We start from the raw sequence: 544118 nt of genomic DNA, 5'->3' as shown, positions 1-544118 counted from the left end.
GGACCGCAGGGTGCAGTCGGTGGTGTCAAGGCCCTGCAAGGCATTGAGATACTGGTGCCACCGGCCCCGATACCGGTGCCCAAGCCTCCGCCTTCGATGCTGGCACCCTTGCTAGAGTGTCTGGATGTCCTTCTTGGTGCTCTACCAATGCAACCAGTGCCCGAGGGGCTATTGATGCCCTCCACCGGAGTGATCCTGGGTCCTCCAAGGAAGATGAAGCCTCTAGGACTGGGCACCCTTGCCTGTGGTTCCGGGAGCCACTGCCGGGTCCTTCCAGCTTACCACAGCTGATGACTCCCTCGCTGCTGGGGGATCCATTGGTGCCATCAGTATCCCTGCACCCCTCAGAGCACAGGGTCGATGGCCCTCGTGTGCGGCATCCTGGCCCAAGTGAGGAACAGGGTCAAAAAGGAAATGGTGGCTTATACCCCATCCTCAGGGTGTTGAACAAGTTTCTCGTAAGAGAAAAATTCCAGATGGTCTCCCTGGCCATGCTGCTCCCCCTATTACGAAAAGGGGCCTGGCTCTGCTCCCTCGAGATGGAGTCATACACACATTTCGATCAGCCCTAACTGCAGCAATTACCTCCGTTTCGTGGTGGGGAATGCACATTTCTAGTACAGAGTGCTGCCCTTTGGGCTGGTATCACCCGCCGCATTTTCACCAAATGCTTGGCGGTGGTGGCTGCCCACCTCAGGCATCGTTTGGTCCATATGATCCCATACCTGGATGACTGGCTGATCAGGAGCTACTCCCGTGCCGGAGCCTTGCAAGCTCTGGCCCTGACCATTCAGACCATATAGACTTTGGGGGTTTGTGATCAACTTCTTGAAGTTGCACCTCTGCCTGTCCCTGCAGCTGGACTTCATAGGCACCAGGTTGGACACGGCCCAAGTGAAAGCTTTCTTGTTCATGGAGTGGGCAGTTACTCTCTCCTTGCTGGCCCCCTCATCCACAACATTGGAAAGGTGTTAGCCTGCCTCCTACTCTGCCTGCTGGGCCACATGGTGGCCTTCTTCCATATGACACCCTTAGCCTGCCTCTGTATGCGGACCCTTCAGTGAGCCTTGCGATCTCAGTGGCAGCAAGCATCCCAGAATCTAAAGGCTATGATCTCGGTCACGGACCCTCAAAATATCCTTGGCCTGGTGGGAAACCCTTCCCAACCTAGAACAAGGACTTCCCTTCCAGCCTGTGCCACGCCACCCCACGTGACCTTTACCACCGATGCTTCTCAGGGGTGGGGAGCCCACATAAACGATCTACACAAGACCTTTGGACCACCGATGAAACACTCTGGCAGATAAACTTTCTAGAGCTTCGGGCAATATGGTACAACCTGAGGGTATTTCGGGATCAGTTGTCATCCAAGGAAGTCCTGATCAGGATGGACAACCAGGTCGCGCTGTGGTACATCAACAAACAAGGCGGCATGGGCTTGTTCCTCCTCTGCCAGGAGCCAGTTCAGGTTTTGAACTGGGTGGTAGCTCCTAATATGGAACCGAACCGTGTAACTATAGCAAGGGTTATTTTTCATTATATACAACACCTTGCACTTGTCCACATTTAAATTCCATCTGCCATTTGGATGCCTGATCTTTGTCTTGCAAGGTCCTCCTGTAATGTATCCCAATCCACTTGTGAGTTAACTATGAATAATTTTGTATCATCCACAAATTTGATAACCTCACTCGTATTCCTTTCCTGATCATTTATAAAGTACAGAGCCCGGAGGCACTCCACTGTTTATCCTTTTCCACTGAGAAAATTGACCATTTAATCCTACTCTGTTTCCTGTCTTTTAACTAGTTTATAATCTACGAAAGGACATCACTCCCTATCCCATGACTTTTTAGTTTTCATAGAAGCCTCTCAGGAGGGACTTTGTCAAAAGCCTTCTGAAAATCCAAATACACTACATCTACCGGTTCACCTTTATCCACATGTTTATTAACCCCTTCAAAAAAATGAAGATTTGTTAGGCAAGACTTACTAAATGGGTAAATTCATGTTGACTATGTTCCATTAAACCATGTCTTTCTATTTGCTCTATGATTTTGATCTTTAGAATAGTTTCCACTATTTTTCCTGGCACTGAAGTCAGGCTCACTGGTCTATAGTTACCCGGATCGCCCCTGGAGCCGTTTTTAAATATTGGGGTTACATTGGCCACCCGCCAGTCTTAGGTACAATGGATGATTTTAATGATAGGTTACAAATTTAACTAATAGATCAGACATTTCATTTTTTAGTTGCTTCAGTACCCTAGGATGCATACCTTCTGATCCAGTTGATTTGCTACTCTTTAGTTTGTCATTCTGGCCTACTACATCTTCCAGGTTCACAGTGATTTGGTTTAGTTCGTCTGACTCATCACCCTTGAAAACCATCTCTGGAACTGATATCTCCGCAACATCTTCTTTAGTAAAAACAGAAGCAAAGAATTCAGTTAGGGGTAGATTTTAAAAGGAGCGCGCACATGTACACCCAATTTATCAAATATATCAAATCTGGGGTCAGTGCGCACAAGGGGGTGCACAATTGTGTACGCCGAGCCGTTCTGCTTCCCCCGCTTCCTCCTAGGCTGCTCTGAAATCAGAGTGGCCTGAGAGGGAACTTCCCTTCCCCCTAGCCTGACCTTCCCATCCCTTCCCCCCCAGCCCTACTCTAACCCCCCCTGACCTTTATTTTACCTTTTGAGCACCGCCACAGCAGGAAATATGGCTGCTGAAGAGCTAAGCTTCCTGCACGGGTATATGTAGGCTGGCATCAGCGTTGAAATCTGAATCAGTCTCCCATCTGCTATCAGGAGTACACTATATCCATTGGTCCTGAGTCCATCTGCTACATGCTAGGAAAGGAGTATTCTTACTAATCAAAATGACTTTGCTTCCCTGTAAAGGAAGGTAATAACAATAATCCCTCTCACTTATATTCAAGTATCATCTTCCTTTGTATTGGAGAATATAAACCATTAATATTCGAAGTACATATTGTCATCTTAGCCATAATATAACAAAAATAAGAATTCAGTTTGAAAGATAAAATTATAATCATAGAAGAGATCTCCCAACCTGGATATCCCCCAAATTCTATCACTTCACATAAAAAATAACAAATATGCAATGAATTCCAAATTGTCATGTATATCGCACATATTTCCCTGTTATCTACTCTCATTTCACTCTTACAAACCCTCCCATCATTCACTCTTCTGCCTTACCTCCCACTCCCCCCAGAAAATCAACATAACTTGTATCCTTCAGAACCAAAGCTTTCTCTTTTTCTTTTTTCTCCCATGTTTGAGCCAGCAGATATGAACAAAATTTGTCTCCAAAAAATATAAACTATTCAAAGATAACCAGAGGTAGTAACCCTGTCTGCCACATTGGATAAAAGTTCTTTTAATTGCTCAGTAAACCAATCTTTATGGATACCTCCAAATAAAAATCAGGCTTTCCTTTTTCATTTAAATTAGTAAGTCTTGTAACATAATAGCATTTTCAGTGCTATTCAGGTGTAATTAAAAATGAGTTCTTTCAAACATCATTCTTCCATTAAGGGCCTTATTTACCAAGGCTATCGCAGGCTTGTGCTAACAGCGCAAGCCTGCGATATCCTGCGAAAGTAGCGCACGCCTGCGCTACCTAAATCGGGGCGGAGTTGGCCCCAGAAGAGGAGGAGTCGGGGCCTCACCAGGGCAGACTCCGCGGATGGCGAAAAGGTCTTTTCGCGTCCTACTTCGAGCCCAATAGCTACACCTTCTATGGTGGCGCTATTGGGTGCGAAACAGGCATGATCGCACCATAGCGGTGCGATCGCTGCCGGCTAGCACAGGACCACCCCCCCACTTCGACCCCGCCCCCCATTAGCGCAGTTTTCTAAAGTATCGCAGGCCTGCAATCACGTAGTACACTATTCTTTAACCAGCGATTCCATGTTGACAGATTGTGACGTCAGGATTCCACCTTATGCGATGTTTTCACATTGGCTATGAGCCTTTTAAAAATGGTGCATGTGCGGTCCCTCCGGTGAAAGAAACGCATTACCGGATGGCCGATGAACAGACGCCGAAACAAGTTACATGTTAGTACCCTCATATATGTGCCTTACAAAATGTCTTTATTGAAATATTTACAATATGTTGGGATAATTGTTCTCGTAGATATATGGCCCCATGAGCTAACATCTCTGTACACATTGGGGCTATAGTGTTTCTTCGATTAAGCTAAGTAGCTTGAAAAATTATTGAAATTATTGCATGAAGATAAAAAGAAAAATGTCACAATAAGCAAAATTTGTCACGATAAGCAGAAGAAAATTTTTTTGATGACTAATTAAAATACCTTGGCAAAAGCAACCAACTATGCTATTTTGTTCATAGAGGCAAACGACTGTGCTATCCCACACATTTGAGCCCGGTTTGAGGTCATTCAAATACAAAAGATTTTTGTTTTTGGGAAAGTATTGACAGTGAATGATTAGAGGTATTTGAGTCCTTTTATGTCAGCACTGTATTTTGAAAATTACCTCACCAAAATCAATTGAGAGAGTAATATAACCTGTAGCTTTACTAAAACTCTCCTGTTGTAAATTACACACGGCACATTCAGATGTGGTCTAACGTGTTTAGTTACATGGAACAGCATGTGGCACAAGCCCTTCAGGGCACTTTGTTGTTACATGATCCGGATTCTACTGATAACAACACTTGGAATTCCCTACTGGATGCATACAAACGATTCATCAGATCTTCACATATCCACATTACTACAATATATCAAGACAGAAATGATACCATGGGGTTTACAAATTAATCTTGAACCCTCCGATTTATGCAGAGGATCAGGGATTGGTGAACAAATGGATTGCAATCCTCAATAAATGTTCCCAGTGGGAGCATTGAGAGGACAGGATCACCTTGCTGATGGCTGAAAGGAATTAGTAAGTTTTTGCTTGGGACATTGTCCTTTTTTAAAAGTATTGGGGCAAAGTTAACTATTTGGGAATAGTATTTGTATTTTTAAATAGTAAGGCAGCTAGTAAATAGTAGTTAGTGTGTTTATTTTTTAAAGTCTGTAAGGTAGCTAGTAAGCAGAAATTAGAGTGTTTGTATATTAAAAAAAAAATAGCCATAAGCTAGGAGTAGTGAGTAAAAAGTTTGAAAAGTTCAGTTTAGTTACTCACCTTGGAAAGGTGTTGAGGTAGTGTGATTTGGTTTGATTAGGTACCAACATTTGTTAATCAAGAGAGCAGTGAGTCACTCTGGCTGACTAACTGAAGTTAGACTGTTTGTATTTCCCAACCCACCCACCCTTAGCTCATCCTTTAATTTATAGGCAGGTGCCACTTACCAAAAAAAAAACCCCCCACATTATTGAGAGTTTGATCATTCCCCTGTAGGCCACTACTAGACATATAGTGAATTCAGTAATACATTTAAAAGAACATTAGACACATTCCTACTCCTATAGCAACCTAAAACTTAAGTAGGAACTGAACAAATTTGAGATGAAGGAAGCAGTCCAGCAGCTAGAGGGGGGCTTCCCAGTCTTTTGCATCGAGTGTCACACACATGATTTTTTACCCGGCGGTGAGAAATTGTACATGTGCATGCGATCCAAAGAGCTCCTGGCTCTCAGAGAATGAGTCCGATCTCTGGAGGCTAGAGTGGCAGACCTGGAGGAGCTGAGGCAGACAGAGGTATATAGATGAGACCTTCAGGGACATAGTAGCCAAGTCCTAACTTCATACTGGCAGCCCTGGTGTTGCCTTGGAGGAAGAAGGTCTCATGATCGGAAAGCATCAACCTGATACAGCAGGAAAGGATCCTGTAGCAAGGACCTGCTCTCCAGGTGATGCATTGTCCTTTCGCACTGAGGATATCTCCCCAAGGCCTACTGCCCAGGAGGGAAGGGTTAGGTTGGCCATCATAGTTGGTGATTCGATTATTAGGAATGTAGACTGCTGGGTGGCTGGTGGGCATGAGGATCACCTGGTAACATGCCTACCTGGTGCGAAGATGGCGGACCTCACGCATCACCTATATAGGATTTTAGACAGTACTGGGGAGGAGCCAGCTGCCATACATGTGGACACCAACGACAGGAAAATATGGGAGGGAGGTTCTGGAAGCCAAATTTAGGCTCTTAGGTAGAAAGCTTAAATCCAGAACCTCCAGGGTAGCATTCTCTGAAATGCTCCCTGTTCCACGTGCAGGTCACCAGAGGCAGGCAGAGCTCCAGAGTCTCAATGTGTGGATGAGATGATGGTGCAAGGAAGAGGGATTCAGTTTTGTTAGGAACTGGGTGGGGTACTTTTGGGGAAGGGGGAGTCTCTTCCGAAGGGATGGGGTTTCACCTTAAGCAAGGTGGAACCAAACTGCTGGCGCTAACCTTTAAAAAGGAGATTGTTCTAGTTTAAAAGCTGCTCTAAGTGGAAAGCTGACAATCGCTCAGCAGCACATGGTGCAGAGAGAGTTATCTTCAAAGGAAACTAATCTTGCATTAGAATTAGGGCATCCCGAAGGTGAGGTTCCAATAATTATAAAAGTAGTCCAAGTGCCTGTAACTAAAAACTCACCTGAGCTAAAAAATTCTAACATCCCTATCAATTAAAAAGCAGAATGAAAATATAAACAAAAAACAAACTTTGAAATGTTTGTATGCTAATGCCAGAAGTCTAAGAAGTAAGATGCGAGAATTAGAATGTATAGCAGTGAATGATGACATACTTAATTGGCATCACAGAGACATTATTTTATTAATTTTTTTTAATATACCGACATTCGATCGAGATATCACATCGGTTTACATTCAGGTACTGTAGGTATTTCTCTATCCCCAGAGGGCTTACAATCTAAGTTTTTGTACCTGAGGCAATGGACATGGTGGAAGGAGGACAAATGGGGTACAAATTATATCACAATGACAGAGAGCAGCAACCGGGAGGCGGTGTGGCGCTTTATGTCCGGGATCGAATAGAGTCCAAAGGATAAACATCCTGAATGAGACTAAATGCACAATTGAATATGGGTAGAACGCTCATCCTATTTCTCCATGTCAACATGTAAACCGATGTGATGTACCCCAACAAATGTCGGTATACAAAAGCAAATAAATCCTATGTGTGTCAGGGAAGACTATAGTGATAGGAGTATACTACCGTCCACATGGTCAAGATGGTGAGACTGACAGTGAAATGCTAACAGAAATTAGGGAAGCTAACCAAATTGGTAATGCGATAATAATGGGAGACTATTACCCCAATATTGACTGGGTAAATGTATCATCGGTACATGCTAGAGATATAAAGTTCCTGGATGGAATAAATGACATTTATGGAGGAATTGGGTTCAGGAACTGACAAGAGAGGGAGCAATTTCAGATCTAATTCTCAATGGAGCTCAGGATTTGGTGAGAGAGGTAATGGTGGTGGGGCCACTTGGCAATAGTGATCATAATATGATCAAATTTGATTTAATAAATGCAAGGGAGACAGTAAGCGAATCCACGGCTCTCGTGCTAAACTTTCAAAAGGGAAACTTTGATAAAATGAGAAAAATTGTTAGAAAAAAACTGAAAGGAGCCTGCTACAAAGATAAAAAGTGTGCAAGAGGCATGGTCATTGTTAAAAAATACTATCCTAGAAGCACAGTCCAGATGTATTCCATACATTAAAAAAGGTGGAAAGAAGGCAAAACAATTACCGGCATTGGTTAAAAGGGGAGGTGAAAGAAGCTATTTTAGCTAAAAGATCTTCATTCAAAAATTGGAAGAAGGATCCAACAGAAGAAAACAGGATAATGCATAAGCGGTGGCAAGTTAAATGTAAGACATTGATAAGACAGGCTAAGACAGAATTTGAAAAGAAGATGGCCGTAGAGGCAAAAACTCACAGTAAAAACTTTTAAAAATATAACCGAAGCAGAAAGCCTGTGAGGGAGTCAGTTGGACCGTTAGATGATCGAGGGGTTAAAGGGGCACTTAGAGAAGATAAGGCCATCGCGGAAAGATTAAATGATTTGGGGAGGTACCCCTACTGGAGAAGGTTTTCATGGGTAATGATTCAGATGGACTGAACCAAATCATGGTGAACCTAGAAGATGTGGTAGGCCTGATTGACAAATTGAACAGTAGTAAATCACCTGGATCGGATGGTATACACCCCAGAGTTCTGAAGGAACTAAAAAATGAAATTTCAGACCAATTAGTAAAAATTTGTAATCTATCATTAAAATCATCCATTGTACCTGAACACTGGAGGATAGCTAATGTAACCTCAATATTTAAAAAGGGCTCCAGGGGCGATCTGGGAAACTACAGACCGGTTAGCCTGACTTCAGTGCCAGGAAAAATAGTGGAAAGTGTTCTAAATATCAAACATATAGAAAGACCTGGTTTAATGGAACAAAGTCAGTATGGCTTTACCCAAGGCAAGTCTTGCGTCACAAATCTTCACTTTTTTGAAGGAGTTAATAAAGGTGAACCGGTAGATGTAGTATACTTGGATTTTCAGAAGGCATTTGACAAAGTTCCTCATGAGAGGCTTCTAGGAAAAGTAAAAAGTCATGGAATAGGTGGTGATGTCCTTTTATGGATTACAAATTGGCTAAAAGACAGGAAACAGAGTATGATTAAATGAACAATTTTCTCAGTGGAAGGGAGTGGACAGTGGAGTGCCTCAGGAATCTGTATTGGGACCCTTTCTTTTCAATATATTTATAAATGATCTGGAAAGATACGATGAGTGAGGTAATCAAATTTGCAGATGATACAAAATTGTTCAGAGTAGTTAAATCACAAGCAGATTGTGATAAATTGCAGGAAGACCTTGTGAGACTGGAAAATTGGGCATCGACATGGCAGATGAAATTTAATGTGGATAAGTGCAAGGTGATGCATATAGGGAAAAATAACCCATGCTATAGTTACACAATATTAGGTTCCATATTAGGTGCTACCACCCAAGAAAGATCTAGGCGTCCTAGTGGATAACATATTGAAATAGTCAGTTCAGTGTGCTGCGACAGTCAAAAAAGCAAACAGAATGTTGGGAATTATTAGAAACAGAATGGTGAATAAAACAGAAAATGTCATAATGCCTCTGTATCACTCCATGGTGAGACCGCACCTTGAATACTGCATACAATTCTGGTCGCCATATCTCAAAAAAGATATAGTTGTGATGGAGAAGGTACAGAGAAGGCAACCAAAATGATAAAGGGAATGGAACAGCTCCCCTATGAGGAAAGACTAAAAAGGTTAGGACTGCTTGGAGAAGAGACGGCTGAGGGGGGATATGATAGGTGTTTAAAATCATGAGAGGTCTAGAATGGGTAGAGGTGAATCAGTTATTTACTCTTTCAGAGAATAGAAAGACTAGGAGGGCACTCCATGAAGTTAGCATGTGGCACATTTAAAACTAATCAGAGAAATCTCTTTCACTCAACGCACAATTAAACACTGGAATTTGTTGCCAGACGATGTAGTTAGTGCAGTTAGTGTAGCTGTGTTTATAAAAAGGATTGGATAAGTTCTTGGAGAAGAAATCCATTACCTGCTATTAATAGAGTTGACTTAGAGAATAACCACTGCTATTACTAACAACGGTAAGAGGGGATAGACTTAGTTTTTGGGTACTTGCCAGGTTCTTATGGCCTGGATTGGCCACTGTTGGAAACAGGATGCTGGGCTTGATGGACTCTTGATCTGACCCAGTATGGCATTTTCTTATGTTCATGCTCCTCATTGTGGAAACGACAGGAAAACTTGCTGAGACAGTAAAAACATCATGTGAAGAAATTAAAACATCATTGCAAATATCTGAAAAAATAGAAGACTATGATAAAAAAAACTTCACGAGCCCAACTCAGCCATATAAAAATTTTGTGCTGATTTATGTCAGAACAAAATCTCTAAATATAAACGTGATGAGAAAGATTATGCCGCTGGCACAGTGTACCCTTGGCAATGGCATCAAAATAGCAAACCAAGGAAAGTGGCGTTTGCCAATTCATCGGACTCATCTTTTGGATCAGATGAAGATTATACCACTACTAATACCCACCAGGCAGCATCCAATATGAACACCTACTCTGGCGAATTCCTCTACAACAATTATCGTTCATCCAGTTGCCGACAGGGGCGACGTTTTTCCCACTGTCGCGGTTCAACATGGCCGGACATAGAGAATCGACCACAGACGCGCACTCGGAGTCCCAGACCTCCATCATAGTGAATTTGTCTTCCACTTCTAACATCTGCACAAGCAACAATACTGGAAAAGGGTTTATCTTTTGTACCATTCTATGCTTATGATCCATTTCAATCCAGACGAGATCTATACAGATTCTTCAGAAAATTACAAATTACTTAATTTTTTTCTAATCAACCACCCACACTGGATACATCACTCGTGTTCCCAAAATCTTCTTTGATTCCTCCAGGTCCAATCGACCCCCACATCAAGACCTTTATGGATTTGATATTACACAATCTTGAAGACATTGAATCCATCATTGATCCTCCGAGATACAATATGACACAATCTCAACATCATGCTTTAAACTCATTGAAACAGGATTCATCGTTAATCATTAAGTCTGCCGATAAAGGTGGGGCGGTAGTCATACAAGACAAGACTACCTACATCACAACTGTGACAGAGCATATTTCAGATACTACCAACTATCTACTCTTATGTCAAGATCCTGGCCCTTCACTATATGAAGAAATTAAAAATATCGTTGAAGAAGGGTTTGAAATAGGTTTTTTGTGGGCCACTATGGCCCCGATCCTATCAAATCTATATATGTCTAATTTTGAGGAACAGTTTTTGTATCCAGCATCAATCTTCAAAAATATTTCACATTGGACTCGTTATATAGATAAGAATTTACAATTTACCATACAGTACAATACAAAAGAAATTAATTTTTTGGATATTTTGATCTCGCAACACACTGACCAGTTTGTTACCTCTCTATTTAAAAAAAAATCATAGATAAAAATGTTCTTCTACATTTTTCAAGTTTTCATCCATATCAATTGAAAGACAACCTGCCCATTGGACAGTTTTTAAGTCTACGCCGATTATGCTCCTCGAAAGACAATTTCTTACAACAAGCACAACACTTGACCATGCAATTATTGAATTGAGGATATCCCTCTGGGACAATAAAGTAAGCCTTTAAGCGAGCATCAAACGCCCAACGGATTTGGTTATTGTTGGATAGAGACAACAACGAAGATGAAACTCCATTAGTATGTATGTTGAGATTTTCTACCAAATCATCCTCTTTTGCAGCTCTCATCCGAAAGTATTGGCACATTTTGAAAATTCTTCCTATTTTCACAGAGGGTCCCCTTATCGCATACAGTAGGGGTAAAAATCTGCGAGACCTTTTAACTCACTCATTCCTACATTCGGAAGTTATTGTGTCCACTGAACAACTTGTTGGCCATTGGCCGTGTCAGAAATGCTCCATGTGTGCCCAAATTGTGGCACGACCATCTTGGACAGATCAAGCAGGCAATGTTTACACAGTAAAAACATTCTGATTGTACATCGCAGGTCATCTATTTAATCATCTGTCCATGCAACAAATATCATGTTGGGAGAACCAAGCGATCAATAAGCACTAGATTAACGGAACATCGTAGCTGTATTACTACAAGTAAAATACAGGCACCAATAGTTGTACATTGTTTACAATATTCCCATGCTTTTGTGGATCTAAAGTGGCAGGTTATAGACTAAATTGTTAGGTCTAGCGGGAGTGGGGGGAGGGGGGGTGTGATTCACAAACACTACTTAATTTTCATGAGAAAAGATGGATATACCATTTGAACTGTGTCCATCCTGCTGGTTTAAATGCAATCGAGTGGTACACTATTCTTTAACCAGCGATTCCATGTTGACAGATTGTGACATCAGTATTCCACCTTACGTGGTGTCTTCACATTGGCTGAGAACCCTTTAAAAATGGCACATGTGCGGCCCCTCCGGTAGAAGAAATGCATTACTGGATGGCCGATGAACAGATGCTGAAATAAGTTATATGTTAGTACCCTCATATATGTGCCTTACAAAATGTCTTTATTGAAATATTTACAATATGTTGTGATAATTGTTCTCGCAGATATATGGCCCCATGAAGAAGGTTTCAGCCGAAACACGGACCGTGTTGGGCAGTCTTGCTAACACCTCTGTACACACTGGGTCTATAGTGTTTCTTTGATTAAGCTAAGTAGCTTGAAAAATTATTGAAATTATTACATGAAGATAAAAAGAAAAATGTCACAATAAGCAAAATTTGTCACGATAAGCAGAAGAAAAAGTTTTTGATGATCAATGATTAAAATACCTTGGCAAAAGCAACCAACTATGCTATTTTGCACATAGAGGTGAACCACTGTGCTATCCCGCACATCTGAGCCCGGTATGAGGTTATTCAAATACAAAAGATGTTTGTTTTTGGGAAAATATTGACAGTGAATGATTAGAGGTATTTGAGTCCTTTTATGTCACTACTGTATTTTATGACAATTACCTCACCAAAATCAATTGAGAGAGTAATATAACTCATAATTTTCTTCTACATCACAGAACCATCTTTTTTTTTTTTTTTTATTATTATTTATTTATGCAATTTTACAATTATTCAAGAAAATCTTGTACAGAAACAGGGAAACAATGAATCTTAGTCGGTACTATAACATCAGTATCGTCTAAATTTAACCATGGAAAAGTAAAAGGAAAGAAAAAAAAAATTTCCTCTTATTGTTTCACTGAAGAGATCCACAAAAGGGAGGACGGATCTTACCAAACCTATCAAACACAATAGAGTCATAAACAAATTACAGGTAATTCCGGATTATTAACAGCACCCCACATTTATTTATGTGAGAGGTATGGGGGATCCTTCAGGGTACATCCTCTATGGCCACTGGAGTCTTACCAACTAAGAACTGTTTTAACTGGGGCAGATCAAAAAAAACATAAGTATTTTGCAAATATTTGACCACACACTTGCATGAAAATTTAAGGAAATATCTAGCCCCAATTAACAAGACCTGAGGTCTCAAAAGGAGAAAGGCCTTCCTTTTCTTCTGTGTCTCACGGGACAAGTCAGGAAAGGCTCGGACCATTAAACCAAGAAATCTCTCATTTCTGTGTTTTATACTCAGTCTCAGAAGTCTATCTCTGTCTATCTCTGAGGCAAAAATCACAATCAAAGTTGCAGGAACAGCCATTTCAGTATCCGATGTTTCCAGCAATGCTGTTATATTCAGAGATTGGTCAATCACTGGTGCTTCCATCTCTAATCCATTTCCTTGATTTTCTGCCGATGTTCTGGGCTTTGGTAAGTAAAAAGATTTCAAAATCATTGGACTTTGATCAGCTGGAATTTTTAATATGTCAAGCATATATCTATTAAAAACTTCCCTTGAAGATCTCACTGGTAACTGTGGGAAATTTATATATCTAACATTCCTGTTTTTTGCATAGTTCTCTAGGCTCTCGATCTTTTGTCCCATAATTTTATTATCTTTTATAATCATTGCTTGCGTTTGTTGAATCATTTTTATCTCAGTCCTGATAGTAACTGATTGTTGGTCAGCCTCCATATTTGACTTTTCAAACACCTCTAACTTCTCTTCAAATCTCCTCAGTTGCTCCATTGCTGGAGTTAGTTGTTGTAAAATATTTGTCCTCATATCGTTAATAGCTTCCCATAAAGTTTCAAAGGAGAAAACCAGAGGTCTTACCATTGATGGTATTGCCCTCGTGGAAGAAACAGTAGCAGCCATAGCATTTCCCCCCGATGGTATTCCTCCTCCTTCACCGCCGTGCCTCTGATCGTCTGTTGGGCTAGAAGCAGCCGTCGGCAGCACTCCTGCTCCTGCTGAGAGGAAATCATGACCGCTCCGGTTCAGGGTATCCTCCCCAGTCAGTGATGCGTCTCTACCGGCTGCTGGATCTAGCGGTGGAGTCCTCACTGCGGGACTCAAGAGGTGACATGGAGCCAGGCAAAGAAGGGAGCTCTACTTCCCCTCCCCCACTCTGCAACGGCTGGTCACCCGCTTCTCGAGTGCTGCGTGTGACATGGGTGTCCATCGGGCCAGACGGGGTGCTCACCGAGGGATCAGCAGGATAAGATGTCCTCGGTTTGCGCTTCCTTCCCATAGTGGGTAAATGTTTCGCAAGAAAAAGAGGTTTCTTTAACAATTACTCGAGGACGCTCTGATCACAACATCTCATCCGGCGGCCATCTTGGATCCGCCCTTGTACCCAGAACCATCTTTAAAGTAATATGTAACAATTATTATGACACTCTTTTCTTGTGTCATATCTGTCTCAAAACTTTGTGTTAGAAAGATCAGTCTTGTGGTGATAAATATGCTGACTTAGTATTGTTCCATCTTAATACCATCAAGAAAGAATATTAGGTCAGTGCCTATTACTTTACTTAACTATACGAGAATGCTGAGACATCAACAAGGACGTAGTCAATATTAAGTGATGAGACATTGAAAGAATCTCATGACAACACCCCTTGAAATATATCCCCTTATCTCATTTAAGTACATAACTATAGATAGACTATAGCCCCATACCTCTAAATATGATACTTAGGTGCATAACTATAGACTTACATTTAGATTTATTAATATTTGTGAATCACCTAACACTAAAAAGGTCTAGGCGATGAACAAGGGTGCAATCATAAAAGAAATCACTAACAGTAAATTAAAATTAGCATAATCATTAATAAAAATGAATCATAAAACATGATTATAATACAGGTGAAACAAATTTAAGCAGACATAAATATTAAAATATTTAAAATAAAAGTAAAATTTAAAAATATGCTAGGTTGAAAAGAAAAGCCTTAACTTGCTTTCTGAAATTTTTCACCAAGTCACATAAATCTATTGGAGAAGAATTCCCGAGAGTGGGCCCAGCAACGGAAAAGGCACACTCATGGGTCATGTGTAATTGGGCGACTTTGGTGAAGGAATCTCAAGCAGACCACGTTGTAAAGAGCACAAGGCTCTAATGGGTTGATAAAATTTCAATATTGTATTGGCCCAGTGGCAGGTCTGGTGATTAAGCAATTTAAAAATTAACATTCCAATCTTACATTTCACTCTCTCATTAATTGGGAGTCAATGTTATTCGAGTAAAGTGGAAGTGATATGGTCTTTATACTTTAATCCTGACAACAGACGTGCAGCGGAGTTCAATAGCATCTGTAATGGTTGTGAAGTGAGAGAAATGCCTGTATATAAACTATTACAGTAATCAACAATGGGGAAAATGGATGCTTGAAGAACTGTATGGAATTCAGGCTAATGTAAAAGATTCCAGAGGCCTGCAAGGACCCAAATTCTGTAGAAACCATGAGAAATAACTTGTTTTATTTGAGGATGAAAAGAAAGGGTGTTATCTAAAATTACTCCAAGATTTTTTTATATGACTCTTAATTGGAAAAGAGAAATTATTCAGAGTGATAGTCTTTTCATTGAAGTAAGAGTAGGGGCTATGAACCATTAAAAACTCTGTTTTGGACATGTTAACAGAGTTTGTTTTAACCAGTTTTTTTTTATTGTACAGAAACAAATGTTTGTTTTAAATAGCTAGTCAATGTTGCGTCCAGTTGCAGACGGCTGCGACCGCTCTGCCTTACCTCTTTTTCTCCCCTTTCTCTCTCTCTGGGCAAGATGGCTGTCTCCGGGCTGGGTGCAGCGGCCCTCGGCATTCTCAGACCAGCAAGGGAATCCCCATCTGCCATGCTCACTCCTGTGGCCTCCTAGAGCGTGAGCGCGCACACCTCTGATGCTCAAATATGCATCAGGGCGGGAACCTAAGGGGCGGCCCTACCGCATGATGTCAGTACCTCTGGGTATAACTAGCCTCTGCTTCCGCTACCAAACTGAGTTAGCAAAGATTTTGCTTCGCTACTCTGCCTGCTCTAAGCTGCCAGCTTAGACGCTTCCTTTTGCTAAGGGCCTTGCTCCAGCAGAAGCTCTAGACACCTGCTCTTCGGGGGTCTCTCGCTTCCAACTTCCCTTTGGGGTCCTCACTAACCTAGACAACCGCTCCTCGGGGGTCTTTTCTCTTATTCTTCCAGGATATTGGACCATTGGATACACACTCATTGAGGATCTATCTACTTTATATCCTGCACTACAGACCTTCGGTCTTATTATTCTACCATCAGGAAGACGCATTCACTCTGTGAGTACCTCTATGAACCGGCGCTCCAACTCCACCCACCAGCCGCGGCGTTACCTCCACTGTGGGCTCCTGCCTATCGTGAACATCTGGGTGAGAATATACTTCTGAGCCTGTTGAGCATATTGGCACCTCGTGGATCAGTGCCTTACCTTCCTGCAATACCATCTCATCACAGCAGTACAATAAAGACTCTATCCATTCTGTGTCTGCTAACTGTGTCAGCCTATTGCAGTGGTTCCCTATGGGGCTCCTCCCTGTGGGCGGAGTCATCTCCATTGCGACCAAGGGTCCACAATGCCTCAAACACAACAGTCAGAAGCAGGTAAAAGCCAGTTTTGTGTGTTTGTTTTTCCCTCCCTCCCACTCCTTGCCCACCCACTCCTAGCTCAACCTTTGATTTATAGACAGGAGACACTTTCAATTTAAAAACAAATAATAATCAGCCTTTTAACAAACTCAGGATTGCTCCAGGCCTTATCGAGAGTTTAATCATCCAAGTTTAGGTCACTACCAGATAAATAGTGAATACATTAATATTTTTAAAGAACTCGAATTGTATACATTCCATCTCCGATAACAACCTAAACTTAACTAGGAACTAAACAAAATTAAGATGAAGGCAGCAGTCCAGCAGGAAGAGGAGGGGGGGGGGGGCCTTCCAGTCTTTTGCACCACATGTTACATGTATGATTTTTTACCTGCCGATAAGAGGTTGTATGTGTGCATGTGGTGGAAGCTAAAGTGGCAGCCCTGGAGTAGCTGAGTATATAGATGAGACTTTCAGGGAAATAGTAGCCAAGTCTAATTCCAGTCTAGCAGCTCTGGTGCTGCCTTGGAGGAGGAAGGTTTCATGATTCGAGACCATCAACCTGGTGCAGCAGGAAGTGATCTTATAGCAAGGACCTGCTCTCCAGGTGATGTGTTATCCTTTCGCACTGAGAACTGGAGGAAAGGGTTAGGTCAGCCATCATAGTTGGTGATTCAGTTATTGGGAATGTAGACAGCTGGGTGGCTGGTGGGCATGAGAATTGCCTGGTAACATGCCTACTTGGTGTGAAGGTGGGGGACCTCATGCGGCACCTAGACAGGATTTTAGACAGTGCTGGGGAGGAAGCGGCTGTTGTGATACATGTGGGCACCAACAACATAGGAAAAAGTGGGAGGGAGGTTCTGGAAGCCAAATTTAGGCTCTTGGGTAGAAAGCTGAAACCCAGAACCTCCAGGGTAGAATTTTCTGAAATGCTCCTGTTCCACGTACAGGTCCCCAGAGGCAGGCAGAGCTCTGGAGTCTCAATACATGGATGAGACGATGGTGTAAGGAAGAGGGATTCAGTTTTATAAGGAACTGGGGAACCTTATAGAGAAGGAGGAGTCTTTTTGAAAGTGATTAGCTCTACCTTAACCAGGGTGGAACCAGACTGCTGGCACTAAAGCAGCTTTTAAACTAGAACAAAGGGGAAAGCTGACAGTCACTCAGCAGTGCATGGTTCAATGGGAAATATCTTTGAAAGATACTAATGAAGCAATAGAATTAGGAGATCCTAACAAAGAGGTTCCACTAAAAAGAAATGTAGTGCATGTGCCTATAAGAATCACCTGAGCTAAAAGATTCAAAATTATCCCTGTTAACTGAAACACAATTTGAAAAATCTGTATGCTAATGCAAGAAGTCTAAGAATTAAGATGGGAGAGTTAGAGTGTATAGCAGTGAATGAAGACAGACTTAACTGACAACTCAGAGACATGGTGGAAGGAGGATAACCAATGGGACAGTGCTATACCTAGGTACAAATTATATCATAATGATAGGAGCAATTTGGTGGTGCTTTATCTCCAGGATGGCATAGAGTCCAACAGGATAAAGATACTGCAAGAGATTAAATGTATAATTGAATCTTTATGGATAGAAATCCCTTGTGTGTTGGGGAAGAGTATAGTGATAGGTATATATTACCAAATGACGAGACAGACAGTGAAATGGTGGAAGAGAAATTAGGGAAGCTAATCAAATTGGTAGTGCAGTAATAATGGGAGATTTCAATTCCTGAACATAACCAGATCAGTCCAGAAAAGTGGGTTGTGTATTCCTACCAGCAGATGGAGCCAGAGAGGAAAAACATTGGGCACTACCATATATACAAGAATGGCACCTGCAGTCCCTCAGTATTTCTCGGACTCCAGCAGATGGTAGAGATGCACTCCTGCAGTCTTCATTAGTTTTTGGTTTGGTTTTTGTAGTTTAGATAGTTTTTTTTTTCTTTTGTTGCGGTCGCTTCTTGAGATGTTGGGCACCTTCGTAGGCCATCCCTCAGTGGAAGTCGGGCATCCAGGGGCTTAGACATCCCTGTCAGGGTTTCGCCCGCCTCAGTTCGGTGAGTGAAGAACAGGGGCTCTTGGTTACCACCGAAACTGCTTCAAGCTGCTCCCTCGACCCCTGCAGGATACCAATCTTGGTGGACTCAAAGTTTGTTTTTAATAAAAAATAAAATAAATTAATAGAGAGTCTAATCGACAGCTGCCTTTCACTGAGGTAAGGAGTCTGTGTAGGGGGAGGGCCGCTCCTCAGCGGCCGTTCAGGGAGTCTGTCAGCGTTTTCCCTCAGCTCCCGGGGCCCCGAAGTGCTTTAGGAGGGAAGGGGCGAGTTTTACTTTTTGGCCCCATTTGCAGCGCGTTCCTCCGTGGTCGGAGCTCAGCGAGTTTGGTCGGGCCTGCCTGCCTTTAATTTGTTTTTGCTGCGCCGTGGCAACACAAGTCTCACAGAATTGACCTTTAATTCTGCCTGTCTTTTCCCACGTTGCGGCAGCACGCACCTTTGGCAGAATTGGCTTTTACTCCTCACCTCCGAGCTGCACGGCTGTGCGCCCTGGATCATCGGCCCTTGCTCCAATTCGCCGGCCTGCAGCATGTGTAGTATACGCTATCAAACGCTGAATTCGGGCTCCCAGTGCTCGGCCTACTTTGAGGATGGAGAGCTCGTCGGGACCCGTTGCCACGGAGGGGTTTTCCCCTGAATTTATTCTATTGATGCACCAAGCCTTCTTAGCTAGGAAGCACTTGGCGTTTAAAAGGCCCAGTCACCCTGGAGATCTGTCGGAACCGCCTGTGAAGAGGGGTCAGGGCTCAGAGTCTCGGCAGCGTCCTGCGGTGCCGCCTCGCCCAGGGGAGACTGTCCCTGGGGGCAACAGGATTCTCTTTATGGGTGAGGAGCTCTGCCTGCTGCGGGGGTGGACACGAATGCAGACCCGGATCCGATTCCTGATCCGGGAGACGTGGATACGGACGACCCAGATGAAGATGAGTTACAGTCTGCTGAGGAAGATGATCCCAGCGTGGTCCGTCTTTTTAAGCAGGACGAGCTGCAGCCCCTTGTTCCACAGGTCTTGGATGTCCTGGGACTAAAGGTTTCTCAAGAGGAATCTTGACAATGAGGGAGTTAATCCTGTCCTCAATGGGATTAGGGGTCCCACAACATCCTTTCCACTGCCTAAGAAAGTCCGCAAGCTGGTGACCCGAGAGTGGGAGGCTCCGGATGCAGGGCTGAAGGTGGGCAGGGCTATGGCAAAGCTATATCCCCTATCTCTGATGTTTTAGATCTGAAGATTCCAAAGGTGGATGCTTCGGTCACAAAGACTACTATCCCGGTGGCTGGGACTGCCGGTTTGAAGGACATGCTGGACCGCAAACTAGAGATTCAGTTGAAGCGGGCATTTGAGGTGTCCGCTTTGCGCCTTCGGGCGGCGGTTTGCACTAGCCTTATGCAGAGGGCGTGCCTATGCTGGGTTCAGAATTTTGCTTCCAGTTCTGGGACCGGCGGCAGTGGGGTGCTGCAGACCGCCCGGTTGGAGGTGGGCATCGCATATGTAGCGGATGCACTGTATGATCTGGTGCGGACCTCGGCGAGGAGTATGGTGTTCATGGTAACAGCGTGTTGACGCCTCTGGCTGAGGAATTGGACGGCGAATTTGTCTTCAAAATCCCAGCTTTGCAATCTACCCTTTAAGGGCAAGCTCCTGTTCAGGGAAGACCTTGATCAGCTGGTTAAGCTACTCGGGGAGTCCAAGGGCAATACATTGCCAGAAGATTGGAGATCCTCTAAGAAGGTTTTTCCTCCTCAGACTCATTTTCGGGATTCTCGCCATTATTGAGCCGGCAGATATGCCACGTCTTCTGGTCCGAAGGAAACTCCAGGATGACAGCAGTCCTTTCGCGGGGGTTGCCGCTCCGGTAGAGACTCGGGACATCTCGCTGCAAGAACCAGTAAATCCTCCCAATGAAGCCACTAACACCCATTCCATCGTCGAAGCTGTCTGAGGCAGATTATCCAACTTTTACACAGAATGGGCAAGAATTACCTCAAACCACTGGGTTCTGGTGGTGATTAGAGACTGTTACGCTCTGGAGTTCTCGTGTCTGGTTCGGAAGGTGTTTGTGGAGTCCCAAGTGGCCTCATGCACCAAGCGCGACGCGGTACGGGACATCCTGCAATGACTTCGAGCTCAGAGCTCTTATCCCAGCTGCGGGGATACAGCAGGGACGGGGCTGGTACTCTGTTTACTTTGTAGTCTCCAAAAAGGAGGGTACGTTTCGCCCAGTCTTCGATCTGCAGAAGGTGAACCATTGTGTCTGGGTCCTTCATTTTCAAATGGAAACTCAGGACTGTAATGGCTGCAGTACGGAAAGGGGAGTTTCTAGTGTCCCTGGACCTCACGGAGGCATATCTACATAAACCAATCCAGCTTAGCCACAGAGATTTCTACGCTTCAAGGTCTTGGGGCAGCACTTCCAATTTCAAGTCCTCCCGTTCGGTCTCGCGACAGCTCCTCCAACATTCACCAAGGTGATGGTGGTGGCGGCCTTTCTTCGGAAGGAGGGATTTTAGTCCATCCTTACCCTAGACGACTGGTTGATTTGGGCGAAATCACAGGCGGACTGCGAGAGAACAGTTCGTATGGTGATGTTCACCTTACAGTCGCTGGGGTGGGTCATCAATATGCAGAAGAGTCACTTGGAACCCACCCAAGAACTGATTTACCTGGAAGCGCAGTTTGATACCTTGCGCGGCAAGGTATTTCCGCCGGACCGAGTGACAAAGTTACAAGGCCAGATCCACACCCTTCTTTGGATGGACAATCCCATAGTATGGCATCATCTGCAAGTCCTGGGTTCCATGGCTTCCACATTGGATTTGGTTCCATGGGCGTTCGCTCACTTACGACCGTGATAGCGGGCACTTTTGTCACGGAGTCCGGTGTCAGAACAATTCCACCTTCCAATGCCACTGCTTCAAGGGTCAGTCTGTTATAGTAGCTATCGCATGACAATCTGGAACAGGGGGGTGAACTTGGACCCTCCGAATTGGCTGATAATCTCCACTGATGCCAGTCTCTCCGGTTGGGGAGCAGTATGTGCAGACAAGTCCGCCAAAGGTCTCTGGTTGACGACGGAGGGATCGTGGTCCATCAATCAGCTCGAGACAAGAGTGATGCGTCTTGCCCTACAGGCTTTCCTCCCCTGGATCCAGGGCAGAATGATAAAGAGTGTTCTCCGACAATGTGATAACGGTGGTGTACATGAACTGGCAAGGCGGGACAATATTTAAGGATTTATTGTTATTGTTCAATGTTCTTTGTATTATGAATGGATTATATGTTATTGTTCAATGTTCTTTGTAAAAAAACCCTGATCTGACTTCCCAGACCAGGGCTATCTTTTCGTTCCATGTAAACCGGACTGATTTGTATTGTATACAGGAATTCCGGTATATAAAAATTAAAAATAAATAAATATAAATAAATAAATAAATAAAGAAGCCCTGCGTGGTGCTAGAGGCGCAACTACAGTTCACAGGGGCAGAGCGTCAACTCAAGGGCATTGCCGTTTCTCACGTCGCCGGGGTGGAGAAGATGCAAGCGGATTTTCTCAGCAGGCAACAACTCGATCCTGGAGAGTGGGAGCTGTCTCCCAAAGCATGGAGCCTCATTTGCCCCACATGGGGCGTACCACAGTTGGATCTGATGGCAACATGGGTGAATGCGAAGATGGAACTCTTCTTCAGCCAGGAGCAGGGCTCGGGTCTCGACGCTCTCATATGCCCGTGGCCCATGCGAATTCTACTTTATGCCTTCCCTCCCTGGCCCCTTTATCGGCCGGCTTCTCTGCCGCATAGAATTCCATCCAGGAAGGGTGGTACTGGTGGTGCCGGAGTGGCCACGTCACCTGTGGTTTGCAGATCTGGTTCGCATGGCTCTAGAGGGTCCATTATAGCTTGCTCATCTGCCCCCATCTACTTTGGCAGGGTCCAATATTTTCGGATCGGGAAGATCACTTCTGTCTCGCGGCTTGGCTTATGAGAGGTGACGTTTATGTTTGAAGGGTTATTCCGAACAGGTCATTTCCACCCTTCTGCAGGCACGACATCCGGCTACCTCTATGGCCTATGTGAGAGTCTGGAAGCTTTTTGAGACGAGGTGTCACCATCGTTCCTGCGATCCATTAGCAGTTGATGTTCCTCTAGTACTCGACTTTCTGCAGCAGGGCCTCGCTAAGAGGCAGATTTTAAAACCTGCGTGCGGGCGCAGATTTGTTCGCGGATCCCGTGCAAACAAATCTATGCCCGCATGGTATAAAATCCAGGGTCAGCGCACGCGCAAGGGGGTGCACAATTGTGCAACTTGCGTGCGCTGAGCCACTCAGACTGCCTCCGTTCCCTCCGAGGCTGCTCCAAAATTGGAATGGCCTCGGAGGGAACTTTTCTACCGCTCCCCCACTGTCCCCCTATCTAACCCACCCCCTAGCCCTAACTAGATCCCCCCCTATCTTTATTTCAGAAGTTATGCCAGGCCGCTGTGCCTGAGGAGTCAGGACCGTCCCCGGACCCGCTCCCGGACCTGCCCCCTTCCCACCCCTTTTTCTAAGCCCCGGGACATATGCGCGTCCTGGGGCTTGCGCTTGGCGCACGCAGGGGCAGCTTTTCGAGGGATATGCACGTACCCCTTTGAAAATCTGCCACTAAGGGTTTAGCATTCAATTCCCTTCGTGTACAAGTTGCAGCTCTGGGGGCCTTGTGAAGAAAGTTTAACTGCTGCTTGCTTGCAGCACACCCGGATATTGCTCAGTGCTTGCTTGCAGCACACCCGGATATTGCTCGGTTTCTCAAGGGGGTCAAACATTTGCGGCCTCCCGTCCGTTGTGTGGGTCCGGATTGGAGTTTGAATCTAGTGCTGCGTGTGCTATGTGGAGCCCCTTTCGAGCCGCTCTGCTGAAAGATCTGACTTTGAAAACAGTATTTTTGGTGGCCATTTCCTCTGCGCGTCGGATCTCAGAATTACAAGCGTTGTCATGTCGGGACCCGTTTCTTCAGATTTATGATGATAGAGTATCATTGCGCACGGTTCCGTCCTTCGTCCCTAAGGTTGTTTCGGCCTTTCACGTAAATCAGACTGTGGAGCTCCTGGGGTTCCCCAAATGCTTTCGGGAGTCTTTGCAGGACAAAGACCTTCATTTTTTGGATGTATGGCACGTTTTATTGCGTTATCTGGAGATTACCAATGACTTCTGGCGTTCTGATCATTTGTTCATTCTCTTTGGTGGCCCAAAGAGAGGGGACAAAGCGTCCATGGCGACCATCTCGTGTTGGCTCAAAGAAGCCATTTGTTCGTCATACATAGTCCAAGGACGCCAGGTTCCTTTGGGTCTCAGAGCTCATTCCACCATGGCCCAGGCTACTTCCTGGGCAGAGTGTCAGCTCCTGTCTCCTCAGGGGATCTGTAGGGCGGCTGTTGGATCCCCTCTTCACACTTTCACTAAGCATTATCAATTGGATGTTAAAGCTACTGAAGAATCATCCTTTGGTGAGTGTGTCTTGCGTGCAGGTCTTTCGGGTTCCTGCCCAGTAAAGGGTGGCTTCGGTACATCCCACTTTCCTGTAATACCACAGATCAGTCCAGAGGCCCAACCCCTTTCTTCAGATACCAAAAGACTGTCTTGGTTAGACTTTGCTATGTTTTTTACAAAGCTCCTTTTTTGCAGAGGTGATTGATGGAGCAGTTGTTAGCAGTTGGTTCGGTTTATGTTTTTTCCTGGGGCAAAGAGATAGGCAGTTTTTGTTGGTTGCTACCCATCGTTCTGTTAGCATGGGCTTGAGTATAGGACAATACTGAGGGACTGCAGGTGCACTCTTGTATATATGGTAGTGCCCAAAGTTTTTGCTCTCTGACTTCATCTGCTGGTAGGGACATACAACCCACTTTTCTGGACCGATCTGTGTTATTACAGGAACAAAAATTAGTAGGTAAGAACCAATTTTCATTTTCCCCAATATTGACTGGGTAAATGTAACATCAGGACATGCTAGAGCAGCAGTTCTCAATCGGTGTGTCGCGGCACATCAGTGTGTTGCCAAGAACACGCAGGTGTGTCGCCACACTTCCGGTCCCCCGCTGACCCAGCTGCTCTCCCTACCCAAGCAAAATAGGTCTTCCGACCGGGCTTAAAATGCTGATAGCCTGGGCAGAACGTGGCAGGACAGCTGGAGTTAGTGGCACCGGCTTGCTCTCTTCTTCCTGTGCCCCGAAAGAGAAAGTGGTGAGCAGCGGGTGCATGCGCAGGAAGAAGAGACCATGCTAGTGCGGGCAGCATCGGCCCAAAGAAAAGAAGAGGCGCGGCCTGAAGGATGAGTGGCACGGGTCGGAGAAAAACAAGGAACGTCAACCCCCGTGGCCAATGGGACTCCTTTCTCCACAAGGGCTGAAAGTGAAGGAGGTTGCTGCTGCCTTTAGGGTTGGGAGGAGGCTGCTGCTGCCGACTGTTCCAGGGAGGGGGGGGGGGTGGGGGGAAGAGTGAGTGAATGAGCAAGCATATGTGTTTCAGATCCTGTGTGTGTGTGTGAGTCAGATAGCATGTATGTGAATGATTGAGAGCCTGCGTGTGAGAGAGCATGAATGTAAGTGTATGAGAATCTGTGTAAGTTTGTGATTGAAAACCTGTGTGAAAGAGTAGGTGTATGAGATCCTTTGTGTGTGAGAGAGATCATGTGCATGTTTGATTAAGAGCCTGTGTGTATAAGTAAGAGAGCATGTGTGTCTGTGTGTGATTGAGAGCTGGTTTAGGTGAGAGAGACCTGGAGGAGCTGAGGCAGACAGGTATATAGATGAGACCTTCAGGGACATAGTAGCAAAGTCCCAACTTCAGACTGGCAGCCCTGGTGCTGCCTTGGAGGAAGAAGGTTTCATGATCGGAGAGCATCAAGCTGGTGCAGCAGGAAACGATCCTGTAGCAAGGATCTGTTCTCCAGGTTGTGCATTGTCCTTTTGCACCAAGGATGTGTCTCCAAGGCCTACTGCCCAGGAGGGAAGGGTTAGGTCGGCCGTCATAGTTGGTGATTCGATTATTAGGAATGTAGACAGCTGGGTGGCTGGTGGGCATGAGGATCGCTTGGTAACATGCCTACCTGCTGCGAAGGTGGCAGACCTCACGCGTCACCTACATAGGATTTTAGACAGTACTGGGGAGGAGCCGGCTGTTGTGTTCATTGGTGCCCACATGTACATAGGAAAATGTGGGAGGGAGGTTCTGGAAGCCAAATTTAGGCTCTTAGGTAGAAAGCTTAAATCCAGAACCTCCAGGGTAGCAGTCTCCGAAATGTTCCCTGTTCCACGCGCAGGTCCTCAGAGACAGGGAGAGCTCTGGAATCTCAATGCGTGGATGAGACAATGGTACAAGGAAGAGGGATTCAGTTTTGTAAGGAACTGGGAAACCTTTTGGGGAAGGGGGAGTCTCTTCCGAAGGGATGGGTTCCACCTTAACCAGGGTGGAACCAGACTGCTGGCGCTAACCTTTAAAAAGGAGATAGAGCAGCTTTTAAACTAGAACAAAGGGGAAAGCAGACAGTTGCTCAGCAGCGCATGGTTTTGAGGGAGGTATCTTCAAAGGATACTTATGCATTAGAATTAGGGCATCCCGACAATGAGGTTCCAATAATAAGAAAAGTAGTTCAAGTGCCTGTAACTAAAAACTCACCTGAGCAAAAAAATTCTAACTTATCCCTATCAATTAAAAAGCAGAATGAAAACAAACAAAAAGCAAACTTTGAAATTAATTAACTATCTTAATGGCTCAAATTTGTATGCTAATGCCAGAAGTCTTATGAAGATGGGAGAATTAGAATGTATAGCAGTGAATGATGACAGACTTAATTGGCATCTCAGAGACATGGTGGAAGGAGGATAACCAATGGGACAGTGCTATACCAGGATACAAATTATATCGCAATGACAGAGATGAGCACCCGGGAGGCGGTGTGGTGCTTTATGTCCGGTATGGTATAGAGTCCAACAGGATAAACATCCTGCATGAGACAAAATGCATAATTGAATCTTTATGAGTAGAAATCCCTTGTGTGTTGGTGAAGTCTATAGTGATTGAAGTATACTACCGTCCACTTGGTGAAGTTGGTGAGACGGATAATGAAATGATAAGAGAAATTAGGGAAGCTAACCAAATTGGTAGTGCGGTAATGAAGATTTCAATTACCCCAATATTGACTGGGTAAATGTATCATAGGATGGAATAAATGACATTTTTATGGAGCAATTGGTTCAGGAACCGACAAGAGAGGGAGCAATTTTAGATCTAATTCTCAGTGGAGTACAGGATTTGGTAGGAGAAGCAATGGTGGTGGGGCCGCTTGGTAACAGTGATCATAATATGATCAAATTTGAATTAATGACTGGAAGGGGGACAGTAAGCAAATCCACAGCTCTCATGCTAAACTTTCAAAAGGGAAACTTTGATAACATGAGAAAAATAGTTAGAAAAAACTGAAAGGAGCCTGCTACAAAGATAAAAAGTGTGCAAGAGGCGTCATTGTTAAAAAATACTATCCTAGAAGCACAGTTCAGATGTATTCCACACATTAAGAAAGGTGGAAGGAAGGTAAAACTATTACCTGCATGGTTAAAAGGTGAGGTGAAAGAAGCTATTTTAGCCAAAAGATCTTCATTCAAAAATTGGAAGAAGGATCCAACAGAAGAAAATAGGATAATGCATAAACGTTGGCAAGTTAAATGTAAGACATTAATAAGACAGACTAAGAGAGAATTTGAAAAGAAGTTGGCCGCAGAGGCAAAAACAGTAAAAACTTTTTAAACTTTTAAAAATATATGCGAAGCAGAAAGCCTGTGAGGGAGTCAGTTGGACCGTTAGATGATAGAGGGGTTAAAGGGGCAATTAGAGGAGATAAGGCCATCGCGGAAAGATTAAATTAATTTTTTGCTTCAATGTTTACTGAAGAGGATGTTGGGGAGATACCTGTATCGGAGGTTTTCATGGTGATGAATCAGATGGACTGAACCAAATCACAGTGAACTTAGAAGATGTGGTAGGTCTGATTGACAAACTGAAGAGTAGTAAATCACCTGGACTGGATGGTATACACCCCAGGGTTCTGAAGGAACTAAAAAATGAAATTTCAGACCTATTAGTAAAAATGTGTAACCTATCATTAAATTCATCCATTGTACCTGAAGACTGGAGGATAGCTAATGTAACCCCAATATTTAAAAAGGGCTCCAGGGGCGATAGGGGAAACTACAGACCACTTAGCCTGACTTCAGTACCAGGAAAAATAGTGGAAAGTGTTCTAAACATCAAAATCACAGAACATATAGAAAAACATGGTTTAATGGAACAAAGTCAGCATGGCTTTACCCAGGGCAAGTCTTGCCTTACAAATCTGCTTCACTTTTTTGAAGGAGTTAATAAACACGTGGATAAAGGTGAACCGGTAGATGTAGTATACTTGGATTTTCAGAAGGCATTTGACAAAGTTCCTCATGAGAGGCTTCTAGGAAAAGTAAAAAGTCATGGGATAGGTGGCGATGTCCTTTCGTGGATTGCAAACTGGCTAAAAGACAGGAAACAGAGAGTAGGATTAAATGGACAATTTTCTCAGTGGAAGGGAGTGGACAGTGGAGTGCCTCAGGGATCTGTATTGGGACCCTTACTTTTCAATATATGATCTGGAAAGAAATACGAGTGAGATAATCAAATTTGCAGATGACACAAAATTGTTCAGAGTAATTAAATCACAAGCAGATTGTGATGAATTGCAGGAAGACCTTGTGAGACTGGAAAATTGGGCATCCAAATGGCAGATGAAATTTAATGTGGATAAGTGCAAGGTGATGCATATAGGAAAAAATAACCTGTTTCCTGTCTTTTAACCAGGTTCACCTTTGTCCACATTTATTCACCCTTTTCAGAAAAATGTAGATTTGTGAAGAAAGACCTTCCCTTGGGTAAATCCATGCTGGCTGTGTCCCATTAAACAATATCTAAATGTTCTGTGATTTTATTCTTAATAAATTTTCACAATTTTTCCCAGCATTGAAGTCAGGTTCACCGGTTTTAGCTTCCCAGATCAGCTCTGGAGCCCTTTTTAAATATCAGGGTTACATAGCCACTTTCCAGTCTTCAAGTACAATTGTAGTAGGTCTGAAATTTCATTTTTTAATTGAATGCTTTCAGAACCCTGGGGTGTATACCATCCAGTCCAGGTGATTTATTACTCTTCAGTTTGTCAGTCAGGCCTACTACATCTTTCAGGCTTACCATGATTTGGTTCAGTTCATCTGAATCGACATCTTTGAAAACTGTCTCCTGAACAGGTATCTCCCCAACATCCTTTTCAGTAAACATAGAAGCAAAGAATTTTAGTCTTTCCACGTTGACCTTATCTTCCTTAAGTAACCCTTTAATCCCTCTATCATCTAATGGTCCAACTGACTCCCTCACAGGTTTCTTATTTTCATTATGAGTTTTTGCCTCTATGGTCAACTACTTTTCAAATTCTCTCTTAGCTTGACGTATCAATATCTTACAATTAACTTGCCAGTGCTTCTGCTTTACCTTATCTTGTTCTGATGGATCCTTATTCCAATTTTTGAATGAAGATCTTTTGGCTAAAATTGTCTCTTTCACCTCACTTTTTAACTATGCTGGCAATAGTTTGGCCTTCCTTCCATCTTTCTTAATGCATGGAATATATCTGGACTGCGCTTCTAAGATGGTATTTTTTTTAACAATATCCACACCTTCTCAAAAACCTCAGCCTCGCCAGGCCAGAAAACAAAGGCCGCAAGCAGCTCCCCAGCCAGGGCCTGCTTCAGGTTTTTGACTTTCACTTGGAGAGCAGCAGCCTGATTCCTCTGCCAAGCATACCAGTGGGAGGTTGATTGTGCCACTTTCACGGCACGTGGCAAACAATCACAACCAACCAATGGGTGCTAACAATCATTGCTCAGGGTTACCACCTAAACTTTCTTGCTCTTCCACCGGACTCACCACCTCTGCAAGCATGGAGAGTATCCGACCATTCTGTCCTTCTGGAGCAGGAGGTTTCCCTTCTTCTCCAGTTAAGAGCAATAGAACCCGTCCCACTCTCGCAGCAAGGCCTAGGGTTCTATTCCTGATACTTTATGATCCCCAAAAAATCCGGGGAAGTTTGTCTAATTCTGCACTTACGTGCTCTCAACAAGTACCTACAGCGAGAAAAGTTCAAGATGGTAACCTTGGGCTCGCTTCTACCTCTTCTGCAAAGAGGAGACTGGCTCTGCTCTCTGGACCTTCAGGACGCATACACACACATTGTGATAACTCCAGTTCATTGCAAGTACCTCAGGTTTTTAGTAGGCCCAAAGCACTATCAATACCGCGTGCTTCCGTTCGGCCTAGCATCGGCACTACGAGTCTTTACCAAATGTCTCGTGGTTGTCGCAGCTTTTCTCAGGAAAGAAGGTGTTCACGTCCACCCCTATCTGGATGACTGGTTAATCAGGGCTCCAACCCAGCACCGCTCTGTCGTCCCTCAATTTGACCCTACACACTCTAATTTCTCTAGGATTTCTAGTCAATTACGAAAAATCCTATTTAGTCCCATCTCAAACCTTGTCGTTCATTGGGGCAGACTTGGACACCTTGCAAGCAAAAGCCTTTCTACCTCAACAACGAGTGCTAACCCTCGTGTCTCTCGCTCACCAGTTGCAGTCTCAGCATACAGCAACAGCTCGCCAATTCCTCGTCCTTTTAGGACACATGGCGTCCTCAGTCCATGTCACAGAAATGGCCTGCCTGGCCATGAAGCTCATGCATTGGACTCTGAGGTCACAATGGATTCAAGCTGTTCAGCCTCTGTCGACCATTGTCCACATCACCGACTCACTCCGTCTGATTCTTGCCTGGTGGAAAAATCACAACAATCTCCTCCAGGGACTGCCCTTTCAAGTGCCAGATCCTCAACTCATTCTCACCACTGACGCTTCCCTTCCAACCTCGGGTGGGGAGCCCATGTGGACAATCTACAGACACAAGGGGCTTGGTCTCCAGGGGAAGCCAAACATCAAATAAACTTCCTAGAACTTCGAGCAATACGATATGCTCTCAGGGCTTTTCAGGAAAGCCTGTCAAATCACTTCATCCTGATTCAGACAGACAACCAGGTGGTCATGTGGTACATCAACAAGCAGGGAGGCACAGGCTCCTTCCTTCTGTGTCAGGAAGCTGTGCAGATTTGGTCGAAAGCGCTCTCCCACTCGATGTACCTCAGGGCCACCTACTTGCCGGGAGTGGACAATGTCTTGGCAGACAAACTGAGGCGTGTCTTCCAACCGCACGAGTGGTCTCTCAACCCCTCGGTAGCGAACTTCATCTTCCAACAATGGGGTTATCCCCAGACAGACCTCTTTGCATCCCCTCAGAACCACAAAGTTGACAATTTCTGCTCCCTCATTCGGAGCGAACGCTCTCCACCCAGAGATGCATTCTCCCTCTCGTGGGCAACCGGTCTGCTCTATGCATTCCCTCCACTTCCTCTTCTCTCGAAGACCCTCGTGAAGTTACGTCAGGACAAGGGAACCATGATCCTGATAGCACCTCACTGGCCACGCCAAGTGTGGTTTCCAATTCTTCAGTATCTGTCCATCCGCAGGCACATTCCCTTGGGAACGGACCCGCATCTGATCACTCAAAACAACGCCATTCCAATCTTCGGGCCTTGTCAACCACTTAAACTTTCAGATTCGGTTTCTTGTGTCCTGATTGCTTCACGGAAGCCTTCCACAAGAAAATCTTGTTCCTATAAATGGAAAAGGTTCACATCATGGTGCACCTCGCAGTCCCTTGATCCCTTTTCCTGTCCAATCCCAAGGTTTTTGGACTAACTCTGGCATTTGTCAGAGTCAGGTTTAAAGACCTCTTCAATCAGAATGCATGTCAGTGCGGTAGCCTCCTTCCATAAAGGTGTCGGGGATGTTGCTATATCAGTACAACCCCTCGTAACACGCTTTTTAAAGGGCTTGCTCCATATCAAGGCACCTTTGCGTCCTCTGGCCCCTTCTTGGGACCTTAATCTGGTTCTCGGTCGGCTCATGAAACCACCATTCGAGCCTCTTCACTCCTGTGACCTAAAATATCTCACATGGAAAGTGATTTTCCTTTTGGCTATCACTTCAGCTCGCAGGGTTAGTGAGTTACAGGCCCTAGTTACCTATCTGCCCTACACTAAACTCCTGCGGGACCGAGCGGTACTCCGCATCACCCTAAATTTTTACCTAAGGTAGTTTCGGAGTTTCACATTAATCAATCCATCATACTACCTACCTTCTTTCCCAGGCCCCATTCCAATCCAGGGGAACAGGCTCTGCATACCCTTGACTGAAAACGGGCTCTAGCGTTCTACCTAGATCGTACAGTTGCCCACAGGAAGAGCACTCAGTTATTCGTCTCTTTCCATCCCAACAAATTAGGGCAACCTGTGGGTAAGCAGACTCTCTCTTCCTGGTTGGCGGACCGCATATCTTTTTGCTATCAGCAAGCAGGCATTCCTTTTCAAGACCGTGTCAAAGCACACTCTGTGAGGGCCATGGCGACTTCAGTAGCACACCTATGATCGGTGCCGCTTTCTGACATTTGCAGGGCTGCCACCTGGAGTTCTCTCCATACTTTCGCAGCCCACTATTGCTTGGACAAAGCTGGAAGACAAGATTCCATCTTCGGCCAGTCTGTCCTGCGTAACTTATTTCCAACGTGACGTACCTACACCCTTCCGCCTGCCCGGTGGGGTTCAGGATGCCCTCTACCAAATTCCACCCCAGTTGTTGTGCCTGTTACACGCTGTTGGGTACATTTGGTACATGTTCGGACATCCTCAGCTCGGTACTCACCCATATGAGAGGACTACCATCCTGCTTGTCCTGTGAGAAAGCAAATGTTGCTTACCTGTAACATGTGTTTTCATAGGACAGCAGAATGTTAGTCCTCATGAAACTCGCCTGCCGCCCCGCGGTGTTGGGATCGTAACGTTTTGTTATTTTATTTTTAGGCACTGCCTGTAGCTTTCAAATAAGACTGAAGGGGGACCCCTGCTGGCTGCAAGGTTATTGCCATGCTGGGCATGCCCAGTAGGGGCCAGTCAAAGTTCTGGCAACTTTGACAGAAGTTTTCCGTGATTGGGCTCCATCCTGATGATGTCACCCATATGTGAGGACTAACATCCTGCTGTACTGTGAGAACACCTATTACAGGTAATCAACATTTGCTTTACATTTGCTTTGTATTATTGAAAACTGGATAGAGATCAAATTGGTCTCCAACAAGCCTGTCCAAATTTCTCCAAGAGGAGGTTATTACTAATTGTTTGCCTCAGGGCAGGGCCGTTTTAAGCCTCTATGAGGCTCTAGGCAAGCCTCAATCCTCACCATATAAAATTTTTGTGCAATTTACAAACCATGTACTCAGCTGATCCTTGTTAAGACCTAAAGAAGTTAAGATAGCTAACTGACATGCCATATTATTATACCTTCTCTTCCTTGGGCCCTGGGCAAGTGCCCCAATTGCCCTGTGGATAAAACAGCCCTGGCCTCAGGGATTGGACTTGGACCAGTTCTTTTCAACTTTTGCCTGAGTGACATAGCAGAAGGACTTTTGGGAAAGGTTTGTCTTTTTGCTGATGATACCAAAGTCTGCAACAGGGTGGACACCAAGGAAGGTGTGGAAAACATGAGAAAGGATCTAGCAAAGCTTGAGAAATGAGCAGCTAAGATATAATGCTAAAAAATTCAGAGTAATGCATTTAGATCACAAAAACCCAAAGGAAAAGTATAGTATTGGAGGTGAGGTTCTTTTAAGCATGAAAGAAGAGCAGGATCTGAGGGTAATTGTATCTGATGATTTTAAAGTTGCTAATCACGAAATGTGTGTATACTACTTGTCAGCAGAAAAAAGGTGATATTGCCCTCCTATAGGTCCCTGTTGAGACCTCATTTGGAATACTGTGTACAATTCTGAAAACCACACCTTCAAAAGGATATAAACTAGTTGGAATTGGTCCAGAGGATGGCTACTAAAATGGTCAGTGGTCTTAGATCTAAAGAATATTTGGATAGACTTAAAGATCTAAATATGTACACACTGGAGGAAAACAAAATCAGGGGAGATATGATAGAGGCATTTAAATACCTCAAAGGTTTCCAAGCACAGGAGAGCCTATTTCAATAAAAAGGTGGCTGTAGAATGAGGGGTCATGGGATAAGGGTGAAAAGGGGTAGACTCAGGAATGTTGTTAGATAACATTTCTTTACAGAGAAGGGTAGTGGATGCATGGAATGGCCTCCTTGTGAATGTGGTAGAGACAAAAACAGTATTTGAATTCAAGAAAGCATAGGATAAATACAGGGGATTTCTAAGGGAGTGATGGAAATTATAAAGCAAAATTAATTGAGCAGATGAATACACTAGATGATCCGTGCATTATTTTTCTGCCACCATGTTGCTATGAGACCAAACTTTGACAAATGTAGAAGGTAATCAAGCGGTTTTTGTGGGGGGCAATAGACAGAATCTAGCATCTTTTGCTCACATCACAGGGCAAACTTCCTCAACTTAAATCCATTAGGATTTCTAGTGGAATACTTTCTTAAAGATAAAAGAACTCTGAAACGTGAGGTAATTCAAGGGTTGCAAAGTCAACCTCTTTACATCTAAGTGATAAGTGACAGGGACTTGATGTTGGGATATTGCAACCTACCTTGATCCTGAGTTTCCATTTTTATTGGTTCCCTGATGAACATTTCATGCAGGAATGGAAACCAGATGTGTCTCAGCCAAAAGGAAGCTTTGAGAATCATGGTCCCTCTGTCTTCTTTGAGCTTCAACAGTCTTCGCTACTAGTGGTATTGGAGGATTCACGTACAGCAGCCCCCTGACCCATCCCAGGGTGAAAATCTCCAAGAATAGCAAGTCTTGCGCCCACTGCCTGGAACAGAAAAGTGGGCCTTCCTGTTCCAAGAAGATACAAAGATTTACCACCATTGTGCCCCAGTGGTGGAAAATGTGATTCACTACCTCCTGGTCGAGGGGCCACTAGTAGGGTTGCAAGGACTGACTTAGTTTGTCTGCAAGAACATTCTCCACTCCCACAGGTATGTGGCCTAAGCACCATTCCCTGCAAGAAAATCCAGTCCCATAGCTGGACAGCCTCCTGACAAAGGCAATATGAACCTGTACCTCCTTGCTTGTTGATGTTGTACATTGCCATGTAGTTTTCCATTTGGACAAGGATAACGTTTTGTTGGAGAACTGATCTCTGAAAGTCTCTAGAACAAACTAGATCGCCTGGAGTGTGTGGAACCAAGCCCTGAGTGCAGAGCCCATTGATATGAGCTCCCCAATCCAAACTGGACACATCCAGGGATTCCTCTGATAATGGAATTGTTCTGCCACCTGGGAGTCCTTGACCAGCTGAGTGATTTGAATGCTGTCCCGTAGGTCTTGCATGGCCTGTTGTCACTGAGAACCTAAGGTTCATTGGGCTCTTTACATGTGGAAATGTGCCATGGATCGACATGTACCATTGATGCCATGGAGACTCAACAACCTTAACGTGTCCCATGCTGAAATCTAACTCATCTGTATCTCTTCTGCTGTGGACTTCACAGTGGTGGAACTTTGCAGAAGGAAGGTTTTCACCTGAGTTGTATCTAGCAGAGCTCCAATAAAATCCAATTGAGGTGATGGGCTTAGATGAGATAGGATATTTGACAATGATCCCTAGTAACTCCAAAACAAGGCTGGGTATACTCATCAGCTTCTTGGCTCCTGCCTGAGATGTGCTCTTGAACACCCAATCATCCAGATAAGGATACACATAAACCTCCAGTTTGCACAAGTACCCTGCAGCCATAGCTAGGTATTTCCTGAAAACATGTGGGGTAGACACTAGCTCAAAAGCCAGAACTGGAGGTGGTGATCAACAAACGAGAGGTAATTCTTGTGACTAGGGAAAATATTTATGTGAAGGTAAGCATCCTTCAGATCGAGAGAAAGTTAATTAAGGTGCCCAGGGAAACCATCTACAACTTTTCTCTTTTGATAAATTTATTCAAGCCCCTTATGTCTAGAATGAGACAGGCATCCTGTTTCTTTGGAATCAGGAAATACTTGCAGTAAAATCCCTGCCCTCTTTGTCTTGGTGAAACAAATTCGACCACTTTGGCCATTAAGAGGGAGGAAACTTCATGAAAGCAATTCCTGACATGAATGACCCCAGTTGATCCAATAATCTGTACCCTCTTCTGATGATGCTGAGGACCCACATGTCCAAGATTACAGTGGGCCACCAGTTTATGTAAATCAGTAGCCTACCCCTAAATCAGAAGGTCTTCTAGCATGGGTACTGGGATCCTTGCTAGGTTTCTCTGCAATCCAGTCAAAATCTTATCCTTCGTTTTGACTGGGTTGCAGTCTGGGGCTTAAGTGCCCTCTGTTACCTAGGTCAGGCACAAGGAACTCTGCTGCATACAGAACCAAGGGGTGGAGGACTTCACCTACTCAGATGGAAGAAGTGCTTCTCTGCTCTGGTCTCAGATTTCTCCTGGAGAAGGCGGCCAGGTAGCATTGCATAGTGATCACTGATCTGCATGACTGCATCCTTCATTCTGTCTTTGAAGAGATTCTCTCCTGAACACAGCACCATCAGCAAGTCTTTCCTGCACTTCTGTATGGAGATCTGAGGCACATAGCCAAATGAGTCTGCAGGCCTCTATTCCTATGCCAGAGAATCTTGATGCCTTTTCAAAAACTTCAAAGGTTGAATGGATAACTCTTTGTCTATCAGTGAGTGGGGGTATCTTGCTACTTCTCAGGAAGCTGGGTGGTCACCCCCTGCCCTTGCTTCAGTATAACCTGCATCTACTGGGAAGAGTTGATAGGATGCTATGCAGACTTTATATATAGGGCTCTGAAAATCCTTCCTCAATAGTTTCCAGGGCCCTAGAAATCCTCCCCAGAGGCACCAAGGTGTACGTTCTGGACTTCTTGGCCTTTTTGAGATTGGACTGATTACCTCAGATTGGTGTGATAACTGCCATTTCTTGAATCTGGGAACTTTTTGGACAGATTTACTGCATCTGCCTATTGATGGCAGACACAGAGAGGGTTTTTCCCATATATTCATCTGTACCTCCTATAGGATTTCATGAACAGGGACTGTTACAATCTTCTGCAGGGGCTCTACGAACAACAGAATGTTCCCAGCATTTGGTGCTGGACTCACCCTCTATCTTTAAAGTAATTGGAATGGCTTCCACAATTTTCCTTACAAAACCTGTGAAGAAGCGGTTCTCAGGTGAGGACTTCCTTATCTCTGGTGAAGGAGAGGGGTTCGAGGTGAGCCTTGTCAACACCTTCTTTTCAAAGGTGTCTGCAGATTTATATCCCAAGAATACTCAATCTGCTGGGGGTGAGGGCTTTTTCAGTGATCGATCCACAGCTGAAATCTCCAGGACCAGTGCACTTCATTGTATGGGCCTGGATCCTGAAGAGCCTTGATGTCCCAGGGAAGCTTATTCCACCGAGGAGCCTGAGATCACAGTGGGGTGACAGTTATCAATCCTGATGCCTGAAGGGCCATTGGTTTTGGATCTGGTGCTGGCATTGGCGCCAGTGCATCACTATAGAGCACCTGAAGGAAATCAAGCAGAGGCTCGAGGATTTATTGTGCCTGCCTCTGTGTCCTCAATGCCCCAGCATAGAGGTCCTGCAGCACTTTATCCAAGGCCTACTGGATCTTTTTTATCCAACTCTTCCTCAAAGATTGCAGATACTAACACTGACTGGGAAGCAGGAGGGTGATTACATCCTCTTAGGAATCGAGAAGTGGATCAATAGCATGCTTAGAGGATGAACTCTCCTTATCTCAGGATCGCTTCTGGGGATGCTCAGCAAGTGCCAAAATCATCCCTGCTACTGGCCTTGGGCATTAATAGATACCAATTCTAATGCTCTTTGGATTTCCTCAATGCTTGGCATGAGATCTTCTCAATGTCAGAGTTGAAGAGGCAGAATCTGCCGCCTTCTTTGATCAGGAACGGTCAGATGATGGCCTGACTCCGGGTTTCCTGACAGTCAGCAGCATCAAGGGAACCAATGCTGATGGCGCCCCTTCCATTGATGCAGCACTGAGGTCCTTTGATGTCGATGCCTCCGATGCTGATGGATTAGTCTTCCAGTTCCAAAAATTTGAGTCAGGACCAGCATCCTTTGAGGATCATTATCGTACACTTGTGGTACTCCTGGATATCATGTAATGTCCCCAAGCAAAGGACACATCTATCATGGGAGTCCTTTTGTACCAGGACCACTGCTGGCACCTACTAGCCATGTTTGGCCAAAACAGGGACACAAAATTGAACCTGATAGTTATGATGGGTTCATGGCCCATTGGCATGGATGGCCCCACGACCATGAAGGAAAAACAACAGCCAAAGAAAACTTAGAAAACCGATTGAAAAACCTTTCCTAGGGAAACTACAATGAACAAGATCATGTGATCCTGCAACAAACAATCTTGGGGCTGGAAAAAAACAAGGCCCAGCAACAGGAGAACAAGGTACCACACAGTGACCAAAAGGCTCTGTGGAAAAAGAAAGACTGAAGAGACCCCATGTGGATACATGTTATATTGCATGTATGGGCATGCTCAGTCAGACACAATCAAAGCAGATTTCTATAACTGTAACTGAGCTATCAGAAATGAAAAAAAGAGGCTGCTGACTCGTTATTAATTGTCAAAGATTTTGCAAATTATTTTAAAGGGAAAGTTTACTCTATCCAGCCTGAGCTTTCCTCTGTCAGTATACCCACAGGCTGAGAGCGAATCCTGAGAAATCGGAAGCTGTTTTAGCAGGTATGTGATGAATGATCAATTAGCCCCACTACTAAGTGCAACAACAATCTTAGGGGTGAACTTGGATAGTTCTCAACTATGTCTCCTCAGCTCTCCATGTTAACTAAGTAATTTTTTATGTTATCCCAGGACAAACAGGATGATAGTCCTTACATATGGGTCATGTCACTGGACGGACCCCTATCACGGAAAACTTTCTGTCAAAGTTTCTAGAAACTTTTGACTGGCACACTGAGCCCACTGAGCATGCCCAGCATGCCATTATCCCTCGAGCCACAGGGGTCTCCCTTCAGTCTCTTTTTTTCTGCGCTGCAGTTAGCCTTGCGGTCAGGAGCTCTGTGTGATTTCTTACACAATATTTCCTTAAGGAAAAAGTAACAATTTTCTTCAGAAAACTATCCCCACATAGGGGTCTCCCATTCTTGGGTTATTTTTCTTCGATAGGTGACTAAACCAATTATTCGCGGTCGATTCCGGTCCTAAGTTTCCTCGGTGACAGTAGGCCGTTGACGGCTGTCCAGCATTTAATTTGTCATTATGGCAACAGAGTTCAAAAAATGCCCAAATTGCCTTCGCACAATGTCAATCACTGATCCTCACATCGAGTGTGTTCTATGCCTGGATGCAGGACATAATGTTTCTTCATGTCCTCAATGTGCCAAGATGACTTCAAAAGGTAGACAGGTCCATCTAGAAAAAATGGAGCATCTCTAAAATTAAACTGCTTCCATCGACATCGACGCAGTCTTCACCAGCAGGAACTCACAATCAATCTGCTTCACTCGTTGGGATTTCTTATCAATTACCAAAAATCCCATCTCTCACCATCTCGCCTTCTACATTTCATTGGAGCAGAATTGAATGCCACCGTGTCAAAAGCCTTCCTACCAGAAGACTGCGCAGACACACTATCCAAATTAGCAAAATCTGTGCACAAAGACAATGGCTACAGCCCATCAGTTTCTAATTCTGCTGGGCCACATGGCTTTCACAGTCCACATCACCCCTATGGCCAGATTAGCCATGAGAATAACGCAATGGACTTTGAGATCACAGTGGCTCCAAGCCATTCAACCACTATCGTCTCCAATTCAAATAACCCACCAGCTACATTTATCTCTTCCTTGGTGGACGAACACAAACAACTTGCTAACAGGCCTACTGTTTCAGCAACCAGTTCCACAAGTGACCTTAACTACAGGTGCATCCACCTTAGGTTGGGGAGCACATGTAGAGAATCTTCAGGCTCAAGGTATCTGGACAAAACTCAAAGCAACATATCAAATCAATTTCCTGGAGCTTTGAGCTATACGTTATGCGCTATATGCGTTCAAGGATTGCCTTTCACACAAGACTGTTCTCATACAGACAACACAGTTGCCATGTGGAACCTGAACAAACAGGGAGGTACAGGCTCTTATCTCCTTTGCCAGGAAGCCGCACAGATTTGGGACTGGGCCCTAACACATTCCATGTTTCTCCAGGCCACTTATCTAGCAGGCATACACAATGTAGTTGCAGATCACCTCAGTTGTCAGTTCCATCCCCACGAGTGGTCCCTGGATCCAGTAGTAATGACCAGAATCTTCCAACACTAAAGTCAACCAACAATAGACCTCTTTGCATCCGAAGTGAATCACAAAGTGGACAGATTCTGCTCCCTACACAGAGAAACCAGTTAGGCATGGATGCCTTTGCTCACCCCTGGAACTCAGGCCTCTTAAACGTATATCCTCAGATACTGCTCATAGCAAAAACTCTAATGAAGCTACAACAGGATAAGGGGTCAATAATACTCATAGTCCCTTATTGGCCTCGGCAAGTATGGTTTCCCATACTTCTCGACCTCTCGATCAGAGAACCAATTTGTCTGGGCTCAGCACCCACTCTCATAACTCAGGACCAGGGCAGGATGTGCCATCCCAACCGTCACACCCTATCCCTCACAGCTTGGATGTTGAAAGCTTGATCCTGCAACCACTCAGTCTTTCAACTAATGTCTCTCAAGTACTTGTAGCTTCATGAAAGCCTTCCACACGAAAATCCTATCATTGAAAGTGGAAAAGATTCACTTCGTGGTGCACCCAGAAAAGTTAGATCCCTTTTCTTGGCCCACATCATCTTTTTTGGACTATCTCTGGCATCTTTCAGATTCTGGTCTCCAGACTTCGTTGATAAGGGTACACCTAAGTGCTATCTCAGCTTACCACTGTGAGTAGATTTATGAGAGGTTTAATTCAACTTAAGTCCCCCTCTACGACCACCAGTCACAGAATGGGACCTTAATGTAGTACTAGCAAGGCTCATGCGTTCTCCCTTTGAGCCCATAGATTCCTGCGATGTTAAATTTATTACATGGAAAGTTCTCTTCCTAATAGCTATTACATCTGCTAAAAGAGTTAGTGAGTTTCAAGCACTTGTAACATACTCACCCTATACCAGGTTCCTACATGACAGAGTGGTCCTCCGTACTCACCCTAAATTCCTTCCCAAGGTGGTTACAGATTTCCACTTGAATCAGTCTATACATTTGCCCACATTCTTTCCAAGACCTCACTCTCACCAAGGCAAAGAGAGTTTTACATACCTTGGACTGTAAACATGCACTAGCGTATTATCTAGACTGCACTAGAGTCCATAGAAAATCCACCCAGCTTTTTGTTACTTTTGACAAAAACAAACCGGATATGGCAGTGGGCAAACAAACTCTCTCCAACTGGCTAGCAGATTGTATAGACTTCTGCTATGAAAAAGCAGGCTTTTCTCTCCAGGGACGAGTAAAAGTGCACTCAGAGCAATGGCAACCTCAGTAGCACACTATCGTTCAGTACCGATTGCTGACATCTGCAAAGCTGCAACATGGAGCTCTCTTCACACATTTGCAGCTCATTACTGCCTGGACAAGGAAGGACGAAAAGATTCAGCCTTTGGACAATCTGTTTTAAAGAACTTATTTCCAGTATAATCCCAACTCCTTCCACATCCAACCTGCTGTGATTTCAGGTTGCCTCATTTTTTTCCAACGGTACACCAGTTGTTGTGCCTGTTGCACAAGTTGTATGCTGTTGGTCCAAAACAAATATGACTCAGCCTGTAGCTTGCTAATCACCCATATGTAGCTTGCCCTGGGATACAGCAAAATTGCTTACCTGTACTAGGTGTTATCCCAGGACAGCAGGATGTAGTCCTCACAAAACACACATGCCACCCCGCGGAGTTGGGTCCGAAACGTTTTATTTTTTTTCTCAAACTTATTGCTACAAACAAGACTGAAGGGAGACCCCTATGGCTCGAGGGATAATGGCATGCTGGGCATGCTCAGTGAGCCCTATCACGGAAAACTTTGTCAAAGTTTCTAGAAACTTTGACAAAGTTTTCCGTGATAGGGCTCCGTCCAGTGCCGTCACCCATATGTGAGGACCACATCCTGCTGTCCTGGGATAACACCTATTACAGGTAAGCAATTTTGCTTTCTACATATAATTTGAGGACAAACTTTTTTGGGATAGATAAGAAATCACGACTATTATTTGTGTGCTCTTGTCATCACGTCTTGATTATGGTAATTCTCTTTTTTTTTTTTTTTAATAAACTTTTTTTATTGATATTTCTCATCAAAAATGTACAACACTGAAAATGGTGAGTTCCTGAGCCATCCTCAGACCAATTACGCCATTACAGGAATCAAAAAGACAACCCCAAACCTCCTTGTACCCCTGCTTTCCCTCCCCTCCTCCCCTCACCCTGCACCCCCCCGTTTTGCCCCCCATCCCAGGTGAGCGGCCAAATCCACAACAATCCACAGTCTCCCATAAGGTTACCCCTTGGGCAAATGAAGCGGCGACTCAGTCATTCATTATTAAGCTTCGTACATGGTGTGGGCGTGCCTGAAGATATGAGTTCCAGATAGAGAGAAAAGCCCGCCTCCGGTGCGGGGAACTTCAAGAAGCTATGTTGTCCATATTCATCATGGAGTGAAAGTGACTCCTCCAGGTCCAGAAAGATGGCAGATCGTTGGTCCTCCAAACCAGAAGAATCACCTTTTTCCCCACAAGAGAAGCCTTCTGTTGGAGCAGGCAAGAGCCAGGATCTCTAACCCTGAGGGAAGAAATGCACCCAAACAATAGCCATAAGGGAGTCACTGGAATGACCACATCTAGAAAGTCTGCCATATAATCCGCCACCCTGCGCCAAAAGCGCTGGACAGAAACACACGCCCAGAAGGCATGAGATAAAGTGCCGGTAGCCCTGTTGCATTGCAGACATAAAGCAGAATTGGTAATAGTCAATTGGTGAGTGACTTGAGCGGAGACATAGGCCAGGCTCAAAGATTTATACTGTAACTCCCTATAGTACCATGCTAGTAAAGATCCTGGCTATTCGCTGAAAGGCTACCCACAAAATAAACTGTGTAACAGTGTAATCCCCATCCCGGTTCCCAGGGTCCACCAAAACCAGGCAGACATTAACCCTCACCTGTTGTTGTATATATGTATAATAAACAGACATTGATGGGACCTTATCTCGCTCGAGGTGAAACACCTGATCCAATGCCTGAAAAACCAAAGGCTGTTTGGAATCCTCAGGCAATGTGGTAATATAATGCCTAATCTGCAGGTAAGGGAAGGTGTGCACCACCCCCAAGTTGTACAGGTCTCGGAATTCAGCGAACATTACAGGCTTCCCCTCCTTCGTGATCAGTTGACCCAGGAGAATTATCCCTCTAGATTCCCAGATTTTAAAACTAGCAGATTGTGAACCTGGAGAAAACTCAACATTACCATTATTGGCAAAAAGTGGGAGCATAACTTAGACACTCGCAATATTTTAATTAATCGCGACCACGCCTGTCGGATAGGTTTAACAAGAACAGTCTATGTTAAGAAAGGCAGAAGACGAGCTGCCTCTGATTGCAAAACAAAAGGAAGGGCAATGGGCGCCGCCAAGGCTCCGTCTGCTAAGAGATTAACATACTGCGATGTGTCCAAGAGCCAATCGCGTACAATGTGCAAATTACTGGCTAAATTGTAAAGCTCTAAATCTGGCACCCCCATACCACCTGTTCCCCAGTGTTCCTTCAACCAGGAAAAGGGAATCCTGTATTTTCCACCTCGCCTAATAAAGCGCCGGAGAGTTCCCTCCAGTAATTGGATATCTCTTTGCTTTAGCAGGACTGGCAAATTTTGCAAGGTATATAGCCATTTCAGGAGGATAGTCATTTTAAATAAGTTTACTCGCCCTCCCAAGGAGAGTGGAAGAAGGCGCCAGGTAGCCACGGTGTTTTGAGTGGAGCGGAGGAGCCTTGGGATATTCGCCTCATATACTGTTTCCGGATTCTGTGGGATTAACACTCCTAAATAATGAAGACTCTCACCTGCCCATCTCAAGGGAAAGGAATCAGGTCAATTGTCCTTCAAAGTAGCTGGATAGACCAAGGCAGAAGACTTAGATTCATTCAACCGCATCCCAGAAAATACTCCAAAGTTCCATACTAAATGTAATAACGGGGGTAACGAAGTCTGTGGGTCAGTAAGGAAAACGAGAAGGTCATCCGCAAAAGTTGCACATTTGAAAATGCTAGGGCCAAAACGGATGCCCCAAACCTCTCGACTCTGCTGAATAGCGAGCAGAAGCGGTTCAAGCTGCAGGATAAAAAGTAACGGGGATAACGGACACCCCTGCTTCGTGCCTCTCATCACAGAGAAAGATTCTGACTGTGTATGATTGGCTATGATTACTGCTTTTGGAGCGTGATATAACAGCTGGATGGCCTTGAAAAAATAACCCTCAAACCCCATTTTAGTTAGGACATGAAATAAATACCTCCACTCCATCCTGTCAAATGTCTTGTCGGCATCAAAACTTATAGCCAGGTAGGGGCTTAAGTTCTGTTGGCACATGACTGTGGCAATCAATACCCAGCGTATGTGAGAAAGGGCATAGTGCTTGCACACAAACCCCACCTAGTGGTCCCCAATGAGAGATGGGAGAATGATCGCCAGTCGATCCGCTAAGATTTTAGCCAATAATTTTTGATAAAAATTAAGAAGGGATATGGGGCGACATGATTCCGGCAGGAGCGGATCTTTGCCTACCTTAGGTATGAGGGAAATGTGTGCAAGATTAGTATTTACCGGGAAGGAGCCCTGGTCTATAAGCTCTGAAAACATCAGAGCCAGGAGACAGGATATCTGTCCAGAAAGATGTTTAAAAAACTCAGCCGAATATCCGTCCGGCCCCGGGGCCTTAAAAGGTTTAGACTGTTTGATGGCCATTTGGATTTCTTCCCCCATAATGGGTCTGTTTAGGTCCTTTGTTTATTTATTATTTTTTATATACCGAATTTTTCATGTGAACATATCAAACCGATTTACAGTAGGTAACAAATATTCATTTAATAATATTTTCATTTCCAAAAGAAAAAGGAAATAAATACATGGTTTCATAATATAATTAGACTAAAATACTAACTAATTAGCATAATAAACTAATTGTTAATAAAGCTGAAGTTATTAGAGAGGCAGGATAGTGAGTGCAAAGATAAATCATTTAAAAGTATACATTACCTTGATATATGTCCAGTATTCTTAAAACACTAATTTAATAGTTCTTGGAAGGCTTGTTTGAAAAGCCAGGTTTTGATGCCCTTTTTAAATAATTTGATGTCAGGTTCCAATCATAGTTCTTTTGGTATAGAGTTCCATAGTTGGGGCCCAGCAATGGAAATGGCTCTATCTCTGACACCATTTAGATGAGCAATTTTAAGGAAAGGAATGGGTAACATTCCTATACCTGTTGATCTAATATTTCTTGAGGGAGTATGGAAATGAAGGGAGGATGTTAGCCATACAATTTTGTCACTGTATAGCGTTTTATGAATTAGAGTAAGAATTTTATGTTGGGCTCTGTATTTAAGAGGTAGCCAGTGAAGGTCCTTTAATATTGGGGTTATATGATCTGATCTTTTGGATCCTGTCAGAAGTCTGCCTGCTGAGTTCTGCAGGAGTTGCAACGGTCTTCTTGTGTTTGTTGGGAGACCTAAGAATAAAGAATTGCAGTAGTCTAGTTTAGATAAAACCATTGCCTGTAAAACTGTTCTGAAGTCTTTAGGGAATAGAAGGGGTTTTAATCTTTTAAGGATATGTAGTTTAAAAGTAACCGTCGTTAATGACTTTAACCCAGTTTTTCAGTGTGAATTCGCAGTCTAAAAGGACCCCTAGATCTCGTACTTCCAGGGAGATGGGGTAATTTTTGGATTTCAAGTTCCGTTGCTTTGCTTATTTTAGGTGAGATGTATAGAATTTCTGTTTTTTTTTTGTATTAAGGGAGAGATTCATTTGGGCTAGTACTTTTTCAATGGCGGATTGATAAACATCCCAGCGTTTAAGAATTAGGTCTATAGATTTTTCGATTGGATTTAGAATTTGAACATCGTTAGCGTAGAAAAAATGAGTTAGACCGAAACCGGATAGAATTCTGCATAATGGAAGCATATAGATGTTAAAAAGGGTAGAGAGGAGAGGGAGGATCCTTGCGGTACTCCATATTGAAGTTTAATAGGTTCAGATTCTTTATAAAGAAATTTTACTTTGACGATCTATTATTTAAGAACGAGTCAAACCATTTCAGTGTGGATTCTTTGATGCCTATTTCGCTAAGTCTGTCAAGGAGGATCTTATGGTTAACTGTTTCAAATGCTGCCAAGATGTCCAGCATGATCAGGAAGTAGGTTTGGCTATCGGCTCCTCTGAGGATAATATCGTGTAACGAGGTTAATAGGGTCTCAGAGCTAAAATATTCCCTAAATCTATGTTGTGCTGGGAATAGGGTACTATGCTTTTCCAGATAATCTGTTAGTTGATTGTTTATTATTTTTTCAAGTATTTTTGATAAGCAGGGAAGGTTGGAAATGGGTCTCAAGTTTAATAAATCAAATGAATTAGATTGTGCTTTCTTAGTGATTGGTTTGACTATTGCAGCTTGATCCCTCATTAAATGGGGGGGGGGGGGGGGGGGGGAGAGAGAACTGGGAGCAAAATCTCTCGCATGCCTCTTCACTACATCCTTCCGATGTATACAAGGTAGCATAGAATTCTTTAAAGAATTCATCCTCCTTAACCTAGAAAAAGGTCAACCATACCTACTAGCTCTTCTGGATCTGTCTGTGGCATTTGACACCGTGAACCATACAATCTTATTACAACGACTTGCAGACATTGGCATCAAAGGATCTGCATTCAACTGGTTCAAATCCTTCCTTGAAAACAGGTGTTACAAGGTAAGGATCAACAATAAAGAATCACACCCAGTCAGTTCCAACATGGGAGTACCCCAAGGATCATCACTTTCACCCACGCTATTTAACATCTACCTCCTACCGCTCTGCCAGCTACTCACTAACCTTAAGTTAACCCACTTCCTATATGCGGATGACATCCAGATCCTCATCCCTATCACAGAGTCTCTTCACAAAACCTGGTCCTTTTGGAACAGCTGCCTGCTAGCAATCAACAGACTTCTCACCAGCCTCAACCTCGTCCTCAATACCAGCAAGACAGAGATCCTTCTAATAGCACAGGACAACAACATTCTCTGCAACTCCTCAAACTCCTCCCAACTCACCAAAACATCAATTAATCTTTCATCACATGTGAGAGATCTGGGTGTGCTACTCGACAACCAACTTAAACTGAAAAAATTCGTAAACACCAAAGAATGCTTCTTCAAATTACAGGTACTAAAAAAACTAAAACCACTCCTACACCTCCGAGACTTCTGCTTGGTTCTACAATCTATCATCCTATCCAAAGTGGATTACTGCAACTCCCTCCTTCTGGGTCTACCCGCCAACACAATCAAACCACTACAAATGGTCCAGAACGCTTCGACCAGGATCCTCACAAACGCTAACAAAAGGGAACACATCACGCCCATCCTGCAGAACCTTCACTGGTTACCAATCAAATTCAGGATTCTCTTTAAAGCCCTTATGATGATACACAAGGCTTTGCACGATATCTCCCCCCTCAATCTAACATTCCAACTACGGCCGCACATTTCAAACAGACCCATCAGAAGAGCATACAAGGATACGCTGTATACTCCACTGGCTAAAACCTCTTTAAGGAAGCGAGCCCTCTCCACAGAGGGCCCTCCCCTTTGGAACTCACTTCCGCCGGACCTCCGCCAAGAACCCTGCCCTCTGGTTTTCAAAAAGAAACTGAAAACATGGCTCTTCAGCCAGGCCTTTGCTGAGAGATAATCTTCGCATTTAGGCTTCCCAGGTTTATGTCCAACCATAAACCCTCCCATCTACACGTCACTCCATACAGCCCCAGATCTCTAACTACTCTAGGAGACAAAGTCCACATTAATCCCGTAACCTAGCCACGGACCTTCGCACAGCTACAAGTCACTTAGTCCCTCTATGAATCCTCCTAAGTTAAATGTCTCAACGCACGGTGGTTTTCATCCCTCGTAACCTGCCCGCAGACCAAGTTAGCCTTTTCCCGTCATCCATCGGTTCTGCCACTGCCCAGATCCATGCTATCCAGTTATGCCACCTCTCCCACTATATTTCTCATCCTAAAGACGATTCAGAAGTTTTCATCAGGCTTAGCCCTTTGTTTCTATTTTATTTTATTTTCTTTTATGTTATTTTATTATTATTGTAACCCATTTTTACTATCATTTTATTTACTATCTTTATTATATGGTTATTTTATATCTTAATGTATTGCTAATGTTCCACATGTTTATTGTTTCTGCATGCTCATTGTACCACTTGTTTCGCTGTATCCGCCCCTTGGCGACAGTTCAGTTTCATGTAAACCAGTGCGATATGTATCCTATACAGGAACATCGGTATATAAAAGTTAAAAATAAATAAATAAATAGTTTTAAGATGGAAGGAGTATCATTTACCAACTGGTCAGGAGATGTCCGTAACGCTGGGATAAAACGGTTTGCTCGCGTAGACTGAATTAAATTAGACATCATCTTCCCCGTTTATTGCTGGTAATTCTCTTTATATGGGAATTATTGAGGTCTCACTCAATACAACAGCGTTATTTTTGGTTTCCCTAAATTTGATCATGTTATATCACTACTGGAGTAACTCCAGTGGCTGCCAGTCTGGGCCAGGATTGTATTTCTTTGCCTCAACTACAGGGCCTTAAACAGGGGCCATATGCTTATTTGAATAATCATTTAGTATTGTATATAATGATTAGAACTCTTAGATTCTCCTAACTAAAACTTCCAAAGCTTCCATCACCTTGAGAAATTAGACTAGAAAATACAAGATGGACTTCTTTTCACTATTAAGCTCATCTTCTATGGCATACCTGTCCCTTAGCTTTTAGAATGAAGAATAATTATCTCAGATTTAGTAAACTGGTTAAGGCTTGGGTATTCACTCAGATTTTTAAGGATTAATTTTTAATTCTTGGCGATTATTTTCTATAGTTTCTATTTTTTTAAACTCCTTATTTATTAAATTTAAAGAATATATACAAGCATAACTTGTAAAGGAAAACAAGCACATAAATGCAAAACCATAAGAAAGTAGAACCAAACAATTTTGGGGAGGAACCCAGAAAGCCTGGGAAAGCGGAAAATGAAAAAGGAAAACCGAAGAGAAGAATCCCTTACAAAAACAATATAAGGTGAATTTTAAAAGCCTGAGGTGCGTCAAAATTTGGGGATGCGCGCGCCACATGGATTTTAAAAGCTGCCCGGATACTCATGTAAATGCCACTGCTTGCATATCTCGCAACTTCTCAAAAATGGGTTAGGAGTGGCCATGGTCAGTGTGGGGCATGGGTGGTACATGAGCGTTTCAGGACTTTCACCAAAAAATTGCACGTAAATGCTTATGTGATCTAGTGCACGCTGAGGCCTCCTGCCGTGTAATTTTAGTTCTGCTATGGATGGTGTGCAAGTCCCCCCCCCCCCCAAAAAAGCAAGATATTTCAGAGGGGTTTAAAGGGTCTGGGATAACTGGGGGGTGTACAGGCTATTAAACCAAGGGGGTTGGAGGACATATCTGTTAACTGGGCAAACTAGAAATGAACTGGTAAAACTGGAAAATGTGTTGGCAAGGTTCCCTTATAATCCCCTACTTTCACAGTAGAAGTGCGCACCACTTAAAATTCAGCACATGTGTGTGCGGCCAGCCTATTTTATAATGTGTGCATATTCGTTCAAGTTATAAAATAGCCACATCGCTGGGCCTGGGATGACAAAGACATGCATGTGTGGGTCCGTGTGCCAGTTTCAAAATTCACCTTTATGCTTCTATTTTAACTTCTGCTTTGAACTTGCATTCTTCTTTTTTCTATGTGTGGTGTTTTATTAGTTATTGTTTTGTATTTATTGTTTTAATTTAATGGTCTCATTTTTTATTTAATTTATATTTCACACATCAAATTGGATTATATTTAGGTACGGTACATATTTGCATACTGCTCATTTATGATTTTATGGTATGTTTTGATTTTATGAAAATTGGTTTATTAAAATAAATTATTACCAAGACCAAGCCAAGGACAAAGAAAGACTTGCAGTTAAACCAGAAGGACTATACTATACAAACCTGGAAAAGAACCTAAGTGATGGAACAATGCATCTAAAGACTGTGAAAATAGAGCTCTTGCATGATGGTAGGACCATAGTAATAGTGAGATTATTACTGAGTGGAAAAACATAATGGGTCTGGTTAGCAGTTCTCACTAAGCCAGTTAACTTTTTATCTGGCTAAAAAGTTGGGATGGGAGCATTCTAAGGCAGGAACACTTGTCTGGCTAATTTAACTGAATAAAAACCAGTATTCAGAATTATCCAGCTTAGGGCCTGATTAACTAAGGGTTTTCTCCCATTCTGTGACTATGGGAAAAATGCTTAATAAATGAAGCCCTTAGACCTAGATTTATTATTTTGCTATAAATATAGCAAAATAGCGCTTATAAAAGGGTGTGGTTAGGGTAATTTTTTTAGCATAACGAATGTTAAATTTATTGCACCCACAATATTTTTACCTTGCAAGCTGAGAAGTGCCCAGAAAGGCTTTTACCATGTTTTGGGCTGCTGGTGAGTGAGTGAAAGACTCTAAGGCTCTCATAAAAGTAAACTATTTATACCACTGTAACTCGGGGTGAGGTTTTGGTGGTGGCCTAGGTTTTGAGAGGCATTTTACATGCACAGCAAAGATTTGATGTGATTTGGAGTGATGAAAGATACACAAAGATGAGATTTGTACATTGTACTCTCGACCTAGCATGCAATGTTAAAACCTTCATTTTCATAAATGCCTCCCTTTTTTGTAAATTTTTAAAATTTGCATATGCATCTCGAGATACTTTATAGCATGTGTTATCATGGGTGTTAGGGCCCTAATGCCTACGATAAGGTCCTAACGTAATTTGATAAATGACCCTGTAAGTTAGCAAGATAAGTCTAGGGCTGCTATTTGGCAGTCCTAAAATTAACTGGGTAGAATTATCTGTTTCACTATAAGAGAATGGAGTATATTTAATAAGAACATGCCATACTGGGTCAGACCAAGGGTCCATCAAGCCCAGCATCCTGTTTCCAACAGTGGCCAATCCAGGCCATAAGAACCTGGCAAGTACCAAAAACAAAGTCTATTCTATGTTACCGTCGCTAGTAATAGCAGTGGCTATTTTCTAAGTCAACTTAATTAATAGCAGGTAATGGACTTCTCCTCCAAGAACTTATCCAATCCTTTTTTAAACACAGCTATACTAACTGCACTAACCACATTCTCTGGCAACAAATTCCAGAGTTTAATTGTGCGTTGAGTAAAAAAGAACTTTCTCCGATTAGTTTTAAATGTGTCACATGCTAACTTCATGGAGTGCTCCCTAGTCTTTCTACTATCCGAAAGAGTAAATAACCGATTCACATCTACCCGTTCTAGACCTCTCATGATTTTAAACACCTCTATCATATCCCCCTTCAGTTGTCTCTTCTCCAAGTTGAAAAGTCCTAACTAACCTCTTTAGTCTTTTCTCATAGGGGAGCTGTTCCATTCCCCTTATTTTGGTAGCCCTTCTCTGTACCTTCTCTTTTGCAATTATATCTTTTTTGAGATGCGGCGACCAAAATTGTACACAGTATTCAAGGAGCGATACAGAGGCATTATGACATTTTCCGTTTTATTCACTATTCCCTTTCTAATAATTCCCAACATTCTGTTTGCTTTTTTGACTGCTGCAGCACAGTGAACAGACGATTTCAATGTGTATCCACTATGACGCCTAGATTTCTTTCTTGGGTTGTAGCAACTAATATGGCGCAGCTCGTGCTTCTGAATACCTCAACCAAGTTGACTGGATAAGTTTATCCCGCAAACTGGTGCAGCTAGATAGTGGCCCCCATATGAAATTGTAGATTTAACTTTATTTTTCTGATAGTGGTACATACACCAGGCTCCTTTACATATTTTCATTAATTGAATCAGTTATTTGATCTTCTTAGTGTTTGGATAATTGCCAGGTTCTTGTGGCCTGGTTTGGCCTCTGTTGGAAACAGGATGCTGGCTTTATGGACCCTTGGTCTGACCCAGCATGGCAATTTCTTATGTTCTTAATTTCAGATGCCACTGATGCCTTTGAACATTTAAAAATAATCCAAGTAAATCTCGTGGATGTCTTTTCATTTTGTATGGTATCCTGTAATCAATCAGAGATACTGAACTTTGCAGGTGATTACATTCTTTCCTAAACCAAATTTAGTCTCACTAAAGTGTAGCTGGAATAGAAGAATCCTAGAGACAGACTGCTATTTCATATTTTGTTTGAAAGAATGGTGAGAAATATTACATAAAACAAATTAAATCTTCTGTCCAGATGTAGCTCCATTTCCTTTCTTTTTCTCCAATAATAAATTAGATACTTTTTCAGCATAATAAAAAGTTTGAAAAATATTAAAAATGTTAAATCTGAAGAAAGTTCACAACAAATGGAGGTGACAATTACTAGTGCAAAAGATTACTTTCAATCTATGCAATGTACATCAGAAAAAAATACAATTAAAAGAACACAAAAAAATCCAAAGTGCTATATACAGAATATAGGATAAGGCAAGAAAATTAACTTTTAACATAACAGTTGCCTCCTCCCATTTACCAGTGAAGAACAATTTATCACCTATGGCAAAAACTTGAAGCGAGTCATAAAATATCCTTTGAAAAAGAACAAAGAAGCCACACTTTGGTTTACTTATGTTTTTCAAATTATTAACAGTTTACCATATGATTTACAGAAACTGACAAGCAAGCATTTGTGCTACAGGCTATCATGTCTAAATCTGATACATTTGAAAAACTGTACATATAGAGCAAAAAAAGCAAGTTTGCTTACCGTAAACGGTGTTTCCGTAGATAGCAGGATGAATTAGCCATGCTGTCATGAGGGACTGTCAGTCTTGCGTCGGAGGTGGAGCTTCACAAAGCTGATACAGAGCTTTGCTCTGAGCGGCTGCACGTGTGTTCCCGCGCAGGAAGACAGCTTCTCCTGAGTCTATATTGTAGCAGTAGTAAACATAAGGCTGTGCAGGGAGGTGGGTGGGTCAGCATGGCTAATTCATCCTATCTACGGAAACAGTTTACGGTAAGCAAACTTGCTTTTTCCCGTCAATAGCAGGGCTGAATTAACCATGCTGTCATGGGAGTCCCTAGCTCCCTCGTCACGCTAAATATATATTATGTTGTTTTTTTTTTTGTGTGACTTGTCTGGCGTGAACAGCCGATATTTATTTATTTATTTAAAAGCTTTTATATACCGAAGATCATGTACAAGTACATATCGCTTCGGTTTACATAAAACCAGAATTAGAAATACCATGGGCATGGTGTACATGGAACAATAAACATTAAAACAAATAATACAAATATAAATTATATAATAACAGTAATAGTAATAATTTTGGTAATAATAATAATAAAATAAAATAAAATCAATAAACTGTGAGTATGCAACAAACAGGGTAGATATTGAGTATGTGGTGCATTGAAGAATTATGCATGGAGAACATTAAATGGTATGTTACAGTTAAGGTAGCGTATAACTTTATTTTTAGCTTGGGAAACTTTAGGTGAAGGCCTCCGTGAATAGCCAAGTCTTCAACTTTTTCTTGAAAGTCCGTAAGCAAGGTTCAAGGCGAAGGTCCGATGGTAGATTGTTCCAGTGAGTAGGTCCAGCTATTGAGAAGGCGCGTTTTTTCATTGGGGCCTTGGTCGGGGGTACATAAAGGGTACCTTGGTACGTTGTTCTAATAGGTCTGGATGCTGAGTGAAATCGGAGAGGGCAGTTTAATTTGAGTGCAGTTTGTGAGTGGATGGTTTTGTGTATTATGGTTAACACTTTGTATAGAATTCTAGACTTGATGGGGAGCCAGTGTAGGCTCTTAAGTATAGGAGTGATGTGTTCACTTCTACTGGTCTTGGTTAGGATCCTGGCTGCTGAATTCTGTAGCATTTGTAGTGGCTTTGTGGTGACCGCTGGAAGACCGATTAGCATGGAATTGCAGTAATCAATTTTGGAAAATAATACAGCTTGGAGCACTGTGCGGAAGTCATGGAGATGGAGAAGAGGTTTCAAGTTTAATATATATAGTTTGTGAAAGCATTCTTTTGTTGTGTTATTGACAAATTTTTTTAAGTTCAGCAGGTTGTCTATGGTTACCTCCAAGATCTCTTACATGTGTGGTTAAGGTCATTTGAGTTGAAGGGGAGTTTTCATCCTGAGTGATGAGCAAAAGTTCAGTTTTTGAAGTGTTGAGCACTAGATTCAGACTGGTGAGAAGTGTGTTTATGGATTGTAGGCAGTTGTTCCAAAAATTCAAAGTTTTTGTTATTGATTCTGAGACTGGTAGCAGAATTTGGACGTCATCGGCGTAGATAAAATGCGTAACGTTTAGGTTAGTGAGAAGTTGACAGAGGGGTAGAAGATAGATGTTAAATAGAGTAGGGGATAAGGAGGAGCCTTGAGGGACTCAGAGAGTGGCTTTGACTGGGTGCGACTCTTTATTATTTATTCTAACCTTGAATATTCTGTTGTTGAGGAATGACTTGAACCAGTCCAGAGCCGTTCCTGATATACCGATATCTGATAGACGGTTGATAAGTATGGAATGCTTCACCGTGTCAAAGGCCGCTGATATGTCAAGTAGGGCCAGCAAGTAGGGGGTCTTTTTTATCAAGGCCTGTGTAGATTCTGTCTGTCAGTGACATCAGAAGGGATTCCGTGTTGAGGGATTTACGGAAGCCAAATTGTGCTGGGGCTAGAATCTTATTTTCTTCTAGGTATTCCGAAAGTTGTTTGTTCACTACTTTCTCCATGATTTTGGCCACAAATGGTAAGTTAGCAATGGGGCGAAAATTTGCCGGGTCTATTGGGTTAAGGTTGGGTTTCTTGAGAAGTGGTTTGAGGGTGGAAAGTTTCATTGAGTCCGGTACGGATCCTTGATTTAGCGAACAATTGATAATCTCCGCTAGAGGTTTGGAGATAATTTCGGGGATAGTGAGCAATAGTTTGGCGGGTAGAGAGTCCGTAGGATGCGTGGAAGGTTTCATCTTTTTGAGCATGGCTTCAATTTCAAGGGAAGTAGTGGGTTCGAAAGAGTTTAGTTGTGCTTTCCGGTCTGAGCTGGTAGCGAGGTGTAAGGGGGTTCCTGTATTCGAGGATGCCAATGGGGCTATTAATTTAAGGATTTTATTTTCAAAGAATAAAGCAATATGGAGTCATTAAAGTATATGGAGTCATTAAAGGATATGGAGTCATTAAAGTATCTAAGACCGCTCGTCCCAGCTTAGTATCCTGAGACGTTTGCTGGTCTAAGCAGTAATGAAATGTGAAAGTATGTAGAGATGACCAGGTCGCTGCCTTGCAAATGTCAAGAGGTGGAACTTGATGCAGGTGGGCCAAGGAGGTGGAGATTGCTCGAAGTTGATGAGCATTTGGTATTGTAACAAAATTGAATGCATTGTGCTATCCAGCTAGAAATAGTCCTTTTTGCAATTGGCAGACCAGGTGCACTTGGGTTAAAGGAGAAGAATAGTTGAGATGGTCTCAAATTCATCTGTGTTCTAGTCTTATAGTAGGCTAGCGCTCTTTTGCAATCTAGGGTGTGGAGTAATTTCTCTCAGTCATTACAATGTGGTTTTGTAAAGAATATAGGGAGTTCTATAGACTGGTTGATGTGAAAGGCTGAGACCACCTTTGGGAGGAGGGAAGGGTGAGTCCGTAGAATTGCCTTGTGGTGGAAGAACTGAAGATAAGGTTCATAGTGTTCCAGTGCTTGAAGTTCACTTACTTGGCGCGCTGAAGTCACTGCAACCAGGAATACTACTTTCGATGTGAGGTATTTTATATATGCCGAGTCTATTGGCTCAAATGGAGGGAGCATTAGTTGTTCAAGAATTAGGTTAAGGTTCCATGCCACTGGTGGCTTAGATATCGGGGGTCAGAGGTGGTATAGGCTGCTGATGAATCTAGAAACTATTGGGTGGCCCTGGAGAGGCCTATGATAGGCTGCTATGGCACTTAGATGTACCCTGACCGAGGCAGTCGCTAATCCTGATGAATATAAGGAGAATAGGTAATCTAGTAGATTTGTAGGAGCACAATCAAAAGGGATCATAGTGATTATTGGAGCACCAGGGCTCGTAACGCTTCCATTTAATTTGGTATGCTTTCCTGGTAGAAGGCTTTCTGGCTGCTAAGAGAATGTTTTGGCTATCCTCCGATATCCCCGCTCTCTTAATAACGACCGTTCAATTTCTACGCTGTCAAGTGGAGTGAGTCCTGCATCGGGTGGAGGAGAGCTCCCTGGTCCTGGGATAGAAGTCCATCCCTGTGACCTAAGGGAGTGGAGGCGTCGATTGAGTCGAAGGAGGTAAGAGTACCATGGTTGTCTCGGCTACGCTGGGGCGATGAGGATGAGGTCCGCTGCCTCGGCTATGCATTTCTGCAGCGTGCTTGTTATCAGTGGAATTGGAGGGAATGCATACATTAGACTTCCTGACCACGGAAGTAAGAAGGTATCCTGAGCCGTTCTGAGATGACTGGGGAACGGGGAGCAAAATTGAGGAACCTTCCTGTTGTGTTCCATGGCGAAGAGGTCCATGGATGGTGTTCCCCATTGTGCGAAAATGTCGTCTGCCACCTGTTGGTCTAGAGACCATTTGTGAGGGTGGAAAATTTGACTCAACCTGTCCGCCCGTGTGTTGGCTATGCTGGGAAGATAGGTCGCTTGAAGGTGGATTGAGTGACGAGTCGCCCAATCCCATATGAGAAGGGCTTCTCTGCAGAGTATCCATGAACTGGACTCTCCTTTTTTATTTATTTATTTAGCACTTTTATATACTGATATTCATGTAACAAGTTACAAATCACTTCGGTTTACATTATAACGATAACCTGCGCATAAGAATGCATTACATTAAACAAGGATGAACAAACTTGGATCCATGGAACTGGGTTTAACAGAGAAGATAACTAGAAGAACTTTAACCGGCGAGCCGGATACTAACTTAGGTATATAGCCCAGTGTCTAAGCAGATGAAACTGGGACTGGGTACTAATGAGGAAAAATTTGTTATAACGTCTGGAAAAGGAACAGCTTGCTACAAGCGATGGTCTACTAGAGAACAGCATAATAGACTCAATGGGTCATCTGAGTTAAGAGAAGGCTTGGTTGAACAACCAGGTTTTGAGTCTATTTTTTTTTTTTTTTTTTTTTTAAAGGTGATCGGGCATCGTTCAAGCCAGAGATCTGGAGGGAGAGAGTTCCATTGTGTTGGGCCAGAAGTGGAAAGAGCTCTCTTCCTTAATGAGGTTTTAATGGGGGGGGGGGCGTCTCTATACACTGATCTCACCGGTCTGGTATGTATGCGTGGCCGAAGTGGGATCTTGAGCTCCAGAGGGGTGATGTTGTGAATGGCTTTATGAATGATCATTAGAACTTTGTACAAGATTCTGAATTTGATTGGGAACCAGTGCAGGCTCCGCAGGATGGGTGTAATATGGTCTCTTTTGTTGGTCTTGGTCAGAATCCTTGCTGAGGCGTTTTGAAGCATCTGTAAGGGTTTGATGGGATTCACAGGGAGGCCGAGCAAAAGTGAGTTGCAATAATCAATTTTTGAAAAGATGATTGCTTGAAGAACTGTACGGAAGTCTAGGAAGTGGAGGAGCGGTCTCAACCGTTTTAAGACTTGAAGTTTAAAAAAGCAATCCTTTGTGGTGTTATTGATGAAACCTTTGCGGTTCAGTTGATTATCCATGATGACTCCTAGGTTTCTGACTTGGGGGGAGAAAACTGGTTGAATTGTGGGGTGTGTGTTGGACACTGAATAATTTCCGTCTTGGGTGACGAGGAGGAGCTCAGTCTTGTTGGTATTCAGGATCAAGTTGAGGCTTGTTAGAAGGTTGTTTATGGACTGAAGGCAGGTGTTCTAGAATTCCAGGGTTTTATATAGTGAGTCGGCAATCGGTATGAGAATTTGTACATCGTCTGCGTATAAGTAATGAGTTAGATTTAGTTTGGCAAGGAGTTGGCAAAGCGGGAAGAGGGTTGGGGATAATGAGGATCCTTGTGGGACTCCCAAGGTAGGAGCAGACGGGGTGTGACTCTTTATTGTTGATTTTGACCTTGTAAAACCTGTTTTGAAGGAAAGACTTGAACCAGCTGAGAGCGGTGCCTTTGATGCAGATGTCCGATAGTCGATCTATGAGTATAGAGTGGTTCACCGTGTCAAATGCCGCTGATAGGTCGAGGAGAATGAGCAGACAAGGTTGTTTTTTGTCGAGATTCAGGAGGATGGTGTCTGTTAATGAGATTAAGAGGGATTCTGTGTTTCGGGATTTACGGAAGCCAAACTGAGACGGGGAGAGGATTTTGTTGTTGTCCAAGTATTCCGAGAGTTGCTTATTTACTATTCTTTCCAAGATTTTGGAGATGAGCGGAAGGTTTGCTATAGGGCGGAAGTTGGCTGGGTTGTCTGGAGATAGATTTGGTTTTTTCAGAAGAGGTTTTAGGATAGCTAGTTTGAGAGGGTCAGGGACTAGGCCTTATGACAAGGAGCAATTAATGATCTCTGCAATAGGTTTGGCGATGGCTTTAGGGATGGCGATGAGTAGGTTGGATGGGATCGCGTCCATGGGGTGAGAAGCCGGTTTGTGCTTCTTTAGTACGTTTTCGATCTCTAAGGAGGAGGTAGGCTCGAAGGTTTCCATGTTTGTAGTCAGATGTAAAGAAGCAGGGATGGGGGGTGGAGGAAGAAGGACCTTATTATCCGTAAGCGGAGCAATGAGGTTTGAGATTTTTTTCTTGAAGTATGTGGCAAGTTCAGCGGCTTTGCTTGCAGCTTGATCATCCGGGATAGTCGTAGGGGATGGTTTGGTGAGGGACGAGACAAGAGAAAATAAGGCTTTCGGGTCGAAGAAGAAATGGTGGATTTTCTGTGAAAAGAAATCTCTCTTTGTGCGGAGGATGGAGATCCTATATTGGTGCATAAGGGATTTGTATGCCGTCAGGTTTACTGATGAAGGGTTTTACGCCATAAATGTTCTCTGCTTCTGAGTTCTCGCTTGATGGTTTTTAATTCAGGTGTATACCAAGGTTTTCTGTTGTCTTTGTTTGGTTGAAGGACTTTGGTGGTTAATGGGCAGGTTAGGTCTGCCACTTTTTTGGTGATTTTGGACCAGGAGGACGAGGCCAATTCTGTGTCCGAGAGGTCCAGCCGGTCTAACTCTGAAGACAGGTGAGAGCTGAGGATGTCCGGGTTGCACAATTTCCTGAATTGGACCGTGGTTTTTTGTGTCGATGAGGGGATAGGTTGGTGGTTCTTCAACATTGTGGAGATCAGCTTATGATCTGACCATGGGACTGGAGAACATGCTGTGTGTGAGGAAGGGGTAAGGCTTTCATTTATGAATATTAGATCCAACGTGTGTCCTGCTTTGTGTGTATGTTCGATAATGATTTGTTTGAAACCCATGAAGTTAAGTGTATTGAGAAATGTGTCACAGCTGGAGGAGCGTGGAGTCGCATCCACATGGAGGTTGAAATCTCCCAATAATATGGCAGGAGTGTCTGTATTGATATGTTTGGCTATGCGTTCAATTAAAGGTGATGGGTCTGATTCCAGGCAACCGGGGGGGGGCATAAGTAAGGCCAATTTGAAGGTGGGTGGATTTAAAAACCGCAAATTCTAGAGAGGGAGATGAGTTTGCGAACTGAAGCGACAATCCTAGTTTTTTTATTAGCAGCTAAAAGCAGACCGCCTCCTCTTTTTCTCGGTCTGGGGATAAAGTAGATATCATAGGAATGTAGAAGAAGTTGGTTGATTAACACTGTCTCTTCTGGCTTTAGCCAAGTTTCGGTGATGGCACATAAGTCAGGTTGAGCTTCCATCAGATTGTCATAGGGGAGGTGAGTTTTTTTCGAGAGGGATTGCGCGTTAAGAAGAGTTAAAGAGAATAAGGTGAGGCCCAGCAGTTGGTTCAGGGGTGAGATCATGATTGGAATGAGTCTTGTTTATTGGATGGTGGGTAAAGTATGCTTTTTTACTGGGTTTCTCCTAATATTGTGGATGATCGGGATGGCAAAAGTAATCATACTTAGCTCCTGAAGGGGGAAGGAGAAAGGATCAGTTGGTGAGAGATGAGCAGGAGGACACTGGGAGGACGCCGCTAAAGGCTGGGGAGAAACGGGAGCTCTAGGGATGATGGAGTTCGGTCTATTTTCTAGCGGCTGTCCTAAGGAGCTACACTAAGGGGCGCACAAAGGGGCAGGCCCTTTGTTGCGCTCCTTCGGCGCACGATGCCGGAGGGGAGACCCCGGATTTAAAGGGCTCTTACCTTGCTTTTTTTTTTTGTCAGTTCCGTTTGTGGGAGAGGCTTCTGACTTCTGGCTTCTGATTGGTGGTAGTGGCTTGGAAGGCCGGCTGAGGGTCCCACGTGGCCTGCAGGTTGGGGCGCAGGGCGGCTGGAGGCTGCGATCGGCGGTCGGCGGGGCTTGGGTCCCTGGACGGGGAGGCGCCGACGGGGCAAATTAGCCCAGCAGTTGAGCAGGTGAGCTGCGGAAAAGGATCGCCGGAGGGGAGAGCCTGGATTTAAAGGGCTCTTACCTTGCTTCTTTTTTTTTTTCGTCAGTTCCGTTTGTGAGAGAGGCTTCTGACTTCTGATTGGTGATAGTGGCTTGGAAGGCCGGCTGAGGGTCCTACGTGGCCTGCGGGTTGGGGCGCAGGGCGGCTGGAGGCTGCGATCGGCGGGGCTTGGGTCCCTGGATGGGGCAGCGCCGACGGGGCGAATTAGCCCGGCAGTTGAGCAGGTGAGCCGCTTACATAAAACATGGCCACTTGATTGTCTGTGTACACCATTACCCTCTTTTCCTTGCAGTTGTATTGGAAAGGTTCTGAGGGCATAGCAGATCGCTCTGAGCTCGAGGAAGTTGATCTGATAACACTTCTCACGAGGTGTCCATAGCCCTTGTGTTTCTAGCTGATTGAGGTGCGCTCCCCATCCCTTGTGGGAAGTATCCGTTGTTAGCACTATGTTGTGAGATGGTATTGTAAACATTGCACCTCTCTGAAGAATCTGTGGCCGTAACCAATTAATTCCCTGATCATGTCTGAAGTCAAGTTGATTCTTTGAGACATAGTTTGTGAATGTTGCATCCACTGATGTTTTAACCCCCACTGACGTCGACAAATGTGAAGACGTGTGTTTGGGACCATGTGAATGGCTGCAGCCATATGACCCAATACTGATAATATTTGGCGGGCTGTTGATCTGGTCATACAACATAGGTCTTTGGCCAGTGTTTGAAGTAATAATCTTCTGTCTTTTAGAAGAAAGGCTCTTTTTTTGTTGTGTCTAATAATGCTCCTTTGAACTGTAGTGTTCAGGAAGGTTTTAGGCTGGACTTCTTGTAGTTTACAATAAGGCCTAGGTTCTGAAGACAGGAGATAGTTTGTTGTAGGTGATCCAGTAGGGTCATCTGATCTGATGCTACTAGAAGCCAATTGTCTAGATAGGGAAAAACTTGGATTCCTAGTTGACAAAGGTGGGCCACCACCACTGCCATGCATTTCGTGAAAACTTGCGGGGCTGCTGAGAGGTCGAAGGGAAGTACTTTCTATTGGTAATGTTGTTTCTTATAATGGAAACAGAGGTATTTCCATGAAGAGGGGTGCATTGGAATATGTGTGTAGGCATCGTTTAGGTCCAGTGAGCACATCCAATCGTTGGGTTGAAGGAGGAGAAGAACTGATTTTAGGGAGACCATTTTGAACTTTTCCTTGGGAATCAAGAAATATGGGGAATAATACCACATATTGCGGAGGTATGATGGCAAGATCCGTATTGCTCTCTGATTTTTTTTTAGAGTTGATATCTCTTCTGCCAAATGAAGGTGATTGGAGTAATTGCCCATGTTGGTAGTTAGATGTGGAAGGGCGGGTTTCGATAGGAAATGTAATTGATAGCCCTGAGTGACTATTTCTAGTACCCAGCGGTCGAATGTAATTTGGTCCAAGCCTCTTTGAATGCTGTGATCCTCCCTCCCACAGCCATGGGGGGTGGTGGCCTTGTCAAAATTAAAAAGAGGTTGGTGGCTTTGCAGTCGTAGTAGGTTGCTGACTTTGCTGTCGCTGTGTTCGCAGTCTACCTCTACGTTGTTATTTTGTGGTTGTTGTCAAGATGGTTGTGTATAAGTTTGAGGTCTGTAAGATGGATAGGACCTGATATGATATGTCGCTCTTCTAGCCGGTGCAAAGTAACAGCAAGAGAAAGTTCCATAAGTAGTGGAAGTTGACAAGGCCTGAACTGCAACATTTTGCTCCTTTAACTGAGCGATGGTTTCTTGGAATCTATCTCCAAACAGATTATCCCCTCGGCAGGGTAGGTTAGCCAATTTATCGTGCACATCTTCACGCATAGCGCTAGCTGCTTTTTTTTTTTTAAATTCATATTTTATTGCTTTTTTCACAAAGTATTATTCACATACTTCGCCAGGAAAAAATAAGACATGTATTATACAAATTCAATTAAGGAAATAAAAATAATCTCATAGGTCAATTCCAATATACATGTTCTTATATACGAGGATAATAAAGTGTGACTTTTAGCCTGAAAAGTAAAGGAGTACACATAATCAAATTAAGCATACAAGAAAAACTGGCCTAGCATGCAATGTCAGTTATTCCTCTCTCTATGCAGCCCAGCATTCTTCTGGCTTTAGCTATCGCCTTGTCACATTGTTTCGCCGATTTCAGATCATTAGACACTATCACCCCAAGGTCTCTCTCCTGCTCCGTGCACATTAGCCTTTCATCCGCCATCAAATACAGTTCATTCGGATTTCCACTCCCCATATGCATGACTCTGCACTTCTTGGCTGAGATTCAATGCCAAGAAGTGCAGAGTCATGCATATGGGGAGTGGAAATCCGAATGAACTGTATTTGATGGGGGGAGAAAGGCTGATGTGCATGGAGCAGGAGAGAGACCTTGGTGTGATACTGTCTAATGATCTGAAGTCGGCGAAACAATGTGACAAGGTGATAGCTAAAGCCAGAAGAATGCTGGGCTGCATAGAGAAAGGAATATAAGTAAGAAAAGGGAAGTGATTATTCCCTTGTACAGGTCCTTGGTGAGGCCTCACCTGGAGTACTGTGTTCAGTTCTGGAGACCATATCTCCAAAGAGACAGAGACAAGATGGAGGTGGTCCAGAGAAAGGCGACCAAAAAGGTGGAGGGTTTTCATCAAATGACTTATGAGGAGAGATTGAAGAATCTAAATATGTACACTCTGGAGGAAAGGAGGAGTAGAAGTGATATGATACAGACTTTCAGATACTTGAAAGGTTTTAATGATCCAAAGACAATGACAAACCTTTTCCGTCGGAAAAAATTCAGCAGAACCAGGGGGTCACGATTTGAAGCTCCAAGGAGTAAGACTCAGAACCAATGTCAGGAAGTATTTCTTCACGGAGAGGGTGGTGGATGCCTGGAACGTCCTTCCGGAGGAAGTGGTGAAGACCAAAACTGTGAAGGATTTCACAGGGGCGTGGGATAAACACTGTGGATCCATAAAGTCTAGAGGATGTGAATTATGAGAAGAGGCATGGGGATGGCTTGTGGGAATGACGGCTACTACCTGGAGACAAAGCAAAATTGCTTACCTTGTAATAGGTGTTATTCCAGGACAGCAGGATGTAGTCCTCACATATGGGTGACATCGGTAATGGAACCCTATATGGAAAAATTTCTGTCAAAGTTTCTATGAAACTTTTGACTGGCACCAGAGTGCCTACTGAGCATGCCATGATACTCTCTGCCACAGGGGTCTCCCTTCAGTCTGTTTTGTAGCAATTGGCATTAGCGAAAAAATAAAATAAAACGTATCGTACCCAAATCCGCGGGGTGGCGGGTGGGTTTCATGAGGACTACATCCTGCTGTCCTGGGATAACACCTATTACAAGGTAAGCAATTTTGCTTTATCCCAGGACAAGCAGGATGCTAGTCCTCACATATGGGTGATTAGCAAGCTACAGGCTGAATCATTTTGTAGTGAAACAACTGTGCAGTATTGTTGTTGGAAATGAATCAGTCGACAATCACAGCAGGTTGGATGTAGTAGGAGTTGGGATTAAGTTGGAAACAAGTTCTTTAAGACAGATTGCCCATAGGCTGAATCTTGTCTTCCTTCTTTGTCTAAACAGTAATGAGCTGCAAAGGTGTGAAGAGAACTCCATGTTGCTGCTTTACAAATGTCAAGAATAGGTACAGAGCGAAGGTGTGTTACTGAAGTTGACATTGCTCTGACTGAATGTGCTTTTACTCGCCCTTGAAGAGTAAGGCCTGCTTTCTCAGAACAAAACTGTATGCAATCTGCTAGCTGGTTTGACAAAGTATGTTTACCCACTGCCCTACCTGGTTTGTTTGGATCATAAGATACAAACAGTTGACTGGATTTCCTTTGGACTGCAGTGGGGTTTAAGTAGAAAGATAGTGCACGTTTACAGTCCAAGGTATGTAAGGCTCTTTCTCCTTGGTGAGAGTGAGACCTTGGAAAGAATGTTGGTAAAACTATAGATTGGTTCAAGTGGAATTCCGTGACTACCTTAGGAAGGAATTTGGGATGAGTACGAAGGACCACCCTGTCATGTAGGAACTTTGTAAAAGGTTTGTATGTGACTAGTGCTTGTAGTTCACTGATTCTTCTAGCTGATGTAATGGCTGTGAGGAAGACAGTTTTCCATGTAAGAAATTTAAGGTCACAGGTATCTATGGGTTCGAATGGGGAATGCATGAGCCTGGTTAATACTACGTTTAAGTCCCATTGTATGCTTGGGGGATGAAATGGCGGTTTAAGGTGAGTTAAACCTTTCATAAATCTACTGACGAGAGGCTGTGTAGCGATAGGTGCGTCTCCCAGCTTGTTATGGTAAGCTGAGATTGCACTCAAATGTACTCTTACAGATGAAGTCTGACGACCAGAGTCTGAAAGATGGTATAGGTAATCTAGTAGTGAGGTAGTGGGGCAAGTGAAAGGATCAATAGATTTCTGAGTGCACCACAGAGTAAACCGTTTCCATTTGTAGGAATAATTCTGTCTAGTGGAAGGTTTACGTGACGCTATAAGTATTGAGATATAGTGGTTGGAAGGTTGAGTGGTTGTAAAATCAAGCTTTCAACATCCATGCTGTCAGGGATAGGGATTGAAGGTTGGTATGCCGCAACCGACCCTGTTCCTGAGTTATGAGATTGGGAGCTACTCCCAGGCGAATGGGATTCCTGACTGAGAGGTCTAGCAGTGTGGGAAACCATACTTGTCGAGGCCAGTATGGGGCTATGAGTATCATGGTCCCTTTGTCCTGTTGCAGCTTCACTAGAGTTTTGGTTATGAGCGGTATCGGTGGATATGCGTATAACAGGCCTGAGTTCCAATGGCGAGCAAAGGCGTCCTTTGGCAGGCTGTTCTCCTGTCTTAGTAGGGAGCAATAATTGTTCACTTTGTAGTTCAGATGGGAGGCAAAGAGATCTATTGTTGGTTGTCCCCAACGCTGAAAGATCTTGGTTATCGTTGGATTCAAGGACCACTCGTGTGGTTGGAACTGACGACTGAGGCGATCGGCTATTATGTTGTGGATGCCTGCTAGGTAAGTGGCCCGGAGAAGAATTGAATGTGCTAGGGCCCAGTCCCAAATCTGTGCTGCTTCTTGGCAAAGGAGTTAGGAACCTGTTCCCCCTTGTTTGTTGATGTACCACATGGCTACTGTGTTGTCCGTTTGGATCAGAATAGTCTTGTGTGAAAGGCAGTCCTTGAACGCATGTAGCCCCTAACGTATAGCTCGAAGCTCTAGGAAGTTTATCTGAAAAGAGGCTTCGGTTTTTGTCCACGTCCCCTGGCCAATGTGCGCTCCCCAACCTAAAGTGGACGCATCTGTAGTTAATGTTACTTGTGGAACTGGTTGCTGGAAAGGTAGACCTTTGAGCAAATTGTTCATTGATGTCCATCTGAGGAGGGAAGAACACAGTTCCTGAGTTATTTGGATGTGAGAGGACAACGGTTGAATGGCCTGAATCCATTGTGTTTTGAGTGTCCATTGCATTAGTCTCATGGTCAATCTGGCCATGGGAGTGACATGAACTGTGGAGGCCATGTGACCGAGTAGTGTGAGGCACTGGTGAGCTGTGCCTTGAGATTGGCTTCGGAGAGATTGTGCCAGGAGAATGAGTGTATGGGCACGGTCTTTTGGAAGAAATGCTCTTGCTGTGATTGTGTTTAAATCTGCACCGATGAATTGTAGAAGGTGAGATGGTGTGAAATGGGATTTCTGATAATTGATTAGAAACCCCAAGGAGTGAAGCAGGTTGACTGTGAGCTTGAGGGAATTGAGAGCTCCTTCTTTCGTCTGACTCCTGATGAGCCAATCGTCTAGATAAGGGAATACATGCACCTTTTGCTTGTGGAGGTGCGCCACAGCCACCGCCAGGCACTTTGTGAATACTCGAGGTGCTGAGGCTAGGCCGAAGACGAGCACTCGGTATTGAAAATGTTGCCCTTTGACCAGTAATCGCAAGTATTGGCGATGAGAAGGAAAGATGGGTATGTGAGCATATGCGTCTTGAAGATCCAGAGAGCAGAGCCAATCTCCTTTTTGAAGAAGAGGTAGCATGGTGCCTAATGATACCATCCTGAATTTTTCTTTTGAGAAATTTGTTGAGATTTCTGAGATCCAGGATAGGACGTAGGCCTCCTGTTTTCTTTGGAATGAGGAAATAGCAGGAGTAGAATCCTCTGCCCTGCTGAGGCCCGGGAACTGGTTCTATGGCCCTGGCTCTCAGAAGGGTGGATAATTCTGTTTTTAGAAGATTGGAATGGTAGTTCACTGTCCAAGAGGAGGTTGGTGGAGTTTCTTCTGGTACAGTGAGAAAATCCAATCGGTACCCTTGAGCTATAATGGAAAGTACCCATTGGTCTGTGGTTATGGAGATCCAGTTGTGATGAAAAAAGGTTATGCGACCTCCTACTGGTAAGTGTGGGAGTGGATTGTTGAATGGGCTGCTGCTCTCTGAGTGTGTTTCAAAAACCTGATGTTGATGCAGTCTGAGCAGGGGGTTGAGGCCTAGCAGGCCTTTGCCGGGACTGAGGACGCTGAGTTGGGAGAGATGGTCTTGCACGGCTTGTTGGGGGATAGTAGCGTCGTTGACGGTAGTAAGGACGCCATGTATCCTGTCTAGGGAGTCTCCTAGAAGGAGGGTGTGACTCTTGAGGTATTAATGAGAGTTGTTTGAGAGTCTCAATGTGTTCCTTTAAGGTGGCGACTGCTTCCTTAACCTTGCCTCCAAACAGGTTATCTCCCAAACAAGGAAGGTCGGCCAATCTCTCTTGCACCTCTGGTCTTAAGTCTGACGCCTTAAGCCAAGCCCACCTACGAGCTGTAATCCCTGAGGCTGACAGTCGAGACGCGGTTTCAAAGCTGTCGTATGTTGCCCTGACCTCGTGCTTGCCTGCTTCTAGGCCCTTATGCACCAGTTGTAAGAATACTTCCTGGAATTGCTCAGGAAGAGTGTGGGTAAGGCCTTCGACCTGCTTCCATAGGTTGCGATGATATTGGTTCATGATAAGCAGCAATTCTTGAAACCAACATAGCTCCTTGAAAGATTTTCCGTCCTAAATTATCAAGGAACCGATTACCTTTCCCTGGTGGTGTGGAAGAATGAGCCTTGACTCTTTTTGCCTTTTTCTGAGCTGACTCAACTACCACCGACTGGTGAGGTAGTTGAGCCTTTTGAAATCCAGGGATTGGTTGGACCAGGTATGTAGCACTTGATCTTTTATTAACTGATGCCACTGAACCAGGATGCTCCCACAATCTGTATATGAGTTCTTGAAGCACCTCATGTACCGGTACGGCCAGTATTTCTTTGGGTGGATCTACAAATTGTAGGACCTCTAGTGTCTTCTGTCTGGAATCAAGTTCAGAGAGAAGTTGAAATGGTATAGTCTCAGACATGTCTTTTACAAAATTGGAGAAAGAGAGATCCTCTGGAGGTGACTTTCGCCTATCTTCTGGAGGTGAACGCTCAGAAAGCATCTCCTCATCTGTAGAGACATCTGTATCTGAATCAGTTCCAGTGTCTCTTGGATGACCTGATGGTTGAAAGGCATCGATGGCATGGAAGGAAACCTCGGAGATTGTGGGTGTAGAGGTTGAGTTATACCTGAGGGTCCAGGAATTGGTTCTGGAATGGTGCCTTCATCGGTGTCTTGAGGCTTCTTGGACACAGCCTCGATTAAGGTATCCAACTTTTCCATCAGAGGTTGAAAAATAGAAACCTCTGGAATCGGCATCGATGGTTTCCTGAGAGGAATCGGTGCTGGCATCGGAATCGGCATCGATGGTATTGGTGCCGGAATGGCCGGTGACATCGGTATCGAGGGCAAAATATCCATCGGTACTGGAATCGGCATCGATGGCATCGCTGGTGTCGATGGTTGTGGCCTCGGTATCGCATCGAGGAGTGCGTCTCGTACCGCTTGACGAATATAAACATCAAGTTCCGCCCGCATGGATGATGAGATCAGAGCAGCCATGGGGGGAGGCGGTAGTGGCGATGCCGGTACCTCCTCAGAGCCCTGAGGAGGTACAGTTCCCTGCACCAGTGCCGGTGGGGATCGCCCTGGTATCGAAGGCTCCGGAGCCTGCACGTCCAACTGAGGTTTCTTAGCCGATTCCGTATCCATCGATGGCACTGCGAGTATCGGATCAATGGTCGATGTGTGCAGCCTTTGATGGCGATACTTCTCTTTTTCTTTGGACTTTTCGCTGCCCAACGTCGATGCCTTTGACGATGGAGAGGGGGAGGAAATAAAAGTGTCTCCCGACTCACCTGGGACTCGTTTCTTCAGCACCACCTTGCGAATCGATCCAGCCGGAGACGATTGTGTGGAGGATGATGCTACGGGTAACAGCTGAATTTTGAAGAGCTGTTCCATCTTCTCCATTCAGAGTCGACGTCTCTTCGATGTCATGCCGGCACACTGAGGGCAGGATCTGACGTCGTGGTTCTCACCAAGGCAGAGAACGCAGTCTTGGTGGGGGTCCGTTATGGACATATTTCTGGTGCACTTACGGCACTTTTTAGGTCGGACAGCCATTGACGACCATGGAACGGGAAAAAAGATCAAAAATCGGTACGGAACCGGCGAAGTAAAGGAAAAAACTTAGCGCGATGGTAATATAAAGGGAGACCCTTGCGGCTAAAAGTTTTTCCCGACTTTTTGAAAAGTTTTGAGTGTGGAGAAAATTACCACAGGACTCCAAATTAACTGCGAGGCTAACGGCTCCGTGGAAAAAGGAAGACTGAAGGGAGACCCCTGTGGCAGAGAGTATCATGGCATGCTGGACATGCTCAGTAGGCACTCTGGTGCCAGTCAAAAGTTTCATAGAAACTTTGACAGAAGTTTTTTCATATAGGGCTCCATTACCGATGTCACCCATATGTGAGGACTAGCATCCTGCTTGTCCTGGGATAAATATCCTTATTCAATAAACATACACACGGTTAATGCAACACCAACATGCTTCAACAGCAAGAGGAAATGTGGAAAAAAGGATATGCATCCATAAAAAAGCAGGGGAGTAGCTTGCTTGTTACTGCGGTTACTACCCAGAATCAATTAAGCCTGATACTTCACTTGGAATACATATCCAGCACAGCTCACTGCTTCAATGGCAGGGGGATGAAGAAAAGAGGATTTATATTCAGACAGCAACTAATAAAGACTGAATTGCACAGGCTGGGTAAACAAGCGTGGGAGTAGCTTGCATATTACGGAGGTTTTTACCCCTAAACAATTAGCAAGATACTTCACTTAGATGCAGCACAAGCACTGCTATCTATATTGATGGCGGGGGGTGGAAGGGAAATAGAACCAAAAAGTTACTTATAAGGGCCAAGAGTAACAGCTACATATGAAAAAAATAAGTGTGAAAGCTTGCTAGGCAGACTGGATGGGCCGTTTGGTCTTCTGCCGTCATTTCTATGTTTCTATCTTTTGATTTACTTATTAGCCTACTGCGATAGAATTAGTCACATTCCTGGCATACAAAAATGACTTGAGTTGTTCTACAGCTGAAAATACAGATTTCTCATCTTTTCAGCCTATTAAACAACGACAAGGGTATTTTAGGACAAAGGTATATCCTAATGCCTGAACTTGAGGCCTAAGACTCAAAAACTCCTTTCTTCTAACCTGGGTCGGCCTTGACAAATCTGGAAAGATTTTTACTGCTTGGCCATGAAATTCTAAACCCAAATTTAGGAATAATTTCGCATTACCTTACTAACATCTCCTTCAGAAATGAAAGAGACTAGTAAGGTACCTCTGTCTAATATTTCAATTGCAGAACTTTCCATAAATTGGGTCAAGTTTTCCAGAGCTCCCATATGATTATCTCCAGGTTTTTTTTTTAAATCTGGTCAGAAAAAAAAGCCTTATTAACTAACAGCATTTGGGAATCATCAAACTTTGAAAAAATATTTCTTTGAATGTTTAATGTGCTTTGGGTATTCTCCCCCAAAGCTCTAGGAAAATTAGTGAACCTCAAATTCAGATGTCTAGAATAGTTCTCAAGATATTCCAGTCTTTTAGATTGAGTTCCGATATCTTTAATGAGGTTCACATTAACTGTTTGTCCTTATACTATTTTAACATCCATTTCCGTTAGCTTTTTTTTCCATTTCATTTATTTGTCCACCCTGGTTTTGCTTAGTAGTTAGCATTTCCTTATCCAGCTTATTATATTTGGTTTCACAAACATTGTTGGGATTACTACCTGATAATCCCCTTTTCCTTAGTGTAGACAGATGGACTCAGAACAAATGGGGATAGTATCCGCGTGCTAGCAGTTGGAGACGGATCTGATGTCAGCACGGGGGTGTATATATCCCCACAGGAAGCGTAGCTATTCAGTAATCTTCCTTGCAAAAGCTGTTATAGATGTGTGTACTGACGCTCAGTTAAAAAGTGAAACAGGATTCCCCTGACCGATTGATAGTAGCTGGAGACCGCCAGCATTCCCAACCGGAAGGCGTCGACACCTGGTAGAGTGTACGCTCTTATGGAAACAGATGACATGGCTTACCTTGAATCGGTGATACCCATGTACGCAGGCAGCTGGGCGGGATGCTGAGTCCATCTGCCTACACTAAGGAAAAGGGGATTATCAAGTAGTAATCCCAACATTTCCTGGCGTGTAGCCAGATGGACTCAGAACAAATGGGATGTACAAAAGCTTTACTCCCAGCCTGGGCGGGAGGCTGCCTGAGGCCCATGTAGTACCGCCCTCGCAATTGCAGAGTCCTCCCTGGCCTGGACATCCAGACGATAGAACCTGGAGAAGGTATGGAGGGAGGACCACGTCGCCGCTTTACAGATTTCCGCAGGCGATAGCATCCTGGATTCTGCCCAAGATGCTGCTTGTGCTCTGGTAGAATGAGCCTTGACTTGTAGAGGCGGAGACTTCCCAGTCTCTACGTACGCTGCTCTGACAACTTCTTTAATCCAGCGGGCGATGGTGGGCCGCGAGGCCGCTTCACCTAGCTTCTTCCCGCTGTACAGGACGAACAGATGGTCCGTCTTTCGTAGGTCTTGTGTAAGTTCCAAATATCTGGGCAGCAATCTGCCAATGTCGAGATGGCGTAATAAACGCCCTTCTTCAGATTTCTTCAGACCCGCCGTGGTAGGCAAGGATATGGTTTGATTAAGATGAAACTGTGAAACCACTTTAGGTAGAAAGGAGGGAACCATACGAAGATGGATAGCCTCCGGAGTGATTCTGAGAAAGGGATCATGGCAGGACAATGCTTGTAGCTCTGAGATGCGGCAGGCTGAACATACAGCCAGCAAGAACACCATCTTCAAGGTTAGAGAACCAAGAGACAGGCCCCGAAGGAGTCTGACGGTGGATCCCGCGAGGAAATCCAAAACAAGGTTGAGGTTCCACAAAGGCACAGGCCACTTCAGTGGCGGACGAATATGCTTGACTCCCTGCAGGAAGCGAGAAACATCCGGGTGCTTGGCGATGGTCTTGCCATCCCTCCTGGGACCATAGCAAGACAGCGCAGCCACCTGAACCTTGATGGAGCTGAGGGAGAGACCCATCTGAAGTCCATCCTGCAGGAAATCCAACACAATAGGGATTGTGGTTGCATGTAGATTGGTGCCATGAGTGTCGCACCATGCTTCAAATACTCTTCAGATCCGGATGTATGTGAGGGATGTGGAAAACTTGCGAGCTCGGAGGAGGGTATCAATCACGGGCTCAGAGTAACCCCTCTTCTTTAATCTAGCCCTCTCAAGGGCCATACCGTAAGAGAGAATTGAGCCGGATCCTCGTGAAGAATGGGACCTTGATGTAGAAGGTCCCGGAGAGGAGGCAGGGAAAGGGGCTCCCCTGCCAGTAGTCGTCTCATGTCCGCGTACCAGGGTCTTCTTGGCCAGTCTGGCGCCACTAGAAGAACTAGGCCCCGGTGTCTCTGAATCTTGCGGATGACAGCGCCTAGCAGAGGCCACAGAGGAAAGGCGTACAGTAGGGTCCCTGGAGGCCATGGCTGAACCAGGGCATCGATTCTGTGTGAGCATGGGTCGCGCTGGCGGCTGAAGTATCTGGGTACTTGAGCGTTGGACTTGTCCGCCAGTAAATCCATGTCCGGAATCCCCCAATGATCCACAATCATCTGGAAGGCCGTGGGTGAGAGTTGCCACTCTCCCGGATTTAGGCTTTCTCTGCTGAGGAAGTCTGCCGTGATATTGTCCTTCCCGGCAATGTGGACGGCGGAGATGTCCTGAAGATTCACCTCTGCCCAAATCATCAGAGGGGCGATCTCCCGAGATACCTGTCGGCTTCTGTTTCCGCCCTGACGGTTGATGGCGGCGTGGTGGCGTTGTCGGACATCACTCTGACTGCTCTGTTCTTCAGTCTGTGAGCAAATCGAAGGAATGCCAATCGGACTGCCCGGGCCTCTAGACGGTTGATGTTCCACGCTGACTCTTCTCTGTTCCACCGCCCTTGTGCGGTGAGTTCTTCGCAGTGTGCTCCCCAGCCGCTCAGGCTGGCATCTGTGGTGAGCAAGATCCACATGGGAGAGGATATCTTCGACCCCCGGCTCATGTGGTTGGACTGCAACCACCACCTTAACTGGGTCCGCACTCTGGCTGGTAGAGGTAGGTGCGTGGAGTAGTTCCGTAGACGGGGGCTCCAACGAGAGAGCAGGGCGTGTTGTAGAGGTCTCATATGGGCCCTCGCCCAAGGTACCACTTCCAGGGTGGATGCCATGAGAACAAGAACCTGCAGATAATCCCAGGCTGTGGGCCGACTGGCTCCCATCAAATACTGGATATACTGCTGAAGTTTCAACTTTCTCTTGGTTGTGAGACTGACTGTGTCTGCCCGGGTGTCGAACTGTACTCCCAGGTATTCCAGTGACTGGGAAGGCTGTAGGCAGCTCTTGCTGAGGTTGATTACCCAGCCCAGGCTTTCCAGAAGGGCTATCACTCTGTCGGTGGTGCGAAGGCTCTCCTCTCGTGACTTCGCCCTGATCAGCCAGTCGTCTAGGTAGGGATGGACCAGAATTCCTTCCCGCCTGAGTGCCGCCGCTACCACTACTACCACCTTGGTGAATGTCCGTGGCGACGTTGCCAACCCGAAGGGCAGAGCCCGAAACTGGAAGTGGCGGCCTAGAACCTTGAAGCGTAGGTAGCGCTGATGATCCGGATGGATCGGGATATGCAGGTATGCCTCTGACAGGTCTAATGCCGTGAGGAATTCTCCTGGCTGTACTGCGGCCTTGACGGAGCGTAGAGTTTCCATGCGAAACCTCGGGACCCGTAAGTATTGATTGACCGACTTGGGGTCCAGGACAGGCTGAAAGGTACCCCCTTTCTTGGGTACCCTGAAATAAATGGAATAATGTCCAGAATTCACTTCCCAGGCAGGTACTGGGACGATGGCCTTCAAGGACAGGAGCCTCGCCAGGGTAGCTTCCAATGCTGCCGTCTTGTGTACGGGACAGGACGATTCCACAAACTTGTCTGGAGGGAGACGATGAAGGTCCAGATAATACCCCTCTCGGATGATGCAGTGTCCGTGAGGAACGAAAGGGCGGACTCCATGTCTGCCGCTGGAGCGTTGTTCCTGACCCGTGACAAACAGGAACGTGTCCCCACTGTGCAGCAAGTTGCGATCCGCAAAGATAGAGCCGCCACCTCAAAGGTCTGCTTCAGAATGGCGGCCAATCGCCGGTCATGAGGCTCCGTGAGGGCCGTCCCCCCTTCAACTGGAATGGTAGTGTGCTGGACCACAGCGCTAATCAAGGCGTCCAGCGGAGGGTACGCCAGCAGGTCCTGGATAGCCGGTGTCAATGGGTACATGCCCGTCAGGGCCCGGCCCCCTTTGAATGTAGCCGCTGGTGCCGCCCATGTGAAATCCATCAGTTGTTGTGCCGCTGGCAAGAATGGAAAATGATGGGCTGTGGGATGAAGACTCCAACTCCGCCAGACACTGAGACACCAGGTCGGAGAGATCCGCCCTAGGAAAGAACCTCTTCAGGGGTCTATATGGCTCAATTCCTGGGGGAGGTTCCCCCTCGTCCGGGAGTCCCGACTCGTCCGGTGAAACCTCCTGGTCTGCATGATCCGGACTGTCCAGCGGCGGGAGACCCGCTCATGATAAGGGGGCGTGAAGGTCCCGGAACAGGAACCATAGAAGCCGCCACCGCAGGAACCACAGAAACCGCAGGAACAGCAGGCACTGGCTGGGAAGCCGTCTGCATCTGTACAAAGGCAGGAATCCCCTTCCTGGGGACCTGTCAGCAAATCGTGGCTGAGACCGGTCCTGGTCCAAGGGTCTCCCAGCCTCCCCACATTGGGCACATAGGGAGTCCGGCTCTTCACTGTGCGTGGCTCTAAGCTGGCATGCAGAGCAGAGGCCAAGGGCTTTAATGCCTGAGGCAAGCGGCGCCGCCGCCAAAGATGCTGCAGCGTTCTGAGCCATTGACAAGTATGCGCGGAATGCTTACAAGAACAGGCGCACCATAACAAGAATATGCGGCAGCAATAGGCGCTTAAGACAACAGGCGCACAATAACAATAATATGCGATAGCAATAGGCGCTTAATACAACAGGCGCACAAGAATAAGAATATGCGGCAGCCATAGGCGCTTAAGACAACAGGCGCACAATAATAATAATATGCGATAGCAATAGGCGCTTAATACAACAGGCGCCCAAGAAGAATAATATGCGGCAGCAATAGGCGCGTAAAAAAACAGGCGCACAATAAGATAACATACGGCAGCAATATGCGCTCAATATAACAGGCGCACAATACATATAACATGTGGCAGCAAAATGCGCTAAGTACAACAGGCGCACAATATGTACCCAGCAATAGGCGGCCCTGAACACAGCTCAATTATATGCAATATGCACTCAGCAATATGCAGCTAGCAAGACACGCCCTATAGTGTACAATAGGCCCTCAGCTATAAGCGGTGAGCGATACACGCTCAATGGCATTCAAAGGCTCTTAGGAATATGCGGTTAGTAATATACGCTGAATGGCATTCAAGAGGCTCTCAATAATCTGCGGTCGGCAATACACGTGTAATGGCAGTCAATAGGCTCTCAGGAATATGCAGTTAGCAATACACGCTTAATAGCATTCGATAGGCTCTCAGGAATATGCGGTTAGCAATACATGCTCAACAGACTTCAATATGCACACAGTAATATGCGGTTAGCAATATACGCACAATGGCATTCAATAGGCATTCAACAATATGCAATTAGCAATATACACTCAGTAGCTGTCAATAGGCCTTCAGCAATATGCAATTAGCAATATACGCTCAATAGCTTTCAATAGGCACTCAGCAATATGCAGTTAGCAATATACGCGCAATAGCTTTCAATAGGCATTCAGCAATATGCAATTAGCAATATACGCTCAATAGCTTTCAATAGGCAGTCAGCAATATGCAATGAGCAATATACGCTCAATAGCTTTCAATAGGCAGTCAGCAATATGCCGGTAGCATTATACGCTCAATAGCTTTCAATAGGCACTCAGCAATATGCAGGTAGCAATATACGCTCAATAGTTTTCAACAGGCACTCAGCAATATGAGGTTAGCAATATACGCTCAATTTGTATTCAAGAGGCTTTTAGCAAGAAGCGGTCAGCAATATGCGCCCAATTTGCATTCAATAGGCTTTCAGCAATAAGCGGTCAGCAATATATGCTCAATTTGCAGTCAATAGGCTTACAGCAATAAGCGGTCAGCAATATACGCTCAATTTGCATGCAATAGGCTTCCAGCAAGAAGCGGGCATCAATATATATATATATATATATATATATATGCTCAATTTGCATTCAATAGGCGTTCATCAATAAGCGGTCAGCAAGATACGCTCAATGTGCATTCAATAAGCTTTCAGCAATAGGCGGCCAGCAATATGCGCTCAATGTGCATTCAATAAGTTTCAGCAATAAGCAATATACGGGCAGTGGCATTCAATAGGCGCTCAGCAATATACCGAAACAAAGCCAAGGAGGCAGAAAGCCGCGCCTATTATGGGCGCGGAGTACCTGAGCAAGGCCCCACAATGGCGTCCTCCACGGCGTGCCACGCTGCCGATCCTCTGCGCTTCGGAGACCCGTAGGAAGAGATGTACTCCTTACCAGCTTCGGCGCTTCCCGGCTGGAACACAGGCGGTCTCCGGCTGCGGGGGAAGGGATCACCTCACCACCGCAATTGAGGATATGCACCCGCTACCTCGTCCACGCCGGGACCGAGGGCCTCATATGCCTCACCTGAACTGCGTCCGGGGGCTGTGTCACTGCCGCGCTTCGGCAGGACCGAGGACTTTCACCGCTGGGGGAGCACGGCAATCACCCCGAGAGCTCGCTGGGGGAGGAACCCTTGGGTATCTACCGCAGGAGCGCGGGGCTCTACGTCGAATAGACGAGAAAAAGCAAAGTATGAGAAGAAAAAAAGAGAAAAATTAAAGTAGTCTTGGAAAGCACGCTCAACTAGCGTGCAGGCACTCCAAACTGCTTTGGAGACGGAAATTACTGAATAGCTACGCTTCCTGTGGGGATATATACACCCCCATGCTGATGTCAGATCCGTCTCCAACTGCTAGCATGTGGATACTATCCCCATTTGTTCTGAGTCCATCTGGCTACACACCAGGAAATTACTAATTTTCCAATTGTTACCATCAAGTCCCATAGTGTATCCAGGGTGACTACTGCTGGTTTCAGGGGTGGCAAACAACTCACCCCCTGCCAGGGCAGTTTGAGATCCTCCAGTTTCCAGCGCTTGGATTTCTCGTAGTCTGCTTTCCTCCTCAGCAGTACAAACTGGGGATAGCGATGTATTCAGTCTCTCCGATCTTTCAAGCCCTGCAGTTTCAAATCGGGCTAGAAAAGAGCTGCTCTCCAGGCACGACCTCGCTCCCTTGGCATCCCCCTCCCTTCAGGTAGATGAAGTCATCTCCTTGCGACGCCCCGGGAGATTTCACCATCAACGCCGGTGCCGAGGGAGGCTTGCAATCAGGAGGGCTAAGCGTGATATCCCCAGGCGGCGAGAGAGCTCCTTCTCAACTCGCTGCAGCGGGGCAATCGCTCTCCTTTTCTGCCGACATCGGGGTAGCGTAGGAGTTGATCATCTTTTGTCCTAAAAGTAAGTCCAGAGCTGGGGGGTACACCCGGACTTTCCTTTATGTTTTGCAGGCATAGTTATCGAGGAAACTTAGATCAAAGAGCCAATAACACCTAGACCGGTTGACTCACCTCTATTACCGAAACAGCCTGACTTGGTACCGTCATCACCGATATCATCTATCGGTGATGACGGTGGATAGATCAAAGAGGAGAGACTTCTCTATGCGTCCTCTCACGCCGCCATCTTGGCTAACAGTCATAGCGGCTAGATGCTAAACCTCTAGCCGCTATGGCTGATGCTGAAGCTCTGGAAGACATCTCAAAGCCCTCATACACCATTCGTAAGAGCTGTCTAATTCCCTCCTTCATGTTCTGTACCGGTTGTAGTGGTTGAGCCGTGGCATCTGTGTCAGACAGGAGCCCCTTGAGTTGTTGTAAAGATTCATATAAGTATTGTACTATGTAGAATTGATGTTGATGTATTCTTGCTCCTAACATAGTTGAAAATCTTCTTTCCAAAATCATCCAGACACTTATTGTCTTTACCTGGTGGTGTATTTGAGTGAAGTCTGAACTTTTTGGCCCACTGCATGGCCGACTCTACTACAATTGATGTGTGAGGTAGTTGAGAGGAGGAATATAAGTTTGACTACTGCATCCTGAATTTCATGTCCATTTTTCTGGAGACTGGGGTAATTGAATATGGCATCTCCCATGGCCTTTCCAGTACTGCATCCAAGACTCTGTGCGATGGCAGAGCTGAAGGATCCAATGGATAGTCGAAGATCTTTAATAGTCCCATTGTTTCTGATCTAGAATCCGGTAGTTTGTTGACCTCTACATTTAGTACCGAGCCTACTTTATAAACTTTGGATACGTCAGGTCTTCAGGCGGAGAGTATAGTTCTTGGGGGCCTTCCGGAGGGTCGGAAGGATACCTGATAGATGATATCGGTGATGACGGTACCAAGTCAGGCTGTTTCGGTAATGGAGGTGAGTCAACCGGTCTAGGTGTTATAGGCTGGGGTGATAAAGACCCATCAGTGGTGTCGCAGTAATGTGGTATAGGTCGTGGAAGTATTGGAGATACATCCGGCGATGGTATGTGTGGGAGTTCTTCCCCCGGAGTGATGGGAATTTGCATAGGGTTTCCAAATCCCAACTGTAAGGAGGACAAGAAATCCGAGGATAACTGGGCTATCACTTGTTGTGTGCCTTCCGGTACTTGTGGCTATGGAGGCAATAGAGAGGGTTGGTTGGGTGGACGTGCAGCAAGCAATATATCAATGCTACCTATATGTGGCTGATGCGTATGCAGTATCAGAGGTTGATTCAATCTGATGCGCTTCTGTAATGGTTCTTGCAATTGAGGCAAGGAACGGTTCCTTTTTGAAATGGAAGACAGGTCTGAAAAAACCTTCTCTGAGAAAGATGAGGATGGGGAGTATGAGGATACTCTAACTCATCCTCCAAACCTAGAGGTGATTCCAGGTGGTGAGTGTCTGGTCTATGGAGAGAGGAATCAGAAGGTGGAGTGTCCTCCTCTGGGTTTGAAGGACTAAGGTTATCTCGTGTAGTAGAAGGCCTAGAAATATGTTCCGAGATCTTAGGTCAATGAGGAGTGTGAGCTGGTGCCCTCTGAGATGATGGCTCAATGGCATATCTTTCTGAGAATTTTGTAAGTAAATAACTCAAAGTTCCTGTAGTAGAGTGTTTGGAGTGATGTACCTTCAGTTGTTTTACAGGATGCTTCGATTGCGTCTATTTGAGTGCTGAAACCTGCGCCAGCGTCTGTGGTTCTTTTTGCATCGACACATGCGTCGGAATCTGTGCCGACTGGTGATCCGGAGTTCGCTTCGATCCTTGCATCGATGAATGAGTCGAGTGATCTTGCGATGGTTGATCCTATCGACGCTTTTGGGTCTTCGACGAGTGCGTCGAATGCATCAACGCATGTTTTCCCGGAGCTTGCGTTGACGCCGATTCGGAGCAACCAACGCTTGTAGATGGTAACACTGTCTTCTTCGACGCATGTGAGGGCTCGGCCGAGTCACCTCGATGATGAGATGTTTTGGATGACTTTCGTTATTTTGCTTGTTCTGGCACTCTCTGTGAGGTACCCGGTTCTAGCGATGCTGCTCTCCTAATGGTAGGGGCATGCTTCGGTCTTGGGCCCGGGGAGGAGTGAGCCTCCAATGGGGGGGCATAGGATCCTGAGAGAGAGAATTTTAATTTTTCAATTTTTGCCGTTCTTTGGCGTTGCGCCCACGGTGACATCAGACCACAGTGTTGGCATACTGTTTGGTCATGGTTGGAACCTAGGCATAAATAGCAGGCCTCATGTCTATCCGTGATGGACATTATCTTTCAACAAGCGCTTGGCTTGAAACCGGATGGCTGCGGCATACTTAGTATTTGATGTCTTTCTTTCTGGATACAATTTGATGATTATTTCTATTCTTTGACCAAAAAAGCTGAGGAGAGTCATGGCTCCACGTGTGTGTGTTCCCGCTTGCGGAAAAGACAGACTGAAGAGAAGCTTTCTTCCTGCGCGGGAACATCGCAGCCACACAGAGCAAGGCTATGTATCAGCTTTGTGAAGCTCCGCCTCCGACACAAGACTGACAGACCCCATGACAGCATGGCTAATTCAGCCCTGTTATTGACGGGAAAAGTAAAATTTTAATATTTTCTTTAGCAGGTTCAACTTAAAAGTTTTAGGAAATCTTTAAAAACAGTCAAATGAAAAGTATCAGCATTTAAACATTTATTTTTATATTTTACCTTTAATCCAAGATTATACATACAATACAGAATGTATTTAAGTAGTGGCAAGAAAAGATTAAAAAGGGCAGATATTACAGGTTCCATGCTAGATTTCTTCTATTTCAACAGAATTCTTAATTGATTTTGGAGGCCCTGAAGTTACTGCTCTTTTTGAGCCTTCAACTCAACTGGAAACAAAGAGCTTTCATTTGAAGCCTCCCAGGGATTCTTTCCCTTTTCATATCCCTTCCAGTTCATTTTAGCTCAGTCATCACAACATTCCTTGGCAAGGGACCATGCACTAGCATTCCTTCTGGAACCTTGCAATCATGGGCCTTTCCAGTTACTAAGTGTTGCTGTTGCTTTATGCCTGAGACTCCGTTCACCCAGGAGCTGTTAATGCTGCCTCCACAGCATCCCCAGCCAGCTCGAGGAGCAAAGGTTCTGACCTGGGAATCGAATCCAAGTCTGTTCATGGCAAAGCACAGCACTGCATAGTACGCCAGCCACAGAATTCTTTATTTAAAATAATTAGATGTTTTCAGTAGTGATGTTGGTTATTTAGTTTGTAGAAGGCCCTACAAGACTACTGAACTCATATTCAATTTTTTCCTGGAAAATTAGTGTGATTTTATGATCTCATTGGAATGCTTGTAACCTGATACTGTCTTTCTCAGGCTGAAAAACAATTTTTATTATAAATACTTCAGGTATCATTTGATAAAAGGACTCTACTGAAGATTAGTTTTCATCATCTGTTATATCTAATTCATCCTCCTCATCTTCTTCCTCTTCTTCTTCCATTTTCTTCTTCTGATTGCTTGAAATTTGCTAAAAGACAGTATAATTGATAAATATAGCACTTGTCCATAATACAAACAGTATACAACTTTTCTCTCCTCCGTGTTCCCTTTTTTTTAACATTCCATACCTCACATATACTCCTGATAGCAGGCAGAGGAGGCACTAAGAATCTAAATCGGCCCTGAGAACTGGAGGGACATCCCCTTTGTGAGATGATTCTTCAGTGCCTCTTTTTTTAATGGCCAACAAGAATTGCAACAACAGAGTGCCTTACCTCTGCAGCATGCATTGTCTTTTTTCTAAATTAATTTATATGATACGGCAATTCTATTTGATTTCCTTGGGTTGATTTCTTCATTGTATTTTTGTGAATATGCTAATGTCATGGTATGTGGTTAAGGCAACTAGTGCAGCTAGTTTTAAAAAAGGTTTGGATAAGAGTGTCACTCTCTCCTCTCTGACTTTATTGTGTGGTTATATGAATTATAGTACGATCCCCATTTATAATTTATTGTTCAACATTTGTTGGATTTTCAGAAATTGGTATTTGAATTTTATTGGATGTTGTATAACAAGATTTCTTTTGATTATTTGAAGTTATGGAATGTATATAATGAAAATTTTCAATAAATTGTAAATTGAAAAAAAAAAGGTTTGGATAAGTTCCTGGACGAGAAGTCCATAAACTGCTATTAATCAATAGGAAATAGCCACTGCTTGTTGGCATTAGTAACATGGGATCTATTTAATGTTTGGGTACTTTCCAGGTACTTGTGACTTGGATTGACAACTGTTGGAGACAGGATACTGGGCTTGATGGACCCTTGGCTGACCCAGTATGGCATATCTTATATCAGCATCTCTTTCAATTAATTTTTGCAAATGTAAAATGTATTCAATAAACAGAAAGCAAAAAAACCCCAACCGTTTTAATTTGAATAGTACATATCTGATTTATAAACTTTACTCAAACCATATCTTCCACTCATGATTCCTCATTGCCACAATCACTCTTCTTTATACCCTTCAAGGTATTAAAGGAAAGCAGAGTTGCTTACCTGTAACAGATGTTCTTCCATGACAGCAGGATGTTAGTCCTCACATATGGGTGACATCATCAGGATGGAGCCCAATCACAGAACACTTTTGTCAAAGTTTCTAGAACTTTGATGGCACACTGAGCATGCCCAGCATGCCACTAACCCTGCATCCAGCAGGGGTCCCTCTTCAGTCTCGTGTGTAGCAAAAAGTACAAGCAAAAAATAAAATAATAAAACGTAAGTGAACCCAACTCCGCGGGGTGGCGGGTGGGTTTCATGAGGACTAACATCCTGCTGTCCCGGGAGAATACCTGTTACAGGTAAGCAACTCTGCTTTCTCCCAGGACAAGCAGGATGGTAGTCCTCACATATGGGTGAATAGTGAGCTACAGGATGCCCGAGTAAGTGAACCAAAAGCACCTAATGACGTGCAACAGGCACAACAACAGGGATGGTTTTGGGTAGGAGGGCAGCCTGAGTTTCACAGTGGGGTTGCAGGAAGGAAGTTGGGTTATTAAACTGGAAACAAATTACGCAGGACTGGCCAAAGATGGAATCTTGCTTGCCAGCCTTGTCGAGACAATAATGAGCTGCAAAGGTGTGGAGAGAGCTCCATGTGGCAGCTCTGCATATGTCAGCAAGTGGTACAGAGGTGCGCTACCAATGTTGCCATGGCTCTTACTGAATGCACTTTCATGTATCCCTGCAGCGGAAGGCCTGCTTGTTGGTAGCAGAAGGTAATACAATCCGCCAGCCAGGTGGACAGGGTCTGCTTGCTCACCGCAACTCCCAGTTTGGTCTTAACGAAGGAGACAAAAAGTTGGGTGGACTTCCTCTGGGCTGCAGTGCGGTTCAAATAAAAGGCGAGTGCATGTTTACAGTCCAAGGAATGCAGGGCCCGCTCACCTGGGAGTGAGTGAGGTCTTGGAAAAAAGGTAGGAAGTATTATGGACTAATTTAAGTGGAAATCAGAAACTACCTTTGGCAAGAATTTAGGGTGAGTGCGGAGTACCACACGATCGTGGAGAATTTTGGTATAAGGTGGGTATGTTACCAGTGCCTGTTGCTCACTGACTCTGCGAGCTGATGTTATAGCAACTAGAAAGATCACTTTCCAAGTGAGATGTCGAAGCTCACAGGAGTGTAGGGGCTCAAACGGAAGTCGCATGAGCCATGCTAACACAACATTGAGGTCCCATGCAGCAATTGGGAGATGCAGGCTTCAGCCGGAGTAAACCTCTCATAAAGCGCCCCACAAGGGGTTGCGCAGAGATCGGGACATCTCGTACACCTTTGTGGTAAGTGGCTATGGCGCTGACATGCACTCGGATGAAGTTTGTAGACCAGACCTCGAAAGGTACCATAGACAGTCCAGGAACCTTGTTGTGGGGCAGGAAAAGGGATCTATGTCCTTTGTCATGCACCACAAGGAGAATCTTTTCCATTTGGAATGATAAGATCTCCTAGTAGAAGGCTTTTGTGACGCTACGAGGACCTAGGACACATTGTCAGAGAGGTTAAGGGAATGTAGTATTAACCTTTCAACATCAAAGCTGTCAGAGACAGTGAGTGAAGGTTCGGATGATGCAACAGTCTATTGGTTCTGCGTTATTAGAGTCTGATCTGTGCCCAGGTGAATTGGTTGCTGGACTGAGAGGTCGTGTAGGATGGGAAACCAAACTTGTTGCGGCCAGTGAGGGGCTATGAGGATCATTGTGCCCCAGTCCTGTCACACCTTCACGAGAGTCTTGCTGATGAGTGGAAGTGGAAGGTAGGCATATAGAAGACCCTTTGTCCACAAGTGGGTGAAAGCATCCCTCGGAGTTGTCTTGCGGCTGCGGTGTAGAGCAGTGGTTCTCAACCTTTTTTCTGTCGGGACACACCTGACAGATGGTTCTCACATGCATGACACACTGAACTCATGATCGTCACGGGGCTAGATGTAAAAGTACAGTTTGGATCCACGGGAACCCCCTCTGACCCACAATAATGGATGTAAAGCAAAATTACGACATTCCCCATACAACTCCCCTACCAAAAAGATATTCTGGTTCTGGTGTCATCTCAGTAACAGCAACTCAAACTCCTTCTACTACCAGGCTCAATAGCCCTACTTATGAAAAGACAGCAGTTTACCACCAATGCATGTCCACTTGAGAAAACACAACAAATAAGACTGATACAAACACTTACATGCTAGTAAAATGTCTCACCTCAGTAACACACACAGAACCGACCTAACATACTCCCAGGATCTGCAGTTATGTACATAAACTAATCCGCACACAGTTACACCTGTATTATGGAATGCACTCAACCAGTAACAACCCTATCTATGAAAAGGCAACACTACAAATATTAAATCAGGCCCTAAACACCAATACACCTCCTATTAGGAAAACAGAACTAGCAAGCAGCTATAGATCCACACACAGAAATAATTGTAAAACTATACTAATAAGCAGAATAAATGTTTCAAAACAACTATGAACAGAATAACAACAATTAAAAACTCATAAAAACTATTAAAAATTCTCCAAACACCAATAAAATATTTCAAAAAAGCAGACACATCACATAATATTAAATAATTAAAATGGCAGTCAATCAAGAAAGATAAACTTAAAAAGCCACCTTTACTTACCCCCTCCAGCAGCTCTCCTACTCCTGTCCTCTTCCATACAGACTGTAGCACACACCAGAAGCAGCAGTAGTGGCTAAGCTCTATACTCATGGTCCTCTTCCTTAGGGCCCATGACCAGTCTTCTCTGTCTCTCACACACACACCATACCAGTCACACCCCCATGACCAGTTTCTGTCTCACACACCAATCATTTCCCAACCAGTCTTTGACACACACACACACCAGTCACCTTCCTGAACAGTTTTTCTCATGCCACACACACACACAGGCTTCCCACTCCCGTGTTCTCTCTTACATATACGGGCTTCTCACTCCCATTCTGTCTCACACACACCCACACACCCAGATTTCTCACTCCCATGCTCACTCTCTCCACATGCACAGGCTTCTCATTCCCATAATCACTTTCTCTCTCTTACACACACCCCAGTCCCTCTCTCTCATACACCGTCACCTTACCAACCAGTCTCTCTCATGCATAAACACACACACACAGGCTTCCCACTCCCATGCTCTCTCTCACATATACAGGCTTCTCAGTCCCATGCTCTCTTTCACACACACCCCCACAACACCAGGCTTCTTACTCCCATGCTTTCTCACATACCCAGATTTTTCACTTCCATGCTTTTTCTCTCTCACACACACTCCAGTCATCTCCCTGACCAGTCACTTTTGTCTCTCACATATACACACATCACCTCTCTGACCAGTTTCTCTCAATCACACACATGCTCTCTCTCACACACACACTTGCTCTCAATCAAATACATGCTCTCAATCAAATATATGCTCTCAATCACACACACATTCTCTCATTTACAGGCTGGCTGTCTCTCTCTCACTCGCTTCCTCCCCCCCTCCCCTTGAGCACAAATGGTAGCTGCAGCAGCCTCCTCCAGTCCCTGCAGGCCAAGAAAGAAGAATCCCATCGACCACAGGAGGCTTATACTGCTGTCTCCTTTGCTGATTGCCGGCTGCTTCGATTGCTCCAGGCCACGATACTGCTCGGGGGCCGATACTGCTGCCGCCGCTGCTACTTTTCCATGCGGCACGGCTCTTTCTCCTTCCTGTGCACTGCACTGCGTATCACTTCCTGTTCCGGGGCAGGCGCAGGAAGAAGAAAAGGCCAGTCGAGGGTGCCACAGCTTCCTCTAACAACGCTGCCATTCCCATTGGGCTTGAACGTGCTGTTAGCCCGGTGGCAACAGCAGCAGGGAAGGAAGAGTAGCGGGAGAGACCGGGAGCACGCGACACATCTGCCGGTGTTTGCAACACACTGGTGTGTTGTGACACACCGGTTGAGAAGCACTGGTGTAGAGAGTAGAAGTTGTCTACTTTGCGGTTGTGAATTGACGCAAAGAGGTCTATGTACAGGCGGCCCCACTGGTGGAAAATTCGGTTTGCTACAGTGGGATCCAGGGACCATTCATGAGGATGAAGGTCCAGCTGAGATTGTCCCCCATCACATTGTCCATGCCTGCCAGGTAGATTGCTCTCAGTAGCATGGAATGGGAGCGAGCCCAGGCTTAGATCTGTGCCACCTCCTGGCATAGCAGGTAAGAGCCTGTGCCTCCTTGTTTGTTTAGGTACCACATACTACCTGATTGTTTGTTTGGACTAGGATTACTTTGTTAGATAGGCAATCCTGAAAAGTGAAGAGGGCATATCGTATCGCCCTGAGCTCCAGAAAATGTATCTGGTGTCGTGCCTCTGCTGAGGTCCAGGTTCCCTGGGTTTGCAGGTTGTGGACATGGGTTGGAGGCATCTGTTAGTGTAATCTGAGGTTCTGGAGATTGAAAGGGTAGTCCTATTTGATGGTTGGACTCCTCTATCCACCAAGCTAGTGAGAGACGAAGCTGGCTGGTAACATGGACAATGTGGGACATATGTTGGTATGATTGGGACCACTGGGACTTTAAAGTCCACTGTGTTACTCTCATGGCTAGACGAGCCATTGGGGTAACATGAACTGTGGATGCCATATGACCTAGCAAGGTTAACAGGTGACTAGCTGTGGTGGTTCGGCGAGTCTGTATTGCCTTGGCTAAGGTTGACAATGTACATGCTTGGTCCTCTGGGAGCAACACTTTTGCTTGAATAGTGTTTAGATCTGCTCCGATGAACGACAGGGTGTGTGATGGAGTCAGATGTGACTTAGGATAGTTTATGAGAAATCCCAAGGATTATAGTAGGCTGATGGTAAAATGGAGTGAAGAACTACCTCCTTGGATGGACCTCTGAGTAGCCAATAGTCTAGATAAGGATAGATGTGGATACTGTGTTGTCGCAAGTAAGCTGCTACTACTGCTAGGCATTTCGTAAATACATGGGAGCTGAAGCTAGGCTGAATGGCAGCACTCGGTATTGAAAATGATTGTGGCCTACTATGAACCTGAGGTATTTCCGATGAGGAAGGAATATGGCTATGTGGACATAAGCTTCCTTAAGGTCTAGAGACCACAGTCAATCTCCCCTTTGTAGGAGAGGGAGCATGGTGCCCAAGGTTACCATTCTGAACATTTCCTTGTGGAGATGTTTGTTTAGAGCACAGAGGTCCAGGATAGGACGTATGCTGCCTGACTTTTTTTGAATCAGAAAATATCGCTGCAATCGAGGAACAGGTTCCATGGCGTTGGAACACAGGAGGACGGAGAGTTCTGCCTCGAGAAGTGGAGTATGGTCGGTTAGACTCCATGTCAGACGTGGAGGAGAGTCCGGTGATAGTGTGAGGAAGTTTAGATGGTAACCGTGGGCAACCACAGAAAGGACCCATTGGTCGGTGGTGATTGTGTGCCATGTGCTGGCAAAGTGGCACAGGTGGCCTCCCACAGGAAAGATGGTTGGAGGGGATTTTTGACTGCTGCTCTCTAGAAGGCAGTCAAAACCCCGATGCCGGACCAGTCTGCGGAGTTGGTTGGGCTTTTAGGGCCCTGTGTTGTCGAGGCTGACCTCTTTAAGATGGTCTAGGCTGTCGAGGATGGGATGAGGAGGGTAATAACTACATGGCTTACAGGATAGCCTCCTAGGATCCCGTCTAAATGACCTTTTGGTGGTAGATGAGAAGTCTGAGGGAACAGTGGCAGCTGGTGCAAGGTCTCATGGTGGTCTTTGAGTTGCGCCACTGTTTCCTGAATTTTGTTGCCAAACAAGTTGTCCCCTGTGCATGGAAGGTCCGCTAAACTTTCCTGGACTTCCTGGCATAGGTCAGAGGATTTGAGCTATGCCCAGCGTCTGGCGCTTATTACCGCCGCTGAGACTCTGGATATCTACACAAAGACTTCATGCTTTGCAGCATCAAGTCCTTTTTGGAGGATCGCAGTGAGTACTTGAAATTCCTCTGGTAGTGTTTCGGAGAAGTCCTGGACTTGTTTCCAAAGATTCCTTGAGTATTGAGTCATGTATAGCTGGTAGGCTGCTATACGTGCCATTTAGCATAGATCCCTGGAATTCTCTTCGGCCAAAGGCATCCAAGACTTCTGCTCTTTACCTGGAGGGGCAGAAGAATGAGGCTGGGATCGCTTGGCTTTCTTTTGAGCGGACTCAGCAACTACAGAGTGGTAGGGCAACTGGCTTTTCTGGAACCCTAGAGCTGACTGAACAAGGTACGTGGCGTCAGTTTTCTTGTTCACTGGTGGAACTGTACCAGGGTGTTCCCAGGTATGATGTAATAAGTTGAAGAGCACTTTGTGAACTGGGACTGCCATCACTTCCTTGGGGATATCAACAAACTGCAGTACCTCCAGCATTTTATGCCTGGCATCCTCCTCTGTTTGTAGTTTAAAAGGGATGGTTTCAGACATCTCTTTAATGAAGTTGGCAAATGTGAGGTCTTCTGGAGGGGAGCGGTGACGCTCTTCTGGGGCTGAAGGCTCTGACAGAAGTTCTTCAGAGTCCCGAGTGTCAGATGAATCATCACCCCAGGGATCATATGGTGAATCTCATCCACCCTGCGGGCCTTCAGATGGAGGAAGATGTCCAAATCCAGCCGGATCTGGAGGTGGCACCGATGGGAAAGATGGAGGACACTGGGGTGGTAGTAAACCCGATGGTCCTGGAACCAGCTCCAGCATTGGTAAAAGTTGTTCCTTGTTCGAGGACAAGGGAATCTGGATCAGTGTCTGTGGCTTCAGAGGGGCCGATGGCCTCGAAGGAACAGGCACCAATGGAAGAGCACCGATCAGGGTATCCAATTGCTCAAGGAGTGGAGCCAGCACCGGATCAGGCATTGGTATGGGAGTCTGTGCCGGTGGTGACTGGAATCCTTGAAGCGTCTGAAGTACTGCCTCTTGGACCATCTGGTCCAATTCCTCTCGGAAGTCTGGTGTTGGTAACACAGTGGCCGGGGTTGGAGGCTGAGTAGGCATTGCGGGAGGGTCCACATGAATCTGTGGAGTCTCGGCTCCTGGCAATGGTGCAGGTGGGGAACGCCTCGGTGTCCCGGGTCCAGAAGAGGATGAAGACGTCGATGCATTCGAGCGTGAAGATGCAGGTGACGGCCGGTCACCAGTGTCTCGATGGTGCTGAGACGTCGATGGTGACAGAGTCGATGAAGACGAAGGTTTTCGATCCGGTGTACTCTTGGCCGGAGTGGATGTAGATTTGAATAGGTGTTCCATCTTTATCTAAGCGGGCCCGGCGGTCTTTAGGAGTCATCTGAGCACAGCTAGTGCACTGTTGGACTTCGTGGGAAGGGCCCAAGCATAAAACACAAACGTCATGAGGGCCTGTAATGGACATAGTCCTCGGACACTTGGGGCACTTTCGAAAACCGGTCGCCATTTTTCCAAAAGAAGGGAGGTGCGCGGTCGGTGGTAGTAGGCACCGATGGAAGCACCGCTGGGAACCAACCACAAAGAACGAGGTAAAAACTTACCGGCGTTTGCGGAGATCGGTGGGGGACCCCAGGACAGGGGAAAAAGTTTTGAAATTTTAGAAAAAGTTCTGCGAGGAAAAATTGTGAGGAATTCTCACAGAACTTCTGAGAACCGCGAGGCAACTGCTGTGCGGAAAAAAGGAGGCTGAAGGGTGACCCCTGCTGGATGCAGGGTTAATGGCATGCTGGGCATGCTCAGTGTACCAGTCAAAGTTCAAGAAACTTTGACAAAAGTATTCCGTGATTGGGCTCCATCCTGATGATATCACCCATATGTGAGGACTACCATCCTGCTTGTCTTGAGAAAACCAGTGTGCATTTTTGTAAATCAACCTGGCTATCTCTTTTATATGAGGCTGTGATTTTGGAAATATCTTGTGTTTTAAAAATCAGTCCTTACTATGTTATATTTTCAATTAGGTGCTTGTAATTGATTCTAACAGCAACAATTAGAATTGAGCTGCCAATATTATTATAAAAAAGCAGTTGCATCTATGAAACTATAGTGTTGTCACTACAGGAATTTTGTGCCTGCAGAAATATTAAAAGCCAACTTCACACTATCATAGCACTATTTTGACATTAAAACATAACAAATAAGAAAAGAATTGCAGAACAATTCATATGAAAATCTTTTTCCTAATATCCCCCCCATAATTAGAAAACATGTTAGAAGATGATTTAATTCTGATCTCCAAGCAAAGGTATAACACAAATTTGGCAGTTAACCTTTCAACAAAACGAGCTCTTAATGAATATCAACTAAAAAAAAAAAAAAAGACACTATATTTCATTATTTAAAAAAATATAATTCCAACACTACCAGCCCTAAATTTAAAGTGCAAGTAAAAAAATATATATAAAAAAATCAAATCATAAAATAGACGTGAAAAAGCCAACTCAAAGATTTATTCAACTGAGCTGTTTTTTTTCCCCTCCTATTTTATGTTTTTGGCAAATAGATTATTTTGGTTTACATATTTTTTTTAATTGCACTTGTTTGAATTTAGGGTTGGTAATGTAGGAATTATACTTTTTAAGAATAATTATATATAGTGTCTCTTTTTGATTAATTCTGGTTCCATTGTAGGAGGGAGCCCTGAATTTTAACTAACTGTATATGCATCATTATAATGGATTCTCTGGTATAAGCACACCATGGATACTTGGCCTGTTTTTCTCTGTATCCTGCACGCAGAGAAGATGGACTTCGCTTATCAGGCAGCTTACGTGCCTAGAATATTTGCTCTACACAAAGACAGACTATTTGCAAGGCCACCCCCCTCTCCCACCCAACCTTAACTCATCCTTTAATTTATAGGCAGGTGTCACTTTCACACTTAAAAAAAAAATCAGCCTTTTAACTTAAATTCAGAAATTCCCCACACCTTATCAAGAGTTTGATCATTCCCTTTTGGACACTATCAGATATTTAAGCCCGGATTTTAAAAGCCCTGTGCATGTAAAATTTGGAGGTTACGTGCACAGCTGGCCCCTGCGCGCGCCGTGCTCATTTTCGAAAGGGCCTGGCCATGAGCGTAATTCCCGATATGTGACGTGCCGGGCCAGAGGAAAGCGGTGGGCGAGGGGTGAGATGGCGCCATTAGAAGCTGGTGTGCGTAACTTCTGCTCATTAGAGCAGATAAGTTTAAAAAGAAAAAAATAGATAGCCAGGGTAGATTTAGGGGTCGGGGTGGAGAGGGGAAAAGGGAGGAAGGTTAGGTAGGGAACAGGGAAAAAGCATGATCGCGTTCCCATGCTTAAATCCCCCCCCCCCCCCGCTGCGCATGGAGGAGGCCACCTGCCCGTACATACGCACATTAAGATCTAGCACATATGTGAGACGGGAATTATATTTTATAACATGCGTGCGCCGATGTGGGCATGTTATATAATAGCCGCGTCCACATGGACACATGTCTTAAAATCTACCCCATAGTGAATACACGAATACATTTTAAGGACACTAATGGCCGGATTTTAAATGTCTAGTGTGCGCAAATTCTGGCCTTTACATGCACTGGGCGAATCTTCCAGTAAGCGCTCAAGTGCTGGGCCTCTTGGAAGGGGTGGGCCGGGACAGCACCATTGTTCTCTGTCCTGGCTGCCAGCGCATGCAACTTCAGCTTGGGAGCTGAAGTAAGTTGCTCAACAAAGGTAAAAAAAAAAAAAAAAATTGAATTCATGGGTTGGGGAGGAGAGGGGAAGGGAAGGGAGGTTAGGGTAGGGAAGTTCCCTTCCAGTAACATGGAATAGACAATTTTCTCAGTGGAAGGGAGTGGGCAGTGGAATGCCTTGGGGATCTGTATTGGGACCCTTACTTTTCAATATATTTATAAATGATCTGGAAAGAAATACGACGAGTGAGAATCAAATTTGCAGATGATACAAAATTGTTCAGAGTAGTTAAATCACAAGCAGATTGTGATAAATTGCAGGAGGACCTTGTGAGACTTTCTTTCTAAATGTTCTGTGATTTTGATGTTTAGAACACTTTCAACTATATTTCCTGGCACTGAAGCCAGGCTAACCAGTCTGTAGTTTCCCGGATTACCCCTGGAGCCCTGTTTAAATATTGGGGTTACATTAGCCACCCTCCAAGTCTTCAGGAATAATGGATGATTTTAATGATAGTTTACAAATTTTAACTAATAGATCTGAAATTTCATTTTTGAGCTCCTTCAGAACCCTGGGGTGTATACCATCTGGTCCAGGTTGTTTACTACTCTTCAGTTTGTCAATTAGGCCTACCACATCTTCTGGGTTCACTGTGATGTTGGGTATCACCCCAACATCCTCTTCAGTAAACACCAAAGCAAAGAAATGGTTTAATCTTTCTGCGATGCCCCTTTATCCCTTTGATCATATAACGGTCCAACTGACTCAGTCTCAGGCTTTCTGCTTCGGATATTTTTTAAAAAGTTTTTACTGTGAGTATTTCCCTCTACGGCCAACTTCTTTTCAAATTCTCTCTTAGCCTGTCTTATAAATGTCTTACATTTTACTTGCCAATGCTTATGCTTTATCCTATTTTCTCCTGTTGGATCCTTCTTCCAATTTTTGAATGAAGATCTTTTGGCTAAAATAGCCTCTTTCACCTTACCTTTTAACCATGCAGGTAATAGTTTTACTTTCCTTCCACCTTTCTTAATGTGTGGAATACATTTGTGCTTCTAAGATGGTTTTTTTTTTTTTTAACAATGTTCCATGCCTCTTGCATCTTTTTACCTTTGTAGCTGCTCCTTTCATTTTTTTCTATTTTTTTCATTTTATCAAAGTTTCCCTTTTGAAAGTTTAGCGCTAGAGCCGTGGATTTACTTACTGTCCCCATTTCCAGTCCTTAATTCAAATTTAATCATATTATGATCACTATTGCCAAGTGACCCCACCACCGTTACTTCTCTCACAAAAACCTGTGCTCCACTGAAAATTAGATCTAAAATTGCTCCCTCTCTTGTTGGTTCCTGAACCAATTGTTCCATAAAACTGTCATTTATTCCATCCAGGTACTTTATCTCTCTAGCTTGTCCAGTTGTTATATTTACTCAGTCAATTGTGGGGTAATTGAAATCTCCCATTATTACTGCACTACCAATTTGGTTAGGTCCCCTAATTCTTCTTAGCATTTCACTGTCCGTCTCACCATCTTGGCCAGGTAGACAGTAGTATATTCCTATCACTATACTCTTCCCCATCACACAAGGGAATTCTACCCATACAGATTTGATTGTGCATTTAGTCTCATGCAGGATTTTTATCCTGTTGGACTATATACCAGCCCGGACATAAAGGGCCACCCCGCCTCGCAGATGCTCCTCTCTGTCATTACGATATAATTTGTATCCTGGTACAGCACTGTCCCATTGGCTATCCTCCTTCCACCATGTCTCTGAGATGCCAATTAAGTATATGTTATCATTCACTGCTATATATTCTAATTCTCCCATCTTGCTTCTTAGACTTCTGGAATTAGCATACAAACATTTCAAAGTGTGTTTTTTATTTTTATTTTCATTCTGCTTTTTAATTGATAGGCATAAATTGGAATCCTTTAGGCTCAAGTGAGTTTCTAATTATAGGCACTTGGACTACTCTGTCTTATTATTGGAACCTGTTGGGATGCCCTAATTCTAATGCATCATTAGTATCCTTTGAAGATACCTCCCCCTCTGAACCATGTGCTGCTAAGCGACTGTCAGCTATCCCCTTTGTCTAGTTTAAAAGCTTCTCTATCGCCTTTTTAAAGGTTAGCGCCAGCAGCTTGGTTCCACCCTGGTTAAGGTGGAGCCCATCCCTTCGGAAAAGACTCCCCCTTCCCCAAAAGGTTCCCCAGTTCCTTACAAAACTGAAATCCTCTTCCTTGCACCATAGTCTCATCCACGCATTGAGATTCCGGAGCTCTGCCTGCCTCTGGGGACCTGTGCGTGGAACAGGGAGCATTGCAGAGAATGCTACCCTGGAGGTTCTGAATTTCAGCTTTCTACCTAAGAGCCTAAATTTGGCTTCCAGAACCTCCCTCCCACATTTTCCTATGTCATTGGTGCCCACATGTATCACAACAGCCGGCTCCATCCCAGCACTGTCTAAAATCCTATCTACGTGACATGTGAGGTCCACCACTTTCTTTACCAGGTGATCCTCATGCCCACCAGTCACCCAGCTGTCTACATTCCTAATAATCGAATCACCAGCTATGACGGCCGCCCTAATCCTTCCATCCTCGGCAGTAGCCTTGGGAGAAACATCCTCGGTGCAAGAGGTCAATGCACCACCTGGAGAGCAGGTCCTTGCTACAGGATCCTTTCCTGCTGCACCAGGTTGATGCTCTCTGATCATGAGACCTTCTTCCTCCAAGGCAGCCCTAGGGCTGCCAGTCTGATGTTGGGAACTTTGCTACCATGTCCCTGAAGGTCTCATCTATATACCTTTCTGTCTGTCTCAGTTCCTCCAGGTCTGCCACTCTAGCCTCCAGAGATTGGACTCATTCTCTGAGAGACGGAAGCTCTTTGCATCGGATGCACACATAGAACTTCTCACCAGCAGGTAAAAAAACATAGCTGTGACACTCGATCAAAAGACTGGGAAGCCCCCTTCTTGCTGTTAGACTGCTGCCTTCATCTCAATTTTGTTCAGTTCCCAGTTAAGTTTTAGGTTGCTATGGGAGTAGGAATGTGTCTAATTAGGGTCCTTTAAATGTATTAGTGTATTCACTATATATCTGGTAGTAGCCTACAAGGGAATGATCAAATTCTCAATAAGGTATGGGGAATTTGTGAAGTGAAGTTAAAAGACTGATTTTTTTTTTTGTGTCAAAGTGGCACCTGCCTATAAATTAAAGGATGAGCTAGGGGTGGGTAGGAGAGGGGTGGGGGAGTTGTGAAATACAAACACACTGACTTCTGTTTATTAGCTGCCTTACTGACTAACACACAAATACACTAATATACCCCAATAGTTTACTTCTCCCCAATACTTTTAAAACATTTCCCAAGCAGAACTTACTGATTCCGTTTGGCCACTAGCAAGGTAATACTCTCTTCTTAGTGCTCCCACTGGTAGAAATCCCTTGTGTGCTGGGGAAGAGTATAGTGATAGGTATATACAACTGTCCACCTGGCCATGATGGTGAGATGGACAGTTAAATCTAAGAGAAATTAGGGAAGCTAACCAGTTTTATGGAGCAACTGATTCAGGAACCAGGAGATGGGGCAATTTTAGATCTAATTCTCAGTGGCACGCAGGATTTGGTGAGAAAGCTAACGGTGGTGGGGCTGCTTGGCAATAGTGATCATAATATGATCAAATTTGAATGACTGGAAGGGGGACAATAAGTAAATTCATGGCTCCAGTGCCTTCAAAAGGGAAACTTTGATAAAATGAGAAAAATAGTTAAAAAAAATAAAAATAAATAAAAACCATTGAATCGGTGAAACCCATGTATACCGGCAGCCGGGCAGGATGCTGAGTCCATCTGTCTACACTAAGGAAAAGGAGATTATCAGGTAAGTAATCTCAACATTTCCTAGCGTGTAGCCAGATGGACTCAGAACAAGTGGGATGTACAAAAGCTACTCCCGGACTGGGCGGGAGGCTGCCCGAGGTCCATTCAGGACTGCCCTTGCGAATGCTGAGTCCTCCCTGGCCTGGACGTCCAGATGGTAAAATCTGGAAAAGGTATGGAGGGAGGACCATGTCGCCGCCTTGCATATCTCCGCGGGCAACAGCAGTCTAGATTCTGCCCAAGAGGCCGCCTGCGCTCTGGTGGAATGAGCCTTGACCTGCAGAGGTGGTGACTTCCAGGCCTCTACGTAGGCCGCTCTGATAACTTCTTTGATCCAGCGGGCGATGTTGGGCCGTGAGGCCGCTTCTCCTTGTTTCTTACCGCTGTGAAGGACGAACAGATGGTCCGTCTTTCGTACTGCTTCTGTCATTTCCAGGTATCTGGGCAGCAATCTGCCGATGTCGAGATGGCGTAGCAAACGCCCTTCTTCTGATTTCTTCAAACCTGCCGTGGTTGGCAAGGATATGGTTTGGTTGAGGTGAAATTGTGAGACTACTTTAGGTAAAAAGGAGGGAACCGTGCGAAGATGGATAGCCTCTGGAGTGATTCTGAGAAAGGGATCACGGCAGGACAGTGCTTGTAGCTCCGAGATGCGGCGTGCTGAACACACAGCCAGCAAGAACACCATCTTTAAAGTTAGAGAACGGAGAGACAGGCCCCGGAGAGGTCTGAAGGTGGCTCCCGCGAGGAAATCCAAAACTATGTTGAGGTTCCACAGGGGTACTGGCCACTTCAGTGGCGGACGAATGTGCTTGACTCCTTTCAGGAAACGGGAAACATCTGGGTGCGTGGCAATGGTCTTGCCATCCCTCCTGGGGCCGTAGCAGGACAGTGCAGCCACCTGAACTTTGATGGAGCTTAAGGAGAGACTCTTCTGAAGCCCATCCTGCAGGAAATCCAGAACAATAGGGATTGTAGTTGCATGTGGATTGATGCCATGAGTGTCGCACCAGCCTTCAAATACTCTCCAGATCCTTATGTAGGTGAGGGATGTGAAAAACTTGCGAGCTCGGAGGAGTGTATCTATCACCGGCTCCGAGTAACCTATCTTCTTCAGTCTAGCCCTCTCAATGGCCAGACCGTAAGAGAGAATTGAGCTGGATCCTCGTGGAGGATGGGACCTTGACGTAGCAGGTCCCTGAGCGGAGGCAGGGGAAGAGGCTCCCCTGTCAGTAGTCTTCTCATGTCCGCGTACCAGGGTCTTCTTGGCCAGTCTGGTGCCACTAGAAGAACTAGGCCTCTGTGCCTCTGAATCTTGTGTATAAGAGCGCCCAGCAGGGGCCACGGAGGAAAGGGTATAGCAGGGTCCCTGGAGGCCATGGCTGAACCAGGGCGTCGATCCCGTGAGAGAACGGATCTCGCTTGCGGCTGAAGTATCGGGGTACTTGAGCATTGGACCTGTCCGCTAGTAGGTCCATGTCCGGAGTCCCCCACTGATCCACAATCATCTGGAAGGCTGTGGGGGACAGCTGCCATTCTCCCGGATTTAGGCTTTCCCAGCTGAGGAAGTCTGCAGCGGTGTTGTCCCTTCCGGCAATGTGGACGGCGGAGATGTTCTGGAGATTCGCCTCTGCCCAAGCCATCAGCGGGGCTATCTCTAGGGACACCTGTTGGCTTCTGGTTCCGCCCTGTCGGTTGATGTATGCCACCGTGGTGGCGTTGTCTGACATCACTCTGACTGCTCTGTTCCTCAGTCTGTGAGCAAATTGCAGGCAGGCTAACCGGACTGCCCGTGCCTCTAGTCGGTTGATGTTCCACCCCGACTCTTCTCTGTTCCACCGCCCTTGGGTGGTGAGCTCTTCGCAGTGTTCTCCCCCCATCCACTCAGGCTGGCATCTGTGGTGAGCAGAGTCCACATGGGGGAGGACATCTTCGACCCCCTGCTCGTGTGGTCGGACTGCAACCACCACCGTAGCTGGGTCCGTACTCTGGCTGGTAGAGGTAGATGCATGGAGTAAATCCGGAAGCATGGGCTCCATCCAGAGAGGAGGGAGCGTTGTAGAGGTCTCATATGGGCCCTTGCCCAGGGTACCACTTCCAAGGTGGATGCCATGAGACCGAGGACCTGCAGATAATTCCAAGCTATGGGCCGACTGGCTCCCAGCAAGGACCGGAGACGCATCTGGAGTTTTAACCTTCTCTTGATGGTAAGGCTGACTTTGTCTGCCTGGGTGTCGAACTGGACTCCCAGGTATTCCAGTGATTGGGAAGGCTGTAGGCAGCTCTTGTTTAGGTTGACTACCCATCCCAGGCTTTCCAGAAGGGCGATCACCCTGTTGGTTGCCCGATGGCTCTCCTCTCGTGATTTCGCCCTGATTAGCCAATCGTCTAGGTAAGGGTGGACAAGGATTCCTTCCCGTCTGAGCGCCGCTGCTACCACTATGATCACCTTGGTGAAGGTTCGCGGCGCCGTGGCTAACCCGAAGGGCAAAGCCCGGAACTAGAAGTGTCGTCCCAGAACCTTGAAGTGTAGGTAGCGCTGATGATCCGGATGGATCGGGATATGCAGGTAGGCTTCTGACAAGTCTAAGGCCGTGAGGAACTCCCCTGGCTGTACTGCGGTCTTGACTGAGCGCAGAGTTTCCATGCGAAACCTTGGGACCCTTAAGTATCGGTTGACTGACTTGAGGTCCAATACGGGTCGGAAAGTACCCTCTTTCTTGGGTACCATGAAATAAATGGAATAGTGTCCAGAATCCATTTCTCATGCAGGTACTGGGATTATGGCTGTCAAGGACAGGAGCCTCGCCAGGGTAGCTTCCAATGCTGCCTTCTTGTGGATTGGACACGGGGATTCCACAAACCTGTCCGGAGGGATGTGATGGAAGTCCAGATAATACCCCTCTCGGATGATGGCGAGGACCCACTGGTCCGACGTAATCTCGACCCATCTGGGGTAGAAGAGGGTTAACCTGCCCCCTATGGCTTCGACCCCCGGATGGATCGGCTGATTCTCATTGTGGGGTGCGGCCGGAACCCGAACCCGAGCCGGCTCCCCTCTTGTGCTGCTTGGTCCAAAAGGACTGGTTCCTGGCCTGAGGGCGAGGTGCCTGGTAGCGACTCCTATAGGGAGTGAAGCGTTGGGAGCTTCTACCTCTGGAGGGCCTCGGAAAGGCGCGCTGGTTCCTCTTGGACCTGTCTTCCGGCAGTCGAGGTACTGGAGAGGCGCCCCATGTGCTAGCCAGTTTATCTAGATCGCTGCCGAACAGGAGAGAACCCTTGAACGGCATTCTAGTGAGACGTGTCTTAGAAGGAGCATCGGCTGACCAATTCCGTATCCAGAGTTGCCTCCTGGCAGCTACGGAGGATGAGACCCCCTTGGCTGTCGTATGGACCAGGTCGGAGGCGGCATCCGTGAGGAACGAGAGAGCTGACTCCATGTCCGCTGCCAGAGCATTGTTCCTGACCTGTGACAAACAGGAACGTGTCACCACTGTGCAGCAGGTTGCGATTCGCAGAGACAGGGCTGCCACCTCAAAGGTTTGTTTCAGGATGGCGTCCAGGCGTCGGTCATGAGCCTCCTTGAGGACCGCCCCCCCCTCCACTGGAATGGTAGTGCGCTTGACCACAGTGCTAACCAAGGCGTCCACCTTAGGGCACGCCAGCATATCCTTGATTGCCGGGTCCAGGGGGTACATGCCAGACAGGGCCCGACCCCCTTTGAATGAGGCCTCTGGCGCATTCCACTCCAAATCGATCAGCTGTTGCGCCGCTTGCAGGAAGGGGAAATGGTGGGCTGTGGGACGAAGACCCTCCAGCAGGGGGTTCTGCGTGGATGCCTCCGTGGTACTGGGGCCTGGAATGGCCAACTCAGTCAGGCACTGAGACACCAGGTCGGTGAGATCTTCCTTGGGAAAGAACCGCCTCATCGTTCGGTATGGCTCTATTCCCGAGGGAAGTTCCTCCTCCTCGGGGGGTTCAGATTCGTCCTCCGAGACATCAGGGTCTGCATGAGCTGGACTGCCCGGAGGTGGGTGCCCACGATAAGGGCGAGAAGGTCCAGGGGCAGGGTCAGCTGGAGCAGCAGCAGGGCCTGGACAGGAAGCTGAGTGCATTTGTACAAAGGCATGGATCCCCTTAAATAAATCCACCCAGGAAATGGAAGCGGTCTCTAGCCGTCGGGGTACCAGGTTCCCCGGGATTCCTGGTTGTTCGAGACGGCCCACTAGATCCGGGGTGGCCCCTGGGGAACTGTCGGCAAACCTCGGTTGAGACTGGTCCTGGCCCGAGGCTCCCACGGCCTCCTCACATTGGGCACAAAGGGAGTCTGGCTCCTCGCTCTGCGTGGCTCTAAGCTGGCACGCTGAGCAGAGGCCGAGAGCTTTCACGCCGGAATCAGGAGGTGCCGCCTCTGGAGATGCTGGGGCGTTGAAATGTTCCATCGCGTCTTGCGAATGCAGGGCGCCGGCGCTTATGCTGCCAATAATATGCGCTCAAAAATAATATGCGCTCAATATACAATATGCGCTCAATAATATGCGTTCAGCAATATGTGCTCAAGAATATACAATATGCGCTCAACAATATGGGCTCAACAATATGCGCTCAATAATATACAATATGCTGCGTTGTGCGCCCATCAACAGGCGCCTATCATGGGCGCTCAATACCTGAACAAGGCAGACAAAATGGCGACCTCCGCAGCGTGCCACATGCAGGCAACGCCGCCGATCCTTGTACCTCGGAGACCAAAAAGTAAGAGATGTACGCCTTACCTGATCCTCGGCGCTTCCCGGCTGTAACCCGGGCGGTCTCCGGCTGCGGGGGGAGAGGGGAAATACCTTCACCGCCGCGCTTGAGGAAATGCACCCGCTGCCTCTAAGCCGCCGAACTCGTCTCACTCGGGGCTAAGTCCACGCCAGGATCGAGGCGCCTCTCAGCCAGGCCCGAGCCCTTCTCGCTCGGGGGCTAGATCCCTGCCGTGATTCGGCCACCGGACCGAGGCGTAGACCTCCGAGGGATCGTGGAAATCACCCCGGGAAATTCAACTGGGGGAGGGACCCGAGGGTATCACCGCAGGAGTGTGGGGCTCGTCTTCTGAGAAATTTGGAAAGTAGAAAGTAGAAAGTAGATTTGGAAAACACGCTCAGCGAGCGTGCAGGCGCTCCAAACTGCTTTGGAGACGGAAATTACTGAGTTGCTTCACTTCCTGTGGGGGTATATGTACCCGTGCTGACGTCAGATCCGTCTCCAACTGCTAGCACGAGCACACTATACCCACTTGTTCTGAGTCCATCTGGCTACATGCTAGGAAAGGGGGGAGTTATTTTAGACCGAATACTTAGTGGAAAAGAAAATTATTACTTACCTGCTAATTTTCGTTCCTGTAGTACCATGGATCAGTCCAGACCGTGGGTTATGTCCCCAATCCAGCAGATGGAGTCAGCCAAAGCTTTGAGGGGGCGTCACCATAAGTAGAACTACCCCCTCTGCAGGAGTTCAGTATCGAGTATATCAAAGCCCGAGTAGAAAAACCGAACCCCCTCATTGAATCAAGGTTATCAAGTTTATAGAAATCGGCAACAACCAGCCATGTAACTGTAGTAACCAACTAACAGTGAGCGTCCTACAACGTGTAGGAGGCTGCAGAGACAACAAGTCAACTTGTGAGGAGCTGGGACAACAGTGAGAAACTGACAAGTGGTGAAGTACAGATACCCTTACCGTTCCCACGAGCAAGGTGGAGCAGGATTAGAAACCCAAAAGTGGTGGGCGTCTGGACTGATCCATGGTACTACAGGAACGAAAATTAGCAGGTAAGTAATAATTTTCTTTTCCCTGTACGTACCTGGATCAGTCCAGACCGTGGGATGTACAAGCTTCCCTAAATCGGGTGGGGTCCTGCGAGGCCTGCTCGGAGAACCTGTTCACCAAAATGTCCCGTGGCTGAAGAGGCGAGGTGTAGGCGATAATGCCTCGCGAACGTATGCAACGACTTCCAGGTAGCCGCCCGACAGATCTCCTGAGGTGAGACCGAGCGAACCTCCGCCCAGGAGGCCGCCTGAGACCTTGTAGAATGCGCTACAATGCCGGGCGGAGGCGTCCGCCCCGCCCCCACATAGGAAGCGGCAATACCCGCCTTCAGCCATCTTGCAATTGTTGTCTTGGAGGCCTGGGAGCCTTTCTTCGGACCGGACCAAAGGACAAACAGATGATCGGAAGTCCGGAACTCGTTGGTAGCCTCCAGATAGAAACGCAGCGTGCGTTGGACATCCAAGAATCGAAGAGACTTCGGCTCGGAGGCGGAGAAGGACGGCAACTCCACCGTCTGGTTCACATGAAAGGCAGAGACCACCTTCGGTAGGAAGGAAGGGACGGTACGGATCGAAACTCCAGAGTCGGAGAAACGGAGGTAGGGCTCCCTGCACGACAGAGCCTGTAGCTCTGATATACGCCGAGCGGAACAGATTGCCACCAAAAATACCGCCTTGAGGGTGAGATCCTTAAGTGTCGCGGTGCGCAAAGGCTCAAACGGAGGCCCCGACAGGGCACGAAGCACCAGGTTGAGACTCCAGGATGGACAAGGATCCCGTAGCGGACGCCGTAGATGTTTGACACCCTTGAGGAAACGAGCAATGTCCGTGTGCTGCAAGAGAGATCCCCCATCACGCAACAGCGAACCAAGCGCGGCCACTTGAACCCTCAACGAGTTGTAGGCTAGTCCCTTGTCCACCCCGGCTTGTAGGAACTGAAGGATGTGAGGGACCGAAGCTGTTGTGGGACTGGTGTCCTGGCTGGCACACCACAGCTCGAACACCTTCCAGACTCGAACGTAGGCCACCGACGTGGACGTCTTGCGCGCCCGCAGCAGCGTGGATATTACCGCCTCCGGGTACCCCCTGCGTCGGAGGCGTCGCCTCTCAAAAGCCAGGCCGCAAGACAGAAGAGTTCTGCCTGCTCGAAAAATACCGGGCCCTGGTGTAAGAGGAAGGGGAGGTGCCCCAGCCTGATCGGGCCGTCGACCACCAGCTGCAGCAGCTCCGCGAACCAGGGTCGCCTGGGCCATTCCGGGGCGACGAAGATCACAGCCCCCCGATGTCCTTCTATTCTGCGGAGCATCCGTCCCACTAGGGGCCACGGTGGAAATGCGTAGAGCAGCAGATGTGCCGGCCATGGGAGCGCCAGGGCGTCCACCCCCTCCGCCCCGCGTTCTCTTCGCCGGCTGAAGAAGCGGGGAGCCTTGGCGTTTAGAGCGGATGCCATCAGGTCTAGGTGGGGGGCCCCCCACCGATGGACGAGGAGTTGCATCGCCTCGTCGGACAGAGACCACTCCCCGGGATCCAGCCGTTGGCGACTGAGGAAGTCCGCTTGAACATTGTCCACTCCGGCGATGTGTGACGCTGCTAACCGGACAAGATGACGCTCCGCCCATTGCATGAGCAGCGCTGCTTCCAGCGCGACCTGTGGGCTGCGCGTGCCTCCTTGGCGATTGATGTAGGCCACGGTGGTCGCGTTGTCCGATAGCACTCTGACTTCCCGGTTTCGGAGGAGCGGGAGAAAATGCCGCAGGGCGAGTCTGACCGCCCTGGTCTCCAGACGGTTGATGGACCATGTCGCCTCCACCGCCGACCACGTTCCTTGCGTGGCGCTGCGATCGCAGACCGCGCCCCAGCCCGCTAGACTGGCATCGGTGGTTACCACCACCCAATCCGGTAGGTCGAGGGACACGCCTCGGGCTAGGTTCACCGGATCCAACCACCAGCCCAGACTGTCCCTGGCCTTCTGAGGGAGTGGAAGAATCATCTGGTAGTCCTGCGAGACCGGCTTCCAACGGGAGAGGAGCGCCCACTGTAAGGGCCGGAAATGCGCAAACGCCCAGGGGACCATATCGATGGTGGATCCCATCACCCCCAGGAGTTGCAGGTAGTCCCAGGAGGTGGGCTCCGGTAACGCAGAGAATCGTCGTATGTGATCCCGCAAAGAGAACGCTTTGTCCTGTCGCAGGAAGACCTTGCCCAGTCGGGTGTCGAAGGTCGCCCCCAAGAAATCCAAGCGCTGTGAGGGCACGAGGGAGCTCTTGGAAAAGTTCACCACCCATCCCAGGGAATGCAGGAACTGTACCACCCTGGACACGGCTGCCTGGCCTTGGGTGAACGACTTCGCGCGAATGAGCCAATCGTCTAGATAGGGATGAACCAGGATACCCTCCCTCCGGAGAGCCGCAGCCACGACTAACATGATCTTGGTGAAGGTGCGTGGTGCCGTCGCCAGCCCGAACGGGAGAGCTATGAACTGGAAGTGCTGGTCCAGGATCTTGAATCGAAGGAGACGATGATGATCCGGGCGGATGGGGATGTGTAAGTAAGCCTCCGTGAGGTCCAAAGAGGCGAGGAACTCCCCCCGATGCACCGCTGCAATCACCGACCGCAGCGTTTCCATGCGAAAGCGGAGCACTCGGAGGGACTTGTTGACCTCCTTGAGGTCCAGAATGGGCCGAAACGATCCGTCCTTCTTTGGCACAACGAAGTAGATGGAATAGTGGCCCAAGCCCACCTCTCCGAAGGGCACGGGCGCAATAGCGCCTATCTCCTGAAGCCTGTTCAGCGTTGACTGCACCGCTTGCCGCTTGAGAGCCGAGCCACAAGGGGAAAATACGAAACGACTCTTCGGTGGTCGGACAAATTCCAATGCGTAACCTTGCTTTACGGTGTCCAAGACCCACTGGTCTGAGGTAATCCGCGCCCACTCCCTGTAGAAGAACTTCAGCCGCCCCCCGATCCTGGGGACGGTGGAGTGGGCGAACCTGGCATCATTGCGAGGACTTGGGGGAGGGGTTACCTGTCCCGAGAGCGGGGCGAGCGGGCCTGCGGCCGCGAAAGGAGCGCGACCAGGGCTGGGACCGGGAAGCGGCCGGCCTGGAGCCCCCCGGCCTGTAGTTCCTGTAACGCCGTTGCGCTCTGGCTCTAGTCCGGGACGAAGCGAACGCCCGGGAAGGGCGATATCTATCCTCCGGGAGGCGGTGAACCGCATTTTCCCCCAGCGACTTGATGAGCTGATCCAGATCCTCCCCAAAGAGGAACTTACCCCTGAAAGGCAGGGAGCCCAGACTCGATTTGGAAGACGTATCTGCCGCCCAGTTGCGAAGCCACAGCAGCCGTCTGGCCGCCACCACCGAGACCATGGACCTTGCCAGGACGCGAAACAGGTCATACGAGGCATCCGCCCCGTATGCCACTGCAGCTTCTAACCTATCCGCCTGGGCGGCCTCCGCCGCTGGCAGATCCTGGGAGGTGAGAAGTTGTTGAACCCACAGGAGGCTTGCCCGCTGGGCGAGGGAACTGCACATCGCTGCTCTCATACCCAGTGCGGAGACCTCGAAGACTCTCTTCAGGAAGATCTCCAATTTGCGATCTTGCGTATCCCGCAAGGCCGTGCCACCTGTCACCGGTATTGTCGTCCTCTTCGTAACCGCCGAGACTGCGGAGTCAACTCTCGGAACCTTGATGAGATCCAGGAAATCTTGCGGTAGCGGGTACAGCCGTTCCATGGCACGACCCACCTTCAGAGACGCTTCAGGGGTATCCCATTCCCTCGTGAGAAGCTGCAGGAACGATTCGTGAATGGGAAAAGCCTGTGCCCTCGGGCGCAGGGCCGCCAGGACCGGATCTCCTTTCTTCGAGGATGTGACCACCGCCGGCGCTACTGGAGCGGGCGGGTCCGGGGGCGGATCCAGATCCAGCTCCTGAATGATGCGTGGTATGAGCTCGTCCAGCTCTTCCCTCTGGAAGAGGCGCAGCGTACGCGGGTCGTCCCCCTCCGTCGTGGCGTCCCCTTGCCCCAGATCCGTGAAGTCCGGGTCCAGGTCCACTGGGTCCGGCGTCGCTCCCCCTGTCGCTGGCGAAACCCGGGCACGTGCGGGAAGACGAGGGGCCCCCGCTCCCGCTGCAACGGGGGGGGGCCTGAGCCGAAGGCAAGGTCCAGCAGAGCTTGGCAGGGGGGGGGGGGTCCACCGGCGCATCCAGACCCTGCAGGTATGCCGTGTGCATAAGCAGGACAAACTCCTGGGAAAACCCCGGTCTCGCCGTGGGGGCTCTGGAGGGGGGCACATCCACGCTCTCCTGCCCCTGCGGGCCTTGCTCCGGCCGCAAGGTCGGGGGCGAATCCGGTTCCGACTCCCTGTCGTTCGGCCTCTCCTGAGGTCCCTCGGGGCGCCGGGTGTTCAAGATGGCCGCCGTTCCCGCCAGGACTGGGGGAGGGGCCCGCCCACGGCGTCCGGGCAGAGGCGCGAGGAAAGAGAAATCGGCGACGGGCTGTGAGGTGCCTTCCCCCCCGGGAAGGCACCGGGCACAGATGCCCTCACGGGAGATGCGGGACCCCGGTTCGCCACAGGCCGCGCAGCGCGTGGGCCGCGGCATCGGATCATCGAAAAAAAAAAAAAAAAAAACCGCGAAAAACGAAACGCCACAGAGAAAGGCAAAAAGTGAGCCTCGGGGTCCCGCGAGCCGAAACGCCGCCGCCGCGGGGGGGCCCGATGGCCTGCACTGCCCGCCGACGTGAGGAACAAGAAGCCGCGGGGGGGCCCTCCTGGCCGCACTACCCGCCGAGAAAAAGGTGCCTGCCTGCCTGCCTTCTCGAGCCGCCCACGATGGCCGCTGTCAGTGTGGCAAGGGCGGAGAGGCCGGTGCTGCCGGCATCCGCGAGGTACCAGAGGTTTTTGGGGAGCTGAAAAGCAAAAGGCACATAAACTTACCCCGTCCGTAGAATAGGAAAAGAAAGGACACACACAGAGGGTAAGCCACGCCTCCCCAAAGTTGAACCCCTTAATTAGTTAATTAACTTAATCAATCCTTTTTTTTTTTTTTTTTTTTTACAAACTTGATTCAAAATAAATAGGCAGTAGCCCAAGCAAAACAAGACCAAGGTAAAGGCAAGAGCTTATGCTGAATTGGGAGCACTCCAAATTCCCTACTCGCATCTGCTGGAGTCAGAAAATACTGAACTCCTGCAGAGGGGGTAGTTCTACTTATGGTGACGCCCCCTCAAAGCTTTGGCTGACTCCATCTGCTGGATTGGGGACATAACCCACGGTCTGGACTGATCCAGGTACGTACAGGGAACATATGATTTGGTGAAAGAGGTAATTGTGTTAGAGATATTTAGCAATGGTGATCATAACATGATCAAATTTGACTTGATAACTGGAGGGAGGATGCTAAGGAAATCTACTGTGATAGCATTTAACTTTCAAAAGGGAGATTATGAGAAAATGAGAAAAATGATTAGGAAAAAAATTGAAAGGAGAAGCTGCAAAGATCAAGAAAGTACAACAGGCATGGACATTATTTAAAAATACCTTCTTGGAAGCCCAGACCAGATGTATTCCATGCATTAAAAAAGGTAGAAGGAAGGCCAAATGACTGCCAGCATGGTTAAAAGACGAGCTAAAGAGGTTATTCTAACCAAATGAAAATCCTTCAAAAAATGGAAAAGGGATCCAAATGAAGAAAACAGAAAACAGTACTGGCAAGTTAGACACAAAGCATTGATAAGGAAAGCAAAGACAGAAGTTGACAAGAAGCTTGCTGTGGAAATAAAAACTCATAATATAAACTTTTTCAGGTACATTTAAAGCAAAAAGCCTGTTAAGGAGTCAGTTGGACCATTTTAAAGCATGGACTTCTAGCCCACTAGGCTGCGCTTTGAGTCCCAAGGAGCCTGAGTGAGTCTAGGTTGGAGAAATATGGAAGGATGCAGAAAGTAGATACTAGTCAAGCTTTTTGCCCTTATAGCAGAAGAGGACCAGCAGGCTCATCTGCATATTCTACCCAGCAGCCCCCAGGAGAGGACTCCTGAGATCACAGCGAGTGATCCAGATTTCAAACTCCACAGTCCCAGCTTCCAGAGGCCCCGCACCCGTTGCAGCAGAGGAGGACTGGAAGCCTTAAACTTCCTTAATATACTCTCCCCATTTACCTTGCAAGCCCTTATGTTTTTTATTTGGTTTTATATGTTTTGATTTTACATGGTAATTGTGTTTGGTAGGAGTAATTTGTTGCAGATTTTATACATAATAAATATAATTCAAGAGTCAATAAGTTAGGTAACTAGGAAGATATAGGTAGATTAACAGTAGTGTGTTGAGGGTCATTGCCAAATATAAAATAAATCCATAGACTAAAAGTAGGGTAGCTTTATATCCCTGCTCCCTTAGAAATTTTAAATCCATAAATCAACAAAATTATGCAGGAAGTAGTTCAGCAGCAAAAGGGAGGTTTTCCAATCTTTTGCACTGAGAGCCACATGTATGATTATCTCCCAGCTGGTGAGAGGTCATGTGTGTGTGTTAAGTGCAAAGAGCTCCTAGTCGTCAGAACAAGTCCAATCTCTGGAGGCAAGAATGGCAGATCTGGAGGAGTTTAGGGAGACAGAGAGGTATGTAGAGGAGATCTTCAGGGACATAGTAGAGAAGTCCCAACTCCAATATGGTAGACCCTGTGCTGCGCTGGAGGAGAAAGGTCACCTGGAAGGAGAGCATCAGCTTCATGAGACAGGAAGCAATCCTGTAGCTAGTACCTGCCCTCAAGATGATGTATCCTCTTGCATCGAGGATAGGTCTCCAGGGGCACGTGCCCAGGAGGGGAAGGGTTAGGACGCCATTATAGTTAATGATTCAATTATTAGGAAGGTTGATAGCTGGGTGGTTAGTGGATGTGAGGATCGCTTGGTAACTTACCTGGCTGGTGTGAAGGTGGTGAACTTTATGCATCACATAAACAGGATTTTAGATAGTGCTGGGGAGAAGCCGGCTGTCTTGGTACATGTGGGTACCAATGTCATAGGAAAGTGCAGGAGGGAGGTTCTGGAAGCCAAACTTAGGGTTTTAGCTAGAAAGCTGAAATCCAGAACCTCTAGCATAGCATTCTCAGAAATGCTCCCCATTCCACATGCAAGACCCCCCAGAGGCAGGCAGCACTCCAAAGTCTCAATGCATGGATGAGATTATGGTGCAAGGAAGAGGGTTTTAGATTTGTTAGTAACTGGGCTTCAGGTCATTAAGAAATTATTTAAAATCCAGGAATACAGTGGGCTCTGGTAGAATTAGACCTGTGATGAGGAGACACACAATGTACCAAATGCAAAAAGCCTTCTCTATATTAAAAACTGAAGAAGTTCTTGAGAAAAACATTGAAGTGTTACCAGAAAAGAGAAAACAAACACAATGCATGCAGAATTTCAAGATCCATAACCAAAAGAAAAATCGAATTGAGATGGATAACTCTGTCAACAGTGGCACAACTGCAAAAGGAAAGAGTGAAGTGAATAACAAATCTCAAATAAAATCTCATAAGGAGTCCAGGAAAAGCAATAACCTTAAAGAGAGTACCTGGAAGGCTATGACCACAAATGCTCATAGTTTGGGAAATAAAATCCCAGATCTGCAGGCCCTAATGGCTGAGGCAGAATTGGACATTGTTGCTATCACAGAGACATGGTTCACAGAATCTCATGATTGGGATACAACAATACCAGGCTATAACTTGTTAAGGAAGGACAGAGAGGATAGAAAAGGGGGAGGTGTGGCTCTTTATATCAGAAACAACATCCAAGCATCTGAGCTGCAAGGAAGTTGGGGCAAGGAAGAAGCAATATGGGTCGACCTAAAAAAAGATGACGGAGCATCCATTTATATTGGAGTGGTTTACAGGCCTCCAAACCAAAAGGAAGAGCTAGACAGAGATCTGGTTGAAGACATCCATAAGATAGGTAAGAAGGGAGAAGTGGTGATCGTGGGTGACTTTAATATGCCAGATGTAGACTGGAAAATCCCATCTGCAGAATCTAAAAACAGTAGAGCAATAGTGGATGCCATGCAAGTATCTTTGTTCAAACAAATGGTATTGGAACCCACGAGAGAAGGAACTATACTCGACTTAGTGCTCACTAATGGAGATAATGTCTCCGATGTCCAGGTGGGCACCCACCTCAGCACCAGTGATCATCAAACAGTATGGTTTAATATCACTAAAAGAATAGGGAAAAGAACCATAAAGACCCGAGTTTTACAGTTCAAAAACACGGACTTTGAGGAAATGGGTAAGTACCTGGAGGAAGAACTAAAAGGATGGGAGAACGAGAGAGATGTGGAGCAGCAGTGGACCAATCTAAAACGAGCAATCACCAAGGCAACTACTCTATATGTTAGAAATGTAAAGAAAAGCAAAAGAAAATTGAAACCTATCTGGTTCTCAAAGGAGGTGGCTGACAAAATTAAAGCTAAAAGAACAGCATTCAAGAAATATAAAAGATCCCAAAGGGAGGAACACAAAGAAGAATATTTGATTCAACTGAGGGAGACAAAGAAATTAATCAAGTTGGCAAAAAGTCAAGCGGAAGAGAGGATTGCCAAGGAGATAAAAAATGGTGACAAAACATTTTTCAGATACATCAGCGAAAAGAGAAAGGTCCAAAGTGGTATAGTGAAATTGAAAGGTGATAATGATCAATGTGTGGAGAGAGACGAAGAAATGGCAGAAATATTAAACGAATACTTCAGCTCTGTGTTCACTAAAGAAGACCCTGGAGAAGGACCTTCTCTACACAACAAGAAACTGGAAGGAAATGGAATAGATGAAAATCCTTTTACAGTAGAAAATGTGTGGGAAGAGCTAAAGAACCTGAAAGTGGACAAAGCCATGGGGCCTGATGGGATTCATCCAAGGATATTGAGGGAGCTCAGAGATGTTCTGGCGGGTCCGCTGTGTGACCTGTTCAATAGATCCCTTGAAACGGGAGTGGTGCCGAGTGATTGGAGAAGAGCGGTGGTGGTCCCGCTTCACAAGAGTTGGAACAGGGAGGAGGCTGGCAACTACAGACCGGTTAGCCTCACTTCGGTGGTGGGAAAAGTAATGGAGTCACTGCTGAAAGAGAGAATAGTGAACTATCTACAGTCCGGAGAATTGATGGACCAGAGGCAACATGGATTCACCAGGGGAAGATCCTGTCAAACAAATCTGATTGATTTTTTTGACTGGGTAACCAAGGAATTGGATCAAGGAAGAGCACTCGATATCAGATACTTGGATTTCAGCAAAGCTTTTGATACGGTTCCGCACAGGAGACTGGTGAATAAAATGAGAAGCTTAGGAGTGAGTGCCGAGGTGGTGACCTGGATTGCAAATTGGTTGACGGACAGAAGACAATGTGTGATGGTAAATGGAACCTTCTCTGAAGAGAGAGCGGTTTTAAGTGGTGTACCGCAAGGATCGGTGTTGGGACCGGTCCTGTTCAATATCTTTGTGAGCGACACTGCGGACGGGATAGAAGGTAAGGTTTGTCTTTTTGCGGATGACACTAAGATCTGCAACAGAGTGGACACGCCGGAAGGAGTGGAGAGAATGAGACGGGATCTAAGGAAACTGGAAGAGTGGTCGAAGATATGGCAGCTGAGATTCAATGCCAAGAAGTGCAAAGTCATGCATATGGGGAGTGGAAATCCGAATGAACTGTATTCGATGGGGGGGGAAAGGCTGATGTGCACGGAGCAGGAGAGGGACCTTGGGGTGATAGTGTCTAATGATATGAAGTCTGCGAAACAATGCGACAAGGCGATAGCAAAAGCCAGAAGAATGCTGGGCTGCATAGAGAGAGGAATATCGAGTAAGAAAAGGGAAGTGATTATTCCCTTGTACAGGTCCTTGGTGAGGACCTCAGTTCTGGAGACCGTATCTACAAAAAGACAAAGACAAGATGGAAGCGGTACAGAGAAGGGCGACCAGGAAGGTGGAGGATCTTCATCGGATGACGTACGAGGAGAGATTGAAGAATCTAAATATGTACACCCTGGAGGAAAGGAGGAGCAGAGGAGATATGATACAGACTTTCAGATACTTGAAAGGTTTTAATGATCCAAAGGCAACGTCAAACCTTTACCATAAGAAAAAAATCAGCAGAACCAGGGGTCACGATTTGAAGCTCCAGGGAGGAAGATTCAGAACCAATGTCAGGAAGTATTTCTTCACGGAGAGGGTGGTGGATGCCTGGAATGCCCTTCCGGAGGAAGTAGTGAAGACCAGAACTGTGAAGGACTTCAAAGGGGCGTGGGATAAACACTGTGGATCCATAAAGTCAAGAGGCCGCCAATGAAGAGTGGGTGACTCGCCAGAATGATGGCTACTGCCTGGACACAATACCCTTATTCAATAAACATACACATGGTTACTGTGACTCCAACATCACTCTAAGCTTCAACAGCAAGAGGAAATGTGGAAAAAAGGATTTGCACTCACAAAGCCGGGAGGAGCTGGCTTGTTACGGCGGTTACTACCCCAAACCAAATGTGCCTGATACTTCACTTTCGATGCACATCCAGCATAGCTCTCTGCTCCAACGGCAGGGGAGAAGAAAAACTGATACTTCACGCATATCCAGCATAGCTCTCTGCTTCAACGGCAGGGGAAAAGAAAAACTGATACTTCACGCATATCCAGCATAGCTTCAACGGCAGGGGAGAAGAAAAAAGGATTCACACTCACAAAGCGGGGAGTAGCTGGCTTGTTACGGCGGTTACTACCCCAAACCAAATGTGCCTGATACTTCACTTTCGATGCATATCCAGCATAGCTCTCTGCTTCAACGGCAGGGGAGAAGAAAAAACTGATACTTCACGCATATCCAGCATAGCTCTCTGCTTCAACGGCAGGGGAGAAGAAAAACAACCAATAAGGGCTGTATAACATAGTCTGGGTTAAAACAAATAAGCATGGGTGTAGCTTGCTTATTGCGGCGGTTACTACCCCTACTACCCCCTAACTAATCAAGCTAGATATTTCACTTGGATGCAGCTCCATCACTGCTCTCTACATTAATGGTGGGGGAGGAAGGGAAATAGAACCAAGAGCTAAAAGAAACAGATAAGTATGAGAGAAAAAATGTGTGAAGCTTGCTGGGCAGACTGGATGGGCCGTTTGGTCTTCTTCTGCCGTCATTTCTATGTATGTATGTTCTATGTATTTTGAGGAAGGGAGGTGCCTTTTCTGAAAGGATGGGCTCCACCTTGACTAGAGTGGAACCAGGCTTCTGGCACTACCCTTTACAATGGAGATAGCACAGCTTTTGAACTAGATAGTGGGGGAACGCAGATAGTCATTCAGAAGCATATGGTTTGAAATGATACTAAAAGAACAGGGAAAACAGGACATCCCAGTATAGAAGTTGCAATAAATGACAAAGTGGACCAGGCGGCTTTAAGTAAAATGCAGAAAGATTCCAATACTTTGAAATGTCTATATACAAATGATAGAAGTCTAAAAAAGTGTATAGTACTAGCTGAAGAGGCATATATAATTGGCATTTCAGAGACCTGGTGGAAGGAGGATAAACAGTGGGACATTGTGATACCAGTGTACAAATTATATTGAAATGATAGGATGGCTTAAATTGGTGGAGAGATGGCACTATATGTTAGAAAGCATTGAGTCAAACAGGATAAAAGTTCTGCAGAAAACAAAATGCAATGTTGAATCTTTATTGATAGAAATTCCAGGTGCAAAAGGGAATAATTGTAATTGGGGTGTATTAGTGTCCACCTGGCCAGAATGAACTAACAATGAAATGCTAAAAGAAATTAGGAAAGCTAACAAAAGAAGCACAGTAATAATGGGTGATTTCAATTACCCTTGTATTGACTGGGTGAAGTGGAGGCGAACCGGGCTTGTCCTGGGGCACCGCAGATAACATGGGCTCGAGCAGTCGGCAAGGCAACGAGGCCAGGGGTGGGGGCGGGGGAGGGATAGGAGTGGAGAGATGAGGTGACCAATGGCAGTGCAGCGATTTCAAATGCTGCATTGCTATTGGGTATCAAGTAGATAGCCAAAGAAGGTTAGCGGAGAGCGGGCAGTTGGGAATTCGGCAGCGGAGCAAGTGGCTGGTTTTTTGCTTGCTGGGAGCCGAATCCCCAACTGTCGCTTTCGCGGTTTTTTCCGAGCCGGCGGTGCCTGTTTAGCATAGCGCAGGAAGAATGAGAAGAGCGAAGGCTAAACCGGCGGTCAAATCTCAGGAGCGAGCGTCCTCACGTCCCTCGGCGAGGGCCGCTAGAGCCGGCCGGGTGCCGGGTTCGGGGGACCCCGAGCTCATGTCTCCGGTGAGTATGCGGGGGCCCGGTGCCCGGTCGACTTCGCCCCCTGCCGGCCCCTCCCTGATTCCCTACTTGTCCGATTCAGGGGAAAGCGGGCCGGAGCCTGATACTTTACCTCGCCCTTCCAGCCCTGCCTCCCCCGCGTTGCCTGCGCATGCTCCGCCTCCGCTTGCTGCCCCCGGGGACGTACCCCTGCCGGTTTTTCCGAGGATTCCTTTAAAATTGGTGCCGGGTCCGAGTGTAGTTGAAGAGCTGAGAATGCCTGGTGCCGCCGGCGGGGTTGGTTTGGTGGGAGGGCCTTTACCCCCCCGCTCGATTGCCGACCCCCTCCCCCCCTCGAATATCCAGACGGGGGCGCGCGGTGTCAGAGGAAAGGGCTTTCTCCATTCCCGGGGCGATCCGTTGTGCCATGGCAGGCGCAGATTCACTGCTTCCCTTACCCCTCCTAGGTTCCCTAGGACGGGGGTAGCTAGGGGCGGTTTGGGGCCCAGAGTAGAAAGCCCGGGAGTGTTTAGCAAAAAGGGAGTTAGATCCCGTAGTGGGCCCAGCCAAGGTAAGGTGCCGAGCAGCGCCCCCCGTAGAGACAGGGACCCCCCCTCCTGATTTGGCCCCCGCGAATACAGCGGCCTTAATAGCCGATATCCTGGGTCACATGGCTAGATCAGGATAAGGTTTTTTACCGGTGGCAAATGAGGCGGGCGCCAGGGAGAGCCAAGGTATAGGTGGTTGGCAGGTAGGGTTCGGAGCCCCCCTGGGTGATCAAGTATTTCCGCACGGGGCAGGTTCTTATGGTGATTTACTGCCTGGTGTGGGTCAGGGTGGGATGCAGATGGGGACTGCGCAAGGCAGGAGGGTGCATGCGGGACGAAGTGTGGATATGGGTGTGGGGGCGAACAGAACCAAGGGTTTTTTCACAGATGAAGTTGATGATGAGCTCCCGGGTCCGTCAAGTCGCGAGGCGGGAGGGAGCATGAGGTATCCGGTCTAAGATTGCCTGAAGGGAGCTGGAGGAAGGATGGTGGAAGTGCCCCGTCGGAAGGTGTGAGCGGAGAGGCCTCAGGAAAGAGGGACGGAGGCACCGTAAGAGATGAGCAAGGTATAGGGAAGGTTGGGAAAGCAAAGGAAGGGAAAGGATATGGGGGAAAGGGGAAGAGGTCTCTCGCACGGGCTCTAGTTCGAGTTCCTCGACCTCCTCCACTAGTTACAGTGATGGGAGATCGAGTCGGTTGGTGACTTTAGACGAAGGTCCCAAATGTGACGTGGGACACCCAGCTTTGGCATCACTCACTGAATTGTGGGAGGAGGTGCCAACACGTTTAGTCAAACGTATTAAGAGAAAGAAATTTGTAAAATTTTCAAGTTATTGGAAGGCAGGTGGGGTGGGAAGAAGATGTCTAAGAAAGCCAAGAAAAGAAATAAGAAAAGTGGTTCAGGGCCAAGAATTGCAAAAAACATAGTTAATTGGGTGCGTGGTTTTCTAAGGTTGGCCAGCGTAGTCAGTCACTTTGACCCTTCACAGTATGGAGCGTTACTATCCTATGCGGATAGTATTTTAGGAGCCTTTAAAGACTATGAAGGTTGGGCATGGCTCAACTATGATGAAAGGTTTCGTGATAAAATGGCAGGGAATAAATTTATGTCGTGGGGAACACAAGACATACATTTGTGGCTAACACAGATGACTAATAAGGGTTCAGGTTCGAGCAAGAGTGGAACGTCGGGAGGAGGGGTTAGCGTTAATGTGGGTAATGTTTCAACGGGAGGATTCAAAGGTAATTCCTTTCGGGCTGGATCGTTGCGTAAAGGCGAGTCAGGCACCAAAAGCGTTGGAGGTGGAACGGACATTTGCTGGCGATTTAACAAGCTTACATGCTTGTTTCCCCGAATGCAAATTTAAGCATGCATGCGCCACATGTGGGGGAGCCCATTCAGCCCTTAGGTGCCAACAAGGACAAGGAGCTGTGGTTAGTAAAGGAGCCAAATAAACTTTACTTACAGTTTAAAGCCGAATCACCTATAGTGTTGGGGACTTTAGAAGAAGGTTTGCGGTTTTACCCGGATAGAAAGACAGCGTTGATGTTGCAAGTTGGTTTTAGTTATGGTTTTATTATTCCTTACATAGGTCCAGGTAAGGGAGGGAGGGCTAGGAATTCTAGGTCCGCTTATAGAATGGCCCATGTGGCCAGAACTAAATAGCAGGGCCATTTTCCAGCAGACCGTATGAGGAGATGCATCTGTCGCCTCTGGCGGTTATCCCTAAAAAGATTCCGGGAAAATTCAGATTGATTCTTAATTTGTCATATCCGGAGGGTGCATCTTAACTATTTTATTCCCAGGGAAGCATGCGCCGTTAAGTACGCATTCTTTGACGAGGCGGTTGCACTGGTGCGCAAGGCTGGACCGGGTGCGCTGTTAGCCAAAGCGGACATTGAATCTGCTTGTCGGTTGTTACCAATTCACCCGTCATGTTTTCCATTGTTGGGCTTTTATTTCGAAGGTTTTTATTTCATTGATCGTTGTTTACCGATGGGTTGTGCTGTGTCGTGTGCCTTTTCTGAAGCTTTCAGTACTTTTATTCACTGGGCTACAATGGCTCATAACGCCTGCGAGGATTCGTTGCATTATTTAGATGATTTTTTGTTTGTCGGGCCTAGTGATTCTAATATGTGTCAGAGGCAGTTAAATGGTTTCATGGCAACGGCCAAGCGTTTCGGTGTACCTATTGCGTAGGAAAAAACAGAAGGTCCTTCAACCAAATTGACTTTTTTAGGCATAGAATTAGACTCGGTGGCGATGGTTTGCCGGTTGCCTGGTGAAAAAATTGAACAGCTAAAAGGCTTGATCAATATCGTTAAAAGATCGGTTAAGGTTACTCTGAAGCAGTTGCAAGCCTTAATAGGTTCACTTAATTTTGCTTGTAGGGTAATACCAATGGGACGGGCCTTTATTCGTCGTTTGTCTGCTAGAACGGCAGGTATACGTTCGGGCCATCATTTTATTAGAGTAACGAAAACTGTTAGGGAGGAATTAGCAATTTGGGAGAATTTTTTACAATCCTTTAATGGGATCTGTATGATACAAGATGAGGAAGTTTCAAATTTGGACCTGGAACTGTATTCAGATGCAGCGGGGGCAACAGGCATGGGCTTGTATTTTTGCGGGAAGTGGTGCGCGGAGCGATGGCCTGTGCAATGGGTGGAGGAGGGCATGGTGAAGAATATAACTTTCTTAGAGCTTTTTCCAATAATTGTGGCATTGACTATTTGGGGTGCGGAGTTAGCTAATAAACAAGTGGTGTGGTGGTGCGATAATTTAGGGGTAGTACAAGTAGTAAATAAACAAGCAGCAAAATGTACAAGGGTTTCAGCTTTATTGCGTGAAATGGTGATGTTGTGCCTAAAATGGAATGTTACTGTCAAGGCAAGACATGTACCAGGGAATTTGAACGTCATTGCAGACGCTCTCTCTCGTTTCAAGTGGGATGTCTTCCGGGGAGAGGCTCCTCAAGCAAATTTGCAGGGAGAAAGTGTCCCAGAGTACCTTTGGAACCTTGGCATGAAGAAAAATGGGAACTGATCAGGCAATCCTTGGCTCCAGCTACATGGAAAGCATACTTAGCAGGCAGAGGATCTGTGGCTCGTTTTCTGTTATCTTTGGGATGGGTTGGGGGGGAAGTAAGTGAAGGCGAGGTGGTACAGTTCATTATGTGGACTAAGAGCGCCGGTTACTCCTTGGCATCGGTCAGGAGTCAGTTGGCGGGTTTTGTTTTCTTTCAGAAGTTGGAGGGCTGCGGTAACCCGCTAGGTAGTTTCTTAGTGAAGAAGCTATTAGAGGGTTGGGGTAGAGGGGCTGGGAACCGTAAGGATAAATGGCGGCCCATTCGTTATATGGAATTGACAGGTTTAGCAGAAGGTTTGGTGCGAGTGTGTAGTTCGGAATTTGAGTTATTGTTGTTCCGTCTGGCCTTTTCTTGGGCTTTCTTTGGTGCTTTTCGAATAGGTGAATTGGTTGCTAAATCCAAAGCAGACAAGGGCGCGGCGGGTCTTTTGGTTGATGATGTACGTGTGTACGTGCATTGAGTGACAATACGTATTAAGAAATCTAAAACGGATCAAAAAGGGAAAGGTGCTTGGATTTCATTAATACGAGCTTGTAATGAAACTGTATGTCCCGTGAGGACAGCTCTGAACTACATATCGGTTAGACCGGCAATGGGGGGGCATTTCTTAGTTCATGAAGATGGCTCCCCTTTAACGATGTATCAATTTGCGACGGTGTTGCGCAGAGTAGTTGAATCTTTGGGGTGGGATGTTAGGCAGTATACTTCGCATTCTTTTAGGATTGGAGCAGCCACAACGGCTGCTGAAATGGGATGGTCTGCTGACAGAATTCAAGCATTGGGACGGTGGAAGTCCGAAGTTTTTCGGGGGTATGTGCGGAAGTAGCGATATAGCGAGGCAGGGGTAATAAAACAAAAAAAAATAAATTTTTTTCTTCGCTGAAGGTAATGGTTATGTTTTGTCTTTCAGATTTGGTCGGGGTGGTGTCGAATAGAGAATGTGCTTGGATCGTGGGCCATTCTTTTATTCATCAAGCTCAACGACGAGCTAGGAAGCGGCCGTATGGTGAAAATTTGAACCTTAATCCTAAGGAATTCATTGTGCGATGGTTTGGGAAAGGAGGAATGAAATGGGGAGATTTGTGTGACTTCTTGCAAGGCAATATAGATAAATGGGGAGTCCCTAAATAGATTATTATTCATTTGGGAGGTAATGACATAGGTAAGCTTACGTGCAGGGAATTAATTAAAATAATACGCAAGGATTTGGCTTTCCTTATGAATCGCATGCCAAACACTAGATTGGGTTGGTCTGATGTTATTATTCGGATTAAGCACCATGCTGAGCCTATATTATTCTAAATACTGTCAATCTATTGTTGTAATGTAAACCGAAGTGATTAGTAACTTTGTTACCAGAACTTCGGTATATAAAACTGTTAAATAAATAAATAAATATGGCGTAATGGTGTTAAAAAATTGAACAGACAAATTGGCAAATGGTTGGTGAGGGAAGGGGGTTTTTGGATCAAACATCAATGGTCGTGGGAAATCTTGGGAGGCTACTTCCTGGGTGATGGGGTGCACCTTTCTGAGGTGGGAATCGATTTGTTTAATAATGCCTTGGAAGAAGGTCTCAAACAGCAGATTTAATAAGTTTTGGCCGCAGTGGGGGAACAAAGGAAAATGATTTGACTTTGTTTGTAGCGGAAACCCGAGCCATATTTTGTATTGTATTGTTGGAAATTGTGAAAGACATGTTGGAGGGGGGTGAAATGCTCGTGTAGTTTGGGGCTGCTACACGGGAAGGCCTAAAGAGCAAGGGGGGGGCCGATGCTCAGGCCGCAAGCTTACCCTCGCTGGTGACGTGGCGGGGTAAGTGATGGGGGGGGTCAACGCTAGCTTACCATTGGGCCGCGGTGGTAAGCGAAGAATGGCATGCGGCGGAGGAGGCGGTGGTGGGGGAGTTACTTTGGATTTATGTTAAAATTGCGGCTCGGGTTAGGTTTAATAAACTGCAGCCTTTTGATTGTTATGCCATACAGTTGTCATGTCTATTTTGTATAAGGAGGGGGAGAGAAGCTGAGTGGGTGCCTGAACGACTGGTCTCGAGTACCTATGTTAGTGGAGGCGAACCGGGCTTGTCCTGGGGTGCCGCAGATAACATGGGCTCGAGTGGTTGGCAAGGCAACGAGGCCAGGGGTGGGGGCGGGGGGATAGGAGTGGAGAGATGAGGTGACCAATGGCAGTGCAGCGATTTCAAATGCTGCATTGCTATTGGGTATCAAGTAGATAGCCAAAGAAGGTTAGCGGAGAGCAGGCAGTTGGGAATTCGACAGCGGAGAAAGTGGCTGGTTTTTTGCTTCCCTCCCTCCCTCCCTTGAAGTTTATGTGTTGGTTTTCATATTGCACATATTGGTGTGCTTGTCGCAGTGGAGGCGGAAACCCGAGCCATATTTTGTATTGTATTGTTGGAAATTGTGAAGGACATGTTGGAGGGGGGGGAAATGCTCGTGTAGTTTGGGGCTGCTACATGGGAAGGCCTAAAGAGCAAAGGGGGGGGGCCGATGCTCAGGCTGCAAGCTTACCCTCGCTGGTGACGTGGCGGGGTAAGTGATGGGGGGGGGGGGGGGGGGTCAACGCTAGCTTACCATTGGGCCGCGGTGGTAACCGAAGAATGGCATGCGGCGGAGGAGGCGGTGGAGGGGGAGTTACTTTGGATTTATGTTAAAATTGCGGCTCGGGTTAGGTTTAATAAACTGCGGCCTTTTGATTGTTATGCCATACAGTTGTCATGTCTATTTTGTATAAGGAGGGGGAGAGAAGCTGAGTGGGTGCCTGAACGACTGGTCTCGAGTACCTATGTTATGTTATACCAGGACATTCTAGAGAAGTAAAGTTCCTAGATGAAATAAAGGATTACTTCATGGAGCAGCTGGTAGAAGAACCAACAAGAGGGGAATCTCTCTTATACCTAGTCCTTAGTGGAACACAAGATTTTGTGCGAGAGGTAACAGTGTTGGAGCCACTTGGCAACAGTGATCACAACATTATCAAATTTGATTTAATGAGGGAGCGCAAAAAAGAAATCTACTATGACAGCATTTAACTTTCAAAAAGGTGACTATGATAAAATGCAAATAGGATAAAACTGAAAGGAGCAACTGCAAAATTTAAGAGTTTAGCTCAGGCATGGATTTTTAAAAATCAGAAACAAAAAGAACAGATAGGTAACCCACAATATAGGGCTACAAAGGTAAAGGGAACCAGAATATATATTCAAAAAGAAGCAGGTCAATCGAAATATAACAAATATCAAAATAAGGTATCAGCAAGCCTGACGGCGTGTTCAAAATAAATGAAGCACCCGGACATTTCAATCATCCACCTTATAAAGAAACGTGTTCATGTGCTATTAATTGTTGAAAAAATTAAAATTAAAATTTTGAACATGGCGTCAGGCTTGCTGACACCTTCTTTTGATATTTGTTATATTTTGATTGACCTGTTTCTTTTTGAATATATGTTCTGGTTCCCTTTACCTTTGCTGTTTAAAATACCATCTTGGAAGCCCAGAACAGATGTATTCCATGCATTAGAAAAGGTGGAAAGGCGGCTAAATGACTACTGGCATGATTGAAAGGACATTCAAGAAATGGAAAAGGGATATGAATGAAGAAAACAGCATAAGCACTGGAAAGTCATATGCAAAGAGAGAATTTGAAAAGAAGCTTGCCGTGGAAGCAAAAGTTCAAAAACATTTTCAGATACATTTAAAATAAAAAGCCTGTGAGGGAGTCAGCTGGACCATTAGATGTTCAAAGGGTAAAAGGAACACTTAGGGATGACAAAGCCATAGCAGAGAGACTAAATTAATTATTTGCTTCAGTATTCACTGAGGAAGATGTAAGAGAAAGACCAATAAAATAAATTATATTCAATGGTGATGATTCAGAGGAACTGAAACAAATCTCAATGAACTTGGAAGATATACTAGGGAAAACTGACAAACTAAAGAGTAGCAAATCACCTGGACCAGACTGTATGCATAAGAGTTCTGAAAGAACTGAGAAATGAAATTGAGGACCTGCTCTTGTAAATGTGTAAACTATCAATAACATCATCTATGGTATCTGAAGACTGGAGGGTTACATAGTAACATAGTAATGACACAATTACTTCCAAAGGTAGTAACTGCCGCTCCGTGCAGGTTATCCCCAAGCTTTATTTATTCCCATCCTCTAGCCTTTAGGGATCCACAGTATTTATCCCATGCCCCTTTGAAATCCTTCACAGTTTTAGTCTTTACCACTTCCTCCAGAAGGGCATTCCAGGCATCCATCACCCTCTCAGTGAAGAAATATTTCCTGACATTGGTTCTAAGTCTTCCTCCCTGGAGTTTCAAATCGTGACCCCTAGTTCTACTAAATTGTTTCCAATGGAAAAGGTTTGTTGATGACCATGGATCATTAAACCTTTCAAGTATCTGAAGGACTGTATCATATCATCCCTGCTCCTCCTCTCCTCCAGGGTATACATATTCAGGGTCTTCAACCTCTCTTCATAAGTCATTCGATGGAGACCACCCATTTTGGTTGCCCTTCTCTGGAGCGCCTCCATCCTGTCTCTGTCTCCTTTGAGATATGGTCTCCAGAACTGAACACAGTACTCCAGGAGAAGCCTCACTAAGGACCTGTACAAGGGGATTATCACTTCCCTTTTCTTACTAGTTATTCCTCTATCTATGCAGCCTAGCATTCTTCTGGCTTTGGCCTTCGCCGTGTCACACTGCTTCGTCGACTTCAAGTCATTAGACACGATCACCCCAAGGTCTCTCTCCTGCTCCGTGCACATCAGCTCTTCACCCCCCCAATGCATACATTTATTTCAGATTACCACACCTCAGATGCATGACTCTGCATTTCTTGGCATTGAATCCCAGCTGCCATATTTTCGACCACTCTTCCAGTTTCCTTAAATCCCGTCTCATTCTCTGTATTCCTTCCGGCGTGTCCATTCTGTTGCAGATCTTAGTATCATCCGCAAATAGACAAACTTTACCTTCTATCCCTTCCTCAATGTTGCTCATGAAGATGTTGAACAGAACAGATTTTGCACTTCTTGGCATTGAATCTCAGCTGCCAAATCTTCAACCACTCTTCAAGTTTACTTAAATCACTTTTCATTCTTTGTACTTCTTCAGGTGTGGAGGCGACAATAAAGAATTAGAAGCCAAATGTCCAATCTGGATTCTTTATTGGACAGAGACAAATATCTTTAAACAAGCCCGACTCAGGCCGAGTTTCGCCCTCTTACAATGGGGCTGCATTTAAAAAAAAAAAATTTTAAGATTAAAAATGTAATTATTTTAATTACTTGATTTAAAAAAAAATGTTTTAATCTTATATTTTTAGCCCCTGATGCAGCCTTAATTGGTGAAACTCAGCCGGAGTCGGGCTCTTTACTAGAATATATTAATAAAATCTTTCCACGGCATAAGGTTGTCTCTGTTTTTTTTGCCTTGGCTCTCAAATATATTGCACAGATCCGGTTCCAAAACCAATCCCTGTGGCACTCCACTTAACACCATTCTCTCTTCAGAGTAGGTTCAATTTACCATCGTTTTCTATCCGTCAACCAGTTTGTAATCCATGCCAACACCTTGGAGCTGACTCCCAAGCTTCATATTTTGTTGATGAATCTTCTATGTGGGATTGTATCAAAAGCTTTACTAAAATCCAAGTAAATTACATTGAGCGCTCTTCCCTGATCCAGTTCTCTAGTCACCCAATCAAAGAATCAATTAGATTCGTCTGACAGGTCCTTCCCCTGGTGAATCCATGCTGCTTCTGATTGAGCACCCCACCGGATTGTAGATAGTTCACTATCCTTTCCTTCAGCAGAGTCTCCATTAATTTTCCCACCACTGAGGTGATGCTAACCGGCCTGTAGTTTCCAGCCTCTTCTCTACTCCCACTCTTGTGAAGCAGGACCACCACCGCTCTTCTCCAGTCACTAGGCACTACACCCTTTTCCAGGGATCTATTGAACAGGTCACACAGTGGATCCGCCAGCACATCTCTGAGTTCCCTCAGTATTCTGGGACGAACCTCATCAGGCCCCATGGCTTTGCCTCTTTCAGTTTTCTTAGCTCTTTCCATACATTATCTTCCGTAAATGGAGTTTCATCTACTCCACCCCCTTCTATAGCCTTGATAACAAGTTACGGTCCTTCTCCAGGGTCTTCCTTAGTGAATACTGACCTGAAGTATTTGTTTAATATTTCTGCTAATTCATCATCTCTCTCCACCCATTGATCCTTATCTCCTTTCAGTTTCACTAAACTACTATGGACCTTTCTCGGATATATTTGAAAAATGTTTTGTCACCTCACTTTATCTCCTTGGCAATCCTTTCCTCTGCTTGACTTTTTGCTTTGTTTACTTTTTTCATCTCCCTCAGTTTTGCCAGGTAATCCTCCCTGTGTTCCACTTTTTGAGATCCTTTATATTTCTTAAAAGCTGCTTTTTTTGCTTTTATTACATCAGCCACCTCCTTTGTGAACCAGATTGGATTCTTATTTCTCTTACTTTTGTTTACTTTTCTAATATATAGAGTTTAGCCCACTATTTTTCGACCTCTCCCATTTTCTCCCAGTCTTCAAGTTCTGTCTCCAGATATTTCCCCATTTCTACAAAATCTGTTTTTTTGAAGTTCAAAACTCGGGTCTTTGTGACACTTCTCCGGATCCTATTTGCAATATCAAACCATACTGTTTAATGATCACTGGTGCTGAGGTGGGCACCCACCTGGACATTAGAGACATTAGCCCCATTAGTGAGCACTCCCTCCCTCTTGGTTTCCATTACCATTTGTTTGAACAGAGCCCCTTGCAGGGCATCCACTATCTCTCTACTTCTGTTAGATTCTGCAGAAGGGATTCTCCAGCCCACATCCAACAATCAACACTTCCCCCTTCTTTCCCACCTTTATAATGTCTTTGATGAGATCTCTGTCTAGTTCTTCCATTTGAGTCGGAGGCCTGTACACCACCACACCAGTAAAATTGGATGTACCGTCATATTTTTTTATTAGGACGGTCCATAATGCTTCTTCTCTACCCCACTTTCCTTGCAGTTCAGTTGCTTGGATATTATTTTTGACAAAGTGCTTTCTGTCATTCCTTAACAAGTTATAGCCCAGTATGGCCATATTCTAGTCATGAGAATCCGTGAACCATGTCTCCGTGACAGCAACAACATCCAAGTTTGCCTCCACCATTAAGGCCTGCAAGTCTGGGATTTTATTGCCCAAACTGCAAGCATTTGTAGTCATAGCTTTCCAATTTTTCTCCCTTGCTATGTTGCACTTCCTAGGAACCTTTTCGTTTTTTTGAGTTGATTGATTTTGTTATTTTCACTTCGCATGTTCTTCACAGGTCTTATTCTGCCAGGGCCTGTTATCCAATTGATTCTGAGTTTTTGAATCCTGGATGTCTGTAACTGTGGGAGTGGGGGTTGAGGAACAGGTTGCTATAAACCTGGGGAAGGTGGGTGCCCGATTGCCACATGTCTAGTTCTACCAGAGCCCAGTGTAAAACATTTTTTCCTGGGATTCCATAACCGCTGTGGGAGATGGGTGACAGATGGATGTTTCAAGGAAGGGGAGGTTAATTGAATTCTGGCCAATGGCTCCCTTAGATAGATCAACTCCATTTTAATTTTAGACAGGTGAAGGCAAAAGGGACAGCCCTTGATTTTCCAAATGCTAATATAACACTAATTTTTAAAAAGGGATCAAGGGGTGATCCAGGAAAGTACAAACCAGTGAGTAATGTCTGTACTAGGTAAAATGGTAGAAACTATCATAAAGAACAAAATTGCTGAACATAGGCATAATTTAATGTATAAAGTCAACATGGATTTAGCCAAGGGAAGTCTTGCCTCACAAATTTGCTACATTTTTTTGAGGGTGTAAATAAACTTGTGGATAAAGGTGGATTTCTAGAAAGCATCTGACAAAGTTCCTTATGAGAGACTTCTTAGGAAATTAGAAAGTCATGGGATAGGTGGCACTTTCCTATTGTGGATTGCTAACTGGTTAAAAGATAGAAAACAGAGAGTAGGCTCTGTTCTGGGACCGATGCTTTTTAATATATTTATAAATGACCTGGAAATGGGAACAAGTGAGGTGATCACATTTGTCAAAATTATAGAAAGTTGTCAAATCACAAGAGGATTGTGAGAAATTGCAAGAGGACATTGCAAAACTGGGATACTCGGCATGCAAATGGCACATGAAATTCAATATAGACAAGTGCAAAGTGATACAGTTAGGGAAGAGTAACCCAAATTATAGCTACAAAATGCAAGGTTCCACATTAGGAGTCAGTACTCAGGAAAAAGATCTAGGTGTTATCTTTGAAAATACATTGAAATCTTCTGCTCAGTGTGCAGCAGCAGCAGCCAAAAAAGCATATAGAATGCAAGGGATTATTAGGAAATGAATGGAGAATAAAACAGAGAATATCATAATGCCTCTGTATCACTCCATGGTGCGATCTCATCTTGAGTACTGTATTCAGTTCTGGTCATCACATCTTAAGAAAGATATAGCAGAATTAGAAAAGGTACAGAGAAGGGTGACCAAGATGATGAAGGGGATGAAACATTCCCCTATGAAAAAAGGCTAAAGAGATTAGGACTCTTAAGCTTGGAGAAGAGAAAGCTGAGGGGAGATATGATAGAGGTCTATAAATTGATGAGTAGAATAGAATGAGTAAATGTTAATCTGTTTACTCTTTCAAAAAGTACAAAGACCAGGGGACAGACAATGAATTTACTAGAAAACTAAGAAAAGAAAATGTTTTTTTACTCAATGCATAATTAAACTCTGGAATTTGATGCCAGAGAATGTGGTGAAAGCTATTAGTACAGATGTGTTTAAAAAAAGGTTTGGACAAGTTCCTGGAGGAAACGTCCATTAACAATTATTAGAGTTGCAGAAATTCACTGCTTATTCTTGGGATAAGCAATTTGGATTCTTTCTACCCCTTGGGATCCTGTCAGGTACTTGTGACCTGGCTTGGCCACTGTTGGAAACAGGATACTGGGCTTGATGGACCCTTTGGTCTGACCCAGTATGGCAAGCCTTATGTTCTTATCAAGGGGTAAAAGGGGTGCTAAGGGAGGAGAAGCCCATAGCAAGAGACAGAAGGAATTCTTTCCTTCCGTCTTTAATGAGGAAGATGTAAGGCAGATACCTATACCAGAAGTGATATGTATGTTGCATTTGTAAACTACTGTGATAATCTTTTTGAAGTAGTAGTATATAAGCTGCTTTTAAATAAATACATACATATTTAAAGTTTATGATTCAGAGGAAATGAAACAAATCTCAATGAACCTGGAAGGTACACCAGGCAAATTGACAAAATAAAGAGTAGGAAATCACCTGGACCAGATGGTATACATCCCAGAGTGCTGAAAGAACTGAAACATGAAATTGCAGACCTACTTTTAGTAATCTGTAAACTATCAGTAAAATCTGCTACAATACCTGAAGACTGGAGGGTGGCCAGTGTAACACCAGTTTTTAAAAAGGGTTGCAGGGGAGATATGGGATACTACAGACTGGTAAGCCTGACATCAGTGCCAGGGAAAATGTTGTAGGTATTCCACAGAACAAAATTACTGAATATAAAAAAATAAATAGTTTACTGGGACAAACTCAACATGGCTTTAGCAAAGGGAAGTCTTGCTTCACCAATTTACTAAATATTTTTTGAAGGCACGAACAAACATGTTGATGAAGGTAAGCAGGTGATATAGTGTATCTGAATTTTCAGAAAGCATTTGACAAAGTACCTCAATAAGAGATTCTTGAGGATGTTAAAAAGTCATGGAATAGAAGGCAATGTTGTGTTGTGGATTGAGAATTGGTTAAAAGATAGAAAACAGAGTAGGACGAAATGGTCAATTTTTCAATGGAGAAAGGTGAATAGTGGAGCTCTCCAGTGATCTGTAATAGGACCTTTGCTTTTTAACACATTCATAAATGAACTAGATATGGGGATGATGAGTGAGATATCACATTTGTAGTATGGTACAAATTTATTAAATCACAAGAGGATTGTGAGAAATTGCAAGAGAACCTTGCAAGACAGGGAGAATGGACATCCAAATGGCAGGTGACATTTAATATGGACAAGTGCAAAGTGATGCATATAGGGAACTACCCAAATTATAACTATACTCCACCTTTGGGAGTCACTACCCAGAAAAAAGATCTAGGTGTCATCATGGTTAGTATTAGGGATGTGCAATCGTTTTTCCTGAATTAGGCAATGTCAATGAAATTTCCTAATTCGGAATGGTTTGGGAGAATGGAAAAAATTCATTTTTGAGTTAGTGCTCACTATCGGGAGTTAGTGCGCACTAACGGGAGTTAGCGCACATTAACTCCCGATAGGGTGCACTAACTCAAAAATCAGGGCCCCCGAAAAACCCCCCCGAACCACAGGAAAAACAAAATTCCCACGGGGGGAGCCCCGAAACGAAGCCAGACACAAAAATTTTTTACCCGAAGCACATCTCTAGTTAGTATGTTGAAATTCTCTGCTGTGTGTGGTGGCAGCCAAGAAAGCAAATAGAATGCTGGTAGTTATTAGAAAAGGAATAGAGAATAAAATAGAGAATGCAAACTGGTTGACTGACAGGAGACAATGTGTAATGTTAAATGCAACTTACTCTGAAGAGAGAATGGTATTAAGTAGAGTGCCTCAGGGATTGGTTTTGGAACCGGATCTGTGAAATATGTTTGAGAGCAACACTGCAGAGGGGTTAGAAAGAAAAGTTTGTCTTTTTGTGGATGATATTAAGATCTGCAACAGAGTGGACACACCTGAAGAAGTACAGAGAATGAAAAGCGATTTAAGTAAACTGGAAGAGTGGTTGAAGATTTGGCAGCTGAGATTCAATGCCAAGAAGTACAAAATCATGGACCTGGGATGCGGCAATCCAAAACAGTTGCATTTGATTGGGCAAAAGAATAATGTGCACAGACTAGGAGAGGGATCATGGGGCGATCTGAAAAATGGAAGCAATGTAACCAGGTGGTAGCTAAAGCCAGAAGAATACTGGGCTACATAGAGACAGGAATAACCAGCAGAACAAAAGGAGGAGATACTGACCTTGTACAGGTCCTTGGTGACGTCTCACCTGGAGACCGTATCTCAAAAGGGATAAGACAGGATAGAAGAGGTCCAGAGGAAGGTGATCAAAACTGTGTGGGGTCTATTTGAATGACCTATGAGCAGAGGCTGAAGGATGTAAATATGTATACCCAAGAGAAGGAGGAGGAGCAGAGAAAAATGTAAAACAGACCCTTCAGATACCTACTCTTTAGAATATAAGAAGAACATAAGAACATGCCATACTGGGTCAGACCAAGGGTCCATCAAGCCCAGCATCCTGTTTCCAACAGTGGCCAATCCAGGCCATAAGAACCTGGCAAGTCCCAAAAACTAAGTCTATTCTATGTTACCGTTGCTAGTAACAGCAATGGCTATTTTCTAAGTCAACTTAATTAATAGCAGGTAATGGACTTCTCCAAGAACTTATCCAATCCTTTTTTAAACACAGCTATACTAACTGCACTAACCACATCCTCTGGCAACAAATACCAGAGTTTATTTGTGCGCTGAGTAAAAAAGAACTTTCTCTAATTAGTTTTAAATGTGCCACATGCTAACTTCATGGCGTGCCCCCTAGTCTAATATCCAAAAGAGTAAATAACCGATTCACATCTACCCGTTCTAGACCTCTCAAGATTTTAAACATCTCTATCATATCCCCCCTCAGCCGTCTCTTCTCCAAGCTGAAAAGTCCTAACCTTTGTAGTCTTTCCTCATAGGGGAGCTGTTCCATTCCCCTTATTTTGGTAGCCCTTCTCTGTACCTTCTCCATCACAATTATATCTATTTTGAAATGCGGCGACCAGAATTGTACACAGTATTCAAGGTGCGGTCTCACCATGGAGCGATACAGAGGCATTATGACATTTTCCATTTTATTCACCATTCCCTTTCTAATAATTCCCAACATTCTGTTTGCTTTTTTGACTGCCGCAGCACACTGAACAGACAATTTCAATGTGTTATCCACTATGACGCCTAGATCTCTTTCTTGGGTTGTAGCACCTAATATGGAACCTAACATTGTGTAACTATAGCATGGGTTATTTTTCCCTATATGCATCAACTTGCACTTATCCACATTAAATTTCATCTGCCATTTTGATGCCCAATTTTCCAGTCTCACAAGGTTTTCCTGCAATTTATTACAATCTGCTTGTGATTTAACTACTCTGAACAATTTTGTATCATCTGCAAATTTGATTATCTCACTCGTCGTATTTCTTTCCAGATCATTTATAAATATATTGAAAAGTAAATGTCCCAAAACAGATTCCTGAGGCACTCCACTGCCCACTCCCTTCCACTGAGAAAATTGTCCATTTAATCCTACTCTCTGTTTCTTGTCTTTTAGCCAGTTTGTAATCCACGAAAGGACATTGCCACCTATCCCATGACTTTTTACTTTTCCTAGAAGCCTCTCATGAGGAACTTTGTCAAATGCCTTCTGAAAAATCCAAGTACACTACATCTACCGGTTCACCTTTATCCACATGTTTATTAATGCCTTCAAAAAAGTGAAGCAGATTTGTGAGGCAAGACTTGCCTTGGGTAAAGCCATGCTGACTTTGTTCCACTAAACCATGTCTTTCTATATTTTCTGTGATTTTGATGTTTAGAACACTTTCCACTATTTTTCCTGGCACTGAAGTCAGGCTAACCGGTCTGTAGTTTCCCGGATCGCCCCTGGAGCCCTGTTTAAATATTGGGGTTACATTAGCTATCCTCCAGTCTTTAGATACAATGGATGATTTTAATGATAGGTTACAAATTTTTACTAATAGGTCTGAAATTTCATTTTTTAGTTCCTTCAGAACTCTGGGGTGTATACCATCCGGTCCAGGTGATTTACTACTCTTCAGTTTGTCAATCAGGTCTACCACATCTTCTAGGTTCACCGTGATTTGATTCAGTCCATCTGAATCATTACCCATGAAAATCTTCTCCAGTACAGGTACCTCCCCAACATCCTCTTCAGTAAACACCGAAGCAAAGAAATCATTTAATCTTTCCACGATGGCCTTATCTTCTCTAAGTGCCCCTTTAACCCCTTGATCATCTAACGGTCCAACTGATTCCCTCACAGGCTTTCTGCTTCGCATATATTTTAAAAAGTTTTTACTTTGAGTTTTTGCCTCTACGTCCAACTTCTTTTCAAATTCTCTCTTAGCCTGTCTTATCAATGTCTTACATTTAACTTGCCAACGTTTATGCATTATCCTATTTTCTTCTGTTGGATCCTTTTTCCAATTTTTGAATGAAGATCTTTTGGCTAAAATAACTTCTTTCACCTCCCCTTTTAACCATGCCGGTGATTGTTTTGCCTTCTTTCCACCTTTCTTAATGTGTGGAATACATCTGGACTGTGCTTCTAGAATGGTATTTTTTAACAATGACCACGCCTCTTGCACACTTTTTTACTTTTGTAGCTGCTCCTTTCAATTTTTTTCTAACAATTTTTCTCATTTTATCAAAGTTTCCCTTTTGAAAGTTTAACAAGAGAGCTGTGGATTTGCATACTGATCCTCTTCCAGTCATTAATTCAAATTTGATCATATTATGATCACTATTGCCAAGTGGCCCCACCATTGTTACCTCTCTCACCAAATCCTGTGCTCCACTGAGAATTAGATCTAAAATTGCTCCCTCTCTCGTCAGTTCCTGAACCAATTGCTCCATAAAGCTATCATTTATTCCATACAGAAATGTTATCTCTCTAGCATATCCCGATGATACATTTACCCAGTCAATATTGGGGTAATTGAAGTCTCCCATTATTACCGCACTACCAATTTGGTTAGCTTCCCTAATTTCTCTTAGCATTTCACTGTCCGTCTCACCATCTTGACCAGGTGGATGGTAGTATACCCCTATCACTATAGTCTTCCCCGACACACAAGGGATTTCTACCCATAAAGATTCTATTTTGCATTTAGTCTCATGCAGGATGTTTATCCTGTTGGACTCTATGCAATCCCGGACAGAAAGTGCCACACCGCCTCCCGGATGCTCCTCTCTGTCATTGCGATATAATTTGTACCCCGGTATAGCACTGTCCCATTGGTTGTCCTCCTTCCACCATGTCTCTGAGATGCCAATTAAGTCTATGACATCATTCACTGCTATACATTCTAATTCTCCCATCTTACTTCTTAGACTTCTGGCATTAGCATACAAACATTTCAAAGTTTGTTTTTTGTTTGTATTGTCATTCTGCTTTTTAATTGATAGGGATCAGTTAGAATTTTTTTTAGCTCAGGTAAGTTTTTAGTTACAGGCACTTGGACTACTTTTCTTATTATTGGAACCTCACTGTTGGGATGCCCTAATTCTAATGCATCATTAGTATCCTTTGTGTGGGAAATATGCGCTTGCCAGCAAGCCATTTCATCAGGGTTTAAACACTTAACTTCCGTTCTCCCTGGCTTTGCCTGAATAAAAGCATCACTTGTGCTTAAGCCTCTCTGCCTAGGAGAGGATACCTGACTTCATGTATTTCTCTGGCTTATAATTATTCCTGATAGCCTGAAAGTAGGGCTGGGTGTTCCCTAGTCAGAGGCAGGACAAAGTCAGGAGGTATAGATTTCAGCAGCCAATGAAATGATCCGTGCACACCCCCTGAGCCAAAGCCAATAGTGTAGGGACTCGTCTGTTGCTATGGGAAAGTAGCCAATCATGTAATGACACATCATCTGCCTTTGTATGAATGTACAATAAAAGGAAGAGCCTCGTGAGGGCTCAGCCCTTCTCTTCCTGCCTGCGATGAAAGCTGCCTCAAGTGTCTTCTTTGCCTCCATATTCAACATCTTGAAGATACCTCTCTGTTAGGACTTTGCCTGCTACATAGCCTTATCCTACACCTTCATGATGCCTCCACACCAGCAGAGGCCCTCAGTATGCTTCATCACTAGTCTTGTCAAGTTCCTCCTCACTGCCCTTGCCATGCCCAAGTCCCAGCCCTATGTCTTGCCATAGTAGCTTTGTCTTCTAATGGTGTCACTCCTGGCTCTGAGAGCTGGCCCCTGCTCTTGCCTTGTAGCCTAAGGGCCTTCTAACTTTACCTTGAGGCCCTTTGGCATATCTTACCTTTTTCACTGTCTTGAGGCCTCTGGCCTATTCTGTCTTGAATCCTCTCTTGAATCCTGCCATCAAGTCTATTCTTTCTGTTTTAAGCTTTGCTATCTTCGGGCTTTTGTATTCTTTGTTCCTCTTGTCTGCCTTGACTAAGTCCTGCCCTAGTCTGCCCTGTTAGTTCCAGTGTCCTGCCCTAGTCTGCCTTGTTGGTCTTGTCCTGTCTGTTCCAGTATCCTGCCTGTCTGTACAAGAGTCTTGCCCTTGCCTTGTCTAGTTCCAGGTCCTGCCTAGTATCCAGCCTTGCCTTGTCCTGCCTGCCTTGTCTTCAGCCTTGCTGGTCCAGCCTTGCCATGTTCCTGCCTCTGTGGACTACCGCAGCAGAGACTTACTGGCCCCCCAGAACCCAAGGGCTCAAACTGGCCCTTGTTTTCTTGAATCCTGCCCTGCAGTCCCGTGCCATTCCCCAGAGGGGTTTCCTGAACTCCAGGGCCAATAACACCTGAAAGTTATTAATGATGCACGAACACCAAACCTTTTCGATTGGAAAGGAAACTGTACAATTAGGGGGTCATGATATGAAACACCAGGAGGGGGAGGGGGGCAACTCAGAACCAGCATCCGGAAATATTTCTTCAAGGAGACAGTGGTGGATGCCTGGAATTCTCTCCCAAAAGAAGTTAGGACGAAACAGTAAATGAATTTTAAAGGGCATGGGATAAACAGTGAAGATCCCTAAAGGCTTGAGGCTAGTAATGAAGAAAAGGGGTAACCTATGTTAACTTTGGGTGTAACATTTCTGCATGGGAGTAATCTGCACAGTATGACAGTTACTACCCTTTACAGAACATATGGGTTTAATCCGCATGGCACGGCAGTTAGTACTATTAGTACTATTAACAGAATACATGGGGGCAACCTGCAAGGCAGTTGCTACTTTTAACAGAATGCCTAGGGCAATGATGGCAAACTCCAGTCCTCGAGTGCCACAAATAGGCCATGTTTTCAGGATATCCAAAATGAATATGCATGAGAGAGATTTGCATATAATGGAGGCAGTGCATGCAAATCTCTTTCATGCACATTCATTGTGGATATCCTGAAAACCTGGCCTGTTTGTGGCACTCGAGGAGTGGAGTTCGCCATCACTGGCCTAGGGTAACCTGCATGGTGCATCAGTTACTACCATAAACCACGTGTTGGGCAGACTGGATGGACCATTTGGTCTTTAACTGCTGTCATTGCTATGTTATATTATGCTATCTACCTTATAAATGGGCTCTGACAGACGGCCCGCAAATGCGCAGTAGAGAGCAGCTCTACCGCGCATGCGCAGGCAAGCACATCGGTCAGAGCGGAGCGTGCCCGAAAAAAAAAATGGCACTGGGAGGAGCAGGAGCGGCAGTGGCAAGGAGCAGGAGTGGCAGCGAGGAGCAGGAGCGGCAGCGGTGGCGAGGAGCAGGAGCGGCGGAGAAGGGCAGGAGCTGCGGCGAAGAGGAGCAGGAGGAGCAGTAGCAGGAGGAGCAGTAGCGGCGCGCGCGCGAGGGAGGGACACCCCTGTCTGCCGGTTGTGGATGAGCTGAAAGGGGAGGGGATTGAGAGAGGGGGAGTGACTGAGGGGAGGGAGGAGACAGTGAGGGGAGGGGGGAGGGAGAAGAGGGTGAGGGGAGGGGGGAGGGAGGAGAGCGTGAGCTGAGGGGGGAGGGGGAGGTGAGAGGGAGGGAGACTAGAGGGGGAAGGTGAGAGGGAGGGAGGGAGAATAGAGGGGGAGGGAGTGGGAAGGAAATGGACCGAAAATTTTTTTTTTTAAATGGAGCCCGTTGTTACGGGCTTAATGGCTAGTGTTACTATATATGAGTCAGGTTCCTAAGTTTGTTTTCATAGCAGGAATGTATTTAGAGCCTCCCTAGGATTTTGTAAGCCTAGACAGCATGTGGCCAGCATTGTTTCCAAATTGAATAAAGCAAAATGTATATTATAGCAAACTTTTCTTTGTACACTGATGTATAAGGGTATGAACAGATACCGACGTCCAGATAAATTGATCCCTTAACCTTTCGGAGTCAGTATCTCGAGTCCTGGTAGCTTCACGAAAGCCTTCCATGAGACGTTCTTATCGCTCTAAGTGGAAAAGGTTTACGGTCTGGTGTACGTCTATGTCCATCGACCCCATCGCTTGTTCCACCGCAAAGTTTCTGGACTATCTCTGGCATCTCTCAGAGTCGGGCCTGAAAACTTCCTCTATAAGAGTACACGTCAGTGCGGTAGTCACTTTCCACAATTGCGTAGAAGATGTCTATTTCCACACATCCCTTAGTCACACGTTTCATGAGAGGTTTGCTCCACCTGAAACCTTTCTTGCGTCCTCTGGCCCATGCTTGAGACCTTAACGTGGTCTTGGGAAAGCTATCTCACCTGGAAAGTAATTTTTCTTCTCGCTATAACATTCGCTCGCAGAGTTCGTGAGTTACAGGCATTAGTCACCTACCCACTTTACACTAAATTTCTGCACAACTGAGTACTTCTCTGTACACACCCTACGTTTTTACCAAAGGTAGTGTCAGAATTTCATCTTAATCAATCCATCATTTTACCTACTTTCTTTCCAAAGCCCCATTCAAACCCAGGAGAAAAGGCTCTTCATTCCCTGGACTGCAAACGTGTCCTGGTATTTTAGTTAGACTGCACGTCAGCCCACAAGAAATCCACCCAATTATTTGTTTCCTTTGATAACATCAAATTGGGAAATCCAGTGGGAAAGCAGACCCTTTCTTCCTGGCTGGTGGACTGTATCTCCTTCTGCTACCAGCAAGCAGGCATTCCGCTACAAGACCGTGTGAAAGCAGACTCTGTTAGGGCCATTGCAACTTCAGTGGCATACCTTTGTTCGGTTCCACTTATTGATATTTGTCAAGCTGCGTCCTGGAGCGCTCTCCATACCTTCGCAGCCCATTATTGCTTGGATAAGGCTGGCAGGCAAGATTCCATTTTTGGCCAGTCTGTTCTGTGCAACCTATTCTCAGTTTAATACCCAACGTCCTACCAGTGACCCGTTCTGGGTTTTCAGGATGCCCTCCTCCCAAATCCACCCGTTATTTGTTATGCCTGTTGCATGTCTTTGGGTGCATTTGGTGCTTTGCTCGGGCATCCTCAGCTCGCTATTCACCCATGTGTGAGGACTACCATCCTGCTTGTCCTGTGAGAAAGCAGAGTTGCTTACCTGGAACAGGTGTTCTCATAGGACAGCAGGATGTTAGTTCTCATGAAACCCACCCGCCACCCCGCAGAGTTGGGTTCGCTTGCAATTTATTTTATTTTTTGCACATACTTTTACTATACACAAGACTGAAGGGGGACCCCTGCTGGTTGCAGGGTTGGTGCCATGCCGGGCATGCCCAGTAGGTGCCAGTCAAAGTTCTAGAAAACGTTGACAAAAGTGTTCCATGATTGGGCTCCATCCTGATGATGTCACCCATGTGTGAAGACTAACATCCTGCTGTCCTGTGAGAACACCTGTTACAGGTAAGCAACTCCGCTTTTTGGTAAATATTATTAGAAAACGGGTCTCCGTCCAATACATTTCCCGACATTGCCATGCTGTGTGAACAGCCCCTCTCTTTAAACAACGTCATCCTGGTAAACTACCACATGGTAATGGAGCAAATCCTGGAAAATCTCATTTACCATAAACTGGAAGACAGCAGGGGCACTGCACAACGCAAAGGGCATTACTAGTTATTCGGTGTCCATCACGGGTGTTAAAAGTGGTCTTCCATTCATCGGCCTCATTGATTCTAATCAGGATGTATGCCTTCCAAAGATCCAGTTTGGTAAATTCTTGTTCGCCATGAAGGCGGTGAAAGAGCTCGGAGATCAAGGGAAGAGGATATTGATTCTTCTTAGAAATAGAACTAAACCAAAATATCAATGCAGGGATGTAATGACCTGTCGTTCTTCCCAATGAAAAAGAATCCAGCTCCTACAGGTGAGGAAGAGGGGTGAATGAAGCCTTGGTCCAAGTTTTCTCAATGTATTTGGGTCATAGCCTCTGTTTCTGGAGCAGACAGTGGGTATACTCTGCTTCTGGTGGAACCTTGCCAGGGATCAAGTTTATGGCACAGTCATAGAAGCGATGAGGCAGCAGGACCTCTGCCTGCTGTTTACTGAAAACATCAACAAATTTGGGTGGCAGGTCTGCAGATCCCATAAGCAAAATTTTGGTGAGGCAATCCTCATGACAACTAGACCCCATCTGGTGATTTGCAACATGGCCCAGTCAACGTGGGGCTGTTGTAATATGAACCATGGCATTGATTGCTTTCGGCAGCATGCAGAGGCTGATTTCTTCTCCATGCAAGATCATGGAGAACAGTGGTCAGTGGTACTGAGATTCTTGTAACCTGTAAACAGAGAAAATCGAAAGCAAAGTGTCCAAGGCAACTGTGGGTATGTGGTAATGTTGGTCCAGATCCTTGTGGATAAAGCTGCCTCCTGTGCCTGTATCTAGAAGGCAAATGCATCGACAAGACTGTCCCCAAGAGACAGATGCACTGGAACTAGTAGTTTTGGAGAGGTGCAGGGAAGACCTAGGGTGGCCTTTCCCACCAGGCCTAGGTCCTTGAGTTTCCCAGTTTGTTCTGGCAGTGATGCACAATATAAGCAGAGATTAAGTTTACGGCGCTTTTGGTTTTCTTTTACCGACAGCTTAAAGTGATCCACTTGGTTTCTGCTGGTGCAGATCCTGATTCTGGTGATGAGTGGGAAGCTATAGTATGCTGGAAATTCAGAGCAAGATGAATGGGGTGGCAAGCCAAATCTCTCACTTTGGCCCGCTCCTGAAACATCAGGTCCAATTGTACGGCTAGGCTAATCAGGCCCGCCAAGGCAGCCAGCTTGTCTTTAATGTGTTCAGAGAGTCCTTGTTGAAAAATTTCAATCATGCTGTTATTGCCCCACTGAGTTTCAGAGGTCAAAGTGCGAAAATGCACTGCATATCCTTACACAGACAGGAAGCCTTGCCTAACCTGTAGGAATTCAGATGACTTGGAAGTTGTGCGCCCGGGCTCATCGAAAATCTTTTGAAATTCTCACAGAAAGCTTGGCAGATCCCCCAAGATTAGATGATCCCGTTTCAAAGGAGTGAGGCCCAAGTCAGTGCAGTGCTACCCAACAAAGCAAAATAAAAGTCACTTTGACTCGGTCTGTCAGAACAAGGGTGCCAGCAACTTGAATTGCATCCAACATTGGTTGAGAAAGCCTCTACATTTTAGGGGACCCAATCATACCTCTGTGACAGAGACAGGTGGAGTGTGGGAGTAGCTGGCTGCAAGACAGCTGCCAGGGGTGCAGCCAGAGGAGGCCAGCTGCTATGCTTTGAAGATATCCGGCTATGGTGTTGAGCTAATCCTGCTGCTGCTGGAGTTGGTGTGCTACGACAGTAATGGCAAAGGCAGGAAGTGAGTCTGCCAAGCTTATGGCCTCAGGTGTCTGTGAAGGGCCCTTAGTGCTGCAGTGTTGTTGATGCAGCTTCAAGGTCGAACCCTCCCGAGGCCTACGCTGGCAGCTGGTGAGCACACCTTGTAGCGGGACAGTCTGGAGTATCATCTTTACTAGCTGCCTCCTCCGCAGGTTGATCCCTTGGGTTCTGGTGGCCAGCAGGACTTAGGTAGGTCCCTAGTGCGGTGGTGATAGACACCCAGAGTCAGGGCAGGCAGCAGGCTAACGGAATCAGAGACAGGCCAAAGCTGGGGCAGGCAACTAGGAAGAAGAGTCAGGTCCAGGCAGCAGGTGAACAGGGTCAGGTCCAGGCAAGAGGTCAAGATTTGGAGAGGCAAGCTAAGGATGGATGAAGAGATACTGAAAATATTGGATGAGCTGAGTAAAGGAGACAAGGCAAGGCTGGAAGACAGGGCTGAACGAGGCAAGGCTGGAGGGCAAAGCTAGATGGATTTACCCAAGGGAAGTCTTCACTAACAAATTGCCTACAATTTTTTTTTTTTTACCTTTATCACATTTTTAATAAATATAAACATTACATTAATATTTGCAAAGAAAATAGATGCAGAGACATAGCAATTATACAAATAATAATCAAGAGCTATGAAACAAAACTGCAATCTCTTACAAACCCACAAAAAAGAAGGGAAGAAAAGAAATACTGAGAAGCAATACCAGGAAACATGGAAACAGCTATAAAAAGGAAGAGAAGTCCTGGAGGCTACATAATAATTAGCGTTCATATTGATAGAATCTAGATAGGGTCAGCAGTAGTGCCAGAGGCAATTTTAGTTTTAGGAAACACTCTCAACTGTAACAGATCAAAAAAAAAATATATCGCTCATTTTTATACTTCACAAAGTATTTGCAAGGAAAATGAAGAAAAAATTCATATCTGATGTCAAGTACCTCCTGCCTCATTTGCAAGAATTGCTTCTGTGTAGTCTGAGTCTCAAAAGACCATTAGAAAACACCAAATTTTATGACCCATAAACAGAGAATATTTATATTTAAAGAAAAGCTACATAATTGAATTTTTATCTGACTCGAAAACAAAAGAAATTAACAAGGCTGCCCGAGAGGGAACCTCATCCTAAGAATTCATTAAAAAGGCAGTCAGGTCTAAGGTATCCATGTTCAGTTGTTCCTACACAGATTCTTCCTGTGCTTCAGGAGCCATGACACTTTTTTTCTTTGGAAGGTTAAAAAATCTTAATGGTGGTAATGATTTTGTAGCAAACTTTAAAACCTCCAGTAGATATTTTTTAAACAGTTCTGGAAGAGGTCTGGAAAATTCAAGAATCTCAGATTTAAGGCTCTTAATTTATTTTCCACTACTTCAAGCTTGTGTTGAAGTTCTAAGTTATCCTTTTGCAAACTTTCACTGTTAGATTGAATCAGTTACCCTTCTTTCACAATCTAAAACTTTCTCAGAAAAAGATGTAACTGGGAAGCCTTCCTGGAGAAAGAGAGGGAAGCCTTCCTGGAGAAAGAGACCCGTGTGAGGACGTGAGGGACCGTACCGGAGAGTCGCTGAACCCGCCTCCCTACTCCGGCGTCATCAACAGCTGACGAGGCTGTGCCATAAAAAGAACTGCACAGCCGCGGAGAACCGGAAGCCTTCCTGGAGAAAGAGACCCGTGTGAGGACGTGAGGGACCGTACCGGAGAGTCGCTGAACCCGCCTCCCTACTCCGGCGTCATCAACAGCTGACGAGGCTGTGCCATAAAAAGAACTGCACAGCCGCGGAGAACCGGAAGCCTTCCTGGAGAAAGAGACCCGTGTGAGGACGTGAGGGACCGTACCGGAGAGTCGCTGAACCCGCCTCCCTACTCCGGCGTCATCAACAGCTGACGAGGCTGTGCCATAAAAAGAACTGCACAGCGGCGCGCAGCCGCCGGCGCGCCGAAGCCGCGCGCCAAAGGGGCGCGCCCCTGGAGGAAAATTTGAGGAGTGCTCCACATGGGGAAGAAAAGGAAGATAAAGCCCGTAACGTCTACTCCAGCCTCCAAGGAGATGAAAGGCCCTATGGATAGTCACATTACCCGTAGAGGGAGTCAGCAAACTGGAGAGACTGTTCAGGACTTATCTTTCTCTTCTGGGATGAGCGCTAGTCCCGTCCAGGACCAAAGACCCATCAAGGACCAGAGTAATGGGGTGGTAAGTAACTTTAATACCACCGCCGTTACTGAACTGCCAATTCCAGCAGAGGGAAGCACCAGAGAATTGGAGCCTATACCAGGTGCTGGAATAATGGAAGGGGAAGCTGAATTGGCAGACCCTGAGAATATCTCCCTGGCAGATATTTGGAAGGCTGTAGTGAAAATGGAAAAGAGACTTTCTCAATCCATGACCCAATCCACAGTTTTTGCAGCTGAGATTAAGGGGAAGGTGGACGACCACGGGAAAAGGATAGAGTGTTTGGAATCTGCAGATAAAAAGATGAATAATCAAATTACCTCTTTGCAAGCGAGTGGGAATGTATTCATTAAAGATTCTTTAATGATATATAGAAATCTTGAAGTGTTGGAAAATAATATTCGAAATAAGAATTTAAGGTTCTTAAATTTTCCTTATACTAGATTGTTGTCCCCGCAAGAGCTATTTAAAAAATATACTAAGGAAGTGTTGGGTATAAGTAGTGATCTATTGATATCGAACATTTATTATATATCTAGTTTTAAGAGAGATGTGAAAGCAAAAGAGGGTGATCTGGATGAAATAAACGATAAAAGTCCTAATCTGACATCCTTTTTAGAAGCATCAGGGGATGATATAGCAACTAGAGCAACTTTAATAGTTGCTTTTGGATTAGAAGTTGAAAAAAATCTTGTTCTACAGAAATACTTCAGGAATAAAAATTTCTTATTCTGTGGTAAAACTGTCCAGGTGTTCCCTGATGTCTCTAGACCTACTCAGGTGAGGAGGAAACAATTTTTGGCAATGCGAGGAAGAGTTTTGGCCATTGGGGCCACATTCTTCCTCAAATTCCCATGCAAGTGCATTATTTTCCATCAAAAAAACAAATTTGTTTTTCAGCAACCCGATCACCTGGAGGTATTTCTTTTAGATAAGGAGGGACTGGGGATTCATGAACAGCCTACATGATGGGTTAATTAATTAATTGGTCAAATAAGGATCTCACTCATTTGTTCTATGATTAGACATATTTCCTTTATTAATTGCTTATGTTGCTTCCCAGATAAAAGGGACTAAAATTAGGGATAACATATAATGTTTACTTTGTATTTTTCTTTGTTTAAATTGGATATGTAACCCTTAAATTCCTAATTTCTTTTCATTGTAAATGTTATGAAATTCAATAAACTTTAAATTAAAAAAAAAAAAAAAAGAAAAAGATGTAACTGATTGCTTCATTCTCTCTATATTAGCTTTATAGTCCTTCATTAGAGATTCAATGCCATCAAGTCTCTTGGTACTAAATGCTGTCCAAATAGATTCTAGGGAGTTCTCATCTCTCAGTCCGCACACATTCTTCTCTACTCCCTGGAGCCAGGAAGCCAGGAAGACAGTCAAAGGCACTCTCGATGTGCTAGCCACTCCAAAAGGGCCCGATGCCAAAGAAATTTCCGGCAAAATCACCATCTGCTCTTCTTGCCTGGTTCCAATTAGGGAGGTAACAGCTGTCAGGCTACACATACCCTGATGTTGACTAGCAACTGCAGTCCCTAGTGATGGCACCCCAACTTCTAGGTTAGCAGCATTGACGGGGAAACTAGAGCTGGAGGATGCCAACAACTCCAGTCACAGGGGAATCAAATCCTGCTCTAGGCTGAGGGATACCCCAGCCTCAGACTGGGACAAGGCTTCTCTCTCTACCCCAGCAACAACAGTCCCTGGCCATGGAGTAGAGGCCATAAACTATGGGATGCAAAAAGGTACAATAGCATGCTGAAAGCAAATTGCTGGGAGTTGGGTTGAAGGAGGATGGACTCCCCACTTCCGTTTCTTCCCCATAATGAAATCGCAAGCAGAGCACAGAGTTTATGCATCCTGCCTCTAAGACGCCATCTTAATTTCCCTGCTACATTTTTTTTGAAGGGGTGGATAAAGGTAGACAGGTAGATGTGGTGCACTTGGATTTTCAGAAGGTGTTTGACAAAGCCCTTCATGAGAGGCTTCTAAGAAAACTAAAAGTCATGGGATAGGAGGTGATGGCCTTTTGTGGACTGCAAACTGGTTAAAAGACAGGAAACAGAGAGTAGGATTAAGTGGAAAAAGGTAAACAGTGGAGTGCCTCAGAGATCTGTACTTGGACTGGTGCTTTTTAATATAATTATAACTTATCTGGAAAGAGATACCATGAGTGAGGTGATCAAATTTGCGGATAACACAAAATTATTCAGAGTGGTTAAATCATAAGTGGATTGTCATAAATTGCAGGAGGAATGGAAGGCTGGAAGATTGGGCATCCATATGGCAGATAAAATTTAATGTGGAGAAGTGCAAGGTGAGCATTTAGGTAAACATAACCCATGCTGTAGCTATATGATGTTAGGTTCCATTTTAAGAGTTACCACCCAGGAAAAAGGTCTGGGTATTATAGCTGATTTAACATTGAAATCGTTAGCTCAGAGTGCCGCGTTGATCAAAAAAGTAAACAGAATATTAGGAATTATTAGGAAGGAATGGCAAATAAAATGGAGGATGACATAATGCCTCTGTATCTCTCCATGGTTAGACTGCACTTTAAATACTGTCTGCAATTCTATTTTCTGCATCTCAAAAAAAGATATAGTTGCACAGGAGAAAGTACAGAGAAGAGCAACCAAAATGATAAAGGGCATGGAACTGCTCCCCTATGAGGACAGGCTAAAGAGTTTAGGGCTTTTCAGTTTGGAGACGAGACAGCCAAGGGGGGGATAAGATAGAGGTCTACAAAATCAAGAAAGGACTTGAACGGGTAAATGTATTTTCAGATAATACAAGGACTAGGAGCACTCCATGAAGTTAGCAAGTAGCATATTTAAAACAAATCAGAGAAAATTCTTTTTCACTCAACACACAATTAAGCTCTGGAATTCGTTGCTAGAGGATGTGGTTAAGGCAGCTAGTGTAGCTGGGATTAAAAAAGGGTTGAATAAGTTCCTGGAGGAGAAGTCCACAATAAACTGCTATTAATCAAATAGGGAAAAGCCACTGTTGTTGCCGGCATTAGTAGCATGGGTTTATTTAATATTTGGTTACTTGTCAGGTATTTATAACTTGGATTGGCCACTGCTAGAGATGGGATACTGGGCATGATGGACCCTTGATCTGACCCAGTATGGCATATCTTATGCTGCAGGAATTAGGAATGTTGGCAACATGCACTGCTAAACAGGAGACCAGTTGCTGAGGTGTCTGCTGTTCCTTGGGAAGATCCTTATATAGTGAGGAGCCTGTGATGGCATCAGGGGATGCCACGGTTGAGTTCCCGCTGTGGACTCTTTATGAGTGGGTGAGCTGGGTATGTGTGCACTTAAGGGAGGTTGAGGGAAGCAGCAGCCGGCAACATCTCAGACCGCATGGAATGGTGTCTACTTCAGCAGCATCCCCGCCATGCGGGGACTGACAACAGTTGTGCTCCTGATGGCAACATACAAGCCGCAAAAATGTCAGCATTCTAGGGTGAGTCGCTGGGCCCTCCTGTGAGCTAATCCTAATAGAGAGCTTAAGAACTGAGAAATATATTGAAAATAAGGGAGTAGATATTAGGTGCATAAATATTGCAAAACATAATAGAAATATTATATATGGTAACTGGAATTTATCAGCAATAACTTTTGTTTCTTGAAAAGACACCATCTTATCAGCTCCAGAAGAAGCATAGTAAATTTGGCCTATCCACTGATGTTTTAGTTTAAGATGTTCAACATCTGATAGCTAAGTCTCTTGGAGCATCACAATGTTAATATGGTGGCATCTCAAGTATTGGAGAACCTTGAATTGTTTTACAACTGATCCAATAGCTGAAACATTCCAGGTCACACACCTCAAGGTGTGAGGCATAACTCCAAATAAAGAAGAGCAAACATGCAACGTAAAACAAAAAATGAAATTTTGGAGGCCTCCCAGCCTACGCCTCCAAAATTTAAAAAAAATAATTTAGAATAAAATAGCATGATACAACACATATAGAGAAATACAAATTCCCCACTAAACCAAGTTACATCTCGCTTCCTTAAACCTCATAACCCACCCAAAATATATGTAAAGAAAAAAATCACACAAAATGACCAAACTGGTCTTACAAAACAAATTCCCCCTCTCAATAGAATACTTCATCCCTAGCCACCATCCACAGTGGCCACATGTCTCCACACCAACAGGACCTCCCCTCTCAAAAATTCCAAACTGCCTTATTTCAAAACATGCAAAGGAAGAGAAGAAACAGGATGTCAATGAGATATAATCCCTATCTGTCAGCTTCATCTTGCATAAGCAGAGAAGACTAACTAGTTTCTGATTGATGAAAAACAATGACTAATATAATGAAACCACTAATTTATTCATGAGTCTCCACCATGTACGTATAAAATTTTATACTAAACAGTTAAAGTGTTATCCTTTATTTTTAATCCCAAAAAAATATTTTTGTTAAGAGGAAAAGACCTCAGTACTGGTAAAGAATCAGATTTTGCATGTAAATAATACACATATTATAAGTGATATTTTTACCTTAGAACACTGAATATTCTTTTTCATGTAAAATCTGTTATTTGTGGGAACGGGTGAGGCTAGGAATGTGTGCAAGGCTGTAAGGTTCACCTGTAATACCTAATACCCTTATACCAGCCGTGGCTTCACAGGAGAAAGCAGGATTCCATCGAGCTGTGCTACTTTGGGTTAGTGGTACTCCCCAGTCTCAGTCAGGGCTTAGGTTTCTCTTTTTATAAGCCCAGGGAATAGTATGGATCACTTCTGGTCCCCTCCTTCCCTGGAGTCGGTAGGCAGAGAAGAGCCTAGGGAACAATAAAAGCAGTAGACTGTGTAGCCTGCAGTCAATGGGAATGCAGTAGAGTGATGGGAGGGTTGTGGAGAAGTGGAGGCAAGCTACAGGCACAGGAGGGTTCTCACAGGACAAGCAAGATGGTAGTCCTCACATTTGTGTGACATCATCAGGATGGAACCCAATCACGGAATACTTTTGTCAAAATTTCTAGAACTTTGACTGGCACCACTGAGCATGCCCAGCATGGTACCAACCCTGCATCCAGCAGGGGTCTCCCTTCAGTCTCTTTTTTTCCGCGCAGCTTTTGCCATGCGGACTTAGGAGCTCTATCACACGTTCCTGACAGGAATTTTTTCTTCAGGAATTTCTTTGCTAATTTGCAAAGGTTTTCACCCCATCGGGATCTCCCTTCTTCGCCATTGATAACCACGTCCGTACAGTAGGTTTCCCCCCCCCCCCCCGTTTTCGGTCGGTTCCGGTCGGTTACTGGTATAGGCCTGACAGGCACCGACCGTGCGAGTGTCTGCGTGCGGCCTAAATTTTCAACAGCAAAGATGGCGACGGGTTTTCGTCAGTGCCCTGATTGTCCTAGGACAATGTCTATCATACCCTCACCAGGTCTGTGTACTTTGTCTGGGCCTGACCCATGATGTGGACTCATGTACCAACTGCGCCCAAATGACCCCGAAGGGCCGCCGTGCTCGGTTGGAGAAAATGGCTTTGTTATTCCATACAAAGCAGCGCCCACCATCCCAGGCTTCCGCGTCTTCGGCGCCATCGCCAGCCAAGTCGCACCATCGGTTGGACACCGATAACTCTAGGTTGACGTCGAAGACTAATGCGTCATCGTCCTCGGTGCCGGCCACGGGTAAAGCAGAGCACTGCGAGAAGCATCGGCATAGGCATCGAAAATCTGTGCCGTCTGTGTAAGGTGCACCGGTGGCTTCATCTACCAAATCCATCGAGCCACCGAAGAAAAAGGCCCGTGCTGGAGAGCCCCCAACCTTCTCTGAGCCGGGTACACAGAGGCCTTCCCTGCCTTCCATGGGTGTGGCAGCCGAGACTCCACTGGGACCAGTGGACCCTCCGGCAATGCCATCCATGCCTCCTACTCCGGACCTGGTGTTAGCCGCACCAGCGTTCCGTGAGGAATTGCACTGGATGGTGCAAGAGGCAGTGGTGCAGGCCCTCCATGGCCTTCCGAAGCCATCGACACCAGAACTGATGCTACTGATGTCCTCATTGGTGCGCTGCCATCGGCACCGGAGAAAGCACAGATACCACTTGGTCCTTAGACGCCCATTCATCTCTCCTCGGACGAGGAGGGTCCATCGATGCTGGACCCGGTTCCAGGGCCTTCTGGAGTGTTTCCACCGAGGCATCCACAGAGGTCACCGACGCCTTCGGTGCCCCTTCGTCCTTTACAGAGGCCAGCCTCGAGGCCATCGATGTCGGCACCGATACCCTCGGTGCCCCGACCTCCTCTGGCTGGAGAAGGTCTTTTTCTACCATCTGAGTCACCGTTGGGTGCTGGGGATCGACCTTACCAACCGTAGTCCGATGACTCTTCCGATTCCCAAGACACTGGTGATATTCCGTCTGAGCCTTCTTCACCTGAAGAAAGATGTAAGTTTCCACCAAAGGACCTCTCCTTCATTAATTTTATTAAGGAAATGTTGGAGACTATACCTTTTGCTCTTCAAACTGAAGAAGACTCCAGGCACAAAATGCTGGAAGTCCTTCAGTTCGTCGACGCACCAAAAGAAATAAATGTCCATCTTGGTTCATGATGTCCTGCTTGATCTTCTGCAGCGCAACTGGGAGCACCCGGGTACAGTCCCTCCGGTCAACCTTAAGACTGATGCTACCTATTTAGTCCAGTCGGTGCCTGGTTTCCAAAAAACTCAATTGGCCCATCATTCAGTGGTGGTAGAGTCTGCCCAGAAAAAGGCCAGGAGACCACGGCCTCATTTTTTGGCACCTCCTGGGAAGGAACAAAAATTCCTCGATGCTTTTGGGTGTAGAGTTTTCCATGGCTCAATGTTAATCTCTCGTATTGTGGCATATCAACTTTATATGATTCAATATAATAGGAACTTATTCAAGCAATTACAGGAGTTTTCTGAGTCTCTCCTGGATCAGTTCCAAGACCAACTGAACTCCACTGTAAAAAAGGGCTTCGATGCAGGTAAGCATAAAGTTAGATCAGCTTACGACATCTTTGATACGGCTTCCAGGTTATCAGCATCCGGAATAAGTGCAAGGAGGTAGGCTTGGCTGAAATCCTTGGATTTGCGCCCAGAGGTACAAGACCACTTAGCAGACCTCCCCTGTACAGGGGACAATCTGTTTGGCGAGAAGATCCAAGAAACTGTCGCACAATTCAAAGATCACAATGAGACGCTGTGGCAGCTTTCCGCTGTACATGCTGACTTCTCTACCTCTTCTAAACGGCCATTTAGAAGAGAAGCAAAGAGATCTACTTACAAAGCACGAAGATATTACCCTCCACAAGCTCGAGCTCATCCATCCAGGCCTTTTTAGAAGCCTCCACCTCGACAACCCAGGCCTCAAAGCACAGCCACCTGCGCAACCTGGCCCTGCCTGGGGGTTTTTGACTCCCTGCTAGAGAGCGATTGTCATCTTCCTCCTCTGCCATCCCTGCCGGTCGGCGGCCGGCTCTGCCACTTCACCACCATTTGGCTCAAGGTCACCATGGACCAGTGGGTCCAGTCGGTCATAGCTCAAGGTTACCATCTAAACTTCCTCTCCATACCATCGGACTCTCCACCTCAGCTGGGGTGGACTTCCTCCAACCACTCAACTCCTGCAGGGGGAGATAGCTTCTCTCCTGCAGGCCAACGCCATGGAATCAGTTCCTCTTTTGCAAAGGTTCTACTCCCGATACTTCTTAATACCAAAAAAGACGGGAGGCATTCGCCCCATATTAGACCTTCATGCCCTAAACAAACATCTTCGAAAGGAGAAGTTCAGGTTGGTAACCTTAGGCTCTTTACTCCCTCTTCTCCAACAGGGGGATTGGTTTTTGCTCTCTAGATCTAAAAGATGCGTACATGCAATTAGCAATTACCCCATCTCACAGAAAGTACCTCTGGTTCCTCGTCGAAAACTAGCACTTCCAGTACCGAGTACTTCCGTTCGGCCTGGCATCGGCCTCTCGTGTCTTCACAAAATGCCTGGCAGTAGTAGCTGCATACTTAAGACGACTAGGCACTCACGTCTATCCTTATCTAGATGACTGGTTACTGAGTGCTCAGTCTCCGCAGGCGGTTTTTCACTCCCTCCATCTCACCGTGCGGCTCCTACTATCCTTGGGATTTCAAATCAATTATCAGAAGTCCAATCTGATTCCGTCTCAATCCCTCTCCTTTATCGGAGCGGATCTAGACACTATCCAAGCGAAAGCTTTCCTTCCCAGGGACTGAGGCTCATACGCTGGCAGTGCTTGCATGCACTGTACAGTCTCGCCAAACCACGACTGCTTGTCATGTCCTCGTTCTGTTAGGACATATGGCGTCCTCGGTCCAAGTTACCCCAATGGCTCGACTTGCCATGAAGTAACGCAGTGGACACTAAAATCCCAGTGGTCCCAGGCACACCATTCAATGTCCAACATTATTCATGTCACCAGGCAGCTTCGTCTCTCACTGGCTTGGTGGATCCAAGAGTCCCACCTGCTCAAAGGGCTACCGTTTCAGGATCCAGAACCTCAGGTAAATCTGACAACCGATGCTTCCATTCTAGGTTGGGGAGCACATGTCAATCACCTGCAAACTCAGGGAACCTGGTCTGCAGCAGAAGCGCAACATCAGATAAACTTTCTGGAGCTCAGGGAGATCAGATATGCCCTTCTAAACTTCAAGGATTGCTTATCCAGCAAAACAATCCTAATCCAAACAGACAATCAAGTAGTGATGTGGTACATCAACAAGCAGGGGTGGACCGGTTCCTACCTCCTGTGTCAGTAAATAGTGCAAATTAGGGCTTTAGCTCTTTCTCATTCCATGCTACTGAGAGCGACTTACCTGGAGGACGTGGACAGTGTTCTAGCGGACAAACTCAATTGTACATTTCAGCCCCACGAGTGGGCACTAAATCCCACGGTGGCGGATCAGATATTTCAGAAGTGGGGGTATCCAAGCATCGACCTCTTTGCATCGATTCACAATCGCGAAGTGGAGAACTTCTGCTCCCTACATCGCAGTCACAAAACTCCACCGAGAGACGCCTTCACCCTCTCTTGGACAACAAGTCTCATGTATGCCTACCCACCACTTCCTTTCATCAGAAAGACTCTCTTGAAGCTACGCCGGGACAAGGGCCTCATGATTCTAATAGCCCCCTACTGCCGCATCAGGTATGGTTTCCCATCCTTCGCGACCTCTCAGTCCGTCCACAAATTCGCCTGGGCACAGATTCGTCTCTGATATCTCAGAAGAACGGACAGCTGTGCCATCCCAACCTTCAGCCCTGTCACTGACAGCTTGGATATTGAAAGGCTAATCTTGCGGCTTCTCAATCTCTCAAACTCTGTATCCCAGGTCCTGGTAGCTTCATGAAAGCCTTCTACTAGAAGATCTTATCATTCTAAATGGAAAAGATTTTCATTATGGTGCATTTCAAAGGAGTTAGATCTCTTTACCTGCTCCACAACAAAGTTTTTAGACTACCTCTGGCACCTCTCGGAGTCGGGTCTACAAACTTCCTCCATTAGAGAACATGTCAGTGCGGTGGTCGCCTTCCATAAGGGTAAAGGGGATGCCTCTATTTCGACACAACCCTTAGTAGTTCGCTTTATGAAGGGCTTATTTCACCTCAAGCCCCCTCTCCGTCCCCCAGCCCCTGCTTTGGACCTTAATTGGTTTTAGTGCGACTCATGAAACCTCCGTTTGAGCCTCTGCATTCCTGCGAGTTACGGTATCTCATGTGGAAGGTGCTCTTCCTTCTTGCTTTGACCTCTGCTCACAGAATCAGTGAGCTGCAGGCACTGGTTACTTACCCCCCTTCGTACTCATCCTAAATTTCTGCCGAAACTAGTCTCTGAGTTCCATTTAAATCAATCTATAGTTTTGCCTACTTTCTTTCCAAAACCCCACTCACATCCAGGTGAGCAGGCTCTGCATGCCTTGGACTGCAAGCGTGCGCTAGCCTTTTATTTGGAACGCACTGCAGGCCATAGGAAGTCCACCCAACTATTTGTCTCCTTTGATAAAATTAAACTGGGAATCCCGGTGGGAAAGCAGACCCTGTCCTCCTGGCTGGCGGACTGTATTTCCTTCCAACCAGCAGGCCTTCCGCTACAGGCCACCTGGCTGGCAGACTGTATTTCCTACCAACAAGCAGGCCTTCCGCTACAGGGACGCGTCAAAGGGCGCTCTATTAGAGCAATGGCAACGTCGGTAGCACACCTTCGGTCTGTACCTCTTGCTGACATCTGCAGAGCTGCTGCTTGGAGTTCTCTCCATACCTTTGCAGCCCATTATTGCCTGGACAAGGTGTGTATGCTTGTGGGTGTGAGAGAGAGAGCACACCTGTGTGTATGTAAGAGACAGCCTGCAGATGTGTGTATGAGAGCCTGCACATGTGCATGAGAGAGCGAGTGAGCCTGTATGTAGGCATCAGAGCCTGCATCTATATGAAGGGTGACAGTCTGCATGTGTGTGAGATCCTGCGCGTGTATAAGGCAGCAAGAGAACCTGTGTAGGCCTGATTGACAAACTGAAGAGTAGTAAATCACCTGGACCGGATGGTATACACCCCAGAGTTCTGAAGGAACTAAAAAATGAAATTTCAGACCTATTAGTAAAAATTTGTAACTTATCATTAAAATCATCCATTGTACCTGAAGACTGGAGGATAGCAAATGTAACCCCAATATTTAAAAAGGGCTCCAGGGGCGATCCGGGAAACTACAGACCGGTTAGCCTGACTTCAGTGCCAGGAAAAATAGTGGAAAGTGTTCTAAACATCAAAATCACAGAACATATAGAAAGACATGGTTTAATGGAACAAAGTCAGCATGGCTTTACCCAGGGCAAGTCTTGCCTCACAAATCTGCTTCACTTTTTTGAAGGAGTTAATAAACATGTGGATAAAGGTGAACCAGTAGATATAGTATACTTGGATTTTCAGAAGGCGTTTGACAAAGTTCCTCATGAGAGGCTTCTAGGAAAAGTAAAAAGTCATGGGATAGGTGGCGATGTCCTTTCGTGGATTGCAAACTGGCTAAAAGACAGGAAACAGAGAGTAGGATTGAATGGGCAATTTTCACAGTGGAAGGGAGTGGACAGTGGAGTGCCTCAGGGATCTGTATTGGGACCCTTACTGTTCAATATATTTATAAATGATCTGGAAAGAAATACGACGAGTGAGATAATCAAATTTGCAGATGACACAAAATTGTTCAGAGTAGTTAAATCACAAGCAGATTGTGATAAATTGCAGGAAGACCTTGTGAGACTGGAAAATTGTGCATCCAAATGGCAGATGAAATTTAATGTGGATAAGTGCAAGGTGATGCATATAGGGAAAAATAACCCATGCTATAATTACACAATGTTGGGTTCCATATTAGGTGCTACAACCCAAGAAAGAGATCTAGGTGTCATAGTGGATAACACATTGAAATCGTTGGTGCAGTGTGCTGCGGCAGTCAAAAAAGCAAACAGAATGTTGGGAATTATTAGAAAAGGAATGATGAATAAAACGGAAAATGTCATAATGCCTCTGTATCGCTCCATGGTGAGACCGCACCTTGAATACTGTGTACAATTCTGGTCGCCACATCTCAAAAAAGATATAATTGCAATGGAGAAGGTACAGAGAAGGGCTACCAAAATGATAAGGGGAATGGAACAACTCCCCTATGAGGAAAGACTAAAGAGGTTAGGACTTTTCAGCTTGGAGAAGAGACGACTGAGGGGGGATATGATAGAGGTGTTTAAAATCATGAGAGGTCTAGAACGGGTAGATGTGAATCGGTTATTTACTCTTTCGGATAGTAGAAAGACTAGGGGGCACTCCATGAAGTTAGCATGGGGCACATTTAAAACTAATCGGAGAAAGTTCTTTTTTACTCAACGCACAATTAAACTCTGGAATTTGTTGCCAGAGAATGTGGTTCGTGCAGTTAGTATAGCTGTGTTTAAAAAAGGATTGGATAAGTTCTTGGAGGAGAAGTCCATTACCTGCTATTAAGTTCACTTAGAGAATAGCCACTGCCATTAGCAATGGTAACATGGAATAGACTTAGTTTTTGGGTACTTGCCAGGTTCTTATGGCCTGGATTGGCCACTGTTGGAAACAGGATGCTGGGCTTGATGGACCCTTGGTCTGACCCAGTATGGCAATTTCTTATGTTCTTATGTATGTGTGAGATACTGTATGTATGAGAGAGCTTGCATATGTCATAGCCTGCAATATAGTAAACTTCCGATACAAAAACAACACTAATTGTCAGCTCTCAAACAGTAACAACCCTATCTATGAAAAGGCAACACTGCAAATATTACACCAGACAGTAAAACCCCAATACATCTAATATTAGGAAACCAGAACAAGCCACAGAAACTACAAGGAGGCAGAATACCTACCTCAGTCACACATGCAGAACCTTACCAAATACAGCATAAAGAGACAAAGTATAACTAGAAACATGCAGACTCCATAGTGCAACAATGGGAAAAACAGAAACATCACCATTCCTTATTAATCAAACAATAAAATCAAGATATATAAACTATCAATCATAACAGTAAAACCATACTCATAAAAAGAATAAATATTTCAAAGCAGTTGATGAATAGAACATCCAATGATTAAAAACATATAGCATTGTTTTTTAAAATGTTCCAAACATCAATAAAATATTTCAAAACAGCAGACATCAAATAACACCCAATATTTAAAAATACTAAGGCTACAAAAAAATCCCCTGCTCTCCATACCTGGGAACCTTAGACTCCAATCATCCTGAGATTGTCATGGATTAGTTAGGGATAGGAGGTGTGCACAAACTTTCTCCTCTCTCATATATACACATACTCTAACAAATGTCGGTATATAAAAATAAATAAACGTTCATTTTTACACAAACGCTCTTATATTCTCTCACACATGCTGATTGGCCCACAAACTCTGGTCTACACAAATGTTCACTGACTTGCTCTTGCTCACACACATGCTCACTGGTTTAAATAGTCTTCTTGTTCACATATATGCTCATCGACTCACTTGTTCTCTCTCACTCACACATGCCCACTGGCTGGCTCACTCTCGCTCACACACATGCTCTGGAAACCACTGCAAGCATGACTATATTATGCAGTGCAACAATGGAAAAACAGAAACATCATCATTCCTCATAAAACATTACGCAATAAAGTCAAGAAACATAAATCATTCATTATAACCGTACTAATAAAAAGAAAGCAGGCAACAGCCAACTAACATCCATTAATTAAAATGACTCACATTTTTTCTAATATTTCCCAAACACCAAATATTTCAAACAGCAGACACATGAAATCACACCCAAAACTTTAAAATAACGGGATTAAAAATCTTCAGCTTTCCATACCTGGGATCTTTTTATTTCCAGTCAGCCACAAATTGTTGTGGATTGGGGAAGGGGGGCCTCACAATCTTTTTCCTCTCTCTCCTCCCTCACATACAGATACAGTCACACACACAGGCTCTCTCTCACTCACATATATGCTGTCACATATACAGGCTTTCTGCTTTCATACACCCACACAGTATTTATCATTCTCACATACACACAGACTCTCACAGACACATGCAGGCTCTCATACATACAGTATCTCACACATATGCAGGTTCTCTTGCTGTCTTATATACGCGCAGGATCTCACACACATGCAGACTGTCACCCTTCATATAGATGCAGGCTCTGATAAATACATACAGGCTCACTCGCTTCCTCATGCTCACATGCAGGCTCTTACACAAACATCTGCAGGCTGTCTCATACATTTATTTATTTATTTAAAATATTTTCTATACCGTCGTTAAGCGGGTGCCATCACAACGGTTCATAATAAGGCACACAGGTGTGCTCTCTCTCACACACATACAAGCATGCACACCTATAGTTTTCAGACCTCCTCCTTTCTTCTGGGCCTTGTCTTTGCCATTGTTGGATGGCAGTGCTGCTCCTCACTGCTTGAAGGCCACTGTTACCACATGGATCCTGCAAAGTTGTGAGGGTAGGATTGCATGGCCTTGCTGGCCTATCTTCCAACTGCGGCAGGATGGACTCCTGCAGCCTCGTAAGCTTCTCTCCCAGCTGTGACAGGATGGGCTTTGCCACAGCCCCGCTTGGCTGTCTTCCAGCCGTGGCAGGATGGGCAGCGCCGCAGCCTTGATCTCTCTCCCAGCCCCACATGGCTTTCTTCTGGCTGTGGCTGGATGGGCTCGGCTGTGGCCTTGCTGGTCTGTCTCCCAGGCCCAGCAGGATGGGCTTTGTTGCGGCCCCGCATGGCTTTCTTCCGGCTGTAGCAGGATGGGCTCTGCTGTGGCCTTGCAGGCTGCTCTGCCGTATCCTGCAGGTTTCTCTTCAGGCTGCAGCAGTCCCTCTTCTCTTTGGCTGAGTTCATATTGGAGGAGGTCTGGAGAGCCAGGTCATGACTGTTGGCTTCAACAGGGAGATATGAAAAACATCATGTATGTGGAGTGTGAGGGGAAATTTCATTTTGAAGGCCACACTCCCAACCTGACGGACCAAAGGGAATGATCCCACAAACTGTAGAGTGAACTTGAAGAATGGCATATGGAGCTGCAGGTTCCTGGTACAGAGCCAGATCAATATCATAGGCTGAAGCTGAGCTGCCGGATGACATTTATTGTCCACTTGCTTCCTGGAATGAGTTTCTGCTTGTTTCAAGAGGTGATGTGTCATTTGCCAAAGATCCTGTAGTTTGCAGCACACTATGTTGGCTTCAGAACAGGTGACTGAAATTGGAATAGGCATAGACATTCTAGGGTTGTGGCTAAATACGATATAGAAGGGTGAAGAATCTGTCAAGCTGCTCACAAAGTCGTTGAAGAAATTACTTTATATGTGGTTGGTGTTGATCCAAGGTCTTGGAAAAGACAAGCATGTCACCAAGGTACATGACCACATGGGAATGAAGAAGGTCCCGGAAAATTTAGTTAATCATGAACTGGAAGACTGCAGGGGCATTGCACAAGCCAAAAGGCAACACCAAATACTCGTAATGCCCTTCTCTGGTGTTCAAGGCTATCTTCCACTCATTATCTTCTCTTATCCTGATCAGATGGTTCACCCCACAGAGGTCAAGCTTGGTGAATATCTGAGCACCCCCAAGTCAGTCGATCAGCTCCTGATGAGCAGCAAAGAAAATTGATTTTTTTGGTTAATAGCATTGAGTCCACAGTAGGTGATACAAGGGAGGAGGGACCTATCCTTCTTTTCCACGAAGAAAAACCAGGCCCTGGCCGGGGAAGACGACAGGTGAATGAACCCCCTCTCCAGATTTTTTTGGATATATTGCAACATTACCTCGGTCTCTGGGGTGGAGAAAGGGTAAACCCTCCTTTGGGGGAGCATATTCCCTGGAAGGAGGTAAATTGGGCAATCATAGGGCCGGTATGGTGGGAGATTCTTAGCTTGCTTCTTTCTGAAGATGTCCACATAAGCTAAGTATTGCGAAGGCAGGCTGGGTAGCTCTGAAACTGTTGCTCGGGCAAGAGGGATAGCCAGCTGGACCCTGGATAGACACTGCATATGGCAGGAAGTGCTCCATTTGGAAATCTGAAGAGATCCCCAGCTGATAAGGGGTTGATGCTGCACCAGACAGGGCAGATCCAAGATAATCTCAATGTTGGCTTTAGGCAGAACATATAGGCTGATATGCTCCCAATGGAACAGGACTGTTTGCATCTGGAGCGCGTAGTAGAAAGGGTAACTTAGCCAGGTAAGGGTTCCCACGAAACTGACAATATGGTGAATGTGGTCTTCATCCGTTTTGTAGGGATACCATTTTGGCATACTAATGCCTCATCGATTAAATTATCAGTTGAGCCTATGTGCAGGAAGGTCTGCATATGGATCTGTGTGTCTCCATGGGACTAGGATCTGGGAGAGGAGCTGGGTCAACCTAGAATGGCATCTCCCACCAACCCTAAGTCCTGAATGTTTCTGGCTTGTTTGGGCAATGAGCTGCAAAGTGTCCCTGGCCAGCCTCTGTTTCTCCTCTGGTGATACCCTAAGATAGTCTACCTGCATGGATTCCTTTGGTAGGGCTATAAGCTCTGCAGCTCTTGTGGGGGTCACAGGATGCTGAAAGTTGGGAGCCAAGTGAATGGGGAGTTGGGGCAAGCCTCTTTCTCATGCCCACTCCCGAAGATCCAGGTGGCCGGTGTGGGTTCCTGGCCAGCTCATCCTTAACTTAGGTAAGTCCTGCTGAAAGATGATGGTCAAGCTGTCCTCCCTACACTGGAGTTTTGATGCCAGCGTCCAGAAGTGGACCACATACTCCCCTACCGACCTAGCACTTTGGCGAATCTGAAGGAGTTCAATTGCAGAAGAGGTGGTGCAGACAGGCTCATTAAAGATGAGGTGAAATTCCCTCAGGAAACCATATTGGTCAGTCAAGAGTGGGTCGTCTTGCTCCTAAAGGGGGGAGGGTCCAGGCCAAGGAGAAACCCTCCAACAGCAACAGGATATATATGGGGAACAGTGCTACCTGGAGCTCAAAGTGCATGTGGCATTGAGAAAGCCTCTGCACATTCTTGCATCCCTGTGTTAGCGAGGTGGTGGTGGTAGCTGTGTCTTGGAGGAAGAACTGCAGGCAGGGCCGGAGTAGTCGTTGTAGTCAATAGGGTGTCCATTCAGGCTGCAAGCCTCTTGAGGACCCCTGTGACCTAATCAAGAATACATTGCTGCTGCTAAATACGATTACATAATATATGGAGTTGGAGAAAGGTTTCATACATATAGTGTAGGTGCCCAGCACCACTACTTAGTGGTGATATAATCATTAACCTTCCTCCTCCTCCTTAAGTTTTTTTTAGAAATTTTTAAATGTTTATATTTGTCCCGATGGACCTGGGAAACACTTCCGTGGCGATAGAGAAATGTTATATGTGTGCTCTACATTAACTCTATAAAGACTAAAATTGATGAAAATGAAGAGTAAAAAACAAACTTCCCCGGTGGTTGTTGGTGTGTCCGTCCGTTCTTGATCATCCCGACATGCACGTTTCAGACATAAAAGTCTTTCCTCAGGGGTCTCAATTAATTCTGAAACCAACTTTACGGGGTTTGCGGCTCTTCTCTCAGCTGTTCTTCAACTGCTGGACGTCTCTGCCACGTAACGATCTACCTCTCTCGATCGCCGGAAGGATAATCCGTTTGGTACGCTGTGACTCCTTTTATGTGTGTCAGTAGAAGCAGGGTCAGCCAATGGACAACCTCGGCAGTCTATCTCCCAACTTAACGTCACGGACGGACCTGATAGAGAACCGTCCCAATGTGGAAGCTATCAGTAGTGCGGACCTGAAAGAGTCGTAATTACATGAGAATGTTCTAGTGTCGTTTTCGGAAGTGACGTACTCTATCCGACCTGATTGAAAACTAAACGTTTACAATCTCTTAAAACGTTGCGGGAATAATATTTAAATACCGGAATCTCTAAAACCTACTTGAGAACTGAACATTTACTGAATTGAACAATGATTATATGTACCGTATCCAAAAGGATAGGACTAGTGCATTTAAAACTCATTGAGGCTCATGATAACAATGTTGTAAGCCTTATTGAATAGGAGTCTACAGCAGAGTATTGAAGTTTAATTCATCATTCATACCCCGGGGCACTGAAGTTTTTAAAGTGAAAATCCAGAATGCTTCACGTAAATTTAACAATGTCCGTATATCTCCACCCCGCAATGGAGGTGCTACACATTCTATCACAGTCCATTTTAAGTCTAGGATATTATGTCCAGAGTCTATTAAATGTTGTACCATTGGAGCGGTTAACTTCGATGTATTGAATCTGGATTTGTGTTCTCCTAACCTAACTCGGATCGGTCTCGTGGTACGTCCAATATATAGCTTTGGGCAGGGGCAAATGATGACATAAACAACATTATAAGATTGACAATTGGTGTTACTCTTCCTCCAAACCTTATAACCTGAAATTGGATCTTCCCACTGAATACCTGTAATGGTTTGTACACACCAGGCACAGCGACCACATGGTTGGTGGCCCACTAAAGTTTCCTGCTCCTCATGAGTGTCAATCTGTGCATGAACAGTCTGATCTCTTATGTTTTTACCCCGAGACATTGCAAATGTTGGAGGTTCCGAGAAGATGTCATCATTTGCCCCTGCCCAAAGCTATATATTGGACGTACCACGAGACCGATCCGAGTTAGGTTAGGAGAACACAAATCCAGATTCAATACATCGAAGTTAACCGCTCCAATGGTACAACATTTAATAGACTCTGGACATAATATCCTAGACTTAAAATGGACTGTGATAGAATGTGTAGCACCTCCATTGCGGGGTGGAGATATACGGACATTGTTAAATTTACGTGAAGCATTCTGGATTTTCACTTTAAAAACTTCAGTGCCCCGGGGTATGAATGATGAATTAAACTTCAATACTCTGCTGTAGACTCCTATTCAATAAGGCTTACAACATTGTTATCATGAGCCTCAATGAGTTTTAAATGCACTAGTCCTATCCTTTTGGATACGGTACATATAATCATTGTTCAATTCAGTAAATGTTCAGTTCTCAAGTAGGTTTTAGAGATTCCGGTATTTAAATATTATTCCCGCAGCGTTTTAAGAGATTGTAAACGTTTAGTTTTCAATCAGGTCGGATAGAGTACGTCACTTCCGAAAACGACACTAGAACATTCTCATGTAATTACGACTCTTTCAGGTCCGCACTACTGATAGCTTCCGCATTGGGACGGTTCTCTATCAGGTCCGTCCGTGACGTTAAGTTGGGAGATAGACTGCCGAGGTTGTCCATTGGCTGACCCTGCTTCTACTGACACACATAAAAGGAGTCACAGCGTACCAAACGGATTATCCTTCCGGCGATCGAGAGAGGTAGATCGTTACGTGGCAGAGACGTCCAGCAGTTGAAGAACAGCTGAGAGAAGAGCCGCAAACCCCGTAAAGTTGGTTTCAGAATTAATTGAGACCCCTGAGGAAAGACTTTTATGTCTGAAACGTGCATGTCGGGATGATCAAGAACGGACGGACACACCAACAACCACCGGGGAAGTTTGTTTTTTACTCTTCATTTTCATCAATTTTAGTCTTTATAGAGTTAATGTAGAGCACACATATAACATTTCTCTATCGCCACGGAAGTGTTTCCCAGGTCCATCGGGACAAATATAAACATTTAAAAATTTCTAAAAAAAACTTAAGGAGGAGGAGGAAGGTTAATGATTATATCACCACTAAGTAGTGGTGCTGGGCACCTACACTATATGTATGAAACCTTTCTCCAACTCCATATATTATGTATTTAAACAAATTTTTAATACATTTTTGTTAAAATACACACCACTTGTTTGTGTAGGGATAAATTCCTTAAAACAGTCAAATATAGCACAAAGTAACATTTTGAAATTCAAAACGTTGACAGCGACATTTGTTTGTGATTAATTTTGTATTGTAGTTTTTGGTCGCTGCATCCTGTGGTGTATTTTTTGATATAGTTTTGGTTTGTCACAGCTAAATACGATTAGCCATACCTGGGATTGACTGTAGGGCATCTAGGTTCACCAGGTCCATGGCCTCAGCAACCTGTAACGCTCTTGTACCCTTAGCACCATGGCGTGGTTGGCACAGTCTAGCAGGTGAACCCATTAAGCCTACACAGACAGCTGACAGACAGGCCCTGCGGCAGGATAGTCTGGAATTTCACCTATACCAGTGCCTCCCCAGCAGGTTGAGCCCTTGGGTTTTGGTGGCCAGCAGGACTTACATAAATTCCTAGGGTGATCCAAGGAATGAATCCAAGGCCATGTGAAGGTCAGGACAGGCAGCAGACAGCAAATACTGGAAGACAAGCCAGAGATTGGGGCAGGGAGCAGATAACAGAAGACAAGTCAGTGGTCAGGGTAGACAGCAGACTGCGGATACCAGAAGACAAGCTAGAGGTCGGGGTAGGCAGCAGGTGAAACAAAGTCAGGTCCAAAGCAGAAGATCAGATTCAGGCAGCAATCACAGAGCGGTCAAGGTCCAAGCAAAGGTCAGAATCCAGAGAAGCAAATCAACGGAACACTAGGACAACAACAAGACAAGAAAGGGTGAAGCGGACAAGGCAGGACTAAGGAACAAGACAGGAAGACAGGACTACAGGAACACAGGAGCACAGGAACGCAGAAACAAAGGTAACATGCACTGAAGACCAATGCCTTCAGGAGACCTGTTGCTGAGGTGTCTTCTGCTCTTCAGGAGGAGCTTTAAATACAGGAAGCCAAGAGATGTCATCATAGGGTGCTGGGGGCTGTCTTCCTGCCATGGGCTTTTTAAGAACAGTGACATCGGGCATGTGCATGCCTAGGAGCAACTGGGATGAGCATCAGTCAGGCAGTGTATGAGCCACGCGGAATGGCTGCAGAAGTTAAAAGCAACATCCTGACCACAGGAGTCCATGGGAGCGTTAGGAGCGAGTAAGGTGGCTCGTTGGGCCAACCCACTAGCCACTAATCATAACAAATTAGCTGGAAAGCTGTTAAGCTTTTTGCAAAGCTATCAAAAAAGGAAAATGATTAATTAGAATTCTGAAAGAACTTGGATTTAACAAGTACTGCAAAAAGCCAATTGACATAAAAATGGATAGCCAATCCATGATGAAACTGGCAGAGAGTACAACTCGTTAAGTAACAGAGGGTATACTCAACACCAGTACTAATTATCCAGATTGAGTTGGTGTTGTTTGGAGGAACAGTCGAGTTTGATATATATACAAATATTAGTGGAACAATTCTAGAAGATGCCTTGGAAAATCATTTTACATAACTACGGCAATACCAGCAGAAAGTAGCCATGACACCAACTCCTTGTATATATAAGAATTAGCCATGAAAAATAGAATCTGAATAGAAAGAAAGGAGAATATACAACTAAGATAAGTACTGGAGACATATCTTCTATTGCTTGACATTCCCTGAGGTATTTGTAATATATTTCCTATTGCTTGATTTATCCCTTGTGGATATGTGAGTAAATTATTGGTTGGTTTGTGAAAATGATAGCCTCTGAAGAACCTCCTGTAGGTTAGGAAGGTTCGTTCATACATATATGGTGGGGGTGTGTATGTGCAAACCTTCTGGAAGGAGGTACAAGTGGAAGTCTAGAAAATTTTTACCAAGCAGGTGGTACTTGATGGTCCTATGTGTCTATCAGAAATTATAAATCAGAGGACCATTAATAGGGATGAGTGCAAAGTCTAATTGATACATGCTGCCTGATTTACTATTGCCATGCTATGCAAATCACTTCCACTGATGACACACTGGCATTCTCAAACACAAGGCATAGCAGATCTGGAAAAGCTAACCTATTTACTGAATCATAAACTGAACATTTATGAAATAATCTGGGGCCCTTATTGGGCAGTCCGTTCTATGTCCTGAGGTTGATGTGTTCCTTGGGATGGAGGTTATGATGTGCCCGGCTCCTGTGCATTGCTGTAGGGGTGTCAAAGATATATGTAAAGTTGCTCTTTCCATTATTTGTGGCTAAAGGTCAGGCTGATGATAGAATTTTTAAGTTATAAGATTAGGCTATTATTTATGCTTTATGTTTGGGCATAACTGTGGAAATGCAGTATGAAAAATACTCAAGGAAATTTGTATTTTTGGTGGTTTATGTTTTTACATGTTTATTCTATGTACTGTGTGCTGGTTGGATGAAATAAATAAAAAGTTCTAAAAAAAAAAAAAATCAATTCTGTGTGCAAGGATTTGGACTCACTGAAAGAAATTACCACAGCAAGTGACACTCGCATGACTGAAAGAGTGTTGCAAACATATTTCATATCACTGTGCTGGACTGTATTTAGTTAGCTACTGAATTGTTTTGATCTATTAAGCTTCCATAGAGTTGAGTGTGCTTGCTTCCTGTTTGTGTGTGTTAAATTACTAGCTGCTTGCAGCTCCATTTTACCTTATTAATACAAGCAATGCTGTTTTGCTGTGCTTGCAAAAAGGAAACCTCTCTGGCTAGTTTCTTTTTCTAAAAAGGCATTCTTGTTGCATTCATGAACCCTATGGCTGAGGCGGGATTAGCACAACTTGTGGGGAGAAGCCCTGCAGGTTCCCACCATCAGCAGATGGACCCAGACAAAGCAGAGACCTTGCTGGAGCTTTACCTATTCCAGCTTTTGTTCCCTTCGAATTGAGCCTTTGGGTGCCAGGGCTTCTCTGTTGTGAGCTGGAGAAGAGGTCCTTGTAAGGCAGGGTGTTGGCGAGCGGTGATCTGGCATGTCGAGAAGCAGAGGACGAGGGCAGGTGGTAGTCAAGCGTGTTGTGCAGCAGGTAGAGAAGAGTGGCAGGCAGCAGTCAAACGTGTCATGAATCAGACGTCAATGGCAGGCAGCGGTCAAACATGATCCAAGAACAGGCCAAGGTCAATCTAGATAATCTGTCCGAAGGGAAGGATAAGCAGGGAGGTCAGGCAAGAAAAAGCACAGGAAGCAAGGAACACTGGAGATAACGCTGAAGACATTCTGGGCTGAAGACAAGTTGGACTGAAGTTGGATGCGGAAGCAACATGCTCTTCTCTAGGTGGTGGGACCTGTTGCAGAGGTGTGTTGCGGCTGGAGCACAGCCCTTAAATAGGGCTCCATTGCTGATGTCATCAAGAGGGGCTCTGCAGGGGTTTTCCACCACAGTCCTTTAAATAGAAAGGAGATGGCGTGCACCTAGGGAGGACACGCCCTACTGAAGTGGCGTCCCTCCATATGCAATGGTAGTGTCCTGCCGCATCTGCTGGCGGCATTCCTGCCACGCATACTGGGTTCCCATGTTGGGCCAAGGCAGAGATAAGAGTGGCAGTCCTTGGGGGTAGCCAGCAGACTGCCAAGTGTAAGGGTACCTCCTCTTAAGCCCCCTCTTTGAGGCTTTGGGTTTTCTGCAATACCATTGGTGAAATTCAATCAGAAGGTTCTTGTGCAAGATATTAGAAGCTGGTTCCCAGGATATTTCTTCCAGTCCATAATTCTTCCATGGGAGGAGGTATTCCATCTTCTTACCCCTCTGATGAAAATCCAATACTTCCTCAGCTTTGTATTCAGTGTCCCCATCGACAGGTACATCTTGAGGTTCAGGTAGTACTCTGGAAGGTCACGAGAGCACTACTGGTTTGAGGAGTGATACATGGAAGACATTGTGAATTTTTAATGTCGTTGGAAACTTTAGCTGATAGGTAACTAGTCCCAGTTGCCGGAATATACAAAAAAGTCTGACGTAGTGCGGGGCTAGGCGCATGGAAGGAACTTAGAAGCATAAGTACTGCATGCTTAACCAGACCTTTCTCTCCAATTTTGAACTGAGGGGCTGGTGTTCTATGGGCATCTGCAGTCCATTTAGCTCAATCAGCAGCTCTTCCAATCAGGCAATTGGTCTGTTCCCATAGTTTGTGGAATTCCTGGGTGAAGAACTGAGTTGCTGGTGAAGGCACCATCACAGGCAGTGGTAGTGGAGGCAGAGGTTATTTCCCACAGACCAGCTGAAATTGAGAGGATCCACTGACTGCATTGATATGGGAATTATGAGAAAATTCAGCCCATGGCAGGAGAGTGGACCAGCTAACCTAGTGCTCATTAATGTATGGGTGGGGGAAGGTTTTGAGGGTGTGATTGGTACACTCTGCTTGTCCGTTCCCTTGCGGTGGTGGGCTGTGGCGTAATCAAGTGTAATGCCGAACTTCTTGCAGAGAAAGCATCAATAGAGCGCAGTGAACCTGGCTCCTCTATTGGACAGTAAGTGCTTGGCTAAGCCATGCAGATGAAAAGCATGGAGAGTGAAGAGGCGTGCCAGTTCTGGTGTGAATGGAAGCCCTGGTAGGGGAATAAAGTGTACCATCTCAGAGAATTGGTCTACCACCCCCCCAAATCACTGTGGTGCCATTAGAAAATATGAGGCCATGATGAAATCCGTGGATAGGAGGGTCCAGGGTTCCTTGGGGGCTAGCAACAGCTGTAACAGCCCCCATGGTCAGCTATGTAGTGTTTTTTGTTGTGCACAAGCAGGACATGAGTCAACATAGGTCTTGATGTCCTGCTTCAACTTAGGCGACCAAAGCTGTTGCTGAAACAGCTAAAGGGGTTCATGCCTGCCCAGGGTGACCTGCAACATGTGAGTCATGGGCCCATTTTAACACTTTCTCATGGAATCTGGAGGGTACAAATGTCTTCCTTGGAGGAATGGTCATTGTGGTTGCTAATATTATCCTGGTGGAGTTGTTGATGTGTCTTGGAGGTTCAGGATCATCCTCCATCTGGAAAGAGTGAGAGAGGGCCATCTGCCCTCAGATTCTTGACAGCAGGGTGGTACCTATGTTCAAAATCGAAGCAGATGAAGAACAAGGAACATCGGACGTGACTTGCAGTGAGTTACCGAGCTTGGCGCAATTATTAAAAGTTTTTGTGGTCTGTGTATATTGTGATTAGGTGTTGAGCTTCCTCAAATAGGCAACGCCATTTCGCAAGGCTCCACTTCTCGAGGGCTACTTTGACAGACAGAAGCTCTCAATTTTCGATGCTGTAGTTATGTTCCACTAGAAAGAATGTTTTAGAAAAGAAGGAACACAACTGGAGGACTTTTTCTGGTGAGTGCTGGCTAAAGACATCTCTTACACCCAGTGATGAAGCATTGACCTCTAGAAAGAAAGTCATGTGGGATCCAGATGGCGCAGGCATGGCTCATTGGTGAAGGCATTCTTTAGCTTCTGAAAGGTTTCTAGAGCTTCAGGTGGCCAGTCTTTAGTGTTGGCACTCTTGCAGGTGAGAGCAGTGAGTGGTGCTGCTATGGAGGATAATTTGGGATAAATTGACTATAATAATTTGCAAATCCCAAGAATCTCTGTAGACCTTGGAGCCCTTTGGGGGCTTGGCCAGTCCCTGATGGCTTTTACTTTGGCAGAGTCCATGCCGAATCCATCTTTGGACACAATGTACTCCAAGAAGGGGAGTTCCTCTTGCTCGAAAAGACACTTTTCCAATTTAGCATAAAGGTTGTTATCTCCCAGCCACTGGAGAATGAGGCAGACGTTTCGGCGGTGGGAGCCCAGTGTTTGTGAAAATATTAAGATGTCTAAATATATGACCACACAGGAGTTGAGAAGATTGCGAAAGATTTCACTGACAATTTTTGGAAAACAGCAGGGGCATTGCAGAGCTCAAAGGGCAAAACTAAGTATTCATAGGGTCCATCTCGAGTGTTAAAGGCTGTTTTCCACTCGTCTCCAGCCTTGATATGTATGGGGTTATATGCCCCCCTGAGGTCTAGCTTGGTGAATATCTTAGCTCCTTGAAGGCGACCAAAAAGTTCAGATATTGAAGGTAATGGATATCGGTCCTCCTTGATGATGGCATTCAGACCACGATAATCGATTTACGACCTGAGGAAGCAGTCTTTTTTGCAACAAAAAAGAATCCTACATCTGCTAGAGACGAACACAGTTAAATTTGCATTCCAGGTTCTCCTGGATATAGTCAGACATAGCCTGTGTCTCGGGAGAAGACAGTGGGTAAACCCGCCCACATGGAGGTTCACACCCTGGGAGTAGCTCAATGCCACAATCATAAGGATGGTGCAGTGGGAGGATTTCAGCTTTCTTCTTAGAAAAGACATCTTGGAAATCTGCGTACTGTGGAGAGAGCCCAGGACATACCATAGCCACAGTCATCTCATGAGAGGGTTTAATGTGTTCCAAGCAGGAGTCCGGAGAGTTGCGGCCCCAACTGGCAAGTTGCAGGGTAGCCCAGATGATTTGCGGTTAATGCCTCTGGAGCCAGGGAAGGCCCAAAGTAGCAGGATGAATGGCCCTGCAAATTACATGCAGGCTGAGCTTCTCCAGATGTAGGAGACTGGTGTGTAAGGTCAAGGGTGCTATTACTAGCGTGACTCGACCAGGACGAGGGTCTCCATAAACTGACGAGATGGCTAATAGAGTGGCCATATTGACCGTTGGAATCAAGAGGTGCACGACAAGTTCCTTAAGGATGGAATTCCCTCTGGAGCTTAAATCCATAAAGACTTTGTGGGGAAGCATATGGAATCTAGCTCCAGGTTGGGGAGCAGGAATGGTGAGGCCTAGGGATATCTCCCCACAGGACCCTAGACATGGAGGTTTCACAACCTCGGGGGGCATTGAGCCAACAAGTGCCCTTGGCCTGCACAATACAGGAAAGGCCCTATGCCTGCCACAAAGCCTTTCTTCTGTGAATAGGAGACATCATCCCAGCTGTATAGGTTCTTCTGCAGAAGATGAAGTAGACAGAGGAGCGGGCGGGGCAAAAGAGGATTCTGGAAACGCAATGCGCCTTCTTGTGGGATGGTTCTCATGGACCCTTTGTTGTAGCCAGCGTTCTATTTTCCCAATCAATGACATAAGTTCCTCCAATGAAGTAGGAAGGTCCCGGGCAGCAAACTCGTCTTTGTCTTCAAGAAAAATAGTAGTCAGTGAGACTTATCACCAGTTCAATTCGGACGCTAGGGTCCAAAACTTGATGGTGTACTCTGCCAGAGTTTTAGAGCCTTGGTGTAAATGAAATAAGTCAGAGGCCATGGTTGCTGCCTGACCTGGATCCTCAAAGACAAGCTTGACTTGCTTCATAAATTGTTCTAAGTTGAGAAGAAGCAAATCTCCCCTCTCCTAGAGTGGAGATGCTCAAACCAGGGCACAACCATTCAGCAGAGACAATATATTTATTTATTTAGGGATTTTTATATACCGCAGTACGTAAAAGGATACATCACCGCGGTTTACAATAAACAATAATTAGCAACAGGCTTTACAGATAACAGGTATGATAGATAACAGGCAGTACAGACAGTACAGACAGTAAAACCACATATATATATATGTGGTTTTCGCCTGGTCATTTAGGAATAATGGTGCCTGCAATTGGAAGTGCATGTGACACTGATTCAGAAACCCATGGCAATGCTTGGAGTCCCTGGCGTACTGGGGAGGAGCTAGAAACTTGGGAATCGGCCAGTGAGTGGCTTCTAGAGGTGGTACCACCATGTTGGTTAGTGTGTTCAGCCAGGTGGTGAGCTGGTCCATGGACACGGTCAGAAGCTTCAATATCTTATGCTGATCCTGTATCAGGTTGACAAGATTCAAGGAGATTCAAGCCCTCTGGGTCCATGGCCTCAGCAATCTGTTTCATTTGTGGACCCTTTGGCTGAGGTAAGATTAGTGCAAGCTGTGGATAGGAGCCCTGCACATTTCTGCTGTCAGTAGTTAGACCCAGACGAAGCAGAGACCCGGCTGGAGCTTTGTCTATACCAGCTCTCGTTCCCCTCAGAGCCTTGAGAGACTGGGGACTGGCAGGCCTTAGGTGAGGTCTCTGCTGTGAGATGGAGAAGAGGTTCTTGTAGGACAGGGTTGTGGGTGAGTGGTGATCCAGCATGTGGAGAGGCAGTTAGAGGTTGAGGGCAGGCTGCGGAAAAGTGTGTTGTAAAGCAGGTGAAGGTTGGTGGCAGGCAGTGGTCAAACGTGATCCAAGAACAGGCCAAAGTCAACCCAGATATCCAGCCGAAGGGATGAAGGAATGGATAAGCAGGGAGGTCAAGCAAGGAGAAGCACAGGAGGCAAGGAAAACTGGAAATAACACTGAAGACACAATGGGCTGAAGACAGACACTGAAGCAACATGCTCTACTCTGAGTAGCTGGATCTATTGCTGAGCTGTGTTGTGGCTGGAGCACTGTCCTTAAACAGGGCTCTGTTGCTGATGTCAACAGGGGCCGTGGGGGTTTTCTTAAGGTGGTCCCTTTAAAAAGAAAGAGGAGACGCATGCGTGCACCTAAGGAGGATGCACAGTGCCAGGGTCTGTCAGCAGAGTCCCTGCCATGTGCAATGGTGGCATCTGGCTGCATCTGCTGGGGGTGTTCCTGCCGTGCATGCTGGGTTGCCATGTAGGGCCGGAGCGAAGGGAAGAGCGGCGGTCCATGGGGGTAGCCGCAGGCCGATGAGCATAACAATTCTCTTATTTAAACAAAATCAGTTGTACTGCAGAAATCTCTTAATATAATGTCACCTGCACAACTTTCCATTTCTGAAGACCGAGATTCACAACTAGGGAAATGAGATGAGTTAATGCAAAGGTGGGAAACCTTCAGCTCATTAGCTCTCCCTACTGACCCCTAAAAACACTGATAGTAGTGGGAGCTTTTGCTCTGCTTGTGCTACTCACTCCTTCAGCCCCTGTTCCACCTGTTCCTCTCCCCCCTGTAAGAGATAATAGCAGCAGGGCCTTTTGTTCTGCTCCCGCTGCTTACTCCTCCACCCTGTTCTCCCATATGTCTCACTGCTGCTGAAGACAGAGGCTGCCACTTGAAGTAATAAGAGGGGGTAATAAGCAGGGGCTGAGAGGAATGAGGATGGAGGAATACAGGTGCTAGATGGGAGGGGGGAAAGGAGATACTGGTGCTAGGTGGGGAGTGCAAAGAGGAAGATACTGGTGCTGAGAAAGGTCAGGGGGTAGAAATTTATTTTTGGAGTCAGTGTCAGGAAGAAATTATATTGGGATAGCTGATTTTAACCCCTCACAAAATGTTCCCCAGAATTGATAATGTGGCTCCCCAAGAGTCAGATTATTCAAAAAAGGTTGCCCATCTATAGGCTAATACATTGTACAACTTGAAGCAGGGCAGGTCCGAAATTCCTTTTTTTCTCCCTATTCAACCTTTGTTCAGTCTCTGCTCTAGCTTTAATACCAATATGTTTATTCACTCTCTTGTCCACATAGCTATTTGCCTTAGCTACCTTTTTGACCTGAAAACAGGTGAATTGATTCCTATAGAAATATGTACAATTGCACCTATGCATGTTCTTTCCCTGTAATCTGTCTGTGACAATATTGATTCCATTATAGATACACATTGACCACTCGGACACCATATTCCTTTACCAACTAAACATGAATACCTATAAGTGATATGTAGGCTATGCAGTACAATAATTTAAATTGTAGTACAGATATCCAAAATTCAAATCTTACCGATATCTGCTTTGTTGAAGAAGTCCTATCAAAGGTTAACTTTGAGTTGGCACGGACTACGTCTAGACGAGACTGATAATCAGGTGGATGTAAGGAGCTCCTGAAGACCTTGATAATAATAAAAGCAATGGTAAAAACTGTATTATATAAAAATCCTAAAGATAATCTATTAAGGCAGATTATACATTTTTGCTTTACACTTAGTATCCTTTCTAAATGTGTGTGTGCGAATATATACACACACCCACACACCCACACACAGTTGTGCTCAAAAGTTTAAATACTCCTGGCAGAATTTATAAGATGTGTGAAATTTTAAGAAAACATGAGTGATCAGACAAAACACATCTGTTATTTTTAAATTGTTTCAAATTAAACTATTATGCATCACAGATTAGCACAATCATTAAACAAACCATAGCAATAAGAGAAATAAAAAAAATGCTCCTGTTCAAAAGTTTGCATACCCTTGAATGTTTGGGCTGATAATATAAACTGAAGTTGACACACATAGGTTGAGATGGCAATGAAGGTTAGGTATCAACATCTGTGCCTTGTCTGATTGCAATTAGTAACAAATCCAAAAAATGGTGCCTTAAAATTTCTCAACAGTATTTATTGAATCTTCTCAAATTTACATACAAACACACACAAATTTATAAACATATAATCCAAACAAGTGTGCTAAACTTTTAAAATATCATTAACATATCACACACGTTCCCGCTGGTCCCCTTCTGCATCCCTCCTCTCTCTCTCTGCATCTCTCCCTTTCCGCCCCACAGCCAATACCCTTCCACTACGCTCTTCTTGCCCAAATTAATGTCTACAGTTACTATTCTTTGTCACCCATTAACTGTTCCCGGTGAAATTCTTTGCACATTGCTACTTTTTCCCTGTAAAGCGCGTTTCTCTGTTATTTGTAACTACTATTCATTGTTACCTATTATTAATTTTTACACTTTGTAACTTGTTCTCTGTAAAGCTCGTTGCTGTTTTTAGTTATCTGTGAACCGAGATGATGTTCCCAACATATCCCGGTATATAAAAACACTTAATTAATTAATTAAATAAATAAATAAATAAATAAATAAAACACAAACATCATATTAAAAATTACCCATAGTCCCAACTAGGACCCTAGTTTTGCCGACAGTACGTAGGCTTCCTCAGGGGACATTACCTATACCATTAGAACCACACACTACTCACCCTAAAACAACCAAATTACAACAATATCCTACAATTACATGTATGTTCAACATGTATCTGTTTAATTATTTACACACAGTTACAAAAAACTTGTAGATTGATATCTATATCGATTCCAAAAGAACCCCTCAAATATCATGTCAGTTGAACTATTTGAACATCTGTAAAATTAAAAACAGAAACATAAAAACTATAAGTAAAGCAACATATCACAAACATCCCATTTGTAACCTGTTTTCTCAGATCTCACGACATCCTGTCTATACCAGGTACTGCTTTACTATATATTCCTTACCATGGTGAAATACTCTTCAAATAACAAAATATTTACTTAAGCTACTCATGCAAAAAATATTCTTACTCTAATTTCTAACCTATTTTAATTCATCATCTGGTTTCCCATATGTCCAATTCTTTCTTTAAAGCACCATACTTGCCTCAGTACAATAATCTGCAAGCAACAACAATATATTACAAACTCGAAAGCAACAACTCCTCGTAACATGAATACTTACACAATTTCCGAAAGCAGAACTGAAATTCCCTGTGCTCACTTCAAACCTCACAATATGGTGATTACTTCCAAAAAACAGTGCACATGCATACTGCATTTCAGACCACGTGTCTATCAATGATTTGCTCATGCACCCAAATCTATTTCCAAAACACACCTTCGTAACCAATCAAACCTACATGATCTGATTGCTCAGGAACAGCACCAACAACTCAAATGAAAACATTCCACTCTATGTCTTGATTTAGACTGCATGGTTCCCATGTATTCTATTAAAAAATAAATCTGTTCCTTTTGCGGATCCATCCAGCACTCTAGCCGGTCCAAGGGTCCACGTCCATAACATCTTAGCATTTCAATGTCCGTCTCACCATCTTGACAGATGGACGTTAGTGTACTCCTATCACTATAGTCTTTCCCAACACACAAGGGATTTCTACCCGTAAAGATTTGTTTGGGCATTTAGTCTTATGCAGGATGTTTATCCTATTGGGCTCTATGCCATCCTGGACATAAAGCGCTACACTGCCTCCCGGATGTTCCTCTCTGTCATTGCGATATAATTTGTACCTCGGTGTAGCACTGTCCCATTGGCTATCCTCCTTCCACCATGTCTCTGAGATGCCAATTAAGTCTATGTCATCATTCACTGCTATACATTCTAATTCTCCCATCTTACTTCTTAGACTTCTGGCATTAGCATACGAATATTTCAAAGTTTGTTTTTTGTTTGTATTTTCATTCTGCCTTTTAATTGATAGGGATAAGTTAGAATTGTTTAGCTCAGGTGAGTTTTTAATTACAGGCACTTGGACTACTTTTCTTATTATTGGAACCTCACTGTCGGGATGCCCTAATTCTAATGCATCATTAGTATCCGTTGAAGATATCTCCCTCCAAACCATGAGCTGCTGAGCGACTGTCGGCTTTCCCCTTTGTTCTAGTGTAAAAGCTATTCTATCTCCTTTTTAAAGATTGGTTCCTTTGAGTGCATTATCATTAACAACCAGACCCTTTGTTTTCCTCCAAAGACTTCATATTATACATTGTTTCTCCCTGATTAGATTATCCATTCACAGATCTTGAGTCCAGACATCTGCCCCCACCTAGTTCATTACAATGTCCATTCCCTTAGTTCATGAAATGGTTGCTGCATCATACATTTTACAGTCTGAGCATGGTCATAGACAAGGATTAATAAAGCCATAAGGATTGCTTGCTATACATGCTTTGTGTGGGGATGTCCTTTGTCTCCCCAAACCTTCCATAGACCCCTAAAACACACTTGACAGTTGTTAGTTCATATATACATTTGCTTATTAATTGCTTTTATATGTTTCTTTATTAACCATTTTATTCACATGGCAAAATTTATTAAACATCAATGTACATTTTTTTTCCTCTTCACACGGTATTTCACGTTCAATGTGTATTTCTGAAAATACAGACAAAAAAAAAAAACATTGATAACACACATTGGTTGTTTTATTAATATTATACAGTATTAAAAAGTGACTGGTGCTTTCTCCCAGAGATGATGGGATTTATATATTTCATCATTAAAATCTCATCTGTAGGCCTAAGCATAGGGGTAGATTTTCAAATAGCGCGATTTGGCGTACTTTTGTTGGTGCATCAGGCGCAAACAAAAGTACGCTGGATTTTAGTAGATACGCGCGTAGCCGCTAAAATCTGGGATCGGCGCGCGCAAGGCTATCGATTCCGTATAGCCGGCGCGCGCCGAGCCGCGCAGCCTACCTCCGTTCCCTCCGAGGCCGCTCCGATTTCGGAGCGGCCTCGGAGGGAACTTTCTTTTGCTCTCCCCTCACCTTCCCCTACCTAACCCACCCGGCCCAGTCTAAACCCCCCCCCTTACTTTTGTCGGGGGATTTACGCCTCCCGGAGGGAGACGTAAATCCCCGTGCGCCAGCGGGCCGCTAGCGCGCCGGGATGCAACCTGGGGGCGGGTCCGGAGGGCGCGGCCACGCCCCCGGACCGCAACCACGCCCCCGGGCCCGTCCCTGAAACGCTCCCGACACGCCCCCCTCTAAAAACCCCGGGACTTACGCGAGTCCCGGGGCTCTGCGCGCGCCGGTAGGCCTATGTAAAATAGGCGCACCGGCGCGCAGGGCCCTGCTCGCCTAAATCCGGGCGCCCCATACTGTTTAGTTTTTCTACAGGATTTAGAGCACTTTTCACACTGGGGTAGATTTTCAAAGGGTTACGCACATAACCCCCGAAAACCTACCCCAAACCCCCCCCTGCGCGCGTCGAGCCTACCTTGCATAGGCTGCCGGCACGCACAAAGCCCCGGGACGCGCGTAAGTCCTAGGGCTTTGCTGGTGGTGTGTTGGGGGGGCGTGTTGCGGCTGGCGCGTCATTGGGGGCATGTCAGAGGGGGGGGACGTCATGGGCGGCGCGTCATCGGGGGCGTTCCTGTGGCCTCCGGACCAGCCCCTGGACCGGACCATAGCGCGCCAGCGGCTGGCCCAGCGCGCGCAAGTTACGCCTGCCTTGGGCAGGCGTAACTTGTGCAACAAAGGTGGGGGGGGGGGGGGTGGAGGGAACGGAGGCAGGCTGCGCGGCTCGGTGCACGCAGGCTGCCGATTTTGGGCAGCCTTGCACGCGCCGTCCCCGGATTTTAATAGATACGCGCGTATCTATTGAAATCCGGTGTACTTTTGTTTGCGTCTGGTGCGCGAACAAAAGTACGCACGCGTGTAGTTTTATAAAATCTGCCCCATTATGTATAAGGTAAATGACCAAATTCAAATAGTCATTATTTAGACTTAACACACCTCTTTTATATGATGCTAATACAATAAGATTCAAAACACATCTAGGCACAACTTGGTACAAACTGTCCTTAATTTTTCCTGTATGTTAAAAGCATTCCACAGGAGACAATTGTGGGGTTTTTTTTGACTTGGGTCATCTATAACACAACCAAAACAGTCATCATGTCAAATACCAGCCAGGCATTTTCTAAGAATGCTGAGCATGGTCACACATATAATTGATTTAAATGTGGATTTTTGAAAAAGACCATGTACTGGCAGGGGCTTCGGCATCCCTATCCACCAGCTGAAATTGTGAGCATCTTCTGTTCTGAACTTTTTTTTTGTCTTTTTGATTACCTTCTGTATCTGATAGTTCCCTGATGCTTGGACAAAAGCAGCACAGACAGGACAAGTTGATAATTGGTGTATCCCCAAATTTTCCTGACTGTGAAGAACCATCATTTTTCTATAAAACATGGTGTTAACATGAAATTAAAATCCTTTTCTAAACAAGGCCTCTTTTACAGTAATCTCCCAACCCCTAAAATGCATAATCACAATGAAATAATTTTTGCTTACCTTTATCCCTTCAAGTTTTTCCAGCAATAATCTGCTTCAGCATCTAATGCGACTTGGTGCAGCTCCATATCCGTAGAATCCACCGCGTTATCATTGTCAAAGGCTGGATCCTGTGAATCAAAAAGCTTTTGTCCCAATTGGAGCTCCTCTGTCTCTGTTCTTTCATCTGCTTTTTATTTCCTGCCATCATTCACATACAGCATGTGCACTGGTGGATCAACTTCTGTTTCAGTGTCAAGATCCGTGACAAAGAAGCGGCGTTTACGGTCTCTTTTTAGTTTTGGCTGCTGTTTGCTTTCCATTTCCAACCGATTAGGTGTCTTATAAAAATCCATTATTTTATTTTCAGAATTGCTAAGCTAAAGCTTTTCATGAGCAGTTACTGTCTTTCTATATGTTCTCACATGGTCTCTATCACGTGTTAGTTATGTGTTTATTTCTGCATCCGATTGTATAAGTCTGGACATACCTATGCAAACTACATTGCATACAGCCATCATAGCAACCCAACCTTCTTTGTCCTAGCAGATCTGTGTAAAGAATAACCATCTTGATCTGTAAGTCATTCAGTTACTTGTTTTCTGGTCATTTTGGATTTTAAGGTAGTGTTAAATCTCTCCACATCTGCTGCCTTAACATCATTGTTGGTCCCAAAATGAAGAACACCTCTGTGTTTTAACAAATAACCCTTGTTCGATGTAATATTAACCTTGGTTCGATGTAAACAAGAAAATTATTCCTTACCTGCTAATTTTCGTTCCTGTAGTACTAAGGATCAGTCCAGACTGTGGGTTATGCTCCCAGTCCAGCAGGTGGAGTCAGAAGCAAAAGCTCAAGGGGAGGTCCTATATGACCTCACCCCCTGTGCCTCAATCCTCAGTAACTAGACTTACAAAGCCAAAGAGAAGAGACAGAGGGATCAAGAATGACACCTGTTCAACAATAATGAACGAAGAGTAAAAACTGGTAAAAACAACTCCAACATGGAACTTGTAAACCGAACTGTGCAACAGTGAGCCCTGGAGCCCCAGGGCGAGATTAGGAGAAGTAGAAAAGGAGTAGACTTAGAGAGCAGAGGCTTATTCCTATACAAACCCTAATCACCAGGGAGGGTGTCTGGACTGATCCTTGGTACTACAGGAACGAAAATTAGCAGGTAAGGAATAATTTTCTTTTCCCTGTACGTGCCAGGATCAGTCCAGATTGTGGGATGTACCAAAGCTTCCCTACTCCGGGTGGGCCACTAAGAGCCCTGCTCTCAAAACACTATCTCCGAAGGAACCGAAGCCTGGAGCCCGAACATCCAAACGATAGTGTCGAGAGAAAGTATGTAGTGATTTCCAGGTGGCCGCTCTGCAAATCTCTTGAGAGGACACGGACGAACTTTCTGCCCACGACGCAGCTTGCGCCTGAAGGGAGTGTGCCTTAACTCCTAGCGGCGGAAGACGCCCCTTTCCTATATATGCAGCAGCAATCGCACCCTTCAGCCATCGGGCGATGGTTGTCTTAGAAGCCATGTGACCCCTCCTGGGGCCCGACCATAGAACAAAAAGATGATCTGAGAGACGGAAGTCATTAGTGGATGCCAAGTACTGCATTAGACATCTCTTTACATCCAGACTGCGGAGATGTCTGGAATCTGACGGTGAGAAGGAAGAGAGTTCCACCGACTGATTCAAGTGGAAAGAAGAGACCACCTTTGGGAGAAAAGAGGGAACAGTTTGTATAGAAACCCTGTCATCCGAAAAACGGAGGTAAGGTTCACAGCAGGACAAAGCTTGGAGTTCCGAGATACGTCGCGCTGAACTTATGGCCACCAGGGAAGTAGTCTTTAAGGTGAGGTCTTTGATGGTGGCCGCACGTAAAGGCTCAAATGGAGGTCCTCAGAGAGCCTCGAGCACCAAATTGAGGCTCCAAGACGGACAGGGTGATCTGGAAGGGGGTTTCAGTTGACGTACACCCCTGAGAAACCGGAGAATATCCGGGTGAGAGGATAGCGACGAGAGAGTCCCAGTCTGCAATAAGGCTCCCAAACCTGTACTCGAAGGGAGTTATACGCAAGCCTCATCTCTAGCCCGGCCTGAAGGAAAGTTAAGACCTGGCTCACCGAGGCGTGACCCGGTACAATGGAACAGACCACACACCAATCTTCAAAGACCTTCCACACCCGCACGTAGGTAATTGAGGTGGATGACTTTCTAGCCCGCAAAAAGGTGGAAATAACCGCTTCCGGATATCCTTGACGCCTCAGCTTGCGCCTCTCAAAAGCCAGGCCGCAAGACAGAAGCGATCTGCCCTCTCTAAAAATATAGGGCCCTGCTTTAGAAGTTGAGGGAGATGACCTAGACGAATCGGCCCCTCACGAGCTAGATGAAGAAGATCCGCGAACCACGGTCTCCTCGGCCACTCCGGAGCTACCAGAATTACCGGTCCTGGGTGATCCTCTATCCGACGGAGCACCCTCCCCACCAGGGGCCACGGGGGAAAGACATACAGGAGGACCTGTTTTGGCCACGGAAGTACCAGGGCATCTACGCCCTCCACCCCGTGCTCCCGCCTGCGACTGAAGGAGCGAGGAGCCTTTGCGTTTCCGGCTGTGGCCATGAGGTCCACGTGAGGGAGTCCCCAACGCTTCTCTATCAGACCCAACACTTCCCTGGAGAGCTCCCACTCTCCTGGATCCAGACGTTGCCGGCTGAGAAAATCCGCCTGTACGTTGTCTACGCCTGCTATGTGAGAGGCCGCTAACCGGAGCAAGTGTCGCTCCGCCCACTGCATTAATTTTTCCGCTTCCCACGCGACCAGGCGACTCCTCGTGCCTCCCTGCTGGTTGATGTATGATACTGTGGTTGCATTGTCCGAGAGGATCCTGATCGCTCTTTGACGAACCAGCGGAAGGAACCCCTGTAGAGCAAGGTGTACTGCCCTTGTCTCCAACCGGTTGATGGGCCACTGTCTCTGTTCCTTCGTCCAAACGCCTTGGATGGAGCTCGACTGGCATACCGCCCCCCAGCCTGTGAGGCTGGCATCCTTAGTGACCACCAACCAGTCCGGCGTCTCCAAAGACACTCCCCGGGCCAACCACCGGGGATCCAACCACCAACGGAGACTGAGCCGAGCCGTCGGTGGAATTGGCAGGACCGCACTGTAATCTCGTGATACCGGCTTCCACCAGGATAACAGTGCCTTCTGTAGAGGTCAAAGGTGCACAAAAGCCCACGGTACAAGGTCGATCGTGGAGGCCATAGTCCCCAGTACCTGCAAGTAATCCCAGGCTGTCGGCGCCTGGAGTGTCGAGAATCTGTGGACCTGCTGTCTCAACGCCTGCGCTCGTTCTGGGCGCAAGAACACCTTTCCTTCCCTCGTGTCGAAGTGAGCACCCAGAAAGTCCAATGACTGGGAGGGCGTAAGGTGGCTCTTGTCGTAGTTGATTATCCAGCCCAGCGATTGAAGCAGGGACACTACCCGGTCCACAGCCTGGACCCCCTGGCTTTGGGACTTTGCCCGAATGAGCCAGTCGTCGAGATACGGGTGCACCAGGATCCCTTCCCTGCGAAGGGCAGCTGCGACTACGACCATTACTTTCATAAATACTCGAGGAGCCGTTGCTAGTCCAAAAGGCAGCGCTTTGAATTGGAAATGCTGTCCCAGGATCTTGAAGCGGAGATATCTTTGGAAATCCGGATGGATCGGGATATGGAGGTACGCCTCCGTCAGGTCCAATGAGGCTAGAAATTCCCCTTGATGGACCGCCGCTAACACCGACCTGAGCGTTTCCATGTGGAAGTGTGGAACCCGGAGCGCCCTGTTGACGGTCTTGAGATCCAGAATGGGCCGGAACGTGCCCTCTTTCTTGGGTACCACAAAGTAGATGGAGTAGCGACCTCGTCCCAGCTCGGTGACGGACACCGGCCTTATTGCCCCTAAGGCACGCAAACGTTGGAGAGTCTGGCGGACGGCTTGCTGTTTGTGAAGAGATCCGCAGGGGGAGAAAAGAAATCTGTCTCTGGGGGCGTGGACAAAATCCAACGCGTAACCTTGTCTTAAGATGTCCAAGACCCACTGGTCCGAGGTGACTCGGGTCCACTCCTCGTAAAAGAGCGAGAGCCGGCCCCCCACCCGCGGGGTCAGCCCGCGGGCTAACCTGGCATCATTGCGCTGGCTTAGAGGCTGAGCGGGGTGCCGCAGCTTCTTTGCCCGACCGCCGCCCTCGAAAGGACCGATTCCATCCTTGTGAGCGGTAGGAGGGAGTCCTTGATGCTGGTTGTTGTCTGTTCGTCCGAGAGCGCCTCTGGTTCTGGGAACGGTTTCTGGAGAAACTGAACGATCTAGCTGAACGAGGTCTATCCTCCGGAAGCTTATGGGCCGCGTTCTCATTCAGGGACTTGATTATCTGGTCCAAATCCTCACCAAAGAGGAACTTGCCCTTAAAAGGCAATGAACCGAGACGCGTCTTGGACGAGGAGTCTGCTGACCAGTTGCGGAGCCACAGGAGACAGCGGGCCGACACCGCCGCCACCATTGAACGAGAGAGAACCCTGAGAAGGTCATACAGCGCGTCTGCACCGTAAGCCATCACGGACTCTAACCTATCTGCCTGTTGAGCCTCGGTGGCAGGAAGATCTTGCGAGGTGAGTAGTTGTTGTACCCAACGTAAGCCAGCCCTCTGCGCAAGGGCGGTACAGATGGCCGCCCGCACTCCGAGAGCCGAAACCTCGAAAATCCTCTTCAGATAGACCTCCAATTTCCTATCCTGTAGGTCCTTTAAGGCCATACCGCCTGTGACCGGGATGGTGGTGCTTTTCGTAACCGCCGAGACCGCAGAATCCACTGCCAGTACCTTTAAGAGATCCAGGAAATCCACCGGGAGAGGATACAGTTTCTCCATGGCTCTGCTGACCCTGAGGGAAGTCTCTGGAGTATCCCATTCCCTGGAAATCAGCTGCAGAAAACTGGGATGCGTAGGGAACGCTTTGGCCAGGGGCCGAAGTCCCGCAAGGAGGGGGGTCTCCCTTTCTTACCTTAGGATCCGACGGCGTTGGGTCCGGGGGAGGATCAATGTCCATTTCCTGGAGAATATGTGGGATGAGGCCCTCTAACTCCTCCGCTTGGAAGATGCGTAGCACCCTCGGATCGTCTCCCTCTACCTGTACTGAGAGAGAAGGATCATCCCCAGCTGAATCTTGACTGACATCCCCCCCTGGGATTATTGGAGATCCCTGTGGTGGACCCGAGAGAGGTCTGGGTGGCACCTGTGCCGAACCTATAGGTTGGCTCAGACTCTGTGACGAAGGTGAGGGATCCATATGTGGAATTTTGAAAGGGGGAGGCTCCCAGGGCAATACCAGAGACTGGTTGCTGGTTTGTAAAAAAGCGCGATGCATCAGTACGATGAACTCCGGGGAAAATCCTGGCAGCCCCGGGGAATTCCCCCCGGAGGTCCCCCGAGAGTAAGCTGTTGTCCCTGGGCCACTGGGGTTGTCAAAACGGTAGTTTGTAGAGGAATCGGATCCCCCGCTTCCTCACAATCTGACACACCCGCCTCCTCTTCAGAAAACAAAATGGCCACCGTTCCCGCGCTTAGCGGGAACGGGGCCTGCTACTGCCGGAAAGTGCCCTCCTCCGCTTGGTTTCCTGTGCCATCTCCGGCTGGTGCGCCTACAACCTCCGTAGGACCGCAGTTGGAGCACAGCCCCTCGCTGGAGAGGCGGCTCCCCAAACGGCCACAAGCCGCGCAAGCCGACATCCGCGGCATGAGGAGGGAAATCCCCCCCCCTCGGAGAGGCAGGAACCGGGCGGCGCGGCAGATGAAGAAGGACTCGGCGATTTGAGAAAACCAAAGCTCAAAAACCCTCATCCCCCTTCCTACCGACCGAGATAGCTGCCGGGGAAAGGACCTCCCAGAAGCCGGCGGCCCCGGGGAATGTCGCGTCGCGGGGCCGCGGGTCGATAATGCACAACGAACTGGTGAGGGGGGGGGGGGGGGGTTCGGAGGGAGTAGCCAGAAAAAACTGACAGAAAACTGACAAATATCACCGTCCTCCAGTGCCGAACAAACCGGCAAGAGGTGTAGCTGTAAGTAAAAATTCAACACTTACCCCAACAACAGTGAGAAAAGACCAGGGGAAAGGAACAGAAAGACAGTTAGTCAGCAAGTTCCTCTCTACCCACTCAGCCAATGAACCCACTAAAAGTTTAAAGATCTATTTTTTTTTTCTTAATTTCTTGATCCCTCTATTATACAGGAAAGAAGGCCTAAACCCTAAAAACCTGTGCTGGGGACTGGTCAGTCCCCTGCTCACACCTGCTGGAGTCAGAAGATACTGAGGATTGAGGCACAGGGGGTGAGGTCATATAGGACCTCCCCTCGAGCTTTTGCTTCTGACTCCACCTGCTGGACTGGGAGCATAACCCACAGTCTGGACTGATCCTGGTACGTACAGGGAACGATCTGATATGTCTATTCATGAACGTCGGTATAGAAAAGTTCTAAATAAATAAATAAATAAAATTCTTCACAGAGCTATTTAAAAACTCTTTACCCTTGTCTGTTTGTATTTTATTGGGAATATGGCCGCCCTTAAATATATTTTCAAATGCCTTGGCCACTTCACGGCCTGTCTTTATTTTTAGGTTCACAACCCAGGCATATTTTGACAAGATATCTATCACCATCACTATGTAGTTCTAGCCATTGTTATAATCCGACATGGTGGTCAGGTTGACCAGATCAGCCTGTCATTGTGCATCCACATCTGACACTATGGTTTTGTTTCTTTTAAAATGTGTCCTAGCAGGTCTGTGTAAAGAATAAGCATCTTGATCTGTAAGCCATTCAGTTACTTGTTTTCTGATCACAGTTACATTTCATGTTTTAGCAACCTGAAAACGAGCATATATTCCATCAAAACCTATTATAGTGTGTGGGTCATAATAAATTTTATTTAATAGCTGCTTATGCATGGTTGCAGTGGTCTGTCTTTAAAACAAAAATTCATGCCTGAGTTTCTAGCACACCAACCCCCACACCCTATTAATCATCCTTTTTGTATACTACTTACCTGATAATTTCCTTTCCTTTATTAAAGGGTAGGTCAATCCCAATGATTGAGTCCTGATATCAGCCTGCCAGTATTCTCTGTAAAAGCCAAACCATCAACAAACCTGATTAAACCTGAACATTATTAGCAACAGGAAACCATTCGTGATTCTCAACCAACCAGAACACTGAGCTCAGCCAAAATAAGGAACATATCTAGCAAACTAACGGGCCGATACAGTACAGTGTGCTCCAACAGAGCGCACTGTTAAGGTTAACTTGCCATTGGACGTGCGTTTTCCCTTACCCCTTATTCAGTAAGGGGCGGAAAACCACGTCCAACCCTCCGAACCTAATAGTGCCCTCAACATGCGTTCGCCCGCTCTCCCGCGGACTTTACTGAATCGGCCCGTAAGAGCTGGAGAAGCCACTTACCAGTTATCAACTAAGAGCAGGAATAATATTCTGCATTGCTCGCCCAAAGGTGAGGTCTGGGATTGACCTACCCTTCACTAAAGGAAAGGAAATTATCAGGTAATTAGTTTGAGTAGGTCAATCCCAATGAGTGAGATGTACAAAAGCTAATCTCGAAAAGGACAGGAGGCTGCCAGTGACCCAGTCAAAACTGCCCGCACAAAAGCGGCATCTTCTCTAACCCTAACATCCAAGCAGTAAAGCTTGGAGAAGGTGTGCAAAGATGACCATGTTGCTACTTGGCAAATTTGATCAGGTGATGACAATCAAAGCTCCGCCATGGAATGCAGTTTAATCTGCTTCGGTAAGGCAACCTCAGCAGCCACATAGGCTGCCGTAATAGCCTTCTTAACCCAGCTGGCAATCGTTGCCCGCATTGCTGGTGCTCCCTGCTTACCTGTACCATGGAGTACAAACAGGCAATCAGACTTCCGAACAGTCTTAGTCACCTCCAAGTAGTGTAGTAAATGATGCTTAACATCCAAGGACCGCAAAAAGCGGTACTCAGCTTCATCTCTGTCCCTGTCCAAGGCAGGAAGAGAAATGGACTGAATTAAATGAAAGTCCGAAACCACTTTGGGCAAAAAGGAAGGCAGTGCCTCAAACTGAACCGCATGTGGAGTCATATGGAGAAAAAGCTCACAGCAGGAAAGAGCCTGCAGCTCTGAGATCCGATGAGCCGAACAGACTGCTGCCAGAAAAAACTGTCTTCAAAGTAGGCAGCTTCAAGGAAAGAGTATGCAGCGGTCAAAAAGTCAGACCTGCAAGAACTTGAGGACCAAGTTAAGATCCCACAAAGGCACTGGAAGCCACAACAAGGGCCGAAGATGTTTAACTTCTGCAAGAAACATGACATGTTCGGATGGGAAGACAAAGGCCCTCCATTAACTCTTCCCCTGTAAAAAGCCAGTGCCACAACTTGAACCTTCAAGGGATTAAGGGCCAAACCCTTAAGTAAGCCGTCCTGTAAAAATTCCAAAATCAAATGAATATCCACCTTGAGAGGTTGAGTATCTCGCTCAGAAGACCAGGCCTCAAAGACCCTCCAAACTCTAACGTAAGCTATAGAAGTAGAAAATTTCCGGGCCCTAAGAAGAATGAAAATTACAGAAGGCAAATAACCATGCTTCAACAGCCGAGCCCTCTCAATGGCCAAACTGCAAGATAGAACCAACCCAGAACCTCATGTAGAATGGGCCTGTGACGTAACAGAACTGTCCGAGATGGGAGCTGGAGGGGACTGCCCACCAGAAGCCTCTGGAGATTGGCTTATTGTGGCCTTTGAGCCCAATCCAGAGTCATTAAAAGGACGGGGTTGGTTTGACTTGCGATCTTCTGTACCAGCCTGCCTATCAAAGGCCATAGCGGGAACGTATACATCAGGGCGCCATGTGGCCACTCCTGAACGAGAACTTCTATACCATTTGCTTTTGGGTCCCACCTGTGACTGAAGTAGCATGGAACTTTTGCATTGTTGAAGTTCACCAACAAGTCTAGATCCAATATGCTCCAGTGGTCCAGTAGGAGCTGAAATGCCTCATCTGCCAGCTCCAAGTCTCCTGGGTCTCAGTTTCTCCTGCTGAGGAAATCGGCTTGGATATTGTCCTTTCTGGCAATGTGAGAGGCGAATATGCTTAGGAGATGCACTCATGGTATGGGGGGAGCAGCATTTATCTCCTCTGGCACCTGTCAGCTCTTGGTTCCACCCTGATGATTGATGTAAGCCACTGTTGACACATTATTGAACATTATCTGGACTGCCCCAACCTCTAGCCGCTCTGCAAACCACAGGCACACGAACCGAACTGCTCCTGCCTCCAATCTATTGCTGTTCCACTGCTGCTCGTCGCATTACAGCATCCTTGCACCACCAACTCCTAATAGTGAGCCCCCTAGCCCTGGAGGCTCGCATTTGTCTTGAGTACCAACCAATCTGGCGTCATCAGGGAAATTCCCTTCCTGAGATGGTCTGTGTGTAACCATCAGTTCAACTGGGATTTCACCTCTAATAGAAGGAACAGCCTCACCGCCCAGGGAACTACTTCTAATGTGGCAGCCATCAACCCCAGGACCTGTAGATAAGACCACACTGTCGGGCGAACAGTGTTCCACAGGGATTGGACTCGCAGAATCAACAAGTGGATCTGAGACTCCAGCAGAAACACTCTGCCCTGCCATGTATTGAATTGAATCCCAAGATACTCCAGGGTCTGAGATGGCTGCAAATGGTGAGATTACCTTACCTGATAATCTCGTTTTTCTTAGTGTAGACAGATGGACTCAGAACAAGTGGGTATAGTGTGCTCGTGCTAGCAGTTGGAGACGGATCTGACGTCAGCACGGGTACATATACCCCCACAGGAAGTGAAGCTCTTCAGTAATCTTCCTTGCAAAAGCTGTTATGGATATATGTGTACTGACGATCAATGAAATAGTGAAAACAGGATTCCCCTGACCGATTGATAGTAGCTGGAGACCGCCAGCATTCCCAACCGGAAGGCGTCGACACCTGGTAGAGTGGATGCACTCATGTAAGAAGTGATAAGGCTTACCTTGAATCGGTGAAACCAATGTATACAGGCAGCTGGGCGGGATGCTGAGTCCATCTGTCTACATTAAGGAAAACGAGATTATCAGGTAAGTAATCTCACCATTTCCTGTCGTGTAGCCAGATGGACTCAGAACAAGTGGGATGTACAAAAGCTTTACTCCCGGACTGGGCGGGAGGCTGCCTGAGGACCGTGTAAGACTGCCCTCGCAAATGCTGTGTCCTCCCTGGCCTGGACATCCAGACGATAGAACCTGGAGAAGGTATGGAGGGAGGACCACGTCGCCGCTTTACATATTTCTGCAGGCGACAGCATCCTAGATTCCGCCCAAGATGCTGCTTGGGCTCTGGTAGAATGAGCCTTAACTTGTAGAGGCAGTGACTTCCCGGCCTCTACGTAGGCCGCTCTGATGACTTCTTTAATCCAGCGGGCGATGGTGGGCTGAGAGGCCGCTTCTCCTTGTTTCTTCCCACTGTGCAGGACGAACAGATGGTCAGTCTTTCGTACTGTTTCTGTCATTTCCAGATATCTGGACAGCAATCTGCCAATGTCGAGATGGCGTAGCAAACGCCCTTCTTCTGATTTCTTCAGACCTGCCGTGGTTGGCAAGGATATGGTCTGGTTGAGGTGAAATTGTGAGACTACCTTAGGCAAGAAGGATGGAACCGTGCGAAGATGGATAGCCTCAGGAGTGATTCTGAGAAAAGGATCACGTCAAGACAGTGCTTGTAGCTCTGAGATGCGGCATCCTGAACATACAGCCAGCAAGAACACCATCTTCAAAGTGAGAAAACGGAGAGACAGGCCCCAAAGGGGTCTGAAGGTGGATCCCGCGAGGAAATCTAAAACTATGTTGAGGTTCCACAAAGGCACTTGCCACTTCAGTGGCGGACGGATGTGCTTGACTCCTTTCAGGAAGCGAGAAACATCTGGATGCGTGGCAATGGTCTTGCCATCCCTCCTGGGACCATAGCAAGACAGCGCAACTACTTGAACCTTGATGGAGCTTAGGGAGAGACCCTTCCGAAGCCCATCCTGCAGGAAATCCATAACAATAGGGATTGTGGTCGCATGTGGATTGGTGCCGTGAGTGTCGCACCAGGCTTCAAATACTCTCCAGATCCTTACGTAGGTGAGGGATGTGGAGAACTTGCGAGCTCGGAGGAGTGTATCTATCACTGGCTCCGAGTAACCTCTTTTCTTCAGTCTAGCCCTCTCAATGGCCAGACCGTAAGAGAGAATTGAGCTGGATCCTCGTGAAGGATGGGACCTTGACGTAGCAGGTCCCTGAGCGGAGGCAGGGGAAGGGGCTCCCCTGCCAGTAGTCTTCTCATGTCCGCGTACCAGGGTGTTCTTGGCCAATCTGGTGCCACTAGAAGAACTAGGCCCCGGTGCTTCTGAATCTTGTGGATAAGGGTGCCCAGCAGGGGCCACGGAGGAAAGGCGTATAGCAGGGTCCCTGGAGGCCATGGCTGAACCAGGGCGTCGATCCCGTGAGAGAACGGATCTCGCTTGCGGCTGAAGTATCTGGGAACTTAAGCATTGGACCTGTCCGCTAATAAGTCCATGTCCGGAATCCCCCGGTGATCCACAATCATCTGGATGGCTGTGGGCGACAGCTGCCATTCCCCCGGATTTAGGCTTTCTCTGCTGAGGAAGTCTGCGGTGGTTTTGTCCCTTCCGGCAATGTGGACGGCGGAGATGTCTTGAAGATTCGCCTCTGCCCAAGCCATCAGCGGGGCTATCTCTAGGGACACCTGTCGGCTTCTGGTTCCGCCCTGACGGTTGATGTATGCCACCGTGGTGGCGTTGTCGGACAGCACTCTGACTGCCCGGTTCCGCAGTCTGTGAGCAAATTGCAGGCAGGCTAACCGGGCTGCCCGTGCCTCGAGGCGGTTGATGTTCCACCCCGCTTCTCCTCTGTTCCACCGCCCTTGGGCTGTGAGTTCTTTGTAGTGTGCTCCCCATCCGCTCAGGCTGGCATCTGTGGTGAGCAGAATCCACGTGGGGGAGGACATCTTCGATCCCCTGCTCATGTGGTTGGGCTGCAACCACCACCGTAACTGGGTCCGCACTCTGGCTGGTAGAGGTAGATGCACGGAGTAGTTCCGGAAGCGGGGACTCCAGCGAGAGAGCAGGGAGCTTTGTAGAGGTCTCATATGGTCCCTTGCCCAGGGTACCACTTCCAGGGTGGATGCCATGAGGCCGAGAACCTGCAGATAATCCCAAGCTATGGGCCGGCTGGCCGCCATCAAGGACCGGAGACGCGTCTGAAGTTTTAACCTTCTCTTGGTGGTGAGACTGACTTTGTCTGCCTGAGTGTCGAACTGGACTCCCAGGTATTCCAGTGATTGGGAAGGCTGTAGGCAACTCTTGTTTAGGTTGACTACCCATCCCAGGCTTTCCAGAAGGGCGATCACTCTGTTGGTTGCCCGATGGCTCTCCTCTCGTGATTTCGCCCTGATCAACCAATCGTCTAGGTAGGGATGGACCAGGATTCCTTCCCGTCTGAGCGCCGCCGCTACCACTACGATCACTTTGGTGAAGGTCCGTGGCGCCGTGGCTAGCCCGAAGGGCAAAGCCCGGAATTGGAAGTGGCGTCCCAGAACCTTGAAGCGTAAGTAGCGCTGATGATCCGGATGGATCGGGATATGCAGGTAGGCTTCTGACAAGTCTAAGGCCGTGAGGAATTCTCCTGGCTGTACTGCGGTCTTGACTGAGCGCAGAGTTTCCAAGCGAAACCTCGGGACCCTTAAGTATCGGTTGACTGACTTGAGGTCCAGTACGGGCCGGAAAGTGCCCCCTTCTTGGGTACCATGAAATAAATGGAATAGTGCCCAGAATCCATTTCCCATGCAGGTACTGGGATTATGGCTTTCAAGGACAGGAGCCTCGCCAGGGTAACTTCTAATGCCGCCTTCTTGTGGCTTGGACACGGAGACTCCACAAACCTGTCCGGTGGGGTGTGATGGAAATCCAGATAATAACCCTCTCGGATGATGGCGAGGACCCACTGGTCCGACGTTATCTCGACCCATCTGGGGTAGAAGAGGGTTAACCTGCCCCCTATAGCTCCATCCCCCGGATGGATCGGCTGATTCTCATTGGGAGGCGCGGCTGGGCCCTAAACCCGAGCCGGCTCCCCTCTTCTGCTGCTTGGGCCGAAAGGACTGGTTCCTGGCCTGAGGACGAGGTGCCTGGTAGCGACCCCTATAGGGGAATGAAGTGTTGGGAGCTTCTGCCTCTGGAAGGCCTTGGAAAGGCGCGCTGTTTCCTTTTGAACCTGTCTTCCGGCAGTCGAGGTATTGGAGAGGCACCCCATGTGCTGGCCAGTTTATCGAGGTCGCTGCTGAACAGGAAAGAACCCCTAAAGGGCATTCTGGTGAGGCGTGTCTTCGAAGGAGCATCGGCTGACCAATTCCATATCCAGAGCTGCCTCCTGGCAGCTACAGAAGATGAGATCCCCTTGGCTGTTGTACGGACAAGGTTGGATGCGGCATCCGTGAGGAACGAGAGAGCGGACTCCATGTCCGCTGCTGGAGCATTGTTCCTGACCTGTGACAAACAGGACCGCGTCACCACTGTGCAGCAGGTTGCGATTCGCAAAGACAGAGCTGCCACCTCAAAAGTCTATTTCAGGATGGCGTCCAGTCGCCTGTCATGAGGTTCCTTGAGGGCCGCCCCCCCCTCAACTGGAATGGTAGTGCGCTTGACACCGCGCTAACCAAGGCGTACACCTGAGGGCACGCCAGCATCTCCTTGATTGCCGGATCCAGGGGGTACATGCCTATCAGGCCCCGACCCCCTTTGAATGAGGCCGCTGGTGCAGCCCATTCCAGATCTATCAGTTGCTGTGCGGCTTGCAAGAAGGGAAAATGGCGGGCTGTAGGACGAAGACCTTCCAGCAGAGGGTTCTGTGTAGATGGCACCGTAGTGCTGGGGCCTGTAATATCCAACTCCACCAGGCATTGAGATACTAGGTCGGAGAGATCTTCCTTGGGAAAGAACCGCCTCATGGTTCGATAAGGCTCAATCCCAGAGGGAAGTTCCCCCTCCTCGGAGGGTTCTGATTCGTCCTCTAAAACATCAGGGTCCGCCTGAACCGGACTGCCCAGAGGCGGGTGTACTTGCCCACGATAAGGGCGCAAAGGTCCAGGGGCAGGATCCGCTGGAGCAGCAGCAACAGCAGGGTCTGGACGGGAAGCTGATTGCATCTGTACAAAGGCATGGATCCTCTTAAAGAGATCCACCCAGGAAATGGAAGTGGTCTCAAGTCGTCGGGGTACCAGGTCCCCCGGGATCCCAGGTTGGTCGAGACTGCCCGCGAGATCCGGGGTGGCCCCTGGGGAACTGTCAACAAACCTCTGTTGAGACTGGTCCTGGCCCGAGGCTCCCACTGCCTCCTCACATTGGGCACAAAGGGAGTCTGGCTCCTCGCTGTGCGTGGCCCTAAGCTGGCATGCTGAGCAGAGGCCGAGGGCTTTCACGCCTGAATCAGGAGGCACCACCGCCGGAGACGCTGGGGCGTCTGAATGTTCCATCGCTGAAGAATATGCGCTCAAGAATATGCGGCAGCAATATGCGCTCAATACAATAAGCGCTCAATAATACGCGGCAGCAATATGCGCTCAATACAATATGCGCTCAATAATATGCGGCAGCTATATACGCTTAATACAATATGCGCTCCATAATATGCGGCAGCAATATACGCTCATTATAATATGCGCCCAATACAATATGCGCTCGATGCAATATGCGCTCAATACAATATGTGCTCAATAATAAGCGGCAGCTATATACGCTCAATACAATATGCGCTCAATACAATATGCGCTCAATAATAAGCGGCAGCTGTATATGCCTAATACAATATGCGCTCAACAATATGCGGTCAGCAATATACGCTCAATACAATATATATTCAATAATATGCGATCAGTAATATACGCTAAATGGTATACAACATACGCTCCAAATATGCGCTCAAAACGATACAGGCGCCTATCATGGGCGCTCAATACCTTAACAAGGCCGACAAAATGGCGACCTCTGCGGCGTGCCGGATACAGGCAACGCCGCCGATCCTCGTACCTCGGAGACCAAAAGTAAGAGATGTACGCCTTACCTGATCCTCGGCACTTCCCGGCTGGAACCCGAGCGGTCTCCGGCTGCGGGGGGAGAGGGGAAATACCTTCACCGCCGCGCTTGAGGAATGCACCCGCTGCCTCCCAAGTCCACGCCGGGACCGAGGCGCCTCTCAGCCCGACCCAAGCCCTTCTTGCTCGGGGGCTAGGTCCCTGCCGCGATTCGGCCACCGGACCGAGGCCTAAACCTCCGAGGGATCACGGAAATCACCTCGGGAAACTCAACTGGGGGAGGGACCGAATGGCATCACCGCAGGAGTGCGGGGCTCGATGTTCCTGTAGAAATTTAGTAAGTAGAAAATAGAAAGTAGATTGGAAACACACTCAGCGAGCGTGCAGGCTCTCCAAACTGCTTTGGAGATGGAAATTACTGAAGAGCTTCACTTCCTGTGGGGGTATATGTACCCGTGCTGACGTCAGATCCGTCTCCAACTGCTAGCATGAGCACACTATACCCACTTGTTCTGAGTCCATCTGGCTACACGACAGGAAATTGCTCTTGGCCAGATTACCATTCAGTGTAGTTCCTGTAGCAAGGAAACCACCCTGCAGGAAACGAAGACACTCTTCCAATGTCCTGGCTTGAATCAACCAGTTGACTAGAAAGACGTGAATGAGAATGGCCTTCATGTGAAGGGCCACTGTTACCACTATCATGACCTTGGAAAAAGTCGTGGGCACTGAGGCTAGTCAAAGGCAAGGCCTGAAACTGGTGGTGATGATCCAGGATGAGAAATTGGAGGAACCACTGATGTTCCTGCCCGATGGGAATATGCAGATACACCTCTGTCAGATCCAGAGACGTGAGGTACTCTCCTGCTTGAACTTCCATTATGACAGAGTGCACCAGTTCCATCCTGAAATGTGTGACTCGTAGATATCTGTTGATGTCCTTGAGATCCAGTATGGGCCAAAATGACCCTTCCTTCTTGGGCAAGACAAAATAAAAAGAATATCAGCCTGTATTTCATTGTGATTTGGGAATGGGGATCACCGCTTTCAGAATCAACAGCCATTGTAATGCTTTCGCTTCTACCCTCTTCTGAGAGGAGTTGCAAGGAGAGATCATGAAGGCATCCAGAGAAATGCAAAGAAATTCTAGAGCATAGCAATTCCAAACCACTTTGAGAAGCTTTGATCCGAAGTAACCTGGACCCACCTGTGGTAAACTGGTATAGACGACCACCTATCTCCCGCACCACAATGTGAGCCCGCAAACCTTCACTGGGAAGACTGAGGGGCTTTGCCTCTGAAGCCCATATCCTTTTGAGGACCTTAGGGCCAAAAGGACTAAGATCTGTAGAAGGGATGAGATCTCTGGGATAAACCTTCCCTATAAGGCCAAAAATGCTGGAGTCTTGAGAGCGGCCACTCACTTGAGAAGTCCAAGAAACTGGGTTCTTATTCTCTGGCAAAAGCGGAACCTGGGTTTCTCCCATTTTACTTGCCATTTTTTCCAATTCACAGCCAAACAAAAGCATGCCTTTGAAAGGCAGCTTAGTCAGATTGGACTTTGAAATAGTATCTGTGGACCAGTTGTGCAGCCACACCTTTCACCTGGCCACAATAACTTAAGCAGCTCCTCTGACAGATGTGTGTGCCAAATCACAGCCCGCATCAGCCAAGAAGGCGGCCCGCGGTTCTACCATAGGTCCTAAAATTGGACCCAACGCCCCAGGAGTAGCCTAGTGGTTACAGCAGCAGGCTACAACCCAGGGAATGCAGGGTTCAAATCTTGCTGCTGCTCCTTGTGACCCTGGGCAAGTCACTTTACCCTCCGTTGCCTCAGGTACAAAATTAGATTGTAAGCCCTGTGGGGATAGGGAAACACCTCCATTACCTGAATGTAATCTAATTTGATGTACACTTTGAAGAGCCAAAAAGTGGAATATAAAAATCCAAATAAATAAATAAGGTAGCCCAAGCTAAGGCACAACAAGAAGCAATCTACAAATTCATTGACACTGCCTCAAAGGCTTGCTTCAGGATAGCCTCAATCCTCCTATCCTGAGCATCTTGTGGGTGGTTGTACGTTTCGTGACAGAACACACCAAGGCATCCACCACAATAAAATACAACTGCAGATCCAAGGGGTATAAACACACTAAGATGCATCCTCCTTTAAAGGACTCTTCTGGTGCATTCCAGATCAATCAACGCCTGGATTGCATCCAAGAGGGGAAAGAAACAAGAAGCCTTGTGCAGGGTAACCAAAATAGGATCCTCCTTCTGTGTCCCCAAGGAGTCAGGCCCAACCACTCCAAGGGTCTTCAGGGTCTGAGACCTCACCTGGAGAGCCCATCATCATTGGTATCATCCTGATCCACCTGCATTTGAGCTATGTCAGACCACACTGTACTACTGCGCTTGATCAGTGAGATAGGCAGAGGAGAACTCAGAGCACCTGGACTTACCTTGGTAGGAACTGCCGCTTCAGCAGACCAGCCCTGTAGAAATGTCTGAAATCCCTGGAAGAATTCCACCCCGGAAAAGGAAGCTGGGTCCATTCCAGGCCCCATAGGCCCGAATTTGATGTCCTGCGAACCAGTGTCCTCTGATGACTCGACCCATGGATCAAGCAGGGGAGGAGACACCCCTGCCATGTCTCCCTCAGCTCCATGCCTTTCAGACCGAGGAGATGGACCATTATTGGCAAAATTGAAAGGAGACAAATCTCTCCGAGTATCCAGGCAGTGTGACACAGGCTTAACGAAAACTCCAGCTGAATGGCTCTGATGTGGCAGGCAGCACAGATAGGTGCTAGGTTTCTTCACCATGGGCACCATGCTATAAGCGTACAGCCCGATGAAGGCTCAAGCCTAGCTTTCCTATGCATACCAGCATGCCTAATATGGACGCACAAAAAATGTGCGTCCAAGCCACGTGCCTAGGCCGCTCTTCCCACTAGACGCCCAAACTGGATGGCCAGGACTGATATCCAGAAGAAAGAATGCTCAACTGCACGCACAAACGAGAATGGGTGCACACCCAGACACGGAAGCGTGCGCTGATGGTCTGCGGCCAAAAAAGTGGGCAGAAGTACCCTGTGGTCTACCATGCGCCAAAATGGGAGAAGCCTGGAAGCGGGGCCTAGCCAAATGGTTGCTCAACCCGCCATGCCTGCACTTTCTCCTCACCTCAAAGAACTCCTGAGACTTGAGCAGGATAGCTGAACACAGAGGAAACAGACCCTTCTCCTGCTTTTTTTTTTTTTTTTTTTTTTTAAGTTTAAAACTTTTACCTGAGCTCAGCCTTCCCTGGCTGAGAGAAGGAACAGATCCTGGCTACAGGAGGAAAGAACAAAAGCCTTCACCACTGAGTCTCTCTCGGCACGGTATCACCTCAGGAGGCAAGTGATGTTACATAGACATCTCCTTTCCAACTTTTTTCTTCTTTTTCTCTTTTTCTCTTTTTTTTTCTACTCACAGGCAATCTCCTGAAGAGAAATGCATGTCCACCATCTGCTTGAGATGGAGAATACTGGCAGGTTGATATCAGGTCAGGACTATACAGCTGTGACATCAACTTTTGCTCAGTCTCCAACTGCTGACAAAGGTGCATAACCAACTCATTGGGATTGAACTACCTGAACGCAAAGGAACATTAAAAAAAAAAACCAACCCACGGTAAAAATGATACTACAAAATATAATTTTAAACCATCAAATACCAATACATTTCATATCCCTAGTACAATCTCATAAAAAGAGAGGACGGTAACTATTGCATACTTCCTATTCTAAATACCAAGCTAACATTACTTTCTGCTCCCAGTTGCTCCTGAGGGAACTCCCAGAGGGGCGGATCCCCTTTGGTTGTACCTTCACTGAAGAACCACCTCCAGTAGTCCACTTCTGTTGACATCTACAGAAGGGGGTGGGGCTGCTAGCCAAGATCAGAACTGCTTCAGCAACAGAAGGAACAGGAGCAGGGAAGGCCTCAGGCAGCAAAGAAAAGCTGATGCCAATATTATATACTTCTCCAGCAGCATATCATACCAACTTCCTTTCTCTCTACTATGGCAGGCCTTAATTAGTAGTCTGCCCCAATGACTATCATTGAAGATAAAAAACAGGGCAACAGCAGAAACAGACTTGGGGAAGGCCTCAGACAGCAGAGGAATGCAGCTAACATTCTTGACTTCTCCAGCAGCATGTCAAACAGGATCTCTCTCTCCCTATGGTAGGCCTCAATTAGTGGTGTGCACCAGATGATGACTATGGGAGGGGCAGGGCTGCTTACACTTGAGCTGGGAGCCACTAAGTAGAAACAGCTTTCAGAACTTTAAATGTTAGTATTTGATCATGAATTAAATAAGCAGAATTAAAGGGTGTCTTTATAATTTTGGAAGAGATATTACTAGAAATACTTAGCATATTTAAGACTCTGGTATCATGTCAAAGGAGATAACACAGAATATAATAATTCATTTATGCCATTGATCTTGGAGACTATTCAGCATCACCAGAAAGCTGCATCATACAGTAGTTATTTGCATAGCTCTGTGTATTAGTCAATCACATGGTCTTATCTCATTCTTGCTTTTCCACGCTACCATCCTCATACTGTATGTGTCTTTTTAATTAAATCAGTGGTTCTCAACTCAATCTTTAGAACACACCAAGCTAGTCAGGTTTTCAAGATATCTGCAATGAATAAGCATGAGACAAATTCTCATATACTGGAGGCATTATATACAAATTCTCTCATGCATATTCATTGTGGGTATCCTGAAAATCAGACTGATTAGGTATGTCCCAGGAACTGGATTGAGAACCTCTGACTTACCGTATTTTTCGCTCCATAAGACACATTTTTTTCCCTCCAAAAGTGGGGGGAAAATGTCTATGTGTCTTATGGAGCGAATTTTAAAAAAAAATATATATATAAAACTAACTACAACCCCCCCACCCTCCTGACCCCTCCAAGACTTGCCAAAAGTCCCTGGTGGTCCAGCAGGGGTCCGGGAGCGATCTCCTGCACTCGGGCCATCGGCTGCCAGTATTCAAAATGGCACCGATAGCCTTTGCCCTTACTATGTCACAGGGGCTACAGGTGCCATTGGTCGGCCCCTGTTACATGGCAGGAGCAAAAGATGGCTCCGATCGTCCATTGCTCCTACCATGTGACAGGGGCCGACCAATGGCACCAGTAACCCCTGTGACATAGTAAGGGCAAAGGCTATCGGCGCCATTTTGAATACTGGCCGCCGACGGCCTGAGTCCAGGAGATCACTCCTGGACCCCCGCTGGACCACCAGAGACTTTTGACAAGTCTTGGGGGGGGGGGTCAGAAGGGTGGGGGGTTGTAGTTAATTAAATTTAAAGGGTTGGGATGGGGAATGGGGACAAAAAAATCATTTTATGCCCTCCTCTAATTTGCTCCATAAGACGCACAGACGCCTGGGAACAGAGCCAGTTTAGCACACCATTTTTTTTTTTTTTTAAATTTTCCCGCTCTGAATCCTAGGTGCATCTTATGGTCAGGTGCGTCTTATGGAGCGAAAAATTCGGTAAATAATATACACAGCCTCTTACCTGTATATCTTCTTCCTCATCAATGTTATCTATATGTTGATAGGCAGCAGTATAGATCTCTAAAGCTTTTGCGTGGAATGACATTTCAATATTTACAAACTCGCAGAAAGTTTTCTAGAAATCAAGCAACAAAAGAAATTAATCAAATGTATTTTTACCTAAAAATGTTGCAGCTTATGAGGTATTAAGAAAACAAATTATGCACTTCTATGTCAAACATAGTGGGAGTAATTTTCAAAGGTGTAATTCCATGTGGGTATGCTGCATGAGGTTCTGTGTAGACCCATGAATTTTCAAAGTGGATATATGTGCTTAAATCTGCTTAGAAAATTCTAGCTAAATTCTGAGGATAAAAAGTACCTGCAGATTGTGAGCTGTTTGAAAATTACCCTCTTAAAATTAAAGGGATTATACAGCACAATGATCTGACCTTAAGATATATAAAGAATCTATTTAATCTGAATACATGCTATAAAGATATTGCAGTGTAACTGTTACATTGGTCAGATAGCTCATTCTTTAATTGAGCCTTATTTATTTTAATCTTATATTCTGCAAATTCCAATAATCATTATCTAATGCAGATGTCAATAGTTACAGAAATAAAAACAAATAAATACATTAAAACTTGGAACAGTGCATTAAACAAAGGAAAAGATAAAAATATATTAGCATAGATAAAGTTTGAGGTTTAAACATTACATTACCTATAGGCTTTCCTAAGGAGTTTTGTCTTTACTTTATTTAAAAGCACAGTCAGCCTCATCTCTCAGCTCGTTCTCTAGAGAGTTCCACAGAGTAGGACCAACTATAGAAAAGGTTCTATTTCTTATCTCTTGTAATCTATAATTCTTATAGGATGGTAAAGCCTGTAATTTGTGGAACGAAGAGATTGTGATGTATGTGGAAATGAGCTGTGATTCCCACAGGCATGGAGACATGAACTAGTCAGACTCCAGATTTTCTTAAAACAATCTTTCTTCACAGTTTCAATCATTATCCACAAAAATAGACTGCCTTTACCTTCAGACTGAGTTACTCTCTCTACTCACAATTTGTACTGCTTCATCTCAGCTGTGTTTGGACAGTATTGTTACAGGAGCTGCCTTCCTCCTGGAGACCTCGGTCTAGTCTGTTATCCCCACTTGGATCCCAGATCTTATTCCCCAGTCTCTGGTTATGCCTTCTGAGTCCCATCTGCCCCGCAGGATCCTAACCATAGAACATACTCTCTTTAAGGCATTTAAGGTAGACCAGGCGTCTAGCGTGGGCCTGTACAAATAAATAGGAGAACACTAGGGGTACTGCCTCACATATCCCTCCCCTTAGCTTGGACCTGTCAGACCAAGCATTCCTACTTCCTTCTGGATCCCATCCAGGAGAGTCCAAGATATCCCATTCCCCTTCTTCTGGCGTCCCACAAGATACGCTTGGGAATGGGGACCTAATGAAATGCTCACTCCATCTCCTAGGGTTACCCTCAACAGTGTCACAACCATCACCCAATGTGCTGATCATGCAGTGCATATCCCCAGTCCTTCAACTAAGTCATTTGCCGTTTCCGGGTTTGAATTCCACCTCAATGGAGCTTTATGGACCGATTGGGGAACCACAAGTGCTGGTTCCTCTATAATCAGCTGCGCTTGTTTCCTGGCATCTGGTATCTAGCCCCTCCTTGGCTCCTCTGAATCCTCAGTTTACTCCTGGGGGAATTCTGCGCAAAAAATTTAAAATTCTGCCCACAAAAACTTGAAATTCTGCAAACTTTATATTGGTCAAAATAATACAATTTACATGACAGTCTTTAAGTAATTATATTTTAAATTAATACAGAAAAAAGTTATTATTTAAAGATGCAGAATTTTAAATATTTGAGCAGAATTTCCCTAGAAATTCACTATAAGAGTGTCCCTTCCACTCGCTCTCCTTACTCCCCTGGCCACTTTGCCCTCTCAGACCCCAACTCCTCCACCTGCCAGTACCTCTCCCCTCCGCCTCTAGGCTCAAGCCCTTCCATTCTATCGCCAGTCACAGAGTTTGACCCTGTTCTCAGTACTACCCCTCACACAGGCTCCCTCTGTTTCTCCCTCTCTCACACACATGCTCCCTCTCTCTAGTACACATACACACCCTCATACAGGCTCCCTCACTCTCTCGCACACACACATCCCCCTCACACAGGCTCCCTCTGTTTCTCCCTCTCTCACACACATGCTCCCTCTCTCTAGTACACATACACACACCCTCATACAGGCTCCCTCACTCTTACATACACACCCACACAAGCTCCCTTTCTCTCTCACACATACATCCTCACACAGGCTACCTATCTCTCTCTCTCTCATGCACTCCTTCACACAGGCTCTGTCTCACACACACACACAATCCCTTCACACAGGCTAGCACCCTCACATACACATGATCCCTTTTTCATACACATGCGCTCCCAGTCTCTCACACTCATACACACTTCTTCACAATCTCCTCATATAGGCTCCCTTTCTCTGGCCCCCACATGCTCTCTCACCTCCCATGCTCTCTCTTCACACCCTCCCTTCCCCCACACCCTCTCCCCTCACACCCCCTCCCTGCTCTCCCCTCCCCTCACTCACACCCCCTCCCCTTGTCTACACACCACTCCCTCTCCTCTCACACACACGCATTCACTCTCACTGGGGCCTTCATCTTCGCCGCAAGTGGAGCACACTCTGTTCGTGGCACATGGGGGCCTTAATCTTCACGTGTTCCGTTCGTGGCATGCCGGTGTCTCCTCTGCCATTTTCTGCAGGGGGGGGGAGAATTCTCGCAAATTCTGTGCTCCGCAGTAGCGCAGAATTCCCCCAGGACTATCAGTTGCTGGAGTCTCCACAGTGCCATCCTTTAGGCTCTCCGTGAACTCTTCCTCCAGGTTCTCCATGGTGCCTCCCTCTGGGCTCTCTGCAGTTTCCACCTCTGTACACGCAGGCCAATCACCCACGCCGGTTGCTGGCTCCTCCGCAGCCTCACTTGCTGGGGCTCTGCAGTGCCACCCTCTGGGCTCTCCATGGTATCTCTCACTTGCCTTTCCATGCCCTCTCTCTCTGGACTCCTGGTAGTGCTTGGGCACCCTATAGGGTCTTCCTCGGGACCTCCTGTAGCACAGACTTCCAACTTCTCAATACTGCCTGCTCCTGGGTAGTCTGTGTTGCTCTCTCCATGGCTTTCTAAGATCCCTCTCAGGGTTCTTCAAGGGAGCAATCTCTGGACTCCCGGTAATGTTTGGGCACCCTACAGGGTCTTCCTCAGGACCACCTGTACCGCCATCTTCTGACCAATCAGTGTTGCAGCCCGCTGGCCACTCTGTAGTGTCCCCTCCTGAGCACTCTATGTCACCATTTCTTGACAAGGCCACGAGGCTCCACTTCAAATAGAAGTTGACCATGGCCCCATGTACTTCCTGGTTCCATTTTAGGTCAGCCCAGGTCCACAGACTTCTTGCAAGGCTCTCTTGTAACTTCCCATCTCCATCCTCAAGATTCTGGATCAATGCTTGCCTGCTTCCTTCAGTCATGCTCTCAGACTGCTGCATTCTGGTGCTGCAGTACCCTGGCTACGCCACTCCAGGTTTTCTTGTGGCTGTACATCTTCCCTGCAAAGAGGCTTGCTTGCTGGAAGAGGGCCCCTCCGTTTCCATTCACAGCATTCACTGTCCACTCTGGCAGCTTTTCCAGGGCCACACCCTGTTCAGCATAGCTCTGCTGTACCAGTGACCCTTCCTGATTTCTTTTTTCAAGGCAAATAAAAAAGTAAAAAAAAGTAAAAAAAAAAAAAAAAGCTTATATAACCAGCAATAAATAAAATCACTTTTAATCCCTATCTACCTCCAGCCGAGCTTCCCCCATTAGCCAGTACAAACCTACCACCAGGCCCACTCACAGTTTCCTCTCTACTTGAAACTTTTGTTTTCCTTCAATGCAGCTTCTGAGTCACACCCTTTCACAAGCTACTGTGTACTATGCACCTCTGCGCTCTGTACTTTGTTTTAGAGCCATAGGCCCCCTGTGTTCTGTACTATGTTTAGACCCACAGGTCCTCTTCACAACTCCAGACACTTTCTTGGAGGTTGGGGTTTTTTTTTCTGTGCAAAGCTTTAGAAAAAATCCCATGCATGACACCATATGTGGGTGTCATGCATGGGATTCATGTCTGACTAGTTCATGTCTCCACAGGCCTGGAGACATGAACTAGTCAGACTCTAGCCTTTCTTAAAACATAATCTTTATTAATGGTTTCAAATATACAACAGTAGACTGCCTTTACTTTCAGACAGTGTACTCTCTCTCACAGTTTGTATTACTTCATCTCAGCTCAGTGTTTGGACAGTGTTATGTTTCAGGAGCTGCTTTCTTCCCAGAGACCTGGGCTTGGTCTGGCTATCCCCACCTGGATCCCAGCTCTTATTCCTCAGTGTCTGGTTATGTCCTCTGAGCCCCACCTGCCTTGCAGGATCCCCATCCATAGAGTGTACAATCCTTAAGGCATTTAAAGTGGACCAGGCATCTAGCCTGGTCCTGCACTAGTAAATAGGGGAACACTAGGGGCACTGCCTCACAATGTAACCATATGGTTCAACCAACTTTCCCTGTATGTCCCAGATCAGTCCAGACACCTGGGTTTTCATATATATATATATATATATATATATATATATATATATATATATATATATATATATATATATATATATATATATAAGCTTCAAGCTTGTGGTCCTGTCCTTCCTTTAGGGCCGTCGATCCCTCCACAGGGATAATAGCGTTTGGTGACCGCAGAGAAGTAGGAGTCCACTGAGGGATTTCTCAACATTTCCAAACATTCCTCTGGGAGGGGGGGTAGAGCTTGTCCATAGCACGCCCCACCCGGAGTCCCGCTTCAGGAGCCTCCCATTCCTGCAGGAGCAATAGCTTGTGCATAGGATGAAATGGAAAAGCGCTTGCCAGAGCCGGGTCCATATTTTTGGGTAAGAAGGCTGTAAGGGTATCCGCGGGGGGCCCCTCCAACTCCAATTCCTGGAGGACAAAGGGGATGAGGGGCTCCAACTCCTCCCTTTGGAACATACGGAAGACCCTGGGATCGTCCCCCTCCAGGGGAGGGAGGGGAGCAGCGGGATCAGAAAGAGGGTCAGGGACTGGATGTACCGGGTCCGCCGAGGGGGGGCACACCCGGGACCATCCGCACCCGAAGAGACCCCGGAGGCTCCACAGCCGGGCAACCAGTCAATGGCGCGGAGCGAGGAATTTTTATCGGGGGAAGGGGGTCAAGGGGGGAGCTTCCCTCTCCTTCTGCAGGCTAACTAAATAGGATTTGTGCATGAGGAGGAAAAAATCCGGAGAAAAATGGGTCCTGGATTTCCCGGGGGGAAGGGCGGGGTGGGGGGTGGGGGAGAAGGGGGGTCAGGGATCACATCCTGGGAGGCCTCGGGGCTTAAATCGGGGGGTAGATTTAAATTCAGCTCCCCAGCCCAAGGCAGCTCCGAAACAGGAGCTGCCGAAAAATCCAAGATGGCCGCTGTTCCGGGCTTTGCTGACCCAGGAACAGCCTGGCCATGCGCTGAGGATGTGATCCCTGGGCTAAATTTGCCTGCCCTGCCGAGGAGGGGCCTTCCCCACCCGGCAGGCAGGTAGAGCAAAGTCCCTCTCGCGAAAATCGCGACGAGGGCAGCCCACAGGCAAGGCAGGCTGCTGCATGAGAGAAAAAAAGCTAAAAATAGAAATGATTGGCAGCCCGCCGGCAGGAGTGAAATAGGGGAGAAAACTTGCTGACTCTTGCCTGTCTGGCTGCCGGTTCAAGCCCCCTGAAAACCAAAAGAATAAAAATATAAAAAATATTTTGTAAGTGCTGGTACAAAGTTAAATAAATAACTTTATCTTTTTTTTTTTTTTTAAACTGAGCACAGCACTGGGGCTTTAAGCCCCCTCGGCAGCCGGAGGAGGGGGGGACGAGAACTGGACCACCAGCCTCGGTCCCCGGACCTGGAAGCACTCACGGACTCAGGGACGAAGCCCCCCCTGAGTCCGACAAGAGCCAGGAGTCGGTACCGTCTCCTGCACAGAAAAAAAAAAGACTAACTATATTATTTACTTTATATATTTTTTTTTTTGAAAGAAAGAGCCAATCGAACAAACTAAGAAGTAGTACTTGCTTGATCCAAAGAAATAAGAAGGATAGACGGCTAACTAGCCGAAATCAGGAGACCGAAGGGTGAGCTGATGCACCTGCTGGAGACAGACAAATACTGAAGGGTTACAGGATAGGCTCTGTCCTCATGTAGGACACCCTTTCAGTTTTAGTCTGTCTCCACCTGCTGGAAAGGAGGCTCAACCCACGGTCTGGACTGATCCGGGTACGTACAGGGAATGCAGGTTTTTGAGGATGGGAATGATGTGTTCTGATTTTCTGTTGTTTGTGAGGGCTCTGGTGGCAGGGTTTTGTAGTAGTTGGATGGGTTTAAGGATGGAAGCGTGGATTCCTAGGAGTAGGGAGTTACAGTAGTTGATTCTGGAGAACAGGAGGGCCTGGAGGATGGTTCGGAGGTCTTGCAGGTAGAGCAGGGGTTTGAGTTTTCTTAGTATTTGGAGTTTGTGGAATCTGTCTTTTAACAGGTTGTTAATGTGTTTTTTGAAGTTTATTTGGCTGTCCAGGATAATGCCCAGATTTTTTACTGAGGAGAGTGTCTGATTTTTTGGTAGATGTGTGGTGAGGTCAATGGTGGGCGGGGGGGGGGGGGGGTGGGGGGTGGTTAGGTTTGTTGGATATGTACAGGATTTCTGTACATATCCAACAAACCTAAGGTGGTTGAGAGAGGGAGAGTTGAGAGAGTAGGTGCTTTATTGTGAGTAAGTGGGAGTTCCATTGGTTTACGGTTTGTTCGACTGAGGCTTTCATTGGGAGAAGAATTTGCAGGTCATCAGCATAAATGTAATGGAGCAATCCTAATCCGTTTAGGAGTATGCACAGAGGGGTCATGTAAAGGTTGTTTTATTGTTTTATTTATGATTTATTAGTATTACTTTTATTATGTATGCATTATTATATACAACGCTTAGGCCTTTTTGTGTAAAGTGATCAATAAATTCAAACACAAATATTTATTTTTCAAATTTGTAGCCCGCTAAGCCATAGACCTTAGCGGGTAACAAGAATTACCTACATAATAAAAACACAGTAAGTTATAAACAGTATAAAACTAATACAATGCCTAGACTAAACAAACAAAAAAATTAAATTAAAAACAAACAGATTAAAAAAATCTTAATATTTAACAGTAAAAACTGCTAGTCATCAACCATAGTAAAGCAAATGTTGCTTACCTGATGTAACAGGTGTTCTCACAGGACAGCAGGATGTTAGTCCTCACAAATGGGTGACATCGAGGATGGAGCCCAACCACGGAAAACTTCTGTCAAAGTTTCAGGAACTTTGACTGGCCCCTACTGGGCATGCCCAGCATGGCACTAACCCTGCAGCCAGCAGGGGTCTCCCTTCAGTCTTGTTTCAAAGCTACAGGCAGTGCCGAAAAATAACGTAAGAAAAAACGAACCCAACACCGTGGGGTGGTGGGCGGGTTTCGTGAGGACTAACATCCTGCTGTCCTGTGAGAACACCTGTTACATCAGGTAAGCAACATTTGCTTTCTCACAGGACAAGCAGGATGGTTGTCCTCACAAATGGGTGAGTACCGAGCTGAGGATGTCCTATCGTGCACCAAATGTACCCAACGGCGTGCAACAGGCACAACAACTGGGGTGGAATTTGGTAGAGGGCATCCGCACCCTACCGGGAAGGTGGAAGGGTGTTGGTACCTTATGCTGGAAAAAGGTTACGCAAGACAGACTGGCCGAAGATGGAATCCTGTCTTCCGGCTTTGTCCAAGCAATAATGGGCTGCAAATGTATGGAGGGAACTCCAGGTGGCAGCCTTGCAGATGTCAGGAAGCGGCACCGATCGAAGGTGTGCTACTGAAGTCGCCATGGCCCTCACAGAGTGTGCTTTAACACGGTCTTGGAAAGCAATGCCAGCTTGCTGATAGCAAAAGGAGATGCAGTCCGCCAACCAGGAGGAAAGAGCCTGCTTATCCACAGGTTGCCCTAACTTGTTAGGATGGAAAGAGACGAATAATTGAGTGCTCTTCCTGTGGGCAACTGTACGGTCTAGATAAAAAGGGTATGCAGAGTCTGTTCCCCGGAGTGGGGCCTGGGAAAGAAGATAGGTAGTATGATGGATTGATTAATATGAAACTCCGAAACTACCTTAGGTAAGAATTTAGGGTGAGTGCGGAGTACCGCCCGGTCCTGCAGGAGTTTAGTGTAAGGCGGATAGGTAACTAGGGCCTGTAGTTCACTAACTCTGCGAGCTGAAGTGATAGCCAAAAGGAATAACACTTTCCATGTGAGATATTTTAGGTCACAGGAGTGAAGAGGTTCGAAAGGTGGTTTCATAAGGCGACCAAGAACCAGATTAAGGTCCCAAGATGGGGCCGGAGGACGTAAAGATGGCTTCAAATGGAGCAATCCTTTAAGAAAGCGCGTTACAAGGGGTTGTACTGAAATAGGGATACCCCCGATACCTTTATGGAAGGCGGCTACCGCACTGACATGCATTCTAATGGAAGAGGTCTTTAGACCTGATTCTGATAAATGCCAGAGATAGTCCAAGAATTTGGAAATTGGACAGGAAAAGGGAATCAAGGGACTGAGAAGTGCACCATGATGTATACCTTTTCCATTTGTAGGAATAAGATTTTCTTGTGGAAGGCTTTCGTGAAGCGATCAGGACACGAGAAACTGAATCCGATAGGTCAAGTGGTTGAAGGATTAACCTTTCAACATCCATGCCGTCAGGGACAAGGCTTGGAGGTTGGAATGGAGGAGGCATCCGTCGTTTTGAGTGACCAGATGCGGGTCCTGTCCCAGAGGAATGTGCCTGCGGATGGAGAGATCCTGGAGTGTGGGAAACCACACTTGGCGTGGTCAGTGCGGTGCTATTAGGATCATGGTTCCCCTGTCCTGACGTAGCTTCACGAGAGTCTTCGACAGAAGAGGAAGTGGAGGGAATGCATAAAGCAGACCGGTTGTCCACGTGAGGGAGAATGCATCCCTGGGCCGAGAGTGCTAGCTCCGAATGAGAGAGCAGTAATTGTCCACTTTGTGGTTCTGAGGGGACGCAAACAGGTCTATGTGGGGATAACCCCATTGCTGGAAAAGAGTGGTTGCTACCAAGGGATTGAGGGACCACTCGTGTGGGTGGAAGACACGGCTCAGTTTGTCTGCCAAGACATTGTTCACTCCCGGCAAGTAGGTGGCTCTGAGGTACATGGAGCGGGAGAGGGCTTCTGCCCAAATCTGCACAGCTTCCTGACACAAAAGAAAGGAACCTGTGCCCCCCTGCTTGTTTATGTACCACATGGCCACCTGGTTGTCTGTCTGAATCAAGATTACGTGGTTCGATAGGCAATCTTGAAAAGTCCTGAGAGCATGTTGTATTGCTCGAAGTTCCAGGAAGTTGATCTGGTGTTTGGCTTCCTCTGGAGACCAGAATCCTTGGGTTTGTAAATTGTTTACATGGGCTCCCCAACCGACGTTGGAAGCGTCGGCTGTGAGAATTATTTGAGGATCTGGTAGGTGAAAAGGCAAGCCCTGTAGGAGGCTGGATTGAGTTTTCCACCAGACAAGAGACAGACGGAATGCATCGGTGATGCGAACAATGGAGGACAGAGGCTGAACAGCTTGGATCCATTGTGATCTCAGAGTCCATTGCATGACTCTCATGGCCAGGCGGGCCATGGGAGTCACATAAACTGAGGAGGCCATGTGTCCCAGTAGAATGAGGAATTGTCGAGCTGTTGCTGTGCGTTGAGACTGCAATTGGCAAGCTAGGGACACAAGGATTTGCACTCGTTGATGAGGAAGGAAGGCTTTTGCCTGTAAGGTGTCCAAGTCTGCCCCAATGAAGGATAAGGTCTGAGATGGGATTAAGTAGGATTTCTCGTAATTGACAAGAAACCCTAGAGAAAGTAGAGTTTGAATTGTCAGGGTCAGGGAGGACCGAGCGATTTGCTGGGTTGGGGCCCTGATTAACCAATCGTCCAGATAGGGGTAGACGTGGACACCTTCCTTCTTGAGAAATGCTGCAACTACCACGAGGCATTTGGTGAAAACTCGTGGTGCGGATGCCAGGCCGAAAGGGAGCACTCGGTATTGATAGTGATTTCGGCCTACTAAAAAACGGAGGTATTTGCGATGAGGTTGAGTTATTGCAATGTGAGTATAGGCGTCTTTTAGATCTAGAGAGCAGAGCCTGTCCCCTCTCTGCAGCAGAGAGGGGACAGGGTTACCATCTTGAACTTCTCTCTGTGAAGGTACTTGTTGAGGACCCGTAGGTCCAGGATTGGTCGAAGTCCTCCTGACTTTTTTGGGATCAGAAAGTACCTGGAGTAGAACCCTAGTCCTTGTTCTGAGGGAGGAACGAGTTCTATAGCGCTTGACTGGAGGAGAACGGAAACTTCCTGCTCGAGAAGAACAGAGTGATCGGTGAGTTCCCACGCCTGCATGGGCGGGGAGTCCAAAGGGAGAGTCAGGAAGTTGAGGTGGTAACTGTGTGCAATTATCGCTATCACCCATTGATCTGTGGTGATATGATGCCATTTTTCTAGAAAGTGGCTTAACCGACCTCCTACTGGTATGGTTGGAAAAGGGATTTGGCAACTGCTCTCTAATTGAAAGTCAAAAACCCGATGCAGGGCCAGGTTGTGGAGCTGCTGCGGGCTTTTGTTTTCGAGACTGGCGAGGCTGAGATTTATGGTAAGGCCTCGCAGACCTAGACTTGGTTTGTGGGGGATAATACTTCCGTGGACGGAAGAAGGACTTTTTTGGGTCCTTCTTGAACGGCTGTTTAGAAGGTAAGTCAGAAGGAATGGATGAGAGCTGTTTAAGTGTCTCATGATGATCCTTCAATTCAGCAACGATTTGCTGGATTTGCTCACCAAACAAATTATCCCCTAGACAGGGCAGGTCAGAGAGCCTGTCCTGAACCTCCGGACGAAGGTCAGATGACTTAAGCCAAGCCCAGCGTCTTGCTGAGATGGCCGTAGCAGAGAGTCTGGTGGAAGCATCGAAGATGTCAAAAGCTGTTCTTATCTCATGCTTCCCAGCTTCAAACCCTTTATTTAGTAGGGATTGAAGTTGTGGTTGGAACTGCTCTGGTAAGGTATCTGAGTACTCCTGTATCTGTTTAAGAATGACCCTATTGTATTGGGTCATATATAGATGATAACAGGCTATTCTGGAAATTAGCATGGCTCCTTGGTATACTTTCCTACCTATACTATCTAGGAATTTATTTTCCTTAGTAGGAGGTATGGAAGAATGTGGCTTTATTCTTTTAGCTTTCTTTTGAGCTGATTCTACCACAACAGAGTGGTGGTCTAGCTGAGGTTTCTGAAAGCCAGGTGCTGACTGTACAAGATAGGTAGAGTCAGCTTTTTTGTTTACTAGAGCAACAGATCCAGGAGATTCCCAATTCTTTTTTAGAAGGTCCAGAAAAACCTGATGAATTGGAATAGAAGTGATGACTTTAAGGGCATTCAAGAATTGGAGCAACTCCATCATCTGGTGCCTGTCATCTTGCTCCGATTGAAGCTGAAAAGGGACCAACTCCGACATTTCCTTCACGAAATTTATGAAAGAGAGGTCCTCAGGAGGAGAACGCTTTCTACTTCCCGCAGGAGAGGGTGGTGAAGGCAAATCATCGGTGTCTGTGGAGGTATCATCACCCCAGGTGTCATAAGGATCAGGTTGCTGACCTGTAGGACCATGAAGGGGTTGGATACCTGAAGGCCCCGGATGAGGCTCCGAGAAACTCGAAGGAATTGCCGGGGGCATCGAGAATGTCCTCGATGGCATCGGCGCCGGCATCGAAGGAATCGGTGTCGGCATCAAAGGTATGGGTGCCGTCATCGAAATTCTCGATGGAGCTGATGTGCGTATCGCCCCCGTGGAATGTATCGGTGGCGAGGGACGACATGGTACCGATGGAACTACCCCCCAAGGGGGAATTCGGTACGGTGTTTCTCCACCCGATGAGATAGCTGTTGGAGACCCGGGTATCACCGGAGGAAGGGCAGTCATAAGCGCTTCCATCCGGGCAAGCAGCGGTGCCAGTGCTGCTGGAATTGGGTCGGTGACCGGTTCCACTCTCGGTGCCGGAGGAGTCTGGAACCGTTGCATCGCCTTGTCGATGGCCTCCTGGACCAGCCGGTCCAGTTCTACCCGGAGACCTGGGGTAACAATACCCGGCTCCACGGGAGAGGGAGGCTGAGCCGGAGGGACCACCGTCATCGGTGGAGTCGCGGCTCCCAAACCCCGAAGGGGTGAGGGTTGCCTCGGTGTCTGCGAGACAGGAGTGGACGGTGCCACTTCTGGTCGAGACTTCTTTGGAGGAGGCTCGGACAGTACTGAGGTCGATAACTTCGATTCCTCGACGGTCCGAGACTTGTGATGTCGATGGCGATGTTTTTCTCTCCGATCCCCTCGATCTTCGGGGGAAGGGACGGGAGTCGATGGCCGTGGAGACATCGATGGCAGGCGGTCACCGGGAGGCTGTCGACGATGATGAGACTTCGACGGTGCTGGTTCCGATGACGTCGATGCAATCGATGGCGTCTGAGTGTGAGCATGGAAAAGGAGTCCCATTTTCTCCATTCTGGCTTTGCAACCTTTTGGTGTCATTAGGGCACATTTGTTGCAAGTCAGAACATCATGCTCACTTCCTAAACACAAAACACAGACTCTATGTGGGTCTGTGATGGACATAGTACGTGTACAGTCCGGGCACCGACGGAACCTCGACGCCATGGCCATAGGCCAAAAATTTAGCCACGGGACGGTCGACTGCCAACAGGCCTCAAGGGCCGAACTCGACGGTAGTCGACAAAAACAACGGCAAAAACTTACCGAAGTACCGCGGAACAAAATTTGAAGAGGGGAGACCCCTGAGGGGCAAATTTTTCTTCAAGAAATTAGTTGAAGAAATTCCTGTCAGGAATGTGGTAAGAGCTCCTTAACCGCGTGGCTTACTGCTGCGTGGAAAAAAGAAGACTGAAGGGAGACCCCTGCTGGCTGCAGGGTTAGTGCCGTGCTGGGCATGCCCAGTAGGGGCCAGTCAAAGTTCCTGAAACTTTGACAGAAGTTTTCCGTGGTTGGGCTCCATCCTCGATGTCACCCATTTGTGAGGACAACCATCCTGCTTGTCCTGTGAGAAGGCATACTATAATCCCTTGAGATAATTTGGTAAGGAAAGCTTTGGAGAAAAGATACATTTTTCACATCTTTCTAGAACTAATAGGTCATATTCCATTTTTAGTGGTTCTGGGAGTGTAGCCTGCGATGCTGAAAATTCGAGAACATGACTCAGCTAAGTAAATGGACTTATGTGTAGACAGCACCAATAACTATGATCTGCAAAGTGCAAATTACTAGGACAGTAGGAAACTGATTGTGGAAAAGAAGAGGGATTGAGGCCCTTAACGGCTTTCTAATCAGACTAAGTATTTTAAATTGGATCCGCTGGAGAAACTGGAGAACTATGTGCACGTAACAAAGTGCCAGAGGCCAAGCGGGCTGCTGAAGTTTGTATATGTTTTACTACATGAATTGTCATTTTTTCCCAGGTCTAGACAGAATTACAGTAATCCAGTGAATTCCTGACCAATGTTTCAGTTACTAGTTTAAAATCTGAAAGGCTTAAGAATGGCTTAATGGAGCATAAAAGATGGAGTTTTTGGAAAGATTGTATATGGGGATGTAAAGAAAGCTTAGAGTCAGTCAAAATGCTCAGGACTCTAGCTTCAGACCTGACAGGAATAATAATACCATAAAATAACCATTTATTTGGGAAATTGTTAACTTTCCTTGAGATCACTTCCTCTAGACTGTGAGAGAGTTGCCGGGGGGGGGGGGGGGGGGGGGGGCGTGAATGAGGGGATTGTAGCAGATGTGGGAATGAGTGAGGGAATTGGTGATGCTGCAAGAGCAGCAGTTCCCAAACCTGTAAGACCACCAGCCAGACAGGTTTTCAGGATATCCACAATAAATATGTATGAGATAAAATGTGCATGGGCATGAACATGCTCCTGAAAACTTGACTGGCTGAGTATCTTCCAGGACAGGTTTGGGCATCACTGCTGTAGAGCATGAGTAAAGGAACTGGGAGGAGGCAAGAGAGTGAGGAATCAGGAGGAAGGTGAGAACGAGAGGATCAAGGTGTTATGATATTGAGGTGTTTGGTGGCTTCTTAGGGGCAACAGTGATAGTGTCTCCCACGGGGAGGAGCCCCATAGGGAACTGTAGCACCAAGCTAGACTCAGATGCACAAACACAGAGAATATATCTTTATTATGCAGCTTGTATGGTTCACCAGAGGTGGCAGTAGAGAGTGGATTAGATAGCAACAGTCTGTGATCCTCGGCGGAGGAGACCCATCCCACAATGGTGGTATAAGGCCCCGATGCAGATATCCAGTGAGGCGCTGTGGGAGAGACAGACTGGCAGATGTTATTACACACTCCCTTGTAGCTGAGTAGATAGAGTTCCCAATAAGCAGTAGAGAGAGGATAGGTAGCAACAGTCTGTGATCCTCGGCAGAGGAGTCCCGTTCCACAATGGTGGTGTAGGGCCCAATGCAGATAGACAACGAGGAGCTGTAGATGAAGAGACTGGAAGAAGTAGTACTCACTCTCTGTAGCTGATAGGTAGTGTTCCAGCAGGTAGAAGAATTGGTAGCAGGCACTAGGATAGACAGACAGGCCCTTGAGGAGAGAGTACCTGGATTCAGGATAGGCACCTGGAAATAAGCAGAGGGCCCCCAAGGAGCGGGTACCCAAGTTAGTAGAACCCCGGAGGGTGAAGATAGCTTCCAGCAGCAGCAGAAGCAGCAGAGCAGCTTCAGACCAGAACGAATCCAATCCGCTGCTAACTCGGCGAGAGTCAGCAAATGGGCAATCTTTTGTAGTCGGAAGCAGTGGCATAACTCGAGGGGGATGTCCCAGAGGTTTGCGCCGACACTGCTACAAGACGTGAGGCGTGCGTGCGCCCTAAGAGGCCTCAGGTCAACATGGCGGGACGCTGCGCCAAAGCCACTTCGGGGACGCCGGAGGGTGCGGCAAGGAGACGCTAAGGACGCCATTCTCCCGAGGCTGGTGGAGAAGGCTGAAATAGAGGTGAGGCATGTCAGGCAAAGCCATCTGAGACCGACGGACGCAACACAAGGAGCTATGTGGTGAGAGTGAGGTGATCAGAGGGCTATGCCATGTAAATAAAGAGATCAGTGTGTGAGAGACAGTTGAATGAGAGGATCAGAGGGAGTATGAGATGTAAGTGAGAGGATTAAAAGGAGTGTGGAGTTAGTGAGAGGGAGAATTAATGCTGAAGGGTGGTAAAGTGGTGTGAATGAGTCACTCTTTCCTCTCCTGATCCCAGATCACTCCTTTGTCCTACCCCATTCCTGATCTCTCTTCCCCCTCCCCTTTCCTTGTTTTTCCTCTGTGCCTCCTCCATCCCTTATTTCTCTATCCCACCTGCCTGAGATCCTTTCTTCATTTTCCTCCTTTCTCCTTATCCCCAGATCTCTTTCCCTATTTCTCCCCCAGAACCAATCAAAGATACCTTTTCCTCTAATAGAGAACCAACTAAACTGGCCATAGAAATGAATGTAAAGTAATGAAAAAATATCAACATTTTTAATATGCGAAAATTAGTGCTAGTCCTGGCTATTATTCTTACAGTCAGGCAATGAGCATGAGCATTTGATGTCTGCATTTTACTGTGTCCTGCACTACTGCTATAGCAGAGCATTACTTGCATTTAAAGATCCCAAACCTGTTTGAGCTGCTTATGCACAGCCAAGACATATTCTTTGGCAATTTCAAATATAGTAACATTTATTTATTTATTTATTTAGATTCTTTTTTATACCAAAGTATAGCAGAGTGCCTTCACCCTGGTTTATAGTAAAACAACTTCATACATGAAACATGTTATAACGCAAGTACAAATAAGTGGTAGTTAACATCTCGGTAAAGGCAGAGTATAACAGATTAGTAGATAACAATTTACAAATCAATTTAGATGATTCTTAGTAAGGAAGGTTTGGGATACAAAATGATAAAGACTAAGGTTATCCAGATCAGACTGTGAATGATTGTCTAAACAACCATGTTTTGAGTTCTTTTTTGAATGATTTGGAGTCTCTGATAGAACTTAGGTAAGATGGAATAGAGTTCCATTCTTTAGGACCTGCTATGGAGAAGGCTCTATTTCTCGTAATGGCAAGTTTCGCAGATGATAGGGGGGGGGGGGGGGGGGGGGAATGATTAATTGCAATTTGTCATTAGTCCTTGTAGAGTGGGGTGATTTGTGAATTGCGATCATATTATCCAGGGAAGAATTGTCACCTTTGTAAATTTCGTTATGCAGAATAGTTAAAGTCTTGTATTTAATCCTTTGCGAAATTGGTAGTCAATGTAGGTCTTTTAGGGTTGGTGAGATGTGATCATATCTCCTCTTGCCAGTGAGAACTCGAGCAGCAGCATTCTGCAGTAATTGTAACGGTTTCAGTGTGGATTTAGGTAGCCCAATGAAAATTGCGTTGCAATAATCAAGGCTAGAGAAAATGAGAGTTTGTAGAACAGTTCTAAAATCGTTCGGGTACAGTAGAGGTTTGAGATGTTTGACAATCTGGAGTTTGTGAAAGCCTTCTCTCGTTTTTATTGCTATGCATTTTTTGAGGTTCAGTTCATTGTCTAGCCAAATACCTAGATCTTTTATCGGATTCTTCATTTGGGTGTTAACGTTGTCAATTTGAATGTAGGGCATTTGAGAAGATTGTTCTGAGTAGTTTCTTTTTATTAGGATCCATTCAGTTTTGTTCATATTTAAGCATAGCTTTAATTGGTTCAGAAATATTTTGATCGATTTTAGGTAGTTTACTGTGAGGCAAATGGCTTCTTCAATGGTAGATGTTATAGGGATTAATAGTTGGATATCATCGGCATATAGGAAGAAAGTGATGCCTAGATTAGAAATGAAATGACAGAGTGGTAGAAGATATATATTAAAGAGGGTGGCTGATAGAGCAGATCCTTGTGGAACTCCAGTTTCAAGGGGGTAGGGATCAGATGAAAAGTTATTAAAGGTGACTTTGAAAAACCTGTCTTTCAGAAATGAAGTGAACCATCCAAGAGTATTTCCGGCTAGACTTATGTTGGCAAGACTTGAGATTAGTATACTGTGGTCTACCGTGTCAAAGGCAGCAGAGAGATCAAGTAGAATTAATAGGTGATTCAGTTTGTTGTCAAAGCCTCTTGTTATTTTGTTAGTTAAATTAATCAGAAGGGTTTCAGTACTGCAATTCTTTCTGAAGCCGTGTTGTGCAGGGTGAAGTATATTGTTGCTCTCAAGATGCTCATTTAGTTGAAACAGGGCAGCTTTTTCAGTCAACTTGGCAAGTAAAGGAAGGTTGGAGATTGGACGGTAATTATTTAGATCTTTAGGGTCTAGGTTCTTTTTCTTTGGGATGGGAGTAATTGTGGCAGTTTTCAAGTTGGTTGGGAGATGGCCCTCTTCGAGTGACTTGTTTATAATTGCAGCTAGCGTAGGAGAGATAATATGTGATATTTCCTTTAGTACTCGGGTAGGGATAGTATCAAGATCATGTCGAGCAGGATTTATTTTTTGAAGCATCTTTTCTAATTCAATGCTGGAAATTGGTTCGAATTTAGACCAAGTAGTTGTTAGTGATATATTGTGAGGTACTTTATAAGTAGGATTGTTGTTAAAAGAATCTGTGATCTTGTCAATTTTGTTTTTAAAGAAATTTGCAAGGTCATGGCTTAGATTATTTGCGTTGGGGGTTGGGATGCTTTTGTTGCTGTTTCTATTAGGTTCTTTACGATGTTGAAGAGGGAGTTGGATTTATTTGTGGCGTTTTTCATCTTTAGATTATAGTATTCACGTTTGGCATTCAGAATTGCTTTCTTGTAATCAGCGAGTTTTGTGCGATATCTTTGAAGGGTTACTTGGCATTTGGCTTTGCGCCATTCTTTTTCCAACTTTCTGAGGTTAGATTTCAGTGTAGAGAGTTCAGAGTTGAACCAAGGGTTGTTTTTTGCTCTATTTTGTTTTGTAAGTTTTGTTTTCTCTGGATTTATGTTATTTGCAGTTTGTTTTGTAAGTTGAAACCAAGACTGGGTTGCATTATGGATATTGGATAAGTCTAGATTTATAAGTTGTTTTCCCAATTCTTGTTTTAGTGAGTTGAGTTGGAAGGGGGGTCTGTAATTGAAAGACAAAGGTGTTGGATTCAGACATTTTGTTGGTGTTGACTTGAGCACGGCATTTAATAAGATAGTGATCAGACCAAGGAACAGGTTTAATAGATGTTATGGGATCACAAATGTATTGGTTGGTGAAAATTAGATCTAAGGTGTTACCTGCTTTATGAGTAGGGTTGTTTATAATTTGGTTCATGTTAAGGCTGGAAAGCATGTCGAGTAGAGTTTGGTAATTTTGGGATTTAGGTGAGGTATTATCATGAAGATTGAAGTCTCCAAGTATAATGGAAGGTTTTTTTATGTTGATGTTGGTTATTAGAAATTCAATCAGGGGGGAGATCTCGTTGTCAAGGAGTTTTGGAGGGCAATAGATCAGGCATATTTGAAGAAATTCAGATTCAAGTAAAGCAATTTCATATTCTGAAGGAAGGTTATGAGGGATCAGTTTCATGTTAAAATGTTTTTTATACGGAGTAGTAGTCCGCCTCCTCTGCGGGATTTTCGTGGGATGGAGAATAAGTTGTAATCGTTATTAGTTAGTTGATTTGTAAGAATAAGGTCTGTTTCTTTGAGCCACGATTCAGTTATCGCAAAGAAGTCAGGGTTCTTTGTGTTTATTATGTCTGATATGATCATGAGTTTCTTGGTTAGAGATTGAGCATTTATCAAAAAGAAGGTGAGGTATAGGAGGTTTTTGGCATGTTTGAGAAGTGGGATTTTTATTAGGTGGTTATTTCTTTTCTTTTTATGCAAATCAGGGTGATCCATGGTGATATTTAAAGTTAATTCCTTTGGGAATTTTGGGTTAGCCTTATTAGGGGATGGTGTGGACCTAGGGAAAAGTATAGTAATAGTAATTATGTATAATAGGTAGACGGGAGAGAAAGTGGTGATTGGTAGGCGAAGGGCCGTGGTAAGAATAGGGATTCCTGAGTTGAAGAGGATTTTTAGCGATTTATCTTGATTCACTCAGTGGCTGCACGAAGGGGCGCACAAAGGGGCCTGCCCCTTTGTTGCGCGGCGCCTGAGGAGTGAGTGGATTTTTTAAAAGTCCCTCTTAGAGATGTGATTGGTTGATTGAGCTGCCGGGGGGGGGGGGGGGGGGCAGAGGGATGACGCGGTGAGATAGGATGTGCTCGGCGTCTGGGTCCGTCGGGGGGACATAGTAATGATGGCAAAAAAGGACCATATTCAGTCTGCCTAGCAAGCTTAAGTTAGTAACTGCTACACTGTGCAAGTCTTTGAAAATGGACGCAAAATATTAGGGGTTCCAGTCCCCCTTTGGCCTCCAGATGTGTCCATTTTTTTTTGGACATGGCACAGTTATCTCCAGGAATACTGACATACATTCCTGTTCAGAGAACTATAGGCTGCAGGGGTGCAGACCATCTTAGCCTAGAAGGTTCTACTCTAACAAATAGATATGATGGCTGTGTTGTAGAAAGTTGCAGAGTACTGGCAGGAATAGGCTGTAAGAAGGCAGAACCCCACTATTATGGCATAACTACCAAAGTGATGCAGTGATGTAATCCTTGTGCGATGGCTACAACTCCAATGGCTAGGCCGCTAGCCTTGCTGGCTTATGTAGAAGAGGACCATAAGAGCAATGGGGCCAATGAGGATCGCATTGTGTCTAAAGGAAAGGGGTGTGACTAGGGTCCGATGATTGTTGTCCCTTCATGGAGACAGATTTGAGGGAAGGATGCAGAATAAAAAGATTGTATAGATGGGAATAAATGTCGTTTTGCTTGTTATTTTGGGAAATATGCTAGCCTTGTATAGTCTTAATACTTTCATTGTGTCTCAAAGAGCTTGATTTTGGCATTCATAGGGTAAGATTCATACAGGCAAGAAATCAAGCTACACTAGCAAGTTTATATTTAATCAAGCCAGTAGCATTCAATACAATTGGAACTATTTTTGTATCTTTTTGACATTTTCTTGGAGTCTAATTGAATCTCTTGGTAAACACAATTTTACTGATAGGATATAAATTTTGAACAGCATGTTGTAACTGGATTTTCAAAAGGCATTTAACAAAATCCTTCATGGGAAGCTCATCAGGATAGAGTCACAGGTTAGCTGGTAATGTCCCTATTGTGGATTGAAAACTGACTAAAAGATAGCAAACAGAGTAGGAATGAATGGTCATTTCTCTCAAAGGAGAATGGTTAATAGTGGAGCACCACAGGGATCTGTACTAGATGTACTACAATGTAAAAATAAAGGATACAAAAAGAAAACTCAGAAAACTCGAAAAAACCTGGAGAAAAAACAAAACAATTGAAAACCTAACTAAATTCAGGAAACACCTAGCTTACTACAAACAACTAATCTTGAATACTAAAAAAGAATACTATAGTAACAAAATAGAAAAATTCGCCAATAACCCAAGGACCCTCTTCGCTATAGTAACAAATCTTACAACCGACAAGCAAGAATCACATCAAAGCATACCTGAAACAATGTAATGAAGTAGCCCAATTCTTTAGTGATAAAATATCAAACCTAAGAAATAAAATACCAAATAACACCAAACAAGCGATCATAATGCAAAAGAGACGTTAACCCATGGTCAGCATTTGCAGAAATATCACAACTAGAAGTAGAGTCAATGATAAAAAATACAAACCCCGCCCCCCACATGATTGATACTATACCCACAACAGAGATAAAAAGATCACCAAGGTAGTAGCCCCAACATTAACTAATATCATAAACCTATCACTAACAGAAGGAATAATGCCAGACATACTGAAAGGAGCAATCATAAAACCAATAATGAAAAAGAAAAACAGTGATCCCCTAATTCTCAATAACTACCGCCCAGTCTCAAACCTCCCATTAATAGCCAAATTAATAGAGAAAGCAGTGCAGAAACAGTTAGCCGAACACCTAGACGATAACCTACTGTACCCTTCACAACACGGTTTCCGCAAACACTACAGCACTGAGACATTACTTCTCTCATTAACTGACAACATCTTAAGAGGTTTTGATAACAGCAAACACTACATCCTTATAATGCTAGACTTATCCGCAGCATTTGATACGGTAAACCACCAAACATTACTTAAAAGACTAGAAGAAATTGGATTATGCGACAAAACGATTAACTGGTTCAAATCTTACCTCAGCAATAGGTTCTTCCAAGTCCAGATAAAAAACACTCTTTCAAAAAAACTTAAACTCGAAACCGGAGTACCTCAGGGTTCAGCTCTGCCACCCTCTTTAATATATATATGCTGCCCCTATGTCATCTACTGGCAGGCCTAGGGATAATTCATTACATTTACGCTGACGACATTCAGTTAATTCTACCAATAGATGACACAATTGAAAAAACACTAGGGCTAGCAAACATGTACCTTGACATAATAAAACAACTACTAACCCAAATGGAACTGGTTATTAACATTGATAAAACAGAATTCCTACACCTTGAAAGAAGACATACTGAAACAGTCAAAACCCCAATAACTCTAGGAAATAACCAGAAAATAGAACTAGCCGAAAAAGTGAGAAATCTGGGAGTAATAATGGATCCAGAAATCAATCTAAAACAACACATATCCTTAAAAGTAAGGGAAGGTTACGCAAAACTCATGATCCTAAAAAGATTGAAACCTTTACTCACACCTGCCCACTTCAGAACAATTCTACAAACACTTGTTTTCTCCAGTACTGATTACTGCAATGCACTCTTACCAGGACTCCCTAGCTCATCAATAAGACCACTCCAAATACTTCAAAATACTGCAGCCAGAATACTAACAGGAAAAAAAAGAAGGGACCATATAACAGAAACTTTAGCAGATCTACATTGGTTACCGATCGAATACAGGATAAAGTTCAAAGCCTTATGCACCATACACAAATTAATATATGATAAAGAAGCAGACTGGCTAAATACAGCCCTACGAGTTCATGTCCCACAAAGGAACCTTCGTTCAGCTAACAAGGCACTACTAACAATCCCTACAGTAAAATCGGCAAAACTAACCCAAGTAAGAGAAAGGGCCTTATCACTGGCTGGGCCCATCCTATGGAACACAATGCCCACTGAACTCAGGTTACAGAGTGATATCAAATCCTTTAAGAAAACCTTAAAGACATGGCTCTATAAGCAAGCCTTTCCAAAAGAAACAGTAGGGTAGAGAGGGAGAGAGTGAACGAAAATACAGAAAAGCGCAGCTAAAAATAAATGACATTACAATATTATAAATACATAACAGTTAAGAAGTAGACCGAAATAAAAGTATCTCAAATAACTTTCCTGGACTAATCCACCACTACCCAAAAATTTGATTTTATTAATGATACTGTAACCGTTCTTAACTGGCACTTGTTAGAATGTACGATAAACTACCTATATATACCTTATTTTGTGCCTATTTGTAAACCGTTGCGATGGTACATGACTTAGCGACGGTATAGAAAAGTTTTTAAATAAATAAATAAACCAGTGCTTTTTAATACATTTATAAATGATCTGGAAAATGGAGTGAAGAATGAAATGATCAGATTTGCAGATGGCACAAAATTATTCAAAGTAATTCAAACACAAGCTGATTGTGAGGAATTGCAAGAGGACTTTGTGAGACCAGGTTCACAGTGTCTCCTGCAAGCTCTTGCCACAGATATCAATATAAGAAATTGCCATACTGGGTCAGACCAAGGGTCCATCAAGCCCAGCATCCTGTTTCCAACAGTAGTCAATCCAGGCTACAAGTACCTGGCAAGTACCCAAACACTAAGTAGATCCCATGCTACTGATGCCAGTAATAACAGTGGCTATTCCCTAAGTCAACTTGATTAAGGGAACTTATCCAAACCTTTTTTTAAACCCAGCTACACTAACTGCACTAACCACATCCTCTGGCAGCAAATTCCAGCTCTTAACTGTATGTTGAGTTAAAAAGCATTTTCTCTGATTAGTTTTCAATGTGCTACTTGCTAACTTCATGGAGTGCCCCTTAGTCCTTCTGTTATCTAAAAGAGTAAATAACCTATTCACATTTACCCATTCTATATCTCTTATCATTTAAAAGACCTCTATCATATCCCCACCTCAGTCGACTCTTCTCCAGGCTGAACAGCCCTAATCTCTTTAGCCTTTCCTCATAGGGGAGCTGTTCCATCCCCTTTATCAATTTGGTCACCCCTTCTCTGTACCTTCTCTACTGGATGCTTCCAGACTGTCCATCACATACTGTATCCCAACTCACCACAATGACATCATGTCTTGTATGGCAGTGGTACTACTTGGGGATTATATACCTCATTTGCAGCTCTTTACTCAATCCTAAGGGTGAATTCAGATATGGCTAGTTTCCCTCTTCTGGGCTAGCATCTACATGCTTGAGAGGATTTTGTTATAGCAAAACAGTAACATGGCAGATGTGTAATGCACTACCCACAGCGTACCCCAGTGGCAAAATTCTTTACCTTCCTTTTCTGTCACAGCCGGGCTGACCAATTTGGGGATGGCCCCCAAGATCGGGGAGGAACAGGAGGCAGGAGCAGGCAGGACGGCATATATCTTCTGCCTAACCAACCACCTTCCCTTTGGGTTAAAGCCCTCTAGTGCTGGTGGCTGGCATATATTCTGGATGGCAGTATACTGGGCCGGGAACAGGGTACTCAGGAACAAGAAGTGCAATGGCAATGCAGGGCAGACAAGGAAAGAACAAAGAAGGGCAAGACTGAAACAGTATACAGGGCAAGGAACACACAGGTGAGCTAGGTGATCAGAAGACCTAGACAGGACACAAGGTAAAATATACAGGTAGGAACAAGGTAAATTACACAGGCAAAGACAATTAAACAAGACAGTACATACAGGCAGAAAGGGCCAGCTAGAGACCCAACCAGAACAAGGATAAGCCAAGGAATATGCAGACAGGCTAGACCATCAGGAGACCTAGACTCACAGGCAAGAAGGGCCACTGAGAGACCCAAAGGAAGCAGGAGAGTCACTGGGAGACCCACAAGGAACAGAAAATCCACTAGGAGACCCACAGAGAGCAGGAAGGACCACTGGGAAACCCTTAGGGAGCAGAAGAGTCACTGGGAAGCCCAAAGGGAACAGAAGCACAACTAGGAAAAACACAGACAAGGGAGGTCACTGGAGGGCCTAGACAGGACACAAAACAATACAGGCAGACACGATAGGCCCAAACAGGACAAGGACAAGGCAAGAAGCACAGGCAAGGGTCAAGGTAAGGCAAGGTAGACAGGTTAGAAGGCCTAAACAGGGCAGGAGCTATACACAGAACAAGTGCAAGTTTAAACAAGTAAAGTTCCAAGAGCAAAGAACAAGGGCAAGGTTATATAGGCAAGAGCACAAGAACACATGTCCAAAGGCAGAGAGGAGACTCCACGCTGAGGCAGGGAGTATCCTGTGAGGGAGGTTCTTATAGGACTGGCCTTACTGAGTCATGCAGTCTTCAAGATGGCAGCTGAGGTGGGTATGAGTGTGGTTCAGTGAGGGCCCCTGATGGTGGGGGGGACCTGTCTAGCAGCCAGATTCATGACGCCTTTGTTCCAATATGGTTCCCAGCATCGTGCTTCTGTGGACCTGACTCAAGGTAAGCCAGCTGCTACTGAGCTTTATAGGCCCAATAGCCATGACTTCCTGTGGCACCTGCTGATGACATCAGCATCTCCCAGGTATATAAAGAAGCTCAGTGCAATAGACCAATGCCTCAGCAACAGATCCTTTGGGGATTCCTCTGCCAAGAAGTCATCTCTTCTGATCCTGTCTCCTGTTCCTGTTTGTCTACCTAGCTCCTTGCTTGCTCCTGCCTCAGATCCTGTCCTTGCCATTTACCTACCTTGCTCTGCCCTTCACCCATCTTCGTCTCTGCTTGTCCTGCCTTCCTTCACCTTTGGACTAACTACTTGCTACTGACCCTGCCTGGCCCTTTGATGCTGAATTGATTGCTACCGGCCCTAACTTCTGCTTGTCTCGTTGTCTCTGCCTTTTCTCTGGCCACCCTGACCATAGCCTGCGATACATCAGCATTTGCCTGTCAGGGCCTAATCTGTGCCTGCATGAACTAGGCTGCACCAACCCAATAGTGGTATACCAGAGTTTACATTCTTTTAACGTGACAAGATTTGTCACCATCTTTCAAGACCTTCACAATGCATTTCAATCTTTCTGTGTGGGCTACACAGCCTTGATATCTTCCCTCTGTTCCCGCAGCTCTTGTAATTTCGCATTAAAAGCAATCTTTTAATGCCATAGGTTTTCTGTACTGCTCTTTGGTAGTTTTATTCTTCCACACTGCATAATTATTCGTGACCATCTCAAAACCTGTGCCTTTTATAAGGGCTTCCATTCTACTTGTGGCATACTGCTGATTGATATGGGTCATAGGCCAGGCGGTCTAAATCAATTGCATACTTTGTTTTGTCAGCCAAAGATTGGTTTGATATCAATGTTATACTATTGCTTTTCTCCACACGACTGTGACCAAATATCAAATTGATGCTGATTGATTTCCTTTCTCCCCATGGCAGCATCGCTTTATAAGCACAATGCTAGATATCCTGTAGGATGGTTTCTGTTCTCATGTCCTACCAAATATTGCAGGTCATCAGTGCCTTAATTTCACTAGGTGTCCCGGGATGCAAGTCTTGGGTAAAACACTAGCCATGTAGAATGCAATAATCCTGCATCTTGGTTTCACCATTCCTTAAGGGAAGGGCTGCATAGTAGACACATACAACATTCATTACCAAATATGAGATATGGGCCAGTTAGCCAGGGGGAGCCATGTTTGTTGGGGTAAAATATGGAAGGCATTACAGAGTTTGAGGTGCAGGCCTCCTTTATGTTTATGGCCGGATACAAGATGCTTATGACAGTATACATAAATTTGAAGTAGATGATGATGAGCACTTTGCTGGTAAGTAAATTACATTAATACCTTGTTCCCCGCAGATCATTAAGTTAATCACATAGAAAAAGCAGCAGTTATGGGAAGAGGGCCTTAATGTTTTCGGTATCAATACACACAGCATGCATCACCAGGTTTTTAGATAGGGGCATTTGAAGATGCAGCAATATGCATCATGTTTTTTTTTGGTTTTTTTTGTTTTTTTTTTGTTTTTTTACAGCATATACTGCTTTAGCAGTTCTGAGCATGGGGCATATGGATCAGAAGGCACTTACAGCGGTACGTAGCATTATTTTACATCAATATTGCTTTACCAAGTTTGAGGATTATTTTGGATGTGTTTACAGCTATACACAGAATTAATGAGTTTGTGTTATGATCGTAGCTAGGCTGATGGGGAACACACAGAAAGCAAAGTTTTTGCTACCTTGGGCTGTGGGAACATGGCAAGTCCTACGTTGAAAGGCTGGTCAGGCAAAGAATACCAAGCTGGTATTCTGGTAACTACATTGCATGGGTGGATAACAGTGGAAACTAGATGCCTGACAAGTCTTTAGCTTTAATGGCCAGGATTTAGTTTGCTTATTAACCCAAAATTGTGCTTAATAAGGGAGTCCTGATCTTTAACGGACCAGGACGTCACTGCATTGCACATCTTCGACCCAGTAAACAAGGCCTGAATTACAGAATCATCTGAGGAGTGAGGCTTCAATGACCCTGCATGTTGGCGAGATTCTGGCAGACCATGGAATGTTGCATTGGCATGATACTTATTGAACCATTATGAACTGCAAATGGTTGAATTGTTTATGCAAGTGACCTATGCTGCAGCCATATCCATCCAATAAAGATCTTAGTTTCTAATAATGGTGTGATATAGAGCTTTTTTCATGGCAATGGATAAAGAAATTGAGGAGGGAGGGTGGGGAAGAGGATAAGTGGGCAATTGTATAAGCTAGAAAGAGGAAGAAAGTACGAACCTGATATAGTTGTAGAAATTTAGAAAACACTGCAAAACCTAACTAGGACTACTACCAGGAATAGGAATATTTAGTTTAAAATATTTATTACCCATCCTTCCTACATTCAGGGTGGGCTATAAAGCAATATACATAATAAAATTAAACAAAACAAATATAGAAATAAAATAGAATTAGCCAAGATGGCCGACTCATAGGGAGCAGGAGAGAGTTACTCTGCTGTCCTAATTTCTTTTTACAATTGCTTGTTAAAAATGCCACACTCTAAGCGTAAGGCAAAAGTGAGAGATAATTTACCAGAATTAGAGTTTGGATCGATGGGACAACAGAGGATTGACAGCTTTCTCGTGTCCACGCCACAGACGCCGGAAGCAAGGGCCACTGAGAGGGAGAACCAGGAGCTTGGATCCCCCACTTTGGCCTAAGAAATCTCGCTTAGCCCGGGAGCGCTAAATACGCCCCCTCCCACCCCGAGGTTTGGTTGTGGTGGGGGAGGAGGGGCCATCCGAGTCCCCGGGGAGGATTGGTGCTGACTCCAGAGCACAGGGTATGGATGGAGAGGCCTCGGCCTTTCCGCGTGCAGTGTTGGAGGAGGGGAGAGAGACGGCCCCAAGATCAGTGAGGGCAGCTTTGAAGCCTGGAGGCACGATGAGGCCTGTGCTCCCTAAGGAGGCTGAACCGGCAGGAGGTAACATTGAAATGTTGAGCCATGGCGACACCAATTCATTAATACCTGGAAACGTTTTTTTCTTTGAAGAAACCAGCCACTGTGACTTTAGATACCGTTTGGAATGCCTTGGCATCCATTGAGTCGGCAACAACCTCTTTAACTAAAGCATGTTTGGAATCAAACAAGAGAGGAATGGATACTGCCTATCAGATTTTTAGGAAGGCATTAGCGACCTCCAAGTATCGTAAGATATCACTCCACATGTCCAAACATCTGATGGACTGATACTCTGGTCTACTCTCCTTCCGAGAGAAGGATGGCAGTGAAATTGGCTAATTAGTATGAAAGGTAGAATTCACCTTTAGGAGAAAAGACGTCACTGGCCAAAAAAACCACCACCTCTGGCAAAATCACTGGGAAGGGATCCTGACAAGATAAGGCTCAAAGCTCAGAGATCCCCGCACAGAACATACTGCAATCAGGAAGGCGGTATTCAGTGACAAATCCTTCAAGAAACTCTGTTTCAAAGGCTCATCAGGGTGAGCCACTATTAAGACACCCACTATGGGCCCCTGGGAGCAAGAAATCTTTGCCACCTGCACTTTTAAGGAATTCAGGGCCAGGCCTTTATCCAGACAGTCTTGAAGAAAAGCCAAAATACACAAACCCGCCAGTGAGATACTGACATGGAATGGAAAAACTGTTCGAACAGGCGCCAGACAAATATAAGCCAAGGAAGTGGACCTTTTGAGACTTCAACAGCGTAGTTATTACTGCCAAAGAACACCCTTTCTTACGGAGTCAACTCCGCTCATGAACCAGGTTGTAAGACAGAATGGAGCTGGATCCACCATAACCACAGGCCACTGAGCCAGGAGGCCCCAGTCCTTCGGAAGTCGCAAGTGCCGGCCCACCTGAAGTTGCAGTAGATTAGAATACCAAGGTCTGCGCAGCTAGTCTGGCGTAACCAAAAACTCAGTTGCTCTTCAGTTCTACACGCTGTAGCAATCTGCCTACGCATACAATGGAGGAAAGAAGTACAGGAGCGCCACCTCTGGCCAAGGCTATGCTAGTGCATCGATCCCTGCTTCCTTAGGCAGCTGACAAAAACAGTCTACCTACATGTTCCATTGGGTTGGCATCAAATCCATCTGGGGACAATCCCACCTGCAACAAATCCTGCAAAAGGCCTCCAAGCTCAGCTCCCATTCTATGGGATCTAGCAGATGTCAACTGAGGAAATCGGCCTGTAAATTGCCTTGGCTGGCTATGTGAGCCACTAAAAGGAGCCAGAGATTCTTTTCTGTCCTTGGGAACCATAACTATGTCTCTGCAGAAACCACACAACTCCTGGTTCCCCCTGTTGACTCACATACGCCACCACAGTGGTGTTGTCCAAGAGGACCTGAAATGCCCTCCTCTGAAGCAAGGGAAGGAACTGGAGATGCACCCGGTGAATATCCTTTTCTTTGTTTTTGAGTACAACGAACTTATTTTTTATTAAACAAATACCTAACATACAGGGTCATTCATCAAAGTGCATTAGGCTGTTATCACGGGCATTAGGCAGTCGAATGTAGACCTTTGACTGTGGGGTCCAATGCTGTCAGGAGCTCTGGACCACAGTCCCAAATTCAGGGTTGCCGCCAGACTGAGCACCTGCAGTAATCCCATGCATTGCGACCTGTGACTCTAGAAACATGACCTAATGGAGAATTTCATGCACCCTCTTGTCATCGGAAGATGAGGAAACACCGATACCCATACTGCAGTCTGGAATCTTGCCACCGACTCACCCGATGTCTCCGGTTCCATTGGTGCCTTTACTGCCATCAGTATGCATTGTCCTCCATCGGTACCCTCCATAGATACCATCGATGCCTAGGCCTGATTCTTCAGGATTAACACCATTTCTTCCCTCTGGAGATCCTATGGGATCTGGGGATCAACTTTACGATCCTTGGACAGATGACTCTTCCCAGGATTCTAATGATTTGCCTTCAGAGACCTCTCCCCCGAAGGAAAGACGACGCTCTCCTCAAGAGGATCTCTCCTTTATTAATTTCATAAAGGAAATGTCTGAAACTGGAGAAATTACTTACCTGATCATTTCGTTTTCCTTAGTGTAGACAGATGGACTTAGGACCAATGGGTATAGCGTACTCCTAATAGCAGTTGGAGATGGATCAGAATTCAATCTGACGTCAGCCCTAGTACATATACCCCTGTAGGAAGTGCAGCTCTTCAGTATTCTCCTCGAAAAGTATTGTGGATATATGTATGACTGAATAATTTGAATAACTTGATTAATTTGAACTGGTTGAATTGGCTATAGTTGATTCCCACCAGTGCCCTCAACCGAGAAACGTCAACACCCGGTAGGATGGGTGTCCTAGATGAAGGAAAGCAGGGCTTACCCTTGAATCACTCACTCCTGGGGATGTCCCCCGAAAATTCCATGAGTAACGGCAGCCGTGGGTGGGATGCTGAGTCCATCTGTCTACACTAAGGAAAACGAAATCATCAGGTAAGTAATTTCTCCACTTCCTAGCGTGTAGCAGATGGACTCAGGACCAATGGGATGTATAAAAGCTACTCGCGAACCGGGTGGGAGGCTGCACGTGACCCACTTAGTACTGCCCTTGCAAAAGCTGTGTTCTCCCGAGCCTGAATATCCAGGTGGTAAAACCTGGAGAAGGTGTGGATGGAGGACCATGTCGCCGCCCTGCAGATCTCTGCGGGTGACAGCATCTTGGTTTCCGCCCAGGACACTGCCTGGGCTCTAGTAGAATGGGCTTTGACTTGTAAAGGCGGTGGCTTGCCTGCTTCCACATAGGTTGCCTTGACTTCTTTGATCCAGCGGGCTATGGTTGCTCGTGAGGCCGCTTCCCCCTGCTTCTTCCCGCTGTGAAGGATGAATAGATGGTCCGTCTTTCGTACGGATTCCGACCTTTCCAGGTATCAAACTAGGAATCTGCCGACGTTGAGATGGCGTAGACTTCGAGCCTCTTCCGAACACTTATGCTCATCTGGCGATGGTAGCGAGATGGTTTGGTTGAAATGGAAGTGAGACGCCACTTTGGGGAGGAACGACGGAACTGTGCATAAGTGGATGGTTCCTGGGGTGAGTCTGAGGAACGGCTCTCGGCAGGTCAGTGCTTGTATCTCGGATATATGACGGGCTGAACAGACTGCTAGCAGGAAGGCTGTCTTCAATGTTAATAGTTGGAGAGACAGGCTGCAGAGAGGTCTGAAGGAGGTTCCTGCTAGGAAATCTAAGACCAGGTTAAGGTTCCAAAGAGGCACCGGCCACTTTAGGGGTGGTCTGATGTGCTTGACTCCTTTCAGGAAGCGGGAGACATCAGGGTGAGAGGCTATGCTGCCGCTCTCGCTCTTGGTTCCATAGCATGACAAGGCAGCCACCTGTACCTTGATAGAGTTGAGGGACAATCCCTTCTGTAGCTCTTTCTGTAGGAATTCCAAAATCGCAGGAATTTTGACTGAGCGTGGTATGATGTCGTGGTCCTCGCACCAGGATTCGAATACTCTCCAAATCCTTATGTATGTTAGGGATGTAGAGAACTTGCGTGCTCGGAGTAGGGTGTCAATTACTGCCCCCGAGTATCCTCTCTTCATGGCCAGACCGTAAGAGAGAATCGAGCTGGATCCTCGTGGAGGATCGGTCCCTGTTGGAGCAGGTCTCTGTGTGGAGGTAGCGGCAGGTAGCGCGGCAGCAGGTCTCTGTGTGGAGGTAGCTGCCAGCAGTCTTCGCATGTTTGCGTACCACGGTCTTCTTGGCCAGTCCGGGGCCACTAGACGTACTGGCCCCCTGTGGTGTTCTATCTTGTGGATGATCGCGCCCAATAGGGGCCACGGCGGGAATGCATATAACAGAGTCTCCTGTGGCCAGGTCTGTACCAGGGCATCGATTCCCTGGGACTGGGGTTCCCACCTGCGGCTGAAGAAACTGGGTACCTGGGCGGTTTGCCAGGAGGTCCATGGTTGGTGATCCCCAACGGTTTACTATCAATTGGAATGCTGTGGTTGACAGTTTCCATTCTCCTGGATCTAGACTTTCTCTGCTGAGGTAGTCCGCTGCGACATAGTCTTTGCTGGGAATGTGGACGGCCGAGATCTCATGAAGATTCACTTCTGCCCATGACATTACTGGGTCTATTTCCAGAGACACCTGTCGGCTTCTGGTTCCTCCCTGACGGTTGATGTAGGCCACTGTTGTGGCGCTGTCCGACATTACTCTGACTGCTTTGCCTCGGAGTCTGTGACCGAACCTTAGGCAGGCTAGTCTGACTGCCCGGGCTTTTTAGGCGATTGATATTCCATCTAGACTCTTCTTTGTTCCATTGCCCTTGGGCGGTTAGCTCCTGGCAGTGTGCTCCCCATCCTCGTAGGCTGACATCCGTGGTGAGTAGGATTCAGATTGGGGAGGATGGTCTCGTTCCCTGGCTCAGGCCAAGAACTTGTAGGTAATCCCATGCTGTGGGGCGAAGTTCGCTCAACAGGGTTCATAACTGGGTCATCAGTTTTGATCTCCTTGTCTTTGTCAGGATGACCTTGTCTTGTTTGGTGTCTAACCGGACTCCCAAGTATTCTAGAGATTGGGAAGGCTGCAGGCTGCTCTTGTTTGTGTTGACCACCCACCCGAGGCTCTCCAGTAGAGTTTTGACTCTGTTGGTTGCCTGGTGGCTTTCCTCTGGGGATTTCGCTCTGATCAGCCAATTGTCTAGATAAGGGTGTACGCGGATTCCTTCCTTCCTCAGTGTTGCTGCCAGCACCACTATGATCTTGGTGAACGTCCGGGGTGCAGTGGCTAACCCGAAAGGTAGTGCCCGGAACTGGTAGTGACGGTCCAGGATCGAGAAGCGTAGAAAACGCTGATGCTCTTGATGGATCAGAATGTGTAGGTAGGCTTCCGACAGATCCAGGGAGGTAAGGAATTCTCCTGGTTGTGTCGCCCTTATTACAGAGCGTAGGGTTTCCATGCGGAAGCGAGGAATCTTCAGGTTCCGCATGGAACCTTGAGGTTGACCGCCTTGAGGTCCAGGATAGTTCTGAATGTTCCTTCCTTCTTGAGAATGATAAAATAGATGGAATAATGGCCAGTATTTATTTGTTGTGGAGGCACCGGTGTTATAGCTTCTAAGGCTAGTAATCTGGTCAGTGTAGCTTCCACTGCCATTCTCTTGGAATGGTCGTGACAGGGAGATTCCACAAACTTGTCCGGAGGGAGGTGGTGGAAATCCAGGTAAAAATCCCTTTCGAATGATGGCTAGGACCCACTTGTCCGAGGTTATCTCAACCCATCTATGGTAGAATAGGGCAAGTCTGCCTCCTATGGCTTCTTCCTTTGGATGGGTTGACTGATTTTCATTGTGGGGTGCAGCTGGGGCCTGGGCCCGGGTGCTTGTTCCGAAAGGACTGACACAAAATTGTTCAGAGTAGTTAAATCACAAGCAGATTGTGATAAATTGCAGGAAGACCTTGTGAGACTGGAAAATTGGGCATCCAAATGGCAGATGAAATTTAATGTGGATAAGTGCAAGGTGATGCATATAGGGAAAAATAACCCATGCTATAATTACATAATGTTGGGTTCCATATTAGGTGCTACAACCCAAGAAAGAGATCTAGGTGTCATAGTGGATAACACATTGAAATAGTCGGTACAGTGTGCTGCGGCAATCAAAAAAGCAAACAGAATGTTGGGAATTATTAGAAAGGGAATGGTGAATAAAACGGAAAATGTCATAATGCCTCTGTATTGCTCCATGGTGAGACCGCACCTTGAATACTGTGTACAATTTTGGTCGCCGCATCTCAAAAAAGATATAATTGCGATGGAGAAGGTAAGGAGAAGGGCTACCAAAATGATAAGGGGAATGGAACAGCTCCCCTATGAGGAAAGACTAAAGAGGTTAGGACTTTTCAGCTTGGAGAAGAGATGACTGAGGGGAGATATGATAGAGGTGTTTAAAATCATGAGAGGTCTAGAACGGGTAGATGTGAATCAGTTATTTACTCTTTCGGATAGTAGAAAGGCTAGGGGGCACTCCATGAAGTTAGCATGGGGCACATTTAAAACTAATCGGAGAAAGTTCTTTTTTACTCAATGCAGAATTAAACTCTGGAATTTGTTGCCAGAGGATGTGGTTAGTGCAGTTAGTATAGCTGTGTTTAAAAAAGGATTGGATAAGTTCTTGGAGGAGAAGTCCATTACCTGCTATTAAGTTCACTTAGAGAATAGCCACTGCCATTAGCAATGGTAACATGGAATAGACTTAGTTTTTGGGTAATTGCCAGGTTCTTATGGCCTGGATTGGCCACTGTTGGAAACAGGATGCTGGGCTTGATGGACCCTTGGTCTGACCCAGTATGGCATTTTCTTATGTTCTTATGTTCTCCGGCCTGCAGGACGGGCCACTTGATATGAGCTTCTATATGGGTTGAAGCGCTGTGATCCTCTGCCCCTGGAGGTCCGGGGGAAGGATCGCTGGTTTCTCTTATTCCTGTCCTCCGGTAGCTGTGGCAGTGGGGACTCGCCCTACTTGTTGGCTAGTTTCTCTAGTTCACTTCCAAACAGGAGTGTTCCCTTGAAAGGCATCCTTGTGAGTCTTGTTTTGGAGGATGCGGCGGCTGACCAGTTTCGGAGCCAGATTTGTCTTCTGGCCGCCACGGCAGATGAGACTCCTCTAGCTGCTGTGTGTACTAGATCCGAAGTGGTGTCCACGAGTAATGATACAGCTGGTTCCAGGGCTTCCCCAGAAGTGTTGTTCCTGGTCTGTGCTAAGCAGGTGCATGTCAATACGGCACAGCAGGCCGCGATCTGTAAAGACATAGCGGAGACGTGAAAGGACTGTTTGAGGATAGATTCCAGACGTCTGTCTTGAGCATCCTTGAGTGCTGCTCCTCCCTCCACCGGGATAGTAGTACGCTTCGAGACTGCGCAGACCATGGCATCCACTTTCGGACTTGCCAGGAGATCTTTGGTGGCTGGGTCCAGAGGGTACATGGCTGCCAGAGCCCAGCCCCCTTTGAACGTGGTTTCTGGGGCATTTCATTCCAGGTCAATTAGTTGCTGGACGGCTTATAATAGTGGGAAATGGCGGGAGGTCTGACGAAGGCCCTCCAAAAGTGGGTTCGTCTTATGTTCCCCCGAGGCACTTGAGCTCGGGATGGCAAGCTCTTTTAAGCTGTGTGTGACCAGGTCTGGAAGCTCGTTCTTGGTGAAGATGCGTCTCATGGTTCGGTGGGGTTCTGTCCCCGGAGGGAGTTCCCCTTCCTCCAGGGGTTCTGATTCTTCATCTGAGATGTCTGTGTCCCCGAAAGTGGGGCTTCTGGGGAGAAGGATCACTTCCCTGGGCATAGAGGGTCCTGGCATGTTGAGGTCCTCTGGTGGGGCCTGGGACTGCATTGTAGGAGGCCCCGGTTGCATGTGGACGAAGGTATGCAGACCTTTGAAGAATTCCAGCCAGGAGATAGAAGCTGGGTCTGGACTAGGGGGCACCGTGTCCCTGGGGAGCCCCATTTGAGGGGGGGGGGGTGTGTCCCGCTGTGTGACTCTAGGTCCAGCGTACTGCTCGAGAGGCTGGGGTCCAAAAGCCGACAAGAGGTAGTGTGCATTCAAACAGCCTCTTGGCTTTTGGAGCCGCTCTGATTGTAATTCAGAACTTACGCTGCTGTTTGAATGCACACTACCTTTGTAGCTGCTCTGAATGTAAGAACCTTAGTGCTCAATAATCGTGTGCTTAAGAGTCTGTTTATGAACTCCTATGGAATGAGCACACCAACAAAATCTGTCATTCATGTTTTGGACACCGTTCTGAATGAGGCTTGAGTGATTGAAAAGTAAATCCTAAAAGGTTCATTCTGTTGTCTTCAGCCCCTGAAGCAGCCCTCCAATGGGCGAAACTCAGGCCTAGAGTCGGGCACTCATTGATTTAATTAATATTTTTTTTTGAGGACTTTCGGCTATTCCTTGTTTTATTCCTCAGGGCGTCCATGCCTACCCTTATCTCGACGATTGGCTGATAAGGGATCCGATTCAGATGGATCACTAGCCTCCTTAAGTCTCACTATCCATACATTGCTGTCTCTCTGGTTCCTGATCAACTACCCCAAGTCCAGCCTAGTTCCATCTCAAACCCTATCCTACATAGGAGATGGCCTGGACACCATGTAGGCAAGAGCATTCCTCCCTCAGGACCGAGCTCGTACTCTCATATCCCTCGCACAATGCCTTCAGAATCGGCATTATTCGACAGCTCGTCATTTTCTCAATTTGCTGGGTCACATGGCATCCACTGTACATGTCATTCCAATTTATTTATTTAATGAGTTTTATATACCGTTATTCGGTTGAGCCATCATAACGGTTTACAAAAGTATACATTTATCTTGTAACTGAGCAGTAATAAGAACAGATTCTAACAGTTGGGTAGCAGTATAGAACCATTTAAACAATATCAGAGGAATGGATAACAAGTCCAGAGTGAATTATTATTAGTTTAGAAGGGGGGGCATGCAGGTACAGGGAGATGGGGGAGAATTATGCAGTAAATAGTCGGGATGATTAGATGATTTAAAGTCAGTGAGGAATTTGCGGAACATTAGTGTTTTTAAGTCCTTTTTGAAAGTTTTTAGGTCATGTTGAATTCGTATGAATTTAGGTAGGGTGTTCCACATTTTGGATGAGGCAATTGAGAAGGCTCTTTCCCTTGTGGTTGCCAGATGCACATCTTTGACAGGGGGAATGTTTAGGTAACCAGAGTTATAACCATGAGAGTCATGCAGTGGACTCTAAAGTCCCAGTGGACTCAGGCTTACCAGCCAATGTCCACGTTACCAAGCAGCTCCGCCTGTTGCTGGCCTGTTGGATGCAGCTCTCCAACCTCCTTCAAGGCCTTCCCTTTCAGGTTCCAAAGCCTCAAATTGTCCTAATGACAGACGCCTCCAATCTAGTTTGGGGTGCTCATGTCAACGACCTACAGAGTCAGGGTCCCTGGTTTCCAGAGGAAGCCAATCAGTTAAATTTCTTCGAACTTCGAGCGATCAGATATGCCCTCAGAGTCTTTCAGGATTGCCTCTCAAACAAGACCTTCTTGATTCAAACCGACAACCAGGTAGTGATGTGGTACATCAACAAGAGAGGGAGATTGGGCTCCTACCTTCTGTGTCAGGAAGCTGCACAGATATGGGCGTGGGCTCTTTCCCATTCGATGTACCTCAGAGCGACCTACTTGGCGGGCATGGACAATGTTCTGGCAGACAGGTTGAGTCGGACCTTCCATCCGCACGAATGGTCTCTCAACCTCATGGTAGCGGACACAATATTCCAACGTTGGGAGTATCCACACATAGACCTCTTTACGTCCATCCACAACCGCAAAGTAAAGAACTTCTGTTCCCTCACTCGCAGCCGCCACTCACAGCCGAGGGACGCTTTCACCATCTCGTGGTCCAGTGGTCTCCTCTATGCATACCCCCCACTTCCACTCATATCAAAGACTCTCGTGAAGTTACGAAGGGACAAGGGCATAATGATTCTGATAGCCCCTCCCTGGCCACGCCAAGTCTTGTTCCCAGTTCTCAAGGAACTATCAGTTCACCAGCGCATCCCTCTAGGGAAAGATCTGCTTCTCATAACTCAGAGCAACGGGTGCCTGTGCCACCCCAATCTCCAGGCCTTGTCACTGACTAACTGGATGTTGAAAGGTTAATACTTCAACCCCTTAACTTTTCGGAGTCAGTATCCCGAGTCCTGGTAGCTTCACGAAAGCCTTCCACAAGATGCTCTTATCGTTCAAAGTGGAAAAGGTTTACGGTCTGGTACACGCCCACGTCCATAGACATAGACATGGACATGGACCTCCTTCACTTGTTCCACTGCGAAGTTTCTGGACTATCTCTGGCAACTGTCAGAATCAGGTCTGAAAACTTCCTCTATAAGAGTGCATATTAGTGCGGTAGCCGCCTTCCACAACGGAATAGGAGATGTCTCTATTTCGACACAGCCCTTAGTCACACGCTTCATGAGAGGGTTGCTCCACCTGAAGCCTCTATTGTGCCCTCCGGCTCCCGCTTGGGACCTTAACGTAGTCTTAGGGCAGCTCATGAATCCTCCATTTGAGCCTCTCCACTCCTGTGAGCTCCGCTATCTCACCTGGAAAGTAACATCCGCTCGTAGAGTTAGCGAGGGCTAAGTTTGTACCTGAAGCAATGGAGGATAAAGTGACTTGCCCAGGGTCACAAGGAGCGACAGTGGGACTCAAACCTTGGTCTCCTGGTTCGTAGCCCACTGCTCTAACCACTAGGCTATTCCTCCTCCCCCATTAGTCACCTACCCGCCTTACACTAAAATTCTACATGACAGAGTGGTCCTCCGTACACACCCTACATTTTTACCAAAGGTAGTGTCTGAATTTCATCTTAATGAATCCATCATCATACCTACTTTCTTCCCAAGGCCTCATTCAAACACAGGAGAAAAGGCTCTACATTCCCTGGACTGCAAACGTGCCCTAGCCTTTTATCTAGAGCGCACTTCAGTCCACAGAAAGTCCACTCAATTATTTGTTTCTTTCGATAACATCAAATTGGGAAATCCAGTGGGAAAACAGACCCTTTCCTCCTGGTTGGCGGACTGTATCTCTTTTTGCTACCAGCAAGCAGGCATTCCGCTACAAGACCGTGTGAAAGCACACTCTGTTAGGGCCGTGGCAACCTCAGTGGCTCACCGTCAGTCGGTGCCACTTGTTGATATTTGTACGGCTGCGACCTGGAGCTCTCTTCATACCTTCGCAGCCCATTATTGTTTAGATAAGGCTGGCCGGCAAGATTCCGTTTTTGGCCATTCTGTTCTACGTAACTTATTCTCAGCTTAACTACCCAACATCCTACCAGCGACCCGTTCAGGGTTTTCAGGATGCCCTCCTACTCAAATTCACCCCTGTTGTTGTGCCTGCTGCACGTCTTTGGGTGCATTTGGTGCATTGCTCGGGCATCCTTGGCTCGCTACTCACCCATATGTGAGGACTACCATCCTACTTGTCCTGTGAGAAAGCAGAGTTGCTTACCTGTAACAGGTGTTCTCACAGGACAGCAGGATGGTAGTCCTCACAAAACCTGCCCGCCACCCCGCGGAGTTGGGTTCACTTGCGATTTATTTTATTTTTCGCACGTACTTTTGCTATACATGAGACTGAAGGGGGACCCTTGCTAGATGCAAGGTTAGTGCCATGCTGGGCATGCCCAGTAGGTGCCAGTCAAAGTTCTAGAAACTTTGACAAAAGTGTTCCGTGATTGGGCTCCATCCTGATGATGTCACCCATAATTGAGCACCAACATCCTGCTGTTCTGTGAGAACACCTGTTACAGGTAAGCAACTCTGCTTTCTGATTTTCTGTTTTATTCTCCATTCCTTTCCTAATAATCCCTAACATTCTATTTGCTTTCTTGGCTGCTGCTGAACACTGAGCAGACATTTTCAATGCATTATCAATGATGATGCCTAGATCCTTTTCCTGAATGGTGACTCCTAATGTGGAGCCTTGCATTGTGTAGTTATAATTTGGGTTATTCTTCCCTAAGTGCATCACTTTGCACATGTCCACATTAAATTTCATGTTCTATTTGCATACCAAGTCTCTCAGTTTTTCAAGGTAATCTTGCAATCTCTCACAACCTCTTTTTAACAATTTTGAATAATTTTGTATTATTGACAAATATGATCACCTCACTTATTCCCATTTCCAGGTCATTTATAAGTGGCCCAGAACAGATCCCCGGGGCACTCCACTATTCACCTCTTTCCACTGGGAAAATTTTCCATTTAGCCCTACTTTCTGTTTTCTTGTAACCAGCTGGGAATCCACAAAGACACTACCCCCTATCCCAGACATTTTAATTTCCTAAGTCTCTCATGCAGGACTTTGTCAAATGCTTTCGGGAAATCCAGAGACATTATATCAACTGGCGTACCTTTATCCACGTTTATTTATGCCCTCAAAAAAATGTAGCAAATTGATGAAGTAAGACTTTCCTTGGATAAATGCATGCTACTTTGTCCCATTAAACTAGGCCAAACTATATGTTCAGCAATTTTGTTCTTTATGATATTTTATACCATTTTGCCTGGCCTGGATATCAGATTCACTGGTCTATACTTTCCTGGATCACCTCTTGATTCCCTTTTTACATTGACAACTCTCAAGTCTTCAGTTACCACAGATTATGCTGATAGATTACAAATTTCCAACAGCAGGGCTGCAATTTCATTTCACAGTTCTTTCAGCACTCTGGGAAGAGGCATCAAAGAACTGATTATTTACTTGGTACAGCCTAAAGTCTCAAAAATACCCCTGACCTCTGTCAGCCCTAGTCCTCTGGCAAGCACTGGGCTTAGAATTTCACAGAGTCTTAACCAACTAGTAGAGCTCCTCCAGAACAGCAGCCTGCCCTTAACATGCAACTTCACTAAGCGCATTTTGGACCAAGAGTCAGCCCCTCAATTGTTGCGCCGGAGCTGGACTCTTGTCCTGAGGTGGAGTTGACGCTATCCGTAAGGCAAGCCCCATGGGTCCACACCGTCGGGAGGCAGAGCAGACTAGGAGACGGAGGCAGACTGGAGCTTCGCCAATACCAGCCCACATTCCCCGCAGGTTGAGCCCTTGGGTGCCGGAACCGGCTGATCTTAGGCGGCCCTCTGTCAGACGACTCCCAGTGGATGTTACAGCAGGCAGCCAGAGACCAGCAGAGGTATCGGAGGGACCAAAGCAGGTCTGGACAAGGCAGGGATCCAGAGTCCCGAGCACCAAGGACGGGCCAGGAACAAGAACAGGTGACGCCCGGGTAGTAGAAGGCCAGAGCCTGAGATGACAAGTCCAGGGTGATACCGAAAGCGTAGTCGAGAACAGGCTGGAGTCAAGGCAAGCGGCAGAGGTAGTCAAGGTGCAGAGTTCCAACAAAGCAAGGGTCAAAGCCGGTAGTCAGTCCTGAGCATAGTTCCAACGAAGCAAAGGTCAAAGCCATAAGTCAGTGCTGAGCGTGGTCTGGACGTAGCAAGGGTCAAAGCCAGAGGTCAGTCCTGAGCATGGTCCGGACGTAGCAAGGGTCAAAGCCAGAGGTCAGACCAAACAAGGCTAGATAGGAACCAGTAACTGAGTCAGGAACAAGGATCAGGAACGAAGTTAGGAACAGGAACCAGGAACGAAGTTAGGAACAGGAATGAGCAAGAGCACATGACAAGTGTGGAGACCTGTTGCCAAGGCAAGGAACAAGTGGCGGGCCCTGCCTTAAGTAGCAGCGCCCAATGATATCATCTGGGGCCGCAGGTTAGTTTCCCGCCATGGCCCCTTTAAATGCTGGCAAGGCGCGAGCGCCTAGGAGGGGCATAGTGCTGGATGGCGGCGTCTCCCCGCGGCACTCATGGGGAGACCTGCCGGGAGCTGGGGAGGTCCACAGAGGAGCCAGGAATGGCCGAGGAGGCAATGGAGATTCGGGAGCACAGGTGGCTCCCTTGTCCAAGATGTTACTTGCAGGCTCCCAGAAATTCTCTTCAGAACTGTAGCCGTCCCAGGAGAGAAGGTACTCCCAATGGCGGCCTCTTCTTTGTCCATCGAAGACTTCTCAAACTTGATACGTGGTATTGGTTTCAGAAGCAACCTGGGAAGGTACTGGAGTTTTGCGTGAGGTCCATCACTTAATGTCACAGAACATTATTATTCAAAATATAGCTTCTGGGGTTTTTTTTTTTTTTTTTTTTTTTTTTTTTTTTAACATGGTGGTTTAAAACTCTCCAAACATGCATTAATATATTTTAGCTTTCAGGGAAAATATTACACATAGGGGTAGATTTTAAAAGCCCTGCGCGCTTAAATCCTGCCGGATTTACACGCGCAGGGCACTCGTGTGCCGGCGCGCCTATTTTGCATAGGCCGCCAGCGCGCGCAAAGCCCTGGGACGCGTGTAAGTCCTGGGGCTTCGTAAAAGGGGCGGGAGGGGGTGTGTCCGGGGTCCGGCGGTCCCGAGTCCCCTGGCACTGCGGCCTGTGCCAGGAGATGGCGAGGCGGTGCGCACAAGTTACGCCTGCCTCAAGCAGGCGTAACTTGCACAACAAAGGTAGGGGGGGCTTGCGGAAGGAAAGTTCCCTCAGAGGCCACTCCGATTTCAGCTCAGCGCGAGCAGGCTGCCAATTTTGCGCAGCCTTGCGCGCACCGACCCTGGATTTTATAAGATGCGCGCGCCTACGCGCGTATCTTATAAAATCTGGCGTACTTTTGTTTGCGCCAGTTGCGCGTACTTTTTTAAAGATCTACCCCATAGCCTTTACTGGTATTAGAAGGAAAGCTCAAGCAAAATGCAGCGTACGATATCCCAAAGAGAAATCTGTAAAATCCCAAGACTGGATATATAACACTGAGGAGAGAAATAATTACTGCGGAGTTAGAACTCCCCAGTGCACATGAAAAGTACAGAAGCAACAGCAGCAATCAGAAGCAGAAAAGAACATTTGGGACAGAGCCTTGCATTTCAGAAGGATATGACAAAAAAACCCAATCATGCTAATTTAAAACCAAATTCAGAGTTACCTGCCCAACTTCAACAACTTATTAATTGGGTTAATTCTTACGGTACTGCACAAACTGTTCAGAGGCGCAAGGTTGAATACATCACAAGTAAATGATTGGTAACCTACTTAGCTTTTTTAATAGACTGTGCCTTTCAGAAATGCCATCATAATAAAAATGTAAGCGGCAAGTAAAAGAATAAGTTCAGAGTGTGAGGAGAGAGGTGCATCCACTTCAAAGGACAAGTCCCTCATAAATTGGCCCATCTGATTCAGTCGATTCTCTCCTTAATTGCAAATGCTCCAATGTGTTATGAAAATGTTTGTTAATTTGTTCAGTTCTTCATTGGATTCTAAGTTGGGAAGGTCTTCTTGAATCTTTTGTATGAGCTGATTCAAAACCTGAATTGTCACTGCATTATTTTCCTTTTCATAAAAATACACATATCTATTGAGAATCTCTATGAAAAGCTGAATTTGCAATGATGGGTCCATGAATTGATTAGCTTTCTTTAGAGCCTTCTTCAAGCATTCCATGACTGTCTTGCTACTGTGAATCTCCTCTCCATTCTTATTAGTATTCTGCCCAGACCAAAACAAATGGGCACAGGTGCTCACAGCCCGGCACTGATCTGTTTTTTTGAGAAGCTTTGAAGCAGCCAGTGCACACTGAGTCCTCAAAGGCTCATGGTTCTCCTCACTAAAACACTTCATCCTTTTAAATGTTCCCAATTATCAACGTGATTGCTGCCAGCTGTGCTTTTGAATCACCAATTTCATCTTCATACAAAGAGAATGCCTGAGATATAAACTTGTACGCTACAGTCTCATGGTTCTCAAATCCAATTTCTCCAGCTGCCAGGGCTCTTTGGAGGAAGAGCTGTAAGGGCAACTCTGCCAAGTCTGCTTTGATCAAGCACTGATAGTCTGATGTGCAAATGAAAAGATCTTCTGGCACTTTTCCCACTTGTCGTCCACTTTAGAATTCTCCTTGTATTGGAAGGCAAGCTGATATGCTGCAATGACCAAGGGAGGTAACGTGAAATGAATTCGCTGGTTCCCACCTGCTCCAAAATGTTTCAGAGCTGTGTTTAGAATCAGGTACTGTTGGTCAGGATCATCTGATCACAAAAAGTGAATAAATCTTTCCACAAGGCTCTGCTCATCAGCAAAGTCCTCAGGATCAGGGTCTTCAGCAGGTTGGTCTGGCAGATCTTGAATCAAATTTGACACTAAATTCATGTTAGCATCCACCTGCTCCTGAGAGACAATCTCAGTGTTGTGTTCTAGTGCACTACTAAGTACATAGCAACTCATGCTCTTCCTGGACTCATAGTCAAAGTACTCAAAGAGGAGATGGAAATGCTTAAGCTTCAGAACCATCAGGATGTTGTTGTAGGTATCAATAGGGATCTTTAAGTGTCTTGTTAGTTCCTTTGAGACAGAACTGCTTGTGGCGATATGTTCAAGATTAAGTTTATTGAAGATTTCTACAGTTGTCTCAAGCACTTTATCAACATAATCCACACGATCAGGATAACACTTCATGGCCAGGTTAATAAGAGACACTTGTAAGGATATCACATCTTCTGAAGGCATATCTTGTCTAGACTGTATTACTGTAGCTACCTGCTGTGAAAAAAATGTCAAAACAGCTTCATATCCCCTGGGATTCTGGGTCCAATGTGCAAATAAAGCTAACCTATCAGTTAAAGCAATGATTATATTTTTCACATTCACATTTTGTGTAACTCTGCACAAGCCCACAGGAAAGGATTTAGCATCTGAAGGTGAAACTCATCTGGGACTACCTGTATAATACACTCCATGAGATACCCCTGAGCCAAAGCATCCCTGCAGTTTACAACTTGCTCCAAAATACCAGGCAACACAATCTGTTTATATCTATCCACACTGACACCTTCCAGCTGACTAAGAGGCACTAAATTGGTTCCAACTAAGATTCTTAGCTCGTCTCTCCTGCTCTTTTTTTTTCCTGGTCTCTGCTGTGGCCTTGGTGTTGCATTCTCACCCACAGTTTGTTCATTTCAGCAAAGTTTAGCAGCACAAAGTCCATGGAATCACTGATATCACCTGTTACTTCATCTGGCAAAATATTTCATGTGCACAGAAGGTAGTTTCAGAGAAAAAGACCTCTTAAGGGATGCTGGACACCACGACACATTTCTATCAAATCCTTCAAATTATCTTTCCTGGACTGGGAAAACGACTTGACAAACTACGCCAACTTATCAGCAAGTAAAGCCTTGGAATAATATTTCCAGCATATTGTACAAGTTCATCTCTTGGATGTACTCTGACATCGCTCGAGTTTCGGGCACAGAAAGAGGGCAGATCCTACCCCTAGGAGGCATAGTGCCAGGCAGCAACTCGATGGGACAATCAAACTTGCGAAGAGGTGGCAGGATATCTGCCTTCTGCTTAGAAAATACAACCTCGAAGTCAGCATACAGAGGAGGAAGACTAGAAGCAGTCACTGCGAAAGGAATTGCGGGAGGAGGTTTCACCCTTTTGAGACACGTCTGACGACAGGCTGGGTTCCATTCGGCGAGCTGTAAGGTTCCCCAGTCAAACTGGGGGGTGGCGCTGGAGCCACGGTAATTCCAAGACCACTGAATGGATGGATTTCTCCAAAATAAAGAGCTCAATCTCCTCTTCGTGTAGAGCTCTGGTGAGGAGACTGATAGGTTCCGGTTCCATCACTTGGGAGATCCTTCCGGGAAGCGGTTCACCGTGAATGGAGGCGATACGTAGCGGTGTCTCAATTGTGCGAGTGGAAATGCCTAGGAGATGCACCAGGTCCTTGATGATGAAATTCCCACCTGCTCCTGAGTCAATTAGAGCCAAGGCTGGGAAAGAGTGAGAGTCCCAGGTCAGGGTGACTGGCAGTGTCAATTGAGGGGCCGGAGTAGTAGCGCCCAAGTTCAGGACCCCAACTGAAGTTAGGCCCAGGAGTTTCCCAGACAGATGAGACAGGACAGGAGGCAGTGGCAGTGGCCCGAAGCCCCACAGTACAGGCACAGACCCGAATGCCTCCGGTCTGAGGCGTTCCTCCAGTGACAGAAGCCCTTGGCCCAGCTGCATGGGTTCTTCCGTTTTGATAGATGGGGTTCTGCTGGGGGCGGACCCTGCTGCTGGTGGAGATCTGGAATGCTCCGCAGTGGGACGTCGGGGCATCCGAACTTCTCTGTGACGCTCCTGGAGGCGATGGTCAATGCGGCTTGCAAGATTGATAAGATCCTCAAGGGAGTAAGGTAGCTCGTGGGCTGCAAGGTCATCTTTAAGCTGGGAAGACAAACCGTCCAAATAAATGGCTCCGAAGCAATCCTCTTGCCAAGCCAATTCTGTGGCAAGAGTCTGGAACTTGATAGTGTAATCATTGAAAACTCGTTGACCTTGCTGCAAATGTAGGAGACTGGAACTAGCTACAGCCTGCTTCCCTGGGTCGAACGTCTGATGAAAGACGGTCAAAAAACTTGACAACTCTTGGAGGAGAGTGTCTGAATGCTCCCACAAGGGAGATGCCCATGCCAGGGTCTTGCTTTCCAAACGTGAAAGTATGAAGGTAACCTTCATGAGCACATCCTGGAAGATGGAGGGCTGCAGAACGAACTGCATATAGCACTGTTTGATAAACCCTCTGCAGAGCCTGGGATCCTCATTGAAACAGGGTGGAGCAGGTAGGGCCAACAGAGTCCTGGAGGGAGAGGGTGAAGGCTGAGGGCTGGCCAGTGCGGACATCTGTGTTGCAGGACCAGCGTGAGTATCTAGCCGGACATGGAGGCGCTCAACGGAGGAGGCCAGCGCCTCTAGGAACCGCTGCTGCTCCTGGATCTTCAGAGCCAGGCCCGGAATGGCCTGGAGGGTGGAAGGCTCTGCCGAGTCCATGGCCTTGGCAACCTTTTGTGCCGGAGGTGGATCCTTGGCCCGAGGTGGGGTTGACGCTACCCGTAGGGCAAGTCCCACGGGTCCCCACCATTGGGAGGCGGAGCAGACTAGGAGACTGAGGCCGACTGGAACTTCACCAATACCAGCCCATGTTCCCCGCAGGTTGAGCCCTTGGGTGCCGGAGCCGGCTGGTCTTAGGCGGGCCTCCGTCAGATGACTCCCAGTGGATGTTATAGCAGGCAGCCAGGTACCAGCAGAAGTATTGGAGGGACTGAGGCAGGGATCCAGAGACCTGGGTGCAAAAGACGGGCCAGGAACAAGAATGGGTGATGCCTGGGTAGTAGAAGGCCAGAGCCTAAAAGGCCAAGTCCAGGGTGATACCAAAGGACTTGGCCGAGAACAGGCTGGAGTTGGGGCAGGCAGCAGAGCTAGTCAAAGAGCAGAGTTCCAACAAAGCAAGGGTCAAAGCCGGTAGGCAGTCCTGAGCATAGTTCCAACGAAGAAAGGTCAAAGCCAGAGGCGAGTCCTGAGCGTGGTCCAAACGTAGCAAGGGTCAAAGCCAGAGATCAGTCCAAACAAGGCTAGGTAGGAACCAGGAACAAGGACCAGGAACGAAGTCAGGAATAGGAACCAGGAACGAGCATACAACAAGCGTGGAGACCTGTTGCCAAGGCAAGGGGCGGGCCCTGCCTTAAGTAGCAGGGCTCGATGATGTCATCATCCAGGGCCGCAGGTTCGTTTCCCGCCACGGCCCCTTTAAATGCTGGCAAGGCGCGCGTGCCTAGTAGAGGCAGAGCGCTGGATGGTGGTGTCTCCCCATGGCACACCTGGGGAGGTCCACAGAGGAGCCTGGAATGGCCGAGGAGGCAATGGGGGTTCGGGAGCGCAGTCGGCTGCCTACTGCCGCTAGAGAGGACGAGCCGGGTGCCAGAGGTAAGAAGGCATGGTTGCGGGCCTGCCGCAGGCGGGACACGACACCAATATGCAGCCACAGAAGCAAATGCACCACAACCAACAGGACCACCAATTGAAGAAAACTCCATAACAAATCATATAGTGTCCACCAGAAAGGCTGCGGAGGACTTCATCTTGGACATTTCTTCGCTCTCTAGAAGCTGTTGGCTCCATCGCAAAAGGGCTTGGACCATCAAGGCCAAACTGATGGAGACATTTTATTTTTAATCTTTTAATTTTCTTTACACTAGCTGCTACATCAGTCCTCAGCAGAGGCTCCAACTTACAAACCTGAGGGTTCATCAAAAATGTACCCCCTTCCACCAGAAGAGTAATTCACCATGTCACAGTCATGACTAAAGTGTTTACTGTCAAGACCTGGAAACATTTCTGCAGGGTGGTAGGAAGGAAAGGGTACAACCGTTATAAGGGTTTCACCTCCAAATGCTGACTCCTGGAACTTCCCCTCAGCCAGCCTCACCTCTTCCACCTAGGGGTGCAGGGGAAAAGCCCTAGTGGACTTCCGATTCCCCCTAATAACTGGATCCACACAGGCATCCTGAGACTTCATATCTTTGAGATGCAAGCAGGAAACCACCTGCTCTATCAAACCTCCAATATCATCCCCATGGAAACAGATAGATGACAGAATCAGCCTCTGGCTTGAAGGAATTTTTCCTTCCTCCGAGGAGACCAACCTTGCCTCATCTCCATAGCTTCCCTGGACCTCCTATGAAGTGCCCGGGGCCTCAATAGCGGCCCAAGCTCTCTCAGGCACCTGCAGTGCCAAATTAGGGGCCAGGGCTCAAGAACCTTACAGGCCTTTGCAGCCAAACTATCCGATGGCCTCTTAAATGCACAGGAGGTCTGATAAAATAATCGCCAGAACTCTGTCGAAAGATCTCCTAGCTCACCCTGGGGAGGGGAAATCATCGGGGCCTCTGTGGGAACCCATCAGCAGGACCATGGTTGAAGGCAACAAAGCCTCCCCAAACCACCACTGATTTTGCCCTGCATAAGTCTGCCGATGCAGGAATGGCAAAATGGCTACCATAGCAGCAGAGCCTGTACTGGACCACGTGACTGCCACTGTTCTCGAAGAGGAGAGGAAGGACCCTACGTTGGCTGCAGCATGAAGCAGCACTTGCCCAGCACCCACCCCATATATACTCAGGTCAGGCAGAGCAGCCCCCTTCTCTGCAGCCACTCACTCCACAGGTACTGCAGTAGCAACTGCACATTGATATTTTCATCGGCCCGCTCGCATGCATTGTACTTGATCACAGCATACCTCCCCCTCCTCTGGAGCTGTTTGCCACTCACTACGTGGCACTGAACAGCCTCAGGGCTCCTACTGCTCCTCCTGATTGTACCAAGTACAGTCCCCTGCACACATTGTTGCTGTTTTTTCATCTTCTTTTTCATTTTTTTTTCTTTCTGCACTCATAAGCACAGGAGGAAGTAGAAGTGTGTATGTGAGTTTGGGGGGGGGGGGAGGGGTGAGAGGAGCATTCTCTCTGCTTCCCCATAGCTCAACCAAGTCCTCGCAGAAACTAGGAACAACGAAGTGGGCTCACTCTGCTGGATGAAATCAGTGGCATGACGCGGGGTCTGATCCCTAGATCCAGCGATGACCTGTAGACAAATGCAGTGATGCACTTAGGGAAGAATAATTCAAATTATAGCTACACAATGCAAGGTTCCACATTAGGAGTCACCATTCAGGAAAAGGATCTAGGAGTCATTGTTGATAATATCTGAAAGCTTCTATTCAGCCATACTATCAGCTGGAGGCAAAAAATCCTGGATTCTCATTTCTAGCAACATCTCCTAAGTAGTGGCTGTGATGTCACAGGAGAAATCACTGTTGTCTACTTCCATTTGCTGGTAGGGGAAAATAACCCACTTGTCAAGGCTGGACTGGTATGGCAGGATGAGATGGAAAAACAGAATTGAAGGGGCCCATCATGATACTAATGATGTGTGACAACCCACAAATGCTCAGTAAGCAAGAAAGAAAGCTCTAGAAAATGCTTCACATAAGATCCAGTTCAGGGTTCTGCTGATTACAAACATCCAGTTGTGAGAACAGCATATTCTGCTTGTTCTCAGACAAAGCAACACTAAAGAGAGGGAATAATTGCTAGTACTGATGTGTACATTACTTCTGTACTGTTGTAAATGTCTGTACGGGCATTAATGGTAACACTGCCATTTCACAGTAATTAAGTATCACCATGAAAATGTACACTAACTCTCAGGGCCAATATTCATGGCAATGTGTTAGATCTATGAACACTGGTATACACACTGTCAGCCCACAAGGATGTTTATAGTGATAGTTAAACTATGGAGAGAAACACTAATTCTTAGCTCAATATCCATAGTGCCATGGCATCTTTATGGAAATTTATATGAATTACAAAGAAAAAGTAAAAATAATCTGTCTCAGAGTCCTATACACTCTACTGGATGTTTTTCTTATACAGACTTACAGAAGATTTTTTTCAAAAATATTTCCACAGGATAAAATGGAGAAATAAGCTTTTTAAAATTCACCTACCTGATATGTGGGTAAACTTACACATGAATGTCCTGTTTGCATGTTAGTTTACTCAGACTGAGCGAAGGGTTTCTTGAAGGTGGAATTGAAACATTGTATATACTAAATAGCAGGTATAAGAGTGTGAAGATGGATAATTATCCCACAAAATCTAACTGAATTTATGCATGTAAATCTGCATTGAAAATTAGTATAATTTATGCACATATTTACCATAAGTCATCACTTCTTTTTGTTGCTTCCTAATCATTCCACTACATTTGCTTTTTCCAGTGCTATCTCTCCCCTTAACCCTTTCTCCACAGTAAATCACTTTATACATTAAATCTACTGCTCCTGTTTTCCACATTCTTCATCTCTCATTTGTCTTGTTTGTGTCTTGACTAGATAGCTCCTACTCCATGAGTTACAGTTTCTTATGTGTGTCTGTATAGCATTATATACATCATGTAGTGCTATATAAATGACTAACAGTAGTAGAAGTGTCAAGCACAGTCGCAGTACAAAAGGGAAAAGAACAAAAAAGGGCAAAGAGAAGATAACAAAATACAGGGAGGAAAAGAATAAGAAAAGGGAGGAAAGAAAGCCTAAGGAGGGCAGATCAAATCTGGAAGAACTACTAAAATTTGCACTAGAGGTCAGAGCTGAAGGTATTCATGTAATCTTTCAACTATTTTTCTTTGGTAAACAGAAAATATATTGGAAAGATATTTGCCTCCTTAAGCCTTACAAAAATTGGCAGAATAGAGAGCAAATGACCTCTATTCTCTAAAAGACGATCACACTCCACAATTGTACCCAGAGCAATACAACAAACACTTATCAGTATTGCTCCAACAAAGTGAGAAAGAGAGAGAAATTTCAAGCTGCTCTGCAGAGCTGGTCCTTTCAATTAAAAGGAACAGGTATTTTGATCCTACAATTGTACTGACACACCTTAACATTAGTTGCCACTCTCTAGAATTATAAAGATACTTTAAATTAATTGTGGTTTTCTACCTCAGGATAGCAAATGTTGCTTACCTGTAACAGTTGTTCTCACAGGACAGCAGGATGTTAGCCCTCACATATGGGTGACATCATCAGGATGGAGCCCAATCACGGAAAACATCTGTCAAAGTTTCCAGAACTTGACTGGCCCCTACTGGGCATGCCCAGCATGGCACTAACCCTGCAGCCAACAGGGGTCCCCCTTCAGTCTTATTTGAAAGCTACAGGCAGTGCCGAAAAATAAAATAACAAAACGTTACGAACCCAACACTGCGGGGTGGCGGGCGGGTTTTGTGAGGACTAACATCCTGCTGTCCTGTGAGAACACCTGTTGCAGGTAAGCAACATTTGCTTTCTCACAGGACAAGCAGGATAGTAGTACTCACATATGGGTGAGTACCGAGCTGAGGATGTTCGAATATGCACCAAATGTACCCAACGGCGTGCAACAGGCACAACAATTGGGGTGGAATTTGGTAGAGGGCATCCTGAACCCCACCGGGCAGGCAGTAGGGTGTAGGTACGTCACGTTGGAAATAAGATACGGAGGACAGACTGGCCGAAGATGGAATCTTGTCTTCCAGCTTTGTCCAAGCAATAGTGGGCTGCAAAAGTGTGGAGAGAACTCCAGGTGGCAGCCCTGCAAATGTCAGGAAGTGGCACCGATCTTAGGTGTGCTACTGAAGTCGCCATGGCCCTCACAGAGTGTGCTTTGACACGGTCTTGAAAAGGAATGCCTGCTTGCTAATAGCAAAGAGATATGCAGTCCACCAACCAGGAGGAGAGAGAGTGCTTACCCACAGGTTGCCCTAATTTGTTGTGATGGAAAGAGATGAATAACTGAGTGCTCTTCCTGTGGGCAACTGTACGGTCTAGGTAGAACGCTAGAGCCCGTTTACAGTCAAGGATATTTATTTTATTTATTTATTTATTTCAGATTTTTATATACCGGCATTCGAGACAGCAGTCACATCATGCTGGTTCACATAAAACAGGGGTGCATAGTAAACATAACTATAACAATGGTGCTGAAAAGGCAGATATGGATATGCAGAGCCTGTTCCCCTGGATTGGAATGGGGCCTGGGAAAGAAGGTAGGTAGTATGATGTATTGATTAATGTGAAACTCAGAAACTACCTTAGGTAAAAACTTAGGGTGAGTGCGGAATACCGCCCGGTCCTGCAGAAGTTTAGTGTAAGGCAGATAGGTAACTAGGGCCTGTAACTCACTAACCCTGCGAGCTGAAGTGATAGCCAAAAGGAAAATCACTTTCCATGTGTTAGGTCACAGGAGTGAAGAGGCTCGAATGGTGGTTTCATGAGCCGACCAAGAACCAGATTAAGGTCCCAAGAAGGGGCCAGAGGATGTAAAGGTGGCTTGATATGGAGCAAGCCCTTTAAAAAGCGTGTTACGAGGGATTGTACTGATATAGGAATATCCCCGACACCTTTATGGAAGGCGGCTGCTGCACTGACATGCATTCTGATTGAAGAGGTCTTTAAACCTGACTGACAAATGCCAGATATAGTCCAAAAACCTTGGGATTGGACAGGAAAAGGGATCAAGGGACTGCGAAGTGCACCATGATGTGTACCTTTTCCATTTATAGGAATAAGATTTTCTTGTGGAAGGTTTTCGCGAAGCAATCAGGACACGAGAAACCGAATCTGAAAGGTTAAGTGGTTGAAGGATTAACCTTTCAACATCCATGCCGTCAGGGACAAGGCCCGAAGATTGGGATGGCGTAGCATCCGTCGTTTTGAGTGATCAGATGCGGGTCCATTCCCAAGGGAATGTGCCTGCAGATGGAGAGATCCTGGAGTATAGGAAACCACACTTGGTGTGGCCTGTGAGATGCTATCAGGATCATGGTTCCCTTGTCCTGACGTAGCTTCACGAGAGTCTTCGAAAGAAGAGGAAGTGGCGGGAATGCATAGAGCAGACCAATTGCCCACGAGAGGGAGAATGCATCTCTGGGCTGAGAGCGCTCGCTCCGAATGAGGGAGCAGTAGTTGTCCACTTTGTGGTTCTGAGGGAACGCAAGGAGGTCTGTCTGGGGGTATCCCCATTGGCAAAAGATTGAGGGCGCTACCGAGGGGTTGAAAGACCACTCGTGTGGCTGGAAGACATGACTCAGTTTGTCTGCCAAGACATTGTCCACTCCCAGCAAGTAGGTGGCCCTGAGGTACATCGAGTGGGAGTCTGGTGGAAGAGCAAGAAAGTTTAGGTGGTAACCCTGAGCAATGATTGCTAGCACCCATTGGTCGGTTGTGATTGATTGCCACATGCCGTGAAAGTGGCACAATCAACCTCCCACTGGTATGCTTGGTAGAGGAATCAGGCTGCTGCTCTCCAAGTGAAAGTCAAAAACCTGAAGCAGGCCCTGGCTGGGGAGCTGCTTGCGGCTTTTGCTTTCAGGCCTGGCGAGGCTAAGGTTTTTGAGAAGGCCTCGTAGTTCGGGACCTTGCTGGTGGAGGATAGTACTTCCTTGGACGGAAGAATGACTTCTTAGAGTCCTTCCTAAAGGGCTGTCTTGAGGGGAAATCGGAAGGAATCGATGAGAGCTGTTTAAGGGTCTCATGATGGTCCTTTAATTCAGCCACTATTTGCTGGATTTGTTCACCGAACAGATTGTCTCCTACACATGGTAGGTCAGATAACCTGTCTTGTACTACTGGGTACAAGTCAGAAGATTTGAGCCAGGCCCATCGTCTTGCCGAAATGGCAGCTGCAGACACTCTAGTAGAGGTGTCAAAGATATCGTAAGCTGTTCTTATCTCATGCTTTCCTGCCTCAAACCCCTTGTTGACAAGGATTTGAAGCTGTTCTTGGAATTGATCAGGCAGAGTTTCAGAGAAGTCCTGTATCTGCTTGAAAATGACCCTATTGTATTGGGTCATATACAGCTGGTAAGCAGCAATTCTGGAGATGAGCATGGCCCCTTGGAACACTCGTCGACCAATATTGTCTAGGAACTTGTGTTCCTTAATAGGAGGGGTAGATGAGTGATGCTTCGTCCTTTTTGTTTTCTTTTGAGCCGATTCCACCACAACGGAGTGGTGGTCGAGCTGAGATTTTTGAAAGCCGAGAGCTGACTGTACTAAATAGGTAGTGTCAGCTTTTCTATGGACTGGGGCAATGGATCCAGGGTTTTCCCAGTTCTTTTTGAGGAGGTCAAGAAGAACTTGATGAATGGGAATAGAAGTGATCACTTTAGGGGCATCCAGGAATTGGAGGAGCTCCATCATCTGGTGCCTATCGTCCAAGTCAGACATTTCCTTCACAAAATTAATGAAGGAAAGGTCCTCTGGAGGAGAACGCTTTCTACTTTCAGTAGGAGAGGGAGGTGAAGGTAAGTCATCAGTGACTGTGGAAGTATCACCCCAGGTGTCATAAGGATCAGCAGAGTGACCTGTAAGACGAGAAGGGGGTTGGATACCCGAAGAGGCTCCAAGAAAATCGAAGGAATCGCCGGGGGCACCGTGGATGGCCTGGAAGGCATCGGTGCCGGTATCGAAGGCACTGATGGCGCCGATGTGCATATCACCCCCGATGAATGAATCGGTGGCGAGGGACGAATTGGCATCGATGGCTGAGGCAATACTCCCGAAGGAGGAATGCGGAACAGTGTTTCTCCTCCCGAAGAAGCTGTCAACGGGGAGCGCACCAGAGCCATCTGAGACCCGGGAATCACCGGTGGAAGGGCGGTCATGAGCGCCTCCATGCGGGATAGCAGCGGTGCCAGCGCCGCTGCCATCGGGTCAGTGACCGGTTCCACTCTCGGTGCCGGTGTCTGAGGAACCTGGAGCCGTTGCATCGCCTTAATGATGGCCTCCTGGACCAGCCGGTCCAGTTTTTCCCAGAGACCTGGAGCAAGCAGCCCCGGCTCCGTGACAGCAGAGGGAGGCGGAGGCACAATGGGAGGGACCAGCTTTACAGGCGGAATCGCGACTCCCAAACCCCGATCGGGTGAGGGTGGCCTCGATGTCCCGGTCGTAGGAATGGTCGGTGCTTCTTCGATGTGGCTCGGACGGTGGCGAGGTCGATGATTTCACTCCCTCGACGGTCTGAGACTTACAATGCCAATGTTTCTCCCTACGATCCCCTCAATCTTGAAGGGGGAGAAATGGGAGTCGATGGCCGTGAAGACGTCGATGGCGGACGGTCACCGGACTGTGGTCTGTGCTGGTGCGACTTCGACGTTGCCAGTTCCGATGACGTTGATGCGATGGACGGCGTCGGGGTGTGAACACGGAAGAGAAGTCCCATCTTCTCCATTCTGGCTTTGCGACCTTTTGGTGTCATGAGGGCACATTTGGTGCAAGTCAGGACATCATGCTCATGGCCTAAACACATTACACAGACTCCATGAGGGTCTGTGATAGACATGGTACGAGTACAGTCTGGGCACCGATGAAACCCCGATGCCATGGCCATAGAAAAAAATCGAGCCGCGGTATGGTTGACGGCCAGTAGGCCGCGAGGGCCAAACTCGACGGTAATCGACGAAAGATGGTCGAAAAGTTTACCGGAGTACCGCGGCCTGAGAAAAGTTAGAGGAGGGACACCTGTGGGGCAATTTAAGTTTAATTAACTCCGTGGAGAAAATTCCTGTCAGGAATCTTTTCAGAGCTCCTAAACCGCGAGGCTACTGCTGCACGGAAAAAAGAAGACTGAAGGAGGACCCCTGCTGGCTGCAGGGTTAATGCCATGCTGGGCATGCCCAGTAGGGGCCAGTCAAAGTTCTGGAAACTTTGACAGAAGCTTTCCGTGATTGGGCTCCATCCTGATGATGTCACCCATATGTGAGGACTACCATCCTGCTTGTCCTGTGAGAAACAAAAATACATATAGAACTGATTTATACAACAAAATATATCTACCTTTAAGTCTTTTATTTTCTGTTTTTCAAAAGTATCAATTGTTTCCTCTAGCTGACGACTTATTCGAGCAGCATCCATTGTAGCTCGCTGTAGCTCACTTTCAGCCTGTCAAAACAAAGTCAACAGTAAAAACTATTACTCATAAAATTAGTTATAAAAAACCTGCAGAAAGGTATACTTCCAAAGTAACACACAGTTAGAGCATTTCATAGTCTTCATGTGTTTCAGTATTTGTGTTTATCCTCCAATATGCTGTAGATGGTGTTCCTAGCTAAGTGGGAAGGACTAGCATTGTGACATCAGTAGAGTGCACACAGATTTGAGCAACAGTAGGGACTTCAAGAAGTGCTGGGACTACCTTTTGCTGCACTCAGGGCAGATATTTAGAATTATATTTCCTCCTCCCTTCTTTGACTTACTAGTGGCTGCTTCAGCACAGCGCTCTCTTTGGCTGTTGTTGGTGGCATCAGCAAAGCATCCTCACTCTTTCCCTTCTGCCCAGCATTCACCTCTCTCTTTCTGCAGCCTTTGCCCAGCATCCTCCTTTCTCTTCTCCTGCATTCTTCTCTTTCCCCCCCTCTACATTTTGTCCAACAGCATCCCTCCAGCATTCCATTCTTTCCCACCCACAACTTGACCAGTAGTACCTCCTCTACCACACATCCCTTATTAGCAGTTTCCTTTCTTTCTCCTCATTCCCTGCCCAGCAGCAGTATCCCATCTTCTATCTCCTACCTAGTAATTCCTTTCTCTCCCAACCACCTGCTCAGCAAAATAACACTTATTTATTTAAAATTTTTTCTATACCATCGTTAAGTTAAATACCATCACAACGGTTTACAGAAGGGCACGATAAAGAGAAATATGGGTGGTATAGATTACAAATTACTCGTGTGCCATCATAGTACGGTAACAATGTAAAATAATAAACTAGGTGTGTAAATTAAACCTGATTGTTAGGAACAAATTAGGCAGTTTGATTTTAACATTAATATGCTTATGTAGGTTACTAAAAACTTCTAGCTTGGTGCATTCTTATCGCTCAACTATTTTTCTCCTTTTCTTTATCTTTATAAAATGCTTGTTTAAAAAGCCAGGTTTTCAGATTAGTTTTGAATAATTTCAGATTTGTCTGTAGTCTTATTTCGAGTGGCATGGTATTTCAGAGTACAGGACCAGCCAGTGACAGTGCTCTTTCCCTTACTTGCGAGAGATGGGCTGATTTGTCAGAGGGGACAGTTAGTAGAGCTTTATTTGCAGATCTCAGGTTTCTTTGTAGTACATGCATGCGCAGTGCCGTGTTAAGCCAGTCGGCTTTATCATCGTGGATTAGTTTATGGATTATACAAAGTGCTTTATATTGTATTCTTTGTTCAATTGGAAGCCAGTGGAGTTCAGCAAGTGTTCCTGTAATATGGTCACTCTTTTTTTTGCCTGTCTCATCTCAAGCATGTTGACTTCTCTCTCCCACAATCCCCTGCCTAGCAGTCTCTTCTCACCACCCATCTACTCAGCAGCAACTTCCTCCCCCTCCCATTCACCAAGCAGTAGCAGCCATCCCTCTCCTCCACCTCACTACTTTGCTCTCAATATCCAGTCTGTGAAAGCTAGCAACTGTAGACTGGGATAAAGAAAACAACTGTCAAATTGGGTTAGGAGATTTGGAAAGATAGGAAGGCAGACAGGTGCAGTCTGTGCTAGTCTTTGAAACCATGGCAATCAAATCTGATGTGGCCAGAAGGGGACTATTAAGCTCATTCTTACTGAGTCTCTCCTTAGCTTGCTCAACATGCTTGAGATGAGACAAATTGCAGGAAAAGCATACTTCAGAGCCTGGCTTCACAGAATGGGAAATGCATCCAACACCAAAGCATCTACTGCTGGTTTCTTGTAACAAAAAATGACATTGTGATTCCAGGGAGATGTGTAGAGTTCTATTTTCAGTGTTATTTATTTTTTGATATTCTGCTTTTTACCTTGAATGATCTCAAAGTGAATTACAATAAATTTAAAGTAGGTTACAATAGTATTAGATCAACAGACAATATTAGTTGAGCATCTATATATTTAAAGACAGATTCATAGTTAGGTTACTTTGTTGTTGCTGTAGAAATAGGAATATTTCTCTGGTAACTAGCTTGTTGGACAAGAAGTCTCTATTGTTCCCCAGAGATGGAAAATGTCTTGAACTACAGTTTGATGAAGGGATCCATTCATGTGGTTGCAGGGGATGATGGAGAACAACCACTAACTCATTGTCCTTGCCTGGAAAATAGGTTGCGGTTTATTTATTTATTTAATTTCTTCACTCTTATATACCGCTCCCACAGGGTAATTCTGATCGGTGAGGTTTACAACATTGAAAATTCAATACAATCATCAAAAACGAGACGATGCCGGTGAATGGCCATCACCGGCATAGTCTTGTTCAAAAGCCTCCGCATCATTGTCGTCTGTGCCAGAGAAGGACCGGGCCAAGCACAGAGAGAAGCATCGTCATAGATATCGACGAGATCCATCTTCTGGAACAGGCACTGAAAAACCATCGACATCGATGGAACCACCGACCAAAACGTCCCGGGGAGAGGAGCCCCCTCTTCCTCTGGACCCGAGACATCGAGGCGTTCCCCACCTGCAACGGTGTCGGAAGCAGAGACTCCACATATTCCTGTGGACCCTCCGGCAATGCCCATGGAGTCTCCAACCCTGGATGCTGTGTTACCAACATGAGCCTTCCGGGAGGAATTGGACCCGATGGTCCAAGAGGCAGTTCTCCAAACGCTTCGAGGATTTCAGTCGCCACCGGCACAGAATCCTATCCCGAGGCCTGACCCAGTGTCGACGATGCTTGCTCCGCTACTCGAAAGGCTAGACACCCTTATCGGTGCACTTCCTTCGGTGCCCGTGCCCTATGGACCGACGATACCTCAGAGACCATTGGTTCCTCTATCAGCATCGACCCCGATTCCTCTATCATCGGATGATGAAGACCGTGATCTGTCAATGCTGGACCCGATTCCAGGGCCATTGGGTATATTACCACCCCGACGCCCATTGAAAACATTGATTCCATCGGTGCCTCCACCGGCCTCGGTGCTGCCTCCACCTATTTTGGTGCCTCCACCAATTCCATCGGTACCACCTCCTGATCCGGCTGGATTAGGACTTCTCCCTCCATCGGAAGAACCACAGGGTGGTGGAGACCAGCCATACAATCCCTGGACTGATGATTCCTCTGACTCCCATGATTCTGAGTTCATTCTATCGGAGCCTTCACCTCCAGTGGACCTCTCATTTGCAAGCTTTATAAAGGAAATGTCTGAAACCATCCCTTTCAAGCTGCAAACTGAAGAGGATGCCAGACACAGGATGCTGGAAGTTCTGCAATTCGTGGATGTTCCCAAGGAAGTGATGGCAACTCCAGTCCATAAGGTTCTACTTGACCTGGAGCTCCCAGGTACAGTTCCACCGGTGAACAGGAAAACTGATGCTATCTACCTGGTTCAATCAGCTCCAGGATTCCAGAAAACCCAGCTCCCTCACCACTCTGTAGTGGTTGAATCCACTCAGAAGAAAGCAAAGAGATCCCGTCCTCATTCTTCTGCCCCTCCTGGCAAGGAACAGAAATCTTTGGACGCAGAGTGTTCCAGGGGTCTATGTTGATGGAACATATAGCAGCCTATCAGCTAGCACTTCAAAGTGGATTACATTCAAATACTGTAGGTATTACCCTATCCCCAGAGGGCTTACAATCTAAGTTTGTACCTGAGGTAATGGAGGGTAAAGTGACTTGCCCAAAGTCACAAGAAGTGACAGTGGGACTTGAACCCTGGTCTCTTGGTTCCTAGCCCGCTGCTCTAGCCACTAGGCTACTCCTCCACTCCTACATGACATGACAAGAAACAGTACTACAGAAACCTTTGGAAGCAGGTGCAAGATAGGTTTGAATTCCATCCTCCAGAAGCGCCTTGATGCTGGAAAACACGAGGTCAGAGCTGCCTATGACATATCTGAGACTGCCTCCAGAGTGTCACCAGGAGGCATAAGTGCCAGAGGATGGGCATGGCTAAAATCTTCAGACTTGTGTCAAGAAGTCCAAGACAGGTTGGCAGACCTTCCCTGCACAGGGGACAACTTATTTGGAGAGAAAATCCAAGAAACAGTTGCGCAACTCAAAGACCATCGTGAGCCATTGCGCCAACTATCTGCTGTTCCCTCTGACGTTTCGTCCACTACCCAAAAGGCAGTTCAGAAGGGATCCCAGGAGGCTAACCTATAAAACCCGAAGGTATTACCCTTCTCCATTCCGGACTTGTCCAACCAGGCCCTATCAAAAAGGTCAACCTTGTCAGCCTAGGCCTCCAAAAACCCAACCAGCTCCACAGACTGGTCCTGCATCAGGGTTTTGACTCCCTTCTAGAGAGCAACAGTCAACCTCCACCTCCAGCAACATTTCCTGTAGGAGGCCGCTTGTGCCACTTTGCAAACATATGGCACACAATCACAATGGACCAATGGGTCCTTTCTGTATTCGCCCTGGGTTACCATCTAAACTTCCTCATGCTACCATCGGATTCTCCACCTCGTCCACTGTGGAGTTTAATCGATCATTCTCCACTTCTCGAGGAGGAACTTTTAAACCTCCTCCAATCCAATTCCATAGAACCGGTTCGCCATCTGCAGCGTGGGAAAGGGATTCTACTCCCGATATTTTCTAATTCCGAAAAAGTCAGGCGGCATTCATCATATATTGGATCTTCATGCCCTGAACAAATATCTACACAAGGAAAAGTTCACGATGGTAACCTTGGGCTCCATGCTCCCTCTCCTCCAATGTTGAGATTACTTACCTGATAATCTCCTTTTCCTTAGTGTAGACAGATGGACTCAGAACGAATGGGTATAGTATCCGCGTGCTAGCAGTTGGAGACGGATCTGACGTCAGCACGGGTGTATATATACCCCCACAGGAAGCGTAGCAACTTAGTAATCTTCCTTGCAAAAGCTGTTATGGATGTGTGTACTGACGCTCAGTGAAAAGTGAAACAGGATTCCCCTGACCGATTGATAGTAGCTGGAGACCGCCAGCATTCCCAACCGGAAGGCGTTGACACCTGGTAGAGTGTACGCTCTTATGGAAACAGATGACGTGGCTTACCTTGAATCAGTGAAACCCATGTACACAGGCAGCTGGGCGGGATGCTGAGTCCATCTGTCTACACTAAGGAAAAGGAGATTATCAGGTATGTAATCTCAACATTTCCTGGCGTGTTGCCAGATGGACTCAGAACGAATGGGATGTACAAAAGCTTTACTCCCAGCCTGGGCGGGAGGCTGCCTGAGGACCATGTAGTACCGCCCTCGCAAATGCTGAGTCCTCCCTAGCCTGGACATCCAGATGGTAGAACCTGGAGAAGGTATGGAGGGAGGACCATGTCGCTGCTTTACAGATTTCTGCAGGCGACAGCATCCTGGATTCCGCCCAGGATGCCGCTTGTGCTCTGGTAGAATGAGCCTTGACCTGTAGAGGCGGAGACTTCCCGGCCTCCACGTAAGCTGCTCTGATAACTTCTTTAATCCAGCGGGCGATGGTGGGCCGAGAGGCCGCTTCACCTTGCTTCTTCCCGCTGTGCAGGACGAACAGATGGTCTGTCTTTCGTACGTCTTGTGTCACTTCCAGATATCTGGGCAGCAATCTGCCAATGTCGAGATGGCGTAATAAACGCCCTTCTTCAGATTTCTTCAAACCCGTCGTGGTAGGCAAGGATATAGTTTGGTTAAGGTGAAATTGTGAGACCACTTTAGGTAAAAAGGAGGGAACCGTGCGAAGATGGATAGCCTCTGGAGTAAGTCTCAGAAAGGGATCCCGGCAGGACAGTGCTTGTAGCTCTGAGACGCGGCGTGCTGAACACACCGCCAATAGGAACACCATCTTCAAGGTTAGAGAACGAAGAGACAGGCCCCGAAGGAGTCTGAAGGTGGATCCCGTGAGGAAATCCAAAACAAGGTTGAGGTTCCACAAAGGCACTGGCCACTTCAGTGGTGGACGAATGTGCTTGACTCCTTTCAGGAAGCGAGAAACATCTGGGTGTTTGGCAATGGTCTTGCCATCCCTCCTGGGACCATAGCAAGACAGCGCAGCCACCTGAACCTTGATGGAGCTGAGGGAGAGACCCTTCTGCAGTCCATCTTGCAGGAAATCCAACACGATAGGGATCGTGGTCGCATGTGGATTGGTGCCATGCGTGTCGCACCATGCCTCGAATACTCTCCAGATCCTTACGTAGGTGAGAGAAGTGGAAAACTTGCGAGCTCGGAGGAGTGTATCTATCACGGGCTCCGAGTAACCTCTTTTCTTCAGTCTAGCCCTCTCAATGGCCAGACCGTAAGAGAGAATTGAGCTGGATCCTCGTGGAGGATGGGACCTTGACATAGAAGGTCCCGGAGAGGAGGCAGGGGAAGGGGCTCCCCTGCCAGTAGTCTTCTCATGTCCGCGTACCAGGGTCTTCTTGGCCAGTCTGGTGCCACTAGAAGAACTAGGCCCCGGTGTTTCTGAATCTTGTGGATGATGGCACCCAGCAGAGGCCACGGAGGAAAGGCGTATAGCAGAGTCCTTGGAGGCCATGGCTGAACCAGGGCATCGATTCTGTGTGAGAACGGGTCGCACTTGCGGCTGAAATATCTGGGTACTTGAGCATTAGACTTGTCCGCCTGTAAATCCATGTCCGGAATCCCCCAGTGATCCACAATCATCTGGAAGGCTGTGGGTGACAACTGCCACTCTCCCGGATTTAGGCTTTCTCTGCTGAGGAAGTCTGCCGTGGTGTTGTCCTTCCCGGCAATGTGTACGGCGGAGATGTCCTGAAGATTTGCCTCTGCCCAAGCCATCAGTGGGGCGATCTCCAGAGATACCTGTCGGCTTCTGGTTCCGCCCTGACGGTTGATGTATGCCACCATGGTGGCGTTGTCAGACATCACTCTGACTGCTCTGTTCTTCAGTCTGTGAGCAAATCGAAGGCATGCCAATCGGACTGCCCGAGCCTCTAGACTGTTGATGTTCCACACTGACTCTTCTCTGTTCCACCACCCTTGTGCGGTAAGTCCTTCGCAGTGTGCACCCCAGCCGCTCAGGCTGGCATCTGTGGTGAGCAGAGTCCACGTGGGGGAGGACATCTTCGACCCCCTGCTCATGTGGTTGGACTGCAACCACCACCGTAACTGGGTCCTTACTCTGGCAGGCAGAGGTAGGTGCGTGGAATAGTTCCGTAGACAGGGGCTCCAGCGAGAGAGCAGGGAGTGTTGTAGAGGTCTCATATGGGCCCTTGCCCAAGGTACCACCTCCAGGGCGGATGCCATGAGACCGAGAACCTGCAGATAATCCCAAGATATGTGCCGACTGGTTCCCATCAAGTACTGGATATGCGTCTGGAGTTTTAACCTTCTTTTGGTAGTGAGACTGACTGTGTCTGCCTGGGTGTCGAACTCTACTCCCAGGTATTCCAGTGACTGGGAAGGCTGAAGGCAACTCTTGCTGAGGTTGATCACCCAGCCCAAGCTTTCCAGGAGGGCGATTACTCTGTCGGTTGTCCGATGGCTCTCCTCTCGAGATTTCGCCCTGATCAGCCAGTCGTCTAGGTAGGGATGGACCAGAATTCCTTCCCACCTGAGGGCCGCTGCTACCACGACCACCACCTTGGTGAAGGTCCGTGGTGACGTGGCCAATCCGAAGGGCAGAGCCCGGAATTGGAAGTGGCGACCCAGAACCTTGAAGCGTAGGTAGCGCTGATGATCCGGATGGATCGGGATATGCAGGTAGGCTTCTGACAAGTCTAATGCCGTGAGGAATTCTCCTGGTTGTACTGCGGTCTTGACGGAGCGCAGAGTTTCCATGCGAAACCTCGGGACCCGTAAGTATCGATTGACTGACTTGAGGTCCAGTACGGGCCGAAAGGTGCCTCCTTTCTTGGGTACCATGAAATAAATGGAATAATGTCCAGAATTCACTTCCCAGGCAGGTACCGGGATGATAGTGTTCAAGGACAGGAGCCTCGCCAGGGTAGCTTCCAATGCTGCCTTCTTGTGTATGGGACATGAGGATTCCACAAACTTGTCCGGAGGGAGATGATGAAAGTCCAGATAATATCCCTCTCGGATGATGGCGAGGACCCACTGGTCCGACGTGATCTTGACCCATCTGGGGTAGAAGAGGGTTAACCTGCCCCCTATGGCTCCGTCCCCCAGATGAATCGGCGGATTCTCATTGTGAGGCGCGGCCGGGACCTGAGCCCGGGCCTGCTCCCCTCTTGCGCTGCTTGGTCCGAAAGGACTGATTCCTGGCCTGAGGACGCGGCGCCTGGTAGCGACTCCTGTAAGGAATGAAGCACTGTGAACTCCTGCCCCTGGAGGGCCTTGGAAAGGCGCGCTGGCTCCTTCTGAACCGATCTTCCGGCAGTCTAGGCACTGGAGAGGCGCCCCATGTACTGGCCAGTTTATCAAGGTCGCTGCCAAATAGGAAAGAGCCCTTAAAGGGCAATCTGGTGAGGCGTGTCTTTGAAGGCGCATCAGCTGACCATTTCCAGATCCAGAGCTGCCTCCTGGCGGCTACGGAGGATGAGATCCCCTTGGCTGTTGTCCGGATTAGGTCTGATGCAGCATCCGTGAGGAACGAGAGAGCTGACTCCATGTCAGCTGCTGGAGCGTTGTTCCTGACCTGTGACAAACAGGCATGCATCACCACTGTGCAGCAGGTTGCGATCCGCAAAGATAGAGCTGCCACCTCAAAGGTCTGTTTCAGAAAGGCGTCCAGTCGCCGGTCATGAGGCTCCTTGAGGGCCGTCCCCCCTTCAACTGGAATGGTAGTGCGCTTAACCACAGCGCTAATCAAGGCGTCCACCTGAGGGCACACCAGCAGATCCTGGATAGCCGGTGCCAATGGGTACATGCCCGTCAGGGCCCGGCCCCCTTTGAAGGAAGCCGCTGGTGCCGCCCATTCTAAATCTATCAGTTGTTGTGCTGCTTGCAAGAATGGAAAATGGCGGGCTGTAGGACGAAGACCTTCCAGCAGGGAGTTCTGCGCAGAGGGTACCGTAGCGCTGGGACCTGTAATATCCAACTCCGCCAGACACTGAGACACCAGGTCGGAGAGATCCTCCTTAGGGAAGAATCGCCTCATGGTTCTATATGGCTCAATCCCTGGGGGAAGTTCCCCCTCGTCCGGGAGTTCGGACTCGTCCGGTGAAACCTCCTGGTCTGATTGATCTGGACTGTCCAGCGGTGGGAGGTCCCACTCACGATAAGGGCGTGAGGGTCCAGGAACGGGATCCGCAGGAGCCGCCACAGCAGCGGCAGCCGCAGCAGCTGCCGCAGCCACCGCAGGAACCGCAGGAACCACAGGGCCTGGACGGGAAGCCGTTTGCATCTGTACAAAGGCATGAATCCCCTTAAAGAGATCCACCCAGGAAATTGAAGCAGCCTCTAATCGCCGGGGTACAAGATCCCCCGGGATTCCCGATTGGTCGAGGCTGCCCGCTAAATCCGGGGTAGCCCCTGGGGAACTGTCAGGAAATTGTGGCTGAGACTGGTCCTGGCCCGAGGGTCCCACGGCCTCCTCACATTGGGCACATAGGGAGTCTGGCTTTTCACTGTGCGTGGCTCGAAGCTGGCATGCGGAACAGAGGCCGAGGGCCTTAATACCGGAGGCAGGCGGCACCCCCGCTGAAGATGCTGAGGCGTTCTGTTCCATTGAAAAGTATGCGCTGAATGAAAAGCGGCCACAATATACGCTTAAGAGAACAGGCGCACAATAATAATATGCGGCAGCAATATGTACTTAGTACAACAGGCGCTTAATAATATGCGGCAGCAATACGCGCTTAATACAACAGGCGCTCAATAATAATAAGCGGCAGCTATGTACGCTGAATACAACAGGCGCTGAACAATAATAGCAATATGCGGCAGCTATATTTATTTATTTATTTATTTAACAACTTTTATTTACCGACATTCGTGCAGCACATCATGCCGGTTTACAGAGAACTCAGGTAGGCGATACAATAAAACAATAATACAAAACAATGTACAAAGAATAAAATAAAAGTAAAACCATAACAATGTAACCTTAGAACAAAATACTATTTCTTACAAAAGGACACATATATACGCTTAATAGAACAGGCACTGAAGAATAATATGCAGCAGCAATATAGACAACAAGTGCACAGCCCTATGCGGCTAACAATATACGCTCAATGATATGCAATATGCTCTCAGTAATAGGCGGTCAGGGATACATGCTCAATTGTATGCAATATGCTCTCAGCAATATGCGGTTAGCAATACACGCTCAATGGCATTCAATAGGCTCTCAGCAATATGCGGTTAGCAATACACGCTCAATGGCAATCAATAGGCTCTCAGCAATAAGCGGTTGAGCAATACACGCTCAATGGCATTCAAGAGGCGCTCCGCAATAAGCGGTTAGCAATACACGCTCAATAGCATTCAATAGGCACTCAGCAATAAGCGGTTAGCAATACACGCTTAATGGCATTCAATATGCTCTCAGCAATAGGCGGTTAGCAATACACGCTCAGTGGTATGCAATATGCTCTCAGTAATAAGGCAATATACGCACAATGAGGAATATAATATGCGCTTAGTCATAGAGCTGCGATTATTACGGGTGCTCAATACCTGAACAAGGCCCACAAAATGGCGCCCTCCACGGCGTGCCACGCCGCCAATCCTCTGTTCCTCGGAGACCAGAAATAAGAGATGTACGCCTTACCTGATCCTCATCGCTTCCCGGCTGGAACCCGGGCGGTCTCCAGCTGCGGGGGGAGAGGGCAAGTACCTTCACCGCCGCGTTTGAGGATATGCACCCGCTGCCTCGTCCACGCCGGGCCCGAGGCGCCTCGTATGCCTCACCCGAACCTCGCCCGGGGGCTACGTCCCTGCCACGATTCGGCCACCGGACCGAGGACTTAAACCTCCAGGGGATCACGGAAATCACCCCGGGAAACTCAACTGGGGAAGGGACCTTAGGGTATCACCGCAGGAGTGCGGGGCTCGATGTTGTAGAAGTTGTAGTTGAAAGAAAGTAGAATGTAGAAAGTAGATTTGGAAAACACGCTCAGCGAGCGTGCAGGCTCTCCAAACTGCTTTGGAGACGGAAATTACTAAGTTGCTACGCTTCCTGTGGGGGTATATATACACCCGTGCTGACGTCAGATCCGTCTCCAACTGCTAGCACGTGGATACTATACCCATTCGTTCTGAGTCCATCTGGCTACACGCCAGGAAAAGGGGAGACTGGCTTTGCTCTCTAGATCTTCAAGAGGCATATGCCCATATAGCAATAACCCCATTGCATCGAAAATACCTCAGTTTCTTAGTCTGTCAGCGGCATTTCCAATACTGAGTGCTACCGTTCGGCCTAGGTTCAGCACCCTGTGTGTTCACGAAATGCCTATCAGTAGTAGCGGCTTACCTAAGACAACAAAGTATCCACATCTATCCGTATCTAGACGATTGGCTACTCAGAGGTCCATCCAAGGAGGTAGCACTTCACTCCCTCCATCTCACCCTACAGCTACTACAATCCTTGGGGTTTCTCATATACTATCCCAAGTCAAATCTGACTTCATCACGTACTCTCTCCTTCATCGGAGCAGATTTAAACACCATACAAGTCAAAGTGTTCCTCCTAAGGGATCGAGCGCGCACATTATCAACCTTGGCCAAAGCAGTAAAGTCTCACCGAATCACAACAGTTTGCCATCTACTAACCTTACTAGGTTTCATGGTGTCCCCGGTCTACATTACCCTAATGGCTCGTCTAGCCATGAGAGTAAAACAATGGACTTTGAAGTCCCAGTGGTCCTAATCATCTCAACCTATGTCCCACATTGTCCACATCACCAGCCAGCTTAGTCTCTCACTAGCTTGATGGATACAGGAGTCCAATCTTCTGATAGGACTACCCTTTCAATCTCCAGAACCTCAAATTACACTAACAGATGCCTTCAACCTCGGATGGGGAGCCCATGTCAACAACTTGCAAACCCAGCAGCGGAATCAAAGCACCAGATAAATTTTCTGGAACTCAGAGCAATACGATATGCCCTATTTGCTTTCCAGGATTGCCTCTCCAACAAGGTAATCCTAATTCAGACAGACAACCAGGTAGCAATGTGGTACCTCAACAAGTAAGGGGGCACAGGCTCTTACCTGCTATGCCAGGAGGTGGCGCAGATCTGGGCCTGGGCTCTCTCCCAATTCCATGCTACTGAGAGCAACCTACCTGGCAGGCGTGGACAATGTGGTGGCGGACAATCTCAGCTGGACCTTTCATCCCCACGAATGGTCCCTGGATCCCACTGTAGCGAACAAAATTTACCATCAGAGGGGCCATCCGCACATAGACCTCTTTGTGTCAATTCACAACCGCAAAGTAGACAATTTCTACTCTCTACATTGCAGCCGCAAGACACCACCGAGGGATGCCTTCTTCCCTCGTGGACAGAGGGTCTTCTGTATGCCTACCCTCCATTTCCACTCATCAGCAAGACTCTCGTGAAGTTACGACACGACCGGGGCTCAATGATCCTCATAGCCCCTTATTGGCAGCATCAGGTTTGGTTTCCCATCCTGCACGACCTCTCAGTCCAGCAACCAATTCGCCTGGGCACAGACTCAACTCTGATAACGCAGAACAACGGACTATTGCGTCATCCAAACCTCCACTCCCTGTCTTTGACAGCATGGATGTTGAAAGGTTGATTCTGCAATCCCTCAACCTTTCCGACAATGTGTCCCAGGTCCTCGTAGCTTCACGAATGTCTTCTACTTGGAAATCTTATCATTCCAAATGGAAAAGATTTTCCTTGTGGTGCACGACAAAGGAAATAGACCCCTTTTCCTGCCCCACAACAAAGTTCCTGGACTACTTCTGGTACCTTTCAGAGACTGGTCTACAAACTTCCTCCATCTGAGTGCATGTCAGCGCTATAGCTGCTTACCACAAAGGCATAGGGAGATGCCCCGATCTCGGCGCAACCTTGTGTTGGGCGCTTTATGAGAGGCTTGCTACAACTGAAGCCTCGACTGCGTCCTCCGGTTCCGGCATGGGACCTCAATGTTGTGCTAGCACGGCTCATGTGACCTCCGTTCGAGCCCCTGCACTCCTGCGAGCTACGTCATCTCACTTGGAAAATACTCTTTCTACTTCCTTTGACATCAGCTGGCAGAGTCAGTGAGCTGCAGGCGCTGGTAACATACCCACCTTACACAAAATTTCTCCATCATCATGTGGTACTCCGCACTCACCCTAAATTTTTACCAAAGGTAGTGTCTGATTTCCACTTAAATTAATCCATAATACTACCCACATTTTTTCCGAAGCCCCACTCACATCCAGGTGAGTGGGCCCTGCATTCCTTTGACTGTAAAAACATGTGCTCGCTTTTTATTTGGATTGCACTGCAGCCCAGAAGAAGTCCACCCAACTGTTTGTCTCCTTTGATAAAACCCAACTGGGAGTTCCAGAGGGCAAGCAGACCCTGTCCCACCTGGCAGGCGGACTGTATTACCTTCTGCTACCAACAATCAGGCCTTCCACTACAGGGACGCATGAAAGCGCATTCAGTAAGAGCCATGGCAACGTTAGTAGCACACCCCTGTTCTGTACCTCTTGCTGACATCTGCAGAGCTGCCACATGGAGCTCTCTCTACACCTTTGCAGCTCATTATTGTCTAGACAATGCTGGCAGGCAGGATTCCATCTTTGGCCAGTCTGTCCTGTGTAATTTGTTTCCAGCTTAATAACCCAACTTCCTTCCTGCGTCCCACTGTGAACCTCAGGCTGCCCTCATACCCAAAACCACCCCTGTTGTGCCTGTTGCATGTCGTTGGCTGCTTTTGGTTCACTTTACTCAGGCATCCTGTAGCTTACTATTCACCCATATGTAAGGACTAACATCCTGCTTGTCCTGGGAGAAAGCAGAGTTGCTTACCTATAACAGATGTTCTCCCAGGACAGCAGGATGTTACTCCTCACGAAATCCGCCCGCTACCCCACGGAGTTGGGTTCGCTTACATTTTATTATTTTATTTTTTGCTCGTACTTTTTGCTACAAATGAGACTAAAGGGGGACCCCTGCTGGTTGGTGGCATGCTGGGCATGCTCAGTGTGCCAGTCAAATTTCTAGAAACTTTGACAAAAGTGTTCCGTGATTGGGCTCCATCCTGATGATGTCACCCATAAGTGAGGACTAACACCCTGCTCTCCTGGGAGAACACCTGTTACAAGTAAACAACTCTGCTGTCTCCAGAGGGCTTAAATCTAAGTTTATACCTGAGGCAACAGAGAGTAAAGTGAATTGCCTAAGGTCACAAGTAGTGGCAGAGTCTTGACATGACGCACAAAGGTCAAACCAACTTGGGATTAAATGAACGATATGCAATCTGCTATGCCATTAGAGTACTTCAGCAACAGCAGTTCCAGGTTTCTTAGGACAAACCCCATTCCCGCTCCCATTGCCCAAAAGAAAAAAAGCTGGGTGGACTTTCAAATAGAATGTGATGTCTCCCTTACAATCTAAAATGTGCAGGACCCAGTCACCTTTGTTGGCATGAGCCCTTAGGGAAAATTTTGGAAAGATCATTAAGGTGGGCATCCAATATAACTTTAAGCAGAAACTCAGCAGGTGTGTACAGCACCCCTTATGTTAGAATTTAGTATACTGTAAGATGGATTTGTTATGCAGGGCTAAAGTGATTGCAATTAAAATGTGACCTTCCAGGTCAGGTACTTTAACCCTCAGGAGGCCAGAGGCTCAAAGAGGGCTTTCACTAGTTGGGTTAAAGCCACACTGAGGTCCATTGTTAAAATGGATATCTTGATGGGATGCTTCTAATGAAGCAAGCACTGCACAAAGCACCGGTATATAGAAACAAATAAATAAATAAATAGAATAAGTTACACAGAAACTGGTTTCCCTTCTATGTAAAAGGTATGTTTTAAGTCCAGATACTAAGATATGTAGAAGCTACTCAGTTTTATTGTGGCACAGGAGAAATTATCTAGGGATTCACTGTCACACCAGATGGCAAACCTCCTCCATATCATAAGACTTTCTACAGCATTCCTTCCAAGAAGCTAAAAATATCTGACCCACTGAACTGGACAGACCCAAAGATTGAATTACATCACTGTAGCAGTATACAGTTGTGCTCATAAGTTTACATACTCCTGGCAGAATTTGTAAGATGTGTAGTAATCAGACAAAACACGTCCTTTATTTGTAATCTGTTTCAAATTAAATTATTATGCATCACAGAATAGCAGAATCATTCAACAATCCATAGCAATGAAGGAAATAAATGGTCTGTGGGAGACCAAGCAGTGTTTCCCTGGCTGGAGACAGAAAGCCACACTGACTCCAGCCTTTCTGGTGCAGATAAAACTTTATTAAGCAAAACAATACATCACAATGGACTTCCTACCTTAGCAGTAGTCATCTACACACACACAGGGGCTGTAGAATGCTTTGCTTCTAGTCAGTGTACACTCATTCCCTTCTGGTTTGGAATGAGGGCTTTATAGGAGTTTCCTTCCTCCTGGAGGCATAGGGGCTTCCTGAACACAGCTGGGCTTGCACTCTTATTGCAGACACAGCTGGGCTTGCACTCTTATTGCAGCCCCAGCTGTGTCCCTCCTACAGAACCCCCTCCTTCTGTGAGATTTAAGATGAACCAGGCATCTAGCCTAGTCCAGCACATACAGAAAAAGGGAAAGCAGGGTCACTCTTTTACATGGTCCTATTTAAAAGTTTGTATACACTTAGTTCTTAATACCGTGTATTGCCCATTTTTGCAGCAATGACTGCTTCAATGAGGCCCTTTATTTTCACATGTTTTTATTTATTTAAAATCTTTTCTATACCGTCGCTAAGTTATCTACCATCGCAACAGTTTACATGTTGGCACATAAATTAATGTAGGGAAAAGCGTACTATAGTACATTCTAACAGGTGCCGTCAAAGGTTCAGTGACAATAAATCATTAAAGACAAACAATTGTTTAGTGAAGTAGGTCATGACCCGGTGTATCAGGAAGGTACTGTTTACGGGTAAAATTAATTATTCATAGTGTTACAATTATGTTTATAGTATGTAGAGTTCATAGACCCCTCTACTGCACGTTTCTAAGTGTTGTGCATCGGTGCTCTTCTGCCTATTCCTGAATGTTTTCTATTTTCCCGTCTCTTTATAAAATGCTTGTTTAAAAAGCCATGTTTTCAAACTTTTCCTAAATGTCTTGAGATCTCTTTGTAATCTGATCTCTGTAGGCATTGTGTTCCAAAGTGTGGGGCCAGCTAATGATAAGGTCCTTTCTCTCACTTGGGTTAGTCTTGCCGTTTTTACTGAAGGAATGGTCAAGATTGCTTTATTTGTTGATTGAAGGTTTCTGTGTGGGACATGTACTCTCAATGCTGTGTTTAGCCAATCCGATTTTTCATCATGTATTAGTTTATGTATGGTACATAAGGCTTTGTATTTTATTCTGTGTTCTATGGGTAGCCAATGCAATTCCACTAGAGTTTCTGTTATATGGTCCCTCCTTTTTCCAGTTAGTATTCTGGCTGCTGTGTTTTGTAGTATTTGAAGTGGTCTTAATGTTGTATTTGGGAGACCTAGTAAAGGTGCATTGCAGTAGTCAGTGCTGGAAAAGACTAGTGCCTGAAGTTCGGTTCTGAAATGATCTGGGGTTAGTAGTGGTTTTAGCCTTCTGAGGATCATTAGTTTTGCATAGCCATCTTTTACTTTCAGTGATATGTGCTGTTTTAGATTGATTTCAGGGTCCATTATTATTCCAAGGTTACGAACTTTTTCAGCTAGTTCAATTTTCTGGTTGTCTTTGAGGATTATTGGAGTTTGGCTGATTTCAGTATTTTTCCATTCTAAGTGTAGAAATTCTGTTTTATCAATATTAATCACAAGTTCCATTTGGTTTAATAATTGTCTTATAATGTTTAGGTACATGTTAGCTAGGTTTAACATTTTCTCTAATGTGTCTTCTATGGGTAGGATTAGTTGAATATCGTCTGCATAAATGTAATGTATGATTCCTAGTCCTGCAAGCAGATGGCATAAGGGCAGCATGTATATGTTAAAGAGGGTTGCAGACAGGGCTGATCCCTGTGGTACTCCTGTTTTGAGATTGACTTTTTCTGATAATCCATTGTTGACCTGGACTTGGAAAATCCTATTCTTTAGATATGAACTGAACCAGTTTAATGTTTTGCCGTGTAATCCGATTTCTTCTAGTCTATTTAGTAGTATTTTATAGTTCACTGTGTTGAAGGCTGCTGCTAAGTCTAGCATTATTAGAATGTAATGTTTACCGCTATCAAAACTTCTTAGAATGTTATCTGTTAGCGAGAGAATTAGTGTCTCAGTGCTGTAGTGCTTTCGGAATCCGTGTTGAGATGGGTACAGTATTATTGTCATCTAGGTGTTCAGCCAGCTGTTTCTGTACTGTTTTTTCTATTAGTTTGGCTATTAAGGGAAGATTTGTGGTAAAGTTGCCCATTCCTCTTGGCAAAATGGCTCCAGATCCTGTAAATTCTTTGGTTGCCTAGTATGAACCTCATGTCTGAGTTATCCCCAAAGTGGCACAATGATGTTGAAGTCAGGCGACTGTGATGCCATTCCAGAACCTTCATTCTCTTTACCTTTATTTAAAATGTATCAATTGCTTACGCATAAGCACTAAGCAATGTACAGGTAAAATAAACATAAAAACATGGATTTATCACAACAACTCGTTAAAACATAAAATGTAACATCTTGTATGCTCTACTAATCTTGCTCCATCGAACACTAGAAACTTTCAGAAGATATTAAAATTAAGCCTGTCTAAACAAAGTTTTAAGCAAGGTCTTAAATGTCTTCATGCTATACACCACACACATTGCCTCAGGAAGAGCGTTCCAAAAATAGGGGCCGCAATCGAAAAACCACAGTCTCTTGTGGTAACAAACCAAGGGGCCGATGCTATAAAAGACGAGCAGAGAAATTGCATTCATTAGGAATGAACGCGGTTTAAACGCGTGCGCAATTTTTCTCTGGTACCTCGGATGTAATATTAAATTAATCTGAAATATGAAGCACGTGAAAAGGGCGCGTGTAGTTCAAAACGGAGCATCTGTAGTATCATCGTTCTCATTGCATCGGATGTTCAATATTGCATTGAGTGTGCGATCAGTCTGCGTCTGTCAAAAAAAGGTTTTACAACTGTAATACAATTGTTGAAGTACAAAACCCCCCCGATATTTTAAGTAGAAAAGCATATTTGAAATCAGCTTTCCTCCCCCACTGTGATTGTGACGTCAGCAAGTGGGTCATAATCCTATATGCAAGTGTGTCATAATCCTATCAGCAGCAAGATATATAAATCGCTGCCATGAGGCAAACTTTCCTTTTGTGCAGAGTTCGATTGGACCTATATTGGCTACAGACTGGTGATAACTGATCCCTTGAATTCACGTGACTTCAGCTTTATTTAATCTCTTCATTTCCTAAACGTAAGAACTGGTTGCTTTCTACTTATATAAATATTATATATTTTTCTTTGGGGCAACATGTAGTAAATATATGACCTTGAATACGACGTTTGAGGATAGAGCATGTCAAAGATCAACATCCAAAAATGGGGTGTCGCAAAATCAATTATAATGGGCACGCTATGCAAAGATATTTAAAAAGTAAATAAGAATGTTTTAAGTGTCTAGGAGCTATCTAACATTTTTCAGTGTCTTTACATTACCGTTCCTGGAAACCGCTCATTTAAATTTTTTTTTTTCATTTTTCTCAGTGTGTAGTAACGGTTTTTTATCGATATCCGATTACTGTATGCCCAGCTCACATCCAGTAATCGAATGTCCATAAAATTGCGTTCTGCCGATCAATGTCTCATGCTTGAACGTTTCTAATATCGGGGGCTGGGTTGCAGGGACGTTCCAATTTTGGAAATGCTTTATATAAATGGTGGGCGGCTGCCCCCCTGGAACCGACATTCTTATCCACTTTTCAACATCCTTGCATTCCGGGCCCCAGGAAATTAGATATTTTGACGCTGTTAGTTAAAACCGGCTGTTAACAAGTTTCTTAAAGGACGCTCAGTCCTTGGAAGCCAGTGATTCGTTTTTTGGTGCCATTAAAGCCCGAGTTTTTTTTTCTTTTTCTAGGGGAGCAATCTGGGAGACCTTTTTCTCTGTCCATGCTCTCTTGGAGGCCTTTCTCTGTAGTCTTTTTTCCTCTCTGTCTTATCTGTTTTCTCATGTATCATTGCTGTTCTTGAAATCGCCAATAACTGGTGTATAATACTTTTGTTTCCTGACTCTGTTTCAGCAGTGAGCAAGTGAAATGGAGAACAATGGTCGAAATGCTGGTGGTCAACTGGATGGGCAGCTGAATGGAAAAAAATTAATCTTGCATCCGGATGAAAGACAAGGAACTGTGTAGGAAGAGCAGGCGTGCCCTAGTGGTGTCCAACCTCCTCAGAAGTATGTACGTGATGTGCTGATGAGAAGGAACAGCTCTGCCGGAGCGTCTGTGAGAACTACAGGGTGCTCTTCAAATCAAAGTGTTTGCAATCTACCAGAAAGCAAAGCTGGGAGTGGACTGCACGAGACGTCAGTCTCCAGGGGGTCAAGACCAGGGATGTCAAGCAGATTCAGCATCGCTGGCATGACACCCACAGGGAGGTGAAGGAGAAAGCTGGAAAAATTGTGGCATCACAAAAACGGACAGGTGGTGAGAACCTGCTTGTACTCTGAGATTGACTTCCCTGGAGGAGCTGATCCTCTCAACACTGCACCCAGAGGCACTGGATGGAGTGACTGCACCCGACATGCATGACTCAGGGTGACCAGAAGATACAATTTTTGAAATGACCACCATGTTTGCAGTTTTTTCTTTGTCTGTGCATTGGTGAACAACATAACTAATTGTTGTCTGTTTTATCCATTCCTGCAGCTGCAGTGGCAAACAACAGGAGCACTCACAATATGGATGAGGGTGTGGAAGGAGATTCAGAATTCACGCCTGAATTAATGTTCCCCAACATAACAGATGAGAACCCTCCCACTGAGAGCAAACTGGTCGAGGAGACGCAGCCTATGGAACATTGGACACTGACCGTGCAGGAGAACACCCCTTCAAACACAGCCAGTGGAGACTACATGGGCTCCAGTAGAGCAGTAGGAGGAAGTGGTTGGCATGTCCATCATCTGCCTGGATGAGCTTGCCAACAAAATGGTGTCCAACCTGACTGAACAGCAGCAAGGTCACAACACTGCTGTTGTGGAGGGGTGGACCGGAGTCCAGTCGGTCCTCCAGCAGATGCAACAGTGTAGGGGAGAGGGATGATCCTTGCGGGACACCCAGGGTCGATTTGATAGGGTGTGAATCCTTGTTGTTGATCCTGACCTTGTAGAATCTATTCTCCAAGAACGATTTGAACCAACTGTGGGCCTTTAAACCTGAAACATTAAACTTTAAACATTAAACCACAGAAACACTCAGCTGTAGAAAGTTTATTTATTAACTATAAAGAAATCAGAAAACAAAGATAACATTAGAAATTCCTGGAACATCCTTCAGTGCCTCTCAGACTCCAATTACATACAACTCCTGAAATAGAAAACAGAAAACAATGAATTTAGATTACTGGAAATATCTTAGACAGAGGAGAGAGGTTATTTGTAAGACCTCTAAGAACCTACATGAGAAATACTCCTCAGTGACCCTTTGACGAACCTCCGAACCACGCACTGTGTTGTCCGCTTCTGCAGCTGGTTGTACAGGTGGATCTGGGGACCTCCACTTCCAGCCCAAAGTGCAATGCAAGGTTATGTGGCATGCAGCAGGCCATAATAATGCATGCGATCTTTTCGAGACTGTATTGGAGGGCACCACCTGTCCCGGTCCAAGCATCTGAATTGTCCTTTCAGCATGCCAAATGTCCACTCGATGATAGACCTAGTGCTGGTATGTGCCTCGTTGTACAATCTTTCCTCTGCAGTGTGCAGGGCCAGGATCGGAGTCAGCAACACTGTTCACAGACGTAGCCAGCATCACCTATAAAAGAGGTAATAAATATTGCATATTTGACACTGACAAAACACCAGGAAACACATATGTACACAATAGTACCAAAATACTTTAGGATAAAGCAATTAACTTCTACTTTTGCATTCCTCCTTGCCACCTGGTTCTCTATCACGACTATGATTACTTACTGTTACTTATCGAGCAACCAGCCATCACCGCATTTCCTTTTGGGAAAATCGGCTCCAAGTGAGGAACGAGCAAAGATGTAGGAATCGTGGCAGCAACCTGGAAACTACATTCAGGATCCATTGACTGGCATTACATACCACCTGCACATTCATCGAATGGAATGACTTCCGATTGTGGAATGCACTCTCCTGTTCTGAGCTGGGGGTAAGTGCGATATGGGTGCAGTCTATTGCTCCCAATACCTTGGGCATCCCAGCTATGTCAAAGAATCTACACCAGATCTCCTGCAGTTGCACTGGGTCCACCGTGAAATAAATATACTGTCACATGTGTTTCATCATAGCCCTCAAGACTTGACCAAAGTGCCACGAGACTGAGGACTGATTCATCCTGCAAACCAGTCCGACTCTATTCTAGAAACTTCCTGTTGCAAAAAAATGCAAGGCACACAGAAGTTTCGCCAGCCCTGGGACCGCATGGTTGCAAGAGGCAATGGGATCTATATCATTGCTCAGGTCCTGGTACAGGGTCTCTCAATTGCTCTAGAGCTGAGATGGTATCTTCGCACCACTTCAGACTCAAGGTAATCCTAGAAGAGTTGTGCATGGCTGAATAACACGCTGCCTGCAGGGTCTACAGATGGCTCCAGGATGCACCTGGAAACATAACAACATAAGGAACATAAGACATGCCATACTGAGTCAGACCAAGGGTCCATCAGGTATTTTTCTAAGAGTTAGGTCAACCACATCCTCAGCTTATCACAGCTTTGTGGCTGGTGGGATAGAAAAGAACACGTTGCAAACAGACCTGAAACTAAAGGACTCTAGGGTTATTTAAAGACACTAAATTAATGAATGTTCAACTGTAACATGTCAATGACACCGACGTCCAACCCCAGGGTATCCTAATGGCCCCAAAACTTGATGTGAATTTGACAGGTTTCAATAAAAATTTAAAAGGAAGAGTCATTTCCTAATCTATGCTTGCTCCACTTGGTCTGCATGGTCTTCTGTTGTTGGCAGGGTAGCTGAAAATGTCACATTTGCCATTTAGATGGATAGCTTTTGAGATATCCATCTAAATGGTTTTTCAATATGGACCCTATAAGTGCCAGAAAGTAACAGAATGGCCACATGTAGCTCCAGGGGTGTAGTTCCTGAAGAGAGGGTTAGGTGGGAACTCCCCACACATATCAGAGGAGAAGGCAAGTGTGTTGTCTTGGGGGAGAACGATTAACTAGCAGAAACTGGAACTGTGAGTAGCAATTACTACAGAGAACTGTTTGCAGTGGGAAAAGAGGAGAATGTAATGGAATTGTTTTTAGCTCTATTTGTGGTGGATTATTTTAGAAGAAAAGAGTGTGCTTTTCATGTTAGAAACATAGAAACATATGATGGCAGAAAAAGTCCACACAGCCCATCCTGTCTGCCCTTTCACACAACTGTTCAGCTCTACAATCCCTACTACTCTCTCAGAGATCCCTTGTGCTAGTGCTGTGTTTACTTGAATTCATATACTATCTTTGTCTCCTCCATCTCCACTGGGAAGCTGTTCTATGCATCCACCATCCTTTTTGTAAAGAAATACTTCCTTAGATTACTCCCGAGTCTATCCCTTTTCCCCTCATCCCATGACCTATCCTTCCAGAGATTCCTTTCTGTTGAAAGAGACTCAACTCCTTGCATCGATACCTCATAGGTATTTAAAGTCACTATCATATCTTCCCTATCTTGCCTTTCCTCTAGGATATACATGTTTAGATCATTATATGCTTTAGAATGAAGACCACTATCATTTTAGTAGTCACCTTCTAGACCAACTCCACCTGGTTTATATCCTTTTGAAAGTATGGTCTCTAGACCATACAGTATTCCAAATGAGGTCTCACCAGGTACTTATATATGGGCAATATCACCTCCTTTTTTCTGCTGACCATTCCTCTTTCCTATGCATCCAAGCAGCTTTCTGGCTTTTGACATTATCCTATCCACCTGTTTGGCCACCTTGAGATTATTAGATATGATCACTCATAGATCCCACTCTTGATTTGTGCATAGAAGATTTTTGCCCCAGATCCCTTGGGTTTGTGCAGGCCATTTTTTAGTATTAAATCTTAACTGTCAGAAACTGGACCATTCCTCAAGTTTTGCTAGCTCACACCTTATGTTTTCCACACGTTTCTGAATGTCTACCAAGTTGTAGATTTTGGTATCATTAGTATTATTAGGTAATTATTAAGGTGGATTAGAAGGGGGATGTTGGAGGGATGTTCTATGGGATGATTTTTATTTGTAATCATTTAGTAGATTTTTTTCCTGAATTAGCAAAAGAAAAGCCTAAATAAATAAAATCATCCACGAAAAGACAGTCCTTTCCTGATAGTCCTTCTACAATATCACTTAAGAAAATATTGAAAAGAACCAGTTATTTTTGCTTTGTTAAAATTATAAGTCCACCACTTTGTTTGAGACCATTCACGCTATTCATAAATGAAATGAAACCCCAGTTTGGAACACAGGCCGAAAAGAAGCCATGGAACTATGCAGGCACTTTCAGGATTGTTTGCTTAGAAATAAACCCTGGTCTATTATATTGACAGAGAGGAGACATAGAACTGTGCAGGCCAGCTGCAGGAATGGTTAATGCTGAGGGCTGAGCATGAACTTCAGTTCTAGTTATATGAAAACTGTTTCCCTCATAGTGAAGACATTACAAGGTTATGCTACCATAGTCATAGGGAAAGTGGTAAACTTACAATAGGCCAAAATGTAAGTTTGTGATTGTCTGAGGTTCCTGGCAGTGTTCACTACACCAGAGGTGAATAATAGATGAAGGACGGAGAGACAGTTGACAGATATAGGAGTGTGCATTCAGGCAGTGTGCGCTGAATAGAGAGGACAAGTCCAGCCAACAACATATGGTTACAGGAGTGGGATGGTAAGGACTGGCACATCAAGTGTACACAGTGTTGAGATTGCAGGACCACTGGAAAAACAGATTCTATGAAGGAATAAGGTAAATTTTTTAAAGCTATCTTTGGGAATCAGATATTGCAGGTGGCAGATGGAACCATGTTCTGTGAAAAGGAGTAAGGCATAAAAAATTCTGGGAATTAAGAATGCCCTCAATACACCCAACAAGATCAGTTAGAGAACATACTGGGATGGTGCTGACTTGTAGAGGCTTTTGTGGAGAAATGTTTGGGTTGCATTTGGAGCTTAGCAGGGTATAGCAGAGTTGAACAAATACTCAACATAGTCAGCTTGGAATACATGGGACAAATTCCAGTTGTTGAGCAGACAATTTTGCAGAAAAATCTTGAAAAACAAGTATTTTTTTCTGCCATACATGAGCTGCTTTCTTGCCCAAAGTGACTGTAAGACTTCTACTTTATGGGAAAAATTGAGCAGCTGCACTATCGCCACACTTGGCCTGTCCATATTTTCTCTGGAGAGGCCTAATCTATGTACCCGTTAAACATTCAGCTTCCCTTTATCTTGGAAAGATTGAGTTCTTTGGGGAATTATTAGGAAGGGAATGGCAAATAAAATGGTGGATGTTATAATGCCTCTGTATAGCACCATGGTGAGACCACACCTTGAATACTGTGTGCAATTCTGGTCGCTGCAGCTCAAAAAAGATATAGTTGCTCTGGAGAAAGTCTAGAGAAGAGCGACACTAACTGCACTAACCACATCTTCTGGCAACTAATTCCAAAGCTTAATTGTGCATTCAGTGAAAAAGAATTTTGTATTTGTTTTACTTTATCAACCCTTACTTTATCTTTTGTATTTATCTTTTGTATTTATCTTTTGTATTTGTTTTACTTTATCAACCCTTACTTTATCTTTGCCCCTCTCTACTCATTCCTTTTACCCGTTTATCTGTTTTTAACCTCTGATTTTGCCCTCTATATATTTGTATATAACCCATTCCTTCCTGACCCTCCTTTTTTCTGACCCTTCCTTTCCCTCCCCATTTCCTTTCTCTCCCCTCCCCACTTTCCCCCTTAGATTACTTTTTGATTTTAGATTAAGTTATGCTGCTATAGTTATCTATATTATATTGTTTTACATTATCTTTTTATTAGCTAAATAATTCGTTCTTGTTACTGTTTTATATTGTTTAATGTAATTTAGAATTCATCTATTTTTATCCTGTTATATGTACACGCAATTGCGTATTTTTGTTCCTTGTACACCGACGTGATATCTTTGATGAGCGGCGGTATAGAAAAACCATTAAATAAATAAATAAATAAATAAATAAATGTGCTACTTGCTAACTTCATGGAGTGCCCCCTAGTCCTTCTATTATCCGAAAGAGTAAATAACAGATTCACATTTATCCATTCTAGACCTCTCATAATTTTAAAAACCTCTATCATATCCCCCCTCAGCCGTCTCTTCTCCAAGCTGAACAGCCCTAACCTCTTTAGCCTTTCCTCATAGGGGAGTTGTTCTATTTCCTTTATCATTTTGGTCGCCCTTCTCTCTACCTTCTCCAGTGCAGCTATATCTTTTTCTGAGATGTGGCGACCAGAATTACACACAGTACTCAAGGTGCGATCTCACCATAGAGCAATACAGAGGCATTATGACATTTTCCGTTTTATTCATTATTCCCTTCCTAATAATTCCTAACATTGTTTGCTTTTTTGATCGCCACAGCACATGGAGCCAACAATGTATTATCCACTATGATGTCTAGATCTTTTTGCTGGATGGTAGCTCCTAATATGGAACCTAGTACTGTCTAATTACAGCATAGATTATTTTTCTCTACATATAGCACCTTGCACTTGTCCACATTAAATTTCATCTGCCATTTGGATGCCCAATCTTCCAGTCTTGCAAGGTCCTCCTGCAATTTATCACAATCCACTTGTGATTCAACTACTCTGAATAGTTTTCAATTATCTGCAAATTTAATTACCTCACTCGTATTCCTTTCCAGATCATGCATAAATATATTGAAAAGCACCGGTCCAAGTACCTGAGGCACTCACAGTTTACCCATTTCCACTGAGAAAACTGACCATTTAATCGTACTCTGTTTCCTGTCTTTTAACCAGTTTGTTATTCACAAAAGGACATCGCTTTCTATCCCATGACTTTTTAGTTTTCTTAGAAGCCTCTCATGAAGGACTTTGTCAAACGCTTTCTGAAAATCCAAATACACTACATCTACCGGTTCACCTTTATCCAAATGTTTATTAACCCTTTCAATAAAATGAAGCCGACATGTGAGGCAAGACTTCCCTTGGGTAAATAGTTTTAATGGAACACAGCATATATGTCTTTCTTTATGCTCTGTGATTTTGGCCTTTAGAATAGTTTCCACTATTTTTCCCGGCACTGAAGTCAGGCTCACTGGTTTACAGTTTCCTGTATTGTGCCTGGAGCCCCTTTTAAATATTGGGGTTACATTGGCCATTCTTCATTCTTTAGGTACAATGGATGATTTTAATGAGAGGTTACACATTTTAACTAATAGATCTGGAATTTCATTTTTTAGTTCCTTCAGAACCTGTCCAGGTGATTTGCTACTTTTTAGTTTGTCAATCTGGCCTACTACAGCTTCCAGGTTCACAGTGATATGGTTCAGTTCATCTGACCCTTGAAAACCATCTCTGGAATCTGTATCTCCCCAACATCCTCATTAGTAAAAACAGAAGCAAAGAATGAATTTAATCTTTCTGCAATGGCCTTGTCTTCCCTAATTGCCCCTTTAACCCCTTGGTCATCTAACGATCCAACCTGACTCCTTCACAGGCTTCTTGCTTCGGATATACTTTAAAAAGTTTTTATTATGAATTTTTGCCTCTATGGTCAGCTTCATTTCAAATTCTCTCTTCGCTTGTCTTATCAATGTTTTACACTTAACTTGACATGCTTATGCTTTTTCCTGTATTCTTCAGATGGCTCCTTTCAATTTTAAGGATTTTTTTTGGCTAAAATAGCTTCTTTCACCTTAACTTTTAATCATGCTGGTAATCGTTTTGCCTTCCTTCCACCTTTCTTAATGTTTGGAATACATATGGCTGTGCTTCTAAGATTGTATTTTTAAACAATGTCCACTCCTGTTATACACAACCTTTGCTGCTGCACCTTTCAGTTTTTTTCTGTTTTCCTCATTTTATCAAAGTTTCCCTTTTGAAAATTTAGTATTAGAGCTGTAGATTTACATATTGTCCCCCTTCCAGTCATTAGTTCAAATGATCATATTATAATCACTATTACCAAGTGGCCCCACCACAGTTACCTCTCTCACCAAATCCTGTGTTCCACTAAGAATTAAACCTAAACTAGCTCCCTCTCTCATTGGTTCCTGAACCAATTGCTTCATGAAGCAGTTGTTTATTCCATCCAGGAATTTTATGTCTCTAGCATGTCCTGACATTACTTTTATCCAGTCAATAATGGGGTAATTGAAATCTCCCATTATTACTGCACTGCCAAATTGTTTAGCTTCCCTGATTTCTCAGCATTTCCTCATCTGTCTGATCATTTTGGCCAGATGGATGGCATATACTCCTATCACTATACTCTTACCCAACACATATGGGCTTTCTACAGATATAGATTCTACTGAACATTTAGTCGCTTGTATGATCTTTATTCTGTTGGACTCTATATCCTCCCGGACATAAAGTGTCACACCCCCACCAAGTTCGATCTCTGCAACCCGCCGCTCAAATCCATTCACGGATGCAGACACATCCTCCAGCTTATCAACATTTTTTTAAGGTTGGATTCTAAGGCTTCCAGCACTGAGGTCTTTATTTCTGATAGCGCCACTGCTTTCACTGTGTTTTGTTCCACACTAATGCCCCCAATCACCATTTTAGAGTCCCCCTATTTTGGCTTATCTTTATCCTTCTCCTTTGTCAGCTGAATCGACATGTCCAGATTGCATTCCAAAATACAATAAATGATGCCTTCACCTAGCTGCTCAAGTCTATAAAGATCATAAATTTCACCAGATGGAGGTGAACTGAAGACAGATAGGTCAGAGAAGGAAGAATCACTTCATTCTCCTCTCACATCACCACATGATCTCTTTCTCACTGTTTTAAAAGCAACATGCCAAATGGATAAAATGCTTTTCACACTCCTCACCTTCAGCCAACAGTGAAATAAATTCAACACAGTCATCCTGAGGAAGGTGATTCGTGAATACCTGTGTCCTTTCCAAAATGGTGTGCGAGTTCCGACTGATTCAGGCCTGGTAGGATTGGAGCATAGCATTCTAAATGCCTCTTACCAAAACGGTTCAATATCACAATCATGCCTCAGAGAAACAAAGGCATATTTTTTAGGTTTCTTAGTGCATTTCTGTGCAAATTTGATCACCATAGACTGATGTGGCTATTGGGATTAGTTGAATACCTCAGTCACCTTGATACAATAAACCTTTTAAATTTCCTTTCCTTTAGTCCTGCTACACCAATCCAGATTAGTGTTTTTTTTCTCCCTTCCAGCAGATGGAGGTAGAGAGCACTGTTTTATCTGTGATGTCGCCACAGCTACTTACATGTGGGGCAATCCAGAAAATTTCTTAGTATTCTAATAATAAAGCACTAAACACATCCCAAACATTAACAGGTAATAAACTTACAACAATTTTCAGGCCTTCTGACAGAGCCACCTCTCCATAACAGGAGGTAAATTTAACTTAAAGAGGTAATTTTCAAAAGGTTTTAGGCGCATAAATGCTCTTTTGAAAATTGTTCAATATATGCTTTTACGCATGTAACTCCTTTGGAAATTACCTCCTTACCTTGTACAATTCCTGTGAATAAGCAGTTATCATCATCCATATGATCTAGAAGAAGTATGAACTCTGATATACCATGGGGTCCAGCATCCCAGATAAGGTCCTGGACTAGGGTAGCAGAACTAAAGAAAAGGAAATTAACAGGGAAGAAGTTTCTCCTTCCTCCTCGTTCTACTACACCATTCCATACTAATGGGAAGTAGCAAAGCTCAACTAATCTAGGAAGGAGGAAACAAGGGCCACTGCAAAGGAGTATACATCAGACCCTCCTTAAAAGTCCAGGATCAGGCATTTAGCCAGGTCCACCTTAAAACCGTCACAAGGGAATGCCAGTTGCAGGGTCTTTCCCCTGGGTGAGGGATAAGACACCAGGACACTGAGGGAAAGGGAAACCCCAGATAAAACAAAGAAAAAGCAGGAACTTTGCTAAACGACTTATAGGAGTAAACTGCTGCATTTCTGTTTTTAGCATTGCTGAGGTAAGCAGGCTTGTGTTTTGTTAATTTAGATTGTCATTAATAAAAACTGCAAAAGAGAGTGAGAGTCCTGAATCTGTCCTCTGGCAAGCAAAGACCACTCAAGGTGTCACATATGGTGTCAGTTTGGGATTTCTGCACTAAGTAACTGTACAGGTAGAGACTCATGCAGAAATGAGAAGAAAGGAGAATTGTTTTTTTTCTGATTGGCTCTAAGCCTTGAGCAGGCCAGGGATCTAGCTGCAGCTGCAACCATGAGGTAAATACAGCAGGCCCAAGAGAGTAACCCTGCCTGGATAGAGGAAAAAAAAAAAAGTCAGAGCTGGACAGGCTAGGATGTTTTCTTTTTAATAAAGTAAGGAACTGCTGCAAAATCTCTGTAGTGCCAAAGCTTATTTAACAAATATGAAACTATCAGTGCAGATCCTCACTGAAGGGCATCAGCAACTCTAGAAATGGTTCAGTTTAATCAACAAAAATGCAAAGGATGTGTAATTACACTTTTCTGTTCATAATATTAAAGATGAAATGTGAATGCTGCAGTTTTATTCTATATGCCTGTCACAGAATTTAGACTTGAAAAAACTTCCAGTCCCTCAACACAGTCGTGTTTCACCAAGGGGCTGCGTTGGGAAGAACCAATGACAGAGTTTTCCATCTACAGAGCAAAAGGTTCAAAATTAGAACAGAGGCAAATACAGTTTAAAAAATTTGCAGTTAAATTGTGAAATTTCATACCATTTTTTTTTTAAAAACAATCCTGGTGATTATTTCATTTCAATTTTAACCTCTCCAAAACTATAAGAGGAAGTGCTCAAAAAGATTACAAAATACCCATATTAGCAACTGTTTTGAAGGCTAAAAGATAAGAGTTATGTTACAAACGGCAAAGTGATTCAAACCGTTGTTCATTTCAATTTAACCTCACTAAATCTGCAAAGAGAATAATTTAAAGAGACTAACCTCTATGAACAGATATAGAAAAAGTTGTAAAAGGCAAAAATTATAATGGTAAGAATTACATACCAGCTGGGTATTCATATAATATGAGTGACAGCATTCTCCATAGCAGCAATTCATCTATGGATGCTGAAGTGCAGGCATTTAAACTTAAATACAGAAAACCGTGCCAGAAATGACAACTAGCAAGAAGAAACACGTGATCCAGGATGCTCCAATCAAGTATTGAAATGTACAGTAAAGGTTGCAAGAAAGATAAAAAAGGTTGAAATGAAAATATTTATGTGGTAAAACATGTAAGGTTAAACTGCAGGGAAGATATAATTTGCCGGTCAGAGGGAAGGGGGCATAACAAAGTGCTCCTTTCAATACTGATATGAACAGAAATCAGAGCAGGATTTTAAAAGAGTACCCCTTGACCCTCCCGATTGAGCCGGCGGTACATTCATGTTAAACTAAAAAATTCATTTGTTACCTCAGTCCAGGGCTGTTAGAAAAATAACCACACCAGTCCGAGGGGAGAATAAGCTCAATCACAAAGAATTTAGATTGGAGTGTCATTGTCAAAAGGGGCTTCCTAGCACCCTGACCGCAAACATAACCTATGTTCATTTATGCGTGTTCTTAATTTTGTGCTTTGTCTTCACCATATAAAGCGCATCATGGACACTGGATAACATACATGACCCACAGTAGAAGAACAGCTAGAATAAGATTTAAGTGTGTAGGTTTTGCCTAGTAATCAGTGCGTGAAACTAGTAATTGATAAAGAATGTGTGCACACTGAACAATGATTACACGGAAAATAACCGAACATTGAAGAGTTCAGGTCTGGTGGGGCAAGTTTAAGTTCAGAAGACACAAGAAAGTCTCTAAGATTTTTTTTCCATGCATGAAAGCATAGTGGGGTTATTTGCTAAAGCCTGAGGATGGACCAATATCATTTAATGATAGAACTAGGAAATTTTCTCAAAGAAAGGCAGAATGCACATCAACTGATCAGAGAAATTCTTAGAATGTTGAAGAAAAAGGAAGTTACGGGTTAAATAAAAGCACTCTTTTATATGCCAGCTTGATAACACGAAGTGAATAGCCTCTGGCTTGAAAATTGAGCCGACCAACTGTTGTACTTTTGTAATAAAGTCATTGCGTTGAGGAACATAACCTGCGTAATCTGAAAAATTGGCCTACTGGGATATTATCCCACAGCAGCCGACGGTGGTGACTACTATAATGTAAAAGGGTATTACTATCAGTGGGTTTTCTGTATAAGGTAGTGTAAAAGTAATCAGGACCATTCATGACCAGAATATCCAAAAAGGCTATATGTGACTGATGTAAATGATGCTCAAACTGAAAATTGGGATTGCAGCTATTAAACCAGTCCAAAAAACATGAAGAAATTGCATATATATGCCGGTCCATATAAGAAAAAAAGTCATCAATGTAACCCAACCATAGAGATAAAAATTCTTGATATGCAGAACCATAAACAAAATCAGATTTGAATTTGGCCACAAACATGCAAGCAATGGAGGGAGCCATGGTCACTCCAATTGCTGTGCCTTTGATTTCTTCTTAGAAGTTCCCTAGAAAAGAAAATAATTCTGTATTAGAGCAAAATGAGTTAATGAACTAGAAAAGATATTGGAATGTGTGGGTTAGGTGCTCGTTGCACTAATATTCTACTACTTCTATAGCTTCCTTCTGTGGGATATAGAATACAGTGAAGAAATATCAAGGTGACTAACCAAAAGGGTCCAACCGAAATGGGGTTGCCCTCAAGTAAAGATATTAAGTGACTCAAATCCCTTTCAAAGGATGCACACTGGGAAATAAATGGACGCAAGAATAAATCCACAAATTTGGATAAGGGTTTAAGAGAGATAATGTATAGAAGTTCCAAGAGAATTTCATGGATCAGGATAGCTACCACTTCCTTCAGGACAATCCACAAACTGGAGGACCTCCAGCAATTTGTGTTGGGTGTCCCTCCTCTATGAAGAGTTGAAAAGGAATGGCTTCTGCCATAGCCTTGGCAAAGCCAGTGAAGGAGAGGTCTTCTGGGCAGAGCAACGACTCTATCCGGCGGAGAAGGCTCGGGTGACAGGTTGCCAGAGTCCTCAGAAGAGGACTTCGATGAATCATCCCCCCAGGGATCATATGGTGCATCCTCCTCACTGACATCCCCGAGAGGACGATGAGGGAGGCAGGCGCCCATTCCCCTCGGTAGTGGCATCGAGGTGTTTCTGGGCAATCTCGGTGCTGAAGGCCTCAAGGGCATCAGTGGTGCCAGAAGTAACAAGGGCCCTGAGGGAACCAACGGTCCTGGGACTGCTGATGGCCCAGGTATGGGCTCGGGGAGTGCAGGTGCTTTCGAGGGCCTTGGGCGCGGTTGCGTTTCTTCCTCCTCAGAGGATCCAATAATTGGTATCGCTCTGGAGGGGACCTTGGTCGCCAATGGGGAACCGAAAGAGCCCTGAGCACCAGCTGAGTTGGTAGAATGCCCAACAGGACGTCGAGACGCTGCAGCAGGAGAGTAGCAGTGGAGGCGCTGGCTCCGGCACCAGTATGGGGGCCGGTGCCAGGGGCAGTTCAATGCTCTGGAGGGTTCAGAGCATCGCCTGTTGCACCCTGTGGTTCAACTCCTCCTGAAAGTTCGGCAATGAGAACGCGGACGATGGAAGAGGAGGATGATGAGGCGTCACCAGAGCCTCCATGGGGGGCCAGAGGAGGCTCGGTGGATGGTACCGCACACGATGGGGAACACCTGGGACTTCCGGGTTTGTAAGAGGATGGGGGCTCTTCACCACGAGGTCACTTCGGGGGAGGCTTGACATGAGCCGGTGCTCCTCCGGAATCAACACTGGTCCCATGCGACGACTGCCAGTGCCAGTGCTTCCCGTGGTGCTCAGCCCAGTCCTTCTCCAGCGCCAAGGAAGCAGATGATCCAGATGCCTTGGAATGGTCAGAAGACGGAGAGGGCCGGTCCCAGAGCCCTTCTCTTCGTGAAGAGGGATTGGATGGGACGTAGAGGGCGATGCTGAGTTGGAGGGGTCTCCACAACCCTTCTGTATCGAAGTTCCTGATGCCGGAATCGATGGAGCTGACTTTTTGGCACCAAAAAGCTGATTCATCTTGTCCGGCCAGGAACGTCGGCTGTTGGGGGTCCTCTGAGCACAATTGGGGCTTCCCGACATCATGGCAGAGGATACAGACCTCATGCATATCCATGAGAGACATGGTCCATGGGCACTGGGAGCATTTATGAAAACCGGACAACACCATAAAAATAAGCTGGCGAGTGGCTGATGGCTGGTGGCCATCGGGAGGTGACATGCTCAGGAATCGACCGCAAGGAATAAGAGAAACACCTGCCGAGATGCTGGGGGAACTGATAGCGAAGAGGGACCTTGTGCGGAAGAAAACGGAGAATTCCTTGATGAAACGTTTTTGAAAATTTTTGGAGAGTTTCAAGAACCGCGAGGCGACTGCTTCGCGGAAAGAAAAGAGATTGAAGAAGGACCCTGCTTGCTGTGCGAATAGTGGCATGCTGGGCATGCTCAGTGTGCTAGTCAAAGTTTTCCAAAGCCGGGCTCCATCTGATGATGTCCACCCATCTGGGAGGACTATCCTGCTTGTCCTAGGAGAACTGCATGTCTCCAGCAGGCTTAATAGCACAAAAGGACCGAAGAAAAAGCAAGTTTGCTTACCGTAAACGATGTTTCCATAGATAGCAGGATGAATTAGCCATGCTGTCTGGGAAACACTGCGACCCGAGGTAGGCGGAGTCTCCTCAGCTAGTAACAGAGTTTTGACTCTGTGCGCTGCGCGGTGGTGTTCCCGCACGGTTCCCTCTTCTCCTCAGTTTCTTTACAGCAAAGCGAGAAGGTAAGGTATGTGTGTACTGTAGTTGACTGTCTAGGGAGGAGGGAGGGAACGCATGGCTAATTCATCCTGCTATCCACGGAAACACCGTTTACGGTAATCAAACTTGCTTTTTCCCGTCGATAGTAGGGCTGAATTAGCCATGCTGTCTGAGAGTCCCAAGCTCCCTGGTTGTGTCCATGTAGAATGTTTTTTGTACGTTTGGACAGCAAACTTTGAAGTAGTAGACAGTCTCATAGCTTTTGTGTTATTGATAAGACTGCTGTGCCTAGAGCTGCATCAGAGGTCGTTTGTTGTTGAAGGGAATAGTGACCTGTGAAGGTATGAATGGAGGACCATGTTGCCGCCTTGCAGATATCCAGTAGTGGAACATTGTTTAAGTGGGCAACTGATGCTGCTGTGGCACTTATCTGGTGCGCCTTAGGCTTATCATCAAGTTTTATGGAACGTTTATTGTAGCAAAATAGAATACATTGTGATAACCAACTGGCTATAGTCCTTTTTGAAACGGGTTGGCCCGGGTCATTGGGATTAAATGATAGGAACAGTTGAGAGTGCCTAGAAGTGCAATCAGTCTTGTTTATAGTATGCTAGAGCTCTTTTACAGTCTAGAGTATGTAAAAGTTTCTCTCGGTCATTGGCATGCAGCTTTGGCATAAAAATGGGGAGAGTGATGGTTTGATTTATATGAAAAGCAGAAACCACCTTTGGGAGAAAGGTAGGGTGAGGTCGGAGAGTTACTTTATCATGGTAAAATTCTAGATAAGGGGAGTAGTGAACCAATGCTTGCAGTTCACTGACCCTCCATGCTGATGTAATGGCCACTAGAAACACAGTTTTCCATGTCACATATTTTATGTGGCTGGTGTCCATTGGTTCAAAGGGTGGTAGCATGAGCTGTTCCAATACTACGTTGAGATCCCATGGTACTGGTGTTTTAATTACCGGCGGGCGGAGTCATAACATGCCTTTCATGAATCTAGATATTAATGGATGATTCGATATGGGCAAATCATGATGCTGGTCATGAAACGTTGCAATAGCACTAATGTGTACTCTGACCGAAGTGGTAGCTAAACCTGCTTTGTATAGTGTGTGCAGATACTGTAGTAATTGAGAAGCGGTAGCAGAAAAGGGATTTATGTTCCTAGGATTGCACCAGGAGAGATAGCGATGCCATTTACCTGTATAGTTTCGTTTGGTGGAAGGTTTCCTCGACGCGTATAGAATGTCTTCCACCTCAGTGGGTAAATTAAGGTGAGTCCATACCTGCTGTTCAATCTCCATGCTGTGAGATGAAGCGATTGATTCATCGGGTGAAGAAGAGAGCCCTCTTCCTGTGACAGAAGATGTGGATGGTTTTGAAGTAGTATTGGTGGGTGTATGGAAAGACGGATCAGATACGCATACCATGGTTGTCTTGGCCATGCTGGAGCGATGAGTATCATGTCCGCCACATCTTGTATGCATTTTTGAATTGTCGGAGAAATTAGCGGAATGGGAGGATAAGCATACATCAAGCCTGTTGTCCATGGAATGAGAAAGGCATCGGGGGCCAACCATATGCTGCTGGGATAAATTGAGCAGAAGGTTTGAACTTGTCGGTTGCTTTCTGTAGCGAAGAGATCTATTGATGGAAACCCCCATTTTTAAAAAATGTTTTCTGCTACTTCTGGATTCAGGGTCCACTCGTGTGGATGGAACACTCTGCTTAGAGGATCTGCTGTTATATTGTCTAGGCCCGGAAGGTAAGTTGCTTGGAGGGAGATTTGGAAATTGAGAGTCCAATGAAGTATTCGAAGTGCTTCCTGACACAGTATCCAAAAACCGGACCCTCCTTCCTTGTTTATGTAAAACATTGCCACTTGGTTTTCGGTATACACCATGAGTAACGGATTTGAGTGGAAAAGGTTTGAAGTGCTTTCCATATTGCTCGCAGTTCTAAGAGATTGATCTGGTACCGAGATTCTTGGGGAGTCCAGAGACCTTGTGTCTTTAGGATGCCTAGGTGGGCCCCCCAACCCTTCTTGGACATGTCCGTAGTGAGTGCAAGCTGATGTGGAGGTAGACGGAAGGGGGCTCCCGTTGAAAGGTTGGAAGGAGAGAGCCACCAAAGAATGTCCTCTTTCATTGAGTTGGTAATGCATATCTTGGGGCTGAGTGGTTGTAGAAACTGAGACCACTGCGTCTTTAATCCCCATTGTAAGCGGTGCATGTGAAGTTAGGTGTGGGGAACTACATAGATGGCCGCCGCCATATGCCCCAGAAGTTGAAGGATTTGGCATGCAGATGCTTGACATTTGTTGATTAGGCTGTTTGCTAACGTCACAAGAATGTGCATTCTGTCTGATGGGAGATATGCTTTCTGTTCTATCGTATTTATGAGAGCACCTATAAACTGAAGTATTTGTGTAGGTTGGAGTTTGGATTTTTCGAAGTTGATCAGGAATCCCAACTTTTGAAGGCAATTTATGGTGCGTAATGTGTGCTCCTGGAGAGTGGATGGATTGGAAGCCACTATCAACCAATCGTCCAGGTAAGGAAATATTTGGATCGACATCTGTCTGAGATAAGCCACCACCACTGCTTGGCATTTCGTGAATACCCTAGGGGCTGAAGAAAGACCAAAAAGGAGAACTTTGTATTGGTAATGCGAATTCTGAACTTGAAAACAGAGGTATTGCCAAAAGGAAGGGTGACTTGGAATATGGGAGTAGGCATCCTTCAGGTCGATGGAGCACAGCCAATCGTTGGGTTGTAACAGAGGTAGGATGTTCTTGAGAGAGGTCATCTTGAATTTTTCTCTCTGAATGTGTTGGTTTAGGAGACAGATATCCAGAATAGGACGGAGGCCCCCTGATTTCTTTGGAATAAGGAAATATTGGGAATAGAATCCTTGATTCTGAAGATGAAGAGGGATTGTTTGTTTGGAATACTGCAGGGTCGGGTTGGTTAACTCTGTCCTGAGGGATGTTGTATGAGTGGGTACTGTCCGTATTGAAGATATGTGAGGAAGAGGTGGGATAGATTTGAAATTTAGTTGGCCACCCTCTTTGTTGATGTTGATTACCCATTGGTCTGAGGTAATGGATTCCCAATTGGTGAGGAAGAATCGAAGACGTTCTCCTATGAAATCTGGGGATGGTGGTGGCTGAATCGCACTCAAAAAGACTATGATGGCTGTTTTTGTTGTGCAGCCAGTGCTTGTTTTTGTTGTCTAGGTCTTCCCCTTGTTGCAGCCTGGGGTGTGGACCTGGAAGAAGTATATGGGTGTTGTCTATACTGAGTAAAGGGTCGAGAATATGCCCTTGGGTAATACAGACGGCGGTAAAATGGTTGATATCTCTGTTGATGTTTTTGTGGTTCTACTGTGTAGGTAAGTGATTGTACCACTGCAGATTGCTCCTTGAGACGACATACCATATCTGTAAATTGATCACTAAAAAGATTGTTTCCCACACATGGAATATCTGCTAGTTTTTCATGGACATCTGTTCGAATAGCACTGGCTTTGAGCCATGCAAGACGCCTGGCAGCAATGTACATAGCAGAAGCTCATGATGTCGATTCAAAGGACTCAAAAATCTAGATCTAGAAAGGGTTGTGGGAGAGTGTGTTGTCTTCTGAGATGCAAAGAGGGCGCAATTTCTGCAGAGTTTCAAAAAGGTACTGCGTGGTATAAAATTTGTGATGTTGAATCCTGGAGGTTAACATCGAGGAGTGGTACACCTTCTTTGCAAAGTCATCCAAGCATTTACTTTCTTTAACTGGCGGGGCGGTGGAATGAAGCTTGGAGCATTTTGCTATTGAAAGAGCGGACTCCACGACGACAGATTGATGGGGAAGTTGAGGAGTCTCGTAAATGGATGAATTTCGTATTTTGTATTTTATATCAATCTTTCTGGAAATTGCTATAGTGGAAAAAGGGGTCTTCCAATTTTTTAAAAGAAGATTCTGTAAGACATCATGTGGTGGTAGGGGAGTTGGTTCAGCGGGAGCTTCGAATATCTTTAGAATTCCCATCATTTCAGCCCTTGGGTCTGGTATTTTCCCTGTCAGGATTGGAGGATGGTACCCACCTTTTCAATAAACCTAGCATAGGATAAGTCTTCTGGGGGGAATAAGGTTGCAGTGGTCCCTCTGGGGAATCAGAAGGAAGCACCGTCGAAGAATTAGAGGAAGCAATCGAAATTTGGGAAACCGGGCTGGTAGGTTGAAATTCCGGTTCTGAATAAGGTTCTTGTGGAATAGGAGATGGTGAAGGTGATGGAGGAGTCTGTGAGGGAGACTCAGGAGATAACTGGTTAGCCTGTTCCAAATCTTGAAAGAGAGCGGATAGCGCCTCTGAGATCTTTGACATGGCAGATTCTGCAAGTGTTCCCTACGGAGGAATGTAAATCTTTGACCTTTTTAGTTTTGAAGGAAAATGAGCAGGTAAAGAGTCTACAATTTGAGATGTGGTCTTGGTGATCGGAGTCAAATGATGTCTCTTGGTCAAAGGAGTTTGATGTGTGGAAGACAGTCCTTTGGATTTAGAAGCTGATGACCTTCCGGAGAGAGAGTGGTCACTCGCAATAGATTGTAGTGATGAAGAGGTTTCTGCTGTGGAAAGAAGCTCCAAGTCAATGTCTCTACTGGATGTAGAAGCAGTGGGGGAAACTTCTTGGTGTTTCTTTTTTTGAGACCTTTTCTTAGGAGTAGTCTCTAAAAATAGAGATATTTGGTCTGATGAGGTCTGCCTCGTAGGAACGCCTTTACTGTGCACCGGTTGTCCCCCTTTCTCCTTGGGAGTACGGTTTACTTCATTCGAAATATGATGAAAACTTGCGCCCTGGCTCGAGTCCGATGCTACCTTTTTTGATGAGTCGTGCTTCGAATGTGTGCCCAGCAGTTTAAATGCTCCTTGCTTCGTACCTGCGTCGAATCTGCTCCGTGCGTCGTGGTTGCGCCGTAGAAGCGTGTTGAGTCGTGGAAGCATCATGCTTCCATTGCTTCGACACCGAATGGAGGGGTTCTTTAGGCTTAGAAAGCCTGATACTCTTCGACCATCTCCTTTTCCCTGCGACACACCCTCCAATGTCGGAGCCCCGACTTGTTTTAAGGGTAGGTTCGGCTTATGGGATCCCGATGGGAGATTACGGCGCACTGCAGAGGGTCTACTGATGAAGCCCTTTTTGTAGGGCCTTACCCGACTTTCGCCGGTCCTGGCAATGAGTGGACAGAGGTCAGTGGTGCATAGGGGCCGGTCCGTAGGTGCTCTATCTTCGCTGCCCTGTGCCGCTGGGCCCGGGGAGACATGCGGCCGCAGTCTCTACACGACAATTGGTCGTGTTCCGGGCCTAGGCACAGGTAGCAGTAATTATGTCCATCCGTTAAGGACATAATTTTGCCACATTGGCAATATTTGAATTCAGACAGCTTGGGGAGCCATCTGGGATTCAATTCGATGAAAAATTGAGAAGAAAAAATGATGAAAAATCTTCCGTGAGGAAAAAATCGTGTGAGAAGAAAAAGCTCCTCGTGCGATCGGCTCGTGGAATAAAAGAAACTGAGGAGAAGAGGGAACTGCACGGGAACACCACCTCGCAGCCGCACAGAGTCAAAGCTCTGTTACTAGCTGAGGAGACTCCGCCTACCTCGGGTCACGACGCTTCCCAGACAGCATGGCTAATTCAGCCCTGTTATCAATGGGAAATCTAAAGAACTTTGGGAAAACTCCCCTGAGGGAGGAAGGCCTGAAGGGACAGAAGCTTCAGAGTTCCCATCTCCAACTGGGGATAAACATGGGGACTCCAAAAAAAATGGCTGGGTGATTCAGAGTGTCCTGCAACTAAAATGGCAGCCATTCCCGCCTAAAATACTGATTCCGTAGACTGTGCAGCCCTGATCCCTGAGCAGGAAAAAGAGGACTCAATTCCTATGGCAGCTGGCCCTGCTGATATAGAAGTGGAGGCCTTAGAATTCTCTCCAGGCACTCCTTTGTTTTTGAGGCAAGCACATAAAATCCCTGAAGCGGAAGATGCAAACTTGCAGCCACAAACTGAGTACTGGCGGCCTTTCTCTTTCTCCAACAGGAGTGTGCACGGTCAGATTAGAGTGGTGCTGCAGGAACTCGCCATAAAAGTTAGAGGAACTTACCTCAATGCTAGCAACACTACTCGCAGAAAAGAAACCATCAAGTCGAGTTGCTCTCCTGTTTCCTTTTCATTTATTTATTTATTTATTTAATAAATCTTTAAAGGCAGAGAAGCCAGGAAAGAAAAGAGGGGAGAAAGACTTAGAGGATTCTCTTAATTTTTGTTTTATTTATATCTGCCAACTCAAAGTCTGTATGAAAGGGAAGGGCAGCGAGAACCTAAGAATGAGAAGATGGAACCAAAGGGCAAGGGCAGATAAGAGTGTTGAGAAGAGGCAGGAGCCTAAAGGGGTTGGGAGACATGGAAGAGTAGGAAGAGATAGAAATGGAGGAGTGGGAAAAGATAATGAGGCAGAGGGGGAGATGGAAGACTAGAAGGTTCAAGGGGAGGAGAAAGGTAGAGCAGTGGGAAAGGGCAGGTAGAAGCATACCACTGGGTGAAGGGTTGGAGAAAGAAAAGATGGAAAGTGAAAAATGGTAGTTGTGAAGGAAGAGACATAAAAGAGAAGCATGGAGAAAAGTGATAGGAAGGAGACAGAAGAAATGTCAAAGAAATATACCATTCCTTTCTCTGTATAACATGTTGAATACCAATCTGAATATTAAATGACATGATTCTTGAAAGACAAATTCTATATTGTGAGGACAATTTTCACAGCAAACTATCTGCACTAAAACAGATTAATGCAAAGGGGGAGAATGGGGTGGGGTGGGAGTGAAGGGTTCTTCCACGTGGGATTGATTCTGTAATTGATATGTATAATATTGTTCCACAGATATTTGTTATATGGAAATGTGTTTGTCTGATGAAAAATGAATAAAACACATTTGAACTAAAACAGATTAATGCACTAGATTATCCTGTCTGAAAACTGCCAATCCTTTGCCCTGATGAAAGTACACAGGGGCTTCCACTTTTAGACAGTCTCTAAAGAGTTGTTCCCGAAGACATGTTTAAGTCAGGAATGGAAACAGCAAGTGCACATTAAAAAAAAATAAAAAAAAATAAAGTACATATGATATTTTACCCTCCTTAATTGCCCGCACAAAAAGAGGAGGTGAAAAGTATGCAGGTGCTTTTAAAAAAGCACAAGTAGTTTATGCTAATTTTAAAAGAAAAACTACCTCTGTAATTTATTTTCAGGAGCAGTAGAAAAGCAGTGAGGCTGAGGTTGTTTAAATCTGTTGGTTGTCTTTATGCAGTTATAATGTATACTGCATTCCCCTGCCCCCAAATTTTCTGTCTAGGCTACTTCAGCCCCTCCTCAAGAAGAGAAGAGGCGGCTAGAGCTGCCCCGACTAAAGCCTTTAAAAATTAACCCAAGATCCATTTTTTGAACATTTACCTATTTAGTAATATGTATAAGTCCTCAGCTTTTGCTAGACACCTCTTTCATAGATTTGTTCATACTTCTAGAAGCTGTTTGCAGAACAGACAGGAATGGCTCTTGTACATGCACAGCTGGGGGGCTTGCATTATTTTCATACCCAATTAAGGTAGTTTGAAAAATCTCTGAAAATCACATCTTCTACACAGAGTTAAATAAATGTTATGATGAAGTCCCAAAACTCTACACAAGTTATAAATACCAAAGACATTGTTACAAAAGTTTAAACTGTGTATCTAATTTAACTGCACTATAACCTAGATTAGAAAATTCAACAGTTCAAATACAAAATATGTTCTTGATAACACAGATTACTGTCAATGTTTGTATATGGTACAGAATCCCTATATGTATCATAGGAGTTTGCAGTAAGATGAAGTTCTAAAACATGAACATTTTTAAAGATTGAATTTCTATTACTTTGATGTTATTTGTCCTGAAGTCTCCCACCTGTGACTGAAGTTCATTATAAAGGAAAATAAAGGATAATTTAAAAATAAACATTACAGTTACAGCACTAAAAGAATACAACAGATTCATCTTACTAAAATTCTGGATAAATTTCACAACAATGTTAGTTTCATCAAGAACTGTATTACTTGTTTCATTCATGATCATTCAAAATTATACAGTACCTAATTACAAAAGTTATCCCTATGGGCAAGAAAGCTGGGATTTTTACCAATTCACTGGTATTTATTGACCAAGTATGTAAGAACATAGGAATTCAATCAACCTCTTAATCACGTACACCCTTCTAGTTAAATGTTAGGACTATGGTGCACATACACTATATAAATATAAGTACCAACAGTGCCCTCTATTCACTCAATCAACAGGACGCCTTTTATATGAATGACCTTCATACTAGGCTTCATCGTATAGTAATCAAACTTTTGGACTCAGCCTTTTATATAATCGGTCACATTTATAAAATAGTTCAACTTTTTTTTTTTTAGAAAATTGTTTTTAAATGCAATAATTTCTGTTTTTTAGTTCCAAAGTAACTTTGCACTTATCTTCAAATGTAAATGCTGCATATTTCTCATATATGTGACAGATGATTATATAAAAGGCTAGGTCCAAAAGTTTGAATACTATTCGATGAAGCCTAGTATGAAGGTCATTCATATAAAAGGCATCCTGTGATTGTGTGAATAGAGGGCACTATTGGTACTTATATTTATGTAGAACATAAGAATTGCCATAATGGGTCAGACCGAGGGTCCATCAAGCCCAGCATCCTGTTTCCATTAGTGGTCAATCCAGATCACCAGTATCTGGCAGGATCCCAAACACTCGACAGATCCCATGAACCACAGTGGATCTGGCTGTATATCACTTGACTTTCAAAGTAAAAATAACTCCAGAACAAGGGGCCATGATATCAGCTGGACAGTAATAGAAAGCAGAGCTGCTTACCTGTGATAGGTGCTCTCCAAGGACAGTAGGATGTTAGTCCTCACACATGGGCGACAACATCGGATGCAGTCTGGCACGGAACTTTGATCTCAAAGAATCTAAAACTTTCAAACATGCCCTATTGAGCATGTGCAGCTGTGGTCATCACCGTGCCCCCTAGGCAGAGTCCCTCTGTCCATAATAATGCTAAATAATCAACAAGCAAAGAAGCAGAACACCTCACTAATGCAATCAAAAACAAACAAAGAGAGGGAAAAGGATCAACAGTCCAATCCACAAAACTTCAACTAATTAATGGCAAATGACAATACAATAAAGATCTTTGCTTTGGAATTTCAATCCGCGGCCTCTCGCCTCGCAATGGGCCGCAAGCCTTAATCAGCTTACAAAGCAGAATTTAATATTTAATCATTTGTCGTCATATTGCTCATATCAGTACTAAACTTTATTCTAATCTCTTAATTTTTTGCCACAATTTTATTTTTCTACAATCGAAACATGATTCATGTCGGGAATGATTCAATTGATATTTCACACAGCATGGGCTAAGTATTCCTCTCTCTAAATTTTGGAGTTAAAAATTTTTTTCTCAATTTTTAATGTTGGTGGGAAGAATAGCTTTTGTTTCACATTTATACCTTTTTTAGGGAAGTTTGGAAATAAAATTGTGGCAAAAAATTAAGAGATTAGAATAAAGTTTAGTACTGATATGAGCAATATGACAATAAATGATTAAATATTAAATTCTGCTTTGTAAGCTGATTAAGGCTTGCGGCCCATTGCGAGGCGAGAGGCCGCGGATTGAAATTCCAAAGCAAAGATCTTTATGATATTGTCATTTGCCATTAATTAGTTGAAGTTTTGTGGATTGGACTGTTGATCCTTTTCCCTCTCTTTGTTCATAATAATGCTAATACATGGAGAAACCAAATCCCAAGGGAGGTGGGTGGGTTTCGTGAGGACTAACATCCTGTTGTCCTTGGAGAACACCTGTTACAGGTAATCAACTCTTTCTTCAAGGACAAGCAGGATGGTAGTCCTCACACATGGGCGATTCCCTAGCTAGAGGCTGTCCGACCAGGACAAAGTGGGAAACCACACAGTGCAGAAGCACTACCGGTCTTCCCATTTGCCTGAGGCAGTCGACCCACAAGGGGTCCACGCGGGACAAGAGCTGGGTTCTACAAAGAAAAGCATAGTAATGACAGACACAAAACCCTCATGCATAGTAGGGGCGCCTAAGTCTGAGGAGTGATGCGAGTGCGAGCAGAAGTATACTCCGCATCACAGAAAACATTACAAGCAGCGTTTCAGATCAGTAACCCTAACAATGAAGTAAGCCTAGAACCTCCTGGGTACAGGAAAAAGCCTTGAGTTGTAAACAAGAGAAGGACTCTTGGATGAAGACCACACAGTTTCCTTCGGTGTAGGAAGACAACCAAAAACCCAACTGGGGCCTAAGAACTCCCCAGAAAGAAACTGCGGTCCACTGACTCCAAAGGACAAAATGTCTCTGTGGAAGTGTGCCAATGTGTGACTGATAGGCACAATGGGCAGAAAAACCCAAGCAACGCAGGGAGAATAATCAGCAACAATGCAGGGCCTGAGACAGACCCTATATGCTGAAGCCCTAGATCTAGTTGACCATGGAGGACAGTGGCAAGAATTTCAGAGGATGAACAGCAACTCCTGAATAGATAGCTAGCCCAACTCCCAAGCAGGGAGAAACATTAGGCCTGAAGCTCACCCACACTGCACCCTGGCAAGAGCAGGGCCATCCATTCTGTCTACAGGAACATTCAGGTAAGCAGGAAGGCACTTTGGGCGACCTAGTGAAGAGAGAAAGCAAAAGGCAGTATTGGCCAGAGCCTGGTGAAAATATAGGGAAAAAACATGGTGTATCCTTCCCTGCAGATATACACTAAAATATACCTTGAATGCCTTAGCTTTTTCTCCCCCCCCCCCCCCCCCAACATTCCAAGTGGAAGTCAGAGGGAGCGAGAACACAAGGAGGCAGACTGCTGGACTACCAGGGTAAGCACAAGTTGCTAGACAGCATATCGCAACCCAAAGAGAATAACTCACTGCCGATTCCAGTAGAGCATTACCCACCAAGACAGAGCCCTCAGCCTGCTTGGAACAGCTGTAACTGAGGGCAAATTCCCCAGGGAAGAAATCCAGAATTACTCCACTAAGAGATAGGAAGCCAGGTTACCACAAGTCCTGTCAAACAGGATTTCTTCATTGGCCTGGAAACCTGAAGGGCACGGCCAGGGTGATCTTGGAACAGATTGCCAAGCACCTAGCAAAGGTATTAATACCCCAGCCATGAGAGCAAAAACGTCCCCCAAGGAAGCAAGAGGTTCAGTAATAGAACAATCTTTACATGAACCAGGACTCCCCTGTCTGCAGACAGGGTTCTCTCTAAAGAGGGGAAGTATAGCCTGTAAGCCACTACAACCAAGAGAGCACATTTGTTGCGGGGTCTCTCGTCCTCCGACTCCCTTAAGCCATGGATATGGAGAGAGGTTGAAAAGCATACTCGCCAATTAGATGGACTAGAACCTTCCTCACTGAGACAGCATCCTACAGGCGAAAATGACTGGCTATAACGGCCCATTGAGCTCAGCAGGCATCAAGGTGACTCCTGAATGGGAGAAACCCTTGAGGTTCACCTGGGAGCTACCCAGGAGAGGCTCCTTCGCGAAATAGACCTGCTGGGCCTAGAACGACCGAAGGAGAGCACTACCGCTCGACCAGCTCTCTGTGCTCATGAGGAAACAGAGAGCAATTGCCAGTAGAAGTGGTGACATCCCTTCTCTGGGAACGGAAAACGAGGGACACCCCTTGTAGGGATGGATAATCTGTCGTCCAGAGGGGAACCCATAAGGGTTGCTCAGGATCCCGGTCAAATCTCCCCTCCTTGGAGGTAGAGAAGAAATGTGAACAGAGGCTTCCCAATCCCAAAAACCTTTCAACTCTCCTGAGGAGAGTTGAGATACAATTACTGAAGTTCAGAAGCAACCAATACACCACTGGCAACTATTCTCAGAAGAGTGGTTACAGTAATCAATGGAGGAGCTCCAGCAAAAAATGGTCCAATGATTGCCTCTCCTGTTCCTTGGCCCTGGATCCCCAGATGTGCTGGTTCAAGAATCGAGACTTCGGTTCAGATATAAACATGCCAGGGATAGAACCTCAGGGGCTTCCCCACAAAAGGGGTTCGTGACATGGGAGGGGTAGAGAAACATATTCCTCTTCTGAGGGAGGAGAGGACTCCCAATACTATCTTCCCAGTGTCCACTCCTCTTAGGAATTGATCAGGGACACAGTCCTAGATCAGTCCTGTGGCTGTGGTGTATAACTTGTTGTGCTCGCCACAAGGGAAACACACACACACACCCATACGGTAGAGGGCAACTGAAAAAAAAAAGCTCTTCGCTGTGAAAACACGGTAACCAGTACTCATACAGTGGTATCCACTTGATGGAGTAGATGGCTATGCACTGCCAAAAGGCAAATAACAGTGTGTAATGATGCCTTCCCCGCCAGTGCTTCCCAGCACTTCGTGATGCAGAACTGATGAGGCGAGGAGGCGGAGACCATGACATGACAATGGCAGAACCCTGGCTTGGCAGAAACTGCACAGACAGGGAGAACGCTGCTTGTCACCGTCTGAGGCACTATACTCGACCACACGTGCTGCTCTTCACTATCACAGTAACTCACAGTGGTTGTGAACAGGAACAGCGTGACAATGGTGCCCCCAGGACCACTATTGTACTGAACATGGAATGGTGGAGGATGGCGTTCCATGGCATCACTCTGAGAATGCTCCAAGAGGCTGGACACAGCCCTTGAAACTGCATCGTAAATGGCTCACCTTCATTTTCTTCAATGAACGACAGCAGCAAAATCCATGGCTATTGACTGTGCCCATGGAGCTCTGCGGCATCTGACCACATCCACTGATGCCCACAGTGGTGACGGTGACCGGGCCCATAGCGCTATTGTGTGTACAAATGAAGGGTCACATCAAGGGTACCGAAAGATGCGGCATCCAGAGCTTCAATGGCGCTTGACCAAATCAGGATCAGATCGACTGTATATAGCACAATCCCCGGCACCGCAGGCACCCACGAACTTCGACTGCCCGGTGGCACCTGACAGAGCACCCAGTGCCCAAAGGCATCAATGGAACGGCAGTACCAAGGATGCTAAGGGCACCTGCAGACAGAGGCTCTGCAGCCCCAGCAGAGCACATCGATGCCTAAAGGAACAGATGACTGACAGCGCCATGGACTGTTCCCTCTAGGATCATCTGCATGTCCAAGGGTGTCGATGGAGTGAGCTCGATGGCGTCTCTTGTCAGCAGCTATGGCTGACGATAGCTCCGCTAGGGCATGAAACCAGGTGGGGTCTTTGACACCCCCCCCATGCAAAATAGCTGTAGTGCTTGATGGGACAGCACAGTGCTCTTCAGAGTCCCACTGGGACACCACCAAGAAGCCCAGAGGGCACCGGAGTACTGCCTTGAGTAAATGGCGACCCTGATGCTCGATCTGTCCAAGGGGGAAAACCCCTGTTGCCTGAGGGCTTCAGTGGCACTTTAGGGCCCTCAAGAGCCCTGGCGGGTGATGCCTCAAGGACCTGGGCACCCAGTGGTGATCTCAGCACCTTATTGGTGGTGCTCGATATGGTAAAACATAGCAATGAAAGGCATTGGTGACCAACATGCCCGATGGCCTCCATGGCGGCCCTGCACTCTGATAGCATTGAATGCGCCAATGGTATTGGGGCAGCTCCACATCGCGACAGCATCAAGGCCACATCCTGTGATGGCATCGCGGCCACTCACCACGATGGTCTCGGCATCAAGGGCATGCATCGAAGGATGCTGCGGCATCGAGGCCACTCACCTCAATTGCAGAGGGCTTCCGCGGCCTCTAGGCCACATACCCCGACAGCATATAGGGTACCAGGGGCATAGAGAGTACTACGGGCATCGCGGCATCTATGGTACCAGGGCATCGATGGTGCTGTCGGCACCGTGGCATCAATAGCATAGACGCCTCAAGATAAATAGCAGCGAGGGCATTGATATCGAGGTTGGCCCCGATGGCATTGAGGGGAACCATGGTCTCGATAACAGACCTGGACTCTGACACCAGAGGTCAGTGCCGCTACCCGCCACATCAATGCCTACAGCACAGAAGGCCCTACAGTACCAAGGGCAGTCCTGCATCTCAATGACATTAAGGGTGTCCCGGCACTTCGATGGCATCAAGAGCGACCATAGTGCTCAATGGCAAACCTGGTCCCTGATGTGGTGATTCAATGGCAGGGGGTTACTTTTGCCTTTATTGACCTATGTATTGGATGCTCTAACTTCCCAGTTTTGTATCCTTCAAAGATATCGCCCTCTAAACCATGCAATGCTGAGCAATTGTCTGCTTTCCCCCACATTCTAATTTAAAAGTTGCTTTATCTCCTTTTTAAATGTTAGCATCAGCAGACTGATTCCACTCTAGGTAAGATGTGTAACAGTTGGCCGACTGTGGTAACCATGCCACAGCTGGCCTCACTCACCCAGGACCCACTGACTTCTTCGCGACTGGATGTTGCCATTACTACGCTGATGCCGGCTTCCTTCCCTAGGCATGCACGTGTGCCTCCTTTCTTTGAAGGCGCAGTGACACCAAAGAATGATGTTTCCGCTGCCTGAGATTTAAACCGCAGTTGCTGGTATGCTGGCACCTCAGCAACTGGGCATTCTGCATTCAACTGTTTGTTGCTTCGGTTCCTGCCTTGTCAAGTCCTTGCCTCGTTCCTAGTACTTTGTCCCATCTGTCCAATCTCTTTTTGCCTGACCCCTGCCGGGATACTGATTTTGCCACACAGGACTGAATTTTCATAGCAAGTTACACACATAAAATCATGTTTTATATACCTAAATCGCTGGTATAAATAGCCTGGGACTCAGTGTGCATAAAAGTACACAGATAACTCTGTGATATTTTAATTTTATGCAAACTGGGGTGAGGCATTCCGGAAGGTGGAGTTGGAACTTAAGTGTATACTTTTTTATTTTAAAAAGTATGCACCTGTTTATCTGCATAAGTTACACTCTTTGAAGAGGAGGTGCAACTTTGTGCAAGTTATTCTGTGCATATACTGGGCCAATTACCATTGAATTTTCAAAGAGAAAATATGTGCATAAGTTCGCTTTGAAAATTCAAGGTAAAGATGGAGCATAAAAGATATGCACATGTATATGAGAGATTTCAAACTTTATTTTCAAACCACTATCACAAAATTAAAAATGTCATGTGTCATGTGTCATATCATGAATCAAACCTTAAACCACCCTTCCCCTCATTCATACTTGCCCACACTTACACAATTTAAAAACATAATACAAACTTGTAATTAAATGCAAAAAATGTCGCTTTCTTTAACATATATTTAGTGGAACAATCTCACACATATAGTTCTTATTATATCCCTATGGCTTACATGTCATTTACAACTCCTTATGTGTGTATATATCCCTATGGCTGATGTGCCATTTACAACTTATTGCATAAACATATATTATTTATCTATACTTAAACAATCCTCATATTCACTAAATATATTTAAATTATGAATTTTATGGTGACTGTTGAACCATTCCCTGGACTTCTCTCTTCTCCTAACTCTTCAGCTACTTATTCATGGCCCTGAATCACTTCTTCGGTTCATTCAATATGTGACACGCAACACTTTTCTTGTGGCGCTAAATCACCTCTTCAGTTTATTCAATGTAGTGCAAACATCACCCTACAAGAGGCCCTTGTTTCTCCATAATTGGCTTCATCAGGGGAAATACCATCTACAAAAATAACCCATACATTAAAACCACACACCTGCATTCATTAACGTCAACCAACCATGACACATCAATCACACTTACCAAAAAGCTTTTTTACCGTAATGCTTATAATTGTAGACCTGCTGCCATAACCAGAGACAATTCAATCCTTTAACCACCTTCACATAAAAGAGGCAATACAGCCGGAGTAGCCTTCTGTAATATTTAAATACACCAAAAAATGTTTACCAAAATATTCTCACTTCCAGGAAACAGATAACAAAAATTTCCACTTTCCTTTCATATGCCTTTAACCTATGACTCAATATAAAGCACCTTTAGGCTGTACTACTCACCCGATGAATTAATGCACCCCCACTCCTATTACAAGCTGTCTCTGATCCAAAGCATTTTCCAAAAGGTAACAAAATCCTTATTCCAAATTCGCCGTTTTTAAACCATGAGCCCATAGCTGTTAAGGCTCGATAACTAGAATGCTGCCTGAATGCACAAATTGGCTTCCCGGGCACCGCCCGAAGATGCCTACATGTGACACGACGTGATGACGTCCCTCTTAAGGGCATTTCCAAAAGACATTTTCTAAGGGCATTTACGAAGTATTAGTGCGTCTAACGTCATGACACATCCTTCTCCAACCCATACCACAACAATCCCAAATGTCACAAAGGAAAAACCAGATGACAATTCTTATACACCCCCCACATTCACACATCTAAATCCCACAATTTCTCTCAACCACCCCTAAGAACCTCCTCATACCTCCTTGCTACTATTCACACACGCCCCCACTATCCACAAATTGCTCACACTAAAACAGTTCTTCAAAAACGCATGTACTCACACTAAAGATGATTTTCATAGCCACACAAACCTTTACCACATCAGAATCCAAATCCCACATTCTAATAAGGACAATAAAAATTGGCTAATTAATTGATCTATATCACATTCCCAGCACTCTAATACTGACTTCCGTACTAGTCCACAACTCTCCATCCTGCCAATATGTATCTATACATATTCTATAAACAAATCAGAGGATTCCCAATGGGATCCCCAATGGTGCCCTCTGTGGCAGGGTTATATGTGGCTGAATATGAGACCCCATTCATTTATAGGTCACAGTTTTTTCAAGAAATTGTATTATGGAAGCGATACATAGATTTGTTCTTTTTGTGAACAGGTGATGAGGGTTTATGTTCCATCTCGCCTCTTCCTTGTTCCACTGCCCCTGGGCCGTCACTTCCTGACAATGGGCTCCCCACCCTTGCAGGCTCGCATCCGTGGTGAGTATGATCCAGTTCGGTGGGCATAGATTTACTCCTCTGCTTAGGTGATTTTCCTGTAGCCACCATTGGAGCTGGTCCCGAACCTCTGTCTGTAGCTGGAGGTGAATTGAGTAGTTCTGGGACGCTGGGTTCCATCTTGCCAGTAGGGAACATAGTAGCGGTCACATATGGGCCCCTTACCCACAGAACGACTTCCAGAGTTGACATCATGAGGCCGAGGACTTGGAGGTAGTCCCAAACCTTGGGGTGGACCGAGGTCAACAGTTTTCACAATTGGCCCATCAGTTTCCTTCTCCTTGGAAGGGGGAGGAAGACCTTGTTCTGTTTGGTATCGAACCGGACTCCTAGGTACTCCAGTGATTGGGAGGGCTGTAGGCAGCTCTTGGCTGTGTTCACGACCAACCCGAGTTCCTGTAATAGATTCTTGACTCTGGTGGTCGCATGGTGACTCTCCTCTGGAGACTTTGCCCTGATCAGCCAAATCGTCCAAGTAAGGATGTACCAGGACTCCTCCTTTCCTCAGTGTTGCCGCCACAACCACCATAATTTTGGTGAAGGTTCTGGGAGCGGTAGCTAGGCTGAAGGGTAGCGCCCGGAACTGGTAATAATGACCCAGTATCGCAAAGCGCAGGAATCGCTGGTGGTTCTGATGGAGCGGGATGTGAAGATAGGCTTCAGATAAATCCAGGGAGGTTAAGAATTCTCCTGGTTGTACCGCCATTCTAACGGAGCGTAGGGTTTTCATGCGGAAGTGTGGTACCCTCAGGTAACGGTTGACGGCCTTGAGGTCCAGGATGGGCTGGAATGCTCCTTCTTTCTTGGGGATGATAAAATAAATGGAATAGTGGCCAGTATTTTGTTGGGGCATGGGCACCGGGTCTATTGCCTTCAGGCTGAGTAGTCTTGCTAATGTGGTTTCCACTGCCAGCCTCTAGGAGTGGGAGTGGCAGGGCGATCTCAAATTTGTCTGAAGGGGTGCTTTGGAATTCCAGAGAGTACCCTTCTCGAATGATAGTTAGGACCCACTTGTCTGATGTTATCTCATCCCATCTTTGGTATAATAGGGCAAGTCTGCCCGTTATGTCTTCTTCATGTGGATGGGTCTGCATCTTCTCATTGTGGGGTGCGACCGGAGCCTGACCCTGAGCCTGCTCCCCTCTTAATGTGTCTGTTCCGAAAGGAATGAGACCTTCCTGAGGGGCGAGGTGCTTGTGACTGTGTGTTCTTGTAAGGTCTAAAGCGCTGCGATCCTCTGCCCTTAGTTCTTCTGGGGGAGGAGCACTGAAATGTTCTTCTGTTCCTGTCTTCCGGTAGTCAGGGTACTGGAGATTCGCCCCATTTGTTGACTAATTCTCCAATTCGCTTCCGAACAAGAGAGAACCTTAAAGGTCAATCTCGTGAGGGTCGCTTTGGATGTTGAGTCAGCCGACCAATTCTGGAGCCATAGTTGTCTTCTGGCTGCCACTGCCGTGGCAACACCCCTGGCTGAGGTGCATACGAGACCTGATGTGGCATTGGTGAGGAAGGAGACCGCAGACTCCATTGTTTCTCCGGACGTAGTTGCATCTCTGGAGAGGAGCAAACAGGAGCTTGCCACCAATGCGCAGTAGGAAGTGATTTGTAGCGTCATAGCTGATACATCAAAGGACTGCTTAAGGATGGATTCCAGTCATCTGTCCTGGGTGTCCTTCAGTGCCGTTCCTCCCTAAATGGGAATAGTGGTGTGCTTTGAGACTGCGCAGATCATAGCGTCCACTTTAGGGAAGTGTAGAAATTCCTTGGCCGTGGGTTCCAGCGGATATAGGGCTTCTAGGGCCCGTCCCCCTTTGAAGCTGGCCTCTGGAGCATTCCATTCCAAGTCAATCAGTTCCTTGATGGGCTCAAACATAGGAAAGTAGCATGAGGCCTTACGGAGATACACCAAAATGGGGTTGTTCTTTGGTTCCGTTATAGGGTCTGTGCCTGGAAGGCCCAGCGTTTTTAGAATCTGGGACACAAGGGCTGGTAACTCGCCCTTGTGGAAGAATCGGAGCATGGTTCAGTATGGCTCCATCCCTGGGGGGATTTATCTTTCCAGGGAGTCAGTTTCGTCCTCTGAGGTGTCTGGATCCCTCATCAGGGGGGCTCTTTGTTAGGAGAAGCATGTCTCGAGAAACCTGGGAGGTGCTGGGAATGGCTTGCGCTTCCGACAGGTGTTGAGTCTGATGCGCCGCAGGGCTGGTTGTGCCTGGACAAAGGTTTGCAGCCCCTTAAAAAATTCCACCCAGGAGAAGGTTCCTGGGTCCATGTTGATCCCAGGAGGGATTATAGTGTAACCCCCAGAGGTGCCTTCCTGTGGGGGCGCAGAGTTGGAAATACATAGGTCTGGAGTACCATCATCAGTGGTTCCGGATCCCTCTCCTGGCTGTAGGGGGTCTCCTTAGCCTGAGACTGCTCAAACTGCTGGCATAGGAGAGATTCCAATTCAGGTTGTGCGGCTCTTAAGTGGCAGGCTGGGCAAAGAGGGTGTCCTTTGGCCTTTTTGGATGGCGGTGCCATTGTTTGTGCATGTGTAGAGCTTAAACCTCGTCTGTGCGTGGATATATGCGCGCGGATGCTCTTAGTTGTGCGTGCCGGGTGTGCAGAAGCTATGCGCACGGGCTAAGGAGTTTGTGTGTTTGACTCCAATGTGCGCGCGGCACAGTAGTGTGCGCTGTGCATGCGGCACAGTTGTGCGCACAGCTGAGTTGTGCGCGCCACTCAGTGTTTGCCTTTACGGGTGCGCTCAAGTTAGGCGCCTTGGCCCTCCAGCCTGCTCCGTATGTACCACAATCGAGGGGGGAAAATTCCGCTGGCAAGATGGTGACACCCCCCGGAGGGTCTCCACGTGGGTGGACCCTCACAGCGAATCGGGGCCTAGCCCAAGGAGGGCTGCTCAACCCGATTTTAAACCTCGTCGGGAGGAAGATTGGTACGGCTATTCGAGCCTTGGAGACGGAGACTTAAAGTAGAGGTTTCTACCTTACCTGGTCTCGGTGCTTACTGGTCATGTGCCGGGCCGTCTCCAGCTGCGAGGGGAGAGGGGAATACTTTCACCGCCGCACTCAAATCTGCACCCACTGCCTTTCAGCCACTCTAGGGGCTAAGTCCACACCGGGAGCCAGCCCAAGGCTCACCTCTGAGGGATATCGAGAATCGCCTCAGGAAAGTCTCGAATGTGGGAGGGACCCTTAGGTTTCACCGTAGGAGAAGCAGGGCTCTCTTCTTGAAGGTAAATTTTTTTCTTTCTTTCTTTCTTGTAAAAGTTACACTATTCTTGTGTGGATAGTGTTCGCATCTGCTATGGAGAAATACTGGAGAGCTAGGCTTTCTGCATGGGTATATGTAGGGTGACGCAGGTTTGAAATCTGACTCCGTCTCCCATCTGCTATCAGGAGAGCACAATACCCATTGATCCTGAGTCCATCTGGCTACACACTAGGAAAATATTTTGTAAGGCAAAAAGCTTGCGATCAATATATGAAGTATTCAAAGATGATGTACAGAGAGAGGGAGAGTGTGTGATATTACATTCAGGTATTATAGCTATTGGATTGATAAGGAGCTATAAAAGATACTTTATAAAAGTAATTAATTACTGACAGCAAAAGTAAATTAACTTTTTCTCATCTTGGTTTACTTAAAATTGACATATAAGTAATCCAAGGTGACAAAAAGATAACTATCTACTTTCGCTGTCAGTAACTAGTTATCTTTATAAGATGAAATTACTTACCTGATAATGTCCTTTCCTTTAAAACAATCAGATCACGCCAGACCAATGGGTTGTGTACGTCAACCAGCAGAGAGATTAACAGGCTCATTGATGTCACTCCATATATACCTCTGTATTGACATTCGCCTGTCAGTATTCCTTTAATAAGATAATTACAGACAAGCCAAATTCATATTCCCAACATCCATCTGCTCTAGGCCAGTGGTTCCAACTCTGTTCTGGGGACCCCCCAGCCAATCGGGTTTTCAGGATATCCACAATGAATATGCATGAGAGAAAATTTGCATGTACTGCCTCCATAACATGCAAAATTTTATCTCATGCATTTTCATTGTGGATATCCTTAAAACTCGACTGGCTGGGGGGTCCCCAGGACAGGGTTGGGAACCACTGGCTCTAGGTGAACATCAAAAGAAAACTTTTTTGAAACCATTGGACTTCCAGAAGAACAAGAACTCAACAGGGAGACTAGAAAAACACTCACCGGCATCAGCTGAATTATACATATTTCTATCTCCGCCACCCAACCTGCAAGCAAAACGTCTTGCAAGGAACAGAGTAGAAAAGAAACATCAAAAAAACAATTAAAGCAGCATAGGGAGGTTCCTGGTCTGGTCTGACTGTATTAAAGGAAAGGAAATTATCAGGAAAGTAGTAATTTCACCTTCCTCTTCATCCATTCAGACCAGGCCAGACCAGTAGGATGTTACCCCAAGCTACTCCTATACAGGGTGGATGCTGTCCCAGCACCTCACAATACCTCTGAAGGGAAGAAGACATTCTCCTGAGCTCCATCTAATTGGTAATACTTAGAAAAGATATGCAATGGTGCATACATTGCTGCTTTACAAATCTGTAACACAGAAACATAGAAATGACGGCAAAAGAAGACCAAACGGCCCATCCAGTCTGCCCAGCAAGTTTCGCACTTTTTTTTTCTTCTCATACTTATCTGTTACTCTTGGCTCTTAGTAACCTTTGGGTTCTATTTCCCTTTCACCCCCACCATTAATGTAGAGAGGAGTGTTGGAACTGCATCTAAGTGAAATATCTAGCTTAATTAGTTAGGGGTAGTAACCGCTGCAATAAGCAAGCTACACCCATGCTTATTTGTTTACCCAGACTATGTAATTCAGTCCTTGTTGGCTGCTGTCTGTATATAGATCCACTTTTCTTCATTCCCCCTGCCGTTGAAGCAGAGAGTTATGCTGGATATGCATTGAAAGTGAAGTATCAAACTTTCTCCCCTGCCGTTGAAGCAGAGAGTTATGCTGGATATGCGTGAAGTATCAGTCTTTTGGGAGAAACCAATTGCAATTCAGCCCATGAAACTGCCTGCGCTTGGGTAAAATGGACTCTCGCTTCAGCAACAGCATCCACATATGCCTCTGTAATGACTTTTTATCCAGTGCGCTAGTGTCACCGAAGAGGCTGCCTCACCTTTCTACATCTATTTATTTATTTATTAGTTTTTATATACAGGTGTTCAATATATCAACAAAAATCAAAGATGGTTATCATAAACTACTTACACTCCGTCATCTAAAACCTTTTCTCTCAAATAATGACTTCAGATCAGTCTTGCAATTATTAATTTTCTCAAATATAGACTATTGCAACTCTCTACTTCTCAACTTACCTCTAAACACCATTCAACCTCTCCAAATCCTGCAGAATGCAGCTGCAAGAATCCTCTCAGGTGCCAAAAAGCATGAACACATCACCCCAACCCTTATATCACTTCATTGGCTGCCAATAAAATACAGGATCGAATATAAAGTCCTTTCCATGCCACATAAAATTATATATAAAGAACAGAAAAATTGGCTAAGCCCCTACATTCACCTTCATACCCCAAGTAGAAACCTGAGGTCAGCAAATAAAGGACTCCTAAAAACACCACCAATGCACTCAAATCAACTCACCTCTACTCAAAATAGAGCACTATCGCTTGGTAGCCCAAAACTTTGGAACTCCCTCCCAACTAAACTCAGAATTCAAGAAAACCTAAAAACATTTTAAAAAAATGAGTTAAAAACTTGGTTGTTTAACAAAGCATACCAAACCACCCAAAGAATCAACTAACATCACTGCTATCCAATACAACCTCATGATTAAATGAAAATCACCACAACTATGCTTTTCTAAAATAAGAACTCATTTATTGATCTTAAGCATGATTTTGTTTACCACTAATCCTAATAACATATGTTGTACACCCCTTGTCAACCCCCATTATCCCTATAACCTTATTTTTGTAAACAGTTATGATGGCTTTATTTTGACGTTTCCGAATGACGGTATATAAAACTCTTTAAATAAAAATAAATAAATAATAATATGGAATATCACATCAGTTTACATTGTAACTGTATTCAAGAAGTAGGGGCTTCCTTTTTTACATTATAACATCAATATAGTCTTATTTAACATTGTAAATAATTCTTATTTAACATTGTAACTTTACACTTTATTAAATTCTTACTAGGAGATTAAACCTGAAACAGTGACGGCAGTACGTCCTACATAGAGTCTTTGGAAAGGATGTTGTATGGGTCATTTATGACAATACGTCTTGTTGAGTTTCTTGTATAATAATGTGAATACTGAGATATAATTTATGTCCTTATCTAGTGTCTTTTCGCATGGTAGCATCGGCAGGGGTATTAGGTGGTTGTTGTGAAAGCTTTTTGGAAAAGCTATGTTTTAAGTTTTGTTTTGAAAGTTTGCATTGTTGTTTCTAGCCTTAGATGTAATGGTAAGTTATTCCAGAGAGAGGGTCCGACCTCAGGCAGAGCGCGTTCTCTTATTGTTGTCAGGTGGATTATTTTTGGAGAGAGGATTGGGATGAGACCAGTGTTGTTGGAGTGGAGGTTCCTTTTTGGACTGCAGAAGTAGAAGGATGTATTCATCCAGTTAAACTTATCAGTGTAGAGAGCTTTGTGGATGAGGGTGAGGACTTTATAATGTATTCTGAATTGAATGGGTAACCAATATAGGTTTTTGAGGATAGGTGAGATGTGGTCTGATCTTCTGCTGTTTGTGAGTAGTCTTGCTGCTGCATTTTGGAGTAGCTCCAGTGGTCTGAGAGTGGTTGTTGGGAGGCCAAGCAGAAGGGCGTTACAATAGTCTAATTTGGAGAATAACAGTGCTTGGAGGACCGTTCGGAAGTCATGTGTGTATAGCAGAGGTTTGATTCTCTTTAGGATTTGTAGTTTGAAGAATCCGGCTCGTAATATTGTGTTAATATGCTTTTTGTAGTTTAAGTCGTCGTCGAGGATAATGCCAAGGTCTTTGGCTATGGAAACTATTGTTGAGATTACTTACCTGGTAATCTTCTTTTCCTTAGTGTAGACAGATGGACTCAGAACCAATGGGATAGTATCTGCGTGCTAGCAGTTGGAGACGGATCTGATGTCAGCACGGGGTATATAGCCCCACAGGAAGCGCAGCGATTCAGTAATCTTCCTTGCAAAAGCTGTTATGGATGTGTGTACTGACGCTCAGTGAAAAGTGAAAACAGGATTCCCCTGACCGATTGACAGTGGCTGGAGACCGCCAGCATTCACAACCGGAAAGCGCTGATACAGGTAGAGTGTACGCTCTTATGTAAACAGATGACATGGCTTACCTGGAAGGGGTGAAAACACATGTACACAGGCAGCTGGGCGGGATGCTGAGTCCATCTGTCTACACTAAGGAAAAGAAGATTACCAGGTAAGTAATCTCAACATTTCCTGGCGTGTAGCCAGATGGACTCAGAAACAATGGGATGTACAAAAGCTTTACTCCCCGCCGGGGCGGGAGGCTGCCTGAGGACCATGTAGTACCCGCCCTTGCAAAAGCCGAGTCCCCCCTGGCCTGGACATCCAGACGGTAGAACCTGGAAAAAGTATGAAGGGAGGACCACGTCGCTGCTTTACAGATTTCTGTCGGCGACAGCATCCCGGATTCAGCCCAAGATGCTGCTTGCGCTCTGGTAGAATGAGCCTTAACCTGTAGAGGCAGAGCCTTCCCAGCCTCCCAGTAGGCTGCTCTGACAACTTCTTTAATCCAGCGGGCAATGGTGGGCCGAGAGGCCGCTTCACCTTGCTTCTTCCCGCTGTGTAGGACGAACAGGTGGTCCGTCTTTCGCAGGGCTTGGGTCACGTCCACATACCTGGGCAGCAATCTACCGATGTCGAGATGGTGTAATAAACGGCCTTCTTCAGATTTCTGCAAACCTACCATGGTAGGCAAGGATATAGTTTGGTTAAGATGAAACGGTGAAACCACTTTAGGGAGAAAGGAGGGAACCGTCCGAAGATGGATAGCCTCCGGAGTGAGTCGTAGAATGAGAAAAAGAGAAAATTAAAGTAGGCTTGGAAAGCACGCTGAACCAGCGTGTAGGCACTCCAAACTGCTTTGGAGACGGAAATTACTGATTCGCTGCGCTTCCTGTGGGGCTATATACCCCGTGCTGACGTCAGATCCGTCTCCAACTGCTAGCACGCGGATACTATCCCATTGGTTCTGAGTCCATCTGGCTACACGCCAGGAAATAGCTTCTTTGTTTCAGGTGCTGTGCAGTTTTGCATGCTTAATGTGGTGTGATTGTTTTTTTCTATGTGTATAATCTCGGGGTTTTTTTGGTTGAGGGAGAGTTATCTTTTGCAGGTGTGTGTTCCAGAGTTTTACGGTGGTTTCCAGAGTATCATTCAGTGGGAGCAGGATTTGAACATCATCTGTGTATATGTAATATGCTAGACCTAGTTCGGATAGGAGGGTGCAGAGGGGGAGGATGTAAATATTGAAGAGGGTGGATGAGAGGGAGCAGCCTTGAGGGACGTCATGTGGAAGGGGGATTGTTTTGGATTCTGATGAGTTCATTTTGACTTTATAGGATCTGTCTGAGAGGTATGATTTGAACCAATTAAATGTGGAGTTGCATAGGCAGATATCCTTCGGTCTGGTTAAGAGGATTTCATGGTTGACAGTGTTGAATGCTGCTGAGATGTCTAGTAGGATCAGTAGGAGTGACCACTATCAAGACCTTTGAGGACAGTGTCAGTGAGGGTGAGGAGTAGAGTTTCCGTGCTGTAATGCTTTCTGAATCCATGTTGTGCTGGGGATAGTATGTTCTGGGTTTCCAGGTGTTCGGTGAGTTGGCGGTTGATGATTTTTTCAAGGATCTTGGCAATAAATGGAAGGTTTGAATGGGTCTATAGCAGGGGTGAGCACTTCCGGTCCTCGGGGGCCACAAACCAGTCTGGTTTTCAGGATATCCCTAATGAATATGCATGAGAGAGATTTGCATGCACTCTGCCTCAGTTGTATGCAAATCTATGTTATGCATATTCATTAGGATATCCTAAAACCTCGACAGGTTTGTGGCCCTCAAGGACTGGAATTGCCCACCCCTGGTCTATAGTTTGATGGGTCAGATTTGTCAAGGTGAGGCTTTTTGAGGGTAGGTTTGATGATGGCGCATTTGAGCCTGTCCGGAAAGATGCCGTGTTCAAGGGAGAGATTGACTATATCTGCTATAGTTTTGGCGATGGTGTTAGGGATTTGTTTTAGTAGTTTTATTGGGATGGGGTCAAGGGGGTGTGCTGCGGGATTAAGGTTTCAGATGATTGGTTCAATTTCAGTAGATGCAACTGTTTCAAAGTGAGACCATGTAGTAGCGATTGGATAAGGTAGATTAGTAATTGTCTTGTTTGTGGTCTGGTTTGTTGTGATTATTTTGTCAATTTTGTCCTTGACGTATTGGGCAAGATCATCACAGGTGGTCATGGAGGTTTCATAAGAGGGTGCGTTGTCTGTAGGTTGCATCAGGTCCGTAACATATGCAAATATAAGCAATATACAAAGCCGACTACTCCGCCTTTGATGACATCATTCACATTCATTGCTCTCAACGAACTACAAGAACTACCAGCAAAATTCATCTAGTGATTCCCTCACTTCCACAGGCCAAATTATCCTCCACCAGAAACAGAGCCTTATCCATCATCGGCCCAAAGCTCTGGAATTCGTTACCTCATTTCCTCACCAATCAAGAAAACTTAAAAACCTTCAAAAAAAGACCTAAAATCCTGGCTACTCAGCCAATCTTTTAAAGACAGCACTCAATGACTTTAAAGTACTTTAACATATCCTGCTATCTTTCAACATTTCCCTTGATCAATCTCCTTGTTTCATGATACAGATGCCCTTCAATGTTTCATGAGATCTATGTCCATCTATTCAGGGTTCTACCCTGTGTTATCTTGTTATAGTCATTCTCCTTGTTATGTCTCTATTTATCGTTAATTTTAAATTGTAAACTTCATACATTGTTCAATGTAACATGTTGTTTTTTGTATGTAAACCGGAGTGAAGGCAACTCTGCTATACCTTGGTATATAAAAAATGCTAGCTACATAAATAAATAAATAAACAAACAAACAAACAAATAAATAGTGCTTTAGGATTGAATTGATAATCGTGAATCCCCCATACAGAACAAAGAGAAGTTCTGAGTGCTGAAAAGCACCTGTGACCTTGAGGTATCTCAAAAGATTTGTCCAGACATCTAGTAGACGAAGAACTGAGTAATCCTCAGAATCTGCCTGCCTGCTAAACAAAGGCAATAAAACAGACTTATTCCAATGAAAATCCAACACAATCTTAGGAACAAAGGAAGGAACGGAATATGAACACTCACTTTTGTAATTAATAGGAATGGTTCCCTGCAAGAAATAGCCTGCAATTCAGACACTGAGCCAAACAAATAGCAATCAAAAAAGACCATGTTCAAGGTGAGTAGCCACAGAGAAAGAGCTTTGAGTGGAGAAAACTACAAGCCTGCCAGAAAAGATAAAACCAAATTCAGATCCCATGGAGGAACCAGAATCCTAAGCGAGAGTCTGTTATGTTCAAGGCCTCTGTCTTCTCATCCGGATGACTTTCAGTTCTTGAGAGGATTACTCAGTTCTTCATTTATTTATTTATTTATTTAAGGATTTATATACCGGAGGTTCCTGTATAATATACATATCACCCCGGTTTACAATGAACAGTAACTATCGCTTCAAGTTAGCGGTTTACAATGAACATAGTTAATCCAAGAAACAGAATAAAATATATATATATAACAATGCTAACAATTAATAAATGAAAATAAATGCAATAACAATTAATAAATAATTAATAAATAAACAACAATAAATATCAATGAAAAATGGCAATAAAAAATGACAATAAATAAAATACAATAGCGGTTGGTAAAATAACATGAGGGTTAATGAGAAAATAACATGGTTAAATAACAAGGTTATGTGAAATATGCTGGGGTGATCGGAAAATACCATCGGAATATCATCGGAATATCATCGAAAATATAATCGGAAAATATCATCTACTAGATCAGCGGTTCTCAACCTGGGGATCGCGACCCCGGCGGGGGTCGAACGCCCACAACACAGGGGTCGCCTAAAGCAGGGTCCCCAACCACCGGTACCGGGCCGTTGGGGTTTTTTTGCCGGTCCGCGGCTATTTTTTCTGCCAGTCGCGTTTTTTTCAGGCTTGTTGGGCGGGACTTGTGCTCTGAATCAGGGCGGACTGTAACAGAGCACAAGTTGGGCGGGACTTGTGCTCTGTTACAGTGATTGGCTGCTGCTGCTGCGATGAAGCCTGTCCATAGCAGGCGCACCCTATCCCTATATTGCAGCAGTAAGCCAATCAGAGCAGGAGCTGCAAGCCTTGTTGATGCATACGTCGGGAGCACATTTTGTGGGCAGACCCAGCCAGCACAGCATCGCACGTGGGCGGAACGGGAAGACCAGCAGCACAGCGTTGGAGAAAAACAGCAAAGGAATCCAGAGTGTGCAGCTACAGCCAGGTATCAGGAGGGAAGGAGTTAGTATGTTGGGAGAGGGTAATGAGTGTGTGGGGGCCGGGGATGTACTGGGGGGAATGAGTGTGTGGGGGCTGGGGATGTACTGGGGGGAATGATTGTGTGGGGGGCCAGAAATGTGCTTGGAGAGGGTTAGGAAGGTGGGAATGAGTGTGTGGGGCCAGAGATGTGCTGGGGAGGGGGAATGAGAGTGTGTGGGGCCAGAGATGTGCTGGGAGGGAGGGAGGGGGGGGGGAATGAGAGTGTGTGGGGCCAGAGATGTGCTGGGAGGGAGGGAGGGAGGGGGGGGGGAATGAGAGTGTGTGGGGCCAGAGATGTGCTGGGGGGGGGGGGGAATGAGAGTGTGTGGGGCCAGAGATGTGCTGGGAGGGAGGGAGGGGGGGGGAATGAGAGTGTGTGGGGCCAGAGATGTGCTGGGAGGGAGGGGGGGGGGGGGAATGAGAGTGTGTGGGGCCAGAGATGTGCTGGGGGGGGGGGGGGGAATGAGTGTGTGGGGGGGCCAGAGATTTGCTTGGAGGGGGCTGGGGAGAGGGGTATGAGTATGTGAGGGCATTAACTGCTATAAAAAAATAAAATGTTTCAATCTCATGTGTTTTGGGCTTGTTTTTTTGGAAAAAAGTGCTTGTTCATTCATGAAAATCTGGCAACACTGCCGGAGCCGCACGGGCAGGAAGGAGGAGGCGCTTCAGCTGCGTGCAGAAGAGGAGCAGCGGGCCGGGAAGACTAGGGCCGCTGCAGAGCCCATCCTGTGGCAACCCGTAAAGAAGAGGCCCAGAGGTAAGAGAGAGGTGTGTGCGAGTATGAGATGAGTTGAGAGACTGTGTGTGTTTGCAGAGACAGCATGTGAGAGCCCCTGTGTGTGTGAAAGAGACAGCATGTAAGAGTGAGAGCCTGTGCTTGAGCAAGGCAGCATGTGGGGGTGTGAGAGAGCCTGTGTGTGAGACTCAGACAGCCTGTGCCAGTGAGAGCCTGTGTATGTGTGTGTGAGAGAGAAATGCATGTGAGAATGAGAACCTGACTGTGTGTTTGAGGGAAGAAGACAGGTGGAGAGAAAAGAAATAGAAAAAAAGGCAATATTAAAGGAAATGGCAAAAAATTAGAAAGGGAAGCAGATGTAAAAAAAAACCATTTTATTTTTTATAGCAGTTAATGCCCTCACATACTCATACCCCCCTCCCCACCCCCCTACAAGCAAATCTCTGGCCCCCACACTCTTTCCCCCCTCCCTAACCCCTCCTAGCACATCTCTGGCCCCCCACACTCTCATTCCCCCCCCTCTGTAACCCCTCCGAGCACATCTATGGCTCCACACACACTGATTCCCCCCTCCCTAACCCCTCCTAGCACATCTCTGGCCCCCACATACTCATTCCTCTCTCCTCAGCCCCCTCCAAGCACATCTCTGGCCCCTCACACACATTCCCACCTCTCTAACCCCTCCGAGCACATCTCTGGCCCCCCACACGCTGATTCCCTCCTCCCAGCACATCTCTGGTCACCACACTCTCATTCCCCCCCTCCGTAACCCCTCCGAGCACATCTCTGGCCCCCACACTCATTCCCACTTCCCTAACCCCTCCGAGCACATCTCTGGCCCCCCACACACTCATTCCCCCTTCCCTAACCCCTCCGAGCACATCTCTGGCCCCCCACACACTCATTCCCCCCCTCCAAGCACATCTCTGGCCCCCCACACACTCATTCCCCAGCCCCCTCCCAGCACATCTCTGGCCCCCACACTCATTCCCACCTCTCTAACCCCTCCAAGCACATCTCTGGCCTCCCACACACTCATTCCCCCTCCCTACATCCTAATTCCTCCCCTCCTGCTACCTGGCTGTAGCTACACACTCTGGATTCCTTTGCTGTTGCGCTCCAATGCCGTGCTGCTCTTCCCGTTCCGCCCATGTGAGATGCTGTGCAGTGCTGGCTAGGTCTGCCCACAAAATGTGCTCCTGACGTGTGCATCAACAAGGCTTGCAGCTCCTGCTCTGATTGGCTTACTGCTGCAATATAGGGATAGGGTGCGCCTGCTATGGACAGGCTTCATCGCAGCAGCCAATCACTGTAACATGATTCAGAGCACAAGTCCCGCCCAACAAGCCCAAAAAAACACGACTGGCAGAAAAAATAGCCCAATTAAAAGCAACCCGCGAATCGGAAAAAAAAACCGCGAATGACTACAAAAAGAAGCCCAATCTCGTGGTAAATAAGCGAGGTTGGCAACACTGGTGCCAATAGCAGCAATCAGCGCCTCCCCAATAGCCACGTGGCAGCAGTGGCAGTAATTAGATTAATTGTTTGACTCAGCTGGAGGTGACAAGGTATGAAGTGGGATGTGAAATCAGCTTGATCTGGTGGAGAATTAGGATTGCTGTTACACATGAACTGTATTTGGCAAACATTAAATTAAACTTATTAAAGGGAGCCAGGATAATCAATTGAAGCCTGCAGCTGAGGACTGATTCATTATGACTCATGTAGAAATTAGTGCATTTTCCAGATTAGTCTGCATAACACAATTCTCAACGTTCAGCATTATTTCTGCCGCATAGAGTTTTATCTGAGAGGCTCTGAGGTTGTGAGGGAGCCAGTAAGAGTGAGAGCATGAGTGTGTATGAGAAAATCCAGGGGAGTAAGAGTGTGTGTGAGTGGGGGGGGGGGGGGGGGGGGGGGGGGAGAGAGTGTCTTACACCCTGAGAGTGTGTCAGTGTCTGTGAGAGGTTATGGTGCATATAAGAGCATGAATGTGTATGTATGTGACAGTATATGTGTGAGAGAGAATGGACATGTGAGTATGTGTGTGAGAGAGAGGATAACCTCCTAATCCTCGACAATATCAGGGTGACTGGAAATCAAGAGCTCCCATGTATGGACAGCAGGGGCTTTTTAAAATCCTTATTAGTTTTAATTATTGTGTGTTATTTGATATATGTGCTGTTTTGAAATATTTTATTGGTGTTTGGGAAATTATAAAAATGTATATGATTTTAATTAATAGAAATTCTATTTATCAGTAATTTTAAAGTATTCTTTTATTAGTATGGTTTTACTATTATAACTGATGCTTTATGTTTCTTAATTGTATTGTTTTATGAGGAATGGTGGTTCTGTTTATAAATGTCATAATAAATAAATATGCACTAAAATCCAACCCCATCCATAACCCCGCCCCCATGACCAAAGCCCCACCCTCGTCCCGCCCTCACCCCGCCCTGCGAGGGCGGGGCGAGGGGTCACCGCAACATGAGGAACTGTATTACGGGGTCACGGCATTAGAAAGGTTGAGAACCACTGTACTAGATGTTGTGGCGTTGTCTGACATCACCCTGACTGCCTGTCCCAGAAGCTGAAGTGCAAATTCCAGGAGAGCCAGTCGAACACTTGGCCTCTAATCATTTGATTAATCAGCTTGCTTCTTTCATAAACCAACAACCCTTGACAGTGCACCTCCCAGCCAGACAAACTGAAATCCATCATTGCAAGTTGATTCTTATGAGCCTCTATAACAAGCTTGGCTACATTGATATCAGCAGAAGCAATTTTATAGAACAGTCCCAAGACCTGGAAAGCAAAGCTCTCTGTAGAGGGTGCATGTGCGCCCTTATCCATGGTACCAGATCCAGAGCTGTTGCTATGGAATCTAGAGTCTGAAGGTAGGATCAAACAGTCAGGCTCCTGTCTAATCTCACACTCGTACCTGAGCATGCAGCTTTTGTATCCTTTAATCTGTTATACACCCAACCTATGTTTTTATCAAACCGGGTACCTATGTAGTCGAGGGTCTGAGAGGAGCAGAGATTGCTTGTTGGGAAATTCACAATTTATCCTAATTACTGTAACATTCGATTTACTCGCTGTGAAGCGGTCATGCCCTCCTGAAAGGAAATAGCCCTTATCAATCAATTGTCCAGATAAGGCTGTACCAATATCCCATCCTTGAGCAACTGAGTTATCACTACCACCATTATCTTGGAAAAGATTTGTAGGTCTGTGGCTAGTCCGAAGGGCAGTGCCTTAAACTGGAAATGATGACTCAGCACTGCAAACTTGAGGAAACTCTGGTGATACTTCCAAATGTGAATGTGGAGATAAGCTTCCATTAGATCCACAGGAGGTCAAACATTCCCCCTTCTGGACTTCCATTGTTACAGACCTCAAGGTTTCCATCCAGAAATAGTTCACCTTCAAAAAAATCATTGACCCGCTTCACATCTAGTAAAAGATAAAAGAACCCTTCCTTCTTTGGGTCCAGAAAGTAAATTGAGTACTGTCCCAGTCCTTCCTGGTTCTTTGGAATTGGAATCACAGCCTTCACAGAAACACAGAAAAGACAGCAGAAAGGGACCAAATGGTGCATCCAGTCTGCCCAGTAAGCTTATGATATTATCTGTTGCGCTGTGTAGGTTACCCCATGTTTATAGTTTCCCAGACCATTAAAGTCAGGGCCCTTGTTGATTAAGGTCTGAATCCTATTCCCCCGAAACACCTTGCCGTTGAAGTAGAGAGCAAAGTTTGAGTGGCATCAAAGTATCAGGCTTATTGGTTTAGAGTAGTAACCACCACATCAGGAAGTTACTCCCATAATTATTTCTTTTCCCAAAGCGTAGAACTCAGGGCCTTCATTGGTTGTTGTATGAATCCAATTTCTCTTTTTCCCCCTGCCATTGAAGCGGGGGATACGGGGAGTTGCATCAACAGTATCAAGGCTGATTGGTTAAGGGTAGTATCCGCCGCACCAGCAAGTTACCCCATGCACTCTTTTCTTTATTTCCATCCTTTAGCCTTTAGGGATCCACAGGATTTATCCCATGCCCTTTTGAATTCTTTCACCTTTTTGGTTTTCACCACCTCCTCTGGAAGGACATTCCAGGCATCCACCATCCTCTCTGTGAAGACATTTTTTCTGACATTGGTTCTGATATGTCCTCCCTGGAGTTTTATTTTGTGACCCTAGTTCTACTGATTTCTTTCCAATGGAAAAGGTTTGATGTTTATATATCATTAAAACCTTTCAGGTATCTGAAGGTCTGTATCATATCACTCCTGCGCCTCCTTTCTTCCAGGGTATACATATTCAGATCCTTCAGTCTCTCCTCATAGGTTTTCTGATGCTGAGCCCACACCATTTTGGTAGCCATTCTCTGGACAGCCTCCATCCTATCTCTATCCCTTTTGAGATAAGGACCTATACAAGGGCATCACCACCTCCATTTTCTTATTGGTTACTCCTCTCTCTATGCAGCCCAGCATTCTTCTGGCTTTAGCTATCACCTTGTCAAATTGCTTTGCCAATTTCAGATCGCCACACACTATCTCCCCAAGATCCCAAACTCAGTCCGTGCACATCAGCCTTTCCCCTCTCATCACATACAGCTTTTTTGGATTACCGCTTCCCAGATGCATGACTCTGCACTTCTTGGCATTGAATCCCAGCTGCCAAATCTTCGACCACTCTTCAAGTTTTCGTAAATTACTTTTCATTCTCTCTACTCCTTCAGGCATGTCCACTCTGTTGCAGATCTTGGTATCATCTGCAAATAGACATACTTTACCTTCTATCCCTTCTACAATGTCACTCACAAAGATATTGAACAGAACCGGTCCCAATACCAATCCCTGTGGCACTCTGCTTAACATGGTTCTCTCTTCAGAGTAGGTTTCATTTACTATTACACGCTGTCTCCTATCAGTCAAACAGTTTGTAATCCAGGCTACTACCTTGGCACTTACTCCGAAGCTTCTCATTTTGTTCACAAGCCTCCTATGCTGGATGGTATCAAAAGCTTTGCTGAAATCTAAGTAGATGACATCAAGTGTTCTTCCTTGATCCAATTCTCTAGTCACCCAATCAAATAAATCAGATTTGTCTGAAAAGACCTTCCTCCGGTGAATCCACGCTTTTTCGGGTCCAGCAACTTACTGGATTGTAGATAGTGCAGTATCCTTTCTTTTAGCAGTGTCTCCATTAATTTTCCCACCACCAAATTGAGACTAACCGGCTTGTAGTTTTCAGCCTCCTCTCTGCTACCACTCTTATCAAGCGGGACCACAACCGTTCTTCTACAATCTCGTGGCATCACTCCAGTTTTCAGGGATCTATTGAACAGGTCATTATTTAGTGGACCTGCCAGGAAATCTCTGAGTTCTCATTGTATCCTGGGATGTACCTCATCCGGCTCTATGGACTTGTCCAGACTCAGTTTTCCTAGCTCTTCCCATACATACTCTTCTGTAAAAGGAGTTGTGTCTAGCCCATTCCCTTCTATGGTCTTGTCAATCAGCAATAGTCCTTCTCCATGGTCTTCTTTAGTGAACACCAAACTGAAGTATTTGTTTAATATTGCCGACATTTCCTTGTCTGACTCAAGACACTACTCCTTGTCACCTTTCAATTTCACTATACCACTTCAGGCTTTCCTTCTTTCTCATATATCTGAAAAATGTTTTGTTACCTTTCTTTATCTCTTTGGCAACTCTTTCTTCCACTTGACCTTCTGCTTTTCTGATTTCTTTGTCTTCCTCAGTTTCACCAAGTATTGTTTTGTACTCTTTGAGGATCCTTTATACATCCTAAACACTGATCTTTTTCCTTTATTTTTGCAGCCACCTCCTTTGAGAACCAAATTGCTTTCTTTTTCCTTGTACATTTGTTTACTTTTCTAATATATAGATTTGTTGCCTTTGTAATAGATTCTTTTAATTTAGCACACTGTTGACTTCACCCATTTTCTCCCAGTCTCCTAGTTCTTCCTTTAGTTACATACCCATTTTGTCAAAGTCAGTATTTTTTAAATTCAAAACTTGCGTCTTCGTGTGACATCTTTGTATCTTATTCATGATATCAAACCATACCCTTTGATGATCACTTGTACTCAGGTGGGCACCTGTCTGGATATTAGAGACATTTTCCCCATTCGTGCGCACTAGGTCACTTATCACACCCTCACTCATGGGTTCCATTACTAAGTGTTTGAGCATAGCCCTTTGGAGGGCATCCACTCTCTCTACTTCTCGTAGATTCCACAGAAGGGATATTCCAGTCTACATCCAGCAGATTAAAATCTCCAATGAGTAACAAAATCGAGGACCCTCTAATATAGCCTTTAATGCTGCTCTTTTTACAGTCAAACCACAAGGAAAAGCCATAAAAGCATCAAACTAGATGGGCAATTTCCAGGGCATAACCATTCCTTATGATTTCCAGGACCTACAGGTCTGATGTAATTGGGACCACCTCTGATCAAACAAAGAAAGATGTGCATAGCAGCAAAAACCCATAGAAGCAAAAACCCATAATAAATACTTTTTAAAATATATCCGAAGCAAGAAACCTGTGAGGGAGTCGGTTGGACCATTAGAAGACTGAGGGGTTAAAGGGGCTCTTAGGGAAGATAAGGCCATTGCAGAAAGACTAAATGAATTCTTTGCTTCCGTGTTTACTAATGAAGATGTTGGGGAGATACCAGTTTCGGAAATGGTTTTCAGGGGTGATGAGTCAGACGAACTGAACAAAATCACTGTGAACCTGGAAGATGTAGTAGGCCAGACTGACAAAATTAAGAGTAGCAAATCACCTGGACCGGATGGGTATGCATCCTAGGGTACTGAAGGAACTAAAAAATGAAATTTCTGATCTATTAGTTAAAATTTGTAACCTATCATTAAAATCATCCATTGTACCTGAAGTCTAGAGGGTGGCCAATGTAAGCCCAATAATTAATGTATAAAGTTTTTTATTTTTTCAATTAGGAAATATATTCAAAGAAAAGAAAACGGCAGTGAAGGGTGTTCTCTGCACCTTCACTGCCTCAGCAATAGCATATACAACGTCACGCACTGTGCCTTTGTTAACGCCCTACCACCCCCCTCTCAGGCTGCAGGGGTGAATCATCAGTCTTTGGGTACATTTGCCACCATATCCCCATGCTGATCCTGAGGAAGCTGTGCCTGGCAGTAACTCTGTGCCTCTTTCACTTCTGTAAACCACCGCACGCCATCCTTCGTCTGGATCCGTAGGCGAGCTGGGTACACCAGGGTGGCCCTCAATCCTCCCTGTATGAGTTTAGTACAAATCGGCGCCATTTGCTTACGCTTCGCTGATAACTCCGCCGAAAAATCTTGAAATATTAAGATTTTTTGATTCTCATAACTCAGCGATTTCCCGCGCAGCGCCTGCAGGATTTCTGCTTTGTGTGCATAATTGAAAATTTTTGCTATCACAATTCTGGGCCTTTGCTCCGTTGCCCGCCTCACTCCCAGTCTGTGCGCTCTTTCTATACGAAATGGGCCATGTGCTTTAGTGATATTGAGTTCTTTAGTTAACCAGCCTTCCAAGAATGCAGGGAGCCCCCTCTCGTCTAAGGTTTCCGGCAAACCTAAAAAGCGCAAATTAGATCTTCGTGACCTATTTTCCATATCCTCAAAGCGCTCAGAATGCTTTTTGAGTTGGGCCTTAAATACTGCGATTTCAGCAGCGCTCTCACGTTCGCCATCTTGGAGGTCTGAGACTCTCTTCTCCAGTTCCCCAAATCTGCCTTCATAACCTGTGAACGCCTCGGTAAGCTCCGACAGTTTGCTGGAAATTATTTTTAACTCTGGGCCCAACAGTTCTGTGATCGCTACCTTAATGTCTGCGATTGCGGCCGTATTCGCCTGCAACGGGGGCTCCAGCGCCATTTCTGCTACCACTTCCGGGTTCTTCGGCTTGTCCTTTTCTTTGTCCTTCTTTGTCAAGCGCGATGCCATTTTCAGTACGCTACTTCAGACTCCAACAGAGGAAACTGATTAGTAGGCTGGACACTATGGAAAGTATCTTTTAAAATTGTGGATGGGGCTGGATAGACGGGGCTAGGCGCCACGCTGAGATTTCACGTCCGACCCCGGCACTGCATCACGTGGTCTCCTCAAGCCCAATATTTAAAAAAGGCTCCAGGGGCAATCTAGGTAACTATAGACCAGTGCGCCTGACTTCAGTGCCGGGAAAAATAGTGGAAACTATTCTCAAGATCAAAATCGTAGAGCATATAGAAAGACATGGCTTAATGGAACACAGTCAACATGGATTTACCCAAGGGAAGTCTTGCCTAACAAATCTGCTTCATTTTTTTTGAAGGGTTTAATAAACATGTGGATAAAAGTGAACCAGTAGATGTAGTGTATTTGGATTTTCAAAAGGCATTTGACAAAGTCCCTCATGAGAGGCTCTTTGGGATAGGAGGCGATGTCCTTTTGTGGATTACAAACTGGTTAAAAGACAGGAAACAGAGAGTAGAATTAAATAGTCAATTTTCTTAGTGGAAAAGGATAAACAGTGGAGTGCCTCAGGGATCTGTATTTGGACCGGTGATTTTCAATATATATATATAAATTATCTGGAAAGGAATACAACGAGTGAGGTTATCAAATTTGCAGATGATACTAAATTATTCAGAGTAGTTAAATCGCAAGCGGATTGTGATACATTACAGGATGACCTTGCGAGACTGTAAGATTGGGCATCTGAAATTTAATGTGGACAAGTGCAAGGTGTTGCATATAGGGAAAAATAACCCTTCCTGTAGTTACACGATGTTAAGTTCCATAGTAGGACCTACCACCCAGGAAAAAGATGTAGGCATCATAGTGGATAATACTTTAAAATTGTCAGCTCAGTGTGCTGCAGCAGTCAAAGCAAACAGAATGTTAGGAATTATTAGGAAGGGAATGGTTAATAAAACGGAAAATGTCATAATGCCTCTATATCACTCCATGGTGAGACCACACCTTGAATTCTGTGTACAATTCTGGTCACCGTATCTCAGGTACAGAGAAGGCAACCAATATGATAAAGGGGATGGAATAGCTCCCCTATGAGGAAAGGCTAAAGAGGTTAGGGCTGTTCAGCTTAGAGAAGAGATAGCTGAGGGGGGATACGACAGAACTCTACAAAATCATCAGCGGTGTAGAATGGGTAAATGTGGATCAGTTATTTACTCTTTCGGATAATAGGACTAGGGAGCACTGATGAAGTTAGCAACTAGCACATTTAAAACTAATCAGAGAAAATTCTTTTTCACTCAATGTACAATTAAGCTCTGGAATTTGTTGCCAGAGGATGTGGTTAATGCAGTTAGTGTAGCTGGGTTTAAAAAAGGTTTGGATAAGTTCTTGGAGAAGTCCATTAACTGCTATTAATCAAGTTGACTTAGGGAATAGCCACTGCTATTACTGGCATTAGTATAATGGGATCTCCTTAATGTTTTGGGTACTTGCCAGGTACTTGTAACCTGAATTGGCCACTGTTGGAAACAGAATGCTGGGCTTCATGGACCCTTAGTCTGACTCAGTATGGAAACTTCTTATGTCTTACTTGAGGAACCAAAGGGAATTAACATGGTCAGAAAGCAGTCCCCCTTGAAATTAGCTTTCAGGGACACCCATTCCAAATCTATCAGATCCTAACCCCCCCCCTCCTCCCCAGGGGAAAGAAACACCAAGATTTCCTCAGTCTGACCATAATAGGATACTCTTTGCAGGGGGAATCCTCCAGCCTCTCATTTGAGATCTGCAATGTGTGGAGACTATGAAATCAAGCGCATAAACTTGTCCCTTACAAAAAGACGAAACATGGAAGCGTGGTCCTCCCTTTTTGAAAGGTCCTCACATTCCTCTAGATCTGCATCACTATATCCCTTGGAGCGAAATTCTTAGACCCATCCAAGGAGTCATCTGAAGGAGAAAAATCCCCAATGGGTGTTCTGTCCCTACTCCGTGCTCTAGATCTCTTCTTTGCTCTAGGATCTGAATCCTGCGGAGTGGACGGCAAGGGTGCCAGAAGAGCAGGTCTATTCTTTGGAGCTGAACCTCACACCATGTAAAAAGTCTGTAGACCTTTCCAAATCCCCTGTGATATGACTGCCCAGGGCAAGACAGTAATATCCAGCATAGAAGCCGATGATCCTGTTGCAGTAGCTGTGGAAAGCACATTAGGCTTATATAAATGGTAACCATGCTGTTCAGGACATAAGGGAGGTGGACCAAGGTTCCTTTCAGCATTCCATGGCAGTGAAATGGCTAGTGGAGCAGACAGGGAGACAGGCTCTCCACACCCAATACTGATAGACTTAGCCACACCTGAACCCCCAATTCATGCACAAATTTGCCAGCTGAGAGCTCCCCCCAGGCAGAGGAATATTTGCAGCAAACAGACACAGCAGTACTTTTCTAATATGGCAGGCCAAGCACAGTGCGGCTTTCCTCCTGCACTCCCTCATCAGCATCATCTTAAGACTGCATTCCACAGCAGTAAAAATGTAGCTGTGGCCCCAAGTATCCACAAAAAACCTCTCCTCGTCTCAAAAGACAAGGAAATATATATCCTCTGGATTTCCTGTGAAAAGCCTCTTGGTCTCACAGTGAAGGACTAATGTGCAGCTGCTTCACCAGCAGTCTGGATCACGTTTTCCTTTATTTTTTTTAAAGAGTAGATTAAAGCTACAGTACTCACTAAGAAAACAAGAGCCCACAAAAGAATAAAGGGTGGGGAGGGGGAGAGAAGAGGAAAAGAGAATAGAGAAATAATATTCCAGTCCCCTTGGAAGCCCCCCTGGCCTCCCACCAGCTCAACAGAGGGAGGGAGCTGAGGCTATCGTCTTTGGAGCCCAAATACCTTTTTTTTTTCTTGAAGAAACCTGTGCTGTAGCTCAGAGGGAAGGAGAACTCATCTATCAGCTCAGCAGCACTCAGGAGTCTACTTTTCAGCCAAATAGGGCAGAGTCCATACTACGGGATGTTTGTCAACCATCTTCTGGAGACAAAGAACACAGGCAGGCTGATATCAGTACAAAGGTATATATGGTGTGACATCGGTGAGACTGTTAATCTCTGTCTCCATCTTCTGGTTGATGTACACAACCCACTGGCCTGGCCTGCTCTAACTGGATGAAGAGGAAAGTACTTTTTATAAAACCATGTCAATCTAATACCTACAGTGCCTAAATGTAATCTGTTTTGATATGTCACGGAAGGCAGAATTTTAAAAAATGAATGACGAGAAACCAACTGGCATTAACTCTATATTCCATGTGTCACACTGCTGCCATCAGACTGTAAACAAATCTATTGGTGATAATGGAGGGCAAAGTGGCAACTACTAAATTAAAAACAATGAGAACAAAAATATCATGACGTTCTTTAAGAATTCCCAAAGTCTCCATTTACCATGTCAGGGTAAAAGGAGACCACAATTCAGGAAACACACACATTAAGAATAAAGCTTTGTTTAAAAAAAATAAAAGCAAAACTACAATTGTAGCCTTATCAAAATAATATTACTATTCCAAATAAGTTAAGTTGCCAGAATATGAAATTAAGGATACTATAATTTGTCGATCAGATGGATTCCGTTGGCGCGTTTTTTCCAGCTGAGTCATTTGCTTAGCTTCCCGATTCCTTGCTGATAATGTCACTTTCAGATCCTCCTGAAAAACAAATACATAATACTTTGACATTTATAACCATTTTAAAAATATAATTTGTTAGATCATCTCTACAGAGAAACAAAGTAAGGCAAATAGCAGTAATATATAACAAATTTGGCTAACAAGCCCCAAACAGGAAAACAGTGATGCAAATATATCTGAGATAACCTACGGTAAGTTCTTTTCTTTTAACTGGATCCCACAGACAACCATCTCCTATCAAACACATCCTCACTGTGAGTATCAACGACATGAGTGCCAACAACCAAAGTATTATATTAATACGATAAAGGTAGGAAAATTGGTTCTTACCTGCTAATTTTCGTTCCTGTACCACCACGGATCAGTCCAGACTGCTGGGTTTTGCCTCCCTTCTAACAGATGGAGACAGAGAAAAACTTGAAGGGCACCCACTAATATACCAGCGTGCCACCTGCGATCCCTTCAGTATAAACAGTATCAAAGCAGATAAAAAAAACTGCAATGAACAACCTCACATCCCAATCCAATGGTTAGATCAAAAACTGGGGAAAAGGAATGTGACCAAAGAACTTTGTACATAAAATGAGCACTCTGAAAATTGAATTCATCAAATTGCGCGTATTTGAATAGTTTGCTTCTCATTTGAAAAACTGCAGATAGAAAAAATACAATTGAGCGGACTCTCCCATGTTATCTCTTCATCCCCGGGCGGGCATCGGACTGATCCGTGGTACTACAGGAATGAAAATTAGCAGGTAAGAACCAATTTTCCTTTCCTGTACGTACCCGGATCAGTCCAGACTGCTGGGGCGTACTCAAGCTGCCTTACATGGGGTGGGACCTGGAGAGTCCCACGCAAAGCACACTACTGCCAAAAGAGTCGGCATCTGGAGCCTGGACGTCTAACCGATAATGCCTAGCAAAAGTGTGCAGAGACTTCCAAGTCGCCACTCTACATATCTCCTGTGGAGAGACCAGCTGACTCTCTGCCCAAGATGCAGCTTTAGAACGGACCAAATGAGCTTTTAAACCACCTGGCACTGCTGGACCATGACAGATGGGCAATGGTCGCCTTGGAAGCCTTATGCCCTTTCTTAGGACTGGTCCAAAGGACAAAAAGATGATCCGACAACCTGAAGTGATTAGTGGCCTCCAAATAGCGAAGGAGAACCCACCGGATATCCAACTTCCTCAAGTCGCCATCCTGAGAGGACCCAGAATCCACCTCCGGGAAAGCCGGCAACTCTACCAACTGATTCAAGTGGAAAGCAGACACTACTTTCGATAGAAAGGATGGAACCGTTCTGAGAGACACCACCAAAGCTGTAAACCTAAGAAAAGGTTTCCCCACAAGACAGCGCTTGAAGATCCGATATGCGCCTCGCCGAGCAGATAGCCACTAGGAAAACAGACTTGAGCATTAGATCCTTCAAAGTGGCCCGCTTGAGGGGCTCAAAAGGAAGCTTGCACAACCCACAAAGAACCAGATTTAGACTCCAAGAAGGACACACCGGTCATACCGGGGACTTCAAGTGCTTAGCACCCTGCAGAAACCGCGAAACATCCGGATGAGCCGCCAGGGACATTCCATCAATTTTCCCCCGCAAACAGCCCAGGGCTGCCACCTGTACCCTGAGAGAGCTATACGCCAGACCTTTCTTCAACCCCTCCTGCAAGAAAGCGAGTATATGGACAAGAGAGGCACGGCGCGGGGCAACGTGCAAACCAGTACACTACGAATCGAACACCTTCCAGACCCTAACATACTTAAGCGACGTAGAGGTCTTACGTACCCTCAAAAGAGTAGAAATGACCGCGTCCGGATAACCTCTCTCTCTCTCAATTGCCTCTTTTCATAAGCCAGGCCGCTAGACAAAAACGAGCCACCTGGTCGAAAAATACTGGATCTTGCCTCAGAAGATTCAGGAGGTGACTGAGACGAAGTGGACTGTCCACTGCCAGGTTGACCAGGTCTGTGAACCACGGCTTCCGAGGCCACTCTGGAGCCACCAGAATGACCGAGCCTTGATGGGACTCTATTCTTCGCACGATCTTGCCCACTAGGGGCCAGGGAGGAAACACATAGAGCAGAATGTTGCGGGGCCACGGAAGGACAAGAGCATCTACTCCTTCCACCCCATGCTCCCTTCTGCGACTGAAGAATCGAACTGCCTTCGCATTCAACCTAGTCGCCATCAAATCCAGTTGAGGAACACCCCACTGATGAGTGAAGAGCCTCATCGCCTCGGAGAGATCCCATTCTCCGGGGTCCAAATGCTGGCGACTTAAGAAGTCTGCCTGAATGTTGTCTACTTTGGCTATGTGCGAAGCCGCCAGACGGGCGAGATTTGCTTTCGCCCAGACAATCAGGATGTCTGCCTCTAAGGTCACCGGCTGGCTTTTCATGCCCCCTTGATGTTTGATATATGCCACAGTCGTTGCATTGTTGAACAAAATCCACACCAACTGATGACAGATGAGGGGAAGAAACTTCAGCAAGGCTAGCTGCACTGCCCTGGTTTCCAGATGGTTGATGGACCACTGCGCTTCCTGCTGAGTCCATTGACCTTGTGTCGCATGAGACTGGTAAACTGCCCCCCCAACTGGAGAGACTGGCGTCTGTCGTCACGATCACCCACTGCGGCACTTCCAGCTCCACTCTCCGCCGTAAGTTGTTGGGTATCAACCACCAATCCAGACTGGACCTGGCCGGCTCCTGAAGAGGCAACATAATCCCGAACTCCTCCGACTTGGGATCCCAACGGGAAAGCAATGCTCTTTGTAACAGCCTCATATGAGCAAAGGCCCAAGGAACCAACTCCAGAGTAGATGCCATAGAACCAAGCACCTGCAAGTAGTCCCACACCTTGGGCACTGGCAGAGACAGGATGCGACAGACCTGCGACATCAGCTTGTCGATCCACTCCTGCTTTAGGAAGGCCTTCCCCAGCCGCGTGTTGAAGCGTGCTCCTAAGAAGTCCAGAACTTGAACAGGAGACAAGTGACTCTTGGTGGTGTTGATGACACAACCTAGAAAGTGAAAGCTGTGCACCACTCTGTCGACCGCTAACCTGCAGAGGTGTTCCGACTTTGCTCGGATCAGCCAGTCATCCAAATATGGATGAACCAGGACACCTTCTCGCCGAAGGGCCGCCGCTACCACCACCATCACCTTTGTAAACATGCGTGCGGCGGTCACCAGTCCAAAAGGAAGGGCTTGAAACTGATAATGTTTGCAGAGAACCATGAATCTCAGAAACCTCTGATGATCCTTGCGAATATCAGTGTGAAGATATGCTTCCATCAGGTCCAGCGAAGCTAAAAACTCACCTTTGCGTACCACCGCTATCAACGAACGCAGGGTCTCCATACGAAAATGGGGAACCTGGAGGCCTCTGTTGACCTTATTCAGGTCTAGGATCAGATGAAAAGAGCCTTCCTTCTTGGAGACCATGAAATAAATCTAATACCTCCCTGTCCGGTGCTCATCTGGAGGAACTGGAACTACCTCTCCCAGATCCTACGACCACTGAAGGGTTTGAGCTACGATGTGCCGCTTTTGAAGAGATCCACAGGGAGAGATTAGAAACAGGTCTTGCAGGGGCCGAGCAAATTCTAATGCATAGCCGTGTTTTATGATGCTTAAAACCCACCGGTCGGATGTTATGTTGACCCATTCCTCATAGAATAGGGAGAGCCGACCCCCTATCACCGGAACGGAGGAATGGGTCGGCGTTATCTCATTGAGAGGACTTGGCTGCCTGACCAGAATGGACTCCATCACGAGCGGGCCGACGGCCTCGAAAGGAAGAAGTCCAGGCCTGGGGCCTACCCGAAGACTGACACTGACCGTAGGACGGCCTGGTCTGCCGAAACTGGCGCTGACCTTGAAAACAAGACCGCAAAGGACCAAAAGGCTTGGAAGACTTAGGCTTATCCTCGGGAAACTCGTACACCTTATCTCCTAAAGATTTAATAAGCTGTTCCAAATTGTCACCAAACAAGAATTTTCCTCTGAAAGGAAGTGCCCCCAACTGAGACTTAGAAGATACATCAGCTGACCAGTTCCGGAGCCACAACAGTCTCCGAGCTGATACTGCCAAGGCCATGGTATGGGACGAAGTATGGAGATCTTATAAGGCAGTGGTTCTCAACCCTGTCCTGGGGACCCCCCAAGCCAGTCAGGTTTTCAGGATATCCACAATGAATATGCATGAGAGAAAATTTGCATACACTGCCTCCATAACATGCAAATTTTCTCTCATGCATATTCATTGTGGATATCCTGAAAACCCGACTGGCTGGGGGGGGTCCCCAGGATTGGGTTGAGAACCACTGATATAAGGCATCTGCCCCATATGCCATTGCTGCCTCCAGATGATCTACCTGCTCTGCTTCCTCTGGGGAAATTTCGTGGGCACTCAACGCAAGCTTGCTCACTGCATCAAACTGCTGCAGACGGCCGCCCTGACCCCCAGGGCTGACACCTCAAAAATCCACTTCAAGCGTACCTCAAGCTTTCGATCCTGCACGTCTTTAAGGGCCGCCACCCCCACCACTGGAATCGTGGTACGCTTCGTCACACTGACTCCGCCACATCCACCTTGGGAACTTTAAGTATTTCCAAGGAATCGTCCAGGAGCGGATACAATTTATCCATAGTGCGGCCCACTCGAAGGCTTGCCTTCGGGGCATCCCACTCGCGAAACATGAGCTGCAGCAACATTTATTTATTTATTTAATACTTTTTTATACCGACCTTCATAGTGATAACCATATCGGATCGGTTTACATATAACAAAGATAACTGAAGCAATAAATAAAGTGATTAACAATAGAGGAGAAAAAGGTAAAGTTACATTCAACAAGGTGGAAGCTAAAAATAGCTGGAAAAAAATAAAGGCAGGAAGTATTGTAACTGGAACTAAATGGGATGGAAAGGAAAAGTCTTGGTCGGAGGACGAGGATCCAACAGAACTGGGTCCACCGAATCAGTCGCCGGGGCCTCTGGGGTGGATTGAATTCCTAGCTCCGTCAGGACATACGTAATCAGGGGCTCCAGTTCATCTCGTCGAAACAAGCCGAGAACGCTCAACAGGGGCTGTCCGCTCCGCATCCCCATCTGCGTCCCCTGCAGAGGATCCGCAGCTGCGGAGTCACTCGCCAGAGCGGGCTCACCAGACCTCGAAGATCCTCGAATGCCCCAGATCCTGGAGACTTCCGGAGGGTCTGGGCGAGGAAGTTTTGCAAGAGGAGGAACCGGCCTTGCCAGACCCGGATCCCCCGTAGGCATAAGGCTAGCCAAATAAGCCTTATGCATAAGCAACACAAAATCCACTGAAAATGAGGGCTGGCCCTTTAAGCTCCTCCGCGAAGGTGAAGAGGAGGGCCCAGGAGAAGCTGGTCTCGAACCCCGAAGCTTCAATAGATAACATTCCATTAAGGGTTATTCTGCTTCTTTCTTTCTGTACCGAGAAATAAGGATTAGGTTATTCAAAAATATTTTTCCTGTAAGGATTTTTTTTTTTGTGGTCAGTGCATACATATTTTTCCTGATGTAGCACAAGGTAGTCAGGTTAAGTGGAAATAATTCCTTCAGTTAAGACAGAAGTCCCACACCACTTGCAGCAGAAAAGGACTGGAAGGCTCATCTGCATATTCTACCCAGCAGCTCCCGGGAGAGGACTCCAGAAGTCACAGCGAGTGATCCAGGCTTTGAACTCCACAGCCCTAACTTCCATACGTCTTGCATCATTTGCAGCAGATGAGGACGAGAAGTGCACCCCTAATGGGGTGCACACCTCTAACTTCCTTAGTATATTCTATTTATCTTGCTATATCTTATCTGTTTACTAGAACTTATCAGTTTTTACTTGGTTTTATATATTTTGATTTTACAAGGTAATTGGTAGAAGTAATTTTTTTTGCAGATTTTATACATAAGGAAACTAATTCAAAACAAGAGTTAATAAGTTGTGTAACTAGGAAGATATAAGTAGATTTACTGTAGAGTTTTGAGGGTCATTGCCAGACACAAAATAAATCCATAGACTAAAAGTAGTTTAAGTTAGCTTTACATCCCTGCTCCCTTAGAAATTTTTAACTGATAACAAATTAACTAAATTATAATGCAGGAAGTAGTCCAGCAGCGAGACGGAGGCTCTCCAGTCTTTTGCACTGAGTGCCACATGTATGATTATCTCCCAGCTGACAAGAGGTCATGTGTGTGCACTAAGTGCAAAGAGCCACTAGCCCTCAGAGAACGAGTCTGATCCCTGGAGGCTAGAGTGGCAGACCTGGAGCAGCGAGGTAATATTGAGGAGACCTACAGGAACATAGTAGAGAAGACAGACCTCCAATCTGCTAGCCCCTGTGCTACTTTGGAGGAGAAAGGTCACCTAGAAGGAGAGCATCAGCTTGATGAGGCAGGAAGCAATTCTGTAGCTAGGATCTGCCCCTCAAGGTGATGCAGTATCCTCTCGCATGAGGATCAGTCTCTAGGGCAGGGGTCGGGAACCCATGGCTCGCGAGCCAGATATGGCTCTTTTGAGGGCTGCATCTGGCTCGCAGACAAGTGTCGCCATACTTCACGGTGACCCAGCTGCTCCCCGGTTCTCCGCCGCCCGGGCTTAAAATGCTGTCAGCCCGGGCGGAACGCGGCAGGACAGCTGGAGTCAGCGGCACCGGCGTGCTCTCTTCTCCTCCCCCCCCCCCCCCCGCGGCCCGGAAGAGGAAGTGGAGAGCATCGGGTGCCTGCGCGGGAAGAAGAGACCACACTAGCGTGGTCTCTTCTTCCGCGCAGGCACCCGATGCTCACCACTTCCTCTTCCGGGCCGCGGGGGGGGGGGGGGGGAGGAGAAGAGAGCACGCCGACTGGAGTCATCCGGGTGCCTGCGCGGGAGTCATCGGGTGTCAGCCGGGTGCCAGCGCTGGAGTCATCGGGTGCCTGCGCGGGTCTTCCCGCGCAGGCACCCGATGCTCTCCACTTCCTCTTCCGGGCCGCGGGAAGAAGAGAGCACGCCGGTGCTCTCTTCTTCCCGCGGCCCGGAAGAGGAAGTGGAGAGCATCGGGTGCCTGCGCGGGAAGACCCGCGCAGGCACGCTAGTGTCCGACGGGAAGAAGACTGCAGCGCGGCTCGGAGGAAAATGAAAATCTTCAACCGCGGCCGATGGGACTCCGCCTTCGCCTCCGCGAGGGCTGAAAATGAAGGAGGTTAGCGTTGGGAGGTGGCTGCTGCTGCCGCGAGTTCCCGGGGTGGGGGTGGGGGAGGGGGAGAGAGAGAGTGAATGAGCGAGCAAGCATGTGTGTTTGAGATCCTGTGTGTGTGAGTGAGAGATTGCATGTATGTGAATGATTGAGAGCCTGTATATGTGAAAGAGAGTATGTCTGTGATTGAGATCCTGCCTGTGAGAGAGAGAGCATGAATGTAAGTTTACCATTGGGACCCTGTATGTGTAAGTTTGTAATTGAAAACCTGTTTGTTTGAAAGAGTATGTGTGTATGATTGAGATCCTTTGTGTGTGAGAGAAATCATGTGTATGTATGATTAAGAGCCTGTGTGTATAAGTAAGAGAGAGATCATGTGTGTCTGTGTCTGATTGACAGCTGGTTTAGGTGATGGAGCATGTGAGTATGTGATTGAGAGCCTGTGTTTAAATGAGAGAGAGAGACCATGTGTGTCTGTGTGATTGAGAGCTGATTTAGGTGAGGGAGCATGTGAGTATGTGATTGAGAGCCTGTGTTTAAATGAGAGAGAGAGACCATGTGTGTCTGTGTGTGATTGAGAGCTGATTTAGGTGAGGGAGCATGTGAGTATGTGATTGAGAGCCTGTGTGTAAATGAGAGAAAGAGAGGACATGTTTGTAAGCATGTGAATGAGAGTCTGTGTGTGAGAGAAAAAGACAGCATGTATTTATGTGATTGAAAGCCTGTGTGTGTGTAAGCGTGAAAAGATAGACAGCATGTGTGTAAATGTGTAATTAAGAGCCTATATAAGGGAGTGAGAAAAAACATGTGTATATGTGAGTACTGAGAGCATGTGTGTATAGGTGTGTCATTGAGAGCCAGTGTGAGAGAGAGCGCTGGTATGTGACTGAGAGAGGAGAAAGTTCCAAGCAAACCACCCCACCTCCTGCTAATTCAGAACAATCTCAGGACACCTGGATATCAAACGTTCCCAGGTATGCAGAGCAAAAAAATTTTTGTATCCTTATTATTTTTCATTACTGGATCTTTGTGTCTGCTATTTTGAAATATTTTGTTGGTATCTGGAAATGTTTTATATGAGTTTTTAATTATTGGATATTCCACTCATCAGCTGTTTCGAAATATGTTCTTTTTGTTAGTACAGTTTTACTGCTGATGATTTTATATTTCTTGATTTGTTTTATAAGGATGTGTGATGTTTCTTTTTTCCTTTGTTACACTGCATACAGAGACTCTGGCTTGTTGCAGTTTCCAATTCAGTTTTTGTCTGCATGCTTCTAGTTATGCGTTTTGGTCTCTTTATTCTATGTTAGGTGAGGGACAGCACGTGATTCAGGTGAGGTTTTCTGCTGGCGTGTAGTTTCTGTGTAGGACTCTATAGCAGCCTGACTTGGTCCGTTTTCCTAATAGGAGATGTATTGGTGTCTTAAGGCCTGGTGTAATATTTTCAGAGACTTATTGTACTTTAAAAGTGTGATCTTACATAAAATGCACACATTTACTTGTATTTAGTTTTAAACATATTGTATGGCTCTCATGGAATTACATTTTAAAATATGTGGCGTTTATGGCTCTCTCAGCCAAAAAGGTTCCTGACCCCTGCTCTAGGGGCTTGTGCTCAGGAGGGAAGGGTTAGAACAGATTTTATAGTTGGTGATGCAATTATTATGAAGGTTGATAGCTGGGTGGCTAATGGACGTGAGGATCGCTTGGTAACTTGCCTGTCTGGTGCGAAAGTGGTGGACCTCACGTCTCACATAGAAAGGATTTTAGATAGTGCTAGGGAGGAACCAACTGTCTTGGTACATGTGGGCACTAATGACAAAGTGCAGGAGGGAGGTTCTGGAAGCCAAACTTAGGATTTTAGGTAGAAAACTGAAATCCAGAACTTCCAGGGTGGTGTTCTCAGAAATAATCCCCGTAACACGTGCAGCACCTCCAGGGGCAGGCAGAGCTCCAAAGTCTCAATGCATGGATGAGATGATGGTGCAAGGAAGAGGATTTTAGATTTGTTAAGAACTGGGCTTCATTTTGAGGAAGGGGGGCCTTGTCTGAAAGGATGATCTCTACCTTAAGCAGAGTGTAACCAGGTTGCTGGCATTAACCTTTAAAAAGGAGATAGCGCACCTCAAACTAGATGATGGGGGAAGTCGATTGTCACTCAAAAGCATATGGTTCGGAATGATGTATCTCTGAAGGATACTAAGAGAACAGGGAAAATAGGGCATCCCTGTAGAGCAGTCATTTATTTCATCTAGGAACTTCTCTAGAATGTCTTGATGTAACGTTCACCTAATCAATACTGGGATAATTGAAATCACCCATTATAAATGTAGTGCTGATTTTATTAGCTTATCTAATTTCTTTTAGCATTTCATTGTCTTAGTTCATTCTGCCCAGGTAGATAGTAATACACCCCCATTATTATTTTATTCCCTTTTTCACCTGGAATTTATAGTCATAAAGATTCAACATTGTATTTTGTTTCCTGCAGAACTTTTATCCTGTTTGACTCAATGTTCTCTTTAACATATAGTGCCACCCCTCCGTCCATCCTATCATTTCAATATAATTTGTAACCTGGTATCAGTGTCCCATTGGTTATCCTCCTTCCGCCAGGTCCCTGAGAGGCCATTTATATCTACCTCTGTGCTATACACTCTAACTGTCCCATCTTATTTTCTATACTTCTAGTATTTATATGTAGACATTTCAAAGTATGTTTTTTGTTTGTATTAACAACCTTCTCATAAGTTGATAGGGGTAATTTGGAATCTTTCTGCATTTTACTTAAAGGCCAATAAATGACTGCTTCATGGAGCAGCTGGTACAGGAACCAACAAGAGGGGCATCTATTTTAGACTTAGTCCTTAGTGGAACACAGGATATGGTGCGAGAGGTAACCGTGTTGGAGAAATTTGGCAATAGTGATCACAACATTATCAAATTTGATTTAATAACTGGAGGAAGCGCAAAAAAGAGATCTACTACAACAGCATTTAATTTTCAAAAAGGCGATTATGATAAAATGAGGAAAATGTTTAGGAAAAAAATGAAAGGAGCACCTGTAAAGGTTAAGAGTTTAGCTCAGGCATAGATGCTGCTTAAAACCATCTTGGAGTCCAGAACAGATGTATTCCACACATTAGAAAAGGTGGAAAGAAGACTAAACGACAACCGGCATGGTTGAAAGGTGAGGTGAAAGATTATAATATCTAAAAGAACATCTTTCAAGTAATAGAAAAGGGATCCAAATGAATTAAGCAGGAAACAGCATAAGCACTGGCAAGTCTGATGCAAAGCACTGATAAGGAGGCAAAGAGAGAATTTGAAAAGAAAATTGCTGTGGAAGCAAAAATTCATAATAAAACCTTTTTCAGGTACATTCAAGGGAAAAAGCCTGTGAGGGAGTCAGCTGGATCATTAAATGATCAAGGTGTAAAAGGAGCACTTAAGGATGACAAAGCCATAGTAGACAGATTAAATAAATTATTTGCATCAGTCTTCACCAAGGAAGATGTAAGAGATATAACCAGGCCAGAAATTATATTCAAAGGAGGAACTGAAACAAATCTCAGTGAAAGTGGAAGATGTACTAGGGCAAATTGACAAACTAAAGAGTAACAAATCACCTGGATCAGATGGTATATATAGCCCAGAGCAGCTGTTCTCAACTGGTGTGTCGCGACACACTAGTGTGTTGCGTGCTACCGGTCTCTCCTGCTGCTCTTTCTTCCCTGCTGCCGTTGCCGCTGGGCTATCAACACGTTCAAGCCCAGTAGAAATGGCAGCAGTGCTAAAAGAAGCTGTGGCACTTGTGGCTGGCCTTTTCTTCTTCCCGCGCCTGCCCCCCCCCCGGTGACCCGGAACAGGAAGTGATACGCGGTGCGCGGGAAGGAGAAAGAGCAGTGCCGCGTGATAAAGTAGCTGTGGCGGCTGCAGCATCGGCCCCCGAGCAATTGAAGCAGACGGTAATCGGGAAAGGAGACAGCAGCATGAGCCTCCCGCGGCCGATGGAATTCTACTTTCTTGGCTTGCGGGGGCTGGAGGAGGAGGCTGCTGCAGCAACCATTTGTACTCGGGGAGGGGCGGGGAAGAGGAAGTGAGTGAGAGAAAGAAGCAGCCAACCTGCGTGTGATTGAGAGCATGTGTGTGAGTGAGAGAAACTGGTCAGAGAGCTGATGTATGTGTTTATGTGAGAGACAATGAAAGTGACTGCTCAAGGAGATGACTGATGTGTATGTGAGAGTGTGAGACATTAGTCAGGGAGGTGACTGATGTGTGTGTGTGTGAGAGAGAGAAAAAGCATTGAAGTGAGAAATCTTAGTATGTGAGAAAGCATGGGCGTAAGAAGCCTGCTGTTGGGGGGGGTGGATGTGTGTGAAAGAAAGCATGGGAGTGAGAAGCCTGATTATGTGAGAGAGAGAGCATGGGAGTGGGAAGCCTGTGTGTGTGTGCATGCATGAGAGCAAGAGACTGGTTGGTAAGGTGACGGTGTGTATGAGAGAAAGAGACTGGTGTGTGTGAATATGAGAGAAAGAATGTGATTCAGGGAATGAGAAGCCTGTGCAGCGGAGAGCGAGCATGGAAATGAGAGAGAGACTGGTGTGTGTGTGTGTAACAGAGAGAAAGTGATTATGGGAATGAGAAGCCTGTGCATGTGAAGAGTGAGCATGGGAGTGAGAAACCTGGGTGTGTGTGAGACACAGCATGGGAGTGAGAAGCCTGTATATCTGAAAGAACATGGGAAAGGGAAGCCTGTGTGTGTGTATGCATGAGAGAGATCAGGTGACTGGTGTGTGTTTGTGTGTGTGTGAGAGAGAAAGAAAGTGATTATGGGAATGAGAAGCCTGTGCATGTGGAGAGAACAAGCATGGGAGTGAGAGACTGGTGAGTGTGTGTGAGACAGAGAAAGTGATTATGACAGTGAGACGTCCGTATATGTAAGTAGAACACGGGAGTGGGAAGCCTGTGTGTGTGTATGGCATGAGAGAAACTGTTCAGGAAGGTGACTGGTATGTGTGTCAAAGACTGTTTGGGAGATGATTGTTGTGTGAGAGACAGAAACTGGTCATGGGGGCATGACTGGTATGGTGTGTGTGTGTGAGAGACATGGGCATTAAGGAAGAGGACCATGAGTATAGAGCTTAGCCTCTACTGCTGCTTCTGCTGTGTGCTATGGCCTGCATGGAAGAGGAGTAGGAGAGCTGCTGGAGGGGGTAAGTAAAGGTGGCTTTTTAAGTTTATTTTTCTTGATTGACTGCCATTTTAATTATTTAATATTATGTGATGTGTCTGCCTTTTTTGAAATATTTTATTGGTGTTTGGAGAATTTTTAATAGTTTTTATGAGTTTTTAATTGTTGGATGTTATTCTGTTCATAGCTGTTTAGAAACATTTATTCTGCTTATTAGTATAGTTTTACAATTATTTCTGTGTGGGGATCTATAGCTGCTTGCTAGTTCTGTTTTCCTAATAAGAGGAAAACACACACACACCATACCAGCCTGATTTAATATTTATAGTGTTGCCTTTTCATAGATAGGGTTGCTCCTGTTTGAGTGTATTCCATAATACAGGTGTAACTGTGTGCGGATTAGTTTATGTGGATTACTACAGATCCTGAGCGTATGTTCTGTGTCTGTTCTGTGTCTGTTACCGAGATGAGATATTTTACTAGCATTTAAGAGTTTTATCAGTCTTATTTGTTGTGTTTTCTCAAGAGGACATGCATTGGTGGTAAACTGCTGTCTTTTCATAAGTAGGGCTATTGAGCCTGGAAGTAGAAGGAGTTTGAGTTGCTGTTACTGAGATTACACCAGAACCAGAATATCTTTTTTGTAGGGTGAGTTGTATGGGGAATGTCATAATTCTGCTTTACATCCATTATTGTGGGTCAGGGGGATTCCCGTGGATGCAAACTGTACTTTTACATCTAGCCCCGTGACGATCATGGGTCACGCATGTGAGAACCATCTGTCAGGTGTGTCCCGACAGAAAAAAGGTTGAGAACCACTGGCCCAGAGTACTGAAAGAACTGAGAAATGAAATCTTGGACCTGCTATTGGAAATTTGTAAACTATCAATAACATTATCTATGGTACCTGAATACTGGAAGGTTTCCAATGTAATGCCAATTTTTAAAAAAGATCAAGGGGTGATCCAGGAAATTACAGGACTAGTGAGTCTGACGTCTGTGCCAGGCAAAATGGTAGAAACTATCATAAAGAGCAAAATTGCTGAACTTTTAGATAAACCTAGTTTAATGGGTCAAAGCTAACATGGGATTTAGCCAAGGAACTCTTGCCTCACAGATTTGCTACATTTTTTGAAGGCATAAATAAACATGTGAACAACAACATAAGAACATGCTATACTGGGTCAGACCAAGGGTCCACCAAGCCCTGTCTCCAACAGTGGCCAATCCAGGCTATAAGTACCTGGCAAGTACCCAAAAATTAAGCCTAACCCATGCTACTGATGCTAGTAATAGCAGTGGCTATTTTCTAAGTCAACATGATTAATAGCAGGTAATGGAATTTTCCTCCAAGAACTGATCCAATCTTTTTTTTTTAAACACAGCTACACTAACTGCACTAAGCACATCCTCTGGCAACAAATTCCAGTGTTTAATTGTGTGTTGAGTGAAAAAGAACTTTCTCTGATTAGTTTTAAACGTTCCACATGCTAACTTCATGGAGTGCCCCCTAGACTATTATCCGAAAGAGTAAATAACAGATTAACCGATTCACATTTACCCATTCTAGACCTCTCATGATTTTAAACACCTCTATCATATCCCCCCTCAGCCGACTCTTCTCCAAGCTGAAAAGTCCCAACCTCTTTAGTCTTTCCTCATAGGGGAGCTGTTTCATCCCCTTTATCATTTTGGTCGCCCTTCTCTGTACCTTCTTCATCGCAACTATATATTTTTTGAGATGCGGCGACCAGAATTATACACAGTATTCAAGGTGCGGTCTCACCATGGAGCGATACAGAGGCATTATGACATTTTCCATTTTATTCACCATTCCCTTTCTAATAATTCCTAACATTCTGTTGGTTTTTTTGACTGCCGCAGCACACTGAACCGATGATTTCAAAGTGTTATCCACTATGATGCCTAGATCTCTTTCTTGGGTGGTGGTTCCTAATATGGAACCTAACATTGGGTAACTATAGCATGGGTTATTTTTCCCTATATGCATCACCTTGCACTTATCCACATTAAATTTCATCTGCCATTTGGATGCCCAATTTTCCAGTCTCACAAGGTCTTCCTGCAATTTATCACAATCTGCTTGTGATTTAACTACTCTGAATAATTTAGCATCATCTGCAAATTTGATTACCTCACTTGTCGTATTTCTTTCCAGATCATTTATAATTATATTGAAAAGTACAGGTCCCAATACAGATCCCTGAGGCACTCCACTGCCCACTCTCTTCCACTGAGAAAATTGTCCATTTAATTATACTCTCTGTTTCCTGTCTTTTAGCCATTTTGTAATGCACGAAAGAACATCGCCACCTATCCCATGACTTTTTACTTTTCCTAGAAGCCTCTCATGAGGAACTTTGTCAAATGCCTTCTGAAAATCCAAACACACTACATCTACCGGTTCACCTTTATCTACATGTTTATTAACTCCTTCAAAAAAGTGAAGCAGATTTGTGAGGCAAGACTTTCCCTAGGGTAAAGCCATGCTGACGTTGTTCCATTAAACCATGTCTTTTTATATGTTCTGTGATTCTGATATTTAGAACACTTTCCACTATTTTTCCTGGCACTGAGGTCAGGCTAATTGGTCTGTAGTTTCCCGGATTACCCCTGGAGTCCTTTTTAAATATTGGGGTTACATTAGCCACCCTCCAGTCTTCAGGTACAATGGATGATTTTAATGATAGGTTACAAATTTTTACTAATAGGTCTGAAATTTCATTTTTTAGTTCCTTCAGAACCCTGGGGTATATACCATCTGGTCCCGGTGATTTACTACTCTTCAGTTTGTCAATCAGGCGTACCCCCACATCTAGGCATCATAGTGGTTCACATGGATTTGGTTCAGTCCACCTGAATCATTACCCATGAAAACCTTCTCCGGTACGGGTATCTCCGTAACATCCTCTTCAGTAAACACCGAAAGAAATCAATTAATCTTTCCGTGATGGCCTTATCTTCTCTAAGGGGCCGATTTTAAATTTTATGCGTGGAGGGGTACATTTGTGCGCGCTACCCGGTGCGCACAAATGTACACCTGATTTTATAACATGCGTGCGCTGCTGTGCGCATGCGATAAAATCCGGGGGTTGGTGCGCGCAAGGGGGTGCACACTTGTGCACCTTGCGCGCGCCGAGCCCAAGGGGAGCCCCGATGGCTTTCCCCGTTTCCTCCAAAGCCGCTCCGAAATCGGAGCGGCCTTGGAGAGAACTTTTTTTGGATCCCCCCACCTTTCCCTCCCTTCCCCTATCTAGACCACCACCCCGGCCCTACCTAAATCCCCCCCCCATCTTATTCGATGGAGATACGCCTGCCTGAGACAGGTCCCTAGAGGCAGGCAGAGCTCCAGAGTCTCAGTGCATGGATGAGACCATGGTGCAAGCAAGAGGGATTCAGTTTTGTAAGGAACTGGGGAACCTTTTGGGGAAGGGGAAATCTGTGCCGTAGAGGCAAAAACTCACAGTATAAACTTTTTAAAATATATCCGAAGCAGAAAGCCTGTGACTTTTTAAACCATGTCTGGCAGGCGTAACTTGTGCGCGCTGGCGAGCTGCCGGCGCGTGAACCTCTGGCAAGGCCGATGTGCCGGAGGACTTGGGAACGCTTCCAGCCCCGCCTCCATGCCCCGGCCCGCCCATTTTCGAATGCCCCGGGACATAGGCTCGGCGCACTCGCGCGCAGGAGTAGGTTTTCGGGAGTTACGCGCGTAACCCTTTGAAAATCTACCCCTAAGTGCCCCTTTAACCCCTCGATCATCTAACGGTCCAACTGAGTCCCTCACAGGCTTTTTGCTTCGGATATAGTTTAAAAAGTTTTTACTGTGAGTTTTTGCCTCTATGGCACAGATTTCCCCTTCCCCAAAAGGTTCCCCAGTTCCTTACAAAACTGAATCCCTCTTGCTTGCACCATCGTCTCATCCACGCACAGACTCTGGAGCTCTGCCTGCCTCTGGGGACCTGCGCATGAACAGGGAGCATTTCAGAAAATGCTACCTTGGAGGTTCTGGATTTCAGCTTTCTACCTAAGAGCCTAAATTTGGCTTCCAGAACCTCCCTCCCATATTCTCCTATGTCATTGGTGCCCACATGTACCAGCAATCAAAGTAACTGGCTGGTGTTATTATTTGGTGTTGCTATTATTTGAATATTATTGATATATACATATTTTTAATATAAGATATGTTGTATGTGTATCAATTATGATGGAGAGGAAAAGACCTCAGCACTGGTGTCCACTGAATATTTCATTCAGTTTAAAAATCACCCGCGGAGGGCCGGAGGCGCTGAGCGCCTAAGGAGCACGACCAAGGGGCATGCCCCTTGGTTTTGCCCCTTAGTTTTTCCCTGAAGTTCTTTTCCCCTAACCTTACTAAGGGCTCATTTTAATAACTAACATGGAACCCAAATTCATTCCTACTATCATCTCTCTCACCAGAAAACGACGAGCAACATGGAAACTGAAACATCCCAAGTCCAGAAGACAGTTAATTTCAATCCCTTTAATTCCTACCACTACCTTACTAGGATTTTCTCTTCTATCTCTAATTTTAGTTAATGCCCAATCTTTAGTCAAGAAAATGCCAGTTCTTTCTGACCTTCTTTTTAGAATGCAATCCTGATATATGTGGAATTACGGAGACATGGTTTAAAAAGTCTGATTATGGGGACAAGATGGCGTCTGATTGAAAGAGACAACGAGGAACGCTCTGATTTTCTGTTTGAAATTTTTATTTCCTCTTGTCTATCTGATAGAATGCCACATACCAAAAGAAAAGCCAAGCTCCGGGAGAGCTTGGTAGTTTCTGAAGCGAGTTTTTCACCGAGTCAGACATTGATTCCGAGCTTCTTTGCTTCAACTCCGACATTGCCGGGTCCGAGTGCCGCGAACAGAAGTGATGCGGAGCGAACGCCACCTTCAATGGCCGAGATATCACTCAGCCCCGGCGCGCCTAAGACTCCGTCCTCCCCTCGTGGGAACATTGCTGCGGATGTTTTACAACTTACTGATTCCCCCGATGGTTTGAAAGGGGAACAGAATCAACAAAAAGTTACCTCATTTGAATTCCCAGGAGGAGTGTCCACTAAGATGAAGGGAACTGCGGGTGAAAACCTGGCTCTTCAGTTAGAAGAAAAACAGGTTTCTTATCAACAGCTAACTGCGGAGACTGCCTTAATGGAACAGATTCGGGACACCGATGGAGCAGCTGAAAGTCTGGGTGAGCAGGAAATGAACTTAAAGCCTTTTCTTGTTAAACCTCCAACAATAACTCTTGAATCGTTATGGGAAGCTTCGGCTTCAATTGAAAATGCTATACTTACATTAGCAAATATTGTACTGGCAACGAATAAAAGGAGTATGGCTATGGAGAAAAAGACCATGGAACAAGATCTGAAGATTAAGGAAGTTGAAGGCAGGCTTGAAAATGTAGAGAAAATTCAGCAAAGACTGATATTATCTGAGCAAACTCAAGCAAAGAAAATGGAATATATGGAGAACTCTAAGAAATTTGAATATGTGTGTTCTGAATTTTCCTGTGGTAAAATTAATGCCATCAGTAAATTTGTTTAAAAAATATTTAATTGAAGTGTTAAAAATGCCAAAGGAAATTATGCCTGTTATAACTAAAGCACATTCATTATTTCAGAATACCATAGTTAAAGGTCCAGATAAAGATACAGAAAAACAAGAATCTCAATTAAATATTACAGAGATGCTAGAGCTATCTCAGGAAGATGAAATATCTGAGAGAGGGATACTCCTTGTGAGCTTTGCATTTTTACAAGATAAGAATACAGTCCTCAGATTTTTCTTTAGGAATAGGAACCTTCTGTATTATGGCCAGAAATTATGGCTTTTTCCTGATATAATACGCATAACTCAGGAAAGGAGGAAGAAATTCCTCTTAATGAGGACAGAGGCCTTGGGTATTTGTTCAAAATTCACACTCCATTATCCTTGCAAGTGTGTATTAAAATATCAGAATTCCACATTTGTATTTGTTGAACCAGTACAATTAAGGGCATTTTTGGATGCTCACCCTAGATAAACAGCTATATACTCTCTCGGTAGGCATATATTTAAGGAGTTCTATCTTTGATATTTATATATTGTATTACATAGTAATTTCGCTCCAGTTAAGTTACTAAGCCCTTGTCTCCCCCCCCTATTTTCCAAAAATTAGGAGGATTACCTATTATATGTATAAATTTAAGATGTGTAAGATGCATTTAGTATATATCTTTTGAGAGAACCTCTTATTTCTGTCACAAGTATATATTTGTGTTTATGTAAAATTATATAAAAATAAAATAAAAAAAAAAGTCTGATTATGTTCTGTTGAATCAATTGCCTAAAAATAACCATGATATTGTTTCTATTCCAAGGCAAAACAAAAGAGACGGTGGTATAATGATACTATCAAAGAAAGAATTACAGCTTGAAATAAACAAATTAATCCACCACTCAAATTTGAAATTACCTTTCTAAAATCTCAATTTTTGCAAATTAATTTACTCTATGCACCTCCTAGCTTATTGGAACTTAATGTCTCACCTTTAATTTATTTTATTTATTTATTTTATTTATTATTTTTATATACTGACATTCATCTCAATTGAGATATCACACCGGTTTACATTCAGGTACTGTAGGTATTTCTCTATCCCCAGAGGGCTTACAATCTAAGTTTTTGTACCTGAGGCAATGTAGGGTAAAGTGACTTGCCCAAGGTCACAAGGAGCGACAGCGGGACTTGAACCTTGGTCTCCTGGTTCATAGTCCACTGTTCTAACCACCAGGCTATTCCTCCTATTAAACCTGGATACTCCGACTATCATATCTGGGGACTTCAACTAACATGTGGATAAGGACCCATTATCTCACAATTGTGAGGCTTTTTTGAATTCGATGTCAGCCTTAGGCTTTCAGCAAATAGTGAACCAAGCAACTCACAATGCAGGGCACACATTAAATTTGATATTTAATCAATTCTCACATCCATAGTTCTATTACCCCAATTATTAATTCGATCCCATGGTCCGATCATAAATTAATTTCTGCAGAGATTAGTGTCCAATATCCAAATCGAAGACACTTAGTTACCAAAACTAAAATAGAATACAGGAAGCCCTGTCAGTTAGATACTCTAACTGAACAACTTACTAATGCATTAAAGGATTTAGATTTATCAAATAGTAGCAATGCAATCAACTCTTGGATCTCTCTAACAAAAGAAGCAGCTGACATTATTTGCTGCCCACTTAACAAAAAGGAAATCTCTATTGGTAAAAAACAACATTCCCCATGGTATACTACTGAGTTGAAAGCTCTAAAAAGAACCCTAAGAAAGGCTGAGAGACAATGGAGAGCGTCCCCTACTAAGGACTCTTTAGCAAACTAAAGAATACTCTTACATAAATATAATGAGTCTACCAACAAAGCAAAGAAAGAATTTTACGCTAATAAAATAAATAACTTTCAATACAACCCAAGAGCTCTGTTTGATTATGTAAAAGATCTGACCAATCCCACTGAAATTCTCACTTCTTCCGATACTACTACTTGTAATGAAATTGCCCAACATTTTAAGAATAAGACTTTAAACATTTTAATAAACATCTCCTCTTGTGACTCAAATTAAATTGTACTGCCAAGCAACCCTAAAGACCATATGACTTCCTTTGAAATAATTTCATCTGTTGAAATTGAAGGTATAATTAAAAACATGAATCCAGCTACTCATCCTACTGACCAGGTTTCAATAAAACTATTAAAAACAGTCACTAATATAATTTCTAGAGCTATTGCGGATATAATTAATTTATCTATTACCAAAGCGATTGTGCCTGATATATGGAAAACGACGATAGTTAAACCAATTATGAAAAAGCCCCAAATCAATTCCCATGATCTCTCAAATTTAAGACCAATTTCCAATTTACCCACCATAGCTAAGATTTTAGAAAAGGTGGTTAACAAGCAACTATCTGAATACCTTGAAACACACAGTACCCTATTCCCTTCACAACATGGATTTAGGAAATATTATAGCACAGAGACTGTTAGCTTCTTTAGAAGATATTATTCTTCGAGGAGCTGATAACAGCCAAACTTACTTTCTGATTATGCTTGATATCTCATCAGCGTTTGATGTGGTTAATCATAAAATTCTCTTAGATAGATTAAATGAAATAGGTATAAAAGGCTTGGCGTTGAAATGGTTTGACTCTTACTTAAGGAATAGAGCTTTTAAAGTGAAATTTCATGATTAAGAATCTCAACTGATTGATCGTCAACATGGTGTGCCCTAGGAATCTTCTTTGTCTGTGACCCTTTTTAATATTTATATGCTTCCTTTATGTAGAATTTTATCTGGTTTTAATTTTACGCATTTTATATACGCAGATGATGTTCAAATTTTAATTCCGATAGAAAAGTCAATTGATATAGCAAATGTTGCTTACCTGTAATAGGTGTTCTTACAGGACAGCAGGATGTTAGTCCTCACATACGGGTGACATCACAGGATGGAGCCCAATCAAGGAAAACTTTTGTCAAAGTTTCCAGAACTTTGACTGGCCCCTACTGGGCATGCCCAGCATGGCACTAACCCTGCAGCCAGCAGGGGTCCCCCTTTAGTCTTGTTAAAAAGCTACAGGTAGTGCTGAAAATAAAATAAGAAAACGTTATGAACCCAACACCGCGGGGCGGCGGGCGGGTTTTGTGAGGACTAACATCCTGCTGTCCTGTAAGAACACCTATTACAGGTAAGCAACATTTGCTTTCTCACAGGTCTAGCAGGATGATAGTCCTCACATGGGTGAGTACCGAGCTGAGGATGTCAGAGTATGCACCAAATGTACTCAGGCATGCAAGGCACTAGGCCTGGGATGAAATTTGGCCGAGGGTATCCTGAACCCCACCGGGCAGGCGGAAGGGTGTTGGTATGTCACGTTGTAAATAGGTTGCGCAAGACAGACTGGCCGAAGATGGAATCTTGTCTTCTGGCTTTGTCTAAGCAATAATGGGCTGAAAAGGTATGGAGAGAACTCCAGGTGGCAGCCCTGCAAATGTCAGGAAGCGGCACCGAGCATAGGTGTGCTACTGAAGTCGCCATGGCCTTCACAGAGTGTGCTTTAACACAGTCTTGAAGTGGAATGCCCGCTTGCTGATAGCAAAAGGATATGCAGTCCGCCAACCAGGAGGAGAGAGTCTGTTTACCCACAGGCTGCCCCAATTTGATAGGATGGAAAGAGACAAACAATTGAGTGCTTTTCCTGTGGGCAGCTGTATGGTCTAGGTAGAACGCTAGAGCCCGTTTGCAGTCAAGGATATGCAGAGCCTGCTCTCCTGGATTGGAATGGGGTCTGGGAAAAGATAGGTAGTATAATGGATTGATTGAGATGAAACTCCGAAACTACCTTAGGTAAGAATTTAGGGTGAGTGCGGAGTACTGCCCGGTCCTGCAGAAGTTTAGTGTAAGGCGGATAGGTAACTAGAGCCTGTAATTCACTAACTCTGCGAGCGGAAGTGATTGCCAAAAGGAAAATCACTTTCCATGTGAGATATTGAAGGTCACAGGATTGAAGAGGCTCGAATGGTGGTTTCATGAGCCGACCCAAAACTAGGTTGAGGTCCCAAGAAGGAACCGGAGGACGCAGAGGAGGCCTGAGGTGAAGCAAGCCTTTCAAAAAACGTGTTACAAGGGGTTGTACTGATATGAGAACATCCCCGACACCTTCATGGAAGGCTGCTACCGCACTGACATGCATTCTGATGGAGGAAGTTTTTAGATCGGACTTTGACAAGTGCCAGAGATAGTCCAGAAACTTCGTGATTGGACAGGTAAAGGGGTCAAGGGATTGAGAAGAGCACCATGACGTGAACCTGGTCCATTTGTAAGAATACGATTTCCTCGTGGAAGGCTTCCGTGAATCAATCAGGACACGGGAAACTGGTTCAGAAAGGTTAAGTGGCTGAAGGATTAACCTTTCAACATCCATGCCGTTAGGGACAAGGCTTGAAGATTGGGGTGGCATAGGCACCCATCGTTTTGAATGGATTAGAAGTCCTTTCCCATGGGAATGTGCCTGCGAATGGAGAGATCCTGAAGTAATGGAAACCACACTTGGCGCGGCCAGTGAGGTGCTATCAGGATCATGGTTCCCTTGTCCTGACGTAACTTCATGAGAGTCTTCGAGAGAAGTGGAAGTAGAGGGAATGCATATAGGAGACTGGTTGCCCATGATAGGGAGAACGCGTCTCTTGGCTGATAGTGTTGGCTGCGAGTGAGAGAACAGAAATTGTCTACTTTGTGATTTTGAGGTGGCACAAAGAGGTCTATTTGAGGATAACCCCATTGTTGGAAGATAGAGTTTGCTACTGAGGGGTTGAGAGACCACTCGTGCGGTTGAAAGGTGTGACTCAGCTTGTCTGCCAACACATTGTCCGCTCCCGGCAAGTGGGTGGCCCTGAGGTACATCTAGTGGGAGAGGGCCTCCCACTAGATGTACCATATCTGCGCAGCTTCCTGACACAGAAGGTAGGAGCCCGTCCCTCCCTGTTTGTTGATGTACCACATGGCCACCTGGTTGTCCGTCTGGATCAGGATGACTTGATTGGAGAGGCGATCTGAAATACCCTGAGAGCATATCTGATTGCTCACAGCTCCAGGAAATTTATTTGGTGTTTGGCTTCCTCTGGAGACCAAGAGCCTTCTGTCTGCAGATCGGCCACGTGGGCTCCCCAGCCGAGGTTGGAAGCATCGGTGGTGGGAGTTATTTGAGGGTCTGGAGCCTGGAAGGGCAAGCCTTGGAGGAGATTGACCTGATTTCTCCACCATGTGAGAGATGACGGAGTGAGTCGGTTACGTGGACAATGGTCGACAGCGGCTGAATGGATTGAGTCCACTGTGACCTTAGAGTCCACTGCATGACTCATGGCCAAGCGGGCCATTGGGGTGACCTGAACTGAGGACGCCATGTGTCCCAGGAGGATGAGAAAGTGGTGTGCAGTCGTGGAGTGCTGAGACTGCAGCTGGTATGCAAAAGACACGAGAGTGAGAGCTCGCTGTCGAGGCAGAAAAGCCTTTGCCTGCAAGGTGTCCAAGTCTGCCCCAATGAACGATAAGGTTTGAGATGGGACTAAGTAGGATTTGTCATAGTTGACGAGAAATCCGAGTGAAATTAGAGTGTGTAAAGTAAGATGTAGGGATGACAGAGCAGCTTACTGAGTGGGAGCCCTGATTAACCAATTGTCTAGATAGGAGTAGACGTGAACACCTTGAGTCCTGAGGAAGGCTGCAACTACGATGAGGCATTTTGTGAAGACTTGTGGTGCAGACGCGAGGCTGAATGGAAGCACTCTGTACTGATAGTGCTTGGGGCCTATTAGAAACCTCAGGTATTTGCGATGAGATGGAATTATCGCGATACGAGTGTATGCATCCTGGAGGTCTAGAGAGCAGAGCCAGTCTCCTCTTTATAGAAGAGGAAGAAGAGAGCCCAAGGTTACCATTTTGAACTTCTCTTGCTGGAGGTACTTGTTGAGGGCCTGTAGGTCCAGAATTGGACGAATGCTTCCCGATTTTTTGGGGATTCGAAAGTACCGGGAATAGAACCCTAGGCCATGCTGAGAGTAGGGCACTGGTTCTATTGCCTTGGACTGGAGGAGAAGGGAGACCTCCTGTTCCAGAAGGATGGAGTGATCGGATGTTCTCCACTTCGGTAGAGGTGGGGAGTCCAGTGGAATGGAGAGAAAGTTCAGATGATAACCTTGAGCAATTATTGCTAGGACCCACTGGTCTGAGGTGACTGAGTGCTACCTGTTGTTGAAATGGCACAATCGACTTCCCACTGGTATGTGGGGCAATGGAAGCTATCTGCTGCTCTCTATGAAGGAGTCAAAAACCAGAAGCAGGGCCCGGCTGAGGAGCCGCTTGTGGTTTTTGTTTTCGTGTCTGACGAGACTGAGCTTTTTGAAACGGTCTCGTAGAATGGGTTCTAGTTGGTGGCGGGTAGGACTTCTTCGGGCGGAAGAATAACTTCTTAGAGTCCTTCCGGAAGGGCTGTTTTGAAGAGTACTCAGAAGGTATCAGAGAGAGCTGTCTTAGGGTCTCATGATGGTCCTTGAGTTCCGCCACTGTTCGTTGAATCTGCTCGCCAAACAGATTATCTCCTACACAAGGCAGGTCGGATAATGTCTTGCACTTCAGGGCGAAGGTCAGAAGACTTGAGCCAGGCCCATCGTCTTGCCAAGATAGCAGCTGCAGATACCCTGGTAGCAGTGTCAAAGATATCATAAGATGATCTGATCTCATGCTTGCCTGCCTCAAAATCCTTGTTTACTAGGATTTGGAGTTGCTCTTGAAATTGCTGAGGCACAGAGTCTGTTAAGTCTTGTATCTGCTTAAATAAGACCCAATTATATTGGGTCATATAGAGCTGATAAGAGGCAATTCTGAAGATGAGCATTGATCCCTGGAAGACACGGCGACCAATGGCATCTAGAAATTTCTGTTCCTTGCCTGGGGGAAAGGAAGTGTGAGGTTTTGATCTCCTTGCCCTTTTCTGGGCAGATTCGACAACCACAGATTGGTGATCCAATTGAGGTTTGCGAAAGCCTGGAGCTGACTGAATGAGATAGGTGGTGTCAGCTTTCCTGTGGACTGGAGCAACAGAGCCAGGATGTTCCCAGTTCTTTTTGAGGAGATTCAGAAGAACCTGGTGGATAGGGATGGAGGTTGTTTCCTTGGGAGCATCCAGGAATTGTAACAGCTCCATCATTTGATGCCTGTCATCTTGTTCAGTCTGCAATTGGAAGGGAACCAATTCAGACATCTCCTTTACAAAATTTATAAAGGAAAGGTTCTCTGGAGGAGAACGCTTTCTGCTTTCAGTAGGTGAAGGTGGTGAAGGCAAATTTTGGTGTCTGGTGAAGAATCATCAGTCCAGGTGTCGTAGGGATCAGCACCTGCTCCTCTAGGGACTAGAGGAGGATGGGGCGGTGGGAACCCTGAAGGTCCTGGTCGAGGCTCTGAAGGACTCGAAGGAATAACTGGAGGCACCGATGAGGGCATCGAAGGCACCTGTGCAGGCATCAATGGTTCGGTGGTGCTGATGAACGCGTTGGCACCGATGGGTGGATCAGTGGCACCAACGGACGTATCGGCATCGACAGCTGATCATCGGCAGAACTCCTGATGGAGGGATGTGGAACGGCGTTTCTCCTCCTGATGACAAAAGCAAGCAGGGAGGGCACCGGAGACATCGGTGACCCGGGGTCCATCGGTGGAAAAGTGGCCATAAGCACTTTCATCCTCGAGAGCAGCATGCCAACGCTGCTGGAATTGGGTCAGTGGTCGGTTCCGCAATCGGTACTGGTGTCGGAGGAACCTGGAGTCGATGCATCGCCTTGTCGATGGCCTCCTAAACCATCCGGTCCAGTTCTTCTCGTAGACCTGGAGCAAGCAGTCCTGGCTCCGGAACAGAAGAAGGAGGCAGAGGCATAGCCGGAGGGACCACCGTTAAAGGCGGAGTCGCGGCTCCCGATACTCTGTTGGGTGAGGGTTGCCTCGGTGACCCGGTCGCCGAAAAGGTCGGTGCGTTTTCTGGACAGGGTTTCCTCGACGGCAGCTCGGACGATGGCGAGGTCGATGATTTCTCTCCCTCGATGGTCCGAGACTTTCGATGCCGGTTGCTTAGAGGGTGTCAAAGGCCGAGAAGTCGTCGATGCCAGACGGTCACCGGCCGGAGGTCGATGCTGGCGTGTAGTTGACGGTGCCGGTTCTGACGACATCGATGCAACAGATGGCGTCGGGGTTTGAGCAAAGAAGAGAGGTTCCATGTTCTCCATTCTAGCCTTGTGACCTTTTGGAGTCATGAGGGCACATTTGGTACAGGTTAGGACATCGTGCTCACATCCGAGACACATTACACAGACTTTGTGAGGGTCTGTGATAGACATGGTGCGATTACAGCCCGGGCACCTGCGGAACCCCAACACCATGGCCATGAAAAAATTGAGCCATGGTACAGTCGACGGCCAGTAGGCCACGAGGGCCAAACTCGACGGTAATCGATGGAAAACAGGTAAAAAACTTACCGGAGTACCGCGGCTTGAAAAAGTTGAAGGAGGGACCCCTGAGGGTAAATTAAATTTTAGTAATTCCGTGAGGAAAATTCCTGTCAGGAATCTCTGCAGAGCTCCTTAACCGCGTGGCTACCATTTGTATATTGCCGTGTATATTTTCTTATGTTCACAAAGCTATGAAAATAAACCAGACTTAAGAATTGATGTAATCCTTGTATGTAATTCATGGATTCATCTTTGTTCAAAGCATCATTTTCGCCCGATGGAAAACAAAAATTCAGTACTTACTCGTTCTCAGAAACAGGAGCTCTTTGCATCGGATGCACATGTGACACGATGCTGTATGTATAAAAGATTGCTATATGTATAAATGAACACTCTTTGTATATCAATGCATCTACTAATCCTCTAATACTTTATCCATCGAATACGAGTTATTCAAAATGAATATGTTATTAATCCCCATCCTAACATCTTACCCATCGAAAATTGTAAAATGTTTTGATGACGAAACCGAATGACTGTATATAAAACTCGATAAATAAAAAACTGGGAAGCTCCCCTCTTGCTGCTGGACTGCTGCCTTCATCTCAAATTTGTTCAGTTCCTAGTTAAGTTTTAGGTTGCTATGGGAGTAGGAATGTGTCTAATTAGTGTCCTTTAAATGTATTAGCGTATTCATTATATGTCTGGTAGTGGCCTACAGGGGAATGATCAAACTCTCAATAAGGTATGGGGAATTCGTTAAGTTAAAAGGCTTTTTTTTTTAGTGTGAAAGTGGCACCTGCCTATAAATTAAAGGATGAGCTAGGGGTGCATGGGAGAGGGGTGGGAGGGTTGGGAAATACAAACACACTATCTTCTGCTTATCAGCTGCCTTACTGACTATTTAAAAATAAACACACTAAATAATATACCCCAATAGTTTACTTCTCCCCAGTACTTAAAAAAAAATTTCCCAAGCAAACCTTACTGATTCCTTTCAGCCACCAGCAAGGTGATCCTCTCCTCTCAGTGCTCCCACTGGATTATGGATAAAGGTGAGTTAGTTGATACAGTATATATCAATTTCCAGAAAGCATTTGACAGTCTCTCATGAGAGACTTCTCAGGAAATTAGAAAATTCATGTGACAGGTGGTAGTGTCTTATTGTGGACTGCCAACTTGTTAAAAGATAGAAAACAGAGAGTAGGGCTAAATGGTATATTTTCCCAATGGAAAAAGGTGAATAGTGGAGTGCCCCAGGGATCTGTTCTAGGACTGATGCTTTTTATATATTTATAAATGACATGGAAATGGGAACAAGTGAGGTAATCCAATTTGCCTATGACACAAAATTATTCAAAGTTGTTCAATCACAAGAGGATTGTAAAAAATTTCAAGAGGACACTGTAAAGCTGGGAGACTGGCCATGGAAATGGAAAATGAAATTTCATGTAGACAGGTGCAAAGTGATACACTTATGGAAGAGAAACCCAAATTATAGCTACAAAATGCAAGGTTTCACATTAGGAGTCACCTTTGAAAATATGTTGAAATCTTCTGCTCAGTGTGTAGCAGCAGCCAAGAAAGCAAATACAATGCTGTGGATTATTAGGAAAGGAATGGAGAATAAAGCAAAATTGCTTACCTTGTAATAGGTGTTATCCCAGGACAGCAGGATGTAGTCCTCACATATGGGTGACGTCAGTAACGGAGCCCTAGTGCGGGAAAACTTCTGTCAAAGTTTCTAGAAACTTTTGACTGGCAGCCTGAGGCTACTGGGCATGCTCAGCATGCCATGATATTCTCTGCCACAGGGGTCTCACTTCAGTCTTGTATGTAGCAATAAGCATTAGCAAAATAAGATTAGAAAAATAGGAAGGCCCAACTCCGTGGGGTGGCAGGTGGGTTCCGTGAGGAATCAAGTTTACTTAGGGAATAGTCACTGCTATTAATTGCATCAGTAGCATGGGAACTTCTAGGTGTTTGGGTAATTGCCAGGTTCTTGTGGCCTGGTTTGGCCTCTGTTGGAAACAGGATGCTGGGCTTGATGGACCCTTGGTCTGACCCAGCATGGCAATTTCTTATGTTCTTATGTACATCCTGCTGTCCTGGGATAACACCTATTACAAGGTAAGCAATTTTGCTTTATCCCAGGACAAGCAGGATGCTAGTCCTCACATATGGGTGATTAGCAAGCTAGAGGCTGAGTCATTTAATATGAAGGCAACAGTTATGTGTTGTTGTGGAAATGAACCAGCCGAAAAGAGCATGAATTTGGTTGCAGAAGGAGTTGGGATTACACTGGAAACAAGTTCTTTAAGACAGATTGTCCATAGGCTGAATCTTGTCGTCCTTCTTTGTCCAGACAGTAATGAGCTGCAAAAGTGTGAAGAGAAGTCCATGTTGCTGCTTTACATATGTCAAGTATTGGCACTGAACGGTAGTGTGCTACTGAGGTTGACATTGCTCTTACTGAATATGCCTTTACTCGCCCTTGGAGGGGAAGGCCTGCTTTTTCATAGCAAAATTGTATGCAATCTGCTAGCCAATTGGATAGAGTATGTTTACCCACTGTTTTACCTGGTTTGTTTGGATCATAAGATACAAAGAGCTGATTGGATTTTCTATGAACTGCAGTTCGGTTTAAATAAAAGGACAGAGTACGTTTACAGTCCAAAGTATGCAAGGCTGCTTCTCCTTGGTGAGAGTGAGGTCTTGGAAACAATGTGGGTAAAACTATGGATTGGTTCAAGTGGAATTCCGTGACCACTTTGGGAAGGAATTTTGGATGTGTACGGAGGACCACTTTGTCGAGGAAAAACCTTGTGTAGGGCGCGTACGTGACCAGCGCTTGTAATTCACTAACTCTTCTAGCTGATGTAATGGCTATGAGGAAGATAGTCTTCCATGTGAGAAATTTAATGTCACAGGAGGCTATGGGTTCGAAAGGAGAACGCATAAGTCTTGTTAATACCAGATTCAAGTCCCATTCCGCGACTGGAGGTCGAATTGGTGGTTTGAGTTGAGTTAAACCTCTCATAAATCTGCTGACGAGAGGTTGTGTGGAAATTGGTGCATCTCCTACCTTATTATGGTAAGCTGAGATTGCACTTAAATGAACTCTTACGGATGAAGTTTGAAGACCAGAGTCTGAAAGATGGTATAAGTAGTCTAGTAGTGAAGTAATGGTGCAAGTGAAAGAATCAATGTTGTTTTGCTTGCACCAGTAGGTGAATCTTTTCCATTTGGAAGCGTAATTCTTTCTTGTGGAAGGTTTACGTGAAGCTATGAGTACTTGCGAAAGAGTTGAAAGATTGAGTGGTTGCAATATCAAACTTTCAACATCCATGCTGTCAGGGATAGGGACTGAAGGTTGGGATGTCGTAACCGGCCCTGATCCTGAGTTATGAGAGTGGGAGCTATGCCAGTCGAATTGGATCCCTGACTGAGAGATCCAACAGTGTGGGGAACCATACTTGTCGAGGCCATTACGGGGCTATGAGTATCATGGACCCCTTGTCCTGTTGTAGTTTCACAAGAGTTTTGGTTATGAGCGGTATTGGAGGATATGCGTATAGTAGGCTTGAGTTCCAAGGCAGCGCAAAGGCGTCCCTGGCTGGTTGGTTCTTCTGTTTGTGTAGAGAACAGAACTTGTCCACTTTGTGATTGAGATGTGACGCAAAAAGGTCTATCGTTGGTTGTCCCCAATGTTGGAATATTCTGGTCGCTACTGCAGGATCCAGGGACCATTCGTGTGGTTGGAATTGACGACTGAGTCGATCCGCTACGACATTGTGTATGCCTGCCAGATAAGTGGCTCGTAGGAACATTGAGTGATTCAGGGCCCAGCCCCAAATTTGTGCAGCTTCCTGACACAGGAGATACGAGCCCGTACCTCCCTGTTTGTTGATGTACCACATGGCTACTGTATTGTCTGTTTGAATCAGAATAGTCTTGTGTGAAAGACAATCCTTGAACGCATGCAGTGCATTACGTATAGCTCGAAGTTCCAGAAAATTGATTTGATATGTTGCTTCGAGTTTTGTCCACGTTCCTTGAGTTTGGAGATTGTCTATGTGAGCTCCCCAACCCAAGGTGGATGCATCTGTAGTTAAAGTAATTTGTGGAACTGGTTGTTGGAAGGGTAAGCCCTTGCGCAAGTTGTCCGTGTTGATCCACCAAAGGAGCGAAGAGCGTAATTGGTGGGTTACCTGAATTGGAGAATGTAGCGGTTGAATGGCTTGGATCCATTGTGACCGTAATGCCCATTGGGTTACTCTCATGGCTAGTCTTGCCATAGGAGTGACATGAACTGTGGAGGCCATGTGGCCTAGTAGAATTAGAATACGATGAGCTGTTGTGTGCGTGCTTGAGAGAATCAAGCGTGCTAGGAAGGCTAATGTTTCTGCTCGATCCTCGGGTAGAAACGCCTTTGCAAGGACGGCGTTCAACTCTGCTCCTATGAATTGGAGCAAGTGAGACTGTGTGAGGTGGGACTTTTGATAATTTATGAGAAATCCCATGGCGTGAAGTAGAGCAATGGTTGGTTTGAGAGAATTGATTGCTCCTTGTTGAGACTGACTCCTGATGAGCCAATCGTCTAGATATGGGAAGACGTGAACACCTTGTTTGTGTAAGTGTGCTGCTATTACTGCCAGACATTTTGTGAATACTCTGGGAGCAGAGGCGAGTCCGAAGGGCAGTACTCTGTATTGGAAATGTTGATGACCTACCATGAAACGCAGATATTTGCGATGAGGAGGAAATATTGGGATGTGAGCATATGCATCTTGAAGATCCAGAGAACAAAGCCAATCTTCCTTTTGAAGGAGTGGAAGCATGGTACCTAGGGAGACCATTCTGAACTTTTCCTTTATTAGAAATTTGTTTAGAGTTCTGAGGTCTAGGATGGGCCGTAGGCCTCCTGATTTCTTTGGAATGAGGAAATATCGAGAGTAGAATCCTCTGCCCTGCTGAGACTGGGGCACTGGCTCTATGGCCCTGGATTTCAGAAGGGTGGATAATTCTATTTTAAGTTGAGGAATGTGATTTCTGCTGGGAGGAATCAGAGGTGCTTGAAGCACTGTAGGTATTGTTAGGAAATTGAGCTTGTAGCCGTGGAATATGATGGAAAGAACCCATAGATCTGTCGTTATGGTTTTCCATGTGCTGTAGAAATGGGATAATCTGCCCCCCACCGGTAAGTGGGAGTGAGGATTCACAGATTGGCTGGGTTCTCTGGAGATGTTTTCAAAAAACAGCTGTGGGACCTGTTTGAGCAGGAGGTGCAGGTCTGGTTGTTCTTTGTTGGCGAGGTTGTGGCCGGTTCTGGGATCTTGGTTGGCGAGGCCTTGTTGCCGGTGGATAGTACCTTTTAGGACGGTAATAGGGCCTGCGAATATCCCTTCGCTGGGTACGACGTACAGCGTGGGTAGTGGTATCATGAGGCATGGAAGATAACTGCCTTAAGGTCTCCGTATGCTCTTTAAGTTGGGGAGACCGCTTCTTGAACTTTTGTGCCAAATAAGTTATCCCCTGCACAGGGTAGGTCTACTAACTTTTCTTGGACCTCTGTTCTGAGGTCTGATGCTTTTAACCAGGCCCATCTGCGAGCACTTATGCCAGAAGCTGCCACCCTTGAGGCTGTCTCAAATGAGTCATAGGCGGCTCTTACTTCATGTTTGCTGGCTTCAAAAGCTTTTTGTATGAGATGTTGTGCTGGTTCTCTGAATTCTTGGGGCAAGGATGGTAGGAACTCCTCCATCTGCTTCCAGAGGTTCCTTTGGTACTGTGTGATGTACAATTGGTAGGCTGCAATTTTAGAATTGAGGATTGCACCTTGAAAAACCTTTCTTCCAAATGTGTCCAAGAACCTATTATCCTTCCCTGGAGGATTAGAGGAGTGCACTCTTGATCTTTTTGCTTTTTTCTGTGCTGATTCTACCACCACAGAAGAATGCGGCAGTTGGGATTTCTGGAAACCCGGTGCAGGTTGGACTAAATAGGTGGAGTCCATTCTTTTATTGATGGGAAGAACAGAGCAAGGATGTTCCCACATTCTTTGTTGAAGTTGAAGAAGAATATCATGGATAGGTATTGCCATGACTTGCTTGGGGGGGGGGGATCTACGAATTGTAGCACCTCAAGAGTTTGGTGATGGAGATCCTGCTCAGATTCTAATTTAAATGGAATAGAGTCGGCCATCTCTTGGATAAAAGAGGAGAAAGTAAGGGCTTCTGGCGGAGACTGCTTTCTTGGATGAGGAGGAGACGGGTCAGACATGAAGGTTTCTGAGTTGTCAGATTGTGTGACGCTCCAGGAATCATATTCTGGAGTATGAGGACCTGGTTTTTTAGCTGGATGTGGAGGAGGTACACCAGAAGGTCCTGGAATGGGTTCTTGTGGAGAAGCCTCCTCTTCCACCGGGTTTGAAGGTAGAGAATCCAGAAGATCCTGATATTTTTTCTGAAGTATTGAGTATAATCTTGCTTCAGATGATGGATCATCTATAGAGGAAAGCGGCATCGTAGATTTGGTCTTTGTCATCGCTGACATCGGTGTCTTGTCTCTCGATGACTGCTCGGTACCCATGGTGGGTGTATACGGCGATGCCTGATGAAAACGAGCAGGAAGCATTGATGGTATACTGGATGAAAAAACAGGCATCGATGAGGGCATCGAGGTGAATGCAGTCATTCGCTCTGGAGGAAGGAACGAATCCGGAAGCCGGACGGAGCCTTGCGGTGCTGTGTTTGTTGTCAACATGGCAATGAGTGGAATAGATCCGGTGGCTGATGTCGAGTAAGCCTCCGTTGTCGAGGCAATGGCCGGCATCGGGCTCGTGCCCGGCATCGAGACAGGTCCTGGCATCGGGTCGATACCCGGCATTGGGAAATTTCCCGGAATCGCTGGCACCATCGATGGAAGAGACTTCGGTACTGATTGTACCGGCATCGGTGAAGTCGATATTAAAGGGGACGTCACCGGCATGTCCCGGCCGGTAGTTGTTCCTTAATCGCTTGTAAAACTGCCTCTTATGTAGGCTGCGATGTCCTGTGGCATCGACGAAGGTGGTGCCACCGGTGGAAGTGTCGATGCCTCCGTATGCTGTGGAAGTGACGTCGGAGTAGGCCCATCAGGCACAGAGGGTATAGTAAGTTTAGGCCGTTTTGGTAACTGTTCTCCTCAGTCAAGTGCCGACGGTGAGGTCGGGGCGTGTCTGTGGCGATGTTGTGTTTAGGCCGGACGTCTACTGCCGAGCGTATCGACGATGTCAACGGGGGTAGGGGGAGGATTTATCTCCGGAAACCGTCAGTTCGGCGCTTTTTTAACAGTACCTTTTTCGATACTTCGGATGGCGAAGATTTCGAAGAAGTCAGTTGTAAGCTGAATAGCTATTGGATCTTCTCCTGGCAGAGCTTACAGCCTTTTGGCGTCATCTCTCGACATTTCTCACACGATGAAATGTCATGTTTTTCTCCGAGACATCTAACGCACTCTTCGTGCGGATCGGGAACCGACATTGTGCGGTTACAATTCGGGCATTTTTTGAATCCTGAGGACATCTTGACATCGACGGCCGTCGATGACAGAAATTGAATTTCGGTTTTTTTTTGTTTTTTTTTTTTAAAATCAAAATAATTCACCAGCCGGTGATATAGGAAAAAATTTTTGAGACCCCTAATGGAGAGAAGTATATAGTAGAATTGTAACACTGAGGTAACTCAGAGGGCTCCGATATCCGTGCTGCTGTCCAGCTGCGCGGAAAAACGAAGACTGAAGTGAGACCCCTGTGGCAGAGAATATCATGGCATGCTGAGCATGCCCAGTAGCCTCAGGCTGCCAGTCAAAAGTTTCTAGAAACTTTGACAGAAGTTTTCCCGCACTAGGGCTCCGTTACTGACGTCACCCATATGTGAGGACTAGCATCCTGCTTGTCCTGGGATAAAACAGAGAATATCATAATACCTCTGTATCTCTCCATGGTGAGACCTCATCTTGAGTATTGTGTTCAGTTCTGGTCACCACATCTCAAGAAAGATGCAGCAGGGCGAACAAGATGATGAAGGGGATAGAACAATTCCCCTATGAAGAAAGGCTAAAGAGGTTAGGACTCTTAAGCTTGGAGAAGAGATGGCTGAGGGGAGATATGATAGAGGTCTATAAAATAATGAGTGTAATGGAATAAGTAAGCGTTAATCAGTTGTTTACTCTTTCAAAAAGTACAAAGACTAGGGGACACACAATTAAGGTACTGGGGTAATACATTTAAAAATAACGAGAAAAAAATATATATTTTTTTACTCAACTCATAATTAAGCTCAGGAATTTGTTGCCAGAGGATATGGTGAAAACTATTAGTATAGCTGTGTTTAAAAAAGGTTTGGGCAAGTTCCTGGAAGAAAAGTCCATTAATAATTATTAAGTGAGAGTTGCGGAAAGCCACTGATTATTCTTGGAATAAGCAGTTTGAAATCTATTACTCTTTGGGATCCTGCCAGGTACTTGTGACCTGGCTTGGCCACTGCTGGAAACAGGATACTGGGCTTGATGGACCAGTATGGCAAGCCTTATGTTCTTATGTAGAGTTCTTGATTTGGGCATTACATTTTATCTTAAGTATCCATGTAAATGTCTTGTTACTTTTCAAATAAGTTTATGCTCATGGATCCTTCACATTTGGAAACCTTTTTCCTCTGATAAGAATACTAGTCTTTTTAGATTAGGGTTATAGTAAAGAAGATTTGATTAGACAGATTAGTCTTTTCGGATTTGTTTTTCTATATTTAATTTAATTTCCTTTGTCCCCCTTTATTTCCTTCTTTTGTGGACTTTTTGGGAGAGCAGTGGTTTTTTTTGTTAAAGACTTTTGCAATGTAGTATGTTCTGTTTATCCTTATTTCATTATATATATAATTAAATGCAATAAAATTAAATTATAAAAAAATACCCTCCCTAGAGCTTGCATTCCATGGATTCTCATTTTTGCAAATAAAGCATAGTTTCATTTGAGCTTTCCACTGCAAAAAGTACATAACTACTCTCTTTTTCATAGTAATTGGCTAATTTTCTTTGCCATTAAAAGAGAAATAGAAATAAATTGTAGACTCCCCTCTCCCACGGCAATGATAGGTCTCTATCAAATATATTATAAGTTTTCCAGTCTAATTAACTGTGCAATATCTTTTCCAAGAATCCAAATATTTTCTCCATCAGGAATCTTAGTTTAAGCCAATCCATAAACATAATACAAAGCCCCAATTTGATAAATTTGATACATTTAAGAACTGAAGCTATTTGGGTATCTTGGTCCCCTATGCCTCCTAAATGTCCAGAGGTACTGGTTGATGAGGTGGCAAAGTTTTCAGAAGTAGCAAGAGCCTTGGGGATCTTGTTAGACACTCAACTCTCTTTTAATGCATTTTCAAGAGATCCTTGAGAAATGTTTTTTAAGATGAGGATATTTTGCTCATTGAAATATGTTCTTTCAAGAAAAGATTTTCTTACTGTTATTCAAGCATTCATCCTGATGTTCATTGATTATTGTAACCCACTAAAGACCAGATTAAGGGCCCTGCAAACTTTGCAGAATGCAACCGCATGCCTGGTCCTTGGTCATTCTCATAAGGATCATGCTTCTCCATTGTTGCAGCAGCTGCACTGACTGACATCAGCCCAAAAAGTGAAATTTAAATTATTATCCTTTGTTTTTAAAGCTTGTAAGAGGAAGAACCTTTCTTATCTGGTACGATTTATTTTCTATAATGAGCCCCCCCCCTTCCCAGGCTCTTGCATTCATCTGAAAGATTCTTCTTGCAATCCTGTCTTTGAAAGATGGAGAAATTAGATCTTATCCGATAATTTCCTTTCCTTGAATCCAGTCAGACAGTTCAAACCGTGGGCTATGCACTTTGACTAGCAGATGGAGACAAATAGGCTCACTGGTATCACCCTTATATGATCCATGTTGACCTCAGCTGCCAGTAGTACCTGTAAAAAGCTAACTGTGGACAAATTTCTATTCTAGTATTGTATACTAATCTGTTTGGTTTCTTGATTATATTGTATACTAATCTATTTGGTTTCTTGATATTAGATTGCTGTAAGATTCAAAAAACCCACAAAAAAAAAATTCCCAGTATCTCTCTTATTGTATAGCTGTCATTATAATCTGTTTCATATTGGGATATAAGTGCTGTGGGATCATTTACTAGCTTTCTGAAAGTTTACTTGTCCTTTAGTGTCTTGCCCTACCCAGCTTGACCTAGGTGTAAACTGTTTAACTCCCTCCCACCCTACCCCTCTGCCCACCCACCCCTAGGTTTGTATTTCTAATGTAGTCATCCTAACTTCATAATTGGCAACAAGATACATTAGTAAATTGATTATTCCTTAGGTGTACCAATCAAATAACTTACCTAAATGAGTACTATTCAATGCAATTGCTGTGGAGCCTTTATATTGAGGGTAATCATATGGAAACTTAAGGCTTGCCCCTTTTGTTCAAAAACTCTCTACCTTGGAAAGGAGCTGGATGACTTTAAAGCTGAATTATCTTCAATAAAGAGAGTCTCAGCCACTGTACATTATTCAGGAAATAATTTCCTCTTACCACTGAATAACCAAAACTCAAGAAGAAAGAGATTTACTGTGGGCTCAGGTAGGATAAGACCTGTAACCCACAGACACCCATTATTGAAAGCTGTGCAGCCCACAACTCTATCCCCCCACTCACACAGGCCATTAAGGAACTTAAAAAGTATTACAGTGGGCTCTGGTAGAATAAGACCTGTGTTCCGGAGACACACACTGTATCAAGTGCAACAAGTACAAAATGCCTTCTCTGTATTAAATTCTGAAGAAGTCCTTGAGAAAAAGATTGAAGTGTTATCAGAAAAGAGAGAAAAAACCCAATGCATACAGAAATTCCAGATCAGAAACCAAAGAAAAAAAACTCACAGTGATGGATGACTGTCATCAGAGGCACTAATCTCTTCCCTTGCACAAATGCAAAGAGAAAAGTGGAAACAAAACTCAACCAAATAGGTCACAAAAGGAGTCCAGGAACAGCAGTAATCTGAACGAAGGAAGCTGGAAAGCTATGAGCACAAATGCTCGTAGTTTGGGTAATAAAATCCCAGATCTGCAAGCCCTAATGGTGGAGGCGGACTTGGACATTGTTGCTGTCACGGAAACGTGGTTTATGGAATCTCATGACTGGGATACGGCAATACCAGGCTATAACTTGTTAAGGAAGGACAGAGAGGATAGGAAAGGGGGAGGAGTGGCTCTTTATGTCAGAAACAATATCCAAGCATCTGAGCTGCAAGGAAGATGGGGCAATGAAGAAGCACTATGGGGCCGACTTAAAAAAAGATGGGGCATCCATTTTTATTGGAGTGGTTTACAGGCCTCCAAACCAAAAGGAGGAGCTGGACAGAGATCTGGTTGAAGACATCCACAGGATAGGAAAGAAAGGAGAAGTGGTGATCGTTGGAGACTTTAATATGCCAGATGTAGACTGAAGAATCCCATCTGCAGAATCTAATAATAGTAGAGAAATAGTAGATGCCCTGCAAGTAGCTTTGTTCAAACAAATGGTAATGGAACCCACGAGAGAAGGAGCTATACTCGACTTAGTGCTCACTAATGGAGATAATGTCTCAGACGTCCAGGTGGGTGCCCACCTCAGCACCAGTGATCAAACGGTATGGTTTAATATCACAAAAAGGACACGGAAAAGAAGCACAAAAACCCAAGTTTTGCTGTTCAAAAACACAGACTTTGAAGAAATGGGGAAGTACCTGGAGGAAGAACTAAAAGGCTGGGAGAAAGAGAGAGATGTGGATCAACAGTGGACCAATCTAAAAGGAGCAATTACCAAGGCAACTAATCTATATGTTAGAAAAGTAAAGAAAAGCAAAAGAAAAATGAAACCTATCTGGTTCTCAAAGGGGTGGCTGACAAATAAAGGCTAAAAGAACAGCGTTCAGAAATATAAAAGATCCCAAAAGGAGGAGCACAAAGAAATATCTGGTAGAACTGAGGGAGACAAAGAAATTAATCAGATGGCAAAAAGTCAAGCGGAAAGAGAGGATTTGCCAAGGATGGTAACGAGTGTAACAAAACATTTTTCAGAAACATCAGTGAAAAGAGGAAAGTTCAAAGTGGTTATATTGAAATTGAAAGGTGGAAAGGATCAATGTGTGGGCGAGAGACGAAGAAATGGCAGAAATATTAAATGACTACTTCAGTTCTGTGTTCACTAAAGAGGACCCTGGAGAAGGACCGTCACTAGTTAACAAGAAACCTGGAGGGGAGTGGAGTAGATGTAACTCAATTTACAGTAGAAAATGTATGGGAAGAGCTTGGTGAAACTGAAAGTGGACAAAGCCATGGGGCCTGATGAAGTTCATCCCAGAATACTGAGGGAGCTCAGAGATGTGCTGGCGGGTCCACTGTGTGACCTGTTCAATAGATCCCTAGAAACGGAAGTGGTGCCGAGTGATTGGAGGAGAGTGGCGGTGGTGGTCCCGCTTCACAAGAGTGGGAACAGAGAAGAGGCTGGTAACTACAGACCGGTTAGCCTCACTTCGGTGGTTGGAAAAGTAATGGAGTCACTGTTGAAAGAGAGAATAGTGAACTATCTACAGTCGGGAGAATTGCTGGACCAGAGGCAGCATGGATTCACCATTGGAAGATCCTGTCAGACAAATCTGATTGACTTTTTTGACTGGGTAACCAAGGAATTGGATCAAGGAAGAGCACTCGATGTCATCTACTTGGATTTCAGCAAAGCTTTTGACACTGTCCCCGCACAGGAGACTGGTGAATAAATGAGAAGCTTAGGAGTGAAGTACCGAGGTGGTGGCCTGGATTGCAAACTGGTGACGGACAGAAGACAATGTGTGATGGTAAATGGAACTCTCTCTGAAGAGAGAGCGGTTTTAAGCGGTGTACCGCAGGGATCGGTGTTGGGACCGGTCCTTTTCAATATCTTTGTGAGCGACATTGCGGAAGGGATAGAAGGTAAAGTATGTCTTTTTGCAGATGACACTAAGATCTGCAACAGAGTGGACACGCCGGAAGGAGTGGAGAGAATGAGACGGGATTTAAGGAAGCTGGAAGAGTGGTCGAAGATATGGCAGCTGAGATTCAATGCCAAGAAGTGCAGAGTCTTGCATATGGGGAGTGGAAATCCGAATGAACTGTATTCGATGGGGGGAGAAAGGCTGATGTGCACGGAGCAGGAGAGAGACCTTGGGGGTGATGGTGTCTAATGATCTGAAGTCGGCGAAACAATGTGACAAGGCGATAGCTAAAGCCAGAAGAATGCTGGGCTGCATAGAGAGAGGGAATATCGAGTAGAAAAGGGAAGTGATTATCCCCTTGTACAGGTCCTTGGTGAGACCTCACCTGGAGTATTGTGTTCAGTTCTGGAGACCGTATCTCCAAAGAGACAGAGACAAGATGGAGGCGGTCCAGAGAAGGGCGACCAAAAAGGTGGAAGGTCTTCATCAAATGACTTATGAGGATAGATTGAAGAATCTAAATATGTACACCCTGGAGGAAAGGAGGAGCAGAGGTGATGATACAGACTTTCAGATACTTGAAAGGTTTTAATGATCCAAAGACAACGACAAACCTTTTCCGTAGGAAAAAAAATCAGCAGAACCAGGGGTCACGATTTGAAGCTCCAGGGAGGAAGATTCAGAACCAATGTCAGGAAGTATTTCTTCACGGAGAGGGTGGTAGATGCCTGGAATGCCCTTCCGGAGGAAGTAGTAAAGACCAGAACTGTGAAGGACTTCAAAGGGGCGTGGGATATAAACACTGTGGATCCATAAAGTCAAGAGGCCGTCAATGAAGAGTGGGTGGCTTGCCAGAATGACGGCTACTGCCTGGAGATAATACCCTTATTCAATAAACATACACATGGTTACTGTGACTCCAACATCGCTCTAAGCTTCAACAGCAAGAGGAAATGTGGAAAAAAGGATTTGCACTCACAAAGCGGGGAGTAGCTGGCTTTTTACGGCGGTTACTACCCCAAACCAAATAAGCCTGATACTTCACTTTCAATGCATATCCAGCATAGCTCTCTGCTTCAACGGAAGGGGAGAAGAAAAACTGATACTTCACGCATATCCAGCATAGCTCTCTGCTTCAACGGCAGGGGAGAAGAAAAACTGATACTTCACGCATAACCAGCATAGCTCTCTGCTTCAACGGCAGGGGAGAAGAAAAACAACCAATAAGGGCTGAATAACATAGTCTGGGTAAAACAAATAAGCATGGGTGTAGCTTGCTTATTGCGGCGGTTACTACCCCTAACTAATCAAGCTTGATATTTCACTTGGATGCAGCTCCATCACTGCTCTCTACATTAATGGTGGGGGTGGAAGGGAAATAGAACCAAAGAGCTAAGAGAAACAGATAAGTATGAGAAAAAAAATGTGTGAAGCTTGCTGGGCAGACTGGATGGGCCGTTTGGTCTTCTTCTGCCGTCATTTCTATGTTTCTATGTTTCTGTAATTTAAGAATCTTATATTCCCTTGGGTTTTTTTTTTTGTTTGTTTTTTTTGATCAGTGTAAACCTGGGAAAATCAGATAATACAACAGTGTACATTATCAATAGCAACAATATCACAAATGAATATAATCAGAACTTCTATGTATGAAACCCCCATCCCATTATTCCTTCTCTTTGTATTTGAACCATATACCTATGTATGAATATGGGTGATGAGGGTCTTCATGAATATCGCCAAGAGTCCTAGGGTTTATATAGAAAAAAGAACTTTCCCATTTACAAATTATATTTCAAACTGGGGAAAGATAGTTGAGGAAGTTATCCCAGATATCCCTCATAAGCATTTTAATGTTATGTGAATTGGTTTTAGCTGTGAGATATTCAAAAGTGAGCAATTTCATCATTCTATTATGTCAATGATCTGATTGAGGGCATTCATTACCTACCCAAGTAGAAAGTATTACTTTCTATATAATGGAATTTGTAACTAAATTGATTCAGTCTACTCTTCAACTCACCTTCGCTCAGCCTTTCGAAGTTGAAAGGGCTCACAGAGTTCCCTCTCGTCCTCTTCGGAATTCCAAATACCCCCGGCCTATTGTTCTTAAAATCCTACGATACCCTCAAGTTTTAGATATTTTATCCGCGGTGCGCAGTCATGCTCCGATTAAACACCAGAGCTTCACGATCCTCTATGTGCCGGACCTCGCTAAATCAACGGCGGAGAGAAGGAAGGCTTTTTTGGTGCTCAGGCCCTGACTGCAAGCTCTTGGAGCGCGGTACGGTATTTTCTACCCAGCTCAATAATGCATACAATAATCAAACCAAACTCTTTCATCAGCTAAAGGATGCTGAAGCTTTTATTCTTTTACAAGAGGGAAGCTCTTGACTGTCCTGTGCATGTATATTTGTTCTCTACTCCTCACAGCACTGATAGTGCCAGTTCTTTCCCGTTATCAATCCTATGTTTCATCACACGGATCTGATTTAATATTTTCCTGAGGTCCATTTCTCTTTTTGAGGACTTGCATGCTTAGGGGATCTATTTCTCCGTTAATGCACAGTTTACTGATGTTTTATGATTTATTTTCATGTTACTTGTTATGCATATACTGATATCTCATTTATGTTGAGAATCCAGAGCCACTTGTCTATCTAGAGGCTCTTGATTTCCCAAACCAGACACGCAGGTCTTGTCTGGACTGGGCCCAGTAGGCTTTTCCTACGTTCTCTGATTCAGCTATATTTTGCTCTATTATGTCTTCTCTCTATCCTTTTCTTCTTTCCATTTCTGTGGCCGCTAATTTTCAGTGCAGTGTTACCTCTCTAGTGACATATGTAGAGGTTAAGATTGTAGATCTGAATTTTTACAGTATCTCTCATGGCTAGTACAACTACTAATTTAATACTGGTCTCATTAAATGTAAATGGCTTCCTCTCATTCAATCAAGCGTAGGAAAGTTCTTACATATTTACAATCGCTGCATGCGGATATTGCTCTTATTCAAGAGACGCACCTCAGTGCCACAGAATCTCTCAAACTGAAACAGCAATGGGTTGGTCAGGTTTTCTTTAGTCCTGCGGTTCATAAGAAGCGTGGTACCGCTATTCTACTGCATAAGAAATTAAGTGCTCAGATTCTACAACAATCCGCTGATCTAGAAGGGAGATGGAACCTTCTTCAGATTTCATTACAGGACGACAAACTCACTATTCTCAATTTATATGCACCTAACCAGGATGATCCGGACTTTTTTCACTCTACTTTTGCACATCTGCTTTCTATGGATTACTCATTATGCATCATAGGAGGAGACTTTAATCAACCACTTGATCCTATCTTGGATAAGAAATCTACATGCAAGCCTCATCTCTCTAAATCAACGTCGGCTCTGAGACATTTGATCAGCTCTTTTGGTCTCATGGATTCATGGAGAGTGCTACATCCTACTACTTTGGATTATACATTTTATTTGTATCCTCACTCCTCCTATTCGAGGATTGACTACTTTCTGACCTCTAATAATGTGGTTCCCCGGTTACAAAAGGAAACCATCTGTCCCACTCTCATCTCAGATCATGCGGCAATCACTCTACAGATCACCATTAAGAACTCATCTTCCACTGATCCCCAGTGGCGTTTCAATTCAACACTATTAGCTGATCCGGCATTTGTTCCATTTCTACAAGACAAAATTCAGGAATACTTTCAGTTTAACAAGACTCCGGACGTTTCTTCTTCCACGCTGTGGGTGGCATTCAAAGCCACCATCCGAAGTGAAGTACTTAATTACTCTATTCGCTCTAAAAAGCAACAAAAAGCGGATCTTCAATTCCTATCTCAGGAAGTAGCGTCTCTGGAAACCGCTCATATCAAGACTCCTACCTCGCTCACGTATAATGCTCTTCTTAAAGCTAGATACAATTATAACCAGCTCTTAAGTTCCCAAGTGAAGGTAGCTCTTTTTCGTACTAAAGCGTTATATTACGCTGAGAACAACAAGAGTGGCCACCTGCTATCTACAATGCTCAAAAAAAAGACACGCAAAAAAGCGCGTCAAGATATCCACTGATTATGGGAAAATGCTGACTAAAGATACGGACATATTGCATGCCTTCCGAGATTTTTATGCTGCTCTTTATCAATCAGAAACCACTCAACCTTCAGAAGCCATTCAACAGTTTTTATCCACTTTGCCTCAAGTTACCACTTCAGACAATCAAAAGTCTCAACTGAATGCTTTGATCACCACTTCTGAAATCACTTCCGCAATCTCCTCTTTATCCTCTGGTAAAGCACCAGGCCCTGATGGCTTTTCAACGGACTTTTACCAAGCTTTCAAACAAGATATTGCCTCACGCTTGCAAGATTTTTACTCCTCTCTTATCATCTCCAGAAGCTTCTTCGGCCTTTACTGAGGCCTGTGTAGTGGTGATTCCTAAGCCAGGGAGGGATGATACCAAAATTGCAAACTACCGCCCCATTTCTCTTCTCAGGAGAAGGTCCTGACAGACAAATTTGATTGATTTCTTGATTGGGTGACTAGAGAATTGGATCTGGGAACAGCGCTCGATGTGATTTACTTGGATTTTAGTAAAGCCTTTCATATGGTCCCGCATAGAAGACTTGTGAACAAAATGAGAAGCTTGGGAGTGAGTGCCAAGATGCTGGCGTGGATTACAAACTGGTTGATGGATAGAAGACAAGAGTGTAATGATAAATGGAACCTACTCTGAAGAGAGAACGGTGTTAAGTGGAGTGCCGCAGGGAATGGTGTTGGGACCGGTTCTGTTCAACATCTTTGTGAGTGACATTGTGGAAGGGATAGAAGGTAAAGTTTGTTTATTTGCGGATGATACAAAGATCTGCAACAGAGTGGACATGCTGGAAGGAGTGGAGAGAATGAGGCATGATTTAAGGAAAGCTTGAAGAGTGGTCGAAGATATGGCAACTGGGATTTAATGCCAAGAAGTGCAGAGTCATGCATTTGGGATATGGTAATCTGAAGGAATACTATGCGATGGGGGGGTGAAGTGCCGCTGTGCATAGAACAGGAGACACACCTTGGGGTGATAGTGTCTATCGATCTAAAGATAGTGAAGCAATGTGACAAGACAATAGCTAAAGCCAGAAGAATGCTGGGCTGCATAGAGAGAGGAATATCTAGTAAGAAAAAAAGAAGTATTAATCCCCTTGTACAGGTCCTTGGTGAGGCCTCACCTGGAGTACTGTGTTCAGTTCTGAAGACCGTATCGCAAAAGGGACAGAGACAGGTTGAAGGTGGTCCAGAAAAGTGCAACCAAAATGATAGGAGGGCTCCATCAAATGACTTATGAGGAGAGGTTGAAGGACCTAAATATGTATACTCTGGAGGAGAGGAGGAGCAGAGGAGATATGATACAGACCTGCAGATACTTGAAAGTTTTTAATGATACACGATCAACATCAAACTTTTTCCGCTGGAAAGAATCCAATAGAACTAGGGGTTATGAACTGAAACTCCGGGGAAGATGACTCAGAATCAATGTCAGGAAATATTTCTTCATGGAGAGAGTGGTGAGCACCTGGAATGCCTTGCCAGAGGAGGTGGTGAAGGCAAACTGTGCAAGATTTCAAAAAGGCATGGGATAAACACTGTGAATCCCTAAAGGCAAGGGGTAGGGGAATGGTGTGGCAGATACTACTCTTAACAAATAAGCCTTCATACTGTGATGCAACGCCATCATTGCTTGCTGCTTCAACGGCAGGGGGAAAAGAGGAAAAGAGAAATTGGATTCAGTCAACCAACAAGGACATTGAACTGTACAGAATGGGAAAACAAATAAGCATGGGGGTAACTTGCTTGTTGCGGCAGTTATTACCCTTAACCAAAAAGCCTAATACTACACTTTTGATGCAACTGCAACATTGCTCTCTGCTTCAACGGCAGGAGGGACGGAAAGAAATTGGATTCAAATTGTAACCAGAAGAGCCCTGACCTTGGTGGACTGAGTAACTGATAAGTATGGGAAACTGGTAACTATGAGAGCTTGCTGGGCAGATTGGATGGGCCAAAAGGTCCTTTTCTGCTATCACTTATATGTTTCTATGTTACTGACGTGTTCCACACTGTATCTCAAAACTTTTTCTGCAGGCGTCCATTAACCAAAATTTGCACTCTTGGAGTAGAATATAGCAGCTTCAGCACATCATAGAAAAGCCCTGAGAGTCCAAATGTATCCAACACAAAAAATAAATATTCCAAATCAACTCTATCGAATGGATTTTCAGCGTCAAAGCTGAGAAGGAGAGAAGGGACATTAGACTATATTCCCTGGGAAATGGAGACCAGCACTTTCCGGACATTATGAGCTGAATAACAACCCCGTACAAAGTCCACCAGGTGTTCTGCTACAAGAGCAGACAAATGAATAGCTAAATAATCTGCAAAGATCTTGGCCAATAAATTGAAGTCGTAATTAAGTAATGAAATCAGGCAATAGGATTCTGGGAGCATTTTATCCTTTCCCCCTTTCAGGGAGGATCAAAATCTATGCCGTATTTAAGTTGAAAGAAAACCGTTCTGCTCAATCAACTGAGAAAACATAGGTTGCAGGGGTCATGCGATCATATCTTTCAAGATCTTACAGTATTCCCCCCATACCCGTCTGGCTGCAGAGCTTTATAAAGAGAAGCTTGGTCTATTTGCAATTGTATTTTCATAACAGACATCTGCGTGTTTAAGGCCTCCAGTTGAGCGGTAGTTAACTGGTGTAAAGGAAGGTTTGCAAAGAAATCCGCTCTCTTCCCTACCTCTACTTTTATCTTTAGCATACAGAGAGCTAAAAAACTCCCAAAATATTCTACAGAGTCCCTCAGTAGAATTTACTATCTTACGCCTTTTATTCTTAATTGCCGCAATATGTTGGGTTACTTCCCTATGCTTGACTAAAGATGCTAACATTTTGCCAGACTTATTGCCAAACTTAAACAGCTGATACTTTAAAAAAATCCCCATTGATTTTTGAGCCCTTTGATGTAGTACAGAACTGACAGCTGTTTGGGAAGACACATAGGCTAATGGAGAAATTACTTACCTGATAATTTCGTTTTCCTTCATGTAGACAGATGGACTCAGGACCAATGGGTATAGTGTACTCCTGATAGCAGTTGGAGACAGATCAGATTTCAATATGACGTCAGCCCCTAGTACATATACCCCTGCAGGAAATGCAGCTCTTCAGTATTCTCCTCGAAAAGCATTGTTGATATATGTGTGACTGACTAATTTGAATAACTCGAATAACTTCATAAAACTTGATTAACTTTATAACTTGGTTAACTGATTAATTTGAACTGGTTGAATTGGCTATAGCTGGAGACCGCCAGTGTCCTCAACTGGGAAACGTCTACACTCGGTAGGGTGGGTGTCCTAGGTGAAGGGAGCGTGGCTTACCCTTGAAATCACTCACTCCCGGGGTTGTCCCCCGAGAATTCCATGAGTAACGGCAGCCGTGGGTGGGATGCTGAGTCCATCTGTCTACACTAAGGAAAACAAATTATCAGGTAAGTAATTTCTCCATTTCCTAGCATGTAGCAGATGGACTCAAGACCAATGGGATGTATAAAGCTACTCCCGAACCGGGTGGGAGGCTGCCCGTGACTCACTTAGTACTGCCTTTGCAAATGCTGTGTCCTCTAGAGCCTGAACATCCAGGCGGTAGAACCTGGAGAAGGTGTGGATGGAGGACCATGTTGCCGCCCTGCAGATCTCGGTGGGCGACAGCATCTTGGTTGCCACCCAGGATACTGCCTGGGCTCTAGTAGAATAGGCCTTGACTTGTAAAGGCGGTGGCTTGCCTGCTTCCACGGAGGCTGCCTTGATGACTTGTTTGATCCAGCGGGCTATGGTTGCTCGTGAGGCTGCTTCTCCCTGCTTCTTTCCGCTGTGGAGGACGAATAGATGGTCTGTCTTTCGTATGGATTCCGACCTTTCCAGGTATCTGACTAGGAGCCTGCCGACGTTGAGATGTCGTAGACTTCGAGCCTCTTCCGAATTCTTATGCTCATCTGGTGATGGTATCAAGATGGTTTGGTTGAGATGGAAGTGAGACACCACTTTGGGGAGGAACGACAGAACTGTGCGTAACTGGATGGTTCCCCGGGATGAGTCTGAGGAACGGCTCCCGGCAGCTCCGATATACGACAAGCTGAACAGACTGCCAGCAGGAAGGCTGTTTTCAGTGTTAATAGTTGGAGAGACAGGCCGCAGAGAGGCCTGAAGGAGGTTCCTGCTAGGAAATGTAGGACCAGGTTGAGGGTCCAAAGAGGCACTGGACACTTTAGGGGTGGTCGGATGTGCTTGACTCCTTTCAGGAAGTGGGAGACATCTGGGTGAGAGGCTATGCTGCCACTCTTGCTCCTGGTTCCGTAGCATGACAAGGCCACCAGCTGTACCTTGATGGATTTGAGGGACAATCCTTTTTGTAGTCCGTTCTGTAGGACTTCGAAAATCGCAGGAATTTTGACTGAGTGTAGTATGATGTCGTGGTCCTCACACCAGGATTCGAATACTCTCAAATCCTTATGTATGTTAGGAATGTGGAGAACTTGCGTGCTCAGAGTATGGTGTCAATTACTGCTCCCGAGTATCCTCTCTCTTTAGGCGAGCCCTCTCAAGGGCCAGACCATAAGAGAGAATTGAGCTGGATCCTCGTGGAGGATCGGTCCCTGCTGGAGCAGGTCTCTGTGTGGAGGTAGTGGCAGGGGGCTCCCTGCCAACAGTCTTCGCATGTCTGCGTACCACGGTCTTCTTGGCCAGCCCGGGGCTACCTCCAGTGTGGATGCCATGAGGCCGAGGACTTGTAGGTAATCCCATGCTGTGGGGAGAGGATCGCTCAACAGGGTTCGTAGCTGGGTCATCAGTTTTGATCTCCTTGTCGGTGTCAGGATGACCTTGTCTTGATTGGTGTCGAACCGGACTCCCAGATATTCTAGAGATTGGGAAGGCTGTAGGCAGCTCTTGTTTGTGTTGACCACCCACCCGAGGCTCTCCATTAGAGTTTTGACTCTGTTGGTTGCCTGGTAGCTTTCCTCTGGGGATTTCACTCTGATCAGCCAATCGTCTAGATAAGGGTGTACGCGGATTCCGTCCTTCCTCAGTGTTGCTGCCACTACCACTATGATCTTGGTGAACGTCCAGGGTGCAGTGGCTAACCCGAAAGGTAGTGCTCGGAACTGGTAGTGACGGGTTCAGGATCGAGAAGCGTAGGAAACACTGATGCTCTTGATGGATCGGAACAATATCAACTTCAAGAGCCTAAAGAACAGTTGCACAGGGATTTAAAAGACTAGAGGTTGAATTAATTGCCTCAATGATCTGAATTATAGCATGGATGGTCAGCAAATTATAATCTGCCTCATACCCCTATCTATTTAAATGCCCTTCCTCTGTGTTCATTGCTCCTGTATCGATTGTAAACTGTGGCTCAGCTGTAATTTTTCATTATAAATGAGTGTAATCCACCTTCAGAGTCTTAGAAGTAGGTGTAATATCAAATGTTTACAAATAAATAATAAATCCCTTGGCTGACAACCAAAATACACAATCTGTGCCAGCACAGCAAGCACCTCTAAAACTTGCTGCCTGGCACTTCCTGGAAGCTGATCTCATGAATTGTAAGATCAGTATAGTGGTTCGTGTGTTTCAAAAATCAGGACCAAGGCTTAAGACTGAACTAAACATTTATTAACATACTGTGAAGCATACAGTCCAGGTAGTGGCTGTGTGAGAAACCTAAACCTTTTAATCCCTGGCAGCTTGTTGGTGCTGCCCCCAAAACCTAGGGTACAGAATAAGCAGAACTGAACTAGTAAGAAGCACAAATAAATCCTGCTCAGGACTAATAGGATATGTCTCTCAAGGACAGTGCAATCAGCAAACAGGAAGTACTGGCACATGAGTTTCGAGCACATGAGTTTCGAGCACATGAGTTTTGAAGATCCTTGTGGAAGCAGTCAACGGCCATGGAATGGGCTCCCACCATTCCTCTGCCATGTCCTCAAATGTTGACAGTGTAGCAGTCTGCACAGCCAGATGTACAGCCACTGAAAGATTGTGGTGTGGCCGTTCACATTTTAGAGGCAATGCTGGCTAGGAGCATAGCGCAAAAAAGGGTTTAGTAATAGGGGCTGAGCTCCTGCTGGACCAATCCTGAAGTAGGAGACAGGCTAGAAACAAAATACTGAATCAACTACGAAACAGAACGTAAGTGAAGAGTTGTATAAATCAGAATTAGAAGACAGTGAGTAAATGAGTTCTGTTCCTAAATCAATTTTCAGAATAATTTCTCAGAAAATTCATTAGAATTTTCAGATATCCAAAACTGCAAATGCTTGTTAACATAGTAAACAAATGATGACATTTTTTTCTTTTCCTGGTGCCATTTTGCAATTTTGATAAGAAACTGAAGTTAAGTTTTTGGTATAAAATTAAAATTCATTAAGGCACAAACTATATAGTATAACTTCTTTACCTCACAAAAACAGCTTTAACCAAGATCCATGTTGAACATATTACTCAACGTGTTTAACATGGAGAGCAAATATGTTCAATTGTCGTAGCGTATGATCCATTTTACAGAAGTATAATTTGTCTGTTCATTTCTGCAAAATTGCTTTTAATATAAATAATTTTATGCATCAGGTTTCTTCATAATTGTTCAAGTAAAATATTTAATAAATGTACTGTATGTATACAATACTCTAATGCTACTTAAGTACAATTATTTCTTTCCCAATTTTCCCATTCCTTTCCTTCAATTCAAAATTTCCAGGAAATGTACATTTCTAGCTGTTGCTAATCTTAATACAGTACGATAGATAGATATATTCTATTAATCTAATGGATTTAACACTATTCAGTATTGTCTATTTATACTTCCTTTATTTAAACTCACCTTTTTAAAGGCTAATCCTTATAAATTCAATTGACAATTATTACAAATGAAATAAAACCGTACTTACACCCATACCAGCAATCACTCATTATCAATCACTCATCAATCTCTACATTCAAATAAACTTGTTACTGAAGTACATAAGTTTAACCTTACATTAGTGACAGGTTAAACAATCAGAAAAATAATCCTAACTGTATAAATACAATAAATGCAGCCAAATCGTTGTATATTTTGCTTAGATGAACCAGTGTTCCTTATTTCATAAGTTTTACATGTGAACAATTTCTAAACACACACACATGCACAGGTTTTTTCGATTGTAAGGATTCTGATAATTCTTAGTACCTTGCCTTGATGAATTTATGTTGCTGTGTAAATTTTGATTTTTTTTTTTTTTTTTTTTTAAAGGAGACAAAATTTTTTTTTATCCACAAAATACTTATAGACCAGTTCACCACTCTGGAGCTCCTCTACTATAAATGAACAGAACCCCAAATCCTCTCACTTGGATCAGCAACCAAAGTCGATCAAAATTGCCTTGATGAACTAGTGTTCATGTATAAACTGTTTTGTTTTGTTTTTTTTAAACAAGATACAGAGACTTTTGCATTGGCAAAACATTTGTGCCACTCAGTTCTCCACTCTTAAAATTTCTCTCATATGAATAAACAGGACCAAAGACGCTTTCAAAGAACACCGGACATACTTCCAATTATGTCAGCAAAGTTGAAATTCAAAAACAGCTCATATATGGGTGTATGTTTATCCTGGCATCTTATTCATTATAAAATGTTTTCAATACCTTATGTTCACAAAAGTGGATGAATCATTCTTTAAAGCACATGTTGCCACTAACCAAAAAATAAATCACAATTGTCTGCTAGTTCTAAATAACTCAAAAGCAAACATGTGAATATGAGGCATGAAAAAGTTTTAAAATGAATAAGTACATACCACTCCTTGATATGCAAGTGTAAAGGTTTGGCAATTCCTTTTTTTTAATAATTGAGAACCATTGAGAAATTACTACTTACCTGATAATTTTGTTTTCCTTAATCTAGACAGATGGATTCAGTACCAGTGGGTTTTGCACTTCTACCAGCAGACTGAGATATCCATCTCAATCTGCTGGTAGAAGTGCAAAACTGATGTCACAGTATATATACTCCTGTAGTGACATCAGCCTGCCAGTATTCTCTTCAAAAGCCAAACTGTGGATAGACTAGCAAAACTTTCATTAAAAACAGATAATTTCAGTATTCAACCAATAGGAAACACTGAACTTGGGCAAGGAATAGCAAATGTTGCTTACCTGATGTAACAGGTGTTCTCACAGGACAGCAGGATGTTAGTCCTCACAAATGGGTGACATCGAGGATGGAGCCCACCACGGAAAACTTCTGTCAAAGTTTAACAGAACTTTGACTGGCCCCTACTGGGCATGCCCAGCAAGGCACTGACCCTGCAGCCAGCAGGGGTCTCCCTTCAGTCTGATTTTCAAAGCTACAGGCAGTGCCTAGAAAGTAAAAATAAAACGAACCCAACACCGCGGGGTGGCGGGCGGGTTTCGTGAGGACTAACATCCTGCTGTCCTGTGAGAACACCTGTTACATCAGGTAAGCAACATTTGCTTTCTCACAGGACAAGCAGGATGGTTGTCCTCACAAATGGGTGAGTACCGAGCTGAGGATGTCCTGACCTGCACCAATTGTACCCAACGATGTGCAACAGGCACAACAACTGGGGTGGAATTTGGGAAAGGGCATCCGCACCCTACTTGGAAGGTGGAAGGGTGTTGGTACATCATGTTGGAAAAAGGTTACGCAAGACAGATTGGCCGAAGATGGAGTCTTGTCTTCCAGCTTTGTCCAAACAATAGTGGGCTGCAAAGGTATGGAGAGAACTCCAGGTTGCAGCCTTACAGATGTCAGGAAGCGGCACCGATCGAAGGTGTGCCACTGAAGTCGCCATGGCCCTCAGAGAGTGTGCTTTGACACGGTCTTGGAAAGGAATGCCAGCTTGCTGATAACAGAAGGAAATGCAGTCCGCCAACCAGGAGGAAAGAGCCTGCTTACCCACAGGTTGTCCTAACTTGTTAGGATGGAAGGAGACAAACAATTGAGTACTCTTTCTGTGAGCAACTGTACGGTCTAGATAAAACGCTAGAGCTCGTTTACAGTCTAGGGTATGCAGAGTCTGTTCCCCAGAGTTGGAATGGGGCCTGGGAAAAAAGATAGGTAGTATGATGGATTGATTGATATGAAATTCAGAAACTACCTTGGGTAAAAATTTAGGGTGAGTGCGGAGTACCGCCCTGTCCTGCAGGAGTTTAGTGTAAGGCGGATAGGTGACTAAGGCCTGTAACTCACTAACCCTGCGAGCTGAAGTAATAGCCAACAGGAATAATACTTTCCATGTGAGATACTTCAATTCACAGGAGTGCAGAGGTTCGAAAGGAGGTTTCATAAGACGACCAAGAACCAGATTAAGGTCCCAAGATGGGGCCGGAGGACGTAAGGGTGGCTTCAGATGGAGCAAGCCTTTAAGAAAGCGTGTCACCAGGGGTTGTACTGAAATAGGGACACCCTCTATACCTTTATGGAAGGCGGCTACCGCACTGACATGCATCCTAATGGAAGAGGTCTTTAGACCGGATTCTGATAGGTGCCATAAATAGTCCAAGAACTTAGAGATTGGACAGGAAAGGGGATCAAGGCACTGAGAAGTGCACCATGATGTGTACCTTTTCCATTTGTATGAGTAAGACTTTCTTGTGGAAGGCTTTCGTGAAGCTATCAGGACCCGAGAAACTGAATCTGAAAGGTTAAATGGTTGAAGGACTAACCTTTCAACATCCATGCCGTCAGGGACAAGGCTTGGAGGTTGGGATGGAGGAGGCATCCGTCGTTTTGAGTGAGAAGATGCGGGTCCATTCCCAGAGGAATGTGCCTGCGGATGGAGAGATCCTGGAGTATTGGAAACCATACTTGGCGTGGCCAGTAAGGTGCTATCAGGATCATGGTTCCTCCGTCCTGGCGTAGCTTCACGAGAGTCTTTGACACAAGAGGAAGTGGAGGGAATGCATAGAGCAGACCGGTTGTCCACTTGAGGGAGAATGCATCCCTCGGCCGAGAGTGCTGGCTCCGAATGAGAGAGCAGTAATCGTCCACTTTGTGGTTCTGAGGGGACGCAAAGAGGTCTATGCGGGGAAAACCCCACTTGTGAAACAGAGTGGTCGCTACAAGAGGATCGAGTGACCACTCGTGTGGTTGGAAGACACGGCTCAGCTGGTCTGCCAATACATTGTCTACTCCCGGCAGGTAAGTGGCCCTGAGGTACATGGAGTGGGAGAGGGCTTCCGCCCAGATCTGCGCAGCTTCCTGACACAGAAGGAAGGAGCCTGTGCCTCCCTGCTTGTTTATGTACCACATGGCCACTTGGTTGTCCGTCTGGATTAAGATTATCTGATGGAATAGATGATCTTTGAAAGTTCGGAGCGCATAGCGGATTGCTCGAAGTTCCAGGAAATTTATCTGGTGTTCGGCTTCCTCTTTGGACCATAATCCTTGGGTTTGGAAGTCGTCCACATGGGCTCCCCAACCGATGTGAGAAGCGTCGGTGGTTAGGATTACTTGCGGATCCGGTGGAAGAAAGGGTAAGCCCTGAAGGAGGTTGACCTGAGTCGTCCACCAGGTTAAGGATAGGCGTAGCGCCTGTGTGACTGTGATAATGGAGGACAGAGGCTGAAAAGCTTGAATCCATTGGTGTCGTAGAGTCCATTGTGTTACTCTCATGGCTAGTCGGGTCATGGGAGTGACTTGAACCGAGGATGCCATGTGTCCTAGGAGAATGAGGAACTGGCGAGCCGTGGCAGTGTGTTGCGACTGGAGCTGGCGAGCTAAGGACATGAGAGTGTGGACTCGTTGAATTGGAAGGTAGGCTTTTGCCTGTAAGGTGTCCAAGTCTGCCCCAATGAAGGATAAGGTCTGAGATGGGACCAAGCAGGATTTCTCGTAATTGACAAGAAACCCTAAGGAAAGGAGTGTGTGAATTGTTAATTTTAGGGAGGATTGAGCAAACTGAGGGGTAGAGGCCCTGATGAGCCAATCGTCCAGATAGGGGTAGACGTGGACACCCTCCTTCCTGAGAAATGCTGCTACTACTATGAGACACTTGGTAAAGACTCGTGGAGCAGATGCCAGACCGAAAGGTAGTACCCGGTATTGATAATGGTCGTGGCCTATCAGAAAACGCAAATACTTGCGATGAGATTGTGTTATCGCAATGTGGGTATAAGCGTCCTTGAGGTCGAGAGAGCACAGCCAATCCCCCTTTTGCAACAGAGGGAGCAAGGCGCCCAGGGTTACCATCTTGAACTTTTCTTTTTGCAGATACTTGTTGAGGGCCCGAAGGTCCAGAATTGGACGAAGCCCCCCTGATTTCTTTGGTATTAGGAAGTACCTGGAATAGAATCCTTTCCCTTGTTGACAAGGAGGGACGGGTTCTATAGCATTTGATTGTAGAAGAAGGAATACTTCTTGTTGTAATTGAGTCAAATGGCTGGTTAGACTCCATGCCTGAAGGGGCGGGGAGTCTGGCGGAAGTGTTATAAAGTTGAGGTGGTAACCCTGTGCGATAATTGCTAGCACCCACTGATCTGAGGTGATCTGTTTCCAACGGTGTAAGAAGTGGTACAGACGACCTCCCACAGGGATGTGTGGAAGAGGGAGTTGGCTTGTGCTCAATACAGGGAAGTCAAAGGCCCGCCGCAGGCCCAGGAGGTGGGGCTACAGTAGGCCTTTGCTTTCTCGGCTGACGAGTCTGAGGCCTGTTAGAGGACCGTGCAGGACGAGCCCTAGTTGACGGAGGGTAGTAGCGGCGTGGTCGAAAGAACGACTTTTTAGAGTCCTTCTTTTGCGGTTGCTTGGAGATCACCTCAGGTGGGATAGACGAGAGTTGTTTCAACGTCTCATGGTGGTCTTTTAACTCTGCCACTATCTGTTGAATTTGTTCTCCAAACAAATTGTCGCCTAAGCAGGGTAAATCAGCAAGACGATCTTGGACCTCTGGGCGAAGGTTGGATGACTTTAACCAAGCCCAACGTCTAGCTGAGATGGCTGTGGCTGAAACCTTCGTGGAAGCATCGAATATATCGTAGGCAGTCCTAATCTCGTGCTTCCCTGCTTCAAATCCCTTGTGAAGAAGGGCTTGAAGTTGCGGTTGGTACTGGTCCGGCAACGTGTCAGCGTAGTCTTGCATCTGCTTAAGGATAGCTCTGTTGTATTGAGTCATATAGAGTTGATATGAAGCTATGCGTGAAATCAACATAGCTCCATGGTACACTTTTCGTCCCACACTATCCAGGAATTTGTTGTCCCTGGTAGGTGGGGTAGAAGAGTGCGACTTAAGACGCTTGGCCTTCTTCTGTGCAGACTCAACTACAACAGAGCGATGATCCAGTTGAGGCTTTTGGAAACCTGGTGCTGACTGGACAAGGTATGTGGAGTCAGCTTTCTTATTAACTGGAGACACCGATGAAGGAGATTCCCAGTTTTTCTTGAGCAGATCCAAAAACACCTGGTGTATAGGGATGGAAGCGATGATTTTTGGCGCATCCAGAAATTGAAGGAGTTCCATCATTTGGTGTCTATCATCGGCTTCAGATTGTAACTGAAAAGGTACAACTTCTGACATCTCTTTTACAAAATTAATAAAAGAGAGATCCTCAGGAGGAGATCTTTTTCTACTCTCTGTAGGAGATGGCGGCGAAGGCAAATCTGTGTCAGAAGATGTATCATCATCATCACCCCAGGTATCGTAGGGATCGTGTGGGGCTTGTAGCCCTGATGGACCTGGCTGAGGTTCTGAGGGCATCGATGGAAACCGAGGTGGAATCGGTGCCGTAGGTGGAATCAGAAATGGCATCGATGGCTTCGGTGCTGCTGATGGAATCGGTGTCTGGCGCGGAATCGATGGAGCCGAAGGATATATCGGTGGAGATATGCCAGGAGGTACCGATGGAACCACCCCGGAAGGGGGAATCCGAAACGGTGTTTCTCCTGCCGATGAGAATCCAGTCGGAGACGGTGGTGTTGTCGATGGCACTGGAATCACCGATGGAAGGGCCATCATGAGCGCCTCCATACGGCTGAGTAGCGGTGCTAACGCTTGTATCAACGGCTCGGTGGTCGGTTCCCTCCTCGGTGGCGAAGCCGGTGCCGGTGTCGGTGCTGAGGGCGGCACTGGAACCGGTGCCGGAGACGGTGCCGATGGAGGTTGTAATTTCTTCATTGCTTTCTCGATGGCCTCCTGGACCAGCCGGTCCAGTTCTGCCCGGAGACCAGGGGTAACCATACCCGGCTCGACGGGAGAGGGAGGCTGAGGCAGGGCCGGAAGTACCACCGTAACCGGTGGGATCACGGCCCCCGCACCCCGGGAGGGTGAGGGTTTCCTCGATGCCAACGAACAAGACGTGGAGGATGTCCGGTCTGTTCGCGGCTTCTTTGTCGGTGGCTCGGCTTGAACAGAGGTCGATGGCTGTGGATCCTCGACAGGCCGAGACTTGTGCCGTCGATGGCGATGCTTTTCTGTCCGGTCCCCTCGCCCATCCGGGGAAGGAACGGGAGTCGATGGCCGAGAAGCGATCGATGGCGGACGGTCACCGGAGGGTTGGCGATGATGGTACAACTTTGACGGTGCCGGTTCCGATGACGTCGATGCTATCGATGGCGTTGGGGTGGGTGCATGGAAGAGGAGCCCCATCTTCTCCATCCTGGCTTTGCGACCCTTGGGTGTCATTAAGGCACATTTGGTGCAAGTCAGGACATCATGCTCACTACCCAAACACATTACACAAACCCTATGGGGGTCTGTGATGGACATAGTCCGGGTACAATCCGGACAACGGCGGAACCCCGTTGCCATGGCTGGAAGCCAAAATTTAGGCTGGGGATCGGTAAGTGCCAACAGGCCTCAAGGGCCAAAATCGACGGCAGTCGATGGAAGAAGGCAAAAAACTTACCGGGTTCCGAAAGATGACTAAAAAATTTGTCGAAGGGAGACCCCTGAGGGGCAAATTTTCTTAGGAAATTAATTTCCAAATTCCTGTCAGGAACGTGGTTAGAGAGCTCCTTTCACCGCGTGGCAACTGCTGCGCGGAAAAAAGAAGACTGAAGGGAGACCCCTGCTGGCTGCAGGGTCAGTGCCTTGCTGGGCATGCCCAGTAGGGGCCAGTCAAAGTTCTGTTAAACTTTGACAGAAGTTTTCCGTGGTGGGCTCCATCCTCGATGTCACCCATTTGTGAGGACAACCATCCTGCTTGTCCTGTGAGAAATATATATATGAACACAAATCTAGGGCCTGGATGAACACTTACCAGTAACCACTGGAACATGTAGCCACACAGGAGGACTATAGCACACAAGTGGCAGCCAAGGGCGGGAAGCTGAATCCATCTGTCTAGAATAAGGAAAACAAAATTATCAGGTAAGTAGTAATTTCTCATTTGCTAGCACCTAGATAGATGCATTCAGGACAGTGGGATGTACGCAAGCTACTCCCAAATTGAGTGGGAGGCTGCCTGTGGTCCAATCAAAATTGCACGTGCAAAGGTTGTGTCCTCTCAGGCCTGCACATCCAGACAATACCACCTAGAAAAGGTGTGTAAGGAGGACCACGTCGCAGCTCAGCAATTGTCGATGGGAGACAACAATCTAACTTCTGCCCAATGAAACTGCCTCAGCCCTAGTGGGATGAGCCTTAACGGTTTTTTCAGCAGCCACATGCGGCAGTGACTACCTCCTTAATCCAGTGAGCTATTGTAGCCTGTGAAGCCGGCTCACCCTGTTTACCTCCACCATGAAGGACAAACAGGCAATCCATCTTTTGGAAAGGTTTAGAAACCTCCAGATACCTCAAGACATGTCTCTTGACATTCAAGGAATGCACAGGTGATGTTCATCCACATCTTTTTCCTTATCCAGAGACAGCAAGGAAATGGACTGATTCAAGTGAAAATCTGAGACCACTTTAGGCAAGAAAGAAGGAACAGTATGCAACTGTATTGTTCCTGGAGTTATATGAAGGAATGTCTCCTGGCAAGACAAGGCCTGTAGCTAAGAAATTTGACACACACAACATATCACCACCAGAAACACTGTTTTCAAGGTCAGCAATCACAATGCAAGGGTACGCAATGGTCGAAACGTAGGGCCCGCCAAGAAATCCAACACCAGATTAATACTCCACAAGGGTACTGGTAACCGCAAGGGAGGACAAAGATGTTTCACTCCCCTCAAGAAACGGCCCACATCAGGATGAGAAGATAAAGATTCACCCTTCACCTGACTGCTGAAACAGGCAAGAGCTGCTATCTGTACCTTCAAAGAATTAAGGGCCAGCCCTTTATTCAACCCATCCTGCAAAAATTCCAAAATGAGCGGGATCCTAACTGAAAGAGGAAACACTCCAAGCTTCAAACGCTCACCAAACCCGCACAATGGCTAAGGAATTGGAGAATTTTCATGCTCATAGCAAGGTAGCAATCACCGCAGTAGAATATCCACGCCTCGACAAGCGAGCCCTCTCAAGGACCATACCATAAGACAAAACAGAGTCGGATCTTCATGAAGGACAGGTCCCTGCTCCAACAGATTCCTGTGCGCCAGAAGACGAAGGGGGTAGTCTACCAGGAGTCTTCGCAAATCTGCATACTATGATCTCCTGGGCCAATCTGGGTGCCACCAAAAGCACCAACCCCTGTGACCTTCGACTCTGAACTATTCTGCCCAACATAGGTCACGGGGGGGAAGGCATACAGCAGCTTGTATTCCACCCAGACCTGTACGAGAGCATCGATACTCAAGGACGTTGGACCTTTCCTGTAACTGAAGAATCGAGGAACCTTTGCACTGCGAGAAGTCGCCAGCAGGTCTAGAAATGGAAGGCTCCAGTGATCCACTATCAGCTGAAAGGCCTCGTCCAACAATACCCATTCTCCTGGGTCCAGACTTTCCCTGCTAAGAAAGTCTGCTCTTACATTATCTTTTCCTGCAATGTGAGAAGCGAGATCTCCTGAAGATGCACTTCCGCCAATCCATAAGTTGATCTATCTCCTGCGTCATTTGCTGGCTCTTGGCTCCTCCCTGCTGATTGACGTAAGCCACTGTCATTGCGTTGTCAGTCATTTCTTGGATCACTCGACTCTGCAGTCTATTGCTGAATTGCAAGCAGGCCACCTGGATCTCCTGGGCTTCCAGCTAATTGATGTTCCAGAGAGACTCCTTTGAATTCCAGCGCCTTTGCGCCGTTAGTTCCTGACAGTGAGCTTCCCAACCTGGGAGGCTTACATCTGTCGTGAATACCAACCAATTCAGCAATGTCAGGGAAACTCCCTCTCTCAGATGATCTGTTTACAATCAACACTGGAGGTGAAAGCAGCCTGCCATTTGCAGATAGAGCCGAATCAAACAGTCCTGAAACTGCAGGTTCCAACAAGACAGCAGAGAGCACGGAGGGCCCACATATGCGCCCTCCGCGCTCTCTGCTGCCATCAGAGTACCTGTAGATAGGACCACACCGTCGGGTGTATAGTGTTCACCAAAAGACGCACCTGCATCATCAGCTTCTGATTATGAGCTTCTGGCAGGAAAACTCTGCCCTGCCTCGTGTCAAACCGAACACCCAGACACTTCAATGACTAAGATGGCTGAAGACTGCTCTTGGCTAAGTTCACCACCCAAATGAGCTCTTGCAACAGGGAGATCAACTTAGGGGTCACTAGGTGGCTCTCTTCCAGAGAGTTGGCCCGAATCAGCCAGTCATCCAAATACTCTGCTGCCACCACCATCATAACCATGGAAAAAGTTCTGGGTGTGGTGGCCAGACCAAAAGGCAGTGCCCAAAAATGATAATGGCATCACAAAACCGTGAAATGAGGAAAACATTGGCACTCCAATCAGGTGGGAATATGGAGGTACACCTTGGGTAGATCCAAGGAGATCAAAAATTCCCCCGACTACATGGCTATTATCACTGAGTGCAACGTTTCCATGTGAAAATGAGTCATCCATAAATGACTTGACTCCTCTGAGATCCAGAATGGGATGAAAGGAGTCCTCCTTCTTGGGCACAATGAAATAAATGGAGTATCGCCCCATATTTTCTTGAGACGTGGGTACTGGAACCACAGCCCTCAGACTGAGAAGCCTTGATAGAGTAGACTCCACTGCCTGCTTTTTCTGCAGGAAGTGGCAGGGAGACACCATGAACATGTCCCGAGGAACAATGCAAAACTCCTGTGCATATCCTCGTATTTGTAACTTATCATTAAAATCATCCACTGTAGCTGGAGGGTGGGCTAATATAACCCCAATATTTAAAAAGGGCTCCAGGGGCAATCCGGGAAACTACAGACCAGTTAGCCTGACTTCAGTGCCAGGAAAAATAGTGGAAAGTGTTCTAAATATCAAAATCACAGAACATATAGAAAGACATGGTTTAATGGAATAAAGTTAGCATGGCTTTAGCCAAGGCAAGTCTTGCCTCACAAATCTGCTTCACTTTTTTGAAGGAGTTAATAAACATGTAGATAAAGGTGAACCAGTAGATGTAGTGTATTTGGATTTTTAGAAAGCGTTTGACAAAGTTCCTCGTGAGAGGCTTCTAGGAAAAATAAAAAGTCATGGGATAGGTGGTGATGTCCTTTCGTGGATTAAAATACTGGCTAAGAGACAGGAAACTGAGAATAGGATTAAATGGACAATTTTCTCAGTGGAAGGGAGTGGGCAGTGGAATGCCTCAGGGATCTGTATTGGGACCCTTACTTTTCAATATATTTATAAATGATCTGGAAAGGAATAAGACGAGTGAGGTAATCAAATTTGCAGATGATGCAAAATTATTCAGAGTAGTTAAATCACAAGCAGATTGTGATAAATTGCAGGAAGACCTTGTGAGACTGGAAAATTGGGCAACCAAATGGCAGATGAAATTTAATGTGGATAAGTGCAAGGTGATGCATATAGGGAAAAATAACCCATGCTATAGTTACACGATGTTAGGTTCCATATTAGGAGCTACCAGCCAAGAAAGAGATCTAGGCGACATAGTGGATAACACATTGAAATAGTCTGTTTAGTGTACTGCGGCAGTCAAAAAAGCAAACAATGTTGGGAATTATTAGAAAGAGAATGGTGAATACAACGGAAAATGTCATAATGCCTCTGTATCGCTCCATGGTGAGACTGCACCTTGAATACTGTGTACAATTCTGGTCGCCGCATCTCAAAAAAGTTATAGTTGTGATGGAGAAGGTACAGAGAAGAGCGACCAAAATGATAAAGGGGATGGAACAGCTCCCCTATAAGGAAAGGCTGAAGAGGTTAGGGTTGCTCAGCTTGGAGAAGAGATGGCTGAGGGGGGATATGATAGAGGTGTTTAAAATCATGAGAGCTCTAGAACAGTTAAAGGTTATTTACTTTTTCGGATAATAGAAGGACTAGGGGGCACTCCAGGAAGTTAGCATGTGGCACATTTAAAACTAATCGGAGAAAGTTCTTTTTCACTCATCAACGCACCATTAAACTCTGGAATTTGTTGCCAGAGGATGTGATTAGTGCAGTTAGTGTAGCTGGGTTTAAAAAAGGATTGGATAAGTTCTTGGAGGAGAAGTCCATTACCTGCTATTAATTAAGTTGACTTAGAAAATAGCCACTGCTATTACTAGCAACAGTAAGATGGGATAGATTTAGTTTTTGGGTACTTGCCATGTTCTTATGGCCTGGATTGGCCACTGTTGGAGACAGGATGCTGGACTTGATGGACCCCTTAGTCTGACCCAGTATGGCATGTTCTTATGTTCGTTTCACCTCCAGGATCCACCGATTCTATAGGATCTCAACTCACCTCTGATAAAAGAGAGAGAGGCGTCCCCCTATCTCCTGTTTCCAGAGGTGGGTCGGCAAACCTTCATTGGTAATCTCGTGAGGTTCCAATGCCTGAGCCCATCCCCCCTCTGGGCTGTGTGGGCCGAAAGAACTGAGATGGGGGGATCCAAGCGTTCTTGACCTCTGTAGGTCAAGAATGCTTGGATCCCTTTGCATGACCTCTCATGGGAAATGAGCATAGTGTCTGCTTCTTATCCTCCGGCAACCGAGGAACTGGGGATTTGTCACACTTACTGGCCAGTTTCTCCAACTCGCTACCAAATAAGAGCGAGCCTACAAAGGTAATTTCTTAAGATTAGCCTTAGAGGTCACATCGGCCGACCAATCTCTCAGCCATAGCTTGACGCTTGGCTATTATCAAAGCCATCCCTCTGGCTAAAGTGCGGATCAAATCACAGTCCACATCTGCCAAAAATGTGGCTGCTGGCTTCATAACTGCCCTGGAATTCACCCCAGAGTCATCGTCCTCCTGAGAGAGAAGTAAACAAGAGCAAGCCACCAGGGAACAACAAGAAGCTATCTGCAAAGTCACTGCCACTGCTTCAAATGGGCTCAATCCTCTTGTCATCAACATCCTTCAAGTCCACTCCTCCCTCTATGGGGATAGTCGTCCGTTTGGAGTGTGTATAAACAAGTGCATCCAACTTCAGAAAATGCAAACGCTCTTCACCACTGGATCCAAGGGGCACAGACCTTCCAAACATTGACCCCCTTTGAAATTAGCCTTCAGGGCACCCCACTCAAGATCAATTAATTCTTGAATGGCCTCTATGACTGAGAAAAACAAGAGGATTTATACAAGGAAACCAAAATGGGATTTTTCTTTGGCTCAGAATTGGAATCCACCCCAGGTATTCCCAGCATTTTCAAAGACTGGAAAATCAGAGCCGGCAGCTCATTTCTATGAAAGAGCTGCCATATAAGTCCTATATGGTTCCAGTCCCAGATGAATTTCCCCATTCTCTAGGATCGGCCTAGTCATCAGTACCATCCGGGTCTTTATTCGGGAAGTCCTACTGTTGACCTGGCTGTATTATGGCACTTGGCAGTACCAGGCTGCGGCTCTGCCCTGGCAGGATTGGACTGGGCTGAGACTGCGCCTGAAGAAAAGATCGCAATCCTTGAAAAAATCCTACCCAAGAAAAGGCGGAAGCATCCAAACCAGGAGGCACCTGTGCTGCACCCACTGAGCTACTTTCCCCCGCTGACGAACTAGTTAAGGGAATCCCAAGATCAGGCGGCCCTCCTAAAATGTCTTTACCTAGACCTTCATCAGGCTAGGAAGCATCAGGCTTAGTAAAATCGGAGAAAGATAATTCTCCCTGAGCCTCTAAACAGTGCTGGCACAAGTTAGAGGGTACGCCAGGCTAATATGCCTGAATATTACAGGCAGCGCTTAGGAAAAGACTCTTAATGGCACCTACAGCTAAGAAAATTATTTCTTTTTTTTATGCATTCAAAATGTAAGCGTTCAAATCACAAGGCTAGGCGTTCCAAAGATAAGCGCACAATCAATGCACCCAAGTCGTGCACATGGGTAAACACATGTCCAGTCCAGGCACCGCTTAACCTGAACGCCCAAATCAATGCACACCTAAGCAACTAAAAACTGGACGCCCAGTCAGATGCACTGACCAAACAGACAATCCTGAAGAGGGCAGTTGCATGCGCAAGCAAAGCGCGCGAGAACGCCGTGGCCTTCCACGGGACACACAAGAAAAAGCTTCGGAGCAGGGCCTGGCAAAAAATGGCTGCTCAACCCACCAGGCTGCCCACGTCCCTTAACCTGCCTCGGATCATGACAAACATCAGAATGGCACGCCAAATTCGGAGTCTAAGTAAGGAGGAAGCCCTACACAACCCCACCCCTTTATGAGTCTCTCTCTATGTATATATATATATAGCCAGGTGGTTGAGATCATCAAAACTTAGCTATAAAAATGCAAAAAAAGTATTAATATATATTTTTTAAATCTTTCCTGAGTTCAGCCTTACCCGGCTGAGTACACAGTCAGCCTCCGGCTGTGAGGGGAGAGGGTATATGCCATCACAGTCATGCTTGGCTTCCCGCACTCGCTGCCTTTCAGCTGTCCAAGCAGCTAAGTTCACACCGGCTGAAAAGCCAGCTACCGGATCAAGGGATTCATCTGAAGGACCATGGAAATTACCTCAGGAATTCTCAACTGGGGGAGGAACCATTTGGTATCACCACAGGAGAGCGGGGTAAATTATTTTCCTTTAATTTATCCTTCCAAAATCTACCGCAATCCCCAGTAGGGAAATGCATGTCCACCATTTGCTGGAGAGGGAGAATACTGGCAGGCTGATGTCACTACATGAGTATATATACTGTGACGTCAGTTTGCTCCATTTCCATCTGCTGGTAGAGGTGCATCCATCTGTCTAGGTGCTAGGAAATTACTAATATGATATTAATACTTTTTGCATTTTTATAGCTAAGCTTTGATGATCTCAACCACCTGGTGAATATTCATATAAATCCATGAGGATTTTGCAAAGCTTGTTTATTGATGCCGTTGAGAAAGTCACATTCCCCTGATGAAGTTGATTACAAAGGCCTCTTGCTGGGATTTGAATTAATATGAGCAATGACTAAGTCACAATCTTAATGAACTATATAGACATATATGACTGACTCTTTGATGTAACAGGATCTCTTGCATAATATATTGTCAGTTGAATTAAATTTACTATTTATGTGCATTTTATATATAAATTGTGATACAATATAAACATCACAGCATAACACAATTTAAGTATCTGTTATAAGCATTTATATATTACTAACGGACCCCTGCCATGCGTTGCAGTGGCTGAGTCAGATTCTTTGCCCTCCCTGCCCCTTCCCCTTGCTCATTTAGCTCAGTCACTCATCCTCTTCCCCCTTGGTCACTCCCCCCCCCTTCCCTCCCCTGTCCCCACTCCAACTCTGTCCCCTCACACTCACCTCTCCCCTCATTCTTCCTCCCCTGACAGTTACCTCCCTCCTCATTCTCCCTCCCCTCACTGTCACCTCAGTGACTCCCCACCTGGTGAGGGCTGTTTTGTAACCTTTCGGAGATGGTGCACATTTTGTGTATGTGTTTGTGTGTGCCCTCCCCCTTTGCACCCCAAAGTAATCCCCACAGAAACGACGTGTTTATATAAGCCTCCCCCACCCTCCCCTCCCCCCCAGGCCGGTGAAATAGACTAACCCACAAGAGTTGCAGAATCTCGGAATGCCCCCTGGCCCCCCCTCGAACATGGACGCAAGAACATCCCCAAGCCCCCCCCCTGCAGTCCCGACGATACCTTTCAAAATGGTAGTCTGTGGACCGGGCGCTCGTTCTGGCATGGAAGTATTGGCGCCGGGCCCTTGAGGTGGAGCAATGGGAGCGGTCGTCTCGCTCAGATAGTAAGGGCGAAGGTGTGACGGTTGCCAGTTCAGATAATGGCGTCGACGGACCCTCGGCCCTTACTATGTCACATGGGCTACTGCCGCTATTGGCGTTCCCGAGTATCCTAGTAAGGGAAAGAGCGGTCGGCGCCATTTTGATTGCTGGCAGCCCACAGCCGTAGTGTATGCGATGTGTCCCGGAGCGGTGTTGCCCCCCCCCCCCCCCGCTGGAGCAGCCCGAACTATTCTGCAGTTTTCCGTGCGTTCGGAGGTTGAGGGCAGTAAGTAGAAAAGTCATGTGCGTGAGGGGTGTGAGGAGGGTGTTTGTGTGCGAGTTCGTAGGGTGTGGGAATTGAAAACATGTGGCATGTGAGTGACCTCCCGGTGTAGCATGCTGGTATTTAGTGGGTTTTGTGTGTTTTTTGAGGGTGTGTGAAATAAGTACAATTGGCATGTGTGCAGGGGGGTGTGAGGAGGGTGGATTTGTGTCTGCTCGGAGGGTGTGTGAATCGCAAACATTGGTCACGTGTGTGTGGGGTGTGAGCGTTTGTGCAAGGTGTAAGAGCTTCCGCTTACGTCCACCAAATGTCGCTGTTTTGTGGAACCAAATTTTAAAACGTTTTTTTACCAGCCCCTGGTGTGACATATATGTAATGTAAGTGTAGAAGATCCTTGCCGTATGTGAGGTGAAACTTGTGTCCAAATTTGAACGCAATTGGTTAAGTGGTTGCTGAGATTAGCGATTTGGTACAAACTATTTAACATTTTTATTTATATAGATTTATTCTTGGATTGTTTATGATGGAGGTGGATGAATATGTATGATTGACGTGATTTAACATTTTTGGTGGGTGGTATTTTCTGAAATAATTATGTTTTTATATATTTTTGTAGCTGTAATAAAAATGTGTGAAACACTGGAAACGTTAATTTGAAAATATATGGGTATTCTCCTGTTTCTGTTTTCTATATTTATTCAAATTGAGAGTTCTCTCTTTTGAGAGAATTTTTCAGTGAGAGAGAACTCCCAATTTGTATAAATATGGAAAACAGGAATGGGAGAATACATACTGCTTTATATAGAAGCCCTTTAACAATATTTTGTAAATTCCTTGGTCCTTCAGAGAACACAGATAATGGAAGTGATTTCCACGTGGAGGTCCTATCGAAAATGTTCTCTCTCAGGTTACAGATAGTCATGCTACATGGGGGAGGGAACTTCAAGAAGGGACTGAGACAAGAATCAGAGAAGTCCTTACTAGAATGTGTAATCTGAGGGCTGAGCTAATTCAGGGAGATGCCACATTATTGAGCAGGTTATGTTTTATAATAGCAGATTTATATCAAATGCATTGCTGTATCGGGAGCCAGTGAAGTTTTTGTAGAACTGAAGATATGTGATCATGAAGTCACATATCACAGGGCAGACAGGCAGCTGCATTTTGAACCAACTGCAGAGATCTGAGAAGGTAAAGTGGCAAGCCTGAGTAGCGTGAATTGCTGTAATCAAGACCAGGCTGTATTAATGTCTGCAGAGCAGTCCTAAAGTCTGAAGGATTGAGGAGCAGTTTTAAATGGTTAAGGATAATAAGACTACAGCTTTAATTTGGATATGCATGCTTATGGCGGGATCATGGATTATGCCAAGGTTGCGCATCTCTTCTGAAATTAGTATGAGTTGGTTATCAAAAGTTAAAATAGATGGAAACCAGTTTGTGACAGATAGACCTAGGATAATAACTTCAGTGTGTTTTTTTATAATCAAGGATAATTTGTTTGAAAGCCAACTCCTGATCATGGATAAGCATAAGGAAACAAAACAGGCTGTGGCTGACCAAGATGACTTCAATGGAAAGAATACCTGAATATCATCTGCATACAGTTTATAGAGCAGTTAAAGGGTGGAAAGTACCTGATACAAGAAAAAGATGAGCCCTGTAGGAGTCCAGTTGAGACAGTGTACCATGAGGATGTTGAAGATGCTATTGTAATTTGCTGGGTGTGATTGTGAACATATGAGTTGAACTATTGTAAAACTGAACCAGAGACCCAATATTAGACAGGCATAAGAGAAGAATACTGTTAAGTTTGTCAAATGCAGCAGTGATGTCAAGAAGTATTAGCATTTGTGAATAACCTGAATCAAACCTTCTATTTAGTGTGCCAGTACTAAAGAGCAGCAATGCTTTGGGGCTATGATGTTTCCTAAATCCAAATTGATGTTAGTCAAGTATTGAGTTATTGTCCAGGTATTGAGAAAGCTGCTTGTTTCTATGCATGTAAATGAACTAAGACAATCCTTTTACCTCAAACTAGAAAAAAGGAAGTGTCTTTTTGCAAATTTGGGGCTCTATGAACCAAGTATTTTTCTCCCTTGATCTAAACACACCTCCAGGGATGCCTCTTTTTCCCATAATTAAAAGTATCTGTGCTATGGAACCCCTGTGTACTTTTAGCCATATTTGAGGTAGGCAATTTCCAGTCAGACCATTTTATCCAAGCAAATACCTATTTAACAGGGTAAATGCTTTGAAAATTGTCCTCCCTATGGAAGAAAACCTATAGTGAAAGGTTCCTTTAATACATCTCTGTGCAGTAATGATTCATGCAAGTGACTGCATTCAAACTTTAACCATATGTCTTCGTAACATTTCTTATTTCTGTCAGACATAAAAGTGCCTCAACTTTTTCATTAAACTGAAGCAATATGCTATATTTTTTACATTTGTAGTTCAACAGATTGTAAAAGTAAAGAAGCTGAAGTGAGTGAGGACCACATTACAACTTAATGCTTGAAAAACATATGAATTTCATGAACACTGCACATACTTACCCTTTTAAGTTTAATTATGGCCCCATAACTTTTCAGAGGTTCTACAACTTTTGCTTCAAGTCTTTCAACCTATAAACAAAATCAACCAATATTACTTTGAAAGCACTTTACCCAAATGGCAGTATATATAGTTTTGATACTTGTATTAGATTATGCTTATGTTTTTTGTATCATATAGTTTGATTGTTTCATGTTTTCAATTATCTTTTGTTTATCCTGATTGTATCTTACTTTGAATGCTTTAAAAACAAGGTGATTAACAAATGTTTAAATAAATGTTTGGTGTTCAAAATCATTCATAAACTCCAGGAACTTCTGTAACCTTATTTCTATTCATTATCCTCCTTGCTCCTCCAATCCAACTTCTACCTTTGCTCTTTAACACAAACTAGCCACATTTGGTGGAAAATCTCACTATGCTGCCTCATCTATTCAGAATGACTTCTTAGTAGAGTTAAACAAGGCTCAGGAGGCTCAAACAGAGCAGCTGGCTCTGGCTACGCATACCTGACAAAATAGACAAGAGGTGAGAAAACAGAACCCACCTCTCTCAACTAGGGATGTGCATTCATTAGGCTATTCATTTCATTCAATTTGCAGGTACACTCGTACCTCACAAATGTATGCTATGCACGTAAGAACAGATGGTACATGCGTAACTTAAGAAAATACACACGTACAATCTGTTCTTATCCACGTACCATACATTCATGAGGTATGCATAAAATCATGAAAAGGACTTGAATGGGTAAATGTGAATTGGTTATTTACTCTTTCAGACAAGAGAAGGACTAGGGGGCACTCCATGAAGTTAGCAAGTAGCACATTTCAAACAAATCAGAATAAATTTTCACTTAATGCACAATTAAGCTCTAGAATTCATTAACAGAGGATGTGATTAAGGCAGATAGTGTAGCAGGGTTTAAAAAAGGTTTGGATAAATTCCTGGAGAAGTCCGTAAACTGCTATTAATCAATAAGAAATGGCCACTGCTTGTTACCAGCATTAGTAGCTTGGGATCTATTTAATGTTTGAGTACTTCTCAGGTACTTGCGACTTCAATTAGCAACTGTTGGAAATAGGATACTGGGCTTGATGGACCTTTGGTCTGACCCTAGTATGGCATTATCTTATGTTCTTATGTAAATCAGCTTGGGATGAAGTGAAAAAGGGGAAGAGAAACTGAGCTGGGCAGAAAGTGAAAATTGAAGGGAAAGACAGAAGGTGAGTGAAAAGATAGTAAGATGGAAGAATTGAAAGGGGGCAAAAGAAAAAATAAAATGGAAGGAAGACATGAATAAAAAAACAAAACAAGAAAAAGGGACACAAGTAAGATAGAATGAATCAAACCACAAAAAGGTAGAAAAATAATAAAAAGGTAGATGTAGCTTATACAGGATGATAAATATCTAGACTAAATGAAACAGTAAGGTTTAATAAAAGCCTATTCGTTATTCCAAATCACAAAATCATTACATTTGTTGTCAGGTAACTAGAAGTACTGATTGTTTTTTCCTTGAATTACAGGTTCTGTATAATGAATGCCAGGAGTTCAAGAACATTTGTGGTTATCTATTTGTGGATAAAAGTAAACAGATGCATAAAAAAATTACTTGATATTCTGTTAATTGTATTATAAAGGTTATTTGTTGATACAGTATTGTACATAAGAACATAAGAAATTGCCATGCTGGGTCAGAGCAAGGGTCCATCAAGCCCAGCATCCTGTTTCCAACAGAGGCCAAACCAGGCCACAAGAACCCGACAATTACCCAAACACCAAGAAGATCCCATGCTACTGATGCCAGTAATAGCAGTGGCTATTTTCTAAGTCAACTTAATTAATAGTTAATTTCCCCTTTGTGCACCCCTTCGTGCAATCCTTTGTGCTACGCTTATTTTAATTCCCTTAAGTTTTCCTTTGTTAATTAACCTTTTTCATAGTGTTTAGTAATCCTTTGTTTATTAAATATGTTCAATGTATTTGACTTAGGAAACCTATTTTCCTGCATACTCTGTTTTTAATGTAAACCGGTATGATTTGTATCTGATACAAGAATGTCGGTATATAAAAATGCAAAATAAATAAAAATAGCAGGTAATGGACTTCTACTCCAAGAACTTATCCAATCCTTTTTTAAACACAGCTATACTAACTGCACTAACCACATCCGCTAGCAACAAATTCCAGAGCTTAATTGTGCGTAGAGCGAAAAAGAATTTTCTCAGATTAGTCTTAAATGTGTTACTTGCTAACTTCATGGAGTGCCCCCTAGTCCTTCTATTATCCGAAAGTGTAAATAACAGATTCACATCTACTCGTTCAAGACCTCTCATGATCTTAAAGACCTCTATCATATCCCCCCTCAGCCATCTCTTTTCCAAGCTGAAGTATTCCAGCTCTGTACAACTTGGAAAAAAGCAAGTTTGCTTACCGTAAACGGTGTTTCCGTAGATAGCAGTATGAATTAGCCATGCTGTCTGGGAGCGTCTCGCGACTGGTCAGTAGGTGGAGTTTTCTCAGTTAGTACAGAGTTTTGAACTCTGTACGGCTGCGCAGTGAGCTTCCCGCGCGATTGTCTTGTTACTTCAGTCTCTTATAGCCAAGCGAGATGTATGTGGAAATGTTTTTTGGTAGAATCTATAGACTGTCTAGGACGGTGGGAAGGGATCGCATGGCTAATTCATCCTGCTATCTATGGAAACACCGTTTACTATAAGCAAACTTGCTTTTTCCCGTCGATAGCAGGGCTGAATTAGCCATGTTGTCTGGGAGTCCCAAGCTCCCTGGTTGTGTCCATATAGTAAGTTTTTATGATTTGAGGACACTACCCTTCAATAAAGGTAGACATTCTTATTCTGTATTTAGGGTGGACAGAACTGCTGAACCCAGAGCTGCATTGGCAGATGTTTGCTGTCTGATACAGTAGTGAGATGTGAAAGTATGAAGTTGCCGCTTTGCAGATGTCCAGTAGCGGAACTTTTCTTAAATGCGCAACAGATGCTGCTGTTGCTCGTATCTGGTGCGCTTTTGGTTTGTTGCTCAAAACAATAGAACGTTTATTGTAGCAGAATTCAATGCACTGGGATAGCCAACTAGCAATGGTTCTTTTGGAGACAGGCTGGTTTGGAATATTAGGGGTAAAAGAGAGAAACAATTGAGATGGACTCAATCTCAAAGAAGACCTTTGTTTGTAATAAGCTAATGCTCTTTTACAATCTAAAGAGTGCAGAAGCTTGTCTCTGTCATTATGATGAGGTTTAGGTTTGAAGATTGGCAATGTAATTGACTGGTTTATGAGGAAAGCTGATACTACTTTAAGAAGGAAAGTAGGATGAGGCCGAAGAGTGACCTTATGGTAAAATTCTAAATAAGGAGAATAGTGAACCAAAGCTTATAGTTCACTTACTCTCCGTGCTGATGTGTTGGCCACTAGAAATACCATTTTCCATGTGAGGTATTTAATGTGGCATGAATCTAATGGCTCGAAAGGAGGCAGCATTAGCTGTTCAAGAACTATATTGATATTCCATGGTATAGGTGGCTTTGACACCGGTGGCCGTAGACGTAGCATGCTCCACATGAATCTGGAGATCAGCGGATGGTTGGAAATGGGAAGTCCATTATGAGAGTGGTGGAAAGCTGCAATAGCGCTAACATGCACATGAACAGAAGCCAATGCTAGACCAGCAAGGTAGAGTGTATGGAGATATTCTAGAAGTTGCGTGGCTGTTGATGCGAACGGATCTAGTTGTCGCGGTTTGCACCATTCCATGTAACGATGTCACTTTCCTGCATAGCTACGTCTGGTTGAAGGTTTCCTTGATGCAATGAGAATGTCTTCAAGTTGAGATGGCAGACCCAGGTGGCTTTATAAATGCCTTTCAACCTCCAAACTGTCAGGTGGAGGGAACGATGTATTGGATGAAGGAGGGACCCCCCTTCCTGAGTTAACAGACGTGGATGGTTCTCCAGTGGAATTGGTGGGTGAATGGAGAGCTACATGAGATACGGATACCAGGGCTGGCTTGGCCATGCTGGAGCTATGAGGATCATATCCGCTGTGCCTCGGATGCATTTCTGAATTGTCCTTGATATTAACGGAATGGGAGGGTAAGCATAGAGCAAGCCCTCCGTCCATGGGAAGAGAAAGGCATCCGGAGGCATGATGAAGTTTGCTCGGGTAAATGGAGCAAAATGCTTGTGTTTGACAGTTGCTCACTGTGGCAAAGAGATTTATTATCGGGTTGCCCCAGCGTTGAAAAATCCTTGTTGCTACTTCTGGATTCAAAGTCCATTCATGTGGATGAAATATTCTGCTGAGGCGATCCGCCGTGACACTGTCTAAACCCGGAAGGTAAGTGGCTTGCATTGAAACTTTGTTTGCTATTGTCCACGTCAGTATTCAAAGTGTTTCCCGACAGAGGATCCATGAACCTGACCCTCCTTCCTTGTTTATGTAGAACATGATGACTTGGTTGTCTGTGTATACCATGAGATGCTTGCCCCGAACTTGAGGGGAAAAGGTTTGAAGCGCTTTCCAGATGGCTCAAAGTTCCAGGAGGTTGATCTGTTGTGTGTTCTCTAGAGGAGACCAGAGACCTTGAGTCTTTAGATTGCTCAGATGGGTTCCCCAGCCCCTCTTGGATGCATCCGTTGTGAGCGCAAGTTGATGAGAAGCTAACCGGAAAGGTGCTCCCGAGGTCAGGTTGTTGGTACTTTTCCACCATTGGATGTCGATGCGCATTTGAGTCGTAAGTTGTAACCTGGTTGAGAGGGGTTGAAAGTATTAAGACCACTGATTCTTTAGGCCCCATTGTAGGCGGCGCATATGTAGTCTGGTGTATGGAACTACATGGATAGCTGCTGCCATGTGACCCAATAACTGGCGGATTTGACATGCCGAAGCATATGATCGGTTGCATAGACATCGAGCTAGTGAGGATAGCGTTTGAATCCTGTCCTGCGGAAGGTACGCTCTCTATTGTGTTGTATCGATGAGCGCTCCAATGAACTGTAGTGTTTGGGTCGGTTGCAGGTTGGACTTCTCGTAATTTATTATGAAACCCAATGTCTGAAGGCAATTGATTGTTTGGGACGTGTGATTCCGAGGAGTAGCCTGATCCAAGGCTACTAAAAGCCAGTCATCCAGATAGGGAAATATCTGGATCGACAGTTGTCTGAGGTGAGTCACCACTACAGCTAAATATTTTGTGAACACTCTTGGGGCCGAAGATAGGCCAAAGGGCAGAACTTTGTATTGATAGTGGCTGTTCTGAGCTTGAAAGCAAAGGTATTGCCAGGAAGAAGGGTGCATGGGAGTATGCATCCTTCAAGTCTATGGAATATAGCCAGTCGTTGGGCTGTAGGAGGGAAGGAATAATCTTTAGAGACGTCATCTTGAATTTTTCTTTCTGAATGTGTTTGTTGAGATTCCGTAGGTCTAAGATGGGTCAAAGACCTCCGGACTTTTTTGGGATGAGGAAATAATGGGAGTAGAATCCCCGATTTTCCTGTGATATTGGAATTCTTTGAATGGATTTTTGGCTTTGTAGATTTTGTAACTGTTCCTGAAGGTACAGTGAGTGGGTTGATGTATTCCAGGGGAGGGAATATGAGGGAGGCATGGGAGTGTTACAAAATTTATCTGGTAGCCTTCCCTTATGATGTTCAGCACCCAAGAATCTGAGGTAATTGCCTCCCAATTGGCATAGAAAAGCCGGAGGTGACCTATGTATGGCGGTGGAAGTGGCTCGGGATAGCTCAAAAAGATGAAGTCTGTTTTTGAGGGGGTGCTAGTGCTGGCTTTTGTGGTCGTTGTTGACTAGGTCGTCCACAGGATTGATGAGTCTAGATTGGTATCTCTGGTGGGAATAATTTTGCGTTCGATAGGTATTGTATGGTTTAAAGGGTGCCCTTGAGTAGGATTTCTTCCTGAATGAAGGGTAAAATTTCCTGGAAGAGGTATGGGGGTCCATAGGAGAAGTGAGTGACAGTACCACAGTACTCTATTCTTTAAGGGGGGTAACGGTTTCCGCAAACGTCTTACCAAAAAGATTGTCTCCTAGTCATGGTATGTCCGCTAACTTATCATGGATGTCCTCTCTTACAGCGCTCGCTCTCAACCATGCCATTCGTCTTGCTGCTATAGCTGTAGCCGAAGATCTTGCGGAAGACTCAAACGACTCATACACAGACCGAAGTAGATGACGAAGTCCTTCTTCCATGTCTATATTATCAGAAGCTAAACATATGGGACGTAATCTCTGAAGATATTCACATAAATACTGGATTACGTAAAACTGATGGTGTTGAATTTTTGTTGCTAGCATGGACGAATGGTATACTTTACGGGCAAAGTCATCCATGGACTTATGGGCCTTACCTGGTGGTGAATTGGCATGAAGTTTTGACCTTTTTGCCTTTGATAGTGCAGATTCCATTGAGTTGTGTGGCAATTGTGACACATCGTAAATTGTTGAATTACGCATATGGTACTTGAAGTTCGTTTTCCTTGATGTAGCTGTGGTGGTAAAAGGTTTCTCCCACATTTTACGAAGGACTGTATCCAGTACTGTATGTGGTGGTAGAGCTGTTGGCTCTGGAGGCATTTCGAATATTTTCAGTATTCCAAGAACCTCCGTCCTAGGATCAGGAATCTTTCCCGTCTCTATATTTAAAAGAGAGCCTACCTTCTCGATGAACTTTGGATAGGACAAGTCTTCGAGAGGGGAATAAGGTTCCGGGAGACCTTCTGGAGGATCAGATGGAAAACCTGTAGATGAACCAGGGGACGATGGCCATGGCAAGTCTGGAGCGTCCAGTCGATCAGCAATTGGAGATGATGCTGACGGCCGAGAGGGAAGGAGTGGAGTTGGTGAAGGCTGAGAAGGTGCAAGTGAAAGCTGTTGAGATCTTGAAGAAAAGTATTTAATGCCTCGAAATCTGTAACATCGCTTTAGATGTGAGAGGTTGTGCAAGTCCTAAAAAGGGAGCTGGTTATGAAGGCATTGCTGCTATGAGCGAGTCTTGAGGAGGGGATTGTGGTCTACTAAGGGAAGACCCATGAGAATCAGAATCTTTGCTAGAGGTGTCGGAGTCATGGACAGAGACTAGTTCCAGATTCTGGTTAGAATCTGTGTCACTAGGTTTTGAAGATGTTAAATGTTTCGTTTTTTTGTGACTTTTTAAGACATTCCTGACTTAGCAGAATAGGCTGCATTAAGGCTGGTGTCCTGTGCGTCGAAATTCGAGGTTGACTCAATAGCTTCGCATGTTTTAAGCCATGATGCTCTGCTGCGTCATGTGGCATAGATGCTGTACGCTTAGATGCGCCTTTGTGCACTGAGCAGTGCGCAGATTTGTGCGCTGATGTGATGTGATGTGCATGTCACTGTGTGCCGATGTTTTGTGTGCTTAGCTGCATGTCGATGTCTTGTGCGCAGAGCCGTGCGCAGATGAGTTATGCGCCAGGCTAAGCGCCGAAGCGCCATGCGCGCATCCTGGCGCTGACGCGCCATCCAGCTTCGGCCAATTTGATTTTTTTATGACCCGATTTCTTCAGTGTCGATGAGCAGGATCGAGCGGGTTCAGTAAACTGAAACCCAAGCGGCTCATGAGGGGATTTCTGTGAAAGAGGAGTTGCAGCCTCAACTCCCTTCATTGGCCTTGGTGGATTGACGTACCTGACCGATGACATTTTTGACGGAGACCTTTTTGACGGAGTCTTTTTCGGTCTCTTCGACGGTCCCGGCGAAGACTGTGTTGACAATACCTTTAGACGCGCAATTTTTTCTGCGTGCTTCCTTTGGGTTCTAGGAGACATACAAGCACAGTCCCGGCAGGAGACTTGGTTGTGTTCTGGTCCCAGGCAAATATAGCAGTAATTATGTCCATCTGTAATGGACATAATTTTACCGCATTGGCAGTACTTAAATCCGGATGGCTTAGGAGCCATCACTGCCTAAAAAAATTGAAGAAAAAAACAAATTTGAGAAAAAATCTCTTCCGAGACGAGGAGGAGAAAAACCCCACGTGCAGACTTGCTCGCGGGAAAAAAAAGAGACTGAGGTAACAAAGCAATCGTGCGGGAAGCTCACCGCACAGTCATACAGAGTTCAAAACTCTGTACTAACTGAGAAAACTCCGCCTACTGACCGGTCACGAGACGCTCCCAGATAGCATGGCTAATTCAGCCCTGCTATCCACAGGAAATGTACAATTCAAACATTTTTAAAGACTGGGAACAGCAGATTTTTAGTGAAAGCTGCATACTTTTTAAAATGTTTTCAGAAAAATTTGAATCCTTTCTCTGGTTCAGCTCACCAAGTTTTCCAGTTCGCACATCTCGACTTACCAGCATCTCTTTACTTAACATTCTCCCACTCCTCGGGAGTCATTTCTTTTCCTATGTCTATGTCCTAAACTTATTTTGATCTGTTAATGCACTAATGTATTCTACGGTATTATTGGAGAAATTACTTACCTGATAATTTTGTTTTCCTTAATGTAGACAGATGCACTCAGGACCAATGGCTATAGTGTACTCTTGATAGCAGTTGGAGACGGATCAGATTTCAATCTGATGTCAGCCCTAGTACATATACCCCTACAGGGTGCAGCTCTTCAGTATTCTCCTCGAAAAGCACTGTGGATATATGTATGACTGAATAATTTGAATAACTTGATTAACTTATAACTTGCTTAACTTGATTAATTTGAACTAGTTAAATTGGCTATAGCTGGAGACCGCCAGTGCCCTCAACCGAGAAACGTCGACACCCAGTAGGATGTGTGTCCTAGATGAAGGAAAGCATGGCTTACCCTTGAATCACTCGCTCCCGGGGATGTCCCCCGAGAATTGCATGAGTAACAGCAGCTGTGGGTGGGATGCTGGGTCCATCTGTCTACACTAAGGAAAACAAAATTATCAGGTAAGTAATTTTTCCATTTCCTAGCGTGTAGCAGATGGACTCAAGACCAATGGGATGTATAAAGCTACTCCCGAACAGGGTGGGAGGCTGCCCGTGAGCCACTTAGTACTGCCCTTGCAAATGCTGTGTCCTCACGAGCCTGAACATCCAGGCGGTAAAACCTGAAGAAGGTGTGGATGGATGACCAAGTCGCCGCCCTGCAGATCTCGGCGGGTGACAGCATCTTGGTTTCCGTCCAGGCCACTGCCTGGGCTCTAGTAGAATGGGCCTTGACCTGTAAAGGCGGTTGTTTGCCTGCTTCCACGTAGGCCGCCTTGATGACTTCTTTGATCCAGCGGGCTATGGTTGCTTGCGAGGCCACTTCCCCCTGCTGTGAAGGACGAATAGATGGTCAGTCTTTCGTACGAATTCCGACCGTTCCAGGTATCGGACTAGGAGTCTGCCGACATTGAGATGGCGTAGACTTCGAGCCTCTTCTGAATTCTTATGCTCATCTGGCGATGGTAGCGAGATGGTTTGGTTGAGATGGAAGTGAGACACCACTTTTGGCAGGAACGACGGAACTGTGCATAACTGGATGGTTCCTGGAGTGAGTCTGAGGAACGGCTCTCGGCAGGACAGTGCTTGTAGCTTGGATATATGACGGGCTGAACAGACTGCCAGCAGGAAGGCTGTCTTCAATGTTAATAGTCTGAGAGACAGGCCACGGAGAGGTCTGAAGGAGGTTCATGCTAGGAAATGTAGGACAAGGTTAAGGTTCCAAAGAGGCACCGTCCACTTTAGGGGTGGTCGGATGTGCTTGACTCCATTCAGAAAGCGGGAGACATCCTGGTGAGAGGCTATGCTGCCGGTCTCACTCTTGGTTCCGTAGCATGACAAGGCAGCCACCTGTACCTTGATGGAGTTGAGGGACAATCCCTTCTGTAGCCCGTTCTGTAGGAATTCCAAAATCGCAGGAATTTTGACTGAGCGTGGTATGATGTCGTGTTCCTTGCCAGCAGTCCCCTGCCAGCAGTCTTTGCATTTCTGCGTACCACGGTCTTCTTGGCCAATCCGGGCCACTAGAAGTACTGGCCCCCTGTGCTGCTCTATCTTTTGGATGATCACCCCCAAAAGGGGCCACGGCGGGAAGGTGTATAAAAGAGTCTCCTGTGGCCAGTTCTGTACCAGGGCATCGATTCCCTGGGACTGGGGTTCCCGCCTACAGCTGAAGAAACTGGGTACCTGGCCGTTGGACCGGTTTGCCAGGAGGTCCATGGTTGGTGTTCCCCAACGGTTTACTATCAATTGGAATGCTGTGGTTGACAGTTTCCATTCTCCTGGGATCTAGACTTTCTCTGCTGAGATAGTCCGCTGCGACATTGTCTTTGCCGGCAACGTGGACGGCCGAGATCTCTTGAAGATTCACTTCTGCCCATGACATTACTGGGTCTATTTCCAGAGATACCTGTTGGCTACTGGTTCCTCCCTGATGGTTGATGTAGGCCACTGCTGTGGCGTTGTCCAACATTACTCTGACCGCTTTGCCTCAGAGTCTGTGACCGAACCTTAGGCAGGCTAGTCTGACTGCCTGGGCTTCTAGGCGATTGATATTCCATCCTAACTCTTCTTTGTTCCATTGTCCTTGAGGGGTTAGCTCCTGGCAGTGTGCTCCCCATCCTCGTAGGCTGGCATCCGTGGTGAGTAGGATCCAGGTCGGGGAGTATAGTCTCGTTCCCTGGCTCAGGTGGGCTTCTTGTAGCCACCATCGCAGTTGGGCCTGGAATCTGTCCAGAAGCTGAAGCCAAACGGTGTAGTTCTGGGACAGTGGATTCCATCGTGATAGTAGTGAGCGTTGTAGGGGTCTCATGTGAGCTCGTGCCCATGGGACTACTTCCAGTGTGGATGCAATGAGGCCAAGAACTTGTAGGTAATCCCATGCTGTGGGGCTAGGTTCGCTCAACAGGGTTCGTAACTGGGTCATCGGTTTTGATCTCCTTGTCTGTGTCAGGATTACCTTGTCTTGTTTGGTGTCAAACCGGACTCCCAAGTATTCTAGAGATTAGGAAGGCTGCAGGCAGTTCTTGTTTGTGTTGACCACCGAGGCTCTCCAGTAGAGTATTGACTCTGTTGGTTGCCTGGTGGCTTTCCTCTGGGGATTTCGCTCTGATCAGCCAATCGTCTAGATAAGGGTGCGCGAATTCCTTCCTTCCTCCGTGTTGCTGCCACCATCACTATGATCTTGGTGAACATCCGGGGTGCAGTGGCTAACCCGAAAGTTAGTGCCCGGAACTGGTAGTGATGGTCCAGGATCGAGAAGCAAAGAAAATGCTGATGCTCTTGATGGATCGGAATGTGTAGGTAGGCTTCCGACAGATCCAGGTTGGTAAGGAATTCTCCCAGTTGTATCGCCCTTATTACCGAGCGTAGGGTTTCCATGCAGAAGCAAGGAATCTTCAGGTGACGGTTGACTGCCTTGAGATCCAGGATAGGTCTGAACGTTCCTTTCTTCTTGGGAACGATAAAATAAATACTAGCCATTATTCCATCTATTTGTTGTGGAGGCACCGGTGTTATAGCCTCTAAGGCTAGTAATCTGGTCAGTGTAGCTTCCACTGCCATTCTCTTGGAAGGGTCGTGACAGGGAGATTCCACAAATTTGTCTGGAGGGAGGTGGTGGAAATCCAGGTAATATCCCTCTCGAATGATGGATAGGACCCACTTGTCCGAAGTTATCTCGACCCATCTTTGGTAGAATAGGGCCAGCCTGCCCCTATGGCTTCTTTCTTTGGATGGGTCAGCTGATTTTCATTGTGGGGTGCGGCTGGGGCCTGGGCCCAGCTGGCTCGCCTTTTATTGTGCTTGTTCCGAAAGGACTGGCTCCGGCCTATGGGGCGGGCCGCTTGATATAAGCTTCTATATGGGTTGAAGCACTGTGATCCTCTGCCCCTGGAGGTCCCAGGGAAGGATCGCTGGTTTCTCTTATTCCTGTCCTCCAGTAGCCACGGCAGTGGGAACTTGCCCCACTTGTTGGCTAGTTTCTGTAGTTCGCTTCCCAACATGAGCGTTCCCTTGAAAGGCATCCTTGTGAGTCTCGTTTTGGAAGATGCATCGGCTGACCAGTTTCAGAGCCAGATTTGTCTTCTGGCTGCCACGGTGGATGAGACTCCTCTAGCTGCTGTGCGTACCAGATCCGAAGCGGCGTCCTCGAGGAATGATACAGGTGGTTCCAGGGCTTCCCCATGACTGTTGTTCCTGGTCTGTGCTAAGCAGGCGCGTGTCACCACGGCACAGCAGGCCGCGATCTGTAAAGACATAGCGGAGACGTCAAAGGACTGTTTGAGGATAGATTCCAGACGTCTGTCTTGAGCATCCTTGAGTGCTGCTGCACCTCCCTCCACCGGGATAGTAGTGCGCTTTGAGACCGCGCAGACCATGGCATCCACTTTCGGACATGCCAGGAGATCTTTGGCGGCTGGGTCCAGACGGTACATGGCTGTCAGAGCCTGGCCCCCTTTGAACGTGGTTTCTAGGGCATCCCATTCCAGGTCAATTAGTTGCTGGATGGCTTGTAATAGTGGGAAATGGCGGGAGGTCTGACTAAGTCCTTCCAAAAGTGGGTTCGCCTTAGGTTCCCCCGAGGCACTTGTGCCTGGGATGGCAAGCTCTTTTAAGCTGTGTGTGACCAGGTCTGAAAGCGTCGCATGGTTCGGTGGGGTTCTGTCCCCGGAGGGAGTTCCCCTTCCTCCAAGGTTCTGACTCCTCATCTGAGATGTCTGTGTTTCCGAAGGTGGGGCTTCTGGGTGGTGGGATCACTTCCCTGGGCATACAGGGTCCTGGCCTGTTGAGGTCCTCTGGTGGGGCCTGTGACCACATTGTAGGAGGCCCCGGTTGCACGTGGACGAAGGTATGCAGATCTTTGAAGAATTCCACCCAGGAGATAGAAGCTGGGTCTAGACTACGGGGCGCCATGTCCCTGGGGAGCCCCGTTTGAGGGGGGGGGGGGTTCCCGCTGTGTGATGCTAGATCCGGCGTACCACTCGAGAGGCTGGGGTCCGGTACCGGCTGGGGAGGGCCATGAGTTGGGTCCCCTAGGGCCTCTTCGCACTGTATACACAGGGCTGTGGCCTCCTTATGTTGTGCAGCTCTAATGTGGCATGCTGGGCAAAGGCCCTGAGCTTTGAGCTTATTTTCAGGCGGTGCCATGGCTTGTGCGCATACAGTACAGTTGTGCGCTCTGGTGTGCGAAGTTGCGCGCGTAGGTTGGTGCGCGCGTGCAGAGAGATGTGCGCGCTGTTGGCGATGATTTCAACCCATGCGCACCGGCACAGTGAGCGCGTGGCTATGTGCTTCGCTTGTGCGCCCTGTACTTGTGCGTGCGACGTGGTCCGCACAAGGTATTTGTGCGCACGGCTCGCCTCTGTGCTCTCGGATCGAGACGGCGGACAGGGCCAAAATGGTGACGGCGACCATGCGGACAATATGGCGACCACCTTGGAGGGTCTCCACGTGGGAGGACCCTCGGATCTGACCGGGGTCTAGCCCTGCTAGGGCAGATCAACCCGGTGGCACTGGTCCCGGCTGGCGACCTGTGCGTCTCCTCGAGCTTCGGAGACCGGAGACTTTTATATAGATTTCTACCTTACCTTGTTCCTGGCACTTCCAGTTTTCGTTCCGGGCGGTCTCCGGCTGCGGGGGGAGAGGGAAAATACCTTCACCGCCGCGCTCGAGGTTGCACCCGCTGCCTCTCAGCCTCACCCGATGTCGGGGGCTAGGTCCCCGCCGAGGGTCAGGCCGCCGGACCGAGGCTTACCTCTGAGGGATCACGGGGCTAGTCTGTTGAGGTAAGATTTTTTCGGTAAAATTTACTGTAACGCTGTGCTAGCATGCAAAAAGTCCCTAACTGCTATGGAGACGGAAAATACTGAAGAGCTGCACTTCCTGCAGGGGTATATGTACTAGGGCTGACGTCAGACTGAAATCTGATCCGTCTCCAACTGCTATCAGGAGTACACTATACCCATTGGTCCTGAGTCTATCTGCTACATGCTAGGAAAACTATATATACAGTGCACTACTATACTATGCATACACTACTACTCATTTATACAACACTAATAAACATACACAATACTGATTATATATACTGCTATGCATACTATATATGACTGTTTTGAGCTATAGTAGCAAGAAAAATGCTATATACAATACATCATATTGTTTATCCAATTAAGTTCCAAGATTTTATATGTTGGCAAAGAAGAAACTGATATCTTAAATGCCCAAATACTGGCCTAGATTCATCAAATTGCTGTAAATAAAGCAGAAATGTGGTGCGTTAGCACCTGCATTAAAAAACAGACGAGATAAGGCAAATTTCTGAATTACTGTATTGCATAGGTAAGTTACGCAACACGTGAAACGTTAGCATGATGGGCAATGCAGCAGCCCGGTATGTGTCATTTTATATGGTACACGTTATTTTGTTTATATATACTGGCTTCCTGCAGCTCCCTCCGAGGGTGTGCATCCCGAGCAGAAGCAACTTGCAAAGCCTGGAGAGTGGAACAGCTCTTTTGCTTTGGTGTCAGAGACTGTCCTCTCTGTCTCTGTGCCGAAAGACCTATTAAGGGAGAGAACTCCAGACCAGACCCAGAGAACTTTACCTGCTGCAAGCCCATATGGTAAGAAACTGGACTCCATTTCCTGTTCTGTGGTTCAGGAAGTTAGAGCTCATTAGCACAAGTCTCTGCTAGAGAGATGTGAGGCTAGCTTTAATTAATTGTAATCACCTAAGCACTAGATGCCAAATATGCTTATTGTCCATTTCCTTAATTGCTTCTGTGCCCTGATGAAGGGTCATTACATTAGCCCTGTGTAACTAGAAATAAATAAGATTTTACTCAGATAAACAACTCTGGTGAATTTTCTAAGGAAACAAACAGGACAAGCTGGTAAAATAAGGAGGTTTCCGTAAAATGGAGACGGGGGGGGGGGGGGGGGGGGAGAAAATCCTAATTCCTCTCACTACACTACCAGCATGTGCATATGGCAGTGCAAGCCTCAAGTGATGCAGTCTTGTTTGGTGGGCTGAATGCTTGGAAAATTTTCTTTTTTTTTTTTTTAAGTGGGAGCACTGAGAAGAGAGGATCACCTTGCTGGTGCCTGAAAGGAATCATTAAGTTTTTGCTTGGGAAATATTCTTTGGGAATATTATTGTGTGTGTTTGTGCTTTTAATAGTCAGTAAGGTAGGGAATAAACTGAAGTTATTTTTTAATATTCAGTCAGTAAGGCAGCTAATACACAGTAGTCAGTGTGTTTATTTTTAATAGTCTGTAAGGCAGCTAATAAGCAGAAGTTAGAGTGTATATTTAAAAAAAAAAAAAAAAAAAATAGTAGCCAGAAGCTAGAAATAAGCTAGGAGCAGTGAATACCTAAGAAAAAGGTTGAAAAGTTCAGCACTCACCTCAGAAAGGTGTTAAGGTAGTATGATTTGGTTTGATTAAGTACCAACATTTGTTAATCAAGAGAGCTTCGGTGTTTACTGAAGAGGATGTTGGGGAGGTACCCGTAATGGAGAAAGTTTTCATGGGTAATGATTCAGATGGACTGAATCAAATCACGGTGAACCTAGAAGATGTGGTAGACCTGATTGACAAACTGAAGAGTAGTAAATCACCTGAACCAGATGGTATACACCCCAGAGTTCTGAAGGAACTAAAAAATGAAATTTCAGACCTATTAGTAAAAATTGTAACCTATCATTAAAATTATCCATTGTACCTGAAGACTGGAGGATAGCAAATGTAACCCCAATATTTAAAAAGGGATCCAGGGGCAATCCGGGAAACTACAGACTGGTTAGCCTGGCTTCAGTGTCAGGAAAGTGTTCTAAACATCAAAATCACAGAACATATAGAAAGACATGGTTTAATGGAACAAAGTCAGTATGCTTTACCCAGGGCAAGTCTTGCCTCACAAATCTGCTTCACTTTTTTGAAGGAGTTAATAAACATGTGGATAAAGATGAACCGGTGGTAGATGTGATATACTTGGATTTTCAGAAGGCATTTGACAAAGTTCCTCATGAGAGGCTTCTAGGAAAAGTAAAAAGTCATGGGATAGGTGGCGATGTCCTTTCGTGGATTGCAAACTGACTAAAAGACAGGAAACAGAGAGTAGGATTAAATGGACAATTTTCTCAGTGGAAGGGAGTGGACAGTGGAGTGGCCTCAGGGATCTGTATTGGGACCCTTACTTTCAATATATTTATAAATGATCTGGAAAGAAATATGACGAATGAGATAATCAAATTTGCAGATGACACAAAATTGTTCAGAGTAATTAAATCACAAGCAGATTGTGATAAATTGCAGGAAGACCTTGTGAGCCTGGAAAATTGGGCATCCAAATGGCAGATTAAATTTAATGTGGATAAGTGCAAGGTGATGCATATAGGGAAAAAATAACCCATGCTATAATACACAATGTTGGGTTCCATATTAGGTGCTACAACCCAAGAAAGAGATCTAGGCGTCATAGTGAATAACACATTGAAATTGTCGGTTCAGTGTGCTGCGGCAGTCAAAAAAGCAAACAGTGCTGGGAATTATTAGAAAGGGAATGGTAAATAAAACAGAAAATGTCATAATGCCTCTATCGCTCCATGGCGAGACCGCACCTTGAATACTGTGTACAATTCTGGTTGCCGCATCTAAAAAAAGATATAGTTGCAATGGAGAAGGTTACAGAGAAGGGCGACCAAAAATGATGAAGGGATTGGAACAGCTCCCCTATGAAGAAAGACTAAAGAGGTTAGGACATTTCAGCTTTGAGAAGAGACGGCTGAGGGGGGATATGATAGAGGTGTTTAAAATCATGAGAGGTCTAGAACGGGTGAATGTGAATCAGTTATTTCCTCTTTCAGATAACAGAAAGACTAGGCGGCACTCCATGAAGTTAGCATGTGGCACATTGAAAACTATGGAGAAAGTTCTTTTTCACTCAACGCACAATTAAACTCTGGAATTTGTTGCCAGAGGATGTGGTTAGAGTAGCTGTGTTTAAAAAAGGATTGGATAAATTTTTGGAGAAGTCCATTACCTGCTATTAAGTTCATTTAGGGGCGGATTTTCAGAGCCCTGCTCGCGTAAATCTGCCCAAAACCGGGCGGATTTACGCAAGCAGGGCCCTGCGCGCCGGGAAGCCTATTTTACATAGGCCTCCCGGCGCGCGCAGAGCCCCGGGACTCGCGTAAGTCCCCGGGGTTCTCCGAGGGGGGCGTGTCGGGCAGCGTTTTGGGGGCGGGGTACGGGGGCGTGGCTACGGCCAGGGGCGGTCCGGGGCGTGGCCGCGCCCTCCGTACCCGCCCCCAGGTCGCGGCCCGGCGCGCAGGAGGCCCGCTCGCGCGCGGGGATTTACGCCTCCCTCTGGGAGGCGTAAATCCCCCGACAAAGGTAAGGGGGGGTTTTTTAGACAGGGCCGGGTGGGTGGGTTAGGTAGGGGAAGGTGAGGGGAGGGCAAAAGGAAAGTTCCCTCCGAGGCCGCTCCGATTTCGGAGCGGCCTTGGAGGGGAACGGGGGGTAGGCTGCGCGGCTCGGCGCGCGCCGGCTATACAAAATCGATAGCCTTGCGCACGCCGATCCAGGTTTTTTAGCAGATACGCGCGGCCTCCGCGCGTATCTACTAAAATCCAGCGTACTTTTGTTTGCGCCTGGAGCGCAAACAAAAGTAGGCTATTCGCGCGCCTTTTAAAATCCGCCCCTTAGAGAATAGCCACTGCCATTAGCAATGTTAACATGGAATAGACTTAGTTTTTGGGTACTTGCCAGGTTCTTATGGCCTGGATTGGCCACTGTTGGAAACAGGATGCTGGGCTTGATGGACCCTTGGTCTGACCTAGTATGGCATGTTCTTATGTTCTTACCAATGCACACCCCCAATAACAATACTAATAGGCCCACTCCTGGTACTAGGTGGGAGTGTATTAGGTGCCAGGGGGCCGAGGTGTACACAGCAAGCAGATATCAACTAATCTGGGTAAGGGGCACAACATATCTGAGCTCTAAGGCAGCTTTTTTTTTTTTTTTTTTTTAAACAACCCCCTCTTGACTGAATAAATATGATATCAGGCCAAGGTGCAATGTTTGATTACTATGCGGGAGGCCATATTCTCCACGCCTACACATGAGCATATCTGTTGCACCCATCATAAAGAGTGGAAGCACAGGATAGCCTAAGGCAAAAGCCAATGTGTGCTAAATGGGTGCACACACAGTGCATGCTCTGGTTTGGTAAGGGAGATAACAATGAGCCCTACATCACCCCAAGACACAGATATAGACAGAGGCTAAAAGGGCATGTCACTCCCTCAGACACAAATATCTGTTAGGACAATGTGGGTTACGGAATACTCCAGTACTTTACTTACCTACCAAGGATCTATTTTGATGTTCCTGGCCTATTTGTCATCAACCATAACTGATGTCTGTGCTAGGTTTGTACCTACCTGCTATTAAGTTAGTCACAGTCCTAAGTCCTCACAGAAGATTGTATACATCTGGCAGGCTGAAAGACATCTGTTGGAAGCATATATGCTCATTGATTGGTCCTTATTACAGACATAGGTTCAAGGTCTCAGGTGCCCCAATATACTTGTCTTTCTACTTTATAACACAGAAAGTGCTGAAGACATCATACCTACCACATGCTACCTCTGGGAGCACTTGGCGTATACATTGTGCCCAATGCCAGGCTTCAGAAAGCGGCTTGCATTTGGCTGATGAGGTCATCAGCTGACAACACCTTCTCTAGTCATAATGCTATGCACAGAGCTGATGAGTGAGAGTCTATCAGCACACCTGCTTTGGTCTCAGGAGCCACAAAGTACAAAAAGATCTAAGACCACAGGACACCCATCCTATAGGACAGCTGCTATGTTATGTTCGCCACAAGTAATAGCAGCCATGCGAAAGGGTAATGACCTCAAAGCTGATAAGACGTGAAAGGTCGCACGTCTGCTTGAAAAATGACTATTCTGCAAACTTGTCTCCCCTGGAGTCTTCAGCAGAGAGGCTTTAAGGGTGGCCACAGATAGGATAAGGACTGTAACAGCTATTAACCACTGGAACAAACAACTACTCTGCTGATTTTCTATGTACCTACATAAAGCTAGACAAGCTAACCATGTTGTGTTCGGTCTTCGACGGCTTCGCCCTGCCTACCTCTCTCTACTTGCGGCTCCTCCCGCTCACCTTCGACTGATGGCCGCCGCTGCGTCTGTTTGCCGACCTTTCCGGTGTCCCCGGACCGGCTTTAGTGCTACCTCCCACCATGCTCCTCCAAGGTACCACTAGAGTGCGCGCGCACACACCGCCCTTTCTTTATTTCCAGGTCGGTGCGTACCTCAGGGGCATCCCCCTGTTCTGACGTCACGACTTTAGGGTATATCTGCCTACTACATTTGCTAGCTCGTTGAGCTCTCTGTTCCTACGCTACTCTGCCACTCCAGCTCTCCAGTGGAACGCTTACAACCCTTCGGGGTCACTAACAGGGTACCGCTCATCGGGGGCCTCTCTGCTTCTTTCAGGTGCTATCAGGAAACCGGTACTCACTCCTCGAGGGCCCATGTTACATGTGTCACTGCCTGCAACTTCTACCTTCTACTTGGAAGAACTAACTACCATCATCATCTGTGAGTACAAGAAACATCTCTCCCTACAGTACCGCTTCGCCGGAATCAGGTACTCGCTCCTCAAGGGCCTGCTCTCCCTGTCTTGGAGCTCTCCTATTCTACTAGGGTCTCTGAATGCTAATTCTATTGTGTGCTCATAACTCTCAGTCACTTTCCACTACAGCACTGCTTATGGAGGAACCGTTCCAGTGTTCTGTGAGAGAAGCGCCCAGCCGGGCTCTTCAACCACTATTCACTACTGCCACCTCTGATGGTTCCAAATACTGTTTAATAAAAGATTCAAATCTGTGTTTGTCTGTCCGGAGTTTAGCCTGACACTGTGGTCCCTCACGGGACTGCACCCCGTGGGCGTGGTCAGCTGCCACAGTGTCCAAGGATCCACCCAAACACCAACAACCATAACAGTTTGCTAACTCCATGGATCCGGCTCAGCTCAACACCCTGCAGGCCATTCCAGGCCTGGCCTTGCGCGTTGCTGAACAAACAAGACGCATTGGAGAAATTAACTACTGCGTTTCATCAGCTGCACGCACAGAAGAATCAAAGTTCTACATCCAGTAATGAAGGTCAGTTATCTGAAGTAACTATAAAGACTATTGTGCTTCTTGCCAATGGAGAGATTCACAGGACAAAAAGCTTCTTAAACCAGTGTTGAATGCATTTTGCATTGCAACCTACTCATTTCCCCACAGCCTACGCCAAGACTACTTATATTCTATCCTACCTGAATGGAAGGGTTTTGACTTGGGCTTCCGTGCTGTGGGAACACAAAGATCCTATACTTCAGGATATTGACGGATTTATGGACTTGTTTAAATCCGTTTTAGATGATCCTGCCCGGTATACTGTTGCTGGTTCTACATTGGTGGGCCTGAAGCAAGGCAAACCGACCTCTGGATGATTTCGCCGTAGAGTTCAAGACTCTTGCGACTTGAGTTACATTGGGACCCTAGATGCCTGAAAACTCTGTTCTTCAAAGGTTTGGATTCCCGCTTGAAGGACCAGCTGGCTGCTCGTGAAACACCTGACTCGCTGGATGAGCTAGAGGCCTTGGCTACTAGAAATGATCACCGGCTTCGTGATAAGGTGCTAGAGCTCAAGCCTTGTAAAGGGCCTGTTCAGAAGAAGTTTGTGCTAAGCCTGCACTCAGGAAGGTTCCATTAACTCCTGTTGCCAGTGAAGAAGAACCGATGCAGCTTGGTCGTGGACACCTGACATCCAAAAAGAGAAGACTTCGGAAGAGGAATGGATTGTGCATGTACTGTGGACAAGCTGGTCATGTAGTCCAAACATGCCTGATATGTCCGGGTAAATGAATGGGCCTAAATCCTGCCGGAGGACTCTTCTTAGGCCTCACTACGCTCTCTCTCCCTGACTCTTTGATCTGCGGACCGTTGGAGTTTCAGACTCTTGCCCTGGTGAACTCAGGGGCAGGAGGTAATTTTATTCTTCAACATTTAGTGGAACACTTGAGGATTCCCCTCACACTATGAAGACTCCACTACTCTTATCATCTATACATGGGGAGCATTTATCGGGTGCTGTTACCCGTTGTACCGAACTGGTATCTCTCTGCACCGGCGCTCTCCATACCGAACAGATTTCCTTCTTTGTGTTGGAGAAGGCCATGCACCCTTTTGTTCTGGGTTACCCCCTGGTTGCAGCTGCATATGCCGCAATTCAATTGGGCCACTTTGGAACTCACCCATTGGGGCCCAGAATGTCATGGCAGATGCTTAAAGGAGGTTACTCCTATTCTCTGTATGCCTACTACCCCAGTGATGCCAGGACTGCCGCCTCAGTACGCATTATTTTGTGATGTGTTCTCCAAAGAAGCTGCTGACATCTTCCTCCACACAGATCTTATGACTGCACCATAAGACTGAACATAATGCTGAACCTCCTAAAGGACGTGTCTACCCCCTGTCAGTGGTGGAGAATAAAGCCATGTTGGAGTATATTGAGGAGAATTGCAAAAGGGGTTCATTAGACCATTTAAGTCTCCTGCGGGCGCAGGCTTCTTCTTCGTGGAGAAGGACGATACCCTGTGTCCTTTTATCGATTATAGAGGTCTGAACGAGATCACAATTAAAGACTGATACCCCTTACCTCTGATCTCGGAGCTGTTTGATCGACTGCAAGGGGCCAAGATATTCTCAAAACGTGACCTGAAGGGAACCTATAACTTGGCTCACATTCGCAATAGCGACGAGTAGTAAACAGCTTTCAACACTCGATACGGCCATTTCGAATATTTGGTGATGCCTTTCGGCCTGTGCAACGCCCCCACCGTGTTTCAGAACATGAATAACGACATCTTGCGGGACCTTCTATACAAATGTGTCGTCTACCTAGATGACATCTTGATCTTTTCACAAGATATGCCTACTCATCTAAACAAGTATTACTGAGACTTCGAGAACACCATCTCTACGCCAAATTGTCAAAATGTGAGTTCCACAAGGAATCTGTGCCTTTTCTTGGTTACATCGTATTGAAACAAGGCTTCCAGATGGATCCCCAAAAATTAGAGAGTATCAAGAATTGGTCTCAACCTACCAGTCTGAAGGCCCCGAGACGATTTTTGGGGTTTACAAATTAATTTAGAAGCTTTATCAAGAACTACTCTTTTTTTTAACAGTGCCCTTAACTGCGATGATATGGAAAGGGGCCAATGCTTCAAATTGGTCTGCGGAGGCCATTTCCACGTTCGAGAAATTAAAGACTGCCTTTTCCACAGAGCCATGCCTGCGTCACCCAGACCCCAACAGACCCTTCATCGTGAAGGTTGACGCTTCAGATGTTGGTGTAGGGGCCGTGTTGAGCCACACTGAAGATTCTAAAGCCTTACATCCCTGCTCCTTTTTCTCGCGGTGCTTTTCTCCTGCAGAGAAGAACTATGGGATCGGAGATAAAGAGCTCCTGGCTATTAAGATGGCATTCGAGGAATGGTGGCCTTGGCTCGAAGGCGCCCAACATCAAATTACCGTATTCTCAGACCATAAGAATCTAAAGTCTCTCCGTCATGCGCAACGTCTTAACCACAGACAAGCCAGATGGTCCTTTTTTTTAATTGCTTTGACTTTGTGCTCAAATACCATCCCGGAGACAAGAATACCAGAGCAGATGCCCTGTCTCGCTCTTTCATCTCTGAGGATGTTCCTGAAGAACCACAGCACATCATCGACCTGAAGAAAGTCATCTTGCCAGCCACCCACTCCGTGCCTGCCGGGTAAAACTATTGTACCAAAGAATCTCAAAAGGAAACTATTACATTGGGCTCATGATTCCAAGCTGGCTGGCCATCCTGGTCAACGCCGTACCCTGCTGAAATTACAGAAGTATTATTGGTGGCCTACTATCAAGGAGGATACATAATCCTTTGTAGCGTCATGCTCCAACTGTGCCAAGCATAAGCCTACTTCTGGTCAGCCTTGGGGATTGCTGCAACCGCTGCCAGTTCCGAAGGAGCCATGGACTCACATCGCTACAGAGTTTGTAGTTGATCTGCCACCTTCTGGAGGAATGAATACTATCTGGGTGACGGTTGACCATTTCAGTAAGATGGCCCATTTCATGGCGCTGCCTGGCTTACCCTCAGCCTTGAAGCTTGCTAAGCTCTTCATAGTCCACATCTTTTGCCTACATGGCCTACCGAAGCACATAGTCTTGGATCGAGGATCACAATTCACGGCAAAATTCTGGAAGGCTTTGTGCAAGCTATTTGACATCTCTCTGGAATATACATCTGCCAATCACCCCCAATCAAATGGCCAAACTGAGAGGATGAATAGGACCCTAAAACAGTTCATTCGTGCCTATGTGAGTTGCCATCAGAATAACTGGGCCGAACTGTTGCCATGGGCAGAATTCGCCATTAACTCACATCCAGCATCATCCACTGGATCAACACCATTCGAAGTGGTTTATGGACGACTACCTTCACTACACTTACATAAGAACATAAGAAAATGCCATACTGGGTCAGACCAAGGGTCCATCAAGCCCAGCATCCTGTTTCCAACAGTGGCCAATCCAGGCCATAAGAACCTGGCAAGTACCCAAAAACTAAGTCTATTCCATGTTACCATTGCTAATGGCAGTGGCTATTCTCTAAGTGAACTTAATAGCAGGTAATGGACTTCTCCTCCAAGAACTTATCCAATCCTTTTTTTAAACACAGCTATACTAACTGCACTAACCACATCCTCTGGCAACAAATTCCAGAGTTTAATTGTGCGTTGAGTAAAAAAGAACTTTCTCCGATTAGTTTTAAATGTGCCCCATGCAACTTCATGGAGTGCCCCCTAGTCTTTCTACTATCCGAAAGAGTAAATAACCGATTCGCATCCACTTCCACTGACTCTCTCAGTGTCGTCCCCAGCAGCTCAATCCACTGCTGATGATATCCATCAATTATGGATTCAGACTAAAGACATGCTAACTAAAGCGGGTGAACGAGCAAATAAATCATACGACACTCATCATTCTAAAGTGCCTGTATTTCTACCTGGTGACAAAGTCTGGCTGTCAACTAAGCACTTGAGATTAAAGTTACCCTCTACTCAATTTGCTCCACGCTGCGTTGGACTGTTCCCAATTCTCCGATGCCTTGGCAACATTACGCACAGTCTGAAGCTACCGCCTGGATTGAAAATCCAAAATGCATTCCACGTTTCACTTTTGAAACCTCTCATTCTCAGTAAGTTCTCACCCAAGTCTCCAGAACCAACTTCTTTTACCACAGAAGACGACCTTGAATACAAGGTTGAAGCTATTCTGGATGTAAGAAGACGTGGCAAAACTTGGGAATACCTTCTTCTCTTGGGAAGGTTACAGCCCCGAAGAAAATTCTTGGGAGCCGATGGCAAATATTCTGGACAAAGTGATGCTTCTTCAATTTCATTGGATGCATCCACACAAACTTAAACTGGTAAAAAGGCTGGAGGCCGTCCTTTGAAGGGGGGTACTGTTGCGTCTAATCTTCAACGGCTTCACCCCGCCTACCTCTCTCTACTTGTGGCTCTTCCCGCTCACCTTGGACTGATGGCCACCGCGGCATCTGTTTGCCGACCTCTCCGGTGTCCCCGGACCGGCTTTGGTGCTGCCTCCCGCCATGCTCCTCCAAGGTATTTATTTTATTTATTTATTTAAAATTTTTATATACCGACGTTCATCCGGGATATCACATCGGTTTACAGTGTAACTGAAACAGGGGCCTGAGATGGCGGTTTACATCGAACAGATATAACGAATTAACATATGAACAAATGAGGAGGGGAGAAAAAAGGAGGGAACTAATCAAACAAAACTTATGAGCAAAATTTACAAATATATATATAGAGTATCACTATGTACAAAGTATTCATAAATACAGCAATGCCATGGAAATACAATTGTGTAGAGTTATAAGAGAGAGGAGGGGGGATGGGGAGGGGGTAAAAGGAGAAGGCGAGCTGAGAAATCAGAAGAAGGTAAGAGGACTGAACAGGTTGGGGGCGAAGGAGGAATTTAGAGGTGGGAGTGAGGAAAGGGGGAGAGGGCAGGAGAGGATGGGTGTGAAAGTGTGGGAATTAGGTGTATGCTTTGGTGAAGAGCCAGGTCTTTAGCTTGCGTTTGAATGTTTTTGTGCATTCTTCTTGTCGTAGTTCGACAGGCATTGCGTACCTCTAGGGCATGCGCTCGACTCCCTCTTCTTTATTTCCAGGTTGGCGCATACCTCAGGGGCGTCCTCCTGTTCAGACATCACGTCTCCAGGGTATATCTACTTACTACATTTGCTAGCTCGTTGAGTTAGCAACCGGAAATCATACGGATGGGATTCACTCTCCGTTCCTAAGCTACTCTGCCACTCCAGCTCTCTACTGGAACTCTTACAACCCTTTGGGGTCACTAACGGGGTACCCGCTCCTCGGGAGCCTCTATGCTTCTTTCAGGTGCCATCAGGAAACCGGTACTCACTCCTCGAGGGCCCATGTTCCCTGTGTCGCTGCCTGCAACTTCTACCTTCTACTCGGAAGAACTAACTACAGTCATCATCTGTGAGTACAAGAAACATCTCTCTCTACAGTACCGCTTCGCCGGAAACAGGTACTCTCTCCTCAAGGGCCTGCCCTCTGCCCTGGTGCCAGACCTCTCGTCTAGTGGAAACTTGGCTACTGCTAGCGAATACAATGCTACAGAGTCTCTCTGCTCTAAGGGATCAGGTACTCGCTCCTCGAGGGCCTGCTCTCCCTGTCTTGGAGTTCTCCTATTCTAATTGGGACTCTGAATGCTAATTCTATTGTGTGCTCATAACTCTCAATCTCTTTCCACTACAGCACTGCTTAAGGAGGAACCGTTCCAGCGTTCTGTGAGACACGTGCCCAGCCGGGCTCTTTAACCACTATTCACTACTGCCACCTCTGGTGGTTCCAAATACTGTTTAATAAAAGATTCATATCTGTGTTTGTCTGTCCGGAGTTTAGCCTGACACTGTGGTCCCTCACGGGACTGCCCCCCGTGGGCGTGGTCAGCTGCCACAGTGTCCAAGGATCCACCCAAACACCAATAACCATAACAAACTACCCTCAACTGGACAGGCAAAGGCCTTTGCTGTGCCCTGACATCTCAATATTTCCCAATGGCTACCAGTGACTTGTCAGGCAAGGTTTTTAGCTTCTAACACAGCTTTGCCTTGGGTTCCATGAGGTGAACCTTTGGTTCAGTAACATGCTGGGACTGTTTTCTACATCACAAAAAAATCAAAACAAAACAAAAAAAAAGCTTATCTATCCATTCAAAGGTGACTTAACATGTGAAGGCATGACACCATCCTATTCCCAACCCAACCTTCAGATAATCCAACCAACATCTTTGTATAGCCTCCATAAGCAGCTAACATTACCAACATGATAGCACATGGGCCAAGGCCTTCACCATCTGTACATGAGAGTTTAAAGTTTGCATATCTAGGTGTAGCAGAGCCCAGCTGTGCATGTTCATGTGCAACCCCTTTGAGATCTACTAGGTTTTTTTTTTTTGCAATGACCTTGAGAAGTTTGGGATTGCCATGATATTTGAATGTGCTTCCCAAAAGGCTGTAAGTGAAGGGCTGCTAGTTGAGCAGACCGGTCAGCACTGCCTCAGAAACAGCTGAGGCAGTGCTGTGACCCGTGTCTTTGCAAGCCCATGTGAGACACACAAATACACAGATATATAGAGAGACATATAGATATAGACACAGACATATATATATATATATATACATATATACACACACACACACACATATATAGAGAGAGACAGATATATATATATATATATATATTTTTTTTTTTTTTACACTGAAGCCTCTTGGCACTTCAGAAGGAGTATGAAGCATTAAAGCACTGAAGATGACCTCGCACTGTACGCAGTCTGATACGAAAAAAGATAAGCCATATTTCAAAACTGCTTATCACAGAGATCCAGACTAAGAAAGAGTTTCTGTACCAAAAGAGAAGTAAAACTGTCCCTGTAAGTGAGTCTACCGCAGCCAGAACTGCCACAGAAATTACTGAAGCTTGATTTACATGGCCAGATGTTGCGTCCGTCGCTGCTCGACGCCCTCACTCTGCCTCTTCACCACTGTGGCGACTCCCTCCGGGCCTGAAGGACAGGTTATTGCCGCGGCGTCTTCTTGCTGTCTTCCTCCGGCGTTCCCAGAGCAGCACAACGCTGTGGATCCACCATGTCCCACGCTCCAAACCATGTACCAGCAAGGGCGTGAACCTCAGGGGCGCCCCCTGAACTGACGTCATCCGCTTCCAGGATAAAAGATCTCAGTATTCGCTTAATGAATCGAGTTAGCATGGACGTGGACTAGGACGTGTATTAGGATTACGATACAGTCTCGTCTACGCTATGCCGCCTCCTCGGACATACCAGGGGTACCCACTCCTCAGGGGCCTCGCTCTTTTTTTTCTATTTCAAATTGCCAATAGGAACCACTACTCGCTCCTCGAGGGCCCATGTTCCTGAACACTCTGGAGAATCTCTACTGCCTGGAAGCTATCACAGATTCAAACAATTGTGAGTTGCCATTGCTCTCTCAAAGCCTTCCCTGGAACCAGGTACTCGCTCCGAGTACTGAGTTTTCTAAGACCTTATGTGAGATCTACCATCTGTTCTGGTTATGTATACAGCATGCCCTGTCTACTCACTATCTATAGTTTTTCTTCAGCTCAGCTACCCTGGGATCGCTGTTCCAATACCTGAGGGACTTCAGCCCTGCCGAGCATCGCTGCTCACTGCTGCCATCTCTGGTGGTTCTACTAACCTGTCTACTAACCTGTCTAATAAAAGAATTATCTGTGCCTGTCTCCGTACTCAAGCCTAGCCGGTGGTCCCTCTCAGGATATCCTCCTGGGGGCGCTGTCATCTGCCATCGACCCAAGGATTCACCTATCTACATTACTCTACAGCTGAGCGCCTCTCTAAGCACTCCGCTGATAACAGATTGCTAACTCCTTATCTGGAGTCCATAACAGATTGCTAACTCCTAGCACTGACCCCTAACAGTTTGCTACTCTCTAGCAGATCCTCTACAGACTGCTAAACCCTCCTAGTCATAGGAGTATAACCATCACAGCCTGCTAGCTGCTTCCTTCAGAGGACCTCGCTCATTACAGATTGCTGACTCCTCCCTCTTGAGGTGCCAACCAGCTTGCTAGCTCCTCCTACTACAGGAGCAGATTCCTAGCAGATCCCTAACACCAGACAAGACTCATGCTCTTCTTCAATCACCCATATCCCCAATCTGGCAGTCTTCCTGCGCCGGTAATCAGTGGCACCAGTACAAAAGAAGCAGAGTGTAAGAACTATAGACCAGTGAGCCTGACTTCAATGCCGGGAAAAATAGTGGAAACTACTCTCGAGATCAAAATCGTAGAGCATATAGAAAGACATTGTTTAATGGAAAACAGTCAATATGGATTTACCCAAGGGAAGTCTTGCCTAACAAATCTGTTTCATTTTTTTGAAGGGGTTAATAAACATGTGGATAAAGGTGAACTGGCAGATGTAGTGTATTTGGATTTTCAGAAGGCGTCTGACAAAGTCCCTCATGAGAGGCTTCTAAGAAAACTAAAAAGTCATGGGATGTAATGTCCTTTCGTGAATTACAAACTGGTTAAAAGACAGGAAACAGAGAGTAGGATTAAATGGTCAATTTTCTCAGTGGAAAAGGGTAAACAGTGGAGTGCCTCAGGGATCTGTACTTGGACCGGTGCTTTTCTATATCTATATATATATATATATATATAGATATATATATATATGAATGATCTGGAAAGGAATACGAGTGAGGTTATCAAATTTGCGGATGATACAAAATTATTCAGAGTAGTTAAATTACAAGCGGATTGTGATACATTACAAGAGGACCTTGCGAGACTGGAAGATTGGGCATCCAAATGGCAGATGAAATTTAATGTGGACAAGTGCAAGGTGTTGCATATAGGGAAAAATAAGCCCTTGCTGTAGTTACACAATGTTAGGTTCCATATTAGGAGCTACCACCCAGGAAAAAGATCTAGGCATCATAGTGGATAATACTTTAAAATCGTCAACTCAGTGTGCTGCAGCAGTCAAAAAAGCAAACAATGTTAGGAATTATTAGGAAGGGAATGGTTAATAAAACGTAAAATGTCATAATGCCTCTGTATCGCTCCATGGTGAGACCGCACCTTGAATACTGTGTACAATTCTGGTCGCCGCATCTCAAAAAAGATATAGTTGCAATAGAGAAGGTACAGAGAAGGGCAACCAAAATGGTAAAGGGGATGGAACAGCTCCCCTATGAAGAAAGGCTGAAGAGGTTAGGGCTGTTCAGCTTGGAGAAGAGACGGCTGAGGGGGGATATGATAGAGGTCTTTAAGATCATGACAAGTAGATGTGAATCTGTTATTTACACTTTTGAATAATAGAAGGACTAGGGGACATTCCCTGAAGTTAGCAAGTAGCACATTTAAGACTAATCGGAGAAAATGCTTTTTCACTCAACACACAGTAGAGCTCTGGAATTTGTTGCCAGAGGATGTGGTGGGTGCAGTTAGTGTAGCTGGGCTCAAAAAAGGTTTGGTTAAGTTCTTGGAGGAGAAGTCCATTAACGGCTTTAATTAAGTTTAGTTAGGGAATAGCCACTGCTATTAATTGCAGTAGCATGGGATCTCCTTAGTATTTGGGTAATTGCCAGCTTCTTGTGGCCTGGTTTGGCCTCTGTTGGAAACAGGATGCTGGGCTTGATGGTCTCTTGGTCTGACCCAGCATGGCAATTTCTTATTTTCTTATGTAAGAATCAACATTGCAGGGGGGGGGGGGGGGGGGGGAAACAAACAAACAGAAAACACACAACTGTTCCTGATAGAAAGGCATTTCAAGCCCAAACTACCTCAGTGCCTAACTGAAGGATGCAAGCCTTCCTTCATTTCCTCCCCCTCAGTGACTACAATATAGCCACCGCTCCCATGGCTAGAAGCAGAGCCCTGAGAGCTATAAACAATCCGACTGGATTCGCCAACACAAACTGCCCTGGTGACTCCGCCAGATTTCTCGACAAAAACTATTTCACCCCACAGCCACTGCAGAGCATAGTCTTTCCACACACCACTACTTGCCTGGGACTCTCTCGTAGCTCTCCTAGTAAGACTTCACTGAGGCTCCTTCTCTCTTCGCCTTCTTTACAGCCATCCTGACCCTTTCTGAGTAAGGAGAACAGAAGGGTGAGTGGAGACGGAAGGGGTGGGTGGGAAGGAGAGTGGCCTGAAGCCCTGATCTTTACCAGAGTCACGAAGCCTCCCCCCTTTGTCCTGGATCCTGCTCCATTGAGGGAGGGAGTTGAAAATTTTCACCTCCAGAGCTGGGCCAAATCAGTGGACTGACATCTCTGAGCCATGCTCAACTAAGGGAATGAGATCAAGGCTTTCACCTTAGGAGCTGGCCATGACTTCCCTCAGGCAGTGCTCAACCAAGGCAGTGAGAACCTGCTTTCAACTTAGGAGCTGCCCACAAAAAGTTTCTCTTCAACCAATCTAACCAGTCTCATTCGACAGCACAAGATGCTCACCTACCATCTGCTGGAGACAAAGAATACTGGCAGGCTGAGGTCAGAACAGATGCATATAAGGGGTGACATCACTTAACTTGGTCTCTGTCTCCATCTGCTGAACGGTGTGCATAACCACTCTTCTGGACTGGTCTGACTGGATGAAGAGGAAATTAATACTGATGCGTATGTAAATCAAGTATTGAAAGGTACATTTTTTTCAGTTAGATGGTATTCATCACAAAGTTTACTTTGCAATGCAGATTTAACTGAGCTAATTTTTATGCTAGGTCAATACCTGTCTAAATTAATGCAATGCTTTATATCTGTTTGTACCTATTATGATCAAGCATAGGTTACAGTTGGTACAAAACTCAGCAGCACGTATTAGTAGGCATAAAAAGGGGGAAGGATATTAACCCTGTGGGGAAACCTTTACATTGATTACCAATTCAACAATTATTGTTAAGGTTTTAGTGTTATGTTTTTAAAATATTAAAAAGGAATGAGCCAGTATACTTGAGAAACCACCTGACTTTACATGTCCCTAGTTGGTCATCAAATGAAAAGTTTTGGCGACTCCCTCTTTAAGGGACATTAAACTGAAGACATGGAATACAGCATTTAAGTGCAGCTCTCCTTCCTTATGAAATACAATTTCAAAAGCCTTACAACTGACAAAGGAAATAAAAGTTTTCATAAAACAGTAAAAAACTTGGCTTTTTACTCAAGTCTTCCAATATTTGCCTTTTCTATTCTACTCATTTTAATTTCTTTGCTGCTATTATGAATGGCAGAGTATTTATGTTAGTTATAATTTTTAATAAAAGATGGTCCAGACTGAGTTAGAAATTCAACACAAAAAATTGATAACATGTAAAAAGTATTACAAATTATGTATATTTAACAATGTTTTCAGCTTTTAATGTATTTTTCCCATGAATTTATCAGAATTCAGTGGAAAAAGTTACTCTATGGGTAAATATTTTAGGTTTTGTTGTAATAGACATTGAAAATTCCCAGGAAAAATAAAATTTAAACTGAAAATGAAGGCCCTATGTATATTGCATATTTGTGTACTCTTATTGTAACTCACTTTGAGCACATTCATTGTGAGGGAGGGTGTGCTAAGATATTGAGTGACTGATATTTATAAAAATTATTTTGTCTAGTGGAATATTACTGCATAAATAAATTGGAGAGTAGACATTTTGTTGGCATTTGGATGTGTTATCTTAGCCAGCAGCCTGTCTCCAGCAGCTGAAGACTATTGAGGATGGCAATTAGTCAGCCCCAGGTTCCTGGTTAAGCCTTGGCCTAGTTGAACCTACTTGACTCCTGTGGCAACAGTCCCTAGGAATTGATTCTCCCAGTAAGAAGCCTCCTCCTGAGGGGGGTGGTGGTGGAATTTTTCTTTTCCCGTCCCCACTGATGGAGTTTTCCCTTGGGCTTTTATTCCAATATCCCCAAGGACCTGGTTGATCAACCTAGTAGTGAGGTTCCTAAGTCTCTTGGCTGAGAGTAGCAAGGCTTAAGGAATCCTAAGCGCCTCCTCCCCTCCCCCACCTAGACTCTCTCTCTCTCTCTCTATGCCTTTCTACCTGGCATAAAAAGTACAAAAAAAAAGGAGGCAAGGAGAAGGGAGAAGAGAAGTGTGAAATTGTCAGGCCACAGATGCAGCATATCCTACCTTAATGGAGATGATGAGTACACAGTCTTACAGCCTATGAGGAAGAAGCAATCAATACCGTGCTGAGCGCAGTAAGTGGGGGGCAAACAAGCTTGCTCTTTAAGAGGTAGATTTTAAAAAGCATTGCTCATGCAAAAATGGCCCCATATAAGTGAATGTGGGCCACGCGTGAGCAACACAAATGTTAAGAAGCAGAGTATGCGAGTACATACCTGTGCATGTCAAGAATAAGGAGACAAAAAAGGGGCAGGGAATAGGCGTTTCAGGGTGGGGCCATGACTTACAGAGAGAGAGAGCGCAAAAGAGCGAAGGAAGGGAGAGCGGGGGAGAGTGAGAGGGAGGGAGGGGCAGAGAGAGGACTAAAGGGAACCAGAAGGATGAGTAGACTTTATCCCCTGCCATGTGAAGATAAGAATAATCTCCTAAGATTTCAGCAGTTACCCAAAAAATGGCAATTCAAATTGGTAGGGGTAGACTGGAGAGTGTGTGTGTGTGTGTGTGTGTGGGGGGGGGGGGGGGGGAAACAGTCCAAAGTAGGAAAATTGTGGCTATTTTGATGAGAAATCAGACTGGTTAAACACAGCATTACGGGTACATGTCCCACACAGAAACCTCCGATCAGCAAATAAAGCGCTCTTAACCATTCCTTCAGTAAAAACAGCAAGACTAACCCAAGTGAGAGAAAGAGTTATCACTAGCAGGACCCATAATCTGGAACACAATGCCTCCAGAGATCAGGCTACAAAGTGATCTCAAGACATTCAAGAAAAGTTTAAAAACATGGATTTTTAAACAAGCATTTTACAAAGAGACAGGAGAACAGAATTTATTCAGGAATAGACCGGAGAGCACCAACACACAGTACTTAAGACTGTACAGTAGTTTCGTCTATGAACTCTACACCACAATATACATAATTAATATTTTGTGTGATAATTCTACCCGTATAAGTACCTTGGTACGATTGGTCATGAACTACTTCACTAAATGACTATGTCTAACGATATATTGTAACCAAACCTTTGACAGCACCTGTTAGAATGTACTATAGTACACTTTTACCTACATTAATGTGCCTACATGTAAACCGTCGCGATGGTATATAACTTAGCGACGGTATAGAAAAGATTTTAAATAAATAAATAAACAAACAAACAAGCCCTCTCCAATAACCCTATGTCTCTGCAAGCCGCTATCTGTGGAGGTTACATAGCATGGATGATCCCGCAACTCCCAGAAAGCTTGGAAACAGCAAGATTAAAGTAAATGTCAGCTAGAAATGCTGTGCCTATCTACGATCTCATCAGAATAGCCTCCCAGGAGATAGTCAGGATGCTCCTATGGCTCCCTAATTGGGCAGCAGATTCAGTATCCAAGTCCCAATTTTACAGTCTGCCCTTTAGAGGGGGCCTACGTTTTGGAGAAGACTTGGAGTCTTAGTAAAGTCTGTGCCTCAGAGGCTCCCAGAAGATAAAGCTCAGTCAAGAGCATGAGGTTCGAGACGCTATTGCTTTTAGGAATTCCAAAAGTTTTTAAAAACTAAGCATAAATCCCCGCAGACCAGTAGGGATAAGACCAATTCCTTTCGAGAAACAAGATAAGCTAAGGGTGACTCCACTGCTGCGGCAGGTCCAGTGATATTCAGCTGGTCTGTTCCATAATACTGATAGGGAGGCATCTCTTGCAGATCTACATAGAATGGACCCACATCACGACAGGCCAACAGGTCTTCGATGTAATACAAAAAGGATACTCCCTAGAATTTAGCTGTCCCTGATCCAATGCCTTTATGGTCTCCCCCTGCACTTCACTTGTCAAGAAGGATACAATAAGGGCCACACTACTAAGACTGAAGGACCATTAGAGAGAAGGAATATACTTAATCTACTTCTTAATTCCAAAGAAGGATAGATCTTTTCATCCAATCCTGGACATGAAAGGAACGAACAAGTGCCTCCAGATACTCCCCTTTTCAGATGGAGATACTCCATTCTGTTATCATGTCAATACGGAAAAGGATAATTTAAAGCATCCCTGGATTTGGCAGAAGCTCATTTCCATATCCCAATAAGAGGCACTCACCAGAATCTCATTTAATTCTGCATACTAACCATTTCAGTTCTAGGCCCTTCAGTTTGGGCTTGCAAATGCCCCCTTTACCAAGATAATGGTTGCAGTAATAGCAGAAATTTGCAGAACATAATGGTTCACCCCTACCTGGACAACTGGCTCAGAGCTAAATCCTTTCAGGAAAAAGACAGCAAGCATCACATACATTGGTCCAACTTACAGAGCACCTAAGATGACAGTGAAATATGCAAAAAGCAGTCCAAGTCCCTCACAATCATTGTAATCTCTAGGGACCATCTTTGACACAGTAGAAAGACAGGTTACCCTAAATCCAAAGAGGGCAAGCAAGTTGATAAGTCAGGTACAAGACTTTTGAGATCAAAGGGCACCCAGGATCTAGGACTATCTTCATCTTGTGGGGCTGATGCAGCCACCTTAGATCTAGACCCAAGGGCTCAATGCAGCGGTCCCTCTTGTTGCGGTGGTCCCCCAAATCAAGAGATTGAGTCTCATCTCCAAGTACCCCCCAACTGTGAAAAGTAGCCTAGAATGGTGGTCGGAGCCCTCCAGTCCGTTGAAAGACACAGACCTGTCGCCTCCCTGCTGGGTCACCATAACTATGGATGCCAGTACAACCAGCTGGGGAGCTCACTGCCGGAGCCAACTGGCTCAGGGCCAGTGGTCAAAGAAAGAATCCGAATGGTCAATTACAGATTGGAAACAAGGGCCATCAGACAAACCCTACATTACTTCCTTCCCTTGATAGGAGGGAAGGCAGTCAAAATCCCAAACAATGCCACAGCGATAGCATATATAAACAAGGGGGCAATCTCAGCTATTTAGCAGCAGTAAAAGTAAGCTTTCAGATGGGCAGAGCAAAATCTGCAGCTGCTCTCAGCATCCCAAATTGCAGGAATCAAGATTGTTCAAGCCAAACTTCCTTAGCAGGAACAGACTAGAACCCAGGGAATACGATCTCAGCTGGAAAGCACTGCAGATAATAGTTCAGCAATAGGGGCCTTCTAAATGGATTTAATGGTGAACCGAGTGAATGCCAAGGTAGACAAATATTTCCATCAGCAAAAGGAACCAGGTGCCAGCGGTATAGATGCCCTGATAAAACCTTGGACAAAGAACAGTCTCCTTTATGCATTACCTTCCTAGCCTCTCACAGGCAGGACGCTTAATAGAATAGAACAGATCATCATATGGCTTCAGTAATCCTGACAGCCCCGGATTGGCTGGTAAGACTGTAGTATGCGGATCTAATAAGACTATTGGTAGGAATTCCATTACACCTTCCTAAGGGCAAGGGCTACTGTGGCAGAGACTAATACCAATGGAAGATCCATTTCTATTTTATCTTACAACCTCCTGGCCCATGAAAGGGTACACTTGTATAGGAAAGGCTATCCCCAATAGTCATTACAACCATGCTGAAAGCACGAAAGGCTTTAGCTTACATTTGTATCTGGTGCCTGTTTGAGAGTTACTGTCAGGATCATATAATCTCCCCATGGAAGGTGGACATAGCACGCATCTTATCCAAAGAGGATTAGATAAAAATCTAGTTCTGAGCTTCCTGAAAGTGCAGGTGGCAGCTATATATTGCTACAGGGGGCCAAATCAAGGCTTGCAAGTAGTTGCAAATTAGACCCCTCACTTTTAGACCAATGGTCCTGGAATGGGATCTCAATCTGGTCCTTAAAACTCTACCAGTGCCTTCCTTTGAGCCAATAAAACAATCATCCTCAACAGTTCTTCCCTTAAAGATGGCCTTTTTTTTGTGGCCATTTGTTCTGCCAGGTGTCTCATCAGACTTTGGCACCTTTCGACTGGTTCCATCTTTTTTGCCCAAGGCGATGTCCCCATTTTACCTAAACCAATTAGTATCTCTCCCAACTTTTAACAACAAATGGCTTTCAAAATGGAGAAACCGAACTCCATCTCTTGGATATCTGGTGCATACTCCTAAGGTATTTAAAGATGACAAACTCTATTCAGAAAACGGAAAAGCTGTTTGTGCTGTACAGAGGGAGGAAGCAGTTTCCAAGGCTACCATAGCCAGATGGATTAAAAAGACAACCTCATCAGCCTATTTGCTCAGGGATAAGCTGGCACCAATCATGCTCCATGTGCATTCCACTAGAGCACAGGCGGCATGATGGGCAAAAACATCACTGATAGCCCCAGATATCTGCAAGGTGGTCACCTGATCTCCCTTGCATTCCTTTACCAAATATTACAGACTGGACATGCAAACCAAGGCAGACACAGCCATTGGATCAAGTGTCCTTAGAGCAGCACTCTTTTCCTCCCACCTTCATTAGTGGTAGCTTGGGTAATTCCCAAGTGCAAGAATTGGTCTAGGAGGAGAATAAGAAATGTAAAATGTACCTGTTAATTTCCTTTCCTTGAGTCATGCTAGACCAGTCCAAGATCCACTTGGGAACACAACACTGCTAGGACTGAGCACAGCTGAAGCTACGCACTATAACCTACATCTCTCTCCTGTCAACCTAACACTTCTAGAGGGTAGAGCTCCAATTCCCACATAACACTTACCCAAAACTTTTTTTTATATAAATTATTCCTCAGATTCCTTCTGTGTTATTTTGCCTATATGATCTAGTAGGTTATTTGAAATAAGATGTTCTCTCCTCAAAGAAGAAGAGTGAGCTTTGATAGAGCATATACGATCACCCTTAATTTCAGCACATTGATCCAACAATAGCTCTGCTCACAAGACTATGTGCCCCAGGGATTGGAATGATGCCATGTAAGCAAAGTCCCCGCCCCCCCCTTTCAAGGAGATGTCCATTGCTAGCGAGACTTGATGAAGAAGAGTGTGAAACTGCATTAAGTCCAGAATCATAAGGGTTTTATCATGAGTAACTATCACCTTGGGTACCTGTATTGTGGTGTATAACTTTTGGGATATGTGATCCCCTTGAGAGCAGAGACCTCCCAGAAGATAACAGCTATAAAGGCCGATCATGGGGACCACATGCAATAGCCATATATCCTGACACAACAAGAATCACTCCAGCTGTGGCATGGTAACAAGTCAGTAGTTTGTATATGAACAATATCATGCTGTATGCTCAGTCATCATAAATGTTCCCGCCTGCAAGTTTATCCAGGTTTAAATGGATTTCAATCTCTGAGCAGGTTCCACATTGAAATTGACCAGAAAAGTCCAAATTTTGTAGACGACTGACCATCTTGGGAAGAGAAAGCAATGCTTATTCATAAGAATTCATTATGATTAGCAATTTGTCCAGGTATGAGAAAGATCTTAAATCCCTTGGCGAAGGAAGTGTGCCGCTACCATTATAAGGCATTAGGGTAAAGACTATCGGAGCTGCCAATAAGAAAAATGGGAGTAACTTGTACTGATCAAGAGCACACATCCATTTCCACTTCTGAATGAAAGGGAGAATCATGCTTAGAGAATCCCTTTCCAATTCCTTTTGAAGTAGATGTTTGTTCAAAGGTCTTAGACTGGGAATAGGTCCAAATCCTTCTGATATTTTGGGAATGAGGAAATATTCGTCCATGCTGGGTTGCAAAGACTTGCCATCTCATTAGTTGGCAAAGTGATTGCACTGTTTGGTGAAGAAACATTGAGTGAGACAGATCAGCACGAAAGGAAAGGTAGCCAAGAGAAACGAAGACAATATCCATAGTCCATGATTTGGAGGATCTAGAGGTCCCTGCATATCTGGTGCCGCACCTCCAAGATTTGGATTTCACTCCCTTCAGAACAGAATTTGGAAGGGTTAAAACTGGGCACTGGTGTGTGCTAGACCTGTTGTGTTGTCGTAGGCTGACAGAATGCATGCTACCAGGGTCTGCCGGAAGTTGGTGCTGATTTGGAGCTGGAAGAGGAGGTAGATGGTATTGCTTGAAAAGATGGAATTGACACCTATGAAAGTACGACCATTTATAACTGTAGAAGGTACACAGGGACCCTCAATGGGGTACTGTTACATTCTGTTTCTTAGTATGTCACTGAGACCCGCTGAGACCCTGAGCCGCAGCATACACAGAGCTCATATCGAAACTGAGGAGGCATTCAAATAGTTGAATTTTTTTTTTTTTTATATAGACAGAACAGAGAAGATGAAACACACACACTCACTCTTCCACCCTCATAGTGATTGTGGATAATAAGACCCTTCATCCACAGGTTGTAGACAAAGCCTTCAAATTCTGAATACACATAAGAACATAAGAAAATGCCATACTGGGTCAGACCAAGGGTCCATCAAGCCCAGCATCCTGTTTCCAACAGTGGCCAATCCAGGCCATAAGAACCTGGCAAGTACCCAAAAACTAAGTCAAAGATATTGCACCATATGGAACCAATACATAGAATTACAGGTAGTAAGAATGGAGCTTTAGAAGACAGTCTTGCCAAGACTGTCTAGCAGCTTTTGTCAGGGCAGACAACAATGACTGACCAAAGCAGCAGTTCTCTGAACCCCAGAGATGATTGACTCTACTTTTGAGATGCAGTTTCATAGCCATAGGAATTTCAGAGATAGGTATTTCCCACATTCTCATCCGTAAACAGTTTTGGAACGCTGTGGACCGGGAGAGCCACTAGATCCAACGGGCATCTAAATTCTGGAGAAACCCAAAGACTTATAAGTAGGGTGTTTTTGTGCAAAGCATTGTCTCTGGTTTCCCATAAATTTTGAACAGATATTTCAGGACGATGTCATATCTATAGGACTCACGTCTGAGAAAGAGAGGTTATAACCTAGGATTCCAAACATAATGAAGATGAGCCAGGGGTCTCCTCCAATCTGAAGAAGAAACTTGGTCAACTGCCTTCTAATACCGCCTTTGACACCTTTGCCAATGAGGGAGACGAAGAAGCATAAACCAAGGGCTCCGATTATGTGTTTGCCCTGGTATGAGGGAACCCGGTATGAGGGATCACTGCTACAATGCTGAAGAGGAGCAGTTGTATTATTCCTTCCATCTATATAGATAACTAGGTAAAGGAATTCCCACTAGACCTTCAATATGGTCGAGTGACTGACTTGTCCTCCAAGCTTGCATAGGTGATATATCTCCTTTGAGAACAAGGATAGGTTCCTGCATCTCAATAGGTTTCTTTTCCTCTCTCTTTTTTTACATTTTGTTTTTGAGGCAAGCAACAATATGAAGCATACCGGAGCTGGAGTCTCTAATCTGATACTCGCTGTTATCAATTTAGAAGAGTTGAAGGCTGAGGTAATTAGAAGGTGTAGATAAACCAGCTGTCTAACATAGGAATAACAGGAACTGCATTGGCCTGGTTCAAAACATTCCTTGGTAACAGAGGCTACAAGGTTAAAATTCACAATAAAGAATCACACCGTTATCATTCCTCCCTAGGAGTTCCCCAGGGTTCTTCCTTATCCCCCACGCTCTTCAACATTTACCTTCTTCCACTATGCAAGCTGTTAACCAAACTGAACCTAAAACACTTCATATACGCAGACGATGTCCAGATCGTGATCCCCCTTAAAGAATCCATCACTAAAACACTTGAATTTTGGGAAATCTGCCTTCAAGAAATCATTTGCCTCCTCACTAGCTTAAACTTAATACTAAATTCTTCAAAAAGCGAACTCCTTCTCATCTCCCCGGAAAACAGTAATATCACTATGAATCCAGCAGCCAACCTTCACATCACCCAAGCAAGTTATTATCGATAATCGCCTAAATCTAAAATCATTTATCAACCAACCAAACAACATGTCCTGAAAAGAATAAAACCACTCCTTCACTCTCAAGATTACAGAACGGTTCTGCAAGCAATAATCTTCTCTAAGATAGACTACTGTAACTATCTTATTAGGTCTCCCCTCGTCTCACACCAAACATCTTCAGATGGTCCAAAACGCGACAGCCAGACTACTGACAAACACGAGAAGAAGAGACCACATATCTCCCATCCTTAAAGACCTACACTGGCTGCCAATTCACTATAGAATCATTCATAAGTCCATTACCATTATCTATAAAGCCATCCATCACCATGCTCCACTCAACCTATAAATCCCATTCAGAAAACATACCTCCTCCAGACCCATTAGAGAAGCTTACAGAGAATCACTACATGTACCCCATACTAAAACCTCTCAACATATAACATTTAGAGACCGGGCCTTTTCCACAGCAGGACCATCGCTATGGAACTCCATTGCACTGGATCTTCGACAGGAACTGTGCCTTCTAACATTCAGAAAAAGGCTTAAGACGTGGTTGTTTAATCAAGCCTTTCCAGACCCCTACTGAATCTCAATTCAACGACAACCATACTCAGACATTCCTAGAACATTGTAAATAATTGCTCTGTTAAATTCCTTTAGCCTTTCCTTCTTCACCCAGTTTTGAACATCCTTGTTTTATTGTAACTTCATAGTTTCTATTCATCAGTTACTGTTTTATTTTATTTTCATTTTACACCCCCTGTTAAATGTAAACCAGCATGATGTGATTCTCATCTTGAATGCCGGTATAGAAAAACACTAAATAAATAAATAAATAAATAAATAAATAAATAAATAAGCCTCCCAGTGCCTCGAGTGCTGGGTAATGCCTCGGGCGCACTGCGCCATGCTTGATGTATGCTGCCTCACCGATGCAGATTTCCATTTCTTCCACGCAGCATCAGATTCCATACAGGGAAATTGTATTTCTTGACTCTGTAGCTTCGACTTGGGCCAAAGGGGGAGTTCTTGAGGAGCAACTGCAAGGCAGCAACGCTGCACTGCAGGAGGAGGATTCACTTTGGCTCCTGAGAGACTCGCACAGTTCCTCTATGCCCTGGAATGTTGAGAACATGAGACACCTGTGCTTCATTCCGAACAAGTAACAGTTGAAAAGTGTTGTGTGGATGCTGCAGTGCAGCAAGGCAACTAAAAATAAGAAAACTGAAGGAAAAAAAAGAAAAAAAAACCAAAACCAAATTTAAAGGATTTTGAAAAAAATATCTGGAGAGTGAGTACACATCTATCTGTTTAGACAAAAAAAAAAAGAAAGACAGAGGCGCTCAAGGCAACTCTCTCGTGGGAACTCCCGCATATGTTGTGTACAGCTCAAAGCTCTACTAGCTAGATGAGATGAATCTGTTTGGTGTTACTAGATGATATAAACCACTGAGGAAAAATACCATCGCACTGTCAGATCATGGTTAATTCAGCCTGCTTATTGCCAACAAAATGCTGAGATGTATGAATTTACAAAACACACGTTCCAGAAGTGAAACAAAACAGCACTGCCTCTTCAGAGTCTATGTCATTGGACACCAATGACCACCATAAATTCTTTGGTTGCATATATCACAGTGTGTGTTACATTTGGCCAGCAAATTGCAGAATACAGTCTGAAAATGTTTATTAACTGGGGCATTTCCCGTTGATAGCAGGGCTGAATTAGCCATGCTGTCTGGGAAGCGTCACGACCCCAAGTAGGTGGAGTTTCCTCCGTTAGTCACAGAGCTTTGACTCTGTGCGGTAGTGTTCCCGTGCGATTCCCTCTCCTCTTCAGTTTCTTTTTTTCCGCGAGCCGATCGCACACGATCAGGAATTTTTTCTTCAGCGATTCTTTTCGTGTTTTTTTTCTCAAATTTCATCCCAGATGGCTCCAAAGCCATCGGGCTTTAAATACTGCCAATGTGGCAAAATTATGTCCATCACCGATGGAAATAATTATTGCTATATTTGCTTAGGCCCAGACCACGACCAAGCGTCGTGTAGAGACTGCGGCAGATGTCTCCGCAGGCCCAGCGTAAGCAAGCAGCCAAGATGGAGTGCCTGAGGACAGGCTCCTATGCCCCGCCGACATCAGCACATTCTTCGTCGGGACCGGCGAAGAAGGATAAGGCCTATGCAAAAAGGGCTTCCTCCCTAGGACCCTCTGAATTGAAACGCGTCGCGTCCAGTACTGGGCCAGGGTTTCACACACCTTAGGGCCTTCCAAACAAGCTGGGGCTCCGGCGGCAGTACCAAGTTAAAAAGGATTGGGAGATGAGTCGTCCGGCTCACAGGCCTCTGGGTTGGGATCGACCCCATTCTTCAGCGCCGACAAAGCAGGCGCACGACGCATCTACGACACATGGCGCAAAAAAGAAGCATGATGCACCACCGAAGCAAACCATACAAGAAAAGTGTCATCATATGACGCATCAAACACATTCATCGACGCATTCCTCAAGAAAAAGAGAAAACAAACAAACATTCTCATGACTCACCAAGGGCCTCCAATATAAGCCCAGATATTGATGTGGAGAATCTATCTGCTCCAGAATCCCACTCTTCAGGTCAAACACTATTGAGTGAGCGCTCCTTTTCTAGTCTCTCCTCCATATCTCGGTCCAAGAGATGCTCTCCTTTGTAGATTACATTAACAAAACGTTTTCGACCATCTCCGGTCATTCAACCAAGAACCTAGCTCAAAAGGACATCGCCTGAGGATATCTTGTTGGCTGCCGTTCCAACAAAAGCCTCTAAGACACAGCTACACATCCTTCAAGGTACCTTAGCTGCTTCTGCGATGACAAAAATTTCTGAAGTTTTGAGTTTCTTCTTTAAAGATCTAGAGCAATCAAAACAAGTACCACCATCAGGTTCCCCTCAGGATTCTCCGCCTCCATCACCGGTTACTGAAGCATCGGACCCAAACGTAGAACATACTCCGATCCAGCCACTAAGCCCTAGTTCTCAGTTATCTACCTATTCCTCAAACTCTTCAACAGGAATGCCATCTGACCCGCCGGAAGGTCTACCAGAGCCATATTCTCCCCCGGAGGCCCTGACCTAAGCAAAATTTATTGAAAAAGTGGGTAACCTCCTTCAAGTAGAAAGGGGGAAGGTTCCTGATCCCAGGGCAGAAATGATGGGGATCCTGAAAATTTCTGAACTCCCCCTGAGCCGACTGCTTTACCACCACATTCAGTCCTAGACAACGTCCTACTTAAAATCTGGAAAACACCTTATTCTACAACTGCTACCTCTAGAAAGATAGACATCAAATATAAAATGCATAACTCAACCATTTATGAAACTTCTCAGCTTCCTCATCACTCCATTGAGGTGGAATCAGCAAAAAAACGTACCAAATTACATTCTAATGCCCCACCGGGCTGTGAAAATAAATGTCTAGACGATTTTGGGAAAAAGGTATATCACTCATCTATGTTGGCTACTAGAATACAGCACCATCAGTTTTATACAACGCAGTACCTTTGTGAATCTCTTCAGAAATTATGCTCAGGTTGTTTAGCGGAGGACAACACTCTTCCTCAGCCCTTTCTGGACATAGAAGATCTCAGACATTTACTCAAATCTATATATGAATCCTTTGAGTCATCGGCAAGAGCCTCCACTTCTGCCATAGTGGCCAGATGTCTCGCTTGGCTGAAGGCGAGTGCGATTCGGACTGATGTACATGACAAACTGGCTGACATCCAATGCAGGGGTTGACAATTTGTTTGGAGACAAGTTCGGGGACACAGTTTCTCATCTGAAAGAGCAGAGTGCGGCTGTACACTCCCTCACGACACCCTCCGATATGCATAAAAACCAGATGTTTTATCCTTCTTACCGTAGATGGTATTATTCACGACCATACACTAGACCATATTCACAATATAGACCTCAACCTTATGCTCCGCCCAGAAATTCCTCCCAGACTACACCATCAAGAGGCAGATCTAAACAACAAAGGCAGCCAAAGCAAACACCTGCACCTCAACAAAAACCACCACTGTCTTTTTGAGAACAATAGAGCCACCACCTCCACCAAAATTTATAGAAGGCAGTATTCAATTCTTCCTAAGCACCTAGAAATCCATTACATCAAATCAGTGGGTAATCAACATCATCAAGGAAGGTTATCACCTGAATTTCCTAACAGTTCCCTCCCTTCCTCACTTTACTCCGATACGGACTATATATTCCCACTTATCATCCCTCAACGTAGAGTTAGCCAACCTGCAAATTCAAAAATCTATACAAATAATCCCTCTTCAGTCAGAATCAGGGATTCTATTCCCAATTCTTCCTTATTCCAAAGATGTCGGGGGGGGTCTCCATCCCATTCTGGATTTACGGCTACTCAAACATATCCAGAAGGAGAAATTCAAGATGAGCTCTCTCAAGAACATCTTGCCACTGATGCAACCCAACGACTGGCTATGTTCCATCGACTTGAAGGATGCATACTCCCCATTCACCCAATCTCCTGGTGTTACCTCTGTTTTCAAGTTCAGAACACACATTACCAATACAAAGTCCTACCTTTTGGCCTATCAGCTCCAAGGATGTTCACAAATTGCCTAGCAGTAATGATGGCTCATCTCAGGCAATTATTGATCCAAATATTCCCCTATCTGGACGACTGGTTAATAGTAGCATCGGATCAATCTACGCTGCGAGCACATACGTTGCGCACGATCAACTGTCTTCAAACCCTGGGATTCGTCATCAATTACGAGAAATCACACCTGCAACCTACACAACTTCAATTCATAGGAGCTCTCATCAATACAGTATAGGAAAGAGCCTACCTTCCCAGAGACAGGATACAAACTCTTACAACATTGGCTCGCAGCCTACTCAACAAAACCCAAGCATCAGCACGCCAAGTTCTTCAACTTCCGGGTCATATGGCAGCAGCCATCTATGTGGTTCCCCACACAAGACTGCATATGTGACGTTTGCAATGGGGCCTAAAGACTCAATGGTCACAGTTCCTGCAGCTCCCTCAACTGCAAAATTCAAATTACCAATCCAATGAAGGAGGAAATTCGCTGGTGGCTCTCCCCCAATCTATCCTCAGGCACCCCCTTCCACTTATCCCCTCAGCAGTTGACACTTACGACGGATGCCTCCAGGAAGGGTTGGGGAACCCACCTAGGCAACCTGAAAATTCAAGCTCTATGGACCACTCAGGAGACCATATACCAAATCAATCTCCTAGAGTTATGGGCCATTTGGAAAGCGCTTCAAACCTTCTCAGCTCAAGTCCAAGGAATACATCTCATGGTATACACTGACAACCAAGTCGCCATGTTTTACATACACAAGGAAGGAGGGTCCGGTTCCTGGAAACTGTGTTGGGAAGCAACTTGAATGCTTCACTGGGCAATCAAAGCCCACATATCCCTCCAAGCCATTTATCTTCCTGGTCTCGACAAATTAATGGCAGACCACTTAAGCCAGGGTTTCCACCCACATGAATGGATCTTAAATCCAGAGGTGGCATTAAGCGTTTTCAACAGTGGGGATTCCCCACAATGGACCTCTTCGCCACGGAAGCCAACAGAAACTCAGACCTTTTGATCCATTTATCCAAGCAAACTACGGTTCGCCCCAGATGCCTCTCTCATTCCATGGATGCCAGGATTAATGTATGCTTACCCGCCCATTCCACTAATTTCTCGGACACTTCAGAAATGCATTCAAGATGTGGCAGACATGATACTCATCGCCCCCAGCATGGCCGAGACAGCCATGGTTTGCGTATCTCATGCGACTCTCCATACGCCCACCCATACCACTGCAGAATCTTCCACATCTTTTAACATAAGGAGGCGGCTCTCGGGGTGCTGTCGAGCCGAGCTACAAGCAGATTGTGATAAATTGCAGGAAGACCTTGTGAGACTGGAAAATTGGGCATCCAAATGGCAGATGAAATTTAATGTGGATAAGTGCAAGGTGATGCATATAGGGAAAAATAACCCATGCTATAATTACACAATGTTGGGTTCCATATTAGGTGCTACAACCCAAGAAAGAGATCTAGGTGTCATAGTGGATAACACATTGAAATAGTCGGTTCAGTGTGCTGCGGCAGTCAAAAAAGCAAACAGAATGTTGGGAATTAGAAAAGGAATGATGAATAAAACGGAAAATGTCATAATGCCTCTGTATCGCTCCATGGTGAGACCGCACCTTGAATACTGTGTACAATTCTGGTCGCCGCATCTCAAAAAAGATATAATTGCGATGGAGAAGGTACAGAGAAGGGCTACCAAAATGATAAGGGGAATGGAACAACTCCCCTATGAGGAAAGACTAAAGAGGTTAGGACTTTTCAGCTTGGAGAAGAAACGACTGAGGGGGGATATGATAGAGGTGTTTAAAATCATGAGAGGTCTAGAACGGGTAGATGTGAATCGGTTATTTACTCTTTCGGATAGTAGAAAGACTAGGGGACACTCCATGAAGTTAGCATGGGGCACATTTAAAACTAATCGGAGAAAGTTCTTTTTTACTCAACGCACAATTAACTCTGGAATTTGTTGCCAGAGAATGTGGTTCGTGCAGTTAGTATAGCTGTGTTTAAAAAAGGATTGGATAAGTTCTTGGAGGAGAAGTCCATTACCTGCTATTAAGTTGCCATTAGCAATGGTTACATGGAATAGACTTAATTTTTGGGTACTTGCCAGGTTCTTATGGCCTGGATTGGCCACTGTTGGAAACAGGATGCTGGGCTTGATGGACCCTTGGTCTGACCCAGTATGGCATTTTCTTATGTTCTTAAGATGGCCGCATGACTTGCTCTGCAAACCCTCGCAGCATTTAAGGCAATTTAGGCAGCGAAAGTGACCCAGTTTTCAACCAGTGATTGCGAATCTATTGCAGGTAGAATCTAGGATGGCCTCGAGGAAACAGCCAACAGATTTGAAGCAATTTTCCTTTAGTAAATGTGCCAATGAAATCTTACCGGATAGTGACGAACAGGCCTTACAGCCTGCGCCTCAAGTGGAGGCGCCGGCGGAAGCAACGGCAAGACCCGCGGATCCGCCCGACTTGCTTATTGAAGTCCCCTATGCTGATATGCCGATTAGAGCGGAAATCCGGAGCTGGTTTTTTGAACTGCGGGCGGACATGAAAGCGCATAAGGTGGAGTTACTGGCTTCAATAGCTGAAATGAGAGACGATATCAACGCCATGGGCCACCGCGTGGATGAACTAGATGTGCGGGCCGACAATCAAAGCCAAATGCTTGACGCTCTTTCACAGCAACAGGAGCAAACTTCCATGGCGGTGGAAATTCTGTCCGACAAGCTAGAGGATATTGAGAACCGCTCCAGGCGCCCAAATCTAAGAATAAAGGGGGTGCCGGAGCTGGAGCAATTCACGGACTGCGAGGGCACTGTGATTTCTATATGTCAACACCTACTCAGTTATAATAAACGGCCTGAGGAGGAAAACGCGGCTGCCCCTAAAATAGATCTCAAAAGGGCCCATAGGGCGCTGGGTTCTAAACGGGACAATCAACCACGTGACATAATTGTAAAGTTTCACCACTTTAAAATTAAAGAAGAAATTGTTAAAGCAGCGCGGTTGAATCCTGACTAGCGGTAGAAAGATCTACATATTGCTATCTACAATGATCTGGCCCCAACCACGTTACAGAAAAGGTATCAGATGCGTGAAGTGACCTCGGTGCTCCGGAACGCTGCAATCCGGTATAGATGGACCTTTCCTTTTGCCCTACTGTTTCAACACAATGGCATCACATACCGGATGAAGACTGTGGCGGAGGCAGTAGAATGCTTTCAACAGGCTGGTTTGGAGGCCCCATTTGCAGCGGCAGGTAGACCGAAGCCTGCCATACCAACGGACAACACCCCAAGATGGCGACGGCCAGGCACTGGGAAAGGCAGACTCCGCAGGCAACGCTCTCAAACCCACGACCCACTGCCTGGAGAAGGGTGAACTTATTCGTGACTGTTGACCCGAAATTTTTTCCTGGTTTGGCGCTGATTTCTTAAGTTTATACTCTGCATGGTCAGCTGTTGAAGCGGGAGAGTTACAGTATGGGGTTGCTGAGGCATTGCATTTTTCATGATAGTTTAATGCCTAAATATGTACTTCTTTGTTTATATTTCAGCCGAGGGGAAGAGCGGGGGGGGGGGGGGGGGCATCTGGTGGTCAGGTTCAACATGTACCCTCCATGTTTTGATTCGCCATAGGTTAGTGAATCTTGTTTTGCAGGGGATGGGGAAAGGCGGAGATTACAAAGTTATTGTTGTCAAAGCGGAGTGTGCATGTCACAGTTTTTTTAATATCCTGTGTTATATGTGAGGGTAAGATTTAAAGTACTTACATTCTATATTGAGATACATACGGTAGTGTCCCTAAAGGGGTATTCCCCCTCTCTTGAAAGTAATGGTTAAGGTAATCTCATTAAATGTCAAGGGCCTTAAACACCTACAGGAAACGATATCTTCTTAGGAGGGAACTGAAATTCCTCAAAGCAGTGGGTGACTCGCCAGAATGATGGCTACTGCCTGGAGACAATACCCTTATTCAATAAACATACACATGGTTACTGTGACTCCAACATCACTCTAAGCTTCAACAGCAAGAGGAAATGTGGAAAAAAGGATTTGCACTCACAAAGACGGGAGTAGCTGGCTTGTTACGGCGGTTACTACCCCAAACCAAATAACCAAATTACTACCTCCACCTTCCTCTATTCCTGATGCCTTTCAACTAGCTTGATCACTCCATTCTTATACTTCACTTTCAATGCATATCCAGCATAGTTCTCTGCTTCAACAGCAGGGGAGAAGAAAAACTGTTACTTCACACATCCAGCAGAGCTCTCTGCTTAAACGGCAGGGGAGAAGAAAAAAGGGTTCGCACTCACAAAGCGGGGAGTAGCTGGCTTGTTACGGCGGTTACTACCCCAAACCAAATGTACCTGATACTTCACTCTCGACGCATATCCAGCATGGCTCTCTGCTTCAATGGCAGGGGAGAAGAAAAAAACTGATACCTCACGCATATCCAGCATAGCTCCCTGCTTCAACGGCAGGGGAGAAGATAAACAACCAATAAGGGCTGTATAACATAATCTGGGTAAAAACAAATAAGCATGGGTGTAGCTTGCTTATTGCGGCGGTTACTACCCCTACTACCTCTAACTAATCAAGCTAGATATTTCACTTGGATGCAGCTCCATCACCGCTCTCTACATTAATGGTGGGGGTGGAAGGGAATTAGAACCAAGAGCTAAGAGAAACAGATAAGTATGAGAGAAAAAATGAGGGAAGCTTGCTGGGCAGACTGGATGGGCCATTTGGTCTTCTTCTGCCGTCATTTCTATGTTTCTATTGCTTTTGTTCAAGAGACTCACTTGAAACGTAAGCATCAGCACTTGCTGGCTTTTAAAGAGTACTCTCATGTTCTGCTGGCTGCCTGTGGAAGCACCTCTAAATATTCAGGCACTGGCATTCTTATTGCCTCACACCTGGTGTTTGATTTGATAGACCAAGTCACAGATCCCCAGGGTAGATATACACTGGCTAAGATCAAAATCAATTCTCAAATATACACTTTAGTATCTTTGTATGCTCCTAATCGAGATCAGGAAGCTTTTTTACGAGATATACAAGGTCTACTGTTAAAACATGCGGAGGGGGCGCTTATCATTGGAGGCGATTTTAACATTACATTATGCCCTGCTCTGGACCGCTCCTCCAGTCAAGTTGATGCGGTCCCGGCTAGCCACCGAACCCTAAAAGACCTCATGACTGAATGGCAGTTAATTGATATATGGAGGAATAGATATCCCCAGTCCCGGTCCTATACTTATTACTCTGCTCCCCACAACAGCTACTCCCATATTGATTATCTTTTAACAGACAAACTTGTAGGTAATCAAGTCCAAAAAGTGGACATTGATGCCATTACTTGGTCAGACCATGCTCCGGTCAGCATGGAGGTTGAAATGGGGGCGAGGGATTTGGGAGACAGGTTCTGGAAACTAAATGAGTCTCTCCTGCAGGATGACAAATTTGTACAATCCCTGGATGAGCAGATACAAGAATATTTCACTTTAAACGCGGATCCTCTGATCTCTCCCAGTACTCTTTGGGATTGCTCTAAAGCAGTGGTAAGGAGGTTACTTATTTCCAGGGCAAAAGAACTCAATCGCAGACAAGCACATGAACGATCTGCGCTTATCAGCAAAATCCATGCGCTGTCTAAAGAACACATGACCCATCAATCGAATAGGTGCTATCAACAGCTCTTAGCCCTAAAATCAGAGCTGCAGCAGTTAGATAATAGGCACCTTATTCACTCGCTTGAACTTACCAAGCAAATATATTATGAGGGGAGTGACAAGGCGGGACGCTTGCTTGCAAGACAGTTACGAGCTCGCCAATCCCAAAATAACATTTCTAAAATTAAGGGGGATACAGGTAGCATGCTTACGGACTCCTCTGGAATTCGAGCAGCCTTTTCACAATTTTATCAGAAATTATACAGTCCGGAGAATGATATACCGGCCTCACGCATAGACGACTATCTACAGAACGTCGCTCTCCCTACACTCACTTCCGAACAATGTATGATACTGGATGCCCCAGTTACTGCGGGCGAAGTACTACTGGTTATTAAATCCCTGAAACTAGGCAAAGCGCCAGGTCTTGACGGCTTATCGGGGGCCTATTATAAGAAATGTGCCCAGACACTTTCCAACCCCCTTGTACACTACTTCAATAGCCTCCGGGATGATGGGGGGATAGCGGCGCAGGCTAATGTGGATGGCGTTACGGTGCTAGCAAAACCTGGGAGGGATCCGACACAATGCAGTTCCTACCGCCCTATTTCCTTAATAAATGTTGACCTTAATATTTTTGCTAGATTATTAGCCATGAGGCTCAACAAAATCCTACCCTGCTTAATTCACTCAGATCAGGTGGGATTTGTGCCCCAGCGCAAGGCGGCCTATAACATTCGAAAGGTTCTGGATTTAATATGGTGGGTGCGTGAGGAGGAGGAACCAGCGGTGCTCCTGTCTATTGATGCTGAAAAAGCGTTTGACTTAGTCCACTGGCCTTTCCTATTTCATACACCTTACAGAAGATGGGGTTCGGACCATTTTTTATAACATGGATAAAGAAGCTTTATGATCACCCCCAAGCCCGGGTTAAAGTGAACAATGGGTATGGGAAGGCGTTTGATATTGGACGGGGCACGAGGCAGGGATGCCCGCTGTCTTCCCTCCTCTTCGCACTCTATTTAGAACCTTTAACGACGAATCTCCGTCAAGCACCTGACATTAAGGGCATTACACTGGGTTCCACGCAATATAAACTCTCCTTGTTTGCAGATGATGTCTTGCTCATGTTAACTGACCCAGTTCATTCCCTGGGGGGGGGGGGGGGGGGGGGTTGTGACGAGGGAACTTCGTGAATTTGGCAAGGTATCAGATCTAAATATTCCTGTCCCTTTTCTCTTTTTTTCCTCCTATCCCAGTTGGTAATTTCCTTGTTCATTGTAACTATTATTTTCTGCACCAGTTCAATTACCCTAGTTCTATGTTTATTACACGTCTTGTTAAATGTAAACCGACTTGATGCAACCTTTGGTCGTGAAAGCCGGTATAGAAATTAATAAATAAATAAAAAAAATAAAAATCTCAAAGTCAACCTGGACAAATCAGAACTCCTTAATATTAATTTGAATAAGCAGGATGTGCACATAATAAGCCAGCAGCATCCGTTTAAATGGGCTAAGAAATGTATAAAGTATTTGGGAGTTTATATTTCGGCCAATCTATCTGAATTATATAACATTAACTACTTGCCACTCATTTCCAAAATTACTTTGGACATGAGCAGATGGAATAAAGGAGCTTACTCCTGGCTTGGACGCATAGCTATGGTTAAAATGTCAATTCTCCCTAAGCTTCTGTATCTCTTCTCATCCTTACCGGTTATATATCCCCATCAGCTATACTGCGAACGTGGCAGAAGAAAGTTTACGACTTCATCTGGAGGCGTAGGCCACCGAGGGTAGCCAGACAAGTCCTCTATCTTCCGAAACCTATGCGGGGCATGGCTGTGCCTAATCTCATTTGGTACTATGGTGCCTCTCAGTTGAGAGCGGGGCTAGACTTTTATAGACGTCTCACCCTGAAGCAGTGGGTTCAAATTGAGCAAACCATTGTAGGAACCATGGACCTAAAAGCAATGATGTGGCAACCCAGAAATACTTGGCGCCCAGTTCGTAAAATTTCCTGGTCTCTCCACACTACTTTACGCCTCTGGACTATACATAGGAACAGTTTGGTCGGGAAGCATAAATATTTTTACCAGTCTTCCTTTGTACACAATACCCAATTTCCTGAAGGTTATCTTAGCAAAAGGCTAAATGACTGGCATTCTCAATGTCTCACAACTATTGGGCAACTGCTTAACCAGGGGATGCTAATCCCTAGAGACCAATTGTTTGAGTCTCATGGATTGGATCATAGAGATTTTCTAGCCTACGCACAGGTATCCCACTTTGTTCAAAGCCTACAAAGGGCGCAGCTCTTACACCCCGGAAGGTCCATGCTGGAATCTTACCTGCTTCATAGTGACACGCTCAGAGGTACTGTCTCAAAACATTATCAATTATTAATCCCGACTCAGACAACATCTTGCGGATTTATTAAGCAATGGGAGTCGGATCTGGGCTTTCAATTGGGGAATAGCTCTTGGAGCAAGGTTTTCTTGAGAGCTCGCAGTAGCTCTATCTCGGCTAGGCTACAAGAAAATGGTTTCAAAATGATATACAGATGGTACATCACCCTGGATAGAATTCATAGGTTCTATTCCCAGGTGTCAGATCTCTGCTGGCGGGAGTGTGGGGCCCGGGGCACATATAAGCATATTTGGTGGGATTGCCCGATCTTAACGCCCTTTTGGGATTCTCTCTTTACCTGGCTAGGTGGTATACTCCACATTTCCCTGACTCCCGCCATAGAAGTTGCGCTCCTTCACGTATTTCCGGAGTGCCTAGACAATATTTATCATAAATTTTGGGTGCATGTCTTTACTGCAGCCTGCACTCTGGTAGCCATCCATTGGAAATCGAAACCAGTGCCTATGATTAATGATGTTATCACTAGATAACGATGCTAACTTGAAATATGCATGTAAACGGCAACTAAGCATCATAATCGGGATTCTTTCCGAAAGGCGTGGAGACCCTTTATTACTTACATTGACAGTCTGTGATGTATGTTATCTACCACATTTTATATGTCTTATCCTCTGTGATGCTAGAAAAGGATGACATGTACGCAATGCATCATATATTGTATGCAGCTTTATGGATTTTACACTTTCATTGCAATAACAATCTCTGCTAGGGGGGTGGTTGGGGGGAGTGTATTAGGGTTTTTTTTCTGTTACATTTCATTGGATTATAACTTCATATGCAGGTATATCCCAAGGTGCTGGTTATATCAATTTGCAAATGTTTTATGTTCTGTGTGTTCGCTAGCTTCCTGTGTGAAAAATTCAATAAAATACAATTTAAAAAAAAAAAAAAAAAAAAAAAGAGGCTCTCTCCTTCATCCAATGCATCAATCGCTTCATCTCATGGCGTGGAGATTGAACGGAAAATATTAAACCACCTGGGCCTAACTTCACAGGTAGAAGATATCCTTATTGCATCCTGCAAACCTTCAATCAGATGCAACTATACTGGTAAATGGCATTGCTACCAAAATTGGTGTAATCCAAGGAACATAGACCCCTTTTCAGCCACTGCCACACAACTGCTGCAGTATCTGCACATGCTTTATGAAGCAGGTTTAGCCACCACTTCAGTCCGAGTACATATCAGCAGTATAGTAGCGTTTCATGACCCTCATAATGATCTACCAATTTCTAATCGTCCACTGATCTCCAGATTCATGAAGGGCATGTTACGACTTTGACCACCGGTAACAAAACCACCAGTGCCATGGGACTTGAATGTGGTTTTGGAATAGCTAATGCTTCCTCCCTTTGAACCATTAGACACAAGCCACAAAAAATACCTGACATGGAAAACAGTCTTCTTGGTGGCCATCACGTCGGCAAGACGAGTCAATGAACTCCAAGCCTTAGTTCACTACTCCCCTTATTTGGAATTCTACCATGACAAGGTGACACTTCGCCCTCACCCCACATTCCTTCCTAAGGTGGTCTCTATATTTCATCTCAATCAAACCATTACTCTACCTATATTTATGCCAAAGCCTCATAACAATGAACGTGAAAAACTTCTGCATTCCTTAGACTGTAAAAGGGCTCTAGCTAACTATAAACAAAGGACTCAATCCACTATGAGACCTTCTCAACTGTTCCTTTCCTTTATTCCAAATGATCCTGGTCAACCCGTCTCAAAGAGAACTATTGCCAGTTGGTTATCACAATGCATTCTCTTTTGTTACAACAAACGTTCCATCAAACTACAAAACAAGCCTCAGGCGCACCAGAACCGTACCACAGCAGCATCAGTTGCCCACTTGAACAAAGTTCCGTTAACAGATATCTGCAAAGCGGCAACTTGGTCATCCATCCACACCTTTACATCCCACTATTGTCTGCAACAACAAATGACCTCTGATTCAGCACTAGGCACAGCAGTCTTATTGACACTTCAAAACATATGAGTGCCTACTACTCCAAGGGTTACTGTCCAAACCTTCAAAGACTTATAATCACGGACACAACCCGGGAGCTTGGGAATCCCAGACAGCATGGCTAATTCAGTCATGCTATCGACGGGAAAAAGCAAGTTTGTTTACTGTAAATGGTGTTTCCATAGATACGATGAATTAGCCATCCGATCCCTCCCTCCTCCCTAGGCAGTCACTCACAGGACACAGTTTTTTAATTTACCTCTCGCTTGGCTACAAAGAAACTGAAGAGGAGAGGGAATCGCGCGGGAACATTACCACGCAGCTGCACAGAGTCAAATCTCTGAGACTAACTGAGGAAACTCCGCCTACTTGGGGTCGCAACGTTTCCCAGACAGCATGGCTAATTCATCCTGCTATCTACGGAAACACAGTTTACGGTAAGAAAACTTGCTTTTATCATCATAAAACTGGGGTTTCTGAAAGCATTACTGGAAAAACCCATAGTTGTGTAGAATTGTCGCTAAAAGAAGAAGAAAAAAAAAAAGATTCAGTGACTGCTTGTTGAGTACCACGTTTTGTTTGGATTTAACATCTTGTGATGACTTTTTGGCTCTCTTGTTTTTTGACCTGCAGAATTACTATATCTTTAAGCTGATATAAACAAACCACTGTCATTATGAAATAAACAGTTACCATAGTCTCTCTCATTCAATAAATTACACACTATCTATTAAGCCACATTAGATAGTTGGCAAGTAAACTATGGAATTGTTTGAAAAATAACTGGGCTATTTCTTCAGATTATCTTCTCAAAATGTACACTGAAGAATTTAGGTAAAAGAGTAATGTATCCATTGCAATAACGTACTTTCAACATCTCTTCACTACAACAGTAGTGATATTCACTATTAAAGGTCTTAAAGTTCAATTTCCTTCCAATGCACTGCAGTAAGCAGAAGTCCATTACAGGTCAGACACATTAAGGGATTTCACCAATGTTGTGTCAAGAAAAAAAAATACACTCAATCTATGTACATCAGGAAATTAATTACAACAAAACTAAAAATTAGAAGTACATTTCACATTTGGAATAGTGCAAGATTCCAGACATTTTTTAATACTCAGTTCGAGTGCATATAAAATGCCAAACACTGATTTGTATCTCATTAGTTGTGTTCTAAAACCTACAAGTTTACTTTCAGTTGATTTTATAACCATTTGAATTATATCATGATGATCCAAAAATGGCTGAAAGGATAAAAGAATGTTACTTTCTGCAGTTTTCAGCCTCATACCTCTGCTTGGCGATAATCCTGAAGTTTGGCAAGTTCCTCAGCAAAGCTTTTCAACCCATATTTCATGTTTGGTGTCTCTGTATCTGCAAATAAATTGATTTCCCTTACTAGAAGGTCAGCTTTATCTCGTAATCTGGCAGTTTTCCGTACGTATGCAGCAAATATTTGGCACATTTCACCAAAATGCTTTTCCACATTCGTGATAGCATCTTGTATTTGTCTGGTTTGAATGTCTCTAAAAGAGAAAGAAACAATATGATAGCATTAAAATGAAATACATTTGAAGTTCATATCAGATACAAATTAAGATTTCTTTATTGAAATGACTTAACAATAGTAACAGTACATGACATAGCCCTAGGGGAATTCTGCGCCAATGCGGAGCACAGAATTCCCCTCTCCCCCCCCCCCCCTGCCCCGCAGAATTGCCAAATTCTGTGCAGAAAATGGCAGAGGAGATCCCGGCATGCTGCAAATGGAATGCGCACCATTCGCAGCAAAGATGAAGGCCCCCGCCTTCCACGGACGCGCTCCACTCGCAGCAAAGATGAAGGTCCCAGTGAGAGTGAATGTGTGAGAGGTGTATGTGTGTAGCAGGGGGGTGCTTGAGTGTGGGTGCCAGAGAGAGGCAGCCGATATGAGGAGAGTGTGTGTGTGTGTGAAACACACTGGGAGCTGGTGTGTATGAAAAAGGGATAGTGTGTATGTGATGGTGCTTGCCTGTGTGAAGGGATTGTGTATGTGTGAGAGAGAGCCTGTGAGAAAGGGTGTGTGAGAGACATAGGCAGCCTGTCTGAAGGTGTATGCATGAGAGAGAAGGGGAGCTTGTGTGGGTGTGTATGCGCAAGAGAGTGAGGAGCCTGTATGAGAGAGTGTGTGTTCACTAGAGAGAGAGAGAGAGGGACAGAGGGAGCCTCTGTGAGGGGCAGTACTGAGAACGGGGTCAAACTGGCAGTGGCGATAGAGTGGAAGGGGCTGAGCCTAGAGGTGGAGGGGAGAGATACTGGCAGGTAGAGGAGTTGGGACCTGAGAGAGCAAAGTGCCAGGGGAGTAGGGAGAGCGAGTGAAAGGGACAATCTTACAGTGAATTTCTAGGGAAATTCTGCTCAAAATATTTAAAATTCTGCATCTTTAAGTAATAACTTTTTTCTGTATTAATTTAAAATATAATTACTTAAAGACTGTCATGTAAATTGTGTTATTTTGACCAATATAAAGTTTGTAGAATTTTACATTTTCATGCGCAGTTTTAAATTTTTGTGCGCAGAATTCCCACAGGAGTAATGACAGAAAAAGGTCATCCGAAACAAGTCAATCTGACTAGTTATGTTGTTCATACCGCCGAGGATACATCCCAGATGTCAGCCACAGTGTGTTACCACCTGCAAAATTTCTCCTTATCCAGAACAGTCTGTGTTTTCTTCCTTTCTATCATTTCAGGTAGAAGAGCAAACAGGATCCCTACTTGGTTCCCTCCCACACCCTACCTTTCTCATATCTAGCCACAACACTCTGTAATAATCTAAACAGCCAGCATTGCCACTGCCCAAACATCCAGCCTCCTAATTCTTCTGTGTAGCTTACCAGACAGCTTTAGTTACAAAAGTACTTGCATTTCCACTAGGTTATCTAATTGATTCCAGAACTTGCAGTTTGCCAGAAAGAATGGAGCTAGTAGCTGGGTCTATCGTCAGTTTGATTTCAATAGCTAGTTAGCATCCCAGGTCCCTTGCATAGCCTGCTAGTCAGACTCAGTTATGTGAGCACCTGTGCTTTCACTAGGACTTCTAGTTATTACATAACTTGCAACCCACTAGTCTGACCCAGCTACAGTGAAATTTAAAAAAAACCCAAAAAAACAAACAAAAAAACAAAACAAAACAACTTACCTGATAATTTCCAGCCAAACCAGTCTAGACAAATAGGTCATGTCCCTCTACCAACAGATGCAAAAAAAGGAAAAGCAGTTCAAAGCTGACTTCATTCTTATAGGGGTCTGATGCAGCTTACAGCCCTCAGTATACCATGTCAAAGCCAAGACAACCAAAAGCAATTATTTTGTTTTGGTTTTCCAAATCACAACTAAATATAATGTAGCCAAAAAATCTCACTCTCTGCTCATCAACTCAGGAATAAAAAAATCTTTACACCAAGGACATGATTAGACCAACTTTCTTCAAAGTGGGCAAAGCATACATGTTTTTAGTTTTCTGAACTTGTCCAGAGCCCTTGATCATTGCAACTTCCCTGCAGGGGGTCTGGACTGGTCTGGCAGAGTTAAAGAAAAGGAAATAGGTAAGTATAAAATTTTACCTTCCTTACCGAACATGCCAGACCAGTCCAGAAGAGAGGACTTTACCTACCCAGCTCAGGCAGGAGAAAGCCATGATAGCTCTCAGGAATCCTGCATCCAAGGTGTAGCCTCTCCCAGCCTGCAAACTCACACTGGGGTGCTAAAGTTGTATGGAAAGAGCTATGAAAACTGAAAGTGGACAAGGCCAAACTTAAGAGATGTTCTGGCAGGTCCACTGAAAGACCTGTTCAAAGGATCCCTGGAAACGGAAGTGGTGCTGCATGATTAAGAGTGGTTGTGGTCCCGCTTCACAAGGGTGGTAGTATAGAGGAGGATGGAAACTATAGGGCAGTTAGCCTCACCTTGGTGGTATGAAAATTAATAGAGACTCTGCTGAAGGAGAGGACAGTGAACTATCTACAATCAGGTGGGTTTCTGGACCCAATGCAGCACGGATTCTCTAGGGGAAATTCCTGTCAGACATTTCAGATTCATTTCTTTTGACTCTGTCCCGCATAGGAGGCTCATGAATAAAATGAAAAGCTTGGGTGTGGGTGCCAAGGTAGTGGAGTGGATTACTGACAGGAGTGGATTACTGACAGGATTACTGACAGGAGACAACATGTAATCTTAAATAGAATCCCTCTGATTAGAGAACAGTGTTAAATGGAGTGCCTCAAGGATCGGTTTTGGGAACAGTTCTGTTCAATATCTTCATGAGCAACATTACAGAAGGGTTAGAAGGAAAATAGTTTGTCTTTTTTTTTGTTATTTATACTTTATTAATTTTTTTCAATAACATTATCTTGAAAAAGAAATAAGAAATATGTAATGCAACCTTAAGTAAAATACAAAATAATCAGTATAACCATAACAATCATTTGTGTACATTTCACATAATAGGGGGATAAGGCAATTATTATATATAAATATTAATTTATATATTATTTACTAATAATTGTCAATCTTATTATTAGAGATTCAAAATTATTAGTTCATCATATAATAGGAGGAAGACACGACTTACTTTTTATTGACCTGAATCTCAAAACTAAAGCTGTGATTTATCTAACAAAAAAAGTCTCCAAAAGAGCCGGATCCACAAATCGAAATTTCTTCCCTTGGTAGGTTACTTGACATACACAAGGGAATTTAAGAAAAAAAAGATTGCTCCTACTCCCACTACTCGATTTTTTAATGAGAAAATATTTTCTCCTTGCTTGTGTGGGCCAGGCAACATCAAGAAAAATTTGGATCCTATGCCCACAGAAAGATACATCTTTTATTTTAAAGAAATTCCTAAAAATATTATCCCTATCCTGTTCAGCAGAAAATGAAACAAAAAGAGTTGCTCTTTTATGAATTACATCGATGGATTCCTCCAAGAAGGTGGATACACCTAAACTTGGAGGGTCTTCTATCTCTATGTTTCGCTCATTTCTTCTAGGTCTTACAGAAAAATAGAAAATCTTAGAAACTTTTGGAAGATCCTCCTCTCTATATTGTAGGATTTCTTTCAAAAAATTTTTAAACATCTCGAATGGAGATAACAAACGTGTCTGTGGAAAGTTTACCAATCTCAGGTTTTTTGATCGCAACAAATTTTCCAACCTTTCATTTTCTTTATGTAAAATCAAACTATCCTGCATAAACACATTCTGAGAGTTTTGTATTAATTGAATCTTAGAATTTTAAACAGTTATTTTTTTTTCACAATTAACAATTTTTGTCTCATGCTGAGCAATTGAGTTAGTATTAACATTAATCACAGTAGATAAGGACTTATTCATTAAGGAAATATTATTATCTATTTTTTATATTATCTGCCATAAATCAGCTAAAGACACATTGTCCGGGGGTACCAGATTACTGCCTATACCTAAATCAACTGGTGGAATATCTAACACATTTTTAACATGTAAAACATCTTTGTACCCATTGGTTTCTACCTGCCTTTGCAGGTTTACCTCCAAGGGTACTATTATTCCTACCAGTTCTTGTGCCACTTCGGTCGATGGAGACCTAGATGGCTGAGGTGGAGATATAGGTCCTTCGCCAGGACTAAGGTAGGCCAAAGACACTCCTCCCACACTGTCCTCCTTTGGCGATATTTTTTGTCTAACAACATGCTGGTCCATTGGGCCCTTATGTTGTTGCTGCACTGGGGATGATGTAATCAACTTTGCCTTTCTTTTCTTCCCCATCCAAGATTAGAACACGCAAAGGTTCTCCCAGACGCCCAGACTTCCCCGGACTAAGCCGGACCAAACCGCTCGCCCCTTTGACGCGAGCGGCTTAGACGTTGCGCCAGCGGTGACTGTGCGCCGCACTACAGCAGTTATAGTCTGTAGCCACGCCCCTCATGTCGCCAATCGCGTTGCAGCTGTTCTCACCGACAAGTTGTTACACAGGGGCTCCTGCAGCACGGTAATCCTCGGGGATGGGCTGGCAGCCCTCTCCTTCCTCCTCTCTGTCTTTTTGCCGATGATACTAAGATAGACAACAGAGTAGACATGCCTGAAGAAGAAGAGAGAATGAAAAGTGACTTATGAAAACTTGAAGAGTGGTCAAATTTGGCAGCTGCGATTCAATGCCAAGAAATACAGATTCATTCTTGTGGAGTGCAGTAATCCAAAAGGGCTGTATATGAGATGGGGGAGGGGGGGGGGGGGGGGGCAAAAGACTAACATGCGTGGACCAGGAGAGGGACCTTGGGAGTGATTGTGTCTGGCAATCTGAAGGCAGTGAAGTAATGTAACAAGGCGGTAGCTAAAGCCAGAAAGATGCTGAGCTGCATAGAGAAGAATAATCTGCAGAAAGGAGTAAGTGATAATGCCCTTGTACAGATCCTTGGTGAGGCCTATGTTCCATTCTGAAGACTGTACCTCAAAAAGTATAGAGAAGGATGGAAATGGTCCAGAGGAAGACAACCAAAATGGTGTGGGGTTCGTTTCAAAAGACCTAGGAGGATTGGCTGAAGGAAGAAAGGAGGTCCAGGGGAGATATGAAAGACCTTCAATTATCAGATAAGTATTAATAATGCACTGGAAAGGAAACACTAGAACTAGGGGGGTCACAATACGAAACCCCGGGAGAGGGGGGTACGATGACTCAGAACCAATATCAAAAAATATTTCTTCACAGAGAGAATGGTGGATGCCTGAAATGCCCTCCCAGAAGAGGTGATGAAGACAAGAAAACTAAATGAATTCAAGGGGGGCATAGAACAAGCACTGCAGATCTCTATGGGCCTAAGGTTGAAAAAGAAGAAAGAGGTGGTGTAACATTTCTGCATGGAGGTAACCTGCATGGAGTGGCAGTTACTACCATAAGGAAATTACTGGGCAGACTGGTTGGACCATATGGTCTTTATCTGCCATCATTACTATGTTATGTTACTAAGATGCAATAAAGGATAAAAAGATAAGAACATGCCATACTGGGTCAGACCAAGGGTCCATCAAGCCCAGCATCCTGTCTCCAACAGTGGCCAATCCAGGCCATAAGAACCTGGCAAGTTCCCAAAAAGTAAGTCTCCTGGTTCCTCCCTGGCGGTTGATGTAGGCAACCATTGTAGCACTGTCCGACATTACTCAAATCGCTTTGCCTTGGAGCCTGTGGCTGAAACGCAGGCACGCTAGGCTGACTGCTTGAGCTTCCAGGCTGTTTATGTTCTATCCTGCCTCTTCCTTGCTCCATTGTCCCTGGCCGTCAATTCCTGACAGTGGGCTCCCCACTCTAACAGGCTCGCATCAGTGGTGAGCAAGATCCAGTTCGGTGGAGATAGGCTTACTCCTCTCCTTAGGTGGTCTTCCTGTAGCTACCACTAAAGCGGAGAACGTATCTCTGCTGGTAGTTGGAGGCGCATTGAGTAGTCCAGGGACAGTGGCTTCCAGCGTGACAGTAAGGAGCGCTGGAGCGGTCATATGTGGGCCCCTTGCCCATGGGATGACCTCCAGGGTTGAAACCATGAGACCGAGGACTTGAAGATAGTCCCATACCTTGGGGCGTGTATTGTCATCAACTGTCGTAATTGTTTCATCAGCTTCCTTCTCCTGGGAGAAGGTAGGAAGACTTTGTTCTGTTTGGTGTCAAAACGTGCCTCCAGGTACTCTAGAGCAGTGGTCTCCAACCCTGTCCTGGGGGCCCACCAGCCAGTCAGGTTTTCAGGATATCCACAATGAATATGCATGAGAGAAAATTTGCATGCACTTATTCATTGTGGATATCTTGAAAACTCGTGGGCCCCAGGACAGGGTTGGGGACCACTGCTCTAGAGACTGAGGGGGCTGCAGACTGCTCTTGCCCGTGTTCACAACCCAACCGAGCTCCTGCAATAGGTTCTTGACTCTGTTGGTCACCTGCCGACTCTCTTCCGAAGACTTTGCTCTGATCAGCCAGTCGTCCAGGTAAGGGTGTACCAAGATCCCTTCCTTCCTCAGTGTTGCCGCCACGACCACCATAATTTTGGAGAATGTTCTGGGGGCGGTTGCTAGGCCAAAAGGTAGTGCTTGGAACTGGTAATGGTGACCCAGTATCGTAAAGCGTAGAAAATGCTGGTGATCTTGATGGACTGGAATGTGAAGGTAGGCTTCGGAGAGGTCCAGGGAGGTTAGGATCTCTCCTGGTTGTACCGTCATTATTACGGATCGAAGAGTCTCCACGTGGAAGTGTAGTATCCGCAGATGACTGTTGACATTCTTGAGATCCAAGATGGGTTGGAATGATCCTTCCTTCTTGGGAACGATAAAATAGATGGAATAGCGCCCCATATTTTGTTGGGGGTGTAGGAACTGGAGTTATTGCCTTCAGACTGAGTAGTCTTGTCAGAGTGGCTTCCACTGCCAGTCTCTTGGTGTGGGAGTGGCAGGGCGACATCATAAATTTGTCCCAAGGGATGCTGTGGAACTCCAGAGAGTAACCTTCCCCAGAGACTACTCATTTGTCAGACGTGATCTCGACTCATTTTTGGTAGAAGAGGGAGAGTTGACACCCTATTTCCTCTTCCTGTGGATGGGTCAGCCCATTCTCATTGGGGAGCACGGCTGGAGCCTGCCCCCAGGCCTGTTCCTCTCTTAGTCTGTCAGTTCCAAAAGGGCTAGGACCTTCCGGAGGGACGAGGTGCCTGGAACTGTGAGTTCCTGAGGGTCTAAAGCGCTGCGAGCCTCTGCTCCTGGTTCTTCTGGGTGTTAACGATCAGCTCCTCCACAGGGGAGGAGTTAGCAATCTGTTATGGATCTGTTAGACTTTCAGCTAGGAGTTAGCAATTTGTTCAATGCTGCTCCCCGAAGGGGAGGAGCTAGCAATTTATAATACTCTGTAGGCGGAGTTATCAATCTGTAGTGGTTTGGCTCCCCACAGAGTGACAGTCTGTTATGATACAGCTCTTGTAGTGTGGGGAAGAGCACCCACTGTAGGTGGGTGAATCCCTAGGCCGATGGCAGATGACAGCGCCCCCAGGAGGATATCCTGAGAGGCTGGAGTATGGAGACAGACACAGATAGCTCTTTATTTAGACAGGTAGTAGAACCACCAGAGGTGGCGGTAGTGAGGTGATGTACCCGGCAGGGCTGAAGTCCCTCAGATACTGGAACTGCGATCTCTGGGTTTGCTGAGCTGTAGAGAGAGAGACTATAGGTAGTGAGTAGACAGGGTATGCTGGATACATAACAGTAGATGATACACTCACAATCATATATATCTGTAATGGCATCTATGCAACAGAGAGTCTTCAGTATATTCATGATCAGGAGCCTTTAGGCGAGTACTGGTTCCTATATGCAATCTGGAATAAGAACTTACAATATCTGTGTATGCGATGGCTTCTGAAATAGAAGGAAGTCCTTGAAGGGTTTTAGGAACATGGGCCCTCGTGGAGTGAGTACCGGTTCCTATCTGCAATAGAACTCACAGTGTTCCCGTCTACGATCGCTTCCAGGCAATAGGGAGTCTTCTGAGCATTCAGGGACGAGGCCCTCAAAGAGCAAGTACCGGATCCCGTCTTAGAATCTGAAATCAAGAAGAAAGAGTGGGGCCCCCGAGGAGAGGGTACCCCTTGGTAAGTTTGTGGAGGCAGAGCAGCAAAGAAAGATTTCCCCTTGTAACTCGATTCGTAGTTGCAAGCAAAGACCTTTTAAGGTGGAAGCGGATGACGTCACTATGGGGGGACGCCCCCGAGGTTCGCGCCCTTGCCAGTATAAACTCTGGAGCGTGTGCACGCGCGCACCCTTACATCATCATCAGGAACATGGCGGATCCACAGCGTCAGGCCAGCCCGGGGACACCGGGGAGAAGCGGCGAAGAGAAGCCGCAGCAGCATCTGTCTGTCAGACCTGAAGGGAGTCGCCACAGAGGTAGAGAGGGTGGAGCGAGGGCAAAAACAGGCATGAACGCAACACTGGGGGAGGGGCGCTGAGATCTTTTTCCCCTGTCTTCTGGTAGCCGAGGCACTGGAGATTCGCCCCACTTGCTGGCTAACTTTTCCAATTCACTTCTGAACAAGAGAGATCCTTTAAAGGGCATTCTTGCGAGATTCACTTTAGAGGTCGCGTCAGCAGACCAATTCCGCAGCCATAGTTGTCGTCTGGCTGCCATTACCGAGGCTGCTACTCTGGCTGAGGTACACACCAGATCTGAGCTTGCGTCCATCAGGAAGGCTGCTGCAGGTTCCATCATCTCACTTGTATACGTTCCGGAGCTATTTGCCTCTCTCGAGAGGAGCAAGCAGGAACATGCCACCAGTGCGCAGCAGGAAGCAATTTGCAGTGTCGTCATTGCTATTGCGTCGAAGGCCTGCTTAAGAATGGATTCTGATCGTGTATCCTGAGTATCCTTCAATGCAGCTCCTCCCTCAACGGGAATGGTTGTTCGCTTTGAGACGACACAGACCATGGCGTCCACTTTCGGAAAACATAAGCGTTCCTTGGTCGCTGGTTCCAGAGGGTATAAGGCTTCCAAGGCCTTTAAAGCTGGCCTCCGGGGGATCCTACTCCAGGTCAATCAGTTCCTGGATGGCTTCCATCATCAGGAAGTAGCACGAGGCTTTACAGAGGGACAACAATATGGGGTTCTTCTTTGGTTCTGCCATAGGGTCCGTGCCTGGAATACCTAGAGTCTTCAGAGTCTGGGAAACAAGGGCTGGTAATTCATCCCTGTGGAAGAAGCGAAGCATGGTTCGGTATGGTTCCAGGCCTGGAGGGATTTCTCCTTCTTCCAGGGAGCCGCCATCATCTGAGATGTCCGGGTCCCTGTCCGGGAAATTCTTGGTTAGACGGGGCATGTCTAGAGGCATCCATATAGAAAGACATGGTTTAATGGAACAAAGTCAGCATGGCTTTACCCAAGGCAAGTCTTGCCTCACAAATCTGCTTCACTTTTTTGAAGGAGTTAATAAACATGTGGATAAAGGTGAACCTGTAGATGTAGTGTTCTTGGATTTTCAGAAAGTATTTGACAAAGTTCCTCATGAGAGACTTCTAGGAAAAATAAAAAGTCATGGGATAGGTGGCGATGTCCTTTCATGGATTACAAACTGGCTAAAAGACAGGAAACAGAGAGGATTAACTGGACAATTTTCTCAGTGGAAGGGTGTGGGCAGTGGAGTGCCTCAGGGATCTGTATTGGGACCCTTTTCAATATATTTATAAATGATCTGGAAAGAAATACGACAAGTGAGGTAATCAAATTTGCAGATGATACAAAATTGTTCAGAGTAGTTAAATCACAAGCAGATTGTGATAAATAGCAGGAAGACCTTGTGAGGCTAGAAAATTGGGCATCAAAATGGCAGATGAAATTTTATGTGGACAAGTGCAAGGTGATGCATATAGGGAAAAATAACCCATGCTATAGTTACACAATGTTAGGTTCCATATTAGGTGCTACTACCCAAGAAAGAGATCTAGGCGTCATAGTGAATAACACATTGAAATCGTCGGTTCAGTGTGCTGTGGCAGTCAAAAAAGCAAACAGAATGTTGGGAATAAATAGAAAGGGAATGGTGAATAAAATGGAAAATGTCATAATGCCTCTGTAATCGCTCCATGGTGAGAACGCACCTCGAATACTGTGTACAATTCTGGTCGCCGCATCTCAAAAAAGATAGAATTGCGATGGAGAAGGTACAGAGAAGGGCTACCAAAATGATAAGGGGAATGGAACAACTCCCCTATGAGGAAAGACTAAAGAGGTTAGGACTTTTCAGCTTGGAGAAGAGACGACTGAGGGGGGATATGATAGAGGTGTTTAAAATCATGAGAGGTCTAGAACGGGTAGATGTGAATCGGTTATTTACTCTTTCGGATAATAGAAAGACTAGGGGGCACTCCATGAAGTTAGCATGTGGCACATTTAAAACTAATCGGAGAAAGTTCTTTTTCACTCAACGCACAATTAAACTCTGGAATTTGTTGCCAGAGGATGTGGTTAGTGCAGTTAATATAGTTGTGTTTAATAAAGGATTGGATAAGTTCTTGGAGGAGAAGTCCATTACCTGCTATTAATTAAGTTGACTTGGATAGTAGCCACTGCTATTGCTAGCAGCGGTAGCATGGAATAGACTTGGTTTTTGGGTGCTTGCCAGGTTCTTGTGGCCTGGATTGGCCACTGTCGGAAACAGGATGCTGGGCTTGATTTTTATTTATTTATCATTTTTATATACAGACATTTGATCTCAATTGAGATATCACACCTGTTTACATTCAGGTACTGTAGGTATTTCTCTATCCCCAGAGGGCTTACAATCTAAGTTTTTGTACCTGAGGGTAAAGTGACTTGCCCAAGGTCACAAGGAGCAACAGCAGGACTCGAACCCTGGTCTCCTGGTTCATAGTCCACTGCTCTAACCACTAGGCTATTCCTCCTCCCTTTGGACCCTTGGTCTGACCCAGTATGGCATGTTCTTATGTTCGGTACAGCAATCCAAGCTCTACAGACTAGGGATCTGAATTTAACATTTTCTGCTGACCTGGTCTCGGCACTTACCGATCGTGTGCCGGACGGTCTCCAGCTGCGGGGGAGAGGGATATACTTTCACCGCCGCGCTTGGTTAAGCACCTATTGCCTTTCAGCCACTCTGGGGGCTAAGTCCATGCCAGGAATCGGCTACTGGACCAAGGCACACCTCTGAGTGATATCGGAGATCACCTCAGGAATTCTCAACTGGGGGAGGGACCCTTAGGTATCACCGCAGGAGAGCGGGGCTCAATCTTCTTTAAGGTAATTTTGTCTTCTTGCTGTAATTTTCCTAACACTGTGCTAGTGTGTGGGATAGTGTCCGCATCTGCTAGGAGACGGAGAGATACTGAGGAGCTGAGGTCACTGCAGTGGTATATCTAGGGTGACATCAGCTTTGAAATCTGACTCAGTCTCCCATCTGCTAGCTGAAGAGCACATAACCCACAGATCCTGAGCCATCTGGGTACACGCTAGGAAACTTGTCATTTATTCCATCCAGGAACTTTCTCTCTCTAGCATGTCCTGATGATACATTTACCAAGTCAATATTGGATTAATTGAAATCTCAATGTACATATAGTGCAGGAGGATGTGTAATCCTGACAAAACTGATTCAAACAGTCTTATAAAACAGGATGTCTTTTATTTTTCCGTTATGGCAACTCCACAAGGTTATACGAGCACCGGCTTAATGGCGTCCCCCCCATTGGGGGGGGACGCCATTAAGCCGGTGCTCGTATAACCTTGTGGAGTTGCCATATTGGAAAAATAAGACATCCTGTTTTATAAGACTGTTTGAATCAGTTTTGTCAGGATTACACATCCTCCTGCACTATATGTACATTGCGATTTTGCTTGAAGTGCAGTCCTTGCTCATTATTAATTGAAATCTCCCATTATTACTGCACTACCAATTTGGTTAGCTTCCCTAATTTCTCTTAGCATTCACTTACCGTCTTCACCATGTTGGCCAGGTGGATGGTAGTACACTCTTCCCCAACACACAAGAGATTTCTACCCATAAAGATTCGATTGCACATTTAGTCTCATGCAGGATGTTTATCCTGGTGGACTCTATGCCATCCCGGACATAAAACGCTACACCGCCTACTGGGTGCTCCTCTCTGTCATTGCGACATAATTTGTACCCCGGTATAGCACTGTCCCATTGGTTAACCTCCTTCCACCATGTCTCTGAGATGCCAATTAAGTCTATGTCATCATTCACTGCTATACATTCTAACTCTTACTTCTTAGACTTCTGGCATTAGCATACAAACATTTCAAAGTTTGTTTTTTGTTTGTATTTTCATTCAGCTTTTTAATTGATAGGGATAAGTTAGAAGTTTTTTTAGCTCAGGGGCGTTTTTAGTTACAGGCACTTGGATTACTTTTCTTACTATTGGAACCTCACCGTTGGGATGACCTAATTCTAATGTGTCATTAGTATTCTTTGAAGATATCTCCCTCCGAACCATGCGCTGCTGAGCGACTGTCGGTTTTCCCCTTTGTTCTAATTTAAAAGCTGCTCTCTCCCCTTTTTAAAGGTTAGCGCCAGCAGTCTGGTTCCACCCTGGTTAAGGTGGAACCCATCCCTTCGGAAGAGATGCCCCCTTCCCCAAAAGGTTCCCCTGTTCCTTACAAAACTGAATCCCTCTTCCTTGCACCATCGTCTCATCCACGCATTGAGACTCCGGAGCTCTGCCTGCCTTTAGGGACCTGCGCGTGGAACAGGGAACATTTCAGAGAATGCTAGCCTGGAGGTTATGGATTTAAGCTTTCTAAGAACCTAAATTTGGCTTCCAGAACCTCCCTCCCACATTTTCCTATGTCATTGGTGCCCACATGTACCACAACAGCTGGCTTCTCCCCAGCACTGTCTAAAATCCTATCTAGGTGATGCATGAGGTCCGCCACCTTCACACCAGGTAGGCATGTTATCAGGCGATCCACACGCCCACCAGCCACCTGGCTGTCTATTTTCCTAATAATCGAATCACCAACTATGATGGCCGACTTAACCCTTCCCTCCTGGGCAGTAAGCCTTGGAGGCACATCCTCGGTGTGAAAGGACAATGCACCACCTGGAGAGCAGGTCCTTGCTACAGGATCCTTTCCAGCTGTACCAGGTTGATGCTCTTCGATCATGAGACCTTCTTCCTCCAAGGCAGCACCGGGGCTGCCAGTCTAAAGTTGGGACTTGGCTACTATGTCCCTGAAGGTCTCATCTATATACCTCTCTGTCTGCCTCAGCTCCTCCAGGTCTGCCACTCTAGCCTCCAGAGATCGGACTCGTTCTCTGAGAGACTGGAGCTCTTTCAATCGCATGCACATGTACAATTTCTCACCAGCAGGTAAAAAAATCAAACACGTGACACTCAATGCAAAAGACTGGGAAGCCCCCCTCTTGCTGCTGGACTGCTGCCTTCATCTCAAATTTGTTCAGTTCTTAGTTAAGTTTTAGGTTGCTATGGGAGTAAGAATGTGTCTAATTAGCATCCTTTAAATGTATTAGTGAATTCACTATGGTCTGGTAGTGGCCTACAGGGGAATAATCAAACTCTCAAAAAGGTGTGGGGAATTTGTGAAGTGAAGATAAAAGGCTGGTTTTTTTGTGTGTGTGTGTGAAAGAGGCACCTGCCTATAAATTAAAGGGTGAGCAATACAAACTGTCTAATGTCTGTTTATTCGCTGCCTTACTGACCATTAAAAGCACAAACACACTAAATAATATTCCCCAATAGTTAACTTCGCCCCAATACTTTAAAAAAAAAAGAAAATTTCCCAAGCAAAACTTACTGATTCCTTTCAGCCACCAGCAAGATGATCCTCTCCTCTCAGTGCTCCCACTGGATAGTGGTACCATACTGCCATTATTCTCTGGAAAGATCAATTCTAACTCTGCCTATGAAGACTCCTGCGCCCTCATCAAGTGAGCTCACTTGCTCTCTGGGACTTACAAACCCTTGCTAGAGTGGACCTAAGAACTCATCTCCACTTGAAAAGAACACATCAATAGACCAAAAACCTAACCAAAATTTAGAAGAACTGGTCACGTTCAAACATATCAACAGTGACCTACAATGGACTTGAGAATCGCTATCCCTACCTCAATGGCGTGAGAAAACTTGATACCAACTAAAGTGAAACACAACCCTCAGAAGAGGGACAGAGATACCTTTTCCCTTAAAAATTTCCAAAGGCTACCAAGACCACCAGACTTTCACAACAAGATTCAAAAAGATGCTACGTGGCTCAAAAGGAAGGGAGGCCAGAACCCTTAAATACTAAGCTCAGGTTCCAAGCTGAAGAGATCTTCCACAATGGATGATTTGCATGTTTGATTCCCCAGAATAAAGTATCGGTACCAAGAGAGCCTATGTGACTATGACCCTTGTAGCCAGCCAGACCTAGTCTATGCCTTGCCTTCTTACCAATTACTCCTGGCAAAATTCAAGTTTGAAGGAATAAATCACTCAAAGGGAAATCTAATGCAAGTTCACTATGTGGTCCTCTTTCACGCCACCGAAGAGTATAACCCTTGACACCAAGTATCCTTGCTATGTAACCAGATTCCTCAATAGCCAAGGTTCTAAAAGAGAATGGAAGGAATTTTCTAGGAAAGAACACTGACCGTGAGAAGATTGTAAATACTATTTTCATAACAGCTAAAGCACTTATAATATTAATTCATTAACATAGTTATCCAAGCCTATTGTTACAAATACTTTTCTTTTACCTTCGACTCCTATTATAGCCATATTAAAAAACTACTTTAATTTCTATGTTATCTAAAAATACTGTTACAAATATTATATTTAAGTGTGTTTCCTGTAAAGCTATGTTTCACTAATTTAATGTTCCATGTAAACAGATATGATATTTCCAGCGAATGTCGGTATATAAAAAATGTTAAATGAAAGAAAGAGAGAGGTGAAGTAGCATCCCTACTTATGTCTTTCAGAACTTGATCCAGGAAATGTCTGGACTCACTGCAAGAACATGCCCAGGAGAATGGATGAAGGTAGTGGTTCTACCAGGATATAAACCCCTGGCTCCTGCTTCCTATTTCAGCGAAGAACTTCCTTGTTTTGGAGTTTTGCCAGGCTGATATGAAGCCCACTCGTAGGGATGCCCGACCTGATCTCTAGTAGACAAAAGATTGTTTCTGCCATTCCTTACATTTTAGGGTCTCAAGACTGTCAGTTCAAAACATTTGTCTATGCAATGATTGTGTCCACCAAGTGAGCTCCTGCTATATCCTGTAGGGGAACTTTGTTGCAGACCAAATTTGACTCACTTAAGAACATGCCATACTGGGTCAGACCAAGGGTCCACCAAGCCCAGCATCCTGTTTCCAACAGTGGCCAATCCAGGCCATAAGAACCTGGCAAGTACCCAAAAACTAAGTCTATTCCATGTTACCATTGCCAGTAATAGCAGTGGCTATTTTCCAAGTCAACTCAATTAATAGCAGGTAATGGACGTCTCCAAGAACTTATCTAATCCTTTTTTAAACACAGCTTTACTAACTGTACTAACCACATCCTTACCAAGTACCTAAGAGCTACCAGATTCCCTCAGCTTGTTCACATCAGCTAATGGTGTTACACTGATTGCTGCTGCCCAGGTTGTCTTCTCCTAAGCTAGAGGCCAGGTTTTCTGAAGCGCTAGATGGCGGGTTCTGGCCCTCGACCTAGTCTTGGACCTATTCGTTCTCCACTAGGACTTATGTCCCCCTTCACCTATCCTGAATCATAACTGCCCTCTGAAGCTATGAGTATCATGCTTCAGCAAGAAATAACCATGTAGGAAACTTCAAATCCATTCCCTGCAGAAGTCAACTAGGAAAAGACACCTGATCAGGCTCCATCCAACCTCCCTAGAGATAAGGAAATTATCCTTTCAACAAGGAGTTACTGAATATCATCCTGAAAGGAGAGTGAAATGTGCACAGACCCATGGCGTCTCACTCAAGGTACTATATTCAGGTCTATTGCCCTGAAGTCAAGGACATGCAAAATAGCCCATACCCAGGGTAGATGTGGAAATGGAAGATCTGGACACAGAGTGAGGCCTTGATCCCATAACCTCCAAGGCCACTTTCTTCTTCAGAGACAAGAGAGTTTTCCTATACTTCAGAGGCTCAGAAGGGCTAACTGCTGATTGAAATAAACAATCATCCTAGAGAATTCACAACTGCATGAAACTGGCTGCAACTGAATAGCTTTCCTATTCTAACTACACCCTGAAAAAAGTCAGATGTCTGACTAAAGAAGTAACAACCAATGGAGGAAAGTGCAGCATTCAGGGATCCACATGATAGAAGATTGTTTAGGCGGAGACAATTCCTGCATAGGAAAGCCTGTACTATCCATTGACCAACGGGAGGAAAGTCTTATAAATGTCAGTGAGGGAATCAGAATATCACATCTGAAGAATATCTGGTAGTAATCCCTGGAGACGATAAGAAGGAATACCTTTGGGTATCCACATGGCTACTGCCTAAGAAGCAGTCCGCCATTCTGAATACAGAACTCACAGGCCCTAAACCAGCAGCTGGCTTTTACAAATTAATGTATAATAAGCAGTGTGAGGGAGTGAGAAGGTTTGGGAACATAATCTGGCTATATCCAAGGACGCAATGGGAACACTTTTTGGCCAAGTCTACAAGGGTTTCTTTAGCTGCTTCTATTACTCAACCTATGTTTCTTGTGGCACACAGAGCTATATGGATTCTGGTGAAAGTTGGGAAGCTTAGAAATGTCACCTCTGATATATGTTAGATCTGCCATTCTGAGACAGGTACATTTGCACATTATTTTCTTGTCAGAATCTGCAAACTTATTGACCTTCAATCTAGGAGAGAAGGTATTTTAAGTATTTGAGGGTTTCTCTTTTCTTATTCTTTTTGGGAAGTCTCTTGCTATCTCTGCTTCTCTCACTAAATATGAATGTAAACTGCTTGATTTTCTGATGTCAATTACTGTTCATCTGCTTTTATTGCACTGGAAAGACAATACAGCTTTAAATGTTAATATATGATGGAACACTGTGTCAACTTTTTGTAAATATGAGAAGGTGGCAGCCGAACATGCTGGTCACTTGTTCTCTTATTAGAAAGTTTGGGCTCCAATGCTTCATTTTGTCAACTTCAGTGACTAAGGATTGTATAACCTCAATGACTGCCATTTTTGGATGTTGTTATTTCTTGTTGTTTTGATTTAATACTTAATAAAAAGGTTTGAACTAAAAAAAAAAAATACAAAGTAGGGCTAGAACCCCAAAAACTGTGACTGACCTAACCAGCCATAAACCATTGCCTCATTACTAAGAGCAAAAGGGAAGTCCCCATGTAGTGTCCGAATATCCACTACAAAAGACTCGCAATGTTGCCAGGAAGGTCAAAATGTCATAGCCCATAAGAAGGAGACATCTACCCCAGCTGAAGCCAATGTCCTGGACTACTTCCCCGAAGAAGAGAGAGGGCTGCCAGAGCAGCTTGCCTGTAGCCTTTGAATGAGCCCTGACCAGGACAGGTATTTTGAGAGCGGAGAAGGGCAGTGAGAGAAGGACTTCTGATAAGTATCCCTAACCAGCCTCTGAACTTTGGACCCTAAAAGTCGAGCACTACTCCAAAAAAATACATAAAACAAAAAGAGTTCTCTTAGAGAAGGTAAACTGTGCAACAAGGCCAAAATTGCAATGGCTGTCACTCTATGGAGCAGCTCTCAAGAAACACAGCCATAAGCACTATGGCCCCATTTTGAAGAAGCCCAGACAAGACTATATGGGGGATCCAACTGATAAGAGCCCCGAGCATCACTTACCTCTGCCTCACATGCTTCTAAGACTCACCGGCCTTAAATCCATCTGGAAGCTGTAGGTCCCCGCTCTGTGCATGGTTATCTGAAGTCAGTATGGCCTCCTCCAAGAAAATGCTGAACCCAATCCAGGACTTGAGTCACAAAGCTAATGAACACAACTGCCTGAGAAGAGAGACTATAGAAGACATGGATTGAGTCTCCGCCTAAATAATCTTCCTATCATGTGGATTGAACGCTGCACTTTCCTCCACCAATAGTTGTCTTAAAAGACAAGAACACCCCCCCCCTCCCCCCAAGGAGATCAAACCCCATATCCATCTCTTCAGTGGAAAGGAAATATAGATCCCACATAGTCTTGGCCAGCTTAAGGCTAGAATCGGGTGTTTGATACTGAGGAGATTCCATCTCTAATAAACAGAAGTAGCGTGAAGCACTTGGGAGAGAGGAATCTTATAGTGACTCGGAAAATGGGATCCCCCTACAGAATACAGTGTCACTCATTGTTCAACCAAAGGCTGCAAGAGGTCACGCCCCAGAATTAAGGGACACTAGCTCATGAACAGCCCCCATCCGAGGCATCATCCCTTTCTGAGGAAGCAAGCCTATCCAGGATACAGGGAAGTTATCTCCTCCTTCTTTTGTCCAGACAAATCCCTAAGACTATCCCAGCCGGTGAAGTGCTTGAGCACCCCAAATATTACCAAGGCCAACCTAAGATTTTTTCATGCAGAGACATGGATAAAGGCTAGGAAGGGCTCAAAGAGGAGTCTAAAAGCACTGTCCAAGCAGGCCCATCCTGTGATTTATTTTTTAAACAAGCTGCAGCATTCTACAGCATCACAAGCATAAAAGACCCCCTGGAAAGCATAATTTGTATAGGTGGGCATGTCAATTTTGCGAGCTTTTCTTGCCACCAAACCGCTAGCAGGAAGGTCAGGTCTGTGAGGTTGCCTGAAGAATAATAATGCACTAAAGATTAACAGCTGAATAGGCTTTGCTGTGCCTGAGGGCAAACATGTAGCCCCCATGGAACTTCCCAGTTTGTCTACGAGGGACTAAGAAGCCTGGTAGGTTTATTACTTTTTGATGTGATGTGCCCACGTACTGTTCCATGTGCACTATAGCACTGCATAGACTTCCTCTTGGGAACCCACCCAGTTTTACTTTGGCAATATGCCAACCCTCCATAGATTGCACTCAACCGCCTGGCACTGGAAGCAAGTGGAGGAGGGACAGAGGAGGATTATCATCTCAAACCTGCTGACTGAATCCAGGTCTGATACAGAACCATAAGAGAGTAAGGGCAGTCTGGGAAAGAGGCTGTGCTGCAAGCCTTTTTCTTTTTCCCCACAAAAATGTATTGCCTCCCTGTTGTCTCCAAGAATGGAGGGAGAGTGAACAGTCATTACGGCAGAATATAAATAAAAAATATCTAATCTAACAAACAATTTCAAAGTGGAAGGAGAAAAGCAGTCCCAATAGGACTGTTATCTAGGGCATCCCCAAGACTCTGCCTAAGCTTCACTGGCAAGCTAAGCTAATAGCCTTCCCAGAAGTGGCCTACACCTAGCTGCAGCACCAGGCTACATGCCTGCACCATCTGCTGAAGACAGGGAAATACTAAATAGCTAAAGGCTGCAAAGTCTCCTATTAAGGGGTAGTGAAGTCAGTTTTGTGGGATATTTTTGCTACATCTGTTGGCAGGGGGACATAACCCACTTGTCTGGACTGATTTGCCAAAGATAACGAACAGTTGATTTTACCACCGCAGCTTGCTGGACAAACCAGCCACTACCTCTGTTACTTTGCCATTTATTCTGGTAGCCTCAGTACCTACTGTTGAATCAGGTTAGTATAGCACTATGAATGCTTAGGCAAAGTTGAGTGGTGTAGCAATGATAAGGATCCACTGGAGAGAAGTCAAATTCAAAGAGGAAAATGTATTCAAAAGTCCCCAAAACATAAAAAGGTGAATTTTTAAAGCCCTACACTTGCCAAAGCCAAGAGATATGTGCGTCTCGAGCCAGCACAAGCCACACAGATTTTAAGAAGCGCCCAAGTATGCTCGTATCTCCCGGTACAGACACAAATTGAAAAGGCAAAAAAAGGGGTGCGGCATGAGCAGGGTCTGGGCAATGTTAATATGAAGTCTGCTCATAAATATTTACATGCACGAGTGTGTGCCGAGGTCCCCTACCTCATAACTTTCCTTCTGCTACGGATGCGTGAAAGTGTTAAAATAAAAAAATCAGGGCTAGTCAGCAGGGTTTGACGCATCCGGTAACCCAAAGCGTTGTCAAACCCGGATAGAGTCTAAGGACTCACGCTTGAGACCTAGCAGGCAACAGCTCAACATTCACCGATGAGACATCAAAGGAGGATTACATCCCTGATGAAAGGTCCTTGAACGGACCTGAAACGTGGCCACGTCGGTCACCCATTAAACCATCAGATAAGTCAGGGTGTTGAATGAGCTTAGTTTTTAAGCCTTCAGAAACTGTGTATCATGCCTATCTAGGTTGTCTTACAAGCGCTTTAATACACCTACTCATTCCCTTTTGTTGGGATCATCACAACTTTGCCGGGAGTGTTATATTACAAATTGTGATTGCGAGAGTGATTTGATTCACCATCATCAGCAAGATATTGTTTTATATACACACAAAAAAAATTTTTTTTGAAAAGTCTGTCACTTGGTGTTTTCACATGTTTATGGTTCAACACTGGATGGAGGAGGTTCGTTTATGATTATAATTACAATCATATTACCCAGGTGGGGATCTATGATAACTGTATATGAAACGTTCCTCTCTTTCCAAAAAAATTTTTTTGACTACACACACTAGTTAACACTCATGAATCATTTTACTCATTTTTGAGATTTGAAATTCATACATTTAAGTGATAAATCGATTATGAAGGATTTAATTGGTGGTTCTTCATTTACATGGTTAGGATGACATTGCTTAGATGAATTACTGTTTATGGAAGTCTTACCTAAACTAGAGTCAGCTGATGGCCATTTAGACATTAACCAATGGCAGGGCAGCTTTCAAAATGCTTGATGACATCACAATGCGCATTGACCTCCCTGAAATTTTGAATGAACTGAACTGTTTCTTATAGGAAACTAAGGGAAACAGAAAGAGAGATTCTAAGCGTTGCGGGCAAATAAGCAGTGTGAGCTACTGCCTGTGAAAGAAATTTGAATGAAATTCGATAAATGACTGAACGGTTCAAAAGCTCTCTCTAGGAAAACAAGCTACAAATAACGCTTATATTTGATTACATTTATTTAAAATAGGTCGGGTAGAACACCCCAAAGAAAAGATAATGTAAATTTAAGCGGACTAATTTGCCAAAATACCCCAGAAGATTACGAGCAATGAGCTGCCCGGGCGGTTTGTAGGTTTCTTCTACTGGTGCAAGCCCCTTCCTCGCATTCTGTTAAGGCCCGAGTCTGAGAAGTAAGTGAAAGGAACGCCAAGAATCAGATCTATACTACATTTTTCCCCCATAGCCACAAAATAAGAAAAAACCCTTTCGGACAGCTAGCCCCCATAAAGGTCTGAGGAAGGGAAACGGAAACACTTCTTGCTGAAATTCCTAACCAGCTCATTAGAAGCAGGAAAGAATGCGCAGTTGCGCACACCGGAGCCCGAGTAGCGTCCTGAGAGTCTTCCCCAGGCCCGTCGGATACCGGAGAGGCGCAAGGCCTGGGCCTCGCTAGGCGCGGAGACGGAGAAAAGGAAGGATTTGGGGGACTTCCCTTCCCATTTCTAGATTACTAGCGAGAAAAAGAGCGCTCACCTGACCCTGGCCTCCGGAGTGTAGCTCATGATGTCCCAGCAGCCTCAGCATCCCTCGGTCCAGCACCGGACTAACTAAGAGGAGGCCGGGCCGGGGCGGCACCGTTACCATGGAGCCCGCCGCGCGTCACTATGGCGCGCTGCCTGCCTCGCTCCATCACCGCGGCGCCGAGCCCGAGACGCAAGCCCTACGGGCGGCAAGGAACAGGAGGCGGGGCTAAGGCGCGAGGTACGGCTGCTGCTGATATGCAAGCATGTATGTGCTGCCAGCGCTTGGGCCGGTAGCTTTTGGAGCTGTCACGTTTTACTCTCCAGCGGAACAAATACTCTGAGTTGATGTTTACAAGTGACTGACCAGAAGGCAGTGCGGTAGGAAACTTAGTAATGTTTAAAACAATGCTCCAATCCCAAGTGAGAGTAGGAAGTGCGATTTAATTGGGGGTTAAGGGGTTTTTTTTTTCTTGTTTTACTATTATTATTTGTATTTGAAATTGTAAATTGATTTATTTTTATAAATTGAATTGTGGTAATAGCTATGTGGTAGGCAGTTTCATGTCCGTGTAATCTGCAACCACAATTTCTGCCCAACACAGCAGGATTTTGGGTGTACTTTTCAGTCCTGTCCCTCCACCTTCCATACTTTAATGCATCTCCAAATAAAATCACATGATTCATTCGCTTCGAGTCCAGCTTTCATAGTTATTTACTTGGAAATAACACAGAAGGTGCAGGTTTCAGTTAAGAGGTAGTATACGTTGTATTAATTCAACAGAGTCCCAAAACTACCAGCACATCAGTGGATGTTAACATTGTCGGATGCAATTTAATAATACCACACCAGGCTTTGCTGCTCAGTTCTGAGACTTCACATTTAGTGGAACTGATGTACCCTATGAAACTCACACACCAATGATTTGCCCCATGCCTCAGCAAGAGGAATAAAATAAAAATTAAGTGACTTTACCTTCCCTGGAGCTTCCCAATGTTCTAAAGGGGACTGAAGTATAAGATAGCATGCTAAAAGAGCAGATGTTGCCTATTCCCGTGCCTCCATGGAGTAACATAAGAACACTGGGGTATGCTCATATGTAGCAGAAAAAAAATGTAAGAAATTTCACAAGGGCTGCTTGAGTGCCATTATAGCGAGCAGTGGCATGCGGTGACATTTATAGTAGGAGATTCAGTCTACCTCTCTCAGCCCCCTTCTCCCTTCCCACCTTCCTCCCCACCCACAAGTCTTCATCAGTCTTATTCCCTCTGTCTCCTCTCCCCAACATACAAAAGACAGTTGGAACCCATATGGCATTAGGTATTTTGTACAAGGTACACACACTGGGTAATTAGAACCAATTCCTCTATATAGCCTATATCACATAATCAAAAAGAGGAAAGTTTATAATTTTATTCATTTATATTCACAAAAACTTTATATCAACAATGTGTCCATGAATTAAAAACCCACACTCGCACTCATTCACTCATTAAAATCCTCACAATGAGGATACACAGCAGGTCAGCATATACTAATAATCACACATTTGTTATAACATTATAAACACGTTTCCCTGTGGAACCTTCCACTTACATACTGTCCAACATCACATATGCTTATACAAATTTCCCAACAAGCTGATGTCTCCTGTGTAGCCTCTCTTTGTGACACTTTCCAAATTTGAAATTTAAGTTGAATGTATCAGAGTGGTCAACCCCAACAAGCGGCCCTTGTTTCACCTTCGTTTGCTTCCTCAGGGGGACTTCAACCACTGAGAAAATCAAACGATATTATATCAATTTCAAACCCAAGGACACATTCCCTATTTATCACATGTCTAAACTCTGATATTAAAAAATGTTTTACCTGAAATGTATTTACACCGATAGCTCGCCAAGCAGACACCCTTACATTTTCAGCATGAACTCCAAAAGTGCTTTTGCATTTCAAACAACTCGATATTCTACTAGCAGCATAACATCTGAAAGATACCCGTAAACATAACGACTTAATCTTAACACATCCAAAAACGTTAACGCCACCACAAGGACAAAACCACTTCTTGCAATGCTCACACACACACCTACCTTCAGAAACTCTCCCGAGTTAACTCACAAATCACTTCACTTCACCTGGTTTGCTTCGGACAATAGCAACCCCATGATCAAACTTCAATTAATAACAACGCCATCACTTTTGTTAACCAAGTTAAGACACACCAAAGTTTTATACAGGAAGTTTACCGGCCCCACCCTTATACGTCCCAAAACGTGCTCTAACGTATCGCATACACTCCACACAACTGATTGTCTGCGTACTACTATCCCCAAAAGCGCAAAACGTCACAACTCACGTGATCACGCCGCTGTCTCCCGCGATCTTGCAAAAATGGAAAACAAACTTAAAATCATATTTTCCACAATGGAGCTTGCCCACCACCTATGTACCTCTATGTCTCACGTATTACTACTGTGCAACACGCAATTACATGCTAACAATCAAACCTCCTCTCTTATACTCACCAACTACAAAATACCCCCCACAAACGTCATCACTCACAACCTCACAGCCCATCATCGAGAATACACCAACAACTCCAACCACACACAACATTTTACCTGCCAAACCACTCTCTAGAGAGTGGTTTGGTAGGTAAAATGTAGGTGGTTTGGTAGGTAAAATGTTTTACCTGCCAAATCATTCTCTAGAGAGTGGTTTGGTAGGTAAAATGTTGTGTGTGGTTGGAGTTGTTGGTGTATTCTCGATGATGGGCTGTGAGGTTGTGAGCGATGACGTTTGTGGGGGGTATTTTGTAGGAAAGTAGGAAAGAGTTATCGTGTGCGGCGAAACAGCCGCATGAGACGTACGAACAGAACAGTGGTCTCTTGTGAAGATTTGATGGCCTTCGGAGTAAGGAAACTCACTCCAAGATGAGATTTGGGCAATGTTCTCTCAAACTAGCTTGATGGACACTCTACCTGGGCAACAACAAGCTAGTTTGAGAGAACATTGCCCAAATCTCATCTTGGAGTGAGTTTCCTTACTCCGAAGGCCATCAAATCTTCACAAGAGACCACTGTTCTGTTCGTACGTCTCATGTTGAATGTGAAAGTGGCCCCAACCCCCTACACTCATACCTAATCCCCACCTCGAGTTACTAGGTGGGCCTCCCATAGGGATACAAATACCTGTCTAGGGAGTAGACATTATAGCAAGGCTCTCTCTCTCTCTCGCTCTCTCTCTCAGGATACTGAAACAGGCTGTCCGGAAATGTCATGAACCGCGATAAACCTTTAATGAAACAGGCTGTTCGTGCAGTGCGATGAATCTTTGGTTGTTTATCGTGCACCGCGAAGATGTATTCGCGAATACATTTGTGCAAATCGCAAAAACATCGCGGCACGCGAAGTTTCCCCGCTGCACGAAAAAAGCCTCATTTGCATGGGAAACACCCCTTAATGCATTACCAATGCGATATTGGAAAATGAGGCCCAAAGTTTGTGCACATAAAAAAATTTCTGATACCAATTTCTTTTAGTAATTCCATAAAGTGTGGATTGTCTACCATCCTTCTCTCCTCAAGTTAGAAACCTCAGAGTCATCATGGACAATCAACTAAACCTAAAGAGATTTATTAATAACACTACCAACGATGGTTTCTATAAGTTACAAGTCCTAAAAAGGCTCAGACCGCTCCTCCACCTTCCAAGACTTCCGTTCAGTTCTCCAAGCAATCATTCTCTCAAAAATTGACTACTGTAATTCTCTTCTACTCGGCCTCCCAGCCAACACCATAAAACCCTTACAGATGCTGCAAAACGCCTCAGCCAGGATTCTAACCAAGACCAACAAAAGAAACCATATTACCCCGATCCTGAGAAACCTACACTAGCTCCCAATTAAGTTCAGAATCACATACAAAGCCCTATCAATCATACACAAAGCTATTCATAATAGATTGTACTTTGATTATTATCCGTTCATTATATTCGATATGTTCCATGTAAACCGCCTCCCCGGCGATAGTTATCTTTGTTAAATGTGAACCGGAGTGATATGTATTGTATACAGGAACTTCCGGTATATAAAAACCAAAAATAAATAAATAAATAAATATTCACAACCTCATCACTCTGGAACTCAACCTCATCACTCTGGAACTCAATACCCCTCTCCGACCACATATACCTTCCACACCGGTGAGAACAGCTTATAGAGATACTCTCCTCGCCCCACCCATCAAAACCTCTTTAAATAAACGATCTCTATCCACAGCGGGCCCTGTACCTCCAGTACTCCGGCAGGAACTATGCCCCATCATCTTTAAAAAAGAGACTCAAAACCTGGCTATTCCAACAAGCTTTTAATTTAGGCCAATAATTCCCTCTACCTCACCTTACTATCCTACAAGCTATTCTATCAGATTCCCTCAGTTTATATATCAGTTTAGCTTTCCAACTCTACTTTCAACCTATCCAAATATATGCTTCATGTACAGTAATTTTAATGATACTACTTTTCACACCTTTGTTTTTTTTCTTTTTTCAAACCCTGCAACTATTACATCCGGCCCTAAAACACATATTAGGTAAAAAAAAAAAACAAGCCAGGCTACCTAAAAAGATCTACAAAATAAAAAATACCTGTACCTAAAAATATTGTACAAAAAGCTTTTAAAACAAACTTTTAAAACTAATTTATGATTTGTTGGCTTTGGGGAGTTATGACTGTTTTTGCATAACTGAAACTGGTTGAAAGATTATGATGTACCCATCCTTAACCACTGTTATCCTCCCACTTTTCTAATCTTTTTAAATCTAGACAGGGAAGGTGGCCTTGCTATTTTCTTTAAATCTTTTCTGAACTTCTCAGAAGTAGATGTCTCTGTACCACCACCCTATGAAATGCTTTGTATTAAGTCATGAAACTTAAACATCTGTCTAACTTACTATCCACCAGGATTTCTTTCTCATAACTCTTCTCCTCTTTTTGAATCTGTACTGAATCTGGAGCTGGATCTTACTAAGATTATAATTCTAAGCAATTTCAATTTACACCTTGATGCCCCATCTCTATCCCACTCTGTTCAAACCTTGACTGAAAATCTGTCCTCCTGTGGCTGGACTCAAATTGTTTCTAACCCAATGCATAATAAAGGCCCCTGTTTGGACCTGGCCTTTATTAACTTTGCTGGTTTTTCCCTAGATGAAGCTGGTGTCTCTGTTACCTCTATTCCCTGGAGTGACCATTTTCTTTTATCCTTCTCACTCATTCCTGTTGATAGGCAACAGGTCAGTTCATAACACTACATCTGTGATGAAGAGAGGCCATATAGATCCTCAATTATTAACTTCAGAATTAGACCCATATTAGAAAATAATATTTGTGACTGGCCAGAAGAGTTCCTAGAACATTGGAACACCTCATTAGTATCAACACGCAACAATCTTATACCTCTGAAGCCTTTCCATATGAAAAGATAAAATGTGGGCCATGGTTTAATAACAACTTAAAAAAAAAAGAAATGTGAGTTGAGAAGGGTAGAGAGAAAATGGCACCAGTCACCAAATCCTATCAATAAATTAGTATTCAATTCAAAACTTTCAGACTACCAAGATTCGATTACCGCAGCAAAAAAAGCTTACATTTACTCTAAACTTGCAACTGTACTCAGTAACACTAAGGCATTGTAATTCTCTATTAAAAAGATAGTTACCCCCAATTCTGATTCCATTGCTTTTCCTCCGGCTCTCAAGAGAACGAACATTACAGAGACATTTGCTTTATATTTCACTAACAAGACTAAACATGTGGCTAGTATCTTTCCTCTCTCTACTAAATAGAAAGGAAGGCGGTCTAACAAAGCCGTGAGGGATGTAAAGAAAGAGATAGATCCAAAGGTCCTTAATAGTTGTTTATTAATAAATTAGTTTCCCAGTAGATACCCAAGACAGGAAACAGAGAGTAGGATTAAATGGTCAATTTTCTCAGTGGAAAAGGGTAAACAGTGGAGTGCCTCAGGGATCTGTACTTGGACCGGTGCTTTTCAATATATATATAAATGATCTGGAAAGGAATACGACGAGTGAGGTTATCAAATTTGCAGATGATACAAAATTATTCAGAGTAGTTAAATCACAAGCGGACTGTGATACATTACAGGAGGACCTTGCAAGACTGGAAGATTGGGCATCCAAATGGCAGATGAAATTTAATGTGGACAAGTGCAAGGTTTGTTTATTTGCTTATTTTATTATGTTTTTACTTTTAATCTATATTTTAAGTTAGTTTTGATTTATAATTATGCTGTTGTAAACCGCTTTGGTCAATTTTTATGTTGGTAAAACGGTATATAAATGTGTTAAATAAATAAGGTGTTGCATATAGGGAAAAATAACCCTTGCTGTAGTTACACGATGTTAGGTTCCATATTAGGAGCTACCACAAAGGAAAAAGATCAAGGCATCATAGTGGATAATACTTTAAAATTGTCGGCTCAGTGTGCTGCAGCAGTCAAAAAAGCAAACAGAATGTTAGGAATTATTAGGAAGGGAATGGTTAATAAAACGGAAAATGTCATAATGCCTCTATATCGCTCCATGATGAGACCGCACCTTGAATACTGTATACAATTCTGGTCGCCGCATCTCAAAAAAGATATAGTTGCATTGGAGAACGTACAGAGAAGGGCAACCAAAATGATAAAGGGGATGGAACAGCTCCCCTATGAGGAAAGGCTGAAGAGGTTAGGGCTGTTCAGCTTGGAGAAGAGACGGCTGAGGCGGGATATGATAGAGGTCTTTAAGATCATGGGAAGTCTTGAACGAGTAGATGTGACTCGGTTATTTACACTTTCGAATAATAGAAGGACTAGGGGGCATTTCTTGAATTTAGCAAGTAGCACATTTACGACTAATCGGAGAAAATTCTTTTTCACTCAGTGCACAATAAAGCTCTGGAATTTGTTGCCAGAGGATGTGGTTAGTGCAGTTAGTGTAGCTGGGTTCAAAAAAGGTTTGGATAAGTTCTTGGAGGAGAAGTCCATTAACGGCTATTAATCAAGTTTACTTAGGGAATAGCCACTGCTATTAATTGCATCAATCACTAACCAACCTCTTTCCCTTTTCAACAATTCACCAACTCGAGCGTACAAGGGAATCCTTGTGCGGTGGTAATCTTGTACGGAGGTATTTGATGAGGATAACCGATTTGCAATTATCCTTTCTTTTACCTCCGTCTATTATTCTTTTTATTAAGGTCAAAAATATTTTTTAAGTGCTCTTTCGTGCAATTTTTCTTAAAATCCCTTCTCCCCTGCTGCTTTTCCGACCCACTGCTAGTCTTTCGTCATACTTATCAAGGTCATCGCCTTTGTTGATTTCTCATGGGTACGGAGCTGCTTGTCCGACACGGGCCATGTTTCGGCACGGGTGCCTGCTTCAGGGACTGTGGGAGAGTGTGCTGTGTCCTATGTGGGGTTCACAGCATTCTAAAGTCCTTCAATATATAAAAGTATTTAATTGAACATCAAAACTTTGTGTCACATTCATTCGTTACTCTCTGATTTTTACCCACCTTATAATGAAAAACTTGTCAAAAGTTTCTGCTGTCTCTCGTGCGACGCCTTCTGTGTTTGCCTGGGCGTCTACTCTATTCTCACTGTTCTTATAAGCCTGCCTGGGAAATCCACCGCCCTCTCTGGCCAGAACGAGGCTATCTCAGGTGTATACTATGAAGTGTTTTGATTCTATTCAAACTCTCATATACGATGCTGAGCCCTTATAGTAATACTACTGAGTAAATAAACATCTTAGCAACATATTATATAGTGTGTTGACTTGTAACCGTGTTCAACTGGTGTTGATTTCGAGGGTTTTGCATAGTTTCATGTGGGCGGCTTGAGAGGATGGAGAACTGCATCTGATCAGCAACTAGTTTCCTCCTTGTCTAAAGCGGACCTGGTAGTAAACCTGTGCGTACCACGTCCGCTCACACTGCTTCTAACTCATTAGGTGTTGACGCTGATAGGCGTTGCCCGGGCGGGGCGCTTATGCCGCGCCCGCCGTCAATGCTGGTGGGCGTTTCCCGGGCGGGGCGCTGATGCTGCGCCTCTCTGTAGATTAGCTGTCCACGATCTTATTTTCTTAATGCTTAAATCGGATACTGAGCTGGGTGTCTCGAGCGGATCATGTGAGTCACATTTGTGTACCAATCTGATGTTAGTTTCGTACTCTCTTAAAAGTGCTCCGTTTTAATCCTGATGTTCTCTACTCGAGGTTGTTTATGTGTCGGACCTAATAGAGGACTGTAAGCCTGCTGGGTCTGAACTATTGTCAAAACTTGACTTAGTCATATTCATTAGATGCTTCTCCTTGTTTTCAGCTTTTGATTGGTATTTATAAGTGTGACTGATGATCGCGATTTTGTATGTGGCTAAACAGCCACAATTGCTAGTCAGTATTTTGCTTCCGTATTTTGTTTCTACGGCACTGTTCATTCACACTGTGCTCTAAAAGCTGTTATAAGTGTAATACGGGGCTATAAGCTTATCGTGCCATTTGAACTTTAAATGATGTGATAAACTTTTCAATTTTTAGAGTTACTGCTAACCTAATGGAAAACTAAAACCCACTATTATTGTAAACTTAAATTGCTATTGAACAACTGTCAAATTTATGGTTTCCTATGCGTGAATGTAATTGCTGATGATGTTCTCCTTTATGGTAGTATTCACCTTTTTCTTCACCAATGATGATGGTTATCAGTACACTGTCCAAGCCGCCCACATGAAACTATGCAAAACCCTCGAAATCAACACCAGTTGAACACGGTTACAAGTCAACACACTATATAATATGTTGCTAAGATGTTTATTTACCCAGTAGTATTACTATAAGGGCTCAGCATCGTATATGAGAGTTTGAATAGAATCAAAACACTTCATAGTATACACCTGAGATAGCCTCGTTCTGGCCAGAGAGGGCGGTGGATTTCCCAGGCAGGCTTATAAGAACAGTGAGAATAGAGTAGACGCCCAGGCAAACACAGAAGGCGTCGCACGAGAGACAGCAGAAACTTTTGACAAGTAAGTTTTTCATTATAAGGTGGGTAAAAATCAGAGAGTAACGAATGAATGTGACACAAAGTTTTGATGTTCAATTAAATACTTTTATATATTGAAGGACTTTAGAATGCTGTGAACCCCACATAGGACACAGCACACTCTCCCACAGTCCCTGAAGCAGGCACCCGTGCCGAAACATGGCCCGTGTCGGACAAGCAGCTCCGTACCCATGAGAAATCAACAAAGGCGATGACCTTGATAAGTATGACGAAAGACTAGCAGTGGGTCGGAAAAGCAGCAGGGGAGAAGGGATTTTAAGAAAAATTGCACGAAAGAGCACTTAAAAAATATTTTTGACCTTAATAAAAAGAATAATAGACGGAGGTAAAAGAAAGGATAACTGCAAATCGGTTATCCTCATCAAATACCTCCGTACAAGATTACCACCGCACAAGGATTCCCTTGTACGCTCGAGTTGGTGAATTAATTGCATCAATAGCATGGGATCTTCTTAGTGTTTGGGTATTTGCCAGGTTCTTGTGGCCTGGTTTGGCCTCTGTTGGAAACAGGATGCTGGGTTTGATGGACCCTTGGTCTGACCCAGCATGGCAATTTCTTATGTTCTTAAATATATAACACTGCATAAATGAAATCGTTAAAAATCCCACATCACAAGATAATGTTTTTTTGGGGGGTTTTTTTGTAACTGCTCTTTTCCTTCTTCGTTATCCCCTGTTACATGTAAACCGGCATGATATCTCTGAAGATGGTCGGTCAAGAAAAACAGTAAATAAAAATAAATGAATGTGTAAAACAGTAAAAAATAGACAGACGAGTATTTAAATCAATTCTAACTAATAACACTTATAGGGAAGCAGAGATTAAATAGAAACATATATAACCAATGGCCAAGGCAAGGTTAATAACAAAAAGGGTTTTTTACTTGTTCAAGCATAAAATGTATTATCTAACATGAATCACATTGAGCATTCAGTGCCTATCAGGGGAAAATGTGGAAAAAAACGGAAAACATAAAAATCAATCCAAACAATTTTTTATATATATATATATAGTCAGGATAGGCCCAGCAATCTTCTTCAATCTAACTGGCACAGGACTTCTATAGTGAGAATTGACTCAGCAGTCTTCATCCATCTAGCCCAGTGGTTCCCAACCCTGTCCTGGGGACCCCCCAGCCAGTCAGGTTTTCAGGTTATTGAATCAAACAGTTACCAACAAGGGCCCTGATCTTGGAGTTGGTGAAACAGATAAGTATGGGAAAATAAGTGAGGGAGCTTGCTGGGCAGACTGGATGGGCCGATTGGTCTTTTTCTGCCGTCATTTGTGTGTTTATGTTTGAGAGAACATTTGCATGCACTGCCTCCATAACATGCATATTCATTGTGGATATCCTGAAAACCCGACTGGCTGGGGGGTCCCCAGGACAGGGTTGGGAACCACTGATCTAGCCATCACAGGAACTCTGTATTTGTTTGGATAAGTCATCTTTGAGTGAATTTTTGAAGCCTTTACAACTGTGTGCCTCATGGGTTTTTCCCTCCCTTGGGCTTTTCGGTGGTTGGGGGTGGCATTTCTTTGGGGGGCCTATCCCTGGGCTGTCCTGAGAGCTGGAGACTGCTGCATGGAGTGGATTTCTGGGAGGATGGCAGGCTCTGGCAAACGTTGAATGAGTTGGGTGACTACTATGGTAACATTATTGATTGAAGTGGATAGGGTGGTTAAGCCCTGTGTAAGAGCTGCTATTTGCTGCTGCCCAGAGTTGGTGTGGCTGATCTGAGCCCTCTTCAACTGCACCATCTTTGCCCATATATGGTGAAGATGTAGGCCACGGCCCCTCTCAATGCAGTCCAGTGTAAGATCCACCGCTGGTGCTGCAGGTAGTGGGGTTGCTGGTTGCTGAGGGTACAATCTGTGCCTCCAATGCTGGCATCACAGGGCCCAGGGGATTTGCTGGCTGATTCTCTCGGACATCCCGCTGGTCACAAGGCGTGCTGAAGGCAGGTGGAACCAAGCTGGTTGCTCCCATGGCAGGGCAGTTTCCTCCATAAAGCCAGAACAGTTTAGGCTAGTGTCAAGGGGTAGGGGTGATCCAAGGGGCTTGAAGGAGAAGCTGCTGCTGCTCCTTCTCTTCCTCGCTCCACCTCATCCCTGCGTCCAATTGAAAGGTGCCGCTGAGACCTGGGGCTGTGCTGCTGGTACCTGGGACTTCATGGATAGGACTGGGGGTTTCCTGAGTGAGAGCTGTGGAAACAAAGAAGACATAAGTATTAATGGTAAGAAGTACACATGTACTGTTTTGCATAAGATGTGTACTTTGCTTCGTTCAATATGAGCATCCTATGCAAAAGAAAGTGCAGACTTCTATAGCAGACTTGACATTTACAGGTAATGTGACTTTCTGGCCCCGGTTCATGTCGTGTCTAGGGTCTCTTCAATTCCCTCAAACACGTCAGGTCCCAGTCATTCTGTCAGCTGCTCCTCCATCAGCATCAGCACTATTGGGCAGGGAGCTCCTCCTCCTGTCTGGCGCATGTATTTATTCCTGCTTGCCACTTTTTTCTTTTACTGCACCTTCATGCTCCTGTAGCAATGGGCCACCTGCTCTCCAATCCTCTTGATGCCACTGCATCACAGTATGGCCTGTGCGGTGGTCTGCCAGATATATGGCATGGGCCTTAGAAGCCCTGGAGGATATTCCAGCCCAGTTGCCGAACAGTAGGTGGTAATTCTAAAGGGTGCTGGTGATGAGCTGCTCATTGCCTTCTACAATTAACTTCTAAGTGCAAAGGCATGGCCAGCCTGCTGCCTCGCTGCCAGAGGATTGGGTTGCCACTTCCGCTTTCAAAAAGGTGTCACTATTTTCACTCTTGTTCCCACTTCCTGCCCTCCTCCCTTCCCCCCCCTCCTGTACCTGCCCTGTCAACTCCCCTTCTGCCCTCTTTGTCTAACCCTACCCTGCTATCTACTTCCCACCACACTCATCTGCCTAATCCATTCTCCCTCCCACTGCCTCCTATCCCTTCCCTCCTCCCTATCTCTACTCCTATTGTCCCTATTCCTATGCATCCTCCTCCTACCACTCCTGTCTTCCTCCTCCCTCCTCTCCTCTCCCCCATGCCTTCCAAGCTCCTTCCTCTCCTGCTCCTCACCACTCCTCTCCATACCACTCCTCCACTCCCCACTCCTCACTCCTCCACACAAAGGGGCAGACAGACAAACTAGGCAAAGGCATAAAAACGTCCACACACAGATAAAGATGAGACAAATGTAAAGGTAAACAGATGAGAACACTAAACAGGGCAACTCACTCAGGGACTCGCAAGAAAAAGCTTCCTAAGCTCCTAATCTCCACCAACTCACCTCCTCTCCTCTCTCTCCAATGCCTGATACACCCTCAAAGAGACAGCTGCAGGAAGCCAGTATATATAAACAAAGAAAATAATGCACCAGATGGAAAATGACGTGCAAGGCATTAAATGATGCACGATGCAAAAAAATATCATGCAACGTGATATTTACATATGCGGTGCGGTATGTCGTTAATTTCCCTAACCACGCCCATCTTTTTAGCGTGGCCCGCAAATGTGCTATATTTCAGCTTTATTTACCGAGATTTGATGAATTTAGGCCTCAGTTTGGTCATTACAGCAATAGTCCTCCTGGGACAGGATTGTGTACCAGGAGTCCTTCTGAAACTCTGTAATCAAGAGCCCTGAATATAGCTAGTGCAGAGCTGCCAAGTTACCCAGTCCCAGGATTTCTGCCCAAACTCTATTGTGATGTATTATGGGAACTGAGGCACTGATTTCATTGGGTATACTCAGGGGCTACAAATACCATATTGTTTTGGGGAAATTAATTTAAAAAGCAGGACTGGCCAAAAAGTCTCCCTCTTGAAACTGGGTAACTTGGCAGCTCTGTTGATGTCACCCTTAAAAATGATCATGACTCCTTCCCCCCAGGGGCTCTGAGTACTGCATCTGCAGCATACTCACCCTGAGCTGACCTGGGGAACTATAGACCTGATTTGGAGATGAAAGTGAGGACCTTCACTGTCTCTATGCTGGCCCATAGCTCCTTTTTTGTGGACATCTCTTTTCTTCCACTCTCATTGTGATTCAAGTCTCTATAACAAAATGAGAGCTTGGAAATTATTGTCTGCTCTTCCAGATTAGCTCCTTGGTCTCTTCTTGCTCTGTGCTAGATGTGTATGACAATTTCTGTTGAATCCTGTTATTTATACCATCCCAATTTTTAGTGGCCAGTTATTTGGCTTGAGCATGCTTTATAAACAATAAATAAATACAAATTAAAGGACTTTACCTTAAGGGAATTCCTTTTCACTATCATGGACTATCCTAAAATGTATAATGATAGCCCACAGAGCTACAATGTTTATATATATTTAAAATAAACTGGATTCTAAAATAGTATATAAAATGCATGCTTTTATTCCCCTTCTTTCCCTCTGCTTTCCCAGCTAGGACCCATCACACAGTTTGGCAGAAAGCCAGGACACAAAACATAGAAACATGTGAAACATGAAATTTTTTATTTCACTATTTCACCACCCTAGATTAGATAGTGTTACATGGTAGCACTGCACACATGACAATAATGCATGTAATTTGAAAACCTTTTCAGCTTCCTATTACAATATTTCTTCCGTGCTGTACAGGTGCTTCTGCCTACCGTGTATAGAGTTAGTCTCTCTTAAATGTGATATGTGAAAAGTATACTTTAAAATGGAGGGATTGCATTTGTGGCTATTAACTATATCCATGTCTAGGTGGCAGTAGAAGATTACTTTTTAGTTTTGTGGCAGCATTTAAATTTGGATATGCATGACAGATCGCTATGTTTTTACTGAGTCATATTTATAAACAAGTAAAGAAAATTGGCCCCTTTTCATGGGCATTTCACCTTACTTTCTTGATATATTAGAATGTAATCACATCTAATATACTGGGTTTGCTGTAAAGACAAGTATTGAGTTTGTATCGGGGAGGAACAAAGTAAATAACTGATTTTGTATTTTTCTTTGATGAAAACTCAGTTCCTGGAGTGTAGATGGTCTGTGGGTTCTTATCTTTACCAAAGGAGGAGCTGCAATGGAAAAAAATGAAGATGACATTGATAACAAAGAAATAATATATCAAAAAGGGACCAGTAATATGAATCAGAACTAGCCGAACAGACAAAGATTTGAAAAATATTCAACCTATCTATTAAAAAGAACATAAGATGCCCCATGCTGGGTCAGATTAAGGTTCGTTGAACCTAGCATCGTGTCTCTGACAGTGCCCAGTCCAGGTCACAAGTATCCAGCAGATACCAATGAATAGATCCATTTTTTTTGTTGCTAATAAAATGCAAAAGAAGAAAGGTTAAACATATAACTGTGAAAGGAAATATTTAATAAGATTTCCCTCTTTCTTTTTTTTCTCAATAATATATAAACAAATGCAATTCATATAAGAGAAAACCTAATTAAACATATATAACAGGGGTCAAATTCTGCACCCCTGTGGGTGATTTGCCTTTTAGGGGCATAGCAAACATGGCGTCAACAGGTCATCCTGCCAGTAGTGTGAGTCAGAGGTCTGCACCCAGACCCCACCCCTGTCTGTGATGTCAGTGTGCTGTAGCCTACCAGAGGGAAGTTGGGAGTCCCAAGGTGTGGCATTCCCCATTGGGATGAGTCTGTGTGTTAACAAAACTCCTGTGCTCATATGACATAATGGGAGTCGCGAATCAGCCTTATCTGAGGCAGAAGGAGCCAATGCCTCTCCCTGTGGAGGGATGTTCCGAATGAAGGCAGTAAGGAGAAGATTCTAAGCACTGGGGTTCTATGGGAGTGGAGGAGGAGGATTTGAAGTGAGGAAGTCCTGAAGTTGAAGTTAGCAAGTAACACATTTTTAAAAAGTTGGAGAAAATTCTTTTTCAATCAACGCACAATTAAGTTCTGAAATTCATTGTCAGAGGCATTTAATTTTTCTGGGTTTAAAAAAAAGTTTAGACAAATTCCTGGAGGAGCCATAACCTGCTATTAATCAAGTTGACTTTGGGAATAGCCACTGTGTAATACTGGCATTAGTGGCATGGGATTTATTTACTGTTTGGGAACTTGCCAGGTACATGTATCCTGGTTTCGACACTGTTAGAAATGGAATGCTGGGCTTGATGGACCCTCAGTTTGACCCAATATGGCAACTTTTTATGTTCTTATGATGGGCTCTGGAAATTGGGGACAAGTGTGCTTGGAGGTGTCAGAGGAAGGTCAGCCTGCCTGGGAAAGTCTACCAGAGGGAAGTTGGGAGTCCTGAAGACTAAGTGGACTGGTGTATTGGGAGGTGCCAGAGGAAGGGCAGTCTTGGTGGGAAGATTCACCAGAGTCAAAGACTGATTCTGTCATAATCAGTCTGATACGCAAAGGAGAGAGAGAAAGAGAAAGAGATATAAGGACTTTGGAGAAAAGATTACTTTTGTCAGGTACCGGGACGGCCCAGGGTTAAAGTGGTACCTGTACAAAGAGCTGACCTGTTTTGGGAAGAGGTGAGAAGAGAAGAATGAGACTGTACTTATTTTTTGTAATTTTTTTCTGGATTGATTGGCTGCTGCAGGGCATTGCCCTAAGTGTTACTATTTTTGGAATTTGTGTCAGTCAGTAAAAAGTTTTATTTTAAACAATAGAGCAGGTGTGGATGTGGGCTTTGTAAAGTGTTTGACTAGTATGCAGGAAGAGCCCTCATGAGTACAAAACACTAAGGGGTACATATTCAAAAGCCATTTAGATGGACAACAGTAAAGTTATCCGTCTAAATGGCTTAACCGCATATTTAAAAGGCCTAGCTGGCTAAATGCTAACTGGATAACGAATTATCCAGCTGGAATTTTGCTGAGTAAGTCGGGGTTGTTCCTGGGGTGGGAGTTATGCATTCCAGGGAGGAGCGGAGTTAGCTTAACCGGCTAACTCTAGACACGCCATAGGGCAGGTCTAAAGTTAGCCGGATACCACATATCCAGTTAATTCTAACTTATCCAGGTATAATCAGCGGCATAACGCTGAATATCCTACTGCTGATTATCCTGGTTAAGTTACTCGGATATGTGTATCTGGCTAACTTAACTAGTTGCTTAGCGTCTGAATATTTACCCCTAAGGTCTTGAAAAGAGCAAAACTTTTCCTCTGTGTGGGAACTGTTGCGCTTCCCGGCCGCAGCAGGCCTGTCGCCAGCTTCACTCACCCCTGATGCCGGGGCCCCGGACCTGGCCCGTCCTCTCTAGCAGCGGTAGGCAGCCACCTATGCACTCCGTCTCTGCTCCCAGGCCCCTCCAGCGCTGCTGCGGTCTCCTCCTGTCCCAAGCAGGTCTTCCCATGTGCATTGTGGGGAGACGTCACCACTTACTAGTCTTCGGCCTGTTCGCCTTAGGCAGCATAGCTCTCTGCTTCAACGGCAGGGGAGAAGAAAAACTGATACTTCACGCATATCCAGCATAGCTCTCTGCTTCAACGGCAGGGGAGAAGAAAAAAGGATTCGCACTCACAAAGCGGGGAGTAGCTGGCTTGTTACGGCGGTTACTACCCCAAACCAAATAAGCCTGATACTTTATTTTCAATGCATTTCCAGCATAGCTCTCTGCTTCAAAGGCAGGGGAGAAGAAAAACTGATACTTCACGCATATCCAGCATAGCTCTCTGCTTCAACGGCAGGGGAGAAGAAAAACTGATACTTCACGCATATCCAGCATAGCTCTCTGCTTCAACGGCAGGGGAGAAGAAAAACTGATACTACACGCATATCCAGCATAGCTCCCTGCTTCAACGGCAGGGGAGAAGAAAAACAACCAATAAGGGCTGAATAACATAGTCTGGGTAAAACAAATAAGCATGGGTGTAGCTTGCTTATTGCGGCGGTTACTTCCCCTACTACCCCTAACTAATCAAGCTTGATATTTCACTTGGATGCAGCTCCATCACTGCTCTCTACATTAATGGTGGGGGTGGAAGGGAAATAGAACCAAAGAGCTAAGAGAAACAGATAAGTATGAGAAAAAATGTGTGAAGCTTGCTGGGCAGACTGGATGGGCCGTTTGGTCTTCTTCTGCCGTCATTTCTATGTTTCTATGTTTCTATGCGCATGAGCGCCTCCCCGGACTTTAAAGGGGCTGCGGCGGGAAAGCCGTCTGCGCCCCAGATGATGATGTCAACCAGTCTCCGTATATAAGGCATGTCCTGCCACATAGACTTTGCTTAGCAACAGGTCTCCACGCTTCCTGTCATGTGCTTCATTGCTGCTTGTTCCAGTTCCTGTTCCAGTACCTGATCCTGTTCCAGATCCTGTTCCTGTTCCAGTACCTGCTCCAGTCCCAGTTCCTTCTTCCCTTCAGACAGACCTCCCTGGCTTTGACTTCTGCTTGAACCTGACCTTGTCTCCAGCCACCTGCCCTGACTTCTGCTTGAACCTGACCTTGTCTCCAGCCGCCTGCCCTGACTTCTGCTTGAACCTGACCTCGTCTCCAGCCACCTGCCCTGACTCTTGCTTGGACCTGGCCTTGTCTATAGCCGCCTGCCCTGACTCTTGCTTAGACCTGGCCTTGTCTTCAGCTATCTGCCTAAATTCTAGTCCGGACTTAACCTTATCTCCAACCGCATTGCCTCCGCTTCAGTCTGTCCGGACTTTGGATCCTGTCTCTCCCTTTTGGGACCCTGCGTTTCCGCTGCTTTCTGGCATTCTGCTTTGGTCACTCTCTCCGGGATCAACCACACGAAAGCCCACCTAAGTCCAGCCGGCCACGGTACCCAAGGGCTCAACCAGCAGGGATCAAGGGCTTGTACTGGTGAATCTCCAATTGGCCTCCGCTTCCCGTTTGGCCTCGCTTCCCGAAGGTGGAGATCCATGGGGGTTTCCTCCACGGGTGGCGCCAACACCATCTCGGGCCAAGGGTCCAACTCCGTGACTGGAACCCCGGGAGGAAATAGGGCTTTACATGGTCCTTGGCCCTCACTGTGTGCCCCCACGTGCCCTAGAGCTGACAGGTATTAAGGTTACATAAAAATGGTACCCCAAATGGGACATTTGGGTTTAATGGTTTTTGCAGTGTTTCGAAATGTGTCCTCTACTCGGGGAAGGCACACTAAAAATTTCAGCCTAATTGATTGAGGAATTATTGAGATCAGAAAATCCAAGATGGCACAACATTTTTGGGCCAAGGATTCGACCCGCTAAGTCTTCCCACCTGCAAAGAGCATTTTGGGAGGGATACCAGATCGTGTTACATAATCCTGGAGGAGTAGAGTGATGTCAACAGTGAAAGGAAAAGCATTGAGTGTGAACAGAGTGCTCGCATTTTGGTAGAGTGGAAACACACTTGTAGTGTGAGTTGGAAAGGGGAGCAATGGCCAAGACAGGATAGCGCCCTCATGGAGTTCGTGATGATATCCAGGGGTGGAGTGGAGTCAGCATCAAGTGAAAGCCAAGGGATTTCCCTGTATCCAATACGATGATCCTATTACTCACAGTTTCAGTGTACCTGGCCCTTGTTAGAAGAGATGGATACTGTGAGTCTAGAAGAGTGTCCCCTTTGCCATGAGCTACAGGAACGTAGCCCTATGGTGTTGCGGTATGCTAGATGCTGCAGTACCCTTTGTGTCCCAGATCGAGAGCCACCTGATGGACAGAGTGAAGCAACACCCCTCTGGCATTGGGAGGCAGGGGCATCGGTGCCCCGGGGATCTCCGGTGACTGCTGTGTCCAGCAAAAGGTAGATCATGGGTAGAACCCCAGGGATGGCTGTAGCTGTGTACCATGGAGTACAACTTGAGTTTTCCCCCATGAGGTCAGCTGCTGATGAAGCTGGCCCTAATCACGTCAGGCAATGGGTGGAATCCCTTTCCTCAGGGCCCTATCAGAGAGTAGGTAAATTAGATATTGCCATGTCACAGCTACAAATCATCACCCCAGATGAGATGATGGTAGATCGAGAGGAAGGGAAGCTACAGAGTGCTGTTGTAATAATTTGAGCAGAGTTGACAGAGCTAAACACAATGGCCAATTATGTTTAATTGGATACTGTGAAGCTGGATCGAGATCCCTTTGATTTTGAGCTGCCTTTAGTGGGGCCAGATAGGAAAGTGATAAGTTTGTCTGAAAATTTAACAATGAGGGGATTCGTCCAAGTGAGCATGGAAGATAGTATTCCTGTGATGAGGTGGGATAGCGTGCAGTACCATGAACTGTCGACCTTCAGGAGTTTGAGCCAGCTTGTGGGTGATGTGGGGCTGCTATGTTCCCTGATGTTCGGGATTAAGAGATGGTAGGGGTACCTGGTTCCTGACCCACGAGTACTTAGGAAAGAGGAAATTAGATATGAGACAGGCTTGGACATTGTTTAAAAATACAATCCTAGAGGCGCAGTCCATATGTATTCCACACATTAAGAAAGGTGGAAGAAAGGCAAAACGATTACCTTCATGGATAAAAGGTGAGGTGAAAGAGGCTATTTTAGCCAAAAAAAATCCTTCAAAAATTGGAAGAAGGATCCATTTGAAGAAAATAGGATAAAACATAAGCATTGTCAAGTTAAGTGTAAAACATTGATAAGACAGGTGAAGAGAGAATTTGAAATGATGTTGGCCATAGAGGCAAAAACTCATAAGAAAAACTTTTTAAAATATATCCGAAGCAAGAAACCTGTGAGGGAGTCAGTTGGACCATTAGATGACCAAGGGGTTAATAGGGCTCTTAGGGAAGATAAGGCCATTGCAGAAAGACTAAATGAATTCTTTGCTTCCATGTTTACTAATGAGGATGTTGGGGAGATACCAGTTCCGGAGATGGTTTTCAGGGGTGATGAGTCAGACGAACTGAACAAAATCACTGTCAGGCCGATACAGTAAGGACGCGGTAGAAAGAGTGCGGCAGTGCCGGGCGCACCCACGTTTGCCACATGCACAGTTCGGATGACATACCGCTTGATACAGTATTTAAATGGCATGCAAATGCAAGCCGAGTCCAAAGCGCGTCCAAGAAGCGTCCATGAAGCGCAATCCATTTTACTGTATAGGCACGATACAGCAGCCTATACAGATAGAGCAGCCCCAGTCCTTTCTCCCCTCCTCCCGGGGACAGCCGGCGGCGAGAGCGGCTTCAGCAGCCCGGGGCGGATCGGGTGCTCCCCATGGCTCCCAGGATTCCTATTCTCTAAAAGGTAATGAGCGCACGCCATGACCTCGGACGTCTCACGCCATGACCTGAGCGCCCGGCTGGACGTCCGAGGTCACGGCGTGCGCTCATTACCTTTTAGAGAATAGGAATCCTGGGAGCCATGGGGAGCGCCCGATCCGCCCCGGGCTGCTGAAGCCGCTCTTGCCGTCGGCTGTCCCCGGGAGGAGGGGAGAGAGGACTGGGGCTGCTCCGGAGCTGTCAGCGCGGGAGATCGGCACCCATGGACACGGCCAGGGCAGGTGAGCGGGGGCTGGGGGAAAGTTTGCCCGATTCACTTTGGTCTTGTACCGGGGAGTGAGGGGGCAGGCAGTGAAGCGGGGCTGACTGGGGCTGCTCCGGAGCTGTCAGCGCAGGAGATCGGCACCCATGGACGCGGCCAGGGCAGGTGAGCGGGGGCTGGGGGAAAGTTTGCCTGTGAAATTTCGTCTCGGCTTGCCTGACGCTCCACACTAACGCAGGGGTAAGGGTAGGTGGTAAATTAGCAGGTTAAACATGCGGCAAAAAAGCGATAATCGGGGCGCACGTTACTGTATGGGAGGGAATAGCTAATCCGATCGTTTACATATCATATACATGCCGCGGGCGGAAAGGCTTACCTGTTGATTTAAAGAAGCGGTAAGGATGGGTTAAAAGGGATAGTGAATCGCGGGTTGGACTTACGCGGCCAAATTGCGGGTACAAAGCGGGTTAGAAACGGGGTAATCGCGGCCACGCTTTACTGTATCGACCTGTGTGAACCTAGAAGATGTAGTAGGCCAGATTGACAAACTAAAGAGTAGCAAATCACCTAGGATGGTATGCATCCTAGGGTACTAAAGGAACTCAAAAATGAAATTTCTGATCTATTAGTTAAAATTTGTAACCTATCATTAAAATCATCCATTGTACCTGAAGACTGGAGGGTGGCCAATGTAACCCCAATATTTAAAAAAGGCTCCAGGGCCGATCCGGGTAACTGTAGACCAGTGAGCCTGACTTCAGTGCCAGGAAGAATAGTGGAAACTATTCTCAAGATCAAAATCATAGAGCATATAGAAAGACATGATTTAATGGAACACAGACAACATGGATTTACCCAAGGGAAGACTTGCCTAACAAATCTGCTTCATTTTTTTGAAGGGGTTACTAAACATGTGGATAAAGGTGAACTGGTAGATGCAGTGTATTTGGATTTTCAGAAGGCGTTTGACAAAGTCCCTCATAAGAGGCTTCTACTAAAACTAAAAAGTCATGGGATAGGAGGCGATGTCCTTTCGTGGATTACAAACTGGTTAAAAGACAGGAAACAGAGAGTGGGATTAAATGGTCAATTTTCTCAGTGGAAAAGGGTAAACAGTGGAGTGCCTCAGGGATCTGTACATGGACCGGTGCTTTTCAATATATATATATAAATGATCTGGAAAGGAATACGACGAGTGAGGTTATCAAATTTGCGGATGATACAAAATTATTCAGAGTAGTTAAATCACAAGTGGACTGTGATACATTACAGGAGGACCTTGCAAGACTGGAAGATTGGGCATCCAAATGGCAGATGAAATTTAATGTGGACAAATGCAAGGTGTTGCATATGGGGAAAAATAACCCTTGCTGTAGTTACACGATGTTAGGTTCCATATTAAGAGCTACAACCCAAGAAAAAGTTCTAGGCATCATAATGGATAATACTTTAAAATCGTCGGCTCAGTGTGCTGCAGCAGTCAAAAAAGCAAACAAAATGTTAGGAATTAGTAGGAAGGGAATGGTTAATAAAATGGAAAATGTCATAATGCCTCTATATCGCTCCACGGTGAGACCGTACCTGGAATACTGTGTACAATTCTGGTCACCACATCCCAAAAAAGATATAGTTGCGATGGAAAAGGTATAGAGAAGGGCAACCAAAATGATAAAGGGGATGGAACAGCTCCCCTATGAGGAAAGGCTGAAGAGGTTAGGGCTGTTCCGCTTGGAGAAGAGACGACTGAGGGGGGATATGATAGAGGTCTTTAAGATCATGAGAGGTTTTGATCGAGTAGATGTGACTCGGTTATTTACACTTTCGAATAATAGAAGGACTAGGGGGCATTCCATGAAGTTACCAAGTAGCACATTTAAGACTAATCAGAGAAAATTCTTTTTCACTCAATGCACAATAAAGCTCTGGAATTTGTTGCCAGAGGATGTGGTTAGTGCAGTTAGTGTAGCTGGGTTCAAAAAAGGTTTGGATAAGTTCTTGGAGGAGAAATCCATTAACGGCTATTAATCAAGTTTTCTTAGGGAATAGCCACTGCTATTAATTGCATCAGTAGCATGGGATCTTCTTGGTGTTTGGGTAATTGCCAGGTTCTTGTGGCCTGGTTTGTCCTCTGTTGGAAACAGGATGCTGGGCTTGATGGACCCTTGGTCTGACCCAGCATGGCAATTTCTTATGTTCTTATGTCTAGAGATTGCTGGGTGAAGTACAAGATGTCATTTAGACCAGCAGCCCGGCCACAGCAGCGGGATCCTCATCCCAGGAAATAAATAGAAGAAGAAAGAAGAATGACTCAGAGAAGAGCGACAGATTCAAAGGACTTCTTTTTAAATGTTTACCCTTCATTGGTTGTGTGCTGTTTGTACTTTCTTGCAGGTGCTTTGTTGGTGCCTCATACTGGTCCAGAGTTGTACTTTATTGAAGAGACCCTCTGGAATGTTTCTAGATTTCCTCAGTTGAAGAGTGCTGGGGTTACAAGGGAGCTCCTAAGTTTGGGTGCCATCTACTGACTATTTGGTGGAACTGTTTCTGCTTTTAAGAAATTACGTGAACAGTTTCCATCTATTGTTTCTTGTTGAGACTTTTGGGACTATTGAAAGAAGATGATGACCTTCCTGTGGAAGAGGGATAGAAGACAAAAAGACTACTGAAGTTGTAAAGACTGCGTTCTGTGGTCGAGAAATTTTGCTGGTGCTGAGATTGAGTTGTTTTGAAAAGAAAAATTGAAGATCTTGGAACAAATTTACAAAATGATGAAAATGTTGAAAATTTCCATAAAACAGAAACACACCATTTCTACAAAAATCTAAAAAGTTGTCGTTTGTTCAAAATTTTGCCTTCATTTGCATTTTCCCTGCCTATATCTCCTTAATTTCAATTTAATGTTTATTTATTTTATTTAAAATCTTTTCTATACCGTCGTTAAGTAGTATACCATCACAATGGTTTACAGTGAGGCATATATACATCTCTGGAAAATGTTTAAGTTAATACTATCTATAGGAAGTGCCATTAAAGTCTGGTAACATAGTTTCGTAATAAAGGTTATTTGCAAAAGGTTAAAAATCTTGTCCTTTTTCTACGTTTCTCAGTTTTAATTGCATATCTAACTTTATCGTAGTGTATGTTTTGTTTTAATAAATACACTTATTGAGCAGAAAGGTGCTGCGTTTCAGGTTATTTGCTTTTGGCACAAAGGAAGTGATGCCTATTTAACTTAGATTTTTGATTCACAGAACTTGGTATGCAGTCTCATGAAAATGGTTTTGAGGATAATGTGTGTGCTTGTTCTCTAGCCCAGAATGTCCACAAGGAGGTATCCTGAAGGAGGCATTGTTAGTGTGCGGAGCAAGGAAGATTTGTTTATCCGGACAGTCATTCCCAGTGGGAAAGTGCCAACTTGGTTCCTGTCCACCCAATGTTGAGATGTAATATGGTTTAAATGGCATGGGTTCATGATATGTGAGTCCATGGCCAAGATTATTGTGGATTAACCTGAGCTTTTTGGCAGGTGAAGCAAAGAGCCCAGAAGTCTGAGAAGAGATGCTAAAGCAGATTACCACTTGTGTTTGCACCTGAGAGAAATGTATAAAGTTGATGTGATTCTGTAGTAAACAAAATGGTGTTAATGTTAAATGTTGTTAATGGTTAATTGGTGTTTCCTTTCTGTATTTTGAAAGCATTTGTCCATTTGGGATATGTACAAATGTTTAGCTTTGTGGGAAGAAGATGATACAAGTTGTCAAATTCTGCCCTTTGTGCATGATTTGTCTTTTAGTGGAATGGAAATTGTGGTCTCAACAATTCATCCTGCCAGCAGTCTGAGTCAGAGGTCTCCATCCAAACCCTGCCTTTATATGAAAAGTCAGTGTATTTGTAGGTGTGTTAGTGTACTGTATCCCTCCCATTGGGCAGGGTCTGTGTGCTAACAAACAGGCCGATACAGAAAAACCTGTGGGAGAGCCGGTGAGCGCCTGCTCTCCCAACGCGTGCCCAGGCCACTCTCCTGGGCGCGCGATTCAGTAAGGAAAATATGTAAATGAGGGCCCCTCAATCCTCACGCCCGACCAGAACTATTCATAAATGTTCCCTTCTAGTTCCCTCTCTCAGGAAAGGCTGCCTCTCGGCCACTAGGAATCGCGCCTTCTCAATTGCCAGCCCTAAGCTCTGGAATGATCTACCGCCCAACCTCCGTATGGAACCCTGCCCCTTCAAATTTAGAAAACAGTTAAAAACATGGCTCTTTCATCAAGCCTTCCCAGATTAACTTTCTGATCCCCCGTCACTTCCACTAACCCCCCCCCCCCCCCCCTTTTTCCCGGCCGGCCTGCCTGCCTGTATAATTGTATAAATGTATAACTATATAATTGTATAACTGTATAATTGCTTCCACCTACCCCTGGCTCAATTTGTATATAATGTATATAATGTACTCATACACATCTAATTAACCTTGTTACTGTTCCTCTCGCCTTCTCTCCTTCTATCTTAGTTTTGGGGTCCCCCCTCCGACACCCTGTTCTTAGTTGCCCCCCTCCCCTCCCCCTGTTATTTGTATTTTCTATCTATTGTTATTATGTAAACCGATATGATGTGTATTTTAATGTCGATATAGAAAAGCTGTTAAATAAACAAATAAATAAATAAATAAATAAATAAATAGTAAAAGAAGGCGCTAGGGACACTAGCGCGTCCCTAGTGCCTCCTTTTTGACAGAAGCGGCGGCTGTCAGTAGGTTTGACAGCCGACGCTCAATTTTACCGGTGTCTGTTCTTGAACCCGCTGACAGCCACGGGTTCGGAAAACGGATGCCGGCTAAATTGAGCATCCGTCTTCCAACCCATGGGCCGTGGGCATACTTTAAATTTTTTTTTTTTTAAATTAAAATTTTTTTTTAAACTTTTGGGGCCTCCGACTTAATATCGCTATGATATTAAGTCGGAGGGTGTACAGAAAAGCATTTTTTTCTGCTTTTCTGAACCGAAATTAACGCGTTAATTTCTGAAAGTAAAATGTGTGGGTTTGCTGCACATTTTGCTTTCTGTATTGCGCGGGAATGACTAATAGGGCCATCAACATGCATTTACATGTTGCGGGTGCTATTAGTTTCGGGGGGGGGGGGGGGGGGTTGGCCATGCATTTTCGACACGCTATTACCCCATACTCAATAAGGAGTAAAAATAGTGCGTCGAAAATGTGCGGCCAAACGCCGTCTAATAGTGTGCTCTGTCGGAGCGCACTTTACTGTATCGGCCCAAAATTGCTTATGCCCATGTGACAGGGGGAGTCGCAAATCAGTCTTAGCTCAGGGCTGAAGGAGCCGGTGCCTCTCCTAATGGAGAGCATTAGAGAGGTGTTATATCTCCACAAGGAAGGGCCAGAGGCAGTAAGGAGAGAATTCTAAGCACTGAGTCCTATGGGCGTGGAGGAGGATTTGAGGTGAGGAGGTCCTGGAAGTCTTGAAGTTGATGAAGTAGGTTCTGGAAAATGGAGACAAGTGTATTAGGAGGTGTCAGAAAAAGGACAGCCTGCCTGGGAAAATCTACCAAAGTGAAGCATGGAGTCCTGAGGAAAAGAGGTTTTCCCTGGAGGCTAAGTGGACCAATGTACTAGGCGGTGCCACAGGAAGAGCAGTCTGCCTGGGAAGGTTCACCAGAATCAAAAACGGATTCTACCATAACCAGTCCAAGGCTCAAAGGAGAGAGAGAGAAAATGAGAAGGAATTTGGAGAAAAGATTACAGTTATCAGGTATTAGGAAGGCCAAAGATGGAAGGGGTACTACCCGTCCCAAACAACTGACCTGTTTTTGGGTAGAGCTGTGAAAAGGAAAAGAGACTGTGCTTATTGTTTTGTAATTTTTTTCTGGATTGATTTGCTACTGTGGTGCACTGCCCTAAGTGTGTCTACTTTTGGACTTTGTGTTTTCTCTGCCATCAGTCAGTAAAGATTTTTATTTTGAACAACAGAGCTGTGTGGATGTGGGCTTTTTGGAGTGCTATCTTGGAGTACAGAAAGATTCCCTGTGAGTACAAAACCCTAAGGGCCTTGAAAAGAGTGAACTTTTCCCCCCTGTGCGGGAATCCCAGGAGGTCATGGGGCCTTGCGTGGTCCGTGGCTTGCCTTGAACTGACTGGAACAGGGGCTATACATGCACATCAGATATATACTGGAACTTTTCTGAGGGGTGCCATTGGGAGCAGCTCTCTGCAGTACATCCATCTTCAAAAAATATTTTCAGTCCTCTGCACCCTATTCGGATGGAGACTGTCCAAGGGAAGAAATCAAATATAATACATTTGCTTCAGTGTATCAGATTTTGCTTAGGTTGATTCACACTTATCTATAAAGGTGAACTGAGGTGAACAGGGTCCAGATAAAGGTGCAGTGCTTAACCAATCAGCACTCAAACTAGCTACTTACTGCATAGGAGCCAGACACAAAATATCTACCCTGTGTCCTGTGTCTCTGAGACTTTGGGGCAGATTTTAAAACCTTGCGCGAGCGCATACTTTTGTTCACGCAGCAGGCGTGAACAAAAGTATGCTGGATTTTATAAGATACGCGCGTAGCCGTGCGTATCTTATAAAATCCAGGGTCGGCGCGCGCAACGGGGTGCACATTTGTGCAACCTGCGCGCGCCGAGCCCAGTGCGCGCTGCCTGTTCCCTCCGAGGCCGCTCCGATTTCGGAGCGGCCTTGGAGGGAACTTTCTTTCGCCCTCCCCCCACCTTCCCCTCCCTTCCCCTACCTAACCCACCCCCCCGGCCCTATCTAAACCCCCCCCTTACCTTTGTCGGCAAAGTTACGCCTGCTTTCAGCAGGCGTAACTTTGCGCGTGTCGCCGGCAGCCCCGCTCCGTCCTCCGGTCCCAGGGGCGTGGTCCAGAGGCCTCGACCACGCCCCCGAAACGCCGGGGCCCGCCCCTGAAACGCCGCATCGTTTCGGGGACGCCCCGGACACGCCCCCTCCCGCCCCTTTTCAAAAGCCCCGGGACTTATGCGCGTCCCGGGGCTTTATGCGCGCCGGCGACCTATGCAAAATAGGTGCGCCGGCACGCGTAAATCCTGAAGGATTTACGCGCGTGGCCCTTTTAAAATCCGCCCCTTTGGTTATACTGGTTGGAAGAAAGGAGGGGATCCCCCTCCTAAATTCATCCTCCCTACCATTACACACTCTCCCTCATCACCTACGGCTTCTATTTGTATGAGGTTGATATTATTATTATAAAACCAAATTAAATATCTCACACAAGTTTCAATGTGGTAAAACTTGTAGATAATACAATTTGGGGTAGATTTTCAAATAGGGGCGGATTTTAAAAGGAGCGCAAATAGGCCTACTTTTGTTTGCGCTCAGGCGCAAACAAAAGTACACTGGATTTTAGTAGATACGCGCGGAGCCGCGCATATCTACTAAAAAACCTGGATCGGCGCGCGCAAGGCTATCGATTTTGTATAGCCGGCGCGCGCCGAGCCGCGCAGCCTACCCCCGTTCCCTCCGAGGCCGCTCCGAAATCGGAGCGGCCTTGGAGGGAATCCTCTAACGCCCTCCCCTCACCTTCCCCTCCCTTCCTCTACCTAACCCACCCGCCCGGCCCTGTCTATAACCCCCCCTTACCTTTGTTGGGGGATTTACGCCTCCCTCTGGGAGGCGTAAATCCCCGCGCGCCAGCGGGCCTCCTGCGCGCCGGGCCGCGACCTGGGGGCGGGTACGGAGGGCGCGGCCACGCCCCCGGACCGCCCCGGGCCGTAGCCACGCCCCCGTACCCGCCCCCAAAACGCTGCCGACACGCCCCGAAAACGCTGCGACGACCGGGACCGCCCCCTGACACACCCCCGACACGCCCCCCTCGGAGAACCCCGGGACTTATGCGAGTCCCGGGGCTCTGCGCGCGCCGGTAGGCCTATGTAAAATAGGCTTACCGGCGCGCAGGGCCCTGCTCGCCTAAATCCGCCCGGTTTTGGGCGGATTTATGCGAGCAGGGCTCTGAAAATCCGCCCCAAAGCGCGCATAGGCGTACTTTTGTTGGCGCTCCAGGCGCAAACAAAAGTACGCTGGATTTTAGTAGATACACGCGGAGCCGCGCGTATCCGCTAAAATCCGGGATCGGCACGCGCAAGGCTATCGATTTTGTATAGCCTGTGCGCGCCGAGCCGCGCAGCCTACCCCCATTCCCTCCGAGGCCGCTCCGAAATCGGAGCGGCCTCGGAGGGAATCCTCTAACGCCCTCCCCTCACCTTCCCCTCCCTTCCTCTACCTAACCCCCCCGCCCGGCCCTGTCTAAACCCCATCCTTACCGTTGTCGGGGGATTTACGCCTCCCAGAGGGAGGCGTAAATCCCTGCGCGTCAGCGGGCCTCTTGCGCGCCGGGACGCGACCTGGGGGCGGGTCTGGAGGGCGCGGCCACGCCCCTGGGCCGCCCCGGGCCGTAACCACGCCTCCGGGTCCACCCCGAAACGCTCCCGGCACGCCCCCTAAACGCCGCGCGGTTCGGGCACGCCCCCAACACGCCCCCCTCGGAGAACCCCGGGACCTACGCGAGTCCCGGGGTCTGCGCGCGCCGGTGAGCCTATGTAAAATAGGCTCACCGGCGCGCAGGGCCCTGCTCGCCTAAATCCGCCCAAATCCGGGCGGATTTAGGCGAGCAGGGCTCTTAAAATCCGCCCCTTTACCTTTTATCTTTTCTGCCCATATTAAACTCGTATTAAAAATGGTAAGTACATACCAATCTCTCTGCCACACCAGCTGGATGATATGGTGAAGACATTTTATGCTCCACCTCATGCCTGTTCAAGAATTATTTTCAGGCAGCTGATTGGAATGGGAACCCATTATCAGAGACCACCACCTATGGAATCCCATATGCTACCCACCAAGTTTGCATGACCCTCAACACCATCTTAGCTGTGAGTGAAGGTATTATAACCACCCCTACCTTTGTGAGAAAGTGTCCCATGCCACCAAAACATGCATGCCCTAGTGTTCTCCAAAATCAACATGAAAATGTTCCCATGGGATAGCTATCTGGGCCCACTCCCTGGGAATCTCTTGAGGAGGGTCCCTCTGTTACCATTTGCTAGAAGACAGTCCTGCAGACAGTCCAGGACCTCCATGCTTCTAGATGACACCGCAGCCAGAATGTTCAAATTAACATCCGCAGATTGATTAGCTCCTCCACTTCCTGGAAGTTTTGAATGAGGCTTATGGCACCAGCACTGGTTCCAGTTGAGCTGGAAGGGAAAGGAGGAACTATTGGACAGAAAAAATCAACAAAGAAACCTGGAGGAATGATCTAGTGCTTGGTAGCTAAGTTTCAATGCAATAAAGTACAGAATTTTTCATTTGGGATACAACATTCCAAGGGAGCACTTCATGATGAGGGATGAGGTACTGATGTAGGCCAAGCAGGAGAGAGACCTTTAGGTAAAAATATCCTGTGATCGCAAGGTAGTAAAATAGTGCAACAAGCTGTGGCACAGCCAGAAGAATGCTATGGTAGAAAAAGAAGGAGGTGACAGTGCCTGTTTACATGTCCTTGGTGAGACTTCACCTAGAATATTGTGTCCAGTTGAAGCATAGAGAAAATAATCTTAGGAGTAACAGAAAATATTTCTTCACCGCAAAGGTGCTGAGTGCATGGAATAACCTCCCACTGGAGATGGTGAAGACAGAAACAGTAAACAGAGTTACAAAATGTGGGGAATATGTAAAGAGGATCTTTAGTTGCAAAGGAGTGAAAGCTAAAGCAAAGATCAACTGAGGCCTAAGGCATTGCAATAAGAATTATGTTGGGCAGACTAGAATGGCCTTATGGTATTGTATCTATGAACCCTTGAGCCGGGACAGGATTGGCTCTACCTAAAGAGAGGAGCCCTGCAGATTCCCACTGTCAGCCGGTGGATCTGAGCAAAGCAGAGACCAATCTGAGCTTTCGCCTATACCAGCCCATCTTCCCCTTGGGTTGAGCCTTTGGGTGCTGGGGCTGGCAGGACTTAGGTGGGGGTCTCTGCTCTGGCACAAGAGTAGATCTGATATCAGCTATGGCCGTAGACAGGTAGCGGTCAAGTGTGTCTGGGGTCCAGGCAATGGTCAGAAGCAGGCAGTGGTCAAACAGATCTATTGTGCAGGCAATGGTCAGAGGCAGGTGGCGGTCAGGCATACCTGAGATGCAAGCAATGGTCAGAGGCAGATGGTGGTCAAACATATCTGAGGTGCAGGCAAAGGTCAGAGGCAGGGCAGGCAGGCAAGGAGACGAGCAGGCTGGAACAAAGACAGAGGATAAGCTGAAGATAAGGCTGGAACAAAGAACTGAAGACAAGCTGGATGAAGAATTTAAGTCAAGCTGAACAAAGGCAGGAGATGCTGGAACAATACGCTCCAGAGGGACCTGTTGCTGAGGGAAGTTGTGACTGGATCCCTACCCTTTTATAGGACCTGGATGCTGACATCATCAGTAGGGGCCGTGGGGATTTTCCGCTGCGGTCTCTTTAATAGCAGCAAGGGGCACGTGCACGCGCCTAGGGAGAGGCGCGGCGCTCAGAAGCTGGCAGTGTCCAGCCACTTGCACAACTGGCGTGATCTCTGCACTAGGAGGTGGCATGGTGGACTGGAGAAGCATCCCCACGTCAGGACACGGCACGGCATGGCTGGAGGAGCCTTCCCTCATTGGAACATGGCATGGCGGGCCCGGAACTGGAGATGAGAACAACGGTCCATGGGGGTAGCCCGCAGACTGCCAGTTTTAACATATGGTCCTTACCTATTTCCTTGTTTCTATGACTGGAGATGATACACACCAGCAAAGTGGCCTGGAACAATGGAGAGGGAAGCTGCAGCAGTGACGGGTGGGGAGGGGGTGCACCAGAGAAAGATACAGTAGCAGTCCAGAGCTACTGAAGAGCTAAGCAGTGGCAGATCTGGAAAGAGACAGAGACATACAGCGGCATCTGGGAAAAATCAGGAGAGAAGATAGACTGCAGGTTGAGAAAGCAGAAAGAAAGGCAGCATAATTACCCTGATCACCCTGCGAGAACAAGGCAAATTACCACATGTCCATGGCAAGGGTCAAATTCTATGGCAGTTGCTGAAGTTTTAGAAGCATACAAAACTAGGGGCCTTGATTAGAAACCTTAATTAAAATCCCGACTACTGCAACTTCCTTTCATAGACTTATCTAGGAAACATTCTATGAAAAGATTTCTCCCCTTAAATGCCCCATGGAAGTACCTTCTGTCCTAATATATCTGCTCCAGCCTGAGACAGAAGGAATCTGTGTGCTTATGTTTGGAAGCTGTGCGACTTCATAGAAAAGAATGGAAATTTTCCTAACAGCCACAAAGGCAACAATTACTGAGTGACTTCCAAATGCCAAGGACCCTCACTCACACGTATCACTTCCCCTCCTAGTTCTTTCCTTCCCCTGCGCAATAGTGCCTGTAGTCTGCATCCACACTTGTCCCTTTTCCCCCTTGCCATTCCCATACTTCCCCTACTTATATCTCCTCTTTCCCTTTGTTCAGTGTTTTCCTCACTTTCTTCCATAATGCTATAAACAACGCCAGACCCTCATATATCCCTTTCACCTACATTTCTGCACACAGATACCCCAATTTTCCCTATTTCTTCTGGATCCCTACTGCCCCCACTTACACTCTTCTTGTCACATAATATTTCTACACAGTTGCCTATACTCTTGTACACCACCTTTTTTCTCCCATATCACTCCCAACAACTCATCTCAGTTAAAAAAAAAAAAAAAAAAAAATATATATATATATATATGTATACCTATAGACACACACACATATAGAACACAAATATGCCAGTTCAAACATATAAAAATAAAACAACTAAGATCGTACTTATGTTTTAATATTTTTTTATTATTTAAGATATTAAGGATGTAATTGCTGCAGTTGAGGCTGCCATGGGCCAAGTATCTCTACTATTTTACATGGAGGTCTGGGAATAAGAAAAATATATTTATTGCCTTTTCTCCTTCTGTTTTTGATCCCTCTCTCTGCAGACAACATGCTCAGGTGACACTAGTAACTCTTGCTAGCCTGATGGCTAGAGTGGTGCCTGCTTCAAAATATGTTATCCATGCAGCTCATTGGCTGACAGGAGCCGGCAGGTGGTCCTCACAGTAGCAGCAAAAGTTTTCTCTCTCTTCCTGGGCCACCTCCCCAGCATACCCTGGACTCACTTGTCCAAATGGATGAGGGCTCTGCAACCAGATCACTTGTGCTATTGGCAACAGCACTACAACCTGATCCTAGGACAAACCCAGATTGCTGGTATTGCTAAGTCAAGTATGGGCAAATAGTTTAAATTTCATGAGTGCACTCATGCAGGTGCTGTTGCCTCTCTCTGTCCCTTTTTCTGTTCATGATTTCATCAGGGAATACATATCATATGTGGGATAATGAAGGCAGAGAAATGAATGAGGCAAAAGGAAGGGATGTTAAGCAACGCAAATCGGAGATGCACAAAACTGTTGAGATATGCTGCACCAGTCTGGTCTATTTTCCCAGCTCTAAAAGTGAATATTTTTATTCACCCTCAACACCTGATTTTCCAAATTAATCCTTTTTGTGGCCACTTGATTTTTAAAAAATAGAACCCTAAGGGGTAGATTTTAAAAAGCATTTACTCGAGCAAAACTGGTTTTTGCTCGAGTAAATACACTTTACTCAAGTAAGTGGGCTTTTCAAAATTGCTACAATATATGCCATTGAATTGTCCATAGGATTTACTCAAGTAAGTGCACTTTACTCGAGTAAATAGCTTTTGAAAATTGCTACGGTAGTATGTCACATTTACATGTGTAACTCCTTTGAAAATGACCCCCTTAATGTTTATAAGATGACAAGCATCTCTAAAGAGTTTCAGAAGATTCATTCCCTGAGTTCTTAACATGCTGAATCATAAAACTGACATAAGGCAATTCTTTATCATCAAGTCTTTTCTGTTTTCTGTTTGCATTCCTATAGCAACCATAGCCACCTAATGCCATGATAATAGTACATTTAAAAGACATCTTAAAACCTTTACACTCACTTTTGTTTCTGGAACTCACAAAATAAAAACAATCTGGGACAATCCAAAAACAGGATCTTTGAATAAAAAAAATTTTATATATATATTTTTGTGTGTGTGTGTGTTTAGCCATCTACTTAGGTGTTCGTATCAAACTGGTGCAGGGGACACAGACCCAGGGCTAAGTCCCAGTTCATGGTCACCAGTCCTTTCAGCCCGCTGGCTCACCTTCAAGATGAAAAAACAGGCAGGACACTGGAGGTGGTGTTCAAATAAAATTTACTGTAACAATAAGTATATAGTCCATTCACAAAAACACAAAAGTTCACAGTTTCTGTTCTTACCTAGCTGTTCTCTAGGCCAGTAATCCTTATGGGGTAGGAACAAACTTAACACCTAGGTTCCTGGCAAAAAGATTAGATCTTGATCTTCTGATAGTCATCAACTCTGGACCTTGAATGGCAACGTCCAAAAACTTCCCAAACTTGTAACAAAACTGTTTCTCTCAAAAAGCTTCTTTTCTCCAGGTAGATGTAGAAACAACCTCACTTCAACTGGGTGTAGGGCAAGCAACGTACCTAGGCTCTCTTTCCCTGAAACTGTGATCAAGTTCAAAAACAGCATCAAGAAAAGTCTCTTTTTCCAAAAAGTTAACCTCCTTTCTCTCTTATTCTCTAGGCCAAGGGAGCCTAGCAAGGGACCACTATCAATACACTCCTTCTAATTCCTGCTCAGTTCCAACTCCCTCTGCCTTTTGTATGTGCTCAGCTCCAATTTATAGGGGCAAGCTGATTAATCCCAGCTTTGGGAGAAGGAAACTTTTAGGGATGGTCTAAAAAACTGCAAGCCCTAGAGCTGGCACAAAAAGGGAAAAACACATTGGTAAGGGATTGGAGTACCCCTTACATATAATTGTAAATTCTGGTTATAAAATTTGATGTCTTGGGCTGTAAAACATGATTTCAGTATTGAAAACCCTTTTGAAAAATTCACTAAGGGGGTCATTTATCAAAGTGCTATATGGTGTTTTCGCATGTGTTAAGGCGTTTTTGCATGCAAAAAATGCCTTTAACGCATGCGAAAGCACCATAACATTTGGTGCGAAGAATATGAGAAAAAGGGGAGGATATTGGGGCAGGAATCAGGCTCCTCCGGGGGGGGAGGGGGAGGGGGGGCGTGGCCCCCTGTGAGGGAGTCATGGGCCCACTCTAGGCTCTTCTTATGGTCTGTATACACAGTGACCTGATGTTGGGCTCCCTCAAGCCACTGCCTCCATTCTTCGAAAGCCAACTTGATGGCTAACAATTCCTTGTCGCCTATTCCGTAGTTACTTTCGGCAGGGGTGAATTTTTTAGAGAAATAGGAGCACGGTAGTAATCTCCCTGTGCTGGAGTACTGAGAAAGCACAGCTCCTACGGACACACTGGAAGCGTCTACTTCCACGATGAAGGGGCGCAGTGGATCGGGGTGGCGCAAGCAGGTGTCCAACAAAAAGGCATCCTTCAAGTCACGAAACGCTTTACACGCTTCAGGAGTCCAGTGTCGAGTGTCCGCCCCCTTCTTAGTTAGAGCAGTCAGTGACGTCACCAGCTGCGAATATCCAGGTATGAAGTGCCTGTAGAAATTCGCGAACCCCAGGAAGCGCTGTAATGCTTTTAAGCCAATAGGTTGGGGCCACTTCTTGATTGCAGACACTTTTTCGGGATCCATGCTAAATCCTGTGGCGGAGATAATATAGCCTAGGAAGGGTAAAGAGTCCTGTTCAAATAAGCATTTTTCAAGTTTCGCATAAAGATGTTGGTCCCGGAGGATCTGGAGCACCTGTCGGACCTGGAGTCGATGAGTGTTCAAGTCCCGAGAGAAAATGAGGACATCATCCAGATTTACTATGACACAGGAGTATAACAGTTCTCGGAGAATCTCGTTCATGAGATGCTGGAATACGGCAGGAGCATTACATAAGCCGAACGGCATGACCAGGTACTCATAATGTCAGTCCCGGGTGTTGAAAGCGGTCTTCCATTCGTCCCTGGGACGGATACGGACCAGATTATAGGCCCCTCTTAAGTCCAGCTTAGTAAATACTCGAGCCCCTTGGAGTTTGTCCAGTAGTTCCGGAATCAGCGGTAGCGGGTAGCGGTTCTTCTTGGTAATGGTATTCAACCCCCGGTAATCGATGCAGGGCCTCAGCGAACCATCCTTTTTGGCTACAAAAAAGAATCCCGCCCCAGCAGGTGACTTAGATGGATGGATGAACCCCTTGGCGAGGTTCTCGCTGATGTAATCGGACATCGCCCTAGTCTCAGGCTGGGATAGGGGGTACACTCTGCCCCGTGGCGGAACCGTACCAGGGAGTAACTCAATAGCGCAATCGAAGGGACGGTGTTGAGGTAGCAGTTCCGCCTTCTCCTTAGAAAAGACATTGGCAAAGTCTGCATAGGGAGCCGGGAGTAGGGACCCGACGTGTGCCAAAGGAATGGGTGGAACCACTTCGGATTTGATGCAGGAGCGGAAACAATGAGAACTCCACTGTGTAATCTGTAGGTCGTCCCACCGGATCACCGGAGAGTGTTGCTGAAGCCAAGGTAGGCCGAGGACTACCGGGTGTACCGACCTTTCCAAGACCAGGAATGAAATCTTCTCCGTGTGCAGTAAACCGGTCTGAAGTGTGAGTGGAGTCGTGGAAATGGAAATACTACCAGGCAAAGGGGTACCTTGAATAGAGGTAATCCACAGTGGCGGTTCACGGGGTCGTGTGGATAACTGGAGTTGATGGACAAGTTCGCGAGTAATAAAGTTCCCTCCAGCTCCGGAGTCAATGAGAGCCCGTGTCTCGAAGGAACCCCCCGGGAACTTCAGGGTTACAGGTACAGTACATTGAGGAGCAGCATTAAGACAGCCCAGGAGACACTCCTCCATCACTCCTAGGCGCGAGAGTTTTCCGCCCGTTCTTTACACTGTGAAAGGAAATGTCCCTTTCCACCGCAGTACAGACATAGTCCTAAACTACGGCGGCGGCGTTTCTCCTCCGCAGACAGGGACGTTCTTCCCAACTGCATGGGTTCTTCAGTGGAAGGTTCGGAGGAAGCCCCGGTGGTCCGAAGACGGGAGCCAGAGACGTCATTCGTCGTGGGGGCCGAACCTCTTTTGCCCTCTGTTGAAGGCGGCGATCTATGCGCCCTGCGAGTTCTATGAGTGCATTGAGGTCCTCCGGAAGATCCCTGGCCGCCAATTCATCCTTAATTCGGGCCGCTAGGCCCTCCAGTAAGATTCCACGAAGAGCGTCGTCACGCCACCCCACCTCTAGCGCAAGCGTGCGGAAGTCGAGGGCGTATTCCGCCAAGGTGCGTGCTCCCTGCCGGAGCTGCAGCAATTCAGAAGTTGCCAAGGTCTGGCGAGCGGGCTCGTCAAAGGCCGCTTTGAAGTTTGCTACGAAGTTATCAAGATTAGTAAGAGTGGCGTCATTTTTCTCCCACATAGGTGAAGCCCAGTTCAGAGCCCTGCCGTCCAACAGGGAAAAGATGTACGCCACCTTGACGGCATCAGTAGGGAACTGGTTGGGTAACAAGGCAAACCGCACGAAGCATTGGTTTAAAAAACCGCGACACGCCTTGGGGTCCTTAGCATATCGTGAGGGAGCAGGAAGTTGAGTGGGAGTTTGGAGCGTGACGACCGGAATGGGTGCCGGTACTTGCACCGGTGCAGGAGGTTCCACATCCATGCGAGTAGCCAGATGCTCCACCGTGGCTACTATGGAGTCCAGTACCTGTTGCTGTTGTACCATCCATTGAGCGAGCCCCGGAATGGCCTGGAGACCAGCGAGGTCTGCTGGATCCATGGCCTTGCAAACTGTTGTGACTGTCAAAATCCGGAAGTGGATCCTTGGGCCGACCGACGCAGAAGGACAGTCGGGAGGCAGAACACACACTGGAAGGTCTTGGACTTCACCTGGAAACCCGTGACCCCTCCAGAGGAGCTGTGGGAGCCCGGGTCGCTAGGACTTAGGAGTCTTCGCCCTGGAAGCCTGAGGTCCCCCCAGGAGGAGCCCGTAGGGACCCGGACCACTGGGACTTAGGAGAAGGAGCAGGAGGACCCAAGAAGCGGAGACACGAACCGGAGTCAAGGCAGGCAGTAGGCAGGTGGAAGCGGAGTCACGGACCGGAGTCAAGGCAGGCAGAAGCGGAGTCACGGACCGGAGTCAAGGCAGGCAGAAGCGGAGTCACGGACCGGAGTCAAGGCAGGAAGCAGGCAGGCAGAAGCAGAGTCACGGACCGGAGTCAAGGCAGGCAGCAGGCAGGCAGAAGCGGGGTCACGGACCGGAGTCAAGGCAGGCGGCAGGCAGGCAGAAATCCAAGGCAGGCAGGCAGGAGTCAGAAACCAGGCAGGCAGGCAGAAATCCAAGGAACGGGCAGGCAGGCAGGAATCAGGAACCAGACAGGCAGGCAGGATCAGGAACCAGGCAGGCAGGCAGGATCGGCAACTAGAGACTCAGCGAGTGACCACGTTGCAAGGCAAAGCATGAAGATGAACAGCCGGTTTAAATCTCCTGCCGGCGTCTGACGTCAGCCGAGGGGCGGTTCAGCACATCCGGGTGCTGGACCTTTAAAAGATCGGCGCGCGCGTTCCCCTGCAGGGGGAGGAGTCTTCGGCGGCGTCTCCCTCGTGGAGACACCGCTGCCATGCGGCTCGGGAGGCCCAGGATCCTGTGACTCGCGGCGCCCGGAGGGAAGGTAAGGACCTGGTCACTAGGCCAGTGACCGGGATCGTAACAAAAAGTGTGCCACTGGTGTGGATATTGTTAAAAAAATACCATCCTAGAAGCGCAGACCAGATGTAATCCATGCATTAAGAAAGGTGGAAAAAAGGCAAAAACGATTACCGGCAAGGTTAAAAGGTGAGGTGAAAGAGGCTATTTTAGCCAAAAGATCTTCATTCAAAAACTGGAAGAAGGATCCTTCAGAAGAAAATAGGATAAAGCAAAAGCATTGGTAAGTTAAAAATATGATATTGTTAAGACAGGCTAAAAGAAAATTTGAAAAGAAGCTGGCCATAGAGGCAAAAACTCACAATAAAAATGTTTAAAATATATCTGAAGCAGAAAGCCTGCAAGGGAGTCATTTGAGCTGTTGGATGATCAAGGGGTTAAAGGGGCACTTAGAGAAGATACGGCCGTCACAGAAAGATTAAACGATTTCTTTGCTTCAGTGTTTCCTGAAGAGGGTGTTGGAGAGATACCCATTCCGGGGAAGGTTTTCATGGGTGATGATTCTAATCAACTGAATCAAATAACGGTGAACCTGGAAGATGTGGTAGGCCTGATTGACAAACCGAAGAGTTGTTAATTCACCTGGACTGGATGGTGTACACCCCAGGGTTCTGAAAGAACTAAAAAATGAAATTTCAGAATTATTAGTAAAAATGTGTAACCTATCATTAAAATCATCCGATGTACCTGAAAATTGGAAGATGGCCAATGTAATCATTGTATTTAAAAAGGGATCCAGGGGTGATCCAGGAAACTATAGACCGGTGAGCCTGACGTCAGTGCTGGGAAATATCATGAAAACTTTTATAAAGACTAAAATAACAAAACATTTAGATGTGATTTGATGGAACACAGCCAACATGGATTTACCCAAGGGAAGTCTTGCCTCACAAATCTCTTACATTTTTATGAAGGGGTGAAAAATCATGTGGACAAAGGTAAACCAGTAGATGTGATATATTTGGATTTCCAGAAGGCATTCGACAAAGTCCCACATGAGGCTTCTAAGAAAATTAAAAAGTCATGGGATAGGAGGAGATGTCCTTTTGTGGATTGCAAGTTGGTTAAAAGAAGGAAACAGAGAGTAGGATTAAATAGATTTCACAGTGGAAAAAGGTAAACAGTGGAGTGCCTCAGGGATCTGTACTTGGCCCGGTTTATTTTAAAATATATATATAAATGATCTGGAAAGGGGTATGATGAGTGAGGTGATCAAATTTGTGGACAACCCAAAATTATGCAGAGTAGTTAAATCTCAAGCGGATTGTGATGAATTGCAGGAGGACCTTGTGAGACTGGAAGACTGGGCTTCCAAATGGCAGATGAAGTTTAACATGGACAAGTGAAAAAGTGATGTGTATAAGAAAAAAATAACCCTTAGGGGCGGATTTTAAGAGCCCTGCTCGCCTAAATCCGCCCAAAACCGGGCGGATTTAGGCGAGCAGGGCCCTGCGCGCCAGGAAGCCTATTTTACATAGGCCTACCGGCGCGCGCAGAGCCCCGGGACTCGTGTAAGTCCCGGGGTTCCCCGAGGGGGGGCGTGTCGGGGGCGTGTCGGGGGCGGGCCCGGTCGTCGCGGCATTTCGGGGGCGTGTCGGCAGCGTTTTGGGGGCGGGTACGGGGGGCGTGGCTACAGCCCGGGGCGGTCCGGGGGCGTGGCCGCGCCCTCCGTACCCGCCCCCAGGTCGCGGCCCGGCGCGCAGGAGGCCCGCTCGCGCGCGGGGATTTACTCCTCCCTCCGGGAGGCATAAATCCCCGGAGAAAGGTAAGGGGGAGGTGTAGACAGGGCCGGGCGGGTGGGTTAGGTAGAGGAAGGGAGGGGAAGGTGAGGGGAGGGCGTTAGAGGATTCCCTCCAAGGCCGCTCCGATTTCGGAGCGGCCTTGGAGGGAACGGGGGTAGGCTGCGCGGCTCGGCGCGCGCCGGCTATACAAAATCCATAGCCTTGCGCGCGCCGATCCAGGTTTTTAGCAGATACGCGCGGCTCCGCGCGTATCTACTAAAATCCAGCGTACTTTTGTTTGCGCCTGGAGCGCAAACAAAAGTAGGCTATTCGCGCTCCTTTTAAAATCCGCCCCTTATTGTAGTTACACAATGTTAGGTTCTATCTTAGGAGTTACCACCCAGGAAAGAGATGTAAGCGTCATAGTGGATAATACATTGAAATCATCGGCCCAGTGTGCTATGGCGATCAAAAAAGCAAACAGAATGACGGACCGACAAGCGCCTGCGGGGAGGGACCCCCTTAACATGGCGCTTGCCGGCCCGGTGGCCCCCACCTCCGTTAATTTACCTCGCCCACCCCGGGATTCGCTTGCCGCGGGCGATCCCGGGGCGAAGAGTCCTGGCGGCGGCGTGGTGGGTGTCCCGGCTCGGAGGGCGCTTCGGCAGAGCCGGGGCACGATGTCGCGGCTCGATGACGTCGCCACGCAGGCAGGTGGCGACGTCATCGCGCCGGCCTGCAGCAACGCGAGGATTGCGGCCCGAGGTCTCGCGAGACCCCGGGCTTTAAAATTCGGAGCACGCGCCGGGCCAGGCCTTTTCAGCCGGCCGGCACTCGCGTTTCGGAGCCCACACTCGCTCGCTTCGGCGGAGACGGCGGGACAGCGAACGCCCACGATCCCACGGGCCAAGCGGTCGGGGCAGCGCGGCAGCGGCGGAGCTAAAGGGGAGATTGGAGGCAATTACAAATAAACTTAAAAAAAAAAAAAAAAAGAGGGGGAGAGAACCGCTAGCCTCCGCGGTCGCTGTTCCCCGGGCGCCCAGTGGCCACGTGGCAGCCAGGCACAAGGAAGGGTGCAAGCAGAGGCACCTACGGGGCTGCAGGGTTTTCTGTACAGGCCGATCCCACGCCTGTTCTCTGCTTCGGTGGAGCCGCTAGCGTCCGCCGCTTCCCAGGCCCACAGCACCCGGTGGCCACGTGGCAGGCAGGCCCCCGAGAGGGCGGAGAGCAGCAAGGGGCACACACAAAGGACCTCCGGGGCTGCAGGGTCCGCAGCCCAAGCCAGTAATGTGGTTGGAATTCCTGGATAACTTTAATGGGGTTACAATATGGCAGGACGAGGCAGTATCAAATTTCGATTTGGATATACACACGGACGCATCGGGAGGATGGGGTTTTGGGGCCTACTGCCAGGGCGCATGGTGCGCCGCACCATGGCCGCCCGAATGGGTACAGAGCGGGTTGGTCAGGAACATCACATTCTTGGAGCTTTTCCCGATATTAGTGGCCATTACGGTCTGGGCGCATAAATTGCGCAACAAAAAGATAGTATTTTGGTCAGACAATTTGGCAGTAGTAACAGTTATTAACAGGCAGGCAGCACGATGCTCCAAAGTGGCAGAACTGCTTAGGGAGGTGGTATTGCAGGGTCTGCGACTCAACACAACCATACGGGCCAGGCACGTGCCAGGCGTTCAAAATCAGGTGGCAGACGCGTTATCCCGAGCTAAGTGGGATCTCTTTCGTCAACAGGTCCCGGAGGCAGACTGCAAGGGAACCCCCATACCACATCGGTTATGGCTGATTGGAATGTAACGGAATGGGGACTCCTGAAGGCATCCGTTGCTCCAGCGACATGGAAGGCCTACTGCAAAGGGTTTACCAGAGTACAGGCCTTTTTAAGCGAGCAGGGATGGCAAGGGGGTAGGATAGAGGGAAGGCACATACAGCGATTCGTGGCCTGGGCAAAGGAGGAGGGTTTATCCAGGGGAGCAACAGTAAACCAACTGACGGGTTTCGCTTTCTTCATGAAGGCCCAAGGCTTGGGAGACCCCATGGATAACTTCATGGTCAAGAAGTTGCTGGCAGGCTGGGCCAGGACAGTAGCCTGGAAGGGAGATAAGAGGCGGCCAATAACCCATGAGATATTGGTGCGTTTATGGTACGCAGCCGAGCAGGTTTGTTCGGGCGGGTTCGAGGTGGTACTGTTCAGGGCCGCTTTTTGCACGGCATTCTTCGCGGCCTTAAGAGTCAGCGAATTGGTGGCGGCATCCAAGAAGGATGTGGGAAATGACGGCATATTATTTCACAATGTAGTTGTCGAGGGACAGGCAATCAGGCTAAGGGTACACAAATCAAAAACCGACCAGAGGGCGAAGGGGGTAGAGATAAGGTTGGCTCAGGTGACGTCCCAAGTGACATGCCCGGTGAGGAACGTGTTAAAGTTCCTGCAGATTCGACCAAAAGGGGGTTTCCATTTATTAATTCACGAGGACGGGGTACCGCTTACTAAATTTCAATTTGCGGCGGTGCTACGAAAGGGATTGGCCGCCATTGGGTTAAACCCGGGAGAGTATGGAACTCATTCGTTCCGGATTGGGGCAGCGACGAGCGCAGCCCAGGTGGGTTTACCGATGGAAGTCATACAAAAGATTGGTAGGTGGCAATCGGCGGCGGCCAAGAGATACGTAAGGCCGGGGGCCGTGCAATCGAATCACTAATCATGCAATTTATCTTACCCGCAGGTCAGGGCCTACGAAGAACGATAGTATGGGTGGTGGGACACTCTTTCGAACATTGGGCAGCCAAGAGAGCCCGGGAGAGAACATACGGAGCCCACCTGGGGCTGGCACCGAGGGGAATCTCCCTGACATGGATGGGAATCTGTGGAATGAGATGGGAACAACTGATCCCGGAGATACAGAACAGCTTGCGTACCCGCCAGAAGCCAGACGCCATAGTCATACATCTAGGGGGCAACGACCTGGGGGGACAGACAGCTAAGCAGCTCATAGACAGTATCAAAAGGGATCTCGTGCAGATCCAGGACTTAACAAGGGACGCGATCATAATATGGTCCGAAATCATACCCAGGCTGAAATGGCAGGGTGACAGATTGTGGGCCAGAGGGCGGAAGAAAGTGAACAGGCAGATCGAGGTATGGGCCCCAACGACGGCTATTTTTACCATACGGCATGAGTGGGCCGACGAGCCATGCTTGGGCTTGTACAGACAGGACCTGATTCACTTATCAGACGTGGGGTACGATATATTTAACAACGCAATACAGGAAGCGTTAGAGCGTGCGCTGACCAAGGGGGGGCCGCAGTAGAGGTGTTGGGGGGTCCGGGACAAGTGTACCACTATCCCGGCCTGGTGGCGGGGGTACCCGAGTCAGGGGGCCCGGAGGGGCCTGGAGGACACGGTGGACAAACCGGGGTCCGAGAGGAAGGAGAAGTGTGTGGAGATGGGCATGGGCTGCCCGGGGGGTGGCCCCTCGGCTTGGACATGGCGAGGGGCCGGACAGATCGTGTGGCGGACTGGCTAAAATGGCGGACGCCGGTACGAAGCCTGGTTTAGTTATATTTGACGCACGCACTAATACTCGGGTACCAAAAATGTTTGGTTGATGTTAATTATTAATAAAGCTGCGGCCTGTTTTTCACCAATAACGGTATATGTGTGATTCTTGCTGGGTATCGGACGGGAGGAGGAGGGGGGAGGGACACGGGAGTGCAAGCTGCCAATGTTATGACGGACCGACAAGCGCCTGCGGGGAGGGACCCCCTTAACATGGCGCTTGCCGGCCCGGTGGCCCCCACCCCCACCTCCGTTAATTTACCTCTCCCACCCCGGGATTCGCTTGCCGCGGGCGATCCCGGGGCGAAGAGTCCTGGCGGCGGCGTGGTGGGTGTCCCGGCTCGGAGGGCGCTTCGGCAGAGCCGGGGCACGATGTCGCGGCGCGATGATGTCGCCACGCAGGCAGGTGGCGACGTCATCGCGCCGGCCCGCAGCGACGCGAGGTTTGCGGCCCGAGGTCTCGCGAGACCCCGGGCTTTAAAATTCGGAGCGCGCGCCGGGCCAGGCCTTTTCAGCCGGCCGGCGCTCGCGTTTCCACCCACCCACCCAACAAGGAGATAGAGCGGGGGAGGGGGACAAGGTGCAGGAAGTGGTAGGACAATGACAGATAGTCAGGAATCAATGTTAGCAAGGAAGGGGCCTGTTTACAAATTTGTCGCAGCAATAGGGGTGGCGGGGGTACCTGAGTCAGGGGGCCCGGAGGGGCCTGGAGGACACGGTGGACAAACCGGGGTCCGAGAGGAAGGAGAAGTGCGTGGAGATGGGCGTGGGCTGCCCGGGGGGTGGCCCCTCGGCTTGGACATGGCGAGGGGCCGGACAGATCGTGTGGCGGACTGGCTAAAATGGCGGACGCCGGTACGAAGCCTGGTTTAGTTATATTTGACGCACGCACTAATACTCGGGTACCAAAAATGTTTGGTTGATGTTAATTATTAATAAAGCTGTGGCCTGTTTTTCACCAATAACGGTATATGTGTGATTCTTGCTGGGTATCGGACGGGAGGAGGAGGGGGGAGGGACACGGGAGTGCAAGCTGCCAATGTTATGTTAGGAATTATTAGGAAGGGAATGGAAAATAAAACGGAGGATGTCATTATGCCTCTGTATCGCTCCATGGTGAGACCGCAGCTTGAATACTGTGTGCAGTTCTGGTCACCTCATCTCAAAAAGGATATAGCTGCACTGCAGAAAGTGCAGAGAAGGGCGACCAAAAAGATATGGGGCATAGAATGGCTGCCCTGTAAGGAAAGGCTAAAGAAGTTAGGGTAGTTCAGTTTGGGAAAGAGACGACAGGGGGGATATGAGAGAAGTCTACAAAATCATGAAAGGACTTGAACAAGTTAATGCAAAGCGGTTATTTACTTTCTCAGAGAATAGAAGGACCAGGGAGCACTCCATGAAGTTAGCAAGTAGATCATGTAAAACAAATCAAAGAAAATTCTTTTTCACTCAGCGCATAGTTAAACTCTGGAATCCATTGCCAGGGGATGTGGTTTCAGCAGTTAGTATTACTGGGTTTTAAAAAGGTTTGGATAAGTTCCTAGAGGTTAAATCCATAAACTGCTACTACAGTAAGTAATAAGCAATAGTAGCTTGTGATCTATCTAATGTTTGGGTACTTGCCAGGTACATGTGACTTAGATTGGCCACTGTTGGAAACAGGATACTGGGCTTGATGGACCCTTGGTCTAACCCAATATGGTATTTGTTATGTTCTTATGTTCTCCCAAGCTTTTGGCATCTTCTTGCTATTGCACCTGATTTTTATCATCTCTGACTAGCAAATTGTCTGTATTGCATTGTCCAGAGAAAGACCTATATATGTGGCTTCTGAGTTAATTCTTTATCTAAAATCCAAGTTACTAGTCAGTGTGGAAAACATGAGGAGGGATCAAGCAAAGCTCGATGAATGGTCTACTATTTGGAAGCTAAGATTTAATGCTAAAAAATGCAGAATCATACATTTGGGCTGCAAAATGTCCATGGCTTTTTAATCATCTTTAGTTCAAATTATCATTGATTTGCACTCCCTTATGTGCTATGCCCAATGCTTGTTTGCCCTGCCCTTGCACAGGTTTTGCTGTCGCAGGAACCCTACATAATGCCATTTACTTCAGTGACATTGACTATGGCTTGCTGTGAGTTGCCGGCTTGTTTTATATTTAGTCCTTCAGAAGTGTAACAAAGAAAGGGGATTGTCATTGTTATTCAACACTAGTGGCGATGGTTCAAGTAATAGCATACCACACATTATAAAAAATGTGTTGGACATATTAACTTTAAATCTATAGTCTGGCAGCAAATGGATGAATTTATGCTAATTATCTGCACAGTAGGGGGATCTAGTTTAAAGTCCCATGGATAATTGCTTTGCTACCAGAGTTTGTACATGGCAGAACCCTAATAGTTCTTCTGCTTCCTTGCTGCTGACTCTATAAAAGTGCCATTCAAGAAATGAGTATGTTGTCCTGCTGATATTAATTCTGCTGTTTGCAAGGAAAAACAATTATTTTGTGTTTGTTGCACAATGCAATTAGTAAAATAAAAGAAAATAAAGCTTAAAGAGTGCTAATTGTTCAATATATTTTTCAGGCTTTTTAAAAATTAGACATGTTGAAGTTAGATGAGATACTTCTTATAACTTAAAACTATTTACTTGCATGCAGTGAGAATCCTGATTTTTGTAATGCCTTTTTTCTCCTTTCCAGATGTAAACATAAGGTGAGAATGTTAAGGCAGAAGTAGAATGCTGTGCTGAAGGACAGTAAGTAGAACCATCACCTTATACCTTATGCCCTTATTTTCATGCTTGCCTACATTCATGCTCTTTGGCATTGCCATTTAAAATTCATGGTGATCATTGTAGAACTCTCCTAACATTTAGATAGCATTCTGAAGGGTGTGTGTGTGTATATGTTTACACATACTTGGTTGTAAAGCTTGTACTGGTAAAACGTGTAATATGTTTTGTGGCTTTTGCTTTGTCCTTAGTAGATGCTAATCCACAGCATTAACCCACTACTGAATCTGGCACAAGTTGCAGTCTCTGAGTGGAAAAAGCTTGAGATCAAATATGTTAACCCAGAATGTTGACAGAGCTGTATGGGCAACTATCAGAGTACATTGCTTTTAGTTATGCAGTCTGAATAGCCCTATCTGGATAACTACAAGCAATATTGGATCTGTACATTAAATATTGTTGAACCCAAGGGACTTTATGATTCAATTGAATGGAATTATCTGTATTAGTTCTCCCTTGGGTTCAAGCAATGGTTTATTTATTTGTTACTATTGCAACCGTTTTCATTATATAATCTCGTGATTGGGTTGTTTTTGCCACTTAGCTGCATTGACATTTTCAACACTGGATGTTGTTTTACATTTGATGTTTTTGTAAATAAAATAAATATAAATAAATAAATATTGTGTAGACTCCACTTTCAAGAAGAAACTGAACCATATTGCAGTAGAACCCTGATGCAGAGCAATTTCAAAACATGGTGCCATTTCGAGATAGTTCTAAAAACTATTATGGGACAGTCTTTTTGATGATGTGCTAAACATTCTGGGCAAATACTTTTCAGTGGATACAATATAAGTTTGTGTTTTTCTTATATTAACAAGTTTTTGACATATGGTGAGCCTTGTATGCACAGTTCATGTTTAAGATTTTTTCACAGACCATAAGATATAGGTGGGCCTGCGCCTTCATGGCCAGATCCCACCCGTAACCGAAGCGCTGGGCACCTATGGGAGGCGGCTTCCTGACGGGAGGGGAGCGAGAGTATGGCAGGGCGGCACAGGGGGCTGTGGTGCGGCCCGATGCCTCCCCTCCCCTTCTCTCGATGCGAGAACACGTCATCGAGGGCGACGGAGGTGCGGGTCGATGATGTCAGCGGCCCTTTAAAGGGCCATGATGGAGGCCATGCGCCCCTTTTTCTCTTACCTTGCCGGCAGCGGCTACCAACACTCTTACCTCGCCGGCATAGGCAAGCAGCGACTGGCAAGCAGCTACAATTCGGCAGCTCCCCATTACAAGAAGAGGGCGGTAAAAAGTTGCGAGCACCCGCGGGATCAGGGAGTATAAAAAAAAAAAGTTTTAGGGTGGTGAAGGGTTAACCCACCTTCCATGTTGTATTTTTGAAAAAACAATAAAAATTGTGTTACAAAAAAAAAAAAAGTTTTGTTAATCTCGCGATTCCAGGGGGAGGGGTCACCGTGCGATCGTGCTAGAGGGGCTGAGGCTGGTGAGGCCAGCAAGCTAGATCAGGGATAGCCCGATCTTGCTCATCAAGGGCCAGGGTAGGAGAAGAGTTAGTCCCCTCGGGGCTACCTGTGGGTCCCGTGACAGGCAGAGAGAAGGGCCGCTAGTTAGGGAGTCAGGATCGAGGCAGACAGCACGTGGCTGCCATTTTTTACAGGCTGCGGGTTCTATTCCCCTCATTAAAAAAAAAAGGGGGGGGGAATAATATAGCTTTCACACATAGCCGCATAATTAGAATATTAAAAAAAGTGCGTGCTGGTGGTTGGGACAGTAGAGCATTGGATCTCTGGGCACCAGGGGCGGTTAGTTAAAAAGGGGGGAAGTCCCTAAACAGGTTGGGGCCAGGGCTGATAGCTAGGTATTTAGGATCCGCGCCCAGAGAGCAGTTAGTTAATTAAAAAAAAAAAAACAAGGAGGAAAGCAGAGTGCCGAGTAGTCAACACAGCAGGATTGAACCAGGAGAACAGGACTCAAATTAAATTTAAAAAAAAAAGGGGGGGGGGGTGGCGAGTCCAAGACAGGAACTTTGCAGCTACCGTTGTCACGAGAACAATACAAGATACAAAAATAGCTTCCGGTCCAGCCTGCAACACTCCCGCCGGCACCTTGGCAGCTGTCGAAGAGCAATGATGCAGATTGTGTTCAAGAGCTTTGAAGGAAAAGTACATTGCCAAAAGTACCAATACTGAGACCATACCGCTTGCAAGGAAAGAGACCTGTCAGCTAGGAAAGTGCACAAGAACGGCGAGCAGTTGGAGAAGAAGTCACAGTGGACAAGGATCGAGTAGAGAGCCGACGTAACAGAGGGCAGGCACCTCAGTCGAACCACAAACGAGCGACATGACGTCAGCTGTCAGCCACCCTACGGAGACAAGGGCAGAAAGGGCCTCGGAGTTAGAGCCACATCAGCACACCTCTGAGGGGGCGACGGCTTCTTGCACATCACACTAGAATCCCCACCGGAGGTCCACAGCTGCAAGCCAGCAGGAGCGATTATCAAAAGCATACTAGCACAGAGGGGTACCCGTGTCCACCGAACATCTAGCCACCCCCTACTTTCTTAGGATGGATGCAAGAACAGCCCGGACATGGCAGCCAGCCATACCCTGCCCCTCACTCGCATTTCAGAAATTTGACAGTGCAAACTGGCAACAGAGATCTCCATGGGGTCCCAATGCACCCGGCCCATTCCCAGGATGGAACCAAGTGGGGCGCCCATGGGATTATGCAGCATATGGCGGGATGAGCAGCCAAAACCCTTATCATCCACCTTGGTGGTCGTGGACTGCACCTGCACAAGGAAACTTCCCTCCGCATGAGGGGGGGGGGGGGGTTGGCACATCGAGTCTTTTCACAGCTTAATCCAAGTGGACCAAGAGCAGTAGAAGGCGACAGTACAAGAGGCTTATCCGAAGTCCACACAAATGCCCCAACAACAGCAACAAGCAGGCAAGATGGAGCAGTAGCGCAAACTGACAAGGGATCGTACCAGGAAACGCAAAACCCAGTTGAAAGGGCAACTACCAACCGAGCAGATCAGTCAGTGCAGATGGGAGACAGCAATGTGGGTGAGTCTAGAGAGGAGGCTAGGTGAAGAGGGCGGAAGTTGGTTGGCACAGGCGTGGAAAACAATAATGTGGCAGATGTAAAAAAGCCCAAGGCGAAGCACAAGCGTAGAACAAGTTCCAGCTCAGACAGTTCTTCTTCCGCATCGTCTTCAGATTCCACAAGCGAAGTGACCATAGCTTGCAGCTAAGGCAGTTAACAAAGAGTCCAGAGGCCCCCCAACGCTCACCACCTTATCAGAGCTATCGGAAATTGTGCCCAAACAATTGCGCAAAAAAAATACGAAAACGGACATACATAGACATATTTAGTATCCTGCAAGGACAGCGAAGGACAGATGATAAAAAGAAATCGAAGGTCGGCCCGGCACATATGGAAAAGGTTAAGAGGATTCCAAAAAATATCATTAACTGGGTAAGAACATTCCTATACAAGCGTGGTGGGTCATTGGGACCCTTCTCAATACGGTCCCATGTTAAGTTATGCGGAGAATATTCTTGAAGCGTATCAAGAGCATGAAGGTTGGGCCTAGCTCAACTACGACGACAAATTCTGTGAGAAGATGGAAGAGAATCGCTTCATGTCATGGGGAACTCAGGAGGTCAGCCTGTGGGTGAAACAGATGACACGAAAAGCGAGTGATGCAGGAACGCGCTCAAGAACCGCAAGAAGGTCATCTCCCAACAGGCACTGAGTCAGGGCGGCGCAGGCACAAGACAACACATGCTGGCGCTATAACAAGGCAACATGCACATTCCAAGATTGTAAATTCAAACATGCTTGTTCAGCCTGTGCAGCTCCACACCCAGTAACAAAGTGCCCTAAAAAACCCGCGATGGGGAGTAATGTTAAAGCACATTGAAACTCCGCAATTTGGAAAAACACCATAACCTATCAAGTTAGAAGCAATGATATCATGGTTGGAATGCTACCCATGCCGCAAAAATACACAGAGGATTTGGCAAGGATTTTGAGAAGGATTCATCATTCCATTCCAAGGCCGGATAAAAGGAACAAAGAATAGCAACACAACATCAGCAACGCAACACACCGACATAGTGCAAAAAAAGCTTGATATCGAATTGGCACTCGGAAGGATGGCAGGTTCTTTTCTTCGGCAACCATTCCAAAATATGTTCCTTTCACCATTGGCGGTGATCCCCAAAAAAGTGAAGGACAAATTCTGACTCATTCAGAATCTGTCATACCCTCCAGGAGCGTCCTTCAATGACCAGCTGCCCCCAGAGGAGTGCTCTGTTCAGTAGTCATCCTTTGATTCGGCAGTGGCGCTACTTAGAACATGCGGCATGGGCATGCTAATGGCAAAAGTAGACATTGAATTGGCCTTCAGACTACTTCTGGTACACCCAAGAAGTTTCCCATTATTGGGGTTTATTTTCAGTAATCAATATTACTTCGATAAATGCATACCTATGGGATGTTTAGCTCATTCCTGCATTGGAGGACAGCACAGAAGACAGCTTTGAGTAACATCATTCACTATTTAGATGTTCGTGGGTCCAAGAAATTCAGACACCTGCGATCGCTTACTCCGTAATTTCCAGTCCATCACCGAGGTTTTCAGTGTGCCTTTGGCCCACAGCAAAACAGAAGGTCCGACAATGATCATTTCCTTCCTCAGCATTGAGCTGGATTCAAACAAGATGGTTGCTAGGCTCCTGAGGGAAAAAGTTGAAAAACTGCACATGATAATACAGCAGGTGGCAATGGCAAAGAAGATAACACTACAAGTTACATAGTCCATCTTGGGAACATTGAAATTTGCATGTCATGTAATTCCCATGGGGAGAGCCTTTATGAGAAGACTGGCGGCGGTCACAGTCAGGATACAGCGTCCCCATCACTTCTTAAGAGTGTCAAAGGCCATACACGCAGATTTTAATCTGTGGAGCGCATTTCTCAGCAACTTCAATGGCTTATCCATCATACAGGGACCACAGCTTTCTAGCAAAGTCCTGGATGTTTACACGGATGCATCAGGAGGGTGGGGTTTTGGAGCATTCTGCCAAGGCGCATGGTGCGCAGAGCCGTGACCAGCGGAATTGGGCATGGACTCACGAAGAATATAACCTTTCTGGAATTATTCCCTATATGGGTGGCACTAGTATTATGGAGTGACAGACTCAAAAACAAGCACATAATATTTTGATGTGACAACCAAGAAGTAGTTCAGGTATTGAACTCATAGTCGGCCAAGTGCCCGAAGGTTGTCGATCTCCTGAGGGAAGTAGTATTAGTGGCCTTGCGCAGCAATACAATGTTACGAGCTAGGCATGTTCCAGAGATATGTAACAGTGTTGCTGATGCCCTATCTCATGCTAAATTGGATTTGTTTCATAAGCAGGTACTGACAGCGGACGAAGTGGGGACACACATGCCAGCACACCTATGGAAGATTGGTCTGCAACCACCTTTGATTTAGTCCGGCAATCCGTCGCCCCATCTACAAGGACGTCATACTGCCGAAGCAAAGACCATGTGATGGAATTCTTGAGGAAAAACAGATGGAGTCAAGGCCCGGTCGCTGATGACCAAATCGTCAAATTTGTCTCCAGGGCTAAAGAGAAGGGAGCATCCAGAAGTTCCATGATCAAACACTTGGCAGGCCTGTCATCATTTCTAAAGGTGCGTGGTTGGGGAGACCCCACCAAGTCCTTCATTCTAAAGAAGATGATGACAGGATGGTTGAGGAAGGTGGGGCCAACAATCGACAGACAACATCCCATCACACACAACCTGCTGAGGACCCTTTGTACATTATAAGCATCAATCTGCTCATCCAAGATTCGGCTCACATTTTCACTCGCATTCTTTGGAGCATTTCGAGTGAACCAGTTGGTCACCCCCAACAAGAATGACACAGGCAACAGTGGCATAGTTCTAAGGAATGTGTTGTGGACTCCCGATATGTTAACCATAACAATACAAAAGTCCAAATCAGACTAGTCCGGGAAAGGGGCCACTTTGTTGCTAAAGCACGTTGAGGCATGTGACACTTGCCCGATACACAATACAAAGAAGAACCTGGCCGTACAGCCAAACGTGGGGGTGCACCTGTTGGTTCATGCTGAAAGGACCCCTCTAATCAGATAACAATTTGCCGCAGTACTCAAAACAGCAATTGAAAAAATGGATCTGGACACAAAAAAATTCGCTACACACTCATTCAGAATTAGTGCAGCTACAAGCACAGCACAAGCAGGACTACAAGCAACCATGATAAAGAGAATTGGACAATGGTGATCTGATGCAGTAAATACAGACGACCAATTGGACAGAGGCCTGGATTTATCAAAATGTGATAAGTATCGCATGCGATAGCAAAAGGGGCATGGTTTATGCTACTAGACAGTTTATTGCAATTTCACTAATTACCTATGCAAAGAGCTAAGTTAGCACAAATTGTGATAACATTTTCAGACTTTGCGATAAGTCTGAGACCTGTTGTATTTCCTGCATACAACCACTGGGGGGTTGTATGCAGGAAATACAACCCCCCCCCCCCCCCCCAATGGCTAGGCTGGAGCTCCAAACCTACTAAAACAGTCCTTTCAGGAGACATCATGAAATGCACTAACACCTTACCCAGGGTCGGCGGAAGGCCTGGGCCTAGGGTGCCGAGTGTTAGGGGGCACCGCAAGCAGTGGTATCCCGAGGGGAGCCAATGCCCCTGGGCAGAGCCCATCCTGCGGCGACCCATGAAGAGGAGGCCAAGAGGCTGAGGGTCTGTAGAGTGTGTATGAGATGAGTTGAGAGATTGTATGTGAGAGTGAGTTGAGAGACTGTGTGTGGGAGTGAGGACCTGAATGTTTGCAGAGACAGCATGTGAGGAGCCTCTGTGTGTGTGAGAGAGAGAAAGCATGTGAGAATGAGAACCTGACTGTGTGTTTGAGGGAAGAAGATGGAGAGAAAAGAAACAGAAAAAAAGACAATATAAAAGGAACTGGCAAAAAAATAAGAAAGGGAAGGTGGAAAAAAAAAGCCTGTGACCAACCGATTAGAAAACTAAGATCAGACAGCAAAGGTAAAACATTACTTTTTAGTGATTGGCAGATGTAATCTTTGGGAATGTGCAAGAGTAGCAATTTCTCTATGCAGATCTTACAATGTCCGAGATCAGCATGGAGGAAGTGGAAGCCCACAGGGCCTGCACAGAGAAGGCAGCAGAATGGGCTTCAGCGCCAGTAGCAACAATCGGCACCTCCCCAATAGCCATGCAGCAGCAATGACAGTGGAAGCAGAGGAATGAGAGAGGTTCCGAGGTTACTGGCAAAAGAAAGAGAGGGGGGGGGGGGTCTGCCTTTAGTGTGTGCATGTGTATGAATGGGACTCTGCCTGGGGGTGTATGTGTGTGAATGCATGGGTGCCTGCCTGGAGGTCTGTGTGTGTGAGAATGAATGTGTGCATGCCTGGGGGATGGGGAGGGAGTGGTGTGAAAATGAATGGGAGCCTGCCTGGGGGTCAGTGTGTGTGTGTGTGTGTGTGAGAATGCCTGGGAGCTTGCCTGGGTGTGAGTGTTTGTGTGTATGTGAGGGAGCGAGTGAGTGTGAGAGCATGAGTGTGAATGAGAAAATCCAGGGGAGTAAGAGTTTGTGTGGGGAGCGGGGGGTGGGGAGGGGGAGAGAGTGTCTTAGAGCCTGAGAGTGTGTCAGTGTCTGTGAGAGCGAGAGGTTATGGTGGATATAAGAGCATGAATGTATATTTATGTGACAGTGTATGTGTGAAAGAGAATGGACATGTGAGTATGTGTGAGAGAAAGAGGATAACCTCCTAATCCTCGACAATATCAGGGTGACTGGAAATCAAGAGCTCCCAAGGAAGGGGACAGCAGGGGCTTTTTAAAATCCTTATTAGTTTTAATTATTGGATGTTATTTGATATATGTGCTGTTTTGAAATATTTTATTGGTGTTTGGGAAATTGTAAAAAATGTATATGATTTTAATTAATAGAAATTCTATTTATCAGTAGTTTTAAAATATTCTTTTATTATGGTTTTACTATTATAACTGATGCTTTATGTTTCTTGATTTTATTTGTTTTATGAGGAATGGTGGTTCTGTTTTTCCATTGTTAACTCACAGAGTCTGGCTTCTTGGAGTTTCCATTTCAGTTTTTGTCTAATTTGTGCTCCTTTATTTTGTATTCTGTATTTGGTGAGAGTCTGTCTCTGCTCTGTGTGACCGTGATGAGAGATTCTGCTAGCATATAGTATCTGTATAGGGATCTATAGCAATCTGATTTGTTTTGTTTCCTCAGTAGGTGGTGTATTGGTATTCTAGGACCCAGTGTAATATTACCCTTGCTTTTTCACAGGTAGGGTTAATGTTGTTTGAGTCCTTGGTGTTATTACTGTTATGTTACGATGGGATTGCAGTATAGATTTTGAGTGTCTTTTTTGCGGGGTTTTGTGTTAGTTCACTCTGGGCCGGATTTTAAAAGCCCTGCGTGCCTAAATCCAGCCGGATTTACGCGCACAGGGCACTCGCGCGCTGGCGCGCCTATTTTGCATAGGCCGCCGGCACGCACATAGGCCTGGGACGAGCGTAAGTCCCGGGGCTTCGTAAAAGGGGTGGGAGGGGCGGGTCAGGGGCGGTTTGGGGCGGGACCGGGGGCGTGGCGCTGGCCCGGGGGCGTGGTCAAGGCCTCCGGACCAGCCCCTGGGTCGGGTGATGGCTCGCCAGCAGCCGGCTGGCGCACGCAGATTTACACCTGCTTTCGGCAGGCGTAAATCTGCCAACAAAGGTAGGGGGGGGTTTAGATAGGGCCGGGGGGGGTGGGTTAGGTAGGGGAAGGTGAGGGGATGTGCACCCCCTTGCGCGCGCCGACCCCAGACTTTATAAGATACGCGCGGCTACGCGCATATCTTATAAAATCCAGCGTACTTTTGTTCGCGCCTGGTGCACGAACAAAAGTACGCGCACGCGTAAATTTATAAAATCTACCCCAATGTGCCTGGCAGTGGAAGGTGTTTGTGCTGCTGTTACTGTGAGGTGACACCAGAATTTGAAAATATCTTTCAGTATGATGAGCTGTAAGGGAAACATCCAAGCTCCATTGTTTGGGGGAATTTCAGTGGATGCACAGAGTTAGAGAACTGGAGGTGCAGGATTAATATTGACATTCTGTCCCTTCCTATATATTCAAGACTTCACTCTCATAGCCATATAGAATTAGTTGAATGAGGCTATCAAATAATTTTATAGTAGTTTTACTAGAAGTGTGAAACTGGCCAGCTTTTTAAAATTACGCAGAAGACCCTTTGAACTTTTTTATTAACACTTTTTTTTGTAACCAATTTTAAAGCAGGATCCATGCTATAGAGGTGGGTGTGATGAAGAAATGTCATTTTGGCTCCCCCCCCCCCAAAAAAAATCTTCTGTCTAGAGATGCCACTGATTTTCTGTGACCTTAAGCATTAGTACAAGAAGGATTAAGGGGGGGATGCTGGAGAGGCACACAAATACATTAGCCTCCGGGCACCAGAGACCCTTGGTACGCCACTGGGTGCGAACCATGTGGGGCCACAAGCGGCGGCAAAGAGGAGTGGAGATTTGGCAGGCCGCAAACAGTGCCCAACCTACTCGCGACCCAGAAAACCACACAGGCGGTGGGCATGATCGAGAACGATGTAGGAGTCGGGGCCGAGACTGGGGGCGGGGGGGGGGGCGCAAGGGAGAAGGCTCGCCTAGGGCGCCTAATCTCCTTGCACCGGCCCTGACCTTACCGCCCCGTAATGCAAGCTATCGCACGGCTTAATGCTACTGAAAAAGGTGTAGTTAAAATTGGCGTTAAGTCTGTGCGATAGCACTTCGCAGACTGGCAAACCCAGCCCTCTCCCGGCCCTAACTCCTCCTCTTTTTCGGATTTGCATTGCACCATATAATATGGTGCAATCGCATGCGTTAAAGGCGTTTTCTCATGCGTTAAGAGCCTATTGCATGCGTTAAGGGACTTTTCGCATGCGATAAGCCCTTAACACATGCGAAAACGCCTTAGCGCATTTTGATAAATGACCCCCAGAGTGAGCTCCTCTAACCAAAAGTCTTAATTATTCTATCTTGCAGATCTGCCTCAGGCCCAACGCGTAGCTTGGATCATTGGTCACTCTTATGACATTGGGAGGCTAGGAGAGCACAGAAACGACTCTATGGACCACATTTAGGATAGGCACCTCACGGGTGGGTCATCACATGGATGGGAAAGCCTGGCCTGCGATGCAACCAGTTATTGCCCCTTCTACGGCACCTGAGAGACTCGAGGGCTGCTCCGGATGTCATAATAAATACATCTGGGGGGCAATGACCTGTGCTCATTGACTTGCAAGCAGCTGATAAAAAAGGCAAAAAGAGACTTCACCAAGCTATCCGGCTTGTACCTGAATGCTGCCCTCTTCTGGTTGGACATTATCCCATGGCCGAAGTGGAAAGACTCCAGACTATGGAGTAGGGGTCAGAAGACAGTTAACTGGCAGATTGGTGTCTGGATACAGAAACTGGGCAGTCAACAGATAAGACACCAGTGGGCAGATAATCCTTGCTAAGGGCTGTTCCGACCGGATAGAGTACACCTGTCTGACACTGTTTATGATATCTTTAATAATGCTCTCCAGGATGCCATAGAGGCATGGATTTACAAAAAAAGACATGGGCCGCAGCTGGTTGGTTAGTGGGGGACACAAGGCAAGGGTCCACCCTACTTCGTGTTCTTGGCGGTTACCTGGGCTGGTGGGGCATCTTGCAAGTGGTGCCGGTGGCATCACAGGATGTCGTGGCAGCCAATCAGTGCCTTGGGCGGCGCAAAAAGAGGGGGCACAGCATGCGCCGATGGTCGGGGCCCCCTTGCTTAGTGACAAGGCGGGGGACCCATGGAGCAAGGCTGCCTTGCTTGGTCCCTACAGCGGGCAGCAGCGGAGACACATACCAGCTCGGGTACCAATTGTTAGGTTTTTAATAATGTGTTAAATAAAGCTGCAGCCTTATTGTACCAATAACGGTTCTGGTATTTCTTTGTTAACTGATGATGTATGCATAAATTGTTCAATAAGGTAAAAGGGGATATGGGTGGAGGGATGCCGGCGACATGAGTTACGGTGGCGGCTGCTAGCATTATGCATAGTGGACTTGTGTGCATTTCTCAGTTGTACAAAGTAAATTGTCCCATTATGATGGTCTATCATAATAATATTCCATTTTGTTTGGTCAGGTTATAATCATTGGCTTTATGGTGTCATTTTTAATTTTTTGTTTATGTATTTTTCACCTATTGGATTTTTTTGTATATTTTCATATTCCCTTCATCATTGAGTACCTGTGCAACCTGTCTTATTCCAATTTCGTTCCAAAAGGAAAAGGCTTTAACCTGATTCCCTGGTAGAAAATCTACATTTTCTTTAATCACGAGAAAAAACGAGACTGACAAGGCATGAACCAATATTTTAGTAATACATTTTCAATAATGCCTAAAAGGCTCCACCAATATTCCTTGCCGAATGTGAATTGGTAATTTACTGACCTCGGTTTGTAAGACAAACCAAGGATGAATAGGTTTAAAAAATGCAGTCTCTGTATTCAAATCAACATGGAATGAAGATAGATATAACCAATCCTTCAGAATTCTTACTAGACAAACATTATTATAAAATTGTAAATCTGATGACCCTAGTGGACCCCTGTATCTAATCCCTCTTCAATTATGGAAACTTGAAGGGTTGTCTATCAAGAATCTTAAGGGTTGTTTTTTTTCTAAAGATGTAGTGGAAACACTTGAAGAACTATAACCACTTAGGAAACAGTATGAACTTGTAGAAATTTATCTGTCCTGCAAGGGAAAAAGGGAATGCCTGCCACTGTTGCAATTTAATCTTAGACAAGTTCAGAAAAGCAGACACATTACACCTGTACAGATCCTTAGGATCTTGGGGTGGAGAAATTCCTTGAAAATTGAATTCCCCTGAAGCACACCTCAGTGGGAAAATTGTTCCTCAGAAATTCCTCACACTACTTGTAAAGGGTAAAGCTTCAGATTTCTTATAATTTAACTGAAATCCTGAGATAAGCCCATAATCCCTGAATATTTTCAACAAGCAATTAAGAGAATGTTTAGGATTAGTGAGCTAGACCAAAATGTTATCTGTAAAGGCAGCTATTTTAAATTGTTTCCTGACTAGCAGGATGCTTTCTACTTCCCCCTCTGCTTGAAACTTGATAGAAGAAACTGAAGAAGGGAAAGAGGACATCCCTCTCTGGTACCCCTCAGCCATGCAAAATTCCTGAGATTTCTCCATTGACCGATACCACCGCCTTTGGGTTTGAGTATAGTAAATGCAGAATCTGAATAAAGGTCCCACCCAATCCAGACTTCTCCAGAATTTGAAATAGATTTCCCCATTCCATCCTATCGAACACCTTTTTGGCATCAAAACTTACTAGTGAAGAATGAACATTAGAAATTTTAGAAGATTCCATAGCTGCCAGGATTTTTCTTCTTTTAGTCACTAGGTATCTTTGTCTTACAAACCTTACTTGGCTCTCAGAGATCAGCAAAGGGAGAATTAAAGCTAAACTACGGTATCTGCTATAATTTTGGCTGGTTTTTTTTTTGTTTAAACTTTTTATTGAGTTTTTGAAACAAGAACAATACAACACCACATTCAGTTGCAACAGTTTACTGTGGATTGTAGTGAAAGTTGTAAACATTGGAAAACATTGTACAATGTTATAAATCCATAAATTGACTAGCTGAAACTTTTAGATCATAACATCCAGAGTAACAAAGACTGCCTGTATATTCTTAGCATCTCATATGATTTATGTTGCCCTATAAGAAGACATCTCATAACCCCCCACTCTATCCTTAACCCCCCCTTCAGACTATTAGATGAAGTCTTTGAAGGTCTTTGATGGTGCTGATAATCTCCTAGGGTCAGGAATTCTTTAGAGACTTCCAGCGAAAGGACTACCTTCGGCATAACATTTAACAAATAAGTATATATGGTGGGAAAAAATAGTAAGATAATCTACTTCATAGGATGTGTTGTTTTTCACACAAGAGTCCTAGGACAAAGAAGCATAACCCAACAAATGAAGGGTGCACAGCGACTTCCTCTGCATCCCCCTTGATTGAGACATCCATTAGGGAATGATTTGAAAGTTGTATAAAGTTATATAAACCATCAGCAGTTCGTGTCAGTGGTGTGAGATATTCCAAACTTCAGCATTTGATCAAAACATTTCTCACTCCTCTCTGTATATGGATATCCCCTCATTTGTATCCATTGGCAAGAATGGAAGAGATCAGATTATGATATAGGAAAAAAAATATAAGTAAGGAAATTACCCCTAAGCCCATATATCTGTAAAACCGAGAAAAGGTAAGACTGGCTAGGGCTGGTATTTTCTGAGTCTGACAGATCTTCATAGCTATTAGGAGCTTAATAATATGGGAACTAGCTTTTCTGCCCTTTACAAAGCCTACTTTATTTTTAGAAATAAGAAGGGATAACAAGGGGCTAAGCCTATCTGCTAATACCTTAGCTAGTATCTTAATGTGTGGGAAGAGCTGGGGAAACTGAAAGTGGATAAAGCCATGGAGCCACATGAGGTTCATCCCAGGATACTGAGGGAGCTCAGAGACGTGCTGGCGGGACCACTGTGTGACCTGTTCAATAGATCCCTAGAAACAGGAGTGGTGCCGAGTGATTGGAGAAGAGCGGTGGTGGTCCCGCTTCACAAGAGTGGGAGCAGAGAGGAGGCTGGTAACTATAGGCCGGGTAGTCTCACCTCAGTGGTGGGAAAAGTGATGGAGATGCTGCTGAAAGAAAGAATAGTGAACTATCTACAGTTGGGAGAATTGCTGGACCAGAGGCAGCATGGATTCACCAGGGGAAGATCCTGTCAGACAAATCTGATTGACTTTTTCGACTGGGTGACTAGGGAGTTGGATCAAAGAAGAGCACTCGATGTCACCTACTTGGATTTCAGCAAGGCTTTTGATACGGTCCTGCACAGAGGCTGGTGAATAAAATGAGAAGCTTAGGAGTGAGTGCCGAGGTGGTGGCCTGGATTGCAAACTGGTTGATGGACAGAAGACAATGTGTGATGATAAATGGAATTTACTCTGAAGAGAGAGCGGTATTAAGCGGAGTATGAAGTCTAGAGGATGTGAATGAAGAGTGGGTGCCTCACGGGAACGACGGCTACTACCTGGTGATAATACCCTTATTCAATAAACATACACACGGTTAATGCAACTCCAACATTGCTCTAAGCTTCAGCGGCAATGAGGAAATGTGGAAAAAAGGATTTGCATTCACAAAAAAGCAGGGAGTAGCTTGCTTCTTACGGTAGTTATTACCCTAAACCAAATAAGCCTGATACTTCACTTACAATGCATATAAAGTATACCTCTCTGCTTCAATGGCAGGGGAGAAAGTCTGACACTTCACGCATAGCTCTCTGCTTCAACGGCAGGGGAGAAAGTTTGACACTTCATGCATATCCAGCATAGCTCTCTGCTTCAATGGCAGGGGAACAAGACTGATACTTCACTTTTCAATGCATAGCCAGCATGGCTCTCTTCTTCATCGGCAGGGGGGAATGAAGTGTTATGCACCGGAAGGTGGACCCTTAACCCGAGGTGAACCAGTGTTACACCGTCGCAAGGCGAGGCACACTCCGTAGAACTTGTATGGTTTGATGAAGAGAGTCTGGATGCAGGCGCCTCCTGCAGGTCGTGTAATCCAGATAGCTGGCGCCTCCAGCAGGTTCGTATGGCACCGGTGGCTGGCGCCTCCAGCAGGTCGTATGGCACCGATGGCTAGCGCCTCTAGCAGGTCGTACGGTTCAAAGTGAGTCCTACTGCCACTCCAAGGGTCAGAAGCCAGCAGGGGTACTGCAGCCGGTCCAGGGATCCGAAGCCAGAGAATGTCCTGCAGCCAGTCCAGGGGTCAGGAGCCAGAGAGGGATCCGCAGCCGGTCCAGGGGTCAGAAGCCAGAGAAAGATCCGCAGTCGGTCCAGGGGTCAGAAGCCAGAGAAGTTCCGCAGCCAGTCCAGGAGTCAGAAGCCAGAGAACACAGCAACCAGTCCGGGAGTCAAGTACAGGAACAGGAACAAGCACAGGAACACACCAACAGGAGCCCAGATGAAGTCAAGGCAAGGTCTGACAGCCAAGCCCGCCCTTAAATAGTCCACTCCTACAGCAGCTCACAGGAAGTGTTCCACCACTTCCTGTCGTAGCCCCTTTTAGAAAAAACTATTGCCACACGCGCGCGGACCAGGAAGCAGATCAGGGGCGGAGTCAGCCGCGAGCAGTGAGGACGGCCGACGCCGCGGCCATGCTAGAAGAGCAGGAGCTGCGACTAAAACCCCGAAGGTAATCATTCTAGTGGCGCGGTCTGCCGCACCGGTAAGTAGCGGGTCCCGGTCGCGGCTTACCGCCGCCGCGGATCACAACATGAAGAAACGTGGATCTATATTCAGGCAGCAACGACTGAATTACATAGTCTGGATAAACAGATAAGCATGGGTGTAGCTTGCTTATTTCACGTAGATGCAGTTCCAACACTGCTCGCTACATTAATGGAGGGGTGGAAGGGAAATAGAATAAAAAAGGTTACTAAGAGCCAAGAGTAACAGATAAGTTTGAAAGAAAAAAAAAGTGTGAAAGCTTGCTGGGCAGACTGGATGGGCCGTCTGGTCTTCTTCTGCTGTCATTTCTATGTTTCTATGTTAAGATCACAATTCAGTAGGGAAATAGGTCTATACGAGGACAGTAGAAGCAGGTCTTCCTCTGGTTTTAGGTGAACAATAATATGTGCCTTATTAAATGCAGCTGGGAATGAATTATTGCCTAATGCATTCACATAGAAATTTGTTAAGGGTATGAGATTAGTCACATGGTGAAGACTATTGCCTTTTCAGAAGCCTTATCTGTTCATGGAAAGGGGAAAGAGAGACTAAGCAATATGTATAAATTCAATACATGGCTCAAAACTTGGTGCAAGGAATAAAGTTTTGGATATATTGGAGGCTGGGGCAATTTATGGAATAGAAAAGGTCTCTATGTCAAAGATGGCTTACATCTGTCTGTCATCAATAAATCATGAGCTGCTGCTCGATCGCTGGAATAATGTGAGTTTTTTATCCTTAAATGAGAATTTATGATGAATTATTTAGAAAAAGTGTTTAAAATGAGAATTTTTTTGACACCTACTCTATATTCAATGTATGCGTGAATTAAAGTGTTATTTGTGAATAACTTTATTAAAAATGTAAAGGAATTGGAGGAAAGTTTCATATAAACTCGTTGGTGTCTCCGCACCACGGTTAAGTGGTGGTATAATCATTAACTGTCCCCCTCCTCCTATGAAAGTTTTTTTATATAAAAGATTTTTTTGAAATTACTTCGCCTCTGTGACCTCTTCCGTGTAGTGAACATCGAATTGTTTATATGCCATAACGGTGCTAAATTTAAAGAGCTATGAATTCTCTACTGTCAACTATAAACTATTAAGGAGTAAAGTTCAGACTTCCCTTTAGGTGTTGGTATATGCTGTCCAGTTTCCAACAAAGGTCCCGACACAGTCAATCCGTGTTTCAGACTAATAGTCTTTCCTCAGGGATGTAAAATGTTATAATACGACCAACTTGCTGGGAATCTGAGTAAACTCCATTGAAAAAATCATCTGGTGATCTTAAATAGATGACTCTTGACGGAGTTGCTCTGGCTCCGTCACCGGAAGAGTGACGGAGTGAGTTGCTCGGAGTGAAGAGTGAGTTGCTCTGGCTCCGTCACCGGAAGAGTGACGGAGTGAGTTGCTCGGAGTGAAGAGTGAGTTGCTCTGGCTCCGTCACCGGAAGAGTGACGGAGTGAGTTGCTCGGAGTGAAGAGTGAGTTGCTCTGGCTCCGTCACTCTTCCGGTGACGGAGCCAGAGCAACTCCGTCAAGAGTCATCTATTTAAGATCACCAGATGATTTTTTCAATGGAGTTTACTCAGATTCCCAGCAAGTTGGTCGTATTATAACGTTTTACATCCCTGAGGAAAGACTATTAGTCTGAAACATGGATCGACTGTGTCGGGACCTTCGTTGGAAACTGGACAGCATATACCAACACCTAAAGGGAAGTCGGAACTTTACTCCTTAATAGTTTATAGTTGACAGTAGAGAATTCATAGCTCTTTAAATTTAGCACCGTTATGGCATATAAACAATTCGATGTTCACTACACGGAAGAGGTCACAGAGGCGAAGTAATTTCAAAAAAATCTTTTATATAAAAAAACTTTCATAGGAGGAGGGGGACAGTTAATGATTATACCACCACATAACCGTGGTGCGGAGACACCAACGAGTTTATATGAAACTTTCCTCCAATTCCTTTACATTTTTAATAAAGTTATTCACAAATAACACTTTAATTCACGCATACATTGAATATAGAGTAGGTGTCAAAAAAATTCTCATTTTAAACACTTTTTCTAAATAATTCATCATAAATTCTCATTTAAGGATAAAAAACTCACATTATTCCAGCGATCGAGCAGCAGCTCATGATTTATTGATTACAGTTATAATCGCTGTAGCAGTGGCATATTGATTTTTTCTTACATCTGTCTGTGGCAGGAAAAAGGATACTAAGGGATAAATTCAAATCCTGTGCCATAATGCTTTTAAACTAAATGACGGAGGAGCATCACCCCCAACAACAAAACCAAAACCAAATACAAAAACAAAGGAGAAGGATGAAGGGGATAACAAAAGTCAGCTGAGTAAGGAAAAAAACAAGTACAAGAAAAGCAGTAAACAGAGCGAGAGAAACTGGAGAGCTATGAGCACAAATGCTCATAATCTGGGCAAGAAAATCCCAGACCTGCAAGCCTTAATGGTGGAGTCGGACTTGGATGTTGTTGCTGTTACGGAGACATGGTTCACAGAATGATTGGGATATGGCCATACCGGGCTATAACTTGTTAAGGAAGGACAGAGAGGACAGAAAAGGGGGAGGAGTAGCTCTTTATGTCAAAAACAATATCCAAGCAACTGAATTGCAAAGAATAGGGGGTAGAGAAGAAGCATTATGGGCCATCCTAAAAAAAGAGGATGGTGCATCCATTTTTACCTGAGTGGTTTTACAGGCCTCCGACTCAAATAGAAGAACTAGACAGATAGCTGATTGAAAACATACAAAAGGCAGGACAGAAGGGAGATGTGTTGATTGTTGGAGATTTTAATCTGACGGACGTAGACTGGAGGATACCCTCTGTGGAATTTAACAGAAGTAGAGAGATAGTGGATGCCCTGCAAGGAGCTCTGTTCAAACAAATGGTAATGGAACCCACAAGGGAGGGAGCTATTCTCAACTTAGTGCTCACAAATGGGGGTAGCGTCTCAAATATCCGGGTGGGGGCCCACCTTAGCACCTGTGATCATCAAATGGTAAGGTTTGATATTGCAAATAGGATATGGAGAAGTCACACGAAGACTTGAGTTTTGAACTTCAAAAATATGGACTTTGCTGAAATGGGAAAATTCCTGGAGATGGAACTTGAAGACTGGGAGAAAATGGGAGAGGTGGAACAACTGTGGGCCAAACTAAAAGAAACGATCACAAAGACAACTAATCTTTACATTAGAAAAGTAAACAAAAGCAAGAGAAATAGGAAACCTATCTGGTTCTCAAAGGAGGTGGCTGATAAAATAAAAATAAAAAGAAGAGTATTCGAAAAATATAAAGGATCCCAAAAAGAGGAACACAGGGAAGAATATCTGGTTAAACTGAGAGAGACGAAGAAAGTAATCAGGAAAGCAAAATATCTGGCAGAAGAAAGGATTGCCAAAGAGGTAAAGAGAAGTGACAAACTTTTTTCAGATACATCAGAGAAAGGAGAAAGGTCCGAAGTAGCATAGTGAAATTGAAAGGTGAAAAGGATCAATGTGTAGAAAGAGACCAAGAAAAGGCAGAAATATTAAACTAATACTTCAGTTCAGTGTTCACTAAGGAAGACCCTGGAGAAGGACCATTGCTGGTTAATAAGGCTGTTGAGGGTGGATTTGATGAAACCCCATTTACAGAAGAGAATGTATGGGAAGAGCTAGGAAAACTGAAAGTGGACAAAGCCATGAGGCCTGATGAAATTCATCTGAGGATACTTAAGGAGCTCAGAGATGTGCTGGGGAGTCCGCTGAGTGACCTGTTCAATAGATCCCTGGAAACGGAAGTGATGCCAAGTGACTAGAGAAGAGTGGTGGTGGTCCTGCTTCACAAGAGTGGGAGCTAAGAAGAGGCTGGAAATTACAGGCCGGTTAGCCTCACCTTGGTGGTGAGAAAATTAATGGAGACTCTGCTGAAAGAAAGGATAGTAAACTACCTACAATACGTCCTGTCAGACGAATCTGATTGATTTCTTTGTTTGGGTGACTACAGTATTGGATCAGGGAAGAGCGCTTGATGTGATTTACTTGGATTTTAGTAAAGCTTTTGATACAGTCCCACATAGAAGACTCATGAACAAAATGAGAAGCATGGGAGTGAGTGATAAGGTGGTAGCATGGATTACAAATTGGTTGATAGATAGAAGACAGAGTGTGATGGGAAATGGAACCTACTCAGAAGAGAGAAAGGTGTTAAGTAGAATGCTGCAGGGTTTGGTGTTGAGACCGGTTCTGTTCAATGTCTTTGTGAGCGACATTGCGGAAGAGATAGAAGGTAAAGTTTGTCTATTTGCGAATGATACTAGATCTGCAACAGAGTCGACATGCTGAAAGGAGTGGAGAGAATGAGGCATGATTTAAGGAAGCTTGAAGAGTGGTCGAAGTTATGGCAACTGGGATTTAATGCCAAGAAGTGCAGAATCTTGCATCTGGGACATGGTAATCTGAAGGAACTGTATGCAATAGGGGGTGAAGCGCTGTTGTGCACAGAACCGGAGAGAGACCTTGGGGTGATAGTGTCTAGTGATCTAAAGATGACGAAGCAATGTGACAAGGCGATAGCTAAAGCAAGAAGATTGCTGGGCTAAATAGACAGAGGAATATCTAGTAAGAACAAGGAAGTATTAATCCCCTTGTACAGGTCCTTGGTGAGGCCTCACCTGGAGTACTGTGTTCAGTTCTGGAGACCGTGTCTCAAAAGGGACAGATACAGGTTGGAGGCAGTCCATCTATAATAGATTGCTACTCCTATCTGATTGCACCTCCCATCAGGCATCAGATCACTAACAGATTGCTAACTCCAGTGGATCCGGCTTATACTTGGGATGTTGTTAACTCCAGTGGATCTGGCTTAAACTTTGGATGTTGTTAACTCCATGGATCCGGTACATCTCTCTGCCTTGCAGGCTAAACCGGGCCTGGCCCAACGCATCTCGGAGCAGCAAGAAACTTTGAAGAAACTTACTGCAGCATTTCATCAGCTACACACACAGAAGATACAAGGCACAGCTTCTAACCAAGAAGGTCAGTTACAGGAGGTAACTTTAAAGACTGCTATACCACTGGCGGCTCCTATCTGCTTTTCCGGAGAAATCCAGAAAACCTGGGGCTTTCTACACTAGTGCTGCATGCACTTCACCTTACAGCCAACTTTATTTCCCACGGCTCTATCAAAGACCACCTACATCCTGTCATACTTGTATGGGAGAGCTCTGTCGTGGGTATATACCTTGTGGGAACGCAATGACCCTATTTTGTTTAAATCCGTCTTTGATGACCCTGCTCATATTTCTGTTGCCGGTTTTGCTTTGGTGGACTTGAAGCAAGGCAACAGATCACTGGCTGAATTCGCCATAGAATTCAAGAATCTTGCTGCGGAACTTTGCTGGGACCCCAAATTTCTCAAGACTCTCTTCTGCAGAGGCCTGGATACCCGCTTAAAGGACGAGCTGGCCGCTCGCCAGACACCTGAGTCGCTGGATGAATTAATAGCCTTGGCCACTTGGATTGATCACCGGCTCCGAGACAAGATGAAGGAACTCCGGCCTAAGGTGTTACTTGGGTTGAAACAGGCTAGTACTACCACTGCACCTCGGATGGTTCCAGTAACTTTTGCTGCTGATAAAGATGAACCGATGCAACTTGGTCATGGATACTTGACCTCCAAGGAGAGAAGATTTCAGAAGAAACGCGGCCTGTGCATGTACTATGGTCAGCCCAGCCATGATGTCTCTGCATGCCCCATTCGTCCGGGAAACGGACGGGCCTAAGTCCCGCGGGAGGACTGTTCTTGGGCCATACTGCGTTTTCTCCTCCGCCCTCTCTTCCAGTCTTCGTGATCTGCAAACTGGCTACGGTTCAGACTCCTGCCTTGATGGACTCAGGGGAAGGAGGCAACCTTATTCTCAGACGTCTAGTGGAAGACCTGAGGAATCCCTTCGTCAAATTAGAAGATCCATTATTGCATCACATCCTTTACATCGCCACTTCTCCTGAAGATCTCAGTGACATCCACAGCAGTTCAACCTATGGCTGCTGATATTCATAGCGCCTTCTACCTTCACTTTGGCTCAAAGGCTTTCAACATCTATCCGCATTCACGGATTATAAATATAGAGATATCAGTCACGTTCCATCCATTTGGAGGATGTGTCTGATGAGCCACAGCACCTATTAGATCCAAAGAAGATATCTCTGGCAACCAGCCAGTCTGTTTCCACTGGTATTGCCACCATCTCTAAAAGTGGATTTTGAATGTACCCCAACATCGCCACTTCCGCTGAAGCCTCAGTGACGTCCATAGCAGCTACTTGTTACTGCTGAATTCTACTTCATCTCTCATCCAGCAACTTCTACTGGAGAGTCATCTTTAGAAGTGGATCTTCGATGTAGCCAAACATCGCCACTTCCGCTGAAGCCTCAGTGACGTTCATGGCAGCTACTTGTTACTGCTGAATTCTACACCATCTCTCCTCCAGCAATTTCTACTGGAGAGTCATCTTTAGAAGTGTGTCTTGGACGTACCCTAACTTCACCACTTCCACTGAAACCTTCAGTGACGTCCACAGCAGCTCAATCCATTGCTGCTGATATCATCAATAACACCCTGCAAGATTCTTCCAAATCTCAAGATCCACCTGTCATCTATGCAGAAGACGAATTAGAAATTAAGATCAAAGAGATTCTGGATGGTCGTAACAGAGGCAAGACTTTTAATACCTTCTAAAGTGGGAAGGTTTCGGCCCCGATGAATACTCTTAGGAGCCTCAGACCAATATCTTGGACAAAGAGATGCTTCATCAGTTCCACCTCGCGCATCCTTCTAAACCAAAGCCTGGTACCCGAAGAGAAGATCGCCCTTTGAAGGGGGGTACTGCTGCAATCGTCTCTGCTCGACATCCTCACTCTGCCCTCTTTACTTCTGTGGCGACTCCCTCTGGGTCTGATGGATGGCTGGCTGCCGCGGCATCTCCATGCCATCTCCCTCCAGCGTCCCCGGACCAGCTCGACGTTGTAGATCCGCCATATTGCCTGAAGACCTAGGGCACGTGCGCGCGCACTTTGATTGAAGTACCAGCAAGGGCGCGAACTTCAGGGGCGTCCCCCTGAGATGATGTCATCCGCCTCCAATATTTAAAGGTCTCTATTTCGCTATCTAATTGAGTTAGCAAGGATTGGGAAAGGAACGGAACGTATACGGATACGGATTCTAGGGATGTGCAGAGGGACGCCATAGGTTGCATTCGGGATTTGGATTCGTCGGGGGGCAGATATGTTGCATTCGGCCGTATGGAGCCCCGATACGTTAATATGTCGATTTCTATTTGTTTCCCCGTTAAAATTAAATTAACTACAACCCCCCACCCTCCTGACCCCCCCAAGACTTACCAAGATTTGGTGAAAGAAGTAACGGTGGTGGGGCCACTTGGCAACAGTGATCATAACATGATCAAATTTAAACTAATAACTGGAAGGGGGACAATAAGTAAATCTACAGCTCTAACACTAAATTTTAAAAAGGGAAACTTTGATAAAATGAGGAAAATAGTTAAAAAAAAAACTGAAAGGTGCAGCTGCAAAGGTTAAAAGTGTTCAACAGGCTTGGACGTTGTTTAAAAATACAATCCTAGAGGCGCAGTCCATATGTATTCCGTGCATTAAGAAAGGTGGAAGGAAGGCAAAACGATTACTGTCATGATTAAAAGGTGAGGTGAAAGAGGCTATTTTAGCCAAAAAAACATCCTTCAAAAATTGGAAGAAGGATCCATCTGAAGAAAATAGGATAAAACATAAGCATTGTCAAGGTAAGTGTAAAACATTGATAAGACAGGCGAAGAGAGAATTTGAAATGAAGTTGGCCATAGAGGCAAAAACTCATAATAAAAACTTTTTAAAATATATCCAAAGCAAGAAACCTGTGAGGGAGTCAGTTGGACCATTAGATGACAGAGGGGTTAAAGGGGCTCTTAGGGAAGATAAGGCCATTGCAGAAAGACTAAATGAATTCTTTGCCTCCGTGTTTACTAATGAGGATGTTGGGGAGATACCAGTTCCAGAGATGGTTTTCAGGGGTGATGACTCAGACGAACTGAACGAAATCACTGTGAACCTGGAAGATGTAGTAGGCCAGATTGACAAACTGAAGAGTAGCAAATCACCTGGACCGGATGGTATGCATCCTAGGGTTCTGAAGGAACTCAGAAATGAAATTTCTGATCTATTAGTTAAAATTTGTAACCTATCATTAAAATCATCCATTGTACCTGAAGACTGGAGGGTGGCCAATGTAACCCCAATATTTAAAAAAGGCTCCAGGGGCGATCCGGGTAACTATAGACTAGTGAGCCTGACTTCAGTGCCGGTAAAAATAGTGGAAACTATTCTCAAGATCAAAATCGTAGAGCATATAGAAAGACATGATTTAATGGGACACAGTCAACATGGATTTACCCAAGGGAAGTCTTGCCTAACAAATCTGCTTCATTTTTTTGAAGGGTTAATAAACATGTGGATAATGGTGAACCGGTAGATATAGTATATTTGGATTTTCAGAAGGTGTTTGACAAAGTCCCTCATGAGAGGCTTCTACGAAAACTAAAAAGTCATGGGATAGGAGGCAATGTCCTTTCGTGGATTACAAACTGGTTAAAAGACAGGAAACAGAGAGTAGGATTAAATGGTCAATTTTCTCAG

At 45.5% G+C, this 544118-nt stretch overlaps 1 protein-coding gene and 1 long non-coding RNA gene across 7 annotated transcripts; one reads left to right on the top strand and one right to left on the bottom strand.

Annotated features, from left to right (window-relative positions):
- Positions 1–80508: 80508 nt before the first annotated feature.
- On the bottom strand, positions 80509–473632 carry FAM92A (family with sequence similarity 92 member A). 6 transcript variants are annotated; one of them, XM_029591681.1, is made up of 10 exons: positions 473501–473613; positions 456302–456425; positions 451616–451850; positions 395459–395527; positions 326726–326827; positions 293569–293604; positions 251211–251315; positions 195409–195522; positions 169579–169686; positions 80509–81353 (listed from the first exon to the last, which is right to left on the bottom strand). In XM_029591681.1, the coding sequence occupies exons 2-10, from the start codon at positions 456421–456423 to the stop codon at positions 81264–81266; spliced, it is 981 nt and encodes a 326-aa protein (XP_029447541.1). In that variant the 5' UTR covers positions 456424–456425; positions 473501–473613; the 3' UTR covers positions 80509–81263. The 6 variants fall into 6 exon arrangements, with proteins under 6 accessions (XP_029447541.1, XP_029447543.1, XP_029447542.1 ...); XM_029591683.1 differs by having other exon boundaries at positions 293599–293604; XM_029591682.1 differs by having other exon boundaries at positions 293569–293598.
- Positions 473633–473738: 106 nt separating this feature from the next.
- Positions 473739–532537, top strand: LOC115085536. Its single transcript, XR_003854886.1, has 3 exons — positions 473739–473868; positions 519851–519906; positions 530060–532537. It is a non-coding gene; the product is annotated as an uncharacterized LOC115085536 (long non-coding RNA).
- The last annotated feature ends 11581 nt before the right edge of the window (positions 532538–544118 follow it).

Source organism: Rhinatrema bivittatum, chromosome 2 (genome assembly GCF_901001135.1).
Source record: "Rhinatrema bivittatum chromosome 2, aRhiBiv1.1, whole genome shotgun sequence".
Taxonomy (NCBI): Eukaryota; Metazoa; Chordata; class Amphibia; order Gymnophiona; family Rhinatrematidae; genus Rhinatrema; species Rhinatrema bivittatum.
This window is presented reverse-complemented; position numbering and strand designations above follow the sequence as displayed.

What these genes read in the sequence shown, in the direction of transcription:
- FAM92A (XM_029591681.1), bottom strand. Translation starts at nt 456,423, where the DNA reads ATGTCTACTCTGTTGTCTATCTTAGTATCATCGGCAAAAAGACAGAGA. An exon ending in CCATAATTAAACTTAAAAGG is followed by an intron (nt 326,828 to 395,458) that starts GTAAGTATGTGC and finishes TTTGTTTTTCAG; the next exon opens with GAGGATCTGAAAGTGACATT. An exon ending in CTTCAACAAAGCAGATATCG is followed by an intron (nt 81,354 to 169,578) that starts GTAAGATTTGAA and finishes ACTGTCTTTTAG; the next exon opens with CAAATTTCAAGCAATCAGAA.